This window comes from Prionailurus viverrinus, chromosome B4, assembly GCF_022837055.1.
Source record: "Prionailurus viverrinus isolate Anna chromosome B4, UM_Priviv_1.0, whole genome shotgun sequence".
Taxonomy (NCBI): domain Eukaryota; kingdom Metazoa; phylum Chordata; class Mammalia; order Carnivora; family Felidae; genus Prionailurus; species Prionailurus viverrinus.
In genome coordinates this window covers 51,442,468-51,986,824 of record NC_062567.1, presented here as the reverse complement: position 1 = coordinate 51,986,824, position 544,357 = coordinate 51,442,468, and the positions used below count along the sequence as shown (strand labels likewise).

At 43.2% G+C, this 544,357-nt stretch overlaps 11 protein-coding genes and 1 long non-coding RNA gene across 18 annotated transcripts; all 12 read left to right on the top strand.

Annotated features, from left to right (window-relative positions):
* Positions 1-34,920: 34,920 nt before the first annotated feature.
* On the top strand, positions 34,921-37,986 carry LOC125169835 (cationic amino acid transporter 3-like). Its single transcript, XM_047865614.1, is given in 1 exon segment — positions 34,921-37,986. A coding segment is annotated over 1 exon segment (1,776 nt). The 5' UTR covers positions 34,921-35,926; the 3' UTR covers positions 37,703-37,986.
* A 36,892-nt stretch (positions 37,987-74,878) lies between these two features.
* On the top strand, positions 74,879-100,864 carry LOC125169844 (cationic amino acid transporter 3-like). Its single transcript, XM_047865634.1, has 2 exons — positions 74,879-74,967; positions 98,289-100,864. The coding sequence occupies exon 2, from the start codon at positions 98,472-98,474 to the stop codon at positions 100,227-100,229; it is 1,758 nt and encodes a 585-aa protein (XP_047721590.1). The 5' UTR covers positions 74,879-74,967; positions 98,289-98,471; the 3' UTR covers positions 100,230-100,864.
* A 5,334-nt stretch (positions 100,865-106,198) lies between these two features.
* LOC125169845 (cationic amino acid transporter 3-like) lies at positions 106,199-140,064 on the top strand. The gene is made up of 3 exons (XM_047865635.1): positions 106,199-108,902; positions 120,210-120,290; positions 137,900-140,064. Exon 3 carries the CDS (start codon positions 138,085-138,087, stop codon positions 139,834-139,836), a length of 1,752 nt encoding a protein of 583 aa, XP_047721591.1. The 5' UTR covers positions 106,199-108,902; positions 120,210-120,290; positions 137,900-138,084; the 3' UTR covers positions 139,837-140,064.
* A 26,021-nt stretch (positions 140,065-166,085) lies between these two features.
* LOC125169830 (cationic amino acid transporter 3-like) lies at positions 166,086-539,607 on the top strand. 2 transcript variants are annotated; one of them, XM_047865606.1, is made up of 4 exons: positions 166,086-166,112; positions 180,420-180,520; positions 379,334-379,399; positions 537,417-539,607. In XM_047865606.1, the coding sequence occupies exons 1-4, from the start codon at positions 166,109-166,111 to the stop codon at positions 539,364-539,366; spliced, it is 2,121 nt and encodes a 706-aa protein (XP_047721562.1). In that variant the 5' UTR covers positions 166,086-166,108; the 3' UTR covers positions 539,367-539,607. The 2 variants fall into 2 exon arrangements, 1 of the variants encoding a protein (XP_047721562.1); XR_007153808.1 differs by lacking the exons at positions 166,086-166,112; positions 180,420-180,520; positions 537,417-539,607 and adding exons at positions 352,222-352,307; positions 379,888-379,926.
* LOC125169831 (cationic amino acid transporter 3-like) lies at positions 226,717-228,598 on the top strand. Its single transcript, XM_047865607.1, is given in 1 exon segment — positions 226,717-228,598. A coding segment is annotated over 1 exon segment (1,866 nt). The 3' UTR covers positions 228,583-228,598.
* LOC125169836 (cationic amino acid transporter 3-like) lies at positions 250,771-272,927 on the top strand. Its single transcript, XM_047865615.1, is given in 4 exon segments — positions 250,771-250,842; positions 270,632-271,229; positions 271,232-272,620; positions 272,623-272,927. Coding segments are annotated over 3 exon segments (1,767 nt in total). The 5' UTR covers positions 250,771-250,842; positions 270,632-270,895; the 3' UTR covers positions 272,667-272,927.
* LOC125169841 (cationic amino acid transporter 3-like) lies at positions 302,527-457,843 on the top strand. Of its 6 annotated transcripts, none has more exons than XM_047865631.1 (2): positions 302,527-302,586; positions 455,204-457,843. In XM_047865631.1, the coding sequence occupies exon 2, from the start codon at positions 455,387-455,389 to the stop codon at positions 457,148-457,150; it is 1,764 nt and encodes a 587-aa protein (XP_047721587.1). In that variant the 5' UTR covers positions 302,527-302,586; positions 455,204-455,386; the 3' UTR covers positions 457,151-457,843. The 6 variants fall into 6 exon arrangements, with proteins under 6 accessions (XP_047721587.1, XP_047721586.1, XP_047721585.1 ...); XM_047865630.1 differs by lacking the exon at positions 302,527-302,586 and adding an exon at positions 346,133-346,188; XM_047865629.1 differs by lacking the exon at positions 302,527-302,586 and adding an exon at positions 352,229-352,307.
* On the top strand, positions 308,077-309,839 carry LOC125169843 (cationic amino acid transporter 3-like). The gene is given in 2 exon segments (XM_047865633.1): positions 308,077-308,662; positions 308,665-309,839. Coding segments are annotated over 2 exon segments (1,761 nt in total).
* Positions 379,978-382,395, top strand: LOC125169837 (cationic amino acid transporter 3-like). The gene has a single exon (XM_047865616.1). The coding sequence runs from the start codon at positions 380,147-380,149 to the stop codon at positions 381,917-381,919; it is 1,773 nt and encodes a 590-aa protein (XP_047721572.1). The 5' UTR covers positions 379,978-380,146; the 3' UTR covers positions 381,920-382,395.
* On the top strand, positions 399,155-423,966 carry LOC125169834 (cationic amino acid transporter 3-like). The gene is given in 3 exon segments (XM_047865613.1): positions 399,155-399,267; positions 421,580-421,866; positions 421,868-423,966. Coding segments are annotated over 2 exon segments (1,773 nt in total). The 5' UTR covers positions 399,155-399,267; positions 421,580-421,741; the 3' UTR covers positions 423,516-423,966.
* On the top strand, positions 413,337-413,654 carry LOC125169849 (cytochrome c-like). The gene has a single exon (XM_047865641.1). The coding sequence runs from the start codon at positions 413,337-413,339 to the stop codon at positions 413,652-413,654; it is 318 nt and encodes a 105-aa protein (XP_047721597.1).
* On the top strand, positions 503,698-514,322 carry LOC125169852 (uncharacterized). Its single transcript, XR_007153811.1, has 3 exons — positions 503,698-503,708; positions 511,460-511,466; positions 514,131-514,322. It is a non-coding gene; the product is annotated as an uncharacterized LOC125169852 (long non-coding RNA).
* Positions 539,608-544,357: the final 4,750 nt, after the last annotated feature.

The following is a 544,357-nucleotide window of genomic DNA, read 5'->3' as shown; positions in this document are numbered from 1 at the left end:
ATATGCAGTAGCAGAATTACTGGATTACTTAGTAGGTCTATTTTTAATTTTGTGAGGAACCTCCATACTGCTTTCCATAGTGGCTGCCCAATTTACGTTCCTACCAATAGTGCATGAGGGTTCCTTTTTCCCTTTATCTGGCCAACATTTGTTTTTCTTGTCTTTTTTATTTTATCCATTCTGTCAGGTATAAAGTGATATCTTACTGTAGTGTTAATATACATTTTCCTGATGACTAGTGAGGGGGAGTATCTTTCCCTGTATCTATTGGCTATCTGTATATCCCTTTATGAAAATGTATATTAAGGTCATCTGACCATATTTTTAATTGGATTATTTGTTTTTCTGGTGTTGAGTTGTATCAGTTCTTCATGTGTTTTGAGTATTAACCCCTTATTTGATCTATCATTTACAAATATCTCCCATTCAGTAGGTAGCATTTTTGTTTTATTGATGGTTTCCTTTTCAGTGCCAAAACATTTTAGGTACATGAATTCAAAAGGAGAGGTGCCTGGGTGGCTCAGTTGGTTAGGCGACCGACTTCGGCTCAGGTCATGATCTTGCAGTTTGTGAGTTCGAGCCCTGCGTTGGGCTCTGTGCTGACAGCTCAGAGCCTAGAGCCTGCTTCAGATTCTGTGTCTCCCCCTCTCTCTGTCCCTCCCCTGCTCACGCTCTGTGTCTTTCTGTCTCTCAAAAATAAATAAATGTTAAAAAAAATTTAAAAAACAAAAGGATAGATGCACCCCTATGTTTATTGCAGCATTATTTATAAAACCCAGAATGTGTGCAAGAAACATGAAATATGGCCCCTGCCCTTATTGAGCATGTCTTCTAATCCAAGGGGTAAAGCATAGCTGTAACACAAAGTAGAAACTGTTTCATAAGTAATATACAAATAAAATGTCTTGGGAAATCGAGTGCAGGATTATCATTTGTGGCTGGCACAGTGATTTCTCTGAAATCAGAGAAGACTTTGTAGAGGAATGGCATTTGAGCTGGCTCTCTCCAAGGACAGATTAGGTTTTTCCCACACGTGGGCAGCAGAGAGAGATTATAGGCAGAGAGAACAACACTTGGAAAAGCACAGGAAAATGAAGCCATGTTCAGAGCACACTGAGCATACAGTGTAGCCTGAGCCTTGGCTGTGAGGGGCGGGGGGGGGGGGCAATAGGACATGCACAGGTGGATTGGAGCCAGAGCTTTCCTCTGAGTGCAAAGCACTTTGGCTTTGAACCCACTACCCATGCTGAATATCCCTGAAATTGGTTCTTCTACCAGGAGCTATCTGCATTCTTGAACTTTAAATTTCTGTACTGTTGTCTGCTTTGGTCCACCTGCTCTGAAAGTGCACAGCTGAGACCCAGGTATCCTGGGTTCTGGTGGTGTTTCCACCAAGAACTAGCAATGTGACCTTGAGCAAGCCGCTCAGTTCCTTTATTGCTCTGTTTAATTATCTGTAACATGCAAGGTCAGGACTGGTAATTTCTAAAGTTTCATTTACTTAAAAATTCTAGGACTTCTTCTGATTCTTCTGCCCTTTATTCTTTTCACTAGGTCTCTCTACTGTGTGGGGTCTGAACGCACAGCCCACCCACTTTTCACTACAGCCCATTGTAGGTGCTGTAGGGGGTCCAATAAATAATACCCCATTTTCCCCTCCTCTATTTAGAACCTGGTGATAATCAAGACACAGAGACAAATGATTACTCAGCTACAGCCCGATTGGTTTCCTAAGCTCACATTTTTAGACCGACTTCCTCCTCATCAGAGGTAGTGCTGAGCACACCCTGCCTTCCGCCACAAGAGAGAGTCTGCTTTTATTAGATTTTCTCTTGTATGAGCAAGTTGGAATGCAAGTGTCCTGTGGACAAGTTGGTTCTGGATAAATAAAGAAAACCAACACAAAACTGGAAGGGGCTGAGCTGGGCATCCTCACTGCTGTCTCTTCAACTCGCTAATTAAATTCTCAGTGAGAGAGGGTGTGGAGAGAGGCCAGGAATAGTACTGTGCTCAGTGATGGCTCAAACTTCAGCTCCTGCCACCTCACTTGGAGGGTTTGTGAAACCTGCTCCCAGTATTTGGAATTCAGTAGGCTTGGGTGGGGCTCAGAACTTGTACTTCTAACAGTTCCCAGGTGATGCTGATGCTGCTGGTCCAGGGACCACACTTTGAAAACCAAAGCTCCAGCTGAGGCACCTCCACATGTAAAGATGTAGCGAAGGAAACAAAGTGCTCTTTTAACACTTACCTGCATGTTTGAACCATTTAGATTAAAATATCACCATTAATCCTTTCACAGTGGGGAAATCATAGTGAATGATTTCACAGTGGATATGTATATCACATCACCACAATGTACACTTTAAACATCTTACAGTTTTATGTGTCAATTATACTTCAATTAAGCTGAAATTAAAAAAAATAATATACCAGTTATCTGTGTGTCTTTATTTATTTTGTTCCCTGATTACAGATCATAGGTTATGAGTGTACCTTGTTCACTCCTCCTGAGCATCCAGTTGGGACAAGGAACATAATGAATACATAATAAATTCATGTTAAATTGAATGTAGTCTTACACATTTCTTTGGTACCGAAAATTCTCCTTCCTTTCAGGCTACCACTGTGCTACTCCTTTAATACTATCTTTTGGGAGACTTCCTTGACAAACAACATTTTTTTTCCATCCAGAACTAGATCTAGAACTCTATGTGGAGCTATATACCCAGAATCTAGAACTGTATGCAGGCACTTCTAGTTTTGCCTTTGTGTGGCTCTGCCTGAGTTCTGGTGACTGTCTTGTCTGTTCCATCAGAGTAGAGTCTTGTTTAGGGCAAGGAGTAGGCTCTCTCCTTCCTCTAGACCCAACAGTAAGAACAGTTGTTCCTTCAAAGAGCAACAGGGAAGATACAGCCCTGGGCAGGAGAATGCCTGACATGACCTCTTCTGGTCCTTCTCCATCTATTTCCATGGGATGTGGGGAGGGGCCAGAAATAGTGAAATTGACAGAAGACACAACCTGCTCTACCTGACTTCAGGGAATCACTGAAGAGGACATTGGATTCATGGTGGGCACAGCAGGCACATTTCTTGAACAGTCAGTTTTATGGTTGGCCTAGAAGGGCCAGTGGTTTTCAACTGTACTTATGGGGCCAGCTCTGGGAGGGAGAGATGGGAATCTACTTTCTTACTTGTGGAATTTCTCATCTTCCCAACAGGGAGTAGGTGCCTCCAGGGAAGCCTGTTAGAGGCAGGATTACCCATATACTTACCAACTCCTTTAGATGCTTTTTTGGGAGTCTGGTGCAATAATTTTGTAAAATCATCTAAGATTCTTTGGGGAGAGAGAAGTTTCCCCCCAAATGGGGAGAAACACAGACTGAAATATGAGGAATTGGGAACTAGATGGGGATGAAGGCATCATTACTTTGGAAGGGAAGGTATGAGTAGAAACTGAGAAAGACGTACTGGTCAAGAGACACTTCCTGGAGGTGGGTGCTTGTGGAGAAGTTTGGGCAATAGAAGATGGATAAGTGAAAAGTTGGAAAAGAAATGGGACAGCATTTCTAGGCTACATGGACCTTTAAGAGTCATGAAAGAATCAGACTTTTGTGAGGGATGTGTTGTTTCACATTTGAAGGGAAATGATGGAATAGGTTTGTACTGTGTATTGTGCTCTGGAGTGAGATTCATGAATTGGGAAGGGATGAAATATGATTCTCATTGTCATCTGGAGGATAGACAGAAAGAAGTATTTGGACAGACAGTCTCTTCATGGGACACAGTCGTGTCAACTGCTACAGTCATCTAGATCCTTGCTCTTTGAAGTGTGGTCCCTGGGCCAGCAGTGTGGATGTCACCTGGGAGCTTATTAGAAATGCAGACTCTCAGGCCCCACCCAGACCTACTGAATCAGAATCTATATGCTCTTTCCAGTTTGAGAAGTACTGGCCTTAGATGATGGATGATAGGTGTCTGGAGTCAGATGAGCACTATGGAAGGTCTGAAAACTTTGGAATTGGGAACACAAGAGGAGGGGCCTAGGCTTGGAAATTGAATTTTGGGAAGAGAGAGAAGTGTGGGCACTGGTTGCCCTCCTGTCCCCAGGCTTCCAAAACCAGTCACTGTGCTAGAATTTGTCACTCTGCCCACTTTGGGAAAATGTCTGCTGTGCCCCACGCTAGAATCTGCCTGGTCTTCAGGGGCTTCCCTGGGGTAAGCCTTGCATGTGTCAGGGGTGCTGCCAATTCTGTTTCCTCGACTTCGTATGATGGCCTGAAAGGGACTGGGGAGGTCATATTAGTCGTGGTGAGCCTCAGGGTTGTACTTTCTCTTAATCAAATGAGTGATAACTTGAAGATACTAATTGAGGAGGTTATGGAGGTTGGGGGTATTGAAATTGGAGTTCTTAACTTTCTGTCCTGGAAATTAGGATATTTTCATCCTTCAAAAACTTTCAAAAACTTGGAGAGACCAGATGACTGCACAAGATGACTAAATCAATTCTTTTCAAGGAAACTTTGAAGTTTTTAAATGGTTAATAACAAAATCTCTGAGACCTATAATTACAGAGACCTGGGCTGATTGGCAATGCATCAGTGTTACCAGGTGGGCATTTGAGAATTTTCTTCAGCCTTTGAGGGTTTGTATACCTCATCCCCAATCAGAATGAGTGTAAAAAGATGCCAGTATGGAAGGAAAACAGATTAAGATAGAATACAAAGAAGAATTTCTGAGATTAGACAGTGACCAGAGGAGATGGGAGGAGGAAGGCTCTCTGGCCATGCGCATGGCTGTCTCACTTGGGTTTGGAATGCCTTGGATGGGCCCCTGTCCAGAAACAGGGCAATGTACAAAATGAACTCACAATATTTTTCTTCCCAAGATTTCTCCAGTCACCACCTGAAATTAAAGGCTGGGGTGGACGTTTAGTGTATATAAGGTGGTGAAGCATGGGGATGATGAATGGCAGAAGAAAAAAACAATTTTAGAGCATTGAAATCTGCTGCAAATTTTAAAATAGGGCTTGGATTTAGGAGAATGAGTTGCATGTTAGGGTTCAAATAAGGGTTTTAGGTTTCCATGTCCTTTTTCCATTTATGTATTTATCTTGTCTCACTAACGAGATTTAAAAACCTCCTAAGGGAAAAGAACATCTCTTTTTTTTCTTTCTTTTTTTTTTCTTTCTTTTTTTTTTTTAAATTTTTTTTTCAACGTTTTTTATTTATTTTTGGGACAGAGAGAGACAGAGAATGAACGGGGGAGGGGCAGAGAGAGAGGGAGACACAGAATCGGAAACAGGCTCCAGGCTCTGAGCCATCAGCCCAGAGCCTGACGCGGGGCTCGAACTCCCGGACCGCGAGATCGTGACCTGGCTGAAGTCGGACGCTTAACCGACTGCGCCACCCAGGCGCCCCAAGAACATCTCTTTTATGTATGACTTGTTTATATCTGCAATGCCCCCAAAATGATGACAAAAGCAATAGCTACCACTGGCTGAGTGGTATGCCCTGTACTTTGACCCAAATATTTTACATAATCACCTCTTTCATACAAGAATTGTATGAAGTGAGTATTGCTACGTTCATTTTACAAAAGTTAAAACTAATGCTCAGAGAGGTTAAATAATTTGTGCAAAGTGAGTCCTGAAGTTAGGATTTGTGCTGAGTTTGAGCAGTGCTCATGCAGCTAAGCCCTGACCTATACTCTCAGTGAAGTAGTGGCTCAACAAGCCATAGATGATCACTGAAGCTTGATGATAATTCAAGGGCAGTGGATAATTCCAAATAGTGAGTCATAAGAAAACAGTTTCTCTTTGTTTTGTGGAGTGTAGTTGGAGAAACACTTAGTGACACATGCAAACTTCTACTCAGACATTCTCTCATTCACCTTCATTGTGCCACACCCTGCAGTCAGGAGCTTGGAAAGGGGGTGAGGCTGTGTACATATATTCATAAAGCACCTCATTGAAAGTCATGTATGTGCCTAGTATATGGACCTATGTCTTTAAATTTGAGTGGATATATGCAGCAATTATTGGGGTACTCTTTTCTAGGTAGGTTTACAAATAAGCATATTTGTTTGACTTTCTGATTATGGTGTGTGTGTGTGTGTTTTGTTCATGTACACAAATCCTGAAGGAGTTCAGCCAGTTATGAGGAATTAGCTGCCCTTCATTCCCAGCCATGGTTGTTGTGTTTGTATCAAAACCTGATATTTATTTTTCATCACCTCACAAGGGAAACTTAATGAGTTTTCTTTCTGGGAAGATTATGGCTAAGATGCTGGGCTGCTTGAAGCCCCTAGAAATCTGCTACAATCAGAAGAGTTTTGCAGAGACAGAGAAAAAGCAGCTACAATGCAACCCCCTCCTGTCTTTACTTTCTAGCCTAATACACAGCTGCCCTTGTATGCACGCCACTCATGTAACCACCTCCCTGTTCCTAGAACCCGTTATGGAAGGTACTAAGAGAAGACATTTTATTTACTTCTTTGCTTCCAAGTAGGACTCTCTATTTGAGCCATCCCAGAGAGAGGAGAATTGAAAATTATACCAATGAAGGAATTTAGAGTTGAGATTGTGAGAATCAGGTCATTTGTGAAACTAACTTCATAGAAAGCAATGGGCATTGATGGAAGCAAGGATAGTGAGAGGAGTTGACTGTCTCTCTTTACTTCTTTAGAAAACCTGAAACAAAGTTCCTGGAAGCAGGCGGTGGTATGACCAGCTAGTGGTTTGAAGGTAAACAAGCACAGGAACCCCCTCCCCCACCTTCCAATGCCAGTACTTGGGAGACTTTTATGAGGGATTTTATGACAAACTTTACTTCACATCTGACATTTCACAACATCTCCAGAGAAGAAGGAAATGTAGATAATTATTGACATATAGTATCAGAATATGAAGGAAAATGGACTCTGGAGATGGAAGAGGAGATTTTCTCCCTTTCCCCAAGAATGCAAATTACCTAACTTATTTGTGCAGTGTCTGCTTTTCTGTGCTCTGTGCTCTTCTCAGTAATGAGAGTAAGAAATCCTTTCATTGTTTATAAAGAACCCAGTGGGGGGAGACAGGAGATAAGAGACATATAGATGGAAGCATAATGGTTACATATGTTTACCATACATTCTTTACATCTATGGTGAAAATGTCCCATATGAACCGTATACCTCTTCAATAAGATCAGGTGTAGGAGAAGTGGGGATAAAAAAGCTAAGCTGGGACCCAGGACCTGGCTCTGGTTTTTTGTATTTAAGGCTTCCAATTTCTGCAATTTTGCCTGGAATTTCACTGGTCCTTTCAGTTCACTCTCCAGTGATGAAGAGAAGTTCAATATCAATTGATGCCCAAAGTCAAGAAATCCTTGCCAGTAGCTGTGTCTTTTCCTTGGAATGCCACCTCTCAGTCTCTGACTACTGAAGTCCTACACAATCATCATGGTCCAATTTAAATGTTACCTACTGTCACTGCCTTTCTGGATAATCCACCTCAGAAGTAATTTATTTCCTCTGACCCTATCATTTGTGTCAGTGTTACCAGAGCTGTCTTTTTTTTCTTTCCTTTTTTTTTTTTTTAGTTTACAAGAGTCAATTTATTAAAAGAGTAAAGTCATTATTTAAGATAAAAATCAAAATATTACATAAACATGCCATATTACTAAGATTAACAGTGTATTTCTTTAAAGAGAACATTTAATAACCAACATTTACTTTATTGTAACAAATCTTTTAATAACTTCAAGTTTAGTCACCTGTTATTTCTAACATTCGTCTTTCCTGTGACAACAATATATCACTATTTTTTGGTTAAAAACTAGATGTTCAGTTTTAGGTGAATGCAAGTGCTACACTTTGTCACTTTACAGTACTCAAATGCAACCTGTAAGTTAGGAATACACTTTCAATTCATAACACATGAACAGTGATCAAAATCTGAGAAATCCTCCAAACTCTGATATTATCATTAACATTTGTTGCCCTGACATCTTAGTGAATTCTTTAAAGGTTGCAAACGTTGTCATTAGGCAATTATAGGGTAAGGGTGGGACAAGTTTGTCCCAGACAAGGGCACTGCGGACAGGAGATCACGGGTTACAGAAATGGAAAAGCTTCTGAGGCCTAGAAGGTGCTAAATTGGTGGAATCCACATCTCTTATGAAATGTCTCCACTCCAGCAGAGTGATGGGGCAGGGATCTACAGGGACAAAGAAAACAGAACTTAGAAGAAACAGGCGAAGAGGAAAACAGCACTTGGGCTGTCCCTTTTGGGGTCTAGGCATTAGATCAGAAGCCGCTGGCCTGGGGGTTGGAGGTTGGCGGGGTGATGAGCTCGTGGGGCCAGGTGGGACCCCGAGAAGTGCGGGGCCACCACGTCCGCTCACCTAGCCAGGTCCAGCACGTACCCAGCGACAGCGGCTCAAGGGGTCTGGGTCAGCTCAAGGGCCACCCTCCACCGCCCTGGTCCGCCTGTGTCTTAAGGGGCCCTGCGCCACTTCTCCTCCTACCCACGGACCCCCTTGGGTCCCAACTTCTTCTGCTCTTCACCTCAGAGGGAGATGTCTAGAGTCCTGGGAGGAAGATAACCCCAGGTGGTTTCTTAGCTGAGGAAATCAGCAGTGGGCGTCCCCTGGAGCACTCGGCCCCCAGAGTCTCCTCTGCTGCCAACTCCCATGGCTGACTCTCCACAAACTGTCTTCAGTGTGCTTCCCCTGTGACTTCTCTTCCTCCCTCACTAGCCTGTGGGCTTCTGGAGGGCAGAGACTGTGCCTGAACATACTCACATTCTCTCCACAGTGCTTAACACAGAGCTAAAGACTTGTTCAACAACTCTCACGTGTGGATACAGTTGTAGGACAGAGGCCAGGGGTAGAGAGGTAGAGGTAGGGGCATTATGAATATTGATTGAGGTTATTGTTAATAGAGACCTACACCATACTTTCAGGTAAAGATCATATTAGCAGGAATATTTTATCCCATGAGTAGATTTATTCCCATATAATATGTTTACTCATCATTCATTCTTTCTCTGGTTCATATATAGAGATTTTCCTAGTGGGAAAGCAAATGTTCACATAGTTACAGAGGGTGATAAACATCCCAAGGATATGAACAAGAACTTGGGATAAAGAATAATAGAATTTTCTTTAGATAGGGAGGTTAGGAAAGGCGTTTATGGTTACTGTCATATATTTATCCCACTATAATTATGAGTTAACTCAATTTCTAATCTGAAGAGCAAGAAAGATAAAATCATTAACAGTATGAGAATAACAGCCTTTCCACCAGGGGGCGTGTTAGCCAATCCAACCTTAGGAATGGCTCTTTCTCTGGTGGAACTTCCCAACCTCCCCCCTTGCTTTGACAAGAGGAAAGTCAGGGCCCTCCCCTTGCCTCAGGATGGACCCTGCCCCCTCTTCTCTAGCCTAGGAGTTGGGGGGAAAAAAACAGGTGTTAAGAGTTTTGAGCTTGCTAGAGACTTGGAGGCAGATCAGTGTAGTGGCCTGTGAATAATGCCCTAGGAGGTGAGAAGCTGAGGCAGAGATGGAGACAAAAGTACTCAGAGAGAGAGGGAAACTGCTGTCACAGAGATTCCCCTTTCACCTCCCACCTCAGTCTCAGTGGGTTCTGGGCTCTGTACACTTGGGGAGCTGGTCAGGGCTTTTAGGCTTTAGGGGAGGGGGTAGATATCCCATGAGGGACTTTAGAGACCATTATCCCAGCAGCCTCAGCTAGCTCTTTCATTACCAGGTTCTTTGACTACTTTCCTGCTGCCCACACACCAGCACAAGTTGGTATCATTAGTTTTGGTCTCTTGCAGGGCAGGGGCATATTAGGAAAGGCTTGGGAGTGGGTAAGAAGAATCTGAGACTGGTTCCCTGGAGCTTTTATACCCATTAACCCTTTCTTGTCCCTGCTTCCTGTTGGGATAACACGTTTTGGTTGCTACATCAAGAGGAATGGTTCCAGTTCACACGAACAGCCTGACCTCCTTGGTCCTGCTGAGGAACACCACAGGCTGTTAAGAAGTTCTTACTGAGGTTACCTTAAGTTCCTCAAATTCAAGTTGTTGCCTTAACCTCTCTTCAGCCTTCCCCCACCGATTGGGACCAGCTTCTCTGCCAGTTGTATCTTGCACAAGAGTAAAGGCTGTACTTCTTTAAAAAAAATTTAATATTTATTTATTTTTGAGAGACAGAGCATGAGTAGGGGAGGAGCAGAGAGAGAGGGAGACACAAAATCTGAAGCAGGCTCCAGGCTCTGAGCTGTCAGCACAGAGCGCCATGCAGGGCTTTAACTCATGGACTGTGAGATCATGATCTGAGCTGAAGTTGGACACTTAACCAACTGAGCCACCCAGGAGTCCCAAGGCTGTACTTCTTCAAGAGGAACCTACCTCTCTGCTCTATAGTGCCTAGAGGACTTACATTGCTTTGTTTTAAAGAGATGCCTGTTCAGAGAGGAATAACTATACTTCCTTCTAGCTGCTCAGGGCACACACAAGACACACTCCTGATCCTCAGAAAGGACAGGCAATTTGGAGTAGTGGTACCTACAGAGTGCTTGAAGTCAAACAATCAAGTTCTCGTCCAAGCAGGTCCACTTGCTGTGCCTGAAGCAGGACCTATATCTTCTAACATCTGCACTAAGGCCGGCACCTGAGATGAGGTGAAGTGGTTTTAGATCTGGCAAGAGACTTCAAACTATGGGTACAGGGAAGTGAGGTAGAAAGAATGAACACTGCTTGGAGAAGGAAAAGGAAGAGTGGGGCCAGAACACACATGGAGGCAGGGGAATGAGACAGTTGACTCCTGAACCCAGGGAACTCAGATTTGTTTCCAGGGCAGAGTTCATAATCTGTACACTGTACTCATGCTCTAGTTCCAAGCTGAAGGTCCTTTCTGGAGTCTCTCCCTCAATGGCAGCAGCCTTACTATCTCCCTTCTGTGGGAGACAGGATAGGGCATTAGGCTCAGGATAGGTCAGAGCAGATTCTGGTGGGAGAGCTGACATTAACGTGGGTGAATATAGACAGATTTTCCCAAGAGCTTTGTTCAAAAGTAGGAGGATTAGGGGATGGAAGACAGAGGAAGGAAGAAGGTCCAAGTATCTTCTCCGTGTTCACTGGATTAGGGGATGAGAGAGAAGGGGAGGCTTCAGTCAGATTCATGTCTCCATTAACTGTTTTGGTTTCCTACTTTATCCCTTTCAACCACAATCTAAGTGACTGAAAATAGAGGGTATATTGCTAATCACTTCCCTGGTCCTCCATTCCACATCATGTAAGTTTATCCTGTCATGTGTCCCTGGAGCAGATACTCCTGTGACCCATCTCCTTCAGGGGAAGGCCTTTCAGTCCCAAGTCCCTCCCAGAACAGGCTCTACAACAGCAAAGCAGAATGTGTACTGAGGATTTCTCCTCACGCCTTAACTCATGTTGTTTTTCTACAGCAAAGTTGTCTGCCTACCTCCCCATTCCTCTCCTTTCTTCCTCTTTTCCCTCTTCACCACTCCTGTTTCTTTCTATAACCACTTGCTGGGGTTGGGGATTATGTTCTCTACATTTCACTCCCTCTACTCTTGCTTCTTCTGTCTTTTGATTCTCCTCTTAAAACCTCCCCCGGTCCCCCATCCTTGTCACTCCTCTCCTCTCCCTGCCTGGTCAGTTCTTCCTGCCTTCTTCTGGGCCATTTCACTTCTCTTTTTCCTCTCAACCTTCTTTATCTATGACTCCAACTTTGAAGAGATGGGGAGATGAGTTTTATGGACAGCATCTGCGAGGGAGTGGGCTTTGGACACAGCAAGAGGCATGGTGGTCACACATCCAGAGGAACCTGATAGGCACTGACAATGTGGCCTAAATGTCTTCTAACCCATCCTGTCTCTTAGATGGGACTGAGGTGCAAGTGACAGAGACTAAAATAAAACTGGTTAGATTATGTGGTCAATAAGTCCTCTTTGCCTAAAGTCTAGGCTTAACAATATCCAAATATAAGGGGCGCCTGGGTGGTTCAATCACTTAAACATCTGACTTCAGCTAAGGTCATGATCTCACAGTTTGTGAGTTTGAGCCCTACATTGGGTTCTGTGCTGACAGCTCAGAGACTGGAGCCTGCTTCAAATTTTGTGTCTCCTTCTCTCTCTGCTCTTCCCCTGCTCATGCTATGTCTCTCTCTGTCTCTCAAAAACAAACAAATGTCAAAAAAAAAACAACTTAAAAAAACCCAAAAATAAATTTGAGGAGTCACTGGCAAGTGCAAGTGGGGATATGGGCATCCCCAGGTGCATACTGTCTCTAGTCATAAGGAAAGTGGGGCCACCCACTACTTCCTCAAGTTCACAGGTAACCCCATGAAATGGGGTAAGTTCCTGCTTTTAAGGCTCAAATTTGTATCCCAGCCACATAGAACTGGTCAAGGTGATAGCTGAATCACACAATTGTCAGGGAGTGCATGCTATTGTTCAATTGTTCAAGTAATCGTATGCCCATGGGGTCCTGTTATTATCTCCACAGAGTAATAAGCATGAAGTTGGCTATAGATGAGACAAATTATATACTGTGATGAATTCCCTGACATTTACAAGTTGCCTTGCTTAGACAAACAACAAATATTCAAAGACTAATCAGAACTAGAATTCAACATTTATAAAGGTGTGTTACTAAAACATAAATTTTCTCTCTAAAATCACCCTCATTTCCAAAGAGAGTCAAATAGGGACTAAATCCTTGGAAAAGGAAGTCCAATTTTAACAAAGGTGACCTAATTATTTACATAAGCTCAGCAAGAATAGTGATTGATCTTATAGATTCTTTTAAACTTGCTTTGCTGGAACTTTTCATAAGGACTCTCTTGATGGCACTTTCAATAGTCTCTCGAGGCCAGAGGCCAAGCCGAATAAATACCTGCCATCAATTTTGCCAGTGATACTTGTAGATTTGGGTGAATTTCTCTTCTGAAAATCCTCCAAATTTATCCTGAGGTATACTGCACCTGCCAGGAAGTGATATTGTTTAATCACCTGGTAAGGCTACTGGGAACTCTGTAAGCAGGTTATCAGGCCAACATTTCCAAGAGGCTTTATTGGCTCCATAAAGTCAACCTTAGTTCCTTAAAGCTGTCTGGTCATATGTGAGTCGATGCATGACTGTCTTAAACATGACATTCTAGTCAAAGTCTTGGTAGAGTAACCAATGTTTTCACTGGTGTCCTGTTATAAGGAGAATACCTCATTGAACTTGTGCAAAAAATGCACTTGCCTTGAAACAAAGAATACTCACAAAGAGTCTCAGTAACCAATGCTGTAGTGTTCTATCTTATTTGGAAAAGACTTAGATATCCAGTGAAATCCACCCAAGTTTTTATATAACTTAGCACAACTTTGGAAACTTCAAATTACTAAAGATTTTGAAAGCTATACACCTTTTCATTTATTCACCCAACTTACTCTTAACAATTACTCATGAAAACTTTATGAGTTTAATTAATCATCATTTAATTCACTTTTTGCTAACAAATGGCAATGGAGAGAACATGAGCTCCTTTGACCTCTACTAAAACTTGGTAGAATAAAAGTTTTATATATAATGCTGATATCTCTAAAAATCTTTCTTAAACTTTAATGAAACCAATGAATTTGAATTTACATTGGGGTGCTTCTTGCTCCATGATAGTGAGGGGATGGGGAGCAGGAGCCTTTGGCACCCCTGGCAGGGAGGATGGCATAGGAGCCCATTATGTAAGTCCTGCCAATGCAGGAGCAGAAACAGGAGTTTTCAGAAAGGCCAGAGGCAGATCTAAAGTTTGGACTAACATTCCTTTCTTCTTTTGGTCTTCTGTCTCCCTCCTAAAATAAAAACAAGAAAGTCCCTCTGCACCATTTATTCAAAATATTTCCTGATAGACGGATGAACTACTTTCTTTGGGAACAGGAGTATTCCTGTTTTCTTCCTGGGCAAAAGTTGAGAAGCAACACAGAAACAAAACTATCACTCTATGAATCCCAGAGTACCTCTGATGGCATTATTTTCCCCCCAAAGGTGGTGCATCATGGACTGAACCAAATGGCTTCCTAGTTTCTGGTTCCTCCCCCAAAGTCAGAGTTCCACTGACTGAACAAAAGGTCTCCCTAGACAAACTTAAAGCCACACCTAAACTCCTTATTTGGAGACAACTCAATGGGAGGAGGAGAATCAAGAGACCCATTTCATGGCGATCTTTCCTCTGAAACTAACATACATGACCAGGTGGTATCACAATAAAAATTATTTCTTTCTTCCTGCCTACATTCCTTCCACATATTCCAATTTTGGTCCAGCAGGCTAACTGCTTGGATAGAGATGGAACTTCCCATTCTACATAAATTTAACCCCCGCCCCCCACACACACCAAAACAGATCTGTCCCAACTTCCAAATAAATTGAACATTAGTCATGTCCCTTTTAGTTTCTCAGGAAATCTGAGGCTTTCTAATGGGAAGAGCATGGACTGGAAAACAACAACACACAGCGCTTCACAATTGAGAAACTTGTGTAGGTGTAGAGTCTGAGAGACTTGCCTGGTCCTGCATCTCTTCAGCTTCCCCAAATGCTCCTTTACTTCCAATCCAACCAACAAGCAAAATTGGAAGTCAGCTTCAGTGAGGAATCAGCAGGGAGTTTCTCCTAGACAAAAAGAGTCTGGGAGGCTAGATGGACAGATGCCTCAGATTCCTCCCCTAAGAGCAACTAGCCTGGAGCAGCTAACCTCCTACTGTAGCCCAAGTTACTAGCCCAGGAGACAAGGGAGGAATCCTTGGCCTGGTATAGATCAACTGCTCCAACTTTGGAGTCTAGGAGAACTGAATGGATGCCACAGGGACGTTGGTTCCTGGCTGACTCGCCAACATTTGTTACCTTATCCCAAGTGCAGCTGCCCACCACTGCAAATGCTAATACTCAAGAGTTTTGATTGAAAAGGATTATGAGCTTTATTCAGGAGGCTGGCCCATGGGGAGAAGCTGACTCTTGTCCAAATGACAGATCTGAGGTGTTCACATGGCCCAGGAGTTTTAAAGGTGCTTAGGGCAATTCATTAGTTAAGAGAGGACATTTCTGGAGCATGCAGATTCAATGGTATCAGCTATAAATGTTATCTCAGTGTAAGTGGGTGTGGTTGCTTGATGAGGGGTAAAGTGTTGTGCAAGGTCTCTGGTTTCTGTTTCATGATGTGCAGAAGGGCTCTATTCTTTTCTAGGATAGAAGGCATGGTCTATTATAGGAATACAGAAAAGGTTAATCATTCATGTAGGCTAAAGGTGTTGATAAATGCATCAGGAATACTAGGTTTACTGGAGGGGCCCAGGTGCTTCAAGGTGTGATCTAAGATTCTGCCAGTATGGGGGCATTCACACCAGTGTCTTAGGTGAAGGCTCAGAGGTCTGGGTGCGCTGGCTGAAGAGAGGGTTTGTGGCTGGTGGGGTGGGGGTACCGTGGCCTGAGCTCTTGGGTTAAGCGTCCTGGTGTCCTGAGCTGGGCTGGGTGGAGGTGGTAGGAGGAGAGGACAACCCCCTGTGCTTAGGTAAGACTCAAGTCTCAGGTCCTGTCTTATCGCATATTTTCTCCAGGTGGCCCAGAGGGGAAGGGAAGAGAATGGGGCACAAGACACTTCAGACCAGCCCACCCTCATTCCTACCCCTCTACCCTCCCTCACCTCACTAAGCCCGGCTTCTCAATGGGTCATGTCACACTTATTACACATGTGCTGTGTGCACAGAGCCCCAAAGTGATCTTTGGCCATTCTCACCCCAGGAACCCCTGCCTTCCCCCTTCAGTCCACACAGATCCTCAGCCCCCTCAGCCCCTGGGTTGATCTCAGAGCCCTGAAGCCTCTTCAGAAGCTTCGGATCTGGAACCTAGATAGTTGGGACATACCATGGAGACCGTGAAGAAGTGGAGAAAGGGAAGGTTGGGAGATAGCCCCACAATTTCCTGGGGACAGGATGATGATTTATATTAGCAAGAAAGATTCAAGTGAGAGGAGAGGAAGAACTTCGCAGGAGCACACATCAGTGGCTGGTTTTCTGAAGCAGAAATCCTGGGCCTGATCCAGGGAGGGAGCAAGAAGAAAAGGAACCCATAGACGGGGCTCCTCTCCCCATGAATGTTGGGGTTTAGCAATGTGTGGTGGGGAATAGGAAGACCACATGGAGCAAACAGGCAGGTAACAAGGGAGACTCTGGGGGAATCTCTGGCTTCCATGTGGAAGCGCGAGGCCTGTCCCACGTACACACTGTAAATGCCAAATTACGAGGAATCGGCTGGGCTCTCATACATCACTGATCTGGGAGGAGAAAAGATGCAGAGGCGGTGCAGGTTACTTTCTCTCCTGCAAACCCGCTCTAGCAGCTGAGGGTGAGTCTCCCTCCAGCGTGAGTGGAGGCGCAGGTGGTGGGACGACCTGATAGGAACAGTCACCATTTCCTCTGTCCTCTCCAGAGACAAAGTGGCTTTGTGGGTAATGAGGCTATCACTGAGTTCCCACTAGGCAAAGGGTCCTGGGGCAGGGCCAGGCTGTGGGCTGGCCCCGCCCCACGAAGACAATGAGAAGGGGGCAGGGTTTGTGATGGGCGGGGCTTCCTCCAGTTGGGACGGAATTACCTAGGAGGTTTTCCTTGGTCACCACCATATTCCTCTGAGCATCCAGCCCAGCACCTGGCTGGTGAGATGTCTTTTCAGCTCTCCTTAACACACCCGACCAGGTCTGTTCCCAGGAAGAGCCGGGGGGGGGGGGGGGGGGGCCAGGAGGAGAGATAAGGGAGCAAATGTCCATCCTTTCACTGGGCTCTGAGCCCTGATCGACTCCCTAGATTCTGAAGGGTGGGAAAGATACAAAGACAGGTGTAGAAATGACTTGAAATGGGGCAGAAAGGTAGGATGCAGCAGTGTGGAGAGATGGAGGTAATGGGAGAGTGGAGCCCACTGGGAGGTGGGGTTGTCTGGGGAGGTGAGCCAGGAGGGGGGAGGGAGGCAGTCTGGGTGGGGTGGAAGGTGGTCAATGTGGGAGGGAACAGAGTGAGAGATGGGCAGTGCAGGGGCTCAGAGGGATGGGGGTGGGCAGGTGGAGGAACCAGTATGGAGCAATGCCCGATGGAAAGTTAGACATGGTCAGGGTGGTGGGTTATCTGGAAGGAGGGCTGGAGGAGATTCCCACTGGGACAGCAGTTAAGAAGCAGTCAGAACCTGGGAGGAATGTAGGGAGTACAGGCTGTGGCAGGGAAAGCAAGGGTGTTTGTGGGTCACTGGAGGGTCCCAGGAAGGTGAGGGTAAGACCTCCAGAGCCACTTCCCACTCAAGCTGAGGCCTGATCTGGAGGGGACCTGATGAGGCCACCTGAACACCATGGGTAGCAGTGCAGTACCTGCTCCCCTTAGACCCAGGCACCTGCAGGGTGTGCCCATCAGGGTGGGTACAGACTGGGCTGCTTCTCAGCTCTGAGGGCAGAATCTAATGGGGTTTCTTGGAACATTTTTTTAGTATTCATGTAGCGACGCAATCTCACCCACATCTGCTTATCACCCCAAGTCCTGTCACATAACTGTCTCCTGCTCTGTGTATAAAGAATGTTTCAGAATAGCAGTAATTCAGGGAAGTTAAGGACAACTGGAAGACTCCCCTGGGAATGATTCACCCTTCATGTCCATCTGTTGTGTGGGCTCAGTGCTCCATTGAGAACTATAGGACAGTGGTTAGTCCCATGAAAGATTTTAGGGAAAAAGGAACCTATAAAGGGGCAAGAGGCATGATGGACCAGGAGGGGCAGGGGCAGATATAGGGGTGAGGGTGTGGGATGGAGCCTGCCAAGTCTGAGATCAAGTTTCCCCAGGTGTGGACACCTGGTGGTCTGAGCCTGAAGCAGACTGATTTCTGTTTCAGGGACACATGACTGGAGTGGTGTTGGGGAGATGCTCAGCACAGGGGCTGGGGAATGGAATGGTGTGGCTTTCCATGGGTCGACACGTGGCCGATGGAAGCTCTGCCTGTTTTAATCTTCACACAATTATTAGGTAAATTTTATTAATCCCAACCCATATGTGATGAAACTGAGGCTCAGAGAGGCTATGGCAAGGACCCAAGATAACACAGCTTATTGATAGACAAAGCAGGATTTGAACTCAAGTCCTTGGCTCCTGTGCTCTTGCTCTTTCCAGCACACCTCTGGGCAGAAGGTGTTATTCTGTGATGTGTCTGCCTCATTTCAGGCCTGGGGGTGGGAGGTGAGGGACTGGGATGGCTGATTGAGGCTCAAAAGTGTTTGTTGTATGAAAGAATGCGGATATACTGTCCTGCTTTGGTGGTTGGGCCTGAGTCCTAGAGACTCTGTGGTAGGAAGGGGAATATAGCAAAGGGGTTCCAATGTGGGCCAGGAAACTGGAAATAGGTTTCCTGTGGGTTTCCATGCTTTTCCTGGACATTCTAGGTCTCTAGATTCTAGAGGTCTGGGCACTGGATCTTTAGAAGAAGGAATGAAGTGGTGTGTCTGTGAGCAAGGCGTGTTTAACGAGTGCACGAGTATGTAAGTTTGGGTGTGCATGCCTGTCTGTAAATACGTGAGTTCGTGAGTAGGTGTCTTTGTGTTGCACACATGTGAGAATGTTTGTGATGTGTGGGTGTATATATGTGTGTATTTTGAGAGTATGTGTGTAGGTATGGGTGTGAGAATCTGAGTGTGTATCTGCATGGGTGAATGTGTGTTGCAGACTAGGAGTCTGGAGTTCCCTCTTGTCCAGCAAGAGAGAGGCTAATGTCTGGGAGGAGACAAGAGCCCCAAACAGGGTTTTCCTCTCTGTATTTTTTAAATTTTTAAATTGTTTTTTAATTTATTATTGAGAGACAGAGAGAGGCAGAGCATGAGCAGGGGAGGGGCAGAGAGAGGTGGAGACACAGAATCCGAAGTAGGCTCCAGGCTCTGAGCTGTAAGCACAGAGCCCGACATGAGGCTTGAACTCACAAACTGTGAGATCATGACCTGGGCCGAAGTCCATCGCCCATCTGACTAAGCCACCCAGGCGCTCCTCATCTCTGTATTTATTGAGCTCTCAAGATCTTATGCATATGCTGAATGTGAAGAAAACAATCCAAAAGTAATCATTAACTTGTGTGAGCAAGAAGCAAAGGGTCTGAGGGGCAATTGGAATTTGTGATCAAAGTACATTAGTATATTGGAGTCAAGTGGAAAGTAATTCACTGCAGGTGATAAGACAAGTTACTTGTGATCCCATTACAGTATCTCACTGGCTAACCTTGGGTACTTTTGCCATGTGGTGGCAGCCTTAAGCTTTTTCTAACCCATTTGTGTAAGTAGAACATATTTCCCTACAACTCCCCCTTTTTTTGTTTTTGTCTTCTTCAGTTTACATGCGAGGACTGTCATGATGAGCTCCTAGTCTGTCTTTTGCTGTCAGGTGATATGGAGGGTGATTCTGCAAGAGCACAAAAACGACATAGTAAAAGTATTCCACTCCCAGAGTTATAATGGAGGGTTAGTGCCTTTTGTCTTTTTCATATAAATTCAATGGCAGCCTCAAGGCTTGAAGGCATGCCAATATTTGTCTATAGAAGTTTGGCTTATTAGCTCTTTGGTATTGTTTACCATAACTTGGTTAAGTACATATGCAGTTTGGTAGTGTGCTGAAGGCTAATTCCAGCAATGGTAGCAGAGGCTATAATGCTTACTGTGGCTAGGATCCCCATGATTAAGAGGCTTATGAATCACCTTTGTCTGTTTAATGAATACCAGTGATGGAGATCATGGCCATCAGATGCAAATCAGGGATATATAGGCAATACCATTGTGCTCTAAGAGGATGCAGGCCTGGTTAGACAGGTGTTTAAGGCTTCCCATGTTCTATCAGGGGCAAGGACTTAGGTTTGTAGAGTGGTTTCAGGATGAGGAGTCAATAAAGAGGCTTCTTCCATCTTGAAAGAGGGGGACAGTGTGCACTCATTCATATTCTGGGGGGTCTCCACTCCATAGAGGCCTGGAATCTGAAAGAACACAAGCATATCCTCTCCCCAGGTGGATTTTGTATAGCACCATAGGATAGGAGGGTTTATCTAATTTAGAAGAATGTTGCTCAACTGCATTAGTCTTTGAGGGTCCAGATTTACAAAGTTAAGAGTGATATTAGCGCAATCAAGGAGAAGTTGAGGTTGTAATATAGACAACCATGGGTAATTCTCCCTTTGTTTTTTTTTTTTTTTTAAAGCATTTTTAAGTTTATTATGTGCTCGTTCTACAATTGCTTAGCTTTGTGGATTATTAGGAAATTTCATTTTGTCTGCCATTTCCTTCTGCCTTTCCACCCCCCCCCCCCTTCATTCCCCCCTGAACTATTTTACCCTTAAAATCTTTAAGGTTGCTGAGGGAAGTTCTGCAACTTCTTCTTGCTGAATAGGGGCATAGAGATGCCCCTACCAATGGGTCAACATTGCTCAGTTGGGGTAGGTATAGGGGAGTTATGAAAGCAAAAGATAGAGTTCAGGGGAACCAGAGCCTTCTTGAGCGGGAAGGACTGTCTGTGTACTGGAAGTTACAACAGTGAAGAGGTCTTCCAACAACAGTCACAAAACTACGAAAAAGAAGACTCAAAATGGACATGATTAAAAGATGTAATACAAGTGACAAGGACATTCAGTTATTTCTGTGGCACATAACACTTCAATAATTAGAATATCAAGTGATGACCTTATACCAAAGAAATATTAAAACTAGGAATTGCATATAATCTCTAGAATAGTTATAGAATTTACTCAAATGTAACCTAAGGCTTATTATGTGTTTGACTGTGCTTCCAGAGTAACTTAGCATACCAAAGAAACCTAATTGGTCAAAAAGACTTCATTTACAATTTAAATCTTGGGAAATTTGTTAAACAAAACCTCAGAAAGTTATAAAGCACAAAGCATGTTTACCATCAAACCCAAATATCCCTAGTTTCTCTGCAGTAAGAAGCTAAATGCAGATAAGCCTTGTTTGGTAATCAATGCTTTAGCATCCTATCCTATTTAGAAAAGTCCTAGGGGTGCCTGGGTGGCTCAGTCAGTTAAACATCTGACTTCAGCTTGGGTCATATGAGTTTGAGTCCAGCATTAGGCTCAGTGCTGACCGCTCAGAACCTGGAGCTGCCTCAGATTATGTGTCTCCCTCTTTCTCTCTGCCCCACCATAGCTTGCACTCTCTCTCTCTCTCTCTCTCTCAAAAGTAAATAAACATTAAAAAAATTTTAAAAAGTCCTAGATTCAATCCCAATTTCTCATGCAAGCAAAACTTTTTAGGTTCAAAAGCTTTTGAAAGCTATCTTAACAATTACCATGAAAACTAGGAGGCAGGAAAAATTAACCATTACTTTAAGTTCTAACATGAGCTTACTTGACCTTTGATAAACAGGTCTATTCCAAACCAACAAGCTTACATTTAGGTCCACCTAAGACAATTTGTTCCCCATGGTTAAGTTTTACCTGGAACACTGGTGGGGAAATCTGAAATGGGTGGTCTTTGCTCCTTGACATCTCAGAGACATTGTTTAAGGGTTGGGAAAAGGTTTTGATATGCCCCGATTCGAGAGACCCCTCGAAAACAAACCACCAGAGTCCAGAGTCAAAGCCAAGCGACAAGGGTCGTTTATTGCAGGTTCGAACCCGGTCCTCCGCGCACTCCTTTGCCGGTGACACTAAGAGGCCCCGAGCAAGGATCTTACAGCTTCTTTTATAGACAGGCACAAACAAGTTAGGGATTTTTTTGAGGTTACAGAGCTGTTATTGATTGACATTTAAATTTGAACGTTCAGCAGAACTTGTTTGGTTCCGCCTTTATTTCAAACCACTCAGCAGAACTTGATTGGTTCCCGCCTTTAGGTCAGACTACAACCTGGTGTGCCCTGGCTGGTTTCAGGAAGGGCGGGGAGAGGGGAAAGATCTTTTCTTTGCAGTTGTGAGTACACCTGGTAATTTTTCTCTTAGCCTCTCGGTTTCTATAGCTAATAATATGGTTCACAGTTCTAAATGTTAGGTAGATCTCGGTGCAATGTATATTATATGTTTCCGTTTTTTTCCAGTTTTCCAAAGTCAAGTAGTCTTGTGAGTTTTCCCAGAGGCATCTGTAAACACCATAAGGTCATTCTTAATAGGTTGTAGCATCGTGGTAAAGATGTCAGAGGGAATGTTTTGTTCCTTTAAAAGAACAGATTTTTTTTTTTCCAATGACAGAGCGGGGAGTTGACATTCTCTGGACATAGGGGTGCCAAAGGGGCTGGCTGACAATAAGGAGATCTAGATTCCTTAGAAAAATTTGTATTTACTTTGGGTGGGTCTATATCTTCATAAACATCATCCGCACTCAGGGGCAGAAGGGCTGTAGTGACAATAGACCATGTAAGAATGACCTCAGGTGGAACATTGGCGCCTTAGGTATGGTGTTCCTTTAGTGTTTTACCTATTTGTTCTCCTGTCTAGGTCAAAGTTTCCTTGTTCAGGAAGCCAAGGTCAGTGTTGCTGGATAATCATTAATAATTTAAGGACTGCTATACGAATGTATTGTTTCTATTCTGGGGATAGGGAGTCTCCCATAATAATTCTCTCAAAAGTTCCACGGCAGCAGATCCTAATATAGTTTCACTTTTCTCTTACCTCATCAGGAGAGATTAAAGTCCCATGCATTTTTTTCTTTTAGAGCTCTAGTCAATCCATGGCATTCTGTAGTCTTTGAGTATACATTGCTTTCTAGCCACATTGACCTCTAGTCACATAGGCTTTTCTTCTCATCATGTCGGGGATCACCATTTGTCGCAGATGATGAGTCTAGAGTTCTCTCTTGACCAGCAAGAGAGGGGACACAGAATTGAATATGAGAGTGGCTAATGTCCAGGAGGAGACAAGAGCCCCAAACAGGGGTTTCATCTCTGTATTTATTGAGCTCTCAAGATCTTACACATGAGGTGAATGTGAAGAAAACAATCAGATAGTGATCATTAACTTGGTTTTTGCAAGAAGCAAAGGGCCTGGGGGGCAAGTGGAGTTTGTGATAAAAGTACATTAGTATATTGGCATCATATGGAATGTAATTTCCTGCAGGTGATATAACAAGTAACTCATAATTCCTCTACACTATCTCACTAGCTAACCTTTGTTGCTTTTGCCCTAGGTGACAGTTTTCCACCCTAAGCTTTTTTCTAACCCATTTATGTAAGTAGAACCTATTTCCCCACATTGTGTATATGTGTGTGCTGTCCCAGAAGATCCTGATGACTCATAGCTGAAGATGTCTTTGATTTGTGCACCTTTGTAGCAGGATTCAGGCTGTTTTGTGGGAATGGGAGGCCAGAAGAGAAAGGCTGTCTGTGTTTGGGGTGTGGGGGATTGCATAGCCTGAGCATGGGGAGTCTCTGCCCTGCCAGGCACAAGGGGATGGCATCAGGGTCCCAGGATCTGAGACTGGGTGGGGCCTGAACTGAGGCCTTCACACAGGACTTGCATTGGAAGAGCTCAGATGTCCTCCTCTGACCAGAGGGCCAGACTATGGAGGGTTCAGGCATACTGTCTCCCCCAAATCCCCCGAACCCATCAGGATTTTGGAATAATGTAACCAGGCTGCACTTCCTAACTCTAGGCTCCACCCATTCTGTCTGAGAGCCATAGAGTTCCCAAAAGTCTCTGTGTGCCACCTCCTGAGGCTGGGATGACCACGATCACAGTGAAAACTTCTGACTCTGTCAGTACTAGCCAGACAGGCCCAAACCATGTCCTTGTCTCTTGGAGGCCCTCTGGTAAGGCCATTCCTACATTCCTAGTGAATTTCACACAAGCCGAGGTTTTTCAGACCCCTTGTGCTGGGAAGTTCTACTGAGTCTAACTTAAATCCTCTTGTTGTACTTTGTGCCTGTAAGACCAGGTTGAGTTTGTGAAATGGAGCCCAGCACCCTGCCCTCAAATTATGGAAGTGGTCTCTTTGTAAGGGACATGGATCCAGAATGTAGGGACACTGAGAGGATGTGGGGATAAGTCTGGCAGTTCATGGATGGGTCAGACGTTTCCTGGGCAGGAGGGCCGTGATCAACAGGGCAGATTCAGATAAGGGCGTTCAGAAACCCCCGGTTTCCCCTCTGTTTCCACTGTTACTCCAAGCTTTGCTGTGTCAAACAGGGACAAAATTAGAATTTTAGAATTGGAAAGTGCTTCCCTGTCTGCAGCTTTGAGGAGCCTCTGGGAAAACAGGACAAAGAGCAAATGATGAATGAAGAGACATTGCTCTTCCAGCTCAGGAAGTAGGGGGAGAGGGGCAGGGGCTGTTGGACCCTGAAGGGCAGAGGGGTGTAAGTGCTGAGGGTGACGGTGTGCAGTGCATGGTGTTTGTGGTGTACATGTCTGTGCTCCGTGGTTAACAGTCCTGTGTGCACCGTCATGTATGTGAACATGTATCACATGGGGAAGGGTGCAACTTTGACGGGTTTTTTAAACCATGGTTTGTAAGCAGGCTTCCCACTGGGGTCTATGAAGTATGCTTTTCTGTTAGAAGAAGCAGTCAAAACAGATGAGAAGACCCCTGGATTGGGAAGCAAGAAAATGTGCTTCCATTTCTGGCTCTAGGTATCAGCTGGGACCCTGTGAAGTGTCACCTCCATGCTGGGATGTCCCCTGCTATATGAAAAACCACACAGCTCTTGTGGGCCAACAGAAAAGGGAAGGGGCCTGCAGTGGGTGATGACATTTCAGGCATCAAAGAAAATAAGGGGTGCCATGGGAAAGGGCTGCACAGGGGTTCCAGAATTGGGAAATTCATGGTTTCCTGCTGGAGCCAAAGACTCTCAGCCTGGGCAGCCCAGCCCTATGTCAGCACCCTGGGCCCAGGGCCGGCTCTGCAAAGAGAGCTATTCTCTGCTGCCCTCTTGTGACCTCTGAGCCCTTTGCAGGTCGCTGCTGAGAATGTTCCCCTCAAGTTCCCAGGGGCAGTACAGCACCCCCTACCCTCTGGTGGAAATTGCCTACAAGAGGAGAAGAGATGTTTGGCAGGCTAACTACATCTTTTCCCCATCTCCCCTGGTTTCTGGAGGCACCCACAATCTCCTTAAGGCTGGAAAAGTCTTCCTGAGATCTATCTCTTTTTGCCATTGTCTGAGGTTTTAAGTTCTGCTTTTGGGGATGTGCTATGGAGACAAGGGACTGAGATCAAGATATTGAGCAGTGAGAGCAACTTCTGTCCTCCTTAGGATCCACCTAAAACCTCAGCTTCTCAGGGTCTTTGGGAGTTTTCAAGGAATGATGGCAGAGGTAGTGACATTCCTGGAGAAAATGGGTCTGGAGCAGACCAGAGATTATGTGTGTAGGTTTCCATGAATGTGCACCTGAACTCACTCCATCAGACTCAGCAGGGAGATGGGTTGGCAGGAGCCAGGAGGCAAGAGACAGGGATGCTGGAGGGAGATGGCACATTTGACAGATGCTGACGAGACTCCTTATCTGCTAGCTCTGGAATCCCCTCCCACCCACCAGGCTGCCCTTGACCCTCCCCTTCTAGTGCTCAGTGCTCATTAGTGACTGCCTCTCTTGGGGGAGACATCCAGGGGGCCAAGTTGCATTGGATGGGTAAGGGGGAGAGGTGGAGGGAGGGACACCAGGTAAGTGATGGAGGAGGAGGTGTTGGAATGACTGGAATTTGAGCTGAGGACCCATGATCACTGGGGTGCATGGAAGGCTTGGCAGGGGAAACTGTCCTGGGGGTTGATAGTGAGTTGCTGGGGGTGAGTGAGTAGGGGTGGGTATGGGATAGATTATTGAAAGAGATTGATATCCATTGATTTTGGCACTTATTTTTCGGTACCTGTTGAAAGATGAGCAAATATTTACTGAGAACTTCCTATTTACAAGAAGAGTTACAGGTGCCATGAAGTGATAAACGTCAGATACCCATATTTTCTGTTCCCCTTCCCATATTTGAAGACCTGCCACATGTCTTCCCTTGACTGGTGGAACCAAGGTGACCTCTCTGAGGGGTTCAAAGAGTCTCTGTGCAGTTCTCACCCAGGATGCAGAAGCAAAGCTCTCAGTCTTTCTGTTCTGCACGCCCTGCAAAGACCTTCTATGAGCCTCCTGCCTCTCCTCCCTCCTCTTCTCACAGAATTCTCCAGACTCATAGATACCTGGAAGAAGGGGACCTTGAGTGCCCTTCCAGAATTTCCAGTGATCCCACTTGATAAAGTTGGGAGGGGCAGGGCAGCCTCAATCCCTCACTGGGACCTGGAATCCAATAAGCAGACAACTGCTCCTTTCACCTTATAAGAGAGAGAGAGAGAGAGAGAGAGAGACAGAGAGCGCCACCTCCTTCACTCTTTCCCAAATCCCACCTCACCCCGCTTCTCTGTACTCTTTGAGGCTGACTCCTGCTCCCCCTCTCTGAGCACTGCCTCTATCCATGGGTTCCTTGATTTGCCTCAGTTCCACATTCCCTCTGCAGGTTCCCTCCCTTGCTCAGACTTTTCATACTTCCTCCTGGACTGAATCTTTCTGAGCCCAGGCCATCACTACCTCTCACTCCCAGGTGTCCTAGACTCTGTAACCTGGTTCCTTCCTCTGTGTCACCATCTTCTGCTCTGTCTACACCTTGCTTGGCCTCTCCTTGTAGGTCCTCCTTCCCCGCTCTCAGGTGCTGCCTGAAGCTGTAGTCACCTCCCAGTGTGAATCCTGGTCCTCAGTGTACTTCTGCTGGGGTGCTGTCTCCCACTGACCCTTCTCCTGCTGGATTTCAGGTTTGGTTCCTGGGCTTTGCCCCTGCCGCTTCCATGGGGGCTCTTCTGCCCACTCCAGAGTTCCAGTTTGGCCTGTGTCCTCCTCCCCCTTCCTTTTGTGTAGCTGCAGGCATTGCCTTCTGGCTCCCAGTCTCTGCCAGGACTCCCCTGGTTGGGGATAGGGGGTGGGGTGGTGGTGGTGGGGCTGCAGTGAAGCAGGAGGTCTTGGGCTGAGCTGGAATTCCAGCCCTGTTCCTCCCCATGTAGCCTCTTCATGTGGACTCACTCACCTGTGAAAGGTGGGAAATAATTGCAGGGGCTGCAGGAAATAATTCCTGGGACTGTAGTGAGAATTAGTGCTGTGGTGAGGACGCAACACTCTCAGCATGTAGTATGTGCTCAGTAAATATTAGCTCTTATTATTTGTCCTTCCTCAGTCTGTTCTGCTTATCCTGGAGTCCAAAAATGTTTAGAAGAGGGAAGAACTAAAGTAATAGACTAAAGAAGCCAAAACCAAGTGACCATCAAGAATTTCATACAGTTCAACCTAACAAGTACTCTAAGCTCTGAACACAGGAAACACCTATAAGTGTGGACAAGAAGGGAGGATGGGGACTGGACTGAACCATAAAACACAGAAAACCATGTGAATTGTGCACTGAATGGGACAAATTCCAACCCAGGGAGGATGGAGGCAGCCCAAAGTGTAGCCTCCATTCATCCTGTGGTGGCTGTGTTGGCCCCCCTCTGTCCCTGTAGTCATGGGCCTGTGTCTGCTGGGGTTGCAGAGGGTCTGGGAGTCCAGCTCCCAGAACACTCTCACCTCCAGACAGGACTTGGACTCCTGGAGCCTCATATGCACATCTTCCTCTCCCCTCCATTTGTGTTGTTAGGTGTGTGTGCGTAAACTCACACACACACATACACACATGCACACCCACCCACATGCACACACAGGTGCCCTATGATCTCTAAAGAAAGCATTGCCCCAGTAGAGATGGATTCCCTCCAGCTTCCTGCTTCCCTGACACTAAACCTCACAGAGCAGTGTAGGCTCAGATGTCCCTGCTTGGGTTTCTTTCTCAGTTCCCTCCTTTCTCCAAGGGAGCAGAATCAGTGAATCATACACTCTACCCTCTATGTGTGCTGGTCAGTGAGGGGAGACCTAGAGGGAGGAGCAGGGCCCTGTCCTGTGGGAGTTCCTGGCAGCTGGTGAGATGAGGCTGAGAGCCAAGACAGAGAGACACAGTACTCTAGGAACTCCCCCAGCAAATGTTTGTGACCTGAGTTGGTCAAAGGCAACTGGACCAGGCCTTGTGACTCGGACAATGGGAGACAGACAAACACCAAAGGTGGGAAGATGGAGGAGACACAGAACTCTAGAAGGTGTCCTAGGAGACAAGAAGAATAATACTCATTTATTTAGCAAGGAACAGGAGAACAGAGAGGAGAAGATCAGATAAGCTAGAGCTCTCAGTAAGTACATGACATTGAGGGAGATAATATGAACTTTATAGGCAGATGAGGCAGAAATATGTAGGTGTGTGGGGGGGGGGTTAGAAAAAGTATGTTAGGGAGGCAGAGGGATGGAGGAGGCAGGGTCTCCAGGAGAGACAGAGAGCTTGGAGAACCCACCCTCAAGGGATAGCATATGACAGGGTGTTACAGGTGGTAGAGATGTGGGGCAGCAATGTAAAATGTGCCATGGTTGTAGCTCCACAGTGACCCTGGGCTGGGTGGGCAAGATGCTGGGAAGCTAGGCTGACGTCCCTGGCTGTGATGTCCTCATAGGTTTAAGGATGAATGAGCCTCAACTGCATAGGCTAGTGAGCCATGGCTTGGGGGAGACAGCTGCCTATGCCTAGACAGGTGGGGAAGAGACCCCTGGGGGTCAGGAGACAGGAAGAGGGAGAGGGAGACAGGGATAGGGTGAGGAGAGGTAATGGGAAGACTAAGGCTTTGAGCCCTTATCCTGGCTATCCCCTCATCCACCCCTTCCATAGATTGAATTTTGTGTTTTAAAGCTCAAATATCTTTAGTAAATGATCTGCTTTAGCCTTTCATATTCAGAGAGTAAGGTATGACATGTCCACTTCCCAGATGAGGCCTCCACTTGGCCAAGTTCTCCTGGGCAGAACATGCTGAGAAGGGCTGCAGGTCTTTTGCCCTCTGGGGGTCACTTCTCCCTCACACAAGTAGGCACCAGGTATGGCTGCTTCCCAGAGCCTAATTTACAGAAGGGGGCACCTCAGTGCAGTCATTTGAATCTTTGCTCTGTCCCTTACCAGCTCTGTGGCTTGAGGCAAGTTACTCAACCTCTCTGTGCCTTAGTTTCATTATCTGTAAAATAGCAGCACTAATACCTGCTTCTGTAGTCTGTTACTGAGCATCAAATGAAATATATGCAAAAGAAATATGTAGAGTTGAAAAGATTTATAAAACTAAATGTACTAGGCATTTTCATGTGTCTGTTGTCCATCTGTTTTTTTGCTTTGGAAAAGTGTCTATTCATATCTTCTGCCCATTTCTCCACTGGCTTATTTTTTTTTGGGCGGGTGTGAGTTTGATGAACTCTTTATAGATTGATTCCATATGTCATTTGCAAATATCTTCTCGTTGGTTGCCTTTTAGTTTTGTTGATTGTTTCTTTTGTTCGGTAGAAGCCTTTTATCTTGATGAGGTCTCAATAGTTCATTTTTGCTTTTATTTTCCCTGCCTCTGGAGACATGTCTACTAGGAAGTTACTGCGGCCAAGGTCAAAGCGGTTGCTGCCTGTTTTCTCCTGTAGGATTTTGACAATTTTCTGCCTCCCATTTAGGTCTTTCATTCATTTTGAATTTATTGTTGTGTAGAAAGTGGTCCCGTTTCATTGTTCTGCATGTTGCCGTCCAGTTCTCTCAGTGCCATTTGCCGAAAAGACTGTCTTTTTTCCATTGGCTACTCCTTCCTGCTTTGTTGAAGATTAATTGGCCATATATTTGTGGGCCCATTTCTGAGTTTTCTGTTCTATTCCATTGATCTATGTGTCTGGTTTTTGTGCCAATACCATGCTCTCTTGATGATTACAGCTTTGTCATTCAGCTTAAAGTACCAATGTGATGCCTCCACGCTTTTGTTTTCTTTCTCAACATTACTTTGGCTAATTGGGTTCCATAAAAATTTTAGGATTGTTTGTTCTAGTTATGTAAAGAATCCTGGTGTTATTTTGATACATGAAAAGATGGTGAACCTCATTCATCATCAGGGAAATACAAATCAAAACCGCAATGAGACACCACATCTCACCTGTCTGAATGGCTAAACTGAATACCTCAGGAAACAACAGATGCTGGTGAGGATGTGGAGAAAGGGGAACTCTTTTGCACTGCTGATGGGAATGCAAACTGATGCAGCCACTCTGGAAAACAGTATGGAGATTCCTCAAAAAATTAAAAATAGAACTACCCTATGACCCAGCAATTGCACTAGTAGGTATTTATCTGAAGGATACAAAAATGCTGATTCGGGGGCACATGCACCCCAATGTTTTTTGCAGCGCTATCAACAATAGCCAAATTATGGTAACATCCATAATGTCCATCAACTGATGATAAGGAAGATGTGGTGTGTGTATGTATATGTATATATGTATGTGTGTATGTGTATATGTATATGTATACACACACACACACACACATACATATATACATATACATACACATGGTGATGTCTCAAAAACTACATATCCAATTACCATAGGATCCAGGAATCCCACTTCTGTTTGTTGTCCCACAGAATTCAAGGGAAGGACTCAAGAAGATATTTCTATTCACATATTCATAACAAACAGCTAAAAGGTGAATCCGCCAGTGGATGGAATGTGAACAAGATGTGGGAGATAGACAATGGAGTATTATTCATCCATAAAGAGGAAGGACATTCTGACATATATTCCAGTCTGGATGAACCTTGAAGGCATATGCTAAGTGAAATAAGTTGGTCACAAAAGGAGAATATTGTGTGATTCCACTTATATCTAGGTACTTACAGTAGTCAAATTCAGAGAGTGAAAGTAGAATGGTGGTGCCAGGGACTGAGGGGAGGGAAGAATGGGGAGTTAGTGTTTATGGGTACGGAGTTTCAGCTGAGGAAGATGAACAAATTCTGTGCAACAAGTTGCACAACAGTGTGAAGGTGAGGCTCTCTTGGATCACCCGTTTTATAATCCCAATACCCACTCTGAGCACATCCTAACCTTTTCTTGCTTCCCTCTTCTCTGTCTCACTGATTGCAAATCCAACACAATATATATCCATATTACTTATTTGTTTATTGTTTGCTTTCAACTACAGGATGTAACCAACTTGTGTGGAGAGATTTCTGTGCTTTTTCTGCTTTATCTACAGTGCTGAATAAATGAGAATCAGTATATTAGTTGAACAGATAAAGGAAAGACCATGATTGGACACAGACTTGAAGAGAAGGCCAAACAGAAGGAGAAATTGGGAAGATTCCATTTTTCATTTGATTTTGGAAACCAATTTCTTTTATCCTTGGGTATGAGACTCAGCCCCAGTGTTCATGGTGGCTTTTGTTCTGTTTGCCTTTCCATATGCCTGTGAACTGTGTCACTCTTGGACATGTTGCTGTACATGTACACGACATTTACCTTTACTTAAAACTCTTGCTCTGAACTCAAAGCTTCTACTCCTGTATTCATGACTGCTGCTACCTCAGTTGCAGGGCCGCTTGAGTTAGGACTTGAGAAACTCTGGGGTAGCCCAGCTTTCTAAAAACCTTTATAGTTGAATGTTTGGGAGTCATTAGTTGGATTGGCTCCAGAGTCTTCATTGTCTAGAAATTTTAGGAGGAAGAAATTTTTATATACTTTAGGTTAGAAAGGATTTATGTTTGGATACAGAGGATTGATATGATCTCTGCAGATGTTGTATTTAAATCCACTTCTCTGGAACTTTGGGAAGTAAAATAATTATTTAACAGCCTCATTAGCCTTCCTCTCAAGTCCTCATCAAATTTCTAGCAAAACAACTGGTATCCAAACTCTCTTTGAGGCTATTCAGGAGGAAACACTAGGCCAACTCCTGATAGGCGAGAGTGTTAACACCCAGCCAGAGGAGCCAGTAGAACTTACTGTCTTGGAAAATGTTTTGAAAAGGAAATGTCCAGATGAGCTGTACCCTTGTCAGAGACAGAGCAGAGAACACAATGACCTCCAGGATAAAGGGCAGTGGTTGGGGCTGGCTGGGAGGGGAAGATAGCCTGCAATTTAATGGGTGGATTGTTGGACTTGACAGGAGTTGTTGTGGGAGACTTTGTGATGGAACTTTGTTTTTGGAGTTTGGAAGGAGTTCAGAGACTGAGAGAAATACATGGAGGAGAGGGAGGGAAGGGGGAGTTGGGGGCATTGTGGAATTCATACAAGCTGACTTCATGTTCCCTGGCCTCTCTCTGGATTTCTTTCAGCACCTCATATGCACCAAGCACCTCCTTTGGAGAGACTGTTTCCTAGTTAAAATGAGATTCACAGACCCTGGGCCCTCATTAGGGAAATATCCTGGAAATGTGCTTGAAATAGATGATGGTGTTTGTTCTACTCTCCTGTTTACACCTCTGTTTGGCCTTTTCTCTCTTTCAAAAATGAAAACAAACACAAAACCCAAACAAATAAACAGAAAACAAAACAAGCAAAACAAATTTCCTCTAGGAATCTCAAGATACAGTATTCGATCAATATATATATAAATTTATTTTCTCTATCCTAAATGCCTCTTATGGTTGCTTCATATGATTATGAGCAGATTCTTGTCCTGGGTAGTGAGGTTGGAGGTGGGAGTGTGGAATCCAGAAGAAGGAGGTAGATTGACCCTGGCCCTGCCCCCTGGAAGCTTTTTAGATTATAAAGGAATTTAAGTGACACATGCAGGACACCAGCACACAGAAAGGGAAAATTTAGCTGAGCATCAGGATGGACCTTAAGTGCAGATGGGAATTGGAGGGAGGTTGGAGATGGGACCAGTCAGGATGCCTTAGGAAATGCTTCCCTTACACAAGGGAAAACATTGTAGAATAGGACTGAGAAGACCTAGAACATGACAACAGGATAAAAAGGAGTGAGGAGGGCATTGCTGGCAGGACAGGCAATTACTCAGGCCAAAGGCTCATCCCAGGAAGGGTAAGTCAAGATGTGAGGAGCTGAGCTAGGAGGGAGGTGATGGGCCTGAGGGTAGAGGAAGATTTAGGGCAGGGTTCTGAGAGGTGGGTCAGAGAGTCTGGACTGAATATAAACTATTGGGATAATTGTAGGTTACTGCACAGAGAAAGGGCCTTTCTGAAAATAGCATTTGAGGATGATGTTTTTGTGTACTGTTATAAACTGGATTTGTGGTAGGATCTCTCAGGATTCCCAGTCATGGCTTTCCTTTGTCTTCTCTAAGCTTGCTTGTTCATTTTTCTTCTGCCTGCTTGTGTTGGAGTAATGAAATGTGATTAATTTAATTCCCAGATGTTTTGTTCTTTGGGTTGTTTCTCTGGTATCTTCATACTTTGTCTGCAGCCCACTGTCCCTCATTTTCAGTAAATGTGGGAAGAGCACAAGGACCACCCTGCACAACACAGTTGAGGGAAACAGAAATGATCAAAAGCCTTACCCATCTCTGACCCTGCCATTCAGATGGTCCTCCTCTGGGATTCCTTCTCAGCATCTATGAATGGACTTCAGAAGACTGTAGGACATTTTTTTGAGGTGACTAACCTCAGAGGAGTCTATGACTCAGCAAATGACAAGAACCACTGTTGTATCTTTGTTGGGAGGTTGGTGGCTGGAGATGGTTCCCCAGAGAGAGAAACATGGTACAAGCATCCTTAGTGCCCAGTAAGGAAACTCCAGAGACAGTTGAAGGAGCTGAAGGAGAAAGAGGAATTGAGAAAAGGGAAATGGGTTCAGAGGGAACTGGTAGGAGAGGTGCTCCATCTTCCCTTGTTCTCCACCTTCTTTCTAGCAGATTTTCCTTCTCTGTGTTCTCCATGTCCTGACAATTACAGGGTACAGTTACCCTTCAACTTAACTACCACAACTTAACTCCCTCAGGAGAGGCTTCCTGGGAAAGCAACTTCTGAGCTGGGAACTAAAAAGAAGTGGGGTTAGCTATGCAAACTGGACAAGAGGACATTGGAGGCAAGGGAACAGGTTGAGTGTTGATTCTTGCAGCTGCAGCAGGAAGTGGACAGGGGATGAGGCTGGAAGAATCAGCACAGATCAGATGATAAAGGAAGGAAGAAAGGAAGGAAAGAAGGAGGGAGGGAGGGAGGGAGGAAGGAAGAAAGGAAGGAAGGAAGGAAGGAAGGAAGGAAGGAAGGAAGGACGGACTATGAAGGAAGGGCAGTGGGGAACCACTGAAGGATTTGAAGCCTGGGGGTGGGTGGGCAACATGTCAATGCTATTCATAGTGTAGCAAGATTCCATGAGTGAAGTATTGACTCTATCTATGTCATGTGCTTGTTAGTAAATCATAACCTTGGAACTGGTGGGTGGCAAATAAGGAGTCTAGATGGATTTGTACACAGAAGCTTTGACCCATAACATTAGGATTCCTTTTGATAATCTGTAGAGAAGACAGTTCAATTTTGACTTGGTCTTTCTGCCTTTAAAACCATTTGACATATTTTCCTAAAATTCTCTCAAAACCAAACCCCAAGTAGTGAGGAGAATGAGGGCTGCATGACTTTGTTTTCTCTGTTTTTCTCTACTCATTTCTGAGACATTGCTGTGAATTGTTCACCAAAGTCTTGCTCCATTTGATGGAGGGGGCCATTTGAATAGCAGCAGTGGAGGAAGGGGAAGGAGGAACCACATGTAGGGCTCCTTGATTAACAAAACGTATTTGGCATATTGAGACCATTGTTTTAGTGAGTGAAAAATAACTATGGTAGAAAATTAAGAGGGAGTTACAAGTTTGTGTTTTAATATAAGTTCACAGAGCAGGGCAGGGTCTCCAGATGGCTGGCCACTGACATCACAGATGGCCCAGGGTGTTTATAGAGCAGGGTGTGGCCAGTGAGAAGACTCTCTCTAGAAGTGAGCTCACCTTCTCTCCTGGAACCCAGAGAGGGAGGAGACAGAATGAATTGTTTTGGCTGTGAGCAACTGAGCTAGGTGACCTACTGCTTTCCTTCCTACCCATCACACTCTCATAAATGTGGACATATAAACTGTAGTAAGTTTTGCCTTGTTGCTTTGTGTGAGGTTTACTGAATGTCAGAATTCACAAAATGCCCTTTCTGGCTCTTCTTCCTTAGTAACGGACACTTGGTTGGTGTATGCACCTATTTCTCCTGTGTTTCCTCATGAGAGAGTCCTCTAGTTCTTTCTGGGAATTATGAAGGCCTTGCTTCTTTCTCCCTCGTCCTCTCTTCTCACAGTGCTCCCTGTTGGCCTAGATGGGTAAAGGGAAGGGTTGGACTGTACTTTCCTTGCCATCAGTACAGCTAAATGGATGATGCAGGATGAGGAGAAAGGGGGCCATCTGATCTTGGGTACTGATTTGGGGGTAAAGAGTTTTAAGACAGTGGGACAAATATTTGTATTTTAAACTCAGATGATATTTGAGAACTGGTTCTGTAGCTACAACAAGGTCCTCTAGTCCATGAATTAATGTGTCATAACTTATGCTGAAGCACCACACAAACATCTCATGTGTAAATTGTTGCACAATAGCTTCATACCTTTGTGTCCTACAGCTTAATTAGCCCACGAGGCTACATGAGTTAGATGAAACCAAATGGGATTTTGTCATGTGGTGTGTAAAAAGGAGAATATTGATAGATATTTGGCACTTTTCTGTGGGGAAAATGGCATTAATTTTTTATGATCTTTTGTTTCAGTTTCTGTGATACTCAGGCTGCAACAGGTGACATGGGACTTCTGAGCTGTGGTTGTGAACTTTCGTAAGTTGGTTGTATACCATTGTTCAGTAAATATTTATTGTTTATTTAGGGTTTAGGAAGGGCTATTACATACCAGGTGAAATACAAAGGAGCAGCTTTGAAGCCTGAGTAACAAGCCTCATCAACCCCAACTCAACTTGGCTAAATTCAGCCTCACCAAACCTGATCCCAGACTCTGCTCTCTGGACTTGTGCAGTTCTCTGATCCTGGAATCCTCTTCAGTTCCAGCTAGATGCTGTGTCAGGCACTTCGTAGATTTGGTCAAAAACTGGTACGCGGACCTAAGCTGAAGGAACCGGTGGCTGAGAATGACCCACGGAGAATATTGAGCACTCTGGATTTAGTGACCCAGGGTGTGGGCCACACAGTGGGTATAGGTGTATATGTCCTGGCTGGTGAGGTGGTCAGCAATCAAGCAGGACCATCTTTTGTGATCTGCGTTTTGGTGGCTGGCCTATCTTCTCTGTTGGCTGGGCTGTGCTATGCAGAGATTAGTACCCGCATTCCCCATTCTGGCTCTGCATATCTCTACAGCTTTGTCACTATAGGTGAACTCTGGGCCTTCATCACTGGCTGGAACCTCATCCTCGCCCTTGGTGCTCAGAAAGCCATTGTGTTCATCACATGGATGTTAACTTTCGACAACCTGCGTGGGAACCGGCTGTCTCAGACTGTGCAAGAGAGCATCTCGGCACATGTTCCCCCTGTCCTTGCAGATTATCTAGAATTCTCTGCTCTGGGTTTTGTGTTGTTGTTCATGGAATTCAGGAGTCTTTGGTATTCCACATCATTATTGAGTTCCACAGTTACCAAACTGGTCACATTGGTGAAACTTTTGGCTCTCAGCTTTGTCATAACCTCTGGCTTCATTAAGGGGGACCTGCACAACTGGAAGCTCACAGAAGAGGACTATGTAAAGGCTGGACTCAATGACACCTCTGACTTGGGACCTCTGGGCTCTGGAGGATTTGTGCCTTTTGGCTTCGAGGGGATTCTCCGTGGATCAGCTACCTGTTTCTATGCGTTTCTTGGTTTTGACAGTATTGTTACCAGAGTTGAAAAAGCCCAGAATCCCCAGCATTCCATCCCCATGGGCATTGTGATTTCACTGTTCATCTGCTTTTTGGTGTATTTTGGTGTTTCTTCAGCATTCACACTTATGGTGTCTTACTACCAGCTCCAACCTGGGAGCACCTTGCCTGAGGTATTTCTCCATATTGGCTGGGTCCCTGCCTACTACGTGGTAGCTTTTGCATTGCTGTGCATTCTTTCCGCCAGCCTTTGGGGCTTTGTGTGGCCAATGCGTCAGGTGCTATACATGATGGCAAAGGATGGCCTCCTTTTCCCTTTCCTTACCCGTATCTCTTTCTTCCAATACTCTCTTATCATGATCATTGTGTTTGTTGGAACTATTCCAGTCATTGTATTCTTCTTTGGAGTCACTGATCTCTTGGATCTAAGGTCAGTTGTGTCCCTGATTTCTCATTCCCTGGTTGCAATTTGTGTTCTTATCCTCAGGTATTAGCCTGAGGTGCAGAATGAGGAAAATGAAGCAGAGGTGCAGGAGGAGAATGGACCTGCAGCAGAGAGGTTGACTCTACAGGGACTACTTTTTCCAGCCAGCCCCACCCCCACTTCACTCTCTGGCCAGGTTGTCCGTGTTTCTTCCTCACTGCTTGTTCTGTTGCTCATTCTTCTTTGCCTGGTGCTGACCCAGGGGCCAGTTCTGCTTTCTGGAGACCCAGTATGGATTTCAGTGGTTGTGCTTCTGGTGCTCATCACTGGGCTCACTGGGGTCATCTGGAGACAGCCGCAGAGCTCCAGTCCCCTTTACTTTAAGGTCCCTGCTCTGCCTCTCCTCCCACTACTGAGCGTCTTTGTGAATGTTTACCTTATGATGCAGATGACAGTTGGCACCTGGATAGTATTTGGTGTCTGGATGCTAATTGGGTTTGTTATCTACTTCGCCTATGGGATCCAGCACAGCTGGGTCGCTATCCTCACTTAAGCTAGGGCAAAAAGTGTAGACCTTGAACTCAGCTGTGTCAGTACATATGCAGTTTGACATCATCAACCCAGTCGGGTCCCCCTGCATAATAATGGAGTACTCTTGATCACAGGGAAAGGTGGGCCTCCCATGGGATGTTGGTGGGTGAACACCAATAGAGCTCTGTGTATATTGTGGAGTGATGGGTGCATCTTTGTTAATTTTCCTTTTTTTTTTTTTTTTTCACTTGTCTACTTGAATTGTATCTGTAGTTGCTTACTGGCTTTAAAATGTTATTATTATAAGAAACTAGAAAAAACATTTTTTATTTCCTTGCTCAAATATCCAGTACCTGTGGGGTGCCTGGCTGGCTCAATCACTAGGGCATGCATTTCTTTCTCTCAGGGTGGTAACTTTGAGCCCCATGTTGTGTGTAGAGATTATTTAAAAAAATAACCAGCAGCAGTATTACTGGATCATAGGTACTTTTATTTTTAATTTTTTGAGGAACCTGCATACTGCTTTCCATAGTGGCTGTACCAACTGACATTCCCAACAAGAGTACCTGAGGGTTCCTTTTTCTCCACAATACTTGCTTATCTTTGTCTTTTCGATTTTAGCCATCCTGACAGGTTTCAAGTGATATCCAATTGTAGTGTTAATTTACATTTCCCTGTGATTAGTGATGGTGAACACCTTTCCAAGTGTCTGTTGGCCATCTGTATATCATCTTTGGAAAAATGTCTATTTAGTTCCTCTGCCCATTTTTTAAGTGGATTGAGTTGTATAAGTTGTTTATGTATTTTGTGTATTAACCCCTTATTGGATATATCATTTACAAATATCTTCCCTTATTCAGTGGGTTGCCTTTCTCTCTTGATGCTGATTTCCTTTTCAGAGCAAAAACATTTTAGTTACATGATTTCAAAAAGATATATGCACCCCTATGTTTACTGTGGCATAGTTTACAATATCCAGGACATGGAAGCAACCCAAATGTCCCTTGATAGGTGAATAGATAAAGAAGATGTAATATCTATCAAATTATCTATTTGTCTATCTATCTATCTATCTGTCATGGAATATTACTCAGCTATAAAAAAGAATGGAATCTTGGCATTTGTAATAACATGGATGGACCTAGAGGAAATAATATGATGTGAAATAAGTCTGTTCAGAGTAAGACAAACACCAAATGGTTCCACTCTTATACCAATTTAAGAAATAAAACAATAACATTAAAAAAGGAAAAAGTGAGACAAACAGTAAAAACAACCCCATACACTCAAATATAGGGAAAAAACTGTTGGTTGTCACAGTGAAGTGGGTACAGGGATGGGTCAAATAGATCAAGGGAATTAAGAGTATACTTATCTGGATGAGCACTGAGAAATGTGTGGAATCAATAAATCATTATGTAGTACACCTAGAATAATATAATGACACTGTATGCTAATTATACTTCAACAAAAACAACAAAAAAAGAAACTAGAATCAAACCAAAAAAAAAAAAAACAAAAGATTAAATATGGCCCCTGCCCTTAAGGGGCTTATATTCTAATACAAGGGATAAAGCATAGCTGTAACACAAAGTAGAAAGTGTTGTCATAATAAGTAATATACAAATAAAGTGTCCTGGGAATTCAGAGTGCTGGAGGATCACATGGGGTTGGCACAGTGGTGAGGGTTGATTGGTGAAATCAGAGAAGACTTTGTAGAGGAATGGCATTTGAGTTGGCTCTCTCCAAGATAGATTAGGATTTTCCCACATGTGGGCAGCAGTGAGAGACTGTAGGCTGAGAGAACAACACTTGGAGAAGCACAGGAAAATGAGGCAGTGTTCAGAACACAATGAACACACTGTAGTGTGTGTAGCCTGAGCCTTGGCTGTGAGAGGGGCCAACAGAACATGCACAGGTGGATTGGAGCCAGAGCTCTCCTCTGAGCACAAAACACTTGGATTTGAACCCACTACCCATAATGAAATCCCTAGGGTTGGTTCTTCTACTTGGCAATATCTGCATTCTTGGACTTGAAAGTTTCTCTACTCTTGTCTGCTTTGGTCCACCTGCTCAGAAAGTGCACAGCTGGGAGCCAAGTATCCTGGATTCTGCTCTTGTTCCCACAATTAACTAGCAATGTGACCTTGAGCAAGCCTTTTGGTTCCTCAATGTTTTGCTTATTTATTTTTATTTTTTTTGTAACACGAGACGTCAGAACTGATTATTTCTAAAGTTAGGTTCACTTACAGAATTCTAGGATTTCCTCTGGTTCTTGTGTCTTGTTATTCTCTCAGTTAGGTCTCTCTACTGCAGGCAACCTGAACCTGCATCCTACCCACTTTTCACTACAACCCATGTTGGAGTTATAAGGATGCGATAAATAACACCCCATTTCTCACTCCTATGTTTGGAACCAACTGATAAGCAAGACATAGAGACAGTTGATTAAACACTTAGCTTTTGATCTGTAGCTCAATTGGCTTGCTAAGCCTGCATCACTAAATTAAACAGACTTATTCCTCATCAGAAGTAATGCGAAGCAATCTCCACAAGACGCCACAGGCAAGATTCTGCTTTAATTAGATTTTTTATGTATGAGCAGGTTGTAATGCATGTGTTTCGGTCAGTTTGGCACTGGATAAAAAAGGAAAGCCAATAAAAAAATGGAAGGGGCTGAGCTGGGCATGATTAGTGCTGTTGCTTTAACTCACTAATCAAAGTGACAGTGAGGAGGGCAGTACTATTCCTGAGTTGGGGGGGGTCAGGAAGAGTACTCTGTCAGTGGTTCTCAATCTTCAGCAGGTGTCACCATACCCTGAGGACTTGTGACAAAACAGATTGCTGGTCCCTGGCCCCAGCATTTAGAAATCAGTAGGTCTGGGTAGAGCCCACAACATGTACTTCTAACAAGATCCCAGTTGATGCTGATATGTGGTCCTGGGACCACATATAGAAAACCAAGTCTCCACATGGAAAGATGGAAGTGAAGGACACAATTTGCCTTTTGAACACTTACCTTCATTTCATGAAACATTTAGATTAAAATACAATTGTTAATCCTATCACCTTGGGGAAATCATTGTGAATCATTTCACAAAGTATATGTAAGCCAGATCACCACAATGTATACTTTAAATACTTAAATTTTATGTCAATTGTACATAAACAAAGCTGAAATAAAAATGAAATACCACAGTTATCTGAGTGCCTTTATTTTTGTATATTGTTCCTGATTGTAGAATAGGTAAGAACTATATCTTGTTTGCTCCCCCAGAGCATTCTCCTGTACCCAGACACACAATGAGCATTTAATAATTCATGGTAAATTGAATAGAGCTTTACACATTTCTTTGGTACAGAAATTCTCCTTCCTTTTAGGCTAGCACTGTGTTTCTCCTTTAAAACTATCTTCCTGGAGCCTTGCTTGACAAACAGCATTTGTCTCCACCCAGAACTACATCTAGAAGTGTATCTAGATCTGTACCCAACATCTAGAACTGTACCCCAGCACTTGTAGTTTTGTGACCTGCATACACTGAACCCTGGTCCCATGCTGGCAGCTGCTTATTAATTGCGGCAGGACTGACTCTGAGCCAATGCGGCAGACCTCTCCTCCAGACCAGCACAGCCAGCACCTCTCATGCACCAAGTGCACTGAAAATGAAGTGCTTCAAAATGACACCTGCAGTCCTTTTTTTTTTCTTTTTTCCTTCTTCTTCTTCTTTTCTTTGGAGTCAGTCTCATAGTGTCTTGTTGGTTTTATTCAGTTGCTTTTCTTTTTCCCGATTTTTTTGTGTAACAGGCTTCTCCCTCATCCCTTTTATCCAGGGTTACTTCAACAAACAAACCAAAGCACACCTGGTTAGGTCCAAACACTCTACCACTGCAAGCAAGGAGGAACTCTGCAGAGGACTGACCAGTGGGAAAGAGCAGCAAAATGCAACAGCAGAGTGCACACCAAAAATACTTACTGGAGTGCCAGGCTCTGGGCAGTGTATGGCCCCGTTTTAATATAGTAGTAACTCTCAGTTGTAGGAACCACAACAAGCTTTTAAATCACATAAAAGACAGAAACTTAGCCAAATAACTAGACAGAGGAATTCTCTCCAAAAGAAAGGTTAAGAAGAAATCTCAGCCAGGTACTTGATCAAACAGATAGAAGGAATATATCTGAATAAGAATTTAGACAACAGTCATAAGACTACTAGCTGGGCTTGAAAAAAAAAGCATAGCAGACACAAGAGAAACCCCTGATGCAGAGATCAAATACCTAAGAACTAGTCAGGATGAAATAAAAATTGTTATACCTAGGAGGGGCTGGGTGGATAGTTGGTTAAGTGTCTGACTCTTCATTTTGGCTCAGGCCAAGATCTCCTGATAGTAATTCGAACCACACGTCAGGATCCCCACTGACAGTGTGGAACCTGCTTGGGATTCTCTCTCTCTCTCTCTCTCTCTCTCTCTCTCTCTCTCTCTCACACACACACACACACACACACACACACACACACACACACACAATGAAACAACTATGTAAACTTTTTTAAAATTGCTGTAACTGAGATGCAAAACAAACTGGATACAGTGACAACGAGAATTGAAGAAGCAGAGGAGAGAATAGGTGATATAGAAGATAAAATTATGAAAAATAATGAAGCTGGAAAAAAAGAGGGAAAGGAAATTATTAGATCACAAGCAAGACTTAGAGAACTGATTCTTTGAAATGAAAAAATATTCATATTATGGGAACCCAGAAGAAGAGAAAGCAAAAGGGGTAGAATATTTATTTAAACAAATTATACCTGAGAACTTCCCTAATCTGGGGAAAGAAACAGGCTTTCAAATCCAAGAGGCACAGAGAACTCCCCTCAAATGAACAAAAACAAGGCAACACCACAACATAGCATAGTGAAACTTGCAAAAATACAAATATAAAGAGAATTCTGAAAGCAGCTAGGGATAAAATGTCCTTAACCTACAGGGGTAGACTTTTAAAGTTAGTAGTAGACCTGCACGTGGAAACTTGGGAGGCTAGAAGGGAGTGGCAAGAAATATTCAATGTGATGAATGGGAAAAATGTGCAGTCAAGAATCCTTTATCTAATAAGGCTGTCATTCAGAATAAAAGGAGAAAAAAAGACCTTCCCAGACAAACAAAAAGTAAGGAGTTTGTGACCACTTAACCAGCCTTGCAGGAAATTTTAAAGAGGACTCTGAGTGGAGGGGAAGAAAAAAGATCAAAGCAACAAGACTACAAACTACCAGAGAACGTCACCAGTAATAGCAACTCTATAGGTAACACAATGGCACTAAGTTCATATCTTTCAATAATCACTCTTAATGTAAATGGACTAAATGGTCCAGCAACAGACATAGGGTATCAGAATGGATAAACAAATCAAGATCCATCCATACATTGCCTACAAGAGACTCATTTTAGACCTAAAGGCACCTGCAGATTGAGAGTGAGGGGATGGAGAACCATCTGTCATGCTAATGGAGGTCAAAAGAAAGCTAGATTAGCCATACTTATATCAGACAGAGTAGATTTTAAACCAAAGACTGTAACAAGAGATGAGGAAAGGCATTATATCATAATTAAGGAGTCTATGCATCAGGAAGATCTAACAATTGTAAATATTTTTTTTCCCAACTTGGAGCACCCAAATATAGAACTTAATAACAAACATGAAGAAAATCATTGATAATAATACAATAGTAGTCGGGGACCTTAATACCCCAATTACAACAATAGGCAGATCACTAAAACAGAAAAGCAACAAGAAAACAATGGCTTTGAAAGACACTGGACCAGATGGACTTAACAGATACATTCAGAACATTTCACACTAACGTTCTTCTCAAGGGCACACGGAACATTCTCCACAATAGATACCATACTGGGTCACAAATCAGCCCTCAACAGGTAAAGAAAGATTGAGATCATACCATGGAGTTTTTCAGAGCATAACACTATGAAATTTGAAATCAACCATCAGAAAAAATTTGGAAGGCCCTCAAATATATGGAAAGTTAAAAGAAAATCTTACTAAAGAATGACTGGGTTAACCAGGAAATTAAAGAAGCAATAAAAAAAATTACATGGAAGCCAATGAAAATGAAAACAGGACAGTCAAAACCCTTTGGGATGCAGTAAAGGCAGTCCTAACAGGAAAATACATTGCAATCCATTCTTATTTCAAGAAGCAAGAAAATCATAAATACACAAGCTAAGCTTACACCTAAAGGAGGTAGAAAAAGACCAGGAAATGAAGCCTAACGCTAGCAGAAGGAGGGAAATAATAAAGATTAGAGCAATAATAAAGGATTTGGAAACAAGCAAAAAACCCCCAAAAACCCAGTAGAACAGATGAATAAATCTAAGTGCTGGTTCTTTAAAGAAGAAAGAAAATTGATAAACTCATAACCAGACTTACCATAACGAAAAGAAAGAGGACCCAAATAGATAAAATCACAAATGATAGAGGAGAGATCACAGCCAACACCACAGAAATACCAACGTTATAAGAAAATACTATGAAAAATTAAATGCCAACAACCTGGGCAGCAAATGGACAATCTCCTAGAAACTCACAAACTACCAAAATTGAAATAGGAAGAAATAGAAAATTTGAACAGCAAGGTATCTATTATCAGAAATTCCAACAAATGAGTCCTGGGCCAGATGGCTTCCCAGGGGAATTCTACAAGATACTTAAAGAAGGGTTAATACCTATTCTTCTCCATCTGTTCAAAAAATAGAAATGGAGGGAAAGTTTCCAAGCTCATTCTATAAAGCCAGCATTACCTTGATTCACAAACCAAAGACCTGACTAAAAAGGATAATTACAGGCCAATATCCCTGATGAAACTGGATGCAAAAATTCTCAACAAGATACTAGCAAATTGAATTAAATAGTATGCTAAAAGAATTATTCAACGTGATCAAGTGGGAGTTATTCCTGGGCTGCAGGGATGGTTCAATACCCACAAATTAATCAACATTATATATCACATTAATAAAAGAAAGGATAATTACCACATGATCCTCTCAATAGATGCAGAAAAAGCATTTGAAAAAAACACAGCATTCTTTCCTTGTAAAATAAATAAATAAACAAACAAATAAATAAATAAATAAATACCTTAAGAAAGTGGGGATAGAAAGAACATACCTCGAGATTATATAGGCCATATATGAAAGACCCACAGCTAATATCCTCAATGGGGAAAAAAAACCTGAGAGTTTTCCTAAGGTCAGGAACATGACTGGGATGTCCACTCTCATGAATGTTGTTCAATGTAGTGTTGGAAGTCCAAGCCTGAGCAATCAGATGACACAAAGAAATAAAAGGCATTCAAATTGGCAAGGAAGAAGTCAAACTTTCACTCTTTGCGGACATGATACTGTACATGGAAAACCTGAAAGACTCCACGAAAAAAATTCTAGAACTGAAACATGAAGTCAGCCAAGTCATAGGATACAAAACCAATGTACAAAAATCTGTGGCATTTCTATACACCAATAATGAAGCAACAGAAAGAGAAATCAAGGAATTGATCCCATTTACAACGGACCAAAACCCATAAAATACCTAGGAATAAACTTAACCAAAGCGGTAAAAGATTTATACACTGAGAACTGTACTCCCAAAGCCAAGACTACACTGTATACACTGTTGAATAAAAGTGTTCTGTTTGTCTGGTTTCTGTTTCATTATGTGCAAAAAGGCTCTGTTATCTTCCAGGAAAGAATGCACAATATATAGGTATACAAGGAAACATTAATCAATCATATGGGCTAAGGGTCCTGGCTAAAGCTTCAAGAATACTAACTTGATTCCAGTGGCCCAGGCAACTCAAAGAGGTCACCTAAGATTCTGCCAGAATGAGGGCATTCACCCTGGTGTCCTAGGTGAAGAAGGCTCAGAAATCTGGGAGCCCTGGCTGAACAGAGGGTGTATGTTGCTGATGGGGTGGGAGTACAGTGGCCTGAGCTCTTGGAGATGTGTGTCCTGGTGTCCTGAGCTGGGCTGGGTGGAGGTGGTTGGAGGGGAGGACAACCCCATCAGCTTAGGGAGGACTCCAGGCTCAGGGTCTGTCTTAGAGGATATTCTCTCCAGGAGGCCCAGAGGGGAAGAGAAGAGAAAGGGAAACAGACATTTCAGACCCGTCCAGCCTCATTCCTTCCCCCCTACCCTCCCTCACCTAACTAAGTCCAGCTTCTCAATGGGCCATTTCTCACTTATTACACACCCACTGTGTGCAACAAGCTCCAAAGTATGCTTGGCCCAATCTCACCCCAGGAACCACTGCCTTCCCCTTGCAACCACATAGATCCTCAGTCTCCTCAGTCCCTAACTTGATCTCAGATCCCAGAAGCCTCTTTGGAAGCCTGGGATGTGGAACCTAGATATTTGGGACATACCATGGAGACCCTGAAGAAGTGGGGAAGGGAAGGTTGGGAGACAGCTCCATGATTTCCTGGGGACAGGATAATGGCTTACATTAGCAAGAAAGATTCAAGTGAGAGGAGATGAAGAACTTCTCTTGAGCAGACAGCACTACTTGTTTCCTGAAGCTAAAATCCTGATACAGGGATTGAGTAAGATGAATAGGGGCCCATAAAGAGAGATCCTCTCCCCAGGAGTGTTTGGGTTCAGCAAGGTGTGGTGGGGGAAGAGGATACCACCTGGAACAAACAGGCAGGAAACAAGGTGAGACCCTGGAGGAATCTGTGGTTTCCATGTGGAGGCCCAAGTCCTGTCCTTCACACACCCTGTAATTGTGAAATTATGCAGAGTTCTCTGGACTCTCAAGACATCAGTGATCTGGGAGGAGAAAAGATGCAGAGGCTGAGCAGATTCCTTTCTCTCCTGCAAACCTGTGCTAGGAGCTGAGGGTGAGTCTCCCTCCAGCTGGGGTGGAGGCACAGGTGGTAGGACAACCTGAGGCAACAATCACCATTTGCCTCTGTCCTCTCCTGAGATGAAGTGGCTTTGGGATGACCAGGTAATCAGGCCTTCCCTGAGGTCCCAAGGGTCCCTTTTAACCTGGGGCAGCACTGAGCTATGGGCTCTCCCCTCCACTCAATGCCTGTCAGGAAGGGACAGGGTCACCATGAAGGACCGAGTTCCCCAGGTGGGGCTGAATTACCTAGGAGGTTTTCCTTGGTCACCCTATCCCACTCACCAATTTCCTGATGGAGAGAGGTCTCTTCAGCTCTCCTAAACAGGGTTTAGGAGACAGGGTTTGCCTAGAGGAAGAGAGAAGAGACAGTAGGCATATGGCAGGAAGAGAGATAAGGGGGGAAATGTCCTTTCTGTCATTGGGCTCTGAGCCCTGTTCTACTCCCTAGATTCTGAAGAGTGTGAAAGGTGCAAAGGAAGGTGTAGAAATGACTTGAAATGGGGCAGATTGGTAGAATGCAGGTGGAGACATGGAGGTAATGGGAGAGTGGAGCCCACTGGGAGTTGGGGTTGTCTGGGGAGGTAAGCCAGGAGGGGGACAGGAGGCAAGCTGGGTGGGGTGGAAGGTGGTGAAGGTGGGAGGGAACAGAGTGGGAGGTGGGCAGTGCAGGGGGTCAGAGGGATGGGAGTGAGCAGGGGAGGGAAGTGGAGGAACCAGGATGGGGCAATACCTGATGGAAACTCAGAGATGGTCAGGGTGGTGGGTTGTCTGGAAGGACTGGAGCAGGATCCCACTGGGAGGAGCCCAGAACGCCCTCCCCCAAGCATGGAAGTAGTTTCTTTTGGATAGGGAAGTGGGTTCAGGGTGTAGGGACGCTGAGAGGATAGGGAGTGAAGCTGGTGAATCACAGATGGGTCAGACATTTCCTGGGCAGGAGGGCCTTGATCAACAGGGCAGATTCAGTGAAGGGAGTTCAGAGATCACTGCTTGCAACACTCACACTTTACAGACAGGAGCCAGAGACCCTGCAGGAGGGAACACTCTGTGTCCCCTGCTACATGATGGCTGCCTCTGGAAAACCTGCCCCTGACTCCTAGTCCAGGAGTCCTTCTTGTTCCCCATTTGGAGGGCCCTGGACTCTGTTCCCATTCTCTTGGCTTTATGGGATGGGAAGAGGAGGAGAAGGACTTCAGCTAGACTGGGGTGATATTCCCCTTCCTCCTCCTCTAGTGACTCCTTTCCAGCCTTCCAGCTAGACTTCTAGGCCTCCCATCCACTGACACCCATTCCTTCTCCTTCCCGCCCTCCCTCCACACTCTCCCAGGATCTGGTCTCTTAGCTCCATCTGGGCAGCCATTGCAGTGTTTAGTCCTCCCTACCCTGCTCTGGCCTCATAGTCTGACTCCAGTCTGAACCACCCCCTCTCCTCCTCTTCCTGCAGATTAGCCTCCTAGTCCTTTGCAAAATCACTGCTTACTCTCCTCTGGGATGTCTTCTGTCATTAACTCTCCTGGTTCTGGATCCCACACTGTTTCTTTCTAAACCACAGGAAATGTACCTGCAGGCCTTTCCTTGTTCTGGTCTCTTCTGTTTCCTGACTGGCTTTCCTGGTTTTCTCCTTTGTCTTCGGACTCCATGTATGCACCAGGAGGGCCAGAACTGCCCTGCAGAATTGCCTGAGCCCCTCCCTGTTTTCTGTGTTCTGGGAATGGCAGAGATAATGATGTCCAACTGGGTCTCACCCCAAGGATGGAGGTGGCAGTGCAGACCCTTCCCTGTCTGTATCTTAGTGTTTTATTGGGGTGTAGACTTCACCTCCACGTTGCATCCTCCTCTTGTTCCTGGTTGCCCTTGACCCAGTTAACAGGCTTCTTGAGGCTGCTGCCCTGTAGCTCCTGGGATGCTGGGACAGGTGTGTGTTGCAGGGAGTATGGCCGGAGTCGCAAAAGATGAGTCCATAAACAAAATGCAGTTAAGTGAAGGTCCTCATACTCATGTTGGAATGAGGCTCTGACTCCAGAAGGAAGCTTCTTTTTATTAGGATACTTGCTAAAGACTATGTGCATAAAGTCAGCTAAGCATGTATATTAATCAATTTACCGGTTTAGCTTTTCAAGGTTGAATTTCGAGTTAATTGGTTTCTATAACACTAGGAAGGGTCAGGTGGGAAGAAGGATCCAGCCCTGGACAATGTTAATGGCTCTAGGCGTTCCTTGTTCTTTAGGGAGCTGCAGCTTGCTTTCAGCTGTATAAATGCGTCCTAAGGCCTTGCACCTTCTCCAGGCTTTCCCTTTTGAAGTCTCTTCTTTTGATGCTTCTCTCCTGCATCTCCCACAGGTGTGGGGAGTGGCAGGCAGTCCAACTATGATTTCTCAACTTGGGCTTCACACTGCACCTGACCACTTGCTTCCTGGTTGGGTCTCTGCAGATCCGTTTTCCCTCTCAGGCTTGTCTTCCACCCTCACTTTCCTTCCTCCACTCCCTCCTCACACAGCCCATCTATCTCCAAAGCCTGAGTTCTCTCTGCAAGCTCTCTCTTTCCTGAGAACCTTGGGGTTGGCCTCCTGCCTGGCAAGGAGGATGTGTGGATGGAGATCTGGGTGGAGGAGATCTGGGTCCTGGCTGTGGTGAGGCACCAGGCCTAGCTCTGGGCCCATCTGTGCATTAGTTGCCACCTTATGGCCATTCTGAGAACTGCAGGACGGGCGGTCCTTGCTGAGAAAGGAAAGGGGGAGGGCCTGGTTGACTTTTAGAGGGAAGCAGGCCTCAGAATTGCTAACTGACATTGGAGGTTTTCTCAGGGAGCCTTTGGATTCCTACCTGGCCTGGGAGTGGAAGCCAGGGAGGAAAGTCAAGTAGCAGGGATACACCTAGATGGAAAGAGATAATTGAAACTCTGTCCTCAAGTCTCAAACCTACAATTCAAATTCTTCTTCCCCAAAAGTGTCCTAAAAGGGAAACAATCTGAAACTAAAGCAGGAGGAAGTGATATCAGACCTGAGAAGAACTTCCCAATAAATCCTAAAGTGTATTTGGATACCACTGCTTCTGACATTTGCCCAACTTTACAATGCCTCTCATCCCAGTGAACTGCCCCTCCCTTCCCCAGGCTCCCTGATCTCATCATGCTCAGCTCATTGTGCCTATTCAGAAAAGCCCAGTTTCCTCAGCCTTCCCTACTCCAGTCTGAGTGTGGCTATGGGCAAGATGCTAATCTGGTAAGTCCCTTCTGTGGTCTAACTGCAGTCGTGCCTGGCGCACTGGAAGTGGAGAGAACCTCCATATGCCCAGAAGAACTGCAGATGGGAAGGAGACCAGAGAAAGGACCCTGTGAGGAAGGTTCTGAGGGAGGGCAGTTCTACCTCAGGTTCTCCTCCATCCTCCTCTCTCCTGCCCTGCTGGGTCTGTGGAGATGAAGACCATGGGACAGAGTGGTTCACACCCTGGAGAACTCTCTTTGCTTGGGCTTCAGGATTCACAGGTGCTGGGGGGAGAGGAAGCTGAGTTCCATCATGGCCCTTGTTATTGTCTTCTGTAGAGTGGGTATATTGGGGAGGGAAGAGGGGAGGCAGTGTTTGTCTCAATCAGCCTGAGTCCTTCTGGTCTCACCCAGAGTCCCTTTGAAGCCGTTTTCTCTCCAGGCACCCAAATCCCAGTCTCTCATAAGCCCCATGATGATACCTCCTCCTCCATCCTGACCACCCAACCCAGCACCCATTTTTGGGGGCTCAGAATCATTGATCCTCCTGACCATCACCCCTCTGTTTCCCGTCACTGCTTGGACATCTTGGCCAGGAGCTTTGGCTATGTGGTTGCAGGGTGGGAGCTGTGTCCAGGCACCCTCCCTCTGCGGTACCATTTCTCCCTTGCCTCTTTTGCTGCCGCCCACCTTACTGTGTTAAATTAAACCTTAATGCTGTGTGTGGCTCCAGCCCCATGGGGCTTGGCTCTGGAAAATGGAGACAATTCCTGTCTCTGTCATCTGGTTGCCTTATAAGTTTTTCCCCTGCTACCTGGTATGTTCATTTCTGTATTTGATAACATCAGAATGGTTTTGACGTCAAGAATTTATAACAGAATGGGCACCATGAGAGCCCCTAAAGGTGATTGGCATTTGTCTCAATCCTAGGCAAGGAGGAGGCTCTGTCTGCTGCCTCTTCCATTTTGGGGAAGTTGTGTGGGGGCTGCACCCAGAAGGTCTAGGAGAAAATGCAAACACTAGAGTGGACAAGGAGGCACATGGGGAGAGGGAAAGAAAAGGAGAGAGTTTTGTCTTTTCAGGTTTCCCCCATGAGAGGAAAGTTGGAATAAGGTGTCAGAAAGCTTGGCATATTTTTCTTGTCTGTTTTTATAAGGAAGGAGTCCTGGATTGGGGAATGGCAGGGAGTTCATGTGTGTGTGTATGTGGGGGGGGGGGCTACGTAGAAGCAGTGGTGTGTGGCATGCCTGCATGCACACATTCACCCTTCAGTTCACAAGTTTGCACATGTACCCCCCCCCCCCAACTTTCCCCATTCCACGGAGTCAATGCATTCAATCTAGTTACTATCACTGCCTCAGCTTAGCTCCCAGGAGAGGTGAGGAAGTAAGGCTAGTCAGAACACTGGGTCATACTCAAGCCAGAAGTTCCCAGCTGAGGGTAAAGGGAACAGGACAGAGCCTTCCCTTGGTCTGCAGTTAGGTTTTCTTCCCTGTCCCTCCTATTCTTCCTTCTCTCTCCTTTCAGTGCTCACCTCCCTAGTAGACCCATCTTTTGAGGTTAAAAGAGGGTCAGTGGCAGCAAGAAGGATCTGGAGGAGGAGTCAGTAGGTCAGAAGAGCGATGGGAGGGGCAAGGAGCATTGAAGGGCCTGAGAGAGAGGATCCCTGGGAAGAGAGACAGGAAGACCCTGGATGGCCCCTCCTCTCCATGTGTACAGGGCTGTGGTGGGAAGGAACAAGATTGGAACAGGAAAAGTGCCTTTCTGTCTATAACTCTGAAGAGCCTCTGGAAACACAGGACAAAGAGAAAATAATGAATGAAGAGAAGTTTCTCTTGCAGCTCAGGAAGTAGGAAGAGAGTGGCAGGGGCCGTGGGACTCTGAGGGGCAGAGGTGTGTGTGTGCTGAGGGTGAGGGTGTGCACAGCACGGTGTTTGTGGTGTATGTGTCTGTGTTCTGTGGTTAACAGTCCTGTGTGCACCAGTAATGTATGTAAACATGTGTCACATGGGAAAGGGTGCAGTTTTGGTGGGTTTCTTAATCCAAGGTTGTGAGCAGCCTTCCCACTGGGGCCTATGAAGTGTGCTTTTCTGTTAGGAGCAGCAGTCAGAACAGATGGGAAGACCCCTGGATTGGGAATCAAGAAAACATGGATCCAGTTCTGGCTCTAGCCATCAGGTGGGACCCTGTGAAGCCTCACCTCTGTGAGCTGGGATGTCACCTGATGAACAACCATAAAGTAAAAGCCATGTGGCCCTTCTGTGCCAGCAGCCCAAGTCAGGGGGACCAGAAAAGGGAAGGGGACTGGATGGGTGATGGCATTTCAGGGGCCAAAGGGAATAAGTGATTTGAGTGGAAAGGCTGTAAGAGGAGTTTCCTGAATTTTGAAATTCATGGGTTCATGCTTTAGCCAAGGACTCCTCCAGGCTGGGCAGCCCAGCCTTATCCCTGGGCCCAGACCCAGGGCCCAGGACTGGCTCTGCAGGGAGAGCTGTTCTCTGCCGCCCTCTTGTGGTCACCAAGCCCATCGCAGGTCTTTCCTGAGAAGTTTCTGCTCAAGTCCTCCTTCCAAGTCCCTTATCCAATGGTGGAAATTGTCTATATTAGGAAAAGGGACTTTGGGTTCTCTAACCTCATCTTTACCACCATCTCCTGCGGTTTCTGGAGACACTCACAATCTCCTTAAGGCTGGTATAGTCATCCTGAGATTTCATCCTCTTTGCCATTGCCTGAAGATTTAAGCTCTACTATTGGGTTTATGCGGTGGAGACCAGGGGTTGAGATCAAGATATTGAGCAAAGAGAGAAATTGATCTTCCTCCTTGGGTTCCATCTACAACTTCAGCTTCCCAGAATTTTGGAGTTTTCAAAGAAAGACTGAAGGGAATAGTTACAGTCCTGGAGAACATAAGTCTGGAGCAGACCAGGCATTATATGTCTAGGCTTCTGCAAATTTGGTCCTGAACTCACTCCATCAGCCTCAGCAGGGAGGTGGATTAGCAGGAGCCAGGAGACAAGAGACAGGAATGTTGGAGGGAGATGGCATATTTGACAGATGCTGACAGGACTCCTTATCTGCTAGCTCTGGAATCCCCTCCCACCCACCAGGCTGCCCTTGACCCTCCCCTTCCAGTGTTCATTGCTCATTAGTGACTGTCTGTCTTTGGGCAGACACCCTGGGGGCCAAGTTGCATTGAGTGGCAAGCAGGAAGAGGAGGAGGTAAGGTCACCAGGTAAATGACTGAGGAGGAGGGGTTGGAATGACTGGGATTTGAGCTGGGGTCCAATGCTTACTGGGTTGTCTGGAAGTCTTGTCAAGGCAAACTGTCCTGGGGGCAGATATTGACTTGTTGGAGGTCAGTGAGAGGGGGTGGAGTGGGAAGGATTATTTAAAGGGCTTGATTTCCACTATTTAAGGCACTGTTTTGGTTGTGAAATATGAGCCAATGACTTTATTGAGAGCTTCCTGTGTCCAAGAAGGGTTACATGTGCCATGAAGAGATAAAAGAGGGACACACATATTTTCTCTTCCCTTCCCATATTTGAAGCCCAGCCCCATCTCCTCTCTCAACTGATTGACCCATGTGGGCCTGTCTGAGGGGTGCACGGAACCACTGGGCCATTCTTGTCCAGGATGCAGAGGCAAAACTCTCAGACTTTCTGTTCTGCACATCTCCCACCCTTTTGACAAATAACCTGCACAGGGTCTCCTGCCCCTCCTAACTCCTTTTCTAGCAGAATAATCCATTCATGTAGATCCCTGGACAAGGGAACTTGGAGTCCCCTTCCAGAATTTCCAGTGGCTCCCAGTGGAAGGATTTGGGAGGGGAAGGCCCAGACTCAAGGCCTGTCAGGCCAGCATAGCAGGAGGGAAGTGACCTGTATCTGGAGTCCTTGGGAACGTTCTGTGAGAATCAGAGTGCTGCAGTCAGGGCTGGAAGTGCATCCTAACCTGGCACAGACCACCTTCCACACAAAGGGCTGCCCTCATCTCTGTGCCCTCTGAGCCAGCCCACCTCTGGAATTCCAGGGCAACAGGGGGAGGGTGCACAAAAGGGGAGAGATGGACACAGGGATGGGGACAGTAGGGCTCAGTAAATTCAAGCCAAGTCCAACAGTTGGGACTAGTAAGGCAGATCCAGTTCTAGCACCTTGAGTGTCCAAGAGACCAAGACACAGAGTTAACAGAGACAGTGGTCAGTGGAACAGAGAGACAGGCAGTCAGACTCAGAGACAGAAGAGAGGGAAGAGAGCATCAAGAGAGCAGAGAGAAATTTCCAAGACACACACAGAGAGACTCTGAGAGGCCAGAGAGAGTAGAGAGACACAGGTATTCAGAGACAGGAGTTGGACTCAGGTTCAAGGGGCCCATCAGCCATTGACCAAAAGCAAGACAGATCCATGCACCCAGGTCCAGGACTGAGGAGGCAGCCAGGGAAGTGAACACAGAGAGGGAGGGAGAGGGAGACAGAGAAGGGAAAAGAGGAGGTGGAGACCAGAGGGGGAGGCAGTGAGAAGGGGCAGGTAGAGGTTGCAGAGGTGGGATGCAGACTCTGAGTCAAGGGCTCTGCTGCTGCTGCTGCTGCTGTTGTGTGTGTGTGTGTGTGCGTGTGTGTGTGTGTGTGTGTGTGTAACACAACAATTCATAGCTCCATACAAAATGGCAGAGTCCTCTGGTGCTGAAGGAGACCCCACACCCTCCCTCTGCAAGAGTGCTCTTAGCAGTGGAGGTGGAGGGAGAAGAACAGAAACAAGATGTGAGTTAGAGGAAGACTGAGATGGAGAAGAAATGACAGAGCCCTGACTGACATCAGAGGGAGGGAAAGTGAGAGTGGAGCATGAAGAAGAGAGATGGACAGAAAACAGAAGGAGACAGAGGAGGAGAAAGAATATGTTGGAGGTGGGTGTGCAGAGGACAGGAAGAGGGAGGGCACCTCTCACTGCAGGAGGGACAGAGGTGCAGAGAGAGAGAGAGAGACAGGCTGTTGAGAAGCAGATGAGGGGAAAGGGGGGACAAAGCATGGCACCTGTCTCCTCAGAGACGCTGGACTGGAATGAACCAACCCTGTGGGGAGGTGGGGAGGAGGTCAGTGAGTGCTTTTTAGGGTGACCATGTGTCTCTCTTGTTTTAAGTACAATGAACCTATTCCATGCAACCATCTTCACAGGAGTGCTTACAACTGCTGCTGCAGGTGCCTGGTCACCTGGCATCCCCTGTGGGAATCGCCTTCACAGCCTGCAGCACAGCTCTGAGCATCCTCACCAGAGGCACATGCTTGTCCTTGGGGTGGATATGATTTTTAAAAACTGCCAAGTTTTTTTTTTTCTGAGGCTTGAGAATAAGGTGAGGACCCAGCTGGGAAGCAGTATTTCTGGTTAAATACAAGGTGAATATGGGAAGACGCAGTGGAGGGTGTGCCCTCCTCCAAAATGGCTCTGAAAGGTCATTGTGAAGGAGACGTTTGCAGCAGGTGACAGATGAGACATTCCTTATGGCTGCTGGAGCCCAGATTAATGTTCCTCTCTGTGAAATCAGGTAGTAGTGCTTCCAGGAACATTCCCAGCCTAGTACTGGAGGGGGAGAACTGCATTTGCCTGAGATACTGGGACCAGTCCTGTCCTTGGGAAGCTTACAGTCTCTCCCTGCTAACTGATATGCAAACTAGCTGATTACACTCACCCAGCACAGACCAACAAGTGCCAAAGACAAGGGCAAATTCAGAATCAGGGCCAGTTAGTTTATCAGGAAAGGCTACCTGGGGGAGGGGACTCATGAGTGGGGTGTAGAGGAAGAAATCCAACAAGGCATGGGATGGAGGAGGAAAATAAGAAGAGAAATTCCTTCTGTTGCTTCTGAAGCAGGATGAGCAAACCATAAGGCAGGCAGGAGACAGCTTTGCTGGCCTGGAATAAACAGCTGGATTGGGAACCAGCATGAAGGAGAGTGGAGAGGAGCAGATCTTATGGCCAGGGTGGGTGTTCTGAATTTGCTGGGAGATGTGTTGGGGCCCACTGGAGGGTGCCCTGAGATGTTTGGTCAGTGATGTGTATGCACCCAATTGTCTGGAGAAGTGTATACCCCAGTTTTCATGCCTTCTGTGTGTGTGTTTATTAAGGGGGAGAAGCTGTACATCCAGTTTGCTTTGTGTCAAGGGGCTTTGTAACCCCAGCTCTTGGCTTTCCATCTATGTAGACTATTGGCACAGTGGTATGTTTGAGTGATTTTGTTCAGTTGTGAGTCTCCTTGTGGTCACGTGTGACTGGTGTCTCAGTTTTGTGTGTGTATGTGTGTGTATGTGTGTGTGTGTGTATATATATATTTTTTTTGTCTGCTATAGGTGCAGGGAAGTGTGAGTGCAAGGTTGTTTATTGTGTTTGTTATGTGTGTGAGTGTGCATGCACGTGTCTGCAGGAAGACTGGGGTTTTCAGTGAGCCCTGACTACCCAGCATCACTGTCTGTCTCTCTCCCTCCACTGGCTCCATCTGCCCTCGCTGAGGTCCTGACAAGGAGGCAGTGGTAAATTGGCAAAGAGCTATGCCCAGAGAGCCCAGAACTATTGTAAACCATGCAGTGATTGCACTTATGGGAGAAACCCTCATGAAGAACCAGAGGGCCAACAGACACAGAGTCCGGCAGGCACACAGTGCTCCTGGAGCAGACGCACTCACATGCCCATATTCACAGACACCCACAGGCCTGCCACATAAGAAGGACACACACACACTGCCTCATGATCTCCCTCTCTCCTCCCCTCCTCTGAGTCCTGAGGCCCTTTATCTCATCAGCTCCAAATACCCACCAGGTTTTGGTTTGCTGGGGCTGGGGCACTCCCTTGGTCTTCAGAGACAATGACCATACAATTGCTCCCTTTCCTTGGAGGCTGTGTGTGTGTGTGTGTGTGTGTGTGTGTGTGTGTGTGTGCATGCACTCGTGCATGAGTCCCTTCCTTCATTCCTTCTCCAGGCCCACCCCGTCCCCCATCTTCTTTCCCTTCTCCAGGCTGACCCTGGATCCCCCCTCTCCACAAGCTGCCTCCACCCTGGGTTTCTGTATTTGCCTCATTCCCACATCCCTTCCAGAGTCTCTCCCTGCCTCCTGCTTTCCACACTTTCGCCTGGACTTTATCTTTTCTCCCCCATACCTCTGCTATTGCTCCCTCCTGCTGTCCTGGACTCTGTAGCCTGGTTCCTCCAAGTCACCTCCATTTTGGCCTCCCCCTGCAGGTCCTCCTTCCTCTGTCTTGTGCTCTTCCCCTGGCTTCCTCCAACTCCCATTCCCATCTCTGCCCTAGGTGTATTTCTGCCCTGGCTTTTACTTGGACTGGCCTTTCTCCTATCGGGTTTCAGGAGTGGTCCTTGGCCTTTCTCCCAGCCCTTCCATGGGGGTTCTTCTGGCCCTTCCAGAGTTTCAGTTTGACCTGTTTTCTCCTCCCCCTTCCTGTTGTGAAGCTGCAGGCATTGCCTTCTGACTCCCAGTCTCTTCCAGGACTTCCCTGGTTGGGTGGCGGGACAGTAGTGAAGCAGGAGGTCTTGGGCCGAGCTGGAATCCAAGCCCTGTTCCTCTTCATGCAGCCTCTTCACCTGGACTCACTCACCTGTAAAAGGTGGGAAATAATTGCAGGGGTTGAAGGAAATAATTCCTGGGACTGTAGTGAGAATTAGCACTGTGGTAAGGATACAACATACTCAGCACATAGTAAGCATGCAATAAATATTAGCTCTTACTATTTGCCTTTCCTCAGTCTGCTCCCCTGTCTCCTTAGCCTGAAGTAAAAAATATGTTTGGAAGAGGGAAGAACTAAAGTAATAGACTGTAGAAGACAAAACTAAGTGTCAGAAATTTCATATGGTGGAACCTAACAAGTGCTCTAAGCTCTGAACACGGGAAATGCCCGTGAGTGTGGACAAGAAGGGAGGGTGGCACCTGGACTGAACCACAGAACATAGGAAATCATGTGAATTGTGCACTGGACAGAGGAAATTCCAACCCAGGGAGGATGGAGGATGCCCAAATTCCAGCCTGCATTCACCTTTGGTGGTAGCGCTGACCACCCTCTGCCTGCAGTCATGAGACTGTGTCTGCTGGGGCTGCAGATGGTCTCGGAGTCCAACTTCTGAAACACCCGGACTCCTGGAGCCTCAGACCCACTTCTTCCTCTCCCCTCCATGCGTGTTGTTAAGTGTGTGTGCAGAAACACACACACACACACACACACACACACACACACACACACACACATACACACACTGGCACCCTGGGACTTCTAAAGGAAAGGAATGGCCCATTAGAGATGGATTCCCTCTAGCTGCCTCTTTCGCTGACACTAAACCTCACAGGCTAGTGTAGTGTCAGATGATGTCCCTCTTCAGGTTTCTTTCTCAGTTTTCTCCTTTCTCCAAGGGAGCAGAATCAGTGAGTCACACACTCTACTCTCTCTGTGCTGGGCACCCAGGGGAGACCCAGAGGGAGGAGCAGGGGCCCTGTCCTGCAAAAGCTCCTTGCAGTTGGTGAGATGAGGCTGAGACCTAACACAGGGAGGCACAGCACTGTGGGCGCTCTCTTGCAAATGTTTGTGAGATGAGTTGGTAAAGGGCACCTGGACCCGGGCCCATGATTCAGATGATAGGAGGCTGGCAATGACCAAACGAATATGGGGAAAGACATAGAAGTCTAGTAGGTGTCCTAGGAGACAAGGAGAATGATACTCATTTATTTAGGAAAGATCAGGAAAATGGAGAGGAGAGGATCAGATAAGTCAGAACTCTCAGGAAGGGCATGATCTTTTTTTTTTTTTTCTATCTCTCTCTTTTTAAATTTAATTATTTTTTTAGGGGCGCCTTGGTGGCGCAGTCGGTTAGGCGTCCGACTTCAGCCAGGTCACGATCTCGCGGTCCGTGAGTTCGAGCCCCGCGTCGGGCTCTGGGCTGATGACTCAGAGCCTGGAGCCTGTTTCCGATTCTGTGTCTCCCTCTCTCTCTGCCCCTCCCCCGTTCATGCTCTGTCTCTCTCTGTCCCAAAATAAAATAAAACGTTGAAAAAAAAATAAATTTAATTATTTTTTTAAAAAATCTACATCCAAGTTAGTTAGCATATAGTGCAACAATGATTTCAGGAGTAGATCCCTTAATGCCCCTTACCCATTTAGCCCACCCACTTCCTGCAATCCCTCCAGTAACCCTCTGTTTGTTCTCCATATTTATGAGTTTCTTAGGTTTCGTCCCCCTTCATGTTTTTATACTATTTTTTATTCCCTTCCCTTATGTTCATCTGTTTTGTATCTTAAAGTCTTCATATGAGTGAAGTCATGATATTTGTCATTTTCTGACTGACTAATTTCGCTTAGCATAATATCCTCTAGCTCCATCTATCTAGTTGCAAATGGCAAGATTTCATTCTTTTTTTTATTGCTGAGTAATACTCCATTGTGTGTGTGTGTATGTGTGTGTGTGTGTGTGTGTGTGTGTGTGTGTGTGTGTGTGTATCACATCTTCTTTATCCATTCATTCATCAATGGACATTTGGGCTCTTTCCATACTTTGGCTTTTTCAATAGTGCTGATATAAACATTGGGGTGTATGTGTCCCTTCGAAACAGCATACCTAGATCCCTTGGATAAATACCTAGTAGTGCAATTGCTAGGTTGTATGGTAGTACTATTTTTAATTTTTTGAGGAACGTCCATACTGTTTTCCAGAGTGGCTGCATCAGTTTGCAATCCTACCAGCAGTGCAAAAGAGATCCTCTTTCTCTGCATCCTCACCAACACCTGTTGTTGCCTGAGTTGTTCATGTTAGCCATTCTGACAGGTGTCAGGTGGTATCTCATTGTGGTTTTGATTTGTATTTTCCTGATGATGAGTGATGTTGAGCAATTTTTCATGTGTAGGCTGCCATCAGGATGTCTTCTTTGGAGAAGTGTCTATTCATGCATTTTGCCCATTTCTGGATTATTTGTTTTTTGGGTGTTGAGTTGGGTAAGTTCTTTATAGATTTTGGATACTAATCCTTTATCTGATATGTCATTTGCAAATATCTTCTCCCATTCCATCAGTTGCCTTTCAGTTTGGCTGATTGTTTCCTTCGCATTACAGCAGATTTTTATTTTGATGAGGTCCCAATAGTTTATTTTTGCTTTTGTTTTCCTTGTCTCTGTAGATGTGTTGAGTAAAAAGTTGCTGCGGCTGAGGTCAAAGAGGTTTTTGTCTGCTTTCTCCTCAAAGATTTTGATGGCTTCCTGTCTTACATTGAGGTCTCTCATCCATTTTGAGTTTATTTTTGTATATGGTGTAAGAAAGTGGTCCAGGTCCATTCTTCTGCATGTCGCTATCCAATTTTCCCACTACTACTTGATGAAGAGCCTGTCTTTATTACACTGGATATTTTTTCCTGCTTTGTCAAAGATTAGTTGGCCATACGTTTGTTGGTCCATTTCTGGGTTCTCTATTCTGTTCCATTGACCCGAGTGTCTGGTTTTTTTTGCCAGTACCATACTGTCTTAATGATTACAGCTTTGTAATACAGCTTGAAGTCTGGGATTGAGATGCCTCCTGCTTTGGTTTTCCTTTTCAAGATTGCTTTGGCTATTAGGGATCTTTTCTGGTTCCACACAAGTTTTAGGATTATTTGTTCTAGCTCTGTTAAGAATGCTGGTGTTACTTTGATGGGGATTGCATTGAATATGTAGGTTGCTTTGGGTAGTATTGACATTTTAACCATATTTGTTCTTCCTATCCAGGAACATGGAATATTTTTCCATTTTTTTGTCTTCTTCAGTTTGTTTCATAAAGCTTTATAGTTTTCATTGTGTAGATTATTCGCTTCTTTGGTTAGGTTTATTCCTACGTATTTTATAGTTTTTGGTGCAGTTGTAAATGGGATTGATTCCTTGATTTCTCTTTCTGTTGCTTCATTGTTGGTGTATAGGAATGCAACTTATTTCTGTGCATTGATTTTATATACTGCAATATTGTGGAATTCATGGATCTGTTTTAGAAGTTTTCTGGTGGCATCTTTTGGGTTTTCCACATAGCATATCATGTCATCTGTGAAGAGTGAATGTTTGACCTCCTCCTGGCCGATATGGATGACTTTTATTTCTTTGTGTTGTCTGATGACTGAGCCTAAGACTTCCAATATTGTTTTGGATAATAGTGGACATCCCTGTCTTGTCCCTGACCTTAGGGGAAAAGCTCTCAGTTTTTCCCCATTGAGGTTGATATTAGCATTGGGTCTTTCATATATGGCTTTTATGATCTTGAGGTATGATCCTTCTGTCCCTACTTTCTTGAGGGTTTTTACCAAGAAAGGATGCGGTATTTTGTCAAATGATTTCTCTGCATCTATTGAGAGGATCATGTCTTGCTTGTCCTTTATTTTATTGATGTGATGAATCACAGTGATTGTTTTGCAGATATTGAATCAGGCCTGAATCCCAGGTATAAATCCCCCTTAGTCGTGGTGAAAAATTTTTTAATGTAGTGTTGAATGCAGTTGGCTAGTATCTTGTTGAGGATGTTTGCGTTCATGTTCTTCAGGGAAATTTGTCTGTAGTTCTCCTTTTCAGTAGGGTCTTTTTTCTGGTTTTGGATTCAAGGTAATGCTGGCTTCATAGAAAGAGTTTGGAAGTTTTCCTTCCATTTCTATTTTTTGAAACAGCTTCAAGAGAATAGGTGTTAACTCTTCCTTAAATGTTTGGTAGAATTCCCCTGGAAAGCTATCTGGCCCTGGACTCTTGATTTTCGGGAGATTTTTGATTAATTCTGTTTCCTTACTGGATATGGGTCTGTTCAAATTTTCTGTTTCTTCCTGTTTCAGTTTTGGTAGTGTACATGTTTCTAGGAATTTGTCCATTTCTTCCATATTGCCCATTTTATTGGCATATAATTGCTCATAATATTCTTTTTTTTTATATATGAAATTTATTGTCAAATTGGTTTCCATACAACACCCAGTGCTCATCCCAAAAGGTGCCCTCCTCAATACCCATCACCCACCCTCTCCTCCCTCCCACCCCCCATCAACCCTCAGTTTGTTCTCAGTTTTTGAGTCTCTTATGTTTTGGCTGTCTCCCACTCTAACCTCTTTTTTTTTTTTTCCTTCCCCTCCCCCATGGGTTCCTGTTAAGTTTCTCAGGATCCACATAAGAGTGAAACCATATGGTATCTGTCTTTCTCTATATGGCTTATTTCACTTAGCATCACACTCTCCAGTTCCATCCACGTTGCTACAAAAGGCCATATTTCATTCTTTATCGTTGCCACGTAGTACTCCATTGTGTATATAAACCACAATTTCTTTATCCATTCATCAGTTGATGGACATTTAGACTCTTTCCATAATTTGGCTATTGTTGAGAGTGCTGCTATGAACATTGGGGTACAAGTGGCCCTATGCATCAGTACTCCTGTATCCCTTGGATAAATTCCTAGCAGTGCTATTGCTGGGTCATAGGGTAGGTCTATTTTTAATTTTCTGAGGAACCTCCACACTGCTTTCCAGAGCGGCTGCACCAATTTGCATTCCCACCAACAGTGCAAGAGGGTTCCCGTTTCTCCACATCCTCTCCAGCATCTATAGTCTCCTGATTTGTTCATTTTGGCCACTCTGACTGGCGTGAGGTGATACCTGAGTGTGGTTTTGATTTGTATTTCCCTGATAAGGAGCGATGCTGAACATCTTTTCATGTGCCTGTTGGCCATCTGGATGTCTTCTTTAGAGAAGTGTCTATCATGTTTTCTGCCCATTTCTTCACTGGGTTATTTGTTTTTCGGGTGTGGAGTTTGGTGAGCTCTTTATACATTTTGGATACTATCCCTTTGTCCGATATGTCATTTGCAAATATCTTTTCCCATTCCGTTGGTTGCCTTTTAGTTTTGTTGGTTGTTTCCTTTGCTGTGCAGAAGCTTTTTATCTTCATAAGGTCCCAGTAATTCACTTTTGCTTTTAATTCCCTTGCCTTTGGGGATGTGTCGAGTAAGAGATTGCTACGGCTGAGGTCAGAGAGGTCTTTTCCTGCTTTCTCCTCTAAGGTTTTGATGGTTTCCTGTCTCACATTTAGGTCCTTTGTCCATTTTGAGTTTATTTTTGTGAATGGTGTGAGAAAGTGGTCTAGTTTCAACCTTCTGCATGTTGCTGTCCAGTTCTCCCAGCACCATTTGTTAAAGAGACTGTCTTTTTTCCATTGGATGTTCTTTCCTGCTTTGTCAAAGATGAGTTGGCCATACGTTTGTGGGTCTAGTTCTGGGGTTTCTATTCTATTCCATTGGTCTATGTGTCTGTTTTTGTGCCAATACCATGCTGTCTTGATGATGACAGCTTTGTAGTAGAGGCTAAAGTCTGGGATTGTGATGCCTCCTGCTTTGGTCTTCTTCTTCAAAATTCCTTTGGCTATTCGGGGCCTTTTGTGGTTCCATATGAATTTTAGGATTGCTTGTTCTAGTTTCGAGAAGAATGCTGGTGCAATTTTGATTGGGATTGCATTGAATGTGTAGATAGCTTTGGGTAGTATTGACATTTTGACAATATTTATTCTTCCAATCCATGAGCAGGGAATGTCTTTCCATTTCTTTAAATCTTCTTCAATTACCTTCATAAGCTTTCTATAGTTTTCAGCATACAGATCCTTTACATCTTTGGTTAGATTTATTCCTAGGTATTTTATGCTTCTTGGTGCCATTGTGAATGGGATCAGTTTCTTTATTTGTCTTTCTGTTGCTTCATTCTTAGTGTATAAGAATGCAACTGATTTCTGTACATTGATTTTGTATCCTGCAACTTTGCTGAATTCCTGTATCAGTTCTAGCAGACTTTTGGTGGAGTCTATCGGATTTTCCATGTATAATATCATGTCATCTGCAAAAGCGAAAGCTTGACTTCATCTTTGCCAATTTTGATGCCTTTGATTTCCGTTTGTTGCCTGATTGCTGATGCTAGAACTTCCAGCACTATGTTAAACAACAGCGGTGAGAGTGGGCATCCCTGTCGTGTTCCTGATCTCAGGGAAGAAGCTCTCAGTTTTTCCCCATTGAGGATGATGTTAGCTGTGGGCTTTTCATAAATGGCTTTTATGATCTTTAAGTATGTTCCTTCTATTCCGACTTTCTCAGGGGTTTTTATTAAGAAAGGGTGCTGGATTTTGTCAAAGGCCTTTTCTGCATCGATTGACAGGATCATATGGTTCTTCTCTTTTTTTTTTTTTTTTTGTTAATGTGATGTATCACGTTGATTGTTTTGTGAATGTTGAACCAGCCCTGCATCCCAGGAATGAATCCCACTTGATCATGGTGAATAATTCTTTTTATATGCCATTGAATTCGATTTGCTAGTATCTTATTGAGAATTTTTGCATCCATATTCATCAGGGATATTGGCCTGTAGTTCTCTTTTTTTACTGGGTCTCTGTCTGGTTTAGGAATCAAAGTAATACTGGCTTCATAGAATGAGTCTGGAAGTTTTCCTTCCCTTTCTATTTCTTGGAATAGCTTGAGAAGGATAGGTATTATCTCTGCTTTAAACGTCTGGTAGAACTCCCCTGGGAAGCCATCTGGTCCTGGACTCTTATTTTTTGGGAGATTTTTGATAACCGATTCAATTTCTTCACTGGTTATGGGTCTGTTCAAGCTTTCTATTTCCTCCTGATTGAGTTTTGGAAGTGTGTGGGTGTTCAGGAATTTGTCCATTTCTTCCAGGTTGTCCATTTTGTTGGCATATAATTTTTCATAGTATTCCCTGATAATTGTTTGTATCTCTGAGGGATTGGTTGTAATAATTCCATTTTCATTCATGATTTTATCTATTTGGGTCATCTCCCTTTTCTTTTTGAGAAGCCTGGCTAGAGGTTTGTCAATTTTGTTTGTTTTTTTCAAAAAACCAACTCTTGGTTTCGTTGATCTGCTCTACAGTTTTTTTAGATTCTATATTGTTTATTTCTGTTCTGATCTTTATTATTTCTCTTCTTCTGCTGGGTTTAGGCTGCCTTTGCTGTTCTGCTTCTATTTCCTTTAGGTGTGATGTTAGATTTTGTATTTGAGATTTTTCTTGTTTCTTGAGATATGCCTGGATTGCAATGTATTTTCCTCTCAGGACTGCCTTCGCTGTGTCCCAAAGCGTTTGGATTGTTGTATTTTCATTTTCGTTTGTTTCCATATATTTTTTAATTTCTTCTCTAATTGCCTGGTTGACCCACTCATTCGTTAATAGGGTGTTCTTTAACCTCCATGCTTTTGGAGGTTTTCCAGACTTTTTCCTGTGGTTGATTTCAAGCTTCATAGCATTGTGGTCTGAAAGTATGCATGGTATAATTTCAATTCTTGTAAACTTATGAAGGGCTGTTTTGTGACCCAGTATATGATCTATCTTGGAGAATGTTCCATGTGCACTCGAGAAGAAAGTATATTCTGTTGCTTTGGGATGCAGAGTTCTAAGTATATCTGTCAAGTCCATCTGATCCAACGTCTCATTCAGGGCCCTTGTTTCTTTATTGACCATGTGTCTAGATGATCTATCCATTTCTGTAAGTGGGGTGTTAAAGTCCCCTGCAATTACCACATTCTTATCAATAAGGTTGCTTATGTTTATGAGTAATTGTTTTATATATTTGGGGGCTCCTGTATTCGGCGCATAGACATTTATAATTGTTAGCTCTTCCTGATGGATAGACCCTGTAACTATTATATAATGTCCTTCTTCATCTCTTGTTACAGCCTTTAATTTAAAGTCTAGTTTGTCTGTTATAAGTATGGCTACTCCAGCTTTCTTTTGGCTTCCACTAGCATGATAAATAGTTCTCCATCCCCTCACTCTCAATCTAAAGGTATCCTCAGGTCTAAAATGAGTCTCTTGTAGACAGCAAATAGATGGGTTTTGTTTTTTTATCCATTCTGATACCCTATGTCTTTTGGTTGGCGCATTTAATCCATTAACATTCAGTGTTATTATAGAAAGATATGGGTTTAGAGTCATTGTGATGTCTGTATGTTTTATGCTTGTAGTGATGTCTCTGGTACTTTGTTTCACAGGGTCCCCCTTAGGATCTCTTGTAGGGCTGGTTTAGTGGTGACAAATTCCTTCAGTTTTTGTTTGTTTGGGAAGACCTTTATCTCTCCTTCTATTCTAAATGACAGACTTGCTGGATAAAGGATTCTCGGCTGCATATTTTTTCTGTCTAGCACCCTGAAAATCTCGTGCCAATTCTTTCTGGCCTGCCAAGTTTCAAAAGAGAGATCAGTCACGAGCCTTATAGGTCTCCCTTTATATGTGAGGGCACGTTTACCCCTTGCTGCTTTCAGAATTTTCTCTTTATCCTTGTATTTTGCCAGTTTCACTATGATATGTCGTGCAGAAGATCGATTCAAGTTATGTCTGAAGGGAGTTCTCTGTGCCTCTTGGATTTCAATGCCTTTTTTCTTCCCCAGTTCAGGGAAGTTCTCAGCTATGATTTCTTCAAGTACCCCTTCAGCACCTTTCCCTCTCTCTTCCTCCTCTGGGATACCAATTATGCGTATATCATTTCTTTTTAGTGTATCACTTAGTTCTCTAATTTTCCCCTCATACTCCTGGATTTTTTTATCTCTCTTTTTCTCAGCTTCCTCTTTTTCCATAACTTTATCTTCTAGTTCACCTATTCTCTCCTCTGCCTCTTCAATCCGAGCCGTGGTGGTTTCCATTTTGTTTTGCATTTCGTTTAAAGCGTTTTTCAGCTCCTCGTGACTGTTTCTTAGTCCCTTGATCTCTGTAGCAAGAGATTCTCTGCTGTCCTGTATACTGTTTTCAAGCCCAGCGATTAATTTTATGACTATTATTCTAAATTCACTTTCTGTTATATTATTTAAATCCTTTTTGATCAGGTCATTAGCTGTTGTTATTTCCTGGAGATTCTTCTGAGGGGAATTCTTCCGCTTGGTCATTTTGGATAGTCCCTGGTGTGGTGAGGACCTGCAGGGCACTTCCCCTGTGCTGTGGTGTATAACTGGAGTTGGTGGGCGGAGCCGCAGTCAGACCTGATGTCTGCCCCCAGCCCACCGCTGGGGCCACAGTCAGACTGGTGTGTGCCTTCTCTTCCCCTCTCCTAGGGGTGGGATTCGCTGTGGGGTGGCTTGGCCCGTCTGGGCTACTTGCACACTGCCAGGCTTGTGATGCTGGGGATCTGGCGTATTAGCTGGGGTGGGTAGGCAAGGTGCACAGGGGCAGGAGGGGCAGTCTTAGCTCTCTTCTGCTTAGGTGATCCACTTCAGGAGGGGCCCTGTGGCAGCGGGAGGGAGTCAGATCCGCTGCCGGAGGTTTGGCTCCGCAGAAGCACAGAGTTGGGTGTTTGCGTGGAGGGATCAAGTCCCTGGGAGGAACTGGTTCTCTTTGGGATTTTGGCTGGGGGATGGGCGGGGGAGATGGCGCTGGCCAGCGCCTTTGTTCCCCACCAAAATGAGCTCTGTAGTCCGGGGGCTCAGCAGCTCTCCCTCCCTTTGTCTTCCAGCCTTCCCGCTTTCCGAGCAGAGCTGTTAACTTATGACCTCCCAGACGCTAAGTCGCGCTTGCTGTCGGAACACAGTCCTTCAGGCCCCTCTGCTTTTGCAAGCCAGACTCGGGGGCTCTGCTTGGCCGGCGAGCCGCCCCTCCGCCCCGGCTCCTTCCCGCCAGTCCGTGGAGCGTGCACCGCCTCGCCGCCCTTCCTACCCTCTTCCGTGGGCCTCTCGTCTGCGCCTGGCTCCGGCGACTCCGTTCTGCTAATCCTCTGGCGGTTTTCTGGGTTATTTAGGCAGGTGTAGGTGGAATCTAAGTGATCAGCAGGACGCACGGTGAGACCAGCGTCCTCCTACGCCGCCATCTTCCCTCCGATCTTTCCATAATATTCTTTTATTATTGTTTTTATTTCAGCTGTGTTGGTCGTGATCTCTCCTCTTTCATTCTTGATTTTATTTATTTGGGTCCTTTCCTTTTTATTTTTGATCAAACTGGCTAGTGGTTTATCAATTTGCTAATTCTTTCAAAGAAACAGCTTTTGGTTTCATTGATCTGTTCTCCTGGTTTTTTTTTTATAGCATTAATTTCTGCTCTAATATTTATTATTTCCTGTCTTTTGCTGGTTTTGGGTTTTATTTGCTGTTGTTTTTCCAGGTCTTTAAGGTTAGGTTAGCTTGTGTATCTGATACCTTTTTTCCTTCTTTAGGAAGTCCTGGATTGCTATGTACTTTCCTCTTATGACTTCCTTTGCTGTGTCCCAGAGATCTGGGGCTGTGGTATTATCGTTTTCATTGGCTTCTGTGTACTTTATTATTTCCTCTTTAACTTCTTGGCTAGCCCATTCATTCTTTAGTAAGATGTTACTTAGTCTCCAAGTATTTGTTACCTTTCCAAATTTTTTCTTGTGGTTGGTTTTGAGTTTCATAGCATTGTGGTCTAAAAATGTGTACGGTATGATCTTGATCTTTTTGTACTTGTTGAGGGCTGATTTGTGTCCCAGTATGTGGTCAGTTCTGGAGAACGTTCCATGTGTAATGGAGAAGAATGTATATTCTGCTGCTTTAGGATGAAATGTTCTGAATATATCTGTTACGTCCATCTGGTCCAGTGTGTCATTCAAAACTATTGTTTCCTTATTGAATTTCTGATTAGATGATCTGTCCATTGTTGTAAGTAGGATGTTGAAGCCCCCTACTATTATGGTATTATTATCAATGAGTTTTTGTGTGTGTTTGATTAACTGATTTATATATTTAGGTCCTTACACATTTGGTGCATAAATGTTTATAATTGTTAGGTCTTCTTGGTGGAGAGACCCCTTAATTATGATATAATTCCCTCCCTTATCTCTTGTTACAGTCTTTATTTTAAAGTCTAGATTGTCTGATTAAGTATGGCTATTCTGGCTTTCTTTTGCTGACCATTGGCATGATAGATGGTTCTCCATCCCCTTACTTTCAATCTGAAGGTGTTGTTAGGTCTAAAGTGGGTCTCTTGTAAACGGCATATGGATGGATCTTGTTTTCCTATCCATTCTTTCACCCTATGTTTTTGATTGGAACATTTAAACCATTTATGTTTAGAGTGAGTACTGAAAGGTATGAATTTATTGCCATTATGTTGCTTGTAGAGTTTGAGTGTCTGGTGGCGTTCTCTGGTCCTTTCTAGTCTTTGTTGGTTTTGGTATGTATGTATGTATGTATGTATGTATGTATGTATGTATGTATATATGTATGTATTTTTCTTTTCTCCCCTCAGAAAGTCTCTGTTAAAATTACTTGCATAGCTGGTTTAGTGGTCACAAGCTCCTTTAATTTTTGTTTGTCCAGGAATCTTTTAATCTCTCCTTCTATTTTGAATGGCAGCCTTGCTTGATAAAGAATTCTTGGCTGAATATTTTTCTGATTCAGCACATTGAATATATCCTTCCACTCCTTTCTGGCCTGCCAAGTTTCTGTGGATAGGTCTGCTGCAAACCTGATCTGTCTTCCCTTGTAGGTTAAGGACTTTTTTTCCCTTGCTGCTTTCATGATTCTCTCCTTGCCTGAGAGAATCCTTGTATTTTGTGAATTTCACTATGATATGCCTTGTTGATGGTGGGTTTCTGTTGAATCTGATGGGAGTCCTCTGTGCTTCCTGGATTTTGATGTCTGTGTCTTTCCCCAGGCTAGGAATATTTTTCACTATGATTTGCTCACATAACCCTCTACCCCTTTTTCTCTCTCTTCTTCTTGGACCCCTATGATTCTGATGGTGTTCCTTTTTCATGAGTCAGTGATTTCTCTAATCCTTAAATCATACCCTTTTGCCTTAGTCTCCACCTTTTTTTCTGTTTAATTATTCTCCATAAGTTTGTCCTCTGTATCACTGTTTTTCTGCTCTGCCTCATCCATCCTTGCTGCCATGGCATCCATTCAAGAATGAAGCTTATTTACAACATTTTTTATTTCATCTTGACCAGGTTTTACTTCTTTTATCTCCGCAGAGAGGGATTCTAATCTATTTTTGACTCCAGCTAGTATTCTTATTATCATGATTCTAAATTCTGGTTCAGACATCTTGCTTGTACATGTGTTGGTTAAGTCCCTGGCTGTCGTTTCTTCCTGCTCTTTCTTTTTGGGTATATTTCTTTGTTTCATCATTTTGAAGGAAGAAAAGAATTAATGAGGTAAAAAATTAAAATTAAAAAATTAAAATAAAAAAGTTAAAATTAAAAATTAAAACGCACACACACGCACACAGACACACACACAAATCAAATAAATGACACTAAATCCTAGGTGTGTTTTTGCCTGGGTATTGAGGGGCTCGATAGATTAGAGAGAAAAGAGAAAAAAAAGAGGAAATTGTTTGAAAATTAAAAAAAATGAATACACTGAAATAGAATAAAATGAAATGATGTAAGTAAATAGAATTTTAATAATTTACAAAAAAAGTAAAAAAATATAGTTAAAAAAATTTTTAAAAATATTTTCAATAAAAATTGAAAATAAAAATAGAGATTTTCTCTTTCTGTATTCAAGAAAAAGGAAATACTCGAAAAAGAGAGAGGTAAAAAAGAAAATTAAATAGATGGATGAGTGAACAGACTGAAATATGATTGAAATTACTTTGTTTTCCACTAGAAGTTAAACTATGCAGCAATTTATATTCAGTACACTAAGCAGGCAGAGAGATTTGTGTTCCTGAAGAGCGAGTTTGGCCCATTTGTGCAGGGCTTAGTGTAATGGCTCCGATCTCCACTAGATGGCTCTATTTATCTTACTATGATGGATTGTTGTGGCGCTTGTGGGTGTGTATGCACATGCACAGGAGTGGTGAAAATGGCATCACCCATCTACGCAGTCTCTAGTAATGGAACTCTGTCATCCCAGTTCAGCAATTGCACACCTGACCTTTGTCTCTGGCTTCAGTCCACTCCCTACTTTTACACCGTTTGTGACCAAGCCCCAGGCAGCACATCCATCCTGAGTTTTGTCTCAGATGCGGCTGTTTTTCCCATCCTCAAACTTCTGAGGGACTGTGGCTTTGCCCTGTTCTGCCTCTCTCCAGGAGAGTCTCACTGAGCAATGGCCGGGTGCTGGCTGCACCTAGGAACGTTCACAGGACTGTGCTACTGCCGATGCCCAGAGACTGTGGCTGGTGCTAGCCCTCCCCAGAAAAAGTTCATGTGATCATGTAGCAGCAGCATTTCAGGGATTATGGCAAGTCACAACACACATCTGGTACCAGACTTCACCCCAGCAACCTTGTTCCAGCACCAGCTAATGTGGTTGTTCTCCCGGGTCCACTGGGGCCTTGCCTGTGGGAGACCACCCAGCCTCTACCAGATGTCCTTCCAGCAGGGGAACTGCCTCTCCCACGTGGCCCAAAGACCCCAGACTTCACTCGGCTTCTGGGGATTCACCCATCTCATCAGAGCACCACCAGGTATCGAGCTATGGAGTTTCAGACTCTGCACTCCCCCTGTTTATAGAGTCTTAATGGAATTTAAACCCTCTCCTTTCTCCTTTCTCCCTTTTTTTGTTCAGTCCTGCAGCTGTTTCCACCTTTCTACTTTTTCTCCAGCTGCCTTTGGGAGAGTATTTTTCCTGTATTATCCCCCCACCCCCATCTCCATCTTCTCTCCACAGCTCCCTGCCCTTTGCTGCTTCTTTACCAGTTCACCTCTTGGTGCTGTGTACTTGCTGAGTTTTGTGATTCAGGTTGTACAGATTGTTGTGTTAACCCTCAAATCAGTTTTCTAGGTGTGCAGGGTGGTTTAGTGTTGATCTGGCTGTATTTCATGGACGCAAGAAATACTTCCATGCTGTTCTGCCATCTTTGCTCCTCCACCCCACATGGGTCGCATTTGAAGGGCCATTTGTGGATCACATGACTACTGAGGTGATTCTGAGGGAGAAGTTCTCCCACAGTGGGAACAGTTGCAGGGCTCATGCACTGTGTGATCCTGTCCTATATGCACACGTGGTAGCTCCCTGGGTCCCTGCACTTGCAGTGATGCAGGCACATTGGTCATGGATAAGTCTCCTCTTTGAAGCCACAGATTGTTGGCTCAGGTGAGAGACATCGTGGAGGCCTTGCCACACAAGTCACAGGTATGCTTCTCCTGGATGTGCTTTCTAGAGTGGGTCCTGGCCACCCTCCACCTGCTGCCCAGGGCCCCTGCAGCACCTGTGACTGCCCAACCTCTTAATCCACCTTCTTCCCCTCCCCCACCAGCTCGCTCAGTTGGGGATGCTCAGGGAGCTCAGGGGCATCACTGTGGGCATCTCCATAGCACCTGAGGTGTGCCGGCTGCAGGTCTTGACTCCTGTGTGGATGGCCTGATACATTGGGATGTTGTAGTCATCTGGAATTCCATGGCACAAGTGCACATATGTAGGCCCCATGGTCTTTGTCTTCTCCCAGGTAGGTGCAGCCTGGGTCACAGAAACCACTGAGATTGGGGCTATCATGGCAGTGGCATGGCTGTGGCACTGGTGGCCGCAGAGAAAAAAGTGTGGCCTGGGCATGTGGCATGGACACTGGTGGGGACAGGGGTGGAGACTTCAGAGTGGCTGTGTCTATTGTGAAGTGAGAGGCTGGGCCAGGGGCACAGTAGCAAGGGCAGCAGTGGTGCGGCAGACTCCTGGGTGACAGGGAGAACCCAGAGCAGGTCCACCTGGAGGAGCTGGGCTTTGGGGACTGGGGCCTGGCTGGTAGCATTGGCACAGACTGGAATAGAATCCACTGGGATATAAAAAAAGGGGAACTGGAGCTCAGTCCTGACCTGAAAAGGGTTCTGGGTATGACTCTGTGGTGGGTGGAAGGCATTCTTGAGGCTGCCTACCCCAGGGAAGTCCAAGCCTTGCTGGGGGAAGGCCATGGCAACAGTGTGCTAAGGAATATAGGGAATATGGCCTTGGACACTGATGGGCCCCAAGGGGTTCAGTTGGAGCCAGGGGCACAAGCCCCAAAGGGCCCAACACTGGCCTCCCATACTGGGTAAAGCTTAAAGAATGGCCTTAGGGCCCTCAGACTGCCTGAGTACCTCTGCTGGACTATGGGAGGTAGGGAAGGAGGGATCCTGGGACAGTTTTTTCACTATCTGGTAATTGTCTGGGGGCCCTATTATTTCCCCAACCACCCACCTCTACCCAAGACAGTGAATAGCACAGGGAGAAAAAGGTAAAGATTGCTTTTGTGACCTGATACAAGCATACACAGACCCTCCCCCTGCACTTCCCCTGAAGTAGATGCATATTTGGGAAAAATCCCAGCCTGAGGCAGAGGAAGATAGCCTAGGAATATTGCAACAGACACAAATGAAACCCCCAGGTCTCCCTTCCCCAGTGTTCTGTCCTGACAGCGATCCTTCCAATTCCTGCCTGTCTCCTTTGCCTATACGAATTTTGGCTCTGTAGTCCTGACTGGGCCACTCATCCACTACCAAGCATAGCACCTGGAACAAAGGAGGTGCTTAATTAGTGCCTTTGGTCCATGCCTACTGGAGATATGTTAGGGCAGAGTCAATGTGATTTGTAGGCTTTCCTCAGTTGGAGGTTCTTCATGACATCTGTAGAAGTTCTTTCTGTTCAAATTTCAACGTTCTGTCTTAGTATAGTTAGTATATACTCTGTCCCTGTAGGGTCCTGCTGCTACTCTTCTCTCCCTTCCCTCCACCTCCACCCCAGTGTTTTTTTTTTTAATATAGGTTATCATCAAATTGGTTTCCATACAACACCCAGTGCTCATCCCAACAAGTTCCCTCCTCAATGCCCATCACCCACTTTACCCTCTCCTACACCCCCATCAACCTTCAGCTTGTTTTCAGTATCCAAGGGTTTCTAATCGTTTGCCTCCCTCTCTGTAACGTTTTTTCCCCTCCCCCTCCCCCATGGTCTTCTATTGTCTCATGATCCACATATGAGTGAAAACATATGGTATCTGTCTTTCTCTGCCTGATTTATTTCACTTAGCATAATACTCTCCGGTTCTATCCACATCGCTGCAAATGGCCAGGTTTCATTCTTTCTCATTGCCAAGTAGTATTCCATTGTATATATAAAGCACATCTTCTTTATCCATTTGTAAGTTGATGGACATTTAAGTTCTTTCTGTAATTTGGCTATTGTCGACAGTGCTGCTATAAACATTGGGGTACACGTGCTGTATAGCTTGGGTAAATTCCTAGCATCCACCCGACTGTTTAAGGAACCTAATTTAGGGTTTAGGAAAATCTCAGCACTATCAAGAGAAGACAGTGGTGCCCCCTTTCCATGAGACCAATGGCTTCTTAGGCCCATCATTTCTTCATTCACCCCTTGGTCTTTAAGTAGGCCCCACTTTCTCCATCTCTGAGAAGTCTTGGCTTTTGTTTGATGATTAACGTTCTTGGAAATGTCCTTTGGTCATTGTTTCAGGGTCTTGGAAGCCCTACGTTTTGAATGTCTAGACCAGGAAGCTCTCTAGGTAGGAACTATATCTTTTTCTTTACTTCCTCCAACAAAATTCTCAATGCATGTTAAGTTAGAATATGCTATGAATGCTGGGTGACTGTGTCAGGAAATCCCTTGAGGTGAAGCTTAAGCAAATTCCCTTTTAGTTTTAATCCTGGAGTGAAGTGAATGCTGAAGGAGGGAGTGGGGATGTGTGATGCTGATAGAGGAAACTAGCAGGAGATTCTGAGAGGTGCCTGTGGTAGTGCTTCTATCCTTGTTTACAAGACTTCTTAGTGGCTCCTTAGCTGCATCTAGGACTGGCCTCCAAATCACCACAGGCTGGTATCACGTGGCTCCCCACACTGTCTTTCTGCCAACCAGGACCTCCCCCATACCTTGAAAAACTTGTTTACTTGTACATGCAGATCTTGGGCCAACAAAGTTTCCAACAAGTCCCTTTTAATCCCTCAGTCCACCTCCTTACCCATGCAGGGTCCCACTTGTCATCCTTTGCCCATTTCTAGCTTTCCTCCAGGATTCTGCCTAATCCACCTCCTTCACAGTTCCCCACCCTTCTCATGAGCCCTCCTCCCAGGCACACCAGCCCTCTGATGGCCCCGCCTCCTGATAGCTCTGCTCTCCTGAGGGCCTAGCCTCCCCACTGCCCTACCTCCCTGAGGGCCACCTCTAAAATCCACCTCAAGTCCTGACTTTGCTAGGCCAAGATCCTTTCCTTTCCCTTGGTTTGTCTTGCACTGTCTCTCAGGTCTTTCTCCTCTGATACAGAAACAGCACATGGGTAAGTAATTTCTCATGTTTATAGAGTTGACATGAAAACTGAGACAGAGGCAGAGAGGAAGAAGGCTTGGCATGAAGTGCAGCTGGGTGTGAAAGCCCTGTGGGGTTTGAGAAGAGGGTATTTTATGGCACCAGAGCTAGACAGTAGATTGGGAGATGGGGGTGCAGACCAGAGGCCTTGTGAGTTTGGGAAGGGCATGTGAGTTTCCTGGGGTCAGAGTGATTTGGCTGCCTATACTCTATTCTCTTCCAGACCAGAAAGGTTCTCAGCTCTGCTGAGGAAACTATGAAGTAGGGGAGGTGTATCCTGGGTGCTTCTCCAGAGTTCTTCTCAACTCTTTGCCCTGCCCTTCTTCCTGGCCTTTCCTTTCTGACCTGGCACACAGCTTGCTTTATTCATCTTTGTCTTCCCCACAGGGCCCAGCACATAGTATACTTAAACATGTTCCTTGAATGAATGAAGATTCTTCTTCCTGGATCTGGTGTTTCCTTCATGTTTTGCCACATTTTCTCACTGGATATTCTGAGAATATCTGTGTCCTATCTCCTTAGGGAGGACATTGTTGTGGACCTTGCAGAATAGCAGGTCTAGTATGATAAGGTGGTCCACCATCACCAGAGGGGATATGACTGTTTGCTTCCTAGATGTTCAAGGAGCTAGATATCTATTTTTACTGCTGAAGGTACCTCCATGACTTTATTATCTAATTGAAAAAAGTTGCCTGGTGGGGATTGATTATAGGCCAGGTCAGGCTGTAGGAGGCAAGATTACCAAGTTCCCCTGGGGTGTGGCTGCTTAGTGGTCTTTCAGTCACTTTAAGAAGGCTTCTCTGTGGTCCCACACATGTTATAAATGACTGCTAAATAACCTTGACATTTAATGGCTCTGTTATTTCTCTTGGATTCTATCAATTTCATGTACATGATAGGCATATTTCATTGATTGATAAAGAATTGGAGGAGAAGCCTGAAATAGGTCTGTCTTCCCGGGTTTCCAAGAGGAAAAAGAGAGTTTGCTGTTATCTCAGAACATATTTGCAACTCTTTAACTTTAAAGGCCTTGGGAGTCTTAAACTATTCTCCACCCTCCACCCTCCCCAGTGCCATGTACACTGTGGGCTGTACCCAGCACCAGAAGCCCAGATAATAGTATCCATGCATAAAACCTGTTTTATTGATTATATGTGGCAAATGTCGATTTCTAGGTTGTCTTTCTTGTCCCTCTAGCAGTTAGTTCTTGGGCAACTTCTCTCCATTATCAATTGATAGGTGTTATGTTCTTCTTGAAGCGGATTCATTTTAACATTAATTTAAGCAAAAGCATGTGGAAAGGCCAATTCCTTCACATGTATGCACTAAATTGACAAATATGATTTTTAGGATATATTTTCATTTTATCCTCCTCCTTGTTTTCTTGTATTATCCCAGAAATCACAAAGCAGAGTGGGGAATAGAAAGACCTGAGGAAGAGGGATAAAGAGTGTCCCTTAAATAGTGGTGTAGATTTGTTGCCTGAGCTGGGGTAAGGAGGATGAGTTTTGAGGGAGAAGTCATATGAATCTATATTTGAACAGGAACTCAGGACTTTGATGCAGGATACAAATTTCATATGACTCAGATGATCTAGTGTTTTTCCTACAACAAAAGAAAGCAAAACAAATTAACTTTTCAAGGCAGATGGTGACAGCGTGGAGCAGCTACCTAGGGCTATGAGAGGAAACAAGCACAGTATGTTGAGAGAGGACAGAGAGAAAGAGACAGCTGAGTGCTTACATGGAGGACACAAGGACACATTTGAAGATATGAAGTAAGGTGACCGGAGAGAGTCAGCCTTTCCTAAGCCACCTTGTATGCAGTGTATTACTGAGGGTATATATTGGGAGGAAGTACATGGAAGAAGGAGCCATAACCTCTGACCACTCACAACTGCTAGTACGAAAGTGGAGATAGGATGTAGTGTTGCATGGGATCACTGGATGGATATTCAAGATCAGATCCTTACAAGGAAAGGAAAGATCTCAGGGGAAAAAAAACAAAACTTCTTAACATGACTTCTTAGAAAAAATTATTGTGGATCAGTGCTCATAATAGACAAAGGTCATCCTGTGTTGCAGGGTTTTATTTTGTTGTTTTGTTTTTGTTTTGTTTTGTTTTTAGAAAATAAGGTGGACAAGCAGATGGATTTCCTTCTACTGATTTCTCCTGAGAACTTTTTATTAGGTATTTCATGTTGACAGGATTCAGAGTTGGGAAGAAAGAGTGGTCAATTGTAAGGGAAGCAGAGAAGAAATTGATTTTAATCATTGACATTCATGTACCACATCACTTTCCAATCACTTAATTGTACACCCTTCCTCGATTTTCCAGATATCTTTGATTCCTGTTTGGAAAATCTAATTTTGATTCTTTCTGGTAGCCCATATGGTTTTGGAAGACCTCTAGAAGCAGAAGTTCTGGCCTTTCTGATTTTCTCAGCCCAAGCTGAATATGTATCTTGAACTAATGTTTTCCTGGAAAACAGTTATACATAATGCCAAGTGGGGTAATTCTTCCCTCTTCTATGTGGTGTCCCAGGCTGACACATGATACACAGAAGATACTCACTAGTCTCATCCACAATGGAAAATGAGGTCCTTAATACTTTTACTCTGAAGCCATCTGGGATCTTGACATGCCATTGTCTTGAGTATTTATTTCTGATTTAGGAATACACTTCCTCATTTATACTTTATGTATCTTTTAGTTCTTTTGGCAGGTGGGGAAGTGTTCATGAAATGTAATCTACAATTTCCAGAGAGGGGAATTCTGTATTTGCCACCATTGTCTTGCACTGTGTGTAACTGAGTGCATGATAATTTGTGAGTAATGGTTGTGGTGATGATAATTAAGGGAAAGAAAAATGTTTCTTTTGCTTGAGGTTTTTTTTCCCACAAAGTATCACTGTGGTGCCTGAATTTGCAAATTTGGAATTGTCTTTGTATTCATTTACGTTTAATTGAAATCTCATCTTTAAATTTTTTTTAAATGTTTATTTATTTTTGAGACAGAGCATGAACAGGGGAGGGGAAGAGAGAGGGGGAGACACAGAATCTGAAACAGGCTCCAGGCTCTGAGCTGTCAGCACAGAACCCGACGCGGGGCTCGAACTCACGGACCATGAGATCATGACCTGAGCAGAAGTCGGCCGCTTAACCGACCAAGCCACCCAGGCGCCCCTGAAATCTCATCTTTAATAGGTTGAATCCAGTCTTTCTCACTTGGGATTTTTGTGGTTTTGATTTGAGGGACCACCTGAATTCTCACTTTAGATCCAACCCTAAGTACACAGAATCCATCTGTGTAGTATGTATACATAGTACAAGAAAAATGGAAGCAAATACAGAAAATTATTTTCTGGGAGTTCACAATATAAGAGCATTTTATGGATACTTCCCTATCCACCTGAAACCAGTGAAATCCTATTCTACACCCCATTCCATCAATTGACTATGGTCCCACTCCTCCATTCTGTAGGCCAGCCTTAAATGTAGTGATTGCAGTTTGAGTATTGTGTCATGTTGTCTAATGCCAAACAATTAGAGGGTGTATTATACAAATAAAGTAAAGCAGTGGAAGTAGTAAAACTCTGTGTTGTCTGTCTGTTCCATTGTCACACATTACAAGGATGACACTGATGTAAATCATGAATGTCACTGATGATGTACATTCTCTTGGCTGACTTAGGTTACTTCCTTTGTACTTTGACTTTGTTGTGGTGAAAGAGACTTGGACCTTAGTTCTTGTGTTAGATCTCTGACATCACCAAATTGGGCTGTATATCCTGAGGTACTTCTTGGCTATCACCAGTTAACTCTTTGCACCTCAGGCTTCAGCTGGAAAGGAAAAGAAAGCTAAAAACTTCATTAGACAAAAGCTCTTCTCCTGGGCTCCACCTCAGCGCTTACTCCTTCTACCCTCTTTCCTAACTGGGTTTTCTTCCAATGCAAAGTTCTAGGCCAGTGAGTTATGCCACTGGACATTAGCGAGGAAAGAGAAAGGGGCAAGGAAACCATACTGGAGAGATCAGATACCTATCTGTAGCTGTGACCAGAGAAGTTTCCAGAAGGAGGGTCATAATGAACAGGGTTGGTAAAGAGCATATTCTAGGCAGAGAAGGACAGTTTGGGTGAGATCTGATGTTAACGCCAGCAAGATGTACATGTGTGGGGAAAGATTTGTGCCAGTAGGAGCCACATAAAAGGTTAATAGTATGTGTAAGTGGTAGAACATCAGTGAAAAGAAATCCTTGGAAATATAATCTTAGAAGTTTGGATTTAATAGAGAGCAGGAAACTGCAGGTTGGTTGGGTGTGTGTGTGTGTGTGTGTGTGTGTGTGTGTGTGTGTGTGTGTGCATTTTTAAGACTTGAAGAAAGTGTCATTTCCAGAAGGAGCACTCACACTTCAATTCTTCTGCATGTAGTGATCAGGAAGAATGTGGTTTAGGGCTTTATCCTGCTTCAAGGGCAACACTCTCTCGTGACTGCTGAGTGAATCTGAGTGAGAGTCTAGAGGATCTCTGTTTAGAGTTACCAACTTTATGGACCAGGAGGGTGGACTAGGGAGTATGGCAGGTGGCTGGCCCTGTATATGCAGTATTTGCAAACCATACAAATCTACTAGATAGAGGACTAATGTGGACAAGATGCTAAGTGTCAAATGACTTCATGTCTGCTGACTTGAATTGAGGGGTAGGCTAGTGATTTCCAAATACCTGGAACCAGTGAGGTTCAGGTAGAATTCCTTGCATTTATTCCAAGTTTTTATGCAATTTCCCTGGATAAGATCAGGATCCTAAAAGGCTGCTTTGCCAACCCCCTTGTTTCTTAACAAAATTTGGATTTTCTTCCTTTGGAAATTAAAACAGAAAGGCAATCCTTTATCTTCTCTGTTGATCTCCATATACAAATAGCATGTTCAGAACACCCATTATTCCTTCTCTCTTGTTCATATTCCTTCATAACTTTAAAAAAATAGCAAGGAGTCCAAAAGTAGCCATAGAGGTCTATATTCATGCCTTATGTTCATTGGTCTTTTCTCTTATTTCCATGGATAATTAATAAATACTAACGATGCTCAGAGTTGGTCACAGGTATGAGTCACCATGGGGGATACAAATGCCCATTTTATATATTCTAGTTGGTCAGATGTCTTGTTGTCAACAATAGCCAAGCCAGAATGATCAATCTGACATAGCTGAAATCTTTTTTCCAGCATCCCCCTGATGTTTTACTTCTGAAATGGGTTTAATAATATTTTGAGTGACTGTTGAACTGATATTCTTCTGGTACTGGATCTTCTGGGTTAAGGATAAGAAATAGCAAGGAGTCCAAAAGTAGCCATAGAGGTCTACATTTTATATATTCTAGTTGGTCAGATGTCTTGTTGTCAACAATAGCCAAGCCAGAATGATCAATCTGACATAGCTGAAATCTTTTTTCCAGCATCCCCCTGATGTTTTACTTCTGAAATGGGTTTAATAATATTTTGAGTGACTGTTGAACTGATATTCTTCTGGTACTGGATCTTCTGGGTTAAGGATAAAAAAATAGCAAGGAGTCCAAAAGTAGCCATAGAGGTCTATATTCATGCCTTATGTTCATTGGTCTTTTCTCTTATTTCCATGGATAATTAATAAATACTAACGATGCTCAGAGTTGGTCACAGGTATGAGTCACCATGGGGGATACAAATGCCCATTTTATATATTCTAGTTGGTCAGATGTCTTGTTGTCAACAATAGCCAAGCCAGAATGATCAATCTGACATAGCTGAAATCTTTTTTCCAGCATCCCTCTGATGTTTTACTTCTGAAATGGGTTTAATAATATTTTGAGTGACTGTTGAACTGATATTCTTCTGGTACTGGATCTTCTGGGTTAAGGATAAGAAGAGATTGCCATTCTCTGGCAAACATTCCCAGTCTGCTCCTCATTGGCAGCCCAACCTGGAGAGCAAATGGCCAAGTGAGATAAGAAGCTTAAAAAGAGGTTTTTGTTAGGTGCACCTGGGTGGCTCGGTTGGTTAAGTGCTAGAATTGGCTGGGATCATGATCTCAAGCCCCATGGGTTTGAGCCCCGCATCAGGCTCTGTGCTGACAGCTCAGAGCCTGGAGCCTGCTTCAGATTCTGCGTCTTCTCCCTCTCTCTGCCCCTCCCCTATTCATGCTCTGCCTCTCTCCATCTCTGAAAAATGAATAAATATTAAAACAAATTTAAAAGAAAAAAAGAAAAGTAAAAAAAAAAAGATGTTCCATTAAACCACTCTCATTAAACTGGAGCAATCTACCCTCCTGCCCTTCTCTGTCCCAGTTGGGGCTGTCCTTTGTGACAGAAGTTTCCTAATGGTGTGTGCTGGCTGCATCTTGAAGCCATGAGTGATGGCTGAGGTTTGGGAAGCTCAAACCTGAAAGGAATTAGGTTGTCAGGGAAATTGCAACCATCTTCTTGCCATTGGGCTCCCATTTTAGAAAATGTCTGCTCCCCTGTCTGCCTATATTTCTTTACACAATGAAAATCAAGGTTTAATTTTCTTCTCTAGAATTCCCTAAGCTGCCCTGAAGATGGTTCTTTTTCTTCTTAAGAAGGAGGCAGTGACCAGAAAAGATTTGGAATAGAGTGGGGAAAGAATTGGATGATGAAAGAAGTCTCAAGAGTGTGACTTATATTTGGCATCTAGAGATCTATTATACTGTATTTTCATTAAAAGCCAAGCAAAAAGAGATAGGCTAATGTTGTGGGCAGGATTTTACAAAAGTTGTAGAATCTTATCTGGGAACTATTGGAATGGTTATGGGATGCTTTGGAATCTTTCTCGGCATCTAAAATGCCCTCAATTAGGTTTAGATTTTAGCAGGACATGATTTAGATGGAGCATTCAGATTTAGTGGTCCCGGCACTTTTTTTTTTAAAGTTCATTTATTCACTTTGAGAAAGAAAGAGGCAGCATGAGTTGTGGAGGGGCAGAGATAGAGGCAGAAAGAGAGAATCCCAAGCAGGCTTCTGATTTGGGGCTTGAACTCATGAAGCTGTGAGGTCATTAGCTGGGCCAAAACCAAGAGTTGGATGCTTAACCGACATAGCCACCCAGGCATCTCCCCCTCACCTACTTTTCTTTCTTTCTTTCTTTCTTTCTTTCTTTCTTTCTTTCTTTCTTTCTTTCTTGTTTTCTTGCTTTCTTGCTTTCTTGCTTTCTTGCTTTCTTGCTTTCTTTCTCCCTGCACTTCTAAGTGGCTCATCAGTATCTATTTGGGAGAGAGGGAAGACATCAGCAGAGTGTGACCTGTGCACAAAGGCAAGAAGTGGCTCAAATACTCCTTTATTTTATTTATTTATTTATTTATTTATTTATTTATTTATTTATTTTTAATTTTTTTTCAACATTTATTTATTTTTGGGACAGAGAGAGACAGAGCATGAACCGGGGAGGGGCAGAGAGAGAGGGAGACACAGAATCAGAAACAGGCTCCAGGCTCCGAGCCATCAGCCCAGAGACTGACGCGGGGCTCGAACTCACGTACCGCGAGATCGTGACCTGGCTGAAGTCGGATGCTCAACTGACTGCGCCACCCAGGCGCCCCTCAAATACTCCTTTAATAGCCATGCCTTCGAATTGTGTTTCTTTGTGGAGGTATGGTACTGGAGGAGAAAAAAATGGTCTTTGAAGTAACAACGAACCAAGTTCAAATTCCAGCTCTTCTTTGTACTGGCTAAATGGTAGTTGCCTAATATCTCAGTCAGTAAGTGGAATGATAATACTTATGTTATTGTGTTGTTATGGGGGTTAAATGAAATAACATCTGTGCATTACTTGCAGCTCAACAAATCTGGTTCTCTTTCACCACTCTCTCCATGTATCCCTAATTCTTGCACATATACCTGGTAACCTTATTTGCCAGATACCATTTTTCTCTGTCTTCAGCCTCTGCATATGTTCCCCCAATGCCTCTAGAGTTCAAGTCTAGCCCTGGTTTATTAGTGTGTATCAGTCCCACAAAATGTCAGAGTACGAAGTTTATATAACTGTACTTACATGAGGCAGGGTTGTGGTGTCTTTCCAGTCATTTTTGCTTGCTGACAATTTTGGTTGTAAATCAAAGACAAAAGAGTTTCATCTTCCCACCCAATCCTCTGATCTAAAGTTACTGATTTGAGGCTAAATCATTCTGGGTGGGATTTGGTTCTAACCAAAAATCATGTCAAATTTGTTTATAAAGGGCATTCAGGGAAGGGGAATCCATAACCTTTACTATTGGGACATTCTTTTTTTTCTTCCTACATTTTTAGTTTGCAAAATATCAATCCTACAGAAAGTTTCAAGAATACTATAGTAAATAAGCATTTATTTTTTCACTAGGATTTACCAATTGTTAATATTTTGCCACATTTCTTACTCTGTCCAATGTGTGTGTGTGTGTGTGTGTGTGTGTGTGTGTGTGTGTATGAAATATGGTCCATAATCTAAGTTTACTAATTGCCCATTTTTTTTACTAGAGTAGTTCATGATTCAAGCACATTCCAGGGTTATGCATTGCATTTTGTTGTTATGTCTTTTTATTTTTATTTAGTCTGCAACAGTTTCTCAGCCTGTCATTCCTGACATTGACAGTTTTGAAAAGCAAAGCTCACTTGTTTTATAGAAAGTCAACTTTCTGTACAAAGTTGTTTTGTAGACTGATTGCTTTTATCATCAGATTTAGATTACACATTTTGGACAGGAATATTATAGAAGAACATGTTAAACACAATGAGTGCCATGTATGCATGGGCATGCCTTTTTCTCCTAGTTGTGTTTGTAACATCAAGCGCTAGGAGTGGCATTAGAAGGTGTTTAATGTTTATTGAATGAATGAATAAATGAATGAAATAAGATCTTCCCTGCTACTTAGGCCTATTATTTTTCTACTTGAGGAAAGGAGGGGGAGCAGTTTTCTCCTATATCTGACTCCCTTTTTTATTACACGTGTTTGAAGTCTTAAAAATAACCCAGGACCTCTGTAATGAGCCCACAGAGAAGGTAAATGAGATCAGGACTATGGCATGAGACAAGCTGTAAAGTCTCTTCACCCAGGGGGTGGGTGGTGATCACAGAGTGTTGAGAGTAGACGGTGAGTTAAGTGGTTGTCAGCTGGAGTGAGAAACAGCACACAGAAGCTAGGAGTACATGGCCTGTTTTCTTACTGAGAGAAATTAGTTATCCAGGTTTCCATATTTTACTATACTTCCATCCCCTAACCCCCAATTGAATCCAAAAATGTCATAGTTAAAATTGATTTCTATCTCTCTTCCTTTCCCAGCAGGAACAACCCCATTATTCTCTCCTTCTCTATCCTCTCCCTCCCCCCGCCCCCAACTCACACACATAAATGGGTATTTCTAACATTTATGAATGGTGGTTGAACAGCCATTCTCTCCAGATTATTAGTTGTTGAGAAAGTATATAACTCCTTGGAATTCTCATTTATGTAGACCTTTCATCCCTGTAACTTGGGGGAAGTGAGGTTATGACAGGTATTCTTTGCTCCTCAGAAATGCGTGGTCAGTCTTCCCTATTGGCTGGCTCATTTCTTTTTCCAGCTCTGAGCATCTCAGACATTTCTGACAGTCCTTCCTGAGGCATCTGGGGCTTGGGACTGGACTCATGTATTTCTGTGCTTTTTCTGCTTTATCTGTAGTGCTGAATAAATGAGAATAAGTATATTTATTGAATGGATAAATGGAAGACTATGATTGGACATAGACTTGAAGAGAAGGCCAAACAGACAGAGAAATTGAGAATATTCCATTTTTTATTTGTTTTTTAAACTAATCTCTTCTACCCTGGGTATGAGACTCAGTCGCAGTGTTCATGGTGGATTTTGTTCTGCTTACTTGTTTATATGCATTGTGAACTACTTCACCTTTGGACATGTTGGTGTACACGTACACAGCACTTACTATTACTTAAAACTCTTGCCCTGAACTCAAAACCTCCACTCCTTTATTCAGGACTGCCCCCGACCTCAGTTGCAGGGCTGCTTAGTTAGGACTTGAGAAACTCTGGGGAAGTTCACCTTTCTAAAAAGCTTTATACCTGATTGTTTGGAAACCACTGGTTTGACTGGTGTATTCATATACCTTGAGATGAGAAAGGAGCTGTGCTTAGATACAGAGGATTTATATAATCTCTGGAGATATTACATTTAAGGTCCACTTCTCTGAAACTTTGAGAAGTGAAATAATTATTTAACAGCCTAATTAGCCTTCCTCTCAAGTCTTTATCAAACTTCTAGCAAAGCAGCTGGTATCCAAACTATCTTTGAGGCTTTTCAGGAGGAGGCACAGGGCCAAATTCATGATTCACAGGAATGTTAGCAACCAACCATGGTAACCAGTGGGACTTATTTCCTTGGAAAAAAGTTTTAAAAATGAAAGGTCCAAAGTAAATTGGGTAGCTCAGTTTGTTAAGCGTCTGACTTCAGCTCAGGTCATGATCTCATGGCTTGTGGTTCAAGCCCCACATCAGGCTCTGTGCTGACAGCTCTGAGCCTGAAGCCTGCTTCAGATTCTGTGTCTCCCTGCCTCTCTGCCACTCACCCACTTGTTTTTTTCTCTCACTCTCTATCTCAAAACTAAAAATAAACACTAAGAATTTTTAAATAAATAAGTAAAAGGAAAGGCCCAGAGTGAGGGGAGTACCCTTCTAGACACAGAAGAATAAACACAATGACCTCCAGGACAAAGGGGAGTGGTTGGGCTGGTTGTGAAAGGAAACAGCCTGCAATTTTGTGTGTAGATTGTTAGATTTAACAGATCTTCTTGAAGACTTGGAATGGAACTTTGGTTTTGGAGTTAGAAAGGAGTTCAGAGACTGAAATACACTGAGGATGAGGGATGGAAGAGGGGAGATGAGGGTATTATGGAATTCATGCAAGCTGGCTTCTCATTCCCTGGCACCTTTTTGCCTTTCCTTCAGCACTTCCTTTGCACCAAGGACCTCCTTTGGGAGAGACTGTTTCTTAATTAAACTGAGAATCACAGACCCAGGGTTCTCATTAGGAAATGACCTCAGGAAAGGTGTTTGAAATATGTAATGGATGCATGTTCTAGTCTTCTGTTTATACCTGTGTTTGGCCCTTTCTCTCTTTCCAAACAAAAAAAACAAACAACCCAAAACAACAAAACTTTCCTCTGGAAATCTCAAGATATATTAGTCAATAAATACATGTATGTATTCATTTCTCCATCTTACATGCCTCTTATGGTTGCTTGGTACAATTATGAGCAGATTCTTGTCATGGATAGTGAGGTTTGGAGGTGGAAGTGTGGGATTCAGAAAAAGGAGTTTTATGGATCCTGGCCTTACCCTCCAGAATTTAAATGAATTTAAGTGACACACACAGGACACCAGCAGACAGAATGGGAAAATTAGTTTCAGCTGAGCATCAGAATGGGCTGTAAGTGCTGGCAGGAAGGGGAAGAACTTTGGAGATGGGGACCAGTCAGGATGGCTTAGGAAAGGCTTCTGAGATGTTGGTGGAAGGTTGTAGATTAGGGTTGAGAAGACCTAGCATTAAAGCTGGACAGAAGCATTAAGAGTGGACAGAATGGAGTGAGGAGGGCATCCCTGGCAGGACAGGTACTTGCTCAGGCCAAAGGCTCATCCCTAGATGGGTAATTCAGAGTATGTGAGGAGCTGAGTTAGTAAGGAGATGATGGGCCTGAGGGTGGGGGAGAATTAGTGCAGGGCTCTGACAGCTGGGTCAAAGAGTCTAGACTGAATATAAAGTATTGGAATAATTGTAGATTCCTGAACAGAGAAAGGGCATTTCTGAAAATAACGTTTGAGGATGATATTTTTGTGTATTGGTTATAAACTGGATTTGTTGTAAGCTCTCTCAGGATACCCAATATTTGGTTTGCTTTCTTTTTCTATAAGCTTGCCTGTTTATTTTTCTTCTGCCTGCTTATGTTGGAGTAATGAAATGTGATTAATTTAATTCCCAGATGTTTTGTTCTTTGGTTTGCTTCTCTGGTATCTTCATAATTTGTCTGTAGCCCACTGTCCCTTGTCTTTAGTAAACGTGGGAAGAGCACAAGGACCACCCTGCACAACACAGTTGAGGGAAATAGAAATGATCAAAAGCCTTACCCATCTCCGACCCTGCCTTTCAGATGGTCCTCCTCTGGGATTCCTGCTCAGCGTCTATGAATGGACTTCAGAAGAGTGTAGGACATTTTTTTGAGGTGACTAACCTCAGAGGGGTCTGTAATTCAGCAAATGACAAGAACCACTGTTGTATCTTTGTTGGGAGGTTGGTGGCTGCAGATGGTTCCCCAGAGAGAGAAGCATGGTTCAAGTGTCCTTAGTGCCCAGTAAGGAAACTCCAGAGACAGTTGAAGGAGCTGAAGGAGAAAGAGGAATTGAGAAAAGGGAAATGGGTTCAGAGGGAACTGGTAGGAGGGGTGCCCCATCTTCCCTTGTTCTCCACCCTCTTCTCTGTGTTTCCCATGTCCTGACAATTACAAGGTACAGTTACCCTTCAACTTAACTCCCACATTATCTCATGCAATTCCTTGTTGAATCTGAAATGCACAGAGTGGAATCAACCCTTCCCTCAGTCATGGACTGAGCATGATTGCTTCCTGTCAGGCCCCTTGGCAATGCATTTTATTTACCCTTTCATCCTGATCTCTATTCTTATTCCTCCTCCTCACTGGAGGCACTTTCTTTAGTGTATTTAACAGATGCTCTTCCACTACATGCTCTATATCTGTATTTAGATCCATCTATTCACTCTACAAATACACAGTTGTAGTGTGGGGAATACAGCCAATAGCCAAACAATAAAAATGTCTTGCTTTCATGGAACTTATACCTTTAGGTGTGAAGAAATAATAAACAGTTAAGTACAACATATATTACCTTGAATAGTGACAAGAGCTATGAAGACAATGAGTGCATGGGGATAAGGGATGGCATGGGTGGTTAGGAGCAGGTTGTAGTTTTATATATGGCGATTAAGGAAATCTGTGCTATACATGTTCTTTTACCAAATGTAGTGAAGTGAGCAACAATGGGGCTATCTGGGCTAGAAGTGGTATGGTCATAGGGACAGCAAGTAAAAAGGCCCTGAGGTAGGGTCTTGCCTGGTATGTTAGGAGGTCAGAATGGTTAGGGGGCTAGAGAAATATGAGTGGGGGGGGAAGAGAGAAACAGAGGCTGAGTAGCAGGTGGGTCAGTGACACAAACTGTAGGTCTTTGTAGGTCATTGTAAATGCAGACTTTGGCTTCTACTCTGAATAAAAAGTGAGAGGTTTTAGCAGAGAATGATGTGACATTTTTAACAAGTATGTATATATCCATGACAAACACAGAGCACTTTTTGGCTGTTATATAAATGTGTATAAATGTAATTGTACTGTGTACTTCATCCTGCTTATAGTTTTGTTACTTAACGTTGCTTCTGAAATCTACTCATGTTGTTATCTTTAATCTACTTTTTTATCTCTGACTGCTGTGTAATATTTCATTGTGTACATATGGCACATTTTACCGTTACATTCCTCTAGTAACAGAGGCTGGCATAGCTACAAATTCAGAAACAGTTCTGTGATAAACTCGCTCATATGAGCCTCCTTATAGACTCAGGAGACAGTTTCCCTGAGGTGTATATCTCAGAAAGCATTGCCAGGTGGGAGGGTGTGAATTCTTAATTCCACGAATATTGTGCTTCAGGATGGTGACACCAGTTAGACTCCCACCAGCAGTGGGTAGTATTTTGTATCTTCTCATCAAATTCTTATGTTCATCCTGTAAGGGAAGTGAAATAAGGTTCCTTGTGGTTGGGGAAACCTGAGGCTTAGAGAGATCAAGCAAATTACCCTGGTTTATACAGTGAAGTGGAAGAGCCAAGGCTCAACTCGAAAATTTCTGACATAATGTTCATTGCTTTTAGCACTATACTACCCAGCACTACCCCTTCTAGGAATAAGATGGATATCCATAGGGAAGAATATTGATGATGATGATGATGTTGATGATGATTATGATGATGATGATGATGTTGTCTGAGGCTTGCATTTATTTATTTATTTATTTTTCAATATGTGAAGTTAATTGTCAAATTGGTTTCCATACAACACCCAGTGCTCATCCCAAAAGGTGCCCTCCTTAATACCCATCACCCACCCTCCCCTCCCTCCCACCCCGCATCAACCCTCAGCTTGTTCTCAGTTTTTAAGAGTCTCTTATGCTTTGGCTCTCTCCCACTCTAACCTCCTTTTTTTTTTCCCCTTCCCCTCGCCCATGGGTTTATGTTAAATTTCTCAGGATCCACAAAAGAGTGAAAACATATGGTATCTGTCTTTCTCTATATGGCTTATTTCACTTAGCCATAACACTCTCCAGTTCCATCCACGTTGCTACAAAAGGCCATATTTCATTCTTTTCATTGCCATGTAGTACTCCATGGTGTATATAAACCACAATTTCTTTATCCATTCATCAGTTGATGGACATTTAGGCTCTTTCCATAATTTGGCTATTGTTGAGGGTGCTGCTATAAACATTGGGGTACAAGTACCCCTATGCATCAGCACTCCTGTATCCCTTGGATAATTCCTAGCAGTGCTACTGCTGGGTCATTGGGTAGGCCTATTTTTAATATTTTGAGGAACCTCCACACGGTTTTCCAGAGTGACTGCACCAATTTGCATTCCCACCAACAGTGCAAGAGGGTTCCCGTTTCTCCACATCCTCTCCAGCATCTATAGTCTCCTTATTTGTTCATTTTGGCCACTCTGACTGGCGTGAGGTGATATCTGAGTGTGGTTTTGATTTGTATTTCCCTGATGAGGAGTGACGTTGAGCATCTTTTCATGTGCCTGTTGGCCATCCAGATGTCTTCTTTAGAGAAGTGTCTATTCATGTTTTCTGCCCATTTCTTCACTGGGTTATTTGTTTTTCGGGTGTGGAGTTTGGTGAGCTCTTTATAGAGTTTGGATACTATCCCTTTGTCCGATATGTCATTTGCAAATATCTTTTCCCATTCTGTTGGTTGCCTTTTAGTTTTGTTGGTTGTTTCCTTTGCTGTGCAGAAGCTTTTTATCTTCATAGGGTCCCAGTAATTCACTTTTGCTTTTAATTCCCTTGCCTTTGGGGATGTGTCAGGTAAGAAATTGCTACGGCTGAGGTCAGAGAGGTCTTTTCCTGCTTTCTCCTCTAAGGTTTTGATGGTTTCCTGTCTCACATTCAGGTCGTTTATCCATTCTGAGTTTGTTTTTGTGAATGGTGTAATAAAGTGGTCTAGTTTCAACCTTCTGCATGTTGCTGTCCAGTTCTCCCAGCACCATTTGTTAAAGAGACTGTCTTTTTTCCATGGATATTCTTTCCTGCTTTGTCAAAGATGAGTTGGACATTCTTTTGTGGGTCCAAATCTGGAGTCTCTTCTCTATTGCATTGGTCTATGTGTCTGTTTTTGTGCCAATACCATGCTGTCTTGATGATGACAGCTTTGTAGTAGAGGCTAAAGTCTGGGATTGTGATGCCTCCTGCTTTGGTCTTCTTCTTCAAAATTCCTTTGGCTATTCGGGGCCTTTTGTGGTTCCATATGAATTTTAGGATTGCTTGTTCTAGTTTCGAGAAGAATGCTGGTGCAATTTTGATTGGGATTGCATTGCATGTATAGATAGCTTTGGGTAGTATTGACATATTAACAATATTTATTCTTCCAATCCATGAGCACAGAATGTTTTTCCATTTCTTTATATCTTCTTCAATTTCCTTCATATGCTTTCTATAGTTTTCAGCATACAGATCTTTTGCATCTTTGGTTAGATTGGTATTTTATGCTTCTTGGTGCCATTGTGAATGGGATCAGTTTCTTTATTTGTCTTTCTGTTGCTTCATTATTAGTGTATAAGAATGCAACTGATTTCCGTACATTGATTTTGTATCCTGAAACTTTGCTAAATTCATGTATCAGATCTAGCAGACTTCTGGTGGAGTCTATCGGATTTTCCATGTATAATATCATGTCATCTGCAAAAAGTGAAAGCTTAACTTCATCTTTGCCAATTTTGATGCCTTTGATTTCCTTTTGTTGTCTTATTGCTGATGCTAGCACTTCCAACAGTATGTTAAACAACAGCGGTGAGAGTGGGCATCCCTGTCGTGTTCCTGATCTCAGGGAAGAAGTTCTGTTTTTCCCCATTGAGGATGATGTTAGCTGTGGGCTTTTCATAAATGGCTTTTATGATGTTTAAGTATGTTCCTTCTATCCTGACTTTCTCGAGGGGTTTTATTAAGAAAGGTTGCTGAATTTTTTCAAAGGCCTTTTCTGCATCGATTGACGGGATCATATGGTTCTTATCTTTTCTTTTATTAATGTGATGTATCATGTTGATTGATTTGAGAATGTTGAACCAGCCCTGCATCCCAGGAATGAATCCCACTTGATCATGGTGAATAATTCTTTTTATATGCTGTTGAATTCAATTTGCTAGTATCTTATTGAGAATTTTTGCATCCATATTCATCAGGGGTATTGGCCTGTAGTTCTCTTTTTTTACTGGGTCTCTGTCTGGTTTAGGAATCAAAGTAATACTGGCTTCATAGAATGAGTATGGAAGTTTTCCTTCCCTTTCTATTTTTTGGAACAGCTTGAGGAGGATAGGTATTATCTCTGCTTTAAACATCTGGTAGAACTCCCCTGGGAAGCCATCTGGTCCTGGACTCTTATTTGTTGGGAGATTTTTGATAACTGATTAAATTTCTTTGCTGGTTATGTATCTGTTCAAGCTTTCTATTTCCTCCTGATTGAGTTTTGGAAGTGTGTGGTTGTTTAGGAATTTGTCCATTTTTTCCAGGTTGTCCAGTTTGTTAGCATATAATTTTTCATAGTATTCCCTGATAATTGTTTGTATCTCTGAGGGATTGGTTGTAATAATTCCACTTTCATTCATGATTTTATCTATTTAGGTCATCTCCATTTTCTTTTTGAGAAGCCTGGTTGGAGGTTTATCAATTTTGTTTATTTTTTCAAAAAACCAACTCTTGGTTCGTTGATCTGCTCTACAGTTTTTTTAGATTCTATATTGTTTATTTCTGTTCTGATCTTTATTATTTCTCTTCTTCTGCTGGGTTTGGGCTGCCTTTGCTGTTCTGCTTCTATTCCCTTTAGGTGTGCTGTTAGATTTTGTATTTGGGATTTTTCTTGTTTCTTGAGATAGGCCTGGATTGCAATGTATTTTCCTCTCAGGACTGCCTTCGCTGCATCCCAAAGCATCTGGATTGTTGTATTTTCATTTTCGTTTGTTTCCATATGTTTTTTAATTTCTTCTCTAATTTCCTGGTTGACCCATTCATTCTTTAGTAGGGTGTTCTTTAGCCTCCACGTTTTTGGAGGTTTTCCAGACTTTTTCCTGTGGTTGATTTCAAGCTTCATAGCATTGTGGTCTGAAAGTATGCATGGTATGATTTCAATTCTTGTATACTTATGAAGGACTGTTTTGTGACACAGTATATGATCTATCTTGGAGAATGTTCCATGTGCTCTCGAGAAGAAAGTATATTCTGTTGCTTTGGGATTCAGAGTTCTAAATATATCTGTCAAGTCCATCTGATCCAATGTCTCCTTCAGGGCCCTTGTTTCTTTATTGACAGTGTGTCTAGATGATCTATCCATTTCTGTAAGTGGAATATTAAAGTCCCCTTCAATTACCACATTCTTGTCAATAAGGTTGCTTATGTTTGTGAGTAATTGTTTTTTAATTTTAGGGGCTCCTGTATTCGGCGCATAGACATTTATAATTGTTAGCTCTTCCTGTTGGATAGACCCTGTGATTATTATATAATGCCCTTCTTCATCTCTTGTTATAAACTTTAATTTAAAGTCTAGTTTGTCTGATATAAGTATGGCTACTCCAGCTTTCTTTTGACTTCCAGTAGCATGGTAAATAGTTCTCCATCCCCTCAGTCTCAATCTGAAGGTGTCCTCAGGTCTAAAATGAGTCTCTTGTAGACAGCAAATAGATGGGTCTTGTTTTTTTTTATCCATTCTGATACCCTATGTCTTTTGGTTGGTGCATTTAATCCATTTACATTCAGTGTTATCATAGAAAGATATGGGTTTAGAGTCATTGTGATGTCCGTAGGTTTCATGCTTGCAAGGATGTCTCTGGTACTTTGTCTCACAGGATCCCCCTTAGGATTTCTTGTATGGCTGGTTTAGTGGTGACAAATTCCTTCAGTTTTTGTTTGTTTGGGAAGACCTTTATCTCTCCTTCTATTCTAAATGACAGACTTGCTGGATAAAGGATACTCGGCTGCATATTTTTCTGTTCATCACATTGAGGATCTCCTACCATTCCTTTCTGGCCTGCCAAGTTTCAGTAGAGAGATCGGTCACGAGTCTTATAGGTCTCCCTTTATATGTTAGAGCATGTTTATCTCTAGCTGCTTTCAGAATTTTTTCTTTATCCTTGTATTTTGCCAGTTTCACTATGATATGTCATGCAGAAGATCGATTCAAGTTATGTCGGAAGGGAGTTCTCTGTGTCTCTTGGATTTAAATGCCTTTTTCCTTCCTCAGATCAGGGAAGTTCTCAGCTATGATTTCTTCAAGTACACCTTCAGCACCTTTCCCTCTCTCTTCCTCCTCTGGAATACCAATTATGCATAGATTATTTCTCTTCAGTGCATCACTTAGTTCTCTAATTTTCCCCTCATACTCCTGGATTTTTTAATTTCTCTCTTTCTCAGCTTCTTTTTCCATAATGTTATCTTCTAGTTCACCTATTCTCTCCTCTGCCTCTTCAATCCGAGCTGTGGTTGTCTCCAATTTATTTTGCAGCTCATTGATAGCATTTTTTAGCTCCTCCTGGCTGTTCCTTAGTCCCTTGATCTCTGTAGCAATAGATTCTCTGCTGTCCTTTATACTGTTTTCAAGCCCAGCGATAAATTTTATGACTATTATTCTAAATTCACTTCCTGTTATATTGTTTGAATCGTTTTTGATCAGTTCGTTAGCTGTTGTTATTTCCTGTACATTTTTTTGAGGGGAATTCTTCCGTTTCGTCATTTTGGATAGTCTCTGGAGTGGTGCGGAACTGCGGGCACCTTCTCCTGTCTGTCTTGAATAACTTGTGTTGGTGGGCAGGGTCGCAGTCAGACCTGATGTCTGCCTCCAGCCCACCGCTGGGGCCACAGTCAGACTGGGTGTGCCTTCTCTTCCCCTCTCCTAGGGGAGGGATTCACTGTGGGGTGGCGTGGCCAATCTGGGCTACTTGCACACTGCCAGACTTGTGGTGCTGCGGATCTGGCATATTAGCTCGGGTGGATTGCCAAGGTGCACAGGAGTGGGAGGGGCAGGCTCAGCTCATTTTGCCTCTTGGTCCGCTTCAGGGGGGCGCCCTGTTGCACCGGGAGGGAGTCAGATCCGCTGGAGGGATGGATCCACAGAAGCACAGCCTTGAGTGTTTGTGAGGTACAAGCAAGTTCCCTGGCAGGAACTGGTTCCCTTTAGGATTTTGGCTGGGGGATGGGCAAGGGAGATGGCACTGACGAGTGCCTTTGTTCCCCGCCAAGCTGAGCTCTGTTGTCCGGGGCTCAACATCTTTCCCTCCCGTTGTCCTCCAGCCCTCCCGTTCTCCGAGCAGAGCTGTTAGGTTATAACCTTCCAGATGTCAAGTCCCGCTTGCTGTCAGAACACACTCCATCCGGCTCCTTCACTTTTGCAAGCCAGACTCGGGGGCTCTTATTGGCCGGCGGGCCGCCCCTCCGACCCGGCTCCCTCCTGCCAGTCCGTGTAGTGCGCACCGCCTCTCCGCCCTTCCTACCCTCTTCTGTGGGTCTCTCATCTGCGTTTGGCTCTGGAGACTCTGTTCTGCTAGTCTTCTGGTGGTTTTCTGGGTTATTTAGGCAGGTGTAGGTGGAATCTAAATGATGAACAGGACGCGGTGAGCCCAGCATTCTCCTATGCTGCCATCTTCCCAGGATCCCTCCAGGGTTGCATTTTCTTGATGCCTGGACTAACCCAGTAAGCCTAGGAACTCCACGTGTTTAACACCTAATTAGACCGGGAGCTGTCTAATTAGGGTACTTAGCATTTCAAGACAAAACATATGGAATAAAGCTGTTTTCATTGTCTCATGAGCATGAGCTAATAGGTTCAAATTTTAGTGTATGATTTTGGGGCTAGACATTTTATAAAGATGAATTGATTTTTAAAGTTTGGGAATTTGGGTCAGATTTTAATATTAAACATTAGGTAGATCATATTAATTACAAATTTTTGGGTAGGCACAGAGCTAAGTACTTTATAGACATCATTTCTCTTATGTCTCACAATTACCCTATGAGGTACTTTTACCCTCATTTGACTGTTACTGAAGCTAAAGCACCAAGAGGGTAACTAATTTGTGTGGAGTACCTAGTATAAGGTTGAATTCCATATTGAACATGAACCATGTATCAGCAAAGCCTTACTCCTATCTGCTAAACTGTGCTGCATTCCCATAAAGGAAGCTTTTATAATCTCTTCTCTTTGAAATTGAGGACAATTACTTGTCATTTGAGTGGTTTAGAGCAGCCATGGGAAGGAAAGAGCTAGTGGACAAGAATATCCAGAGGGACAAGATATGAAGTATGAAAGTGTTCCCCAGTGTCTTCATTATCCCTCCTTCTGTCCCCTGAAGTGAGAACCTCTGCCTTAGGAAATCCCACCTAGATTACAGGGCCTGAGCATGATGCCTTCAAAAAATTTGACAATTCTTTGTCACCCTGTGTGGCTTATACCTGCCATGCATGACGCGAGGTAAAGGGTTCATCAGTTTGTTTTTCCTTCACACTTTTCATTTTGCTTGTCTTCTACCAGGAAGGTATTACAATTTATATCTTTACCTAAATCCGTATTATAAGCATCGTTTGGCTACAAAGTATGCATCTTCAAGTCACTTAAATAGGAATTCTGGATTATGTTCTCATTTCAGTTTCTATTCTCAGTTTGTATATTTGTTCAAGTATTTATTGAGCATGTAACTAACACTTTGATTAGGACACAGACAGCTGAGCTGTAATTCTGATACACTAGGATAAATGGCACATGGGGAAGCCCAGGTGCTATGAGAGCACACAGGAATGTCAGCATAAAGGTCAGGGGAGGCTTTTGGGGGAAGCAACTTCTGAGCTGGGAACTGAAAGAAAAGTGGGGGTTAGCTAAGTGAAGGGACAAGAAAGCATTAGAGACAGGTAACAGGATGAGTGTGGAATTTCATAGCTGGAGCAGGAACTGGATAGGGTATGAGGCTGGAGGAATCAACACAGGCCAGATGATGAAGGAAGGAAAGAAGGAAGGAAAGAAGGAAGGAAGGAAGGAAGGAAGGAAGGAAGGAAGGAAGGATGGACTATGAAGGAAGAACTATGAAGGAAGTGCAGTGGGAACCACTGATGGGTTTGAAGCCTGGGGGTGGTTGGGGGACATGTCAATGACCTTTATAGTGTAGCAAGATTTCATGAGTTAAGTATTGACTCTGTCTATGTTGTGTGCTTGTTAGTAAATCATAACCTTGGAACTGGTGGGTGGCAAATAAGGAGTCTAGATGGATTTGTACACAGAAGCTTTGACCCATAACATTAGGATTCCTTTTGCTAATCTGTAGAGAAGACTGATCAATTTTTATTTGGTATTTCTGCCTTTAAAAACCTCTGATAACATTTCCTAAAATTCTCTCAAAACCAAAGCCTGAATAGTAGGAGAGTGGGGGCTGCCTGACTTTGTTTTCTCTTTTCTCCACTACTCATTTCTGGGGCATTGCTGTGAATTGTTAACCACAGTCTTGCTCTGTTTGATGGAGGGGGCCATTTGAATAGCAGCAGTGGAAGAAGAGCAAGGAGGAACCACATGTATGTAGGGCTCCTTGATTAAAAAAAATGTATTTGGCCTATAAAGACCATGGTTTGAGCAAGTGAAAAATAACTATAGTGGAAAATTAATAGGGAGTTACAAGTTAGTGTTTTAATATAAGCTCACAGAGCAGGGCAGGGTCTTCAGGTGGCTGGCCCTTGACATCACAGATGGCCCAGGGTGTTTATAGAGCACAGTGTGGCCAGTGAGGAGACTGTCTGCAGAAGTGAGCTCACCTTCTTTCCCTGGAACCCAGAGAGCAAGGAGACAGAAGGAATTGTTTTGGTTGTGATCTACTGAGCTAGGTGACTTACTTCTTTCCTTCCTACCTATCATACTCTCATAACTGTGGACATTAGAAACTGTAGTAAATTTTGCCTGATCGCTTTGGGTGAGGTTTACTGAATGTCAGAATTCACAAAATGGCCTTTCTGGCTCTTCTCCATTAGTAATGGACACTTCTCCATTAGTAATGGACACTATTTCTCCAGTGTTTCCTCACCGGACAGCCTGGTTTCTCTAGTTCTTGCAGGTAGTTATGAAAGCCCTGCCTCTTTTTTTTTTTAATTTTTTTTCAACGTTTATTTATTTTTGGGACAGAGAGAGACAGAGCCTGAACGGGGGAGGGGCAGAGAGAGAGGGAGACACAGAATTGGAAACAGGCTCCAGGCTCTGAGCCATCAGCCCAGAGCCTGATGCGGGGCTCGAACTCACCGACGGCGAGATCGTGACCTGGCTGAAGTCGGACGCTTAACCGACTGCGCCACCCAGGCGCCCCATGAAAGCCCTGCCTCTTTCTCCCTCTTCCTCTCTTCTCACATTGCCCCTTGTGGGCCTAGATGGGTAAAGCGAAGGGTTGGACCTTCTTTGCCTTTAGTACAGCTAAATGGATGATGCAGAATGGGGAGAAAGGCAGCCACCTGACCTTGGGAACTGATTTTGGGGCAAAGAATTTTAAGACAGTGGGACCAATATTTGTATTTTAAACTCAGATGATATTTAAGAAATGGTTCTGTAACTGCAACAAGGTCCTCTAGTTCATGAATTAATGTATCATAACTTACGCTCAAGCAACACACAAACATCCCATGTGTGAATTATTGCACAAGAAAGTCATGCCCTATTGTGCCCTGCAGCTCAATTAGTACATGAAGCTACATGAGTTAAATGAACCCAAAGAGAATTTTATAAGGTGGTGTGTAAAAGGAGAATGTTGGGAGACATTTGACACTTTTCTGAAGGGACAGGAGAGAACAGGGTTTATTTTTTATGATCTTATGTTTCTGTTTCTGTGATACTTGTGCTACAACAGGTGACATGGGACTTCTGAGGTTTGGTTATGAACTTTCATTATTTGGTTGATTGAACACCATTGTTCAGTAAATATTTATTGTTTATTTAGGATTTATGAAGGGCTATCACATACCAGATGAAATACAAAGCAGGAGCTTTGAAGCCTGAGTAATGGACCTTGGCAGCCCCAACTCAACTTGGCTTAATTCAGCCTTACCGAACCAGATCCCACTCTGCTCCCTGGACTTGCTGTAGCTCTCTGATCCTGGAATCCTCTTCAGTTCCAGCTAGAATGCTGCATCAGACACTTCGTAGATTTGGTCAAAAACTGGTATGCAAACTGAGGCTGAAGGAACCAGTGGCTGAGGATGACCCACAGAGAACACTGAACACTCTGGATTTAGTGGCCCTGGGTGTGGGCAGCACAGTGGGTGTAGGTGTATATGTCCTGGTTGGTGAGGTGGTCAGCAATCAAGCAGGACCATCTTTTGTGATATGCATTTTGGTGGCTGGCCTATCTTCTGTGTTGACTGGGCTGTGCTATGCAGAGATTAGTGCCCGTATTTCCCAATCTGGCTCTGCATATCTCTACAGCTTTGTCACTATAGGTGAAATCTGCGCCTTCATCAGTGGCTGGAACCTCATCCTCTCCTTTGTTGCTGAGAGAGCCATTGTGTTCAGCACATGGATCTTAACTTTTGAGAACCTGCGTGGGAACCGCCTCTCTGAGACTGTGCAAGAGAGCATCTCAGCACACGTTCCCCCTGTCCTTACAGAATATCTAGAATTCTCTGCCCTGGGTTTTGTGTTGTTGTTCATGGAATTCAGGAATATTTGGTATTTCAGGTCATTTTCGACTTCCACACCTGCCAAAGTGGTCATATTGGTGAAACTTTTGGCTCTCAGCTTTGTCATAACCTCTGGCTTCATTAAGGGGGACCTGAACAACTGGAAGCTCACAGAAGCGGACTATGTAAAGGCTGGACTCAATGACACCTCTACACTGGGCCCTCTGGGCGATGGAGGATTTGTGCCTTTTGGCTTCAAGGGGATTCTCCGTGGAGCAGCTACCTGTTACTATGCATTTATAGGTTTTGACTATATTGTTACCAAAGTTGAAAACGCCCAGAATCCCCAGCGTTCCATCCCCATGGGCATTATGGTTTCACTGTTCATCTGCTTTTTCTTGTATTTTGGTGTCTCTTCAGCACTTACGCTTATGGTACCTTACTACCAGCTCCAACCTGGGAGCACCTTGCCTGAGGTATTTCTCCATATTGGCTGGGTCCCTGCCTACTACGTGGTAGCTTTTGCATTCCTGTGCATTCTTTCTGCCAGTCTTTCACGCTTTGTGAGGCCAATACATCGGGTATTATACATGATGGCAAAGGATGGCCTCCTGTTCTGTTTCCTTATCCATATCTCTTACTTCCAATATGCTGTTATCATGAACATTGTGATTGTTGGACCTATTGCAGCCATTATATTCTTCTTTGGAGTCACTGATCTCTTGGACCTAAGTGCAGTTGGGTCACTGATTTCTCGCTCCCTCGTTGCTCTTTGTGTTCTCATCCTCAGGTACCAGCCTGAGGAAAATGAAGCAGAGGTGCAAGAGGAGGATGTATCTGCAGCAGAGATGCTGACTCTACAACGACTACTTTTTCCAGGCAGTCCCACCCCCACTCCACTCTCTGGCTGGGTTGTCCGTGTTTGCTCCTCACTGCTTGTTCTGCTGCTCACTCTTCTTTGCCTGGTGCTGACTCAGGGGCCAGTTCTGCTTTCTGGAGACCCAGTGTGGATTTCAGTGGTTGTAGTGCTCCTGGTGCTCATCACTGGGCTCACTGGGGTCATCTGGAGACAGCCTCAGATCTCCAGTTCCCTTCACTTTAAGGTCCCTGCTCTGCCTCTCCTCCCACTACTGAGCTTCTTTGTGAATGTTTGCCTTATGATGCAGATGACAGCTGCCACCTGGGTGTCATTTGGTGTCTGGATGCTGATTGGGTTTGCTCTCTACTTCAGCTATGGGATCCAGTGCAGCTTGGTCGCTTAACTTCACTTAAGTTAGGGCCAAAACTGTAGACCTTGAACTCAGCAGTATGTGTACACATTTGGCTTGACATCATCACACCTGAATGCAGTCTGGTCCCCCTGAACAACAATGGAGAGTACTCTTGAATACATGGAAACCTAGGCCTCCCATGGCATATTTGTGGGGGAAAGTTAATAGAGTTCTGTATTTATTGTGGAGTAAAGAATGCACTCTGCTCATACTTCTTTTTCTTTTTCTTTTCCTTTTTCTCTTTCTCTTTCTTTTTCTTTTTCTTTTTCTTTTCCTTTCCTTTTCCTTTTGACTTGTCTACTTGAATTGTGTCTGTAGTTGCTTACTGTATTTAAAATAGTATTATAAAAAGAAACTAGAAAAAAAATTTATTTCCTTGTTTAAATATCTACTAGCTGTGGGGTACTTGTCTGGCTCAATAAGTACAGCATGCAATTCTTCCTCTCAGGGTGGTAACTTTGAGACCCACGTGTGTGTAGAGATTATTTTAAAAATAACCAGTAGCAGAATTACTAGATCATAGTTACTTTTATTTTTAATTGTTAGAGAAACCTCTATACTATTTACTGTGTTGGCTCTACCAACTGACATTCCCACCAACAGTATGTGAGGGTTCCTTTTCTTCCATATCTTGGACAATACTTGCTTTTATTTTATTTTATTTTATTTTATTTTATTTTTTAATTTAATTTTTTACTTTTTAAAATTTAGATCCAAATTAGCATATAGTGCAACAATAATTTCAGGAGTAGATTCTTTCGTGCCACTTACCCATTTAGCTCATCACCCCTCCCACAACACCTCCAGTAACCCTCAGTTTGTTCTTCATATTTATGAGTCTCTTCTGTTTTGCCCCCTCCCTGTTTTTATATTATTTTGTTTCCCTTCCCTTATGTTCATCTGTTTTGTCTCTTAAAGTCCTCATATGAGTGAAGTCATATGATATCTCTCTTTCTCTGACTGACAAATTTCACTTAGCATAATACCCTCCATTTCCATCCATGTAGTTGCAAATGGCAAGATTTCATTCTTTTTGATTGCCAAGTAATACTCCAGTGTGTGTGTGTGTGTGTGTGTGTGTGTGTGTGTGTGTGTGTGTGTATACATATATATACACATATATCTCACATCTTCTTTATCCATTCATCCATCCATGGGCATTTGGGCTCTTTTCATACTTTAGCTATTGTCCATAGTGCTGTTATAAACGTGGGGGTGCCTGTGTCCCTTCTAAACAGCACACCTGTATCCCATGGATAAATGTCTAGTAGTGTAATTTCTGGGTCATAGGGAAGTTCTATGTTTAGTTTTTTGAGGAACCTCCATACTGTTTTCCAGAGTGACTGCACCAGCTTGCATTCCCAACAACAATGCAAAAGAGATCCTCTTTCTCCACATCCTCACCAACATCTGTTGTTGCCTGAGTGGTTAATGTTAGCCATTCTGACAGGTGTGAGGTGGTATCTCATTGTGGTTTTGATTTGTATTTCCCTGATGATGAGTGATGTTGAGCATTTTTTCATGGGTCGGTTGGCCATCTGGATGTCTTCTTTGGAGAAGTGTCTATTCATGTCTTTTCCCCATGTCTTCACTGGATTATTTGTTTTGTGGGTGGTAAGTTTGATAAGTTCTTTATAGATTTTGGATACTAACCCTTATCTGATATGTCATTTGCAAATATCTTCTCCCATTCTGTCAGTTGCCTTTTAGTTTTGCTGATTGTTTCCTTCGCTGGGCAGAAGCTTTTTATTTTGATGAAGTCCCAATAATTCATTTTTGCTTTTGTTTCCCTGGCCTCTGGAGACCTGTTGAGTAAGAAGTTGCTGCAGCCAAGGTCAAAGAGTTTTTTGCCTGCTTTCTCCTCGAGGATTTTGATGGCTTCATGTCTTACATTGAAGTCTTTCACACATTTTGAGTTTATCTTTGTGTACGGTATAAGAAAGTGGTCCAAGTTCATTCTTCTGCGTGTCACTGTCCAGATTTCCCAGAACCACTTGCTGAAGAAACTGTCTTTATTCCATTGGATATTCTTTCCTGCTTTGTCAAAGATTGGTTGGCCATACATTTGTGGGCCCATTTCTGGGTTCTCTATTCTGTTCCATTGATCTAAGTGCCTGTTCTTGTGCCAGTACGATACTGTCTTGATGATTACAGCTTTGTAGTGTAGCTTGAAGTCTGGGATTGTGATGCCTCCTGCTTTGGTTTTCTTTTTCAAGATCGCTTTGGTTATTTGGGATCTTTTCTGGTTCCATACAAATTTTAGAATTATTTGTTCTAGCTCTGTGAAGAATGCTGGTGTTACTTTGATAGGGATTGAATATGAAGATTGCTTTGGGAAAAATTGACATTTTAACAATATTTGTTCTTCCTATCCAGGAGCATGGAGTCTTTTTCCTGTGTGTGTGTGTGTGTGTGTGTGTGTCTTCTTCAATTTCTTTCATAAGCTTTCTATAGTTTTCAGTGTATAGATTTTTCACCTCTTTGCTTAGACTTATTCCTAGGTATTTTATGTTTTTTTTTTGTGCAACTATAAATGGGATCGATTCCTTGATTTCTTTTTCTGTTGCTTCATTGTTGGTGTATAGGAATGCAACCGATTTCTGTGCGTTGATTTTATATCCTGCAACTTTTGCTGAATTCATGAATCAGTTCTAGCAGATTTTTGGTGGCATCTTTTGGGTTTTCCATATAGAGTGTCATGTCATCTGTGAAAAGTGAAAGTTTGACCTCCTCCTGGACAATTTGTATGCCTTTTATTTATTAGTGTTGTCTGATCACAGAGGCTAAAACTTCCAATACTATGTTGAATAACAGTGGTGAAAGTGGACATCCCTGTCTTGTCCCTAATCTTAGCATTTCACCATTGAGGATGATATTAGCGTTGGGTCTTTCAGATATTACTGTTATGATCTTGAGGTATGATACTTCTATACTTGCTTTCTTGAGTTTTTTTAAATCAATAAATGATGTTGTATTTTGTCTAATGCTTTCTCTACATCAATTTAGAGGATCATGTGGCCTTGTCTTTTCTTTTATTGATGTGATGTATCACATTGATTGTTTTGTGGATATTAAACCAGGCTTTCATCTCAGGTATAAATCCCACTTGGTCGTGGTGAATAATTTGTTTAATGTATTGTTGGATCCAGTTGGCTAATATCTTGTTGAGGGTTTTTATGTCAATGGTCATCAGGAAATTGGTCTATAGTTCTCTTTTTCAGTGGGGTCTTTGTCTGGTTTTGGAATCAAGGTAATGCTGGCTTCATAGAAAGAGTTTGGACGTTTTCCTTCCATTTCTATTTTTTGGAACAGCTTCAAGAGAAGAGGTGTTAACTCTTCCTTAAATCTTTGGTAGAATTCCCCTAGAAAGCCATCTGGCCCTGGACTAGTGATTTTTGGGAGATTTTTGAGTACTAATTCGATTTCTTTACTGGATATGTGTCTCTTCAAATTTTATGTTTCTTTCTGTTTCAGTTGTGGTAGTGTATATGTTTCTAGGAACTTGTCCATTTCTTCCAGATTGCCCATTTTATTGGCCTATAATTACTCATAATATTCTCTTATTATTGTTTTTATTTCTGCTGTGTTGGTTGTGATCTCTCCTCTTTCATTCTTTATTTTATTTATTTGGGTCCTTTCCTTTTTCTTTTTGATCATTCTGGCTAGTGGTTTACCAATTTTGTTAACTCTTTCAAAGAACCAGTTTCTGGTTTCATTGATCTGTTCTACTTTTTTTTTTTTTTTTGATAGAATTGATTTCTGCTCTAATCTTTGTTATTTCCTCTCTTCTGCTGGTTTGGGGTTTTATTTGCTCTTCTTTTTCCAGCTCCTTAAGGTGTAAGGTTGGGTTATGTATCTGACCTTTCTTCCTTCTTTAGAAAGGCCTGGATTGCTGTATACTTCCCTCTTATGACTGCCTTTGGTGCATCCCAGAGGTTTTGGGCTGTGGTGTTTTATCATTTTCATTGGCTTCCATGTACTTTTTCATTCCCTCTTTGACTTCTTGGTTAGCCCGTTCATTCTTTAGTAGGATGTTCTTTAGTCTCCAAGTATTTGTTACCTTTCCAATTTTTTCTTGTGGTTGATTTCCAGTTTCATAGCATTGTGGTCTGAAAATAAACATGGTATTTTTTTCCTGCTCTTTCTTTTGGGGTGCATTCCTTTGTTTCATCATTTTGAAGGAAGAAAATAATAAGGTAAAAAATAAAATTATAAAATTAAAACCAGCACAAAAAAACGAATCAAATAAATGATGCTAGATACTAGGTGTGTTTTGATCTGGTTGTTAAAAGGAGCTTGATAGATTAGAGAGAAAAAGGGGGGGGGGAGAAAAAAATAAAAAGTTTGAAAATTTGAAAAAATGACTACAATGAAATAGAATAAAATGAAATGATGGAAGTAAAATAGAATTTGAAAAATTTACCAAAAAGTAAAAAATATAGTAGAAGAAATTAAAGAGAAATATTTTCAATAAAAATTCAAAATAAAAATAAAGTTTTTCTTTCTGTATTCAAGAAAAAGAAAAGAAACGAAAAAGAAAAAAAAAAGAAAACTGAATAGATGGACCAGAGAACAAACTGAAATAAAATGGAAATTACGTCTTTTTCTCCGAGAAGTCAAACTATGAAGTACCTTATCGTCCATAAACTAAGCAGGAGAGACTTGTGGTGTTCCTGAAGAGGGACGGTGGCCCAATTGGGTGGGACTCTGTTCCCTATTAGATGGCACTGCTTAGCTTACTGCAGTGGATTGTTGTGGTCCTTTTAGGTGTGTATGTGCATGCGTGGAGGCAGTGAAGATGGCATCACCCACCTACCTAGTCTCTAGTAAAGAAGCTCTGTTCTCCCTGATCAGCAATTGCACACCTGTCCTTTGTCTCCAGCTTCCTTCCACTCCCCGTTTTTACACTGTCCATGACCAAGCCCCAGGCAACACCACTCTCCCGAGTTTTATCTCAGATGCGGCTGTTTTTCCTCACTCCTCTCTTCTGAAGGACTGCGGCTTTGACCCACTCAGACCTTCTGGGGGAGTGACTCAGTGAGCAATGGCTGGGTGCTAGCCACATCCAGGAATGTTCACGGGACTGTCCTGCTGCTGATGGCCAGAGACTGTGGCTGGGTGCCAGCCCTTCCCAGAAAAAGTTCATAGGATCATGTAGCAGCAGCATTTCAGGGATTATGGAAAATCACAACACACATCTGACACCAGGCTTCATCCTTAATGAACTTGTTCCAGCAACAGTGAATGTGATTGTTCTCCTAGGTCCACTGGGGACCTTTGCCTGGGGGGAAGCCACACAACTTCTATTAGACATCCTCCCAGCAGGGGAACCACCTCTCCCTGTGTGGTCTGAAGACCCCTGGACTTCACTCTGCTCCTGGGGATTCACCCTTCTCACCAGAGCACAACCAGGTATCTAGCTGTGGAGTTTCAGACTCTGCACTCCCTCTGTTTATAGAGTATCTATAGAGAGGGAATTAAAACCCTCTCCTTTGTCCCTTTTTAGTTCAGTCCCTGTGGCTATTTCCACTTTTCCACTGTCTCTCCAGCTGCTTTTGGGGGAGGGATTCCCATATTTTCCACCCGCCCATCTCTATCCTCTCTCCACAAGCAAAACAGCTCCCTGTTCTTCTTGGCCTCTCTCTCCACCAGTTCACCTCTCAGTGCTGTGTACCTGCTGAGTTCTGTGGTTCAGGTTGTGCAGAATTTTGTGCTAATCCTCAAGTCAGTTTTCTAGGTGTGCAGGTTGGCTTAGTGTTGATCTGGCTGTATTTCATGGATGCAAGAAATACTTCCTTGCTGTTCTGCCATCTTGGCTCCGACTCCCCACATGGGAAACATTTCAAGGGCCATGTGTGGATCACATGACTGCTGAGGTGATCCTGAGGGAGAAGCTCTTCCACAGTGGGAGAAGTTACAGGGCTCATACACTGCGCGATCTTGTCCTGATGCACACGTGGTAGCTCCCTGGGTCCATGCACTTACAGTGCTGCAGGCACGTTGTATATGGGTAGGTCTCCTCTTCTGAAGCTACAGCTTGTCTTGGCTCAGGTTGGAGACGTCATGGAGGCCTTGCCACGCATGTCACAGGTGTGCTTCTCCTGGATGTGCTTTCTACAGTATGTCCAGGTTACCCTCTACCCGACGACCAGGGTCTTTCCCTCCCCCGCCAGCTCACTCAACTGGAGACACTCAGGGGATGCAGGGGCACCACCGTGGGCATCTCCATAGCACCTGAGGAGTGCTGGCTACAGACCTTGGCTCGTGTGTAGATGGCCTGATGCCTCAGGATATAGTAGCCATCTGGAACTCCTTGGCACAAGGGCACATGTTTAGGACCCCTTGCTCTTTGTCCTCTCCCAGGCAGGTGTGACCCAGGCCACAGAGACCATTGAGATTGGGGCTAACATGGCAGTAGCATGGCTGTGGTGATTGTGTCCACAGAGACAAAGGTGTGGCCTAGGCATGTGGCACCAACACTGGTGGGGGCAGGGGTGGGGACTTCAGTGTGGCTGTGTCCATTGTCAAGCGGGAAGCCTGGACAGGGACACAACAGCAAGGGCAGCAGTGGTGGGGCAGACTCCTGGGTGGCAGTGAGAACCCAGAGCATGTGCACCTGGAGGAGCCCGGCCGCAGGGACTGGTGCCTGGCTGGTGGTGCTGGCACGGCCTGGAGTGGAATCCCCTGGGAGATAAAAAGGGGAACTGGAGCTCAGTCCTGACCTGAAAGGGGTTCTGGGTGTGATTAGGTAGTGGGTGGAGGGGTTCATGAGGCCACCTACCCCAGGGAAGTCCAGGCCCTGCTGGGGAAAAAGGGTGGCAACAGCGTGCTAGGGAGCACAGGAAACATGGCCTTGGCCACTGACGGGCCCCAAGGGGCTCAGTTGGAGCCAGGAGCACAAGCCCCAGAGGGCCCAACCCTGGTCTGACAGACTGGGTCAAGCTTAAAATGTGGCCTTAGGGCCCCCAGGCTGCCTGAGCACCTCTGCTGGACTATGGGAGGTAAGGAAGGAAGGATCCTGGGCCAGTGTTTTCACTACCTGGTGATTGTCTGGGGACCCTGGTATTTCCCCAGCCACCCTACCTCTACCCAAGGCAGTGAATAACACAGGGAGAAAGGGGAAAAGATTGCCCTTGGGACCCGATACAAGGATACACAGACCCTCCTCCTGCTTTTTCCCTTATTTCTCTGAAGCAGATTCACATTTGGGAAAAATCCCAGCTTGAGGCAGAGGAAGATAGCCTAGGAATATTGCACCAGATACCAATGAAACCCCCAGGTCTCCCTCCCCTAGTGTTCTGTCCTGACAGCGATCCTTCCAATTCCTTCCTGTCTCCTTTGCCTCCAGGAATTTTGGCTCTGTAGTCCTGGCTGGGCCACTCATCCACAACCAAGCATAGCATCTGGAACAAAGGAGGTGCTTAATTAGTGCGTTTGGTCCATGCCTATGGGAGATGTGTTAGGGCAGAGTCAATGTGATTTGTAGGCTTTCCTCAGGTGGAGATTCTTCCTGACATCTGTAGCAGTTCTTTCTGTTCAAATTTTAATGTTCTGTCTTAGTATAGTTAGTATAGACTCTGTCCCTTTAGGGTCCTGCTGCTACTCTTCTCTCCCTTCCGTCCATCTCCACTGCAGTGTTTAAGGAACCTAATTTAGGGTTTAGGGAAATCTCAGCACTATCAAGAGAAGGCAGTGGTGCCTCTTTTCCATGAGACTGATGGCTTCTTGGACCCATCACTTCTTCATTCAGCCCTCGGTCTTTAAGTAGGCCTCACTTTCTCCATCTCTGAGAAGTCTTGGCTTCTGTTTGATGATTAACATTCTCAGAAATGTCCTTTGGTCACTGTTTCAGGGTCTTGGAAGCCCTATGTTTTGAATGTCTAGAGCAGGAAGCTCTCTAGGTAGGAACTATATCTTTTTCTTTACTTCCTCCAACAAAATGTCCAATGCATGTTCAGTTAGAATATGCTATGAATGCTGAGTGTGTCAGGAAATCCCTTGAGGTGAATCTTAAGCACATTACCTTTTAGTTTTAATCCTGGCATGAAGTGAATGCTGAATGAGGGAGTGGGGATATGTGGTGTGGATAGAGGAACCTAGTAGGAGATTGTGAAAGGTGTCTTTGGTGGTGCATCTATCCTTGTTACAGGACTGCTGAGTGGGCTCCTTAGCTGCATCTAGGACTGGCCTCCAAATCACCACAGGCTGGTTCCACATGGCTCCCCAGACTCTCTTCCTGGCAACTGGGACATCCTCCATACACTGAAAACTTGTTTACTTCTACAAGCAGATCTTGGTCAACGAAGTTTCCAAAAGTTCCATTTAAGCTCTCTGTCCACCTCCTCACCCATGCAGGGTCCCACTAGTTTTCCCACTTCCAGCTTTCCTCCAGGATTCTGCCTAATCTACCTCCTTCACAGTTCCCCACCCTTCTCATGAGCCCTCCTCCCAGGCACACCAGCACTCTGATGGCCCTGCCTCCTGATGGCTCTGCTTTCCTGAGGGCCTGGCCTTCCCAGTGCCCCAACTCCCTGAGGGCCCCGTCTAAGCTCCACCCCAAGTCCTGACTCTGCTTGTCAAGCTCCTTACCTCCTTCCCTCTCTCTTGGTTTGACTTGCACTTTCTTCTCAGGCCTTTCTCCTCTGATACAGAAACATCACACGGGTAAGTGATTTCTCGTGTTTATAGATTTGACATGAAAACTGAGACAGAGTCAGAGAGGAAGAAGGGTGGGCATGAAGTACAACTGCCTGTGAAAGCCCTGTGGGGTTTAAGCAGAGGATATTTTATGGCACCAGAGTTAGACAGTGGATTGGGAGAGGGGGCTGCAGACAGGCCTTGTGAATTTGGGAAGGGCAGGTGGGTTTGCTGGGCTCAGAGTGATTTGGAGGCCTACACTGTGTTCTCTTCCAGACCAGAAAGGTTCTCAGCAATCCTGAGGAAAATATGAGTTAGGGGAAGTCATTCTTTGGCAGTTCTCCTCCCGAGTCCTTCCCACCTCTTTTTACTGCCCTTCTTCCTGGTCTTTCCTTTCTGACCTGGTACAGAGCTTGCTTTATTCATCTTTGTCTTCCCCACAGGGCCCAGCACAGAGTATGCTTAGACATGTTCCTTGAATGAATGAAGATTCTTCCTCCTGGCTCTGGTGTCTCTTTCATGTTTTGCCACGTTTTCTCACTGGAGATTCTAAGAGGCTCTGTGTCCTATCTTCTTAGGGAGGACATTTCTGTGGAGCTTGCAGAGTAGCAGGTCTAGTTTGATAAGGTGGTCCACCATCACCAGAGGGGATGTGACTGTTTTCTTCCCAGATATTCAAGGAGCTACATATCTATTTTTATTGCTGAAGGTACCTCCCTGCCTTTCTTATCTAATTAAAAAAAAATTGCCTGGTGGGGATTGATTATAGGCCAGGTCAGGCTGTAGGAGGCAAGATTACCAAGTTCCCCTGGGGTGTGGCTGCTTAGTGGTCTTTCAGTCACTTTAAGAAGGCTTCTCTGTGGTCCCACACATGTTATAAATGACTGCTAAATAACCTTGAAACTTAATGGCTCTGTTATTTCTCTTGGATTCTATCAATTTCATGTACATGATAGGCATATTTCATTGATTGATAAAGAATTGGAGGAGAAGCCTGAAATAGGTCTGTCTTCCTGGGTTTCCAAGAGGAAAAAGAGAGTTTGCTGTTATCTCAGAATATATTTGCAACTCTTTAACTTTAAAGGCCTTGGGAGTCTTAAACTATTCTCCACCCTCCACCCTCCCCAGTGCCATGTACACTGTGGGCTGTACCCAGCACCAGAAACCCAGATAACAGTTATCCATGCACAAAACCCGTTTTATTAATTATATGTGGCAAATGTCAATTTCTAGGTTGTCTTTCTTGTTCCCTCTAGCAGTTAGTTCTTGGGCAACTTCTCTCCATTATCAATGGATAGGTGTTATGTTCTTCTTGAAGCAGATTCATTTTAACATTAATTTAAGCAAAAGCATGTGGAAAGGCCAATTTCCTTCACATGTATGCACTAAATTGACAAATGTGATTTTTAGAATATATTTTCATTTTATCCTCCTCCTTTTTTTTTCTTGTATTATTCCAGAAATCACAAAGCAGAGTGGGGAATAGAAATACCTGGGGAGGAGGGATAAAGAGTGTCCTTTAAATAGTGGTGTAGATTTGTTGCCTGAGCTGGGGTAAGGAGGATGAGTCTTGAGGGAGAAGTCATATGAATCTATATTTGAACAGGAACTCAGGACTTTGATGCAGGATACAAGTTTCATATGACTCGGATGATCTAGTGTCTTTCCTACAACAAAAGAAAGCAAAACAAATTAACTGTCCAAGGGAGATGATGGCGGTGGGGAGCAGCTACCTAGGGCTATGAGAAGAACCAAGCACAGTGTTTTGAGAGAGAACAGAGAGAAAGAGACAGCCGAGTACTTACACGGAGGACAGGAGTACACATTTGAAGATATGAAGTAAGGTGACCAGAGAGAGTCAGCCTTTCCTAAGCCACCTTGTATGCAGTGAATTACTGAGGATATATATTGGGAGGAAGTACATGGAAGAAGGAGCCATAACCTCTGACCACTCACAACTACTAGTCTGAAAGTAGAGACAGGATGTAATGTTGGGTGGGACCACTGGATGGATAGATTCTTAGATATATAGATCAGGGTCAGATCCTTACAAGGAAAGGAAGGATCTGAGGGGGAAAAACAAAGCTGCTTAGGATGACTTCTTAGAAAAAATGATTGTGGATCAATGCTCATTATAGACAAAGACCATCCCACTTTGCAGGGTTTTTGTTTGTTTGTTTTCATTTTTGGAAAATTAGGTGGACAAGAAGTTGGATTTCCTTCTACTCCTCTCTCCTGAGAACTTTTATTAGGTGTTCTGTGTTGACAGGATTTGGAGTTGGGAAGAAAGAGTAGTCAATTGTAAGGGAATCAGAGAAGAAACTGATTTTCATCATTGACATTCATGTATCACATCACTTTCCAGTCCCTTAATTGCACACCCTTCCTGGATTATCCCAGATCTCTTTTTGATTCCTGTTTGGAAAATCTAATTCTGATTCTTCCTGGTTGCCCATGTAATTTCTGAATACCTCTAGAAGCAGAAGTTCAGGCTTTCCTGATTTGTCAGGTTGATCATCTTGTTTGGTGTAATAGAAACGTTAAGAACTTCCAAAACTAGATTCTGACTCAAACGAAACCTGTAAATGTGTCAAATCATGAATGAGGAGTGTCACACTTAACTCTATCTTCTCTGTAATTATTCCAGAAGGACTAAAGAAGGGTGCCTTGTTCACAACCATCCCAGAATATTACTAGATTATATGGAGTCCATATAGCCTCTAGAGAAGCCCTGGCTCTCTGATTGTTTACCCAAATAATGGTGCAATGATACTAGTGTGATGTCTGCATGTGGCAGGGACCCCATAGATGTTGTGAGAAAGAAGCAAAAATGTTTTGTTCTATATTTACATAGATTTTGACCTATAATTGAGTGGATGGATTTGGTTTACCTACAGTTGGTCTGGGGTGTGTTAATTTGCATCAGGATGGGTTTTCACTGAATTGCAATTCAGCCTCTGCCAGACTGGGATGGGATTTGAGAGGTGTAGTGCTTTGTTAGTAGGGCAGGTGGGTGAGTTGGAGGAGGTGGCTGTGTTTCCTCTTGGTCTAATGAGTGGACAGTTTGGGGTATGCTATGCCTTCAAGTTAAAGTCTTGGTTGCACCTAGTAATATATCCTTGCAGAATTAGCTTCATTGAAAGAACATGAAGCAGTTTATATCCTATGGAGTTTTAATTTTAGAAAGCTTCTTCCCAGTAACATGCAAACAGAATACAGTAGCAAGTAAGATCCTTGTTGGAAGGATGCCTTTTAAGTGATTCATTTGGTGGGGTTATTCTCAGAAGACTCCTGGGAGATAAGTTTGGATATGAATTTTCTTTAGTATAAGCTGAATTTGTTTACTTCATATTTCTTTCCAACCTTTGAGGGAAGCTATCTGACCTTTCTTCTCTTTACCCAGGGGAGAAGTTAAACCTTTATTACTACTGCAATAGTTTCACTTTCTTTTCCTTTTCAGCAGAGACCAAGACTGAGAGTTGTTGTTGTTGTTGTTGTTGTTGTTGTTGTTATTATTATTATTATCATCATCATTATTACATCTTCCTATCTAGTTCCATATTAATATCTAGTTCCAAGATTCAGCGTTAGTGTTGTTATTATTACATCTTCCTATCTGTTTCCATATTAATATCTGTAGCAAATATTTGAAAGGATCTATCTAGTTGGGCAAATTGGATTTACTAGTTCCAGGTGTGGTGGAGTTCGTTTGTACTTTTTGGTGGGGGACATGGAAGGAGGGTCTAAAAGAGGCTCTATTTATTGGATCGTGGCCCAAGCTGAGTATGTAGCTTGAAATATTGTTTTTTTGGGAAACCGTTATAAACAATCCCAAGATGGGGTAATTCTTCCCTCTTCCATGCAGTCTTCTCAGGCTGACACACGGTACACAGAAGATACTGACTAGTCTTTTTCACAATGGAAAATGAGGTCCTTAAATACTTTTACTTCCATCAACTATGAAGCCATCTGGGATTTTCACATGCTATTGTCTTGAGTATTCATTTCTGACTTAGGAACACACTTCCTCATTTATACTTTATGTATCTTTTACTTCTTTTGCCAGATGGGGAGGTATTCATGAAATGTCCTTAACTGAAAATTCGCAGATAGCGGAATTCTGTATTTGCCACCATTGTCTTGCACTGTGTGTAACTCAGTGCATGTTGATTTCTGAATAATGGTGGTGGTGTTGATAATTTAGGGGAAAAAATGTTGCTTTTTCTTGAGTTTTTTTTCCCCACAAAGTATCACTGTGGTGCCTGAATTTTATAATTTGGAATTGTCTTTGTATTCATTTACATTTAATTGAAAAATTATTTTTAATAGGTTGAATCCAGTGTTTCTCACGTGGACTTTTTGTGGTATCGGCTTGAGGGACCATCCAAAGTCTCACTTTAGACCCAACCCCAAGTACACAGAGCCCATCTGTGTAGTTATTTATAGATAGTATAAGAAAAATGGTAGCAAATACAGAAAATTATTTTTCTGGGAGCTTACAATATAAGGGCATTTGATGGATACCTCCCTATCCAACAGAAACAAGTGAAATCCTATTCTACACCCCATTAAACCAATTGACTATTGTCCCACTCCTCTCTTCTACAGGCCAGCCTTAAATGTAGTTATTGCAGTTTGAGTATCGTGTCATGTTTTCTAATGCCAAAACATTAGAATACTTATTTTACAAATAAAGTAAAGCAGTGAAAGTAGTAAAACTCTGTGTTGTCTGTCTGTTCCATTGTCACACATTACAAGGATGACACTGATGTAAATCATGAATGTCTCTGATGATGTACATTCTCTTGGCTGACTTAAGTTACTTCCTTTGTACTTTGACTTTGTTGTGGTGAAAGAGACTTGGAATTCAGTTCTTGTGTCAGGTCTCTGACATCACCAAATTGGGGTATAGATCCTGGGGTACTTCTTGGCTGTCACCAGTTAACTCTTTGCACCTCAGGCTTCAGCTGGGGATAAAAGGCAAGCTAAAAGCATCATCAGGCAGAAGCTGTGCTCCTGGGCTCCACCTCAGCACTTACTGTTTCTACCTTCTTAGAAGTATGGGGATTCCTTAAAAAATGAAAAAATAGAACTACCCTATGACCCAGCAATTGCACTAGTAGGTATTTATCCAAAGGATACAAAAATGTTTATTCAGGGGGCACATGCACCCCACTGTTAATTGCAGCGCTATCAACAATAGCCAAATTATGGTAACATCCGTAATGTCCATCAACTGATGAATGGATAAGGAAGATGTGGTGTGTGTGTGTGCGCGTGTGTGTGTATACATATATATGTATATATATATATATATATATATATACATATATATGTATATATATATGTGTGTGTGTGTATGTATGTGTATATATACACATACATACATACATACATACATACATACATACTGGAATGCCACTCGGTGATGAAAGAATGAAATCTTGCCATTTGCAACTCTATCCATGGAACTACATGGAAGGTATTATGCTAAATGTAATAAGTCAGTCAGAGAAAGACAGCATATGATTTCACTAGTGTGGAATTTGAGACACATAACAGATAAACATAGGGGAAGGGAAGGAAAAAATAAGATACAAACAGAGAGGGAAGCAAACTAGAAGAGACTTTTAAATACAGAAAACAAACTGGGGGGGGTGATGTGGTAGGGTGATGAGCATTAAGGGGGGCACTTTTGGGGATGACACTGAGTGTCATATGTCAGTGATGAATCGCTGATGAATCCTTTATCCTGAGGCCAAGACTACACTGTACATTAATTAACCTGAATTTAAACAACGACAAAAAATAAAAGTACTAGGCATTTTCAACTTTCCTCCTCCTCATCTTTGTCATCTTCTCAGCTGATGCTCTCTATACCTGCTGCACACATCAGTCTTTTGTCTCCCAAGCACATTGCAGCCCCAGATTCTAAACCTGGCATTTCCTTCCTTTTGATTTTGCTTGGTATTCTCAATCTCTGTTTGCATTCTCCTTCCATAGGTCCTTAGGCACTGGGAGGTTCTGGATACACTCTATTAGACTATGTGCTTCCCCCCACCCCTCAGGTTTCTAGTCTTATGTGTCTCTCTTCTCACATCCCAGATAAGGGCCCAGTCTTCTCCTCCCTTGGGATGCTTTTCATCCCTGTGGGCTGGATTCACAGAGTGAGTCCAGAGAATGGACACTGAGAGGTGCAGAGAGGTTGAAATCCAAGAGCAGAGGGAGGTCTTGGGGGATAGGACAGCAAACTAGGCTTCAGCATTTGGGGCTCTCATATAGGCTGTGTAATTCTTAAGAATGTTTGTGTTTACTGGAGGAGGGAAGCAATCATCTCCCTCCTGGAGCTTAAGCTTAGAGGAGAATTAATATCCTAAAGTTCAGAGAGACTGTGTTTTGTTGCCTGATGTAGGACACATTATGTGGAGGCCAATCCCACGGGGAAAGAAATAGCAGTCAAGAGAGAGCTTTCTTTTTTTTTTTTTTAATTTTTAACAATTATTTATTTTTGAGAGGCAGAGCATGGCCAGGAGAGGGGCAGAGAGAGAGGGAGGGAGACACAGAATCGAAAGCAGGCTCCAGGCTCTGAACCATCAGCACAGAGCCCGACATGGGGCTCGAACTCACGAACCGCAAGATCATGACCTGACCAAAGTCAGCCGCCCAACCAACTGAGACACCCAGGAGCCCCAACAGAGAGATTTTTTTAAATCCTGTTTGGTGTGTGTGTGTGTGTGTGTGTGTGTGTGTGTGTGTGTGTATTTCTCTGGTTGTAGCACTCACCAACTCTGCTCTATGGAAATCCTTTCAAAGTGCATTCTAACTTTCTTTTGCTAAAATTAACCCCATCTCTAGCAGAGGCAGTTTCTGAAGTACAGGATTTGGTCCTGTGTGCTTCATAAACGATGTGTGTCCATGGGTGGGGGAGAATAAAGGGTAGAACTTGGAGAATAAATGTAATTACCCAGTTCCTGGCTTTAATTACATGGAAGCCCTGGACATCTTGAACTTTATTAAACTTTTAAATGTCCATAGGGGTGGGATGGACCTGGTGGGTTTTGCTTCCTAGATTTCTCTGAGGACTTTTCTGGAAGGTTCCCTCTCCACTCTCCCTCCTACTGCTAAAGAGACTCTTTCACCTCTGGCTATTACCAGACATCTGGCCTCTGGGACCTTCAAATGTGGCAGGCAGAGATGAGGGTGGGAAGAATAATTTCCCTTTAGATTGCTTGAGTTAATGTTCTTAGGGTCTCCACTGGCCCTGGGAGGAGCTGGGGGAGCTAGTCTTTGCACAGCCCCAGGAAAGCCTGGGGAAAAAGACAGGGACCAGTGTTAGGTCTTTATACTTTTGCGTAGTTGCTTCTTCACTGGTCCCTTGAAACCCAGATTCAAGCATGTACACAGGTCTGAAAGTTTCTGTTCTTTGCCTCAGTTTCTCCTTTTGTAGGTTGCATATATAGATTTGTGGGGTCTTTTAGTTTAGAGCTGCTTGAAGGCATTGATGGAGACTGCTCAGAAGGTGTCTACATTGTTGACCCCGCATGAATGGACAGTCCCTAATATCTTATTTTGCTTATATTTTGCATGGTGCTTATTTAGCTCTCAATGCAGACATAGTCCTGGTCCTTACCCTCTTCTCCCTCTTCCCCACATGATCGCTAATCAGTCTGTCCCCAGCACTTTCTCCAGAGCCTGTCAGCCTCCCTTGCCTGCCTGCCTTTGTTTCTCTTCTCCTTGGCCCCCACTCTCCCTTGCACTGGTTGTGATGGGCTGCATTAACTGTGAAAGATTTAGCACTGGGCTCAGGGGTCTTTTGTTTGTAGCATTTGGGGGGCAAGGGTAGGGGAGGCAGTTTTCATATCCATGTAGGGGTTTCTGGGATCCTCAGGTTGGCAGTGGGAGAGAGCCTGAGGCAGCAATGGCAGCAGCTTCACCCTGTCAACTTTCTGGGCACATCCTCTACCCAGCAGCACCTGAGAGGGGACCAGCTCAGCAGGGAGCAGATGAGATGGAAGAGGGTCATAGAGCAAATATACGTACCCCTCCCTGGCCTGGCTCCCTCCTTCTGCTCCACACTTACCTGCTTCTCTCTCTTTGTCCTCCTCTCTCCCCACTCCTCACCACAGCCCTGTCTTCTTCCTTCCTACTTTGCCTCCTTTACCTTCATCTCTGTGAGTCAGATCTGTTTGTCTGTGGGCCTGTCTCTCTGACTGCCAATACTTTTTTGTCTCTGATTTTCCAGGACTGAGTCTGCCCTCAGCTCTTCCTTCTGGCTGTCTCCCTCCCTGCTTCCCTCCCTCAGTCTCTGAGGGTGTCTCTTCCCATCACATCTTTGTGAGTTTCATCCTGCGTGCCTTTTAGTTTCTCTTACAAATCTCCTCCCATCTGTCTCCTTTTTCTGCCTCTCCATCCCTGTTCCTTCTCTTGCCCTCCCTTCCATCTCTCTTCCTTGCTTCTTTTATCTGTGTCTTCCAGCCTCTTCCCCTTTCTCTGACTCACCACCTGCCTCCTCACCTCTTCCCTCCTCCCACCCCTCAAGGTTCAGACACTTCATGTGGAATCACCTGCATGGACTCCACTTTCCAGGTCCCCACATTGTGTCCCCTCCTCCAGGAGAGACTTATGGCCCCAGCTCTGTATCCTCTGATTTCTCCCCACCCCCCCAGTGTTGGTCACTTCTTTTCCTTTCTTATTTTTTTTAACATAATATATTGTAATGGGGTCCACACAAAAGGAGGGAGTGAAGGGTGAGGAACATGCAGTGGACACAGAACACAATGACATGGCAGGGCCACAGTTTCTGTCCTGTGGGAGGGGCATGGGAAGAAAAGGCCAGGGCTGGAGCTAGGGGTCAAGTGAGATGGAGACACTGTGACTGTATCTCTCTACTTACAGGAAGCACCTATCATCCCTAGATAACCCATTTACCCTGTACCCTACAATCTATCTCTTGTCCTGCCTCTGGCCCTAGTGGCTCCTTGTTTTGCTCCTCTTGATGTGTTTTGCCCTGATAGTTATTCTAGTAGAATGATATTTAGGTCCTGACCCCAAACAACCCACCTTATGAACTGACTACAGTTGCCTTTCCTGCTTCTGCCCCTTCTCCAGTCTCACATTTTGTAGTCTCTGGGACAGAATCTTTCATTTCCCTATTTCTCCTCCTCCCTCCCACTTAAAACAATAAAAGCACAAACTCCTCAGGGAGAGGCAGTAGACAGTAGTGGCAGTGGAAGGGGGAGACGAAGGACCATCAAGGAGAGGTTCACTAATCCCTGGAAAGGCAGGCCAGGCAGAAGGTACAGGGAGGAGTGGGGGTGAGGGCAGTGGCTGCTCCTGTCCTCTGTCACCCCTGCCCACTGTCCAGGGGCTTTACCACAACCGAGGGGACAGGTTTTTGTGGGGTCACATCCGATAGGGAGGAAAGAAGAGCAGGATAAGCAATTTGTAAAAACCTAGCAAGTTCCCCTAAGAAAGATTTCTTCCTCCTTTCCTTCTGGAAGCTCCTTGTTTGGGGGAGGGGGCAGGAAGAGAGTGGAGGTGGTGGGAAGAGAGAGGGGAAGAGGAGAGGTTTCCAAGAGACTTTCCTTCGCTTTCTACTCTCTCTTTCCCTCAAAGGGTAGCTCAGCAGGGCTGGGATGGGACAGAAGTGGCTGAGAGTCAAGGGCACCCCCTTGGGCTGAGAGGGAGCCCACAGCTGGGGATGTGTGTGCCACTGCAGCTGCTGCCCTAGGACAGATTTTGCTTGTACCTTAGTTGTAGAGCTCATAGACATGGTGAGGGTCCTGACAGTGCCCCTTCCTATGGTCCGAAATATAAGCCAACCTGGGCATCTTGCCACATATATGACATGGCACTTTCTCCTCATGTCGTACAGTGTGGGGCCTCAGTGGGTCCTTCTTGGAAAAAGCTGCCTCACATGGGTCACATTTGAAGAACCATCTAGAAAGGGCACTTGTAAGACATGACTGTTCAGATGATTCTGAGGGAGAAGCTTTCCCACAGTGGGAGCAGTTTCAGGGCTCGTGCACTGCACCATCCTGTCCTGTAGCATGCATGCATGTGGTAGCTCGCCCGGTCATTGCACTTTCAGGGCTTTAGGATTGTTGGCATGGGTAGTGCTCTTCCTCCAAAGCCACAGCTTGTCTTGGCTGGGGTGGGAGACGTCACGGAGACCTTGTCAAGCATGCCATATGCATGCTTCTCTTAGATGCTCTTACCAAAGTGGGTCCGGGTCATCCTTCTCCCACCACCACAGTGGCCCCTGTGGCCCCTCTGACTACTCAACTGCCATGACTCTCATCTTTCATTCCCCTGCCATACTTCTCAGCTCACCCAGGTATGCTCAGGAGACTTAGGGGACCATGCTGGGCATCTCCATAGTACTGGAGGGGACCCGGCTGGCCGTGGCTCTCATATGGAGGGCCTGATGCCTTCAGAGGTTGTAAGCATCTGGAAGCCTTGGCGTAAGGGTGCATGTGTAGGGCCCTTTGCTTTTTGTCATCTTCTCCCAGTCAACTGCGACCAGGGCCACAGCCACCATCCAGGTTAGGGCTATGACAGTGGTATCATGGCTGCAGTGTTGATGGCCACAGAAACAGGGGCCTGTTCTGGGATACTGGCATGGACACTGGTGGGGGTATGTTGGGGCTTCAGAGCCACGGTGTCCACTGTGAAGGGAGTGGCGGGGCCAGGGGCCCAGGAGGAAGGCCAACAGTGGTTGGGGAAGACACCTGAATGGCATTCGGAAGCCAGAGCCAGTCCACCTGGATAACCCTGCAGTTTGGGGGGCTTTGGCTTGGATGGGGCAATGGGCAGCTTGGAATAAACTTGGCCAAGTCTTGCATGGCAAAGAAGAGGGACTGGAGCTCAGTCCTGACATGCAGGGGGTTCTATGGGAGACCCTGTAGTGGGTGTAAACTCATGAGGTCAACCACCAGGAGTGTTGAAGGTCCTGCTGAGGAAGGGGGAACAGCAACATGCTAGGATATGGGGGAATGTGGCCTAGGCCACTGAGGGGCCTCACAAGGCTCAGTGGGACCAGGGATATAAGCCCTGCAGGGTCCAGGCTCTGGGTCAAGTCTAAAGCATGGCCCTAGGGTCTCCAGGCTGCCTGATCACTACTGCTGGCTTAAGGCAGATAGGTAAGTAGGACACCTAGGCAAGTTCTTCTCATTACCTGCTGATTATCTGGGGTCCCTGGTATTTCCCCATCCCCTACCTTCTACCCAGAAGGTAGTGAATAGCATAGGGAGAAAGGGGAAAGATTGCTCTTGGGACCTGATACAAGAACAGACTGAATCTCTCCCTGAACCCACTCTTCTTTCCCTCAAGCAGATGCACATCTGGGAAAATCCCACCTTGAAGCAGGGGAAGACAGCCTAGGACTCTTGGAACAGACACAACTGAAACCTCCAGGTGCTCCTTCCCTACTGTTCTATCCTGACAACCATCCTTCCAAGCAAAGCTTATCTCCTTTGGTTCTAGGAATTTTGGCTCTGTAATCCTGGCCGGGGCCCTCATCCACCACCCAGCATAGCACCTGGAACATAAGAGGTGCTCAATAGTGCCTTTGGTCCATGACTCCTGGAGATGTGTTAGGGCATGGTCAATGTGACTTTTTGGATTTCTTCAGTTGGAGGTTCTTTCTGACATCTGGAACAATTCTTTATGCTCCATTTTCAATGCTCTGGCTTAGTATACTCAGTATAGACTCTGTCCCTTTAGGGACATCCCATTACCCTTCTCTCCCCTCCCTCCACCTCCCCCTCAGTTTTTAAGGACCCTAATTTAGGGTTTAGAGGCATTTCAACACTATTAAGAGAAGGCAGTCATGCCCTTTTTCCTGGAGACCCGTGCCTTCTTGGGTCTATGACATGTGCATTCAGCTCTCGGTCTGTAAGTAGGTCCTACCTTTTCCATCTCTGAGAAGTCTTCCCTCCTCTGGAAGACTAATGTTCTGGGAAATGTTCTTTGGTCACTGTTTCAGGGTCTTGGAAGCCCTGTTTTAAATGTATAGAGAAGGAAGCTCTCTAGATAGGGACTATATATTTTCCCTTACTTCTTTTAGCCCAGTGCTCATTGCATATTCAGTTAGAATATGCTATTAACTCTGAATGACTGTTTCAGGAAATCCCTTGTGGTGAAGCTTAAGCCAGTTCCCTTTTAGCTTCACTCCTGGATTGATGGGAATTATGGGTGATGCGTTGGGAGTGGATGGAGGTGGTAGAGAAACCTAGTAGGAGATTCTGAGAGAGGTGGCTGCTGGGGAGGGTACTTCTACCCTTATTTAAAGGACTGCTGAGTGAATGCTTTAGCTGGATCTGGGACTGGCCTTCAATCACCATAGGTTGGCTTCACTGGCTTTCTACCTTCTCCTCCTGAAAACCAGGATCTCCTCCATACCTAGAGCTCTGGGAAGTTTGTTTGCTTCTAAGTTTACATCTCAACATCTTCTTTAGGAACTCAGTCCATTTTCTTACCCACGGAGGGCCCCTCTATTCTTCCATTGCCCACCTCCAACTGTAGGATTCTGCCTAATGTACCTCCTTTAGAGTTTCCCACCCTTCCCCTTTGCCATACTGCCTGACACCCCAGGCTCATAATAGTCCTGTCTCCTGATGGCCCTGCCTCCCTGAAGGCCCAGCCACTTTAGGGCCCCCTCTAACCTCCACTCCAACTCTTTACTGTGTTTAGCCAACCTCTCTCCCTGTTCATGAGTTTTCCTTGAATATTCTGCTCAGGTCTTTCTCTTCTGAAGCTGAAACAGTCCACAGGTAAACAATTTCTTCTGTTTATAGATTTGGCAAAAAAAAAAAAAAAAAAAAAAAAGTGAGACAGAGCCAAAGAGTTCTAAGTTCACATCTTGAAAGAGTCTTATTTAAGAATTCAGTCCATGGGGAGCCTGGGTGGCTCAGCTGGTTGAGCGTCTGACTTCAGCTCAGGTCATGATCTCATGGTTCATGAGTTCGAGCCCCATGCCAGGTTCTGTGCTGAAAGCTAATAGCCTGGAGCCTGTTTCAGATTCTGTGTCTCTCTTTCTGTCCCTCCCTCGCTCACACTCTGTCTTTCTCAAGAATAAATATTAAACACTAAAAAGAATTTTAGAGAAAAAAAAATAATTCAGTCCACTTCCTTATACATGCAGGACCCCAAAATTCTATCATTTCCCACCTCCAAATTTAGCATTCTGTCTAATCCACCTCTTTCACACTTTACCACCCTTCACATGTGCCCTACTGCCAGGTACCCCTTGCCTCCTGATAGTGCTGCCTCCCTACAGACCCAGCCCCCTTGAGTGTCCCCTCTAAGGTCCACTCCAAGCCTTGACTCTTCTTGGCTAACTTCCTTCCCTGTCCATGGGTATGGATTGAATCTTCTTCTCAGGTCTTTCTCCTCTGAGGCTGAAATAGCCCATGGTTAAATGATTTCTTCTGTTTATAGAGGTGGCAAACAAACAAACAAAAACTGAGCCAGAGCCAGAGAGGAAGAACAGGGCTGGCTTGGAGTGCAGTTGGCTGTCCAACCCCTGTGTGGTTTGAGCAGAGGGTCTTTCATGACTCCGGAGCTAGATTTTGGTTTGGGGGTATGTGTGTGCAGCCAGAAGCCTGGTGAGTTTAGGAAAAGCAGGTGTATTTGCTGGGGTTGGAGTGATTGGGAGGCCTACACTCTCTTCTCTTCCAAACCAGAAAGGCTCTTAGCTCTGCTGAAGAAAATATGAGTTAGGGAAGGTTATTCTTTGGTGCTTCATCTGGAGAGTGCTTCCCACCTCTTTGCCCTGTCCTCCTTCCTGGCCTCTCCTTTCTGACCTGGTGCAGAGCTTACTTTATTCATCTTTGTCTTTCCCACAGGATCCAGCACATAATATGTATAGACATGTTCCTTGAATGAAGATTCTTCCACCTGGCTCTTCTACCTCTTTCATGTTTTGCCACACTTTCCACTGAAGATTCTGAGTCTCTGTGTCCTGTATTCTTAGGGGGGACTTTGGCATTGAGTTGGCAGATTAGCACGTCCAGTTTGATGAGGTGCTCTCCTGTCACCAGAGAAGAATTGAGGTTCTTCTTCCTCTGGGCTCTAGGAGTTAAATATCTATTTTTACAGCTGCTGAAGTTACCTCCCTGCCTTTCTTATCTAATTTAAAAAGTGTGGAGTTGACTGATTACAGGCCAGGTCAGGCTATAGGAGGATAGATTACCAAGTGCCCCTGGGGAGTGTCTGCCTAGTGGTTTTTAAAACACTTTAAGGGGTACTTTCTGAGGTCCCAAGTATATTACAAATGAGTGAGTGCTAAATAACCTTGAAACTTGATGGGTCTGTTATTTCTCTTGGAATCTATAAACTTTATGCACATGATAGGCATATTTTATTGATTGATAAATGTTCAGAGGAGAAGGCTGAAATATGTTGGGATTCCTGGGTCTCCAAGAGGCAGTTTGCTGTTATCTCTGAACACATTTGCAACTCTTTAATGTCAAAGGACCTTGCAGTCTTAAACTGTTCTCCCCTCTCTCCCCTCCCCACCACCGTGTACACTGTGGGCTGTACCCCAACACCAGAAACACAGGCAACACTTATCCATGCATGACACTTTATTTTATTTTTTAAATGTTTTATTTATTTTTGAGACCAAGAGAGAGCACGAGTGGGGGAGGGGCAGAGAGAGAGGGAGACACAGAATCTGAAACAGGCTCCAGGCTCTGAGCAGTCAGCACAGAGCCCGATGTGGGGCTTGAACTCATAGATCGCAAGATCATGACCTGAGCCGAAGTTGGATGCTTAACCAACTGAGCTATCCAGGTGCCCCGACACCTGCTTTATTGACTATAGGTGGCAAATGTTTCTTTCTAGGTTGTCCTTCTCTTGCCCTGTAGCAGTTCTTATGCAACTTCTTTCTATTATCATTTGATAATTGTTATATGCTTCCCAAAGGCAGATTCATTTTAACATCAATTTAAGCAAAATCATATGGAAGGGCCAGTTTCATTCACAAGTCTATTTCAAGTATAACTCATAAATATGATTTTTGGAATATATTTTATTTTATCCTAGTCCTTGTTCTTGGATTATCCCAGAAATCATGAAACAGAGTGGAGATTACAAAGAACTGAGGAAAAAGGATAAAGAGTGTCCTGTGAAAGTGGTGGTACATGCTCTTTGTTATAGATCATGTTTCTTGAGCTGGGGTGAGGCAGATGGGTCTTGGTGGAGAAGGCATATGGTTCTATATTTGGATAAGAAGTCAGGACTTTGAGGCATGATACAACTTTCATATGATTCAGATGATCTGGTGTCTTTCCTACAACAAAGCAAAGCAAAACAAATTAACTTTCCAAGGGAGATGGTGACAGTGTGGAGCAGCCACCTAGGGTTGTGAGATGAACCAAGCACAGTGTGTTGAGAGAGGACAGAGAGACAGAGACAGCTAAGTACTTACATGGAGGAGTGAAGGGCACATTTAAAGATATGAAGAAGATGACCAGAGAGATAGTCGGCCTTCCCTAATCCACCTGGTGTGCGGTGTATTACTGAGGGCGTATATTGGGAGGAAGTACATGGAAGAAGGAGCCATGGACTCTGATCCCTCACAACTGCAAGACTAAAAGTGGAGACAGGACATAGTGTTGAGTAGGATAACTGGATGGATATCCCGAAACAGCTTACAAGGAAAGAAAGGATTTGAGGGAAAAAAAACAAAGTTGTTTAACATTACTTCTTCAAAAAAATTTTTGCGGATCAGTGCTCATCGGAGACAAAGGTCATCCTGTATTACAGTTGTAGTTTGGAAAATAAGGTAGACAGGTAGATGGATTTCATTCTGCTTTCTACTGAGGACTTTATTCAGTGTCCTGTGTTGACAGGATTGAGTGATTTAAAAAGTTAGTGGAGAATCATATAGGAAATAGAGAAGAAATTGATTTTCACTGTTGACATCAGTGTATCATATCACTCTCTAATCCATAATTGCATACCCTTCCTGGCTTTTCACATCTGTCTTTCTGATTCCTGTTTGGAAAATCTAATTATGGTTCTTCCTGGTAGCCCATTCAAGTTTCTGAAGAACTCTAAGAGCAGAAGCTCAGGCTTTTCTGATTTGTCAGGTTGAACATCTTGTTTTGGTGTGATAGAAATGTTGAGAATTTTCAAAACTAGATTCTCACTGAAACTAAAGTTGTAAATGTTTCAAATCATGAATGATAAACATTGTATTTACCTCTGTCCTCTCTGCAGTTATCCCAGAATAACTAAGAAAAAGTGCCTTATTGACAAACATCTCAGAATGATAGTAGATTATATGGAGTCTATACAGCCTCTAGAGAAGCTCTGGCTATCTGCTTGTTTACCCAAATAATGGTGCATTGATACTTGTGTGGTGTCTGTAGATAGCAGGGATTCCATGTGTATTGTGGGAAAAAAGCAAAAACATGTTGGTCTACATCTACATATATTTTGGTCTATATTAGAGTGGATGGATTTGATCTACATACAGTTGGTCTGGAGCGTGTTAGGTTGCATCCAGATGGGTTTTCACTGACTTGGAAGTCAGCCTTTGCCAGTCTTGGATGGGATTTGAGAGGTTAGGGCTGGTGGTGGTAGGGTAGGTAGATGAGCTGGAAGGCATGGCTGTGTTTCTTCTTGGTCTAATGAGCATACAGTTTGGAGCCTGCCATGCTTTCAAGTTCTAGTATTGGTTGCACCTATTAGTATTTACCTGCAGAATTAGGGTTCCTAGCCTCATTGAGAGACCATGAGGAGTTTTTATTTTATAAAGAGAGACAAAGGCTTCTTCCAGTAACATACAAACAGAATATAGTACAAAGTGAGATCATACGTGGGAAGATGTCTGGTAAGTAATCCGTTTGCGAGGTTGTTCTCAGAAGAGTTGTGGGAGATAATGTTGGATATTTTTTTTTATCATAAACTGAAATTATTTACTTCAGTTTTCTTTCCAACCTTTGAGAGAAGTTATCTGACCTTTCTTCTCTTTCCCCTGGGGAGAAGTTACACTTTTTAAAATTTTCTAATTAAAAAAAATATTTATTTTTAAATTTACAATCAAGTTAGTTAGCGTATAGTGCAACAATGATTTCAGGAGTAGATTCCTTAATGCCCCTTACCCACTTAGCCCATCCCCCCTTCCACAACCATCTAGCAACCGTCTGCTTGTTCTCTATATTTAAAAGTCATTTATGTTTTGTCCCCCCCATTTTTATATTATTTTTGCAAGAAGTTACACTTTTATTACTACTGCAATAGATTCTCTTTCTTTTCCTTATAAGCTGAGACCAAGATGGAGAGTTGTTGTTGTTTTTATATCTTAGTATCTAGATCCATATAAATATCTGTAGCAAATATTTAACTAGAACTTTCTAGCTAGTCAAACTGGACTTACTCTTTCGAGATGTGGTGAATTATGTTTTGTCTTTTTTGGTGGGGGACATGGAAGGAAGGCCTAAAAGAGGTTCTATTTATTAGATCATGTGCAAGCTGAATAGATACTTTAACCGATGTCTTACTGCAAAACAGTTATACATAATGCCAAGATGGGGCAATTCTCTGCTCTTGCATGCAGCCTAGTCAGGTTGACTAACAGTGCACAGAAGACACTCACTGGTCTTGCTACCACAGAACATGAGGTCCTCACTACTCTTACCTTCCATCAACTAGGAAGCTATCTGGGTCTTAAAATGCCTTAGCCTTGACTCTTCATTTCTGATTGAAGAATACCTGTTCTGGTTCATAGTTGATGTATATTTAATTATTTTGGCATTTGGGGAGGTATTCATGAAATGGCCTGACTTGTAAGTTCCCAGAGAGGGGAATTCTGTATTTGCCACTACTGTCTTGCACTATGTGTAACTGAGTGATGATGATTTGGGGGTAATGTGGTGGTTGTGATGATTCAGTGTAAGAAAAACGTTGCTTTTGCTTGAGTTCTTTTGCACAAAGAATCAGTGCGGTGCCTGAATTTCTAATTTGGAATTTGCCTTTGTATTCATTTAAGCTTAGTTGAAATCTGATCTTTAATAGATTGAATGCAGTCTTTCTCACTTTCATACTTAGAAATTTTTGTGGTTTTGACTTGAGGAACAATCCAATTTCTCAAGGTAGATGCAATCCAAAGTATACAGAACCTATCTGTATATTCAGAAATGATACAGGAATAATGGTAGTAAATACAGAAAATTATCTCTGGGAGCTTGTAGTAATTTTTTTAATGTTTATTTATTTTTCAGAGAGAGAAAGACAGAGTGTGATTGGGGAGGGTCAGAGAGAGAGGGAGACACAGAATCTGAAGCAGGCTCCAGGCCCTGAGCTGTCAGCAAAGATCCTGATGCCTGGATTGAATTATGAACCATGATATCATGACATGAGCCAAAATCAGACACCTAACTGATTGAGCCACCCAACCACCCCTGGGAGCTTGCAATATAAGGGCATTTCATGGAGACTTCCCCATCTTCTTGAAACAAGTGAAATCCTGTTGTACACACCATTCAATGAATTGACTATGTTACCACTCCTCCCTTCTGGATGCTGGCCTTAAATGTTGCAGTTTGAGTCTTGTGTTATGATGCCTAATGTCAAAGCATTACATGGCTTATTTTCCAAATAAAGAAATGAAAGTAGTAAAATTATGTGTTGTCTATATGTTCAGTTGTTACACATCAAAGTGATGATACTGGTGTGAATAATGACCCTCACATATAATGTATAGTCTCTAGGCTGATGTGGGTTACTTCCTCTGTACTTTCACGTTGTTGTGGTAGAAGATACTTGGGCCTCAGTTGTGTCAGATCTCTGACGTCACCAAACCGGGCTGTACATCCTGAGTTACTTCCTTGGTTGTGGCCAATTAACTCTTTCTACCTCAGACTTCCGCTGCGGAAGGAAAGGCAAGCTGAGAGCGTCATCAGGCAGAAGCTCCACTCCTTAGCAACACCTCCCCACCTACTACTCCTACCCTCTTCCTTAAATGTATTTTCCTAGTGAAAAGTTCTAAGTCAGTGAGTTATGCCACTTGATATTAATGAGGGGAGAGAAGAGGGCAAGGTGAACATACTGGAGAGATCAGGTATCTATCTTCAGGTATGCCCAGAGAAGCTTGCAAAAGGAGGATCTGTGGAACAGGGTTTGGAAAGAGCATGTTCTAGGCAGAGAGGAACAGTCTGCATGAAGGTGATGTTATTGGCAGCAAGATGTACATGTATGGGGAAATATTTGTCCTGTTCAAGCAAAAGCCACATAAAAGTTAACAGTAGGAGTAAGTGGTAGAAGAACAGTGCAAAGAAAGACCAGGAAATACAATCTTAGTAGTTTAGACTTAATAGAGAATAGGAAACTTCAGGTCTGGTTGGAAGTGTGTGTTTTTGTGTGTATGTGTGTGTGTGATTATGCACATGCCTTTTTAAGACGTGAGGAAATTATTATTGTCCTGAAGGAGGATGAATAGAGACTGTTCAGAATGTGGTTATCTGGTGTTATGTAGGGAGCAGGAAGAATGTGATTTAGGCCTTTATCTTGCTTCAAGAAATTCACTCTCTAATGGCTGCTGAGGGATTCTGGGGGAGACTGAGCGGATCCCATTGTTTAGATTTATCAGTTTTATGGATGAAGAGGGTGGACCCAGGAGTATTGCAGGAGTCCCTGGATATGCAGTATTTGCAAACCCTAGGAATCTACTAGATACCTGTCTAGTGTGGAAAATGTGCTAAGTGTCTAAATAACTTCATGTCAGCTGAATTGAATTGGGGACCAGGTTGGTGATCCCCAAATATCTGAAACCAGGGATTTCAGTTGGAATTTCTTAGATTTGTTCCAAATTTTTATGCAGCTTCACTGATTAAAATCAGGATCCTTAGAGGCTGCTTTGTCAGTCCCTTGTTTCTGGATATATTTGGAGTTTTATTCCTTTTAAACTAAAAAAGAAAGGCAATCCTTTGCTTCTCTGTTGATCTTCCTATACTGATAGCATGTTCAGAATACCCATTATTCCTTAACTCAAGTCCATATTCCTTCATAACTTTTTTTAAAAAGTGAGGATTTCCAAAAACAAAGAGGTCTGTATTCATGCCTGATGTTCATTGATCTTTGTGTTTGTTTTCATGGATGTTTAATAAATACTAACAATGCTCCAGATGCTGTGAGCTCAGAGCTGGCCACAGTAATGGGTCACAATGGGGAACACTAATGCCCATTTTTATATTCTACTATATTCTCTGGTTGTCAATAACAACCACACCAGAATGATCACTCTGACATAGCTGAAGTCCTTTTACCAGCATCATCCTGACATTTTAGTTCTGGAAAGTGGTTAATTGCAGTTTGGAGTGACTGGTGAGCTGATGTTTTTATGGTGCTGTTTATTCTACATTAAGGATAAGGAAGAGATTGCCATTCTCTGGCAACCATTCCAAGTCTGCATCTGATTTGCAGCCAAATCTGGGGAGCAAATGTCCAGGTGAAATAGGGAGATTAAAAAGATGTTTTGTAAAACCATTCTCATTAAACTGACACCATCTACCCATCTCCCTCCTTTGTTCTAGCTGGTGCTCTCCTTTTTGACTGAGTTTTCCTAACAGTGTGTGTCTGCACCATCTGGAAGCCATGGATGATGGCTGTGGGTTGGGAAGGCCAAACCTGAAAGTAATAGGTTGTCAGGGAGATTTTAAGCATCTTCCTGCCATTGGGCTCCCATTTTAGAAAATGTCTGCACCTCCTTTTGCCTGTCTTCCTTTACACAATGAAAATCAAGGTTTCACTTTCTTCTCTAGCATTCCCTAAACTGCCCTAAGGTGGTTCTTTTTATTCTTAAGAATGAGGCAGTGACTAGAAAAGATTTGTAATAGATTGGTGAAGGAATTGGATGATGAAAGCAGTCTCAAAGAGGTTACTTATATTTGGCATCTGGAAATCTATTGTCCTATATTTCCACTAAAAGCCAAGTAAAAGGAGATAGGCTAAAGTCATGGGCAGGAATTACAATTAGCTGTAAAATCATATCTGGGAACTATTGGAATAGCTAAGGGATGCTTTGGAATCTTTCTTGGCATCTAAAAGGATAATCTGGAGATTTTTTGACCCTAGATTAGGTTTGATTTTAATCAGGCATGGTTTAGAGCTTTTATTTTTAATGGTTCTAGAACTCTAACTCCTGCCCATCAGTATGTATTTAGGAGAAAAGGAAAGAGATTGGCAAGGGTTTCCTGGGCACAAAGATAGGAACTGGCTCAAATACTCTTTTAACAGCCATGCCCCAAGTCTTCACTCTTTGTGGATGTAGAATTCCTTGGGAGAAAGAACATAGTCTTTGAAATAACAAAGAACCAAATTCAAATTCCAGCCCCTCTTGGTACTGGGTTATGGGCTTGGGACAGTTGTCTCACTACCCAGTCTGTAAAGTGGAATAATAATACTTATTTCATTGGGTTGTTATGAGGATTAAATGAAATAACATCTCTGTGTTGCTTGCAGCTCAACAAATTCTGGCTCACTTTCACCACTCTCTCCATGTATCCCTAAATCTTGCACATATACTTGGTACCTCTATTTGCTAGATACTATTTTTCTCTGCCTTCAGGCTCTACGTATGTTCCCCCAATGCCTCTAAGAGTTTAAGTCTAGGGCCCTGTTTTATTAGTGTGTGCTAGTCCCACAAAATGACAGCAAGAGTATGGAGTTTTTATAAGTGTACTTACATGAGCCAGGGTTGTGGTGTCTTTCCAGTCATTTTTGCTTGGTGACAATTTTCGTTGTAAATCAAAGACAAAGGAGTTCTATCTTCCCACCACTCCTCTGATCTAAAGTTCCCGATTTGAGGCTAGATCATTCTGGGTGGGGTTTGGTTCCAACTAAAAGTGATGACAAGCTTGTTGATAAAGGGCATTCAGGGAAGGAGAATCCATAACATTTACTATTGGGACATTCTTTTTTTCTTCCTATGTTTTTAGTTTGAAAAATATCAATCCTGCAGAAAGTTGTGGGAACAGTATAGTAAACACCCATTTATTTATTTTTCACTAGGATTGACTAGATATTAATATTTTGCCACATTTGCTTGCTCCATCCAATGTATGTGTGTATGAACATGGGTGCATGTATGTATGAAATATGGTCTGTAGTCTAGGTTAACTAATTACCTATCTTTTTATACTGAAGTGTTTTGCCATGACCCAGGTACAATCCAGGGTCATTCATTGTATTTTGTTGTTATGTCTTTTTATTCTCATTTAATGTGCAACAGTCCCTTAGCCTGTCATTCCCATCATTGACAGTTTTGAACAGCACATGCCAATTGTTTTATAGAAATTCCACCTTCTATACAAAGTTGTTTTGTAGATTGATCATTTTTATCACAATATTTAGGTTACACATTTTGGACAGGAATAGTATATAAGAATATGTTGAAGACAATGAGTGCCTTGTATGCAGGGAACATGTCTTTTTCCTCTCTGTTGTGTTTGTAGCATCAAACACCAGGACTGACATTTAGAAGGTGCTGAATGTTTATCGAATGAACAAATGAATGAATGAATGAAATAAGACTTTCACTGCCACTCTAGTCTATTATTTTTCTACTCAAGGAAGGGAGAGAAGCAGCCTTCTCTTATATCTTAGTCCCCTTCTTATGATAAATGTGTGAGAGCTTAAGGATAACCCAGGACATCTGTAAAGACCCACAGAGAAGGAAATGAAATGGGCAGTATGTGGTGAGGCAACTGTGGAGTCTCTTTACGCTGGGGGTCGGTGGTGATCATACTGTGTTGTGAGTGGTCAGTGAATTAATGGTTGTCATGGATTTCTCTGGAAAGAGAATGAGCACACAGAGCCTATGGTAACATGGCCTGTTACCTTGAAAGAAAAATTAGTTATTTACTAACTTAGTGAAAATATTTTCTGTTTATCTCCTCCTTTTCCAGCAGGAACAACCCCATTATTATCTCCTTCTCTACCCTCCACATTGCCCCCCTATTCACATACATAAGTGTATTTCTAACATTTTTGAATGGTAGTTGATTAGCCATTCTATCCAGATTATTAGCTGTTGAGAAAATCTATATGCCTTGGACTTTTCCTCTAGATGTAGAAGCTTTCATTGTTGTTTCCCAGGGGGAAGTGAGATTATGAGAAATATTCTTTGACTCTCAGAAATGTATTTTCAGACTTCCCTCTGGGGCCCTTTTTCTCTCTAGCCCTGAGCTACTCAGATGCTTCTGACAGTCCTTCCTGAGGCATCTGGAGTTTTGGAAGGGCTTAACCTATGTAATTTTGCAACGCTTGCAAGTGCCTGATGCACATGTTTACTCTCCCATTTCTGAGGGTCTCCCTGCCCCTGTCTTTGCAGTCCTTAATTTCATAAGGTTCTGGAAAACCCACCCTTTATGTCCATGTCAGCTCTTCATTACTCACAATAATGGTGGAAATAATCTAAAAGAATAATTGTAGATTACTGCACAGAAAAAGGGCATTTCTGAAAATAGTGCTTGAGGATGCTATTTTTGTGTATTGTTATAAGCTGGATCTGTGGTAGGCTCTCTCAGGATTCCTAATCATGGCTTTGCTTTCTCTGCTATAAGCTTGCTTGTTCATTTTTCTTCTGCCTGCTTATGTTGGAGTAACAAAATATGACTTTTTAATTCCCAGATGTTTTATTCTTTGATATGCTTCTCTGGGATCTTCATACTTGGTCTGTAGCCCACTGTTGATCTTCAATAAAACTGGGAAGAGCACAAGGACCACTCTGCACAACACAGTTGAAGTAAACAGAAATGATCAAACCATTACCCATCTCCGACCCTGCCATTCACATGGTCCTCCTCTGGGATTCCTGCTCAGGGTCCATGAATGGACTTCAGGAGAGTGTAGGGAATTTTTTGAGACGACCAAACTCAGAGGGCTCTGTGACTCAACAACTGTTAAGAACAACTCTTGTGTCTGTTGGGAGGGAGGTGGCTGAGGACTGTTCTGCAGAGGGAGAAATGTGGTACAAGCATCCTTAGTGCCCAGTAAGGAGTCTCCAGAGACAGTTGAAGGAGTGAAGGAGAAAGAGGAATTGGGAAAAGGGAAATGGTTTCAGAAGGAACTGGTAGGAGGAGTGCCCCATCTTCCCTTGTTCTCCACCCTCTTTCTAGCAGGTGTTCCTTCTCTGTGTTCTCCATGTCCTGACAATTACAGGATCCAGTTACCCTTCAAGTTAACTCCCACAACATTATCTCATGCAATTCCTTGTCGAATCTGAAGTGCGCAGAGTGGAGTCAACCCCTCCCTCAGCCATGGACTGTTAGCATCATTGCTTCCTGTCAGACCCCTTTGCATGCAATGCATTTTAATTTACCCTTTCATCCTGATCTCTATTCTCATTTCCCCTCCTCACTGGAGGCACCTGCTTTAGTGTATTTAACAAATGGTCTTCCAATCCATGCTCTATATATTTGGATACATTCATTAATTCTATAAATACACAGTTATAGTGTGGGGAATATAGCCAAGAGCCAAACAGTAAAAATGCCCTGCTTCCATGGAAATTACATCTTTTAGTGTGAGGCAAATAATAGACAATTAAGTACAACATATAGTACCTTGAATAGTGACAAGTGCTATGAGGAAAATGAGGGCAGGGGCATAAGGTATGGCTGGGTGGTTAGGAGCAGATGGTAGTTTTATATGTGGTGCTTAAGGAAGGCTGTGCTACACATGTGCTATTTTACCAAATTTAGTGAAGTGAACAACCATGGGGCTAACTGGGTTCAAAGTGGTATGGTCATAGGGACAGCAAGTACAAAGGCCCTGAGGTCGGGTCTTGCCTGGTATGTTAAGAGGCCAGAATGGTTAGGAGGCTAGAGAAAAATAAGTGGGAAGAGGGAGAAACCGAGGCTGAGTAGTAGGTGGGTCACTGACAAATACTGTAGGGCTTTGTAGGCCATTGTAAATCCAGACTTTGGCTTCTCCTCTGAATGAAAAGAGAAACCAGTGGAAGATTTTATCAGAGGAGTGGCATGACATTTTTAACAGGTATGTGTGTATCCTTGACAAATACACAGCACTTTGTGGCTGTTTTATAAATGTATGTAAATGTGATTGTGTTGTATACCTCATCCTGCTTCTACTTTGCTACTTAACATTGTTTCTGAAATCTATCCATGTTGTTATCTTTAATCGACTTTGTTTCTGACTGCTATGTAATATTTCATTGTGTACATATGGCACATTTTACCTGTACATTCGTCTAGTAACAGAGGCTGGCATAGCTCCAAATTCAGAAATAGTCCTGTGATGAACTCGCTCATATAAGCCTCCTTACGGACTCAGAGAGAGTTTCCTTGTGGTGCATATCTCAGGGAGAGATGGTAGGGTGGGAGGGTGTGTGCGTTCTTAATTCCACTGATTGTGCTTCAGGATGGTGATCCCAGTTACACTCCCACCATTGTTGGGTGATATTTTGTATCTTCTCATCAAATTCTTATGTGGATCCTCTAAGGGAAATGAAGTGAGGTTCCTGTGGTGGAGGAAACCTGAGGCTTAGAGAGATCAAGCAAATAACCCTGGTTTATATAGTGAAGTGGAAGGACCAAGGCTCAAATCCAAAATTTCTGACATAATGTCCATTGCTGTTAGCACTACAGTACCCAGCACTGCCCCTTCTAGGAATAAGATGAGACATCCATAGGGAAAAATATTGATGATGATGCTGATGGGGGTGATGTTTGAGGCTTGCATTGTTTTTTTTTTGTTTTGTTTTGTTTTGTTTTTTATGCCTGGACTAACCTAGTAAGGCTAGGACCTCCAAGTGTTTATCACCATGTATGAGGGTGTTTAATTAGGGTACTTAGCTTTCAAGGCAAAATATATGGAATAAAGCTGTTTTCATTGTCTCACGAGGGCGAGCTAACAAGTTTGAATTTTAGTGGATGATTTTGGGGCTGGACATTTATAAAGACTAACTGATTTTCAAAGTTTGGCAGTTTGGATCAGGTTTCAATAATAAACGTTAGGTCGGTCATATTAATTATATATTGTTTGCTAGGCACTGTGCTGATTACTCTATAGGTATCATTTCAATTATGCCTCATAATTACCCTTGAGGAACTTTTACCCTCATTTGACTGCTATTGAAACCAAAGAAGCAAGAGGGTAACTAATTTGTCCGGAGTAGCTGGTATAAGGTTGAGTTTTGATTGAACCTGAACCATGTATCAGCAGAGCCTTACTCCTATCTGCTAAACTGTGGTGCTTTCCTGTGAGGAAGCTTTTATAATCTCTTCTCTTTGATATTGAGGACAATTTCTTGCCATTTGAGGTGGTTTTGAGCAGCCATGGGAAGTATAGGGGTAGTGTATAAGAATCTCCAGAACGACTGGATATGAAGTATGAAAATATTCCCCAGTATTTTCATCATCCCTCTCTCTGTCCCCCAAAGTGAGAACCTCTGCCTTAGGATATCCCACCTAGGTTACAGGGCCTGAGCATGATGCCTTCAAAAAAAAATTGACAATTCTTTGTCACCCTGTGTGGCTTGATGTGCCACACATCAGCCATGAATGATGTGTAGGCAAGATTCATCAGTTTCCTTTTCCTTCACACTTTCATTTTCCTTGCCTTCTACAAGGAAGGTAATACCATTTATATTTTTACCTAAATCAGGATTATAAATATTGTTTGGCTACAAAGCATGTATCTCAAAGTCCATTAGCTAGGAATTCTGGATTATGTTCTCTCTCAGGATTCTATTGTCCGTTTGTGTATTTGTTCAACACGTATTTATTGAGCATCTAACTAACACTTTGATAGAAGACGCAGACAGATTAGCTGGAATTCTGATACATTAGGATAAATGGCACATGGGGAAGCTTGGGTGCTATGAGAACACACAGGAAGAGCAGCATAAGGGTCAGGGGAGGCTTCCTGAGGCAGCAACTTCTGAGCTGGGAACTGAAAGAGAAGTGGGGGTTAGCTAAATGCAGGGGACAAGAGAACATTAGAGACAGGTAAAGGGTAAGTGTAGAATTATGCAGCTGGAGCAGGGAGTGGGCAGGGGATGAGCCTGGAGGAATTAGCACAGGCCAGATGCTGAAGGATGAACTTAGCGGGGGGAGGGGGGGGCAGTGGAAACACTGAAGGGTTTGAAGCCTGGGTTGGGGAGGGCACATCAATGACATTCACAGTGTAGAAAGATTCCATGAGTTAAGTATTGACTCTATGTTGTGTGCTTCTTAGTAAATCATAACCTTGGAACTGGTTGCCACTGGTGGGTGGTTAATAAGGAGTCTAGATGGATTTGTACACAGAAGCTTTGACCCACAACATTAGGATTTCTTTTGATAATCTGTACAGAAGACTGTTCAATTCTGACATGATCTTTCTGTCTTCAGAACCCTCTGACAACATTTACTAAAATTCTCTCAAAACCAAAGCTTGAGAAGTGAGGAGAGTGGGGGCTGTATGACTTTGTTTTCTCTGTTCTCCACTACTCATTTCTGGGGAGTTGCTGTGAATTGTTCACCAAAGTCTTGTTCCAACTCAGGAGGTAGGCATTTGAATAGCAGCAGTGGAGGAGGGGGAAGGAGGAACCACATGCAGGGTTCCTTCATTAAGAAAATATCTTTGGTGACAGATACCATATGTTTTCACTCTTAAGTGGGTCCTGAGAAACTTAACAGAAACCCATGGGGGAGGGGAAGGAAAAAATAAAAGAGGTTAGAGTGGGAGAGAGCCAAAGCATAAGAGACTCTTAAAAACTGAGAACAAACTGAGGGTTGATGGGGGGTGGGAGGGAGGGGAGGGTGAGTGATGGGTATTGAGGAGGGCACCTTTTGGGATGAGCACTGGGTGTTGTATGGAAACCAATTTGACAATAAATTTCATATATTGAAAAAAACAATAAAACATTGATCTTAAAAAAAAAAGAAAGAAAGTATCTTTGGCATATTGAGACCATGGTTTGAGCGAGTGGAAAATAACTATAGTGGAAAATTAATAGGAAGTTTCAAGTTAGTGTTTTAATATAAGCTCACAGAGCAGGCCAGGGTCTCAAGGTGCCTAGCAGCTGACATCACAGATGGCTCAGGGTGTTATAGAGCATAGTGTGACCAGTGAGCAGAGTTCCTGCAGAAGTGAGGTCATCTTCTTTACTGGAACCCAGAGAAGGAGGAGACAGAAGGAATTGTTTTGGTTGTGAGCAACTGAGTTAGGTGACTTACTTTTTTCCTTCCTACCCATCACACTCTCATAATTGTGGATTACAGTAAGTTTTGCCTGGTTGCTTTGGGTGAGGTTTACTGAATGTCAGAATTCACAAAATGGCCTTTCTGGCTCTTCTCCGTTAGTAACGGACACTTGGTTGGTGTATGCACCTATTTCTCCAGTGTTTCCTCACCAGACAGCCTGGTTTCTCTAGTTCTTGCAGGTAGTTATGAAAGCCCTGCCTCTTTCTCCCTCTTCCTCTCTTCTCACATTGCCCCTTGTGGGCCTAGATGGGTAAAGGGAAGGGTTGGACTGCACATTCTTTGCCATCAGTACAGCTAAAAGGATGATGCAGAATGAGGAGAAAGGTGGCCATCTGACCTTGGGAACTGATTTCGGGTCAAAGAGTTTCAAGACACTGGGACCAATATTTGTATTTTAAACTCAGATGATACTTAAGAAATGGTTCTGTAACTGCAACAAGGTCCTCTAGTCCATGAATTAATGTGTCATAACTTATGCTCAAGCACCATAGAAACATCCCATGTGTAAATTTTGCACAAGAATTTCGTGCCCTTTTGTGTCCTATAGCTTCATTAGTACATGAAGCTACATGAATCAGATGAACCCAAAGGGGATTTTGTCATGTAGTGTGTAAAAAGGAGAATTTTGGGAGATATGTGATGCTTTTCTGGGGGGAAAGCAGTGTTGATTTTTTAAAATGATTTTCTTTGATTTCAGTTTCTGTGATGCTCGGGCTGCAACAGGTGACTTCTGAGCTGTGGTTGTGAGCTTTTTTAGTTTGTTGAACACCAACTCAGTTTGGTAAATATTTATTGTTTCTTTAGGCATTATGAAGGGCTATCAAATACCAGATGAAATACAAAGCAGCAGCTTTGAAGCCTGAGGAACGGACCTCGGCAGCCCCAACTCAACTTGGCTAAACTTAGCCTCACTGAACGAGATCCCAGAGTCTGCACCCTGGACTTGCTACAGCTCTCTGATCCTGGAATAGTCTTCAATTCCAGCTAGAATGCTGCGTCAGACATTTCGTAGAGTTGGTCAAAAACTGGTACGCAGACGTAAGCTGAAGGCACAGGTGGCTGAGAGTGACCCACGGAGAAGATTGAGCACTCTGGATTTAGTGACCCTGGGTGTGGGCCGCACACTGGGTGTAGGTGTGTATGTCCTGGCTTGTGAGGTGGTCAGAAATCAAGCAGGACCATCCTTTGTGATTTGTGTTTTGATTGCTGGCCTATCTTCAATGTTGGCTGCGCTGTGCTATGCAGAGATTACTGCCCGGGTTCCCCATTCTGGCTCTGCATATCTCTACAGCCATGTCACTATAGGTGAGCTTTGGGCTTTCATCACTGGCTGGAACCGCATCCTCTCCCTTGTTGCTAATGCAGTCATTTATTTCCAGGTATTGTTCTTAATTTTTGAGTCACTGCGTGTGACACTGCAAGAATTTATCTTAACGCATGTTTCCCACTACCTTAGAGAAGACCATATAAGCTTCATTTTTATGTTCGCTCTGTGGTTTTTCATGGATTTCGAGTATGGTTCAACTTCCTCACTTGCCAAAGTGGTCATGTTGGTGAAAATTTTGGTTCTCAGTTTTGTCATCATCGCTGGCTTCGTTAAGGGGGACCTGCACAACTGGAAGCTCACAGAAGAGGACTACGTAAAGGCTGGACTCAATGACACCTCAAGCTTGGGCCCTCTGGGTTCTGGAGGATTTGTGCCTTTTGGCTTCGAGGGGATTCTCCGTGGAGCAGCTACCTGTTTCTATGCATTTATAGGTTTTGAGGAAATTGTTACCAGAGTTGAGGAAGCCCAGAAGCCCCAACGTTCCATCCCCAGGACCATTGTTATTTCACTGTTCATCCTCTTCATGCTGTATTTTGGTGTCTCTTTAGCACTTACACTTATGGTGCCTTACTACCAGCTTCAACCTGGGAGCACCTTGCCCGAGGCATTTCTCTTTATTGGCTGGGCTCCTGCCTACTATATTCTAGTGTTTGGATTTTTCTGTAGTTTTTTGGGAAGTATCTTTAGACTTATTTCCCCCATAAACCAGCTGTTACGCAAGATGGTAGAGGATGGCCTCCTGTTCCCTGTCATTGCCTGGATCCTTACCAGGAACATCATCACCAGAATGTTTTTTTTAATCTTTATGATCATTGCAGCAATCATGACCTTCTTCTTTGGAATCACTGATGTTGTGGACCTCATGTTTATTGGGTCCATGATATCTCGCTCCATGGTTGCTATTTGTGTTCTCATCATCAGGTATCAGCCTGAGATGCAGAATGATGAAAATGAAACAGAGGTGCAGGATGAGAATGGACCTGCAGCAGGGAGGCTGACTCTACAGGGACTACTTTTTCCAGGCAGCCCCACCCCCACTCCACTCTCTGGCCGAGTTATCTATGTTTGCTCCTTACTGCTTGTTATGCTGCTCATTCTTCTGTGCCTGGTGCTGGCCCAGTGGCCAGTCCTGCTTTCTGGAGGCCCAGTGTGGATTTCAGTGGTTGTGCTGCTCCTGGTGCTCATCACTGGGGTCACTGGGGTCATCTGGAGACAGCCTCAGAGCTCCAGTTCCCTTCACTCTAAGGTCTCTGCTCTGCCTCTCCTCCCAGTACTGAGCATCTTCATGAATGTTTACCTTATGATGCAGGTGTCAGCTGCCACCTGGGTGGTATTTGGTGTCTGGATGCTGATTGGGTTTGCTATCTACTTCAGCTATGGGTTCCGGTATAGCCTGGTCTCTAACCGCACTTAAGCTAGGGCCAAAGCTGTAAACTTGGAACTCAGTAGTTCTAGTACCTATTATTACTTTTATTTTTTACTTATCTACTTTTGAATTGTGCCTGTAGCAGCACACTGGCTTTTAAAAATATTAAAAATGGGGTGCCTTGATGGCTTAGTTGGTTAAGCATCCGACTTCAGCTCAGTTCACAATCTCATGGTTTGTGAGTTTGAGCTAACAGCTCACAGCTTGGAACCTGCTCTGATTCTATGTCTCCCTCTCTCTCTGCCCCTCCCCACTCACACTCTGTCTCTCTCTCAAAAATAAACATTAAAAAATTATAAAAATATTATTAAAAAACTAGAGAAAATGTTTTTGTTTTCTTTGACAAAATATCCAGTGGCAGTGGGATGCCTGCCTGGCTCAGTCAGTAGAGCATGTGACTCTTGAGCTAAGGGTGGTGAGTTAGAGCCGCACTTTGGGTGCAGAGATTACTTAAAAAATATGCAGTAGCAGAATTACTGGATTACTTAGTAGGTCTATTTTTAATTTTGTGAGGAACCTCCATACTGCTTTCCATAGTGGCTGCCCAATTTACGTTCCTACCAATAGTGCATGAGGGTTCCTTTTTCCCATTATCTGGCCAACATTTGTTTTTCTTGTCTTTTTTATTTTATCCATTCTGTCAGGTATAAAGTGATATCTTACCATAGTGTTAATATACATTTTCCTGATGATTAGTGAGGGGGAGTATCTTTCCCTGTGTCTATTGGCTATCTGTATATCCCTTTATGAAAATATATATTAACGTCATCTGACCATATTTTTAATTGGATTATTTGTTTTTCTAGTGTTGAGTTGTATCAGTTCTTCATGTGTTTTGAGTATTAACCCCTTATTTGATCTATCATTTACAAATATCTTCTCCCATTCAGTAGGTAGCATTTTTATTTTATTGATGGTTTCCTTTTCAGTGCCAAAACATTTTAGGTACATGAATTCAAAAGGAGAGGTGCCTGGGTGGCTCAGTTGGTTGGGCGACCGACTTCGGCTCAGGTCATGATCTTGCAGTTTGTGAGTTCGAGCCCCGCGTTGGGCTCTGTGCTGACAGCTCAGAGCCTAGAGCCTGCTTCAGATTCTGTGTCTCCCCCTCTCTCTGTCCCTCCCCTGCTCACGCTCTGTGTCTTTCTGTCTCTCAAAAATAAATAAATGTTAAAAAAATTTTTAAAAAACAAAAGGATAGATGCACCCCTATGTTTATTGCAGCATTATTTATAAAACCCAGAATGTGTGCAAGAAATATGAAATATGGCCCCTGCCCTTATTGAGCATGTCTTCTAATCCAAGGGGTAAAACATAACTGTAACACAAAGTAGAAACTGTTTCATAAGTAATATACAAATAAAATGTCTTGGGAAATCGAGTGCAGGATTATCATTTGTGGCTGGCACAATGATTTCTCTGAAATCAGAGAAGACTTTGTAGAGGAATGGCATTTGAGCTGGCTCTCTCCAAGGACAGATTAGGTTTTTCCCACACGTGGGCAGCAGAGAGAGATTATAGGCAGAGAGAACAACACTTGGAAAAGCACAGGAAAATGAAGCCATGTTCAGAGCACACTGAGCATACAGTGTAGCCTGAGCCTTGGCTGTGAGGGGCGGAGGGGGGGGGGGGCAATAGGACATGCACAGGTGGATTGGAGCCAGAGCTTTCCTCTGAGTGCAAAGCACTTTGGCTTTGAACCCACTACCCATGCTGAATATCCCTGAAATTGGTTCTTCTACCAGGAGCTATCTGCATTCTTGAACTTTAAATTTCTGTACTGTTGTCTGCTTTGGTCCACCTGCTCTGAAAGTGCACAGCTGAGACCCAGGTATCCTGGATTCTGGTGGTGTTTCCACCAAGAACTAGCAATGTGACCTTGAGCAAGCCGCTCAGTTCCTTTATTGCTCTGCTTAATTATCTGTAACATGAAAGGTCAGGACTGATAATTTCTAAAGTTTCATTTACTTAAAAATTCTAGGACTTCTTCTGATTCTTCTGCCCTTTATTCTTTTCACTAGGTCTCTCTACTGTGTGGGGTCTGAACGCACAGCCCACCCACTTTTCACTACAGCCCATTGTAGGTGCTGTAGGGGGTCCAATAAATAATACCCCATTTTCCCCTCCTCTATTTAGAACCTGGTGATAATCAAGACATAGAGACAAATGATTACTCAGCTACAGCCCGATTGGTTTCCTAAGCTCACATTTTTAGACCGACTTACTCCTCATCAGAGGTAGTGCTGAGCACACCCTGCCTTCTGCCACAAGAGAGAGTCTGCTTTTATTAGATTTTCTCTTGTATGAGCAAGTTGGAATGCAAGTGTCCTGTGGACAAGTTGGTTCTGGATAAATAAAGAAAACCAACACAAAACTGGAAGGGGCTGAGCTGGGCATCCTCACTGCTGTCTCTTCAACTCGCTAATTAAATTCTCAGTGAGAGAGGGTGTGGAGAGAGGCCAGCAATAGTACTGTGCTCAGTGATGGCTCAAACTTCAGCTCCTGCCACCTCACTTGGAGGGTTTGTGAAACCTGCTCCCAGTATTTGGAATTCAGTAGGCTTGGGTGGGACTCAGAACTTGTACTTCTAACAGTTCCCAGGTGATGCTGATGCTGCTGGTCCAGGGACCACACTTTGAAAACCAAAGCTCCAGCTGAGGCACCTCCACATGTAAAGATGTAGCTAAGGAAACAATGTGCTCTTTTAACACTTACCTGCATGTTTGAACCATTTAGATTAAAATATCACCATTAATCCTTTCACAGTGGGGAAATCATAGTGAATGATTTCACAGTGGATATGTATATCACATCACCACAATGTACACTTTAAACATCTTACAGTTTTACGTGTCAATTATACTTCAATTAAGCTGAAATTAAAAAAAAATAATATACCAGTTATCTGTGTGTCTTTATTTATTTTGTTCCCTGATTACAGATCATAGGTTATGAGTGTACCTTGTTCACTCCTCCTGAGCATCCAGTTGGGACAAGGAACATAATGAATACATAATAAATTCATGTTAAATTGAATGTAGTCTTACACATTTCTTTGGTACCGAAAATTCTCCTTCCTTTCAGGCTACCACTGTGCTACTCCTTTAATACTATCTTTTGGGAGACTTCCTTGACAAACAACATTTTTTTCCATCCAGAACTAGATCTAGAACTCTATGTGGAGCTATATACCCAGCATCTAGAACTGTATGCAGGCACTTCTAGTTTTGCCTTTGTGTGGCTCTGCCTGAGTTCTGGTGACTGTCTTGTCTGTTCCATCAGAGTGGAGTCTTGTTTAGGGCAAAGAGTAGGTTCTCTCCTTCCTCTAGACCCAACAGTAAGAACAGTTGTTCCTTCAAAGAGCAACAGGGAAGATACAGCCCTGGGCAGGAGAATGCCTGACATGACCTCTTCTGGTCCTTCTCCATCTATTTCCATGGGATGTGGGGAGGGGCCAGAAATAGTGAAATTGACAGAAGACACAACCTGCTCTACCTGACTTCAGGGAATCACTGAAGAGGACATTGGATTCATGGTGGGCACAGCAGGCACGTTTCTTGAACAGTCAGTTTTATGGTTGGCCTAGAAGGGCCAGTGGTTTTTAACTGTACTTATGGGGCCAGCTCTGGGAGGGAGAGATGGGAATCTACTTTCTTACTTGTGGAATTTCTCATCTTCCCAACAGGGAGTAGGTGCCTCCAGGGAAGCCTGTTAGAGGCAGGATTACCCATATACTTACCAACTCCTTTAGATGCTTTTTTGAGAGTCTGGTGCAATAATTTTGTAAAATCATCTAAGATTCTTTGGGGAGAGAGAAGTTTCCCCCCAAATGGGGAGAAACACAGACTGAAATATGAGGAATTGGGAACTAGATGGGGATGAAGGCATCATTACTTTGGAAGGGAAGGTATGAGTAGAAACTGAGAAAGACGTACTGGTCAAGAGACACTTCCTGGAGGTGGGTGCTTGTGGAGAAGTTTGGGCAATAGAAGATGGATAAGTGAAAAGATGGAAAAGAAATGGGACAGCATTTCTAGGCTACATGGACCTTTAAGAGTCATGAAAGAATCAGACTTTTGTGAGGGATGTGTTGTTTCACATTTGAAGGGAAATGATGGAATAGGTTTGTACTGTGTATTGTGCTCTGGAGTGAGATTCATGAATTGGGAAGGGATGAAATATGATTCTCATTGTCATCTGGAGGATAGACAGAAAGAAGTATTTGGACAGACAGTCTCTTCATGGGACACAGTTGTGTCAACTGCTACAGTCATCTAGATCCTTGCTCTTTGAAGTGTGGTCCCTGGGCCAGCAGTGTGGATGTCACCTGGGAGCTTGTTAGAAATGCAGACTCTCAGGCCCCACCCAGACCTACTGAATCAGAATCTGTATGCTCTTTCCAGTTTGAGAAGTACTGGCCTTAGATGATGGATGATAGGTGTCTGGAGTCAGATGAGCACTATGGAAGGTCTGAAAACTTTGGAATTGGGAACACAAGAGGAGGGGCCTAGGCTTGGAAATTGAATTTTGGGAAGAGAGAGAAGTGTGGGCACTGGTTGCCCTCCTGTCCCCAGGCTTCCAAAACCAGTCACTGTGCTAGAATTTGTCACTCTGCCCACTTTGGGAAAATGTCTGCTGTGCCCACGCTAGAATCTGCCTGGTCTTCAGGGGCTTCCCTGGGGCAAGCCTTGCATGTGTCAGGGGTGCTGCCAGTTCTATTTCCTCAACTTCGTATGATGGCCTGAAAGGGACTGGGGAGGTCATATTAGTCGTGGTGAGCCTCAGGGTTGTACTTTCTCTTAATCAAATGAGTGATAACTTGAAGATACTAATTGAGGAGGTTATGGAGGTTGGGGGTATTGAAATTGGAGTTCTTAACTTTCTGTCCTGGAAATTAGGATATTTTCATCCTTCAAAAACTTTAAAAAATTGGAGAGATCAGATGACTGCACAAGATGACTAAATCAATGCTTTTTAAGGAAACTTTGAAGTTTTTAAATGGTTAATAACAAAATCTCTGAGACCTATAATTACAGAGACCTGGGCTGATTGGCAATGCATCAGTGTTACCAGGTGGGCATTTGAGAATTTTCTTCAGCCTTTGAGGGTTTGTGTACCTCATCCCCAATCAGAATGAGTGTAAAAAGATGCCAGTATGGAAGGAAAACAGATTAAGATAGAATACAAAGAAGAATTTTGGAGATTAGACAGTGACCAGAGGAGATGGGAGGAGGAAGGCTCTCTGGCCATGCGCATGGCTGTCTCACTTGGGTTTGGAATGCCTTGGATGGGCCCCTGTCCAGAAACAGGGCAATGTACAAAATGAGCTCTCACAATATTTTTCTTCCCAAGATTTCTCCAGTCAACTTCTGAAATTAAAGGCTGGGGTGGACGTTTGGTGTATATAAGGTGGTGAAGCATGGGGATGATGAATGGCAGAAGAAAAAAACAATTTTAGAGCATTGAAATCTGCTGCAAATTTTAAAATAGGGCTTGGATTTAGGAGAATGAGTTGCATGTTAGGGTTCAAATAAGGGTTTTAGGTTTCCATGTCCTTTTTCCATTTATGTATTTATCTTGTCTCACTAACGAGATTTAAAAACCTCCTAAGGGAAAAGAACATCTCTTTTATGTATGACTTGTTTATATCTGCAATGCCCCTAAAATGATGACAGAAGTAATAACTACCACTGGCTGAGTGGTATGCCCTGTACTTTGACCCAAATATTTTACATAATCACCTCTTTCATACAAGAATTGTATGAAGTGAGTATTGCTATGTTCATTTTACAAAAGTTAAAACTAATGCTCAGAGAGGTTAAATAATTTGTGCAAAGTGAGTCCTGAAGTTAGGATTTGTGCTGAGTTTGAGCAGTGCTCATGCAGCTAAGCCCTGACCTATACTCTCAGTGAAGTAGTGGCTCAACAAGCCATAGATGATCACTGAAGCTTGATGATAATTCAAGGGCAGTGGATAATTCCAAATAGTGAGTCATAAGAAAACAGTTTCTCTTTGTTTTGTGGAGTGTAGTTGGAGAAACAGTGACACATGCAAACTTCTACTCAGACATTCTCTCATTCACCTTCATTGTGCCATACCCTGCAGTCAGGAGCTTGGAAAGGGGGTGAGGCTGTGTACATATATTCATAAAGCACCTCATTGAAAGTCATGTATGTGCCTAGTATATGGACCTATGTCTTTAAATTTGAGTGGAAATATGCAGCAATTATTGGGGTACTCTTTTCTAGGTAGGTTTACAAATAAGCATATTTGTTTGACTTTCTGGTTATGGTGTGTGTGTGTGTGTTTTGTTCATGTACACAAATCCTGAAGGAGTTCAGCCAGTTATGAGGAATTAGCTGCCCTTCATTCCCAGCCATGGTTGTTGTGTTTGTATCAAAACCTGATATTTATTTTTCACCACCTCACAAGGGAAACTTAATGAGTTTTCTTTCTGGGAAGATTATGGCTAAGATGCTGGGCTGCTTGAAGCCCCTAGAAATCTGCTACAATCAGAAGAGTTTTGCAGAGACAGAGAAAAAGCAGCTACAATGCAACCCCCTCCTGTCTTTACTTTCTAGCCTAATACACAGCTGCCCTTGTATGCACGCCACTCATGTAACCACCTCCCTGTTCCTAGAACCCGTTATGGAAGGTACTAAGAGAAGACATTTTATTTACTTCTTTGCTTCCAAGTAGGACTCTCTATTTGAGCCATCCCAGAGAGAGGAGAATTGAAAATTATACCAATGAAGGAATTTAGAGTTGAGATTGTGAGAATCAGGTCATTTGTGAAACTAACTTCATAGAAAGCAATGGGCATTGATGGAAGCAAGGATAGTGAGAGGAGTTGACTGTCTCTCTTTACTTCTTTAGAAAACCTGAAACAAAGTTCCTGGAAGCAGGCGGTGGTATGACCAGCTAGTGGTTTGAAGGTAAACAAGCACAGGAACCCCCTCCCCCACCTTCCAATGCCAGTACTTGGGAGACTTTTATGAGGGATTTTATGACAAACTTTACTTCACATCTGACATTTCACAACATCTCCAGAGAAGAGGGAAATGTAGATAATTATTGACATATAGTATCAGAATATGAAGGAAAATGGACTCTGGAGATGGAAGAGGAGATTTTCTCCCTTTCCCCAGGAATGCAAATTACCTAACTTATTTGTGCAGTGTCTGCTTTTCTGTGCTCTGTGCTCTTCTCAGTAATGAGAGTAAGAAATCCTTTCATTGTTTATAAAGAACCCAGTGGGGGGAGACAGGAGATAAGAGACATATAGATGGAAGCATAATGGTTACATATGTGTACCATATATTCTTTATATCTATGGTGAAAATGTCCCATTTGAATCGTATACCTCTTCAATAAGATCAGGTGTAGGAGAAGTGGGGATAAAAAAGCTAAGCTGGGACCCAGGACCTGGCTCTGGTTTTTTGTATTTAAGGCTTCCAATTTCTGCAATTTTGCCTGGAATTTCACTGGTCCTTTCAGTTAACTCTCCAGTGATGAAGAGAAGTTCAATATCAATTGATGCCCAAAGTCAAGAAATCCTTGCCAGTAGCTGTGTCTTTTCCTTGGAATGCCACCTCTCAGTCTCTGACTACTGAAGTCCTACATAGTCATCATGGTCCAATTTAAATGTTACCTACTGTCACTGCCTTTCTGGATAATCCACCTCAGAAGTAATTTATTTCCTCTGACCCTATCATTTGTGTCAGTGTTACCATAGCTGTCTTTTTTTTCTTTCCTTTTTTTTTTAGTTTACAAGAGTCAATTTATTAAAAGAGTAAAGTCATTATTTAAGATAAAAATCAAAATATTACATAAACATGCCATATTACTAAGATTAACAGTGTATTTCTTTAAAGAGAACATTTAATAACCAACATTTACTTTATTGTAACAAATCTTTTAATAACTTCAAGTTTAGTCACCTGTAAGATATAATTCAAAATTTACTAGTATCTAAAATGATATAAAACTCATATAGAATAAACGACATCTAGGATCCCTACTAGAATTCTATTGCTCTTGAAGATGAATAACTATCTTTTACGTATTTAAAAATTGGTAAAAAGTGGAGGGACATTCTAATTCAAAATGTCAGTCTTGTTATTAACATGAAATAATTTATTCCTAAGGAAAATGATTGGGGAAAATAAAGACACTAAGTTTTTTATGGTTATTTCTAACATTCGTCTTTCCCGTGACAACAATATATCACTATTGGTTAAAAACTAGATGTTCAGTTTTAGGTGAACGCAAGTGCTACACTTTGTCACTTTACAGTCTCAAATGCAACCTGTAAGTTAGGAATACACTTTCAATTCATAACGCATCAACAGCGATCAAAATCCGAGAAATCCTCCAAACTGATATTATCATTAACGTTTGTTGCCCTGACATCTTAGTGAGTTCTTTAAAGGTTGCAAATGTCATTAGGCATTTATAGGGTGAGGGTGGGACAAATTTGTCCCAGACAAGAGCACTGCAGACAGGAGATCGTGGGTTACAGAAATGGAAAAGCTTCTGACCTAGTAGGGGCTAAATAAAGTTTGGCGGAATCCGCATCTCTTAAGAAATGTTTCCATTCCAGCAGAGTGATGGAGCAGGATTCTACAGGGACAAAGAAAAAAGGACTTAGAAGAAACAGGCGAAGAGGAAAACAGCACTTGGGCTGTCCCTTTTGGGGTCCAGGCATTAGATCAGAAGCCTCTGGGCTGGGGGTTGGAGGCTGACGGGGTGTCAAGCTTGTGGGGCCAGGCGGGCCCCGAGAAATGCGGGGCCACAGCGTCCGCTCACCTAGGCAGGTCCAGCACGTCCCCAGCGACAGCAGCTCAAAGGCTCTGGGTCAGCTCAAGGGCCACCCTCCACCACCCTGGTCCGCCTGGCTCTCACAGGTCCCTGCTCCACTTCCCCTCCTACCCAGGGACTCCCTTGGGTCCCAACTTATTCTGCTCTTCACCTCAGAGGAGGTGTCTAGAGTCCTGGGAGGAAGATAACCCCAGGTGGTTTCTTAGCTGAGGAAATCAGCAGTGGGCGTCCCCTGGAGCACTCCGCCCCCAGAGTCTCCTCTGCTGCCAACTCCCATGGCTGACTCTCTACAAACTGTCTTCAGTGGTGCTTCCCCTGTGACTTCTCTTCCTCCCTCACTAGCCTGTGGGTTTCTGGAGGGCAGAGACTGTGCCTGAACATACTGATATTCTCTCCACAGTGCTTAACACAGAGCTAAAGACTTGTTCAACAACTCTCACGTGTGGATACAGTTGTAGGACAGAGGCCAGGGGTAGAGAGGTAGAGTAGGGGCATTATGAATATTGATTGAGGTTATTGTTAATAGAGACCTACACCATACTTTCAGGTAAAGATCATATTAGCAGGAATATTTTATCCCACGAGTAGATTTATTCCCATATGTTTACTCATCATTCATTCTTTCTCTCATTCATATATAGAGATTTTCCTAGTGGGAAAGCAAATGTTCACATAGTTACAGAGGGTGATAAACATCCCAAGGATATGAACAAGAACTTGGGATAAAGAATAACAGAATTTTCTTTAGATAGGGAGGTTAGGAAAGGCGTTTATGCTTACTGTCATATATTTATCCCACTATAATTATGAGTTAACTCAATTTCTAATCTGAAGAGCAAGAAAGATAAAATCATTAACAGTATGAGAATAACAGCCTTTCCACCAGGGGGCGTGTTAGCCAATCCAACCTTAGGAATGGCTCTTTCTCTGGTGGAACTTCCCAACCTCCCCCCTTGCTTTGACAAGAGGAAAGTCAGGGCCCTCCCCTTGTCTCAGGATGGACCCTGCCCCCTCTTCTCTAGCCTAGGAGTTGGGGGGAAAAAACAGGTGTTAAGAGTTTTGAGCTTGCTAGAGACTTGGAGGCAGATCAGTGTAGTGGCCTGTGAATAATGCCCTAGGAGGTGAGAAGCTGAGGCAGAGATGGAGACAAAAGTACTCAGAGAGAGAGGGAAACTGCTGTCACAGAGATTCCCCTTTCACCTCCCACCTCAGTCTCAGTGGGTTCTGGGCTCTGTATACTTGGGGAGCTGGTCAGGGCTTTTAGGCTTTAGGGGAGGGGGTAGATATCCCATGAGGGACTTTAGAGACCATTATCCCAGCAGCCTCAGCTAGCTCTTTCATTACCAGGTTCTTTGACTACTTTCCTGCTGCCCACACACCAGCACAAGTTGGTATCATTAGTTTTGGTCTCTTGCAGGGCAGGGGCATATTAGGAAAGGCTTGGGAGTGGGTAAGAAGAATCTGAGACTGGTTCCCTGGAGCTTTTATACCCATTAACCCTTTCTTGTCCCTGCTTCCTGTTGGGATAACACGTTTTGGTTGCTACATCAAGAGGAATGGTTCCAGTTCACACGAACAGCCTGACCTCCTTGGTCCTGCTGAGGAACACCACAGGCTGTTAAGAAGTTCTTACTGAGGTTACCTTAAGTTCCTCAAATTCAAGTTGTTGCCTTAACCTCTCTTCAGCCTTCCCCCACCGATTGGGACCAGCTTCTCTGCCAGTTGTATCTTGCACAAGAGTAAAGGCTGTACTTCTTTAAAAAAAAATTTAATATTTATTTATTTTTGAGAGACAGAGCATGAGTAGGGGAGGAGCAGAGAGAGAGGGAGACACAAAATCTGAAGCAGGCTCCAGGCTCTGAGCTGTCAGCACAGAGCGCCATGCAGGGCTTTAACTCATGGACTGTGAGATCATGATCTGAGCTGAAGTTGGACACTTAACCAACTGAGCCACCCAGGAGTCCCAAGGCTGTACTTCTTCAAGAGGAACCTACCTCTCTGCTCTATAGTGCCTAGAGGACTTACATTGCTTTGTTTTAAAGAGATGCCTGTTCAGAGAGGAATAACTATACTTCCTTCTAGCTGCTCAGGGCACACACAAGACACACTCCTGATCCTCAGAAAGGACAGGCAATTTGGAGTAGTGGTACCTACTCCAGTACCTACAGAGTGCTTGAAGTCAAACAATCAAGTTCTCGTCCAAGCAGGTCCACTTGCTGTGCCTGAAGCAGGACTTATATCTTCTAACATCTGCACTAAGGCCGGCACCTGAGATGAGATGAAGTGGTTTTAGATCTGGCAAGGGACTTCAAACTATGGGTACAGGGAAGTGAGGTGGAAAGAATGAACACTGCTTGGAGAAGGAAAAGGAAGAGTGGGGCCAGAACACACATGGAGGCAGGGGAATGAGACAGTTGACTCCTGAACCCAGGGAACTCAGATTTGTATCCAGGGCAGAGTTCATAATCTGTACACTGTACTCATGCTCTAGTTCCAAGCTGAAGGTCCTTTCTGGAGTCTCTCCCTCAATGGCAGCAGCCTTACTATCTCCCTTCTGTGGGAGACAGGATAGGGCATTAGGCTCAGGATAGGTCAGAGCAGATTCTGGTGGGAGAGCTGACATTAACGTGGGTGAATATAGACAGATTTTCCCAAGAGCTTTGTTCAAAAGTAGGAGGATTAGGGGATGGAAGACAGAGGAAGGAAGAAGGTCCAAGTATCTTCTCCATGTTCACTGGATTAGGGGATGAGAGAGAAGGGGAGGCTTCAGTCAGATTCATGTCTCCATTAACTGTTTTGGTTTCCTACTTTATCCCTTTCAACCACAATCTAAGTGACTGAAAATAGAGGGTATATTGCTAATCACTTCCCTGGTCCTCCATTCCACATCATGTAAGTTTATCCTGTCATGTGTCCCTGGAGCAGATACTCCTGTGACCCATCTCCTTCAGGGGAAGGCCTTTCAGTCCCAAGTCCCTCCCAGAACAGGCTCTACAACAGCAAAGCAGAATGTGTACTGGGGATTTCTCCTCACGCCTTAACTCATGTTGTTTTTCTACAGCAAAGCTGTCTGCCTACCTCCCCATTCCTCTCCTTTCTTCCTCTTTTCCCTCTTCACCACTCCTGTTTCTTTCTATAACCACCTGCTGGGGTTGGGGATTATGTTCTCTACATTTCACTCCCTCTACTCTTGCTTCTTCTGTCTTTTGATTCTCCTCTTAAAACCTCCCCCGGTCCCCCATCCTTGTCACTCCTCTCCTCTCCCTGCCTGGTCAGTTCTTCCTGCCTTCTTCTGGGCCATTTCACTTCTCTTTTTCCTCTCAACCTTCTTTATCTATGACTCCAACTTTGAAGAGATGGGGAGATGAGTTTTATGGACAGCATCTGCGAGGGAGTGGGCTTTGGACACAGCAAGAGGCATGGTGGTCACACATCCAGAGGAACCTGATAGGCACTGACAATGTGGCCTAAATGTCTTCTAACCCATCTGTCTCTTAGATGGGACTGAGGTGCAAGTGACAGAGACTAAAATAAAACTGGTTAGATTATGTGGTCACTAAGTTCTCTTTGCCTAAAGTCTAGGCTTAACAATATCCAAATATAAGGGGCGCCTGGGTGGTTCAATCACTTAAACATTTGACTTCAGCTAAGGTCATGATCTCACAGTTTGTGAGTTTGAGCCCTACATTGGGTTCTGTGCTGACAGCTCAGAGACTGGAGCCTGCTTCAGATTTTGTGTCTCCTTCTCTCTCTGCTCTTCCCCTACTCATGCTATGTCTCTCTCTGTCTCTCAAAAACAAACAAATGTCAAAAAAAAAAACTTAAAAAAACCCAAAAATAAATTTGAGGAGTCACTGGCAAGTGCAAGTGGGGATATGGGCATCCCCAGGTGCATACTGTCTCTAGTCATAAGGAAAGTGGGGCCACCCACTACTTCCTCAAGTTCACAGGTAACCCCATGAAATGGGGTAAGTTCCTGCTTTTAAGGCTCAATTTTGTATCCCAGCCACAGAGAACTGGTCAAGGTGATAGCTGAATCACACAATTGTCAGGGAGTGCATGCTATTGTTCAATTGTTCAAGTAATCGTATGCCCACGGGGTCCTGTTATTATCCCCACAGAGTAATAAGCATGAAGTTGGCTATAGATGAGACAAATTATATACTGTGATGAATTCCCTGACATTTACAAGTTGCCTTGCTTAGACAAACAACAAATACTCAAAGACTAATCAGAACTAGAATTCAACATTTATAAAGGTGTGTTACTGAAACATAAATTTTCTCTCTAAAATCACCCTCATTTCCAAAGAGAGTCAAATAGGGACTAAATCCTTGGAAAAGGAAGTCCAATTTTAACAAAGGTGACCTAATTATTTACATAAGCTCAGCAAGAATAGTGATTGATCTTATAGATTCTTTTAAACTTGCTTTGCTGGAACTTTTCATAAGGACTCTCTTGATGGCACTTTCAATAGTCTCTCGAGGCCAGAGGCCAAGCCGAATAAATACCTGCCATCAATTTTGCCAGTGATACTTGTAGATTTGGGTGAATTTCTCTTCTGAAAATCCTCCAAATTTATCCTGAGGTATACTGCACCTGCCAGGAAGTGATATTGTTTAATCACCTGGTAAGGCTACTGGGAACTCTGTAAGCAGGTTATCAGGCCAACATTTCCAAGAGGCTTTATTGGCTCCATAAAGTCAACCTTAGTTCCTTAAAGCTGTCTGGTCATATGTGAGTCGATGCATGACTGTCTTAAACATGACATTCTAGTCAAAGTCTTGGTAGAGTAACCAATGTTTTCACTGGTGTCCTGTTATAAGGAGAATACCTCATTGAACTTGTGCAAAAAATGCACTTGCCTTGAAACAAAGAATACTCACAAAGAGTCTCAGTAACCAATGCTTTAGTGTTCTATCTTATTTGGAAAAGACTTAGATATCCAGTGAAATCCACCCAAGTTTTTATATAACTTAGCACAACTTTGGAAATTTCAAATTACTAAAGATTTTGAAAGCTATACACCTTTTCATTTATTCACCCAACTTACTCTTAACAATTACTCATGAAAACTTTATGAGTTTAATTAATCATCATTTAATTCACTTTTTGCTGACAAATGGCAACGGAGAGAACATGAGCTCCTTTGACCTCTACTAAAACTTGGTAGAATAAAAGTTTTATATATAATGCTGATATCTCTAAAAATCTTTCTTAAACTTTAATGAAACCAATGAATTTGAATTTACATTGGGGTGCTTCTTGCTCCATGATAGTGAGGGGATGGGGAGCAGGAGCCTTTGGCACCCCTGGCAGGGAGGATGGCATAGGAGCCCATTATGTAAGTCCTGCCAATGCAGGAGCAGAAACAGGAGTTTTCAGAAAGGCCAGAGGCAGATCTAAAGTTTGGACTAACATTCCTTTCTTCTTTTGGTCTTCTGTCTCCCTCCTAAAATAAAAACAAGAAAGTCCCTCTGCACCATTTATTCAAAATATTTCCTGATAGACGGATGAACTACTTTCTTTGGGAACAGGAGTATTCCTGTTTTCTTCCTGGGCAAAAGTTGAGAAGCAACACAGAAACAAAACTATCACTCTATGAATCCCAGAGTACCTCTGATGGCATTATTTTCCCCCCAAAGGTGGTGCATCATGGACTGAACCAAATGGCTTCCTAGTTTCTGGTTCCTCCCCCAAAGTCAGAGTTCCACTGACTGAACAAAAGGTCTCCCTAGACAAACTTAAAGCCACACCTAAACTCCTTATTTGGAGACAACTCAATGGGAGGAGGAGAATCAAGAGACCCATTTCATGGCGATCTTTCCTCTGAAACTAACATACATGACCAGGTGGTATCACAATAAAAATTATTTCTTTCTTCCTGCCTACATTCCTTCCACATATTCCAATTTTGGTCCAGCAGGCTAACTGCTTGGATAGAGATGGAACTTCCCATTCTACATAAATTTAACCCCCCCCCCCCCACACACACCAAAACAGATCTGTCCCAACTTCCAAATAAATTGAACATTAGTCATGTCCCTTTTAGTTTCTCAGGAAATCTGAGGCTTTCTAATGGGAAGAGCATGGACTGGAAAACAACAACACACAGCGCTTCACAATTGAGAAACTTGTGTAGGTGTAGAGTCTGAGAGACTTGCCTGGTCCTGCATCTCTTCAGCTTCCCCAAATGCTCCTTTACTTCCAATCCAACCAACAAGCAAAATTGGAAGTCAGCTTCAGTGAGGAATCAGCAGGGAGTTTCTCCTAGACAAAAAGAGTCTGGGAGGCTAGATGGACAGATGCCTCAGATTCCTCCCCTAAGAGCAACTAGCCTGGAGCAGCTAACCTCCTACTGTAGCCCAAGTTACTAGCCCAGGAGACAAGGGAGGAATCCTTGGCCTGGTATAGATCAACTGCTCCAACTTTGGAGTCTAGGAGAACTGAATGGATGCCACAGGGACGTTGGTTCCTGGCTGACTCGCCAACATTTGTTACCTTATCCCAAGTGCAGCTGCCCACCACTGCAAATGCTAATACTCAAGAGTTTTGATTGAAAAGGATTATGAGCTTTATTCAGGAGGCTGGCCCATGGGGAGAAGCTGACTCTTGTCCAAATGACAGATCTGAGGTGTTCACATGGCCCAGGAGTTTTAAAGGTGCTTAGGGCAATTCATTAGTTAAGAGAGGACATTTCTGGAGCATGCAGATTCAATGGTATCAGCTATAAATGTTATCTCAGTGTAAGTGGGTGTGGTTGCTTGATGAGGGGTAAAGTGTTGTGCAAGGTCTCTGGTTTCTGTTTCATGATGTGCAGAAGGGCTCTATTCTTTTCTAGGATAGAAGGCATGGTCTATTATAGGAATACAGAAAAGGTTAATCATTCATGTAGGCTAAAGGTGTTGATAAATGCATCAGGAATACTAGGTTTACTGGAGGGGCCCAGGTGCTTCAAGGTGTGATCTAAGATTCTGCCAGTATGGGGGCATTCACACCAGTGTCTTAGGTGAAGGCTCAGAGGTCTGGGTGCGCTGGCTGAAGAGAGGGTTTGTGGCTGGTGGGGTGGGGGTACCGTGGCCTGAGCTCTTGGGTTAAGCGTCCTGGTGTCCTGAGCTGGGCTGGGTGGAGGTGGTAGGAGGAGAGGACAACCCCCTGTGCTTAGGTAAGACTCAAGTCTCAGGTCCTGTCTTATCGCATATTTTCTCCAGGTGGCCCAGAGGGGAAGGGAAGAGAATGGGGCACAAGACACTTCAGACCAGCCCACCCTCATTCCTACCCCTCTACCCTCCCTCACCTCACTAAGCCCAGCTTCTCAATGGGTCATGTCACACTTATTACACATGTGCTGTGTGCACAGAGCCCCAAAGTGATCTTTGGCCATTCTCACCCCAGGAACCCCTGCCTTCCCCCTTCAGTCCACACAGATCCTCAGCCCCCTCAGCCCCTGGGTTGATCTCAGAGCCCTGAAGCCTCTTCAGAAGCTTCGGATCTGGAACCTAGATAGTTGGGACATACCATGGAGACCGTGAAGAAGTGGAGAAAGGGAAGGTTGGGAGATAGCCCCACAATTTCCTGGGGACAGGATGATGATTTATATTAGCAAGAAAGATTCAAGTGAGAGGAGAGGAAGAACTTCGCAGGAGCACACATCAGTGGCTGGTTTTCTGAAGCAGAAATCCTGGGCCTGATCCAGGGAGGGAGCAAGAAGAAAAGGAACCCATAGACGGGGCTCCTCTCCCCATGAATGTTGGGGTTTAGCAATGTGTGGTGGGGAATAGGAAGACCACATGGAGCAAACAGGCAGGTAACAAGGGAGACTCTGGGGGAATCTCTGGCTTCCATGTGGAAGCGCGAGGCCTGTCCCACGTACACACTGTAAATGCCAAATTACGAGGAATCGGCTGGGCTCTCATACATCACTGATCTGGGAGGAGAAAAGATGCAGAGGCGGTGCAGGTTACTTTCTCTCCTGCAAACCCGCTCTAGCAGCTGAGGGTGAGTCTCCCTCCAGCGTGAGTGGAGGCGCAGGTGGTGGGACGACCTGATGGGAACAGTCACCATTTCCTCTGTCCTCTCCAGAGACAAAGTGGCTTTGTGGGTAATGAGGCTATCACTGAGTTCCCACTAGGCAAAGGGTCCTGGGGCAGGGCCAGGCTGTGGGCTGGCCCCACCCCACGAAGACAATGAGAAGGGGGCAGGGTTTGTGATGGGCGGGGCTTCCTCCAGTTGGGACGGAATTACCTAGGAGGTTTTCCTTGGTCACCACCATATTCCTCTGAGCATCCAGCCCAGCACCTGGCTGGTGAGATGTCTTTTCAGCTCTCCTTAACACACCCGACCAGGTCTGTTCCCAGGAAGAGCCGGGGGGGGGGGGGGGCAGGAGGAGAGATAAGGGAGCAAATGTCCATCCTTTCACTGGACTCTGAGCCCTGATTGACTCCCTAGATTCTGAAGGGTGGGAAAGGTACAAAGACAGGTGTAGAAATGACTTGAAATAGGGCAGAAAGGTAGGATGCAGCAGTGTGGAGAGATGGAGGTAATGGGAGAGTGGAGCCCACTGGGAGGTGGGGTTGTCTGGGGAGGTGAGCCAGGAGGGGGGAGGGAGGCAGTCTGGGTGGGGTGGGGGGTGGTCAATGTGGGAGGGAACAGAGTGAGAGATGGGCAGTGCAGGGGCTCAGAGGGATGGGGGTGGGCAGGTGGAGGAACCAGTATGGAGCAATGCCCGATGGAAAGTTAGACATGGTCAGGGTGGTGGGTTATCTGGAAGGAGGGCTGGAGGAGGATCCCACTGGGACAGCAGTTAAGAAGCAGTCAGAACCTGGGAGGAATATAGGGAGTACAGGCTGTGGCAGGGAAAGCAAGGGTGTTTGTGGGTCACTGGAGGGTCCCAGGAAGGTGAGGGTAAGACCTCCAGAGCCACTTCCCACTCAAGCTGAGGCCTGATCTGGAGGGGACCTGATGAGGCCACCTGAACACCATGGGTAGCAGTGCAGTACCTGCTCCCCTTAGACCCAGGCACCTGCAGGGTGTGCCCATCAGGATGGGTACAGACTGGGCTGCTTCTCAGCTCTGAGGGCAGAATCTAATGGGGTTTCTATGGAGGAATTTTTTAATATTCATGTAGCGACACAATCTCACCCACATCTGCTTATCACCCCAAGTCCTGTCACATAACTGTCTCCTGCTCTGTGTATAAAGAATGTTTCAGAATAGCAGTAATTCAGGGAAGTTAAGGACAACTGGAAGACTCCCCTGGGAATGATTCACCCTTCGTGTCCATCTGTTGTGTGGGCTCAGTGCTCCATTGCGAACTATAGGACAGTGGTTAGTCCCACGAAAGATTTTAGGGAAAAAGCAACCTATAAAGGGGCAAGAGGCATGATGGACCAGGAGGGGCAGGGGCAGATATAGGGGTGAGGGTGTGGGATGGAGCCTGCCAAGTCTGAGATCAAGTTTCCCCAGGTGTGGACACCTGGTGGTCTGAGCCTGAAGCAGACTGATTTCTGTTTCAGGGACACAGGACTGGAGTGGTGTTGGGGAGATGCTCAGCACAGGGGCTGGGGAATGGAATGGTGTGGCTTTCCATGGGTCGACACGTGGCCGATGGAAGCTCTGCCTGTTTTAATCTTCACACAATTATTAGGTAAATTTTATTAATCCCAACCTATATGTGATGAAACTGAGGCTCAGAGAGGCTATGGCAAGGACCCAAGATAACACAGCTTATTGATAGACAAAGCAGGATTTGAACTCAAGTCCTTGGCTCCTGTGCTCTTGCTCTTTCCAGCACACCTCTGGGCAGAAGGTGTTATTCTGTGATGTGTCTGCCTCATTTCAGGCCTGGGGCTGGGATGGCAGATTGAGGCTCAAAAGTGTTTGTTGTATGAAAGAATGCGGATATAATGTCCTGCTTTGGTGGTTGGGCCTGAGTCCTAGAGACTCTGTGGTAGGAAGGGGAATATAGCAAAGGGGTTCCAATGTGGGCCAGGAAACTGGAAATAGGTTTCCTGTGGGTTTCCATGCTTTTCCTGGACATTCTAGGTCTCTAGATTCTAGAGGTCTGGGCACCGGATCTTTAGAAGAAGGAATGAAGTGGTGTGTCTGTGAGCAAGGCGTGTTTAATGAGTGCACGAGTATGTAAGTTTGGGTGTGCATGCCTGTCTGTAAATACGTGAGTTCGTGAGTAGGTGTCTTTGTGTTGCACACATGTGAGAATGTTTGTGATGTGTGGGTGTATATATGTGTGTATTTTGAGAGTATGTGTGTAGGTATGGGTGTGAGAATCTGAGTGTGTATCTGCATGGGTGAATGTGTGTTGCAGACTAGGAGTCTGGAGTTCTCTCGTCCAGCAAGAGAGAGGCTAATGTCTGGGAAGAGACAAGGGCCCCAAACAGGGCTTTCCTCTCTGTATTTTTTTTTTAATTTTTTTTTCAACGTTTATTTATTTTTGGGACAGACAGAGACAGAGCATGAACGGGGGAGGGGCAGAGAGAGAGGGAGACACAGAATCAGAAACAGGCTCCAGGCTCTGAGCCATCAGCCCAGAGCCTGACGCGGGGCTCGAACTCACGGACCGCGAGATCGTGACCTGGCTGAAGTCGGACGCTTAACCGACTGTGCCACCCAGGCGCCCCTCTGTATTTTTTAAAATTTTTTAAATGTTTTTTAATTTATTATTGAGAGACAGAGAGAGGCAGAGCATGAGCAGGGGAGGGGCAGAGAGAGGTGGAGACACAGAATCCGAAGTAGGCTCCAGGCTCTGAGCTGTAAGCACAGAGCCCGACATGAGGCTTGAACTCACAAACTGTGAGATCATGACCTGGGCCGAAGTCCATCGCCCATCTGACTAAGCCACCCAGGTGCCCCTCATCTCTGTATTTATTGAGCTCTCAAGATCTTATGCATATGCTGAATGTGAAGAAAACAATCCAAAAGTAATCATTAACTTGTGTGAGCAAGAAGCAAAGGGTCTGAGGGGCAAATGGAGTTTGTGATCAAAGTACATTAGGATATTGACGTCAAGTGGAAAGTAATTCAGTGCAGGTGATAAGACAAGTTACTTGTGATCCCATTACAGTATCTTGCTGGCTAACCTTGGGTACTTTTGCCATGTGGTGGCAGCCTTAAGCTTTTTCTAACCCATTTGTGTAAGTAGAACATATTTCCCTACAACTCCCCCTTTTTTTGTTTTTGTCTTCTTCAGTTTACATGTGAGGACTGTCATGATGAGCTCCTAATTTGTCTTTTGCTGTCAGGTGATATGGAGGGTGATTCTGCAAGAGCACAAAAACGACATAGTAAAAGTATTCCACTCCCAGAGTTATAATGGAGGGTTAGTGCCTTTTGTCTTTTTCATATAAATTCAATGGAAGCCTCAAGGCTTGAAGGCATGCCAATATTTGTCTATAGAAGTTTGGCTTATTAGCTCTTTGGTATTGTTTACCATAACTTGGTTAAGTACATATGCAGTTTGGTAGTGTGGTGAAGGCTACTTCCAGCAATGGTTGCAGAGGCTATAATGCTTACTGTGGCTAGGATCCCCATGATTAAGAGGCTTATGAATCACCTTTGTCTGTTTAATGAATACCAGTCATGGAGATCATGGCCATCAGATGCAAATCAGGGATATATAGGCAATACCATTGTGCTCTAAGAGGATGCAGGCCTGGTTAGACAGGCGTTTAAGGCTTCCCATGTTCTATCAGGGGCAAGGACTTAGGTTTGTAGAGTGGCTTCAGGATGAGGAGTCAATAAAGAGGCTTTTTCCATCTTGAAAGAGGGGGACAGTGTGCACTCATTCATATTCTGGGGGGTCTCCACTCCATAGAGGCCTGGAATCTGAAAGAACACAAGCATATCCTCTACCCCAGGTGGATTTTGTATAGCACCATAGGATAGGAGGGTTTATCTAATTTAGAAGATGTTGCTCAACTGCATTAGTCTTTGAGGGTCCAGATTTACAAAGTTAAGAGTGATAATAGCGCAATCAAGGAGAAGTTGAGGTTGTAATATAGACAACCATGGGTAATTCTCCCTTTGTTTTTTTTTTTTTTTAAAGCATTTTTAAGTTTATTATGTGCTCGTTCTACAATTGCTTAGCTTTGTGGATTATTAGGAAATTTCATTTTGTGTGCCATTTTCTTCTGCCTTTCCACACCCCCCCCCCCCCACTTCATTCCCCCCTGAACTATTTTACCCTTAAAATCTTTAAGGTTGCTGAGGGAAGTTCTGCAACTTCTTCTTGCTGAATAGGGGCATAGAGATGCCCCTACCAATGGGTCAACATTGCTCAGTTGGGGTAGGTATAGGGGAGTTATGAAAGCAAAAGATAGAGTTCAGGGGAACCAGAGCCTTCTTGAGCGGGAAGGACTGTCTGTGTACTGGAAGTTACAACAGTGAAGAGGTCTTCCAACAACAGTCACAAAACTACGAAAAAGAAGACTCAAAATGGACATGATTAAAAGATGTAATACAAGTGACAAGGACATTCAGTTATTTCTGTGGCACATAACACTTCAATAATTAGAATATCAAGTGATGACCTTATACCAAAGAAATATTAAAACTAGGAATTGCATATAATCTCTAGAATAGTTATAGAATTTACTCAAATGTAACCTAAGGCTTATTATGTGTTTGACTGTGCTTCCAGAGTAACTTAGCATACCAAAGAAACCTAATTGGTCAAAAAGACTTCATTTACAATTTAAATCTTGGGAAATTTGTTAAACAAAACCTCAGAAAGTTATAAAGCACAAAGCATGTTTACCATCAAACCCAAATATCCCTAGTTTCTCTGCAGTAAGAAGCTAAATGCAGATAAGCCTTGTTTGGTAATCAATGCTTTAGCATCCTATCCTATTTAGAAAAGTCCTAGGGGTGCCTGGGTGGCTCAGTCAGTTAAACATCTGACTTCAGCTTGGGTCATATGAGTTTGAGTCCAGCATTGGTCTCAGTGCTGACTGCTCAGAACCTGGATCTGCCTCAGATTATGTCTCCCTCTTTCTCTCTGCCCCACCATAGCTTGCACTCTCTCTCTCTCTCTCTCTCTCTCTCTCTCAAAAGTCAATAAACATTAAAAAAATTTAAAAAAGTCCTAGATTCAATCCCAATTTCTCATGCAAGCAAAACTTTTTAGGTTCAAAAGCTTTTGAAAGCTATCTTAACAATTACCATGAAAACTAGGAGGCAGGAAAAATTAACCATTACTTTAAGTTCTAACATGAGCTTACTTGACCTTTGATAAACAGGTCTATTCCAAACCAACAAGCTTACATTTAGGTCCACCTAAGACAATTTGTTCCCCATGGTTAAGTTTTACCTGGAACACTGGTGGGGAAATCTGAAATGGGTGGTCTTTGCTCCTTGACATCTCAGAGACATTGTTTAAGGGTTGGGAAAAGGTTTTGATATGCCCCGATTCGAGAGACCCCCCGAAAACAAACCACCAGAGTCCAGAGTCAAAGCCAAGCGACAAGGGTCGTTTATTGCAGGTTCGAACCTGGTCCTCCGCGCACTCGTTTGCCGGTGACACTAAGAGGCCCCGAGCAAGGATCTTACAGCTTCTTTTATAGACAGGCACAAACAAGTTAGGGATTTTTTGAGGTTACAGAGCTGTTATTGGTTGACATTTAAATTTGAACGCTCAGCAGAACTTGTTTGGTTCCCGCCTTTATTTCAAACCACTCAGCAGAACTTGATTGGTTCCCGCCTTTAGGTCAGACTACAACCTGGTGTGCCCTGGCTGGTTTCGGGAAGGGCGGGTAGAGGGGAAAGATCTTTTCTTTGCAGTTGTGAGTACACCTGGTAATTTTTCTCTTAGCCTCTCGGTTTCTATAGCTAATAATATGGTTCACAGTTCTAAATGTTAGGTAGATCTCGGTGCAATGTATATTATATGTTTCCGTTTTTTTCCAGTTTTCCAAAGTCAAGTAGTCTTGTGAGTTTTCCCCGAGGCATCTGTAAACACCATAAGGTCATCCTTAATAGGTTGTAGCATCGTGGTAAAGATGTCAGAGGGAATGTTTTGTTCCTTTAAAAGAACAGATTTTTTTTTTCCAATGACAAAGCGGGGAGTTGACATTCTCTGTACATAGGGGTGTGAAAGGGGCTGGCTGACAATAAGGAGGTCTAGGTTCCTTGGAAAAATTTGTATTTACTTTGGGTGGGTCTATATCTTCATAACATTATCCGCACTCAGGGGCAGAAGGGCTGTAGTGACAATAGACCATGTAAGAATGACCTCAGGTGGAACACTGGCACCTTATGTATGGCGTTCCTTTAGTGTTTTAACTATTTGTTCCCATGTCTAGGTCAAATGTTCCTTGTTCAGGACACCAAGGTCAGTGTTGCTGGATAATCATTAATAATTTAAAGAGTGCTATATGAATGTATTGTTTCTGTTCTCGGGATAGGGAGTCTCCCATAATAATTCTCTCAAAAGTTCCACGGCAGCAGATCCTAATATAGTTTCACTTTTCTCTTACCTCATCAGGAGAGATTAAAGTCTCATGCATTTTTTTCTTTTAAAGCTCTAGTCAATCCATGGCATTCTGTAGTCTTTGAGTACACACTGCTTTCTAGCCACATTGACCTCTAGTCACATAGGCTTTTCTTCTCATCACGTCGGGGTCACCATCTGTCGCAGATGATGAGTCTAGAGTTCTCTCTTGACCAGCAAGAGAGGGGATACAGAATTGAATATGACAGTGGCTAATGTCCAGGAGGAGACAAGAGCCCCAACAGGGGTTTCATCTCTGTATTTATTGAGCTCTCAAGATCTTACACATGAGGTGAATGTGAAGAAAACAATCATAGTAATCATTAACTTGCTTTGTACAAGAAGCAAAGGGCCTGGGGGGCAAGTGGAGTTTGTGATCAAAGTACATTAGTATATTGACATCATATGGAAAGTAATTTCCTGCAGGTGATATAACAAGTAACTCATAATTCCTCTACACTATCGCACTAGCCAAGCTTCGGTGCTTTTGCCCTGTGGTGGCAGTTTTCCACCCTAAGCTTTTTTCTAACCCATTTATGTAAGTAGAACCTATTTCCCCACACATATGTATATGTGTGTGCTGTCCCAGAAGATCCTGACGACTCATAGCTGAAGATGTCTTTGGTTTGTGCACATTTGTAGCAGGATTCAGGCTGTTTTGTGGGGTGAGTGGGAGGCCAGAAGAGAAAGGCTGTCTGTGTTTGGGGTGTGGGGGATTGCATAGCCTGAGCATGGGGAGTCTCTGCCCTGCCAGGCACAAGGGGATGGCATCAGGGTCCCAGGACCTGAGACTGGGTGGGGCCTGAACTGAAGCCTTCACAAAGGGCTTGCATTGGAAGAGCTCAGATGTCCTGCTCTGACCAGAGGGCCAGACTACAGAGGTTTCAGGCATACTGTCTCCCCCAAATCCCCCGAATCTCATCAGGATTTTCGAATAATGTAACCAGACTGCACTTCCTAACCCTAGGCTCCACCCATTCTGTCTGAGAGCCATAGAGTTCCCAAAAGTCTCTGTGTGCCACCTCCTGAGGCTGGAATGACCACAATCACAGTGAAAACTTCTGACTCTGTCAGTACTAGCCAGACAGGCCCAAACCATGTCTTTGTCTCTTGGAGGCCTCTGGTAAGGCCATTCCTACATTCCTAGTGAATTTCACACCAGCCGAGGTTTTTCAGACCCCTTGTGCTGGGAAGTTCTACTGAGTCTAACTTAAATCCTCTTGTTGCACTTTGTGCCTGTAAGACCAGGTTGGTTTGTGAAATGGAGCTTAGCACCCTGCCCCCAAATTATGGAAGTGGTTTCTTTGTAAGAGACATGGATCCAGAGTGTAGGGATGCTGAGAGGATGTGGGGATAAGTCTAGTGGTTCGTGGATGGGTCAGACGTTTCCTGGGCAGGAAGGCCATGATCAACAGGGCAGATTGAGATAATGGAGTTCAGAAACCACTGGTTTCCCCTCTGTTTCCCTTCTGTTTCCCCTGTTACTCCAAACTGTGCTGTGTCAAACAGGGACAAAATTAGAATTTTAGAATTGGAAAGTGCTTCCCTGTCTGCAGCTTTGAGGAGCCTCTGGAAAAACAGGACAAAGAGCAAATGATGAATGAAGAGACGTTGCTCTTCCAGCTCAGGAAGTAGGGGGAGAGGGGCAGGGGCTGTGGGACTCTGAGGGGCAGAGGGGTGTGTGTGCTGAGGGTGATGGTGTGCAATGCATGGTATTTTTGGTGTACATGTCTGTGCTCTGTGGTTAACAGTCCTGTGTGCACTGTCATGTATGTGAACATGTATCACATGGGGAAGGGTGCAGCTTTGATGGGTTTTTTAAACCACGGTTTTTGAGCAGGCTTCCCACTGGGGCCTATGAAGTGTGCTTTTCTTTAGGTGCAACAGTCAGAACAGATGGGAAGACCCCTGGAATGGGAAGCAAGAAAATGTGGTTCCATTTCTGGCTCTAGGTATCAGCTGGGACTCTGTGAAGTGTCACCTCCATGCTGGGATGTCCCCTGCTGTATGAAAAACCACACAGCCCTTGTGGGCCAACAGAAAAGGGAAGGGGCCTGCAGTCGGTGATGGCGTTTCAGGCATCAAAGAAAATAAGGGGTGCCATGGGAAAGGGCTGCACAGGGGTTCCAGAATTGGGAAATTCATGGGTTCCTGCTGGAGCCAAAGACTCTTTCAGCTTGGGCAGCCCAACCCTATGTCAGCACCCTGGGCCCAGGGCTGGCTCTGCAAAGAGAGCTATTCTTTGTTGCCCTCTTGTGGCCTCTGAGCCCTTTGCAGGTCGCTGCTGAGAATGTTCCCTCAAGTTCCCAGGGGCAGTACAGCACCCCCTACCCTCTGGTGGAAATTGCCTACAAGAGGAGAAGAGTTGTTGGGCAGGCTAACTACATCTTTTCCCCATCTCCCCTGGTTTCTGGAGGCACTCATGACCTCCTTAAGGCTGGAAAAGTCTTCCTGAGATCTCTTTTTGCCATTGTATGAGGTTTAAGTTCTGCTTTTGGGGATGTGCTATGGAGACAAGGGACTGAGATCAAGATATTGAGCAGTGAGAGCAACTTCTGTCCTCCTTAGGATCCATCTAAAACTTTGGCTTCTCAGGGTATTTGGGAGTTTTCAAGGAAAGATGGCAGGGGTAGTGACATTCCTGGAGAAAATGGGTCTGGAGCAGACCAGAGATTATGTGTGTAGGTTTCCATGAATTTGCACCTGACTCTGTCCCTCAGCCTCAGCAGGGAGATGGGTTGGCAGGAGCCAGGAGGCAAGAGACAGGGATGCTGGAGGGAGATGACACATTTGACAGATGCTGAAGAGACTCTTTATCTGCTAGCTCTGGAATCTCCTCCCACCCACTACACTGCCCTTAACCCTCCCCTTCTAGTGCTCAGTGCTCATTAGTGACTGCCTGTCTTGAAGGAGACATCCAGGGGGCCAAGTTGCATTGGATGGGTAAGGGGGAGAGGTGGAGGGAGGGACACCAGGTACGTGATGAAGGAGGAGGTGTTGGAATGACTGGGATTTGAGCTCAGGTCTCATTATCACTGGGGTGCTTGGAAGGCTTGGCAGGGGAAACTGTCCTGGGGGTAGATACTGAGTTTCTGGGGGTGAGTGAGTGAGGGTGGGTGCGGGATTGATTATTGAAAGAGATTTATATCCATTGATTTCGGCACTTATTTTTGGGTACCTGTTGAAAGATGAGTAAATAACTTTATTGAAAACTTCCTATGTACAAGAAGAGTTACAGGTGCCATGAAGTGATAAAAGACAGATACACATTTTTTTATCTTCCCCTTCCCATATTTGAAGACCTGCCACATGTCTTCCCTTGATTGGTTGAACCAAGGGGACCTCTCTGAGGGGTTCAAAGAGCCACTGTGCAGTTCTCACCCAGGATGCAGAGGCAAAGCTCTGTCTTTCTGTTCTGCACGCCCTGCAAAGACCCTCTGTGAGCCTCCTGCCTCTCCTCCCTCCTCTTCTCACAGAATTCTCCAGACTCATAGATACCTGGCAGAGGTGGACCTTGAGTGCCCTTCCAGAATGTCCAGTGCTCCCACTTGATAAAGTGGGGAGGGGTAGGGTAGACTCAATCCCTCACTGGGACCTGGACGCCAATATGCAGACAACTGCTCCTTTCACCTTGTAAGAGTGTGTGTGTGTGTGTGTGTGTGTGTGCCACCTCCTTCAATCCTTCCCAATTCTACCTCACCCCCCTTCTCTGTACTCTTTGAGGCTGACTCCTGCTCCCCCTCTCTGAGCACTGCCTCTATCCGTGGGTTCCTCAATTTGCCTCAGTTCCATATTCCCTCTGCAGGTTCTCTCCCTGGCTCAGACTATTCATACTTCCTCCTGGACTGAATCTTTCTGAGTCCAGGCCATCACTACCTCTCACTCCCTGGTGTTCTAGACTCTGTAACCTGGTTCCTCTGTGTCACCATCTTCTGCTCTGTCTACACCTTGCTTGGCCTCTCCTTGTAGGTCCTCCTTCCCTGCTCTCAGGTGCTGCCTGAAGCTGTAGTCACCTCCCAGTGTGAGTCCTGGCCCTCAGTGTGCTTCTCCTGGGGTGCTCTCTCCCACTGACCCTTCTCCTGCTGGATATCAGGTGTGGTTCCTGGGCTTTGTCCCTGCCGCTTCCAAGGGGGCTCTTTTGCCCACTCCAGAGTTCCAGTTTGGCCTGTGTCCTCCTCCCCCTTCCTTTTGTGTAGCTGCAGGCATTGCCTTCTGGCTCCCAGTCTCTGCCAGGACTCCCCTGGTTGGGGACACTGGGTGGGGTGGTGGTGGGGGGGCTGTGGTGAAGCAGGAGGTCTTGGGCTGATCTGGAATCCCAGCCCTGTTCCTCCCCATGTAGCCTCTTCACGTGGACTCACTCACCTGTGAAAGGTGGGAAGTAATTGCAGGGGCTGCAGGAAATAATTCCTGGGACTGTAGTGAGAATTAGTGCTGTGGTCAGGATGCAACACTCTCAGCATGTAGTATGTGCTCAGTAAATATTAGCTCTTATTATTTGTCCTTCCTCAGTCTGTTCTGCTTATCCTGGAGTCCAAAAATGTTTAGAAGAGGGAAGAACTAAAGTAATAGACTAAAGAAGCCAAAACCAAGTGACCATCAAGAATTTCATACAGTTCAACCTAACAAGTACTCTAAGCTCGAAACACAGGAAACGCCCATAAGTGTGGACAAGAAGGGAGGATGGGGACTGGACTGAACCACAGAACACAGAAAACCATGTGAATTGTGCACTGAATGGAACAAATTCCAGCCTAGGGAGGATGGAGGCTGCCCAAAGTCTAGCCTCCATTCATCCTGTGGTGGCTGTGCTGGCCCCCCTCTGTCCCTTCAGTCATGGGCCTGTGTCTGCTGGGGCTGCAGAGGGTCTGGGAGTCCAGCTCCCAGAACACTCTCACCTCCAGACAGGACTTGGACTCCTGGAGCCTCATATGCACATCTTCCTCTCCCCTCCATTTGTATTGTTAGGTGTGTGTGTGTAAACTCACACACACACATACACACATGCACACCCACCCACATGCACACACAGGTGCCCTATGATCTCTAAAGAAAGAATTGCCCCACTAGAGATGGATTCCCTCCAGCTTCCTGCTTCCCTGACACTAAACCTCACAGGGCAGTGTAGGCTCAGATGTCCCTGCTTGGGTTTCTTTCTCAGTTCCCTCCTTTCTCCAAGGGAGCAGAATCAGTGAATCACACACTCTACCCTCTATGTGTGCTGGTCAGTGAGGGGAGACCTAAAGGGGGGAGCAGGGCCCTGTCCTGTTGGAGCTCCTGGCAGCTGGTGAGATGAGGCTGAGAGCCAAGACAGAGAGACACAGTACTCTAGGAACTCCCCCAGCAAATGTTTGTGACCTGAGTTGGTCAAAGGCAACTGGACCAGGCCTTGTGACTCGGACAATGGGAGACAAACACCAAAGGTGGGAAGATGGAGGAGACACAGAACTCTAGAAGGTGTCCTAGGAGACAAGAATAATAATACTCATTTATTTAGCAAGGAACAGGAAAACAGAGAGGAGAGGATCAGATAAGCTAGAGCTCTCAGTAAGTACATGACATTGAGGGAGATAATATGAACTTTATAGGCAGATGAGGCAGAAATGTGTAGGTGTGTGTGAGGTGGGGGTTAGAAAAAGTATGTTAGGGAGGCAGAGGGATGGAGGAGGCAGGGTCTGCAGGAGAGACAGAGAGCTTGGAGAACCCACCCTCAAGGGATAGCATATGACAGGGTGTTACAGGTGGTAGAGATGTGGAGCAGCAATGTAAAATGTGCCATGGGTGTAGCTCCACAGTGACCCTGGGCTGGGTGGGCAAGATGCTGGGAAGCTAGGCTGACGTCCCTGGCTGTGATGTGTCCTCATAGGCTTAAGGATGAATGAGCCTCAACTGCATAGGCTAGTGAGCCATGGCTTGGGGGAGACAGCTGCCTATGCCTAGACAGGTGGGGAAGAGACCCCTGGGGGTCAGGAGACAGAAAGAGGGAGAGGGAGACAGGGATAGGGTGAGGAGAGGTAATGGGAAGACTGAGGCTTTGAGCCCTTATCCTGGCTATCCCCTCATCCACCCCTTCCATAGATTGAATTTTGTGTTTTAAAGCTCAAATATCTTTAGTAAATGATCTGCTTTAGCCTTTCATATTCAGAGGGTAAGGTATGACATCCCCACTTCCCAGATGAGGCCTCCACTTGGCCAAGCTCTCCTGGGTAGAACATGTTGAGAAGGGCTGCAGGTCTTTTGCCTTCTGGGGGTCACTTCTCCCTTACACAAGTAGGCACCAGGTATGGCTGCTTCCCAGAGCCTAATTTACAGAAGGGGGCACCACAGTGCAGTCATTTGAATCTTTGCTCTGTCCCTTACCAGCTCTGTGGCTTGAGGCAAGTTACTTAACCTCTCTGTGCCTTAGTTTCATTATCTGTAGAATAGCAGCACTAATACCTGCTTCTGTAGTCTGTTACTGAGCATCAAATGAAATATATGCAAAAGAAATGTGTAGAGTTGAAAAGATTTATAAAACTAAATGTACTAGGCATTTTCATGTGTCTGTATCCATCTGGTTGTTTGCTTTGGAAAAGTGTCTATTCATATCTTCTGCTCATTTCTCCACTGGCTTTTTTTTTTTTTTTTTTTTTTTGAGTGTGAGTTTGATGAACTCTTTATAGATTTTGGATCCTAACCATTGATTCCATATGTCATTTGCAAATATCTTCTCGTTGGTTGCCTTTTAGTTTTGTTGATTGTTTCTTTTGTTCTGTAGAAGCCTTTTATCTTGATGAGGTCTCAATAGTTCATTTTTGCTTTTATTTTCCCTGCCTCTGGAGACATGTCTACTAGGAAGTTACTGCGGCCAAGGTCAAAGCGGTTGCTGCCTGTTTTATCCTGTAGGATTTTGACAATTTTCTGCCTCCCATTTAGGTCTTTCATTCATTTTGAATTTATTGTTGTGTAGAAAGTGGTCCGGTTTCATTGATCTGCATGTTGCCATCCAGTTCTCTCAGCGCCATTTGCCGAAAAGACTGTCTTTTTTCCATTGGCTACTCCTTCCTGCTTTGTTGAAGATTAATTGGCCATATATTTGTGGGCCCATTTCTGAGTTTTCTGTTCTATTCCATTGATCTATGTGTCTGGTTTTTGTGCCAATACCATGCTCTCTTGATGATTACAGCTTTGTCATTCAGCTCAAAGTACGGATGTGATGCCTCCACGCTTTTGTTTTCTTTCTCAACATTACTTTGGCTAATTGGGTTCCATAAAAATTTTAGGATTGTTTGTTCTAGCTCTGTAAAGAATCCTGGTGTTATTTTGATACATGAAAAGATGGTGAACTTCATTCATCATCAGGGAAATACAAATCAAAACCGCAATAAGACACCACATCTCACCTGTCTGAATGGCTAAACTGAATACCTCAGGAAACAACAGATGATGGTGAGGATGTGGAGAAAGGGGAACTCTTTTGCACTGCTGATGGGAATGCAAACTGATGCAGCCACTCTGGAAAACAGTATGGAGATTCCTCAAAAAATTAAAAATAGAACTACCCTATGACCCAGCAATTGCACTAGTAGGTATTTATCTGAAGGATACAAAAATGCTGATTCGGGGGCACATGCACCCCAGTGTTTATTGCAGCGCTATCAACAATAGCCAAATTATGGTAACATCCATAATGTCCATCAACTGATGATAAGGAAGATGTGGCATGTGTATGTATATGTATATATGTATGTGTGTATGTGTATATGTATATGTATATGTATACACACACACACACACATACATATATACATATACATACACATGGTGATGTCTCAAAAACTACATATCCAATTACCATAGGATCCAGGAATCCCACTTCTGTTTGTTGTCCCACAGAATTCAAGGGAAGGACTCAAGAAGATATTTCTATTCACATATTCATAACAAACAGCTAAAAGGTGAATCCGCCAGTGGATGGAATGTGAACAAGGTGTGGGAGATAGACAATGGAGTATTATTCATCCATAAAGAGGAAGGACATTCTGACATATATTCCAGTCTGGATGAACCTTGAAGGCATATGCTAAGTGAAATAAGTTGGTCACAAAAGGAGAATATTGTGTGATTCCACTTATATCTAGGTACTTACAGTAGTCAAATTCAGAGAGTGAAAGTAGAATGGTGGTGCCAGAGACTGAGGGGAGGGAAGAATGGGGAGTTAGTGTTTATGGGTACGGAGTTTCAGCTGAGGAAGATGAACAAATTCTGTGCAACAAGTTGCACAACAGTGTGAAGGTGAGGCTCTCTTGGATCACCCATTTTATAATCACAACACCCACTCTGAGCACATCCTAACCTTTTCTTGCTTCCTTCTTCTCTGTCTCACTGATTGCAATTCCAACACAATATATATCCATATTACTTATTTGTTTATTGTTTGCTTTCAACTACAGGATGTAACCAACTTGTGTGGAGAGATTTCTGTGCTTTTTCTGCTTTATCTACAGTGCTGAATAAATGAGAATCAGTATATTAGTTGAACAGATAAAGGAAAGACCATGATTGGACACAGACTTGAAGAGAAGGCCAAACAGAAGGAGAAATTGGGAAGATTCCATTTTTCATTTGATTTTGGAAACCAATTTCTTCTACCCTTGGGTATGAGACTCAGCCCCAGTGTTCATGGTGGCTTTTGTTCTGTTTGCCTTTCCATATGCCTGTGAACTGTTTCACTCTTGGACATGTTGCTGTACATGTACACGACATTTACCTTTACTTAAAACTCTTGCCCTGAACTCAAAGCTTCTACTCCTGTATTCATGACTGCTGCTACCTCAGATGCAGGGCTGCTTGAGTTAGGACTTGAGAAACTCTGGGGTAGCTCAGCTTTCTAAAAACCTTTATAGTTGAATGTTTGGGAGTCACTAGTTGGATTGGCTCCAGAGTCTTCATTGTCTAGAAATTTTAGTAGGAAGAAATTTTTATATACTTTAGGTTAGAAAGGATTTATGTTTGGATAGAGAGGATTGATATGATCTCTGCAGATGTTGTATTTAAATCCACTTCTCTGGAACTTTGGGAAGTAAAATAATTATTTAACAGCCTCATTAGCCTTCCTCTCAAGTCCCCATCAAATTTCTAGCAAAACAACTGGTATCCAAACTCTCTTTGAGGCTATTCAGGAGGAAACACTAGGCCAACTCCTGATAGGCGAGAGTGTTAACACCCAGCCAGAGGAGCCAGTAGAACTTACTGTCTTGGAAAATGTTTTGAAAAGGAAATGTCCAGATGAGCTGTACCCTTGTCAGAGACAGAGCAGAGAACACAATGACCTCCAGGATAAAGGGCAGTGGTTGGGGCTGGCTGGGAGGGGAAGATAGCCTGCAATTTAATGGGTGGATTGTTGGACTTGACAGGAGTTGTTGTGGGAGACTTTGGGATGGAACTTTGTTTTTGGAGTTTGGAAGGAGTTCAGAGACTGAGAGAAATACATGGAGGAGAGGGAGGGAAGGGGGAGTTGGGGGATTGTGGAATTCATACAAGCTGACTTCATGTTCCCTGGCCTCTCTCTGGATTTCTTTCAGCACCTCATACGCACCAAGCACCTCCTTTGGAGAGACTGTTTCCTAGTTAAAATGAGATTCACAGACCCAGGGCCCTCATTAGGGAAATATCCTGGAAATGTGCTTGAAATAGATGATGGTGCTTGTTCTACTCTCCTGTTTACACCTCTGTTTGGCCTTTTCTCTCTTTCAAAAATGAAAACAAACACAAAACCCAAACAAATAAACAGAAAACAAAACAAGCAAAACAAATTTCCTCTAGGAATCTCAAGATATAGTAGTCGATCAATATATATATAAATTCATTTTCTCTATCCTAAATGCCTCTTATGGTTGCTTCGTATGATTTTGAGCAGATTCTTGTCCAGGGTAGTGAGGTTGGAGGTGGGAGTGTGGAATCCAGAAGAAGGAGGTAGATAGATCTTGGCCCTGCCCCCTGGAATCTTTTTAGATTATAAAGGAATTTAAGTGACACATGCAGGACACCAGCACACAGAAAGGGAAAATTAGTTATAGCTGAGCATCAGGATGGACCTTAAGTGCAGATGGGAATTGGAGGGAGGTTGGAGATGGGACCAGTCAGGATGCCTTAGGAAATGCTTCCCTTACACAAGGGGAAACATTGTAGAATAAGACTGAGAAGACCTAGAACATGACAACAGGATAAAAAGGAGTGAGGAGGGCATCCCTGGCAGGACAGGCACTTACTCAGGCCAAAGGCTTATCCCAGGAAGGGTAAGTCAGGATGTGAGGAGCTGAGCTAGGAGGGAGGTGATGGGCCTGAGGGTAGAGGAAGATTTAGGGCAGGGTTCTGAGAGGTGGGTCAGAGAGTCTGGACTGAATATAAACTATTGGGATAATTGTAGGTTACTGCACAGAGAAAGGGCCTTTCTGAAAATAGCATTTGAGGATGATGTTTTTGTGTACTGTTATAAACTGGATTTGTGGTAGGATCTCTCAGGATTCCCAGTCATGGCTTTCCTTTGTCTTCTATAAGCTTGCTTGTTCATTTTTCTTCTGCCTGCTTGTGTTGGAGTAATGAAATGTGATTAATTTAATTCCCAGATGTTTTGTTCTTTGGTTTGCTTCTCTGGTATCTTCATACTTTGTCTGCAGCCCACTGTCCCTCATTTTCAGTAAATGTGGGAAGAGCACAAGGACCACCCTGCACAACACAGTTGAGGGAAACAGAAATGATCCAAAGCCTTACCCATCTCTGACCCTGCCATTCAGATGGTCCTCCTCTGGGATTCCTGCTCAGCATCTATGAATGGACTTCAGAAGACTGTAGGACATTTTTTTGAGGTGACTAACCTCAGAGGGGTCTGTGACTCAGCAAATGACCAGAACCACTGTTGTGTTGTATCTTTGTTGGGAGGTTGGTGGCTGGAGATGGTTCCCCAGAGAGAGAAACATGGTACAAGTGTCCTTAGTGCCCAGTAAGGAAACTCCAGAGACAGTTGAAGGAGCTGAAGGAGAAAGAGGAATTGGGAAAAGGGAAATGGGTTCAGAGGGAACTGGTAGGAGAGGTGCTCCATCTTCCCTTGTTCTCCACCTTCTTTCTAGCAGATTTTCCTTCTCTGTGTTCTCCATGTCCTGACAATTACAGGGTACAGTTACCCTTCAACTTAACTCCCACAACATTATCTCATGCAATTCCTTGTGGAACCTGACGTGCACAGAGTGGAGTCAACCCCTCCCTCAGTCATGGACTGAGCATCATTGCTTCCTATCAGGCCCCTTTTCAATGCATTTTATTTTACCCCTTTCATCTTGATTTCTATTATTTCCCCTCCTCACTGGAGGCACTTCCTTCAGTGTATATAACAAATGTTCTCCCAATCCCTGCTCTATATGTGTATTTAGATACATTCCTTTACTCTACAAATACACAGTTGTAGTGTGGGGACTAGGCAAAGAAAAAAAAAAACAATAAAAAATGCCTTGCTTTCATGGAACTTACATCTTTTGGTGTGAGGAAATAATAAACAATTAAGTAAAACATATAGTACCTTGAATAGTGAAAAGTGGTATGAGGAAAATGAGGGCATGGGGATAAGGGATGGCATGGATGGTTAGGAGCAGATTGTAGTTTTATATATGGTGATTAAGGAAGGCTATGCTATACATGGTCTTTTACCAAATGCATTGAAGTGAGCAACCATGGGGCTATCTGGGCTAGAAGTGGTATGGTCATAGGGACAGCAAGTACAAAGGCCCTGAGGTAGGGTCTTGCCTGGTATGTTAGGAGGTCAGAATGGTTAGGGGGCTAGAGAAATATGAGTGAGGGAGAGAGAAAAACAGAGGCTGAGTAGCAGGTGGGTCAGTGACAAATACTGTAGGACTTTGTAGGTCATTGTAAATGCAAACATTGGCTTCTACTCTGCATAAAAGGAGAAACCAGTAGAAGGTTTTATCAGAGAATGACATGAAAATTTTAACAGGTATGTGCGTATCCTTGACAAATAGGCAACGCTCTTTGGCTGTTTTGTAAATATATATAAATGTAACTGCTGTATACTTCATCCTGCTTCTACTTCCGTTACTTAACATGGTTTCTGAAATGTACCCATGTTGTTATCTTTAATCTACTTTTTAAAATTTCTGACTGCTGTGTAATATTTCATTGTGTATATATGGCACTTTTTACTTACATATTCGTCTAGTAACAGAGACTGGCATAGCTCCAAATTCAGAAACTGACCTGTGATGAACTCGCTCATATGAGCCTCTTTATAAACTCAGGACAGAGTTTCCCTGGGGTGTATATCTCAGAGAGGGATTTTGGGGTGGGAGGGTGTATGCATTCTTAATTCCACTGATTGTGCTTCAGGATGGTGACCCCGGCTATACTCCCACCAGCAGTGCGTGATGTTTTATATCTTCTCATCAAATTTTTATGTGGATCCTGTAATGGAAGTGAAGTAAGGTTCCTTGTGGGTGAGGAAACCCGAGGCTTAGAGAGATCAAGCAAATAACCCTGGTTTATATAGTGAAGTGGAAGAGGCAAGGCCCAAATCCAAAATTTCTGACATAATGCTCATTGCTCTTAGCACTATAGTACCCAGAACTGTCCCTTCTCGGAATAAGATGAGGCATCCATAGGCAAAAATATTGATGATGATGATGATGATGTTTAAGGCTTTCATTTTCTTGATGCCTGAACTAACCCAGTTAGCTTAGAACCTCCAGGTGTTTAGCACCATGCAGGCGGGTGTCTAATTGTGGTACTTAGCATTTCAAGGCAAAATATATGGAATAAAGCTGTTTTCATTGTTTCATGAGGGCAAGCTAACAGGCTCGAATTTTAGTGGATGATTTGGTGCTAGAAATTTATAAAGACTAATTGATTTTCAAATTTAGGAATTTGGATCAGATTTCAATATTAAACATTAGGCAGATTATTTAATTACATATTGTTTGCTAGGCACTGAGCTAACTACTTTATAGACATCATTTCTCTTATGCCTCACAATTACCCTATGAGGTACTTTTACTTTCATTTGACTGTTATTGAAACTAAAGCACCGAGAGGTTAACTAATTTGTCCAGAGTACCCAGTATAAGGTTAAGTTGTGATTTGACCCTGAATCATGTACCTGCAGAGCCTTTACTCCTAAATGCTAAACTGTGCTGCTTTCCCATGAAGGAAACTTTTGTAATCTCTTCCCTTTGAAATTGAGGACAATTTCTTGTCATTTGGGGTGGTTTACAGTAGCAATGGGAAGCACAGGGCTAGTGGACAAGAATCTCCAGAGGGACAGGATATGAAGTTTGAAAGTGTTCCCCAGTGTCTTCATTATGCCTCCCTCTGTCCCCCAAAGTAAGAACCTCTGCTGTAGGACATCCCACCGACGTTATAGGGCCTGATATCTTCAAAACATTTGACAATTGTTTGTCACCATGTGTGGCTTATACCTGCCATGAAAGATGTACAGTCAAGGTTTCATCAGTTTGTCTTCCCTTCACACGTTTCATTTTGCTTGCCTTCTACAAGGATTCATATGATTTATATCTTTACCTAAATCAGGATTACAAATATTTTTTGGCTACAAAGTATGTATCTCACAAAGGCAATTAGGTGGCAATTCTGGATTATGTTCTCTTTCAGATTTGCATTCTCAGTTTATTTGTTGAATAAGTATCTCTTGAGCATCTAACTCACACTTTGATAGAAGACACAGGCAGCTGAGCAGAAATTCTGGTACATTAGGATAAATGGCACATGGTGTAAGGTGCTATAAGAACACACAGGAAGGGCAGCATACACACAGGAATGGCAGCATAAGATCAGGGGAGGCTTCCTGGGAAAGCAACTTCTGAGCTGGGAACTAAAGAGAAGTGGGGTTAGCTACACAAACTGGACAAGAGGACATTGAAGGCAAGGGAACAGGTTGAGTGTTGATTCTTGCAGCTGCAGCAGGAAGTGGACAGGGGATGAGGCTGGAAGAATCAACACAGATCAGATGATGAAGGAAGGAAGAAAGGAAAGAAAGAAGGAGGGAGGGAGGGAGCAAGGAAGGAAGGAAGGAAGGAAGGGAAGAAGTGGAAGGAAGGAAGGGAAGAAGGAAGGAAAGAAGGAGGGAGGGAGGAAGGAAGGAAGGAAGGACGGACTATGAAGGAAGGGCAGTGGGGAACCACTGAAGGATTTGAAGCCTGGGGGTGGGTGGGCAACATGTCAATGCTATTCATAGTGTAGCAAGATTCCATGAGTGAAGTATTGACTCTATCTATGTCGTGTGCTTGTTGGTAAATTATAACCTTGGAACTGGTGGGTGGCAAATAAGGAGTCTAGATGGATTTGTACACAGAAGCTTTGACCCATAACATTAGGATTCCTTTTGATAATCTGTAGAGAAGACAGTTCAATTTTGACTTGGTCTTTCTGCCTTTAAAACCCTTTGACATATTTTCCTAAAATTCTCTCAAAACCAAACCCCAAGTAGTGAGGAGAATGAGGGCTGCATGACTTTGTTTTCTCTGTTTTTCTCTACTCATTTCTGAGACATTGCTGTGAATTGTTCACCAAAGTCTTGCTCCATTTGATGGAGGGGGCCATTTGAATAGCAGCAGTGGAGGAAGGGGAAGGAGGAACCACATGTAGGGCTCCTTGATTAACAAAACGTATTTGGCATATTGAGACCATTGTTTGAGCAAGTGAAAAATAACTATGGTAGAAAATTAAGAGGGAGTTACAAGTTTGTGTTTTGATATAAGCTCGGAGAGCAGGGCAGGGTCTCCAGATGGCTGGCCACTGACATCACAGATGGCCCAGGGTGTTTATAGAGCAGGGTGTGGCCAGTGAGAAGACTCTCTCCAGAAGTGAGCTCACCTTCTCTCCTGGAACCCAGAGAGGGAGGAGACAGAATGAATTGTTTTGGCTGTGAGCAACTGAGCTAGGTGACCTACTGCTTTCCTTCCTACCCATCACACTCTCATAAATGTGGACATATAAACTGTAGTAAGTTTTGCCTTGTTGCTTTGGGTGAGGTTTACTGAATGTCAGAATTCACAAAATGTCCTTTCTGGCTCTTCTTCCTGAGTAATGGACACTTGGTTGGCATATGCACCTATTTCTCCTGTGTTTCCTCATGAGAGAGTCCTCTAGTTCTTTCAGGGAGTTATGAAGGCCTTGCTTCTTTCTCCCTCTTCCTCTCTTCTCACAGTGCCCCCTGTGGCCTAGATGGGTAAAGAGAAGGGTTGGACTGTACTTTCCTTGCCATCAGTACAGCTAAATGGATGATGCAGGATGAGGAGAAAGGGGGCCATCTGATCTTGGGTACTGATTTGGGCATAAAGAGCTTAAAGACAGTGGGACCAATATTTGTATTTTAAACTCAGATGATATTTGAGAAATGGTTCTGTAACTACAACAAGGTCCTCAAGTCCATGAATTAATGTGTCATAACTTATGCTGAAGCACCACACAAACATCTCATGTGTAAATTGTTGCACCATAGTTTCATCCCCTTTGTGTCCTACAACTTAATTAGCCCATGAGGCTACAAGAGTTAGATGAAACCAAATGGGATTTTTTTCATGTGGTGTATAAAAAGGTGAATATTGGTAGATATTTGGCACTTTTCTGGGGGGTAAATGGCATTAATTTTTTATGATCTTTTGTTTCAGTTTCTGTGATACTCGGGCTGCAACAGGTGACATGGGTACTTCTGAGCTGTGGTTGTGAACTTTTGTAAGTTGGTTGTACGCCATTGTTCAGTAAATATTTATTGTTTATTTAGGGTTTAGGAAGGGCTATTACATACCAGGTGAAATACAAAGGAGCAGCTTTGAAGCCTGAGTAACAAACCTTGTCAGCCCCAACTCAACTTGGCTAAATTCAGCCTCACCGATTCTGATCCCAGACTCTGCTCCCTGGACTTGCTGCAGCTCTCTGATCCTGGAATCCTCTTCAGTTCCAGCGAGATGCTGAGTCAGGCACTTTGTAGATTTGGTCAAAAACTGGTACGTGGACCTACGCTGAAGGAACCGGTGGCTGAGAATGAGCCACAGAGAAGTTTGAGCCTCTGGATTTAGTGACCCAGGGTGTGGGCCACACAGTGGGTATAGGTGTGTATGTCCTGGCTGGTGAGGTGGTCAGAAATCAAGCAGGACCATCTTTTGTGATCTGCGTTTTGGTGGCTGGCCTATCTTCTCTGTTGGCTGGGCTGTGCTATGCAGAGATTAGTACCCGCATTCCCCATTCTGGCTCTGCATATCTCTACAGCTTTGTCACTATAGGTGAACTCTGGGCCTTCATCACTGGCTGGAACCTCATCCTCGCCCTTGGTGCTGAGAAAGCCATTGTGTTCATCACATGGATGTTAACTTTCAACAACCTGCGTGGGAACTGGCTGTCTCAGACTGTGCAAGAGAGCATCTTGGCACATGTTCCCCCTGTCCTTACAGAATATCTAGAATTCTCTGCTCTGGGTTTTGTGTTGTTGTTCATGGAATTCAGGAGTCTTTGGTATTCCACATCATTATTGAGTTCCACAGGAGCCAAACTGGTCACATTGGTGAAACTTTTGGCTCTCAGCTTTGTCATAACCTCTGGCTTCATTAAGGGGGACCTGCACAACTGGAAGCTCACAGAAGAGGACTACGTAAAGGCTGGACTCAATGACACCTCGAGCTTGGGCCTTCTGGGCTCTGGAGGATTTGGGCCTTTTGGCCTCAAGGGGATTCTTGGTGGATCAGCTACCTGTTTCTATGCATTTCTTGGTTTCAACCATATTGTTACCAGAGTTGAAAAAGCCCAGAATCCCCAGCGTTCCATCCCCATTGGCATTGTGATTTCACTGTTCATCTGCTTTTTGGTGTATTTTGGTGTCTCTTCAGCATTCACGCTTATGGTGCCTTACTACCAGCTCCAACCTGGGAGCACCTTGCCTGAGGTATTTCTCCATATTGGCTGGGTCCCTGTCTACTATGTGGTAGCTATTGCATTGCTGTGCATTCTTTCCGCCAGCCTTTGGAGCTTTGTGTGGCCAATGCGTCAGGTGCTATACATGATGGCAAAGGATGGCCTCCTGTTCCCTGTCCTTACCCGTATCTCTTTCTTCCAATACTCTCTTATCATGATCATTGTGTTTGTTGGAACTATTCCAGTCATTGTATTCTTCTTTGGAGTCACTGATCTCTTGGACCTAAGGTCAGTTGTGTCCCTGATTTCTCATTCCCTGGTTGCAATTTGTGTTCTCATCCTCAGGTATCAGCCTGAGATGCAGAATGAGGAAAATGAAGCAGAGGTGCAGGAGGAGAATGGACCTTCAGCAGAGAGGCTGCCTCTACAGCGACTACTTTTTCCAGGTAGTTCCACCCCCACTCCACTCTCTGGCTGGGTTGTCCATGTTTGTTCCTCACTGCTTGTCTGTTGCTCATTCTTCTTTGCCTGGTGCTGACCCAGGGGCCAGTTCTGCTTTCTGGAGACCCAGTGTCGATTTTGGTGGTTGTGCTGCTCCTGGTGCTCATCACTGGGCTCACTGGGGTCATCTGGAGATAGCCTCAGAGCTCCAGTCCCCTTTACTTTAAGGTCCCTGATCTGCCTCTCCTCCCACTACTAAGCATCTTTGGGAATGTTTACCTTATGATGCAGATGACAGCTGGCACCTGGATAGTATTTGGTGTCTGGATGCTAATTAGGTTTGTTATCTACTTCACCTATGGGATCCAGCACAGCTGGGTCGCTATCCCCACTGAAGTTAGTTCAAAAAGTGTAGACCTTGAACTCAGCTGTGTCAGTACATATGCAGTTTGACATCATCGACCCAGTGGGGTCCCCCTGCATAATAATGGAGTACTCTTGATCACAGGGAAAGGTGGGCCTCCCATGGGATGTTGGTGGGTGAACACCAATAGAGCTCTGTGTATATTGTGGAGTGATGGGTGCATCTTTGTTAATTTTCCCTTTTTTTTTTTTTTTTTTTTTTTTTTTTTTTACTTGTCTGCTTGAATTGTATCTGTAGTTGCTTACTGGCTTTAAAATGTTATTATTATAAGAAACTAGAAAAAACATTTTTTATTTCCTTGCTCAAATATCCAGTACCCATGGGGTGCCTGGCTGGCTCAATCACTAGGGCATGCATTTCTTTCTCTCAGGGTGGTAACTTTGAGCCCCATGTTGTGTGTAGAGATTATTTAAAAAAATAACCAGTAGCAGTATTACTGGATCATAGGTACTTTTATTTTTAATTTTTTGAGGAACCTGCATACTGCTTTCCATAGTGGCTGCACCAACTGACATTCCCAACAAGAGTACCTGAGGGTTCCTTTTTCTCCACAATACTTGCTTATCTTTGTCTTTTCGATTTTAGCCATCCTGACAGGTTTCAAGTGATATCCAATTGTAGTGTTAATTTACATTTCCCTGTGATTAGTGATGGTGAACACCTTTCCAAGTGTCTGTTGGCCATCTGTATATCATCTTTGGAAAAATGTCTATTTAGTTCCTCTGCCCATTTTTTAAGTGGATTGAGTTGTATAAGTTGTTTATGTATTTTGTGTATTAACCCCTTATTGGATATATCATTTACAAATATCTTCCCTTATTCAGTGGGTTGCCTTTCTCTCTTGATGCTGATTTCCTTTTCAGAGCAAAAGCATTTTAGTTACACGATTTCAAAAAGATATATGCACCCCTATGTTTACTGTGGCATAGTTTACAGTAGCCAGGACATGGAAGCAACCCAAATGTCCCTTGATAGGTGAATAGATAAAGAAGATGTAATATCTATCAAATTATCTATTTGTCTATCTATCTGTCATAGAATATTACTCAGCTATAAAAAAGAATGGAATCTTGGCATTTGTAACAACATGGATGGACCTAGAGGAAATAATATTATGTGAAATAATCTGTTCAGAGTAAGACAAACACCAGATGGTTCCACTCTTATACCAATTTAAGAAATAAAACAACAACAACAGAAGAGGAAAAAGTGAGACAAACAATAAAAACAACCTCATACACTCAAATATAGGGCAAAAACTGTTGGTTCTCAAAGTGAAGTGGGTACAGGGATGGATGAAATAAAGGGAATTAAGAGTATACTTATCTGGATGAGCACTGAGAAATATGTGGAATCGTTGAATCATTATGTAGTACACTTAGAATAATATAATGACACTGTACGCTAATTATACTTCAACAAAAACAACAAAAACAGAAAACTAGAATCAACCCCCCCCCAAAAAAAAACATGAAATATGGCCCCTGCCCTTAAGGGGCTTATATTCTAATACAAGGGGTAAAGCATAGCTGTAACACAAAGTAGAAAGTGTTGTCATAATAAGTAATATACAAATTAAGTGTCCTGGGAATTCAGAGTGTTGGAGGATCACATGGGGTTAGCACAGTGGTGAGGGTTGATTGGTGAAATCAGAGAAGACTTTGTAGAGGAATGGCATTTGAGTTGGCTCTCTCCAAGACAGGTTAGGATTTTCCCACATGTGGGCAGCAGTGAGAGACTGTAGGCTGAGAGAACAACACTTGGAAGCACAGGAAAATGAAGCAGTGTTCAGAACACACTGAACACACTGTAGTGTGTGTAGACTGAGCCTTGGCTGTGAGAGGGGCCAACAGAACACGCACAGGTGGATTGGAGCCAGAGCTCTCCTCTGAGCACAAAACACTTGGATTTGAACCCACTACCCATAATGAAAATCCATAGGGTTGGTTCTTCTACTTGGCAATATCTGCATTCTTGGACTTGAAAGTTTCTCTACTCTTGTCTGCTTTGGTCCACCTGCTCAGAAAGTGCACAGCTGGGAGCCAAGTATCCTGGATTCTGCTCTTGTTCCCACCATTAACTAGCAATGTGACCTTGAGCAAGCCTTTTGGTTCCTTCAATGTTTTGCTTATTTATTTTTATTTTTTTGTAACACGAGACGTCAGAACTGATTATTTCTAAAGTTAGGTTCACTTACAGAATTCTAGGATTTCCTCTGGTTCTTGTGTCTTGTTATTCTCTCAGTTAGGTCTCTCTACTGCAGGCAACCTGAACCTGCATCCTGCCCACTTTTCACTACAACCCATGTTGGAGTTATAAGGATGCGATAAATAACACCCCATTTCTCACTCCTATGTTTGGAACCAACTGATAATCAAGACATAGAAACAGTTGATTAAACAGTTAGCTTTTGATCTGTAGCCCAATTGGCTTGCTAAGCCTGCATCACTAAATTAAACAGACTTATTCCTCATCAGAAGTAATGCGAAGCAATCTCCACAAGACACCACAGGCAAGATTCTGCTTTAATTAGATTTTTTATGTATGAGCAGGTTGTAATGCATGTGTTTCGGTCAGTTTGGCACTGGATAAAAAAGGAAAACCAATAAAAAAATGGAAGGGGCTGAGCTGGGCATGATTAGTGCTGTTGCTTTAACTCACTAATCAAAGTGACAGTGAGGGGGGCAGTTCTATTCCTGGAGTGGGGCCAGGAATAGTACTCTGTCAGTGGTTCTCAGTCTTCAGCAGGTGTCACCATACCTTGAGGACTTGTGACAAAACAGATTGCTGGTCCCTGGCCCCAGCATTTAGAATTCAGTATGTCTGGGTGGAGCCTACAACATGTACTTCTAACAAGATCCCAGTTGATTCTGATATGTGGTCCTGGGACCACATATAGAAAACCAAGTCTCCACATGGAAAGATGGAAGTGAAGGACACAATTTGCCTTTTGAACACTTACCTTCATTTCATGAAACATTTAGATTAAAATACAATTGTTAATCCTATCACCTTGGGGAAATCATTGTGAATCATTTCACAAAGTATATGTAAGCCAGATCACCACAATGTATACTTTAAATACTTACATTTTATGTCAATTGTACATAAACAAAGCTGAAATAAAAATGAAATACCACAGTTATCTGAGTGCCTTTATTTTTGTATATTGTTCCTGATTGTAGATCATAGATAAGAAGTGTATCTTGTTCGCTCCCCCAGAGCATCCTCCTGTATCCAGACACACAATGAGCATTTAATAATTCATGGTGAATTGAATAGAGCTTTACACAGTTCTTTGGTACAGAAATTATCCTTCCTTTTAGGCTAGCACTGTGTTTCTCCTTTAAAACTATCTTCCTGGAGCCTTGCTTGACAAACAGCATTTGTCTCCACCCAGAACTACATCTAGAAGTGTATCTAGATCTGTACCCAACATCTAGAACTGTACCCCAGCACTTGTAGTTTTGCCTTTGTGTGGCTCTGCCTGGAGTTCTAGTGACTGTCCTGTCTGTTCCATCAGAGTGGAGTCTTGCTCAGGACAAGGAGCAGATTCTCTCCTCCCTCTAGAGGAGGGTAAGAACAATGGTAAGAACAATGTTCACTCAAAGAGCAACAGCCCTGGGGCAGCTGATTGCCTGACAGGACCTCTCCTGGTCTTGCTCCATCCATATTCATGGGACGTGGAGAGGGGCCAAGGTACCAAAATTAAGAGAAGTCTACCTGACTCCAGGGAATCCCTGAAGATGAGACTGGCTCCAGCTTGGACACAACAGGCATCTTTCTTGAAGAGTCAGAGTTTTATGGTTGGCATATGGGAGCCAGTGTTTTCCTATTGTATTTATGTATGAGGCCTTACTAGAAAAGAAGGATGGGAAGCTACTTTCTTACTTGTGGAATTTGTCACCTTTCCAACAAAGAGTAGGTGCTTCCAGGGAAGCCTGCTAGTGGCAGGATTACCCATATACTTATCCCTTCCTTTAGATGCTTTCTTGAGAGACTGGTGCAAAAATCTTGTTGAAGCATCTTCAATTCTTTTGGGTAAAGAGAATTTACACCCCAAATGGGAAGAAAAATGAACTGAAATAGGAGGAATTACTAACTGGACAGGGATTGAGACATCATTACTTTGGAAGGGAAGGTATGAGTAGAAACTGAGAAAGAGGTGTTGGTCAAGGGTCACTTCCTGGAGAGGGTGCCTATGGAGCAATTTGGGAAGTAGAAGAAGGACAGATGAACTGGAAAAGAAATGGGACAATATTCTAGGCTACATGGTCCTCTAGGAGGCATGAAATATTGAGACTTTTGTGAGGGATGTGTGTTGACATTTGAAGGCAATTTATGAGCCACGTTTGTATTGTGTATTGTGCATCGTGTCATGGAGTAAGATTTCTGAATCAGGAAGGAATGAGAGGAGGAGTTAAGATGGCAGAGATGTAGCTGGAACCTGGGTTTTCCTCATCCCTCAAACACAGCTGTCAGATCACTTGGAAAACCAGGAAACCTATCTGCAGAGTGGCAGAAGGATTTCCACAGTTAGAAGGAGAAATCTTGGCAGGTGTGAGGTATGCGAAAGTGAATTGGGAGAAAGATGGCAGGCTGTAGAGGAGAGGGAACGCTTTCCATGGAGAGACAAAAGAGAGAAAAAGAGACCCCGTTTGAGAAAGTGCTGCATCAAGTTCACACAAGGGAAAAACCTCTGTGGACCATGGGCTGGGGAGTGAGAAGTACTGAGTGTCCCAGTTATTTTTTTGCTTGCATTTTGGGCTCAAAGTCTGAAATTTTGGAATTGCACAACTTTCTAGAGTTGAACTGTAGAGCTGTTTCCTGTGCTCATGGTGAGGTGGGAGCTGTCCCCACAGTGCTAGCTTGGTGTAGGGATCTCTGGGATGCACTGTGACAGAAACAGTCCCCTTCCTGGAGTACTTTTGGAAGAGGATATATTGCCTCCCCAAGGACAAAATACTCTGCAGGTGCCAGCAAAAGGCCTTTCATTAGTGGGGGACAGAGACACACTCAGATGGAATATAACCTTTGCGGTTTTTAGCAGTGCTACTCCATAGATTCCTAACACTGCTCAAGTGTGGGACAGTTTTTCAGGGACAGAGAAATTCCAACATGGAGAGGCTCTACTCTGGGGGAGGGGAGTGGATCTGCACAGTGCCAGTCTCACACTGGGGTGCGAGAGTCCCAGACCTGGATGAGAGACTGGGGTAGTGCCATTTTCACCCTAACACCAACATGGTGGGACTTCAGAGATCAGACAGTGGCGCTCAGTAGAGTTGGGACCTGCATACACTGAACCCTGGTCCCGTGCTGGCAGCTGCTTATTAATTGCGGCAAGACTGACTCTGAGCCAATGCAGCAGACCTCTCCTCCAGACCAGCACAGCCAGCACCTCTCATGCACCAAGTGCACTGAAAATGAAGCGCTTCAAAATGACACCTGCAGTCCTTTTTTCTTTTTTCCTTCTTTTTCTTTTCTTTGGAGTCAGGCTTATAGTGTCTTGTTGGTTTTATTCAGTTGCCTTTCTTTTTCCCGATTTTTTTGGGTAATAGGCTTTTCCCTCATCCCTTTTATCCAGGGTTACTTCAACAAAGAACCCAAAGCACACCTAGTTAAAGGTCCAACACTCCTACAATGAGTACAAGGAGGAACTCTGCAGAGGACTGACCAGTGGGAAAGAGCAGCCAAAATGCAACAGCAGAATGCACACCAAAAATACTGGAGTGCCAGGCTCTGGGCAGTGTATGGCCCCATTTTAATATAGTAGTAACTCTCAGTGGTAGGAAACACAACAAGATTTTATTTTTGTATTACTTATTTATATAATTTTTAAATTTTATTTATTTATTTATTACTTTTAATATGAAATTTATTGTCAAATTGGTTCCATACAACACCCAGTGCTCATCCCACAAGGTGCCCTCCTCAATACCCATCACCCACCCTCCCCTCCCTTCCACCCCCCATCAACCCTCAGTTTGTTCTCAGTTTTTAAGAGTCTCTTGCGCTTTGGCTCTCTCCCTCTCTAACTTCTTTTTTATTTTTCTTCCCCTCTCCCATGGACTTCTGTTAAGTTTCTCAGGATCCACATAAGAGTGAAACCATATGGTATCTGTCTTTCTCTGTATGGCTTATTTCACTTAGCATCACACTCTCCAGTGCCATCCACATTGCTACAAAAGGCCATATTTCATTCTTTCTCATTGCCACATAGTATTCCATGGTGTATATAAACCACAACTTCTTTATCCATTCATCAGTTGATGGACATTAAGGCTCTTTCCATCATTTGGCTATTGTTGAAAGTGCTGCCTTACACATTAGGGTACAAGTGCCCTTATGCATCAGTACTCCTGTATCCCTTGGGTAAATTTACCCTTGGGTAAATTCCTAGCAGTATTATTGCTGGGTCATAGGGTAGATCTATTTTTAATTTTTTGAGGAACCTCCACACTGTTTTCCAGAGTGGCTGCACCAGTTTGTATTCCCACCAACAGTGCAAGAGGGTTCCTGTTTCTCCACATCCTCTCCATCATCTATAGTCTCCTGATTAGTTCATTTTGGCCACTCTGACTGGTGTGAAGTGATATCTGTGTGTGGTTTTGATTTGTACTTCCCTGATGAGGAGCGACGTTGAGCATCTTTTCATGTGTCTGTTGGCCATCTGGATGTCTTCTTTAGAGAAGTGTCTATTCATGTTTTCTGCCCATTTCCTCCCTGGATTATTTGTTTTTTTGGGTGTGGAGTTTGGTGAGCTCTTTATAGATTTTGGATACTAGCCTTTTGTCTGATATGTCATTTGCGAATATCTTTTCCCATTCCGTTGGTTGCCTTTTAGTTTTGTTGATTGTTTCCTTGCTGTGCAGAAGCGTTTTATCTTCATGAGGTCCCAATAGTTTGTTTTTGCTTTTAATTCCTTTGCCTTTGGGGATGTGTCAAGTAAGAAATTGCTGTGGCTGAGGTCAGAGAGGTTTTTTTCCTGCTTTCTCCTGTAGTGTTTTGATGGTTTCCTGTCTCACATTCAGGTCCTTTATCCATTTTGAGTTTATTTTTGTGAATGGTGTGAGAAAGTGGTCTAGTTTCATCCTTCTGCATGTTGCTGTCCAGTTCTCCCAGCACCATTTGTTAAAGAGACTGTCTTTTTTTCCATTGGATGTTCTTTCCGGCTTTGTCAAAGATCAGTTGGCTATACGTTTGTGGGTCTAGTTCTGGGATTTCTATTCTATTTCATTGGTCTATGTGTCTGTTTTTGTGCCAATACCATACTGTCTTGATGATTACAGCTTTGTAGTAGAGGCTAAAGTCTGGGACTGTGATGCCTCCTGCTTTGGTCTTCTTCAAAATTACTTTGGCTATTAGGGGCCTTTTGTGGTTCCATATGAATTTTAGGATTGCTTGTTCTAGCTCAGAGAAGAATGCTGGTACAATTTTGATTGGCATTGCATTGAATGTGTAGATAGCTTTGGGTAGTATTGACATTTTAACAATATTTATTCTTCCAATCTATGAGCATGGAATGTTTTCCCATTTCTTTAAATCTTCTTCAATTTCCTTCATAAGCTTTGTATAGTTTTCAGCATACAGATCTTTTACATCTTGGTTAGGTTTATTCCTAGGTATTTTATGCTTCTTGGTGCAATTGCGAATGGGATCAGTTTCTTGATTTGTCTTTCTGTTGCTTCATTATTAGTGTATAAGAATGCAACTGATTTCTGTACATTGATATTGTATCCTGTGACTTTGCTGAATTTATGTATCAGTTCTAGCAGACCTTTGGTGGAGTCTATAGGATTTTCCATGTATAATATCATGTCATCTGCAAAAAATGAAAGCTTAACTTCATCGTTGCCAATTTTGATGCCTTTGATTTCCTTTTGTTGTCTGATTGCTGATGCTAGCACTTCCAACACTATGTTAAACAACAGCAGTGAGAGTCGACATCCCTGTCATGTTCCTGACTCAGGGGGGAAAGAGCTCAGTTTTTCCCCATTGAGGATGATATTAGCTATAGGCTTTTCATAAATGGCTTTTATGATGTTAAGTATGTTCCTTCTATCCCGACTTTCTTGAGGGTTTTTATTAAGAAAGGATTCTGAATTTTGTCAAATACTTTTTCTGCATCGATTGACAGGATCCTATGGTTTTTATCTTTTCTTTTATTAATGTGATGTATCACATTGATTGATTTGTGAATATTGAACCAGCCCTGCATCCCAGGAATGAATCCCACTTGATCATGGTGAATAATTCTTTTTATATGTTGTTGAATTCGATTTTCTAGTATCTTGTTGAGAATTTTTGCATCCATATTCATCAGGGATATTGGCCTGTAGTTCTCTTTTTTTTTTGCTGGGTCTCTGCTTTAGGAATCAAAGTAATGCTGGCTTCATAGAATGAGTCTGGAAGTTTTCCTTCCCTTTCTATTTCTTGGAATAGCTTGAGAAAGATAGGTATTATCTTTGCTTTAAATGTCTGGGAGAATTCCCCTGGGAAGCCATCTGGTCCTGGACTCTTATTTGTTGGGAGATTTTGATAACTGATTCAATTTCCTCACTGGTTATGGGTCTGTTCAAGCTTTCTATGTCTTCCTGTTTGAGTTTTGGAAGTGTGTGGGTGTTTAGGAATTTGTCCATTTCTTCCAGGCTGTCCAGTTTGTTGGCATATAATTTTTCATAGTATTCCCTGATAATTGCTTATATTTCTGAGGGATTGGTTGTAGTAATCCCATTTTCATTCATGATTTTATCTATTTGGGTCATCTCCCTTTTCTTTTTCAGAAGTCTGGCTAGAGGTTTGTCAATTTTGTTTATTTTTCCAAAAAAAGCAACTCTTGGTTTCATTGATCTTCTCTACAATTATTTTAGATTCTATATTGTTTATGTGTGCTCTGATCATTATTATTTCTCTTCTTCTTCTGGGTTTAGGATGCCTTTGCTGTTCTGCTTCTATTTCCTTTAGGTGTGCTGTTAGATTTTGTATTTGGGATATTTCTTATTTCTTGATATAGGCCTGGATTGCAATGTATTTTCCTCTCAGGACTGCCTTCGCTGCATCCCAAAGCGTTTGGATTGTTGTATTTTCATTTTCATTTGTTTCCATATGTTTTTTAATTTCTTCTCTAATTGCCAGGTTGACCCATTCATTCTTTAGTAGGGTGTTCTTTAACCTCCATGCTTTTGGAGGTTTTCCAGACTTTTTCCTGTGGTTGATTTCAAGCTTCATAGCATTGCGGTCTGAAAGTATGCATGGTCTGATCTCAATTCTTGTATACTTATGAAGGCTCTTGTGTGACCCATTATGTGATCTATCTTGGAGAATGTTCCATGTGCACTCGAGAAGAAAGTATATTCTGTTGCTTTGGGATGCAGAGTTATAAATATATCTGTCAAGTCCATCTGATCCAATGTATCATTAAGGGCCCTTGTTTCTTTACTGATCCTGTGTCTAGACGATCTATCCATTGTTGTAAGTGGAGTATTAAAGTCCTCTGCAATTACCACATTCTTATCAATAAGGTTGCTTATGTTTGTGGTTAATTGTTTTATATACTTGGGGGCTCCTGTATTCGGCTCATAGACATTTATAATTGTTAGCTCTTCCTGATGGATAGACCCTGTAATTATTATATAATACCCTTCTCCATCTCTTGTTACAGCCTTTAATTTAAAGTCTAGTTTGTCTGATATAAGTGTGGCTACTCCAGTTTTCTTTTGACTTCTAGTAACATGATAGATATTTCTCCATCCCCTCACTTTCAATCTGAAGGTGTCCTCAGGTCTAAAATGAGTCTCTTGTAGACAGCAAATAGATGGGTCTTTTTTTTTAATCCATCCTGATACCCTATGTCTTGGTTGGCACATTTAGTTCATTTACATTCAGTGTTATCATAGAAAGATATGGGTTTAGAGTCATTATGATGTCTGTAGGTCATGCTTGCAGTGATGTCTCTGGTACTTTGTGGTCCTTGCAACATTTCACTCACAGAATCTCCCTTAGGATCTCTTGTAGGGCTGGTTTAGTGGTGATGAATTCCTTCAGTTTTTGTTTGTTTGGGAAGACCTTTATCTCTCCTTCTATTCTAAATGACAGACTTGCTGTATAAAGGATTCTTGGCTGCATATTTTTTTCTGTTCATCACGTTGAAGATTCCCTGCCATTCCTTTCTGGCCTGCCAAGTTTCAGGAAGTAGATCTGTCACTAGTCTTATCAGTATCCCTTTATATGTTAGAGCGTGTTTATCCCTAGCTGCTTTCAGAATTTTCTCTTTATCCTTGTATTTTGCCAGTTTCACTATGATATGTCATGCAGAAGATCGATTCAAGTTACGTCTGAAGGGAGTTCTCTGTGCCTCTTGGATTTCAATGTCTTTTTCCTTCCCCAGATCAGGGAAGTTCTTAGCTATGATTTGTTCAAGTACACCTTCAGACCATTTCTCTGTCTCTTCCTCCTCTGGAATCCCTATTATACGGATACTGTTCCATTTGATTGCATCACTTAGTTCTCTAATTCTCCCCTCATACTCCTGGATTTTTTTATCTCTCTTTTTCTCAGCTCCCTCTTTTTCCATAGTTGTATCTTCTAATTCACCTATTCTCTCCTCTGCCTCTTCAATCTGAGCTGTGGTCGCCTCTATTTTATTTTACACCTCATTTATAGCATTTTTTAGCTCCTCCTGACTGTTTCTTAGTCCCTTGATCTCTGAAGCAATAGATTCTCTGCTGTCCTGTATACTTTTTTCAAACCCAGCGATTAATTTTATGACTATTATTTTAAATTCATGTTTTGTTATATTGCTTAGTTTTTGATCAATTCGTTAGCTGTCGCTAACGTTAGCTGTATCTATTGAGGAGAATTCTTCCGTTTTTTCATTTTGGATAGTCCCTGGAGTGGCAGGAAACTGCAGGGCACTTCCCCTGTGCTTTCTGGAGTAACTTGTGTTGTTGGGCAGGGCCGAAGTCAGACCTGATGTCTGTCCCCAGCCCACTCCTGGGGCCACAGTCAGACTGGTGTGTACCTTATCTTCCCCTCTCCCAGGGGCAGGACTCACGGTGGAGTGGTGTGGGCCCTGTCTGGGCTTCTTGCACACTGCCAGGCTTGTGGTGCTGCTTCTATGGGTTCTGGTGTATTAGCTGTGGTGGAGCCGCAAGGTTGACAGGGGCAGGAGGGGTAGGCTTAGCTTGCTTTGCCATTGGTGGTCCCCTGCCAGAGAGGCCCTGCATAACTGGGAAGGAGGCAGGCAGACCCATTGGAGGGACGGATCCACAGAGGCACAGTGTTGGGTGTTTGCATGGTGCAAGCAAGTTCAGTGACAGAAACTGGTTTCTTTGTGGTTTCGGCTGGGGGATGGGCAAGGGAGATGGCGCTGGCCAGTGCCTTTGTTCACTGCGGAGCTGAGCTCTGTCCTCCAGGGCTCAACAACTCTCCCTCCTGTTGTACTCTAGCCCTCCAGCTCTCCGAGCAGAGCTGTTGACTTATAACATTCCATATATTAAGTCCTGCTGGCTGTCAGAACTCATGGATTCTGGCCCTTCTGCTTTTGCAAGTCAGACTTGGGGGCTCTGCCTTGCCGGAAGGGCTGCCCCTCCACCGCCCCAGCTCCCTCCCGCCAATCTGTGTAGTGCGCACCGCCTCTCTGCCTTCCTGCCTCTTCTGTGGGCCTCTTGTCTATGCTTGGCTCCAGAGAGGCCATTCTGCTAGTCTTCTGGTGGTTTTCTGGGTTTTTTAGGCAGATGTGGGTGTAATCTCAGCGATCAGTAGGACGCAGTGAGCCCAGCGTCCTCCTATGCCACCATCTTGTCCTTGCTCTAAATTTTTATTTATTTTTGACAGAGAGAAATACAGAGCATGAGCAGGGGAGGGGCAGAGAGAGAGGGAGACAGAATCTGAAGCAGGCTCCAGGCTCTGTGCTGTCAGCACAGAGCCTGATGCGGGGCTCCCACAACAAGCTTTTATATCACATAAAAGACAGAAACTTAGCCAAAATGACAAGACAGAGGAATTCTCCCCAAAAGAAAGGTTAAGAAGAAATCTCAGCCAGGGACTTGATCAAACAGATAGAAGCAATATATCTGAACAAGAATTTAGAACAACAGTCATAAGACTACTAGCTGGGCTTGAAAAAAAAAGCATAGAAGACACCAGAGAAACCCCTGATGCAGAGATCAAATACCTAAGAACTAGTCAGGATGAAATAAAAATTGTTATACCTAGGGGGGCTGGGTGGATAGTTGTTTAAGTGTCTGACTCTTCATTTTGGCTCAGGTCAAGATCTCCTGATTGTAATTCGAACCACACGTCACGATCCCCACTGACAGTGTGGAACCTGCTTGGGATTCTCTCTCTCTCTCTCTCTCTCTCTCTCTCTCTCTCTCCCTCTCTCTCTCTCTCTCTCTCTCTCTCTCTCTCACACACACACACACACACACACACACACACACAATGAAACAACTATGTAAACTTTTTTAAAATTGCTGTAACTGAGATGCAAAACAAACTGGATACAGTGACAACGAGAAATGAAGAAGCAGAGGAGAGAATAGGTAATATAGAAGATAAAATTATGAAAAATAATGAAGCTGGAAAAAAGAGGGAAAGGAAGTTATCAGATCACAAGCAAGACTTCGAGAACTGATTCCTTGAAATGAAAAAATATTCATATTATGGGAACCCAGAAGAAAGAGAAAGCAAAAGGGGTAGAATATTTATTTAAACAAATTATACCTGAGAACTTCCCTAATCTGGGGAAAGAAACAGGCTTTCAAATCCAAAAGGGACAGAGAACTCCCCTCAAATGAACAAAAACTAGGCAACACCACAACATAGCATAGTGAAACTTGCAAAAATACAAATATAAAGAGAATTCTGAAAGCAGCTAGGGATAAAATGTCCTTAACCTACAGGGGTAGACTTTTAAAGTTAGTAGTAGACCTGCATGTGGAAACTTGGGAGGCTAGAAGGGAGTGGCAAGAAATATTCAATGTGATGAATGGGAAAAATGTGCAGTCAAGAATCCTTTATCTAACAAGGCTGTCATTCAGAATAGAAGGAGAAAAAAACACCTTCCCAGACAAACAAAAAATAAGGAGTTTGTGACCACTTAACCAGCCTTGCAGGAAATTTTAAAGAGGACTCTGAGTGGAGGGGAAGAAAAAAGATCAAAGCAACAAGACTATGAACTACCAGAGAACGTCACCAGTAATAGCAACTCTATAGGTAACACAATGGCACTAAATTCATATCTTTCAATAATCACTCCTAATGTAAATGGACTAAATGGTCCAGCAACAGACATAGGGTATCAGAATGGATAAACAAATCAAGATCCATCCATACATTGCCTACAAGAGACTCATTTTAGACCTAAAGGCACCTGCAGATTGAGAGTGAGGGGATGGAGAACCATCTGTCATGCTAATGGAGGTCAAAAGAAAGCTAGATTAGCCATAGTTATATCAGACAGAGTAGATTTTAAACCAAAGACTGTAACAAGAGATGAGGAAAGGCATTATCTCATAATTAAGGAGTCTATGCATCAGGAAGATCTAACAATTGTAAATATTTTTGTCCCAACTTGGAGCACCCAAATATAGAACTTAATAACAAACATGAAGAAAATCATTGATAATAATACAATAGTAGTCGGGGACCTTAATACCCCAATTACAACAATGGGCAGATCATTTAAGCAGAAAATCAACAAGAAAACAATGGCTTTGAAAGACACTGGACCAGATGGACTTAACAGATACATTCAGAACATTTCACACTAACGTTCTTCTCAAGGGCACACGGAACATTCTCCACAATGGATACCATACTGGGTCACAAATCAGCCCTCAACAGGTAAAGAAAGATTGAGATCATACCATGGAGTTTTTCAGAGCATAACACTACGAAATTTGAAATCAACCATCAGAAAAAATTTGGAAGGCCCTCAAATATATGGAAAGTTAAAGAAAATCTTACTAAAGAATGACTGGGTTAACCAGTAAATTAAAGAAGCAATAAAAAAATTACATGGAAGCCAATGAACATGAAAACAGGACAGTCCAAACCCTTTGGGATGCAGTAAAGGCATTCCTAACAGGAAAATACATTTCAATCCATTCTTATTTCAAGAAGCAAGAAAAGTCATAAATACACAAGCTAAGCTTACACCTAAAGGAGGTAGAAAAGGATCAGAAAATGAAGCCTAACGCTAGCAGAGGAGGGAAATAATAAAGATTAGAGCAATAATAAAGGATTTGGAAACAAACAAACAAAAAAACCCCAAAACCCGGTAGAACAGATCAATAAATCTAAGTGCTGTTTCTTTGAAAGAAGAAAGAAAATTGATAAATTTATAACCAGACTTACCATAACGAAAGAGGACCCAAATAGATAAAATCACAAATGATAGAGGAGAGATCACAGCCAACACCACAGAAATACCAACGTTATAAGAAAATACTATGAAAAATTAAATGCCAACAACCTGGGCAGCAAATGGACAATCTCCTAGAAACTCACAAACTACCAAAATTGAATAGGAAGAAATAGAAAATTTGAACAGCAAGGTATCTATTATCAGAAATTCCAACAAATGAGTCCTGGGCCAGATGGCTTTCCAGGGGAATTCTACAAGATATTTAAAGAACGGTTAACACCTATTCTTCTCCAACTGTTCCAAAACATAGAAATGGAAGGAAAGCTTCCAAACTCATTCTATAAAGCCAGCATTACCTTGATTCACAAACCAAAGACCTGACTAAAAAGGGGAATTACAGGCCAATATCCCTGATGAAACTGGATGCAAAAATTCTCAACAAGATACTAGCAAATTGAATTCAATAGTACACTAAAAGAATTATTCAACGTGATCAAGTGGGAGTTATTCCTGGGCTGCAGGGATGGTTCAATACCCACAAATTAATCAACATTATATATCACATTAATAAAAGAAAGTATAAGAACCACACGATCCTCTCAATAGATGCAGAAAAAGCACATTACAAAACACAGCTTTCTTTCTTTGTAAAAAACAAAAGCAAAAACAAAATCTTTATAAAGTGGGTATAGAAAGAACATACCTCGAGATCATATAGGCCATATGTGAAATACCCACAGCTAATATCATCCTCAATGGGGAAAAAAACTGAGAGTTTTCCTAAGGTCAGGAACGTGACAGGGATGTCCACTCTCATGAATGTTGTTCATGGAGTGTTGGAAGTCCAAGCCTGAGCAATCAGATGACACAAAGAAATAAAAGGCATTCAAATTGGCACGGAAGAAGTCAAACTTTCGCTCTATGCTGACGACATGATACTCTACATGGAAACCTGAAAGACTCCATGAAAAAAATGCTAGAACTGACACATGAAATCAGCCAAGTCATAGGATAAAAAAAAATGTACAAAAATCTGTGGCATTTCTATACACCAATAATGAAACAGCAGAAAGAGAAATCAAGGAATTGATCCCATTTGCAATGGACCAAAACCCATAAAATACCTAGCAATAAACTTAACTAAAATGGTAAAAGAGTTATACACTGAAAACTGTACTCCCAAAGCCAAGACTACACTGTATACACTGTTGAATAGAGGTGTCTGGTTTGTCTGGGTTCTGTTTCATTGTGTGCAGAAGGGCTCTGTTGTTTTCCAGGAAAGAATGAACAATATATAGGTATATAAGGAAACATTATTCAATCATGTGGGCTAAGGGTCCTGGCTAAAGCTTCAAGACTACTAACTTGATTGCAGTGGCCCAGGCAACTCAAAGAGGTCACCTAAGATTCTGCCAGAATGAGGGCATTCACCCTGGTGTCCTAGGTGAAGGCTCAAAGATCTGGGAGCCCTGGCTGAAGAGAGGGTGTATGTGGCTGGTGGGGTGGGAGTACAGTGGCCTGAGCTCTTGGAGATGTGTGTCCTGGTGTCCTGAGCTGGGCTGGGTGGAGGTGGTTGGAGAGGAGGAGAACCCTATCAGCTTAGGGAGGACTCCAGGCTCAGGGTCTGTCTTAGAGCATATTCTCTCCAGGAGACCCAGAGGGGAAGAGAAGAGAAAGGGAAACAGACATTTCAGACCCGTCCAGCCTCATTCCTTCCTCTCTACCCTTCCTCACCTAGCTTAGTCCAGTGTCTCATTCGGCCATTTCACACATATTACACACCAACTGTGTGCAACAAGCTCCAAAGTGTGCTTGGCCCATTCTCACCCCAGGAACCACTGCCTTCCCCTTGCAACCACACAGATCCTCAGTCTTCTCAGTCCCTAGCTTGATCTCAGAGCCCAGAAGCCTCTTTGAAAGCCTGGGATGTGGAACCTAGATATTTGGAATATACTATGTAGACCCTGAAGAAGTGGGGGAAGGGAAGGTTGGGAGAGAGCCCCATGATTTCCTGAGGACAGGATGATGGCTTAAATTAGCAAGAAAGATTCGAGTGAGAGTAGATGAAGAACTTCTCTTGAGCAGACAGCACTACTTGTTTCTGAAGCTAAAATCCTGATACAGGGATGGAGTAAGATGAATAGGGGCTGACAGAGAGAGATCCTCTCCCCAGGAGTGTTTGGGCTAAGCAAGGTGTGGTGGGGGAAGGGGAGACCACCTGGAACAAACAGTTGGTAAACAAGGTGAGACTCTGGGGTAATCTGTGGTTTCCATGTGGAGGCCCGAGTCCTGTCCTGCACATACCCTGTAATTGTGAAATTATGCAGAGTCCTCTGGACTCTCAAGACATCAGTGATGTCTTGGGTGTAGGGATGCTGAGAGGATAGGGGGTAAAGCTGGTGAATCACAGATGGGTCAGACATATCCTGGGCAGGAGGGCCATGATCAACAGGGCAGATTCAGAGAAGGGAGTTCAGAGATCACTGCTTACAACACTCACACTTTACAGACAGGAGGCAGAGGCCCTGCAGGAGGGAACATCCCCTGTCCCCTGCTACGTGATGGCTGCCTCTGGAAAACCTGCCCCTGACTCCTAGTCTAGAAGTCCTTCTTGTTCCCCATTTGGAGGGCACTGGACTCTATTCCCATTCTCTTGGCTTTATGGGATGGGAAGAGGTGAAGAAGGACTTCAGCTAGACTGGGGTGATATTCCCCTTCCTCCTCCTCTAGTGACTCCTTCCCAGCCTTCCAGCTAGACTTCTAGGCCTCCCATCCACTGACACCCATTCCTTCTCCTTCCTGCCCTCCCTCCACACTCTCCCAGGATCTGGTCTCTTAGCTCTGTCCGGGCAGCCATTGCAGTGTTTAGTCCTCCCTGCCCTGCTCTGGTCTCATAGTCTGACTCCAGTCTGAACCACCCCCTCTCCTCCTCTTCCTGCAGATTAGCCTCCCAGTCCTTTGCAAAATCACTGCTTACTCTCCTCCTCTGGGATGTCTTCCGTGATTAATTCTCCTGGTTCTGGATTCCACACTGTTTCTTTCTAAACCACAGGAAATGTACCTGCAGGCCTTTCCTTGTTCTGGTCTCTTCTGTTTCCTGACTGGTTTTCCTGGTTTTCTCCTTTCTCTCAGGACTCCATCTATGCACCAGAGGGGCCAGGACTGCCCTGGAGAATTGCCTGAGCCCCTCCCTGTTTTCTGTGTTCTGGGAATGGCAGAGATAATGATGTCCAACTGGGTCTCACCCCAAGGATGGAGGTGGCAGTACAGACCCTTCCCTGTCTGTATCTTAGTGTTTTATTGGGGTGTAGACTTCACCTCCACGTTGCATCCTCCTCCTGTTCCTGGTTGCCCTTGACCCAGTTAACAGGCTTCTTAAGGCTGTTTCCCTGGAGTTCCTGGGATGCTGGGACAGGCGTGTGTTGCAGGGAGTATGGCCGGAGTTGCAAAAGATGAGTCCATAAACAAAATGCAGTTAAGTGAAGGTCCTCATACTCATGTTGGAATGAGGCTCCGACTCCAGAAGGAAGCTTCTTTTTATTAGGATACTTGCTAAAGACTATGTGCATAAAGTCAGCGAAGCATGTGTATTAATCAATTTACCGGTTTAGCTTTTCAAGGTTGAATTTCGAGTTAATTGGTTTCTATAACACTAGGAAGGGTCAGGTGGGAAGAAGGATCTGGCCCTGGACAATGTTAATGGCTCTAGGCGTTCCTTGTTCCTTAGGGAGCTGCAGCTTGCTTTCAGCTGCATAAATGCGTCCTAAGCCCTTGCACCTTCTCCAGGCTTTCCCTTTTGAAGTCTCTTGTTTTGATGCTTCTCTCCTGCATCTCCCACAGGTGTGGGGAGTGGAAAGCAGTCCAACTATGATTTCTCAACTTGGGCTTCACACTGCACCTGACCACTTGCTTCCTGGTTGGGTCTCTGCAGATCCGTTTTCCCTCTCAGGCTTGTCTTCCACCCTCACTTTCCTTCCTCCACTCCCTCCTCACACAGCCCATCTATCTCCAAAGCCTGAGTTCTCTCTGCAAGCTCTCTCTTTCCTGAGAACCTTGGGGTTGGCCTCCTGCCTGGCAAGGAGGATGTGTGGATGGAGATCTGGGTGGAGGAGATCTGGGTCCTGGCTCTGGTAAGGCACCAGGCCTAGCTCTGGGCCCATCTGTGCATTAGTTGCCACCTTATGGCCATTCTGAGAACTGCAGGACTGGGGGGTCCTTGCTGAGAAAGGAAAGGGGGAGGGCCTGGTTGGCTTTTAGAGGGAAGCAGGTCTCAGAATTGCTAACTGACATTGGAGGTTTTCTCAGGGAGCCTTTGGATTCCTACCTGGCCTGGGAGTGGAAGCCAGGGAGGAAAGTCAAGTAGCAGGGATACACCTAGATGGAGAGAGATAATTGAAACTCTGTCCTCAAGTCTCAAACCTACAATTCAAATTCTCCTTCCCCAAAAGTGTCCTAAAAGGGAAACAATCTGAAACTAAAGCAGGAGGAAGTGATATCAGACCTGAGAAGAACTTCCCAATAAATCCTAAAGTGTATTTGGATACCACTGCTTCTGACAGTTGCCCAAATTTACAATGCCTCTCATCCCAGTGAGCTGCCCCTCCCTTCCCCCGGCTCCCTGATCTCATCATGCTCATCTCATTGTGCCTATTCAGAAAAGCCCAGTTTCCTCAGCCCTCCCTACTCCAGTCTGAGTGTGGCTATGGGCAAGATGTTAATCTGCTCCTGCCTGGAGCACTGGAAGTGGAGAGAACCACCATATGCCCATAAGAACTGCAGATGGGAAGGAGGCCAGAGGAAGGACCCTGCGAGGAAGGTTCTGAGGGAGGGCAGTTCTACCTCAGGTTCTCCTCCATCCTCCTCTCTCCTGCCCTGCTGGGTCTGTGGAGATGAAGACCATGGGACAGAGTGGTTCACACCCTGGAGAACTCTCTCTGCTTGGGCTTCAGGATTCACAGGTGCTGGGGGGAGGGGAAGCTGAGTTCCATCATGGCCCTTGTTATTGTCTTCTGTAGAGTGGGTATATTGGGGAGGGAAGAGGGCAGGCAGTGTTTGTCTCAATCAGCCTGAGTCCTTCTGGTCTCACCCAGAGTCCCTTTGAAGCCGTTTTCTCTCCAGGCACCAAAATCCAGTCCCTCATAAGCTCCCATGATGATACGTCCTCCTCTACTCCTCCCGCCCCCACCAAGTACAGCACCCTTTATTGGGGGCTGAGAATCACCAAATTCTCCTGACTCCCCCCCCCCCATTTCTGCTGTCACTGCCTGGACATCTTGGCCAGGAGTCCTGGCTCTATGCACGCAAGGTGGGGACTGTGTCCAGGCGCCCTCCCTCTGAGGTACCATTTTTCCCTTGCCTCATTTGCCGCCACCCACCTTACTGAGTTAAATTAAACAGTAATACTCTGTATGGCTCCAGCCCCATGGAGTTGGACTCTGAGAAGATGAAAACAATTCCTGGTCCTTCTCATCTGGCTGCCTTATAGTTTTTTTCCCCTGCTACCTGGTATACTCATTTATGTATGTGATAATATCAGAATAGTTTTGACCTTGGGAATTTATAGTAGAATGGGCACCTTGAGAGCCCCTAAAGGTGATTGGCATTTGTCTCAGTCCTTAGCAAGGAGGAGGCTCTGTCTGCTGCCTCTTCCATTCTGGGGAAGGTGTTTGGGAGCTGCACCCAGAGGGGAAAATGCAAACATCAGAGTATATTAGGAGGCACATGGTGAGAGGGAAAGAAAGGGGGAGGGTTTTATCTTTTCAGGTTTCCCGCATGAGTGGAAAGTTGGAATAAGGTGTTTGAAATCCTAGCATGTTTTTCTCTTCTTGTTTTCTAAGGAAGGAGTCCTGGATTGGGGAATGACATGGAGTTCTTGTGTGTGATGGACTATGCAGAAGGGGTTGTGTGTGGCATGCCTGCATGCACATATTCACCCATCAGTTCACAAGTGTGCACATGTGCCCCTCTCCCCCAAACTGGCCCCATTCCACGGAGTCAATGCATTCAATCTAGTTACTATTACTGCCTCAGCTTAGCTCCCAGGAGAGGGGAGGAAGTAAGGCTAGTCAGAACACTGCGTCATACTCAAGCCAGAAGTTCCCAGCTGCGGGTAAAGAGAACAGGACAGAGCCTTCCCTTGGTCTGCAGTTAGGTTTTCTTCCCTGTCCCTCCTATCCTTCCTTCTCGGTCCTTTCAGTGCTCACCTCCCTCCCTAGGAGACCCAGCTTTTGAGGTTAAAGAGGGTCAGTAGCAGCAAGCAGGATTTGGAGGAGGAGTCAGTAGGTGAGAAGAGGGATGGGAGGAGCAAGGAGCATTTAAGGGCCTATAGAGAGGATCCCTGGGAAGAGAGAGTTGAGGACCCTGAATGGCCCCTCCTCTCCATGTGTACAGGGCTGTGGTGGGAGGGGACAAGGTTAGAACAGGAAAAGCACATTTCTGTCTATAACTCTGAAGAGCCTCTGCAAACACGGGACAAAGAGAAAATAATGAATGAAGAGAAGTTTCTCTTGCAACTCAGGATGTAGGAAGAGAGGAGCAGGGGCCGTGGGACTCTGAGGGGCAGAGGGGTGTGTGTGCTGAGGGTGAGGGTGTGCACTGCATGGTGTTTGTGGTGTACGTGTCTGTGCTCCATGGTTAACAGTCTTGTGTGCATTCTCATGTGTGTAAACATATCACGTGGGGAAGGGTAACAGCTTTGACATGCTCACAACAAGTGAGGTGAGCAGTCTTCCCACTGGGGCCTATGAAGTATGCTTCTCTGTTAGGATCAGCAGTCAGCACAAAATAGGAAGACCCTTGGATTGAGATTCAAGAAAATGCGGGTTCAAGTTGTGACTCTAGCTGTCAGGTGGGACCCTGTGAAGCATCACCTGTGTGAGCTGGGATGTCACCTGCTGAACAACCATAAAGGAAAAGCCATGTGGCCCTTCTGTGTCAGCAGCCCAAGTCAGGGGGGCCAGAAAAGGCAAGGGGACTGGATGGGTGATGGCATTTCAGGGGCCAAAGACAATATGGGATAATAGTGGGAAGACTGTAAGAGGAGTTTCCTGAATTCAGAAATTCACAGGTTCTTGCTGCAGCCAAGGACTCCAGCCTGCAGCCCAGCCCTATCTCAGTACCCAGGGCTCAGGGCTGGCTCCGCAGGGAGAGAGACCTTCTCTGCCGCCCTCTTGTGGCCACCAAGCCTATCGCAGGTCTCTACTGAGAAGGTTCTGCTCAAGTTGTTCTAGCCAAGTCCCTTGTCCCCTGGTGGAAATTGTCTATATCAGGAGAAGGGACCTTTGCTCCTCTAACCTCATCTTTCCCCCATCTCCCCTGGTTTCTGGAAACATTCACGTCTCTTTAAGGCTGGGATAGTCTTCCTGAGATTTCACCCTCTTTACCATTGCCTGAAGATTTAAGCTCTACTTTTGGGGGTGTGTGGTGGAGACAAGGGGCTGAGATCAAGATATTGAGCAGAGTTCCTCCTTGGGTTCCATCTACATCCTCAGCTTCCCAGAGTTTTGGAGTTTCCAGGTAAAAACTTCAGGAGTAGTGACATTCTTGGGGGAAATTGGTGTGGAGCAGACCAGGCATTATGTGTCTAGGCTTCTGTGAATTTGCACCTGAGCTCAGTCCCTCAGCCTCAGCAGGGAGGTGGATTGGCAGGAGCCAGGATCAAGAGACAGGGATGCTGGAGGGAGATGATGTATTTGACAGATGCTGATGGGACTCCTTATCTGCTAGCTCTGGGCAACCCACCAGGCTGCCCTTGACCTGCTCCTTCTAGGGCTCAGTGCTCATTAGTGACTGCCTGTCTTTTGGGGGAGACATCCAGGGAGCCAAGTGCCATTGGTTGGGGAAGAGGGAGGTGAGGAGGAAGGAGGAACATGAGGTAAGTGATGGAGGAGGAGGGGTAGGAATGGCTGGGATTCAAACTGGGGTCCAATGATCACTGGGGTGCTTGGAAGTCTTGGTAGCGCAAACTGTCCTGGGTGAGTGAATGTGGGGGTGGGAAGGATTATTTATAAGGGTTGCATTCCACTGATTATGGCACTGTTTTGGTTGTGAAATATGAGCCAAGGACTTTATTGAGAGCTTCTTATGTACAAGAAGGGTTACAGGTGCCATGAGGGAATAAAAGAAGGAAGGACACACATATTTTTTGTTCCCCATTCCCATATTTGAAGCCCAGCCCCATCTCCTCTCTGGATTGATTCACCCATGTGGGCCTGTCTGAGTGTTGCAAAGAGTCACTAAGCAGTTCTGGTCCAGGATGCAGGAGCAAGGGTCTCAGACTTTCTGTTCTGGATATCCTGTCCCCCTCTGGCAAAACATCTGCAGTGGGTCTCCTGTCTCTCCTCACTCTTCTTCTCACAGAATACTCCAGTCATGTAGATACCTGGCCAAAGGGAACCTGGAGTACCCTTCCAGAATTTCCAGTGGCTTCCAGTGGAAGGATTAGGGAGGGGAAGGGCCCAGTCTCAAGGTCTGTCGGGCCAGCATAGCAGGAAGGGAAGTGACCTGTATCTGGATCCTGGGGAATGTTCTGTGAGAAGCAGAGTGCTGCAGTCAGAGCTGGAAGTGCATCCTAACCTGGCACAGACCACCTTCCACACAAAGGGCTGCCCTCATCTCTGTGCCCTCTGAGCCAGCCCACCTCTGGAATTCCAGGGCAACAGGGGGAGGGTGCACAAATGGGAGAGATGGACACAGGGACAGGGACAGAAAGGCTCAGTAAATTCAAGCCAAGTCCAACAGTTGGGACTTGTAAGGCAGATCAGGTTCTAGCACCCTTAGTGTCCAAGAGACCAAGACACAGAGTCAACAGAGACAGTGAGCAGTGAAACAGAGACAGGCAGTCAGACCCAGAGACAGGAGAGAGGAAAGAGGAACATCCAGAGAACAGAAAGAAAGATCCAAAATAGACACCCAGACACACCTAGAGGCCAGAGATAGTAGGGTCATACAGGGACTCAGAGACAGGAGCTGGACTCAGGCTCAAGGGGTAGCCATAGACCCAAAGCCAAAGACCGATCCATGGACATGGGGCCAGAGCTGAGGAGGTAGCCAGAGAAGTGCAAGTAGAGATGGAGGGAGAGGGAGACAGAGAAGGAAAGGAGGGGGTGGAGGGCAGAGAAAGAGGCAGTGAGAGGTTGCCGAAAGTGGGATGCGGACTCTGAGTCAAAGACTCTGCTGCTGCTGCTGCTGCTGCTGCTGCTTCTGCGTGTGTGTGTGTGTGTGTGTGGCAGGAACACAACAATTCAGAGCTCCATACAAAATGGCAGAGTCCTCCAGTGCTGAAGGAGACCCCACACCCCACCTGAAGGACTGCTCTGAGCAGTGGAGGTGGAGGGGGGAGAACAGGAACAAGATGTGAGTTACAGAAAGACTGAGATGGACAAGAAATGGCAGAGACTGAGATCAGAGGTAGAAAAGGTGATAGTGGAGAAGAGAGTAGAGAAATGGACAGAAGACAGAGGGAGACAGGAGGAGAAGTAATATGATGGAGGAGGGTGTGCAGAGAGACAGCGAGAGGGAGGGTGCCTTTCACTGCAGGAGGGAGAGAGGGGCAGGGAGAGAGACAGGCTGTGGAGAATCAGATGAGGGGAAAGGGGGAAAGCAAGGAGGGCACCTGTCTCCTCAGAGGGGCTGGGCTGGGATGAAACAGCCCTGTGGGGAGGTGGGGAGGTGGTCAGTGAGGGCTTTTTAGGGTTACCTTGTCTCTCTCTTGTTTTAAGTACAATGAACCTATTCCACACAACCATCTTCTTCACTGGAGCACTTACAACTGCTGCTGCAGGTGCCTGGTTACTTGGCATCCTCTGTGGGGATCGTCTTCACAGCCTGTAGCACAGCTCTGAGCATCCTCACCAGAGGCACATGTTTGTCCTTTAGGGTGGATCTAATTATTGATAATTGTCAAGTTTTCTCCGAGGCTGGAGAAAAAGTGGAGGACCCAGCTGGGAATCCATATTTCCAGTTAAATACAAGGTGAATGTGGGAGGACACAGTGAAGGATGTGCCCTCCTCCAAAATGGCTCTGAAAGATCATTTTGAAGGAGATGCTTGCAGCATGTGACAGAGGGAGACATTCGTGGTGGCTGCTGGGGCCCGGCATAACTTTTCTCTCTGTGAAACCAGGTAATAATACTCCCAGGAACATTCTAAGCCTGGTACTGGACCACTGAGACCAGCATTTGCCTGAAATAGTTGGTCAAGTGGTCCTGCCTTTGGGGAGCTTACAGTTCCCTCCCTGTCAACTAATATGCAAAGTAACCTGGTGACACTGACCCAGTACAGACCAACAAGTGCAAAGGACAATGGCAAATTCAGAATCAGAGTCAGTTAGTTCATCAGGAAAGGCTGCCTGGAAGAGGGGATTCATGAGTGGGGTGTAGAAGAAGAAAGCCAAGAGGGCATGGGATGGAGGAGGAAAAGAGGAGTAGAATCTCTCTTTTGCTTCTGAAGTAGGGTAAGCAAACCATAAGGCAGGCAGGAGACAGCTTTACTGGCCTGTACTAAATACTTGGATTGGGAACCAGCATGAAAGGTAGTGAAGAGTGGCAGATATTGACAGCCATGCTGGGTGTTTTCAATTTGCTAGCAGAGATATTGGAGCCCACTGCAGGGTGCCCTGAGATGTGTTAGGCAGTGATGTGGATGTGCACAATTGTCTGGAGAAGTGTATACCCAGGTTTGCATGTCTTCTGTGTGCATATGTGTTGCGGGGCAAGATATACATCCAGGTGATGTTGCATCAAGTGGCTTTGTGCCCCAGGCTCTTATCTCTCCGTGTGTGGGTGATTGTCATGTTCATATGTCTGAGTACCTTTGTTCATTTGTGTGTCTTCTGGTCCTGTGTGATTGGTGTATCATTTTTTGTGTGTGTATTTTCTTTGGCTGCATGCTGTGGTGGGTAGCTGTGTGCAAAGGTGTATGCTGTGTATGTGTCTGTGTTTATGTGTGTGTGTGTGAGTGTGGGGGCTCCTGTCTGCAGTAGGAGTGGGGGAAGTACTAACTGCCCAAGCATCACCTTCTCTCTCCCTCCCTGGCTCCATCTGTCCCTGCTGTTGTGATTATGGTAAACCACAACACACATCTGGTGCCAGGCCTTCACTTCCTTTTAAAGTCCTTTTTCCAACACCAAACGTGGCTACTCTCCAGGATTCACAGGGATCTTTGCCTATGGAGAGGCTGCACAGGCCTTTCTTGCCCTCCCTTCCATCTCTCTTTCTTGCTTCTCTTATCTCTGTCTCTTCCTGCCTCTTCCCCTGTCTCTGGTTCACATCCCTGCCTCCTTACTTCTTCCCTCACCCCTCAATTTTCAGATACTTCATGTGAAATCACATGCATGGGCTCCACCTTCCATGTCACCACATTGTGTCCACTCCTCCAAGGCAGAATTATGACCCCAACTCTTTATCATCTGATTCCCCCCACCCTGCCAGTCTTGGTCACTTCTTTTCATTTCTACTTTTTTTGAATTAAAATATTGTAATGGGGCCCACAAAAAAGGAGGGAGTGAGGGTGGGGAACATGCAGGGGACAGAGGAACACAATGACATGGCAAGGCCACAGCTTCTGTCCTATGGGAGGGGGATGAGAAAAAAAGGACAGAGCTGGAGCTGGAGGGGAAGAGGAATGGAGACACTGTGGCTTCATCCCCCTACTTCTGGTAAGCATCTATAGTCCCTAGATTCTCCCCCACCCCAGTTTACCCTGAACATCAAAATTCAATCTCTTGTCCTACCTCTGGCCCTAGTGGCTCTTTCTTTTGCTCCCTTGACTTGTCTTACTCTGATAGTTATACTAGTAAAATGATGTTTAGGGCCTGGCCCCAAACAACCCCAACTTATGAACTTATTACAGTTGCCTTCCCTGCTTCTGCCCCTACTCCAAGTCTCACATTTTTTTGGTCTGTGTAACAGAATCTTTGAGTCCCTCCCTTCTTCCCCCCCTTAAAGAAAGAAAAGCACCAATTCCCCATGGAGAGGCAGCAGAGAGTAGTGGGGATGGAAGAGGAAGAGGAAGGACCATCAAGGAGGGGCTCACACATCCCTGGAAGGGCAGGGCAGGGGGAGGGTGGAGGGAGGAGAATGGTGAGGACACTAGCGACTCCTGTGCTCTTCCAGTCCTGCCCACTACCCGGGACTTTAACACAACTGAGGGGACAGGTGTGTGTGGGTTCAGGGAGGAGAGAGATGCAGGAGAACCAAATCCTTAAAACCTAGTGAATTCCCCTAAGAAAGATGTCTTTCTCCTTTCCTTCTGGAGGCTATATGGTTGATGGAGAAAGTAGAGAGGAGGTGTTGGGAAGAGAGAGGGGAAGAGGAGAGGACTCCAAGGGACGTTCCTACACTTTCCACTCTCCCTGTCTCCAAAGGATAGTTCACCAGGGCTGGGAGGGAAGTGGCTGAGAGGCTGCCCCTTGGGCTTAGAGGGAGCCCACAGCTGGGGGAAGAGGGTGCCACTGCCACTGCAGCTGCTGCTCTAAGACAGACCTCACCGGTACCTTGGTTGCAAAACTCACAGACATGATGAGGGTCCTGGCAGTGCACCTTCCTGTGGTTCAAAATATAAGCCGAGATCGCATCTTGCCTCACACATGACATGGCACCTTCTCCTTGAAGGTGGGTCTCCTTGAAGTACGCCCACAGTGGGTCCTTCTTGGCAAAAGCTGCCTCACATGGGTCACATTTGAAGGGCTGTCTGTGGAGGGCACTTGTGGGACATGGGTGTTGAGATGATCTTGAGGGAGATGGTCTCCCACAGTGGGAGTAGTTGCAGGGCTTGTGCACTGTGCCATCCTGTCCTGTAGCATGGGAACATGTAGTAGCCCCCACCGTCATTGCACTTGCATCACTGTAGGAACATTGGTCATGTGTATAACTCCTCATCTGAAGCCATAGCTTGTCTAGGCTTGGGTGGGAGATGTCACCAAGGCCTTGCCAAGCATGTCACAGGCGTGCTTCTCTGGATGTGTTTTCCAGGGTGGGTCCGGGTCACACTCCACCCAACACCATGGCCTCTGTGGCCCCTGTGACTACTCAACTACTTGCACTCTCATCTTTGCCTCCCCCACTGGTCCACTCAGCTCAGCTAGGGATGCTCAGGAGACTTAGGGGGACCATGGTGGGCATCTCCATAGTACTGGAAGGGACCTGGCCAGCCTTGGCGCCTGTGTGGATGGCCTGATGCCTCAGGAGATTGCAGCCGTCTGGAACTCCTTGACGCAAGGGCGCACGTGTAGGGCCCTTTGCTCTTTGTCTTCTTCTCCCAGTCAGGTGCCACCCAGGCCACAGTGGCAATCCAGATTGGGGCTATGATGGTGATGTCATAACTGCAGCGTTGGTGACCACAGAGACAGGAACGTGGTCTGGGCTACTGGCGTGGACACTGGTGGGGGGGCAACGGGGACTTCAGAGCCACTGTGTCCACTGTGAAAAGGGTGGAAAGGCCAAGGGTGCAGCAGCAAGGGCAACAGTGGTGGGGGTAGACTCCTGGGTGGCATCGTGACCTGTAGCACATCCACGTGGAGAAACCTGCAGTGATAGTGGGAGGGGCTGTGGCCTGAATGGGGGCACCGGGGAGGGCTGGAGTGGACTTGGGTGAGCCCTTGGAAGTAAAGAAGATGGTTGGAGTAGAGCTCAGTCCCAACTTGCAGGGGATTCTGGGCGAGACACTAAAGTGGGTAGAAGAAGTTCATGAGGTGCCCATCAGGGAGGTTGAAGCCCTGCGAGGAAAAGGGAGCAGCAACATGCTAGGGAATATGGGGAACATTGCCTCCACCACTGAGGGGTCCCACGAGGCATAAGCCCTGCAGGGCCCAGGCTCTGGGTCAAGCCTAAAGCATGGCCTAGTGCCTCCAGGCTGCTCAAGCACCCCTGCTGCCCAAAGGCAGGTAGGGAAGGAGGGCACCTGGACAGGTTCTTTCATTACCTGCTGATTGTCTGGGGTCTATGGTATTTCTGTAGCCCCCACCCTCTACCCAGCAGGTAGTGAATAGCATAGGGATAAAGGGAAGGATTGCTCTTGGGATGGCATACAAGGATAGACAGATTTTCCTCCTGCACCTGCCCTTCTTTCCTTTAGCAGAAGCACATCTGAGGAAGTCTCAGCTTGAGGCAAGGGAATAAAGCCTAACACTGTTGGAAGAGACACAAATGAAACCCAGGTGCCCCTTACCTACTGTTCTGTCCTGACAGCCATCCTTCCAATTCCTGCCTGTCTCCTTTGCCTCTAGGATTGGCTCTGTAGTCCTTGTTGGGCCTCTCATCCACCACCCAGAATAACACCTGGAACAAAGAGGGGCTCAATTAGTGCCCTTGGTCCATGACTACTGGATATGTGGTAGGGCAGAGTCAATGTGAATTTTAGGTTTTCTTCAGTTGGAGGTTCTTTCTGACATCTGGAGCAATTCTTTGCTCAATGTTCTCTGTCTTAGTATACTTAGTATAGACTCTGTCCCTTTAGGAAATTCCCACTACCCTTCTCTTACCCCCTTCACATCTACCCCAGTGTTTAAGGAACCTAATTTAGGGTTTAGAGGCATCACAGCACTATTAAGAGAAGGCAGTGGTGCTCCTTTTCCTGGACCTATGCCTTCTTAGGCCATCACTAGTGCATTCAGTCTTTGGTCTTTAAGTAGGTCCCACCTCCTCCATCTCTGAGAAGTCTTGCCTCTGTTGGATGATTAATGTTCTGGGAAATATTCTTTGGTCACTGTTTCAGAGTTTTAGAAACTATGTTTGGCATGTCTAGGGCAGGAAGGTCTCTAGGTAGGGGCTATATATTTTCCCTTACTTCCTTTAGCCCAATGCTCAGTGCATATTCAGTTAGAATATGTGAATAACTGTCTCAGGAAATCCCTTGTGGTGAAGCTTAAACCAGAAACCTTTTGGTTTAATCCTGTAGCGATGGGAAACATGGGTGATAGGTTGGGAATGGGTGGTGCTGGTAGGGGAACCTAGTAGGAGATTCTGAGAGAGGAGGCTCATGGAGAGGTTGCTTCTACCCTTAATTAAAGGACTGGTGAGTGGACACTTTGGCTGGATCTTGGACTTGCCTTCATATCACCACATGTTGGCTCCACCTGGCTCCCCACACTCTACTTCTGAAAATCAGGACCTCCTCCATGACCAGCACCCTGAGAAGCTTACTTCTAAGTTCACATCTTGAAAAAGTCTTCTTTAAAACTCAGTCCACTTCCTTTCCCATGCATGGCCCCACTATTCTTCCATTGTCCACCTCCAACTTTCCTCCAGGATTCTGCCTAATCCTTCTACTTCACAGTTTCCCACCCCTCCCTTGTGCCCTGCTTCAGGCTTCCCTGACTCCTGATGGCCCTGCCTCCTGATGGCCCTGCCTCCCTGTGGGCCCTGCCACCTTGAGTTCACCCTCTAAGCTCCACTCCATGTCTTGACGCTGCTTGGCCAAGCTCCTTCCCTGTCCCTGGGTTTCACTTAAACATTCTTTTCAGATCCTTCTCCTCTGAGGCTGAAACAGCCCATGGGTAAGTGATTTCTTCTATTTATAGTGTGGGCAAGAAAACTGAGACGGAGCCAGAGAGGAAGAAGGCTGGCTTGGACTGCAGTTAGATGCCCAAACCCTGTGGGGTTTGAGCAGAGGTTATTTCATGGTTCCAGAGATAGACTTTGGATTGGGAGTGTGTGCAGACCAGAATCCTTGTGAGTTTGGGCAAGACAGGTAGATTTTCTGGGGCCAGAGTGATTTGGAAGCCTATACTGTGTTCTCCTCCAGACCAGAAAGGTTCTCAGCTCTGCTGAAGAAAATATGAGTTAGGGAAGGTTGTTCCTTGGCGCTTCTCCTCCAGCTTCCAACCCACCTCTTTGCTTTGCCTTCCTTTCTGGGCTTTCCTCTCAGACCTGGTGCAGAATTTGCTTTATTTAGCTTTGTCTTTCACTCTGGGCCCAACACATAATATGCATAGACATTTTCCTTGAATGAAGATTCTTCCACCTGTCTCTGGTGTCTCCTTCATGTTTTGCCACACTTTCTCACTGGAGATTTTGAGAGTCTCTGTGTCATCTATTCTTAGGGAGGACATTGTCATTGACTTGGCAGCATAGCATGTCCAGTTTAATAAGGTGGTTCCCTGTCACCAGAGAGGAATTGAGGTCTTCTTCCTCTAGGCCTTAGGAGTTAGATATCTATTTTTTACAGCTGCTGAAGGTACCTCCCTGTCTTTCTTATCTAATTTTAAAAAGTTTGGGGTAACTGGTTACAGGCCAGGTCAGGCTATAGGAGGAAAGATTACCAGTTCCCCGGGGATGTGTCTGCCTAGTGGTTTTTAAAACACTTTAGGAAGGCCTCTCTGAGGTCCCAAGTATATTATAAATGAGTGAGTGCTAAATAACCTTGAAACTTGATGGCTCTGTTATTTCTTTTGGAGTCTATCAACTTTATGTACACGATAGGCTTTTTATTGATTGATAAAGGCTTGGTGGAGAAGCTTGACATAGGTCTGGCTTCCTGGGTCTCCAAGAGGCAGTTTGCTGTTATCTCCGAACATATTTGCAACTCTTTAATGTCAAAGGCCGTTCAATGAACATAATGTCAAAGAATATAAACTGTTCTCTCCCCTCTCTCCCCTCCCTACCATCATGTATACTGTGAGCACTACCCCAACACCAGAAACACAGACAACACTTATCCATGAATGACACCTGTTTTATTGATTATAGATGGCACATGTTTCTTTCTAGATTGTCCCTCTCTTGCCCTCTAGCAGTTCTTGTGCGATGTCTATTATCATTTGATAACTGTTATAGGCTTCTCAAAGGCAGATTCATTTTAACCTTAGTTTAAGCAAAATCATGTGGAAGGGACAATTTCCCTTACAAGTATATTTCAAATGGGTAAATATGATTTTATGGAATATATTCTTTTATTTAATCTTAGTCCTTGTTTCTTGTTTTATCCCAGAAATCACAAAGCAGTGTGGAGATTAGAAAGAACTAAGGAAGAGGGATAAAGAATGTCCTGTAAAAAGTGGTGGTTGATGCTCTTTGTTGCAGATTATGTTGCCCAAGCTCGGATTAGGCAGATGGGTCTTGAGGGTGAAGTCATATGGCTCTGTATTTGGATAGGAACGCAGGAGTTTGAGGCATGATACAACTTTCATATGACTCAGATTATCTGGTGTCTTGCCTACAGCAAAACAAAGGAAAACAAATTAACTTTTCAAGGTAGATGGTGACAGTGTGGAGCAGCCACCTAGGGCTGTGAGATGAACCACGCAGGGTGTGGTGAGAGAGGACAGAAAGAGAGAGCTGAGTACTTACAAGGAGGAGTGAAGGGAACATTTAAAGAACTAATATTACCAGAGCGATAGTTAGCCTTTTCTAATCCACCTTGTGTGGACCACTCACAACTGCAAGTCTAAAAGTGGAATAGGATATAGTGTTAAGTGGGATCACTGGATGGATGTCCAGAATCAGCTTACAAGTTGAAGAAATATTTGAGGGGAAAAACAAAGTTGTTGAGCTTTACTTGTTAGAAAAAATGATTGCGGATCAGTGCTCATTGGAGACAAAGGTCATCCTGTCTACAGTTGTAGTTTGGAAAATAAGGTGGATAGGCAGATGTATTTCATTGTTCTGCTTTCTTCCTATGACTTTATTAAGTGTCCTGTGTTGACAGAATTCAGTGGTTGTTAAAAATGAGTAGAGAATCATATAGGAAATAGAGAAGAAATTGATTTTCACTGTTGACATCATTGTGTCACATCACTCTCTAATCATTATTGCCTACCCTTCCTGGCTTTTCCTAGCTGTCTTTCTGATTCCTGTTTGGAAAATCAAATTCTGGTTCTTCCTGGTTGCCCATTCAAGTCTCTGAAGGCCTCTAAGTGCAGAAGCTCAGTCCTTTCTGATTTATCAGGTTGAACATCTTGTTTTGGTGTGATAGAAATGTTAAGAATTTCAAAAAGTAGATTCTCAATGAAGCTAAACTTGTAAATGTCAAATAATGGATGGGGAACATTGTGTCTACCTCTGTCTTCTCTGTAGTTATTCCGGAAGGACTAAGACAAGGTGCCTTGTTGACAACCATCCCAGAATGGTAGTAGATTATATGGAGTCTATACAGTTTCTAGAAAAGCTATGGCTCTCCGCTTGTTTACCCAAACAATGGTGCAATGATACTTGTCTGGTGTCTGCATATAGGAGGGACTCCATATGTATTGTGGGGAAAAAAGCAAAAGCAGGTTGGTCTACATCTATGTAGATTTTGGTCTACATTAGAGTGGATGGATTTGGTCTGCATACAGTTGGTCTGAAGAGTGTTATGTTGCATCAGGATGGATTTTCACCAACTTGGAATTCAGCCTTTGCCAGACTGGGGTGGGATTGTGAGGTGTAGGGCTGAGGGTGGTAGGGTAGATAGATGAGATGGAAGAGGTGGCTGTGTTTCCTCTTCGTCTAATGAGTACACAGTTTGGGGGCTGCCATGCTTTCAAGTTCTAGTCTTTGTTGTGCCTATTAGTATTTACCTGCAGAATTAGGGTTCCTAGTCTCATTGAGACCAGCAAGCAGGTTCTATCCTGAGGAGTTTTATTTTAGAAAGAGAGACAAAGGCTTTTTCCTAGTAACATGCAAACAGAATATAGTACAAAGTGGGAACATATGTAGGAGGATGCCTGGTAAATAATCCGTTTGTGAGGTTGTTCCCAGAAGACTCCTGAGATAATGTTGGATATTAATTTTCTTTGTTATGCCCTGAACTTGTTTACTTCAGTATTTTTCCAACCTTTGAGGGAAGTTATCTGACCTTTCTTCTCTTTCCCCTGGGGAGAAGTTACACTTTTAATACTAGTGCAATAGTTTCTCTTTCTTTTCCTTATCAGCCGACCAAGATGAGAGCTGTTGTTGTTGTTGTATCTTAGTATGTAGATCCATATAAATATTGGTAGCAAATATTTAACTAGATCTTGTTTAGTCGGTCAAACTGGACTTACTGTTTTGAGATGTGGTGGATTATTTTTTGTATTTTGGTGAGGGACATGGAAGGAAGGCCTAAAAGCAGTTCTATTTATTAGATCATGTCCAAGCTGAAGAGATACTTAAACTGAGGTCTTACTGCAAAACAGTTATACATAATGCCAAGATGGGGCAATTCTCTGCACTTCCATCCAGCTTAGTCAGGTTGACTAACAGTGCACAGAAGATACTCACTACTCTTGCCAACACAGAACATGAGGTCCTTACTACTATTACCTTCCATAAACTAAGAAGCTATCTGAGATCTTAATATGCCTTAGCCTTGACTGTTCATTTCTGATTGAGGAGTACCTGTTCTGGTTAAAACCTCATGTATCTTTTATTTACTTAGGAATTTGGGAATGTATTCTTGAAATGGCCTTACTTGTAAGTTCCCAAAGAGGGGAATTCTGTATTTTCCACTACTGTCTTGCACTATGTGTAACTGAGAGATGCTGATTTGGGGGTAATGGTGGTGGTGGTGATGATTTAGGGGAAAAAAATTGTTGCTTTTGCTTGACTTCTTTTGCACAAAGAATCAGTGTGGTGCCTGAATTTCTAATTTGGAATTTGCCTTTGTATTCATGTACAATTAGTTGAAATCTGATCTTTAATAGATTAAATAAAGTCTTTCTCACTTAAAAAACTTATTATAGTTTTGACTTGAAGGACAATCTAACTTCTCATTTTAGTCTATATTAAAAGTATACATTAAAAGTATACAGAACCTATCTGTGTAGTTATTTACAGAAAGTACAGGAAAAATGGTGGTAAATAGAGAAAATTATTATCTATTGGAGCTTTCAATAATTTGTTTAATGTTTCTCTATTTTTGAGAGAGAGAGAAAGAGTCTGAGCAGGGAGGGGCAGAGAGAGAGGGAGGCACAGAATCTGAAGCAGGCTCCAGGCTCTGAGCTGTTAGCACAGAGCCCGACACTTGGGTCGAACTCAGGAACCATGAGATCATGACTGGAGCCAAAGTCAGATGCTTAACCAACTGAGCCACCCAGGCACCCCTGGGAGCTTGCAATATAAGGGCAAGGCAAGGCAATATAAGGTACCATTCAATTAATTGACTATGGTACTACTTCTCCCTTCTGCATGTCAGTCTTAAATGTTTCAATCTGAGTCTTGTGTTATGATGCCTAATGCCAAAGCATTACCTGACCTATTTTCCAAATAAAGAAATGAAAGTAGTATAATTCTCTGTTGTCTATATGTTCAGTTGCCACACATTAAGGTGATGACACTGATGTAATTAATGACTCTCTCAGATAATGTATATTCTCTAGGCTTTTGGGTTACTTCCTCTATACCTTCACTTTGTTGTGGTAAAGGAGACTTGGACCTCAGTTGTGTCAGATCTCTGACATCGCCAAATTGGGCTGTACATCCTGGGTTACTTCCTTGGCTGTGGCACATTAACTCTTTGTACCTCAGGCTTCATCTGGGGAAGGAAAGGCAAGTGGAGAGCATCATCATGCAGAAGCTCTGTTCCTCAGCCAACATCTCACCACCTATTTCTCCTATCATCTTCCTTAACTGTGTTCTCCCAAGGAGAAATTCTAAGTCAGTGAGTTGTGCCACTGGGTATAAATGAGGGGAGAGAAGAGGACAAGGAGAACATTCTGGAGAGATCAGATATCTATCTTCAGGTATGCCCAGAGAAACTTCCAGAAGGGGGATCATGTTGAACAAGGTTTGGAAAGAGTGTTCTAGGCAGAGAGGAAAAGTCTGTGTGACAGTGATGTTAATAGCAGCAAGTTGTGCATGTGTGGGGAAAGATTTTCCTGTTCAAGCAGGAGCCACAGAAAAGGTTAATAGTAGGAGTAAGTGGTAGAAGAACAGGGAAAAGAAAGGTTTGTAAATACAACATTAGAAGTTTGTATTTAATAGAGAATAGGAAATTGCAGGTCTGGTTGAGAGTGTGTGTGTGTGTGCACGTGCGCGCTCATTTGTGTGTGTGTGTGGACACATGTGACTTAAGACTTGAGGAAAGTGTTATTTTTCAGAAGGAGAACAACCATAGCTTATTATTCTTTTTTTCTTCCTACATTTTTAGTTTGCAAAATATCAATTCTACAGAAAGTGGCAAGAATAGTATAGTAAACACCCATTTATTTTTCATTAGGATTGAACAGTTGTTAATATTTTGCCACATTTGCTTACTCTGTCCAATGTATTGTGTAAGTGTGTGGGTGCATGTATTTATGAAATATGGTCTACAGTTTAGGTTTACTAAATTCCTATTTTTTTATACTAAAGTGTTTCTCCATGATCCAGATGCAATCCAGGGTTATGCATTGCATTTCGTTGTTATTATGCCTCTTTATTCTCATTTAATCTGTAGTAGTTCCTGAGCCTGTCATTCCTGACATTGATAGTTTTGAACAGCACATGTCAGTTGTTTTATAGAAAGTCCACTTTATTTACAAAGTTGTTTTGTAGACTGATAATTTTTATCACCAGGTTTAGGTTACACATTTTGGACAGGGCTATTATATAAGAACATGTTAAAGACAATGAGTGCCATGTATGCATGAACATTCCTTCTTTCCTCCCAGTTGTGTTTGTCGCATCAAACAGTAGAACTGACATTTAGAAGGTGTTGAATGTTTATTGAATGAAAAAATAAATGAATGAAATAAAACTTCACTGTCATTTAGGTCTCTTATTTTTCTACTTGAGGAAAGGAGGAGGAGCAGCCTTCTCTTATATCTTAGACCCCTTTTTATGCTAAATGTGTGGAAGCTTAGGGATAACCCAGGACATCTGTAAAGACCCATAGAGGAGAGAAATGAGATTGACACTATGTTGTGAGACACCTGTGGAGTCTCTTCACCCTGGGGGTGGGTGGTGATCATACTCTGTTGTGGGTGGTTGATGAATTAGATGGTTGTCAGCTGGAAAGAGAACCAGCACACAGAACCTATGAGAACATGACCTATTTCTTTGAAAGAGAAATTAATTAGTTAAGTTTCCAGATTTTCCTATAATTAACTCCACTAACAGCCATTTGAATCCTAAGAATGCCATAGTGAAAATTCATTTCTGTCTTTCCTCCTTTTCCAGCAGGAACAACCCCATTATTATCTCCTTCTCTCCCCTCCATGTCTCCCCGCTCCCAATCACACACATAAGTGTGTATTTCTAACATTTTTGAATGGTAGTTGATTAGCCATTCTATCCAGATTATTAGCTGTTGAGAAAATCTATAACTCCTTGGACTTTTCATCTAAATGTAGAAGCTTTCATTGCTGTTTCCTTGGGGGAAGTGGGGTTATGACACGTATTCCTTGCCTCTCAGAAATGTATGTTCAGACTTCCCTCTGGGGCACTTTCTCTTTCCAGTCGTGAGCTACTCAGATGCTTCTGACAGTCCTTCCTGAGGCATCTTGGGTTTTGGAGGGGCTTAACCTAGTTAATTTTGCAAGGCTTGCAAGTGCCTGATGCACATGGTTACTGTCCCATTTCTGGGGGTCTCCCTGCCCCTGTCTTTCCAGTCCTTAATTTCAAAAGGTTCTGGAAAATGTGCCCTTTATCTCCATGTCAGCTCTTCATTATTCATAATAATGGTGGGAATAACCTAAAATAGTGAATGATACTAAAATGACTTTCGTTTGATATTTAAGTGTTTGAGTCCTGCTTAGAGATAATCCAGGGAGTGAATAGTTCCAGGAAAAGCAATCCATCATGTTACTCTCCCATGGGTAGCTGCATGGAATCTCTGCATTGGCATGTAGAGAGGGAGGCCGAGGCAAGAACACAGCTTGTCCAACCATCATCGTGTTTTCAGATGCATCAGACATCTATTGAGAACTCTGTAAAACTTGTCTCCACACCTTGTCTTCAAATTCTGGAGAAGACCTTTCCTTAGTTTAAGAACCCAATACTTAATTCACAGAACATGAAAATCAGTAGGCAACCTGTCAAACTATCACTTTCTTAAAGGCTTCCATCTCGCCCAGAATCATACAGCCGAAGTCCTCACAGTGACTCTCAGACCCTACATGAGCGATCTGTCTTCCTGCTTTTTCTCTGACCTCATGTCATACTGGTTACCCCTCACTCACTCTGTCCTGGCCCCACAGGCCTCAACAGTTGATAAGTACCACTTCACACCTGTTAAGATGGCTAGTATTAAAGAACAAAACAAAACAAAACAAAACAAAACAAAACAGAAGATAAAAAGTATTGGGGAGGATGTGGAGAAATTGGGACACTTGTGCATTGCTGGTCAGAATGTAAAATTGTGCCTCCATGGGGTACACACTATGGTGATTTCTCAAAAAAACTACATAACCAATTACCATACGATCCAGGAATCCCACTTCTGGGTATATATGCCACAGAATTGAAGGGAGGGACTAAAAAAGACATTTGTATACATGTATTCATAACAGCATTATTCATAACAGCTAAAAGGTGAAACAACCCACATGCCCATTAGTGGATGGATGGATAAACAAGATGTGGGATATACACAAATTCAGCCTTAATGAGGAAGGACGTTCAGACATACGCTCTGACATGCATGAATCTTGAAGACTTTATGCTAAGTGAAATAAGCTGGTCACAAAAGGACAATATTGTGTGATTCCACTTATATGAGGTACCCACAGTAGTCAAATTAAGACAGAGAATGAACAATCATGGTTGCCAGGGGCTGCAGGGAGGGAAGAATGGGGAGTTACTATTTAATGGATACAGAGTTTCAGCCGAGGAAGATGAACAAGTTCTGGAGATGACGGTGGTGATGCTTGCACAACAGTGTGAAGGGAGGCTGTGTTAGATCAACCATCTTACAATCAAAACACCCACTCTGAGCATATCCTTACCTTTTCTTGCTTTCTTTTCTCTGCATCACTGATTGAAAATCCAACACAGTAAATATTCATATTACTTATTTGTTTATTGTTTGCTTTCAACTTAAGGATGTAACCAATTTGTGTGGAGGGATTTCTGTGTTTTTTCTGCTTAATCTGCAGTGCTGAATAAATGAGAATTAGTGTATTTGTTGAATGGATAAATGAAAGACCATGAGTGGACACAGACTTGAAGAGAAGGCCAAAACAGAAAGAGAAATCCAAAGATTCCATTTTTCATTTGATTTTGTAAACTAATTTCTTCTACCCTTGGGTATGAGACTCAGCCCCAGTGTTCATGGTGGCTTTTGTTCTGTTTGCCTTTTCATATGCCTTGTGGACTTTTTCACTCTTGGACATGTTCTGTACATGTACACAACATTTACCTTTACTTAAAACTCTTGCCCTGAACTCAAAGCTTCTACTCCTGTATTCATGACCGCCCCCTACCTCATTTGCAGGGCTGCTTGAGTTAGGACTTGAGAAACTCTGGGGAAGTTAAGTTTCTAAGGAGCTTTATACTTGAGTGTTTGGGGGTGCTAGTTGCATTGGCTCCAGAATCTTCATTGCCTGGAAGTTTTAAAGAGGAAGAGAGTTTTCATATACTTTGAGGTTAGAAAGGATCTATGCTTGGATACAGAGGATTGATATGATCTCTGTAGATGTTGTATTTAAATCCACTTCTCTGAAACTTTGAGAAGTAAAATAATTATTTAACAGCCTCATATGCCTTCCTCTCAAGTCTTTATCAAACTTCTAGCCAAGCAACTGCTACCCAAACTCTCTTTGAGGCTATTCAGGAGGAAACACTAGGCCAACTTCCTGATTGGCAAGAGGGTTAACACCCAACCAGGGGAGCCAGTAGAACTTACTGTATCAGAAAATGCTTTGAAAAAGAAATGTCCAGAGTGAGGGCAGTGCCCTTCTCAGAGACAGAGCGGTGAGCACAATGACCTCCAGGACAAAGGGGAGTGGTTGGGGCTGGTTGGGACAGGAAGATAGTCTGCAATTTAATGGGTGGATTGTTGAACCTGACAGGAGTTGTTCTAGGAGACTTGGGATGGCACTTTGATTTTGGAATTTGGAAGGAGTTCAGAGACTGAGAGAAATTCACGGAGGAGAGGGAGGGAAGGGGGAGTTGAAGGCATTATTGAATTCTTACAAGCTGGCTTCATGTTCTCTGGCCTCTATCCACATTTCTTTCAGCACCTCGCATGCACCAAGTACCTCCTTTGGGAGAGTGTTTCATAATTAAACTGAGATTCACAAACCCAGGGCCCTCGTTTGGAAATACCTTAGAAATGTGCTTGAAATAGATGATTATGCATGTTCTAGCTCCTGTTTACACCTCTGTTTGGCCCTTTATCTCCTTCAAAAAAAAATCCAAACAAACAAATAAACAACAACACAAAACAAATTCCCTCTAGGAATCTCAAGATATAGTAGTTGATCGATACATCTGTATATTCATTTTCTATGTCCTAAATGGCTGTTATGGTTTCTTAGCACATTTATGAGCAGATGCTTGTCCTGGGTAGTGAGGTTGGAGGTGGGAGTGTGGAATCTAGAAGAAGGAGGTATATAGATCCTGGCCCTGACCTCTAGAAGCTTTTATATTATAAAGGAATTTAAGTGACACACACAGGACACCAGCAGACAGAAAGGGAAAATTAGTTTTAGCTGAGCATCAGGATGGACTGTAAGTGCTGATGGGAATTGGATGGAGGTTGGAGATGCGGACCGGTCAGGATGGATTAGGAAAGGCTGACTAATCACCAGGGAAAACATTGTAGAATAGGACTGAGAAGGCCTAGAGCACCAAGACTGGACAGAAAGGAGTGAGGAGGGCATCCCTGGCAGGGCAGGGTAAAGGCTTATCCGAGGAAGGGTGAGTCAGGATGTAAGGAGCTGAATTAGGAAGGAGGGGTTGGGCCTGAGAGTAGAGGGAGAATTAGGGCAGGATTCTGAGAGCTGGGCCAGAGAGTCGGCACTGAATGTAAACTATTGGAATAATTGTAGATTACTGCACGGAGAAAGGGCATTTCTGAAAATAGTGTTTGAGGATGATGTTTTTGTGTACTGTTATAAACTGGATTTGTGGTAGGCTCTCTCAGGATTCCCAATCATGGCTTTGCTTTGTCTTCTGTAAGCTTGCTTGCTCATTTTTCTTCTTCCTGCTTGTGTTGCAGTAATGAAATGTGATTATTTAATTCCCAGATGTTTGTTCTTTGTGTTGCTTCTCTGGTATCGTCATACTTTGTCTGTAACCCACTCTCCCTCATCTTCAGTAAAAGTGTGAAGAGCAAAAGGACCGACCACCCTGTAAAACACAATTGAGAGAAACAGAAATTATCTAAGCATTACCCACCTCTGACCCTGAGATTCAGATGATCTTCCTCTGGGATTCCTGCTCTGGGTACATAGATGGACTTCAAGAGAATGTAGGACATTTTTTTGAGGTGACCAAACTCAGAGGGCTCTGTGATTCAACAAATGTTAAGAACCACTGTTGTGTCTGTTGGTAGGGAGGTGGCTGGGGATGGTTCCCCAGAGGGAAAAATGTGGTACAAGCATCCTTAGTGCCCAGTAAGGAGCCTCCAGAGACAGTTGAAGGAGGTGGAGGAGAAAGACGAATTGGAGAAAAGGAAATGGGTTCAGAGGGAACTGTTAGGAGGGGTGTCCCATCTTCCCTTGTTCTCCGCCCTCTTTCTAGTAGGCTTTGCTTCTTTGTGTTCTCCATGTTCTGACAATTACAGGATCCAGTTACCCTTCAATTTAACTCACAACATTATGTCATGAAATTCCTTGTTGAAACTGAAGTGCACAGAGTGGAGTCAACCCCTCTCTCCGCCATGGGCTGTTAGCATCTTTGCTTCCTGTCAGGCCCCTTTATAATGCATTTTATTTTCCCCTTTCATCATGATCTCTATTCTCATTTCCCATCCTCACTGGAGGCACTTGCGTTAGTGTATTTAACAAATGCTCTTACAGTCCATGCTCTATATGTGTATTTAGATACATTCATTCACTTTACAAATAAACAGTTGTAGTGTGGGGAGTATAGCCAAGAGAAAAACAATAAAAATGCCCTGCTTTCATGGATCTTACATCTCTTGGTGTGAGGAAATAATAAACAATTAAATACAACATATAGTACCTTGAATAGTGACAAGTGCTATGAGAAAAATGAGGGCATGTGTTGTAGGTGGTTAGGAGCAGATTGTAGTTTTATATGTGGTGATTAAGGAAGGCTGTGCTACACATGTGCTTTACCAAATGCAGTGAAGTGAGCAACCATGGGTCTATCTGGGTTAGAAGTGGTATGGTTATAAGGAGAGCAAGTACAAAGGCCCTGAGGTAGGGTCTTGCCTGGTATGTTAAGAGACCAGAATGGTTAGAAGGCTAGAGAAATAAGAGTGGGGGAGAGAGAGAAACAGAGGCTGAGTAGCAGGTGGGTCAGTGACAAATACTGTAGGACTTTGTAGGTCATTGTAAATGCAAACATTGGCTTCTACTCTGCATAAAAGGAGAAACCAGTAGAAGGTTTTATCAGAGAATGACATGAAAATTTTAACAGGTATGTGCGTATCCTTGACAAATAGGCAACGCTCTTTGGCTGTTTTATAAATGTATATAAATGTAACTGTGCTGTATACCTCATCTTCTACTTTTGCTACTTGTTTCTGAAATCTACCCATGTTGTTATATTTAATCTACTTTTTAATTCTGACTGCTGTGTAATATTTCATTGTGTACATGTGGCACATTTTACCTGTACATTTCTCTAGTAACAGAGGTTGGCATAGCTCCAAACTCAGAAACAGTCCTGTGATGAACTCTCTCAGCTGAGCCTCCTTATAGACTCAGGAGAGAGTTTCTCTGGGGTGTTTACCTCAGTGAGGGATTGCAAGGTGGGAGGGAGTATGCATTATTAATTCCACTAAGATTTTGCTTCAGGATCATGACCCCAGTTACAGTTTCACCAGCAGTGAGTGATATATTTTGTATCTTCTCATCAAATTCTTATGTTTATCCTATAAGGCAAGTGAAGTAGGTAAGTTTCCTTGTGGGTGAGAAAACCTTAGAGACATCAAGCAAATAACCCTGGTTTATATAGTGAGGTGGAAGATCCAAGACTCAAATCCAAAATTTCAGACATAATGGTTGTTGCTCTTAGCACAGTACCCAACACTGCCCCTTCTATGAATGAGACATCCATAGTCAAAAATATTGATGATGATGATGATGATGTTTGAGGTTTGAATTAACACATTTTTTTAATGTTTATTTGTTTTTGAGAGAGACAGAAACAGTATAAGCAGGGAGGGGCAGAGAGAGAGGGAGACACAGAATACGAAGCAGGCTCCGGGCTCTGAGCTGTCAGCACAGAGCCCAACATGGGGCTTGAACCCACGAAGTGTGAGATTGTGACCTGAGTCACGCACTCAGCCACCTGAGCCTTCCATGTAGGAAAGTGTCTAATTAGGGTACTTAGCATTTCAATACAAAATATATGGAATAAACTGTTTCATTATCTCATGAGGGTGAGCTAACAGGTTCAAATTTTTGTGGATGATTTTGGGGCTAGAAATTTATAAAGACTAATTGATTTTCAAAGTTTGGGGATTTGTATCAGATATCAATATTAAACATTAGGTAGATTATATTAATTACATATTGTTTGGTAGGCACTGAGCTAACTACTTTATAGGCATCATTTATTTTAAACCTCACAATTACCCTATGAGTACTTTTACTCTCATTTGACTGTTATTGAAGCTAAAGCACCAAGAAGTTGACTATTTGTCCAGAGTACCTAGTCTAAGGTTGATTTGTATTTGAACCTGAACTGTGTACCTGCATAGCCTCCTTACTCCTAACTACTAAACTGTGCTGCTTTCCTGTGAAAGAAACTTTTATAATCTCTTCTTTTTGAAATTGAGGACAATTTCTTGTCATTTGGGGTGATTTAGAGTAGCCATGGGAAGGACAGAGCTAATGGATAAGAATCTCCAGAAGGTCAGGGTATGAAGTATGAAAATGTTTCTGAGTGTCTTCATTATCCCTCTCTCTGTTCCCTGAAGTGGGAACCTCTGACTTAGGACATACCACCTATATTATAGGGCCTGAGCATGATGCCTTCAAAAAATTTGACAATTCTTTGCCACCCTGTGTGGCTTATACCTGCCATGAATGACGTGAGGTCAAGGGTTCATCAGTTTGTTTTTCCTTCACACTTTCATCCTGCTTGTCTTCTACAAGGAAGGCAATACCATTTATATCTTTACCTAGATCCGTATTATAAATATTGTTTGGCTAAAAAGCATGTATCTCAAAGTCAATTGTATAGAAATTCTGGATTATGTTCTCTTTCAGCTTTCTGTTGTCAGTGTGTGTATTTGTTAAATAAGTTTTTGTTGAGCATTAATTGAGCATCTAACTCACACTTTGATTAGGACACAGGCAGCTGAGCAGGAATTGTGACACATTATGATAAATGGCACATGGGGTAAGCTGGGTGGTATGAGAGCACATAGGAAGGGCAGCATGAGGGTCAGGGGAGGCTCCTGAAAAGCAACTTTTGAGCTGGGAACTGAAAGAGAAGTAGGGGGTAGCTAAGTGAAGGGACAAGAGAGCATTAGAGACAGGTAACAGGGTGAACATGGAATTTCTCAGCTGGAGCAGCAGCTGGACAGGGTGTGAGGCTGGAGGAACCAGCACAGGTCAGATGATGAAGGAAGGAAGGACTAGGAAGGAAGGGCAGTGGGAAGCACTGAAGGGTTTGAAGCCTGGGGGTCGGTGTGGGACATATCAGTGACATTTACAGTGTAGCAAGATTCCATGAGTTAAGTATTGACTCTGTCTATGTTATGCGCTTATTAGTAAATCATAACCTTGAAACTGGTTGCCACTGGTGGGTGGTAAATAAGGAGTCTAGATGGATTTGTACACAGAAGCTTTGACCCATAGCATTAGGATTCCTTTTGATAATCTGTAGAGAAGATTTTTCAATTTTGACTTGACCTTACTGTCTTTAAAAACCACTGATGACATTTCCTAAAATTCTCTCAAAATCAAAGCCTGAATAGTGGGAGAGTGAAGGCTGTTCAACTTTGTTTTCTCTGTTCTTCACTACTCATTTCTGGGGCATTGATGTGAATTGTTCACCAAAGCCTTGTTCCACTCGAGGAGGGGTCCATTTGAATTGCAGCAGCAGAGGAGGAGGAAGGAGGAACCATGTAGGGTAGTGTTTCTTCATTAAGAAAATATCTTTGGCATATTGAGACCATGATTTGAGTGAGTGGAAAATAACTACCATGGAAAGTTAATAGGGAATTACAAGTTTGTGTTTTAATATAAGCTCACAGAGTAGGGCATGGTCTCCATATGGCTGGCAGTTGACATCACAGATGATGCAGGGTGTTTATAGAGCACAGTGTGGCCAGTGAGGAGACTGTCTGCAGAAGTGAGTTCTCCTTGTGTCCTGGAACCCAGACAGGGAGGATACAGAAGGAATTGTTTTGGTTGTAAGCTACTGAGCTAGGTGGCCTACTTCTTTCCTTCCTCCCTATCACACTCTCACAATTGTGGATGCAAAAATTGTATTAAGTTTTGCCTAGTTACTTTGGGTGAGGTTAACTGAATGCTCAGAATTCACAAAATGGCCTTTCTGGCTCCTCTCCCTTAGTAATGGACACTTGGTTGGCTTATGCACCTATTTCTCCAGTATTTCCTCACCAGGCAGCCTGGTTTCTCTAGTTCTTACAGGTAGTTATGAAGGCCCTGCCTCTTTCTCTACCTCTCTTCTCACAGCGCCCCCTGTGGGCCTATATGGGTAAAAGAAAAGGTTGGACTGTACATTCTTTGCCACCAGTACAGCTAAATGGATGATGTCGGATGAGGAGAAAGGGGGGCATCTGACCATGGGAGCTGATTTGGAGCTAAAGAATTTTAAGACTCTGGGACCAATATTTGTATTTTAAACTCAGAATATATGTACGAAATGGTTCTGTAACTGCAACAAGGTCCTCTAGTTCATGAATTAACGTGTCATAACTTATGCTCAAGCACCACACAAACATCCCATGTGTGAATTATTGCATAATAAATTCATGCCCTATTGTGTCCCACAGCTTAATTAGTACATGAAGCTACATGAGTTAGATGAACCCACATGAGATTTTGTCATGTAATGTGTAAAAAGGAGAATGTTGGGTGATATTTGACACTTTTCTCAGGGGAAAGCAGGGTTGAGTTTTTTTAGTAATCTTTTGGTTTCAGTCTCTGATACTCGAGCTGCAACAGGTGACATGGGACTTCTGGGCTTTGGTTAGTTGGTTGAAGACTGTTGTTCAGTAAATATTTATTGTTTATTTAGGCATTGTGAAGAGCTATCACATACCAGAAAATACAAAGCAGCAGCTTTGAAGCCTGAGTAACGGACCTCAGCAGCCCCAAATCAACTTGGCTTAACTCAGACTCACCAAACCTGATCCCAGACTCTGCTCCCTGGGCTTGCTACAGCTCTCTGATCCTGGAATCCTCTTCAGTTACAGCTAGGATGCTATGTCAGGCACTCCATAGATTTGGTCAAAAACTGGTACGCGGACCTACGCTGAAGGAACCGGTGGCTGAGAATGACCCATGGAGAAGCCTGAACACTCTGGATTTAGTGGCCCTGGGTGTGGGCCACACACTGGGTGTAGGTGTGTTTGTCCTGGCTTGTGAGGTGGTCAGAAATCAAGCAGGGCCATCTTTTGTGATTTGTGTTTTGGTGGCCGGCCTATTTTCTATGTTGATTGGGCTGTACTATGCAGAGATTAGTGCCCGGGTTCCCCATTCTGGCTTGGCATATATCTACAGCCATGTCATTATAGGTGAGCTCTGGGCTTTCATCACTGGCTGGAACCTCCTCCTCTCCATTGGTGCTAATGCAGTCATTTTTTTCCACATATTCTTCTTAGCTTTTGAGCACCTGCATGTGACCCTGCATGAAATTATCTTACCACATGTTTCCCACCTTCTAGAAGACAATCTAGACTTCATTGTTATGTTTCTTCTGTGGTATCTCACAGAGTTGTGGTATATTTGCATTTCCTCAGTTACCAAAATGTTCACATTGGTGAAAATTTTGGTTCTAAGCTTTGTCATCATCTCTGGCTTCATTAAAGGGCACCTGTACAACTGGAAGCTCACAGAAGAGGACTATGCAATGGCTGGACTCAATGACACCTCCAGCTTGGGCCCTCTGGGCTCTGGAGGGTTTGTGTCTTTTGCCTTTGAGGGGATTCTCCATGGAGCAGCTATGTGTTTCTATGTATTTATAGGTTTTGAGGAAATTGTTACTAGAGTTGGAGAAGCCTAGAACCCCCAACGTTCCATCCCCAGGGGCATTGTGATTTCACTGTTCATCTGCTTTGTGCTGTATTTTGGTGTCTCTTTAGCACTTACACTTATGGTGCCTTACTACAAGCTTAAACCTGGGAGCATCTTCCCTGAGGCATTTCTCCTTATAGGCTGGGCCCCTGCCTACTATGTGGTAGTGTTTGTATTTTTTTTTTTTTTTTTTTTTAGAAATAGGGTTGACCTTATTTTATTCACATATCAACTGTTACACAATATGGCAGTAGATGGCCTCCTGTTCCCTGTCTGTACCAGGATCCTTACCTGGAGTATCCCCCAGCATGGGATTATTGTATTTTTTTACATTATTGCAATAATCATGATCTTCTTCTTTGGACTCACTGATCTTGTGGACCTCATGCTTATTGGGTCCCTGATATCTTACTCCATGGTTGCTATTTGTGTTCTCATCATCAGGTATCAGCCTGAGAGGAGGAATGGGGGAAATGAATCAGAGGTGCAGGAGGAGAATGGACATACAGTAGAGAGGCTGACTCTACAGGGACTACTTTTTCCAGGCAGCCCCACCCCCACTCCACTCTCTGGCTGGGTTGTCTATGTTTGTTCCCCACTGCTTGCTCTGCTGCTAATTCTCCTTTGCCTGGTGCTGGCCCAGTGGCCAGTTCTGCTTTCTGGAGACCCAGTGTGGATTTCAGTGGCTGTGCTGCTCCTGGTTCTCATCATTGGGATCACTGGGGTCATCTGGAGACAGCCACAGAGCTCTAGTCCCCTTCACTTTAAGGTCCCTGCTCTGCCTTTCCTCCCACTACTGAGCATCTTTGTGAATGTTTGCCTTATGATGCAGATGTCAGCTGCCACCTGGGCCCGATTTGGTGTCTGGATGCTTATTGGGTTTGCTATCTACTTCAGCTATGGGATCCAGTACAGCCTGGTCTCTAACTGAACTTAAACTAGGTCCAAAACTGTAGACCTTGAACTCAGTAGTTCCAGTATCTATTATATTATTATTATTTTTTACTTATCTAATTTTCCATTGTGCCTGCAGCTGCTCACTGGCTTTTAAAAATATATTATTAAAAATGGGGCACCGGGGTGGCTCAGTCAGTTAAACATTTGACTTCAAAGCTCAGGTCATGATCTCATGGTTTGTGACTTCGAGCCCCATGTTGGGCTCTATGCTAACAGCTCAGAGCCTGGAGCCTGTTCTGATTTTGTGTCTCCCTCTCTCTCTCCCCCTCCCCACTCACACTGTCTCTCTCTCGGTCTCTCAAAAATAAACATTAAAAATATAAAAATATTATTTAAAAAACTATAAAAAATGTTTTTCTTTTCTTTGATAAAATATCTAGTAGTGGTGGGGTGCCTGGCTGGCTCAGTCAGTAAAGCATGTGACTCTTGAACTAAGGGGTGATGAGTTAGAGCCCCGCATTGGGTGTAGAGTTTACTTAAAAAATATGCAGTAGCAGAATTACTGGATTACAGAGTATTTCTATTTTTAATTTTTTGAGGAACCTGCATACTGCTTTCCATAGTGGCTGAACCAATTTACATTCCTACCAATAGTACATGAGGATTCCTTTCTCTCCTGATCCTGGCCAACATTTGTTTTTCTTGTCTTTTTGATTGTAGTCATTCTGACAGGTACGAAGTGATATCTTATTGTAGTATTAATATACATTTTCCTGATGATTACTAGGAGTAAATATCTTTCCCTGTGTCTATTGACCATCTATATGTCTCTTTGGAAAAATGTATATTTAGATAGTCTGACCATATTTTTAATTGGATTACTTGGTTTTCTGGTGTTGACTTGTATAAGTTATTTATGTGTTTTGGATATTAACCCCTTATTTGATGTATCATTTAAAAATATCTTCTCCTGTTCAGTAGGTAGCATTTTGTTTTGTTGGTGGTGTCCTTTTCAGGGCAAAAAAATTTAGTTACATGAATTAAAAAAGATAGATGCATCCCTATGTTTATTGGAGCATTATTTATAAAATCCAAGATATGTGGGGGGAAAAAGATGAAATATGGCCCAAGCCATTATGGAGCATATCTTCTAATCCAAGGGGTAAAGTATAGCTGTAACACAAAGTAGAAAGTGTTGTCATAAGGGAAATGCAAATAATGTGTCTTGGGCACTCAGAGTGCAGGATGATCATTTGTGGCTGGCACAGTGACTAGTAAAATGAAAGAAGACTTTGTAGAGGAATGGCCTTTGAGTGGGCTCTCTACAAGGATGGATAGGATTTTGTCACATGTGGGCAAGAGGGAGGAACTTAGGCACAGAGAACAACAGGAAAAGCACAAGAAATGAAGCAGTGTCAGAGCACACTGAGCATGCAGTGTAGCCTGAGCCTTGGCTGTGAGAGGGGACAACAGAATGTGCACAGGTGGATTGGAGCCAGAGCTTTCCTCTGAGCACAAAGCACTTTGGCTTTGAACCCACTACCCATGCTGAATATTCCTGGAGTTGGTTCTTCTACTTGGAAATATCTCCATTCTTGGACTTTAAATTTCGGTACTGTTGTCTGCTTTATTCCACCTGCTCTGAAAGTGCACAGCTGAGACCCAAGTGTCTTGGGTTCTGGTGTTGTTCCACCATGAACTATCAATGTGACCTTGAACAAACCGCTCAGTTCCATCAATGCTCTGCTTATTTATCTGTAACATGAAAGGTCAGGACTTATCATTTCTAAAGTTTCATTTACTTAAAAATTCTAGTACTTCTGATTCTTCTTTCCTTTACTTTCTCCACTAGATCTCTCTACTGTGTGGGGTCTGAATGTGAATCCCACCCACTTTTCATTACAGCCCATTGTTGGTGCTGTAGAGCTCCAATAAATAATACCCTATTTTACCCTCCTCTGTTTAGAACCAAGTGATAATCAAGATATAGAGACATATGATTAAATAATCAGCCACAAGCTAATTGGTTTGCCAAGCCCACCTCATTAAATTAGACAGACTTACTCCTCATCACAAGAAGTGCTGGGCACACCCTGCCTCCACCACAAGAGACAGTCCGCTTTTATTAGATTTTCTGTTGTATGAGCAAGTTGGCATCCAAGTGTCCTGTGGACAAGTTGGTTCTGGATTAATAAAGAAAATCAACACAAGAATGGAAGGGGATGAGCTGGGCATACTCACAGTTGTGTCTTCAAGTCACTAATCAAATTCTCAGTGAAAGAGGGTGTGGAGAGAGGCCAGGAATAGTAATCTGCTCAGTGATGGCTCAAACTTCAGCTCCTGCAGCTCACTTGGAGGGCTTGTGAAAACCTGCTCCCAGTGTTTGGAATTCAGTACATCTGGGGCGGGGGGGCAGAACTTGTACTTCTAACAGTTTCCAGGTGATACTGATGCTGCTGGTCCAGGGACCACACTTTGAAAACCAAGGCTCCAGCTGAAGTCCCTCCACATGTAAAAACGAAGGGAAGCAAACAAAGTGCCCTTTTAACATCTACCTTCATTTTTGAAACATTTAGATTAAAATACCATCATTAATCTTTTCACAGTGGGGAAATCATAGTGAATGATTTCACAGTGCATATGTAGATCAAATCACCACAATGTACACTTTAAATATCTTACAGTTTTATATGTCAGTTATACCTCATTATGGCTGAAAGTAAATATATATATACCACATGTCTCTGTGTGTCTTTATTTATTTTATTCCCTGATTGAAGATCATAGGTTATGAGTGTATCTTGTTCACTCCTCCTGAGCATCCAGCTGGGGCCAGGAGCATAATGAGTATATAATAAATTCATGTTGAATTGAATTGAGCCTTACTCATTTCTTTGGTACTGAAAATTCTCTTCCCTTTCAGTCTACCACTGTGCTACTCTTTTAATACTATCTTTTGGGGACTTCCTTGACAAATAGCTTTTCTTTCTGTCCAGAACTATATCTAGAACTCTATGTGGAGCTATACCCAGCATCTAGAACTGTACCCAGGCACTTCTAGTTTTTCCTTTGTGTGGCTATGCCTGAGTTATGGTGACTGTCCTGTCTGTTCCATCATATTGGAGTCTTGTTCAGGGCAAGGAGTAAGTTCTCCCTTTCCTCTAGACCCAAGAGTAAAAACAGTGTTGTTCCTTCAAAGAGAAACAGGGAAAATACAGCCCTGGACAGGAGAATGCCTGACATGACCTCTCCTGGTCCTGCTCCATCTGTTTCTGTGGCATGTGTGGAGGGGCTGGAAATAGTGAAATTGATAGAAGACCCAATTGCTCTACCTGACTTCAGGGAATCACTGAAGAGGACACTGGATACCAGCTCCTTTAGATGCTTTGTTGAGAGACTGGTATATAATTTTGTGAGATAATCTAAGATTCTTTGGGGAGAGAGAAGTTTTCCCCCAAGTGGGGAGAAGCACAGACTGAAATAAGAGGAATTGGGAACTGGATAGGTATGAAGGCATCATTACTTTGTAAGGGAAGGTGTGAGTAGAAACTGAGAAAGATGTATTGATCAAGAGACACTGGAGGTGGACACCTGTGGAGAAATTTGGGAAATATAAGATGGATAAAAGAATTGGAAAAGAAATGGGGCAGCAATTCCAGGCTACGTGGACCTTTAAGAGTCATGAAAGAATGGGACTTTTGTGAGGGATGTGTTGCTTCACATTTTAAGGGAAATTATGGAACAGGTTTGTACTGTGTATTGTGCCCTGGAGCGAGATTCCTGAATCAGGAAAGGGTGAGATATGGGTTCTCATTGTCATCTGGAAGATAGAAGGATGTGGGCACATAGACTCTTCATGGGAGAGAGTTGTGTCAACTGGTATCGTCATCTAGGCCCTTGCTCTTTGACATGTGCTCCATGGACTAGAAGCATGGCTGTCACGTGGGAACATGGTAGAAATGCAGAATCTGAGGCCCCACCCAGACCTACTGAATCAGAATCTACATTTTTAACAGACTTCCAAGTGATCTCTATGCTCCTTCCAGTTTGAGAGGCACTAGCCTTACATGATGGATGATAGGTGTCTGGCCTCAGATGAGCCTATGGAAGATTTGAAAACTTTGGAACTGGGAACACAAGAGGAGGGGCCTAGGCTTGGAAATTGAATTTCGACTAGAGAGAGAAGGGTGGGGGCCCTGACTGCCCTCCTGTCCCCAGGCCTCTCACACCAGTCACTGTGTTAGGATTTGTCACTATGCCCACTTTAGGAAAATGTCTGCTCTGCCCACGCTGGAGTCTGCCTGGTCCTCAGGGGCTCTCCTGGGGCAAGCATCTCATGGGTCAGGACTGATGCCAGTTCTGTTTCCTCTACTTCATATGATGGCCTGAAAGGGATTGTAGAGGCCATATTATTCATGACGAGGCTCAGGGTTGTACTCTCCTAATCAAATGAGTGATAACTTGATGATACTAATTGAGAAGGTTATAGAGGTTGGGGGAATTGAAGTTGGAGTTCTTAATTTTCTGTCCTGGAAATTAGGATATTTTCATCCTTCAAAAACTTTCAAAAACTTTAAGGAGAGACCAGATGACTGAACAAGATGACTAAATCAATTATTTTTAAGGAAACTTTTGAAGTTTTTAAATGGTTAATAACAAAATATATGAGACCTATAATTACAGGGACCTGGGATGATTGGCAATGCATCAGTGTTACCAGGTGGGCATTTGAGAATTTTCTTCAGTCTTTGAGGGTTTGTGTACCTCAGCCCAATCAGAGTGAGTATTAAGAGGGACCAGTATGGAAGGAAAACATATTGAGATAGAAGATGAAGAAGAATTTCTGAGATTAGACAGTGACCAGGGGATTTGGGAAGGAGCAGGCTCTCTGGCCATGCACATGGCTGTCTCACTTGGGTTTGGAATGACTCAGATGGGCTCCTGTCCAGAAACAGGTTAATGTACAAAATGAGCTCTCAAAATCTTTTTCATCTCAAGAATTCTCCAGGGAACTCCTGAAATAAGAGGCTGGGATGGATATTTGGTGTATATCAGGTGGCGAGGCATGGGAATGATGAATGGCAGAAGAAAAAAACAATTTATTAGATCATTGAAATCTGAAAATTTTAAAACACGGATTGGATGTAGGAGAATAAATTGCATGTTACAGTTCAAATAAGAGTTTTAGGTTTCCATGTTATTCCTTTCTCTATGTATTTATCTTGTCTCATTGGTGAGATTTAAAAACCTCCTAAGGGAAAAGAACATCTCTTTTATATATGGTTTGTTTATATCTGCAATGCCCCTAAAACGGTGACAAAAATAATAACTACCTTTGGCTGAGTAGTATGCTATTTTGCTCGATTATTTTACATAATCACCTATTTCATACAAGAATTGTATGAGGTGAGAATTATTATGCTCATCTTACCATAGTTGAAACTAATGCTCAGAGAGGTTAAATAATTGCTGCAGATGAGTCGTGAAGCTAGGATTTGTGCTGAGTTTGAGCAAAACATATGCAACTAAGCCCTGAGCTACACTCTCTGTGGGGTAGTGGCTCAAAAGGGGTAGAAGATCACTGAAACTTGATGGCATAGAGGTAATTGAAGGGCAGTGGATAATTCCAAATAGTGAGTCATGAGAAAATAATTTCTTTTTGTTTTGTAGAGTGTAGTTGGAGTAACACTTAGTGACACATGCAAGCTTCTACTCAGACATTTTCTCATTCCCCATCACTGTCCCCAGCCCTGCAGTCAGGAGCTTGGACTCCTCACCGAGGAATGAGGCTGGGCACATACGTTCATAAAGTGGGCACATAACCTCATTAAAGTTATGTATGTGCTTAGTATATGGACATGTTTTTTTTATTTTATTTTTAAAATTTACGTCCAAATTAGTTAACATATAGTGCAACAATGATTTCCAGAGTAGATTCCTTAATGACCCTTACCCATTTAGTCCATCCCCCGTCCCAGAACCTCTCCAGTAACCCTCTGTTTGTTCTCCATTTTTAAGAGTCTCTTCTCTTTTGTCCCCCTCCCTGTTTTTATATTATTTTTGCATCCCTTCCCTTATGTTCATCTGTTCTGTGTCTTAAAGTCCTCATATGAGTGAAGTCATGTTTTTGACTGACTAATTTCACTTAACATAATACCCTCCAGTTCCATCCACGTAGTTGCAAATGGCAAGATTTCATTCTTTTTGATTGCTGAGTAATACTCCATTGTATATATATACCACATCTTCTTTATCCATTCATCCATCGATGGACATTTTGGCTCTTTCCATACTTTGGCTATTGTTGATAGTGCTGCTATAAACATTGGGGTGCATGTGTCGTTTCAAAACAGCATACCTGGATCCCTTGGATAAATACCTAGTAGTGCAATTGCTGGGTCATAGGGTAGTACTATTTTTTTTTCAATATATGAAATTTATTGTCAAATTGGTTTCCATACAACACCCAGTGCTCATCCCAAAAGGTGCCCTCCTCAATACCCATCACCCACCCTCCCCTCCCTTCCACCCCCCATCAACCCTCAGTTTGTTCTCAGTTTTTAACAGTCTCCTATGCTTTGGCTCTCTCCCACTCTAACCTCTTTTTTTTTTCCTTCCCCTCCCCCATGGGTTTCTGTTAAGTTTCTCAGGATCCACATAAGAGTGAAACCATATGGTATCTGTCTTTCTCTGTATGGCTTATTTCACTTAGCATCACACTCTCCAGTTCCATCCACGTTGCTACAAAAGGCCATATTTCATTCTTTCTCATTGCCACGTAGTACTCCATTGTGTATATAAACCACAATTTCTTTATCCATTCATCAGTTGATGGGCATTTAGGCTCTTTCCATAATTTGGCTATTGTTGAGAGTGCTGCTATAAACATTGGGGTACAAGTGCCCCTATGCATCAGTACTCCTGTATCCCTTGGGTAAATTCCTAGCAGTGCTATTGCTGGGTCATAGGGTAGGTCTATTTCTTTTTTTTTTTTTTAAGAAATTTATTGACAAATTGGTTTCCATACAACACCCAGTGCTCATCCCAAAAGGTGCCCTCCTCAATACCCCTCACCCACCCTCTCCTCCCTCCCACCCCCCATCAACCCTCAGTTTGTTCTCAGTTTTTAACAGTGTCTTATGCTTGGCTCTCTCCCACTCTAACCTGTTTTTTTTTTTCCTTCCCCTCCCCCATGGGTTCCTGTTAAGCTTCTCAGGGTCCACATAAGAGTGAAAACATATGGTATCTGTCTTTCTCTGTATGGCTTATTTCACTTAGCATCACACTCTCCAGTTCCATCCACGTTGCTACAAAAGGCCATATTTCATTTTTTCTCATTGCCACGTAATATTCCATTGTGTATATAAACCACAATTTCTTTATCCATTCATCAGTTGATGGACATTTAGGCTCTTTCCATAATTTGGCTATTGTTGAGAGTGCTGCTATAAACATTGGGGTACAAGTGGCCCTATGCATCAGTACTCCTGTATCCCTTGGGTAAATTCCTAGCAGTGCTATTGCTGGGTCATAGGGTAGGTCTATTTTTAATTTTCTGAGGAACCTCCACACTGCTTTCCAGAGCGGCTGCACCAATTTGCATTCCCACCAACAGTGCAAGAGGGTTCCTGTTTCTCCACATCCTCTCCAGCATCTATAGTCTCCTGATTTGTTCATTTTGGCCACTCTGACTGGCGTGAGGTGATATCTGAGTGTGGTTTTGATTTGTATTTCCCTGATAAGGAGCGACGTTGAACATCTTTTCATGTGCCTGTTGGCCATCCGGATGTCTTCTTTAGAGAAGTATCTATTCATGTTTTCTGCCCATTTCTTCACTGGGTTATTTGTTTTTCGGGTGTGGAGTTTGGTGAGCTCTTTATAGAGTTTGGATACTATCCCTTTGTCCGATATGTCATTTGCAAATATCTTTTCCCATTCTGTTGTTTGCCTTTTAGTTTTGTTGGTTGTTTCCTTTGCTGTGCAGAAGCTTTTTATCTTCATAAGGTCCCAGTAATTCACTTTTGCGTTTAATTCCCTTGCCTTTGGGGATGTGTCGAGTAAGATATTACTATGGCTGAGGTCAGAGAGGTCTTTTCCTGCTTTCTCCTCTAGGGTTTTGATGGTTTCCTGTCTCACATTTAGGTCCTTTATCCATTTTGAGTTTATTTTTGTGAATGGTGTGAGAAAGTGGTCTAGTTTCAACCTTCTGCATGTTGCTGTCCAGTTCTCCCAGCACCATTTGTTAAAGAGGCTGTCTTTTTTCCATTGGATGTTCTTTCCTGCTTTGTCAAAGATGAGTTGGCCATACGTTTGTGGGTCTAGTTCTGGGGTTTCTATTCTATTCCATTGGTCTATGTGTCTGTTTTTGTGCCAATACCATGCTGTCTTGATGATGACAGCTTTGTAGTAGAGGCTAAAGTCTGGGATTGTGATGCCTCCTGCTTTGGTCTTCTTCTTCAAAATTACTTTGGTTATTCGGGGCCTTTTGTGGTTCCACATGAATTTTAGGATGGCTTGTTCTAGCTCAGAGAAGAATGCTCGTGAAATTTTGATTGGGATTGCATTGAATGTGTAGATAGCTTTGGGTAGTATTGACATTTTGACAATATTTATTCTTCCAATCCATGAGAAGGGAATGTCTTTCCATTTCTTTATACCTTCTTCAATTACCGTCATAAACTTTCTATAGTTTTCAGCGTACAGATATTTTGCATCTTTGGTTAGGTTTATTCCTAGGTATTTTATGCTTCTTGGTGCCATTGTGAATGGGATCAGTTTCTTTATTTGTCTTTCTGTTGCTTCATTGTTAGTGTATAAGAATGCAACTGATTTCTGTACATTGATTTTGTATCCTGCAACTTTGCTGAATTTATGTATCAGTTCTAGCAGACCTTTGGTAGAGTCTATCAGATTTTCCATGTATAATATCATGTCATCTGCAAAAAGCGAAAGCTTGAATTCATCTTTGCCAATTTTGATGCCTTTGATTTCCTTTTGTTGTCTGATTGCTGATGCTAGAACTTCCAACACTATATTAAACAACAGCGGTGAGAGTGGGCATCCCTGTCGTGTTCCTGATCTCAGGCAGAAAGCTCTGTTTTTCTCCATTGAGGATGATGTTAGCTGTGGGCTTTTCATAAATGGCTTTTATGATGTGTAAGTATGTTCCTTCTATCCCGACTTTCTCAAGGGTTTTTATTAAGAAAGGGTGCTGGATTTTGTCAAAGGCCTTTTCTGCATCGATTGACAGGATCATATCGTTCTTGTCTTTTTTTTTTTTTAATTAATGTGATGTATCACGTTGATTGATTTGCGAATGTTGAACCAGCCCTGCATCCCAGGAATGAATCCCACTTGATCATGGTGAATAATTCTTTTTATATGCTGTTGAATTCGATTTGATAGTATCTTATTGAGAATTTTTGCATCCATATTCATCAGGGATATTGGCCTGTAATTCTCTTTTTTTCCTGGGTCTGTGTCTGGTTTAGGAATCAAAGTAATACTGGCTTCATAGAATGAGTCTGGAAGTTTTCCTTCCCTTTCTATTTCTTGGAATAGCTTGAGAAGGATAGGTATTATCTCTGCTTTAAACGTCTGGTAGAACTCCCCTGGGAAGCCATCTGGTCTTGGACTCTTACTTGTTAGGAGATTTTTGATAACCAATTCAGTTTCTTCGCTGGTTATGGGTCTGTTCAAGCTTTCTATTACCTCCTGGTTGAGTTTTGGAAGAGTGTGGGTGTTTAGGAATTTGTCCATTTCTTCCAGGTTGTCCAATTTGTTGGCATATAATTTTTCATAGTATTCCCTGATAATTGTTTGTATCTCTGAGGGATTGGTTGTAATAATTCCATTTTCATTCATGATTTTATCTATTTGGGTCATCTCCCTTTTCTTTTTGAGAAGCCTGGCTAGAGGTTTGTCAATTTTGTTTATTTTTTCAAAAAACCAACTCTTGGTTTCGTTGATCTGCTCTACAGTTTTTTTAGATTCTATATTGTTTATTTCTACTCTGATCTTTATTATTTCTCTTCTTCTGCTGGGTTTAGGCTGCCTTTGCTGTTCTGCTTCTATTCCCTTTAGGTGTGCTGTTAGATTTTGTATTTGGGATTTTTCTTGTTTCTTTTTTTTTTTTTAATTTTTTTTCAACGTTTATTTATTTTTGGGACAGAGAGAGACAGAGCATGAACGGGGGAGGGGCAGAGAGAGAGGGAGACACAGAATCGGAAACAGGCTCCAGGCTCTGAGCCATCAGGCCAGAGCCCGACACGGGGCTCGAACTAACGGACCGTGAGATCGTGACCTGGCTGAAGTCAGATGCTTAACCGACTGTGCCACCCAGGCGCCCCTCTTGTTTCTTGAGATAGGCCTGGATTGCGATGTATTTTCCTCTCAGAACTGCCTTCGCTGCGTCCCAAAGCATTTGTATTGTTGTATTTTCATTTTCGTTTGTTTCCATATATTTTTAAATTTCTTCTCTAATTGCCTGGTTGACCCACTCATTCTTTAGTAAGGTGTTCTTTAACCTCCATGCTTTTGGAAGTTTTCCAGACTTTTTTCTGTGGTTGATTTCAAGCTTCATAGCATTGTGGTCTGAAAGTATGCATGGTATAATTTCAATTATTGTAAACTTATGAAGGGCTGTTTTGTGACCCAGTATATGATCTATCTTGGAGAATGTTCCATGTGCACTCGAGAAGAAAGTATATTCTGTTGTTTCGGGATGCAGAGTTTTAAATATATCTGTCAAGTCCATCTGATCCAATGTCTCATTCAGGGCCCTTGTTTCTTTATTGACCGTGTGTCTAGATGATCTATCCATTTCTGTAAGTGGAGTGTTAAAGTTCCCTGCAATTACCACATTCTTATCAATAAGGTTGCTTATGTTTGTAATTGGTTTATATATTTGGGGGCTCCGGTATTCGGTGCATAGACATTTATAATTGTTAGATCTTCCTGATGGATAGACCCTGTAATTATTATATAATGCCCTTCTTCATCTCTTGTTACAGCCTTTAATTTAAAGTCTAGTTTGTCTGATGTAAGTATGGCTACTCCAGCTTTCTTTTGGCTTCCAGTAGCATGATAAATAGTTCTCCATCCCCTCACTCTCAATCTAAAGGTGTCCTCAGGTCTAAAATGAGTCTCTTGTAGACAGCAAATAGATGGGTCTTGTTTTTTTTTTATCCATTCTGATACCCTATGTCTTTTGGTTGGCGCATTTAATCCATTTACATTCAGTGTTATTATAGAAAGATACGGGTTTAGAGTCATTGTGATGTCTGTATGTTTTATGCTTGTAGTGATGTCTCTGGTACTTTGTCTCATAGGATCCCCGTTAGGATCTCTTGTAGGGCTGGTTTAGTGGTGACAAATTCCTTCAGTTTTTGTTTGTTTGGGAAGACCTTTATCTCTCCTTCTATTCTAAATGACAGACTTGCTGGATAAAGGATTCTCGGCTGCATATTTTTTCTGTTTAGCACACTGAAGATCTCGTGCCAATCCTTTCTGGCCTGCCAAGTCTCAAAAGAGAGATCAGTCACGAGTCTTATAGGTCTCCCTTTATATGTGAGGGCACGTTTACCCCTTGCTGCTTTCAGAATTTTCTCTTTATCCTTGTATTTTGCCAGTTTCACTATGATATGTCGTGCAGAAGATCGATTCAAGTTCCGTCTGAAGGGAGTTCTCTGTGCCTCTTGGATTTCAATGCCTTTTTCCTTCCCCAGTTCAGGGAAGTTCTCAGCTATGATTTCTTCAAGTACCCCTTCAGCACGTTTCCCTCTCTCTTCCTCCTCTGGGATACCAATTATGCGTATATTATTTCTTTTTAGTGTATCACTTAGTTCTCTAATTTTCCCCTCATACTCCTGGATTTTTTATCTCTCTTTCTCTCAGCTTCCTCTTTTTCCATAACTTTATCTTCTAGTTCACCTATTCTCTCCTCTGCCTCTTCAATCCGAGCCGTCGTGGTTTCCATTTTGTTTTGCATTTCATTTAAAGCATTTTTCAGCTCCTTGTGACTGTTCCTTAGTCCCTTGATCTCTGTAGCAAGAGATTCTCTGCTGTCCTGTATACTGTTTTCAAGCCCAGCGATTAATTTTATGACTATTATTCTAAATTCACTTTCTGTTATATTATTTAAATCCTTTTTGATCGGTTCATTGGCTCTTGTTATTTCCTGGAGATTCTTTTGAGGGGAATTCTTCTGTTTCATCATTTTGGATAGTCCCTGGAGTGATGAGGACCTGCAGGGCACTTCCCCTGTGCTGTGGTGTATAACTGGAGTTGGTGGGCGGGGCCGCAGTCAGACCTGATGTCTGCCTCCAGCCCACTGCTGGGGCCACAGTCAGACTGGTGTGTGCCTTCTCTTCCCCTCTCCTAGGGGCGGGATTCACTGTGGGGTGGTGTGGCCATCTGGGCTACTTGCACACTGCCAGGCTTGTGGTGCTGGGGATCTGGCGTATTAGCTGGGGTGGGTAGGCAAGGTGCACAGGGGCAGGAGGGGCAGGCTTAGCTCACTTCTCCTTAGGTGATCCACTTCAGGAGGGGCCCTGTGGCAGCGGGAGGGAGTCAGATCCCTGCTGGAGGTTTGGCTCCGCAGAAGCACAGAGTTGGGTGTTTGGGCGGAGCGAGCAAGTTCCCTGGCAGGAATTGGTTCCCTTTGGGATTTTGGCTGGGGGATGGGCGAGGGAGATGGCGCTGGTGAGCGCCTTTGTTCCCTGCCAAGCTGAGCTCTGTCGTCTGGGGGCTCAGAAGCTCTCCCTCCCTTTGTCCTCCAGCCTTCCCGCTTCCCGAGCAGAGCTGTTAACTTATGACCTCCCAGACGCTAAGTCGCGCTTGCTGTCGGAACACACTCCGTCCAGCCCCTCCGCTTTTGCCAGCCAGACTCAGGGGCTCTGCTTGGCTGGCAGGCTGCCCCTCCGCCCCGGCTCCCTCCCGCCAGTCCGTGGAGTGTGCACCGCCTCGCCGCCCTTCCTACCCTCTTCCGTGGGCCTCTCATCTGGCTTGACTCTGGAGACTCTGTTCTGCTAATCCTCTGGCGGTTTTCTGGGTTATTTAGGCAGGTGTAGGTGGAATCTAAGTGATCAGCAGGACGCATGGTGAGCCCAGCGTCCTCCTACGCTGCCATCTTCCCAGCATTCAGGGTAGTACTATTTTTAATTTTTTGAGGAAACTCCACACTGTTTTCCAGAGTGCTGCATCAGCTTGCATTCCCACCAGCAGTGTAAAAGAGTTCCTCTTTCTCTGCATCCTTTCTCATTGCTCATTTTATTGGCATTTTATTTGTTGTTGCCTGAGTTGTTAATGTTAGCCATTCTGACAGGTGTAAGGTGGTATCTCATTGTGGTTATGATTTGTATTTCCCTGATGATGAGTGATGTTGAGTATTTTTTTTTCATGTGTCAGTTGGTCATCTGGATGTCTTCTTTGGAGAAGTGTCCATTCATGCCTTTTTCCAATTTCTTTACTGGTTTGTTTTTGGGTGCTGAGTTTGATAAATTTTTACAGATTTTGGATACTAACCCTTTATCTGATATGTCGTTTGGAAATATCTTCTCCCATTCTATTGGTTAACATTTAGTTTTGCTGATTGTTTCCTTCACTGTGCAGAAGATTTTTATTTTGAAGAGATCCCAGTAGTTCATTTTTCCTTTTGTTTCCCTTGCCTCTGGAGACATGTTGAGTAAGAACTTGCTGTGGTCAAGATCAAAGTGGTTTTTGCCTGTTTTCTCCTGAGGATTTTGATGGCTTCCTGTCTTACATTTAGGTTTTTAATCTATTTTGAATTTGTTTTTGTGTATAGTGTAAGAAAGTGGTCAAGGATCATTCTTCTGCATGTCGCTGTCCAGTTTTCCCAGGGCCACTTTCTGAAGAGAATGTCTTTATTCCAATGGATATTCTTTCCTGCTTTGTCAAAGATTAGCTGACCGTATGTTTGTGGGTCCATTTCTGGGTTCTCTTTTATGTTCCATTGATCTGAGTGTTTGTTTTTGTGCCAGTAACATACTGTCTTCATGATTATAGCTTTGTAGTATAGCTTGATGTTTGGGATTGTGATGCATCCTGCTTTGCTTTTCTTTTTCAAGATTGCTTTGGCTATTTGGTGTCTTTTCTGGTTCCATACAAATTTTAGGATTGTTTTCTATAGCTCTGTGAAGAATGCTGGTATTATTTTGATAGGGATTCTTATTGAATATGTAGATTGCTTTGGGTAGTATTGACATTTTAACAATATTTGTTCTTCCTATCCATGAGCATGGAACCTTTTTCCATTTTTTTTGTGTCTTCTTCAATTTGTTTCATAAGGTTATAGAATTCAGTGTATAGATTTTTCACCTCTTTGGTTAGCTTTATTCCCAGCTATTTTATGATTTTTGGTTCAATTATAAGTGGGATCGATTCCTTGATTTCTCTTTCTGTTGCTTCATTGTTGGTGTATAGGAATGCAACCGATTTCTGTGCATTGATTTTATATCCTGTAACTTTGCTGAATTCATACATCAGTTATAGCAGTTTTTTGGTGGCATATTTTGGGTTTTCCATATAGGGTATCATGTCATCTGTGAAGAGTGAAAGTTTTACCTCCTCCTGGCTGATTTGGATGCCATTTATTTCTTTGGGTTGTCTGATTGCAGAAACGAAGACTTCCAATACTATGTTGAATAACAGTGGTGAGAGTGGACATCCCTATCTTATTCCTGACCTTAGGGGTAAAGTTCTCAGTTTTTCCCCAATGAGGATGATATTAGCATTGGGTCTTTCATATATGGCTTTTATGATCTCGAGGTATGCTCCTTCTATCCCTACTTTCTTGAGGGTTTTTATCAAGAAAGGATGCTGTATTTTATCAAATCCTTTCTCTGCATCTATTGAGAGGATCATATGGTTCTTGTCCTTTCTTTTATTGATGTGATGAATCATGGTAATTGTTTTGCGGATATTGAACCAGCCCTGCATCGCAGGTATAAATCCCACTTTGTCATGGTGAATTCTTTTAATGTATTCTTGTATCCGATTGGCTAATGTCTTGTTGAGGATTTTTGCATCCATGTTGATCAGGGAAATTGGTCTATAGTTCTCCTTTTTTAGTGAGGTCTCTGCTTTTGGAATCAAGGTTATCCTGGCTTCATAGAAAGTTTGGAAGTTTTCCTTCCATTTCTATTTTTTTGGAACAGCTTCAAGAGAATAGGTGTTAACACTTCCTTAAGTGTTTGGTAGAATTCCCCTGGAAAGCCATCTGGCCCTGGACTCTTGTTTTTTTGGGAGATTTTTGATTACTAATTCAATTTCTTTACTGGTTATCGGTCTGTTCAAATGTTCAATTTCTTCCTGTTTCAGTTTTGGTAGTGTATATATTTCTAAGAATTTGTCCATTTATTCCAGATTACCCATTTTATTGGTGTGTAATTGCTCATAATATTCTCTTATTATTTGTATTTCTTCTCTGTTGGTTGTGATCTCTCCTCTTTCATTCTTGATTTTATTTATGGATCCTTTCCTTTTTCTTTTGACCAAAATGGCTAGTGGTTTATAAATTTTGTTAATTCTTTCAAAAGAAACATCTTCTGCTTTCACTGATCTGTTCTACTGGGTTTTTGTTGTTGTTGTTGTTGTTAGTTTGTTTGTTTTGATAGAATTAATTTCTGCTCTAATTTTTATTATTCCTGTCTTCTGGTTTTGGTTTTATTTTCTGTTCTTTTTCCAGCTCTTTAAGGTGTAAGTTTGGGTTGTATATCTGAGACCTTTCTTCCTTCTTTAGAAAGGCCTGGATTGCTATATAATTCCCTCTTATGACTGCCTTTGCTGTCGCCCAGAGGTTTTGGGCTGTGGTGTTTTTTCATTTTCATTGGCTTCCATGTACTTTTTAATTTTGTCTTTAACCTCTTCGTTAACCCATTCATTCTTTAGTAGGATGTTCTTTAGTCTCCAATATTTGTTACATTTCCAAATTTTTTCTTGTGGTTGATTTCGAGTTTCATAGCATTGTTGTCTGAAAATATGCACGGTATGATTTCAATCTTTTTGTAGTTGCTGAGGGCTGATTTGTATCCCAGTATGTGATCTATTCTGGAGAACATTCCATGTACACTGGAGAAGAATGTATATTCTGCTGCTTTAGGATGGAATGTTCTGAGTATATCTGTTAAGTTCATCTGGTCCAGTGTATCATTCAAAGCCATTGTTTCCTTGTTGATTTTCTGATTAGATGATCTGTCCATTGCTGTGAGTGGGGTGTTGAAGTGCCCTACTATTATGGTATTATTATCAATGAGTTTCTTTATGTGTGTGAATAATTGATTTATATATTTTTGTGCCCTCACATTTGGGTGTAAATGTTTACAGCTATTAGGTCCTCTGATGGATAGAGTCCTTAATTATGATATACTTCCCTTCTTCGTGCCTTGTTACAGTCTTTATTTTAAGGTCTAGATTGTCTGATGTAAGTATGGCTACTCCAGCTTTCTTTTGTTGACAATTAGCATGGTATATGCTTCTCCATCCCCTACTTTCAATCTGAAGATGTCTTTAGGTCTAAAGTCAGCCTCTTTTAAACAGTATGTAGATAGATACTGTTTTCTTATCCATTCTTTTACCCTATGTCTTTTGATTGGAGCATCTAGTCCATTGACGTTTAGAGTGAGTACTGAAAGATATGAATTTATTGCCATTATGTTGTTTGTAGAGCTGGAGTTTCTGGTGGTGTTCTCTGGTCCTTTCTAGTATTTGTTGCTTTTGGTCTTTTTTTTTTCCATCTTTTCTCCCCTCAGAGAGTCCTCTTTAATATTTCTTGCAGTGTTGGTTTAGTGGTCATGAATTCCTTTAAATTTTTTTGTCTGGGAAACTTTTAATCTCTCCTTTTATTTTCAAAGACAGCCTTGCTGGATAAAGAATCCTTGGCTGCATATTTTTTTATGATTCAGCACATTAAATGTATCCTGCCACTCTTTTGTGGCCTGCCATATTTCCGTGGATAGGTCTGCTGCAAACCTGATTTGTCTTCCCTTGTAGGTAAAGGACTTTTTATCCTTGCTGCCTTCATGATTCTTTCCTTGCCTGAGCATTTTGTGAATTTGACCATGATATGCCTTGTTCATAGTTGGTATTTGTTGAATCTAATTGGAGTCCTCTGTGCTTCCTGGATTTTGATGTCTGTTACTTTCCCCAGGTTAGGACAATTTTCTGCTATGATTTGCTCACAAAACACTTCTACCCCTTTTTCTCTCTATTCATCTTCTGGGTCCCCTAAGATTCTGATGTTGTTTGTTTTTAATGAGTCACTGATTTCTCTAATTTTTAAATCATGCTCTTTTGCCTTAGTCCCTCTCCTTTTTTCTGCTTCATTATTCTCCATAAGTTTGTCTTCTATATCACTAATTTGCTCCTCTGCCTCACCATCCTTGCTGCCGTGGCATCCACTCAAGATTGAAGCTCAGTTATAGAATTTTTTATTTCATCCTGACTAGCTTTTACTTCTTTTATCTCCACAGAGAGGGATTCTAATCTATTTTTGACTCCAGCTAGTATTATTATCATGATTCTAAATTCTGATTCATACATCTTGCTTGTATCTGTGTTGGTGAAGTCCCTGGCTGTTGTTTATTCCTGCTCTTTCTTTTATGGCAAATTCCTTTATTTCCTCATTTTGATGGGAGAAAAGGAAATAATGAGGGTAAAAAAATTAAAATTAAAACATTAAAAACAACACACACAAATACACACACAAAATCAAATAAATGGTGCTAGAACCTAGGTGTGTTTTGGCCCGGGTTTTGAAAAGGGCTTAATAGATTAGAGAGAAAAGGGGGGGGGGGAAGGAAATCATCTCAAAATTTGACAAAATGAATACACTGAAATAGAATAAAATGAAATGATGTAATAAAACAGAATTTGAAAATTTACAAAAAAGTAAAAAATATATAGTTAAAAAATTTAAAAAATATATTTTTAATAAACCTAGAAAATAAAAATAGATTTTTTTCACATTCTGTATTGAAGAAAAAGAAAAGATACAAAAAAGAGATAGGAAAAAAGAAAATTGAATAGGTGGACCAGTGAACAGACTAAAATATGATTGAGATTACTGTATTTTCCCGTAGAAGTTCAACTATGGATCAGTTTATAGTTGTAAACTAAGTAGGCGAAGAGATTTATGTTCCTGAAGACCGAGGTTGGTCCAGTATATGGGACTTAGTGTAATGGCTCTGTTCTCCACTAGATGGCACTGCTTAGCTTACTGGGGTGGATTTTTGTGGCAGGTGTATGTGTGTATGCGCAAGCACGGGAGAGGTGAAAATGGCGTCACCCAACTATCCAGTCTCTGGTAATGGAGCTCTGCTCTCCCTGATTAGCAATCACACACCTGTCTTTTGTCTTCAGCTTCTGTACATTCCCCACTTTTACACTGTCACCAAGCCCCAGGCAACACCTCCCTCCTGAGTTTTATCTCAGATGCAGCTGTGTTTCCCGACCCCTTACTTATGAGGGACTGTGGCTGTAACTTGCTCAGACATTCTGTGGAAGGGTCTCACAGAGCAATGGCTGGGTGCTGGCTGCACCCAGGAACATTTGTAGGACCATGTTGTTGTCAATGCCCAGAGACTGTGGCTGGACATCAGCTCACCTGAAAAACTGTTCTCCTGATTCTGTAGCAGCAGTGTTTCAGGGATTATGGAAAATCACAACACATCTGGCACTAGGCTTCATCCTTAATGACTTTGTTATAGCACCAGAGAATTTGGTTGTTCTCCTGGGTCCACTGAGGCCTTTGCATGTAGGGGGTGTTACAAAGCCTCTAGCATATGTCCTCCCAGCAGGAGAACCGCCTCTCCCCATGTGGCCTGAAGACCCCTAGACTTCACTCTGCTCCTGGGGATTTGCCCTTCTCATCAGAGCACTGCCAGGTATCAAGCTGGGGAGTTTCAGATTCTGTGCTCCCCCTCTTTATAGACTCTTAATGGAATTTAAACCCTCTCCTTTCTCCCTTTTTAGTTCAGTCCCTGTGGCTGTTTCCACTTTTCTACTTTCTCTCCAGCTGCTTTTGGGGGACTGCTTTTCCTGTATTCTCCCCCACACACATACACACACCATCTCCATCCTCTCTTCACAGGCAAAAACAGCTCCCTACCCTCTGTAGCTTCTCTCTCCCCCAGTTCACCTCTCTGTGCTGTGTACCTGCTGAGTTCCATGGTTCAGATTGTGCAGATTGTTGTGTTAATCCTCAAATCAGTTTTCTAGGTGTGCAGGATGGTTTAGTGTTGGCCTGGTTATATTTCATGGACACAAGAAAAACTTCCATGCTGTTCTGCCATCTTGGCTCCTCCTCCCTTCATGGGTCACATATGAAGGGCCATCTTTGGATCACATGACTGCTGAGCTGCTTCTGAGGGATAAGCTCTCCCATAGTGGGAGCCATTGCAGGGCTCATGCACTGTGCGATTCTGTTCTGTATGCACATGTGGTATCTCCCTGGGTTCCTGCACTTGCAGTTCTGCAGGCACATTGGATATGGGTAGGTCTCCTCTTCTGAAGCCACAGCTTGTCTAGTCTTGGTGGGAGATGCTGTGGAGTCCTTGCCATGCATGTCACAGGTGTGCTTCTCCTGGATGTGCTTTCTAGAGTGGGTTCTGGTCACCCTTCACCTGCTTCCCAGAGCCCCTGCGGCCCCTGTGACTGCCCAACCTCTTGTACCACTGTCTTCCCCTCCCCCACCAGCTCACACAGCTAAAGATGCTCCGGAGACTCAGGGGCACCACTGCGGGCATCTCCATAGCACCCAAGGAGTGCTGGCTGCAGGCCTTGGCTCATCTGTGGATGGCCTGATGACTTAGGATGTTGTAACCATCTGGAACTCCTTGGTGCAAGGGCACAAGTGTAGGGCCCCTTTCTCTTTGTCTTCTCCCAGGCAGTTGCTACCTAGGTCACAGTGACCATTGAGATTGGGGCTACCATGGTAGTGGCATGGCTGCAGAGATGGTGAACGCAGATAAAAAGGTGCGGCCTGGGCATGTTGTGGGGACACTGGTGGGAGCAAGGGTGGAGACTTCAGATTGGCTGTGTCCATTGTGAAGTGGGAGGCTGGGCCAGGGGCACAGAAACAAGGGCAGCAGCAGTGCGGCAGACTCCTGGGTGTCAGTGAGAACCCAGAGCAGGTCTACCTGGAGAAGCCCCGCCATGGGGACTGGGGCCTGGCTGGTGGGGCTGGCACGGCTTGGAATGGAATCCCCTGGGAGGCAAAAAGGGAACTGGAGCTCAGTCCTGACCTGAAAGGGGTTCTGGGTGTGACTCTGGTAGGTGGAAGGTATTCATGAGGCCGCCCACTCCAGGGAAGTCCAGGCCCTGCGAGGGAAGAGGGTTGCAGCAGTGTGCTAGGGAATACATGGAACATGGCTTTGGCTACTGACGAGCCCGAAGGGGCTCAGGTGGAGCCAGGGGCACAAGCCCTGAAGGGCCCAACCCTGGCCTGCCTGACTGGGTCAAGCTTAAAGCGTGGCCCGAGGGCCCTCCAGGCTGCCTGAGCACCTCTGCTGGACTATGGGATGTAGGGAAGGATCCTGGGCCAGTTTTTTCATTACCTGGTGATTGTCTGGGGCCCTATTATTTCCCCAGCCACTCACCTCTACCCAAGACAGTGAATAGCACAGGGAGAAAGGGGTAAAGATTATTTTGGGGACCTGATACAAGAATACACAGACCCTCCCCTGCACTTCCCCTGAAGTAGATGCATACTTGGGAAAACTCCCAGCCTGAGGCAGAGGAAGATAGCCTAGGAATATTGCAACAGACACAAATTAAACCCCCAGGTTTCGGGGCGCCTGGGTGGCGCAGTCGGTTAAGCGTCCGACTTCAGCCAGGTCACGATCTCGCGGTCCGTGAGTTCGAGCCCCGCGTCGGGCTCTGGGCTGATGCCTCAGAGCCTGGAGCCTGTTTCCGATTCTGTGTCTCCCTCTCTCTCTGCCCCTCCCCCGTTCATGCTCTGTCTCTCTCTGTCCCAAAAATAAATAAACATTGAAAAAAAAAAACCCAGGTTTCCCTTCCCCAGTGTTCTGTCCTGAGAGCCATCCTTCCAATTCCTGTCTCCTTTGCCTCTAGGAATTTTGGCTCTGTAGTCCTGGCTGGGCCACTCATCCACAACCAAGCATAGAACCTGGAACAAAAGAGGTGCCCAATTAGTGCCTTTGGTCCATGACTACTGGAGATGTGTTAGGGCAGAGTCAATGTGATTTGTAGGCTTTCCTCAGTTGGAGGTTCTTCATGACATCTGTAGCAGTTCTTTCTGTTCAGATTTCAATGTTCTGTCTTAGTATAGTTAGTATAGATTCTGTCCCTTTAGGGTCCTGCTGCTACTCTTTTCTCCCTTTCCTCCATCTCCACTGCAGTGTTTAAGGAACCTAATTTAGAGTTTAGGGAAATCTAAGCACTATCAAGAGAAGGCAGTGGTGCCTCTTTTCCATGAGACTGATGGCTTCTTGGACCCATCTCATCTGCATTTAGCCCTTGGTCTTTAAGTAGGCCTTATGTTCTCCATCTATGAAAAGTCTTGGCTTCTGTTTGATGATTAACATTCTCAGAAATGTCCTTTGGTCACTGTTTCAGAGTCTTGGAAGCACCACGTTTTGAATGTCTAGAGCAGGAAGCTCTCTAGGTAGAAACTATATCTTTTTCTTTACTCCCTCCAACAAAATGCCCAATGCATGTTCAGTTAGAATATACTATGAATGCTGAGGTGACTGTGTCAGGAAATCCCTTGAGGTGAAGCTTAAGCAAATTCCCTTTTAGTTTTAATCCTGGAGTGAAGTGAATGATGAATGAGGGAGTGGGGATGTGTGGTGCTGATAGAGGAACCTAGTAGGAGATTGTGAGAGGTGTCTTTGGTGGTGCGTCTATCCTTGTTTACAGGACTGCTGAGTGGGCTCCTTAGCCGCATCTAGGACTGGCCTCCAAATCACCACAGGCTGGTTCCACATGGCTCCCCACACTGTCTTTCTGCCAACCAGGACCTCCTCCATACACTGAAAAGCTTGTTTACTTCTAAAAGCAGATACTGGGTCAACAAAGTCTCCAACAAATCCCATTTAAGTCCTCAGTCCACTTCATCACCAATGCAGGGTCTCACTTGTCTTCCTTTGCCCATTTCCAGCTTTCCTCCAGGATTCTGCCTAATCCACCTCCTTCACAGTTCCCTACCCTTCTCATGAGCCCTCCTCCCAGGCACACCAGCCCTCTGATGGCCCCACCTCCTGATGGCTCTGCTTTCCTGAGGGCCTGGCCTCCCCAGTGCCCCAACTCCCTGAGGGCTCCCTCTAAGCTCCACCCCAAGTCCTGACTCTGCTAGGCCAAGCTCCTTCCCTCTCCCTTGGCTTGACTTGCACTTCTTTCTCAGGTCTTTCTCCTCTAATAAAGAAACAGCCCACGGGTAAGTGATTTCTCATGTTTATGGAGCTGACATGAAAACTGAGACAGAGCCAGAGAGGAAGAAGTCTGGGCACAAAGTGCAGCTGCTGTGAAAGCCCTGTGGGGTTTAAGCAGAGGATATTATATGGCATCAGAGCTAGACAGTGGATTGGGAGGGGGGGCTGCAGAGAGGCCTTGTGAGTTTGGTAAGGGCAGGTGGGTTTGCTGGGGTCAGAGAGATTTGGAGGCCTACATTCTGTTCTCCTCCATGCCAGAAAGGTTCTCAGCTCTGCTGAGGAAAATATGAAGTAGGGGAAATTATTCCTGGAGGATATTATTCTCCTCCAGAGTCCTTCCCACCTCTTTGTCCTTACCTGTCCTTCCTGGCCTTTCCTTTCTGACCTGGTGCACAGCTTGCTTTATTCATCTTTGTCTTTCCCACAGGGCCCAGAACAGAGTATGCTTAGACATGTTCCTTGAATTAATGAAGATTCTTCTTCCTGTCTCTGATGTCTCTTTCGTATTTTGCAACACTTTCTCACGGGAGATTCTGAGAGTCTCTGAGTCCTATCTTCTTAAGGAGGACATTGCTGTGGACCTTGCAGAATAGCAGGTCTAGTTTGATAAGGTGGTCCACCATCACCAGAGGGGATGTGAGGGGTTTATTCCTAGTTATTCAAGGATCTAGATATCTATTTTTACTGCTGAAGGGATCTCTCTGCCTTTCTTATCTAATTATAAAAAGTTGCATGGTGTGTAAGCCATACAGAGAAAGACAGATACCATATGTTTTCACTCTTATGTGGAGCCCGAGAAACTTAACAGAAACCCATGGGGGAGGGGAAGAAAAAAAAAGAGGTTAGAGTGTGAGAGAGCCAAAGCATAAGAGACTCTTAAAAACTGAGAACAAACTGAGGGTTGATGGGGGGTGGGAGGGAGGGGAGGGTGGGTGATGGGTATTGAGGAGAGCACCTTTTGGGATGAGCACTGGGTGTTGTATGGAAACCAATTTCACAATAAATTTCATATGTTGAAAAAAAAAGTTGCATGGTGGGGATTGATTATAGGCCAGGTCAGGCTGTAGGAGGCAAGATTACCAAGTTCTCCTGGGTGTGGCCACTTAGTGGTCTTTCAAACACTTTAAGAAGGCTTCTCTGTGGTCCCAAACATATTATAAATGAGTGAGTGCTAAATAACCTTGAAACTTGGTGGCTTTGTTCTTTCTCTTGGATTCTATCAATTTCATGTACATGATAGGCATATTTCATTGATTGATAAAGTCTTGGAGGAGAAGCCTGATATAGGTCTGTCTTCCTGGGTTTCCAAGAGAAGTTTGATGTTATCTCAGAACATATTTGAAACTCTTTAACTTTAAAGGCCTTGGGAGTCTTAAACTATTCTCCATCCTCCACCCTCCCCACTGCCATGTACACTATGGGCTGTACCCAACACCAGAAGCCCAGATAACACTTACCCATGCACAAAACCTGTATTATTGATTATATGGCAGATGTCAAATCCTAAGTTGCCTCTCTCATTTCCTCTAGCAGTTAGTTATTGGGCAACTTCTCTCCATTACCAATTGATAGTGTTATGTTCTTCTAGAAGCAGATTCATTTTAACCTTAGTTTAAGCAAAATCATGTGGAAAGGCCAATTTCCTTCACATGTATCCACTAAATTGACAAATATATTTTTAGAATATATTTTTGTTTTATCATCAACATTTTTTTCTTGTATATCCAAGAAATGACAGAGTTGGGATTAGAAAGAACTGGGGAAGAGGGATAAAGAGTGTCCCTTAAAAAGTAGTGTAGATTATGTTGCCTGAGCTGGGGTAAGGAGGATGAGTCTTGAGGGAGAAGTCATATGGATCTATAGTTGAACAGGAACTCAGGACTGTGCGGCATGATACATGTTTCATATGACTCAGATGATCTAGTGTCTTTCCTACAACAAAACAAAGCAAAACAAATTAACTTTTCAAGGCAGATGGTGACAGTGTGGAGCAGCTACCTGGGGCTATGAGAGGAACCAAGCCCTGTGTGTTGAGAGAGGACAGAGAGAAAGAGACAGCTGAGTATTTATATGGAGGACAGGAGGACACATTTGAAGATATGAAGTAAGGTGACCAGAGAGAGTCAGTCTTTCCTAAGGCACCTTGTATGCAGTGTATTACTGAAAGTATATATTGGGAGGAAGTATATGGAAGAAGGAGCCATAACCTCTGGCCACTCACAACTGCTATTCTGAAAGTGGAGACAGGATGTAGTGTTGTGTGGGACCACTGGATGGTTATTCAGGATAAGATTCTTACAAGGAAAGGAAGGATCTAGGAGAAAATATCAAAGCTGCTTAACAAGACTTTTTAGAAAAAAATGATTGTGGCTCAGTGCTCATTGTGGCTCATTGCTTTGTGGCTCAGCACAAAGGTGCTCCTATGTTGTTCGTTTTTTGTTTTTTTTGTTTTTTTTTTTTTTTTTTGAAAATAAGGTGGAAAAGCAGATGGATTTCCTTCTACTGCTTTCTCCTGAGAACTTTTATTAGGTGTTCTGTGTTGACAGGATTTGGAGTTGAGAAGAAACAGTAGTCAGTTGTAGGGGAAACAGAGAAGAAATAGATTTTCACCATTGACATTGATGTGTCACATCACTTTCCAATCCCTTAATTGCACATCCTTCATGGATTTTCCCAGATCTCTTTTTGATTCTTGCTTGGAAAGTATAATTATGATTCCTCCTGGTAGCCCATCTAGTTTCTGAAGACCTCTAGAAGCAGTTCAGGCTTTTCTGATTTGCAAGGTTGATCATCTTGTTTGGTGTAATTGGAATGTTAAGAATTTCCAAAACTAGATTCTGACTGAAACTAATCTAAATGTGTCATATCATGAATGAGGAGTGTGGCACTTTATCTTGTCAGCAGTTATCCCAGAAGGACTAAGAAAGGGCGCCTTATTCACAACCATTCCAGAATATTACTAGATTTTATGGAGTCTATACAGCCTCTAGAGAAGCCCTGGCTCCCTGATTGTTTACCCAAATAACGGTGCAATGATACTAGTGTGGTGTCTGCATGTAGCAGTGACTCCATAGATGTTGTGAGAAGGAAGCAAAAACGTTTTGTCCTATATTTACATAGATTTTGGCCTATAATTGAGTGGATGGACTTGGTGCACATACAGTTGGTCTGGAGTGTGTTAATTTGCATCTGGATGGGTTTTAACTGACTTGGAATTCAGCTTCTGCCAGACTGGGATGGATTTGAGAGGTGTAGTACTTAGGTAGTAGGACAGGTGAGTGAGTTGGTGGAAGTGGCTGTGTTTCCTCTTGATCTAGTGAGCAGACAGCTTGGGGGCTGCCATGCCTTCCAGTTCAAGTCTTGGTTACACCTAGTAATGTATCCTTGCAGAATTAGCCTCATTAAAGAACAAGAAGCAGTTTCTGTCCTACAGAATTTTTTATTTTAGAAAGCTTCTTCCCAGTAACATGCAAACAGAATACAGCACCAAGTAAGATCCTAGTTGGGAGGATGCCTTTTAAGTAATCCATTTGGTGAGGTTGTTCTCAGAAGACTCCTGGGAGATAAGATAGTTTCTCTCTCTTTTCCTTTTCAGCAGAGACCAAGACTGAGAGTTGTTATTATTATTATTATTATTATTATTATTTATTATAGTTATTATTATTACTACATCTTACTGTCTAGTTCCATGTTAATATCTAGTTCCAAAACTGAGAGTTATTGTTATTGTTATTATTATTATTATTATTACATCTTACTATCTAGTTCTATATTAATATCTGTAGCAAATATTTAAATGGATTTATCTAGTCGGGAAAACTGGATTTACTGGTTCCAGGTGTAGTGGAGTTTGTTTTGTATTTTTGATGGGGGGCATGGAAGGAGAGTCTAAAAGAGGCTCTATTTATTGGATCATGGCCCAACCTGAGTATGTAGCTTGAACTAATGTTTTCCTGAGAAACAGTTATGCACGATGCCAAGATGGGGTAATTCTTCCCTCTTCCATGCAGTCTTCTCAGGCTGACACACAGTACACAGAAGATACTCACTAGTCTTATCAACAGTGGAAAATGAGGTCCTTACTACTTTTACTTTCCATCAACTATGAAGCCATCTGGGATTTTCACATGCTATTGTCTTGAGTATTCATTTCTGAGTTAGGAATATATATCCTCATTTATACTTTATGTATCTTTTACTTCTTTTGGCAGGTGAGGAGGTGTTCATGAAACACCCATAATTGAAAAATCCCAGAGAGGGGAATTCTGTATTTGCCCCCATTGTCTTTCACTGTGTGTAACTGAGTGTGTGATTATTTGTGGGTAATGGTGGTGGTGTTGATAATTTAGGAAAAGAAAAATGTTGCTTTTGCTTGAGTTTTTTTTTTTCACAAAGAATCACTGTGGTGCCTGAATTTTCTAATTTGGAATTGTCTTTATATTTATTTATATTTAATTGAAATCTGATCTTTAATAGGTAGAATCCAATATTTATCACTTGGACTTTTTGTGGTTTTGACTTGAGGAGCCATCCAAACTCTCACTTTAGACCCAGAACCAAGTACACAGAACTATCAGTGTAGTTATTTATAGATAGTACAAGAAAAATGGTAGCAAATACAGAAAATTATTTTTCTGGGAGCTTATAATATAAGGGCATTTGATGGATACTTCCTTACCCACCTGAAACAAGTGAAATACTATTCTACAGCCCATTCAATTAATTGACTGTGGTCCCACTCCTCCTTCTTCAGGCCAGCCTTAAATGTAGTTATTGCAGTTTGAGTATCGTGTCATGTTTTCTAATACCAAAACGTTAGAGGACTTATTTTACAAATAAGGTAAGCAGTGAAAGTAGTAAAACTCTGTGTTGTCTGTCTGTTCCATTGTCACACATTAAAAGGATGACACTGGAATAAATCATGGATGTTGCTGATGTACATTCTCTCAGCTGACTTAGGTTACTTCCTTTGTACTTTGACTTTGTTGTGGTTAAAGAGACTTGGACCTCAGTTCTTGTGTCAGGTCTCTGACATCACCAAACTGGGCTGTATATCCTGGGGTACTTCTTGGCTGTCACCAGTTAACTCTTTGCACCTCAGGCTTCAGCTGGGGAAGGAAAGGCAGCTAAAAGCATCATCAGGCAGAAGCTGTGCTCCTTGGTTTCACCTCAGCACTTACTGCTTCTACCCTCTTCCTTAACTGGGTTTTTCCCCAATGCATAGTTCTAGGCCAGTGACTTATGCCACTGAACATTAATGAGGAAAGAGAAAGGGACAAGGAGATCATACTGCAGAGAGCAGATACCTATCTGTAGCTGTGACCAGAGAAATTTCCAGAAGGAAGGTCATACTGAACAGAGTTGGGAAAGAACATATTCTAGGCAGAGAAGGACAGTCTGTGTGATAGTTGATGTTAATGCCAGCAAGACGTGCATGTGTGGGGAAAGATTTGTGCCAGTAGGAGCCACATAAAAGTTTAATAGTATGAGTAAGTGGGAGAACAACGGTGAAAAGGAAGCCTTTGAAATACAATCTTAGAAGTTTTGACTTAATAAGGAGCTGGAAACTGCAGGTTGGTTGGGAGTGTTTGTGTGTGTGTGTGTGTGTGTGTGTGTGTGTGAGTGTGTGTATGTGTGTGTACTAGTGTCTTTACAGACTTGAGGAAAGTGTCATTTCCAGAAGGAGCACTCACACTTCAGTTATCTTCTGCATATAGTAATCAGGAAGAATGTGATTTAGGGCTTTATCCTGCTTCAAGGACAGCACTCTCAGAACTGACATTCTACTGGTACTGGCTTTTCTGGCAAAGGATAAGAGGACATTGCCATTCTCTGGCAAACATTCCCAGTCTGCTCCTTATTAGCAGCCCAGTCAGGGAGCAAATGGCCAAGTGAGATAAGAATCTTAAAAAAATGTTTCGTTAGGTGCACCTGGGTGGCTCAGTTGTTCAAGCGTTGTAATCAGCTCGGGTCATGATCTCATGGCCCATGGGTTCAAGCCCTGCATCAGGCTCTGTGCTGACAGCTCAGAGCCTGGAGCCTGCTTCGGATTCTGTGCCTCCCTCTCTCTGCCCCTCCACCATTCATGATCTGTCTCTCTCCATCTCTGAAAAATGAATAAACGTTAAAAAAGTTCAAAAGAAAAATTAAAAAAAAAAAGACGTTCCATTAAACCACTCTCATTAAACAGGAGCAATCTACCTCCTGCCCTTCTTTGTTCCAGTTGGGGCTGTCCTTTGTGACAGAAGTTTCCTAATGGTGTGTGCTGGCTGCATCTTGAAGCCATGAGTGATGGCTGAGGTTTGGGAAGCTCAAACCTGAAAGGAATTAGGTTGTCAGGGAAATTTCAACCATTTTCTTGCCATCAGGCTCCCGTTTTAGAAAACGTCTGCTCCCCGTATGACTGTATTTCTTTACACAATGAAAATCAAGGTTTCATTTTCTTCTCCAGAATTCCCTAAGCTACACTCAACATGTAGCTTAAGAATGAGGCAGGGGGGCGCCTGGGTGGCGCAGTCGGTTAAGCGTCCGACTTCAGCCAGGTCACGATCTCGCGGTCCGTGAGTTCAAGCCCCGCGTCAGGCTCTGGGCTGATGGCTCAGAGCCTGGAGCCTGTTTCCGATTCTGTGTCTCCCTCTCTCTCTGCCCCTCCCCCGTTCATGCTCTGTCTCTCTCTGTCCCAAAAATAAATAAACGTTGAAAAAAAAATTAAAAAAAAAAAGAATGAGGCAGTGACTAGAAAAGATTTGGAATAGAGTGGTGAAAGAAGTCTCAGGAGGTTTGTCATCTGGAGATCTATTATCCTGTATTTTCCCTAAAGGCTAAGTAAAAACAGATGGGCTAATGTTGTGGGCAGGATTTTACAATAGTTGTAGAATCATATCTGGGAACTATTAGAATGGATATGGGACGTTTTGGAATCTTTCTTGGCATGTAAAAGGGCCTAGATTAGGCTTAGATTTTTGCAGGACATGGTTTAGATGGACCATTCAGATTTAATGGTCCCAGAACTTTTTTTTAAGTTTGTTTATTCATTTTGAGAGAGAAAGGGACAGCATGAATTTGAAAGAGGGAGAAATAAGGGGGGAGAGACAGAGAATCCCAATCATTCTCCATGCTGACAGATCAGACCTGATGTGGGGATTGAACTCATGAAGCCATGAGATCATGACCTGGGCAAAAACCAAGAGTTGGATGCTTAACTGACATAGCCACCCACGCATCTCCCCCTCACCCATCTTTCTTCTTTTCTTTCTTTCTTTCTTTCTTTCTTTCTTTCTTTCTTTCTTTCTCTTTCTTCTTTCAAGTTTGGTTCCCGTGCTTCTACCTGGCTCATCAGTGTGTATTTGGGAGGAGAGGGAAGATATCAGCAGAAGATGACCTGTGCACAAAGGTGAGAAGTGGCTCAAATACTCCTTTAATAGTCGTGCCCTCAAATTGTGTTTCTTTGTGGATGTAGGGTGCTGGAGGAGAAAGAACATGGTATTTGAAGTGACAAAGAACCAAGTTCAAATTCCTGCTCTTCTTTGTACTGCTAAATGCTAGTTGCCTAATGTTTCATCAGTAAGTAGAGTAATAGTACTTATTTTATTGGGTTGTTATGGGGGTTAAATGAGGTAACATATGTGCATTACTTGCAGCTCAACAAATCTGTTTCTCTATCATGGCTCTCTCCATGCATTCCTAATTCTTGCACATATACCTGGTAACCTTATTTGCCAGATACCATTTTTCTCTATCTTCAGCCTCTGCATATGTTCCCCAATGCTTCTAGAGTTCAAGTCTAGCGTCCGGGCTTATTAGTGTGTGTTAGTCCCACAAAATATCAATGAGAGTATGAGGTTTTTATAACCGTACTTACCTAAGGCAAAGTTGTGGTGTCTTTCCAGTCATTTTTGCTTGCTGACAATTTTGGTTGTAAATGAAAGACAAAGGAGTTCTATCTTCCCACCCGATCCTCTGATATAAAGTTACTGATTCTTCCCACCCGATCCTCTGATATAAAGTTACTGATTTGAGGCTAAATCATTCTGGGTGGGATTTAGTTCTAACCAAAAATCATGTCAAACTTGTTTATAAAAGGCACTCAGGGAAGGAGAATCCATAAACTTTACTACTGGGACTTTCTTTTTTTCTTTCTACATTTTTAGTTTGCAAAATATCAATCCTATGGATAGTTGCAAGAATATTATAGTAAATACCCATTTATTTTTCTCTAGAATTGACCAATTGTTAATATTTTGCCACATTTTATTGCTCTGTCCAATGTGTGTGTGTGTGTGTGTATGTGTGTGAAATATGGTCTATAGTCTAAGTTTACTAATTGTCCATTTTTTTTACTAGAGTATCTCTCCGTGGTCCAGGTACATTCCAGGGTTATGCATTGCATTTTGTTGTTATGTCTCTTTATTTTCACATAATCTGCAACAGTTCCTCAGCCTGTCATTCCTGACATTGACGGTTTTGAAAAGCAAAGTTCACTTGTTTTATAGAAAGTCAACTTACTGTACAAAGTTGTTTTGTAGACTGATTGCTTTTATCAACAGATTTAGGTTACACATTTTAGACAGGAATATTATATAAGAACATGTTAAAGACATGGGCATGCCTTTTTTTCTCCCAGTTGTGTGTAACGTCAAGTGCTAGGTAGGAGTGGAATTTAGAAGGTGTTTAATATTTATTGAATGAATGAATAAATGAATGAAATAAGACCTTCATTGCTACTTAGCTCTATTATTTTTCTACTTGAGGAAAGGAGGAGGAGCAGTTTTCTCCTATATCCTAGTCCCTTTTTTATTATACATATTTGAAGGCTTAAAAATAACCTAGGACCTCTGTAATGAACCCACAGAAAAGGAAAGTGAGGTCAGGACTATGGCATGAGGCAAGCTGTAAAGTCTCTTTACCCAGGGGGTGGGTGGTGATCACAGAGTGTTGAGAGTGGACGATGAGTTAAGTGGTTGTCAGCGGGAGTGAGAAATAGCACACAGAAGTTAGGAGTACATGGCCTGTTTTCTTGCTGAGAGAAATTAGTTATCCAGGTTTACATACTTTACTATACTTCTCTCCCCTAACCCCCAATTGAATCCAAGAATGTCATAGTTAAAATTGATTTCTGTCTCTCTTCCTTTCTCAGCAAGAACAACCCCATTATTCTCTCCTTCTCTATCCTCTACCCCCACCCCCAACTCATACACATAAATGTGTATTTCTAACATTTATGAATGATGGTTGAGCAGCCATTATATGGATTATCTCCAATAATCTGGAGAACCAGGTTATTAGTTGTTGAGAAAGTAGATAACTCCTTGGAATTCTCATTTATGTAGAGTTCTCATCCCTGTAACTTGGGGGAAGTGAGATTATGACAGGTATTCTTTGCTTCTCAGAAATGTGTAGTCAGTCTTCCCTATTGGCTCCTTTATCTCTCCAGCTCTGAGCATCTCAGACATTTCTGACAGTCCTTCCTGAGGCATCTGGGATTCGGGCCTGGACTCATGTATTTAATTCTGTAAGGCTTGTGAGTGCCTGATGCACATGGTTCCTGCTCCCTTTCTGAGAGTCTCTCTACTCCTACCTTTGCAGTCCTTAATTTTACCAGGTTCTGGAAAAAGTGCCCTTTATCTCCATGTCAGCTCTTGATTATCCACAATAATGGCGGTTATAACCTAAAATAGTGCATGAAACTAAAATGATTTTGTTTGGTATGTAAGTGTGGGAGTCCTGCCTAGAGCCTGCCTAGAGATAATCCATAAGTGAACAGCTTCATGAAAGCATCTGTCATGTTACTCTGCCATGGGTGGCTGTATAGCATCTCTGCTTTGGCATCTAAGAGGGAGGCAGATGCAAGAATGTGGCTTGTTCAGCCCTCATTGTGTTGTTAGAAGAACCAGACATCTAATGTTAGTTCTGCAAAATTTGTCTCCATGCCTTGTTTTCAAACTCTGGAAGAGGCCTTTCCTGGAAGAGGCCAAACTCCTTGGTTTGAGAACCTAATACTCAATTCACAGAACATGAAAATTTGTAAGCAACCTGTGAAATTATCACTTTTTCAGTGGTTTCCTTCACACCCATAATAAGAGCCAAAGTCCACACAGTGACTTTCAGACCCTACGTGAAGGATCTGGCTACTTGCTTTCTCTCTGACCTCATCCCCTACTGCTTTCTCCTCACTCATTCTGTCCTGGCCCCACAGCCCATCTTGTTATTTCTTAAAAATAACCAGGTACCACTTCACAACTGTTAGGATGACTGCTATTAAAGAAAAAAAAAAAACAGAAGATAACAAGTGTTGGCAAGGATGTGGAAAAATTGGGACACTTGGGTATTGCTGGTGGTAATGTAAAATGGTGCAGACACCACAGAAAACAGTATGGAAATTTCTCAAAATATTACATGTACAATTACCATAAGATCCATCAATCTCACTTCTAGGTGTATATCCCAGATAATTGAAAGGAGGGACTCAAAAAGACATTTTTACACTCACATTAATGATAGCATTATTCACAACAGCTAAAAGGTGAAACAACCCATACACCCATCAGTGGATACACAAGATATGGGACATACACACAATGGAATATCATTCAGCCTTTGAGAGGAAGGACATTCTAACATATACTCCAACATGGATGAACCTTGAAGACATTATGCTAAGTGAAAAAGGAGGTCACAAGAGGACAATATTGTGTGATTCCACTTATATGAGTACCTACAGTGGTCAAATTCAGAGAGATAAAGTAGAATGGTGGCGCCAGCGGCTGTGGGGAGGGAAGGTGGAGTTACTGTTTAATAAGTACAGAGTTTCAGGTGAGGAAGTTGAACAAGTCTAGAGATGGATGGTGGTAACAGTTGCACAACAGTGTGAAGGTGAGGCTGTCTTGGATCACACATTTTTAAAATCATAATACCCACTAGAGCACATCCTAACATTTTCTTGCTTTCCTTTTCTCTGCAACACTGATTGCAATGCCAATGCAACATATATTTTTATTACTAATGTGTTTATTGTTTGGTTCCTACTGCAGGAGTATAGCAATGTGGGCGGAGAGACTTTGTGATTTTTCTCCTTTATCTGCAGTACTGAATACATGAAGACATGTATATTTGTTGAATGATAAGTGAAGGACTGATTAGACACAGACTTCTAGAGAAGGCACAAACAGAAAGAGAAAATGGGAAGATTCCAGTTTTCATGTGATTTTGTTCACTAATTTCTTCTACCCTTGAGTATGAGACTCAGCCCCACTATTCATGGTGGCTTTTGTTCTGCTTACCTGTTCACATGCATTGTGAACTATTTCACCTTTGGACATGTTGATGTGCATGTACACAACACTTACTATTATTTAAAACTCTTTCCCTGAACTCAAAGCCTCCACTCCTGTACTCGTGACTGTCCCCACCTCAGTTGCAGGGCTGCTTGAATTAGGACTTGAGAAACTCTGGGGAAGCTCAGCTTTCTAAAAAGTTTTATACCTGATTGTTTGGGAGTCACTGGCTTGATTGGCTACAGAGTCTTCATTGTCTGGAACTTTAAGGAGGAAGAGAGTATTCATATACCTTGAGATGAGAAAGGAGCTGTGTTTGGATACAGAGGGTTGATATAATCTCTGGAGATGTTACATTTAAGGTTCACTGCTCTAAAACTTTGAGAAATAAAATAATTATTTAACAGCCTTATTAGCCTTCCTCTCAAGTCTTTATCAAAATTCTAGCAAAGCAACTGGTATCCAAACTATCTTTGAAGCTTTTGAGGAGGAGACACAGGGCCAACTTCCTGATTCACAGGAATGTTAGCACCCAACCATGGGAACCAGTGGGACTTATTGCCTTGGAAAAATGTTTTAAAAAGGAAAAGTCCAGAGGAAACTAGGTGGCTCAGTTGGTTAAGCATATGACTTCAGCTCAGATCATGATCTCATAGTTTGTGGTTCATGAGATCATGAACCACATGAACCACATGAACTACCTGTGGTAAGCTGTGCTGACGGCTCAGAGTCTGGAGCCTGCTTCAGATTCTGTGTCTCTCTGCTTCTCTGCCCCTCACCTGCTCATTTTATCTCTCTCTCTCTCTCTCTCTCAAAAATAAAAGTTAACATTAAAAAATTTAAATAAATAAAATATAAAAGAAAAGGTCCATAGTTAGGGCAGAACCCTTCTAGACGTGGAAGAATAAACACAATGACCTCCAGGACAAAGGGGAGTTGTTGGGGCTGGCTGGGAAAGGAAGACAGCCTGCAATTCTGTGGGTGGATTGTTGGATTTGACAGGAGTTCTTCTTGAGTACTTGGAATGGAACTTTGGTTTTGGAGTTTGAAAGGAGCTCAGAGACTGAAATACATGGAAGATGAGGGATGGAAGGGGAGAGACGAGGGTATTATGGAATTCATGCAAACTGGCTTCTCACTCCCTGGCAACTCTGCCTTTTCTTCAGCACTTCATTTGCACCAAGGACCTCCTTTGGGAGAGACTGTTTCTTAATTAAACTGAGATTCACAGACCCAGGGCCCTCATTAGGAAATGACCTCAGGAAAGTGCTTGAAATAGATGATGGTGCATGTTCTAGTCTCCTGTTTAGACCTGTGTTTGTCCCTTTCTCTCTTTCCAAATAAACAAACAAACAAAAAACCCAAAACGACAAACCTTTCCTTTAGAAAGCTCAAGATATATTAGTCAATAAATACATGTATATATTCATTTTCTCCATCCTATATGCCTCTTATGGTTGCTCAGTACAATTATGAGTGGATTCTTGTTCTGGGTAGTGAGGTTTGGAGGTGGGAGAGTGGGATTCAGAAAAAGGAGGTATATTGATCCTGGCCCTGCCCTCAGAAGTTTAAAGGAATTTAAGTGACATACCCAGGACACCAACAGACTGAAAGGGAAAATTAGTTTCAGCTGAGCATCAGAATGGTCTGTAAGTGCTGGCAGGAAGGGGAGGAACTTTGGAGATGGGGACCAGTCAGGATGGCTTAGGAAAGGCTTCTGAGATGTGGGTGGAAAAGTTGTAGATTAGGGTTGAGAAGACCTAGTATTAAGACTGGACAGAAGCATTAAGACTGGACAGAAAGGAGTGAGGAGGGCATCCCTGGCAGGGCAGGATTTACTCAGGCCAAAGACTCATCCCAGGAAGGGTAAGTGAAGATGTGAGGAGCTGAGTTAAGAAAAAGGTGATGGTCCTGAGGGTAGGGGGAGAATTAGGGTAGGTGCTCTGACAGCTGGGTCAGAGAGTCTGAACTGAATATAAGCTATTCGAATAATCATAGATTATTGCACAGAATGAGGGCATTTCTGAACATGGTGACATGGTGTTTGAGGACAATGTTTCTCTGTGTTGTTATAAGCTGGATTTGTGATAAGCTCTCTCAGGATTCCCAATCATGAGTTTGCTTTTCTCTTCTATAAGTTTGGTTGTTCATTTTTGTTTTGCCTCCTTCTGTTGGAGTCATAAAATGTGATTATTTATTTCCAGATATTTTATTCTTGGGTTGCTTCTATGGTATCTTCATACTTCATCTGTATCCTACTGTCTCTCATCTTCAGTAAAAGGGAAACAGAAATTATCAAAAGCATTACCCATTTCCGATCATGCCATTCAGATGGTCCTCCTCTGGGATTCCTGCTCAGGGTCCATGGATGGACTTCAGAAGAATGTATGATATATATATATTTTTTTATTGAAGTGACCAACCTCACAAGGGTGTGTGATTCAGCAAATGTTAGGAACCACTGTTGTGTCTTTGTTGGGAGGAGATGGCTTCCCAGGAGAAATGTGGGACAAGCATCCTTAGTGCCCAGTAAGGAGCCTCCAGAGACAGTTGAAGGAGCTGAAGGAGAAACAGGACTTGGGAAAAGGGAAATGGGTTCAGAGGGAACTGGTGGGAGGGATGCCCCTCTTCCCTTGTTCTCCACCCTCTTTCTAGCAAGTATCCCTTCTCTGTATTCTCCATGTCCTGATGACTACAGGATTCTGGTTCCCCTTCGATTTAAATCTGTTAGGTGCCCACTATTTATCAGGCTCCGAACCAGGTCCTCTCACAACATCACCTCAGGCAATTCCTTTGTTGAACCTGAAGTACACAGAGTGGAGTCAACCCCTCCCTCAGTCATGGACTGTTAGCACCATCGCTTCCTGTCAGGCCCCTTTTCAATGCATTTTATTTTCACCTTTCATCATGATCTCTATTCTTATTGCCCCTCCTTACTGGAGGCATTTGCTTTAGGGTATCTAACAAATTCTCCTCCAATCCATGCTCTGTACATTTATTTAGATACATTCATCCACTCAACAAATTCACAGTTGTAGGTGTGGGGAATACAGCCAGGAGCAAAACAATAAAAAAGTCCTGCTTTCATGGAACTTACATCTTTTGGTGTGAAACAAATCATAAACAAGTAAAACATATAGTACCTTAAAAAGTGATAAGTGCTATGAAAAAAAAGGGCAAGGAGACCAGGTATGTTGTGGATATTTAGGAGTAGATTTCAGTTCCATGTGGAGAGAATAAGGGAGTCCTTGCTACAAATGTGCTATTTCACCAACTGTAGTAAAGGGAGAAACCATGTGGATATGTGGGATAGAAGTGGTGCAGTTATAGAGGACAACAAGTACAAAGGCCCTGAGGTAGGGTCTTGCCTGGTATGTTAGGAGGCCAGAATGGGTGGGAAGCCAATGGCTAGAGAAAAATGAGTGGGCAGAGAGAGAAACAGAAGGCTGAGAGGTATCTGGGTCAGAGACAAGTACTGTAAGACTTTGTAGGCCTTTGGAAATGTAGACTTTGGCTTCTTCTCTGTATAAAAAGGGAAACCAGTGGAAGGTTTTGAGTACAGGAATGATGTGACATTTTTAATACATATGTGTATATTAGCTATTTTTGGCTGTTTATAAATGTATATAAATGGAATTGTGTTGTACATCCTGCTTCTACTTTTGCTTCCTAACATTATTTCTGAGATCTACACATGTTGTTATTTGTAAATCTACTGTATTTGTGACTGTTGTGTATATTTCATTGTACACATATGGCACATTTTACTTCTATATTCCTCTAGTGACACATGCTGACATAGCTTCTAACTACCTGCTACCACTGTCCTGTGATGAACATACTATGGGCCTCCTTATGGACTCAGGAGAGAGTTTCTTTGGGGTGTTTTCCATTGTGGGCTAAGAGGGTGTGTGCAATCTTTTTTTTTTTAATTTTTTAATGTTTATTTGTTTTTGAAGGAGAGAGAGAGACAGAGTGTGAGTGGGGAAGGGGCAGACAGAGAGGGAGACACAGAATCCAAAGCAGGCTCCAGGCTCGGAGCTGTCAGCACAAAGTCCGACACGGGTATGGAACCCACAAATTTAGAGATCATGACCTAAGCCAAAGTTGGAGGCTTAACCAACTGAGCCACCTAGGACCCCCAGTCTCTTTAATTTTTCATTAACATTTTATAAGGAGTCTTTTTGTTTTTAATTTTTTTTAATGTTTACCTATTTTTGACAGAGAGAGAGAGAGAGACAGAGCATGAGCGAGGGAGGGGCAGAGAGAGAGGGAGACACAGAATCCAAAACAGGCTCCAGGCTCTAAGCTATCAGCACAGAGCCCAACACAGGGGTTGAACTCACGAACTGTGAGATCATGACCTGAGCTAAAGTCGGACTCTTAACCAACTAAGCCACCCAGGCATCCCAGGTGTGTGCATTCTTAATTCCACTAAGACTGTGCTTCAGGATGGTGGCCGCAGTTACACTACCACCAGCAGTGCATGGTGGTTTGTATCTTCTTTTGTTGTTGTTGCTTATTTTTTATTTTTTAAAATTTACATCCAAATTAGTTAGCATATAGTGAAGCAATGATTTCAGGAGTAGATTCCTTAATGCCCCTTACCCATTTAGCCCATCCCCCCCTCCCACAACCTCTCCAGCAACCCTCAGTTTGTTCTCCATATTTATGAGTCTCTTCTGTTTTGTCCCCCTCCTGTTTTTATATTATTTTTGTTTCCCTTCCCTTATGTGAATCTGTTTTGCCTCTTAAAGTCCTCATATGAGTGAAGTCATATGATTTTTGTCTTTCTCTTACTGACTAATTTCACTTAGCATAATACCCTCCGGTTCCATCCATATAGTTGCAAATGGCAAGATTTCATTCTTTTTGATTTGCGAGTAATACTACATTGTATATATATATATACCACATCTTCTTTATCCATTAATCCATTGATGGACATTTGGGCTCTTTCCATACTTTGTCTATTGTTGATGGTGCTGCTATAAACGTGGGGGTGCATGTGTCCCTTTGAAACAGCACACCTGTATCCCTGGGATAAATGCCTAGTAGTGTAATTGCTGAGTCATAGGGTAGTTCTATTTTTCGTTTTTTAAGGAACCTCCAGACTGTTTTCCAGAGTGGCTCCACCAGCTTGCATTCCCAGGTTTGTATCTTCTCATGGAATTTCATGTTGATCTAGTAAGGAAGTCAGGTAAGGTTCCTTGTGGATAAGGAAACTGGGGCTTAGAGAGATTAAGCAAATTACCCCAGTTTATACAGTGAGGCAGAAGAGCCAGGGCTCATATCCAACATTTCTGACATAATGTTCATTGCTCTTACCTCTATAGTACTCAGCAATGCTTCTTCTAGGAATAAGATGAGGCATCCATAGGCAATATATATATATATATATATATATATATATATATATATATATATAATAATTATTATTTGTTATTATATTTGAGGCTTGCATTTTTTGATGCCTGGTCTAAGTCAGTAAGCCTAGGACTCCCAAGTGTTTAGCATCAAGTACAAGGGGGTCTGTCTAGAGTACTTACTGTTTCAAAGCAAAATGTGTGGAATAAAACTATTTTCATTGTCTCATGAGGACTAGTTAATAGGCTCAAGTTGTAGCGGATGATTTTGAGGCTAGACATTTATAAAAACTAATCGTTTTTCCAAGTTTGGGGATTTGAATCATATTTCAATATTAAATTTTAGGTGGATTATATTAAGTGCATATTGTTTGCTAGGTACTGAACTAACTACTTTATAGGCATCATTTAACTTACTGCTCACAACAACTCTATGAGGTATTTACTTTTACTCTCATTTGACTGTTGTAGAAACTAAAGCCCTAACAGGTGAACTAATTTGTCCAGAGTCATCCGGTATGAGATTGAGTTGTGATTTGAACATGAACCATCTAGCTGCAGAGCTTTACTCCTAACTACTAAATTGTGCTGCCTTCCTGTAAAGGAAGCTTTTAGAATCTCTTGTCTTTGAAATTGAAGACAACTTCTCATTTGGGGTGGATTAGATCAGTCACAGGAAGTACAGGGCTATTGAATAAGAATCTCAAGAAGGAGAGGATCTGAAGTTTGAAAATTTCCCCAGGTGTCTTTACTATCTCTCTCTCTGTCCCAAAGTGAGAACCTTTGCCTTAGGACATGCTACCTAGATTATAGGGCCTGGGCATGATGCCTTCAAAAAGTTAGAGCTTCTTTAGCTGGGTGTGGGTGTTTGGTTGCCTGTAACCCAAATCAGCCTGATATTTAAAACAAGTGTCCTCAAATGCAAACATTCTTTAAAAAAATTAAGTTATTTATTGAGAGAGAGAGAGAGAGAGAGAAAGAGAGAGAGAGAGAGAGAGAGAGAGAGCAAACAAATGAGCAGAGAAGGGGCAGAGAGAGAGGGAGAGAGAAAATCCCAAGCAGGCTTCATGTGATTAGTGTGCAGCCTGATGTGGGGCTTGAACTTCAGAACCATGAGATTATGACCGGAGTCAAAATCAAGAGTCACACGCTTAACAGACTGAGCCATTCAGGTGCCCCACAAACAATTCTTTATCACCCTGTGTTGCTCATACTTGCCATGAATGATGTGCAGTTAAGGTTTCATCAGTTGGTTTTCCCTTCACACTTTTCATTTTGCTTGCCTTCTACAAGGAAGGTAATTCCATTTATATCCTTACTTGAGCCAGGATTATAAAGACTGCTTGGTTACAAAGTATGTATCTCAAAGTCAATTCTGGATTAAATTCTGGATTATGTGCTCTTTTAGGTTTCTCTTCTCAGTTTGTTCATTTGTTCAATAAATATTTATTGAGCACCTAACTCACAGTCTCATAGAGGACATACACAGGCAGCTGACCTTGAATTTTGCTACATTAGGGTAAATAGCACATGGGGGAAGCCTGGGTGTTATGACAGCACATAGGAAGGGCAGCATACGGGTCAGGATAGGCTTCCTGGGGAAGAAACTTCTGAGCTGGAAACTAGAAGAGAAGTGGAGCTTACCTAAGTGAAGGGACAAAAAAGCATTAGAGGCACAGGGAAGAGTTTGGATGTTATATTTTGCAGCTGGAGCAGGAACTGGGCATGGGATGAGGCTGGGGGAATCAGCACAGGTTAGATGATGAAGAAAGGAAGTATTATGAAGGAAGAGCAGTGGGGAACCACTGAAGGGTTTCAAGCCTCAGGGTGGGTGGGGACTCGTCAATCATATTCATAATTTAGAAGGTTCCATGAGTTAAGTATTCACTCTCCTTATCTATGTTGTGTGCTTGTTGGTAAATCATAACATTGGAACTGGTGGGTGGCAAATAAGGAGTGTAGATGGATTTGTACACAGAAGGTCTGACCCATTTCCCAAGGGTTCATTTTGATTATATACAGAGAAGACTTTTCAATTTTGACTTAATCTTTCTATTAAAACCTCTGACAACATTTCCTAAAATTCTCTCAAAATAGGAGCCTGAGTATGGGGGAGAGTGGGGGCTGCATGACTTTGTTTTCTCTGTTCTCCACTTCTCATTTCTGGGGCATTGCTGTGAATTGTTCATCCAAAGCCTTATTCCCCTTGAGAAGAGGCCCATTTGAATAGCTGCAGTGGAGGAGATCACAGACAGTGTAAGGTGTTTATAGAACACAACGTGGCCAGGGAGGAGACTGTCCGTAGAAGCGAGGTCTCCTTCTCTCCTGGAACCCAAAGAGGGAGGAGACAGAAGGAATTGTTTTGGTTTTGAACTACTGAGCTAGGTGACATACTTCTTTTCTCCCTGCCCATCATTACTGTGGACATAAAAGTTATAGTAAATTTTGTCTGGTTGCTTTGGGTGAGGTTTATTGAATGTCAGAATTCATCAAGTGACATTTCTGGTTCTTCTCCCTTCTTACTAATGGATGCTTGATTGACTGCTACACCCATTTCTCCAGTGTTTCTTCACAAGACAGCCTGTTACTCCCAGTGTTTCTTCACAAGACAGCCTGTTCCTCTCATTATTGGAGGTAGTTATGAAGGCACTGCCCCCTTTGCCCTCTTCTCCTATTTTCACAGCACCCCTGTTGGTATAGTTAGGTAAAGGGAAGAGTAGGACTGTACACACTTTACCATCACTACAGCTAAGTGGATGACACAGAATGGGGAAAAGGGGGACCAAAGTGACATCTGACTTTGGGTACTGATTTGGAGGCAAAGAGTTTTAAGACAGAGGAACCAATATTTGTATTTCAAATTCAAATGTAATTTAAAAAATGGTTCTGTAATTGCAATGACACATGAATTAATGTGTCATATCTCATGCCCAAGCACCACGTAATCATCCTGTGTGTGAATTATTGCACAATACATTCATTCCCTGTTGTGACGTACAGCTTAATTAGTACATGAAGCTACATGAGTTAGACGAATGTAAAGGGATTATGTCCCATGGTGTGCAATAAAGGAGAATGTTGGGAGGTATTTGGCACTGTTTCTGAGGGGAAATCAGGGTTGATTTTTCTATGATGTCTTTTGGTTTCAATTTCAGTGATACTTGGGCCGCAACAGGTGACATGGGATTTCTGAGCTACAGTTGGTTGGTTGAACACCACCATTCAGTAAATATTTCTTGTTTAGGCACTATTAAGGGTCAAATGAAATACAAAGCAGCAACTTTGAAGCATGAGTAATGGACCTTGGCAGCCCCAAGTCTACTTGGCTTCACTGAGTCTCACTGAACCTGATCCAAGATTCTCCTCCCTGGGCTTGCTGCAGCTCTCTGATCCTGGAATCCTCTTCAGTTCCAGCTAGGATGCTGCATCAGGCACTTCGTAGATTTGGTCAAAAACTGGTACGAAGACCTACACTGAAGGAACCGGTGGCTACGGATGACCCACGGAGAAGCCTGAACACTCTGGATTTAGTGGCTCGGGTTGTGGGCCGCACAGTGGGTATAGGTGTGTATATCCTGGCTGGTGAGGTGGCCAGAAATCAAGCAGGACCATCCATTGTGATCTGCTTTTTGGTGGCTGGCCTGTCTTCTGTGTTGGCTGGGCTGTGCTATGCAGAGGTTAGCGCCCGAGTTCCCCATTCTGACTCTACATATCTCTACAGCTTTGTCACTATAGGTGAACTCTGGGCTTTCATCACGGCTGGACCCTCATACTCTCCCATGTTGGTGATAAAGCCATTGTGGCCCGTGCATGTATCTTAGCTTTTGACAACCTGCGTGGGAACAAGATCTCTCAGACCCTGCGTGAGAGCATCTCACCACATGTTCCTCGTGTCCTTACAGAATATGTAGATATCTTTGTTGTGGGTCTTGTGTTTTTGCTCATAGAATTCCGGAATCTGAGGTATGTTTGGTCTTTCCCAGTTACCAAAATGGCCACATTGGTGAAACTTTTGGTTCTCAATTTTGTCATCATCTCTGGCTTCATTAAGGGGGACCTGCACAACTGGAAACTCACAGAAGAGGACTATGCAATGGCTGGACTCAATGACACCTCGAGCTTGGGCCCTCTGGGCTCTGGAGGATTTGTGCCTTTTGGCTTTGAGAGGATTCTCCGTGGAACAGCTACCTGTTTCTATGCATTTATAGGTTTTAGCAGCATTTTTGAAAAAGTTGAAGAAGCCCGGAATCCCCAGCATTCCATCCCCATGGGCATTGTGATTTCACTGTTCATCTGCTTTTTGGTGTATTTTGGTGTCTCTGCAGCACTTACACTTATGGTGCCTTACTACAAGCTTCGACTTGGGAGCACCTTGCCTCAGGCATTACTCCATATTGGCTGGGCCCCTGCCTACTATTTTCTAGCTTTTGCATTTCTGTGTATTGTTTCTGCCAGGCTCTTGGGCTTTATGTTTCCCATACGTCGAGTATTACACAGGATGGGACAGGATGGTCTCCTGTTCCCTGTCCTTGAAAGAATCCGTTCCCACCCATTCATCCTTATCATGACCACTGTGATCTTGAGCATTATTACAGCAATCATGGCAGTCTTCTTTGGGCTCACTGATCTCCTGGACCTTAGGTCAGTTGGATCCCTGATACCTCACTCCCTGGTTGCTACTTCCATTCTCATCCTCAGGTATCAGCCTGAGGCAAAGGCAGGGGAAAATGAATCAGAGGTGCTGGAGGAGAATGGTCATACAGTAGAGAGGCTGACTCTACAGGGACTACTTTTTCCAGGCAGCCCCACCCCCACTCCACTCTCTGGCCGGGTTGTCCGTGTTTGCTCCGCACTGCTTGCTCTGCTGCTAATTCTTCTTTGCCTGGTGCTGGCCCAGTGGCCAGTTCTGCTTTCTGGAGACCCAGTGTGGATTTCAGTGGTTGTGGTGCTCCTGGTGCTCATCACTGGGCTCACTGGGGTCATCTGGAGACAGCCTCAGAGCTCTAGTCCCCTTTACTTTAAGGTCCCTGCTCTGCCTCTGCTCCCACTACTGAGCATCTTCATGAATGTTTGCCTTATGGTGCAGATGACAGCTGCCACCTGGGCCCTATTTGCTTTCTGGATGTTGATTGGGTTTGCTATCTACTTGCCTATGGGATCCAGTACAGTCTGGTCTCTAACTCCGCTTAAGTTAGGGCCAAAAGTGTAGACCTTGAACTAAGCAGTACCAGTACATATTTGGTTTGACATCATCACACCTGAATGCAGTCTTGTCTCTCTGCACAATATTGGAGAGTCTCTTGACTGCATGGAAAGCTAGGCCTCCAAAGGGATGTTGGTGGGTGAACACTAATAGAGCTCAGTGTGTATTGTGAAGGATGTGTCTTTGCTCTTTCTCCTTTTTTTTTTCTTTTAACCTGTCTACTTTTGAATTGTGTCTGTAGCTGCTTACTGGCTTTCAAATATTATTAAAAGAAATTACAAAAAGTGTTTTTGTTTTCCTTGGTTGAATATCCAGTAGGGTGCCTGACTGGCTCGGTCAGTACAACATGCAACTTTTTATCTCAGGGTGGTGAGTTTGAGCTCCACATTGTGTATAGATGTTATTTAAAAAAAACACACAGGAGAATTACTGGATCAATAGGTGGTTTTATTTTTAATTTTTTGAGGACCTGCATACTGTTTTCCACAGTGGCTGCACCAATTGACATTCCCACCAACAATACATGAGGGTTTCTTTTTCTCCATATCCTAGACAATACTTGCCTATCTTATCTTTCTTTTTTTTAATTTTTTAATGTTTATTTATTTTTGATAGAGAGAGAGACAGAGCATGAGTAGGGGAGGGGCAGAGAGAGAGGCAGACACAGAATCTGAAGCAGGCTCTAGGCTCTGAGCTGTAGGCACAGAGCCCAACGCAGGACTCGAACTCACAGACCACGAGATCATGACCTGAGCTAAAGGTGGACGCTCAACCAACTGAGCCACCCAGGCACCCCTATCTTATCTTTCTGATTTTAGCCATTCTGATAGGTTTAAAGTGATATCTCATTTTAGTGTTAATTTATATTTCCCTGATGGTTAGTGCTGGTGAACATCTTTTCCAAGTGTTTATTGACCATCTGTATATGAAAATAGTATGGAGGCTCCTCAAAAAATTAAAAATAAAAATTACCCTATAACCCAGCAATTGCACTACTAGGTATTTATACAAAGGATACAAAAATTGCTGATACCAAGGGGCACATGCACCCAATGTTTACAGCAGCACTATTGACAATAGCCAAAATATGGAAAGAGCCTGAATGTCCATAGACTTATGAATGGATAAAGATGATGTGGTTTATATATACAATAGAATAATACTCTGCAATAAAAATGAATGGATTCTTGCCATTTGCAACAATGTGGATGGAACTAGAGTGTATTATACTAAGTGAAATAAGTCAGTCAGAGAAAGATAAATATCATATGATTTCATTCAGATGTAGAATTTAAGAAACACAGCAGATGAACATAGGGGAAGGGAAGGAAAAATAAGATAAAACTATAGAGGTAACCAAACCACAAAAGACTATTAAATAGTGAGAACAGACTGAGGGTTGCTGAGGGGAGGTTGGTGGGGGAACACACATGCAACTTGTACTCAGACATTCTCTCATTTACCTTCATTGTGCCCCAACCTATAGTCAGGAGCTTGGAAAAGGGGTAAGGTTGGGTAAATATATTCATAAAGCACCACATTCAAAGTCGTGTGTGTGTGTGTGTGTGTGTGTGTGTGTGCATGCATATTATATGGACATACCTGTTTGAATTTGAGAAGGAATAGGCACCAAGGTGTGGGCTATGTTTATCTTGGTAGATCTATAAACATGAGCATATTATTTAGATTTTTAGGGTATGGTGTGTGTGTGTGTGTGTGTGTGTACACAAATCTTGAAGGAGTTTAACCATCTATAAGAAATTGGCTACCTTCCTTCCCTGACAATAGTTGGTGTGTTTGTACCAAACCCTGATATTTATTTTCATCACACCTCAAGGGAACCTCAGTGAGTTTTCTTTCTGAGAAGTCTATGGCTAAGATGATGAGTTGCTTGGAGTCCCTATGAATCTGCTACAATCAGAAGAGTTTTGCAGAGAAAGAGAAACAGAAACCCCAAGGAAACACCCTGCTGTTGTTTACTTTCTAGCCTAATACACAGCCTCCCTTGTATGCACACCACTCATGTAACCACCTCCCCTCTCCTAGAACCCCTCATGGAAGGTACTAAGACATTTTATTTATTTCTTTGCTTGCAAGTAGGACTCTCTATCTGAGCCATCCCAGAAAGAGGAGAATTGAAAATTATACCAGTGAAGGAATCTAGAGTTGAGATTGTGAGATCAGGCCCTTTGTGAAACTAACTTCATAGAAAGCAATGGAGTTTGATAGAAGCAAGGATGGTGAGAAGAGTTGGTTGTCTCTGTCTACTTCTTTAGAAAACCTGAAACAAAGCTCCTAGAAGCAGGAGGCAGGACGGCCTGCATGTGATTTGGAGGTAAACACAGTACAGGAACCTTCTCCCCCACTTTCCAATGCCAGTACTTGGAAGACTATTGTATGAGGATTTTATGACAAACATTACTTTACATTTGACATTTCACAGCATCTCTTCTCCAGAGAAGGAGGAAATATAGATATTGACAATTTGCATCAGTAGATTGAGGAAACCCAGGTATGCAAATTATCTGACTTAATTTGTGTAGTTTATGCTTTTCTGTGCTTTGTGTTCTTCTCAGTAATGAGAGGAAGAAATTCTTTCATTGTTAACAAAGAACATAGTGGAGGGGAGAGAGGATATGAGAGATATATAGATGGAAGTATTATGGGTATCCTGTCCCATATGAACCCTACACCCCTTCCATAAAATCAGGTGGAGAAGAAGTGGGGATAAATGGAACCTGAGCTAGAACCCATGTCCTGGCTCCTGTCTTCTGTATTAAAGACCTCCAGCTTCTTGAATTTCACTGGTCCTTGTATTTCACTTTCTCATTATGAACAGTAGTTCAATATCAAGTGATGCCCAAAGTCAAGAAATCCTTCCTAGTAGCTATGTCTTTTCTTTGTATATCCATCCTCCCTATCTCTGACTACTGAAATGATACACAATCATCATCGTCCAGTTTAAATGTTACCTCCTGCCCAAGCCTTCCTAGATAATCCTAATCAGAAGCAATTCATTTCCTTTAACCTCCTCTACTCCTTTGTGTTAGTCTTACCATAGCTGTGTTTTTGTACACTGTCTTCATTTGTGGTTACCCTGTGTCCTTCCTTTATCCCTCACTCAACTGTATGCTTCTAGAGTGAAACTGTTTGTATTCTCTCCACAGTGTTTAACACAGAGCTAAAGAATGGTTAAATAACTGTTGTGTATGGTTCACACTTATGGGAAAGAGGCCATGGGTAGAGATGTAGAATAAAGGCTTTATGAATGTTGATTAAATATATTGTTAATAGAGATATGGACATCATGCTTTCAGGTAGAGATCATATTAGTAGGAAATGTTTATCCTACAAATAGATTTATTCTCATAATATACATTTATTCATTATTAATTTTTTCCTCTTATTCAAATATAGGGGTTTTTTTTCCTCCTGGGAAATGGGCAATAAACAAGAAAACAAACGTTAAAATAATTCTGAACTGTGATGAACACCTGAAGGAAATAAACAGGGTCTTATGATAAAGAATCAGAGGGAGTTTTCTTTTTTTTTTTTTAATTTTTTTTCAACGTTTATTTATTTTTGGGACAGAGAGAGACAGAGCATGAACGGGGGAGGGGCAGAGAGAGAGGGAGACACAGAATCGGAAACAGGCTCCAGGCTCTGAGCCATCAGCCCAGAGCCCGACGCGGGGCTCGAACTCACGGACCGCGAGATCGTGACCTGGCTGAAGTCGGACGCTTAACCGACTGCGCCACCCAGGCGCCCCAGAGGGAGTTTTCTTTAGATAGGAAGGTTAGGAAAGGCCTTTATGGTCACTGTTATATATTTACCTCACTATGATTATGGCTTAATTCAATATCTAACCTGAGGAGCAGTAACAAAAAAAAAAAAATCAATAACAGAATGAGAATAACAGCCTTACCACCAGGAGGCATATTTGTGAACCCAAACTTAGAATTGGTTCTTTCTTTGATCCAACTTCCAACCTCCCCCCTGCCTTGGGAAGAGGGCAAGTCAGGCTCTCCCCTTGCCTCAGGATATACCCTGGTACCTCTTCTCCTGCCAAGGAGTTGGCAAGCAAAACAGGTGTTGAGAGCTTTGATCTTGCTAGACACTTGGAGACAAATCAAGGTAGAAGCCTCGGAAATAATGCTTCAGGATGTGAGAAGCTGGGGAAGAGATGGAGACAGAAGTATGCAAAAGGAGAAGCTAATTGCTGTCACAGAGAGTCCCTTTTACCTTGGTCTCAGTGGATTTTGGGCTCTGTACTTCTTGGGGGAATTGGTCACGGCTCTCAGACATTTGGGAAAGGGGAAGATATCCCCTAGTGACTTTAGAGACAACATCCACCCTTAGTCATTCCTGGATCCCTGCTCCAAGGCTGCAGACAACCACAGCTTTGAGGAGCAAGCCTTCTGCCAGTATCCCAGAAGGCCCAGGACGTTCTTTCATTGCCGGGGTCTTCCTTTGTCTACTTCCCTGCTCCCCTTCTCCTGGCACAAGTTGGTAGCATTAGTCTCTGTCTCTTGCAGAACAGTGGTGACATTAGGAATGGCTTGGGAGTAAGAAGAATCCTGGAGTTTTACACCCACTAACCCTTTCTTGACTATGCTTCCTGTTGGGATAACATGTTTTGGTTGCTAGCTCAAGAGCAATAGCTCCCTCTCTCACAAAGGCCTTAACCTCCTTGGTCATACTGAGGGATACCTCAGACTGTTGAGAAGGTGTTATAGAAATTACCATAAGTTCCTCTAATTGAAGTTGTAGTCCTCACTTCTCTTCAGCCTTCCCCCACCCCACTGGGACCAGCTTCTCTACAAGTGGTATCCTACACACTATAAAGGCTGTACTTCTTCAAGAGGAACCCTATCTCTCTGCTCCATAGTGCCCAAACAACTCACATTGCTTTGTTTTGAGAGATACTTATTGGAGGAGGAAAAGCTATACTCCTTTTAGCTGCTTAGGGTGCACACAAGTCACATTTCTAATCTTCAGACATGGACAGGCAGTTTGGAGTAGTGGTACCTAGAGACCTTGAATTCAAGCAAGCAAGTTCTTGTCCAAGTGGGTCCACTTGCTGTACCTGACAAGGGATGTCATGCTATGTGTGCAGGGAAGTGAAGTGGCAAAGAATGAACACTGCTTGGAGGAGGAAAAGGAAGAGTGAGGCCAGAACACATATGGAGGCAGTGGAATGGGGAAACTGACTCTTGAACCCAGGTCCTTTCTGGAGTCTCGCTCTCAGGGGCAGCAGCATTACTGGCTCCCTTCTGAGGCAGACAGGATAGGGTATGTGACTCAAGGCAAGCCAGGGAAGATTCTGGTGGGAGAGCTGACATTAATGCAGGTGAATATGGACAGATTTTCCCAGGAGCTTTGTTTTAAAGATAGAGAGGAGAGGATGGGAGACAGAGGAAGGAAGAGGGTCCAGGTATCATCTCTGGGTTCACTGGATTAGGAGATGAGAGAGAAGGGAAGACTTTAGTCAGAATCATGTCTCCATTAACTGCTTTGCTTTCCTACTTGATCCCTTTTCTTTTAAAAAATTTTTTATAATGTTTTATTTATTTTTGAGACAGGGAGAGACAGAGCATGAATGGGGAGGGTCAGAGAGAGGGAGACACAGAATCTGAAACAGGCTCCAGGCTCTGAGCTGTCAGCACAGAGCCCGACACAGGGCTCAAACTCACAGACCGGGAGATCATGACCTGAGCCGAAGTCGGCCACTTAACCGACTGAGCCACCCAGGCGCCCCTACTTGATCCCTTTTCAACCACAACTTAAGTGATTGAAAATAGGGAGGATATCGTTAATAACTTCCCTGATCTTCCATTCCACATCATGTGAGTTTATCCTGTCATGACTTATGAAGCAGATACTCCTGTGGCCCATCTCTTTCAGGGGAATGCCTTAAGTCCCAAGTTCCTTTCAGAAAATGTTCTGCAACAGCAAAGCAGCATGTGTATTGGGTATTTCTCCCTCACACCTGAATCTATGTTGTTTTTCTACAGAAATGCTGTCTGCCTCCCTCCCCGTCCCTCTTCCTTCTCCTCTTTTCTCCCCTCACCCAGCCTGTTTCTTTCTATATGCACCTGCTGGAGTTGGGGATAATGTTCTAAATATTTCACTTCCTCTACTCTTGCCTCTTCAGTCTTTTTATTCTTCCCCTCCAATCTCTCTCACACTCCTCCTCCTGCCTGGTCAGTTCTTACCTGCCTTCTTTGTGGGTCATTTCACTTCTTTGTTTCCTCTGTTTCCTTCTTCATCTATGATTACAACTTTGAAGAGATGGGAAGATGAGTTTTAAGAGCACCATCTGTGAGGGAGTTGGCTTTGGACACAGCAAGAGGCATGGTGGTCAGACATCAGGAAGAACCTGATATGTACTGACAGTGTGGCCTAACTTCCTCCTGACCCATATTTCTTAATAGATGGGGCTGATGTGCACGTGACAGAGACTTATATAAAATTGTTAAATTAAGGATCAAGAAGCCCCCTTTGCCTGATATTTAGCCATATCTTAGTTATAAGTAATCACAGGAAATGGAAGAAGACATGTTTGGGGATATGGATGTCCCCAAGGCACCCTCTTTCCTGCCATAAGGAAGGTGGGGCCATCCACTACTTCCACAGTTCACAGTTAACACCATGGGTTGGAGGGAACTCTGACAATGAGTATCGCACCCACACAGACCTTCTTTCAGACCTGTTCAGTGTTCAAGTAATCATATGTTCCTGCGGTTCTGTTATTATCCCCACAGAATAACAATCATGAAGGTGTCTATACATGAGCTATGTGGCAAATTCTCTGAAGTTCATCTCAAGTTATCTAGATTAGGCAAACAACAAACATTCAAAGACAGCTAATCAGAACTAGAATTTAAAATCCACAAAAGTGACTTGTTGAAACATAATTTTTCTCTCTAAAATCACCCTCATTTCCAAAGAGAGACAAATAGAGATTATTTCAGTTGAAAAAAAAATCCAGTTTTAACAAAGTTGGCCTAATTATTTACATAAACTCAGAAAGAGTAGTGATTAACCTGATAGATTCTTTCAAACTTGCTTTACTGGAACTTTCATAAGGAATCTCTAAGATTGAACTTTTCATAGCCTCTTAAAGCCAGAAGCCAAGCCAAATATCTGCCATCAGATCTTCCTATGGTACCTGTAGATTTGGGTGCATTCTTCTTCTCGAGGTCCCTTAAATATCCTGAGGTTTCTTGAACCTGCCAAGAAGTGACATTCTTTACTCACCTGGTAAGGCTCCTGGGAACTCTGTAAGCAAGGGATCTGGCCAACATTTCCAAAGGGCTTTATTGGCTCCATAAAGTCAACCTTAGTTCTTTAAAGCTGTCTGGTCATATCTGAGTCTATTCATGTCTCTCAAATATGATATCCCAGTCAGAGCCTTGGCAAGGTAACCAAAATTTCCAATGGAGTCCTGTTACAAGGAGAACAGATTCTCACTGAATTTATGCAAACAACTGCAATTCCCATGAAAGAAGAATACTTACCAAGAGTTTCTGAACTCTGGAACATTTCAGGTAGAGGAAAATGTTAAATTTTCCAATTTGCACACAAAGGAATATTTTATCATGTTTCTGTAAGTCGCAAATGTCCTAAAAGAAAGTTTTCTTAAATATGGAGAAGCTAATATTAGAGAGCCTGCCATGTTAAACAAGAGTCCTGAAAATTATACTCATCTTCCTCCATTCATTCAGTTCTATGTTACTAATTCTTGTTCTGTTTGATTGCAGTTTTTCCATTTGTTCCAGAAATTCTCATCCAGTTTAGCTTTATGATTTTAAAGATATCAAAACCTGTATTTGTCAAAAGTCAATTCCATGAATCTCCTTGAAGAGGAAACACATTTTTCAAGAGCATCAGAAAATAACTATAAATGACAAAAGACTCAAAAGTTAACATGATTCAAGATCTATAATTGCAGTTGACAAGGAAATCTAATTACTTCCAGGACACACAACATTCCAACAATAGAATGTCAAGTGATGACCCTATGTGAGGATATATTAAAACATCAGGAATTCCATGTTTGTTAGAACAGTTACAGCATACGCCATACAATACAACCCAAGAAGGTTCAGCACCTTCTTTTTTTATATATAACACTTCCCATGTATTTTAACATAACAAATAAACAAGCCTAATTAGTCAAAAAGATTTTACTTAGAATTTGAAACTTGGGAAGTTTGTAAAAAAAAAACTTAGAAAGTTCTAAAGCACACACATGAATAGGATTACAGATCATCACAAAACTTAATTAATTATTCATTTAACCAAGCTTGCAATAAGAAATTCTACAGAAAGTTATACAGTTGTTAGCAAAACTTAGCTCCTTTAATATTAAGGAGTTGTATATCTGTTAAGTAATCAAAGACCTGATGAGACAAATCATAAAACTTTGGTTTTCTGGGCAGATAGAGAAAAGAAGAAAAACAAAACAAAACAACTTTTATTTATAATTTCTTATCAAGAGCAGACCAACAACCCAAGAAAACTTAATCTTTTAACAGAGAGAAAAGTAGAATTTCGATCTTATACCAGTGTCCTTTCAAAATCCATTCCTTTCAATATGAGTTAGTCCTAACCATACATAAAATTATTTTCCAAAGCTTTCCCTTCACAAGCCTACTTTCTTTTTCATTCGGATTTTGTCCAAAAGCTTTATCTAAATAACCAGTCTCATTTTAGGACAAAATTACTTTTTTCACATTAACAAAAAATGTATTCTCATTTCTTCTTTTTAAGTTTATTTTTATTTATTTTGAGAGACAGAGAGGCAGAGACAGAGAGAACAGGGGAAGGGCAGAGAGAGAGAGAGGGAGCAAGAGAACCCCAAGCAGGCCTTTTGCTGTTAGTGCAAAGCCCGACTTGGGGCTCAATTCCACAAACTGTGAGAGCATAACCTGAGCCAAAATCAAAATCAGACACTTGACCTCTGTTCAGTAACCAATGTTTTAGTGCCTGTTTTATTTAGAGAATACTTAGCCAGTGAACTCAATTTTTCATTTACCTTAGCAAAAATTTAAAATTTCAGATTACCAATATTTTGAAAGCCATAAACTTTTTTATTTATTCAACCTACTTCTTCTTCACAATTATGAAAAAACTTTATGAAACTTTATGACACAGACACAAGTAACCATTATTTTAAGCCACTTTTTGCTGACAGAAATAACAGGAGCTCCTTTGACTTTTACTAAAACTTGATAGAATAAACGTTTTACATTTAATGTTGAGAATGCTAATGACATGCTTATTAGCTTTAATAATGGAATATTTTGCACCTGTGTACATGAAAAGTTAATCAATTTGTTTCCTACTGGCAATTTTTACCTGGGGAAACTATGGGTAATCTGAAGTGTGCAGTTTAAGTCCAAGGTAGCCCAGGGGCCCCTTCATGTTGATTTGGGAGGGACTTAGCTTGAATCTTGTAAGGAGGGGGTCCAACAGATTGGGGTGCTTTGCTCCTTGATAGGGAGGTAGGAGGAGAGGGAATCCATGCTGCCCTAGGCACTGAGGATGGCAGAGGAGCTTTGTAAGTAAGCTGCACACATGCTAGTACAGAAACAGGAGGAAAAGGATGAGGTAGAGGTGAAAGGTGCCTCTAGAAAGGCCAGAGGCAAATGCAAAGTTTGGACTAACATTCCTTTTTTTCTTTTGGTCTCCTGTCTATCCCTCCTGCACAACAGGGTTTTTCTCTGATTGCTTTTCAGTCCTCTACACCATATATTTTAAATATGTCCTAATGAAATTTCTTTGGGAATAGAAGGAGTATCCCATCTTACTGGGGAAAAGTTCAGAAACAACACAGTGGAAACAATGATGCCTTGAGTACTTCTGTTGGCCCAAAAGTAGGGCTCTTGACCTACTAAACCAATGTTTCTCTAGTTTCTTTTCCCTCCCACAAAGTCAGAGTTCTGCTGATTTAAACAAACTAAACCCTCTACTTGGAGGCAACCCAATGTAAAAGAGAGATCCAAGAGAGTCATTTAATGGCCATTTTACCTCTGAGCTTAACATACATGACAAGGTGGTATTAGAATAAAGCTTATCTCTTTCTTAGTTACAGGTTCTTGTCTATATTCCTTCCACTTATTCAAAATTCAGTCTAGTGGGTTAATTGGTGGGGTAGAGATGGAAATTCCCAGTATACACACATTTAACACAACACAACAACCCCCCCGCAAGCACATCAAAACAGATTTTTTCCAAATTCCAACTAAATTGACCATTATTCAAGTCTCTTTTAGTTTCTCCTGAAAGCCATGCCCTTCTAATGGGAAAGACATGGACAGCAAAACAAAAGCACACAGTGCTTCATGAATGAGAAACTTGTATCAGTGTGCACTCTGAGGGACTTACCTGGTCTTGAATTTCCTCAGCTTCCCCAAATGCTCCTTCCTTTGCACTCCAACCAAAATGCAACATTGACAGCTAGCATGGTCTGGAATTAGCAGACAATTTCCCCTGAGACAAAAAGTACTCTGGGCAGCTACACAGACAGATCCCTCAGATTCCCTCCTGGAGAGCAACTAGCTTGGAACAGCTAATATCCTTCAGTCCTCCAAGTTAATAGCCCAGGAGACAAAGGAGGAAGCCCTGGCCTGGTGCAGGCCAAATGCTCCAATAAAAAAAAAAGATTTAATTTTTACTTATTTTTGAGAGAGAGACAGCGTGTGAGCAGGGGGGGAGCAGAGAGAGAGGGAGACACAGAATCTGAAGCGGGCTCCAGGCTCTGAGCCATCAGCCCAGAGCCCGAAGCAGGGCTTGAACTCACGGACTGCAAGATCATGACCTGAGCCGAAGTCAGACACTCAACCGACTGAGCCACCCAGGCACCCCCCCAACTGCTCCAATTTAGATTTCCAGGGAATTTGACACCTTAGGGGCAGTGGCTCCAGGCTGACTCCTGAAAATTTGTTAACTATATGTACATTCAGCTGTGCATCACTGCAAAAGTCAATACTCAAGAAGCTTTTGGTTTTTTTAATGTTTATTTATTTTTGAGAGGAGGGAGGGGCAGAGAGAGGGGAACAGAGGATCTGAAGCAGGTTCTACACTGACTGCAGAGAGCCCAACGGGGGGCTTGAACCCACGAACCCTGAGATCATGACCTGAGGTGAAGTGTGACACTCAACCGACTGAGCCACCCAGGTGCCCAAGACAAGAGTTTTGATTGGAAAGAATATGAGCTTTATTCAGGAGCCAGCCACCTGGGGAGAAGGCAGACTCTTGTCCAAAGAATCTCTGAGTTTTCTGCCTGGCCTAAGGGTATTTAAAGGAGCTTAGGGTAGTGAATCAGTTAAAGGAGGATAGTGGTCCCTAACATTTCTTGATTACATGCAGACTCCATGGTACCAGCTACCGATGTTGTCTCATTACTCTGAGGTTGTGTAAGGGGATCTGGTTCCTTAGTGAGGGGTGGGTGGGGGGTTGAACAAAAGTGTCTGGTTTGTCTGGTTACTTTTTCATTATGTGCAGAAGGTGTTTGTTGTTTTCCAGGAAAGAATGCACGATCCATAGTTATACAAGGAAATGTTAATCAATCATGTGGGCTAAGGGTCCTGGCTAAAGCTTAAAGACTAGTAAGTTGATTGCACAGACCCAGACAACTCAAAGAAGTCACCTAAGATTCTGCTGGAATAGGGGCATTCAGGCTGGTGTGTAAGGTGAGGGGTCAGAGATTTGGGAGCCCTGGCTGAAGAGAGAATATGTGGTTAGTGGGGTGGCAGTACAGGGTACAATGGTTGGGCTCTTGGGGATTGGTGTCCTGGTGTCACGAGCTGGGCTGGGTGGAGGTGGATGGAGGGGAAGACATCCCTTACAGCTAAGGGAGGACTCTAGGCTCAAGGACTGCCTTTTAGCACATTCTTTCCAGGAGGCCCAAAGGAGAAAGGAAGAGAATGGGGAACAGAAACTTCAGACAATTCCAGCCTCATTCATTCTCCCTTACCCTCCCTCACCTTGCTAAGCCCAGCTTCTCAATGGGCCATTTCACACTTATTACACGCCTGCTGTGTGCACAGGGCTCCAACGTGGTTTTTTTTGTGTGTGTCATTCTTTCTCTTGCAGTCCACTCAGATCTTCACAATCCTCAGCCCCTGGGTTGATCTCAGGGGCCAGAAGCCTCTTCTGAAGGCTGGGATCTGGAACCTAGATATTTGGGACATGCCATAGGGACCCTGAAGAAGTGGGGGAAGGGGAGGTTGGGAGAGAGTCCCACAACTTCCTGGGGATAGGATGATGATTTATATTAACAAGAAAGATTAAAGTGAGAGGAGAGGAAGGATCTCCCAAGAACAGACAGTGTGACTGGTTTTCTAGTCAGGCCAGGCAGAAATCCTAGGCCTGACATAGGGAGGAAGCAGGATGAATAAGGGCCCGTAGAGAAAGATCCTCTCCCCAGGAGTGTTGGGGTTCAGCATAGTGTGGTGGGGAAAGGGGAGACCACGTGGAACAAACAGGCAGGAAAAAAGGTGACCTCTGGGGGAATCTTTGGTATATATGTGGAGGCATCAGTCCTGTCCTGCACACACACTGTAATTGAGAAATTACACAGAGTCTGCTAGGCTCTCAGACATCAGTAATCCCAGAGGAGAAAAGATGCAAAGGCTGTACACATTGCTTTCTATGACTCAAACCTGTGCTAGGAGCTGAGAGGGAGTTTCCCTCCAGCCTGAGTAGAGGTGCGAGTGGTGGGAGGACCTGATGGGAACAATCACCATTTGTCTCTGTCCTCTCCTGAGCTGGAGTGGCTTTGGGGTGACTAGGTAATCAGGCTCTCGCGTGGTACTGGGGCTGCTAAGAGTCCTTTCCAACCTGGGGTGGGGCTCAGCTATGGACTGAGGGCAGGGGTTCCCCCAGGTGGGACAGAACTGCCTGGGAGGTTTTCCTTGGACATCCTATACCTCTAAGCATCCCCACCCATCACTTTGCTGATGGAGACAGGTCTCTTCAGCTCTCCTTCAAACTGACTGGATTTGCCCAGAGGAAGAGAGAAGAGACAGTAGGAAGAGGATAGGAGGACACAGAAGGGGGCAAATTTCCATCCTTTAATTGGGTTCTAAGCCCTGTTCTACTCCCTAGATTTGGAACGGTGTGAATCATGCAAAGGCAGGTGTAGAAATGACTTGAAATGGGGCAAAATGGTAGGATGCAGCAGGGTGGAGAGATGGAGGTAATAGGAAGGTGGAGCCCCCTGGGAGGTGGGGTTGTCTTGGGAGGTGAGCCAGGAGGGGAGGCAAGCTGGGTGGAGTGGAAGGTGGTGAAGGTGGGAGGGGACAGAGTGGGAGGGGGGCAGTGTAGGGGGTCAGAGGGATGGGGGTGGGCAGGGCAGGGAGGTGGAGGAACCAGGATGGGGCAATGCCTGATGGAAACTCAGAGATGGTCAGGGTGGTGGGTTGTCTGGAAGGACTGGAGCAGGATCCCACTTGGAGGAGCCCAGAACCCCCTCCCCCAAGCATGGGAGTAGTTTCTTCTGGATAGGGAAGTGGGTTCAGGGTGTAGGGACAGAGAGGATGGTTGGGTAAAGCTGGTGGATCACAGATGGGTCAGACCTTCCCTGGACAGGAAGGCCATGATCACCAGGGCAAATTCAGAGAAGGAAGTTCAGAGGCCACCAGGTGCAACACTGTCACTTTACAGACAGGAGCCAGAGGCCCCGCAGGAGGGAACACTCAGTGTCCCCTGCTACGTGATGGCTGCCTCTGGAAAACCTGCCCCTGACTCCTGGTCTAGGAGTCCTTCTTGCTCCCCTTTGGAAGACCGTGGACTCTGTTCCCATTCTCTTGGCTTTATAAGATGGAAAGAAGGGGAGAAAGACTTTAGCTAGACTGGGGTGATATCCTCCTTCCTCCTCCTCTAGTGACTCCTTTCCAGCCTTCCAGCTGGGCTTCTAAGCCTCCCATCTACTGAAACCTATTCCTTCTCCTTCCTTGTCTCCCTCCACAGGCTCCCAGCATCTAATGTCTTAGCTCCTGCTGGGCATCCGTAGCAGTGTTCAGTCCTCCCCACACTGCTCTAGGCTCATGGTCTGACCTCAGTCTGAACCATCCCCTCTCCTCCTCTTCCTGCAGATTAGCCTCCCAGTCCTTTGCAAAATTGTCCTATAATCTCCTCCTCTGGGAAGTCTTCCGTGATTAACTCTCCTGGTTCTGGATCCCACAGTTTCTTTCTAAACCACTGGAAAGGGTACCTGCAGGCCTTTCCTTGTTCTGGTCTCTTCCTCTTTCCTGGCTGTGAGCTTTGTCCCTGTTCCTCCCTCTAACCTCCACCCCCAACATGGACCTTTGCCTCCCCTCAGGCAGGGCTGTTTTTCTCCTTCCTCCCAGGATCCGCTCCATGCACCAGGAGGGCCAGGACTGCACTAGAGAATTGACTGAATCCCTCCCTGTTCTCTGTTTTCTGGGAATAGCAGAGATAATGATGTCCAATTGGGTTTCACCCCAAGTAGGGAGGTGGCAGTGCAGATTCTTCCCTGTCTGTATTCTAGTGTTTAATTGGGGTTTAGGCCTCACCCCCAGGTCTGCATCCTCCTTTTTCCTTGTTGCCTCTGACCCAGTTAACAGACCTCTGGAGCTGCTGCCCTGGAGCCCCTGGGATGCTGGGTCATGTGTAGGGAGCGGCAGGCAGTCCAACTATGATTTCTCAACTTGGGCTTCACACTGCACCTGATTACCTGCTTCCTGGTTGGGTCTCTGCAGACCTGTTTTCCACTCAGGCTTCTCTTACACCTTCCCTTTCCATCTTCCACTCCCTCCTCACACAGCCCACCTATCCCCAAAGCCTGAGTTCTCTCAGCAAGCTCTCTTTCCTAACCCTTGGGGTTGGCCTTCTGCCTGGAGAGGAGGATAGGTGGATGAAGATCTGGGTGGAGGAGAGGGTCCTGGCTCTGGTGAGGCACCAGGCCTAGCTCTGGGCTCATCTGTGCATTTGTTGCCACCTTGTGGCCATACTGAGAGCTGCAGGGCTGGGGTCCTTGCTGAGAAGGGAAAGGGGGCTGACCTGGTTGGCATTTAGAGGGAAGCAGGACTTGGGGCGCCTGGGTGGCTCAGTCGGTTAAGCGTCCGACTTCAGCTCAGGTCATGATCTCGCGGTCCGTGAGTTCAAGCCCCGCGTCGGGCTCTGTGCTGACAGCTCAGAGCCTGGAGCCTGTTTCGGATTCTGTGTCTCCCTCTCTCTCTGACCCTTCCCCGTTCACGCTCTGTCTCTCTCTGTCTCAAAAGTAAATAAATGTTAAAAAAAAAAATAGAGGGAAGCAAGACTCAAAATTGCTAATTGACTTTGGAGGTTTCCTCAGGGAGCCTTTGAATTCCTACCTGACCTGGGAGTGGAAGCCAGGGAGGAAAGTCAAGTAGCAAGGACACATCTAGATGGAGAGAGATCATTAAAACTCTATCATCAGGTCTCAAGCCTATCATTCAAATTACCCCTCCCCAAAAATACCCTAAAAAATATCCTAAAAGGGAAAACAATCTGAAACTAAAGCAGGAGGAGGTGATATCTGACCTGAGAACTTCCCAATAAATTCCAAAGTGTATTGGGATGCCACTACTTGTGACAGTTGCCCAATTTTACAATGCCTCGGGTCCCAGTGAGTGGCTCCTCCCCCTTCCCTAGGCTCCCTGATGTCATCATGCTCAGCTCATTGTGCCTATTCAGAAAAGCCCAGTTTCCTCAGCCTTCCCTACTCCAGTCTGAGTGTGGCTATGGGCAAGATGCTAATCTGGTAAGTCTCCACTGGAAGTGGAGAGAACCACCATATACCCAGAAGAACTGCAGATGGGAAGGAGGCCAGAGGAAGGACCCTGTGAGGAAGGTTCTGAGGGAGGGCAGTTCTACCTCAGGTTCTCCTCCATTCTCCTCTCTCCTGCCCCGCTGGGTCTGTGGAGATGAAGACCATGGGACAGAGTGGTCCACACCCTGGAGAACTCTCTTTGCTTGGGCTTCAGGATTCACAGGTGCTGGGGGGAGGGGAAGCTGAGTTCCATCATGGCCCTTGTTATTGTCTTCTGTAGAGTGGGTATATTGGGGAGGGAAGAGGGCAGGCAGTGTTTGTCTCAATCAGCCTGAGTCCTTCTGGTCTCACCCAGAGTCCCTTTGAAGCCGTTTTCTCTCCAGGCACCAAAATCCCAGTTTCTCATAAGTCCCATGATGATACCTCCTCCTCCATCCCGACCACCCAACCCAGCACCCTTTATTGGGGGCTGAGAATCACCGAATCCTCCTGACCATCACCCCTCCGTTTTCCCTGTCACTGCTTGGACATCTTGGCCAGGAGTCCTGGCTCTGTGGGTGCAGGATAGGAGCTGTGTCCAGGCACCATCTCTCTGAGGTACCATTTCTCCCTTGCCTCTTTTGCTGCCACCACCTTACTGTGTTAAAACGCAATGCTGTGTGTGGCTCCAGCCCCATGGACTTGGCTCTGGAAAATGAAGACAATTCCTGTCTCTGTCATCTGGTTGCCTTATAAGTTGTTCCCCTGCTACCTGGCATGCTCATTTATGTATGTGATAATATCAGAATGGTTTTGACCTCAGGAATTTATAGTAGAATGGGCACCTTGAGAGCCCCTAAAGGTGATTGGCATTTGTCTCAGTCCTTAGCAAGGAGGAGGCTCTGTCTGCTGCCTCTTCCATTCTGGCGAAGGTGTATGGGAGCTGCACCCAGAGGACCCAAAGGGAAAATGCAAACATCAGAGTGGATTAGGAGGCACATGGCGAGAGGGAAAGAAAGGGGGAGGATTTTATCTTTTCAGGTTTCCCCCATGAGTGGAAAGTTGGAATAAGGTGTTTGAAATCCTGGCATGTTTTTCTCTTCTTGTTTTCTAAGGAAGGAGTCCTGGATTGGGGAATGGCATGGAGTTCTTGTGTGTGATGACTATGCAGAAGGGGTTGTGTGTGGCATGACTGCATGCACATATAAACCCATCAGTTCACAAGTGTGCACATGTGCCCCCCTCCCCCAAACTGGCCCCATTCCACGGAGTCAATGCATTCAATCTAGTTACTATCACTTCCTCACCTTAGCTCCTAGGAGAGGGGAGGAAGTAAGGCTAGTCAGAACACTGGGTCATACTCAAGCCAGAAGTTCCCAGCTGAGGGTAAAGGGAACAGGAAAGAGCCTTACCTTGGTCTGCAGTTAGGTTTTCTTCCCTGTCCTCCTATTCTCCCTTCTCTCTCCTTTCAGTGTCACCTCCCTAGTAGACCCATCTTTTGAGGTTAAAAGAAGATCAGTGGCAGCAAGAAAGATCTGGAGGAGGAGTCAGTAGGTGAGAAGAGGGATGGGAGGAGCAAGGAGCAATCAAGGGCCTGATAGAGAGGATCCCTGGGAAGAGAGAGTTGAGGACCCTGAATGGCCCCTCCTCTCCATGTGTACAGGGCTGTGGTGGGAGGGAACAAGATTAGAACAGGAAAAGCACATTTCTGTCTATAACTCTGAAGAGCCTCTGCAAACACAGGACAAAGAGAAAATAATGAATGAAGAGAAGTTTCTCTTGCAACCCAGGAAGTAGGAAGATAGGGGCAGGGGCTGTGGGACTCTGAGGGGCAGAGGGGTGTGTGTGCTGAGGGTAAGCGTGTGCAGTGCATGGTGTTTGTGGTGTATGTGTCTGTGCTCTGTGGTTAACAGTCCTGTGTACATAAGTCATATATGTAAACATGTATCACATGAGGAAGGATGTAGCTTTGACGGGTTATTTAATCCAAGGTTGTGAGCAGGCTTCCCACTGGGGCCTATGAAGTGTGCTTTTCTTTTAGAAGCAGCAGTCAGCACAGATGGGAAGACACCTGGATTGGGAATCAAGAAAACATGGATCCAGTTCTGGCTCTAGCCATCAGGTGGGACCCTGTGAAGCATCACCTTTGTGAGCTGGGATGTCACCTGCTGGATAACCATAAAGGAAAAGCCATGTTGCCCTTCTGTGCCTGCAGCCCAACTGGGATGGGGGGACCAGAAAAGGGAAGGGGACAGGATGAGTGATGGCATTTCAGGAACCAAAGACAATATGGGATGCTAGTGGGAAGGCTGTAAGAGGAATTTCCTGAATTCAGAAATTCATGGGTTCATGCTGGAGCCAAGGACTCTTCCAGCCTGCAGCCCAGCCCTATCTCAGCACCCAGGGCTCAGGGCTGGCTCTGCAGGGAGAGAGCCCTTCTCTGCTGCCCTCTTGTGGCCACCAAGTCTATCGCAGGTCTCTAATGAGAAAGTTCTGCTCAAGTCCTCCTGGTCAAGTCCCTTGCCTCATGGTGGAAATTGTCTATATCAGAAGAAGGGACCTTTGATCCTCTAACCTCATCTTTCCCCCTCATTTCTCCTGGTTTCTGGAGACACTCATGATCTCCTTAAGGCTGGGATAGTCTTCCTAAGATTCCACCCTCTTTACCATTGCCTGAAGATTTAACCTCTACTTTTGGGGATGTGTGGTGGAGACAAGGGGATGAGATCAACATATTGAGCAGAGAGTGCAATTTCTCTTCCTCCTTGGGTTCCATCTGCAACCTCAGCTTCCCAGAATTTTGGATTTTTCATGGAAAATCTGCAGGAGTAGTGACATTCCTGGAGAAAATGGGTCTGAAGCAGACCAAGGATTATGTGGGTAGGTTTCCATGATTTTTCACCTAAGCTCCGTCCACAGCCCCAGCAGGGAGATGGATTAGCAGGAGCCAGGAGGCAAGAGACAGGGATGCTGGAGAGAGATGGCATATTTGACGGATGCTGATGGGACTCCTTATCTGCTAGCGCTGGAATCCCCTCCCACCCACCAGGCTGCCCTTGACCCTCCCCTTCTAGTGCTCAGTGCTCATTAGTGCCTGCCTGTCTTTGGGGAGAGGGCCAAGAGGGGCCAAGCTGCTTTGGGTACATAAGGGAGTGAGAAGGAGGGAGGGACACAAGGTACGTGATGGAGGAAGAGGGGTTGGAATGACTGGGACTCGAGCTGGGGCCCCATGGTCACTGGTTCGCTTAAAAGGCTTGGCAGGGGAAACTATCCTGGGGGCAGATACTGAATTGCTGGAGGTGAGTGAGTAGGGGTAGGGTGGGAAGCAATATTGAAAGGAATTGTGTTCCACTGGTTAAGGCACTTTCTTGTGAGACCTGATGAAATATGAGTCAATGACTTTATTGAGAGCTTCCTATGTCCAAGAAGGGTTACAGGTGTGATGATGGGATAAAAGAGGGACACACATATTTTCTGTCCCCCTTACAATATTTGAATCCCAGCCCTATCTCCTCTCTGATTGATTGACCCATGTGGGCCTGTCTGAGGGGTGCAAGGAACCACTGGGCTCTTCTGGTCCAGGATGCAGAGCAAAATTCTCAGACTTTCTGTTCTGCATATTTCCCACCCCTTTGACAAAGAACCTGCACTGGATCTCCTGCCCCTCCTCATTCCTCTTCTAGCAGGATACTCCAGTCATGTAGATCCCTGGTCAAAGGGACCCTGGAGTGCCCTTCTGGATTTTCCAGTGGCTCCCAATGGAAGGGTTAGGGAGGGGAAAGCCCAGCATCAAGGCCTGTCAGGTCAGCATAGCAGGAAGGGAAGTGACCTATATCTGGAGTCCTGGGGTATGTTCTGTGAGAATCAGAGTGCTGCAGTCAGGGCTGGAAGTGCATCCTAACCTGGCACAGACCACCTTCCACACAAAGGGGTGCCCTCCTCCTCTCTCTGCCCTCTGAGCCAGCCCAATCCTGGAATTCTGGAGCAACAGGGGGAGGGTGCACAAAAGGGGAGAGATGGACACAGGGATGGGGACAAAAGGTCCCAGTAAATTCAAGCCAAGTCCAACAGTTGGGACTAGTAAGGCTGAGCTGGTTCTAGTACCCTGGAGTGTCCAAGAGACCAAGATACAGAATCAACAGAGACAGCAGGCAGTGGAACAGAGAGACAGTCAGTCAGACTCAGAGACAGAAGAGAGGAAAGAGAGCATCAAGAGAGCAGAGAGAAATTTCCAAGACAGACACAGAGAGACACTGAGAGGCCAGAGATAATAGAGACACACAGGGACTCACAGATAGGAGTTAGACTCAGGCTCAAGGGGTCCGACAGCCCAAAGCCAAAGACAGATCCATGGACATGGGGCCAGGACTGAGGAGGTAGCCAGGGAAGTGCACACAGAGAGTGGGAGGGAGAGGGAGACAGAGAAGGGAAAAGAGGAAGTGGAGACCAGAGGGGGAGGCAGTGAGAAGGGTCAAGTAAAGGGTGCAGTGGGATACATACTCTGAGTCAAGGGCTCTGTTGGTGTGTGTGTGTGTGTGTGTGTGTGTGTGTGTCAGGAACACAACAATTCAGAGCTCCATACAAAATGGCAGAATACTCTGTGCTGAAGGAGATGCCACAACCCTGCTGAAGGACTGCTCTGAACAGTGGAGGTGGAGGGGAGAAACAAGATGTGACTTAGAGAAAGACTGAGATGGACAAGAAATGGCAGATCCCTGACTGAGATCAAAGGGAGAGAAACTGAGAGTGGAGCAGGGAGTAGAGACAGAAGACAGAAGACAGAAGACAGAAGACAGAGGGAGACAGAGCAGGAGAAGGAATATGATGGAGGCAGGTGTGCTGAGAGACAGGGAGAGGGAGGGCTCCTGTCACTGGAGGAGGGAGAGAGGATCAGGGAGAGAGACAGTCTGTTGAGAAGCAGATGAGGGGAGGGGGAAAGCAAGCAGGGCACTTGTCTTCCCAGAGAGGCTGGACTGGGATGAAACAGCCCTTTGGGAATGTGGGGAGGTGGTCAGTGAGTGCTTTTTAGGGTGATCTTCTCTCTCTCATGTTTTAAGTACAATGAACCTATTCCACACAACCATCTTCACAGGAGCACTTACAACTGCTGCTGCAGGTGCCTGGTCACCTGGCATCCTCTGTGGGGATTGCCTTCACAGCCTGCAGCACAGCTCTGAGCATCCTCACCAGAGGCACATGCTTGTCCTTGCAGTGGATCTGATTTTTTAAATCTGCCAAGTTTTTTTTTCTGAGGCTGGAGAATAAGGTGAGGACCCAGCTTGAGAGACATATTTCCAGGTAAAAACCAGGTTAATGTGGGAAGACACAGTGGATAATGTGCCTTCCTCCAAAATGACTCTGAAAGGTCATTGTGAAGGAGATGCTTGCAGCATGTGACAGAGTGAGACATTCCTAGTGGCTACTGGAGCCCAGATTAATTTTCCTGTTTGTTTGTGAAATCAGTTGTACTAGTGCTCCCAGGAGAATTCTCAGCCTGGTACTGGAGGGTGAGGGCTGCATTTGCCTGAAATACTTTGTCAAGTGGTCGTGTCCTTTGGGTCTCCTCCCTGCCAACTGATATGCAAAGTAACCTGGTGACAATCCCCCAGAATAGACCAACAAGTGCAAAGGACAAGGGCAATTCGGAATCAGGGCCAGTTAGTTGTTCAGGGAAAGCTGCCTGGAGGAGGGGACTCATGGGTGGGTGTAGAAGGAGAAACCCAACAGAACATGGGGTGGAAGAGGAAGAGAACCTCTCTCTGTTGCTTCTGAAGCAGGATGAGCAAACCATAAGGCAGGCAGGAGACAGCTTTGTTGGCCTGGAATAAATAGCTGGATTTGGGGAACTAGCATTAAGGTATATGGGAAAAGATCTTATGGCAAGGCTGGGTGTTCTGAATTTGCTAGGATAAGTATTGCAGCCCACTGAAGGGCACCTGAGATGTGTTAGGCAGTGATGTGTATGTGTACAATTGTCTGGAGAAGTGTATACCCAAGTTGTGATGTCTTCTGTGTGTGTGTGTGTGTGTGTGTGTGTGTGTGTGTGTGGCAGAAGTTTAGATGTACATCCGGGTGACTTTGTGCCCCAGGCCTCTTGTCTGTTACATCTGTGTGGGTGATTGGCATGTTGGTATGACTGAGCATCTTTGTTCATTTGTGTATCTCTGTGTGGTCATGAGTGAATGGTATCTTGGTTGCATGTTGTGTACCTTATTTGACTGTATGCTATGGAGGGCAGTGTGTGCAAGGGTGTGTTGTGTATGTGTGTGTATGTGAGTGTGCATGCATGTGTCTGCACGGGGAGTGGGGCCCACAGGAAGTCCTGGCTGCCCAAGCATCACCTTCTGTCTCTCTCTCTTCCCTGGCTCCATCTGCCCTCCCTGAGGTCTTGACAACGAGGCAAACAGCAAAAGGGCAAAGAGCTATGCCAGAATGACCAGAACCTTTGTAAACCACATGCAGACTCCTCCGAGGGGAAGAAACTGACTTGAAGAGCCAGAGGCCAGCAGACAGACACAGAGTCCTGCAGGCACAGGCTGCTACTTGGAGTAGGTGACTCACATGCACACACACTCTCAGGTGCCCACAGGCCTGCGAGGCACAGAAGGACACACACCAGCTCAAGACTTCCCTCTCTCCTCCCGTCCCCTGAGCCCTAAGGCCCTCTGTTCCATTCCCTCCAAACACTTGCCAGGGTTTGAAGTAATAAGGCCAAGGGTGTTGCCTCTGATCTTGAAGCCAATGACCAGACAATTGCCCTGGCGTGTGTGTGTGTGTGTGTGCGCGCACGCGCGCGTGCACATGCTCTCAATCATCCCTTCCTTCCCTCCTTCAATCTCCCTCTGACATTTTTCCCTCCTCACTGCTGACTCTGGCTCCTCTTCTGCACAAGCTGCCTCTAACCCCAGGTTCCTCTACTTGCCTCAGTCCCACATCTCTCCCACAGAGTCTCTCCCTCACTCACGCTTTTCATACTTTGGCCTGAACTTTATCTTTCGTCCCCCATGCCACTGCTATCACTCCCTCCTTGCTGTCCTTGACTCTTGTAGCCTAGTTCCTCCAAGTCACCTCCCTTCTGCTCTATCTACACCCGCCGTGGCCTCCCCCTGCAGGTCCTCCTTCCTCTGTCTTGTGCTCTGCCCATGGCTTCCTCCAACTCCCATTCCCATCTCTGCCATAATGGTGTTTCTGCCCTGGCTTTTACTCAAACTTTCCCTTCTCCCCCTGAGTTGCAGGTGTGGTCACTGGTCTTTGCCCCTACCCTTACATGGGGGCTCTTTTGGTCCCTCCAGAGTTCCATTTTGGCCTGTTTCCTCGTCCCCCTTCCTATTGTGAAGCTGCTGACATTGCCTTCTGGAGCCCAGTCTCTGCCAGGACTTCCAGTGGTGAAGCAGGAAGCCCAGCCCTGTTCCTCCCCATTAGCCTCTTCACCTGGACTCACTCACCTGTAAAAGGTAGGAAATAATTGCAGGGGCTGTAGGAAATAATCCCTGGGACTGTAGTGAGAATTAGCACTGTGGTAAGGATGCAAAATACTCAGCACATAGTAAGCACTCAATAAATATTAACTCTTGTTATTTGTCCTTCCTCAGTCTGCTCCCCTGTCTCCTTAGCCTGAAGTAAAAAAATATGTTTGGAAGAGGGAAGAGTGAAAGTAATAGACTGTAGAAGCCAAAAGCAAGTGTCAGGAATTTCACATGGATCAGCCTAACAAATGCTCTAAGCTCTGAACACAGGAAATGCCCATGAGTGTGGACAAGAAGGGAGGATGGGGACTGGATGAACCACAGAACACAGGAAACCATGTGAATTGTGCACTGGACAGAGAAAATCCCAACCCAGGGAGGATGGAGGCTGCCCAAAGTCCAGCCTGCATTCATCCTGCAGTGGTAGCACTGGCTGCCCTCTGTCCCTGCAGTCATGGGCCTGTGTCTGCTGGGGCTGCAGAGGGTCTGGAGTCTAGCTTCTGAAATACTCTCACCTCCAGACAGAACCTGGACTCCGGGAGCCTCAGACCTGAATCCTTCTCTCCTCCCCCCCCCACCCCATGCATGTCAGGTGCACACACACACACACACACACACACACACACACATGCACTCATGTGCCCTGGGATCTCTAAAGGAAAGCACTGCCCCACTAGAGATGGATTCCCTCCAGTTGTCTGCTTCCCTGACACTAAAACTTACAGGCCAGTGTAGGCTCAGATGATGTCCCTGCTTGGGTTTCTTTCTCAGTTCCCTCCTTTCTCCAAGGGAGCAGAATCAGGGAGTCACACACTCTACCCTCTATATGTGTGCTGGGCAGTGAGGGGAGACCCAGAGGGAGGAGCAGGGCCCTGTCCTGTGGGAGCTCCTGGGCAGATGGTGAGATATGGCTGAGAGCCAAGACAGAGAGGCCCAGTGCTCTGGGTGCTCCCTTAGCAAATATTTGTGAGGTGAGTTGGTCAAGGACAACTGAACCAGGCCCCTTGACTTGGATGATGGGAGACTGGCAGTGACCAAAGAAGGGAAGATGGAGGAAGACACAGAGCTCCAGAAGGTTCCCTAGGAGACAAAGAAAATTATATTCATTTATTTAGCAGGAAGCAGGAGAATGGAGAGGAGAAGATAAGATAAGTTAGAGCTCTCAGTAAGTCCATGATCTTGGGGTAGAGAGTATGAAACTTAGAGACAGGTGAGGAGGGAAAATGTAGGGGTGTGTGTGTGTGTGTGTGTGTTGGTAAACATGTCAGGGAGGCAGAGGGATAGAGGAGGCAGGGTCTGCTGACATGGGGCAGCAGTGTAAAATGTGCATCGGTTGTAGCTCCACGGAGATCCTCGGCTGGGTGGGCACGATACTGAGAAGCTAGGTTGACTCCACAGCCTTGGTGTGTCCTCATAGGCTGTGAGGCTGACTGAACATGGACAGCATAGGCTAGTGAGCCATGGCTGGGGGGAGACAGCTTCCAGGGCCTAGACAGGTGGGGAAGAGGCCCCTGGGGTCAGCAGACAGAAAGAAGGAGAGGGAGACAGGACTGGGGGTGGGAAGGGATGATGGGAAGATTGGGATTTTGAGAACTTTATCCTGGTGATCCCCTCACTCACCCCTTCCATGGACTGAATTCTGTGTTTTAAAGCTCAAAGACCTGCACAGTGCTCTGGGTTAGTTTTTCATCTTCAGAGGGTAAGGTATGACTTCCCCACTTCCCAGATGAGGCCTAAACTTGACAATGCTCTCCTGGGCAGAACATGCTGAGAAGGGCCCCAGGAGACAGGTCTTTTGCCCTCTGGGGGTAACTTCTCCCTCACACAACAGGCCTCAAGCCTGGCTGCTTCCCAGGGCAGAACCTACAGGAGGAGGCACCACAGTGCAGTTATTTGATTCTTTGCTCCTCCCTTACCAGCCCTGTGACTTGAGGCAAGTCACTTAGCCTCTCTGTGTCTTAGTTCCATTATCTGTAAAATAGCAGCACTAATACCTACTTCTGTAGCTTGTTACACAGGATGAAATAAAATTTATACAAAATAACTGTGTGCAGGCATAGAGGTGTATAAATCTAAATGCTTAGCCATTTTAAACCATAGTTGTCCTAATCCTTGATATCTTCTTAGCTTATTCTCTCCAAACCTGCTATGTACATCAGCCTGTCTCCCAAGCCCTTTGGATCCCCAGCCTCTAAGTCTGCCATTTCCTTCCTCCTGATCTTACTTTTTATTCTCCATCTCTGTTTCCATCCTCCTTTCCATAGATACCTCAGCACTCCAAGTTTCTGGATACACTCTATTAACTTCTATACAATATAACCTATATTAACTTTTTCTTTTCTTTCTCTCTCCCTTTCTCTCTCTTTCCCTTTCCTTCTTTCTCTCTTCCTCCATCCCTTTCTTCCTTCTTTTTCCTTCCTTTCTTCCCTCCTCTTTCTTTCTTTTCTTTCTTTCTTTCTTTCTTTTTTCTTTCTTCCTCCTTCTCTTTCTTTTTCTTTCTCTTTCTTTCTTTCTTTCTTTCTTTCCCTTCTCTTTCTCTTTCTCTTTCTCTTTCTCCCTCTTCCTTCTTTCCTCCCTCTCTCTTTCTCCCTTTCTCTTTTCTTTTCTTTTCTTTTCTTTTCTTTTTTCTTTTCCTGTGTATCTCTCTTCTCACATCCCAGAGAACAGGGCCCTGTCTTCTCCCTTGGGAGGCTTTCCTCCTCCCTTCCCCCTGGGCTGGGTTCGCAGGGTGAGTCCAAGAATGGACATGGAGAGGTTCAGAGAGTTTGAAATCCAACAGTAGAGGGAGGCCTTGTGGAATCAGAGAGCAAACTAGGCTTCTGCATATGGGGTACTTACTTACAAGGTTTGGGATATTTCTTCCGAATGTTTGTCATGACTGGGGGAGGGAAGCAGTTATCTCCCTCTTAGAGCTAAGGGTTAGAGAGACTACATTTTGTTCCCTGATGTGCAACACATCATCGGCAGGTCAATCCCACAGGAAAAGAAATAGCAGTCAAGAGAAGGCTTTCCTTTTCCTGTTTGGGTTCTGTGTGTGTGTGTGTGTGCGCATGTATGTGCACGCACATATGTGTGTGTGTGTGTCTCTGCATCTAGAATTTGCCAACCCTAGCTATAATGAAATACTTTCTAGAATATTCTAAATTTATTTTGCATAAATTAAGTCCATCTCTTCAGAGGATGCAGTTTCTAAAGTCCAGATTCTGGTTCAGTGTGTTTCATAAAAGATGTATGTACAGGGTGGAGAGGGATGGTAAAGGGTAGTTTGGAGAAGAAAAGAACTTGGCAAAGAAAACCTAGCTCCTTGGTTTAATTACATGCAAGCTCTGGACATTCTGAACTTTATTAAACTTCTAAGTGTCCATAGGGGTGGGATGGATCTGGAGGATTTTGCTCCCTGATCTTCTCTGCAGGACCTCTCTAGCAAGTTCCCTCTCCACCCTCCCCACCCTCTTGCTGCAAAGGAGACTCCTAGGGCTCTGGCCTCCAGGACCTTCAAATGTGGCTGGCAGGAATGGGAGCCAGGAGAACCATTCCACTCTAGATTGCTTGAGTTAGTGTTCTTAGGGTGTCCCCTGGCTCTGAGAGGAGCTGGGGATCTAGTCTTTGCAGAGACCCAAGAAATCCTGGGGGAAAAGGTAGGGTCCAGCCTGTCATGTTAAGTCTTAGGTCTTCACACATTTGTCTGGTTGCTTCACTGCTGGTCCCTTAAACCTAGATTCAAGGATGTACACTGGCCTCAAGATCTCTATTCTCTGCCCCAGTTTCTCTTTTGTGGGTTGCATGTATATTTCTGTGGGCCCTTTAATGGAGAGCTGTTTGAAGGCATTAATGGTGATGCTCAGAAGGTATCTATGTTGTTGACCCCAAATTAATGGACAGTCACTAGTATCTTATTTTTTTATACTTTGCATGGTGCTTATTTAGCTCTCAATGCAGACATAGTTCCAGTCCTTACCCTCTCCTCCCTCTACTCCATGAGATCCTTAACCAGTCTGTCCCCAGCACTTTCTCTAGAGCTTGTCAGGCTCCCTTGTCCACATGTCTCTGTTTCTCTTTCTTCTTGGCCCCCACTCTCCCTCGCATTGGTTGTGTCAGGCTGCATTAACTCTGAGAAACTTAGGACTGAGCTTCAGGAGTCTTTTGATTGCAGCATTTGTAGGGAGATGGTATGCGAGGCAGTTTTCATATCCATGTAGGGGCCTCTGGGATCCCCAGGTGAGCATTGGGAGGGAGACTAGGACAGCAATGGCAGTAGCTTCACCATGTCAGCTTTCTGGGCACATCCACCACCCAGCAGCACCTGAGACAGAACCGCCCTCAGAAGGGGGCCAGGTAAGATGGAAGAAGATCATAAAGCGAAGATATGTCCCTTCCCTGGCCTGGCTCCCTCCTCCTGCTCTACACTTGCCTCCTCTCTTTGTCTTGCTCCCTCTGCTCCTCCCTGAAGCCCTGTCTACTTCCTTCTAACTTTTCCTCCTTCACCTTCATCTCTGTCAGGCAGATCTGTCTGTCTGTCTCTCCAAGTCCAAATATTTTGTGGTCTGAGATTTTCCAGGACGAGTCTGCCACCAGCTCTTTGTTCTGGTTGTCTCTCTCCCTGCTTCCCTCCCTCAGTCTCTGAGGGTCTCTCTTCCTATCACATCTTTGTGAGTTTCACCCTGTGTGCCTTTTAGTTTCTCCTCACACATCTACTCCCATATGTCTCATTTTGCATCCCCCCTTTCCCTGTTCCCTCTCTTGCCCTCCCTTCCATTTCATTCCCTGCTTCACTCTCTTTTTAAAAATTTATCTTGAGAGAGGGATGTGTTGGGGGCAGGGAGAGAGGGAGACAATATCAAGCAGGCCCTGTGCTATCAGTGCAAAGCCCATTGGGGTCTCAAACCAGGAACCCTGTGATCATGACTGTGAGCTAAAGACTGGGCCACCAGGCACTCCTCCCTGCTTCTCTTATCTCTGTGTCTTTTAGTCCCCTCCCTGTCTCTGGCTCAAATCCCTGCTTCCTTTCCTATTCTCTCCTCCCACCCCTCAAGGTTGAGGTACTTTATGTAAAATCATTTGGATGGGCTCTGACTGCCAGGTCCTTCATTCTGTACCTTGTCCTCCAGGATAGACTTATGACCCCAATTCTGTATCTTCTGCATCCCCCCATCCCTGAGCCAGTTCTTTTTCTTGCCTGGTGATTGTCTGGGGACCCTGATATTTCACCTGCCCCCCACCTTCTACCTAGCAGGTAGTGACTAGTGCAGTGAGAAGGGAAAAATTGCTCTTGGGACCAGATGCTCTTGAGACCCTTCCCCCACACTTGCCCTTTTCTTCCTTAAGCAGATGAACATCTGGGAAAATCCCAGATTGAGGCAGGGGAAGACAGCCTGGGACTATTGGAACAGGCACAAATCAAACATCCAGATGCCTCTCCCCTACTGTTCTATCATTACAGCCATTCTTCTAATTCCTGCCTGTCTCCTTTGCCTCTAGGAATTTTGGCTCTGTAGACTTGGTTGAGCCAATAATCCACTACCTGTAACATAGAACATAGAACCTGTATCAAAAGAGGTGCTGAATTAGTGTCCTTGGCCCATGACTACTGGAGATGTGTTAGGGAAGGGCCAATGTGATTTTTAGGTTTTCCTCCTTTAGAGGTTCTTCCTGAGATCTGGAGAAGTGGTGCCTCTTTTCTTTGAGATCCATAGCTTCTTGGGCCCATCACTCCTACATTCAGCTCTAGGTCTCTAAGTAGGCTCCACCTGCTCCATCTCTGAGAAGTCTTGCCTTTGTGTGAAGATTAACTTTCTGGGAAGGAAGAGGACCCATCCTTTGGTCACTAGTTCAGGGTCTTGGAAGCCCTATGTTTTGAATATCTAGAGCTGGAAGCTCTCTAGTAAGGAACTGTCTTTTACTTTACTTACTCCAGCACAATGGTTAATGCATATTCAGTTAGAATATGTTATGGATGCTGAATGACCATCTCAGGAAATCCCTTGTGGTGAAGCTTAAGCCAGTTCCCTTTAGTTTTATTCCTGGAGTGATGGGAAATGTAGGTAATGGGTTGAGAATGGGTGGTGCTGGTAGAGGAAGCTGGTAGGAGATTCCGGGAGAGGCGGCTGGGGGTGGGGGGTGCTTCTATCCTTGTTTACAGGACTCCTATGTCTGTTATCTTTAGCTGGATCTAGGACTGGTTTCCAAGTCTCTCTACAGGCTGGTCTCCACCTAGGTCCCCACACTCCTTACATCTAGGACCTCCTCCATATCCAGGACCCTGAAAAGCTTATTTACTTCTGAATTCAGATCTTGCTGCCAAAAATGTTTCCAGCAAAGTCCCATTTAAGCCCTCAGTCCACCTCCTCACTCAGACAGGATCCCACTAGTCTTCCATTGCCCACCTCCAGCTTTCCTCCAGGATTCCAGCTAAGCCACTTCCTTCACCCTTTCCCACCCTTTGGATGCCCCTGTCTCCCTATGGCCCCAATTCCCTGAGGCCCAGCCTTGCTAACTCTCAGCCTCCCAAGGGCCCCTCCTCCCAAGGGCCCCGCCTCCTAGAAGGCCCTGCCTCCCTAGTGCCTCAATTCCCTGAGGGCACCGTTTAAACTCCACTCCAATTCTTAACTCTGCTGGGCCAAGCTCCTTACCTGTGTCTGGGTTTGACTTGCATTTTCTTCTCAGGTGTCTCTCCTTTGAGGGAGAAAAAGGACATGGGTAAGTGATTTCTCCTGTTTGTAGAGTTGACATGAAAACTGAGCTAGAACCAGAGAGCAGGAAGGCTGGGCTTGGATCATAGCTGGCTGTGGAAGCCCTGTGACATGTGAATAGAGGGAATTTCATGGCACTAAAGCTGGACTTTGAATTGGGGTGGGGGATGTAAAGCAAAGGCTTTGTGAGTTTGGGAAGGACAGGTAAGTGTGAGGGGTCAGAGTGATTTTGAGGCCTATATTCTGTTCTCCTCTAGACCAGAAATTTTCTCAGCTCTGCTGAGGAAAATATGAGTTAGGGGAAGTTATTCCTGGCATCTCTCTTCCAGCATCCTTCCTACCTCTTTGCTCTGCTTCCTTGCTTTTCCTTCCTGACCTGGTGCAGGGCTTGCTTTACTCATCTTTGACTTTGCCACAGGGCCCAGCACAGAGTATGCTTAGACATGTTCTTTGAATGAAGATTCTTCCATCTGGCTCTGATGTTTCCTTAATGTTTTGCCACACTTTATCACTGGAGATTCTGAGAGTCTCTGAGTCATATCTTCTTAGGGAGGACATTGGTGTGGACTTGGCAGAATGGCAGGTTTGATAAGGTGGTTCCCCATCACCAGAGAGGAGCTAGATATCTATTTTTACAGCTGTTGGAGTTATCTCCCTGCCTTTCTTATCTAATTTTAAGAAGTTGTGGTGGGAATTGATTCATATGCCAGCTCGAGCTGCAGGAGGCAAGATTACCAAGTTTCCCTGGGGTGTAGCTGCCTAGTGGTCTTTAACACACTGGGTTTCCAAGAGGCAGTTTGTTGTTATCACAAAACATATTTACAACTCTAAAGGCCCCTGGAGTCTTAAACTGTTCTCCACCCTTCGACCCTCCCAACCACTTTGTACACTGTGGGCTGTACCCCAAAACTAGAAGTTCAGACAACACTTATCCATAATTGACATCTATTTTATTGACTATGTGTGGCAAATATTTATTTCTAGGTTGTCTTTTTCTTGGCCTCTTTCCCTCTAGCAGTTCTTGGGCAACTTTTCTCCATTATTAAATGATATGTGTTATGTGCTTCCAGAAGACAGATTCATTTTAACCTTAGTTTAAGCAAAATCATGCAGAAAGGTCAATTTCCTTCACCAAGTGTATTCCAAACTGATAAATGTGGTTTCTGGATTGTATTCTTTGGGGTTATCCTCGTCTCTACCCCTTCTTTTTGTGTTATTGCAGAAGTCTCAAAGTAGAAAAGGGATTCAAAAGAATTAGGAAAGAGGGATAAAGAGTATCCCTTAAAAAGTGGTGTCAGTGGATACTTGTATATTCTGCTGCCTGAGCTGGGGTGAAGCAGATGGGTCTTGGTGGAGAAGTCATATGGATCTATATTTGGATAAGAACCCAGGACTTTGAGGTATGATACAACTTTCATATGACTCAGATGATCTGGTATCTTTCCTACAACAAAACAAAGCAACACAAATTTACTTTCCAAAGGAGCAGGTGGTGGTGTGGAGCAGCTCCCTGAAGCTGTGAGAGGAACCAAGCACAGTGTGTTGAGGGAGGACAGAGAGAAAAAGACAGCTGAGTACTTACAAAGAAGGATAGAAGGACACATTTAAAGATATGAAGTAAGATGATCAGACAGAGACTTGGCCTTCCCTAACACACCTTATATGCAGTGTATTACCGAGGGTTGTATTAGGAGGAGGTACATGGAAGAAGGAGCCATGGGCTCTGACCACTCACAAGTGCTAGTAAAAGTGGAGAAAGAGTCTAGTGAGAGATTGGACACTGGATGGATCTAGATTCTGTGCTTACAAGGAAAATAAGGATTTGGGGGAAAAACAAAGCTGGTTTCTTAGCAAGGTTTCTTGGGAAAAAATGAGTGTGGATCAGTCCTTAATGTAGACAAAATCTATGCTACATTACAGCTGTAATTTGGAAAATAATGTGGATAGACAGGTGGATTTCTTCTAATGCTTTCTCCTGAGGATTAAATTTTTTGTTTTAATTTTAGAGAGAAAGAGAGAGAGAGAGTGGGAGGTGAGGGGCAGAGAAAATATTTTTTTAAGTTTATTTATTTTGAGAGAGAGAGATAGCATGAGAAGGGAAGGGGAAGAAGGAGGGGGGAGACAGAACCCCAAGTAGGTCAGCACAGAGCCCCACAGGACACTCAGTCTCATGAAGCGTTATGACCTGAACTGACCATGAGCTGAAATCAAGTGTCAAATGCACACTTAAGCAACTGAGCCACCCAGGCACCCCCAGAGAGAGAGAATCTTAAGCAGGCTCCCTGATCTGTATGGAGCCAACTCTGGACTCTATCTCAGGACCCTGGGCTCATGAGAAATCAAGAGTTGGGAGCTTAACTGATGGAGCCACCCAGAAGCCCCTCTTCTGAGGACTTTTATTAGGTGTTCTGTGTTGACATGATTCGGGGTTGAGAAAAGGGAATAGAATATTGTAGGGGGAAGTAGAGAAGAAATTGATTTTCACTGTTGACATCAATGTATCACACCACTTTCTAATCCTTTAATTGCACACCCTTCCTGGCTTTTCTAAGATTTGTTTCTGATTACTATTTGGGAAATCTAACTTTATTTCTTCTTGGTAGCCCACCTAGTTTCTGAAGACCTCTAGAAGCAGAATCTCAGGCTTTTCTGAGTTGTCAAGTTGATCGTCTTGTTTTGGTGTGATAGAAATGTGAAGAACTTCCAAAACTGGATTCTGACTGAATATAACCTGAAAATTTATCAAATGATGAAAAATATTGCACTAAACTCTGTCTTTCCTGCAGTTATCCCAGAGGGACTAAGAAAATCCACCTTGTTCACAAACATCCCAGAATGATACTAGATTATATGGAGTCTATACAGCCTCTAGAGAATCAGGCATCTGCTTGTTTACCCAAATAATGGTGCAACAATACTAGTGTGCTGTGTGCATGTGACAGGGATTCCATAGGTATTGTGGGAAGGAAGCAAACATGTTTTGGTCTATATCTACAGAGATTTTGGTCTACATTTGTGTAGATGAATTTGGTCTACATAGATTTGGCCTGGATCATGTTAGGTTGTATCAGGATGGGTTTTCACTGATTTGGAATTCAGCCTCTGCCAGACTGCTTCATGAGAAGCAACATCTGAACTGGGAATGGAAAGAGGGTTAGCTACGTGAAGGGGCCAAGAGGGCATGAGAGGAAAGAAACAAGGTGAGTGTATAATTTCTCAGCTTGAACAGGAACTGGGCAGGGGATGAGGCTGGAGGAATTAGCACAGGTAAGATGATGAAGGAAGGAAGGACTGTGCAGGAAGTACAGTGGGAACCATTGAAGGGATGAACACATCAGTCACATTCATAGTGTAGAAAGTTCCATGAGTTAAGAACTGACCCTCCTAATCTATCTTGTCAGCTGGTTGGTAAATCATAACATTGGAACTGGTGGGTGGCAAATAAACAGTCTGGATGGATTTGTACACAGAAGGTCTGACCCATTTCCCAAGGGTTTGTTTTGACCATCTATTAGAGAAGACTTTTTAATTTTGACTTCCTCTTTCTGTCTTTAAAAATCTCTGGCAACATTTCCTAAAATTCTCTCAAAACCAGAGTCTGAATAGGGAGGGAAGTGGGGGCTGCATGATTTTGTTTTCTCTGTTCTCTACTACTCATTTCTGGGGCATGGCTGTGAATTGTTCACCCAGAGTTTTCTCTCCTTGAGGAGGGGCCATTTGAATAGCAGCAGGGAGGAGGGTGAAGGAGGAGCCACATGCAGTTTCATTCATTAAGAAAATGTATTTTGTAGGGGTGCCTGGGTGGTTCAGTAGGCTAACTGCTGGAGTTTGGCTCAGGTCATGACCTCAGAGCTCATGAGTTGTAGCCCCACATCAGGCTCTTTGCTGTCAGCACGGAGCCTGCTTGGGTTCCTCTGTTTCCCTCTCTCTCTGCCCCTCCCTTGCTTGCACTCTCTCTGTCTCAAAAATAAATTAAAAAAAAACATTAAAGAAAAGAAAATGTATTTTGCATATTCAGACTTTTGTTTGAGAGTCAAAAATAACTCCTTGTGAAAAATTGTTACTTATAAGTGAGTTTTTTTTAATGTTTATTTATTTTTGAGACAGAGAGAGACAGAGCATGAACAGGGGAGGGTCAGAGAGAGGGAGACACAGAATCTGAAACAGGCTCCAGGCTCTGAGCGGTCAGCACAGAGCCCGACGCAGGGCTCGAACTCACAGACTGTGAGATCATGACCTGAGCCGAAGTCGGACGCTTAACCGACCAAGCCACCCAGGCGCCCCTAAGTGAGTGTTTTAATACAAGCTCACAGAACAGGGAAGATTCTCCAGGCTACAGTAGCTGACATCACACAGATGGTGCAAGGTGTTTTTAGAGGACAGTGTGGCCAGGGAGGAGAGTATCTGCAGAAGTGAGCTCACCTTCTCTCCTGGAACGCAGAGAGGGAAGAGACAGAAGGAATTGTTTGCTTGTGAGTTACTGAGCTAGGTGACTTATTTTTTTTTTTTCTCCCTGCTCATTACACTCCCATGACTGTGGATGTAAAAATTGTAATGACTTTTGCCTTGTAGCTTTGGGTGAGGTTTATTAATGTCAGCATTCATAAAACCACCTTTCTGGGTCTTCTCCCTACTTAGTAATGGTTCCTTGTTAACTCTGCATTCATTTTTTAGTGTTTTCTTATCAGATAGCTTTGTCCTCTAGTTCTTACAGGTAGTTATGAGGACCCTGACTCTCTCTCTCTCTCTTTCTCTCTTCTCACAGTGCTCCCTGTGGCCCTAAGTGGGTAAAGGGAAGGATTAGACTGCACATTCTTTGCCATCAGTCCAGCTAAGTGGATGACACAGAATGAAGAGAAAGGGGGCCAAAGTGACATCTGACCTAAGCTAAAGGTTTTATGACCAAGAGACCAATATTTGTATTTTAAACTCAGATGATATTTAAACATTATTCTGTAATTGGAACACGGCCCTCTAGTCCATGAATTAATGTAACATAACTCAGGCATAAGCATGGCACAAACATACTGCGTGTGAAATATTACACAATAAATTCATGTCCTGGGTGTCTTCATTAGTACATGACATTACATGACTTTGGTGAACCCAAATGAGATTGTGTCATGTGGTGTGTAAAAAGCAAAATGTTGGAATGTATTTGGCACTTTTTCTGAGGGGAAATCAGGGTTGGTTTTTCTATGACATGTTTTATATCAACTTCTGTGATATTTGTGCTGCAATAGGTGACATGGGACTTGGCTTTGGTTGGTTGGTTGAACACCACTGTTCAGTAAATATTTATTGTTTATTTAGGAATTATGGAGCGATAGCACATACCAGATGAAATATGAAGTAGCAGCTTTCAAGCCTGAGCATGGAAACATGCAGGCCCAACACAACTTGGCTTAACTCAGACTCACCAAACCTGATCCCAGACTCTGCTCCCTGAGCTTGCTACAGCTCTCTGATCCTGGAATCTTCTTCAATTCCAGCCAGCATGCTGCGCCAGGCACTTCGTAGATTCGGTCAAAAACTGGTACAAAGACCTATGCTGAAGGAACCGGTGGCTGAGAATGACCCACGTAGAAGCCTGAGCACTCTGAATTTAGTGGCCCTGGGTGTGGGCAGCACAGTGGGTGTAGGTGTGTATGTCCTGGTTGGCGAGGTGGTTGCCAGTCAGGCAGGACCATCCATTGTGATCTGTTTTTTGGCAGCTGGACTATCTTCAATGTTGGCTGCGCTGTGCTATGCAGAGATTACTGCCCGGGTTCCCCATTCTGGCTCTGCATATCTCTACAGCCATGTCACTATAGGTGAACTCTGGGCTTTCATCACTGGCTGGAACTTTATTCTCTCCTATGTTGCTGGTACAGCCATTGTGATCCAGGCTGGGACCTTAGCTTTTGACATTCTACTTGGGAACCAGAACTCTCACACCCTCCATGAGAGCATCACACAGCAAGTTCCCCGTGTTCTTGTAGAACATCCAAACTTCTTTGTTGTGAGCCTTGTATACTTCCTCATAGAATTGCAGACTCTGAGATTTAGTCAGTCTTTCATGGTTACAAAAGTGATCACATTGGTGAAATTTTGGTTCTTGGTTTTGTCATCATCTCTGGGTTCATTAAGGGGGACCTGCACAACTGGAAGCTCACAGAAAAGGACTTCTTAAAGGCTGGACTCAATGATACCTCCACCTTGGGCCATATGGGCTCGGGAGGATTTGCGCCTTTTGGCTTCCAGGGTATTCTCCGTGGAGCAGCTGCCTGTTTCTATGCATTTATTGGTTTTGACAATATTGTTACTAGAGTTGAAGAAGCCCGGAATCCCCAGTGTTCCATCCCCATGAGCATTGTGATTTCACTGTTCATATGCTTTTTCTTGTATTTTGGTGTCTCTGTGGCACTTACACTTATGGTGCCTTACTATCAGTTTCAACGTGGAAGCACATTGCCTGAGGCATTTCTCCATATTGGCTGGGCCCCTGCCTACTATGTTGTAGCTTTTGGATTCCTCTGTAGTCTTTTGGCCAATGTCTCGGGCTTCATGGTCCCCATACGTCAGGTGATATACAGGATGGCACAGGATGACTTCTTATTCCCGGCGCTTGCCAGGGTCCAAACTGGTACATGCACCCCTCTCATGGCAAATGTGATCTTTGGCATTATTGCACCAATCATGGCCTTCTTCTTTGGACTCACTGATCTTTTGGACCTCAGTTCAATTGGGATCCTGCTTACTCATAGCCTGGTGGCTATTTGTGTTCTCATCTGCCGATACCAGCCTGAGAGGAGGAATTGGGGAAATGAAGCAGAGATGCAGGAGGAGAATGGACCTGCAGCAGAGAGGCTGACTCTACAGGGACTACTTTTTCCATGCAGCCCCAACCCCACTCCACTTTCTGGCTGGGTTGTCCGTGTTTGCTCCTTACTGCTCGCTCTGCTGCTCACTCTTCTTTGCCTGGTGCTGGCCCAGTGGCCAGTTCTGCTTTCTGGAGACCCAGTGTGAATTTCAGTGGTTGTGGTGCTCCTGGTGCTCATCATTGGGATCACTGTGATCATCTGGAGACAGCCACAGAGCTCCAGTCCCCTTCCCTGTAAGGTCCCTGCTCTGCCTCTCCTCCCACTACTGAGCATCTTTGTGAATGTTTACCTTACGATGCAGATGGCAGGTGGCACCTGGGCCCAATTTAGTGTCTGGATGTTGATTGGGTTTGCTGTCTACCTCGCCTATGGGATCCAGTACAGCCTGTTCACTTAACCCCAACTAAGTTAGAGCCAAAACTATAGGACTTGAACTCAACAGTGCCAGTACATTCATGCCAGTACATGCTTTGGCTTTGAACATTACACCTGAATGCAGTCAGGTCTCCTGCATAATAATGGAGGGTACTCTTGATCACATGAAAAGCTAGGCCTCCTGTGGATTGTTTGTGGGGGAACACTAATAGAGCTCTGTATTTATTACAAAAGAATGGATGTGTCTTTGCTCTTTCTCCTTTTTTTTTTTTAATTATTCTACTTGCATTTGTGTTTGTAACTGCTAACAGGGTCAAAACATTATTAAAAGAAACTAGAAAAAGTGCTTCATTTCTTTAGTTAAATATTTAGTACTGAGAGAACATGGGTGGTTATGTTCCTGGCTGACTCAGTTGGTAGAGCATGTGACACTTGATCTCAGGGTGGTGTGTTTGAGCCCCTGTTGGGTGTTGGCTGTAATTATTTAAAATAATATCGACTGGCAGAATTACTGGTTCATATGGTAGTTCTATATTTAATTTTTTGAGGAACTTCCATCGTGTTTTCCATAGCAGCTACGTCAATTGACATTACCAACAATAGTGCATGAGGGTTACTTTCCCCCCATATCCTCACCAACACTTGTTTTTCTTGTCTTTTTTAGCCATTCCTACAGGCATAAAATGATATCTCATCGTTCTGTTAATTTATGTTTCCCTGATGATTAGTAATGTTGGATATCTTTTCATGTGTCTGCTGCCCATCTCTATGTCTTCTTTGAAAAAATGTGTATTCATATCCTGTGTCCATTTTTTAATTGGATTATTTGTTTTTTTGGTGTTGAGTTCTTTAGTTTTAAGTGTTTTTTTTTCTGCATTTGGGGCATTAACCCCTTATTGGATATGTCATTTGCAAGTATTTTCTCCCAGTTAGTAGGTTGCCCTTTTGTTTTGTTGATGGTCTCCTTTTACATCCTTTTACAAGAAGCAAAAGCTTCTTGGTTAAATAAATTTGAAAAGATATACGCACCCCTATGTTTACTTTATTTTTAACTTTATTTATTTTGAGAGAGAGAGTAAGCATGAGCAGGAGAGGGCAGATGAAGAGGGAGAGAGAGAGGATGCCAAGCAGGCTCCACACTGTCAGCATGCAGCCTGATGTAGGGCTTGATCACATGAACCATGAGATCATTACCTGAGCTGAAATCAAGAGTGAGATGCTTATTCTATGGAACAACCAAGGCATCCCTATTGCACATTATTTACAATAGCCAACAACAACAACAACAACAACAACAACAAATAGCCCAATGTTCTTAAATATAGGGAATAAACTGGTAATTGTCAATGGGGGAGTGGGTAGAGGGATGGGTGAAATTGGTAAAGGGAATAGAGAATATACTTATCTTAATGAACATTTGAAAAAGTGTGGAAGTGTTGAATCATTATATTCTACACCTGAGAATGGTATAATGACATTTATGCTAATTATACATCAGTAAAAAATAAATAAAAAACCATAAAAGACAAAAAAAACCCCAAAACACATAAAATATGGCCCCTCTCCTTTCAGAGCTTATATTCTAATACAAGGAGTAAAGCATAGCTGTAATACAAAGTATAAAGTATTGTCATAAGTAATATACAAATAAAGTGTCTTGGGAATTCAGAGTGGAGGAAGATAATTTGTGGTTGGCACAGTAGAGAGATTTGATTGGTGAAATCAGAGAAGAATTTGTAGAGGAATGGCATTTGAGTTGACTCTCTCAGGGACAGATAGGATTTTGCCACACATGGGCAGGAGGGAAGGATAGGCAGTGAGAGCACCATGAGGAAAAGCACAGGAAAATGAAGCAGTGTTCAGAGCACACTGAAAAATCTGTGTAGCTTGAGCCTTGGCTCTGTGTGTGTGGGGGGGGGGTGGGGAGAGGGGAAATAACATGAGCAGGTGGATTTGAGCTGGAGCTTTCCTCTGAGCACAAAATGCTTTGGCTTTGAACATACCACCCATGCTGAAAATCCCTGTGGTTTGTCCTCCTACTTGGAAATATCTGAATTCTTGGACTTCAAATTCCTGTATGGTTGTTTGCTTTTGGTGCACAGAAGGTGAACAACTGAGAGCTAAGTTGTGATCTTGCTTCCACCACCAACTAGCAATGTGATCTTTTTTTTTTTTTGGTATGCATTTTTTATATTGTGTGTATTTTAGGAAGAATATGCATACTTCTTTTCCTAAAAAAAAAATATTGTTCCTTTTACTCATGTAGATTATTTAAAATTTGCATTTTAAATTTCTTTTTTTTAAATATGAAATTTATTGTCAAGTTGGTTTCCATACAACACCCAATGCTCATCCCAACAGGTGCCCTCCTCAATACCCATCACCCACCATCCCCTCCCTCCCACCCCCCATCAACCCTCAATTTGTTCTCAGTTTTTAAGAGTCTCTTCTGTTTTGTCCCCTCCCTGTTTTTATATTATTTTTGTTTCCCTTTCTTTATGTTCACTTGTTTTGTCTCTTAAAGTCCTCATATGAGTGAAGTCATATGATTTTTGTCCCTCTCTGACTAACTTCACTTAGCATAATACCCTCCAGTTCCATCCACGTAGTTGCAAATTGCAAGATTTCATTCTTTTTGATTGCTGAGTAATACTCCACTGTATATATATACCACATCTGTATCCATTCATCCATAAATGGACATTTGGGCTTTTTCCATACTTTGGCTATTGTTGATAGTGCTGCTATAAACATGGGGGTGCATGTGTCCCTTTGAAAGAGCATACCTGTATCCTGTGGATAAATGTCTAGTAGTGCAATTGCTGGGTCGTAGGGTAGTTCTATTTTTAGCATGGAATCTTTTCCTTTGTGTGTGTGTGTGTGTGTGTGTGTGTGTCTTTAATTTCTTTCATAAGCTTTCTATAGTTTTTAGTGTATAGATTTTTCACCTCTTTGGTTAGATTTATTCCTAGATATTTTATGGGTTTTGGTGAAACTGTAAATGGGATCGATTCCTTGATTTCTCTTTCTGTCACTTCATTGTTGGTGTATAGGAATGCAACAGATTTCTGTGCATTGATTTTATATCCTGCAACTTTGCTGAATTCGTGAATCAATTCTAGCAGTTTTCTGGTGGCATCTTTTGGCTTTCCCATATAGATTATCATGTCATCTGTGAAGAGTAAAAGTTTGACCTCCTCCTGGCTGATTTGGGTGCCTTTTACTTCTTTGTGTTGTCTGATTGCAGAGGCTAAGACTTCCAATACTATGTTGAATAACAGTGGTGAGAGTAGACATCCCTGTCTTGTTCCAGACCTTAGGGGGAAAGCTCTCATTTTTTCCCCATTGAGGATGATATTAGCGTTGAGTCATTCACATATGGCTTTTATGAACTCGAGGTATGCCCCTTCTACCCCTACTTTCTTGAGGGTTTTTATTGAGAAAGGATGCTGTATTTTGTCAAATGCTTTCTCTACATCTATTGAGAGGATCATGTGGTTCTTGTCCTTTCTTTTTTTTTTAATTTTTTTTAACGTTTATTTATTTTTGAGACAGAGAGAGACAGAGCATGAACAGGGGATGGTTAGAGAGAGAGGGAGACACAGAATCTGAAACAGGCTCCAGGCTCTGAGCCATCAGCCCAGAGCCTGACGCGGGGCTCGAACTCACGGAGTGTGAGACCGTGACCTGAGCCGAAGTCGGCCGCCCAACCGACTGAGCCACCCAGGCGCCCCTCTTGTCCTTTCTTTTATTGATGTGATGAATCATGTTAATTGTTTTGCTGATATTCAACCAACCCTGCATCCCAGGTATAAATCCCACTTGGTCGTGGTGAATATCTTTTTAATGTATTGTTGGATCCAGTTGGCTAATATCTTGTTGAGGATTTTTGCATCCATGTTAATCAGGGAAATTGGTCTGTAGTTCTCCTTTTTATTGGGGCTCAGTCTGCTTTTGGAATCAAGGTCATGCTGGCTTCATAGAATGAGTTTGGAAGTTTTCCTTCCATTTGTAATTTTTGGAACAGCTTCAAGAGAATAGGTGTTAACTCTTCCTTAAATGTTTGGTAGAATTCCCCTGGAAAGCCATCTGGCCCTGGACTCTTGTTTTTTGGCATATTTTTGATTGCCAATTCGATTTCCTTACTGATTATGGGTCTGTTCAAATTTTCAATTTATTCCTGTTTCAGTTTTGGTAGTGTATATGTTTCTAAGAATTTGTCTATTTTTCCCAGATTGCATATTTATATGCCTATAATTACTCATAATATTCTCTTATTGTTGTTTGTATTTCTGCTGTGTTGGTTGTGATCCCTCCTGTTTCATTCTTGATTTTATTTTCATCCTTTCCTTTTTCTCTTTGGTCAAACTGGCTAGTGATTTTTTTCAACTTTGTTAATTCTTTCAAAGAACCAGATTCTTTTTTCATTGATATGTTCTACTGTTTCGTTTTGTTTTGTTTTTCGGTTTCAATAGCATTGGTTTCTTCTCTAGTCTTTATGATTTCCTGTCTTCTGCTGGTTTGGATATTATTTGCTGTTATTTTTCCAGATCTTTAAGGCATAAGGTTAGTTTGTGTATCTGAGGCCTTTCTTCCTTCTTTAGGGAGGCCTGGATTGCTATAACTTTCCTCTTATGACTGCCTTTGCTGTGTCTTAGAGGTTTTGGGTTGTGGTGTTATTTTCATTGACTTCCATATACTTTTTAATTTCCTTTTTAATTCTTGGTTAGCCCATTCATTTTTAGTAGGATGTTCTTCAGTCTCCAAGTATTTGTTACCTTTCTAAATTTTTTCTTGTGGTTGATTTCAAATTTCATAGCATTGTGGTCTGAAAACATGCATGGTATGATATTGATCTTGTACAATTGGTATTGTACTTATAGGGCTGATTTGTGTCCCAGTATATGATCTATTCTGGAGAACATTCCATGTGCCCTGGAGAAGAATGTATATCCTGCTGCTTTAGGATGAAATGTTCTGAATATATCTGTTAAATCCATCTGGTCCAGTGTGTCATTCAAAGCCATTGTTTCCTTGTTGACTTTTTAATTAGATGATCTGTCCATTGCTGTGAGTGGGGTGTTGAAGTCTCCTACTATTATGGTATTACTGTCATTGAGTTTCTTTATGTTTGTGATTAATTGATTTACATATTTGGGTGTTACCACGTTTGACACATAAATGTTTACAATTGTTAGGTCTTCTTGGTGGATCGACTCCTTGATTATGATATAATGCCCTTCTTCATCTCTTGATACAGTCTTTATTTTAAAGTCTAGATTGTCTGATATAAGTATGGCTACTCAGGCTTTCTTTTGTTGACCATTAGCATGATAGATGGTTCTCCATCCCCTTATTTTCAATCTGAAGGTGTCTTTAGGTCTAAAGTGGGTCTCTTGTAAACACCATATATATGGATCTTGTTTTCTTATCCATTCTGTTACCCCACGTCTTTTTATTGCAGCATTGAGTCCATTGATGTTTAGAGTGAGTACTGAAAGATATGAATTTATTGCCATTATGATGCTTGTAGAGTTGAAGTTTCTGGTGGTGGTCTCTGGTCGTTTCTAATTTTTGATGCTTTTGGTATTTATTTATTTATTTATTTATTCATCTTTTCTCCCCTCAGAGAGTCCCCCTTAAAATTTTTTGAAGGGCTGGTTTAGTGGTTACAAACTCCTTTAGTTTTTGTTTGTCTGGGAAACTTTTTATCTTTCTTCTATTTGGATTGACAGCCTTGCTGGATAAAGAATTCTTGGCTGCATACCTTTCTGATTCATCACATTAAATATATCCTGCCACTCCTTTCTGGCCTGCCACGTTTCTGTGGATAGGTCTGCTGCAAACCTGATCTGTCTTCCCTTGTAGGTTAGGGACATTTTTCCCTTGCTGCTTTCATGATTCCCTCCTTGCCTGAATATTTTGTGAATTTGACTATGGTATGTCTTGCTGATGGTCAGTTTTTGTTGAGTCTAATGGGGGTCCTCTGTGCTTCCTGGATTTTGATGTCTGTGTCTTTCCCCAGGTTAGGAAAGGTTTCCACTATGATTGGCTCACATAACCCTTCTGCCCCTATTTCTGTCTCTTCCTCTTCTGGGACCCCTATGATTCTGATGTTGTTCCTTTTTAATGAGTCACTGATTTCTCTAATTCTTAAATGATGCTTTTTTGCCTTAATCTCCCTATTTTTTTCTGCTTCATTATTCTCTGTAAGTTTGTCCTCTATATCACGGATTCTCTGTTCTGCCTTATCCATCCTTGCCACTGTGGCATCAATCTGTGATTGCAGCTCAGTTATAGCATTTTTATTTCATTATGACTAGTTTTTACTTCTTTTATCTCTGCAGAAAGGGATTCTAATCTGTTTTGGGGTCCAGTTAATATTCTTATTATCATGATTCTAAATTCTGGTTCAGACATCTTGTTTGTATCTCTGTTGGTTAAATCCCTGGCCGTCATTTCTTTATGTTCTTTCTTTTGGGGTCAATTCCTTATTTTTGTGATTTTGAAGGGAGAAAAGGAATTAATGAGGTAGAAAAATTAAAAATAAAAAAATAAAAAAATAAAAAAAAAATTAAAGTTAAAATTAAAACCTTAAACACAAACACACACACAAATTGAATAAATGATGCTACATTCTTGGAGTCAAAGGCTCTTCCTCTAGGTGTTGGAAGTGGTTTGACAGGTTAGAGGGAAAAAAAGGGGAAAAGAATGAAATCATTTGAGAATTTGAAAAAATGAATATACTGAAGTAGACTAAAATGAGATGATGGGAGTAAAGTAGAATTTGAAAAAAATTACACAAAAGTAAATAAAGTAGTAGAAAAAATAAATAAAAATATTTTTAATAAAAATTAAAAATAAAAATGATTTTTTTCTCTTTCTGCACTCAAGAAAAAGAAAAGAAACAAAAGAGATAAAAAAGGAAAAAAAAGGAAATTGTTTGAAAATTTGAAAAATTGAATACACTTGAAGTAGACTAAAATAAAATGATGGAAATAAAATAGAATTTGAAAAAAATTACAGAAAAGTAAAAATATAGTGAAAAATTGAAAGAAAAATATTTTTAATAAAAATTGAAAATAAAAATGAATTTTTTCTTTCTGTATTCAAGAGAAAGAAAAGTGAAAAGGAGAAAAAAAAAGAAAGAAAATGGAATAGATGGACCTGCTACCAGATTGAAATAGGACTGAAATTACTTCCTTTTACCATAGAAGTCAGACTATGAAGCACTTTATAGTTCATAAACTAAGCAGGCGGTGAGACTTGTGTTCTTGAAGAGGGAGGTTGGCCCAGTTGGGCGGGGCTCAGTGTAAAGGCTGTGTTCTCCACAAGATGGCGCTTCTAGACTAGTGGGGTGGAGTGTTCTCGTGCAAGTAAGTGCCTATGTGCATGTGCGGGAGTGGTGAAAATGTCATCAGCCAGCTACCCAGTCTCTAGTATCAGAACTCTGTTCTCCCCAACCAACAATTGAGCACCCATCCTCTGTCTTCAGCTTTCGTCCACTTCCCGCTTTTTTACTGTCTGTGACCAAGCTTCAGGCAGTACCTGTCTTCTGAGTTTTGTCTCAGAGGTGGCTGTTTTCCTTGACCCCTTACTTCTTTTTTTTTTTTTAATTTTTTTTTCAACGTTTTTATTTTTTGGGGACAGAGAGAGACAGAGCATGAACAGGGGAGGGGCAGAGAGAGAGGGAGACACAGAATCGGAAACAGGCTCCAGGCTCTGAGCCATCAGCCCAGAGCCTGACGCGGGGCTCGAACTCCCAGACCGAGAGATCGTGACCTGGCTGAAGTCGGACGCTTAACCGACTGCGCCACCCAGGCGCCCCATTGACCCCTTACTTCTGAAGGACTGTGGCTTTGACCCGTTTTGCCCCTCTGCAGGAGGGTGTCACTGAGCAATGGCTGAATTTTTGCCGCACCCAGGAACACTTGCTGGGCCCTGCTTTTGCCGGTGCCCTGAGACTGTGGCCAGGTGCCAGCCCACCCAGAAAAAGTTTGTGAGATAGTGTAGAAGCAGCGTTTCAGGGATTATGGGAAATCACAACACACATCTGGCACCAGGCTTCACCCTGAATGACCTTGTTTCAACACCAGCGAATGTGGCCATTCTCTGGGGTCTGATGGGACCAAGTGGTTTCAACAGTCTCTACCAAATGTCCTTCCAGCAGTGGAACCACTTTCCCTGTGTGGCCCGAGGACCTCCCGGACCCCATTCTGTTCCTGGGGATTTGCCCTTCCCACCAGAGCACTGCCAGGTATCGAGCTGTGGAGTTGCAGACTTTGCATTCCCCTTGTTTACAGTCTTAATGCAATTTAAACCCTCTCCTTTCTCCTTTCTTCTTTCTCCCTTTTTAATTTAGCCCCTGTGGCTGTTTCCAATTTTCTACTTTCCCTCCAGCTGCTTTTGGGGAGGGGTGCTTATCCCGCATTCTCCCCCCACCATCTTTCCTCTGCCCGCAAAAGCCTGTGGCTTCTCGCTCCCCAAGTTCACCTCTCCATGTACCTGTTGAATTCTGTGGTTCAGGTTGTGCAGATTGTTGTGTTAATCCTCCAATCAGTTTTCTAGGTGTGTAGGATGGTTTAGTGTTGGTCTGGCTGTATTTCATGGATGCAAGACACGCACACACAAAAACTTCCATGCTGTTCTGCCATCTTTGCTCCTCTAGAAGTGTCATTCTTAGTCTTAGGACATAGGCCTGGCCTTCTAAGTCAGTCCCCATCCTGTCTCACACTGTACCCTCTCAAAGTCATGAGCTCTTCCTAAAGCTAAGTTCTCTCTTATTTCTACTCCCTTTTTACAGTCCCATTGACTAAGTCTCAATATCCCAGTGTCTGCCCCCTCAGTCCCACCTTTACTACCTCCTAACATCCTTAAGCATTCCAAATTCTTCAGCCTCCAGCCTCCCATCCTATCCCCCACATGTTTTGGTTCTTGAATTAAAAATCCTACTGAAGGGTGGGACCTGCTCATTCTGAACAAGTCTTCTTGTGCACTCCACCTGTATCCAGGAATGACTTAAAGCACCTGAAAATAGCAACTAATCTCTGAAAGTAATGACTGAGTCTTCAGAGCTGGAAAGTGACTGGGGGAACCAAAAGCCCTATCCTCAGGCCCTGCAGGTCTCAGTTCTTTCCCATCTCTGAATTGTCTATCTCATGAATTAAAACAAAAACAAAACATAAAGCACCTCTCATTCAAGAGACAAAGGGAAAAGGAAGATATAGGGACAGACAGGTTCTGTCTCTCAGCTTTGTTACTCCAGGATGTCAAGAATCCTGGAGGATGCTTCAAGAGTGGAGTGAAACATTCATCAGGACATGGTGGTGTGGGGAGATGGAATTTGGGAACTTGGAGCTGAGAAAGTCCCACACCTTGGTAGGGGATAGACTGGAAGGTGGGAAGTAAGGGGTCCTGAGAAGGGAAATTGCATATAGGATATCAAGAGAAGGGAGAGAGTTCAAAAAGAACCTAACATTCTTTTCTTCAGGTATTGCCAAGAGTAGGACTAGAAACCTGCTGGTGTGACTATATGTGAACCCAGCTCTAGTATTTCTCTCCCCATTTTCTCTCTGCCCCATTTAGCCTCAATTTTAAGTGCCTGGATGGGTAATTGGAGGCATACTATAAGATGGGATTGAGAGAAAGAGGTGTTCCAAGTTTTGTGGGGAGAGTTAATTAAGAAATATGGGGTTGGGTGAGGAAGAACAACAATCAGAACTCCTCAGTCCAGGGTTGTGACATGGCCTGTGTCATCCCTCATCTCCAGCCCACTAGTCTTCATCCTCTGTCAACCACAGTGGACAGCGTCCAATCAGCCATAGCCCCTGGTCATTTGCACACCCCCAAACATCACAACCGCATGCCAGGCTGAAGTCAAGGGGTTGGGTAGGAACTTTAAAAAATAACAGAAACTCAGTAGAGAAGGAAAGGTGGACCACCTTTACATTTAAAAGAAGCAACTTTTTCCTCCAAAATAAGGATTAGATTGAGAACAAAGTTTCTTTGGGATTTCATCTCTGAAAAACCCCTAGTTAAAATTTGTCCATGTTTTCTCCAAATACAAATCTTTTGGCTTTCTAAGTCAGGATGAATTGTTCCTAAATATTTAAGCCTAGGGAAGCTCAAATACTTCCCACAAATAAAATTCATAACAGTTGTGAACATTCATCAGACATGAAACAATGGTCTTGGTCGGGGGGGGGGGGAGTTAGGGTACTAATGCCTTCTGCATAATGCCTTAAAAGGGGCAGGATGTGTTTGTGGTGCACTCTCCTGTTTGCTTTACACAACAGGCTGTGGGATAGGTGGTATTGCTGCCCACACTTTGCAGATGAAAAAACTAAAGCCCAGAATGGTTATGGAACTGGTCTAAAGTATCAAAGGTATGAGATGGTAGAGCTCCATCAGGGCTGCCTGCTCCATCATGGCTACCTACTATTTAGGGGATGGGGAAGTACTAGCTGTGGTAACAGTTTTTTCTTTGCTTCAATATCAGGGGCAGTCCCTGTAAAACCGTGTGTTGTACACCGCTATATATATTTATATATTATAATATATTATGATATTTATGTATGTATGTATGTATGCCAACTTGGTAGCTGTGTCAGGGGCCCACCACTACTCACGCAGTTGGAGGGGGCTTCCCTAGACTGGCCTCTAGGTCTAGTAGGGGAAAGATTGCCTGAGGTAGTGGTGGTGATGGGGAGGTAAACAAAGAATAAAGCTGAAAAGAGAGCCTGTAATAATTCAGGACCAGTCACAACTCACAAACAAGCCACTTGGAGGAGCTGGTTTGCCCAAGCCTTTGAACTGGCTTAAATGAATTAGGGTAACATCACATGTACCTCCTCCTGTCTTTGTTTAGGAGAGGTGAAGTTAAATTAAAGACTTGGACATCCTTCTCCCCACCTACTCCAAGCCCCCTTCCTAGATCCTCCAGTTAGTCTGAGGCATTTAAAATGATCTCTCTTCCTATCTCTGTATTAAAGGATTAGAGTGGAAGGATTGATTTGCTCTTCCTGGATGCCTGCTTTAATTCTCTGTTGCACTAAGTTATGCATCTGCCTCTTCCAATTTGTTTGGTAGTATTTTCCTTTCATGACTAAATAGAGTGTCTGGTGCCTGCCCTTGGGTGCCTGTCATCTGAAGATCTCCAAGCATTTAACAAAAAGTCACCGGGCTCCACAAACATTAAGGTGACATGTCTATGCCATTAGTCAGGATTTATGAGTTAGGGAACAAGCTGTTGGATAAGGATCCTGCTCAAGGTCCTGGGGTGGGTTAAGAGTGAGGCCTGTTCAGGGACCCAAGTCTCAAGTGTTCTTGGTTTTGTCTTACACTCAGAATAAAGCCCTGGAAGAAAAGTTGATCTCAGTTGGAGTTAAAAATTTCCATGTATTAGGTGCTTATGATGTGATTATACTAAGAATTTTTCCATTTAATACAATAGGCTTATATAGTAGGCCCTATTATTATCTTCATTTTACATATGATACTAACTCCCATTGTTCCAAGGAACAGGACTATTAATCAAGGGACAAATGTTCACTGAGCATTTGTGTCTAAGGCATTGGTGATGTGAAACTGACTCATTCAACCAATATGTTTGTGAGGTATTGTGCTAGATACTCAATACATTTTGTTGAAAGAATGAACATAAAATACAGATGTTTGAAGGATGGATTGGATTTGGATGATTTGGCAAGACAAAGTGTAGGAAGGCTAAAGCTTATTCCAGGCTGAAGTAAAGATTCAGAGATGGGAATTTATGATATTTACAGAAACCTAGGAGGTCACATAATAACAGCATATCGATTTCAGCTTTTTGTTTCAAACATAGAGTATTGGCAGTGACTGTCTGAAGTGTCTTAAGGATTCTGAGGACAGAGTTCTGGGATTAATTAGCAATGTCCATAACTGTCAGAGGCATATACATAGGTCAGAAATGAACCTTTGTTGCTGTAAGCCATTGAGATTTTGTGGTTAGTTGTTGATGCAGCAAAGCTGACCGATAGGCATACCTGCATAATGGTATCAATATTGAAAAGTTATTGGTATCACGTTTGGAAGGTCAAATTTAAAAGGTAAGTTTAAGCCAGAGTGTGGAGAATCTTGAATGCCAGGTGAGGCAGAGCTTGCTATGTATTTATCAGAATCTCTTCCTTTCTTGTTCTTGGACACACAACTGGACCACACTTTCCAGTTTCCCTGTAAGTAACCTGTTCCACTTCCAGGCTTGGCCCATGAAGTCTCCCAAGGGAGATCCCTCATGTTCTTTCCTTTTTGGTCTGATGCATATGTCCTCAAGCACACTGATCTTGAAGTCCAAATGTTAAAGATGGCAGGGTCACAGGTTGGAAGGATCCTAGTTCCCTGAATTGCCACCTGACAGAGAACAGCTTGCTAACCACGAACATGCGTTTTGGACTTCACTTGACCCATACATCATCCACTTCTGTTTGTTACCACTCTAAAATTTTGGGCTCTATGTCTTACAGTAATTAGTGTTTTCCTAACCAATATGTCAGGTTATCCATCTTTTTCAGACTTCCCACCCCCTCACCACCCAACATTTGTCCAGGGGATACACATATTTGAACATACAATTCACATGCAAAAGTAAGGGATGACTGGCACCCCCCAAGGACATACCACTCATCAAGACCACCCTCACTGCCCATACACAGATGCAGTCTACACCAGGACCAGGCCAATGCTCTCAGGAAGGAAGGCACATGTCTTCCACAGCTGGGGTCCATGTATGTAGTACTTGTGTGTCCCATACAATAGACACAGCATGTCTCTACCATGGGACTAAAGGTTCCATGCAGCAGCAATTCTTGTGCTCCTCCTGTGCCCTGAATATGACAGCCATCACCCCCCCACAAGACAGATTCAGATGTCCTGACCTACAGTATTCTCTCCGAGTTCACCTGGGGACTGCCTGGGCATAGCTAAAGGCCTCTCCTTATCCCTGCCCACACTCTCACCTGGGGAAACAGCCACAGTAGGAAACATACACAAGTCTACAGGCTTTGCACATACATGGAGGGAGAGGAAAAAACATCCCTTGGGATCTGGTAGGGAGTCTTCCTTCACACCACAGCAACCACTGCTGCTTCCTCCCAATACTGTGGGGCCCAAGTGCACACTGAGGTGCTCCTCCTCCATGGACTACAGCCTCATGCCCCAGCAGTCCTCCTCAAGGCACGGACAGCCCCCTCCACAATCAAAGGGTTATGTTGGCATTGGTTTCCAACCCAGAGTGGCTCTTTACACATGACTCTCCACCACTTTAGCCTTGGGAACAGAACTGGGGGAGGGAGGGACCTAGTAAAAGTTCCTTTTAATACCTGTGCCAGTGTGGCAGCTGACGCTATACTAGATGGCCAAGAGGCCAGGCTGATGGCCATTACCATGAGGCTTGTGCCCATGGCCACATTGGGGTGGGAATTAGTGGGCTAGATGCCCAGACACTCCATCCTCCAAAATGCAACACAGTCTGTGAATGGAACGAGATAGAAAGAGGGACCCAGATTGATGAAAACAAGAACATCTCCTGAGACCAGACTAAGACAATCCCCATCCCCATCCTGGGGGAACCAGGAACCAGGATGGGGCAATGCCAGATGGAAACTCAGAGCTGGTCAGGGTGGTGGGTTGCTGGAAGAAGGGCTGGTGGAGGATCCCACTGGGAGGAGGGGAAGACAGACAGCACTTCAGAAGCAGTCAGAGCCTGAAAAGAATGTAGGGAGTACAGGCTGTGACAGGGAAAGCAAGGGTGTTTGTGGGTCCTTGGAGGGTCCCAGGAAGGTGAGGGTAAGACCTCCAGAGCCCCTTCCCACTCAGGCTGAGGCCTGACTCTGGATGGAGCTGAGGAGGCCACCTGAGAAGCAGTGGAAGGGGTGCAATTCCTGCTCCCTTTAGCCCAAGGCACCTGCAGTGTGTGCCCATTAGGGTGGGGTGGGCTGGTGAGCTGCTTCTCAGCTCTGAGCACAGAATATAGTGGGGTTTCTTTGGAGCAATCTTTTAGTATTTGTTTTTTTTTTTTTCAACGTTTATTCATTTTTTTTGGGACTGAGACAGAGCATGAATGGGGGAGGGGCAGAGAGAGGGAGACACAGAATGGGAAACAGGCTGCAGGCTCTGAGCCATCAGCCCAGAGCCTGACGCGGGGCTCGAACTCACGGACCGCGAGATCGTGACCTGGCTGAAGTCGGACGCTTAACCGACTGCGCCACCCAGGCGCCCCAATCTTTTAGTATTTGTATGGCGACACAATCTCACCCACATCTGTTTATCACAGCAAGTCCTTTCCTATAACTGTCTCCTGTTCTTTCTGTCCATAAAGAATGTTTTGGAGTAGGAGTAATTCAGAGAAGTTAAGGACTTTCTGCTGGGAGGACTCCCTTGGGGATGATTAACCTTTCATGTTCATCTGATGGGCAAGCCCAGTGCTGCATTGAGAACATTGGGGCATGGGTCATCTGCATAAGAGGTTTTAGGGAAAATGCAACCTGTAAAGGGGCAAGAGGCATGATGCCCCAGGAGGGGATGGGGTAAGGGCAAGGGGGAGGGATGGAACCTGCCAAATCTGAGATCAAATTTCCTCAGGTGTGGGCACCTGGTCATCTGACCCTGAAGGAGATGGGGTTTCTGTTTCAGAGAGAGCAGGACTGTAAGGGTTTTGGGGAGATGCTTACCACAGGGGCTGGGAATAGAATGGCATGGCTTTCCACAGGTGGACACATGGCAGATGGAAGCTTTACCTGTCTTTATCTTCACACAATTATTAGGCAAATTTTATTAATCCCACTTTATAGGTTATGAAATTGAGGCTCAGAGAGACTGTGTCAAGGGCCAAGATAACAGTTTATTAATAGGAAATTCAGGATTTGAACTCAGGTCCTTGACTCCTGTGCTCTCGCTCTTTCCACCGCACCAATGGGCAGAAGGTCTTACCCAGTTATGTGACCGCTTTGGCTTAGGTGGGAGGTGAGGTGGGTGTTTGAAGACAGGTTTTTGTTGCATGAACAGATGAATTATCTGTGCAGGTTCCCATTTCATGGTTGGGCCTGAGTCCTAGAGACTCTAGAGGCAGGAAGGGAATATAGAAGAGTTCCAGTGTGGGCCATGAACTGGAAATTGATTTCCTATGGGATTCTATGCTTTGTCTGGACACTTTAGGTCTCTAGAATCTAGAGAACTAGGCACTGGATCCTTAGAAGAAGGAATAGAGTGGGATGTATGTGTGCACAGTGCGTTTGATGAGTATATGAGAGTATGTAAGTTTGCATGTGTTTAGCTGTAAATGTATGAGCTTGTGAGTATGTGTCTTTGTGTTGCATACATGTGAGAATGTTTGTGACGTATGGGTGTGTATACATGTGTATTCTGAAGGTATGTATCTGTGTATATGTATAATGTGTGAGCATATGTGTGTCTATCTGCATGTGTGCAGGTGTGCATGAGTGTGAGTGTCTGTGTGTGTGTATGCATGTATGTGTGTGTGCTGTCCCAGGGGATCTTGAAGATTCATAGCTGAAGATGTCTTTGATGTGGTTTGTGCAAGTTTCCAGCAGGTTTCAGGCTGTGGTATGGGGTTAAGGAGGTGGGAAGCCTGAAGAGAAAGGCTGGCTGTGCTTGGAGTGTGAGAGGTTGGGTAGCCTGAGCAGTCGGTGCCTCTGTCCTGGAAGGCACAGGGGGATGGCATCAGGGTCCCAGGTCTGAGGCTGGGTAGAGACCGTGTCCTGAAGCCTTCACACAGGGCTTGCATTGGAAGTGCTCAGAGGCCCTGCTCTGACCAGGGGGGGCCTTAAAGAGGTGGGGCCAGGATGTGAGGTTGGCCAGACTGTGGAGGGTTCAGGCCTACTGTCTTCATACCCCCACCCTCAGGATTTGGGAATGATGTAACCAGGCTGCTATTCCTAACTCTAGGCTCCACCCGTTCTGCCTGAGGGGCTTCGAGTCCACAGAAGTCTCTGTGTGCCACCTCCTGAGGCTGGGATGACCAGAATCACAGTGAAGACTTCTGTCTCTGTCAATACTACCCAGACAGGTCCAAACCATGTCCTTGTATCTTAGAGGCCTTTGATAAAACCATATATGTATTCTTACTGAATTTCACACAAACTGAGGCTTTCATACCCCTTATGATGGGAAGTTCTTACTGAGTCTAACTCAAATCCTCTTGTTGTACTTCATGCCCTATAAGCCCAGACTGAGTTTGCTAAAATGGATCCCAGTGCCCCTCCCCCAAGCATGGAAGTAGTCATTCTGGATAGACAGACAAGTGGGTCAAAGTGTAGGGATATTGAGAAGATGTGGGGTGAAACTGGTGGCCTTCCTGGGAAGGAGGGCCATGATCAATAGGGCAGATTCAGAGAAGGGAATTTAGAGACCACCACTTTTCCCTGTTTCCCCTGTCACCCCATATAGTACCAGGGGAAACTGGAAACAGGCTGTGGTAGGAGGGACCAAGATTAAAATGGGAAAAGTGCTGGAGGACCTGCGTGGCTCAGTTGGTTAAGCACCCGACTCTTGGTTTCGGCTCAGCTGTTGATCTCATGGCTCATGGGTTTGAGCCCCACATTGGTCTCTGTGCTGTCAGTTTGGAGTCTGATTGGATTCTTTCTCTCTCTCCCTCTCTGTCTGGCCCTCCCCTAATTGTACTCCCCCTCTCAAAATAAATAAGTAAACTTAAAAAAAATGGGAAAAGTACTTCCTTGTTCGCAGCTTTGAGGAGCCTCTGGAAACACAGGACAAAGATCAAATGATGGATGAAGAGAAGTTCCTCTTACAGCTCAGGAAGTAGAAGGAGAGGGGCAGGGACAGTGGGACTCTGAGGGGCAGAGGAGTATATGTGCTGATGGTGAGGGTGTGCACAACATGGTGTTTGTGGTATACATGTCTGTGCTCCATGGTTAACAGTCCTGTGTGCACCAGCCATGTAGGTAAACATATCACATGAGGAAGGGTGCAGCTTTGACCTAGGTTTTTTATTTTATTTTATTTTTGTTTGTTTGTTTGTTTGTTTATTTTGAGAGAGACAGAGAGACAGAGAGAGAGAGAGAGAATGAGAGAGTCCACAAACAGCGGAGGAGCAGAGAGAGACGGAGAGAGAGAGGATCCCAAGCAGGCTCCATGCTGTCAGCAGAGCCCCATGTGAGGCTCGAACCCATGAACCACAACATCACAAACCGCTATATCATGACCTGAGCCGAAATCAAGAGTCAGACACCTAACCGACTGAGCCACCCAGGTGCCCCTTGATGTGAGGGTTTTCTTGTTGTTGTTGTATTTTTTTAATTTTATTTTTTATTTTTTAAAATTTACATCCAAATTAGTTAGCATATAGTGCAACAATGATTTCAGGAGTAGAATCCTTAGTGCCCCTTACTCATTTAGCCCATCCCTCCTGCCACAACCCCTCCAGTAACCCTGTTTGTTCTCCATATTTGTGAGTCTCTTCTGTTTTGTCCCCCTTCTTGTTTTTATATTATTGTTTCCCTCTCTTTATATTCATTTGTTTTGTCTCTTAAAGTCCTCATATGAGTGAAGGCATATGATTTTTGTCTTCCTCTGACTAAGTTCACTTATCATAATACCCTCCAGTTCCACCCACGTAGTTGCAAATGGCAAGATTTCATTCTTTTTGATTGCTGAGTAATACTCCATTGTATACAAATACCACCTATTCTTTATCCATTCATCCATCGATGGACATTTGGGTTCTTTCCATACTTTGGCTATTGTTGATGGTGCTGCTATAAACATGGGAGTGCATGTGTCCCTTCGAAACAGCACACCTGTATCCCGTGGATAAATGCCTAGTATTGCAATTGCTGGGTAGTAGTTCTATTTTTCCTTTTTTAAGGAAACTCCATACTGTTTTCCAGAGTGGCTGCAGCAGCTTGCATTCCCACCAACAATGCAAAAGAGATCCTCTTTCTCCACATCCTTGCCAACATCTGTTGTTGCCTGAGTGGTTAATATTAGCCATTCTGACAGGTGTCAGGTGGTATCTCATTGTGGTTTTGATTTGTATTTCCCTGATGATGAGTGATGTTGAGCATTTTCTCATGTGTTGGTTGGCCATCTGGATGTCTTCCTTGGAGACGGGTCTATTCATATCTTTGCCCATTTCTTCACTGGATTATTTGTTTTTTGGGTGTTGGGTTTGATAAGTTCTTTATAGACTTTGGATACTAACCCTTTATCTGATATGCCATTTGCAAATACCTTCTCCCATTCTGTCGGTTGCCTTTTTGTTTTGCCAATTGTTTCCTTCGCTATGCAGAAGCTTTTTATTTTGATGAGGTCCCAGTAGGTTTTTGCTTTTGTATACCTTTCCTCTGGAGACGTGTTGAGTAAAAAGTTGCTGTGGCCAAGGTCAAAGAGGTTTTTGTCTTCTTTCTCCTCAAGGATTTTGATGGCTTCCTGTCTTACATTGAGGTCTCTCATCCATTTTGAGTTTATTTTTGTGTGTATGGCGTAAGAAAGTGGTCCAAGTTCATTCTTCTGCATGTCGCTGTCCAGTTTTCCCAGCACCACTTGCTGAAGAGACTGTCTTTATTCCATTGGATATTCTTTCCTGCTTTGTCAAAGATTAGTTGGCCATGCTTTTGTAAGTCTGTTTCTGGGTTCTCTATTCTGTTCCCTTGATCTGAGTGTCTGTTCTTGTGCCAGTACCATACTGTCTTGATGATTACTGCTTTGTAGAATAGCTTGAAGTCTGGGATTGTGATGTCTCCTGCTTTGCTTTTCTTTTTCAAGATCGCTTTGGCTACTTCGGGTCTTTTCTGGTTCCATACAAATTTTAGGATTATTTGTTCTAGCTCTGTGAAGAATGCTGGTGTTACTTTGATAGGGATTACATTGAATATGTAGATTGCTTTGGGTAGTATTGACATTTTAACAATATTTGTTCTTCCTATCCAGGAGCATGGAATCTTTTTCCATTTATTTTGTATCTTCTTCCATTTCTTTCATAAGCTTTCTATAGTTTTCAGTGTATAGATTTTTCACCTCTTTGGTTAGATTGATTTCTAGATATTTTATGGGTTTTGGTGAAACTGTAAATGGGATCGATTCCTTGATTTCTCTTTCTGTCACTTCATTGTTGGTGTATAGGAATGCAACAGATTTCTGTGCATTGATTTTATATCCTGCAACTTTGCTGAATTCATGAATCAATTCTAGCAGTTTTCTGGTGGCACCTTTTGGCTTTCCCATATAGATTATCATGTCATCTGTGAAGAGTAAAAGTTTGACCTCCTCCTGGGTGATTTGGATGCCTTTTACTTCTTTGTGTTGTCTGATTGCAGAGGCTAAGACTTCCAATACTATGTTGAATAACAGTGGTGAGAGTAGACATCCCTGTCTTGTTCCAGAACTTAGGGGGAAAGCTCTCAGTTTTTCCCCTTTGAGCATGATATTAGCGTTGGGTTGTTCACATATGGCTTTTATGAACTCAAGGTATGCTCCTTCTATCCCTACTTTCTTGAGGGTTTTTATCAAGAAAGGATGCTGTATTTTGTCAAATGCTTTCTCTGCATTTTTTGAGAGGATCATATGGTTCTTGTCCTTTCTTTTATTGATGTGATGAATCATGTTAATTGTTTTGCGGATATTGAACCAACCCTGCATCCCAGGTATATATCCCACTTGGTCATGGTGAATAATTTTTTTAATGTATTGTTGGATCCGGTTGGCTAATATCTTGTTGAGGATTTTTGCATCCATGTTCATCAGGGAAATTGGTCTGTAGTTCTCCTTTTTAGTGTGGTCTCTGTGTGGTTTTGGAATCAAGGTCATGCTGGCTTCATAGAATGAGTTTGGAAGTTTTCCTTCTATTTCTAATTTTTGGAACCATTTTAAGATTATAGGTGTTAACTCTTCCTTAAATGTTTGGTAGAATTGCCCTGGAAAGCCATCTGGCCCTGAACTCTAGATTTTTTGGGAGATTTTTGATTACTAATCCAATTTCTTTACTGGTTATGGGTCTCTTCAAATTTTCGATTTATTTCTGTTTCAGTTTTGGTAGTGTATATGTTTCTAGGAATTTGTCCATTTATTCCAGATTACCCGTTTTACTGGCATATAATTGCTCATAATACTCTCTTATTATTACTTTTATTTCTGCTGTGTTGGTTGTTATCTCTCTTCTTTCATTCTTGATTTTAATTATTTGAGTCCTTTCCTTTCCCCTTTTGATCAAACTGGCCTAGTTGTTTTTCAATTTTGTTAATTCTCTCAAAGAACCAGCTTCTGGTTTCATTGATCTGTTCTACTGTTTTTTTGGTTTCTATAGCATTGATTTCTGCTCTATTCTTTATTATTTCCTGTCTTCTGCTGGTTTTGGGTATTTTTTGCTGTTCTCTGTCCAGCTCTTTAACATGTAAGGTAGTTTGTGTATCTGATATCTTTCTTCCTTCTTTAGGAAGGCCTGGATTGCTATATAATTTCCTCTTATGACCACCTTTGCTGTGTCCCAGAGGTTTTGGGTTGTGGTGTTATCATTTTCATCGAATTTCATATACTTTTTAATTTCCTCTTTAACTGCTTGTTTAGCCCATTCATTCTTTAGTAAGATGTTCTTAGTCTCCAAGTATTTGTTACCTTTCCAAATTTTTTCTTGTGGTTGGTTTCAAGTTTCATAGTATTATGGTCTGAAAATATGCATGGTATGATATTGATCTTTTTGTACTTACTTAGGGCTGATTTGTGTCCCAGTATATGGTCTATCCTGGAGAACGTTCCATGTGCACTGGAGAAGATTGTATATCCTGCTGCTTTAGGATGAAATGTTCTGAAGATATCTGGTCCAGTGTGTCATTTAAAGATATTGTTTCCTTGTTGATTTTTTTTTAATATGAAATTTATTGTCACATTGGTTTCCATACAACACCCAGTGTTCATCCCAACAGGTGCCCTCCTCAATACCCACCCCCCACCCCCCATCAACCCCCAGTTTGTTCTGTTTTTAAGAGTCTCTCCTTGTTGAGTTTCTGATTAGATGGTCTGTCTATTGCTGTGAGTGGGGTGTTGAAGTCTCCTATTATTATGGTATTACTATCAATGAGTTTCTTTATGTTTGTGATTAATTGATTTACATATTTTGGTGTTACCACATTTGGTGCATAAATGTTTACAATTATTATGTCTTCTTGGTGGATCGACCCCTTGATTATAATATAATGCCCTTCTGCATCTCTTGATACAGTCTTTATTTTAAAGTCTAGATTGTCTGATATAAGTATGGCTACTCCGGCTTTCTTTTGTTGGCCATTAGCGTGATAGATGGTTCTCCATCCCCTTATTTTCAATCTGAAGGTGTCTTTAGGCCTAAAATGGGTCTCTTGTAAACTGCATATAGATGGATCTTGCTTTCTTAGCCATTCTGTTACCCTATGTGTTTTGATTGAAGCATTGAATCCATTGAAATTTAGATTGAGTACTGAAAGATATGAATTTATTGCCATAATGATGCTTGTAGCGTTGGAGTATCTGGTGGTGTTCTCTGGTCCTCTGGTCCTTTCTAATCTTTGTTAGAAAGATACACATATATACATACATATATATACATATATATATATACACACACACACACACACACACATATATACATATATACATACACACATGTATATGTATATACATGTATGTATGTATGTGCTTATATATGTGTGTATATATGTATATGTGTGTATATACATGTATATATGTGTGTATATATATATGTGTATATATGTATATACGTTACATGTGTACACACACACACACACACACACACACATATATGTCTTTCAACTTTTCTCCCCTCAGAGAGTCCCTCTTAAAATTTCCTGCGGAGGCTGGTTTAGTGGTCACAAACTCCTTTAATTTATGTTTGTGTGGGAAACTTTTTATCTCTCCTTCTATTTTGAATGACAGCCTTGCTGGCTAAGCAATTCTTGGCTGCATATTTTTCTTATTCAGCACACTAAATATATCCTGCCACTCCTTTCTGGCCTGCCAAGTTTCTATGGATAGGTCTGCTGCAAACCTGATCTGTCTTCCCCTGTATTTTTGGGACTTTTTGTCTCTTGCTGCTTTCCTGATTCTCTCCTTGCCTGAGTATTTTTTGAATTTGACTATGATAGGTCTTGTTGATGGTCGGGTTTCTTGAGTCTAATGGGGGTCCTCTGTGTTTCCTGGATTTCGATGTCTGTGTCTTTCCCCAGGTTAGGAAAGTTTTCTGCTATGATTTGCTCACATAACCCTTCTACCCCTATTTCTCTCTCTTCCTCTTCTGGGACCCCTATGATTCTGATGTTCCCTTTTAGTGAGTCACAGATTTCTCTCATTCTTAAATTGTGCTCTTTTGCCTTAATTTTCCTCTTTTTTTCTGCTTCATTATTCTCTATATATTTGTCCTCTATATCGCTGATTCTCTCTTCTGACTCATCCATCCTTGCCGCCGCTGCATCCATCCGTGATTGCAGCTCAGTTAGAGCATTTTTAATTTCATTCTGACTATTTTTTACTTCTTTTATCTCTGCAGAAAGGGATTGTAATCTACTTCCAACTCCAGCTAGTATTCTTATCGTGATTCTAAATTCTGGTTCTGACATCTTACTTGTGTCTGTGTTGGTTAAATCCCTGACTGTCATTTCTTCATTTTCTTTCTTTTGGGGTGAATTCCGTCATTTTGTCATTTTGAGGGGAGAAAAGGAATTAATGTAGAACAATTTATATTAAAAATTAAAATTAATAAAAATATTAAAATTAAAAATTAAAATCTCACACACACAGAAAATCGAATAGATGATGTTAGATCCTAGGTGTGTTATGGTTTGTGTATTGAAAGTGGTTTGACAGATTAGAGGGAAAAGAAAGGGGGGGGGCAGAAAAAAAAGGAAATCATTTGAAAATTTGAAAAAATGAATAAACTGAAGTAGACTAAAATGAGATGATGGGGGTAAAGTAGAATTTGAAAAAAATATACACAAAATTAAAGAATATTGTAGAAAAATATTAAAGAATAATATTTTTAATAAAAATTAAAAATAAATATGAATTTTTGTTTTTCTGTATTTAAGAAAAAAGAAATGAAAAAGAGAAAAATATATAAAAAAAAGAAAAAAGAAAAACGAGAAAATCATTTGAAAATTTGAAAAAGTGAATACACTGTAGTAGACTAAAATAGAATGATGGAAGTAAAATAGAATTTGAAAAAATTTACATAAATGCAAAAAATATAGTAAAAAATTAAGTAAAATATTTTAATATAAATTGAAAGTAAAAATGAAGTTTTTCTCATTCTGCATTCAAGAAAAAGAGAAAAAAAAGAAAAAATAAAAAAGGAAATTGAAAAGTTGAAAAGGTGATACATTGAAGGAGAATAAAATAAAATGATGCAAGTAAAATAGAATTTGAAAAAAATTGCACAAAAGTAAAAAAATATAGCAATAAAAATTAAAGAAAAATGTTTTTATTAAAAATAGAAAATAAATATGAATTTTTTCTCTTTCTGTATTCAAGAAAAAGTGTGAAAGAGGAAAAGAAGAAAGAATGAAAGAAAACTGAATAGATGAACCTGCTAACAGATTGAAGTAGGATTGAAATTTCATTTCCCCTAGAAGTCAGTCTATGTAGTGCTTTATAATCCATAAGCTAAGCTGGCAGTGAGACTTGCGTTCTTTAACAGCAAAGTTGGCCCAGCTGGGCGTGGCTCAGTGTAACAGCTCTGCTCTCCACTAGATGGTGCTGCTAGCCTACCGGGGTGGATTGTTGCAGTGCTTGTAGGTGCGTGTGCGCATGCGTGGGAGTGGGGGGTGGGGAATGGTGCCACCCAGCTTTCCAGTCTGTTCTCCTAGATCAGCAATCATGCATCCGTTCTGTCTTCAGCTTTCATCCACTCCCCACTTTTTCACTCTCCGTGACCAGGGCCCAGGCAGTACCTCTCTCCCCAGTTTTGTCTCAGATGAGGCTGTATTCCCCCCTGGCCCCTTACTTCTGAAGTACTGTGGCTTTGACTCGTTCCGCCCCTCTGTGGGAGGGTCTCACCAAGCAATGGCCCAATGAGCAATGGCCGAATGTCGGCTGCACCCAGAAACGCTTGCTGGACTCTGCTGCTGCTGCTGCTGGTGCCCCGAGACTGTGGCCAGGTGCCAGCCCACTCAAGAAAAGTTTGCGAGATAGTGTAGCAGCAGCATTTCAGGGATTATGGGAAATCACAACACACGTCTGGCACCAGGTTTCACCCTTAAGACCTTGTTCCAGCACCAGCGAATGTGGCTGCCTTCTGGGGTCTGCTGGGACCAGGTGGCTTCAACAGTCTCTACCAAACGTCCTTCCAACAGTGGAACCGCTTTTCCCCATGTGGCCCGAGAACCTCCCGGACTCCACTCTATTCCTGGGGATTCGCCTTTCCCACCAGAGCACCACCAGGTATCGAGCTGTGGAGTTGCAGACTTTGCACTCCCCTTGTTTACAGTCTTAATGGAATTTAAACCCTCTCCTTTCTCCCTTTTTAGTTTAGTCCCTGTGTCTGTTTCCAATTTTCCACTTTCTCTCCAGCTGCTTTTGGGGAGGGGTGCTTTTCCCGTATTCTCCCCCCACCCAGTCTCCATCCTCTCTCCGCCTGCAAAAGCCATTACCTACCGTCAGTGGCTTCTTGCTCCCCAAATTCACCTCTCTGCGCCACGTACCTGCTGAATTCTGTGGTTCAGATTGTGCAGATTGTTGTGTTAATCCTCCACTCAGTTTTCTAGGTGTGTAGGATGGTTTAGTGTTGGTCTGGCTGTATTTCATGGACACGAGACACACAGAAAATTTCCATGCTGTTCTGCCATCTTGGGTCCTCCCTTGATGTGAGTTTTTTAAACCAAGTGCTGTGAGCTGGCTTCCCCCTGGTGTCTATGAAGTGTGCTTTTTTTAGGAGTAGCAGCACCAATTGGAAGACCCCTGGACTAGGAATCAAGAAAATGTAGTTCCAATTCTGGCTCTAGTTATCAGCTGGGACCTTGTGAAGCAACACTTGTGTGAGCTGGGATGTCACCTGCTGTACAACCATAAAGGGAAAGCCATTCTGTTTGCCATCAGCCCAAATACTGGGGACCAGTAAAATGAAGGGGACTGGAGTGGGTGATGGCGTTTTAGGAGCCAAAGGTAATAAAGCATGCCAGTGGTAAGTGCTGCAGGACGGTTTTCTGAATTAGAAAATCATGTGAATTTGCTGGTACCAAGGATTACCCAGCTTGGGCAGCCCTGCCCTATCTCAGGCCCCAGGCCCCAGGGCTGGCTCTGCTTGGAGAGCTATCCTATGCTGCCCTCTTGTGGCCATCAAGCCCTTCGCAGGTCCTGCTGAGAAGGTTCCCCTCAAGTGCTCAAGGCCCTGTTCCTTGCCACCTGATGGAAATTACATATGAATCAGGAGAAGTGATCTATAGTCCTCCAAGAGTGCCTTTCCCCCTCATGTTCCCTGGTTTCTGGAGGCATTCACAACCTCTTAAAGGCTGGGGAAGTCTTCCTGAGATTTCACCCTCCTTACTATTGCCTGATTTTTAACTTTGGCTTTTGGGGATATGTGGTAGAGACAAGGAGCTGAGATCAACATATTGAGGAGAGAGCAATTTCTCTTCCTCCCTGGGTTCCATCTATAACCTTAGCTACCCAGGGTCATTGGGAGTTTTCAAAGAAAGACAACATGGTCTAGTGACATTTCTGGAGAAAATGGGTCTGGAGCAGACCAGGAATTATGTGTCTAGGCCTCTGAGAATTTGCACCTGAGCCCAGTCCCTCAGTCTCAGCAGGGAGATGGATTGGCAGGAGCCAGGAGACAAGAGACAGGGATGCTGGAGGGAGATGACGTATTTGACAGATGCTGACGTGACTCCTTATCTGCTAGCTCTGGAGTCCCCTCCCACAAACCACGCTGCCCTTGACCCTCCCCTTCTAGTGCTTAGTGCTCATTAGTGACTGCCTGTCTTTGGGGAGACATCCAGGGAGCAAAGTTGCATTGGGTGGGTAAGGGGGTGAGGAGGAGGGAGGGACATAAGGTAAGTGATGGAGAAAGAGGGGTTGGAATGACTGGTATTGTCGCTGGGATCCCATGATCACTGGGGTGCTTGGAAGGCTTGGCAGGGGAAACTGTCCTGGGGACAGATACTGACTTGCTGGGGGTGAGTGAGTGGGGGTGGGGGTGGGAAGGAATACTGAAAGGGATTGAGTTCCATTGACTTAGGCACTTATTTTGGGAAATCTGGTAAAATATGATCCAAGGACTTTATTGAGTATTCTTACGTACAAGGAAGAGTTACAGGTGTCATAGGGGATTTTAGAGGGACAAACATTTTCTTTTCCTCTTCCCTTATTTGAAGACCATCCACATCTCCTTCCTGGACTCGTTGCCCCACATGTGCCTGTCTGAGGGGTGCAAGGAGCAGCTGGGCAGTTCTCACCTGGGATGCAGAGGCAAAGCTCTCAGTCTTTCTGTTCTACACACACCCTCCCCCCCTGGGCAAAGCATCTGCAATGGGCCTCCTGCCTCTCCTCATTCCTCCTCTCACAGAATGTTCCAGACTCATAGATACCTGACCTACGGGGGCCTTAAGTGCCCTCCCAGAATTTTCAGTGGCTTATAGTGGATAAACTGGGGAGGGTGAAGGCCAACTGGCAGGGAGGTGAGGCGAATCTCAAGTCCTGGAGAATATTTGATGAGGAGCAGAGGTCTGTAGTCAGAGCCTGTGCTGCATCCTAATTTTCCAGCCTTTCATCTTTCACATGAAGGGCTGCATGCACAGTCCCCTCTGCTCCCTCTGAATAGCTCACCCTAGGAGCTTCAGGGCAGCACTGGGAGGCAGAGAAGAGGGCAGACAGACACAGGGACAGGGAGAGGGACAGCAAGGCCCAATAAATTCAAAGCAGGACTGAAAGAGTGGGACCAAGAAGGCAGAGACAGTCTGGGCACCCTGGAAAGTCCAAGAGACCAAGACACAGAGTCAAGAGAGGTAGACAGTCCAAAGTGGAATAGAGAGATAGGGAGATAAACTCAGAGACAGGAGAGAGGGAAGAGAGGAACATCCAGGGAGAAGATTGAAAGATCCAAGACAGACACAGAGAGACACCCAGAGGCCAGAGATAGTGGAAATACACATGGTCACAGATACATGAGTAGGCCCAGGCTCAGGAGGTGGGAAAGCCATGAACCCAGATCCAAAGACAGATCCATGGACATGGGGCCAGGGCTGACGCGATAGAGAAGTGCACAGAGAGGGAGGGAGAGGGAGACAGAGAAGGGAAAGGAGGTGGGGGCCAGAGGGGGAGGCAGTGAGAAAGGGAAGGTAGAGGTTGAAGAGAGTGAGATACAGACTCTGAGTCAAGGTCTCTGCTGCTGCTGGTGTGTGTGTGTGTGTGTGTGTGTGTGTGTGTGTGTGTGTGTGTGACAGGAACACAACAATTTAGAGATCCATACAATATGACCTAGTCCTGTGGTGCTGAAGGAGACCCCACACACTCCCTCTGCAAGATTGCTCTGAGCAGTGGAGGTGGAGGGGGGAGAACAGAAACAAGATGTGAGTTAGAGAAAGACTGAGATGGAGAAGAATTGGCAGAGCCCTGACTGAGATCAGAGGCAGAGAAACTGAGAGTGGAACAGGGAGTAGAGAAGTGGGCAGAAGACAGAGGGAGACAGATCAGGCGAAGGAATGTGATGGAGGCTGGTGTATAGAGACACCAGAAAGGGAGGGAGCCTCTCACTGCATGAGGGAGAGAGGGGGAGGGAGAGAGAGGCTGTTGAGAAGCAGATGAGGGGAAAGGGGGAGAAAGCAGGGCGTCTGTCTTCCCAGAGAGGCTGGGTTTGGATGAAACAACCCTGTGGGAGGTGGGGAGGTGGGCAGTGAGTGCTTTTTAGGGTGACCTTCTCTCTCTCATGTTTTAAGTACAGTGAACCTATTACACACAAGCATCTTCTTCATGGGAGCACTTACAACTACTGCTGCAGGTGCCTGGTCACCAGGTATCCCCTGCGGCGACTGGCTTCACAGCCTGCAGCACAGCCCTGAGCATCCTCACCAGAGACACATGTTTGTCCTTGGGATGGATGTGATTTTTCAGAATTGCCAAGTTTTCTCCGAGGCTGGAGAATAAGGTGAGGACCCAGCTGGGAAGCCATATTTCTAGTTAAAAACCAGGTGAATGTAGGAAGACAGAGTGGAGGATATGCCCTCCCCCAAAATGGCTCTGAAAGGTCATTGTGAAGGAGACGCTTGCAGCATGTGACAGAGGGAGACATTCCTGGTGGCTGCTGGAGCCCAGATTAATGTTCCTGTCCATTTGTGAAATGCTTCCGGGAACATTCCCAGCCTGGTACTGGAGGGTGAGAACTGCATTTGCCTGAAATACTGCGTCTAGTGGTCCTGCCCTTTAGGAGCTTACAGGTCCCTCCCTGCCAACTGATATGCAAAGTTACCTAATGACAGTCAGCACAGACCAACAAATGCAAAGGACAAAGATAAATTCAGAATCAAGGCCAGTTAGTTCATCAGGGAAGGCTGCCTGGAGGAGGGGACTCTAGAGTGGGGTATAGAAAGAGAAACCTAACAGGACATTGGACAGAGGGGGAAAAGAGGAAGAGAACTTCTCTTTGTTGATTCTGAAGCAGGATGAGCAAACCATAAAGCAAGTAGAAGATTGTATTGGTGGTCTGGAATAAATTGGATTGGGAACCAGCATGAAAGGGAGTGGAGAGACGCAGATCTTATGGCTAGGCTAGAGGTTCTGAATTTGCTGGGAGAAGTGTTGGGGCGCTCTGGAGGGTGCCCTAAGATGTGTATTGGCACAATGGCATGGAGGAGTACCCAAGTTTGTATGTCTTCTGTGTGTGTGTGTGTGTATGTATGTGTGTGTGTGTGTGTGTGTGTGTGTGTTGGGGATGGGGGCAAGATATATATCAGGTCACTTTCTGCCAAGTGGCTTTGTGTCCCAGGTGCCTGTCTTTCCATCTGTGTGGGTGTTTGGTATGTCAGTATGTCTGAGCGCCTTTGTTCATTTGTGTGTCTCCTTACGGTAACACGTGAATGGTATGTCAGGTGCATCTTGTGTATTTTATTTGGCTGCACGCAGTGGAGGGAAGCATGTGTGCATGGGGGTATGTTGTGTATGTGTTTGTGTGTGTGCATGTGTCTGCAGGAGATGGGGGAGACCTGGCTGCCCAAGCATCACCTTCTGTCTCTTTCCTTCCACTGGCTCCATCCATCCCTGCTGAGGTCCTGACAAGGCAAACAACAAAATGGGAAACAGCTATGTCCAGAGAGGCCAGAAAATTGTACACCAGGTACAGAGTCCCCCTGGGGGGAGAGGGGGCTCAAGAAGACCCAGGTGGCCAACAGTCAGACAAAGAGTCCTGCAGGCACAGGCTGCTCCTTGGAGCAGGTGCACTCACATGCACACACACTCTCAGGTACCCACAAGCCTGCCAGGCACAAAAGGACATACACACACATTCATGATGTCCCTCTCCGCACCCTCCACCAAGCACTGTGGCTCTGCCTTTCATCACCTCCAAAAGCCTCCCAGGGTTTGGGGATATGGGGCTGGGGATGCTCACTGGGATTTAGGAGCCAATTGCTCCTTTCTTGGAAGGGTGTGTGTGTGTGTGTGTGTGTGTGTGTGTGTGTGTGTGTACGCACACCCACCCTCACCTTCAAGCCTTCCCACATCCTCACCTTCCCCAGTGCTCTTTGAGGCTGACTCCTGCTCCCCCTCTCTGAGCACTGTCTCTAACCCTGTGTCTCAGTCCCACATCCATCCCACAGGGTCTCTGCTCCCCGCTCTTGCTTTTCATCCTTTTGCGTGGGCTTTATCTTTGTCACCCATGCCTCTACTGTAACTCTCTACCTGGTGCCCTAGACTCTATAGCAGAGTTCCTTCTGTGACCACCCTTCTGCTCTGTCTACACCTGCCCTGGCCTCCCCCCACAGGTCCTCTGTCCACACTACTGCATTCTGCCCATGGTTGCCACTACCTACAATTCTGGTCAGAGGCTTGGGTGTGTCTCTGCCCAGGTTCTTCTTTAGATTGCCCTTTTTCATGTTGGTTTCAGGTGTGATCTCTGGGCTTTGCCCCACTCCTTCCATGGGGGCTCTTCTGCCCCCTCCAGAGTTCCATTTTGGTCTGTTTCCTCCTCCCCCTTCCTGTTGTGCAGCTGCCTGCATTGCCTTCTGACTCCCAGTCTCTGCCAGGACTCCCCTGGTTGGTGGGGGGCTGTGGTAAAGCAGGAGGTCCTGGGCTGAGCTGGAATCCCAGCCCTGTTCCTCCCATGGAGCCTCTTCACCTGGACTCACTCACCTGTAAAAGGTGGGAAGTAATTGCAGGGGCAACAGGAAATAATTCCTGGGACTGTAGGGGGAATTAGCGCTGTGGTCAGGATGCAACATACTTGGCACATAGTAGGCACTCAATAAACATTAGCTTTTGTTATTTGTCCTTCCTCAGTCTGCTCCCCTGTCACCTTAGCCTGGAGTCAAAAAGATATTAAGAAGAGAGAAAAGAAAAATTAATAGACAGTATACACCAAATCCAACTAAATATCAGGAATTTCGTATGGTTCAGCCTAACAAGTGTTCTAAGTTCTGAACACAGGAAATGTCCATGAGTGTGGACAAGAAGGGAGGGTGGGTACTGGACTGAACCCAGAACACAGGAAGCCATGTGAATTGTGGACTGGACCAAGCAAAGTCAATCCCAGGGAGGATGGAGGCTGCCCAAAGTCCAGCCTGCATTTACCTGTGTTGGTAGTGCTGGCCACCCTCTGTCCCTGCAGTCATGTGCTTTGTCTGCTGGGGCTGCAGGGGATCTGGGAGTACATCTCCCCCAATAGTCTTACCTCCAGACAGAACCTGGACTTCTGAAGCCTCAGACTCACATCTTCCTCTCCACTCCCTCATATCAGGTACACACACACACACACACACACACACACAGGGCCCCTGGTATTTCTTTTTTTTTTTTTTAATGAATTCTTTAAAGCCTATATTTATTTATTTTTTAACTTATTATTTTTTTTTAATTTACATCCCATTTAGTTAGCATATAGTGCAACAATGATTTCAGGAGTGGATGCCTTAATGCTCCTTAACCATTTAGCCCATCCCCCCTTCCACAACCTCTCCAGTAGCCCTCTGTTTATTCTCCATATCTAAGAGTCTCTTATGTTTTGTCCCCCTCCCTGTTTTTATATTCTTTTTGCTACCCTTCCCTTATGTTCATCTGTTCTGTGTCTTAAAGTCCTCACATGAGTGAAGTCATATGATATTTGTCTTTCTCTGACTAATTCTGCTTAGCATAATAACTTCAAGTTCTATCCACGTAGTTGCAAATGGCAATATTTCATTCTTTTTGATTGCTAAGTAATACTCCATTATATATATATATATATATATATACACACACACACACACACACACACACACACACACACACACACCACATATTCTTTAGCCATTTATCCATTGATGGACATTTGGGCTCTTTCCATACTTTGGCTATTGTCGATAGTGCTGCCATAAACATTGGGGTGCATGTGCCCCTTCAAAACAGCATACCTGGATCCCTTGGTAAATACCTAGTTATGAAATTGCTGGGTCATAAGGTAGTTCTATTTTTATTTTTTTTGAGGAACCTCCATACTGTTTTCCAGAGTGGCTGCACCAGCTTGCATTCCCACCAACAATGAAAAAGAGATCCTCTTTCTCTGTATCCTCGCCAACATCTGTTGTTGCCTGAGTTGTTAACATTAGCCATTCTGACAGGTGTGAGGTGGTATCTCATTGTGGTTTTGATTTGTCTTTCCCATTCATCTTCGATGATGAGTGATGTTGAGCATTTTTTTCATGTGTCGGCTGGCCATCTGGATGCCTTCTTTGAAGAAGTGTCTACTCATATCTTTTGCCCATTTCTTCACTGGATTATTTGTTTTTTGGGTGTTAAGTTTGGTAAGTTCTGTATAGATTTTGGATATTAACCCTTTATCTGATATGTCATTTGAAAATATCTTCTCCTATTCCATCAGTTGCCTTTTAGTTTTGCTGATTGTTTCCTTTGCTGTGCAGAAGCTTTTGATTTTTTTTTCAACGTTTATTTATTTTTGGGACAGAGAGAGACAGAGCATGAATGGGGGAGGGGCAGAGAGAGAGGGAGACACAGAATCGGAAACAGGCTCCAGGCTCTGAGCCATCAGCCCAGAGCCCGACGCGGGGCTCGAACTCACGGACCACGAGGTCGTGACCTGGCTGAAGTCGGACGCTTAACCGACTGCGCCACCCAGGCGCTCCAGAAGCTTTTGATTTTGATGAGGTCCCAATAGTTACTTTTTGCTTTTGTTTCTCCAGAGACATGTTGAGTAAGAAGTTTCTGTGGCCAAGGTCAAAGAAGTTTTTGCCTGCTTTCTCCTCGAGGGTTTGATGGCTTTCTGTCTTACGTTTAGGTCTTTCATCAATTTTGAGTTTATTTTTGTGTATGGTGTAAGAAAGTGGTCCAGGTCTATAGTTCTCCTTTTTAGTGGAGTCTTTGTATGGTTTTGGAATCAAGGTAATGCTGACTTCATAGAAAGAGTTTGGAAGTTTTTCTTCCATTTCTATTTTTTGGAACAGCTTCAGGAGAATAGGTATTAACTCTTCCTTAAATGTTTGGTAGAATTCCCCTGGAAAGCCATCTGTCCCTGGACTCTTGTTTTTTGGCAGGTTTTTGATTACTAATCGATTTCTTTACTGGTTATGGGTCTGCTCAAATTTTCTTTCTTCCTGTTTCAGTTTTGGTAGTGTATATGTTTCTAGGAAGTTGTCCATTTCTTCCAGATTCCCCATTTTACTGGCATATAATTGCTCATAATATTCTCTTATTATTGTTTGTATTTCTGCTGTGTTGGTAGTGAACTCTCCTCTTTCATTCTTGATTTTACTCATTTGTGTCCTTTCCTTTTACTTTTTGATCAAACTGGCTAGAGGTTTATCAATTTTGTTAACTCTTTCACAGAACCAGGTTCTGGTTTCATTGATCTGTTCTATTTGTTGTTGTTGTTGTTGTTGTTGTTGTTTATTTGTTTTGATAGCATTGATTTCTGCTCTACTCTTTATTATTTCCTGTCTTCTGCTGGTTTGGGGTATTATTTGCTGTTCTTTTTCCAGCTCCTTAACGTGTAAGGTTAGGTTGTGTATCTGAGACCTTTCTTCCTTGTTTTAGAAGGTCTGGATTGCTATATACTTCCCTCTTATGACCGCCCTTGCTGTGTCCCAGAGGTTTTGGAATGTGGTATTATCATTTTCATTGGATTCCATGTCCTTTTTCATTTCCTCTTTAACTTCTCGGTTAGCCCATTCATTCTTTAGTAGGATGTTTTTTAGTCTCCAAGTATTTTTTATCTTTTCAAATTTTTTCTTGTAGTTGATTTTGAGTTTCATAGCATTGTGGTCTGAAAATACACAGGGTATTATCTTGACTTTTTGTACTTTCTGAGGGCTGATTTATTTCCCAGTATGTGATCTATTCTGGAGAACATTCCATGTGCACTGGAGAAGAATATGTATTCCCCTGCTTTTGGATGAAATGTTCTGAATATTTCTGTTAAGTCCATTTGGTCCAGTGTGTCATTAAAAGCCACTGTTTCCTTGTTGATTTTCTGTTTAGCTGATCTGTCCATTGTTGTAATTGAGGTGTTGAAGTCCTCTACTTTTATAATATTACTGTCGGTAAGTTTCTTTATGTGTGTGATTAATTGATTTATATGTTTGGGTGCCATCACATTTGGAGCATAAATATTTACAATTGTTAGGTCTTCTTGGTGGATAGACCCTTTAATTATGATATAATGCCCTTCAACATCTCTTGATACAGTCTTTATTTTAAAGTCTGGATTGTCTGATATATGTATGGCCACTCCAGCTTTCTTTTGTTGACTATTAAGCATGATAGATGGTTCTCCATCCCCTTACTTTCAATCTGAAGGTGTCTTTAGGTCTGAAGTGGATCTCTTGTAAACAGCATATAGATGGATCTTATTTTCTTACCATTCTGTTTCCCTATGTCTTTTGATTGGAGCATTTAGTCCATTGACATTTACAGTGAGTACTGAAAAATATGAATTTATTGCCATTATGTTGCTTGTTGAGTTGGAATGTCTGGTTGTGTTCTCTGTTTTTTTTCTAGTCTTTGTTGCTTTTGGTATGTGTGTATGTATGTATGTATGTATTTTCATCTTTTCTCCCTCAGAGAGTCCCCCTTAAATTTTTTTGAAGGGATGGTTTAGTGGTCGCAAACTCCTTTAATTTTTGTTTGTGTGGGAAATTTTTATCTCTCCTTCTGTTTTTAATGACAGCCTTGCTGGATAAAGAATTCTTGGCTGCATATTTTTCTGATTCAGCACATTGAATATATCCTGCTACTCATTTCTGGCCTGCCATGTTTCTGTGGCTAGGTCTGTTGCAAATCTCATCTGTCTTCCTTTGTAGTTTAAAGATTTTTTTTCCCTTGCTGCTCTCATGATTCTTTCCTTGCCTGAGTATTTTGTGAATTTGACTATGATGTGCCTTGTTGATGGTTGGGTTTTGTTGGTCTAATTGGGGTCCTCTTTGCTTCCTGGATTTCAATATCTGTGTCTTTCCCCGGGTTATGAAAGTTTTCCATTATGATTTGCTCACATAACCCTTCTACCCCTATTTCTCTCTCTTCCTCTTCTGGGACCCCTATGATTCTGATGTTGTTCCTTTCTAATGAGTCACTGATTTCTCTAATTCTTAAATAATTCTCTTTTGCCTTAATCTCCCTATTTTCTCTGCTTCATTATTCTCCATAAATTTGTCCTGTATATTGCTGATTTGCTGCAGTGGCTCTTCCATCTTTGCCGCCATGACATCCATTCGAGATTGTAGCTCAGTTATAGCATTTTTTATTTCATCATGAATAGATTTACTTTTTTTTAATCTACACAAAAGGGGATTCTAATCTAGTTTTTACCTCAGCTAGTATTCTTATTATCACGATTCTAAATTCTGGTTCAGACATCTTGCTTGCATCTGTGTTGGTTAAGTCCTTGGCTGTTGTTTCTTCCTGCTCTTTCTTTTGGGGTAAATTCCTTTGTTTCATCATTTTGAAGGGAGAAAAGGAATCAATGAGGTAAAACCAATTAAAATTAAAAACTTAAAAACAACACACACACACACACACACACACACACACAAATCAAATAAATGATGGTAGATCCTAGATGTGTTTTGGTCTGGGCGTTGAAAGGAGCTTGATAGATTAGAGAAGAAAAGGGGGAAAAAAGGAAAATGAAAATTTGAAAAATAAATGAATACATTGAAGTAGAATAATATGGAATAATGGAAGTAAAATAGAATTTGAAAAATTGACAAAAACAGTAAAAATTAAGAAATATTTTTAATAAAAACTGAAAATAAAAATATTTTTTCTATTTCTGTATTCAAGAAAAAGAAAAGAAAAAAAAATGAAGAGAGGGACCACTGAACAGACTGAAATACGATTGTATTGCATCGTTTTCCCCTAGACGTCAAACTATGAAGCACTTTATAGTCCATAAATGAAGCAGATGGAGAGACTTATGGTGTTCCTGAAGTGTGAGGTTGACCCCATTGTGCAGGTCTTAGTGTAATTGGCTCCATTCTCCAAGAGATGGTGCTGCTTAGCTTATTGGGGTGGATTGTTGTGGTGCTTGTAGGTGAGCATGGCATGCACGAGAGGGGTGAAAATGGAGTCACCCAGCTACCCATTCTCTAGTATCAGAACTCTGTTCTCCCAATCAGCAATCGGACACCCATCTTTTGTCTCTGGCTTTTGTCCACTCCCCACTTTTACACTGTCCATGACCAAGCAGTCAGGCTCCCAGGCAGCATCTTCCTCCTGAGTTTTTTTTTCAGAAGCAGCTGTTTTTCCCGCCCCCTTACTTCTGAGGGACTGTGGCTTTGACCCGTCTGCCCCTCTGTAGGAGTGTCTCACAGAGCAATGGCCAAGTGCTGGCTGCACCTAGGAAATTTCACAAGCCCATGCTGCTGCCAATCCTGAGACTGTGGCTGGTGCCAGCCACTCCAGAAAAAGTTTACATGATCGTGTAACAGCAACATTTCAGGGATTATGGAAAATCACAAGACACATCTGTCACCAGGCTTCCCCCTTAATGTCCTTGTTCCAGCACCAGCTGATGTGGTTGTTCTCTGGGGTTTGCTGTCACCTTTGCCTGTGGGGTAGCTACCCAGCCTCTACCAAATGTCCTCCCAGCAGAGGAGCCACCACCTCTCCCTGTGTGACCCAAGGACCCCTCGGACCTCACTTTCTGCTCCTGGGGATACACCCTTCCTTCCAGAGCATACCAGGTAATGAGATGTGGTGTTTCAGACTCTGTGCTCCCCTGTTTATAGAGTCTTAATGGAATTTAAACCTCCTCTCTCCATTTTTAGTTCAATCCCTGCAGCTATTTCCACTTTTCCACTTTCTCTCCAGCTGCTTTGGGGGGGGTGCTTTTCCCATACTCTCCCCCATCTCCATCCTCTCTCCACAAAAAACAGCACTCTGCCCTCTGTGTTTTCTCTCTCCCCCAGTTCACCTCTCTGTATCACATACCTGCTGAGTTCTGTGGTTCAGGTTGTGCAGATTGTTGAGTTTATCATCAAATCAGTTTTCCAGATGTGCAGGATGGTTTATTATTGATCTGGCTGTGTTTCATGGGTGTGAGACACACACAAAAAACTTCCATGCAGTTGTGCCATCTTGGCTCCTTCAGGGGCCCTGGGATCTCTAAAGGAAAGCACTGCCCCACTAAAGATGGATTCCCTCCAGCTGCCTGCTTTCCTGACACTAAACCTCACAGTACAGTTTAGGTTCAAATGATGTCCCTTGGGTTTCTTTCTTAGTTCCCCACAGTCCCCACAGGGGCTGTGGACCACCCTGGAGGCTGTGAAGTGGGTAGAGGGCTGGGCTCCTCCCCACCCCTCTGGCCCTCTCTGGTCTGACAGCTTCATCCTCTTCTATGTGGCCTTCATTCTGTTGCTCTATGCCCTGTCCTCTACACTTGGCTCTTGGGTTCCTAGGGCCTGAAGTCACCCTTTCCTCCATCTTCTTGACCTATTTCTAAGTCTCTTATGCAACCCCCATCCCTACCAGTGGTGTCTTTAGCCCCCACACTAATGAACCCTCTCCCCTCACACACACTGATCTCAGAGGCTCCCTAACTGTCTTCTCCCTGTTATGGGGAGATAAATTGCCTATATTTTGTAGATATACCTATATTTTTAGGGGATGCAGGGTCCCAGGCTTGGTCCCTGTCTTGTGCATAAATTGTACAGATCATGAAAAAAAATACAGTGAGTCACACACTCTACCCTTTATGTGTGCTGCACACTGAGTTGAAACCCAGATGGAGGAGCAGGGCCCTGTCCTGTGGGAGGCCCTGGGCAGCTAGTAAGATGAGGCTGAGAGCCAAGACAGAGAGGCCCAGTGCTCTGGGCTGGGAAGCTAGGCTGATGTCTCTGACCTCTTAGACTGTGAGGATGGCTGAGTCTGGACTGCATGGGCTAGTGAGCCATGGTAGGGAGAGACAGTTGCCAGGGCCTAGACAGTGGGGACAGAGGCTCCTGGGGGTCAGGAGACAGAAAGAGGGAGAGGGAGACAGGACTGGGGATGGGGAGGGGTAATGGGAATACTGAAGTCTTTGAGACCTTTATCCTGGCTATCCCCTTACCCACCCCTTCCATGGACTGAATTCTGTGTTTTAAAGCTTAAAAGTCTTCAATAAATGACCTGGTTTAGTCTTTCATCTTCAGAGGGTAAAGCATGACTTCTCCATTTCCAAGATGAGGCCTCAACTTGGCCAAGCTCTCCTGGGCAGAACATGTTGAGAAGGGCCCCAGGAGGCAGGTCTTTTGCCCTCTGGGGAGTAACTTCTCCCTCACACAACAGGTCCCAATCCTGGGTGCTTCCCAGTGCAGAGCCTGCAGGAGAGGGTACCACAGTACAGTTATTTGATTCTTTGATCCTCCCTTACAAGTTCTGTGACTTGAGGCAAGTTATTTAACCTCTCTGTGCCTTAGTTTCCATATCTGTAAAATAGCAGCTCTGATACCTGCTTCTGTAGCCTGTTATTGAGGATAAAAATAAATTTATGCCAAAGACCTGTGTACATTTATATTTATAAATCTGAATTCATTAGGCATTTTAAACCATCATCATCTTCATCTTTGATGTCTTCTCAGTGTATTCTCTCCACACCTGCTGAACACAGCAGCCTCTTGTCTGCCTAGTATTTTGCACGCCCCCATCCTCAAAATCTGGCATTTCCTTTCCTCTGATTTTGCTTTGTGTTCTCAATCTCTATTTCTATCCTCCTTTCCATAGGTACCTCAGTACTGGTATAATATGACATTATCAATCCATATGCATTTTTCTCTGCCAGGATTTCTTGTCTTGTGAGCCTTTCTTCTCACATCCCAGAATAAAGGGTCTTGTGTTCTCTTTCCTTGGGATGCTTTGCTTCCCTCTGTGCTGAGTCACAGTGTGAGTCCAAAGAATAGACACTACAGGGAGCAGAAAGATTGTGATAAAACAGGAGAGGGAGGCCTTGGGGGTATATAACAGCAATCTAGGCTGCATGTGTGGTTCCTACCTATAGGCTGTGTGATCCTTCTTCAGAGTGTTTTCCATGACTGGGGGAGGGAAACAATCATCTCCCTCCAGGAACTAAGGGTTAGAAGGGAATTAATTTCCTAATGTTTAGGGAGACTATATTTTGTTCCCTGATTGGGATACATCATCTTGAGGTAAATACCACAGAAAAAGGAATACCAGTCAAGAGACGGTTTCCCTTATACTGGATACTGTGTGTGTGTGTGTGTGTGTGTGTGTGTGTGTGCACATGTGTTTCTCTGGTTCTAGTATTTTCCAACCCTAGGTCTAAGGAAATACTTTCCAAATTGTCTTGTAAATTTCTTTGCTGAAATTAAGACCATCTCTCTAGTGGAGGAAGTTTTTAAAGTCCAGTTTCTGGTTCAATGTGTTCTATAGAAGATGTGTGTCCATGGGTGAGGTGGGAGGTAAAGGGTAGAACTTGGAGAAGAAATATAGTTACCCAGTTCCGGGCTTTAATTAAATGGAAACCCTGGGTAATTTGAACTTTATTAAACTTATAAGTGTCCATGTGGTGGAATGGACCTGGTAGATTTTGCTCCCTGGTCTTTTCTCTGCAGGATTCTCCAGAAGTTTCCCTCTCAACCCTCCCTCCTGCTGCTAAAAAGCCTTCTTGGACTCTAGTTATAATCAGATATCTGGTACCTGGGACCTTCAAATATGGCTGTCAGGGATGGTGACTGGGAGAACAACTCCCCTTTAGATTGCTTGAGTTACTGTTGTTAGGGTCTCCCCTGGCCCTGAGAGGAGATGGAGGAGCCAGTCTTTGCAGAGCCCCAAGAAAGCCTTGGGAAAAAGGCAGAGTCCAGCCTGCCATGCTAAGTCTTGCATCTTCACACAGTTGGATGGTTGTTCATCACTTGTCTCTTATAACCTAGATTCAGTATGTACATTGGCCTCAAAGTCTCTATTATCTGCCTGAGTTTCTTCTTTTGTGGATTTCATGTGTATGTTTGTGGGAGCCCTTTAGTTCAGAGCTGCTTGAAGACATTGATCATGACTGCTCAGAAGTGTCTACATTGTTGACTCCACATTAATGGACGGTCTCGAATATCTTATTTTGCTTATACTGTGCATGGTGCTTATTTAGTTCTCAATACAGACATTGTCCCAGTCCTTAACCTCTCCTCACTTTTCTCCATGGGATCCATGACTAGTCTGTCCCCAACACTTACTCCAGAGCTTGTCAGCATGACTTGCATGCCTGCCTCTGTTTCTCCTTCTCATTGGCTCAAACTCCCCATTTCTACGGTTGTGCCAGGCTGCACTTATTCTGAGAAATTTAGGGCTGAGCTTCAGGCCTCTTTTGATTGCAATATATATATATATATATATATATATATATATATATATATATATATATATATATATATAGTGGAGAGGGTAAGGGAGGCAGTTTTCACATCCATGTAGGGGCCTCTGGGATCCCCAGGTTGGCATTGGGAGGGAACATGGGGCAGTGATGGCAGCGGCTTCACCCTCTCAGCTTCTTTCTGGGCACACCCACCACCCAGCAGCACCTGAGAGGGGACTGGGCTCAGCAGGGATCAGGTGCAGTGGAAGAGGATCATAAAGCAAATATACATCCCTTCCCTGGCCTGGCTCCCTCCTCCTGCTCCATACTTGCCTCCTTCTCTCCCTTTGTCATTTTCCTTCCTCCCTCCTTCTTGCAGCCCTGTCTTCTTCCTTCCTACTTTGCCTCCTTTACCTTCACCTCTGTCAGGCAAATCTGTCTGTCTGTGGGCCTTTCTCTTTGACTCCATATAGTTTGTGCTGAGATTTTCCAAGACTGAGTCTGCCCTTAGCTTTCCTTCTGGCTGTTTCCCTCCCTGCTTCCCTCTATCAGTCTCTGAAGGTGTCTCTTCCATCACATCTTTGTGAGTTTCACCCTGTGTGCCTTTTAGTTTCTCCACCCACATCTCCTCCTATCTGTCTCCTTTTGCTGTCTCTCCATCCATGTTTTCTCTCTTGCCCTCTAATCCATCTCTCTTCCTTGCTTCTCTTATCTCTGTGTCTTTCATCCTCTTCCCCTGTCTCTGACTCACACCCCTGTCTCTTCTCCTCTTCCCTCCTCTAACCCCTCAGAGTTCAGACACTTCATGTGAAATCACCTGGATGGGCTCTAACTTCCAGGTTCCCCATTCTGTCCCCCCTCCTCCCCAGCAGGAGACACTTATGGCACCAACTCTGCATCCTCTGCATTCCCTCAGCCCTGGACAAGTTGTCTTACTTCTCTGGTGATTGTCTAGGGCCCTGGTATTTCCCCTAGCCTCTACTGAGGAGGCAGTGTGTAGCATAGGGAGAAAGTTGAAAGGATTGTGTTTGTGACCAGATGCAAGGACAAAGAGACCCTCTTCTTATACCCTTCTTTCCCTCAAAGCAGATGCACATCTGGGAAAAATCCCAGTTTGGGGCAGGGTAAGACAGCCTAATATTGTAACAGACACAAATCAAATACCCGGGTGCCCCTCCCCTACTGTTCTGTCATAACAGCCATCCTTCCAAATCCTGCCTGTCTCCTTTGCCTCTAGGAATCTTGGCTCTGTAGTCTGGCTGGGCCACTCATCCACCACATAGTATAGCACCTGGAACAAAGCAGATGCTCAATTAGCACCCTTGGGCTTGCCTACTGGAGATGTGTTAGGGCAGGGCCAATGTGATTTGTAGTTTTTTTCTCAGTTGGAGACTCATAATGAGATCTGGAACAATTTTTTCTGATTCAGTTTTAATGATCTGTCTTAGTATATTTAATGTAGACTTTAGGGACCTGAAGTTACTCTTTTTGCCCCTCCTTCCACTTCCACCCAATTCTTTAAGGAACCTAATTTAGGGTTTAAAGACATCTCAACACTGTCAAGTAGAAGAATCATTGCCCCTTTTCCTTGACATCCATGCCTTCTTGGTACCATCACTTTTGCATTCATCCTTTGTTTTCTAAGTAGGCCCCATCTTCTCCATCTCTGACAAACATGCCTCTATTTGAAGGTTACCATCCTGGAAAGGAGGTGGCACCTTTCTTCGGTCACTGTTTCAGGGTTTTGGAAGCACTATGTTATGATTGTCTAGAGCAAGAAGCTCTGTAGCCTGGAACTGTATATTTTTCTTTACTTTCTCCAGCACAATACTCAATGTATATTCAGTTAAAATGTGCTATGAATGACGAATGAGTGACTCAGGAAGTCCTTCATGATGAAGCATAATCCAAGTCCTTTTAGTTTTATTCTTGGAGTTTTGAGACATGTGGGTGAGGGTGCTGGGATGGATGGTGCTGGTAGAGGAACATAGTGAGAGATTGTTGGAGAGGTGGCTGGGGAATGTGCCTCTATCATTGTTTATAGGGGTGCTCTTTAGCTGCTCCTGGAACTGGCCTCCAAATCCCACAGGCTGGGCTCCACTTGGCTCCTCACACTCTTCTCCTGCCAATTAGGACCTTCTCTATACCTAGAACCCTGGGAAAATTATTTACTTCTAAATTCACATCTTGCTGCAAATAAAGTCTCCAGCAAAGTCCAATTTGAGCCCTCAGTCCACCTCCTCACCCAGACAGAGTCCCACTAGTCTTCCATTGCCCAGCTCCAGCTTTCCTCCAGGATTCCATCTAAGGTACCTCCTTCACCCTTTCCCACCCTTCCAGGCTGTGGCCTCCCCCATGGCCCTGTCTCCTGATGGCCCCGCCTCCCCATAGGCCCCACCTTCTTGAGGGCACCCTCCAAGTTCCACTCTTCGTTCTGACTCTCCTTGGCCAAGCTCCTTCCCTGTCTCTGGATTTGACTTTCTTTTTCTTCTCCTGTCTTATCCTCCAAAAAGCCTATAGGTAAGTAATTTCTCCTATTTGTAGAGTTGGCAGGAAAGCTGAGACAGAGCCAGAGAGGAAGAAGGATGAGCTTGGAGTGCTGCTGGGTGTCCAAGTGCTCTGGGGTTTGAGCAGAGGTTATTTCATGGCTAGATTGTGAATTGGGGGTGCACATTATAGGCCTTGTGAGTTTGGAAAGAGCAGGCAGGTTTGCTGGGGTCAGAGTGATTTGGAGGCCTACACTCTCTTCTCTTCCAGACCAAAAATGTCTCAGCTCTGCTGAGTAAGATATGAGTTAAGGGAGGTTATTTCTTGGTGCTTTTCCTCCAGGGTCCTTCTCACCTCTTTGCCCTGCCCTTCTTCTTGGCTTTCTTTTCTGACCTGGTTCAGAGCTTGCTTTATTCATCTTAGTCTTCCCCACAGGGCCTAGCACATAATATGCTAGACATGTTCTTTGAATGAAGATTCTTCCACCTGGCTCTGCTACATCCTTCATGTTTTCCCACACTGTCCCACTTGAAGTTCTGAAAATGTCTGTGTCATATCTTTTTAGGGAAGATATTGATGTGGACTTTGTAGAATGGCAGGTCCAGTATGATAAGGTGCTCCCCCTGACCATAATGATTTGAGGTACTTCCTCCATGCTCAAAGAAACATATCTATTTTTACAGCTGCAGAAGGTATCTCTCTCCCTTTATCATTTAATTTTTAAATAGGGTGTGTTGGGGATTGCTTGTAGGGTAGATCAGGCTGTAAAAGCAATAATTACCACGTTTCCCTAGGGTTTGTCTTCCCAATGGTCTTTAAAACACTTTATGAAGGATTCTCTGAGGTCCCAAATGTATTGTAAAGGAGCCAGTGTTAAGTTAGCCAAGAAACTTGAGATTCTTTCTCTTAGAATCTATCAAATTTATGCTCATGATAGGCATATTTATTGATTGATAAAGCCTTGAAGGATAAGCCTAAAATAGGTATGGCTCTCTGGGTCTCCAAAAGGTAATTTGGTATTATTGAAAAACGTATTTGCAACTCTTTAATTTTAAAGGCCCTTGGAATATTAAACTGTTGGTCATTCTCCCTGCCACCGCACTGCCATGTACACCATACCCCAACACCAGAAGTCCAGACAGCACTCATCCATGTGTGACACCTATTTTATTGATTATAGGTGGCAAATGTTTATTTCTGGGTTGTCTTTCTCTGCCCTCTAGCATTTCCTGGGCAAATTTTCTCCATTGTCAATTGATATGTGGAAGTGCCTCTAGAAGATAGATTCATTTTTTTCTTTACCAAACACATCCAAATTGATAAATATAATTTTTGGATTATATTCTTTTGGTTCGTCCTTGTCCCTTGTTTTTTTATTATCACAGAAATCATAAAGCCAATTGTAAACTAGAAAGAACTACGGAAGAGGGATATACAGTATCCCTTAAACAGTGGTGGTAGAGGCTCTTTGTTATAATTTGTGTTGCTTGAGCTGAGTTGAGGCAGATGATCTTTGTGGAAAAGCCATATTGATCTATATTTAGCTAAGAACTCAGGAGTTAGAAACATAATACAACTTTCGTATGAACAGATTATCTGCTGTCTTTACTAAAACAAAACAAAACAAAACAAAACAAAACAAAACAAAACAAAGCAAAACAAAGCAATGAACTTGATAACGGAGATGGTGAAGGTGTGGAACAATTACCTAGGGCTATGAGAGGAACCAAGCAAAATCTGGTGAAAGAAGACAGAGAGGAGAAGACATGTAAGTCCTTACATGGAGGACAGGACACATTTAAGACATGAAGGAAGATAACCAGGGAGATAGTCTTTCCTAAGCCACCTTGTGTGCCCTGTATTATTGAGGATGTATATTGGGAGGAGGTACATGGAAAAAGGAGCCATGGGCTCTGACCACTCACAAATGCTTTTCTAAATGTGGATATAGAGTATAGTGATAAATGGGACACTAGATGGCTTTCTGGATTCTGTGCATAAAAGGAAGAAAGGATTTGAGGGGGAGGGGGGAAGCTGTTTAACAAGGCTTTTTTGGAAAAAAAATGAGTGTGGATCGCTCCTTATTGTAGGTAAATGTCATCCTACATTATACTTGTAGTTTGGAAAATAAAATGGACAGGAAGATGGGTTTCCTTCTACTGCTTTCTCCTGAGGACTTCTTAGGTATTCTGTGTTGACAGGATTGAGGGTTGAGAAAAAAAGGATATAGAATTGTAGAGATAAATGGAGAAGAAATGGATTTTTACTTTTGACATCAACGTATCACTTTGCTTTCTAATCCCTTAATTTTACTCCCTCCCTGGATTTTCCCAGCTCTCTTTATTTTTTTTTTATTTTTTTTATTTTTATTTTTATTTTATTTTATTTTATTTTATTTTATTTTATTTTATTTTATTTTATTTTATATATGAAACTTATTGTCAAATTGATTTCCATACAACACCCAGTGCTCATCTCAAAAGGTGCCCTCTTCAATACCCATCACCCACCCTCTCCTCCCTCCCACCCCCCATCAACCCTCAGTTTGTTCTGTTTTTAACAATCTCTTATGCTTTGGCTCTCTCCCACTCTAACCTCTTTTTTTTTTCCTTCCCCTCCCCCATGGGTTCCTGTTAAGTTTCTCAGGATCCACATAAGAGAGAAACCATATGGTATCTGTCTTTCTCTGTATGGCTTATTTCACTTAGCATCACACTCTCCAGTTCCATCCACGTTGCTACAAAAAGCCATATTTCATTTTTTCTCATTGCCACGTAGTATTCCGTTGTGTATATAAACCACAATTTCTTTATTCATTCATCAGTTGATGGACATTTAGGCTCTTTCCATAATTTGGCTATTGTTGAGAGTGCTGCTATGAACATTGGGGTACAAGTGCCCCTATGCATCAGTACTCCTGTATCCCTTGGGTAAATTCCTAGCAGTGCTATTGCTGGGTCATAGGGTAGGTCTATTTTTAATTTTCTGAGGAACCTCCACACTGCTTTCCAGATCTCTTTAATGATTCCTGTTTGGAAATTGTAATTCTGATTCTTCCTTGTATCTGATAAAGTTTCTGAAGATCTCTGGAACAAGAAGCTCAGGTTTTTTCTGATTTACCAGGTTGATCATCTTGTTTTGGTGTGATAGAACTGTTAAGAATTTCCAAAACTGGATTCTGACTAAAATTTAAGATTTGGAGCAATTATCACTGCTCTAATTTTAATGTCCTTAGTGTAGTTATTATAGACTTTGTCACTTTAGAGACATGCCACTACCCTTGAATCCTTCCCTCCACCTCTACTCCAGTCTTTAAGGAACCTAATTTAGGGTTTAGAGGCATTTCAGCACTACTAAGAGAAGGCAGTAGTTCCCCTTTTCCTTGAGACCCATTCCTTCTTGGGCCATCACTTGTGCATTCAGCCCTCAGTCTCTAAGTAGGCCCATCTTCTCCATCTCTGAGAAGTCTTGCCTCTGTTTGAAGATTATCATTCTGGTAAAGAGGTGGTACCTTCCTTTGGTCATGTTTCAGGGTCTTGGAAGCCCTACATTTTGAATGTCTAGAGCAGCAAGCTCTCTAGGCAGAGAGTACATCTTTTTCTTTACTTTCTCCAGCAGAATTTCAATGCATATTCAGTTAGAATTTTCTATGAATGCTGAATGCCTGTTTTAATAAATCCCTTGTGGTAAAGTTTAAGCCAAATCCCCTTTAGTTTTACTTCTGGAGTTATGGGAAACATGGGTGAGGGAGCTGGAATGAATAGTGGTGGTAGAGGAACCCAGTAGGAGTTTCTGGGAGAGGCAGGTGAGTGGTGGTGCTTCTATGCTTGTTTAAAGAGCTCTTCAGTGGGCTTTTTAACTGGATCTGTAACTGGCCTCCAAATCACCACAGGCTGGGCTCCACCTGGCTCCCCATACTCCCTTTGTGCCAACCAGGATCAGGGGAAGATTGTTGACTTCTAAATGAACAACATCTTGCTGCCCACAAAGTCTCCAACAAAGTCTCATTTAGGTCCTCAGCCCACTTGCTCACCCATGCAAGGACACACTGGTCTTCCATTGCCCACTTCTAGTTTTCTTCCTGGTTTCCCTCTAATCCACCTCCCTCCCCTTTCCCACCATTCCCATGCCCTGCATCCTTGAAGGCTCCAACTCCTAGAAGGCCTGCTTCTCCCAAGGGCCCGTATCGCTGAGGGTCACCTGCTAACCTCCACTCTAAGCCCTGGCTCTAGTTGGCTAAGCCTTTTCCTCTCACTGGGTTTTGATTGCACTTTCTTCTCATTTTTCTCTCTTCATTGGCAGAAATAGCCCATGGGCAAGTGGTTTCTCTTGTTTATAGAGTTGGCAAGAGAACTGAGACAGAACCAGAGAGGAAGAAGGCTGTGATGGAGTGCTGCTGGCTGTCTAACTTTATGGTGTTTGAGCAGAGGGTATTTAATGGCACTGGAGGTAGACTTTGGATTGGGGAGTGCAGATTAGAGGCTTTGTGAGTTTGGGAAGGGCAGGCAAGTTTTCTGGGGTCAGAGGAATTTGAGTCCTGCACTCTGTTCTCCTCCAGACCAGAAAGGTTCTCAGCTCTGCTGAGGAAAATATGAACTAGGGGAGGTTTTTCCTTGGTGCTTCTCCTCCAGAGTCCTTCCCGCATCTTTGTCCTGCTGTCCTTCCTGGTCTTTTCTTTCTGACCTGGTGCAGAGCTTGCCTTACTCATCTTTGTCTTTCCCACAGGGTCCAGCACATAGTATGCTTAGACACATTGTTTGAATGAATGAAAATTCTTCCACCTGGCTCTACTGCTTCCATGTTTTGCCACACTTTCTCACTGGAGATTCTGAAACTCTCTGTGTCCTATCTTCTTAGGGAGGACACTGATGTGGACTTCAGGACAGCAGGTCAAGTTTGATAAGGTGGTCCCCTGTCACCATGATGATTTGAGGGGCTTCTTCCTCCATGCTCAAAGAGACATATATCTATTTTTACAGATGCTGAATGTATCTCCCTACGTGTACTATCTAACTTACAAAGTTGTGGTGGGTATTGATTATAGGTCAGGACAGGCTGTAAGAGAAAAGATTACCAAAATCCCCTGGGGTGTGGCTGCCTAGAAGTCTTTAAAACATTTTATGAAGGCTTCTCTGAGGTCCTAAGTATTTTATAAATGAGTCAGTTCTTTCAAGGTTTGAATAAACCTTGAAACCTGATGGCTCTGTTCTTAATCTATAAATTTTATGTTCATGATAGATGTTTATGTTTATTTATCAATAAAGGTTTAGAGGAGAAGCCTGGAATGGGTGTGCCTTCCTGGATCTCTAAGAGGCAATTTGCTTTTATCACAAAACATATTTCCAACTTTTTAATTTAAAGGCTGTTAGAGTCTTAAATGGTTGTCTGCTCAACACTCCCTACCCCCAACAGGCATGTACGCTGTGGGCAGTAGCCCAACACTAGAAGCCCAGACTACTCTATACATACACAACACCTGTTTAATTGATTATATGTAGCAAATGTTTATGTCTAGGTTGTCTTTCTCTTGCCCTCCAGCAGTTCTTGGGCAACATCTGTCCATTATCAATTGACATGTGTTATTACCTCCCAAAGGCAGATTAATTTTAACCTTAGTTTAAGCAAAATCATGTGAAAAAGCAAATTTCCTTTACCAGTATATTACACATTGATAAAATATGAGTTTTGCATTATATTCTTTTGGTTTATCTTTGTCCTTTTTTCTTTTGTTATTACAGAAATCACAAAGCATCCTGGGGATTAGAAAGAACAAGGGGATAGGGATAAAGGGTGTCCCTTAAAAAAAGTGGTGGCAGAGGCTTTTTGTTATACACTATGATGCATGAGCTGGGGTGAGGTGGAGGGGTTTTGGTGGAGAAGTGATATGGATTTATATTTGGATAAGAACACAGGACTTTGAGGCATGATGCAACTTTCATATGATCTGATTTCTTTCCTACAAACAAACAAACAAACAAACAAAAAAACCCAATTAATTTTCCTAAGGAGCAAGAAGCAAAATGGAGCAGCTCCCTGGTGAATGAGAGGAAGCAAGCATGGGGTATTGTAAGAAGACAGAGAGAAGGAGTTAGCTGAGTACATCCATGGGAAGGATAGAAGGACACAGTTAACGATATGAAGGAAGGTAGCTGAGAGATAGTTGTCCTTTCCTAAGCCACTTTGTATGCCGTGTATTACTGAGGGTGTACATTGGGAGGAGGTACATGGAAGAAGGAGCAATGGACTCCCACCACTAACAACTGCTGGTCTAAAAGAGGACACGGGGTTTGGTGATAATGGGGCCACTGAATGGATTTCTGGATTCTGATGAGAAGGAAAGAAAGGATTTGGGTGTAAATACAGATGTTAAGCAAGGCTTCTTGGGAAAAAAAAAGTTTGGATCGGTTCTCATTGTAGACAAAGACCGTCCTACATTACAGTTGTAATTTGGAAAATAGAGTGGACAGCCAGTTGGATTTCCTTCTACTGCTCTCTCCTGAGGACTTTATTAGGTGTTTTGTGTTGACTGGATTCAGGGTTGAGAAAAGGAGTAGGGAATCATAGGGGGAAGTAGAGAAGAAATAGATTTTTACCATTAAAATCAATATACCACATAACTTTCTAATCTCTTAATTGTACACCCTTCCTGGGTTTTCCCAGCTCTCTTTCTGATTCTGTTTTTGGAAATTCTATTTATGATTGTTCCTGCAGCCCATCTAATTTCTGAAGACCTCTAGAAGTAGAAACTAAGCCTTTTCTGATTTCTCAAGTTGATCATCTATGTTGTTTTGGTGTGATGGAAATATTAAGAAACTCCAAAACTGGATTGTAACTGAAATTAAACCTGTAACTGTGTCAAATCATGAATGAGAAACATTGTATTTAACTCTGTCTTCTCTGAAGTTACCCAGAGAGACTCAGAAAAGTCTCTTTGTTCACAACCATCGCAGAATGGTAGTAGATGATATGGAGTCTATACAGCCTCTGGAGAAGCTCTGGTTATCTGCTTTTTACTCAAATAATGGTTCAAGTTACTAGTGTGGTGTGTGCATGAAGCAGTGACTTCATACATATTGTGGGAAGGAAGCAAAAATGCTTTGTTTTCCATCTACATAGATTTTTTTCTATATCTACATAGATTTTGGTCTATATTTGGATGGATGGATTTGGTCTACATACAGTTGGTATGGAGTGTGTTAGTTTGCAGCAGGATGGGTTTTCAGTGACTTGGAATTCATGGTCTGCCAGACTGGAATGAATTTCAGGCGTGGATCTGGGGGTGGTAGGGTAGGTGGGTGAGTTGGACGAGATGGATGTGTTTCTGCTTGGTCTAAAGAGCATACAATTTGGAGGTTGCCATCCCTTCAAGTTTAAGTCTGGATTGCACCTTGTATGATTGGCTTGCAGAATTCGGGTTTCTAGCTGTATTCAGAGACCATGAAAGAGGTTCTACCCTATGGAACTTTTATCCTACAAACTTAGAGAATGGTTTCTTCCAAGTAACATGCAAACAGAATATAGTGCAAAGTAAGATTATAGGTGGGAGGATGCCTGGCAGGTGATCCATTTGGTGAGGTTGTTCTCAGGAGATTCTTGAGAGATAAGTTTGGATATTTATTTTTTTAGCATGAGTTGAGTTTGGTTACTTCAGCTTTCTTTCCAACATTTCAGGGAAGCTATCCGAGCTGTACTTCTCTTTCCCCAGGGAATAACTTACACATTTCTGGTTTTTCTCTCTTTTCCTTTTCAGCACAGAAAAAAAAACCCTGATAATTATTATATTATTATTATTATTAGTAGTAGTAGTAGTAGTAGTAGTAGCAGTGGTAGTATTACTATTATTATATCTCAGTATCTATATCTATATTAATATCTGTAGCAATTATTTAACTGGATCTGTTAAATCCAGTTAAAACTGGGCAAACTGGATTTACTGGCTCAGGGTGTGGTGGAGTTTGTTTTATATTTTTTCATAGGGGTCATGGAAAGAAGACCTCAAAGAGGCTGTATTTATTGGATCATGGTTAAAGCAAAACATGTAGCTTGAAATGATAGTTTCCCAGTGAACAGTTATGCATAATGCCAAGATGGACTAATTCCCACCTCTTTCATGAGGCCTCTCAGGCTGACTCACAGTGCACACAAGATACTCACTTTCTTGCCAACACTGGAAAATGAGGTCCTTACTATTCTTACCTTCTATTGACTAGGAAGCCATCTAGGATCTTGACATGCCCTTGCCTCAACTGTTCGTTATGATTTAGGAATACACTTCCTGGTTCATAGTTTATGTATCTTTTACATATTTTAGAAAGTTGGAGTTGTTTATGAAAAGCTCTTAATTATTCATTCCCAGAGAGGAGAACTCTCTATTCGCCACCCCTGTCTTTCACTTTGTGTACCTAATTGCATGATCATTTGGGGATAATAATGTTGGTATGATAGTTTAGGGGGAAGAAAAATGTTGCTTTTGCTTGAGTTCTTTTGAAGAAAGAATTACTGTGGTGCCTGAATTATCTAATTTGGAAATTACCTTTGTAGTGATTTATGCTTAATTGAAATCTGATCTTTAATAGATTGAATTCAGTCTTTCTCACTTAGAAAACTTGTGATTTCTATTTTATTTTATTTTATTTTATTTTATTATTTTATTTTATTAAGTTTATTTATTTTGAAGGAGAAAGAGAGAGCACAAGCAGAGGAGGAAAAGAGACATAGAGGGAAAGAGAGAGAATCTCAAGCAGGCTCCACACTGTTAGTGCAGAGCCTGAAGCTGAACTCAAACTTATGAACCATGAGATTATGACCTGACCTGAAATCAAGAGTTGGAGGCTTAACCAACTGAGCCACACAGGCACCCCCCTTTCTCATTTTAGGCATAATCCAAACTAACCAGAAGCCATCTCTGTAGCCATTTACAGAGAGTACACCAACAATGGTAGCAAAGAGAGAAAATTATTTTATGTGGGAGCTTACAACATAAAGGCATTTGATGGATACTTCCCCATCCTCCTGAAAATAGTGAAATCCTATTCTCCATACCTCTCAATCTACTGGCTTTTGCCCCACTTCTCCCTTCTGGAGGCCAGCCGTAAATATAGTTGTGCAGTTTGAGTATTGTGTCATATTGCCTAATGCCAAAGCATTAGGTGACCTATTTTCCAAACAAATTAAATCAATGAAAGTAATAAAACTGTGTGTTTTCTGTCTTGTTCAGTTGTCACACATCAAGGGGATGACACTGGAGCAAATCATAAATGTCATAGGTACAGTGCTTTGTCTGAGCTGACTTGGGTTACTTCCTTTGTACTTTCGCTTTGTTGTGGCGAAATGGACTTGGGCTTCAGTTCTTGTGTCAGATCTCTGACATCACCAACTGATATGTAGAGCCTGGGGTACTTCCTTGGCTGTGGCCAGTTAATCTTCTCAGTTTCAGCTGGGGAAGGAAAGGCAATCTGGAAGTATCATCAGGCAGAAGCTTTGCTCCTTGGCTCCACCTCATCACCTACTACTCCTACCCTCTTCCCTAACTGGGTGCCCTCCCAGTAGAGAATTCTAGTTCAGAGAGTTATGCCACTGGATATTAATGAGGGGAGAGAAGGGCAAGGAGAGCACAATGGAGAGATCAGATTTCTTTTTTTTTATATGAAATTTATTGACAAATTGGTTTCCATACAACACCCAGTGCTCATCCCAAAAGGTACCCTCCTCAATACCCATCACCCACCCTCTCCTCCCTCCCACCCCCCATCAACCCTCAGTTTGTTCTCAGTTTTTAACAGTCTCTTATGCTTTGGCTCTCTCCCACTCTAACCTGTTTTTTTTTTTCTTCCCCTCCCCCATGGATTCCTGTTAAGTTTCTCAGGACCAACATAAGAGTGAAACCATATGGTATCTGTCTTTCTCTGTATGGCTTATTTCACTTAGCATCACACTCTCCAGTTCCATCCACGTTGCTACAAAAGGCCATATTTCATTTTTTCTCATTGCCACGTAATATTCCATTGTGTATATAAACCACAATTTCTTTATCCATTCATCAGTTGATGGACATTTAGGCTCTTTCCATAATTTGGCTATTGTTGAGAGTGCTGCTATGAACATTGGGGTACAAGTGCCCCTATGCATCAGTACTCCTGTATCCCTTGGATAAATTCCTAGCAGTGCTATTGCTGGGTCATAGGGTAGGTCTATTTTTAATTTTCTGAGGAACCTCCACACTGCTTTCCAGAGAGGCTGCACCAATTCGCATTCCCACCAACAGTGCAAGAGGGTTCCCGTTTCTCCACATCCTCTCCAGCATCTATAGTCTCCTGATTTGTTCATTTTGGCCACTCTGACTGGCGTGAGGTGATACCTGAGTGTGGTTTTGATTTGTATTTCCCTGATAAGGAGCGACGTTGAACATCTTTTCATGTGCCTGTTGGCCATCCGGATGTCTTCTTTAGAGAAGTGTCTATTCATGTTTTCTGCCCATTTCTTCACTGGGTTATTTGTTTTTCGGGTGTGGAGTTTGGTGAGCTCTTTATACATTTTGGATACTAGCCCTTTGTCCGATATGTCATTTGTGAATATCTTTTCCCATTCCGTTGGTTGCCTTTTAGTTTTGTTGGTTGTTTCCTTTGCTGTGCAGAAGCTTTTTATCTTCATAAGGTCCCAGTAATTCACTTTTGCTTTTAATTCCCTTGCCTTTGGGGATGTGTCGAGTAAGAGATTGCTACGGCTGAGGTCAGAGAGATCTTTTCCTGCTTTCTCCTCTAAGGTTTTGATGGTTTCCTGTCTCACATTTAGGTCCTTTATCCATTTTGAGTTTATTTTTGTGAATGGTGTGAGAAAGTGGTCTAGTTTCAACCTTCTGCATGTTGCTGTCCAGTTCTCCCAGCACCATTTGTTAAAGAGGCTGTCTTTTTTCCATTGGATGTTCTTTCCTGCTTTGTCAAAGATGAGTTGGCCATACGTTTGTGGGTCTAGTTCTGGGGTTTCTATTCTATTCCATTGGTCTATGTGTCTGTTTTTGTGCCAATACCATGCTGTCTTGATGATGACAGCTTTGTAGTAGAAGCTAAAGTCTGGGATTGTGATGCCTCCTGCTTTGGTCTTCTTCTTCAAAATTCCTTTGGCTATTCGGGGCCTTTTGTGGTTCCATATGAATTTTAGGATTGCTTGTTCTAGTTTCGAGAAGAATGCTGGTGCAATTTTGATTGGGATTGCATTGAATGTGTAGATAGCTTTGGGTAGTATTGACATTTTGACAATATTTATTTTTCCAATCCATGAGCAGGGAATGTCTTTCCATTTCTTTAAATCTTCTTCAATGTCCTTCATAAGCTTTCTATAGTTTTCAGCATACATATCATTTACATCTTTGGTTAGATTTATTCCTAGGTATTTTATGCTTCTTGGTGCAATTGTGAATGGGATCAGTTTCTTTATTTGTCTTTCTGTTGCTTCATTGTTAGTGTATAAGAATGCAACTGATTTCTGTACATTGATTTTGTATCCTGCAACTTTGCTGAATTCCTGTATCAGTTCTAGCAGACTTTTGGTGGAGTCTATCGGATTTTCCATGTATAATATCATGTCATCTGCAAAAAGCGAAAGCTTGACTTCATCTTTGCCAATTTTGATGCCTTTGATTTCCTTTTGTTGTCTGATTGCTGATGCTAGAACTTCCAGCACTATGTTAAACAGCAGCGGTGAGAGTGGGCATCCTTGTCGTGTTCCTGATCTCAGGGAAAAAGCTCTCAGTTTTTCCCCGTTGAGGATGATGTTAGCTGTGGGCTTTTCATAAATGGCTTTTATGATCTTTAAGTATGTTCCTTCTATCCCGACTTTCTCAAGGGTTTTTATTAAGAAAGGGTGCTGGATTTTGTCAAAGGCCTTTTCTGCATCGATTGACAGGATCATATGGTTCTTCTCTTTTTTTTTTTTTGTTAATATGATGTATCACATTGATTGATTTGCGAATGTTGAACCAGCCCTGCATCCCAGGAATGAATCCCACTTGATCATGGTGAATAATTCTTTTTATATGCCATTGAATTCGATTTGCTAGTATCTTATTGAGAATTTTTGCATCCATATTCATCAGGGATATTGGCCTGTAGTTCTCTTTTTTTACTGGGTCTCTGTCTGGTTTAGGAATCAAAGTAATACTGGCTTCATAGAATGAGTCTGGAAGTTTTCCTTCCCTTTCTATTTCTTGGAATAGCTTGAGAAGGATAGGAATTATCTCTGCTTTAAACGTCTGGTAGAACTCCCCTGGGAAGCCATCTGGTCCTGGACTCTTATTTGTTGGGAGATTTTTGATAACCGATTCAATTTCTTCGCTGGTTATGGGTCTGTTCAAGCTTTCTATTTCCTCCTGATTGAGTTTTGGAAGAGTGTGGGTGTTCAGGAATTTGTCCATTTCTTCCAGGTTGTCCAATTTGTTGGCATATAATTTTTCATAGTATTCCCTGATAATTGTTTGTATCTCTGAGGGATTGGTTGTAATAATTCCATTTTCATTCATGATTTTATCTATTTGGGTCCTATCCCTTTTCTTTTTTGAGAAGGCTGGCTAGAGGTTTGTCAATTTTGTTTATTTTTTCAAAAAACCAACTCTTGGCTTCGTTGATCTGCTCTACAGTTTTTTTAGATTCTATATTGTTTATTTCTGCTCTGATCTTTATTATTTCTCTTCTTCTGCTGGGTTTAGGCTGCCTTTGCTGTTCTGCTTCTAGTTCCTTTAGGTGTGCTGTTAGATTTTGTATTTGGGATTTTTCTTGTTTCTTGAGATAGGCCTGGATTGCAATGTATTTTCCTCTCAGGACTGCCTTCGCTGCATCCCAAAGCGTTTGGATTGTTGTATTTTCATTTTTGTTTGTTTCCATATATTTTTTAATTTCTTCTCTAATTGCCTGGTTGACCCACTCATTCGTTAGTAGGGTGTTCTTTAACCTCCATGCCTTTGGAGGTTTTCCAGACTTTTTTCTGTGGTTGATTTCAAGCTTCATCGCATTGAAATGTATCTGAAAGTATGCATGGTATAATTTCAATTATTGTAAACTTATGAAGGGCTGTTTTGTGACCCAGTATATGATCTATCGAGGAGAATGTTCCATGTGCACTTGAGAAGAAAGTATATTCTGTTGCTTTGGGATGCAGAGTTCTAAATATATCTGTCAAGTCCATCTGATCCAATGTCTCATTCAGGGCCCTTGTTTCTTTATTGACCGTGTGTCTAGATGATCTGTCCATTTCTGAAAGTGGGGTGTTAAAGTCCCCTGCAATTACCACATTCTTATCAATAAGGTTGCTTATGTTTATGAGTAATTGTTTTATATATTTGGGGGCTCCGGTATTCGGCGCATAGACATTTATAATTGTTAGCTCTTCCTGGTGGATAGACCCTGTAACTATTATATAATGTCCTTCTTCATCTCTTGTTACAGCCTTTAATTTAAAGTCTAGTTTGTCTGATATAAGTATGGCTACTCCAGCTTTCTTTTGGCTTCCAGTCGCATGATAAATAGTTCTCCATCCCCTCACTCTCAATCTAAAGGTGTCCTCAGGTCTAAAATGAGTCTCTTGTAGACAGCAAATAGATGGGTCTTGTTTTTTTTATCCATTCTGATACCCTATGTCTTTTGGTTGGCGCATTTAATCCATTTACTTTCAGTGTTATTATAGAAAGATATGGGGTTAGAGTCATTGTGATGTCTGTATGTTTTATGCTTGTAGTGATGTCTCTGGGACTTTGTCTCACAGGGTCCCCCTTAGGATCTCTTGTAGGGCTGGTTTAGTGGTGACAAATTCCTTCAGTTTTTGTTTGTTTGGGAAGACCTTTATCTCTCCTTCTATTCTAAATGACAGACTTGCTGGATAAAGGATTCTCGGCTGCATATTTTTTCTGTCTAGCACCCTGAAAATCTCGTGCCAATTCTTTCTGGCCTGCCAAGTTTCAAAAGAGAGATCAGTCATGAGTCTTATAGGTCTCCCTTTATATGTGAGGGCACGTTTACCCCTTGCTGCTTTCAGAATTTTCTCTTTATCCTTGTATTTTGCCAGTTTCACTATGATATGTCGTGCAGAAGATCGATTCAAGTTACGTCTGAAGGGAGTTTTTGTGCCTCTTGGATTTCAATGCCTTTTTCCTTCCCCAGTTCAGGGAAGTTCTCAGCTATGATTTCTTCAAGTACCCCTTCAGCACCTTTCCCTCTCTCTTCCTCCTCTGGGATACCAAATATGCGTATATTATTTCTTTTTAGTGTATCACTTAGTTCTCTAATTTTCCCCTCATACTCCTGGATTTTTTTATCTCTCTTTTTCTCAGCTTCCTCTTTTTCCATAACTTTATCTTCTAGTTCACCTATTCTCTCCTCTGCCTCTTCAAGCCGAGCTGTGGTGGTTTCCATTTTGTTATGCATTTCGTTTAAAGCATTTTTCAGCTCCTCGTGACTGTTCCTTAGTCCCTTGATCTCTGTAGCAAGAGATTCTCTGCTGTCCTGTATACTGTTTTCCAACCCAGCGATTAATTTTATGACTATTATTCTAAATTCACTTTCTGTTATATTATTTAAATCCTTTTTGATCAGCTCATTAGCTGTTGTTATTTCCTGGAGATTCTTCTGAGGGGAATTCTTCCGCTTGGTCATTTTGGGTAGTCCCTGGCATGGTGAGGACCTGCAGGGCACTTCCCCTGTGCTGTGGTGTATAACTGGAGTTGGTGGGCGGGGCCGCAGTCCGACCTGATGTCTGCCCCCAGCCCACCGCTGGGGCCACAGTCAGACTGGTGTGTGCCTTCTCTTCCCCTCTCCTAGGGGTGGGATTTATTGTGGGGTGGTGTGGCCCGTCTGGGCTACTTGTACACTGCCAGGCTTGTGATGCTGGGGATCTGGCGTATTAGCTGGGGTGGGTAGGCAAGGTGCACAGGGGCAGGAGGGGCAGGCTTAGATCGCTTCTCCTTAGGTGATCCTCTTCAGGAGGGGCCCTGTGGCAGTGGGAGGGAGTCAGATCCACTGCCGGAGGTTTGGCTCCGCAGAAGCACAGAGTTGGGTGTTTGTGAGGAGCGAGCAAGTTCCCTGGCAGGAACTGGTTCTCTTTGGGATTTTGGCTGGGGGATGGGCGGGGGAGATGGCGCTGGCGAGCGCCTTTGTTCCCCACCAAACTGAGCTCTGTTGTCAGGGGGCTCAGCAGCTCTCCCTCCCTTTGTCCTCCAGCCTTCCCGCTTTCCGAGCAGAGCTGTTAACTTATGACCTCCCAGACGCTAAGTCGCGCTTGTTGTGGGAACACAGTCCGTCAGGCCCCTCTGCTTTTGCAAGCCAGACTCAGGGGCTCTGCTTGGCCGGCGAGCCGCCCCTCCGCCCTGGCTCCCTCCCGCCAGTCCGTGGAGCGCGCACCGCCTCGCCGCCCTTCCTACCCTCTTCCGTGGGCCTCTCGTCTGCGTTTGGCTCCGGCGACTCCGTTCTGCTAATCCTCTGGCGGTTTTCTGGGTTATTTAGGCAGGTGTAGGTGGAATCTAAGTGATCAGCAGGACGAGCGGTGAGCCCAGCGTCCTCCTAAGCCGCCATCTTGCCCAAGGCCGAGAGGTCAGATTTCTATCTGTAGGTGTGACCAAAGAAGCTTCCAGGAGGAAGGTCATGTTGAACACGGTTTGGAAACAGTGTGTTCTAGGCAAAGGGATGGTCTGTGTGAGGGCTGATGTTAATGCCAGTAAGATGTGCATGTGTGAGGAAAGGCTTGTCCTGTTCAAGCAGAAGCCACAGAAAAGGTTAATATAGTAGTAAGTGGTAGAAAAACAGTGAAAAGTAAGCCATATATATATATATATAATCTTAGAAGATTGGACTCGATAGAGAGCAGGAAACTGTGGGTCTGGTTGGAAGTGTGTGTGTGTGTGTGTGTGTGTGTGTGTGTGTGTCTTTTTAAGACTTAAAGAAAGTGTCCTTTTCCAGAAGGAGGTTATAGAACATTCACACTTCAGTTATCTGATGCATTGTAGTGATCAGGTAGAATGTTGATTTAGGGCTTTATCCTGCTTCAAGTGCAGTACTCTCTGAAGGCTTCTGGGTGAATCTGAGTTAGACCCGAGAGTTAGACCTAATCTTATTGTTTAGAGTTACCAATTTTAAGGACCAGCAGTGTGGTCCAGTAAGTATGGCAGGAGGCTGGCTCTGGATATGCTATATTTGTAAAGTATAGGAACCTACTAGGTATAGGTCTAGCATGGACAAGGTGCTAAATGTCTAAGTGACTTCATGTCAGCTGAATTGAATTGAGGGCTAGGTTGCTGATCCCCAAATATCTGAAACCAATGAGTTCATTTGGAATTAGATTTATTCCAGATTTTTATGCAGTTTCCATGAATAAAGTCAGGATCCTTAGAGACTACTTTGTGAATTCCTTTGTTTCTGGATGTATTTGTGGTTTTCTTCCTTTTGAATATAAAATGGAAAGGCAATCCTTTCTCTTTTCTGTTGGTCTTCTGTTGACTAATAGCATGTTCAGAATACCCATTATTTCTTAGCTCACATCCATATTCATTGATAACTTTAAAAAATAATGAGCTTCAAAAATAGACAAAGAGGTCTGAACTGATGCCTGAAGCCCATTGGTCTTTATTTCCATGGATGATTAATAAATACTAACAATGCTCTAGGTGCTGTGAACTCAGTGCTGGTCACAGATATGGCTCACGATAGAGAATGCTAATGCCCATTTTATATATTCTACTAGGTCAGATGTCTGGTTGTCAACAAGAACCAAGCAAGAATGATCAATCTAACATAGGTGATGTCCATTTTCCCAGCATCACCCTGACATTTTAGCTCTGAGATGGGGTTAGTCATATTTTGGAGTGACTGGCAAGCTGACATTTTTCTGGCACTGGTTCTTTGGATTAAGGATGAAAAGGATATTTTCATTCCATGGCAAACATTCACAGTCTGCTCCCAATTGGCAGCCCAGTCTGGGGAGCAAATAGCCATATGAATTAGGAAGCTTAAAAAGATGTTTTGTTAAACCATCCTTGTTAAACTGGTGCCATCTGCCTTCCTACCTGCCTTTGTAGCATTTGGGGCAGTCTTTTGTGACAGGTGTTTCCTAAATGTTTGTGCAGGCAGCATCTGGAAGCCCTGTATGATGACTGAGGTTTGGGAAGTCCAATCCTGGAAGTATTTAGGTTGTTAGGGAAATTGCAGCCATCTTCCTGCCACTGGGCTCCCATTTTAGATAATGTCTGCTACCCACCCCCATCTTCCTTTACACATGAAGCATGCCTGACAGAGCAGGTGATTTACCCAGGCCCAAGGCTCATTCCAGGAAAGGCAAGTCAGGATGTGTGGAACTCAGGAAGAAGGTGATGGGCCTGAGAGTAGAGGGAGAATTAGGGTGGGGGTGTGACAGCTGGGTCAGAGAGTCTGGACTGAATATAAACTATTGGAAAAATCACAGATTATTGCATTGACAAAGGGCATTTCTGAATATGGTGTATAAGGGCGATGTTTCTGCACTGTTATCAGCTGGATTTGTGGTAGATTCTCTCAGAATTCCCAATCATGGGTTTACTTTCTCTTCTGTATGTTTATTTGTTCATTTGTTTGTTCGTACTGCTTCTGTTTGAGTACAAACTATAATTATTTAGTCCCCAGGTGTTTTGTTCTTTGAGTTTCTTCTCTGGTATCTTCATACTTTGTAGCCCACTTTCTCTCATCTTCAGTAAAAATGGGAAGAGCGCAAGGACCACCCTGCACAACACAGTTGAGGGAAGCAGGAGTTGTCAAAAGCATTACCCCTTCCCACCCTGCCATTCAGATGGTCTTCTTCTGCGATTCCTACTTAGGGTCCATGGATGGAATTCAGTAGAGTGGAGGACATTTCTTTGAGGTGATCAGTGTCAGCGAGGTCTGTGATTCAACAAATGTGAGGAACTACAGTTGTGCCTTTGTTAAGAGGTAGGTGGCTGGAGACGGTTCCCCAGAGAGAGAAAAGTGGTACAAGCATTCTTAGTGTCCATTAAGGAGCCTTCAGAGACAGTTAAAGGACTAAAGGAGAAAGAGGAATTAGGAAAAGGGAGATGAGTTCAGAGTAACTGGTAGGAGGTATGCCTGATCTTCAGTTGTTCTCCACCCTCCTCTAGCACCCTCCTTCCTTGTATTCTCCATGTCCTGGAGATTATAGGATTCCAGTTTCCTTCCGTTTAAATCTGTTTAGTGCCTGACATTTCTCAGGCTCTGAACCTCATCCTCTCACATCATCATCTCATGAAATTCCTTTATTGAACCTGAAATGCACAGAGTGTAGTCAACCTTGCCTTAATCATGGATTATTAGCACCATCGCTTCCTGTCAGGCCTTGTATCAATGGATTTTATTTCTCCCTTTCATTATGATATATTCTCGTATCCCCTCCTCAAGGGGGGGGGACAATTTCTTGAGCGTATGTATAAATGCTCTTCCAATCTATCATCTATATGTGTATTTAGATACATTCATCCACTCAAACAAATTCACAGTGTTGACTCTGTGTCAGGCACAATTGTAGATGCAGGGAATACAGTCAGGAGCAAAACAATAAAAAAATCCTGTTTTCATGGAGCTTGCATTATTTTTGAATGAGAAAAATCATGAACAAATATATAACATGTAGTACCTTAAGTAGTGATAAGTACCATGGGGAAAAAAAGGGGCGGGGTGATAAGGTACCTTGTGGGTGGTTAGTGGGAGACTGTATTTTTTTATGGGTTGCTTAAGGAAGGATGTGCTACAAATGTGCTATTTCACCAAATGCAGTTAATGAATCAACCATGTGGATATGTGAGCTAGAAGTGGTGCAGTTATAGAGACAGCAAGTACAAAGGTTTTTATCTGGTATGTTAGGAGGCCAGAATGTTTAGGAGACCAGTGGCTAGAGAACAATGAGTGGGAGCAGAGAGAAACAGAAGGCTGAAAGGTGGCTGGGTCAGTTACAAATACTGTCGGATTTTGGGGCCATTGTAAGTGCAGACTTTGGCTTATACTATGAATAAAAAGGGAAAGTAGTGGAAGGTTTTAAGCAGAACAACGATGTGATGTTTTTAACAGATACATGTGTATTCTTGAAAAATGTACAGAATTTTTTTGCTTGTTTTTAAATGTACATAAATAACATTGTGCTATACACCTCATCGTGCTTTTACTGTTGCTACCTAACATTGTTTCTGAAATCTACCCAAGTAACGCTCTATAAATGTATACAGTATTATTCCTGACTGCTGTGTAGTATTTCATTATGCATATACAGCACATATTACTTATACATTCCTCTAGTAACAGATGCTGGCAAAGCTTCCAACATTTTGCTTCCACACAGTCTTGTAATGAACTCACTCATATAAGTCTCCTTATGGACTCAGGAGAGACCTTCCTTGGGGTGTTTACCTGGGAGAAGTAGGAGGGTGTGTGCATTTATAATTCCACTAAGACTGTGCTTCAGGATGGTGGCACTCCCACCAGCAGTGTCAGATAGTTTATATCTTCTTACAGAATTTTCATGTGGATCCAATAAGGGAAGTCAGGTAAGCTTCCTTGTGGATAAGGAAACTGACACTTAGAGAGATTAAAAAATCACCCTAGTTTATGTTATCAAACAGAAGAGCCATGTCTGGAATCCAAAATTTCTGACATAATGTTCATTTCTCTTACCTCTAATGTCCCCACCACTGCCCCTGAAATAAGATGAGGCATCTGTAGGCAAAGTTGTTGTTGTTACTGTATTTGAGCCTTGAATTTTTCAATCATGGTTTAACTCAGCCAGTCTAGGACCAAGTGTTTAGCACCAGCATGTATAAAGGTATCTAATTAGAGCCCTTAGAGTTTCAAGGAGAAATATATGGAATAAAACTCTTTCATTTTCTCATGAGGGCTAGATGACAGGGTTGAGTTTTAGTGGGTGATTTTGATACTAGACATTTATAAAGACCAATTAATTATCAGATTTTTGGTACTTTGGATTAGATTTCAATATTAAACATTAGGTGGATTATATTAAGTACATATTGTATGTTAGGCACAGAACTAAGTACTTTACAGGCATCATTTCACTTACTCCACACATAAACCTTATGAAATATTTACTTTTACTCTCTTTTGACTGAGGCTTTTGATTAAGTTGTGGAAACTTAATCCCTGAGAGGTGAACTAATTTGTCCAGAGTCACCCAGTGTGAGGTTGACGTGCGATTTGAATCTGAACACTCTACTTGCAGAGCCTTTGCTCCTAACTCCTAAACTGCGTTGCCTTCCTGTGATCAAAGAATTCAGAGTCTCTTTCTTCCCTTTAATGTACTGTTGAACTCGATTTGCTAGTGTCTTGATGACAATTTCTGCATCCAGTTTCATCAGAAATATTGGCTTGTAATTCTCCTCTTTAGTGGGGTCTTTGGTTTTGAAGTCAAGGTAATGCTGGCTTCAGAGAATGAGTCCAGAAGTTTTCCTACCATTTCTATTTTTTGGAAGAGTTTGAGAAGAATAGTTATTAATTCTGCTTTAAATGTCTAATAGAATTGCCCTGAGAAGCCATCTGGCCCAGGACTCTTACTTTTTGGGAGAGTTTTGATAATGAGTTCAATTTCTTTGCTGGATATGGGCCTATTCAAATTTTCTATGTTTCCCCGTTTGAATTTTGGTAGTGTGTGAGTGTCTAGAAATTTGTCCATTTCTTCCAGGTTATTCAGCTTGTTGGCATATAATTTTTTATAGTATTCTCTTATAATTGTGTTTCTGTGGTGTGTTTGTGGTCTTTCCTCCTTTGTCATGATTTTATCTATTTGGGTCCTCTCTTCTTTTTGAGAAGTCTAGTTAGGGGGTTATCTATTTTGTTTATTCTTTCAAAACACCAGCTCTTAGTTTCATTGATCAGTTCTCTTTTTTGTTTGTTTCTTTTTGTTTGATTCTATATCATTTATTTCTGCTCTAATCTTTATTATTTACCTTCTTCTGCTGGCTTTGGGATTTATTTCCTGTCCCTTTTCTAGTTCCTTTAGGTATAAAGTTAGATATATTTTAGGTATTAAGTTAGGTATAAAGTTACGTATATTTGGGAACTTTCTTCCTTCTTGAGATAGGCCTGAATTTCAATGTATTTTCTCTTATGACTACTTTTTATAAATCCCAAAGGGTTTGTATTGTCATGTTTTCATTTTCATTTGCTTCCATGTACAGTATTTTTAAATTTATTCTTTAATATCCTGGTTAACCCATTCATTCTTTAGTGGGATGTTTTTTAACCTCCTAAGTATTTGAGGTCTTTCCAAATTTTTTCTTGTGGTTGATTTCAAGTTTCATAGCATTGTGATCTGAAAATATGCACTGTATGATCTTGATCTTTTTGTATTTGTTGAGGGCAGTTTTGTGACCCAATATGTGATCTATTTTGGAGAATGTTCTATGCGCACTCGAGAAGAATGCATATTCTGCTGCTTTATGGTGAAATATTCTGATATATCTGTTATGTCCATCTGTCCAAAGTGTCATTCAGAGCTGTTTCCTTATTGATTTTCTGCTTAGATGATCTGTCCATTGATGTAAGTGGAGTATTAAGATATCCCACAACTATGGTATAATTATCAATAATTTTGCTTATGTTTGTGATTAATTGATTTATATATTTGGGTGTGCTTAAGTTAGGAGCATAAATTTTTACAATTTTTATTTACCATGATCATGTAGGATTCATTCTGGGCTGTAGGGCTGGTTTAGTACTCACAAATCAATCAGTATGATACACCACATTAATAAAAGAAAGGATAAGAACCATATGATCATTACTATGGATGCAAAAAAAAGTATTTGAGAAAACACAGCATCCTTTCTTGATAAAAACCCTGGAGAAAATAGGGATAAAAGGAATATGCCATAGCATCATAAAAGTCATATATGAAAGGCCCACAGCTAATATCATCCTCATTGGGGGAAACTGAGAGCTTTCCCCCTAAGATCAGGAACATGACAAGGATGTCTGCTCTCACCACTGTTATTCAACATAGTATTGGAAGTCCTAGCCTCAGCAATAAGACAACAAAAAAAGATAAAAGTCATCTGAATTAGAAAGGCAGAAATCAAACTTTCACTCCTCACAGATGACATGATGCCCTACATAGAAACCCTAAAGGCTACACAAAAAAAAACAAAAAAACAAAACAAAACAACCCACTAGAGCTGATACATGAATTCAGCAAAGTTTCAGGATATAAAAACAATGTATAGAAATTGGACACATTTCTATATACCAATGATGAAGCAACAGAAAGAGATATGAAGGAATCAATCCCTTTTGCAATTGCACCAAAAATTATGAAATACCTAGGAATAAACCTAACTAAACAGGAAATAGATCTATATGCTGAAAACTATAGAAAGATTATGAAAGAAATTGAAGAAGACACAAAGAAATGAAAAATTATTCCACGCTCATGGATTGGAAAAAAATATCGGTAAAATGTCTATACTACCCAAAGCAATCTACATATTCATTGGAATTCCTATCAAACTAACACCAGTACTCTTCACAGAGCTAGAACAAACAATCCTAAAATTGGTATGGAACCAGAAAAGACCCCAAACAGCCAAAGTAATGCTGAAAAAGAAAGCCAAAGTTGGAGGTATCACAATTCTGGACATAAAGCTGTATTACAAAGCTGTAATAATTAAGACAGTATGGCATTGGCACAAAAGCAGATACATAGATCAACGGAATAGAATAGAGAACCCAGAAATGTACCCACAGATATATGGCCAACAAATCTTCAAAAAAAGCAGGAAAAGAGTATCCAGTGGAAAAAAGACAGTCTTTTCAGCAAATGGTACTGAGAGAACTGGACAGTGAAATGCAGAAGAATGAAACTAGACACTTTCTTATGCCATACACAAAACTATATTCAGAACAAATGAAAGACCTATATATAAGATGAAAAACCATCATAATCCTATGGAAAAAAAAACTGGCAACAACCTCATTGACCTAGGCAGCAGCAACTTCTTACTTGACATGTCTCCAAAGGCAAGGCAAATAAAAGCAAAAATAAACTATTGGGACCTCATCAAAATAAAAATCTTCTGCATATGAAAGGAAACAATCAACAAAACTAAAAGGCAGCCAACAGAATCGAGAGGAGATATTTACAAATGACATATTGTATAAAGGGTTACTATCCAAAATCTATAAAGAACTTACCAAATTCAACACCAAAAAACAAATAATCCAGTGAAGAAATGGGAGGAAGATATGAATAGACACTTTTTCAAAGGAGACATCCAGATGGCTAATAGACACATGAAAAGATGCTCAACATCACTCATCATCAGGGAAATACAAATCAAAACCACAATGAGATATCACCTCACACCTGTCAGAATGGCTAAAATTAACAACTCAAGAAATGAGGATGTGCAGAAAGGGGAACACTTTTGCACTGCTGTTGGGAATGAAAACTGGTGCAGCCACTCTGGAAAACAGTATGGAGTTTTCTCAAAAAATTAAAAATAGAACTACCCTACAACTCATCAATTGCACTACTATGAATATATTGAAAGGATACAAAAATGCTCATTTTATGGGGCATATGCACCTCAATGTTTACAGCAGCACTATCGGCAATAGCCCAAGTATGGAAAGAGCCCTAATGTTCATTGGCTGATGAATGGATAAAGACAATGTGATACACACACACACACACACACACACACACACACACACACACACACGGGAATACTACTCAGTGATGAAAAAGAATGAAATCTTGTCACTTGCAACAATATGGATGGAACTAGAGGGAATTATAGTGAGCAAAATAAGTTAGAGAAAGATATTATATGGTTTCACTCATATATGGAATCTGAGAAAGTCTACATATGAACATAAGGGAAGGAAAAATTAAAAAGAAAAAACAGAAAGGGAGGCAAATCATAAGAGATTCTTAAATACTGAGAATAAACTGAAGGTTGCTGGAAGAGTAGTGGGTGTGGGATGGGGTAAATGGATGATGAACATTAAGGAGGGCACTTTTATGGATGAACACCTGGTGTTATGTGTAAGAAATGAATCACTAGGTTATACTCCTGAAGACAAGACTACACTTTATGCTAACTGACTTGAATTAAGTAAGAGAGAGAGAGGGGCGCCTGGGTGGCGCAGTCGGTTAAGCGTCTGACTTCAGCCAGGTCACAATCTCGCGGTCCGTGAGTTCGAGCCCCGCGTCAGGCTCTGGGCTGATGGCTCGGAGCCTGGAGCCTGTTTCCAATTCTGTGTCTCCCTCTCTCTCTGCCCCTCCCCCGTTCATGCTCTGTCTCTCTCTGTCCCAAAAATAAATAAACGTTGAAAAAAAAATTAAAAAAAAAAAGAAAGAGAGAGAGAGAAAGAGAGAGAAAGAAAGAAAGAAAGATTTTACTCTGACCTGCATGGCAAGCATGACAAACTCAGTCGTCATGACTCAGCAGGAAGTTTTGGGCTTCTTTTCTTAACTGCCTTTCAAAATGTCAATTATTAATACAAAAGTAAATTTATTATTGTGTGATAAATGTATCATGCTATATCTTGCTATGCCAGAATGAACAGATCACTTGTAAATAACATTTTATGTTAAATAAATTAGATATCTTTGTCATTAAATTTTTTTTATGTTTATTTATTTTTGAGAGAGAGAGAGAGAGAACTCACAAGCAGTGAGATCATGACCTGAGCCAAAGTCAGACGCTCAACCAACTGAGCCACCCAGGAGCCCCAAGAAATCTTTGTCATTAAACAACAACAACAACAACAACAACAACAACAAAACTTCAATCCTTTCCTATCACCAGATATCCCAGTGTGTGGCATACCTCTTTAGAGACCATTTGCCCATGCTTTTGAATATACATCTATAACTATATACTTATAGAGATAGATTTCATGGAAATTATGTAATATTACATAGAGTTGTACTGTACATATAATTTTGCAACTTCTTTTTTTCTCTCAATAATGTATATTGAATACATATTAATATTACTTTACATAGATTTAACACGTACCTTTTAGTATTAACATAAAAAAAATCTCTTCCCTTTAAAATTGAGGACCATTTCTTGTCAGTTGGGTGGTTTAGAGCAATCATGGGAACTACTGGACAAGAATCTTCAGAGGGAGAGGATATAAAGTTTGAAAATGTCTTTAGGTGTCTCCATTATGCCTCCCTCTGTCCCCTGAAGTGAGAACCTCTGCCTTAGGACATCTCTCCTAGATTTAGGTCCTGAAAATGATGCCTTCAAAAAAATAGGAATTTTATAACAGGGTGTGGGTGTTGGCTGCCTATAACCCAAGGCAGCCTGGTATTTTTAAAACAAGTCTTCTGGCAAATAATGGTTATCACCTATGTGTGGCTTATACCTTCCATGAATGATGTGTGGTGAAGGTTATATCAAAGTTGGTTTTCACATTATATTTCATTTTGCTTTCCTTCTACAAGTAAGATAATACCATTTATATCTTTATCTGAGCCATTTTATAAAGGCTGCTTGGCTACAAAGTAGTTATCTCAAAGTCAAGAGATAGGAATTTTTGATTTTGTGTTCTTTCAGGTTTCTTTTCTCAGTTTACACATTTGTTCAACAGATATTTATTGAGCACCTGACTCACAGTCTAATGGAAGAGGCAGGCAGCTGACTTGGAATTTGGATACATTAGGATAAATGGCACAGAGGAAAATTCAGATTCTATGAGAGGTCACAGGAATGGAAGCATAAGGATCAGGGGAGGCTTCCTGGGGAAGCAACTTCTGAGCTGGGAACTGAAAGAGAAGTGGGGATTAGCTAAGTGAAGGGACAAGAGGATATTACAGACAGGTAATAGGGTGAGTGTGGAATTTCTCAGCTGGAGCAGGAACTAGGCAGGGGGTGAAGCTGGAGGAACCAGCACAGGTCAGATGATGAAGGAAGGAAGGACCATGAAGGAAGGACAGCAGGAACCACTGAAGGGTGTGAAGCCTGGGGATGGGTGGGAGACACGTCAATCACATTCATAGTGTAGTGTCCATGAGTTAAGAATTGATACTCCTTATTTTTCTCCCATGCTGAGAGTAAATCATAAAATGGAATTGGTGAGGGGCACTTGGGTGCTTCAGTCAGTGAAGACTCTGACTCTTAATTTTGGCTCAGTTCATAGTCTCCTGGTTTGTGGGATGGAGCCCTGCATTGGACTCTGAGCTGACAGCATAGGGCCTGGTTGAGATTCCCTCCCTCTCCCTCTCTGTCCCTCCCCTGCTCTCCTTCTCTCTCTCAAAAATATTAAAAATAAATGAACTTAAAAAAAATTGAATTGACCTTTCATTCTTTTGAAAGCTTTACGAACATTTCCTAAAATTCTCTTAAATTCAAAGCTTGAGTAGGAAGGAGAGAGGGGAGTTAATGGCTTTGTTTTCTTTGTTCTCCCTTACTCATTTCTGGGGAATTTCTGTGAATTAATTGTTCATCTAAAGTTTTGCTCCTCTTGAGGTAGAGACCATTTGAATAGGAGCAGGGATGTAGGGGTAAAAAGGAACCACATCCAGGTTTCTTCATTGGGAAAATATATTTGGCCTCTTCAGACCACTGTTTGATCCAGTTAAAAATAACTCCTTTTGAAACATTAGTAGGCAGTTACAAGTAAGTGTTTCAACAAAAGCTCACAGAGCAGGGCAAATTCTCCAGGCTCCTGGCAGCTGACATCACAGATGGCCCAGGGTGTTTACAGAGCACAGTGTGGTCAGCAAGGAGACTGTCAGCATAAGTGAACTCACCTTCTCTCCAGGATCCAGATAGGGAGGAGACAGAAGAAATTATTTTGGCTGGGAGCTACTGTGATGTAGGTGACCTAACTTTTTTCTCCCTATCCAGCACACTTTCATAACTGTAGACATAAATATTGCAGCAAATTTTGTCTGATTGTTTGGGTGAGGTTTATTCAATGTCAGAATTCCTAAAATGACCTTTCAAACTCTTCAACTTTCTTAGTAATGGACCTTTGAATGACTGCTGCACCTGTTTCTTCAGTGTTTCCTTACACAGCCTGTCACTCTCCTTTTTGCAGGTAGTTATGAAGGCCCTGCCGCTTTCTCCCTCTTTCTCTCTTCTCACAGTGACCCTGTGGGCCAAGGTAGGTAAAGCAAAGGGTTGGACTGTATATTCTTTGCCATCAGTACAGCTAAATGGATGATGCAGAATGTGGAGAAAGGGGGGCAAAGTAACATTTGTCCTTGGATAATTGATTTTGGGGATAAATGTTTTAAGGCCAGGGACCAATATTTGTGTTTTAAACTCAGATGATATTTTTTAAAAATGGTTCTGCAATTGCAACGAGGCTGTCTAGTCAATGAATTAATGTGTCATAGCTCATGCTCATCATACACACCACAGAAACAACCCACATGTGAATTATTGCACAATAAATTCATGCTCTCTTGTGTATTGCAGCTTAATTAGTCAGCTACATGAGTTAGATGAACCTAAATGGGATAATGTCATGTGATGTATAAAACAGGACAATACTGTGAGGTATTTGACACATTTTCTGCAGGGAAAGCAGGGTTGATTTGTCTATGATGTCTTTTGATATCTGTTTCTGTGATATTTGTTTTGTAACAGGTGACATGAGATATCTGAGCTGCATTGGTTGGTTGAGCATCATTGTTCAAGAAGTATTTATTGTTTATTTAGATATTATGAAGGGATAGGATATACCAGATGAAAGATGATGCAGCAGATTTGAAGCCTGAGACTTGGAACTTGGCAGCCCCAAATCAACTTGGGTTAATTCAGTTCTCCAAACCCCATCTGAACACTCTCAGTTCCCTGGCCTTGTTGCAGCTCTCTGACCCTGGAATCCTCTTCAGTTGCAGCTAAAATGCTGCATCAAGCACTTCGCAGATTTGGTCAAAAGCTGGTATGCAGACGTAAGCTGGAACAACCGGTGGCTGAGGATGACCCATCCAGAAGCCTGAGCACTCTGGATTTAGTGGCCCTGGGTGTGGGCCGCACAGTAGGTGTAGGTGTGTATGTCTTAGCTGGTGAGGTGATCAGCAATCAAGCAGGACCATCCATTGTGATCTGCTTCTTGGTGGCTGGCCTATCTACTGTGTTGGCTGGGCTGTGCTATGCAGAAATTAGTGCCCGTATTCCCCATTCTGGCTCTGCATATCTCTACACCTATGTCACTATAGGTGAATTCTGGGCCTTCGTCACTGGCTGGAACCTCATCCTTTCCTGTGTTGGTGGTATAGCCAGTGTGGTCCGAGCCTGGATCTTAGCTTTTGCTAGCCTGATTGGGATCCAGATCTTTCAGAAACTGCATGAGAGCATTGCACCATATGTTCCCCAGGTCTTTTCAGAATACCTAGACTTCTTTGTTGTGGGCTTTGTGTTGTTGCTCATTGGATTGCTGACTCTGTGGGTGGATGAGATTTTCCTGGTTAACAAAGTGCTCACATTGGTGAGCCTTTTGGTTCTTACTTTTGTCATCATCGCTGGCTTCATTAAGGGGGACCTGCACAACTGGAAGCTCACAGAAGAGGACTACGTAAAGGCTGGACTCAATGACACCTCAAGCTTGGGCCCTCTGGGCTCTGGAGGATTTGTGCCTTTCGGCTTTGAGGGGATTCTCCGTGGAGCAGCTACCTGTTTCTATGCATTTATAGGTTTCAGCAGTATTGTTACCAGGGTTGACAAAGCCAAGAATCCCTGGAGTTCCATACCCACGGGCATTATGATTTCACTGTTCATCTGCTTTTTGATGTATTTTGGTGTTTCTGCAGCACTTACACTCATGGTGCCTTACTACAAGCTTCAACGTGGCAGCACCTTGCCTGAGGCCTTTCTTAATATTGGATGGGCCCCTGCCTGCTATGTTGTAGCTTTTGGATTTATCTGTGGTTTTCCTGTCAGTATCTTAGGCTTTATGGTCCCCATACGTCAGGTGATATACAGGATGTCAGAGGATCACCTCCTGTTCCCTGTCCTTGCCAGGATCCAAACAGGCAAATACACCCCCATCATGGCCACTGTGATCTTGAGCATTATTGCACCAATCATGGCCTTCTTCTTTAGACTCACTGATCTTGTGGACCTCTGGTCACTTACTTTCCTGATAGCTTACTCCCTGGTGGCTCTTTGTGTTCTCATCATCAGTTATCAGCCTGAGAGGAGGAATGGGGGAAATGAAGCAGAGATGCAGGAGGAGAATGGGCCTGCAGCAGACAGGCTGACTCTACAAGGACTACTTTTTCCAGGCAGCTACTCCCCAACTCCATTCTCTGGCCGGATTGTCCGTGTTTGCTCCTCACTGCTTGCTCTGCTGCTCACTCTTCTTTGCCTGGTGCTGGCCCAGTGGCCAGTTCTGCTTTCTGGAGACCCAGTGTGGATTTCAGTGGTTGTGCTGCTCCTGGTGCTCATCACTGGGATCACTGGGGTCATCTGGAGACAGCCACAGAGCCCCAGTCCTCTTCCCTTTAAGGTCCCTGCTCTGCCTCTCCTCCCACTACTGAGCATCTTCATGAATGTTTTCCTTATGATGCAGGTGACAGCTGACGCCTGGATCTTATTTGGTATCTGGATGTTGATTGGTTTTGCCATCTACTTTGGCTATGGGCTCCAGGGCAGCCTGGTCGCTAACCCCACTTAAGTTAGTTCCAAAACTATAAACCTTGAACTCAACAGTTCCAGTACATATTTGATTTAACGTCATCACACTGAAATGCAGTCTTGTCCCCTGCACAGTTATGTAGGGTACTCTTAGCACATGGAAATCTAGGTTTGCCATGGGATGTTGATGTGGGGGAACACTAATAGAGCTTGTAGTTATCGTGAAGTGAAGGGTGTGTCTTTGCTCTTTCTCCTTTTTTTTTAATTGTGTACTTTTTATTTGTCTCTGTAGCTCTATACTGGATTTAAAAAAACGATTATTAAAATAAACTAAAAATTATTTTGCTTTCTTTGTGGTAATATCCAGTGGAGGAAATACTGGATCATTTGGCAGTTCCATTTTCTAATTTTTGAGGAACTCCCATACTGTTTTCCATAGTGGCTGCACCAATTTACATTCCCAACAAGAGTGCATGACAGTTCCTTTTTTTCTACATCTTCACCAATACTTGTTATTTTGTCTTTTCAATTTTAGCCATGGGGCAGGTGTAATGTGATATCTCATTGTAGTTCTAATTTACATTTCCCTGATGATGAGTGATGCTGAGCATGTTTTCATGTGTGCTTTGACTTCTGTTTTTAATTTTTAATGTTTATTTTTTTTGAAAGAGAGAGAGTGAGCGAGCGAGCAGGGGAGGTGCAGAAATAGAGGGAGACACAGAATCTGAAGAAAGTTCCAGGCTCCAAGCTGTCAGCACAGAGCCCGACATGGGGCTCAAACTCGCAAACTATGAGATCATGACCTAAGCCAAAGTCAGAAGGTTAAACGACTGAGCCACCCAGGCACCCCTCTTGACCTCCATTTTTAAAATGGATTATTTGTGTTTTGGTGTAGAGTTGTGTAAGTTCGTTATGTATTTAATATATTAACCCCTTATTACCTATATCATTTGGAAATATCTTCTGTCATTTTGTAGGTTGTCTTTTCATTTTTTGATGGTTTCCTTTGTTTTGCAAAAGCTTTTTAGTTACATGAATTTGAAAACATATGTACACCTATGTTTATTGCAGTGTTACTTGACAATAGCCAGGATATGGAAACAACACAATGTCCATCAATTGATGAATAGATAAAAAAGATGTGATGCACACACACACACACACACACACACACACACACACACACAAATGGAATATTATTCAGCCATAAAAATGAAATCTTGTCATTTGTAACAACATGGATGGACCTATAGGGTATTATGCTAAGTGAAATAAGTCAGCCTGATAAAGACAAATACCATATGATTTCATTCATATGTTGAACTTATGTCTTAAAACATAAAACAAATGAACAAACAAACAAAAAGAGACAAAAAAGCAACCTCCCCCAGACTCTTAAATACAAGGAACAGACTAGTGGTTGACAGAGGGGAGGTGGGTGGGAGGATGGGTGAAATAAATAAAGGAACTAAGAGCACACTCATCTTCATGTGCAGAGAAATGTGTAGAATCATAGAAATATTATATAGTACACCCTAGAATAATAGAATGACACTGCATGTTAGTTAATACTTCAAAAAATAATAAAGGGGAGACAAGAGGCCAGAAAGAGATGAAATACGGACCCTGCCCTTAAGGAGCTTAAATTCTAATACAAAGGGTAAAGCCTAACTGTAGCATAAGGTAGAAAGTGTTGTCCTAAGTAATATGCAAATAAAATGTCCTGGGAATTCAGAGTGGAGGATGATCACTCGTGGATGACACAGTAGTGAGGATTGATCCGTGAAATCAGAGTAGACTTTGTAGAGGAATGGCATTTGAATTGGCTCTCCCCAGGGACACATAGGATTTATGCCACACATGGGAAGCAGGGAGAGATTGTAGGAAGAGAGAACAACTCTAGGAAAAGCATGGGAAAAGGAAGCAGTGTTCAGAGCACACTGAGCATGTAGTGTAGCCTGAGCCTTGGCTGTAAGAGGGGGGCAATAGAACATGCACAGGTGGATTGGAGCCAGGGCTTTCCTCTGACCAGAAAGCACTTTGGCTTTAAACCTACTACCCATACTGAAAATCCCTGGGGCTGGTTCTTCTACTTGGCGATATCTGCATTCTTGGACTTGAAAGTTTCTCTACAATTGTCAGCTTTTGTCCACCTGCTCAGAAACACAGAGCTGAGAACCAAGTGTCCTGGGTTCTGGTCTTATTTCCACCACTAAGTAGCCATGTGACCTTGAGCAAGCCTCCCAGTTCCCTCAACACTCTGCTTATTTATCTGTAACATGAGAGATCAGAACTGATCATTTCTAAAGTTTCATTTACTTAAATAATTCTAAGATTTCCTCTGGTTCTTGTGTCCTCTCATTCTCTGAACTAAGTCTCTACTGCATGTGATTTGAACCAACATTCTGCCCACTTTTCACTACAACCCATTCTTAGAGCTGTAGAGGTCTAATAAAGCATACCCCATCTCTCCCTCTTATGTTTGGAACCTATTGATAGAGACAGATAATTAAACCTTCAGCTTTAGATCTGCAGCCTAATTGGTTTGCTAATACTGCATCCCTAAATAAGCTAGACTTACTCCTCATCACAAATAGTGCTGAGCACCCCCACCCTACACCATAGGAGAGAGCCTGCATTTATTAGATTTTCTCATGTATGAACAGCTTGGAATGAAAGTGTCCTGTGGGCATGTTGTTTCTGGATAAAACACACACACACACCACCACCACCACCACCACCATCACCACCACCACCAACAACAACACAGACTGGATCATGTTATGGTCTAAGCTGGTTATTCTCAGTTGCTGTCTTTTCAACCCACTAAACAAAGTCGAAGTGTGGGCGAGGGGAGGGGAGAGAAGCCAGGAATAGTACTCTGTTCAGGGGTGCTCAAACTTCAGCAGGTGTCACCTCACCTGGAGGGCTTGTGAAAACAGACATTGCTGGCCCTCACTCCTAGGGTTTACAATTCAGTAGATCCAGTGGGGCTTAGAACTTTTACTTCTAACAATTTCCCAAGTGATGCTGATGCTTCTAATATAGGGACCACACACTGAAAAACAAAGCTCCAGCTGAAGCCCCTCACATGTATGATGAAGTGTTGGAAATAAAGTCGCCCTTTGGACATTTACCTTTATTTAATCAAGATGTAGGTTAGTATTTCATCCTTAATACCTTCATAGTGGAGAAATCATGGTGAATCATTTCAAAATGTATATGTTTATCAAATCACCGCAATGTATACTTAGATATCTTATAATTTTATATGTCAATTATACCTCAATAAAGCTGAAATAAAAGAAATACCACAGTTATCTGGGTGTCTTTATTTTCTTCATTTTGTTGGTGATTTATGTCTTAGGTAAGGAGTGTTATCTTGTTCATTCCCTCAGAACATCCAACTGGGGTCCAGGCATATAAACAGCTTTTAATAAATTCATGTTCAATTGACTTGATCCTTACACTGTTCTTTGATACAGAAAATGCTCCTTCCTTTCAGGCTAGCACTGTGCTAACCCTTTGAAACTATCTTCAGTTTTAGAAGACTTCCTTAATAATCATCATTTCTCTCCATTCAGAACTATCTCTATCTCTATCTCTATCTCTATCTCTATCTCTGTCTCTATCTCTATCATCTCTATCTCTATCTCTGTCTCTATCATCTCTTCATCTCTATATCTATCATCTAGAACTGTGCCCAGGCACTTTTGGTTTTGCCTTTTTGTGACTATGCTTGAGTTCTGCTGACTGTCCTGTCTGTTCCATCACAGTGGAATCTTACTCAGGGAAGGAGGCTATTCTTCCCTTCTCCCAGGCCCAACAGTAAGAACAGTGCTGCTCATTCAAAGAAAAACTATTCCCATGGGATTGGGGAAGGGTCCTGAAGTAGTAAAACTGATAGAAGGCCCACCTGCTTTAACCTGACTCAAGGGAGTCCCTGCAGATGAACTGGCTCAATAATTTCCCAAAGTCATCTTTCTTTCTTTTAAAAAAAATTAATGTTTTTTAATTTATTTTATAATTTTTTTTTACTTTTCTTTTTTAAGAATTTTTTTTTAATTTTTTATTTTTTTAAAGTTTACATCCAAATTAGTTAGCATATAGTGAAACAATGATTTCAGGAGTAGATTCCTTAATGCCCCTTACCCATTCAGCCCATCCCCCCTCCAACAACCCTCAGTTTGTTCTCCATATTTATGAGTCTCTTCTGTTTTGTCTCCCTCCTTGTTTTTTATATTATTTTTACTGCCCTTCCCTTATGTTCATCTGTTTTTATCTCTTAAAGTCCTCATATGAGTGAAGTCGCATGATTTTTGTATTTCTCTGACTAATTTCACTTACCATAATACCTTTCACTTCCATCCACGTAGATACAAATAGCAAGATTTCATTCTTTTTGATTGCCGAGCAATACTCCATTATATATATATATATATATATATATATATATATATATATATACATATATATATATATATATATATATATATATATATCACAACTGCTTTTCTTTTTTAATTTTTGTAACGTTTATTTATTTTTGACAGAGAGAGATTGAGCATGAGTGGGGGAGAGGCAGAGAGAGAGGGAGACACAAAATCCCAAGCAGGCTCCAGGCTCTGAGCTGTCAGCACAGAGCCCAATGCGGGGCTCGAACTCAGACTACGAGATCATGATCTGAGCCGAAGTCAGATACTCAACCGACTGAGCCACCCAGGCACCCCTATACCACAAATTCTTTATCCATTCATCCATCGATGGACATTTGGGCTCCTTCCATGCTTTGGCTATTGTTGATAGTGTTGCTATAAACATGGGAGTGCATGTGTCCCTTCGAAACAGCACACCTGTATCCCGTGGATAAATGCCTAGTAGTGCAATTGCTAGGTCATAGAGTAGTTCTATTTTTCATTTTTTGAGGAACCTCCATACTGTTTTCCAGAGTGGCTGCACCAGCTTGCATTCCCAAAACAATGCAAAAGAGATCCTCTTTCTCTGCATCCTCACCAACACCTGTTGTTGCCTGAGTGGTTAATGTTAGCCATTCTGACAGGTGTCAGGTGGTATCTCATTGTGGTTTTGATTTGTATTTCCCTGATGATTAGTGATGTTGAGCATTTTTTCATGTGTCAGTTGGCCATCTGGATGTCTTCCTTGAAGAAGTGTCTATTCATGTCTTCGCCCATTTCTTCACTGGATTATTTGTTTTATGGGTGTTGAGTTTGATAAGTTCTTTATAGACTTTGGATACTAACCCTTTATCTGATATGTCGTTTGCAAATATCTTCTCCCATTCTGTCGGTTGCCTTTTAATTTTGCTGATTGTTTCCTTCGCTGTGCTGAGGATTTTTATTTTTATGAGGTCCCAGTAGTTCATTTTTGCTTTTATTTACCTTGCTTCTGGAGACGTGTTGAGTAAAAAGTTGCTGCAGGCAAGATCAAAGAGGTTTTTGCCTGCTTTATTCTCGAGGATTTTGATGGTTTCCTGTCTTACATTGAGGTCTTTCATCCATTTTGAGTTTATTTTTGTGTATGGTGTAAGAAAGTGGTCCAGGTTCATTCTTCTGCATGTCGCTGTTCAGTTTTCCCAGCACCACTTGCTGAAGAGACTGTCTTTATTCCATTGGATATTCTTTCCTGCTTTGTCAAAGATTAGTTGGGCATAGCTTTGTGCGTCCATTTCTGGGTTCTCTATTCTGTTCCCTTGATCTGAGTGTCTGTTCTTGTGCCAGTACCATACTGCCTTGATGATTACAACTTTGTAGTATAGCTTGAAGTCTGGGATTGTGATGCCTCCTGCTTTGGTTTTCTTTATAAGATTGCTTTGGCTATTCGAGGTCTTGTTCCATACAAATTTTAGGATTATTTGTTCTAGATCTGTGAAGAATGCTGGTGTTATTTTGATAGGGATTGCACTGAATATGTAAATTGCTTTGGGTAGTATCGGCATTTTAACAGTTTTTTTCTTTCTATCCAGGAACATGGAATCTTTTTCCACGTAGTTGTGTCTTCTTCCATTTCTTTCATAAGCTTTCTATAGTTTTCAGTGTATAGATTTTTCACCTCTTTGGTTAGATTTATTCCTAGGTATTTTATGGTTTTTTGGTGCAACTGTAAATGGGATCGATTCCTTGATTTCTCTTTCTGTCACTTCATTGTTAGTGTATAGGAATGCCACCGATTTCTATGCGTTGATTTTATATCCTGCAACTTTGCTGAATTTATGAATCAATTTTAGCAATTTTTTGGTGGAATGTTTTGTGTTTTCCACATAGAGTATCATGTCATCTGCAAAGTGAAAGTTTGACCTCCTCCTGGCCGATATGGATGCCTTTTGTTTCTTTGTGTTGTCTAATGGCTGAGGCTAAGGCTTCTAATGCTATGTTGAATAACAGTGGTGAGAGTGGACATCCCTGTCTTGTTGCTGACCTTAGGGGGAAAACTCTCAGTTTTTCCCCATTGAGGATGATATTAACATTGGGTCTTTCATATATGACTTTTATGATCTTGAGGAATGATCCTTGTATCCCTACTTTCTTGAGGGTTTTATAAAGAAAGTATGCTGTATTTTGTCAAATGATTTCTCTGCATCTATTGACAGGATCATGTGGTACTTGTCCTTTCTTTTATTGATGTGATGTATCACATTGATTGTTTTGGGGATATTGAACCAGTCCTGGATCCCAGGTATAAATTCACTTGGCCATGTTGAATAATTTTTTTTTAATTTATTGTTGGATCCAGTTGGCTAATATCTTGTTGAGGATTTTTGCATCCATGTTCATCAGGGAAATTTGTCTATAGTTCTCCTTTTAGTGGGGTCTTTGTCTGGTTTTGAAATCAAGGTAATGCTGGCTTCATAGCAAGTATTTGGAAGGTTTCCTTCCATTTCTATTTTTTGAAAAAAAAGCTGTTTTTCGCATAGTCTTCCCCCCCCCCCCCCGCCATTTCCATCCTCTCTCCACAAGCAAAAATAGCTCCCTGCCCCCGGCGGCTTCTCTCCCCCAGTTCACTTCTCCACGCCATGTACTTGCTGAGTGCTGTGGTTCAAGTTGTGAAGATTGTTGTGTTAATCATCAAATCAGTTTGTTACGTGTGCAGCCTGGTTTAGTGTTGACCTGGCTGTATTTCATTGATGTGAGACACAAAAAAACTTCCATGCAGTTCCACCATCTTGGCTTCTCCAAAATCTCAGAAAGTTCTAAAGCAAACACCTAAATATAACTACAGACCTTTGCAAAAACTTAATATGTAATTATTTACTTAAGCTAACAATAAGATTCTACAGAAGGTCGTAGTTGTTAGAAAAACTTAGTTCCTTTAACATTGAGAAGTTTTAGTTCTCTTAAGTAACCAAAGACCTGATAAAGATAAAACACGGAAACTGGTTTTCTGGGCAAGGAAAAGAAGAAAAAAAAAACCCTTACTTTATAATTTCTTATACAGAGGAGACCAAAAATCCAAATAAACTTTGTCCTCTAATGGAGGGAAGAGCAGAATTTCCATTTTATACAAGTGTGGGGCTAGTTGTGGTGGGCAGGGCATCCCCCAGGTAGGACTGAAGTGCCTGCCAGGTTTTCTCCTGGTCACCCTGTTCCTCTGTGAGCCTCCGCCCATCACTTTGCTGATGGAGAGATATTTCTTCAGCTCTCCTTTACACCTGACAGGGTCTGCCTACAGGAAGATGGGGGGGGGGGCATCAGGCAGAGGGCAGGAGAGAGAAGGGGCAATGTCCTTCCTTTCATTGGGCTCTGAGCCCTGCTCTTCTCCCTAGATTCTGAAGGGTGGGAGAGGTGTGAAAGCAGATGTAGAAATGACTTGAAATGGGGCAAAATTGTTGGATGCAGTGGGTTGGAGAGATGGAGGTAATTGGAAAGTGGAGCTCACTTAGGAGTTGGGGTTTTCTGGGGGAGGTGAGCAAGGAGGGGAGGGAGGCAGCCTGGGTCAGGTGGAAGGTTGTAAAGGTGGGAGGGATATAGAAAGAGGTGGGCAGTGCAGAGGGTCAGAGGGATGGGAGGTGGGTAGGGCAGGGAGGTGGAGGAACCAGGATGGGACAATGCCAGATGGAAACTCAGAGATGGTCAGGGTGGCAGGTTGCTGGAAGGACTGGAGGAGGATCCCACTGGGAGGAGGAGAAGGCAGACAGCAGTACAGAAACAGTCAGAGCCTGGGAGGATTGTAGAGAGTAAGCCTGTGTCATGGAAACAAGGATGTTTGTGGGTCCTTGGAGGATCCCAAGAAGGCGAGGGAAAGACCTCCAGAGACACTTCCCACTCAGACTGAGGCCTGACTCTGAATGGACTTGAGGAAACCACCTGAACAGCAGGGGAAGGGGTGCAATTCCTGCTCCCTTTACCCCAAGAAACCTGCAGGTATTGCCCATCAGGGTGGGGGTGGGCTTGGCTGCTTCTCAGCTCTGAGCTCAGAATCCAGTGGGGTTTCTTTGGAGCAACTGTTTAGTATTCATGAGTTTAAGAAATCTCTCCCACATCCGCTTGTCACAGCTAGTCTTGTCATATAACTGTCCATAGTACTGTCCATGAAGAATGTTTCAGAATTGGAGTAATCAGAGAAGGTAATGATGACTTTCTACAGGAGGGCTCCATGCGGGATGAGTAGCCCTTCATGTCCATCTCATGCATTGACCCAGCACTCCATTTGGAACATTTGAGCTTTTGTCAGTCGCTTTAAAGGTTATTATGGAATGGGATCAGAAGTTTGAAACTCAAGAGGTCTCACTCAGTTCTAGTACTGAATGTCCACCCTGCTATGGCTTGTGAAATGATGTTTTTACTCTTTAGAGAATTATAGAGATATTTAATTTTTATAATAAAAGATTTACTAATGTCTAATAACTGCCAACATGTACAGATACACAACAATGCTGTATGCTGATTACAGAAACAATATGCAATCAGTTTCAGTTGGATCCATAATGCTATAGTATCTAAAATATAGATCTGATAGCATGTTCATATTTTCAACTTTTAGGTGTATGGGTGTTACATTATTCTTTTCTCTTTTTTAAATTTACATAAAGAATCAATAAATCATTATGATGTTAAAAAATAAAATAAAGACGGGGTGCCTGGGTGGTTCAGTCAGTTGGCCGTCTGACTTCGGCTCAGGTCATAATCTCGCAGCTCATGGGTTCAAGCCCCACATAAGGCTCTGTGCTGACAGCTCAGCTGTGCTAACAGCTCAGAGCCTGGAGTCTGCTTTGCATTCTGTGTCTCCCTCTCTCTCTGCACCCCCACCCCCTTCTCACGCTCTCTCTCTCTCCCTCTCTCAAAAATAAACATTAAGAAATAAATAAATAAAATAAAATAAAGTTTATTATGGAAAACCCAATCTGCAAATGAGCAAGAGACTGATGGAACAAGAGGAGTGGGGGCTGGTGTGGGGAAAGGGGAATGGGATAGAACCTGCCAAGTTGAGATCAAGTTTCCCCAGGTGTGAGGACTTGGTGGTCTGACCCTGAAGGAGACTGGGTTTCTGTTTCATGGACACAAGACTGGAAGGGTGTTGGGGTGATGCTCACCACAGATGCTTGGGGATTGAAATGGGGTGGCTTTCACAGGTAGACATAGTCCTGATGGACTGTCTTAATCTTCACACAATTATTAGGTATATTTTATTAATCCAACTTTACAGGTGATGAAATTGAGTCTCAGAGAGGCTATGTCAATGACTCAAGATAACATAGCTTAGTAAGAGGCAAATCTGGATTTGAACTCAGGTCTTTGACTCCTGAGCTCTTGCTCCCTCCATAACACCACTGGGTAGAAAGTCTTACTCTGTTATGTGTCTGCCTCAGCTTCAGGCCTGGGGATGGAGAGCAAGGTGGGTTGTGGCTGATAAGTGCTCAAAAGTGTTTGTTGTATGAAGGAATGAATTACTTGTGCAGATTCACCTTCCATTGTGTGGGCCTAAGTTCTAGAGACTCTGTCAGGAAGGAGAATATAGCAAAGGAGTTCCAGTGTGGGCCAGGAAACTGGAAATGTGTTTCCTGTGGGTTTCCATCCTTTTCCTGGGCATTTCTAGATCTCTAGAATCTAGAGGACTGGGCACTGGCTCCTTACAAGAAAAGAATAGAGTGGAGTGTATGTGTGCACAGTATATTTGATAAGAGTATGACAGTGTGTAAGTTTGGGTGTGCATGCCTGTCTGTAAAGGTAGGAGTTTGTGAGTACGTGTCTTTGTGTTGGAAACATGTGGGAATGTTTGTGATAAATGGGTGTGTATATGTGTGTATTTGAGGGTATATGTCTGTGTGTATGTATGAGTGTGAACATCTGGGTGTGTGTATCTGCATGTGTGCAGGTGCAAGTGTGCATATGTGTATGTGTGCAAGCTGTCGCAGGGGAGCTGAAGACTCATAGTTGAAGATGTCTTTGATGTGATTTGTGCAATCTTCTTGCAAGATTCAGGCTGTGGTATGGAATGGGGTGAGTTGGGAGGGCAGAAGAGGAAGGCTGTCTGTGCTTGGGGTGTGAGGGGATTGGGTAATCTGAGCAATGGGTGCCTCTGCCCTGGCAGGTACAGAGGGATGGCATCAGGATTCCAGGTCTGAGGCTGGGTGGAGACTGGGTCCTGAGGCCTTCACTCAGGATTTGCACTGGAAGAACTCAGACACCCTATTCTGACCAGGGAGGGCCATAAAGAGGTGGGGTCAGGATGGGAGTGTGGCCAGACAGTGGAGGGTTCAGGCCTACTCTCTCCCCCATCCACACCCCCAGGATTTGGGAATGACGTAACCAGGCTGCTATTCCTACCTCTAGGCCCCACCCATTCTTCCCAAGGGCCTTAGAGTTTCCAGAACTCTTTGTGTGCCACCTTCTGAGGCTGGGATGACCAAAATCACAGTGAAGACTTGTCTCTAGTAAGTACTACCCAGACAGGTCCAAAACAAGTCCTTGTCTCTTGGAGGCACCTGGTAAGCCAAATATGCATTATTACTGAATTTCATACAAGCTAAGGCTTCAGACCACTTGTGCTGGGAAGTTCTTGCAGAGTTTAAACTCAAATTTCTGGCTGTACTTTGTGCCCCAAAATCCCAGGCTAAGTTGGTTAAGTTGGAGCCAATCACCTTCAGCCAAAAGTATAGAAGAAGTTTCTTCTGGATAGGGAAGTGGGTCAGAGTATATGGACACTAAGAGGATGTGGGGCTAAAGCTGGTGGATCACAGAACTCTCCTGGGCAGAATGGCCATGATCAACAGGGCAGATTCAGAGACGGGAGCTTAGAGATCAACAGTTTTTCCTGTTTCCCATGTTATTCCAAGCTGTGCCAGGGGAAGCAGCAGAAACCGAGGCTACGGTAGGAGGGACCAGATTAGAAAGGGAATGTGTTTCCCTGACTACAGCTTTGAGAAGCCTGTGGAAACACAGGATAAACAGCAAATTATGAAAGCAGAAATGTTCCTCTTGCAGCTCAGGAAGTAGGAAGAGAGGTGCCAGGGCTGTGGGACTCTGAGGGGCAGAGGGGTGTGTGTGCTGAGGGTGAGGGTGTGAACAGCACAGTGTTTGTGGTGTACATGTCTGTGCGCTGTGGTTAACAGTCCCATGTGCACCAGTCATGTACGTAAACATGAATCACATGGGGAAGGGCGCAGCTTTGACATGTTTTTTTTAAACCAAGAATTGTGATCTGGCTTCTCACTGGGGCCTGCAAAGTAAGCTTTTCTATTAGGAGCAGCAGTCAGCACCAATGGGAAGACCCCTGGAGTGAGAATCAAGAAAATGTGGGTTCCAGTTCTGGCCCTAGTTATCAGCTGGGACCCTATGACATGTCACTTCTCTGAGATGGGATGTCATTTGCTGTCCAAAAATAAAGGAAAAGCCACAAATTCCTTCTGTGCCAGCAGCCTCAGTGCTGGGGACCAGAAAAGGGAAGGGGACTGGAGTGGGTGATGGCATTTCAGGGGCCAAAAGGAATAAGGGATGCCAGTGAAAAAGGCTGCATGAGGGGTTTCCTGAATTCAGAAATTCATGGGTTCTTGCTGGAGCTACTGATTTCCCCAATCTGGGCAACCCAGCCCTATTTCAGCACCCAGCATGGAGGAATGGCTCTTCAGCCAGAGACGTTCTCTGCCGTCCTCTTGTGGCTGCTGAGTACTATGTAGGTCTGAGAAGGTTTTGCTCTAGCCCACAGGGCATCTTCCCTTGCTCCCTGGTGGAAATTGCCTATTATCAGGAAAAGGGACCTTTCTTTGCTCCTCTAACCTCATCTTTCCCCCCAACTCCCCTGGTTCCTGGAGGCACTCACAACCTCCTTAAGATTTAAGTCTGTCTGAGATTTATCTCTCTTTTCCATTTCCTGAGGTTTTAAGTTCTGCTTTCGGGGATGTGCAGTGGAGACAAGGGGTTGAAATTAAGATACTGAGCCAAGAGAGCAACTTCTCTTCTCTGGGTTCCATCTATAACCTCATCTATAACCTTAGCTTCCCAGGTAGTAGGAATTTTTGAAAACATTTAGGGGCTAATGATATTCCTGGAGAAAATGGGTTTGGAGCAGACCAGAGTTATGCATCTAGGCTTCTGTGAAATTGTACCCAAGTTAGCAGGGAGGTGGATTGCCAGAAGCCATGAGGCAAGAGACAGGGATGCTGGAGGGAGATGGTGTATTTGACAGATACTGACAGGACTCCTTATCTGCTAGCTCTGGAGTCCCCTCCTACCCACCAGGCTGCCCTTGACTTCCCTTCTAGTATTCACTGCTCATTAGTGACTGTCTTTGGGGACACATCCAATGGGCCACATTGCATTGGATGGACAAGAAGGGTGAGTAGGGAAAAGGGGACACCAGGTAAGTGATGGAAGAGGAGGGGTTGAAATAACTGAAATTTGAGCTGATATCTGAGGATCACTCAGGAGCTTGGAAGACGTGGCAGGGGAATCTTTCCTGGGGGCAGATGCTGAGTTGCTGAGGAGGAGTAACTGGGGTGAGGGTGGAGGTGTGAAGAAATACTGAAAGATATTGAGTTCCACTTATTTTGGGAGACCTGATAAAAATTAGCCATGATTTTATTGAGAGCTTCCTATGTACAAGGAAGGGTTATAGCTGCCATGAGAAGATAAAAGAGGGACACACATTTTCTATTCTCCTTTGAGTATTGAAGACCTGCCTATCTCCTCCATGGACTGGTTGTCCCATGTTTGCCTATCTGAGAGGTGCAAGGAGCACTTGGGGGATTTCACCCGAGATGCAGAGGGAAAACTCCCAGGTTTTCTGTCCTGCACTCCCACCCCTTTCTGGCAAAGCACCTCCAGTGGGCCTTCTGCCTCTCCTCACTCCTCTTCTCACAGAATTCTCCAGACTTATAGATACCTGGATGAGGGGGGACATTGACTGCCCTTCCAGAATTTCCAGTGACTCCTGGTTGACAAACTAGGGAGGGGATAGGGTCAAGCCTCAGTGCCTGAGTAGCCAGTATAACAGACAGGGAGGCAACTCGCATCTGGAGTTGTGGAGAATGTTAGGGGTGAAACAGAATGTTCCAGTGGAAACCTGAGTTTCATCCTAATCTGCCAGCCATATATCTTCCTCATAAAAGGCTGCCTGCTGCATCCCCTTTATGTCCTCTGTGCCAGCCCACCCCATGAACCACAGGACAGCATGTGGGAGGCAGAAGGGGGGAGATGGACACAGGGACGGGGACAGAAAGGCCCAATAAATTCAAGCCAAGACTAACAGGAGACAAACAGTCCACAGTGGAATGGAGAGACAAGGAGACAGACCCAGAGATGGTAGGGAGGGAAGAGGGGATCATCTAGAGAGCAGAGAGAAAGGTCCAAGACAGACACAGAGAGACACCCAGAGGTCAGAGATAGTAGAGATAAACATGGATGCAGAGAAATGAGTTGGAAACAGGCTCAGAGGGTTTGAAAGCCATGGATCCAGAGCCAAACAGATACATGGGCATAGGGCCAGGGCAGAGCAGATAGCCTAAAGAAGTGCACACAGAGAGGGAGGAGAGGGAGACAGAGAAGGGAAAGGAGGAGGTGGGGGCCAGAGAGGAAGGCAGTGAGAAGGGGCAGGTAGAGGTTGCAGAGGTTGGGATGCAGACTCTGCTACAAGGGTTCTACTGCTCTCTCAGGATCTGGGAGTCCAGTGCGATGAGAGCCGTGTGTGTGTGTGTGTGTGTGTGTGTGTGTGTGTGTGCACACACACACACACACACACACACCCTCTCTCTGTCTTCACTCCTTCCCAAATCCTATGCCTCTCCCCTGTGCTCTTTGAGGCTTATTCCTGCTTCCCCCTCTCTGAGCACTGCCTCTCACCCTGGGTTCCTCTACCTGCCTCAGTCCCACATCACTTCCACATAGTCTCTCCTTCACTCAGGCTTTTCATACTTTTGCCTGGACTTTATATTTCTCCCCCATTCTGCTGCTATCACTCCCTCCCTGGCACCCTAGACTCTGTAGGCTGGTTCCTCCAAGTCACCTCTGCCTTGGTCTCCTCCTGCAGGTCCTCCTTCCACCCTTCTGCACTCTGCCTGAGGCTGATGTTGCCTCCCAGTCTCAGTCCCAGTCCTAGCTGTGTTTCTGCCCTGATTCTTTTTTTTTTTAATTAAATTTATTGACAAATTGGTTTCCATACAACACCCAGTGCTCATCCCAAAAGGTGCCCTCCTCAATACCCATCACCCACCCTCTCCTCCCTCCCACCCCCCATCAACCCTCAGTTTGTTCTCAGTTTTTAACAGTCTCTTATGCTTTGGCTCTCTCCCATTCTAACCTCTTTTTTTTTTTTCCTTCCCCTCCCCTATGGGTTCCTGTTAAGTTTCTCAGGATCCACATAAGAGTGAAACCATATGGTATCTGTCTTTCTCTGTATGGCTTATTTCACTTAGCATCACACTCTCCAGTTCCATCCACGTTGCTACAAAAGGCCATATTTCATTTTTTCTCATTGCCACGTAATATTCCATTGTGTATATAAACCACAATTTCTTTATCCATTCATCAGTTGATGGACATTTAGGCTCTTTCCATAATTTGGCTATTGTTGAGAGTGCTGCTATGAACATTGGGGTACAAGTGGCCCTGTGCATCAGTACTCCTGTATCCCTTGGATAAATTCCTAGCAGTGCTATTGCTGGGTCATAGGGTAGGTCTATTTTTAATTTTCTGAGGAACCTCCACACTGCTTTCCAGAGTGGCTGCACCAATATGCATTCCCACCAACAGTCTGCCCTGATTCTTTATCAGATTCTCTTTTCTTGCTCAGTTTCAGGTGTGGTTGCTGGCCTTTGCCCCCACCCTCTTCCTTAGGGTCTCTTCTGGACATGCCAGAGCTCCAATTCGACCTATTTCCTCCTCTCCTTCCTATTGTGAAGGTTCAGGTGTTGCCTTCTGGCTCCCAGTCTCTGCCAGGACCTCCCTGGTTGTGAAGCAAGAGGTCTTGGGCTGAGTTGGAATACCAGCCATGTTCTTCCCCATGTAGCCTCTTCACCTGGACTTACTCACCTGTAAAATGTGGGAAATAATATAGGAGCTTCAGGATATAACGCATGGTAATGCAGTGAGAATTAGCGCTGTGGTAAGGAATACAACAAACTCAGAGACTAAAGAGATGGTGACCTGAGCCAAAATCAAGTCAGATGCTTAACTGACTGAGCCACCCAGGTGCCCCTCAAACCATTATAAACACCTAGGAAATTGACCTGAGAATTCATGCAAAATCTGCATAATTTGAGCCAGAGAACATGACAGCTTTGTGGTGTGGAGAGGTGAATTGGGGGAGAGAAAAGCCACAGAGCTGCCACGTGTAGGAAGCCATTTTCACAGAGGACAGAGAGAGAATGAGAAGAGGGGAAAGTGAGGCACATTGGGATCATGCAAGTAAAGCACTATCCCTGAAAGAGGCTAGACAGAAAGATTGAAAACACTTGCAGGGAACTGGAAGTTCCCCAGACCATTGTTCCCCAAAACCATTGCTAGAGAGAATGGAAAGGGTTTCGTTACTGCCAGCATTCTATAAACAGTGGAGCACAGAGTCTGAAGTTTCAGAGCTCAGTGTCTGGCTATGCTCTGGTGAGGAAGGAAAGCGAATCCTCAGGAGCAGGCAGCTTGGTATGAGTGGTCTGTGTGCCACATGGGGAGAAGTGGTTCCCCTGCTTGGACTGCATTTGGTAGAGGCCATACAGCTTTCCTGTGGACGAAAGTCACAGAAGACCCCAGAGAGCTGCCACGTTTACTGCTATAGTGAAAAGATACCAGCTGAGTGCAGCAAAGCCTGGCACCAGGTGTGTGTTGTGATTTACCATAAACTCTGAGCCTTTGCCACTGCAAAATTGGGTGAATGTTTTCTGGGACAAGCTGGTACCAGGACATTGCTCAGCAAGATACACAATGGAATATTACTCAGCGATCAAAAACAATGAAATCTTGCCTTTTGCAACAACGTGTATGGAAGTAGAATGTATTATGCTAAGGGAAATAAGTCAGGCAGAGAAAGACAAATAAGGGGAATGAGATGGCACCTTCTTTTGGTCACCATTCAGGGTCTTGGCAGCCTAGTTTTGATTACTTAGAGCAGGAAGCTCTCTAGACAGAGAATATACATATATATATATATATATATATATATATATATATATATATTTCTCCAGCACAATGCTCAATGTATATTCAGTTAAAATATGCTACAAACTATGAATGAATATCTCAGAAAGTCCTTTATGGTGAAGCCTAAGCCAGATCTCTTTTAATTTTATTCCTGGAGTGATGGGAAACATGGGTGAGAGGGCGGGGATGGATGGTGATGATAGAGGAACCTAGTAGGAGATTCTGGAACAGGCAGCTTTAGGGGGTGCTTCCATCCTTTTTAAAGAGCTGCTTAGAGGACTCTTTAGCTGGATCTGGGAGTGGCCTCCAAATGACATAGGCTGGACTCCACATGGCTTCCCTCACTCTCCTCCTGCCAACCAGGACCTCCTCAAAACCCAGGACCCTGGGAAGCTTGTTTCCTTTTAAATTCCATCTTGCCTCCAAAAAGTCTCCAACAAAGTCCCACTTAAGCTCTTAGTCCACCAAGTCACTCATGTAGGGTCCCACTAGTCTTCCATCACCCTCCTCCAGCTTTCCTCTAGATTTTGCCTAATCTACTTCCTTCACTCTTTACCATTCCCTTGTGACGCCCTCCTGAGGGCCCTCCTCCTGAGGACCCCACCTCTCGAGGGCCCTGCCTCTCTAAGGCCCTGCCTCTCATGGGCTCCACCTCCAGAAGGCCCTGCCTTGGGATGGCCCCAACTCCCTGTGGGCCCAGCTAAGCTCCACTCCTGGTCCTGACTCTGCTTGGGTAAACTTCCCTCTCCCTGGGTTTTACTTACCCTTTCTTTCAGGTCTTCCTCTTCTGGGGTAGGAAAAGCACCTGGTAAGTGATTTCTCCTATTTACAGAGTTTGGCAAGAAAATGCAGACAGAGCCAGAGAGCAAGAAGGCTGGCCTGGAGTTCCACCGACTGTGGACTCGGGCTTTAGAGCAGAGGGTATTTCATAGCGCCAGAACCAGACTCTGGATGGGGGGAGGGCAGTGCAGATCAGAGACCTTGAGAGTTTGGGAATGGCAAGTAGGTTTGCTGGGGTCAGAGTGGTTTAGAGGCCTGCACTCTCTTCTCCTCTAGACCAGAAACCTTCTCAGCTCTGCTGAGGAAAATATTAATTAGGGGAGGTTATTCCTTTGACCTTCTCTGGCATCCTTCCTACTTCTTTGCCCTGTCCTCCTCCCTTGCCTTTCCTTTCTGACCTGGTGCCAAGCTTGTTTTATCCATCTTTGTCTTTCCCACAGCACCCAGCACATTGTATGCTTAGACCTGTTCTTTGAATTAATGAATATTCTTCCACCTGGCTTTGCTGCTTCCTTCGTGTTTTGCCATGTTTTCTCACTGGAAATTTTAAGTCTCTGTATCATATCCTCTTAGGGTGGACATTGTTGTGGACTTTGCAGAGTAGTAGGTCAGCTGTATAAAGTGTTCCACCACCATGACAGAGGATTTGAGGGACTTCTTCCTCCATGCTCAAAGTGCTAGATATCTATTTTTACAACTGCTGAATGTCTCTCCCTGACTTTCTTATCTAATTTTCAAAAGTTGTGGTGGGGATTGATTATAGGCAAGCTCAGGGTATAGCAGGCAATTTTACCAAATTCCCCTGGGGTTTGGCTCCCTATTGGTCTTAAAACACTGGGTCTCCTAAAGGCAGTTTGCCGTTATCCCAAAATATATTTGCAACTGTTTAATTTTAAAGGCGATGGGAATATTAAATTGTTCTCCACCCTCCTCCTAACTTCCATGTACATGTGGACAGAACCCAAACACCAGAAGCCTAGATAACACTTATCCAAGCACAGCACCTGTTTTATTGATTATATGTGGCAAATGTTTATTTCTAGGTTGTATTTCTCTTACCCTCTGGCAATTCTTGGGCAACTTCTGTCCATTATCAACTGAGACATATTATGTGCTTCCAGAAGGCGGATTCATTTTTAACCTTAGTTTAGCAAAATCATGTAGAAAGTCCATTTTTCTTCAACAAGTATATTCCAAATTAATCAAAATAGTTTTTCAATTATATTCTTTTGGTTTATTCTCATCCCTTTTTTCTTTTATTACTGCAGAAATCACAAAGCAGAGTGGGGATTAGAAAGAACAAGGAAAAATAGATAGAGTGTCCCTTGAAAAGTGGTGCCAGAAGTTATTTGTTGTAGATTATAATGCCTGAGCTGGGGTGAGACAGATGGGTCTTGATGGAGAAATCATATTGACCATTATTTGGATAAGAACACAGTACTTTGAGTCATGATACAACTTTCATATGACTCAGATAATCTGGTGACATTCCTAAAACAAAACAAAGCCAAACAAATTAATATTACAAAGGAGATATTGAAGATGTACAGCAGGGCTATGAGGGGAAACAAGCACAGTCTTGTGAGAGAGGATAGAGAGAAAGAGACAGTTGAGTCCTTACATGGGAGGTCAGAAGGACACATTTAAAGATATGAAAGAAGATAACCAGAGAGATAGTTGGCTTTCCAAAGCCACCTTGTGTGCAGTATATTAGTGAGAGTGTATATTGGGAAGAGGGACACAGAAGAAAGAACCAGTGGTTCTGACCACTCAAAATGACTAGTCTAAAAGTGGAGACAAGAGTATTGTGATAGATGGGATTATTAGATGGATTTCTAGAATCTGTGCCTTCAAGGAAAGGAAGGGCTTGGGGGAAAAAACAAAGTATTCAACAAAGCTTCTTGGAAAAAGTGGTTTTTGATCAGTGCTCACTGTAGATAAAGGCCATCCTACATTAAGTTGTTTGGAAAATAAGGTAGACAGCCAGATGGATTTCCTTCTACTGGTTTCTCCTGAGAACTTTTATTAGGTGTTCTGTGTTGACAGGATTTGGGGCTGAGAAAAGGGCATGGAGAAGCATAGGGGGAAGAAGAGAAGAAGTTGATTTTCACTGCTGACATCAATGTATCACATCCCTCTCTAATCCCTTAACTGCATGTGCAGACTGGCATTCCCCAGATCTCTTTCTTATTCTTGTATGGAAATTATAATTCTGATTCTTCCTGGTAGTGCATCTAATTTCTGAAGACCTTTAGAAGCAGAAGCTCAAGGTTTCTGATTTGTCAAGTTGATTATCTTCTTTTGGTGTGATTGAAATATTAAGAATTTCAAAACATGGATTATGATTGAAATTAAACCTGTAAATGTGTCAAATCATGAATGCGGAATGTTGCTTTTAACTTTGTCTTCTCTGCAGTTATCCCAAAATGACTATGAAAAGGTGCCTTTTCACAACCATCCTAGAATGATACTAGAAAATATGGAGACTACACAACCTCTAGAAAAGTTATGGCTCTCTGATTGTATACCCAAATAATGGTTAAATGATACTAATGTGGTGTGTGCATGTACCAGGGACTCCATTGTCATTGAGGGAAGGAAGCAGACATGTTTTGTTCTACATCTACATAGATTTGGGTCTATATTTGGCTGGATGTGTTTGATCTGCATAGAGTTTGTTTGGATCATGTTAGTTTGCATCAGGATGGGTTTTCACTGACTCAGAATTCAGCTTCTGCCAGACTGGAATGGTATTTGAGAGGTGTAGGCCTGGGGGTGCTAGGGTAGGTAGATGAGTAGGTGGAGGTGGATGTGTTTCTTCCTGGTCTAATGAGTTTGGGGGTTGCCATGCCTTCAAGCTGAAGTCTTGGTTGCACCTGGTAATATTTACTTGCATAATAAGGGTTTCAAGCCTTATGAGAAAAAAAATGAAGCAGATTCTACCCTAAGGAATTTTTATTTTAGAAAGGGAGACAAAGGCTGCTTTCTTTTTTTTTTTTTTTTTTTTTTTTTTTTTTTTAATGAAATTTATTGACAAATTGGTTTCCATACAACACCCAGTGCTCATCCCAAAAGGTGCCCTCCTCAATACCCATCACCCACCCTCTCCTCCCTCCCACCCCCCATCAACCCTCAGTTTGTTCTCAGTTTTTAACAGTCTCTTATGCTTTGGCTCTCTCCCATTCTAACCTCTTTTTTTTTTTTTTCCTTCCCCTCCCCCATGGGTTCCTGTGAAGTTTCTCAGGATCCACATAAGAGTGAAACCATATGGTATCTGTCTTTCTCTGTATGGCTTATTTCACTTAGCATCACACTCTCCAGTTCCATCCACGTTGCTACGAAAGGCCATATTTCATTTTTTCTCATTGCCACGTAATATTCCATTGTGTATATAAACCACAATTTCTTTATCCATTCATCAGTTGATGGACATTTAGGCTCTTTCCATAATTTGGCTATTGTTGAGAGTGCTGCTATGAACATTGGGGTACAAGTGCCCCTATGCATCAGTGCTCCTGTATCCCTTGGATAAATTCCTAGCAGTGCTATTGCTGGGTCATAGGGTAGGTCTATTTTTAATTTTCTGAGGAACCTCCACACTGCTTTCCAGAGCGGCTGCACCAATTTGCATTCCCACCAACAGTGCAAGAGGGTTCCCGTTTCTCCACATCCTCTCCAGCATCTATAGTCTCCTGATTTGCTCATTTTGGCCACTCTGACTGGCGTGAGGTGATACCTGAGTGTGGTTTTGATTTGTATTTCCCTGATAAGGAGCGACGCTGAACATCTTTTCATGTGCCTGTTGGCCATCTGGATGTCTTCTTTAGAGAAGTGTCTATTCATGTTTTCTGCCCATTTCTTCACTGGGTTATTTGTTTTTCGGGTGTGGAGTTTGGTGAGCTCTTTATAGATTTTGGATACTAGCCCTTTGTCCGATATGTCATTTGCGAATATCTTTTCCCATTCCGTTGGTTGCCTTTTAGTTTTGTTGGTTGTTTCCTTGGCTGTGCAGAAGCTTTTTATCTTCATAAGGTCCCAGTAATTCACTTTTGCTTTTAATTCCCTTGCCTTTGGGGATGTGTCCAGTAAGAGATTGCTACGGCTGAGGTCAGAGAGGTCTTTTCCTGCTTTCTCCTCTAAGGTTTTGATGGTTTCCTGTCTCACATTTAGGTCCTTTATCCATTTTGAGTTTATTTTTGTGAATGGTGTGAGAAAGTGGTCTAGTTTCAACCTTCTGCATGTTGCTGTCCAGTTCTCCCAGCACCATTTGTTAAAGAGGCTGTCTTTTTTCCATTGGATGTTCTTTCCTGCTTTGTCAAAGATGAGTTGGCCATACGTTTGTGGGTCTAGTTCTGGGGTTTCTATTCTATTCCATTGGTCTATGTGTCTGTTTTGGTGCCAATACCATGCTGTCTTGATGATGACAGCTTTGTAGTAGAGGCTAAAGTCTGGGATTGTGATGCCTCCTGCTTTGGTCTTCTTCTTCAAAATTCCTTTGGCTATTCGGGGCCTTTTGTGGTTCCATATGAATTTTAGGATTGCTTGTTCTAGTTTTGAGAAGAATGCTGGTGCAATTTTGATTGGGATTGCATTGAATGTGTAGATAGCTTTGGGTAGTATTGACATTTTGACAATATTTATTTTTCCAATCCATGAGCAGGGAATGTCTTTCCATTTCTTTAAATCTTCTTCAATTTCCTTCATAAGCTTTCTATAATTTTCAGCATACAGATCCTTTACATCTTTGGTTAGATTTATTCCTAGGTATTTTATGCTTCTTGGTGCAATTGTGAATGGGATCAGTTTCTTTATTTGTCTTTCTGTTGCTTCATTGTTAGTGTATAAGAATGCAACTGATTTCTGTACATTGATTTTGTATCCTGCAACTTTGCTGAATTCCTGTATCAGTTCTAGCAGACTTTTGGTGGAGTCTATCGGATTTTCCATGTATAATATCATGTCATCTGCAAAAAGCGAAAGCTTGACTTCATCTTTGCCAATTTTGATGCCTTTGATTTCCTTTTGTTGTCTGATTGCTGATGCTAGAACTTCCAGCACTATGTTAAACAGCAGCGGTGAGAGTGGGCATCCTTGTCGTGTTCCTGATCTCAGGGAAAAAGCTCTCAGTTTTTCCCCGTTGAGGATGATGTTAGCTGTGGGCTTTTCATAAATGGCTTTTATGATCTTTAAGTATGTTCCTTCTATCCCGACTTTCTCAAGGGTTTTTATTAAGAAAGGGTGCTGGATTTTGTCGAAGGCCTTTTCTGCATCGATTGACAGGATCATATGGTTCTTCTCTTTTTTTTTGTTAATGTGATGTATCACGTTGATTGATTTGCGAATGTTGAACCAGCCCTGCATCCCAGGAATGAATCCCACTTGATCATGGTGAATAATTCTTTTTATATGCCGTTGAATTCGATTTGCTAGTACCTTATTAAGGCTGCTTTCAAGTAACATGCAAAGTATACCACAAAGTGAGATTACAGTTGGGAGGATGTCTGGTAAGTGATCCATTTGGTGAGGTTGTTCTCAGAAGACTCCTGGGAGATTAGTTCGGATATTTATTTTCCTTAGTAAGAGCTGAATTTGGTTACTTCAGCTTTCTTTCCAACTTTTCAGGGAAGCTACCTGAACTTTACTTCTCTATCCCCAGAGGAGAAGAAACACACTTATTACTATTGCATTGGGTTCTCCTTTCCTTTTCTGCACAGACCAAGAATGAGAATATTTTTATATTATTCTTATATTTTAGTATCTAGATCTTTACTAATATCTGTAGCAAATATTTATCTGGATCTGTTTAGTTAGGCAAAATGGATTTACCATTTCAAGATGTTATGAAGTTTGTTTTGTGTTTTTGTTGGGGGGGGGGTCTATTTATTAGAGTAAGTCCAAGGCTGACAATGTAGCTTGAACTGATGTTTTCCTGGGAAAGAGATATACACAAGGCCAAGATGGGGGTAATTCCCCTCTCTTCCATGCAGCATTCTCAGGTTGACTCATGGTGCACAGAACATACTCAGTAGTCTTGCCAACACTGGAAAATGAGGTCCTTACTACTCTTACCTTCCATCAACTAGGAATCCATCTGGGATCTTGACATACTCTTGCTGTGACTGAGGAATACCCTTCCTGGTTCACAGTTTATGTATCTTTCACTTATTTTGGCAGGATGGAGGTCTTCACGAAATGCCCTTGGTTGTAAGTTCCCAGACAGGGGTATTCTGTATTGGCCACCATTGTTCTTGCACTGTGTGTAACTGAATGCATTATGATTTTGGCATAATAGTGGTGGTGTTGATAATTTAAGGGGAAGAAAAATGTTGATTTTTCTAGAGTTCTTTTGCACAAAGAATCAGTGTGGTGCCTAAATTTTCTAACTTGGAATTTTCCCTTGTATTCATTTATGCTCAGTTGAAATCTTATCTTTAAAAGATTGAATCCAGTCCTTCTCACTTAGAAATTTTATGTGGCTTCTACTTGAGGAATGATCAAATTTCTCACTCAGACCCAGCTCAAAGTACATTGAATCCATTTGTGTAGTTATTTATAGACAGTACAGGAAAAATGGTAGCAAATAGAGAAAATTCTTTTCTCCAGGAACTTAGAATCTAAAGGAATTTCAGAGATACATTCCTAAAATCCTGAAACAGGTGAAATCATGTTCTACACACTATTCAATCATTTGAGCATTGTACATTCCTCCTTTCTTCAGGCTAGCCTTAAATGCAATTATGCAGCTTCAGTCTTATGTCACGTAGCCTAAGGCCAAAGCATTAGTTGGCTTATTTTCCAAATAAAGTAAAGCAGTGGAAGTAATAAAACTCTGTGTTGTCTATCTGTTCAATTGTCAAACATCAAAGAGATGACACTGGAGAAAATCATAAAGGTCACAGATAATACACTTTGTTTCAACTGACTTGGGTTACTTCCTTTGTACTTTCACTTTGTTGTGGTGAAAGCGACTTGGGCCTCAGTTGTTGTGTTGGATCTCTGACATAACCAAACTGGGATGTAAATCTTGGGACTTCCTTGGATGTGACTGTTTAATTCTCTGTACCTTAGGCTTCAGCTGGGGAAGGAAAGGCAAGCAGAAGCACCATCAGGCAGAAGCTCTGCTCCCAGTACCACCTCACCACCCACTATTCCTACCCTCTTCCTTAACTTGGTGTCTACTTAGGGCAAAGTTCTCGGCTAGTGGACATTAATGAGGGGAGATCATGGGGCAAGGAGAGCATACTGGAGAATACTGGAGAGATCAGGTATCTCTGTAGGTGTGCCTAGAGAAACTTGGGGATGGAGGGTCATGTTGAGTAAATTTGGAAAAAGCTTGTTCTAGGCAGAGAAAGGCAGTCTCTGTGATGGCTGATAATAATGATAGCAAGATGTGCATGTGTGGGAAAAGATTTCTCCTGTCCAAGCAGGAGCCACAAAAGTTAACAGTAGGAGTAAGTGGTAGAAGAACAGTGAAAAGAGAACGTTGGCAATACAATCTTAGAAGTTTGGACTTAATAGAGAGGAGGAAACTGCAGGTTGGTTGGGAGTGTGTGTGTGTGTGTGTGTGTGTGTCTTTTTAAGACTTGAGGAAAGTGTCATTTTCCAGAAGGAGGGTAGAGAGAACTTACACTTCAGTTATCGGCTGCATGTAGCAATCAGGAAGAATGTACTTCAGGGCTTTATCCGCCTTCAAGGGCAGCAGGGTGAATCTTAGTGAGAGCTGAGGGCATCTCATTGTTCAGAGTTACCAATTTTATGGAGCAGGAGGGTGAACCAGAGAGTATGGCAGGAAGCTGGCCTTAGACATGCAGTATTCACAAACCATAGGAAGTTACTAGATACAGGTCTACTGTGGACAAGGTTCTAAATGTCTAAGTGATTTCATGTCATCTGAATTGAACTGAGGTCTAGGTTGGTGATCCCCAAATATCTGAAACCAATGAGTTCAGATGGAATTCCTTAGATTTGTTCCAAATTTTTATGCACTTTCCCCAAATAAGGTCAGGATCCTTAGAGGCTGCTTTGTCAATCCCCTTGTTTCTGGATATATTTGAAGTTTTCTTCCTTTTGAAACCAAAATAGAAAGGAAACCCTTTATCTTTTCTGTTGATCTTCCTGTACCAATATCATGTTCATAATGCCCATTATTCCTTATCTCAAGTTCATATCCCTTAATAACTTAAAAAAACACTGAAGAGATCCAAAAACAGACAAAGAGGTCTTACTGGTGCCTGATGTCCATGGGTGATTAATAAATACTAACTTTGCTTTAGGTGCTGTGAGCTCAGAGCTGGTCACAGACATGGGTCACAATGGGGAATCCTAATGCCCATTTTATATTTTCTACCAGATCAGGTCTCCTGTTTTCAACAACAACCAAGTCAGAATGATCACTCTGAAATAGCTGAAGTCCTATTGCAGCAACACTCTGCCATTTTAGCTCTGAAAGTGGTTAATCAAATTTTGGAATGATCGGCGAGCTGACATTTTTCTGGTACTGGTTCTTCTGGGTTAAGGATAAGAGGACATTTCAGTTTCTGGCACACATTCCTATTCTGCCTGATTGGCAGCCACATCTGGGGAGCAAATAGCCAGGTGAATTAGGAAGCTTAAAAAAATGTTTTGTTAAACTATAGTCATTAAACTCTCACCATCTGCATTCTAACCTCCTATGTTCCAGTTGGGGCTGTCCTTTGTAACAGATTATTCCTAACACTATGTGCCAACAGACTGTTGTCTGGAAGACTTGAGTGATGGCTGAGGTTTGGGATCCCAAACTAGAGATATTTAGGTTGTCTGAGAAATTGTAACCGTCTTCCTGCCATTGGGCTCTCATTTTAGAAAATGTCTGTTCTCCATCTTCCTTTACACAATGAGAGTCAAGGTTTCATTTTCTTCTCCAGCGCTCCTTAACTGCATGAATGTGGGTTTATTTCATTTTAATAATGAGGTAATAACTAGAAAAAATTGGATAAAAGAATAGGATGATGAAAGAAGTCGTGGGAGGACAATTTATATTTGGCATCTAGAGATCTATTACCCTGTATTTCCACAAAAAGCCAAGTGAAAGGAGATGGGCTGAAGTTGTGGGTAGGAATTATAATTATCTGTAACATCATATCCCAGAACTATTGGAATAGCTACATGGATGCTTTGGAATCTTATTTGGCGTCTAAAAGCATAGTCTAGAGATCATTTGACCCTAGGTTAGGTTTGGAGTTTAGCAAGATAAGATTTAATTGTAGTTCTCAGATTTGATGGTCCCAGTACTTGCAGCTCTGGCTGATCAGTATCTACTTGTGAGGAAAGGGAAGATATTAGCAGAAGGTAACGCTGGCACAGATAAAATAACTGGCTCAGATACTCCTTTAATAGTTATCCCCTGAAGTCTTGACTCTTTGTGGAGGTAGCATGCTGCATGCAGTAGAAAGATTATCATCTTTGAAATAATAAAGAACAAAATTCAAATTCCAGCTCTTCTTTGTACTGGCTATATGAGCCTGGGACTGCTGTCTAACCTCTCAGTCTGTAAAATGAAATAATAATACTTATTTAATTGGGATGTTATAGGGGTTAAATGAAATAGCATGTGTACATTACTTGCAGCTCAACAAATGTTGGTTCTCTTTGTCCCCCCTCAATGTATCCCTAAATTTTGCACATATACCTGGTACCCCTATTTGCCAGATCCCATTTTTCTCTGCCTCATGCCCATTCACGTGTTTCCCAATGCCTCTAGAGTTGAAGTCTAGGGCCCTGGCTTATTAGTCTGTGTTCGTCCTACAAAATGACAGTAAGGATATGGAATTTTAAAAACCGTGCTAACATGAGCCATGGTTGTGGTTTTGTTCCAGTAATTTTTGCTGTTGAGTTTTGGTTGTAAATCAAAGCCAAGAGAGTTCTATCTTCCCACCCACTCCTCTCATCTAAAGTTCCTCATTTGGGGCTAGATCATTCAGGGTGGGACTCGATTCCAAACAATTATAATGGCAAGGTTGTTTTTAAAGGGCATTCAGGGAAAAAGAATCCATAACGTTTACTATGGGGACATTCTTGTTTTTCTTCTACCCTTTTAGTTTGAAAAATATCCAACTTACAGAATGTTGCAGGAATAGTATAATTAACACCCATTTATATTTTACCAAGGTTGAGCAATTATTAATATTTTGCCACATTTGTTTGCTATCTCCAGTGTGTGTGTGTGTGTGTGTGTGTGTGTGTGTGTGTGAATAAAATATGACCCATATTCAAAGTTTACTAAATGTCCAGTTTTTCTATAGCAGAATGTTTCTGCCTAATCCCTGTGCAGTCCAGCATTCTGCATTGCATTTGATTGTCATGTCTTTTTATTCTCCTTTAATCTGCAACAGTTCCTCAGCCTGTCATTCCTGCCATGGACAGTTTTGAACAGTACAGGTCAGTTTTATAACAAATCAATATTCTTTGGAAGGTTGCTTTGTACACTGATCATTTTTTATCATTAGATTCAGGTTACACAATTTATATAAGAACATTGTTGACAACAATGAGTGCCATGTCGGCAGAGGGCACATCTTTTTCTTCCCCATTGTGTTTGTAGCATCATGCACTAGGACTGGCGTTTATAAGGTGCTTAATGTTTATTAAATGAATGAATGACCTAAGATACTCACTGCCACCTAGGTCTATTATTTTGCTACTTGAGGGCTACTCCCATTTTAATTATACATGTTTGAAGTCTTAAAGATAACACAGGACCTCTGTAATGATCCCAGAGAGAAGGGAAATGAGATTGGGACTATGATGTGAGGCAATCTGTGGAGTCTCTTTACCCTAGAACTGGGTGGTGATCATAGTGTGCTGAGAGTGGAGGATGAGTAGATGGTCCTTAGCTGGGAAAACACAGCACACAGAAACTAGGAGTACATGGCATGTTTCCTTGCCAAGAGAAATTAGTTATTTACATTTCCAGATTTTACTATATTTCCCTCCCCTCACCCCCATTAGAATCCTAAGAATGCCATAGTGAAAACGGACTTCTGTCTCTCCTACTTTCCCAGCTGGGACAACCCCATAATTCTCTCCTTCTCTACACTTCATGTCTCCCCCACCCACACACAAGTGTGTATTTTTTTTAACATTTATAAATGGTGGTTGGGTGGCCATTCTTTCTTGATTTGTGTTAAGAAAATATATAACTTTTTGGATTTACCATTTGGATATAGAAGCTTTCATCCCTGTTTCCTGGGGGGAAATGAGGCTATGACAGTTACTCTTTACTTTTCAGAAATGTGTATTCAGACCTCCATTTGGGGTCCTTTCTCTCTCCAGCTCTGAGCATCTCAGACATTTCTGACAGTTCTACCTGAGGCATCTGGGGCTTGGGACTGGATTCATGAATGTAATTCTTCAAGGCTTGCAGTGCCTGGTTCACATGATTCCTACCCTCTTTCTGAGAGTCTACCTACCTTTATCTTGGCAGTCCTTATTTTCACCAGGTTACAGAAAGACATCTTTTTATCTTCATGTCAGCTCCTGATTATCCACAATAATGCTAGAGAATAACATTAAATAGTGAGTGATGCTAAAATGACATTTGTTTGATTTATAAGTGATGGAGTCCTGTCTAGAGATAATCCAGAAAGTGAACAGCTTCAGTCAAGTCAATTCATCATGTTATTCTCCCATGCTGGTGAATGGAATCTCTTCTTTGGCATCTAGTCAGGGAGGCGGATGCAAGAACACAGCATGTTCAACCCTCATTTTGTTTCAGACCCACAAGTTATCTATTGAGAGCTCTGCAAAACTTATTTTCATGCCTTGTTTAAAACTGAGAACCCAATACTTAGCTCACAAAACCTTTTTAAAACTGAGAACCCAATACTTAGCTCACCAAGCATTAAAATCAGTAGGCAACATGTAAAACTATCAGCTTTTCTAGGGTTTCCATCACACCCAAAGTGACAGCCAAAGTCTTCACGGTGACTCTCAGACCCTATGTGAAGGATCAGGCTTCCTGCTTTTCTCTTTGATCATCCTCTCCTGCTTCCTCCTTACTCATTCTGTCCTGGCCCCACATGCCTCTTTGTTATTTCTCAAAAATAGGTGGTTTTCATGATAGAGATGTTGATATGACAGAGTAGTATAGGGACCCTGAGATTGTCTCATCCCTGAAACACTGCTATATCAGCATTAAACCATTTTGAACACCTAAGAAATTGATCTGAGGATTCACAGAACAATTAATTCTGCATAATTGGAGCCAGAGAACTTGCCAGGTATGTGGTATGGAGAAGTGATTTGGTAGAGAGAAAAGCTGCAGAGCCTTGGAGTGTAGGGAGCCATTTTCATGGAGAGAAGACAGAGAGAAAGGGGGAGAGTGAAGCACATCGGGATTGCATAAGTAAAGCACTCTCCCTGGAAGTAGCTGGAGAGAAAAAGTGAAAACACTCGCAAGGGACTGAACAAAAAAATCTGTTCCCAGAAACCATTGACAGGGAAAAAGGAGAGGATTTCATTGCTGCCAGGATTCTATAAACAGTGGAGTGCAGAGTGTGAAGTTTCAGAGCTCAGTGCCTGGCAGTGCTGTGGTGAGGAAGTAGGATGAATTCCTTGGAGCAGGCAATGTGTTCTGAGGGGTGCCACATGAGAAGAAGTACTTCCCCTGATTAGAGTGTATTTGATAGAGGTTATATGGCCTCCCCACTAGCAAAACTCCAGGCTGACCCCCAGAGAGCAGCCATGTTTGCTGTGGTATTGGAACAAAGATGCCAAAGGACAGCAAAACTGCCCTCTGTGTGTTGCACAGGCTGTGTGTTGTGATGTGTCATAATCTCTGAACCTCTGCCACAGTGTAATTGCATTAATATTTTCTGGGACAAGCTGGCACCTGGACATTGCTGGGCAAGACCAATCTCCCAGAGAGTTGACATGGGTCCAAGTGGAGTGGTCTCTGAAGTGTGGGGTTTTTGAAACACAGTTCCATCTCAGATAAAACTTTGGAGGAAGGTGCCACCTGGAAGACAGACAGTTTGGACACTGACAGGGAAGAGGTGGGGAGCAGATGAAAACCTGAGACAAAGGAGGGAGTTTGCAGGTCAGTGAGGGCAAGGGGTTCCTGTGCCAGAGACTAGGGAGCTGGGTGAAGCCATTTTCACATCTAGCATGTGCATGTGCATGTGTGCACACACACAGATGACCCTAGTAAGCTAAGTAGTGCCACCAAGTGAAGAAGGAGCCCTCACACAAAGCCCCATCCACCTGTGCCCTCCAGGCACAGCCCCAGAAGACCAGCGCAAACCCCTTCCACAGGCTTATTAGTCTGCAGACTATAGTGTGCTGCAAAGTTTCAGTTATAGAAGAAACTGGATGTAACTTCATTTAGGTTTCATTCTGTGTGCTGGATCCTTTGTTTATTTGTTCATTTTCTTTACTTCCATTTTTGGTTAGGTTGTTCTCCTTTTTCTTTCTTTCTTTTCTTTTTCTTTCTTGTATAAAGAAAGAGAAAATTCTTTTTATTGTTTTGTTGTTTTAACTTTTTAATTTTTATTCTATTTCATTTTCTTTATTTTATTCTACTTTATGGTTGAAAACTTTTTTATTTTTTTAACATTTTCCCTTTCTCTTTTTTCTCTATTCTATCAAGCTTTTCTCAATAAGCAGACCAAAACACACCTAAAATCTAGCTTCCTTTATTTGACTTTTTTGTTTTCAGTTTTTAATTTTTATTAATCTTTTTCTTCCTCCACAATGAGAAGATGGAGGAATTCATGCCAAAACAAAGAATAGGAAGAAATGATGGCCAGGATTTAATCAACAGATATAAGTAAGATGTCTGAACTAGAATTTAAAATCACACTTACTGGAGAGAATTGGACCTCTGGCTTGTGAGCAGGCACCTTCACTTTGCACACAACCAAAGAGCAGTGAGCGCAAAGCCGTGAAGGGAGGCTGAAGCAGGGGCAGGGGAGGCTCAGCCATAGGGGCACACAATTGCTTTGGTGGGTATATGGGTGGGGCCGAAGTTAGTGACCAGGTGCTGCAAGTGGGGCCCACGCGGGTACAGCATGCCTGGAAGTGAAGACCCCGGACTTCGGCCAGCCAGAACCTGATTTAAAAATGGGTGATATTGAGAAGGGCAAGAAGATTTTTGTTCAGAAGTGTGCCCAGTGCCATACTGTGGAAACGGAAGGCAAGCACAACACTGGGCCAAATCTCCATGGTTTATTTGGGCGAAAGACAAGTCAAGCCCCTGGATTTTCTTACATGGATGCCAACAAGAACAAAGGCATCACCTGGGGAGAAGAGACACTGATGGAGTATTTGGAAAATCCCAAGAAGTACATCCCTGGAACAAAAATGATCTTCACTGGCATTAAGAAGTCAGGGGAAAGAGCAGACTTGATAGCTTATCTCAAAAAAGCTACTAAGGAGTAATAGTTGGCCACTGCCTTATTTATTACAAAACAAAAAATGTCTCATGACTTTTTTTTTGTCTTTATCAAACTTCTAGTGAAGCAGCTGGTATCCAAACTCTCTTTAAAGCTATTCAGAAGCCACAAGGCCAACTCCCTGGTTGGCAGGAGTGTTAACATCCAACCACGGGAACCAGTGGAACTTACTGTTTTGGAAAAATGTTTTGAAAGGGAAAGGTCCAGAGTGAGGGCAGTGCCCTTCTTAGAGGAGTGTACACTTGACCTCCAGGACAAAGAAGAATGGGTAGGGTTGGCTGGGAAAGCAAGAAGGCCTTAATTTAGTGGGTGGATATTGGATTTGACAGTGGTTCTTCTTGGGGACATGGGATTGAACTTTTGTTTTGGAGTTTGGAAGTTGCTTAGATACTGAGAGAAACCCAGGGAGGAGAGGGAGGAAAGGGGAAGCCTGGGGTATTATTTCATACAACCTGGCTTCATGTCCTCTGGTCCCTCTCTGCAATTCTTTAAGCACCCCCCCCCCCTAAGGAAGCACCACCTTTGGGAGAGACAGTTTCCTAATTAAACTGAGATTCACAGGGACGCCTGGGTGGCTCAGTCGGTTAAGTGTCCGACTTCAGCTCAGGTCACGAACTCGCGGTCCGTGAGTTGGAGCCCCGCGTCAGGCTCTGGGCTGATGGCTCAGAGCCTGGAGCCTGCTTCCAATTCTGTGTCTCCCTCTCTCTCTGCCCCTCCCCCATTCATGCTCTGTCTCTCTCTGTCCCCAAAATAAATAAACATTTAAAAAAAATTAAAAAAAAAATAAACTGAGATTCACAGACCCAGGGCCCTCATTAGGAATTGCTCTTGAAATAAATTATGGTGCATATTCTTTTTAAACAATTTTTTAATGTTTATTTATTTTTGAGAGAGAGAGAGAATGCAAGCAGAGGAGGGGCAGAGAGAGAAGGAGACACAGATTCTGAAGCAGGCTTCAGGCTCTGAGCTGTGAGCACAGAGCCCAATGTGAGACTCAAAACGAACAAACTGTAAGACCATGACCTGAGTTGAAGTCAGACGTTTAACGGACTGAGGCATCCAGGTGCTCCTTTTAAAAATTTTTTAATGTTTATGATAATGCATATTATAATCTCCTGTTTCCACTTGGGTTTGCCCTTTTCAATCTCTCTCTTTCTCTCAAAAAAAAAATCCTACTTATAGGAATCTCAAGATATGCTAGTCAATGAATACATCTATATACTCATTTTTTTCTGTCCTAAGTGCCTTGTATGGTTGTTTCCTAAAATTATGAGCAAATCCTAGTCCTGTGTAGTGAATATTGGGGCTGGAAGTGTGGAATTCAGAAGAGGAGGTATATGGATCCTGGTCCTGCCCGCTGAAAACTTTTAGGCAATAAAGGAATTTAAACAACACACCCAGGACACTAACATGCAGAAAGGGAAAGTTAGTTTCAACTGAGCATCAGCTTGGGCTGTAAGTGCTGGCAGGAAGGGGAGGATAGTTCAAGACAGGAATCAGTTTAGGAAAGTCTTTTTAGACATGGAATGGGGGAAATGTAAGATGAGGTTGAGAAGGGATAGTCCTGTCATAACTAGACAGGACTGAGGAGGGCATCCCTGGAGGCGCAGGGGAGGGCAGGGCAGGTAACTTACCTAGGCCAAAGGCTCATTACAGGAACAGTAAACAAGGATGTGAGGAGCTGAGTTAGGAAGGAGGTGATGGACCTGAAAGTAGGAGGAGAATTAATGTGGGGCTCTGACAGCTGGGTCAGAGAGTCTTGACTGAATATAAGCTATTGGAATAATCACAGGTTATTGCACGGAGAAAGAGCATTTCTGATCATGGTATTTGAGGCTGATGTTTCTCTGTTGTTATAAACTGGATTTGTGGTAGGCTTTCTCAGGATTCCCAGTCATGGATTTGCTTTCCCTTCTATAAGTTTGCTTGTTCATCTCTTGTTCTGTCTGCTTCCATTGGAATCATAAAATATTATTATTTAGTTCCCAGATGTTTTGTTCTTTGGGATGCTTCTCCGGTATTTACATACTTTATTGTAGCCCTCTTTCCCTCATCTTCAGTAAAAGTGGGAAGAGCACAAAGACCACCCTACACAACACAGTTGAGGGAAACAAATGATCAAAAGCCTTACCCCTCTCTCACCCTGCCATTCAGATGGTCCTCCTCTGGGATTCTGGCTCATGGTCCATGGATAGACCTCTGGAGAGTGTAGAACATTTTTTTGAGGTGGTCAACCTCAGAATGGTGTGTGATTTAACAAATGTTAAGAATCACTGTTGTGTCTTTGTTGGGAGGTAGGTGGCTGGAGACAGCTCCCCAGACAGAGAAATGTGGTACAAGCATCCAGAAACAATTAAAGGAGCTGGAGGAGAAAGAGGAATTGGGGAAAAGGAAATGGGTTCAGAGGGAACTGGTAGGAAGGGTGTCCCATCGTTCCTTGTTCTCCACCCTTTCTAGCAGGTATTTCTTCTCTGTATTCTCCAAGTCCTGGCAATTACATGATTCCAGTTCCTTCCATTTAAATCTACTGAGTTCCTGCCATTTATTAGGCAATGAACTGGGTCCTCTCACAACATCACCTCATGCAATTCCTTTGTTGAACCTGAAGTACAGAGTGGAGTCCACCCTCCCTCAGTCGTGGACTGTTAGCACCATCACTTCCTGTTAGGCCCTATATAAATGCACTTTTTCCCCTTTCATTCTTATCTCTATTCTTATTTCTCCTCCTCACTGGAGGCACTTGCTTTAGTGTATTTAGCAAATACTCTTTCAATCCATGGTCTATATGTGTATTTAGATGCATTCATCCACTCAACAACTACACAGTGCCAACTATATGTCAGACACAGCTGTAGGTACAGGGAATACAGCCAGGAGAAAAGAAAAAGTCCTGCTTTAATAGAACTTACTTTCTTTTGGAGTGAAACAAATCATGAACAAATGAATAAGTAAAACATATAGTACCTTAAATATTAAGTGCTATGGAAAAAAAGGGTGGTGAATAAGGTATGTTGTGGGTGGCTAGGAGTGGAGTGACTAATGAAGGTTGTGCTACAAATGTACTTTTTCACAAAATGCAGTTAAGGGAGCAACTATCCAAATATCTAGGTTAGAAGTGGTACAGTTATAGGGGACATCAAGTACCAAGTGTCTGAGTTAGGGCCTGCCTGGTATATTAGGAGGCTAGTGGCTAGAGAAAAAATGAGTGGGAGAAGAAAGAAACAGAATACTGAGAGGTAGCTGGGTCAGTGACAAATACTGGAGGATTTTGTAGGCCATTGTAAATGCAGATATTGGCTTCTACTCTGAATATAAAGGGAAACAGTGGAAGGTTTTGAGCACAAGAATTATGTGACATTTTTAACAGATATATGTGTATCCTTGACCAACATACAATATTTTGGGGGCTGTTTTTGTTTGTTTGTTTTGTTTTATTTTAAAGTTTATTTATTTTTGAGATAGATACAGAGCAAGTGCAAGAGGGGCAGAGAGAGAGAGGGAAATAGAGAATCCCAAGCAGGCTCCACGTTGTCAGTGCGGAGCCTGACTTGGGGTTCAAACCCAAGAATCGTGAGATCATGACTGGAACCAAAATCAGGAGTCATATACTTAACCTACTGAGACACCCAGGAAACCCATGGCTGTTTTTTTTTTAATGTACATAAATGGCATTGTGCCTTACACCTCATCCCCCTTTTACTTTTCCTACCTAACATTGTTTCTGAGATCTACCCAAGTTGCTGTCTGTAAATTTACTTATTTCTCTGACTTGCTATATAATATTTTATTATGCATATAGGACACATTTTACTTACATATTCCTCTAGTAACAGACTCTTGCATAGCTTCCAACTTCCAGCTACCACAAATAGTCCTGTGATGAATGTGCTCATGTGGGTCTCCTTATGAACTTGGGAGTTTCCTTTAAGTGCTACCTCAGAGAGGGATTGTGGGGTGGGAGGATGTGTGCATTTTTAATTCCAAGGTTGTACTTCAGGTTGTACTTCAGGATGGTGGGCCCAGTTACACTCCCACCAACAGTGAATGATAGTTTATATTTTCTCATCAGATTCCCATGTTGATCCAGTAAGGGAGGTCAAGTAAGGTTCCTGGAACTGAAGCTTAAAGAGATTAGATAAATCACCCTGGTTTATATAGACAAGCAGAAGAGCCAGGGCTGAAATCCAAAATTTCTGACATAATGTTCCTTGTTCTTGCCACTATAGAACCCAGCACTGCCTCTTCCAGAAATAATATGAAGCATCTGTAGACAAAGATATTGTTATATATTAATTATAATAATTATATTATATAAATATATTATAATTATCATAATATATGTTATAATATTCTATATCACAATTATTACAATTATGTAATAATACTTACTATTATCATTCTATTTGAACTTTGCATCTTTTGATTAGATCTTTTTGATCTAATTCAGTAAGCCTACGACCCCCATGTGTTTAGCACTAACATCTATGCCAGTGTCTAATTAAGTTTCAAGGAAAGTATATGGAATAAAACTGTTTTCATTGTCTCAGGACGACCAGCTAACAGACTTGAGTTTTAGTGGATGATTTCAAGGTTAGACATTTATAAAGACTAATTGATTTTAAAGTTTTGGCACTTGGGTCATATTTTAATATTAAACAGGTAGAGTATATTAAGTATATATTGTTTGTTAGAAACTGAGCTAAGTACTACTTTACAGGTATTGTTTCACTTCACACAACAACCCTATGAAGTATTACTTTTGTTCCCTTTTGACTCATGGAAACTAAAGTTCTGAGGGCTGAACAAATTTGTCCAGAGTCACCCAGTATGTGGTAAAGTTGTGATTTGAACCTGAACCATCTACCTGCAGAGCCTTTACTCCTAACTACCAAAATGTGCTTGCTTATTGTGAAAAAGAAAGCTCTTAGAATCTCTTCCCTTTGAAATTGAGGACAATTTCTTATCAGTTGGGTAGTTTAGAGCAGTCATGGGAAGTATGGGGCTAGTTGGACAAGAATCTCCAGAGGGAGAGGATGTTTGAAAATGTGCGCAGGTATCTTCATTATGCCTCCCTCTGTTCCCTGAAGTGAGAACCTCTGCCTTAGGATATCCCACCTAGATTATAGGGCCTGGGTGTGATGCCTTCCAAAAAGTAAGAATTCTCTAATTGAGTGTTGGTGGTTGGCTGTGTAGAACTCAAGGCAACCTGATCTTTTTTAAACAAGTGTCCTCAAAGGCAAATGATTCTTTATCATCCCATGTGCCTTATACCTGCCATGAATGATGTACAGTCAAGGTTTTATCACAGTTGGTTTTCCTTTCATACTTTTCATTTTGCTTGCATTCTACAAGGAAAGTAATACCATTTATATTTTTACCTGAACCAGGTTTATAAATGTTGCTTGGCTACAAAGTATGTGTCTCAAAGTCAAGTAGATAGGAATTCTGGATTATGTGCTCTTTCAGGTTTCTTTTCTCAGTTTGTGTATTTGTTCAACAAATATTTATTGAGCACCCAATTCACAGCCTAATTGAGGAGACAGGAAGCTGACCTGGAATTTTGATTCATTAGGATCAGTGGCACATGGGGGAAGCCTGGGTGCTATGAGAGCACATATGGAGGGTAGCATAAGAGTTAGGGGAGGCTTCCTGGGGAAATAACTTCTGAGCTGGGAGCTGAAAAAGAAGCTGAGGTTAGTATGTGAAGGGGCCAAGAGGGCATTAGAGACAAGGGAACATGGTGAGTGTAGAAATCACCACTAGAGCAGGAACTGGGCGGGGGATGAAGTTGAAGGAATAATCACAGGTCAGATGATGAAGGAAGGAGGACTAGGAAGGAAGATCAGTGGGAATCACTGAAGGATTTGAAGCCTGGGGGTGGGTGGGGGCATGTCAATCACATTCACAGTGTAGAAAAGTTCCATGAATTAAGAAGTGACCACCCCCTTTATCTATCTCATGTACTTGTTAGTAAATCATAAAATTGGAACTGGTGGTGGCAAATAAGGAGTGTAGATGGATTTGTACACAGAAGGTCTGATCCATAACCCAAGAGTTCCTTTTGATAATCTGTAGAGAAGACTTTTCAATTTTGACTTGATTTTTCTATCTTTAGAAACCTCTGACAACATTTCCTAAAATTCTCCCAAACCAAGTCTGAGTAGGGAGGAGAGTGGGGGCTGCATGACTTTGCTTTCTCTGTTCTCCACCATTCATTTCCAGGGTTTTGCTATGAATTTTTCATTCAAAGTCTTGCTTCCCATTGGGGAGGGGCCCATTTGAATAGCAGCAGGGGAGGAGAGGGAACCTCATGCAAATTCCTTCATTAAGAAAACATATTTGGCATATTGAAAGCCTGGTTGAATGAGTTAAAAATAACTACTTATGAAAAACTAATAGGAGTTACAAGTGAGTGATTTAATATAAGCTCACAGAGCAGGGTAGATTCCCCAGGCTGCTGGCAGCTGACATCACAGATGGTGCAGGATGTTTATAGAGCATAGTGTGACCAGTGGGCAGAGTTCCTGCAGAAATGAGCTCATCTTCTTTACTGGAATCCAAAGAGGGAAGAGACAGAAGAAATTGTTTAGGTTGTGAGCTTCTGAGCTAAGTGACTTACTTCTTTCCTTCCTACCCATCATACTCTCATAACTATGGATGTAAAAATTGTAGTACATTTTGCCTGGTTGCTTCATAAAAGCACCTTTATATCTCTTCTCCCTTCTTAGAAATGGATTGTTGGTTGGCTACTGCACCTATCTCTCCAATGTTTCCTTACTAAACAGCCTGTTCCTCTCCTTTTTGGAAGTAGTTATAAAGGTCTTGCCCCTTTCTCCCTCTTCCTCTCTTCTCACAACACCCTGTGGGCCTAGGTGGGTAAAGGGAAGGGTTTGGACTATACATCCTTTGTCATCACTGCAGTTAAATGGAAGATGCAGAGTGGGGAGGAAGGGGGACAAAGTGACATCTGACTTTGGCTAGCTGATTTTGGGGCTAAAGATTTTAAGACTGGGAGACCAGTGGGGCATCTGGATGGCTCAGTAGGCTAAGCGTCAGACTTCAGCTCAGGTTATAATCTCATGGCTTGTGAGTTCAAGCCCCACATCAGGCTCTCTGCTGTCAGCCCAGAGCCTACTAAGTTCCTGTCTCCCTCTCTCTCTGCACCTTTGCATTTGGTGCTTTTTTTTTGTCTCAAAAATAAAACCATCAAAAAAAAATACTGGGGGGCCAATATTTGTAATTTAAACTCAGGTGATATTTGAAAATATAGTTCTGTAATTGCAATCAGGCCCTCTAGTCAATGAATTAATGTGCCATAATTCATGCTCAAGCATGGCCCAAACATCCCACATGTGAATTGTTGCACAATAAATTCATGCCATCTTGTGTCTTATAGCTTAATTAGTACGTGAAGCTACATGAGATGTACCCAAATTTATTTATTTATTTATTTATTTATTTATTTATTTATTTATTTATTTATTTTTAATTTTTTTTTTCAACGTTTATTTATTTTTGGGACAGAGAGAGACAGAGCATGAACGGGGGAGGGGCAGAGAGAGAGGGAGACACAGAATCGGAAGCAGGCTCCAGGCTCTGAGCCATCAGCCCAGAGCCCGACACGAGGCTCGAACTCCCGGACCACAAGATCGTGACCTGGCTGAAGTCGGACGCTTAACCGACTGTGCCACCCAGGCGCCCCGAGATGTACCCAAATTTACATATGTCATGTAGTTCATTAAAAGCAGAATGTTGGGAAGTACTTGGCACTTTTCTGGGGGAAAGCAAGGTTGGTTTTTCTGTGATGTCCTTTAGTGTCAGTTTCTGTGATATTGAGCTACAACAGGTAACCTGAGATTTCTAAGCGTTGGTTGAACACCATTGTTCAGTAAATACTTATTGTTTACTTAGGCATTATGGAAGAATAGCACATATAAGATGAAATATGAAGCATCAGCTTTCAAGCCTGAGCAATAGAACTCAGCAGTGACAACCCAACTTGGCTTAACTGAGACTCAGTGAACCCAGGCTCTCCACACTTCTCTGATCCTAGAATCTTCAACTCCAGCTACAATGCTGGGTCAGGCACTTTTCAGATTTGGTCAAAGGCTGCTACGCAGACGTCAGCTGGAACATTTGGTGACTGAGGATGTCCCATGCAGAAGACTGAACACTTTGGATTTAGTGGCCCTGAGTGTGTGCAGTGGGTGCAGTTATATATGTCATAGCTGGTGAAGTGGCTAGAGATAAAGCCAGACCATCCATTGTGATCTGCTTTTTGGTGGCCGGCCTAACTTCTGTGCTGACGGGGCTGTGCTATGCAGAGTTTGGTGCCCGTGTTCCCCATTCTGGCTCTGCATATCTCTACAGCTATGTCACTATAGGTGAACTCTGGGCTTTCATCATTGGCTGGAACCTCATCTTTTCCTATGTTGCTGGTACAGCCATTGTGGTCTTTGCCTGGAGCTTAGCTTTTGACAACCTGTTTGGGAACCAGATCTCTCAGACCCTGCATGAAAACATCTTACTGCATGTTCCCCAGGTCCTTGCAGAAATTCTAGGCTTCTGTGTTGTGGCCCTTGTGTTGTTGCTCATCGGATTGCTGACTCTGAGGGCAAGAGAGTCAGGACTGTTTACCAAAGTAGTCACATTGGTGAGCCTTTTAGTTCTCAGTTTTGTCATCATCTCTGGTTTCATTAAGGGGGACCTGCACAACTGGAAGCTCACAGACAAGGACTACGTAAAGGCTGGACTCAATGACACCTCAAGCTTGGGGCCTCTGGGCACTGGAGGATTTGTGCCTTTTGGCCTCAATGGGATTCTCCATGGAGCAGCTACCTGTCTGTATGCATTTATAGGTTTTGACAACATTGTTACCAAAGTTGAAGAAGCCCAGAACCCCCAGCATTCCATCCCTATGGACATTGTGATTTCACTGTTCATCAGCACTTTGATGTATTTTGGTGTCTCTTCAGCACTTACACTTATGGTTCCTTACTACCAGCTTCAACCTGGGACCCCCTTGCCTGAGGTATTTCACCATATTGGCTGGGCCCCTGCCTACTATGTTGTAGCTTTTGGATTTTTCTGTAGTCTTTCTGCCAGCCTCTTGGGCTATATGTTCCCCATACGTCAGCTGATATACATGATGGCAAAGGATGGCCTCCTGTTCTCTGTCCTTGCCAGGATCCAAATTGGCACATACATCCCCATAATGGCCACTGTGATCTTTGGCATTATCACAGCAATCATGGCATTCTTCTTTGGACTCACTGATCTTCTGGACTTCATGTCAATTGGGACACGGCTAGCTTACTCCCTGGTGGCTTTTTGTGTTCTCATCCTCAGGTATCAGCCTGAGGTGAAGAAAGGGGGAAATGAAGCAGACATGCAGGATGAGAGTGGACCTGCAGAAGAGAAGCTGACTCTACAGGGACTACTTTTTCCAGGCAGTTCCACCCCCACTCCACTTTCTGGCCGGATTGTCTATGTTTGCTCCTCACTGCTTGCTCTGCTGCTTACTCTTCTTTGCCTGGTGCTGGCCCAGTGGCCAGTTCTGCATTCTGGAACTGCAGTGTGGATTTCATTGGTTGTGCTGCTCCTGGTGCTCATCACTGGGATCACTGGGGTCATCTGAAGACAGCTGCAGAGCTCCAGTCCCCTTCCCTTTAAGGTCCCTGCTCTGCCTCTCCTCCCACTACTGAGTGTCTTTGTGAATGTTTACCTTATGATGTGGATGACAGCTGGCACCTGGGCCCCAATTGGTTTCTGGATGCTGATTGGGTTTGCTATCTACTTTAGCTATGGGATCCAATACAGCCTGGTTGCTGAATCCCACTTAAGTTAGCGCTAAACTGTAGAACTTGTACTCAGGAATGCAGTACATATTTGTTTTGACATCATCACACCTGAATGCAGTCCGGTCCCCTGCACAATAATGGTGAATACTTTTGGGCACATGGAAAGCTAGGCCTCCCATGGCATATTGTTTGGGGGAACATGAATAGAGTCATGTATTTATTGTGGAGCAAAGAATATGTCTTTACATTTCCTTCCTTTTTTTTTTTTTTACTTGTTTCATTATCAGTTGCATCCATAATTGCTTACCGGCTTTAGAAAATATTATTAAAATAAACTAGAAAAGGTGTTTTTGTTTTCCTTGGATAAATATTCAGTTGTTGAAATAGTGTATTTATGGTAGTTCTATTTTACTTTTTTGAGGAACTTCAATACTCTTTTCCACAGTGGCTGCACCAATTTACGTTCCCAATAACAGTGTACAAGTGTTCCTTTTTCTCCACTTCCTCTCCAACACTTTTTATTTGTGTTTTGATTTTAGCCATTCTGACAGGTATAAAGTGATATTTCATTGTAGTTTTAATTTACATTTCCCTGATGATTAGTGATGCTGAGCATATTTTCGTATGTCTGTTGGCCATCTGTTTGTCTTCTTTCCAAAAATTTCTATTTAATTCTTCTGCCCGGTTTAAAATTGGCTTGTGTGTGTGTGTGTGTGTGTGTGTGTGTGTGTGTGTCTCTGTGTGTGTGTGCATGTATGTATATGTACAAATACAAACAACGGGATACTACTTAGCCATAAAAAAACATGAAATCTTGCCATTTGTAACAACACGAATGTACATACAGTATACAACTATAAGTGAAATGTTAGTCTGAGAAAGACAAATGCTATATGATTTAACTTTTATATGGAATTTAAGATATAAAACAAACAAACAGACAAAAAAGAGAGACAAGCAAATAAAAAAAATTCAAGACTCTTAAACACAATGAACAAACTGGTGGTTGCCAAAGTGGAGGTGGGTAGGAAAATGGGTGAAATATATAAAGGGAATTAAGAGTGCACTTATCTTGATGCTCCTGAGAAATGTGTGGAAGTGTTGGATCATTATATAGTACACCTAGAGTAATATAATGACACCATATCTTAACTATTCTTCAATAAGAAAGAGAAAAAGATGAAATAAAAAGATGAAATATGAACTGTGCCCTTAAGGAGCTTATATTCTAGTACAGGAGGGAAAGCATAGCTGTAACACAAAAGAGTGTGGTATCATAAGTAATATACAAATAAAGTGCCTTGGGAATTCAGAGTGGAGGTTGATCTTTTGTGGCTGGCACAGTGGTGAGGTTTGATTGGTGAAATCAGAAGACTTTGTAGAGGAATGGCATTTAAATTGGCTCTCTCCAAGAAAAGATAGGATTTTGCTACATGTGGGCAGCAGGGAGAGATTGTAGACACAGAGAACAACACTAGGAAAAGCCCAGAAAAATGAAGCAGTATTCAGAACTTACTGAACAGGCTGTTAGCTTGAGCCTTGCTGTGAAGGGGGGGTGAGCAACAGAACGCACACAGGTGGATTGGAGCCAGAGCTTTCCTCTGAGAAGAAAGGATTTTGGCTGTGAACCCACTACATATGCTGAAAATCCATGGTGTTGGTTCATCTACTTGGCAATATCTGTATTCTTGGACTTTAAATTTCTGTACTATTGTCTGCTTTGGTCCACCTGCTCAGAAAGTGCAGAGCTAAGACCCAAGTATCCTGGGTTCTGGTCTTGTTTCTACCACTAGCCTAGCATGTGACCTTGAGCAAGCTGCTTAGTGCCTTCAATACTCTGCTTATTTATCTGTAATATGAGAGGTCAATTTTTTTTACCTAAAAAAGTCTAGGATTTCCTCTGGTTATTCTGTCCTGTTATTCTCTCAGCCAGGTCTCTCTACTGAATGCAATCTGAACCTACATCCTGCCCACTTTTCACTACAGCCCATTGTTGATTCTACAAATGTCCAATAAATAACACCCCATTTCCCTCTCCTATGTTTGGAACCAATTGATAATCAAGACAGAGACAGATGATCAAACCATCAGCTTTAGATCTGCAGCCTAATTGGCTTGCCAATCGCACATCACTAAATTAGATAGACTTATTCCTCATCACAAGTTGTGCTGAGCACCCCCCTGCCTCCCATCACAGGAGAGAGCCTGATTTTTCTTAAATTTTCTCCTGTATGAGCAAGTTGGAATACATGTGTCCTGTGAGCAGATTGGTTCTGTATAAAAAAAGGAGTCCTCCAAAAACGCGGAAGCCCTTGAAGCGAGCATGTCTCTTTGACTCACTAATTAAAGTCACAGTAAAGAGTGGGTGTAGGAAGGACTGGATTAGTACTGGATTAGTACTCTGCTCAGTGGTGCTCAAACTTTATTGGGTGCCACCTCCCTTGGAGGACTTGTGGAAACACAGATTGCTGAACCCTGCCCCCATCATTTGGAATTCAGTAACTCTGGGTGGGGTCCAGGGCTTGTCCTTCAATCAAGTTCCCAGGTAAAGGCTGAGGCTGCTGGTCCAGGGACCCCACTTTGAAAGCCAAAGCTCCAGTTGAAGGCCCTCCACAGGTAAAAATTAAAGGAGGGAAATGAAAGGGCCCTTGTAACACTTGCCTTCTTTCTTTCTTTCTTTCTTTCTTTCTTTCTTTCTTCTTTCTTTCTTTCTTTCTTTCTTTCTTTCTTTCTTTCTTTCTTTCTTTCTTTCTTTCTAGTGTTTATTTTTGAGAGAGAGAAAGACACAGAGCATGAGCAGGGAAAGGGGCAGAGAGACAGGGAGACAAAGAATCCAAAGCAGGCTCCAGGCTCTGTGCCCAACTTGGGGCTTGAACTCACAAACCACAAGATTATGACCTGAGTCAAATTTCGGGTGCTTAACCAATTGAACCACCCAGGCACCCTATCACTTGCCTTCTTTAAATGAAAGATTTAGATTAAAATATCATGGTTAATCCTTTCACAGTGGGGAAATCAGTGAATCATTTAACAATATATATGTATATCAAATCACCACAATGTATACTTTAAATATCTTTCAATTTTATATGGCAAGTGTACCTCAATAAAGCTGAAATTAAAAAAAATACTACAGTTATTTGTATATTTTTTCATTTTGTTTCCTGATTATAGACTATATGTAAGGGGTATATCTTGTTCATTCCCCCAGAGCATCTACATGGGGACCAGGCACATAATGAGCATTTAATAAATTCATGTTAAATTGAATTGAGCCTTACACATTTTGTTTTTTTCGCACAGAAAATTCTCCTTCCTTTCAGGCTAGCACTGTGCTACTTACTTTTTTAAAATTATCTTCTGGGAGGGGCGCCTGAGTGGCTCAGTCGGTTAAGCTTCTGACTTCAGCTCAGGTCCTGATCTCAGGGTTTGTTCCAGCCCCATGTCAAGCTCTGTGCCAACAGCTCAGAGCCTGGAGCCTCCTTTGGTTTCTGTGTCTCCATCTCTCTCTACCCTCCCCTGCTCATGCTCTGTCTCTCTCTCTCTAAACATTTTAAGTAAATAAATAAATAAAATTATCTTCTGGGAGACTTCCTTGACAAACAGCATTTCTCTCCATCTGAAACTATATCTAGAAATGTATCCAGATCTGCACCCAGCATCTAGACCTGTTCCCAGGCACTTGTAGTTTTACCTTTGGGGCTATTTCTGAGTTTGGTGATTATACTGTCTCTTCTGTCACAGTGGAATCTTGCACAGGGCAAGGAATATTTTCTCCCCTTTCTCTAGATCCAACAGTAAGAACAGTGTTGTCCATTCAAAGAGCAATAAGGAAAGTACAGCTCTGGGGCAGGAGAATGCCTGAAATGCGCTCCCCTGGTCCCAGTCCATCTATTCCCAAGGGATCTGGGGTGGGGCCAGAAGTAGTGAAATTGGCAGGAGGCCCAACTAGCTCTAGCTGCCTCCAGGGGATCCCTGAAGATGAGACTGGGTCCAGTGTGGGCATAACAGGCTTTCTTGAAGGAGAGATTTATGGTTGGCATAGGAAGGCCAGTTTTTATCTATTGTATTTATGTATGGGGCCTGCCCTGGGAGTGAGGAATAAGAAACTAATTTCTTACTTTAGAATTTCTCATTTTCTCAACCGAGTAGGTGATTCCAGGGAAGCCAGCTAGAGGCAGGATTACCATATACTTACCAACTCCTTTACATGCTTTTTTGTTTGTTTGTCTGTTAATTTTCTGGGTTTTTTAATTTACTTTTTAATTTTTTTAAATTTACATGCTTTTTTGAGACTGGTGCAAAAATCTTGCGAGAGAATCTAAGATTATTTAGGAAGAGAGAATTTATACCCCAAATGGGGAGAAAAACAGATGAAAATAGAAGGAGTTAGAAACTGGACAGGGATGGAGACATCATTACTTTGGAAGGGAAGGTAGGAGTAGAAACTGAGAAAGAGGTATCGATCAAGAGACACTTTCTGTTGGAGGATGCCTATGGAGAAAATTGGCAAATAAAAGAGGATCAGGTGAATTGGAAAATAAAAGGGACAGTAATTCTATGCTACAGGCACCTTTAAGAGTCATGAAAGAATAAGAATATTGTGTGGGATGTGTGTTTTCACACATGAAGGGTGTTTATGAGTTAGGTTTGTATTGTGTATTGTGCCATGGAGCAAGATTCCTAAATCAGGAAGGGCTAAGATATGATTATCATGCCATCTGGAGGACAGACAGACAGAAGGGTGTGAACAGACAGACTCTTTTGGGGAGACAGTTGTAGCACCTTCTACAGTCATCTAGATCTTTCTCTTCAAAGAATGGTCCATGGACCAGCAACGTGGGTGTCACCTGGGAGCTTCATAGAAATGCAGAATCTCAGACCTCAACCCAGAGCGACTAAGTCAGAATGTGTGCTTTTAACAGGCTCCCAAGTGATTTGTATGCTCTTTGGGGTGTGAGAATCACAGGCCTTAGATAATCAATGATAGGTGTGTGGCCTCAGAGGAGCACTCAGGAAGGTTTGAAAACTTTGGAATTGGGAGCACAAGAGGAGACACCTAGGTCAGGGAAATTTAATTTGGGAAAGAGGGAGAAATGTGGGCCCTGGCTGCCCTCCTGTCTCCTGGCCTCCCACAACAGTCACTGTGCCAGGGTTTGGCACTATGCCCACTTTGGGAAAATCTCTGCTGTACCCATGCTGGAGCGTGACTGGACCTCAGGGGCTACCCAGGGGCAAGCATTGCATGGGTCCACTGCTGCCAATTCTGTTACACCACTACTTCATGTGATGGCCTGAAAGGGTCTGTGGAGGTCGTATCAGTCATGCCCAACCTCAGCTTGTACTGTCCCTTAATGAAATGAGTGATAAGGCGATGATACTGATTGAAGAGACTATGGAGGTTGGGGGGATTGAAATAGGAGTTCTTAACTTACTGTCATAGAAATTAGGATCCTTTCATCTTTCAAAAGTTTAAGGAGAGACCAGATGATTGTGTTAGTGGCATACCCTGTAACAACCAAATTAATGCTTTTTAAGGGATCTTTTGATGATTTTTAATGAGTTAATAACAAAATATATGAGAACATAATTCCAGACCCCTGGACTGATAAGCAATGTAATAATGTTACCAGGGGTCATTTTCAGCCTTTGAGGGTCTGTGTACCTCATTCACAATCAGAATAAGTGATAGAGAGACCAATATTGAAGGAAAATAGATTGAGATTGAACATAAGGAAGAATTTTCTGAGATTAGAGGGTAATGGGGGGAGATGAGAGGGTGCAGTATCTTTGACCGAGGACATGGCTGTCTCACTTGGCTTTGGAATACTAAGATGGGCTCCTACCTAGAAACAGGGAAGTCTAAAAAATGAACTATTGAATTTTTTTTATCCCAAGAAATCTTCAGTCAACTCTCAAAATAAAAGGCTGAGGTGGATATGTGGTGTATGTAAGGTGGTGAGGTATGGAGATGATGAGTGGCAGAAGGAAAAAAAAATCTTTTTAGAGCATTGAAATCTGCTAACAATTTTATTTTAAAATTTTTTAACGTTTTATTTATTTTTGAGACAGGGAGAGACAGAGCATGAATGGGGGAGGGTCAGAGAGAGAGGGAGACACAGAATCTGAAACAGGCTCCAGGTTCTGAGCAGTCAGCACAGAGCCCGACGTGGGGCTCGAACTCACGGACAGTGAGATCGTGACTTGAGCCGAAGCTGGACGCTTAACCGATTGATCCACCCAGGTGCCCTTGAAATCTGCTAACAATTTTAAAATAGGGCTTGGACTTAGGGGAATAAATTGTATGTTAGGATTGAAATAAGAGCTTTAGGTTTCCAGGTGCTTCTCTCTCCATGTATTTATCTTGTCTCATTGATGAGGTTTAAAAACCTCTTAAGGGAAAAGAAAAACTTTTTTATGTATTACTTCTTTATATCTCCAATGCCCCCAAAATGGTGATGATAGTAATAGTTACCATTTGTTCAGTACTATGCCCTATACTTTTCTCCAAATACTGTACATAATCACCTATTAAATACAGAATTTCTATGAGTGAATATTGTTATGCTCACTTTACTAAAGTTGAAAATAAGGCTCAGAGAGGTTAAGTAATTTGTGCCAGGTGGGTAGTGAAGCTAGGATTTGTATCAACTTTGAGCAAAGTCTCCTGTTGCCAATCCCTGAGCTATACATAGTCTGCATAGAGTAACAGATCAGTAAGGATAGATGATCATTGAAACTTGATGGCATAGAGATAATTTAAAGGCAGTGGATAATTACAAATAGTGAATAATTAGAAAACAATTTCTATTTCTTTTGTGGCATGTAGTCAGACACACACTCAATGAGACATGTAAGATTATATTCAAACATTCTCTTATTCACCTTCACTGTGCACTACCCTGCAGTCAAGAGCTTGGAAAGAGTGCAACTGGGTAAATATATTCATAAAGTACCACAGCCAAAGTCATGTGTGTGTGCCTACTATATGGACATATGTGTTTTAATCTGAATGGAATGTGCACCAAGTAGTGGGTATGTTTTTCTCGGTAGGTCTATACACATGAGGATGTTTGTTAGACTTTTTGGGTATGGTATGTACATATGTGTGTGTGTGTGTGTGTGTGTGTGTGTGTGTGTGTGTACAAATCCTGAAGGAGTTCAATGGTGTATAAAGAACTAGCTGCCTTCCACTCTTGGCCATGGTTGGTCTTTTTATACCAAACCCTGATATTCACTTTTCATTACTTCTCTAGGAAACATCAATGAGTTTTCTTTCTTGGAAGATTATGGCTAAGATTCTGGGTTACTTGGAGCCCCTATAAATATGCTACAATCAAAAGAGGTTTGCAGAGAAAGAGAAACAGCAGCCTCAAGGCAATCATCTCTTGTCTTTTACTTTCTAGCCTAATTCACAGCTGCCCTTGCATGCACACCACTCATGTAACCACCTCCTCTCTCCTAGAACCCCTCATGGAAGGTACTAAGAGAAGACATTTTATTTACTTCTTTGCTTTCAAGTGGGACTCTATTTGAGCCATCTCAGAAAGAGGAGAATTAAATATTATACTAATTTAGGAATCTAGAGTTGAGATTGTGAAAAACTGGTCATTTGTGGAACTAATTTCATAAAAAAAAAAACAATGAACTTTGACAGAAGCTGGGATGGTAAGAGGAGCTGAGTGTCTCTGTTTACATCTTTAGAAAATCTTCAGCAAAAGTCCTGGAAGTAGGAGACAGGATGATCTGCACTTGGTTTAAAAGCAGACAGAACACAGGAACCCCCTCCCCTACCTTCCAATGCCAGTACCTGGGAGACTTTTTTATGAGGGATTTTTATGACAAACTTTACTTCACATCTGATATTTCACAACATCTCTTTTCCAGAGAAGGAGGAAATACAGATATTTATTGACATACAGCATCAGAAGATGAGGAACATTTGCTATAGTGATGGACATAAAAAGGGTTTCTCCCTTTCCCTGGGTATGCAAATTTCCTGACTTAATTTGTGTACTTAATGCTTGTCTGTATTTTGCTCTCTCCTCATTAATGAGATTAAGAAATCATTTCATTAAGAAAGGACTTAGTAGATGGGAGACAGGAGAGGAGAGACATATAGATGGAGGCATAATGGGTACCCTGTACCATTTGAACCCCATACCCCTTCAAGAAGACCAGGTACAAGAGAAGTGGGGATAAATGGAACCTGATATGGGACACAGGTCCTGGCTCCTGTCTTCTGTATTCATAACCTCCAGCTTCTGCAGTTTTACTTTGAATTTCACTGGTCTTTGCTTTTCAGTCTGTCATGTTGAACAGAAATTCAGTATCAAATGATGCCCAAAGTCAAGAAATCCTTCCTAGTAACTGTGTTTTTCCCTTGGAAAAACATGCTTTCAGTCTCTGAGTACTGATATTCTACACAGTCATCACAGTCCAGTTTAAATGTTACCTCTGTTCACACCTTCCTGGGTAATCTGTATCAGAAGCAATTTATTTCCTTTGATATCCTCTAATCCTTTGTTTCAGTCTTAACCATAGCTGTCTTTTCCCACACTGTCTTCAGTTGTGGTTACCCTATGTCTTCCCTCTCTCCCTCACTCAACTGTAAGCTTCTGGGGTGGGAAGACTGTGCCCTGTATATTTTTATATTCTCTCCACAGGGCTTAACACAGAGCTAGAGAACTGTTAAATAACTTTCATTCATGGTATACAGTTGTAGAGAAAGAGGCCATGGGTAGACATGTAGAAGTAGGAGCATTATGAATATTAATTAAAGATATATTGTTAACATAGGTCTCCACATGATACTTTCAGGTATAGATCATGTTATTAGGAAATCTTTGTCCCACCAGTAAATTTATTCCTATATAATGTATTTATTTACCATTAATTCTTTTCCTCAAATATAGAGTTTTTCTTAGTGAAAAATAGATAAAAAAGAAGATGACAAGTGTTGAAAAAGTACAGAGTGTGATAAACGACTGAAAAAAAAAACAAGGTCTTATGAAAAGGAATAACAGGGATTTTTCCTTATTTTATTTTTATTTTTTTAAGTTTATTTATTTTGAAAGAGAGAGAGTGAATGGGAAAGGGGCAGAGAGAGAGAGAGAGAGAGAAAGAGAAAGCAGGAGAGAAAAAGAGAGAGAGAGAGATAAAATCCCAAGCAGACTCTGCACTGTCAGTGCGTGGAGCCCAATGTGGGGCTTGAACTCATGAACAGTGAGATCATGACCTGAGCTGAAACCAAGAGTCAGATGCTTAACCAACTGAGCTACCCAGATGCCCAGGAAATTTTTCTTAGAGGTTAGGAAAGGCATTTATGGTCTCTGTCATATATTTATCTGTCTGTTTATAACTGACTAATCAGCCCTTAGTACAGTCTGGATCACAGGTGTTTGCTTAGTGCAAAAATGGAAAATACACACCTAAGGATTACAAGTTTGAAAACAACTCTCGCACTTCTTGCACTATTTCTGTGACTTCAGTGATCACTTATGTTTACTTTATATCAACAGAATAGTCCTTTTTGGAATGTATATATGTATATATTTTGTCTGATTATTCACTATAATCAGAAAAGCATTCCCCAACTGCATTTAATCTATCTATGTCTCTTACTAGACATAGGAAACAACATAAGGTCTTATCAATTATTTAAAATGAACTAAGGACCTAGCATCTATCTGGAAGCTGAATTCAAGAAAGGAGGGTGAATTTTCTGACAAATTATCACTAGTTTTAAGTCCTCTTGTCTGCTCTGCCATAACTAGGACCAGAGTTTGGTTCAGGCAGTTTTGGGGTTCCTCCTAACAACTTGTTCTCCCCTCCTCCTCCCTATGCCTAAGGCGAAACTTGTGAGGTACTAAGAACTTGGTCCAAGGGGCACCACACAGTCTCTAATATCTGAAAGCAAGAAAAGTATGGGGGCACCTAGAACAAACAATCCTAAAATTTGTATGGAACACAAAAGACCCCAAATAGCTAAAGCAATCCTGAAAAAAAAAATGGAAGCATCATATTCTGGATTTCAAGTTATTTTACAAAGCTATAATCATCAAGACAGCATGATACTAGCAGAAAAACAGACAGATAGATCAATGGCACAGAATAGAAAACACAGAAGTGGGCCCACAACCATATGGGAAATTCATCTTCAACAAAGCAGGAAAGAATATCTAGTGGGAAAAGATAGTATCTTCAACAAATAGTGTTAGAAAAACTGGACAGCAACATGCAGAAGAATGGAACTACCACTTTCTTACACCATACACAAAAATAAATTCAAAATGGAGGAAAGAACTAAACATAAGATAGGAAACCATCAAAATCCCAGAATATATAGGCAGTAACCTCTTTGATCTTGGCCACAGCTTCTTACTAGAAATGTTTCCAAAGGCAAGGGAAACAAAGGCAAACATGAACTATTGGAACTTCATCAAGATAAAAAGCTTCTGCACAGAAAAAGAAACAATCAACTGGGGTGCCTGGGTGGCTCAGTCGGTTAAGCATCCAACTTTGACTCAGGTCATGATCTCACGGTTCGAGAGTTAGGGCCCCACATCAGGCTCTATGCTGACAGCTCAGAGCCTGCTTTGAATTCTGTGTCTCCCTCTCTCTCTGTTTCTCTCTCTCTCTCTCTCTCTCTCTCTCTCTCTCTCTCAAAAGTAAATAAAGGTTAAAAAAAAAGAACAATCAACAAACTGAAAGGCAGTCTATGGAATGAGAGAAATATGCAAATGACATATCTGATAAAGAGTTAGTATCCAAAATCTATAAACAACTTATCAAACTCAATACCCAAAAAACAAGCAACCCAGTTAAGAAATGGACAGAAGACATGAATAGATACTTTTCCAAAGAAGACACCCAGATGGATAACAGACACAAAAAGATGCTCAACATCACTCATTATCAGGGAAATGCAGATCAAAAGAACCATGAGATACCACCTCACACATGTCAGAATGGCTAAAAGAAACAGTAAGTGTTAGCAAGGAGTGGAGAAAGGGGAACATTCTTGCACTGCTGGTGGGAATGCAAACTGGTGCAGCCACTCTGGAGAACAGTATAGAGGTTCCTCAAAAAACTGAAAGTAGAACTACCCTATCCTTAAGCAATTGCACTATTAGTTATTTACCCAAAGGATACAAAAATATAGATTCAAAGGCCTACATGCACCCTGATGTTTATAGCAGCATCATCAACAATGGCCAAACTATGGACAGAGTCCAAATGTTCATCAACTGATGAATGGATAAAGAGATGTGGTATGCATATATATATATATATATATATATATATACACATACATATATACATATATATACATACACACATATATACATATACACATATATACACATACACACATATATACATATACACATATATGCACATATATATACACACACACACATATATACATATCAAATGGAATATAACTCAGCCATCAAAAAGAATAAAATCTTGTCATTTGGAATGATATGGATGGAGCTAGAATGCATTATGCTAAGTGAAATATGTCAATCAGAGAGAGAAAAATACCACATTATTTCACTCATATATGGAACTTAAGAAACAAAACAGATGAACATATGGGAAGGGGGTGGTGGGAAAGAAGAGAGGTAAACCAACCACAAGATACTCTTAATGATAGAGAACAAACTGTAAGTTGATGGAAGGAGATATTTAGTAGATGGGTGATGGTATTAAGGAGGGCATTTGTTGGGGTGAGCACTGAGTGTTGTATGTAAGTGATAAATCACTAAATTCTACCCCTGAAACCCATATTGCACTGTATATTAACTAAAATTTAAATTAAAAAAAAAGTACGTGGGGGTGAGGGGCGGTTAGTAAGAGCTAAAGATGGATCTGGAAGAAGGACATGGAGAGAGGTGACAGGGTACCTACAGAGCCACTGTCTTTGGGGTTGGGAAAGAGGTGGAACTCTGTGCTCCAGCCTATTTGCTCAGCACAGGTAATACCCACGAAGCCACCCCCAACACCACAAACTTCCCACTGTGAAAGGAATTTGCACTACCTCCATGCTCTCACTCTCCTAGTGGTTTACTGACTAGGGGTGGCCCAGCTGGGAGAGTTTGTACTCTGCCAGCAGAAGTCAAGCCGAGAGACTGCGTCCTGAGCCTGTGCCTGATCCTGAGAATGTGAACTACAGGTGCCCAGCAGCTTACACTTAGTGTCCTTGCATACTGGTTTGGGCTGTGATTCAGAAGCATAAACATGTCTCTGATTCCAAGGTTTTATTTTACTGTCACTACACCTGAATGTAGTTTTTCCATGTAGATTTGATAAAGAGAAGACAAGAAAGAAAGAAAGAAAGAAAGAAAGAAAGAAAGAAAGAAAGAAAAAGAAATCAAAACAAAGTAAAGGAGATGGATTACCAAGAGAAGCTTGGCAAATTGTCTAAACACAGACCAGAGTTCTCACAGGACAGAGCAGTCTCAGAATAAATGAACTGCCTCAAAGTTTTCACTATTCATTCCTGAGAGAAATTTGGCATAGGGACAGTTTTTAAACTCTTATGCTTTAGGCAATATTATCTTTCCCCACCTTTTGCTTAGCAATCCAAGATTGTATATTTTGGAAGCACATTATTCATGACATATTAAAGCAAAGCAATACTGGGGCGCCTGGGTGGCGCAGTCGGTTAAGCGTCCGACTTCAGCCAGGTCACGATCTCGCGGTCTGTGAGTTCGAGCCCCGCGTCAGGCTCTGGGTTGATGGCTCAGAGCCTGGAGCCTGTTTCCGATTCTGTGTCTCCCTCTCTCTCTGCCCCTCCCCCGTTCATGCTCTGTCTCTCTCTGTCCCAAAAATAAATAAACGTTGAAAAAAAAATTAAAAAAAAAGCAAAGCAATACTAGTGAATTATTCACTGAAAAGTTATTTCCATTTACAATTTTGACCTCAGCTAAAATTCCCAGTATTATAGCAAGTTGCTTGCCATTTTGTCAAAATAAATGAACATTCGTCCCAAGTTTCCAGTAAATAGCATGTGTGAATGCTGAATTAAATATTCCCAATCTTAATTTAACTGCTAATACCATTTTGTAATATTCATTTGTTTTAAGAAATGGCTAATTTTTTAAGAAATGTTTTTTAGTATATTCTCATTCACTATTTTTCATTATTTTGCTATTTACTATTGCATTTACTGTCTCAAATGATATTTTCCCTTGGGGTTGTATTATAATATTAAGAAGGTACAATTTCTCTAAATGGCTCACTCTAAAACTGGTAATTACAACCCCCCTTTAATTCTTTAAATTCTGAAAATAGCCATTTTATATAAATGGGAAAACCTACCATGTAATTATTGATATTTACTGATACCCTAATAATTATTGTGCTTTGAAAATAGTAGGCAATTTTGCCTAAATCGTAGGCAATTCAATAGTGATTCTAATTCCCATTTCTAGCTTAGACAACCAAACAAAACATTTCTGGGAGGAGGAACTAGTGCTTTCAGCCCATTGTTTATTTCTGTAGCTTCTTATTTTCACATGATCTCACTCACACTGTGCTCTAACTACATTGAACTACACTGGCAGACCCCAGGATATGGTATGTTCTTTCTTAACATTTGCACATAACTTTTTCTGTGAGGCTTTTCCTCCAACTAATTTCCCCTAGCTAAATCCTCACAGACCTTTGGTTTCAACAAGCCATCACCTCCCCTAAGAATCTTTATTGAATGTCCTTAAGACTGACCTATGTGTCCTTTCTATATGTTCCATTAACACCTTGTCATTCCCTGGATTTAGACTTATATCAACCTGTCCCCCACCTCCAACCCATAAACTCCTTAATCTCAAGGATTATTACTAGCTTCCCTTTGTATCCCCAGTCTCCAGTTAGTAATGAGTGCTTAATGTAAATGTCCTGAATGAATTAGCAACTAGGTGGATCATGAGACTACCTGGAAGTCCCCTAAAGACCTTTCATTCATTTTCCAGGGTCAAGATCTTCCTGTATATTATGAAAGTTAGTTTCCCTTTAGGGAAGGCAAAGTGAAGAACAGACTGGAACTCAAGCTCCCAGAGGAAATGGGGAAAGGTCATTAATTGAATTATTGTTTAATTATCTTGATGTTTAACTAATTTCCATTTTAGTTTAGCAACATTTTAACATCAGTTATAGTGAAGATAAGAAAAATTCAGATTGTTTTCTGATAAATAAATAAAATATTTCTCACAGCTAGTTATTATACTAAGGGAAAAGAAAGGAACAACAGTTTGTATTTATACTTTTTGTTTATTAAAATTTCTTGTAGTTCCCATAAAATGAAGGTATAAAAAATAAAGCACATTTTCTTGCAAAAGAAAAGGAAGACTAAATTATGGTATCAAACAGATGTGGATAATTTATTTTAGTTGTTATAAAATACTGACATTCGAAATAGGTTGTATCAAAGAATTTTATCTGCTTTAAAAAGAAAAAAAAATATTTTGTTTCAAAAAATACTGCAAATACTGCATCATCTTACCCATTATTTTTTTTAAGTTCACATTAACCTGAGATAGATTTATATGAAAATTTTAGAAAATTTCTCCTTTTTAATGTTGAAAATATTTTCAGGTTTACTTTAGAATTCCAGCTGTCAAAATGATCTTCAATTAAATCATCTTTGGTAGCAACAATGATTGACATTGAACATGTCAACTCAAACACATCAAGCTAAAAGTGAGAGCAAATTTGCATCTTGTCCTTAGACTTGGAAGACATAAATTCCACCAATTTGTAGTCTGGTTCAGGTGAGGTCATTTATTGTATGGGTCACATTTTTAAGAAGAGCTATTTAAAAAACATTTTGTATAACACCAAAAAGCCACACGACCCTTCTATGCCAGCACCTCCAGTGTTGGGGACTAGGAAAGGGAAGGGGGCTGGAGTGGGTGATGGCATTTCAGGAGCCAAAGGGAATAAGGGATGCCAGTGGAAAGAACTCTAAGAGGAGTTTCCTGAATTCAGAAATTCATGGGTTCTTGCTGGAGCCAAAGACTCCCCCAGCCTGGGCAGCCCCAGGACCCAGGGCCAGCTCTGCAGGGAGAGCCATTGTCTGCCAGCTTCTTGTAGATGCAGAGCTCTTCCCACATCACTGCTGACAAGGTTCTGCTCAAGCCCATAGCATAGTGGTCCTTCCCCACTGGTGGAAATTGCACATTTCAGGAGAAATGATGTTTATTTCTTCTACCTCATCTTCTCGCCATCTCACCTGGTTTCTGGAGCCACTCGTGACCTCCTAAGGCTGGGAGTCTTCTTGAGATTTCACCCTCTTTTTCATTACCTGACATTTTAAGTTCTGCTTTGGGGGATATGCAGTGGAGACAAGGGCTGAGATCAAGATATTGACCCAAAAGAGCAATTTCTCTTTTTCCTTGGGTTCCATCTACAGCCTTAGATGCCCTTTGAAAACTACCTGGGAGTTTTCAAACACAGACAGCAGGGGCTAATGGCATTCCTGGAGAAAATAGATCTGGAGTAGAACAGGCATTATTCATCTAGGCTTCTGCAAATTTGCAGATAAACTCAGTCCATCAGCCTCAGCAGTGAGATGGATTAGCATGAGCTAGGAGGTTAGAGACAGGGATGATGGAGGGAAAAGGCATATTTGAAAAATGCTGACAGGACTTCTTATCTAGTAGTTCTGGAATCCCTCCCACCCACCAGGCTGCCCTTGGCCCTCCCCTTCTACTACTCAATGCTCATTAGTGACTTCCTGACTTTGGGGAGATACCCATGGGGTCAAGTTGCATTGAGTGGGCAAGAGGAGGGGAGGTGGAGGGTGGGCACCAAGTAAAGGAGGCAAGAGGAGGGGGTTGACTGGGATTTTAGCTGGAGACCCATGGTCACTGGGGTGCTTGAAAGTTTGGCAGGGGAAACTGTCCTGGCAGCAGATACTAATTGCTGGGGGAGTGAGCAAGTGTGGGGAGGGGAGGGAATATTGAAAGAGACTGGGTTCCACTGCTTTAGTTTTGAGAGACCTGGTGAAATAAAATCCAATGACTTTGAGAGCTTCCTATGTATAAGAAGGGTTATAGGTGCTGAGAGGAAATAAAAGAGGGACACACATAATTTCTGGTCCCTTTCCTATCTCTTCCCTAGACTGGTTGCCCATGTGTTCCTATCTGAGGGGTGCAAGGAGCCCATGGGCAATTGTCCAGGGTGCAGAGGCAAAGATTACAGGCTTTCTGTATTCACACCCCACTCCCCTCCAGCAAAGCACCTCCAGTGGGCCTCCTGCCTCTCCTCACTTCTCTTCTTACAGAATGCTCCAGACACATTGATACTAAGTAAAAGGGGACCTATAGTGCCCTTCCAGAATTTCCAGTGGCTCCCAATTGATGGGCTGGGGGAGGGGGGAGGACAAAACCTCAAGAAATGACCAGCCATCATGGCAGGAAGGGAGGCAACCCACATCTGGAGTCCTAGAGAATGTGCTGTGAGGAGAGTGCTTTAGTCAGAGCCTAAGCTACAGGCTAACCTGCCAACCAGCCATCTTCCACTCAAAGTGCTGCCGGCAAAGTCCCCTTCCCATCCTCCATGCCAGCCTACACTTGTAACCACAGGATGGCAGGGGGAGGCAGAAGAAGGAAGAATGGATACAGGGACAGAAATGTCCAGTAAATTCAAGCCAAGACTGACAGATGGGATCAATAAGGCGAGCCAGTCTTAGCACCCTATAGAGTCCAATAGATCAAGACACAGAGTCAACAGAGACAGTGGGCAGTGGAACAGACAGGGAGACATACCCAGAGACAAAAGAGAGGAAAAAGAGGAATATCCAGAGAGCAGAGTGAAAGATCAAAGACAGATACAAAGTGACACCCAGAGGCCAGAGATATTAGAGACAGACACTGTCTCAGAGACAAGAGTTAGACCCAGGCTCAGGGGGTCTGAAAGCCATACACCCAGAGCCAAAGGCAGATCCATCAACATGAGGCCAGGGCTGAGGAAATAGCCAGGGAAGTGCACACAGAGAGGGAGGGAAAGGCAGACAGAGAAGGAAAAGGAGGTGGTGGGGACCACAGGGGGAGGCAGTGAGAAGGGACAGATAGAGGCTGCAAAAGGTGGGATGCAGAATCCGCAGAGTCAAGGATTCTGCTGACCTCTCAGAGATAATTTAGGGTATAGGGGACCTATCTGGGATGTAATTTCAGGTATGGGGGGGATTTCAACACTGTCAAGTAGAGGCAGTAGTGCCCCTTCTTCCTGAGACTAATGGCTTCTTGGGTCCATCATTTGTGTATTCAGTCCAGACTCTAAGTAGGCTCCATCTTCTCCATCTCTGATAAGTCTTGCTTCCGTTTGAAGATTAATGTTATGGGAAGGAGGAGGTACCTTCCTTTGGTCACTATTCCAGGGTCTTGGAAGCTCTATGTTTTGAATGCCTAGATCAGGAAGCTCTCTAGGCAAGGACTGTATCTTTTTCTTTATTCCTCCAGCACCATGCTCAATGCATATTCAGTTAGAATGTGCTATGAATACTGAGAGATTGTCTCAGGAAATACCTCCTAGTGAATCTTAAGCCAATTCTCTTTTAGTTTTATTCATACAGTGATGGGAAACATGGGTGAAGCAGTAGGATAAATGGTGTTGGTAGAGGAACCTAGTAGGAGATTTTGGAAGAGATGGCTGGGGAGGGTGCTTCTATCCTTGTTTAAAGGACTCCTGAGTGTTCTCTTTAGCTGGACATAGAACTGGCCTCCAAATTACCACAGGCTGACTCCGAGTAGCTCTCTACACTCTCGTCCTGCCAACCAGGACCTCCTCCATACCCCGGACCCCAGGAAGCTTTCTTACTTCTAAATTCACATCTTGCTGTCACAAAGTCCTGAACAAAGTCCCATTTAAGTCCTCACTCCACCCACTTACCCAGACAGTATCCCATTAGTCTTCCATTGCCCACCTCCAGCTTTCCTCCAGGATTCCAGCTAAGCCACCTCCATCATCTCCCATCCTTTCCTTGCCCTGGCCTTAACAAGATAGGAACCCCAGAAGCCACACCTCCCTAGGGTCCTGCCTCCCCAGGGGCCCACCTCCTGAGGGCCCCAACTGTCTGACACTCTCTAAGCTCCACTCCAACTCCTGACTCTGCTTGGCCAACCTCCTTACCTGTCCCTCGGTTTGACTTGCACTTTCTACTCAGGTCTCTCTCCTCTGAGGTAGGAAAAGACCATGGGTAAGTGATTTCTCCTTTTTGAGGTTGGAAATAAAACTGGGACAGAACCAGAGAGGAAGAAGGCTGGGCACAAAGTGCACCTGGATGTCCAAGCCCTGTAGGATTTGAACAGGAGGTATTTCATTGGCACCATAAATAGACTGTGGATTGGGGTTGCAGACCAGAGGCCCTGCAAGTTGGGAAGGGCAGGTAGGTTTGCAGGGGTCACAGTAATTTGGTTCTCCACACCAGAGAAATTATCAGCTCTGTTGAGGAAAATATGAAGCAGGGGAGGTTATTCCTTGGCACTTCTCCAGAATCCTTCCCACCTCTTTTCCCTGCCCTCCTTCCTGGCCTTTCCTTATTGGCTCAATACAGAATTTGCTTTATTCATCTTTGTCTTTCCCACAGGGCTCAGCACATAGTGTGCTTAGACATGTTCTTTGAATTAATGAAGATTCTTCCACCTGGCTTTTCTTTCCTCTTTCATGTTTTGCCACACTTTCTCACTGGAGATTCTGAAAGTGTGTCACATCTTCTTAGGGAGGACATTGGTGTGGAATCTGCAGAATAGCAGGTCCAGTTTGATACAGTGGCACCCCCACCATCAGAAAGAATTTGAGGGTCTTCTTTCTCCATGCTCAAGGAGCTAGATATCTATTTTTACAGCTGCTGAAGGTATCTCCTTGCTTTTCTTATCAAATTTTAAAAAGTTGTGGTGGGGATTGATTAGAGTCTAGTTCAAGCTGTAGAAAAAGATTACCAAATTCCTCAGAGTGTGGCTGCCTAGTGGTCTTTAGAAACACTGGGTCTGCAAGAGGCAGTTTGCTGTTATCACAAAATATATTTGTAACTCTTTAAATTTAAAGGTCCTTGGAGTATTAAACTGTTCTCAACCCTCTTCCCTTCCCCACCGCCATGTATACTGTGGGCTGTACCCCAATACTAGAAGCCCAGACAACACTTATCCATGCATGACACCTGTTTTATTGATTATATATGGCAAATGTTTATTCCTAAATTGTCTTTATCTTGCCCTCTAGCAGTTCTTGGGTAACTTCTCTACATTTTCAATTGACAAATGTTACATGCTTCCGGAAGATAGATTCATTGTAACCTTAATTTAAGCAAAATTATGTGGAAAGGACAATTTCTTTCACTAAGTATATCCTGAATTCATAAATATGAGCTGCGATTGTATTCTTTTGATTTATCGGCATCCCTTTTTTCTTTCAGTATCATAGAAATTGCAAAGCAGAGTAGGGATTAGAAATAATGAGGGAAGAAGGATAATGATTGTCCCTTAAAAAGTGGTGGTTGAAGCTCTTTGTGGTAGATTATGTTGCCATCTGAGTGGGGCAGATGGGTCTTGGTGGAGAAGTCATATGGATCTATATTTGGATAAGAAATCAGGACTTTGAAGCATGATACAGCTTTCAAATGACTTAGATGATCTGGTGTCTTTCCTGCAACAAAACAAAATGAAACAGTTAACTTTCAAAGGGAACGGGTGGTAGTGTAGAGCATCTACCTAGAGTCTACAGAGGAAAAAGAGCACAGTCTGGTGAGAATGAACAGAGAAAAATACAGCCTGGTACTTACACAGGAAACAGAAGGACACATTTAAAGATATGAAAGATGATAACCAGCGACATAGTTGACCTTTCCTAAGCTATCTTGTGTGCAGTGTAGTACTCTGCGTGTGTGTTGGGAGAAGGTCCATGGAAGATGGAGCCGTAGGCTCTGACCTCGCACAACTGCTAGACTAAAAGTGGAGACAGGGTATTGGTGATACATGGGACTAATGGATGGACTTCTAGATTCTCTTTTTACAAGGAAAGGAAGGATTTTGGGGGGAAAGAAGCATAGCTCTTTATCAAAACTTCTTGGAAAAAAATATGAGAAAATCAGTGTTTACTGTAGACAAAAACTATACAATGTTACAGTTGTAGTTTGGAAAATAATGTAGTGAGACACTTGGACTTCCTTCTAGTGCTTTGTCCTGAGGACTTTTATTAGGTATTCTGTTTGACAGGATTCAGGGTTGAGAAAAGGCAGTAGAGAATCATAGGGGAATATAGAGAAGTAATTGATTTTCACTGTTGACATCGATGTATCATATCACTTTCTAATCCTTTAATGGCACACATTTCCTGACTTTCTGTTTATCATTTGAAAAATCTAATTCTGATTCTTCCTGGTAGCCCATCTAGTTTCTGAATAACTCTAGAAGCAGAAGTTCAGATTTTTCTGATTTGTCAAGTTGATCATCTTGTTTTAGTGTGATTGAAATATTAGGAATTTCCAAAACTGGATTATGACTGAAACTAAACCTGTCAATGTGTCAAATCGTGAATGAGGAATGTTGCATTTAACTGTGTCTTCTCCAGAGTTATCCAAAAGGGACTAAAAAAAGTACTTTGTTCACAACCATCCCAGAATGATACTACATAATATGGAGTCTATACAGCCTCTAGAGAAGCTCTGGCTATCTGCTTGTTTACCTAAATAATGGTGCAATGATACTAGTAAAGCATGTGTATGTAACAGGGACTTCTTGGTATTGTAAGAAGGAAGCAAACATGTTTTGGTCTACATCTACATAAATTTTGGTCTATATTTGGCTGGATGGATATGGTTTACATACAACTGGTGTGAAGCATGTTAGTTTGCATCAGGATGGGTTTTCAGTGACTTGGAATTCAGCCTCTGCCAGACTGGAATGGGATTTGAGAGGTGCAAGCTGGGGTTGTAGAGTAAGTAAGTAGGTAGGTGAGTTGGAGGAGGTGGATGTGTTTCCTCTTGGTGTAATGAGCAGAATGTTTGGAGGCTGCCATGCTTTCAAGTTTAAGACTTGTTTGCACCTAGTAATATTTACTTGAAGAATTAGGGTTTCCAGCCTCACTGAGAAAAGATGAAGCCAATTCTAACCTAAGTAGTTTTTATTTTAGAAAGGGAGACAAAGGCTTCTTCCCAGTAACTTGAAAACAGAATATAGTACAAAGTAAGATCACAGGTGGGAGGATGCCTGGTAAGTGATCCATTTGGTGAGGTTGTTCTCAGAAGACTCCTGGGAATAAGTTTGGATATTTATCTTCTTTAGTATGAGCTGAATTTGGTTACATCAGCTTTCTTTTCAACATTTCAAGGAAGCTATCTGTCATATACTTCTCTTTTCCTAGGCGAGAAGATACAATTTTATTACTACTGCAATGGTTTCTCTCTCTTTTCCTTTTCTGCACAAAGACTGGGAATTATTATCATTCATATTATCATCATTATTATCACATCCCAGTATCTAGATCTGTATTAATATCTTTTTCAATTATTTAACTGGATCTGTCTAGTTGGGCAAACTGGATTTACTTGTTCATATAGTCATGGGGTTTATTTTTTGTCTTTGGTGGGAGGCATGAAAGGATGGCCTAAAAGAGACTCTATTTATTGGATTATGGCCCAAGCATAAGATGTAGCTTGAAATGATGTTTTCCTAGGAAACAGTTATACATAATGCCAAGATGGGGTAATTCCCCCCCTGTTCCATGTGGCCTTCCCAGGCTGACCCAGAGTGTACAGAAGATACTCACTAGTTTTGCCAACACCAGAAAATGAGGTTATTACTATTGTTATCTTCATCAACTACAAAGCTATCTGGAATCTTGACATGCTTTTGCTGTGACTCCTCATTTCTGAGTAGGAATACCCTTCCTGGTTAATAATTTATGTATCTTTTACTTATCTTGGCAAGTGGAGAAGTGTTTATGAAATTATCTTAACTGTAAATTCCCAGAGAGGAGAATTCTCTATTTGCTACCATTGTCTTACAGTGTGTGTAACTGAGTGTGTGATGATTTGGGGATAATGGTGGTACTGTTGATAATTTAGGAGAAGAAAAATGTTGCTTTTTCTTGAGTTATTTTGCACAAAGAATCAGTGTGGTGCCTGAAGTTTCTAATTTGGAATTTTCCTTTGTTAACATTTATATTTAGTTGAATCTGATGTTGAATAGATTCAATCCAGTCTTTCTCACTTAGAAACTTTTTGTGGTTTCTACTTGAGGGACAATCCAATTTCTCACTTTAGATCCAACCTGAAGTTGATACCAATCTGGGTAGTTATTTATAGAGAGTACAGAAAAAATGGTAGCCAATGCAGATTTTTTTTTCCTGGGAGATTACAAGGACATTTTATGGATACTTCCCTATCCTTCTGAAACAAGTGCAATCTTATTCTACACACCATTCAATCATTTGACTATTGTCCCACTCCTCCCTTCTGAAGGCCAACCTTAGTTTTTACAGTTTGAGTATCGTGTCATGTTGCCTAATGACAAAGCATTGGGGGAATTATTTTCTAAATAATGTAAAGCAGTGAAAATAATAAAAATCTGTGTTGTCTGTTCAGTTGTCACACATCAAGATGATAACAGTGGAGTAAATCATAAATTCTGACAGACATTGTACTTTATCTCAGCTGACTTAGGTTACTGCCTTTGTACTTTCACTGTGTTGTGGTGAAAGACTTGGACCTTAGTTCTTGTGTCAGATCTCTGACATCACCAAACTGGGCTGTAGATCCTGGGGTACTTCTTGACTATCACCCATTAACTCCTTGCACCTCAGACTTCAGTTGGGGTAGGAAAGGGAAGCTTCAAGCATCATCAGGCAGAAGCTCTGCTCATGGGAACGACCTCAACACCACCCTGACTGTATATTCTTGTGCAAAGTTCTAGGTCAGTGAGTTATACCACTGGGCATTAATGAGGGGGTGAAGGGGTGAGGGGAGAGCAGAGGGCAGGGAGAGCATACTGGTGAGATTAGATATCTTTCTGTAGGTGTGCCCAGTGAAGCTCAGGGAAGGAGGGTCATGTTGAAAAAAATTTGGAAAGAATGTGTTCTAAGTAAGGAGGGAAAGTCTATGTGAGGGCTATGTTAATGCCAGCAAAATGTGCATTTGTAGGGAATTATTTGTCCTGTTCAAGCTGGAGACACAGAAAAAGTTATTAGTAGGAGTAAATTGTAAAACAACAGTGAAAAAGATTTAGAAATACAATCTTATAATATTATAAGTTTGGATTTAGTAGAGAGCAGAAAAATGCAAGTTTGGTTGGAAGTGTGTGTGTGTGTGTGTGTGTGTGTGTGTGTGTGTGTGTGTGTTTAAGACTTGAGAAAAATGTCTTTTTCCAGAAGGAGGGTAGAGAGAACTCACACTTCAGTTATCTGGTGCATATAGTGATCAGGAAGAATGTGATTTAGGGTTTTGTTCTACTTTAAGGACAGCACTCTGATGGCTACTGGGTGAATCTGAGTGAGAGCTGAGAGGATCTCATTGTTTAGAGTTACTAATTTTATGGACCAGGAGGGTGGACAAGGGAATATGGCAGGAGGCTGGCCCTGGATATGCAGTATTTGTAAACCGTAAGAATCTACTAGGTAGGGATCTAGTGTAGACCAAGTGCCAAGTGTCTAACTGATTTCCTGTCAGCTTAATTGAATTGAGGGCTAGGTTAGTGATCCCCAAATATATGAAACCAATGATTTCAGTTAAAAATCTTACATTCGTTATTAATTTTTATTCAATATCCATGATTAAACCTAGGATCCTTGGAAGCTGCTCTGTCATTCCCCTGTTTCTGGACATATTTGGATTTTCCTCCTTCTGAAACTAAAATAGAAAGACAAACCTTTATCTTCTTTGTTGATCTTCCTATGCTAATACCATGTACATAATACCCATTATTCCTTATCTCATGCCCATAATAACTTTAAAAAATAGTGAGGAGATCCAAAAATATACAAAGAGTCTGTACCAATGCCTGATGCCTTTGTGCTCATGTTCGACATTGCTCTAGGTGCTGTGAGCTCAGAGCTGGTCACAGACATGGGTTACATTAGGGAACACTAATGCCCATTTTTATATTATACTAGGTCAGGTCTCTGGTTGTCAACAATAACCAAGACATAATAATCAATCTGATATCGCTGAAGTCATTTTTTTCCAGCACCACCCTGACGTTTCAGGTCTAGAATTGAGTTAATCACATTTTAGAGTTACTGGCAAACTGGTATTTTTCTAGTATTGGTTCTTCTGGTTTAAGGATGAAGAGGAGATTGCCATTATCTGACAAATATTTACATTTTGCTCCCCTTTGGCAGCCAAATCGTGGAGCAAATGGCCAAATGAATTAGAATAAAAAGATGTTTTGTTAAACCATCTCCTTTAAACTGGAACCATCTGTCTTCCTACCCTCCTTTATCCCATTTGGGACAGTCCTGTTTTACAGATGTTTCCCAATGGTGTATGCTGGTGTATGCTGGCCATCAATGATAGCTGAGGTTTGGGAAGGCCAAGACTGGTGGTGTTAGGTTGTCAGGGAAATTGCAACCATCTTTCTGCCATTGGGCTCCCATTTTAGAAAATGTCCACTCGCCACCCCCATCTTCCTTTGCACAATGAGAACCAAGGTTTCATTTTCTTCTCTAGCACTCCCTAAGTGCACTGAAGGTGGTTTATTTCTTATTAAGAATGAGGCTGTAACTAGAAAATATTTGGAATAGAATGATCAAAGAATAGGATGATTGAAGAAATCTCAGGAGAGTGACTTATATTTGGCCTCTAGAGATATATTACCTATATTTCCTCTAAAAGCCAACCAAAAGGGAATGGGCTAATGTTGTGGGCAGGAATTACAACTAGCTGTAAAATCATCTCTAGGAAACTATTGAATTAGGTATAGGGATGCTTCAGAATCTTTCTTGGCATCTACAAGGATGGCCTGAAGACATTTTTACCCTAGATTAGGTTTGATTTTAGCAGGACATGGTTTAGATGGAGCTTTCAGGTTTAATGATCCCAGTGCTTCTAACTCTGGCCCATCAGTATCTACTTGGGAAGAAAGTGGATACATCAGCATAGGGTGACCTGGGCACAAAGATAAGAACTGGCTCAAATACTCCTTTACTAACCATGTCAGTCTTGACTCTTTATGGAGGTAGGGTGCTGCAAGAGAAAAATTATGGTCTTTGAAGTAACAAAGAACCAAATTCAAATTCAAGCTTTTCTACATACTGGCTATATGAGCCTGGGACTGTTGTCCAACCTCTCAGTCTGTAAGGTGGAATAATAATTATTATTTCATTGGGTTGTTATGAGGATTAAATAAAATAGCATATGTGCATTACTTGCAGCTCAACAAAAACTGGGTCTCTTTGGTCCCCCTCAATGTTTCCCTAAATCTTGCACATATACCTGGTACTCCTATTTTCCAGATACCGTTTTTCTCTGCTTTCTGAATCTGTACGTGTTTCCCAATGACTCTAGATTTGAAGTCTAGGGCCCTGGTTTATTAGTTTGTTTTCATCCCACAAAATGGCAGTAAGGATATGGAATTTTTAAAACTGTGGTAACATGAGCCATTTTTGGTGCTCCAGGCATTTTTACTGCTGACAATTTTGGTTATAAATCAAAACCAAGAGAGTTCTATCTTCCCACCCACTCCTCTGATCTAAAGTTTCTGATTTGGGGCTGGATCATTCAGGGTGGGATTCAGCTCCAATCAAGTGTAATGTCAAGCTTCTTTATAAAGGGCATTCAGGGAAAAATAATGAGGATATCTTTTCTCTTTCCAAAAAAAAAAAATCCTACTTCTTGGAGTCTTAAGATGTAATAGTCAATCAACATAACTATATATTCATTTTCTACGTCTTAAATGTCTCTTTTGGTTGCTTGGTACAAATATGAGCAAATCCTTGTCTGAGTAGTGAGAATTGGAGGTGGGAGTGTGGAATTCAGAAGGAGGAAATGTATGGATCCTGTCCCTTCTGGAAGCTTTTAGACATTAAAGGAATTTAAATGACAAACCCAGGATACCAGCTAACAGAAAGGGAAAATTAGTTTCAGCTAAGTGTCAGGATGGGCACTAAGTTATGGCAGGCAGATAGGAAGGGTTTGGAGATGGGGACCAGTCAGGATGGCTTAGGAAAGGCGTCTCAACTGTGGGTGGAAAGGTTGTAAAATAGAGTTGGGAAGAGCCAGAAGGTCAAGACTGGACAGAAAGGAGTGAGGAGGGTATCCTTGGCAGGGCAGGTACTTACTCAGGCCAGAAGCTCATCCCAGGAAGGGTAAGTCAGGATGCGAGAAGCTGAGTTAGGAAAGGGGTCTGAAGGAAGGGGGAGAATTTAGGGTGGGGCTCTAACAGCTGGGTCAGAGGGTCTGGACTGAATATAAACTATTGGAATAATTGCAGATTATTTCACAGAGAAAGGGCATTTTTGGACATGGCATTTGAGGATGATGTTTCTCTGTGTTGTTATAAACTCGATTTGTGGTAGGCTCTTTCAGGATTCCCAGTCATGGATTTGCCTTCTCTTCTGTAAGTTTGCTTGTTCATCTGTTTGTTCTGCCTGTTTCTGTTGGAGTCATAAAATATGATTATTTAATTCCCAGATGTTTTGTTCTTTGGGTTGATTCTCTGGTATCTTCATATTTTGTCTGTAGCCCACTGTCCCTCATCTTCAGTAAAAGTGAAAAAGCACAAGGACTACCCTGCACAACAAAGTTGAGGGGAACAGAAATTATCAAAAGCCTTACCCCTCTCCCACCCTACCATTCAGGTGGTCCTCCTCTGGGATTCTGGCTCATGGTCCACTGATGGACTTCAGGAGAGTGTAGGACATTATTTCAAGGTGACCAACATCAGAGGGCTCTGTGATTCAACAAATGTTAAGAACCACTGTTGTGTCTTTCTTGGGAGGTAGGTGACTGTGGATGGTTCCCCAGTGAGACAAACGTGGTACAAACATCCTTAGTGCTCAGTAATGAGCCTCCAGAGACAGAGGAAGGAGATGAAGGAGAAAGAGGATTTGGGAAAAGGGAAATGGGTTCAGAGGGAACTGGTGGGAGGGGTGCCCCATCTTCCCTTGTTTTCCAGCCTCTTTCTAGCAGGCATTCCTTCTCTGTATTCTCTATACCTGATAATTACAGATTTTGATCCTCCTTCAGTGTAAATCTGTTGAGTGCCTGCCATTTATCAGGTTCTGAACCAGTTCCTCTCACAACATCACCTCATGCAATTCCTTTGTTGAACCTGAAGTGCACAGAGTGGAGTCCACCCTTCCTCAGTCATGGCTGTTTGCACCATTGCTTTCTGTAAGGCCCTGTATCAATGCATGATATCTCCCCTTTCATCTGGATCTCTATTATCATTTCCCACCTTTAGTGGATGTACTTGCTTTAGTGTATTTAACAAATACTGTTCTGGTCCATGCTCTATATATGCATTTAGATACATTCATCCACTCAACAAATACACAATATTGACTATGTGTCAGGTACAGTTGTAGATGCATGGAATATAGCCAGAAGCAAAAAAAAATGTGTTTCATGGGGCTTATATTCTTTTAGAGTGAAACATCATGGCCAAATAACTAAAACATATACTACCTTAAATGGTGATAAGTGCTGCGGGGGGGGGGGGGAGGACAGAGGAATAAGATATGTTGTGGGTAGTTGGGGGGATTGAATTTTTTATGGAGTAATTGATGAAAGCTGAGCTATACGTATGCTATGTCATCAAATGCAGTAAGGAAGCATCCATATGGATATCTGGGTCCCAAGTGGTACAGTTATAGGGGACAGCCAATACTAAAGCCCTGATGTAAGGTCTTACCTGGTATGTTAGGAGGCCAGAATGGTTAGAGGCCAGAGGTTAGAAAAAAATAACTGAAAAGAGAGAGAAACAGAGGCTGAGAGTTACCAACATCAGTGACAAATACTCTTGGACTTTGTAGTCCATTGTAAATGAAGACTTTGGCTTCTAATCTGAATGGAAATGGAAACCTGTGGGAGACTGTGATTAGAGGAATGTTGTAACATTTTTAACAGATATCCTTGACAAATATATGGCATTTTTTGCCTGTTTTTAAATGTAGATAAATGACATTGTGCTATACACCTCATATGCTTCAATTACATTACCTAACATTGTTTCTGAGATTTACCCATGTTGTTGCTTGTAAATCTACTTTATTATTCCTGACTGTTGTGTAGTATTTCATTGTGTGCATATGGCACATTTTATTTATATATTCCACTAGTAACAGATACTGGCATAGCTCCAACTTCTTGCTACCACCGTAGTACTGTGATGAACAGGCTCGTATGGGCCTCCTTATGGATTCAGGAGAGTTTCCTTGGAGTGTTTACCTCGGAGAAGGATTGTGGGGTAGGAGGGTGTGTGCATCTTAATTCCACCAAGGCTATGCTTCAGGATAGTGGCCCCAGTTACACTGCCCTAAGGAGTGCATCATGATTTATATTTTCTCATCCAATTTTCATGTTGATCCAGCAAAGGAAGTGAAGTTAATTTTTCTTGTGGATGAGGAAACTGAAGCTTAAGCAAATTATGCTAGTTTGTATAGTGAAGTAGAAGAGCCAGCACTCAAATCCAAAATTTCTGACATAATATTCATTGTTCTTACCAATACAGTGCTGACCACTGCCTCTTCTGGAAATAAGATGAGGCAACCACAGGGAAAGATTTTATTATTACTATTATTATTATTATTACTATTATTATTATATTTGAGCCTCACATATTTTTATATCTGGTCTAACTTAGTAAGCCTAGGACACCATACAGTTTAGCACCAGCATGTATGAGAGTGTCTAATTAGAGTCCTTAGCATTTCAAGGAAAATTAAATGGAAAAAAAAAGTTTTCCTTGGCTCATGATGGCGATCAAACAGGCTTGAGTTTCAATGGATGATGTTGATGCCAGTTATTTAGAAAGGCTAATTGTTTTTCAATGTTTGGGGACTTTAGATAAGAATCCAACATTAAATATTGGATAGATTATATTATATTATATTATATTATATTATATTATATTATATTATGTACATATTGTATGCTAGGCACTGAACTAAGTACTTTATAGGCATCATTTCTCTTACTCCTCACAAGTACCCTATGAAGTAGTTACTTTTACTCCCATTTGACTGTTGTAGAAACTAAGTCCCTGATAGGTGAACTAATTTGTCCAGAGTTATCAGGTGTGAGGTTGAGTTGCAAGTTGAACCTGAGCAGAGCTTTACTCCTGCAGAGCTTTACCCCGAACTACTAAACTGTGCCACCTTCTTGTGAAGAAAGCTTTTAAAATCTCTTGTTGAAATTTAGGACAATGTCTTGTCAGCTGGGGTGGTTTAGACCAGTCATGGGAAGTACAGTATTAGTTGGGCAAGAGTGTCTAGAGAGGATCTGAAGTTTGAAAATGTCCCCGGGTGTCTTCATTATGCCTCCCTGTGTCCCCCAAACTGAGAACCTCTGTGTTAGGACATCCCATCTATATTATAAGGCCTGAGTGTGATGCCTTCAAAAAAGTAGGTAATCTCTAACTGGGCGTGGGTGGTTGGTTGCCTGTAACCCCCAGCTGCCTTTTATTTTTAAAAGTGTCCTCAAAGCCAAGCATTCATTATCACTAATGTGTGGCTCATCACCGGTGGTTTTCTCTCCACACCTTTTATTTTGATTGTCATCTGCAAGGAATAAAGTACCATTTATATGTTTACCTGAGCCAGGTTTATAAAGGTTGCTTGACTACAAAGTATGTATTTCAAAGTCAAGTAGACAGGAATTCTGCATTATGTGCTCTTTTGGGTTTCTCTTCTCTGTTTGTACATTTGTTCAACAAATACTTATTAAGCACCTAAGTCACAGTCTGATGGAGGAGGAAGGCAGTTGACTGGAATTTTGCTACATTAAGATAAATGGCACTTGGGATAATCCCGGTGCTATGAGAGCACATAAAAAGGGCGGCATAAGTGTCAAGGGAGGCTTTCTGAGACAGCAACTTTTGAGCCAAGAACTGAAAGAAAAGTGGGGGGTAGCTATGTGAAGGGGCCTAGAAACCATTAGAGGCAGGGGGGTAGGGTGAGTAAAGAATTTCACAGCTGGAGCAGGAACTGGGCAGGGGATGGGGCTGGAAGAATCAGCACAGATCAGACGATGAAAGAAGGATTATGAAGGAAGGACAGTGGGAACCACTGAAGGGTTTAAATCCTGGGGGTGGGTGGGGGACACACCAGTCACATTTATAGTGTAGAAAAGTTCCATGAGTGAAGAATTTACTCCTTATCTATCTTATCTATCTCATATGCTTGTTGGTAAATCACAACATTGGAACTGGTGGGTGGAAAATAAAGAGTCTAGATGGATTTGTAGACAGAAGGTCTGATTCATAACCCAAGGTTCCTTTTAAGCATCTAAAAGGAACACTTTTCAAATATGACTTGTTCCTTCCTTCTTTAAAAACATCTGTCAACCTTTTCTAAAATTCTCTCAAAACCAAAGCCTGAGTTGAGAGGAGAGTGGAGCTGCAAACTTTGTTTTCTATGTTCTCCACTACACACTTCTGGGGTATTGCTGTGAATTGTTCACCCAAAACCTTGCTCCCCTTGAAGAGGGGCCTATTTGAAAAGCGGCCAGGGAGGAGGAGGAAGGAGGAACCACATGCAGGGCTTGTTGACATATTCAGAAAATAGTTTGAGCCAGTTAAAAATAACTCCTGTAGGGGCACCTGGGTGGCTCAGTTGGTTGAGAGTCTGTCTATTAATCTTGGTTCAGATCTTAATCTCAACACTTTGCAAGCCCCATGTTGGGCCCCACACAGACACTGGACATGGAGACAACTTGAAAAACAAAAACAAACAAGCAAACAAAAATTCCTTGTGCAAAATTAATAGGGATTTACAAGTGAGTGTTTTAATACAAGCTCACAGAGCAGGGCAGGGTCTCCCAGCAGCTGGCAGCTGACATCACAGATGGCTGGTGCAGGGTGTTTACATAGCACAAGGTGAGCAGAAGTGAGCTCACCTTCTCTCCTGGAATCCAGAGAGGGAGAAGACAGAAGGAATTGTGTTGGTTGAGCTACTGAGCTAGGAGACTTATTTCTTTTCTCGCTGCCCACTGCACTCTCATAACTGTGGGCATGAAAGTTGTAGTTAATTTTTGTCTGGTTGCTTTGGGTGAGGTTTATTGAATGTCAGGATTCATAAAATGGTTTTTCTAGTTTTGCAGGGCCTGATCTCACAACCATGAGATCATGACCTGAGAGAAATTCAAGAGTCAGACACTTAACTGACTGAGCCATCCAGGCCACCCAATAAATAAACATTTTAAAAAATGATTCTGTAATTGTAACAAAGCCCTCTAGTCTGTGAATTAATGTGTCTTAACTCATGCTTAAGCACTACACCAATGTCTCATGTGTAAATTATTGCACAACAAATTCATACCTTGCTTTGTGTCTTACAGCTTAATTAGTACATGGAACTACATGCTAGTGGAAACCAATTGGATATCATGTAGTTCATTAAAAAAAGCATGTTGGGAGATATTTTGCACTTTTTGGGGGGGAAAGCAAAGTTGATTTTTCTATGATGTCCTTTGCTATCAGTTTCTGTGACATTTGGGCTGCAAAAAGTGAAATGAAACTTCTGAACTTTGGTTTATTGTTTGAGCATTATTGTTCATTAAATACTTATTGTTTACTAGGCATTATGGAGGGATAACACATACCTAATGAAGTATGAAGCAGCAGATTTGAAGCCTGAGCAACAGAAGTCAGCATCCCAACCCAACTAGGCTTAACTAGCCTCACGGAATCTAATCTGAGACTCTTGGATTTCTGGGCTTGCTACAGTGCTGACCCTAGAATCCTCTTCAACTCCAGCCACAATGCTATGTCAGGCATTTCACAGATTTTGTCAAAAGCTGATACGCAGACGTATCCTGCAGCAAGACATGGCTGAAGCTGCCCCTACCAGAAGCCTGAGCACTCTGGATTTAGTGGCCCTGGGTTTGGGTCACACAGTGGGTGTAGGTGTGTATGTCCTGGCTTGTGAGGTGGCCAGCAATCAAGCAGGACCATCCACTATGATCTGCTTTTTGATGGCCGGTCTATCTTCTGTGTTGGCCGGGCTGTGTTTTGCAGAGTTTGGTGCCCGGGTTCCCTATTCTGGCTCTGCATATCTCTACAGTTATGTCACTGTAGGTGAACTCTGGGCTTTCATCACTGGCTGGAACCTCATTCTGTTTTTTGTTGCTGGTATAGCCATCGTGTCCTGTGCCTGGACCTTAGTTTTTGACAACCTCCCTGGGAATGAGATCTCTCAGACCCTGCGTGAGAGCATCTCACCCCATGTCCCCCATGTTTTTGTAGAATATCTTGACTTTTTTGTTGTGGGCCTTGTGTTATTATTCATTGGATTGCTGACTTTGAGGAATAGTGAGATTTTCCTTGTTACCAAAGTGTTCACACTGCTGAAAATTTTGGTTCTTGTTTTTTTCATCACCTCTGGCTTCATTAAGGGGGACCTGCACAACTGGAAGCTCACAGAAGCAGACTATGTAAAGGCTGGATTCAATGACACCTCAAGCTTGGGGACTCTGGGGTCTGGAAGATTTGTGCCTTTCGGCTTTGAGGGGATTCTCCGTGGAGCAGCTACCTGTTTCTATGCATTTATTGGTTTTGACAATATTGTTACCAGAGTTAAAGAAGTCCAGAATCACCAGCGTTCCATTCCCATGGGGATTGTGATTTCACTATTCATCAGCTCTTTGATGTATTTTGGAGTCTCTGCGGCACTTACGCTTATGGTGCCTTACTACAAGATTCAACCTGGGAGCACCTTGCCTGAGGCATTTCTTCTTATTGGCTGGGCCCCTGCCTACTATGTTATAGCTTTTGGATTCCTCTGTAGTCTTTCTGCCAGCCTCTTGGGCTTTATGTTCCCCATACGTCAGGTAATACATGTGATGGTGAAGGATGGCCTCCTGTTCCCTGTCCTTGCCAGGATCCATACTGGCACATACACCCGCATTGTGGCCACTGTGATCTTTGGCATTATTGCAGCAATCATGACATTCTTTTTTGGACTCACTGATCTTGTGGACCTCAGGTCAATTGTGACCCTGCTGACTTACTCCCTGGTGGCAGTTAGTGTTCTCATCCTCCGATATCAGCCTGAGATGCAGAATGAGGGAAATAAAACAGAGGTGCAGGAGGACAATAGACCTTCAGCAGAGCAGCTGACTCTACAGGGACTATTTTTTCCATGCAGCTCCACACCTACTCCACTCTCTGGCCGGATTGTCCGTGTTTACTCCTCACTGCTTGCTCTGCTGCTCACCCTTCTTTGCCTGGTGCTGGCCCGGTGGCCAGTTCTGCTTTCTGGAGACCCACTGTGGATTTCAGTGGTTGTGGTGCTCCTGGTGCTCATCACTGGGCTCACTGGGGTCATCTGGAGACAGCCTCAGAGCTCCAGTCCCCTTTACTTTAAGGTCCCTGCTCTGCCTCTCCTCCCACTACTGAGCATCTTCATGAATATTTACCTTATGATGCAGATGACAGCTGCCACCTGGGCCCGATTTGCTGTCTGGATGCTGATTGGGTTTGCTATCTACTTCAGCTATGGAATCCAACACAGCCGGGTCGCTTAACTTTACTTAAGTTAGGGCCAAAACTGTAGACCTTGAACTCAGCAGTGTGTGTACACAGTTGGCTTGACATCATCACACCTGAATGCAGTCTGGTCCCCCTTTACAACAATGGAGAGTAGTCTTGAATACATGGAAAGCTAGGCCTCCCATAGCATATTGGTGGGGGAAAGTTAATAGAGCTTTGCATTTGTTGTGGAGTGAAGGATTTTGTTTTTGTTTTTGTTTTTTTGCTTTTTTAACTTGTCTACTTTTTAAATCTATTTTTCAGTTGTGTGTATAGCTTCTTGCTGCACTTAAAACAATTTTAATTGGGACCCTTGGGTGGCTCAGTCAGTTCAGCTTCTGACTTTTGATTTTGGCTCAGATCATGATCTCACAATTTGTGGGATTGAGCCCTATGTCAGTCTCTGTGATGACAGTGAGGGGCCTGCTTAGAATTCTCTATCTCCCCCTCTCTTTGCTCCTCACTCCCTTCTCTCTGGAAATTAAACACACATTAAAAAGCAATTATTACTAAAAGAAACTAGAGAAAGTGTTTTTGTTATCTTAAGGTAAATATGTAGCAAGGAAACACTGCATCATATGGCAGTTCTATTTTGAATTAGTTGCGGAACAAGCATACTGTTTTCCACAGTGGCTACACCTATTTACATTCCACCAACAGTATATGAAGTTTCCTTTTTCTCCACATCCTTGCCAACACTTGTTATTTCTTATCTTTTTGATTTTGCCTATTCTTACAGGTATAAAGTGATATCTCATTATGGTTTTAACATCCATTTTCCTGATGTTTAGCAATGGTGAGCATCTTTTCATGTGTCTACTGACCATCTGTATGTCTACCAATAGACGTTGGGAAAATATGTATTTAGGTCCTCTGCCCATTTTTAAATTGGATTATTTGTTTTCCTTGTGCACAGTTGTGTAAGTTCGTTATGTATTTTAGATATTAATCCCTTTTGAGGTATATTTTTGTAAATATTTTCTATCATTCATTAGGTTGCTGTTTTGTTTTGATGATGGTTTCCTTTGCTGTGCAAAAGCTTTAGTTACATGAATTTGAAAAGATATTTGTACATTTATGTTTATTGTAGTACAATTACAATAGGATAGGGTAGCAACCCAAGTATCCATTGATAGACTAATGGATAAAGAAAATGTCACACACACACACACACACACACACACACAGAGGAATATTACTAAGTAACAAAAAAAATAATGAAAATATCCCATTTGTAGCAAAAAGAATAGACATAGAAGGTATAATGCTAAGTAAAATAAGTTAGTCCCAGAAAGACAAATACCATATGTTTTTAACATATGTGGGATTTAAGAAATAAAACAATCAAACAAAGCAAAAAAAAAAAAAAAAAGGCAAACACCACACCCAAACTCTTAAATACAAATAACAAACACCAGAGCAGAGGTGGGTGGCATGGGTGAAATAGATAAAAGGAATTAAGTGTGTCCTTATCTTGATGCAAACTGAGAAAGGTATAGAATTTTTGAATCATTATATTCTACACCTGAGAGTTCTATAACAACACTATATGTTAATTAATATTTCAAATAAAAAATAAAAGAAACTGGAAAAAGACAAAAGAAAAGAGTGTGACCCCTGCCCTTAAGCTGCTTATATTATAATATGAGAGGCACAGCGTAGCTGTAACACAAAACAGAGTATGGTATCATAAGTAATATAAAAATAAACTGTCCTGGGAATTAAGAGGGGAGGGTGATCACATGGGGTTGGCACAGGGGTAAGAGTTGATTGGTGAAATCAGAGAAGAATTGGTAGAGGAATGGCATTTGAGTTGGCTCTCTCCAAGAACAGATAGGATTTTGCACATATGGGTAGAAGGGAGAGATTGTAGGCAGAGAGATGGACACAAGGAAAAGCACAAGAAAAGAAAACAGTGTTCAGAGCAAACTGAGCAGGCTGTGTAGCTTGACCCTTTGCTGTTAGAGGGGCAACAGAACATGCATAAGTGGATTGGAGCCAGAGCATTCCTCTGAGCAGAAAGGACTTTGGATTTGAACTCACCACCCTGCTGAAAATCCCTGGGGTTTGTTCTTCTACTTAGTGATAGCTGAATTATTGGACTTGAAAATTTATCTACTGTTGTCTTCTTGGGTCCACCTGCTCAGAAAGTGCATGGCTGAGAGCCAAGTGTCCTTGGTCTTGTTTCTACCACTAACTAGTAATGTGACCTTGATCAAACTTCTCAGTTCCCTCAGTGCTCTGCTTATTTATCTGAACATGAGAGTCAGAACTGATCATTTCTAAAGTTCCACTCATTTAAAAAATTCTAGGATTTCCTCTGGGGCTGTGTCCTGTTGTTCTCCCAAATAGGTCTCTATTGCATGCACTCTGAACCTTCACTTTGGCCACTTTTAAGTACAGCTCATTGTTGGAGCTGTAGAGGTCCAATAAATAATATCCCCTTTCCTATTCCTATGTTTGGAACTAATGGATTATCAAGACATAGAGACAGGTAATTAAACCATCAGCTTTAGATCTTAGCCTAATTGGCTTACAAATCCTGAATCACTAGACAGACTTACTCCTCATCATGAGTAGTGTTGAACACTGCCTCCCTCCCATCACAGGAGGGATTTTATTAGATTTTCTAATCTGATTTTATTAGATTTTCTCATGTATGAGCAGGTTGGAATGCACGTGTCCTTTAGACAGGTTGGGGCTGAATAAAAAGGAAAACCAACAAAAGGTTGGAAACGGCTGAGATGGGCATGTTCACTGCTGTCTCTTCAACTCACCAAAGTCATAGTGAGAGAAGGGGGTTGGAGAAAGACCAGGAATACTTAGTGGTGTTCAAATTTCAGCAGGTGCCACCTCACCTGGAGGGCTTGTGACAAGAGATTGCTGGGCTCTGCCCCTGGTGTTTGTATTTCAACAGGTCTGGGTGGGGCCCAGAACTTGTACTTCTAACAAGTTTCCAGGTGATGCTGATACTGCTGGTCCAAAGACATCACTTTGAAAACCAAAGTTCCAGCTGAAGCATCTTCACATGTAAAGTTGAAACAAGGGAAACAGAGGTGCACTTTGAAACCTTACCTTTATTTAATGAAACATTTACATTAAAATATCATTGTTAATCTTTTCATAGTGGGGGAATCTTGGTAAATCATTTCACAGTGTATATGTATATCAAATCATCACAATTTACACTTTAAATATCTTATAATTTTATATGTCAATTATACCTTAATAAAGTGGAAATAAAAAATACAATACCACAGAAAAAATACCCCTGTATCTTAATTTTCTTTATTTTATTCCCCTATCATAGATTATACATTAGGAGTATATTTTGTTCATTCCCCCAGAGAATCCAGCTGGGCACCAAGTATATAATGAGGATTTAATAAATTCATGTTAAATTGAATTGAGCCTTACACATTTCCATGGTATAGAAATTTCTTCTTCCTTTCAGGCTAGCAATGTGCTACTACTCCTTTAAAACTATCTTCTGGGAGACTTCTTTGAGAAACAGCTTTTCTCTCCATCCAGAACTATATCTAGAAATGTATCTGGATCAGTACTTAACATCTAGACCTGTGCTCAGGCACTTCTAGTTTTGCCTGTATGTGGCTCTCCCTGAGTTCTGGTGACTTTTCTGTCTGTTCCATCAGAGTAGAGTCTTGTTCAGGACAAAGAGTAGGTTCTCTCCTTCCTGTTGACCCAAAAGTAAGTGCAGTGTTATTCATTCAAAGAGCAACAGGGTAAAGACAGCCCTGGGGTAGGAGAATGCCTAAAATGTCCTCCCCTAGTCCTGCTCCATCTATTCCCATGGGATTTGGTGGGGAAACCTAGATACTGAAATTGATAGAAGGCCCAACCTAAGCTACCTGTCTCCAAGCAATACCTGAAGATGTGCAGTGTGCACAAAACAAGCATCTTTTTTGAAACAGAGTTTTTGCTTGGCATACAAAGGCCCCTGGTTTTCTGCCATATTTACCTATATTGCCTGCCTTAGGAGGGAGGTATAGAAAGCTAATTTCTTACTCATGGAATTTATCATCTTCCCAAAAGGGAGTAATTCAGTCCAGGGAAGCCTGCTAGAGGCAGGATTACCCATATACCTACCAACTCCTTTGGATGCTCTTTGAGGGACTGATGAAAAAAACCTTGTGAGAGAATCTAAGATTCATTGGAGAGAGAGAATTTATAGCCCAAATGGTGAGAAAACTGCACTGAAATTGGAGGAATTAGTAACTGAAAAGTGATTGAAGCATCATTACTTTGGAAGGGAAGGTATGAGTAAAAACTGAGAATGAGGTATTGGTCAAGAGAGACTTCCTGGAGGAGGATTTCTGTGAAGCAATTTGGGAAATAAAAGAGGGACAGGTGAGTTGGAACAGAAATTGGACAATAATTCTAGGCTAAATGGACCTTTAAGAGTCAGGAAAGATTAAGACTCTTGTGGCAGATGTGTGTTATCACATTTGAAGGGAATTTATGAGTCCCTTCATCTGGAGGGACTCCTCATCTGGAGGAGAGACAGACAGAAGGAGATGGACAGATAGACTCCTCCTGGGAGACATTTGTAGTAACTGCTACAGTCATCTAGATCCTTCTCTTCAAAGAATGGCCCATGGACCAGCAGCATGTGTATCACCTACGAGTTTGTTAGAAATGCAGAATCTGAGGCCCAACCCAGACCTACTGAATCAGAAATTGTGTTTTTAACAGGCTCCCAAGTGATCTGTATGCTCTTTCAGTTTGAGAATCACTGGCCTCAGATGATCTATGATAGGTGTGTGGCCTCAGATGAGCACTAAGGAGGTCTGAAAATTTTGGAATTGGGAACACAAGAGAAGGGATCTAAGCTGGGAAAATTGAATTTGGAGAAGAGGAAGAAGTATGGGCCCTGGCTGCCCTCCTGTCCCCAGGCCTCCCACAATAGTCACTGTGCCAGGGTTTGGCGTTCTGTCTACTTTGTGAAAATGCCTGCCATGGCCACACTAGAGTCAGCCTGGTCCTCAGGAGCTCCCCTGGGGCAAGCATTGTGGGAGCCGGGACTGCTCCCAATTCTGCTACCTCTACTTCATATGATGGCCTGAAAGGGACTGGGGAGGTCATATTAGGTCATGCCCTGCCTCAGGGTTATACTGTCTCTTAATCAAATGAGTGATAACTTGATGATACTAATTGAGGAGACTATGGAGGTTGGGGTAATTGAAATAGGAGTTCCTAACTATCTGTCCTGAAAATTAGGATATTTTCATTTTTTAAAGCTTTAAGGAGAGACAAGATGACTGCATAATAGAGTATAACCTGGTAGAGACCCAAAAAATACTTTTTAAAAATTAATTTATCTTTAAAAATTTACATCCAAGTTAGTTAGCATACAGTGCAATAATGATTTCAGGAGTAGAATCCAATGATTCATCCCCTACATATAACACCCAGTGCTCATCCCAACAAGTGTTTTCCCTCATGCCTCTTGTCCATTTAGCCCATCCCACACACACTACCCCTCCAGCAACCCTCAGTTTGGTTTCTGTGTTTAAGTGTCTCTTATGTTGTCCCCCTCCCTGTTTTTATATTATTTTTGCTTCCCTTCCCTTATGATTATGTTTTATATCTTAAGTTACACAAATGAGTGAAATCATATGATATTTGTCTTTCTCTGACTAATTTCACTTAGCATAATACACTCTAGTTCCAACCATGTTGTTGCAAATGGCAAGATTTCATTCTTTTTGATTACTGAGTAATACTTCATTTTATATATATATATATATATATATATATATATATATATATATACTACATCTTCTTTATCCATCTGTTGTTGGACATTTGGGCTCTTTCCATACTTTGGCTATTGTTAATAGTGCTTCTATAAACATTGGGGTGCATGTGCCCCTTCAAAACAGCACACCTGTATCCTTTGGATAAATACCTAGTAGTGCAATTGCTGGGTTATAGGGTAGTTTTTATTTTTAATTTTTTAGGAGTCTCCATACTATTTTCCAGAGTGGCTGCACCAATTTCCATTCCCACAAGCAGTGCAAAAGTGTTCCTCTTTCTCTGCATCCTTGCCAACATCTGTCATCCCCTGAATTGTTAATTTTAGCCATTCTGACTGGTGTAAATTGGTGTCTCATTGTGATTTTGATTTGTATTTCCTTGGTGATGAGTGATGTTGAGCCCAAATAATGCTTTTTAAGGGATCTTTTGATGATTCATAATGGATCAATAACAAAGTATATGAGACCTATAATGCCAGAGACCTGAACTGGTAGACAATGGTATAATGTTACCAGATGGGAATTTGAGAATTTTCTTAAGGTTTTGAGGATTAATGTATCTCATCTCTAATCAGAATGAGTGATAAACACAGGCCAAATTAAAGGAAAACAGATTGAGAGTGAATAGAAGGAAGATTTTTCTGAAATTAGAGCGTGACCTAGGAAGATGGTAGGGTGCAGGCTGTCTTGCAGTGTGCATGGCTGTCTCACTTGGGTATGGAATGCCTAAGATAGGCTCCTGCCCAGAAATAGAAAATGTTCACAATTAACTCTCAAAATCTTTTTTATCCCAAGGGTTCTCCAGTCGACTTGTTAAGTGAAAGGTTGGTATGGACGTATGGTGTATGCAAGTGGTAACACATAGGAGTGATGAATGACAGAATAAAAACAATCTTCTTAGAAGATTGAAATCTGCTAAAAATCGTAAACGGAGCTTGGATATAGGAGAAAAAAGTTGCATTTTAGGCCTTAAATAAGAGCTATAGGCTTCCATGGTCTTCCTCTCTCCATGTATTTATCTTGTGTCATTGATGAGATTTAAAAACCTCTTAAGGAAAAAGAATGTCACTTTTATGTTTTACTTCTTTATATTTCTAAAGCACACAAATGATAATGAACATAAGAGCTGCCACCGCTGAGTACTATGCTGTATACTTTCTTCCAACTCTTTACATAAATACCTATTTAATAGAAAAATTGTGTGAGGTGAGTATTGTGCTCATTTTACAAAAGTTGAAACAAAGGCTCAAAGAGGTTAAGCCATTTGTGCAAAATTAAAAGTGAAGCTAGATTTGTACCAAGTTTGAGCAAAGTCCCTGCTGCTAACCCCTGAGCTATAGTCTGCATGGAGCAACTGCTCAGTAAGGGACAGATGATCATTGTAACTTGATGACATAGAGGTAATTAAAAGGCAATGGATAATTTGAAACAGTAAATAATTAAAATACTATTTCTATTTGTTTTGTAGAATGTACTCAGACACAATGACACATGGAAGCTCATACATTCTCTCATTTACCATCACTGTGTCCCACCCTGCAGTCAGGAACTTAGAGAGGCAAAAGGCTAAATAACTATATTCATAAAGCATCTTATTGAGAGTTATGTGTGTGTGCTTACTATATTAAGTTTGAGTGGAAATATGCCCCAAAGATTGGGGTACATTTATCTCGGTAGGTCTATAAAGATGAGCATATTTAGTTGACTTTTTGGTTATGGTGTGTGTGTGCATGTGCGTGTGCGTGTGCGTGTGTGTGTGTGTGTGTGTGTGTGTCTATGCATGTGTGTGTGTGTTCACAAATTCTGAAAGAGTTCAACAAGATATAAGTAACTAGCTGCCTTCCACCCTTTGCCCTACTTGGTGTGTTTGTACCAAACCCTGATACTTATTTTCATTACTTCGCAAGGGGTCCTAATTGAGTTTTCTTTCCGGAATATCATGCCTAACACGCTGGGATACTTGAAGCCTCTATAAATCTGCTACAATCAGAAGAGGTTTGCAGAGAAAGAAAAACAGCAGCCGTAAGGCAATCATCTCTTGTCTTTTACTTTCTAGCCTAATACACAGCCACCCTTGTATGCACACCACTCATGTAATCACCTTCTCTCCTAGAACCCGTCATGGAAGGTACTAAGAGAAGACATCATTATTTACTTCTTTGCTTCCAAGTGTAACTCTATATTTGAACCATCCTGGAAGAAGAAGAATTGAAAATTATACCAGTGAAGGAGTCTCGAGTTGAGATTTAAAAACAATGGTTATTTGTGAAACCAACTTAATAGAAAGCAATGAGCTTTGACAGAAGCAAGGATGGTAAGAAGACTTAAATGTCTTTGTTTACATCCTTAGAAAACCAGAAGCAAAGCTCCTGGAAGCAGGAAGCTCCTGGAAGCAGGAGGCAGGCCAACCTGGATGTGGTTTGAAGACAGACACAGCACAGGAAACTCCTTCTCCACCTTCCAATGCCAGTAACCTCTTCTAGAAAAAAATACATGATCTGTAGATATACAAAGAAAGTTAGTTAATCAATCATGTGGCTAAGGATGCTGACTAATGCTTAAAGACTAGTAGCCTGACTGGAGGGACCCAAGTAGCTTAAAGAGGTCACCTGAGATTCTCTCAGAATGGGGGTATTCAGCCTGATGTGCAAGGTGAGGGGTCAGAGATCTAGGAGCCCTGGCTGAAGAGAGGATGTGTGTGGCTGGTGGGGTTGGAGTGCAGAGGCTGGGCTCTTGAGGATGGGTGTCCTGGTGTCCTGAGCTGGGCTGGATGGAGGTGGGTAGAGGGGAGGACACATCTCCCCCCTCAGCTAAGGTAGGACTCCAGGCTCAGGGCCTGTCTTAGAGCATATTCTCTCCAGGTGACCCAGAGGGGAAGGGAAGAGAATGGGGAGCAGACACTTCAGACCAGTCCAGCTTCATTCCTTCCCCTCTACCCTCCCTCACCTCCCTAAGCCCAGCCTATCGATGGGCCATGTCACACTTATTACACACCTGCTGTGTGCACCAAGCTCCAAAGGGTTCTTGGGCTATTCTCACCCCATGAACCACTGCCTTCTCCTTGCAGCCCAGGCAGTTCATCACACTCTTCAGCCCCTGGGTTGATCTCAGAGCCCAGAAGCCTGTTCTGAAGGCTGAGATATAGAACCTAGGTTTTGGGACATACCATTAAGACCCTGAAGAAGTGGGGGGAAGGGGAAGGTGGGGAGATATATCCACAATTTCTTGGGGCAGTATGATTACTTACAGCGGCAAGAAAGATTCAAGTGAGAGGAGAGGAAGAACTTCCCAGGAGCAGACAAAGCTGCTTGTTTTCTGAATCAGAAATCCTGGGCCTGATACAGCGAGGGAGCAGGATGAAAAGGGACACATAGAGGGTGATCCTCTCCCCAGGAGTGTTGGGGTTCACCAAGGTGTGGCTGGGGAAAGGGAGATGATGTGGAGCAAACAGGCAGGAAACAAGGTGAGGCTCTGGTGGAATCTTTGGCTTCCATGTGGAGGTGGGAGTCCCGTCCCCACACAAACTGAGTAATTATGCAGCATCTTTGTGGCTATCACACATCAGTGATCTGGGAGAAGAAAAGCCCCAGAGGCTGTGCAAGTTCCTCTTTCTCCTCAAGCCAGGCTAGTAGCAGAGGAGGGTCTCTCTCCAGCAGGAGTGGAGATGAAGGTGGTGGGGCAATGTTATGGGGAATAGTTCCCATTTGCCTCTGTCCTCTCCTGAGATGGAGTGGTTTTGGGGTGACCAGGTAAACAGGCCTTCCTGAAGTCCCAGGGCTGCCAAGGGTCCCTTCAGACCTGGGTCATGATGGAGCCAAGAGCTGGCCTGCCCACTCCCCTAGGCTACTCAGGAAGAGGCGGGGCTCGCCCCGGTGGGAGGGGCTTCCCCCAGGTGGGACTGAATTGCCGGGCAGGTTTCCCTTGGTCACCCTCTTCCTCTGTGCACTCCTGCCCATCACTTTCCTGATGGAAAGACAGGTCTGCCCACAGGAAGAGAGGGAGGAGAGCAGGTGGAGGGTATGAAGAGAGAGAAGGGGCAAACATGCTTCCTTTCATTGGGCTCTGAGCCCTGCTCTACTTCCTAGATTCTGAAGGGTGTGAAAGGTGCAAAGGCAGGTGTAGAAATGACTTGAAATGGGGCAAAATGGTAGGATGAAGCAAGGTGGAGAGATGGAGGTAATGGGAGAGTGGAGCCCATGGGAGGTGGGGTTGTCTGGGGAGTGGAGCCAGGAGGGGAGGGAGGCAAGCTGGGTGGGGTGGAAGGTAGTGAAGGTGGGAGGGGACAGAGTGGGAGGTGGGCAGTGCAGGGGGTCAGAGGGATAGGGGTGGGCAGGGCAGGGAAGTGGAGGAATCAGGATGGGGCAATGCCTGATGGAAACTCAGAGATGGTCAGGGTTCTGGGTTATCAGGAAGGAGACCTAGAGGAGCGTCCCACTGGGAGAAGGGGAAGACAGACAGCAGTTCAGAAGCATTCCTGGGAGGAATGTAGGGAGTACAGGCTGTGGCAGGGAAAGCAAGGGTGTTTGTGGGTCCTTGGAAGGTCCCAGGAAGGTGAGGGTAAGACCTCCAGAGCCACTTCCCACTCATGCTGAGGCCTGACTCTGGATGGGAGCTGAGGAGGCCACTTAAGCAGCAGGGGGAGGGGTGTGATCCCTGCTTCTCCTTCCACCCCTTCAGTCCCCTCTACCCTATGTGACTGGCCCATGCTTTCTCCCAGACATTCTACATATCTGGAATCTAGAAGAATGGGCTCTGGACCCTTCGAAGAAAGGAATCGAGTGGTGTATATGTGTGCACAAGTGTGTTTGATGAGTGTATGAGAGTGTAAGTTTGTGTGTGCATGCCTATCTGTAAGTGTATGAGTTTGTGAGTATGTGTCTTTGTATTGCCTGCATATGAGAATGTTTGTGATATATTGGTATGTATATGTGTGTATTTTGAGGGTATGTGTCTGTGTGTATGTATGAGTGTGAGTATATGTGTGCGTATCTGCATGTGTGCAGGTGTATGTGTGCATGCGTATATGTTTGGGTGCTGTCCCAAGGGAGCCTGAAGCTCACAGCTGAAGATGTCTTGATGTGATTTGTGCAAATTTCAAGCAGGTTTCAGACTGTGGTATGGGATGGGTTGGGTGGGAGGCCAGAAGAGAAAGGCTGTCTGTGCTTGGGGTATGGGGAGTTGGGTAGCCTGAGCAGTGGATGTCTCTGTCCTGCCAGCCACAGGGGGATGGCATCAGGGCCCTGGGTCTGAGCCTGGGTGGAGACTGGGTCCTGAGGCCTTCACTCAGGGCTTGGAAGAGCTCAGAGGCCCTGCTCTGACCAGGGAGGGCCAGAAACATATGGAGTCAGGGTGGAAGGTTGGCCAGACAGTGGAGGGTTCAGGCCTACTCTCTCCCCCACCTCCACCCCCAGGATTTGGGAATGATGTAAGCAGGCTGCAGTTCCTAACTCTAGGCTCCACCCTTTCTGCCTGAGGCCATAAAGTCCCCAGAAGTCTTTGTGTGTCACCTTCTGAGGATAGGATGATCAGATTCACACTGAAAACTTCCCTCTCTTGTCAGTACTACCTGGACAGGTACAAAACAAGTCCTTGTCTCTTGGAGGCCTCTGGAAAGGCCATATTCATCCTTACTGAATTTCATACAAGCTGAGCCTTTCAGACCCCTTGTGCTGGGAAGTTCTTACTGAGTCTAACTCAAATCCCCCTGTTGCACTTTGTGCTGGACAAGCCCAGGCCAAGTTTGTGAAATTGGAACCTAGCACCCTCACCTGCAACCGTGGAAGTAGTTTCCTCTGGATAAGGAAGTAGGTCTAGAATGTAGGCACACTGAGAGGATGGGGGGTAAAGCTGGTGCATCATAAATGGGTCAGACCTTCCCTGGGCAGGAGGGCCATGATCAGGGCAGATTCAAAGAAGGAAGTTCAAAGATCACTGCTTGTAACACTCTCACTTTACAGACAGGAGCCAGAAGGCCTGCAGGAGGGAACACTCAGTGTCCCTTGCTACATGATGGCTGCCTCTGGAAACCTGCCCCTGACTCCTGATCTAGGAGTCCTGCTTGTGTCCCATTTAGAGGACCCTGGAATCTGTTCCCATTCTCTTGGCTTTATGGGATGGGAAGAGGGGGAGAAGGACTTCAGCTAGACTGGGATGCTGTCCCCCTTCCTCCTCCTCTAGTGACTCTGTTCCAGCCTTCCAGCTGGGCTTCTAGGCCTCCCATGCACTGACACCTACTTCTTCTCCTTCCTGCCTTCCCCCCAGACTCCCAGGATCTGGTCTTTTAGCTCCATCTGGGCAGCCATTGCAGTGTTTAGTCCTCCCTGCCCTGCTCTAGCCTCATAGCCTGTCCCCAGTTCGGACCTTCTTCTCTCTTCCTCTTCCTGCAGATTAGCCTCTCAGTCCTTTACAAAATTGCCCCATAATTTCCTCCTGTGGGAAGTCTTCCATGATTAATTCTCGTGGTTCTGGATCCCACCTTTTTCCTTTCTAAGCCACTACTAGGTACTCACAGGCTTTCTCTTGTTCTTCTGTCTTCTCTTTCCTGAGCCTTGTCCCTGCTCCTCCCTCTGATTTCCTCTCCTGGCATGGACTTGTGCCTCCCCACAGGCAGGGCTGGTTTTATCTTCCACCCACGTCCCCCTCCATTTACCAGGAGGGCCAGGACTGCACAGGAGAATTGCCGGAGCTCCTCCCTGTTCTCTGTGTTCTGGGAATGGCAGAGATAATGGTGTTCAACTGGGTCTCATCCCAAGGAGGAGGGTGGCAGTGCAGACCCTTCCCTGTGTGTATCCTAGTATTTTATTGGGGTTTAGGCCTCACCCTCAGGTCTAAATCCTCCTTTTTCCTTGTTGCCTCTGACCCAGTTAACAGACCTCCAGAGCTGCTGCCCTGGAGCCCCTGAGATGCTGGGTCAGGTGTGGGGAGCAGCAGGCAGTCCAACTATGATTTCTCAACTTGGGCTTCACACTGCACCTGACTACCTGCTTCCTGGTTGGGTCTCTGCAGACCTGTTTTCTCTCTCAGGCTTTTCTTCCACCCTCCCTTTCCTTCCTCCATTCCCTCCTCACACAACCACCTGTCCCCAAAGCCTGAGTTCTTTCAGCAAGCTCTTTCTTTCCTGAGAACCTTGGGGTTGGCATTCTGCCTGGTGAGGAGGATGGGTGGGGGAGATCTGGGGGGAGGATGGTCCTGTCTCTGCTGAGGCACAGGGCCTAGCTCTGGATCCATCTGTGCACTGATTTCCACCTTGTGGCTATGATGAGAACTGCAGGTAGGGATCCTCAAGTGGAGAGGGGAAAGGGGGAGGGGGATGCCCACCTGGGCATGCCTTAGGAAGAGAGCAGGTCTCAGAATTGCTAATTGATATAGGAAGTTTCCTCAGGGAGCCTTTGAATTCCTAACTAACCTGGGAGTGGAAACCTGGGTGCAAAGCCAAGTAGCAAGACCCATCTAGATGGAGAGAGATAATTGAAACTGTCCTCAAGTCTCAAACCTTCTATTCAAATTCTCCTTCCCCAAAAGAATCCTAAAAGAGAAACAATCTGAAACTAAGGCAGGCAGAGTTGACATCTGACCTGGGAAGAACTTCCTAATAAATCCCAAAGTGTATTTGGATGCCACTGCTTCTGAGAGTTGCCCAACTTTTTCAAGGCCCCCTCCAGTGAGCTGCTCCCCACCTTCACCAGTCCTCCTGATCTTGTTAGGGAACCAGGCTGGAATGCTGGCAGAATAACCAAGTGGCACTCAGAGATCTTGGTGGATTGGAGATTTATTTAACACCGGTGTTTCTCCAGAAGGGGCCATTTCTCCAAAAATCTGAGTGCCAAATGCAAACGGGGAGGGTAATTTATAGTCGTCAGCTTCCATATCTGTGGGGGTTTTCGCACCCGCAGCAAACAAAGGAAGAAGAACCCAGAGGAGGGGTCTCTAAGCTAGAGACCAAAGTTTGTTTTAGCCCCATTGGCCATCTTTGGCATACTTTATTCACTTCTCCAACATCCCCCCCACCCCACCTTTGATGCCTTTCAAAAAAACTTTAGTAGGCATCACCTTTCAGTTTTACAGGTTGGTATTCTTGGAAGGCTAAGATATGTGCTGTAGTTTGGTAAGCAACAGTATTTCCAATAAAACATACCATGGCATTCAGTATACAGGGGACGATGGATACAAGTAAAATTATGGAGAGGAGGGGCCCCGCCAGGCAGGAAGCCAGGACTCCCAATCTGTGAGATCCCATCCTTTCCATTGATTAATACTTTCCTGTTGTCTACCTTGAATTCTTTCCTTGAGTTCTTAACCTTAGTTGTAAGTATTCCTGACTGGTTTACAAAATAGCAACATTCCTCCCCCAGATATGCAAGTCCCTCCTTTTTCTGAAGTGAGGAGGTAGAGGGATCACCTATTTTGGAGGGTCACTGCCGCCAGAGAGTTTATTTGGCTTTGTAAGCTTACCAGAGAATCTGCCACCCGTTCCATGTCTTCATTTAGCTCTTGAGATAGTCTATGGTATAGTCCTACAGATGAACCTATGCCCCCTATTCTGGCTCCTATTCCTGTCTCAATTCCTGCTCCTATCAGAATGGGTAGCAGTACTGCCCATTTAGCCCAGAACTTGGGTCTAAAGGCTGTTAGAAGCTGGTCTTCAGTGTATACAGATATCTCTGGGGTTAGGAGGATGGAATAACATATCTGAGTCCAGTTGGTCTCTAAGCATCCATAGGCTGAATTAGAACACAGATAGAAAACCCTAGGGGCTGAACACAGTGTTGCATTCCTCTTTAAAGTCATATTTCTTCTGCATAGAGAGGTACCATTCATACCTTCAGGGACTGTACAGATTAGATTGTTGGCATTTGTGAGACAGATCCCAGTGGCCAGGGGTCCAATTAAGACAGAGGTGTTGGATTTGAGATTTTCAGGAGCTTCCCAGGTCAAAGGCATAGGAGTGGCTAAATAAGCCCTCTGGCTGAGGGGCAAGCGCATCCAGCAGGTTTGGGTGTGATTATCTATTTTATGGAGGACTTGTAGAGTAGTGTTGGCCCAATGCTGGAGTGGGGAATTGGTAGGTATCTGATTGAGGGTTGAAAAGTTCAAACCCTGGTAGGCTGCCAGGGTAGTGGTCACCTTTATGGCTTGTATTACCCTGTCCTGGGTATTCTTTATAACTTTTTTAAGGGCCCTGTCTTGCACCCCTCCCCCATCTGAGATCCCCTTTGAGGAAGGTAAGTGTAGCAAGCTCGCTTCCCTATCTGGAGGCCCTTGTTGTGACATGGGTTCCTGACATTTTGTGTTATCTCCACAGCCCAATACTTAGTTCTTGGGACACTGGGTGACTGACAGAGAGGGGTGTTTTTCCCTTGTAGCAATCTTTGTGGAGGGAGGTGAAGGCGCTGAACGTCCTTGACCCCCTTATTGCCATATAACAATCCTGGGGACAAAGTGGGTAAGCAGCAGTTGTGAGGGCGAGAGAGGTTATCATAATATACAGGCAATACTTAACAATCCTCCCACCCAGAGGAGGTATGTGAGACTTGGCATGCATCTTTTGTCCCATGTCCAGCTTGTTGGTGCAGTCTCTATCAGCCCAACAGTAAGAAGTAAGATAAGGGCTATGACACCAGTAAGGGGCAAGGGCTGGCAGAGTTACATCCAAACCCCTGGGCTAGGTTCATGTGTTGATTCCTCAAGCTTCTGCCATGCGCAGGCCAGCCAGCTTCTGGGGTGTAGCTGGAGCAGGGCTGGAGTTCTCAGGGGTCAGTTTCCCTTTTGAGGGTCAGTTTAAGCGGGTTGACTGGATCTGGATCACTTTGCCAGGTTGTGGGTTCTTCTGAGTTGGCCTTCTTAACTCTGTAGTGATGGACCCATGGGGTGATACCTGAAACTTTAAGGGCTGTAGGAGTTGTTAGAATAACAGTATGAGGCCCAGGCCACCATAGTTTAAGAGGTTCCTTCTTCCAGTCTTTGACCCACAGAGAGTCTCCTGGCTGAAAGAGGTTAAAGAGGGTCCCTAAGGAAATTGGGACCCTCTCTATGATGTATCTCTGTAACTTGTTTAGGACTGCCCCCAATGTCTGGAGCTGTTCCCTTATTCCCTTGTCTCCAATCTGGTGTAGGTTTACTGTGAGTTTTCCTAAACATGGGGGAGGGTGCCCATATAATAACACAAAAGGGGAGAATCCTAGTGTCCCAGACATGCATCGGGGATGCATGAGGACCAGTGGTAGTAAATCTGGCCATGGGAAATTAGTCTGTTGGTGGAACTTAGCCAGGGTTTCCTTGAGGGTGTGATTCATCCGCTCTACTTTCCCTGAGCTCTGGGGTCAGTAAACAGTGTGCAGTTTCCAGGTAATGTTGAGGGACTTTGTCAGGGTTTCTATAATGTCTGCCACAAATGCAGGTCCATTATCACTGTGTATGGTTTAAGGGTAGACCAAACCAAGGCACAATCTCCCATAGAAGAGCTTTGGCCACCTTGCGACTTCATTCCATTCTGGTCAGGAATGCTTTGACCCATCCCGAATATGTGTAGATTATTACAAGAAGGTACCTTAACCCTTTATTTGGTTGTATGTTGGTAAAGTCCACCTCTAAGTCTTCTAAAGGGGTGGCCCCCATCCTTTGTGTGCCAGGCGGGGGCTGTGGGACAGACCAAGCATTGTTTTTGGCACATGTTACACATTGTTCACTGACAGCTCGGCATAATGCCAGCAGCTGGATAATATAGTAGTTCTTTTTGAGGAAGGCCTCTAGGGAAGTTTTTCCTAGGTGTGTGAGTTGTTGATATTCATTCACTAGGTGTTTTCCCATAGACGATGGGACAAAGATATGTCCATTTGGCATGACCCATCATCCCTCTTTACTTAGTGTGCCCCCTTCTTTTGAGGCCCAACTTCTTTCCTCATTTGTGTACAGGGGCGGGGAGGCTTCCCTCTGGGAGGCAAGAGTCATAGTGTAGGTAGGAGCTTTGCCTGGGTCACCACAGGCGGCAGCTCTGTGATTTCCTTGAGTTATGGGGTCATTTCCTTTCTGATGTCCTTTACAGTGTAGGATAGCTACCTTGTCTGTCAGCCATATGGCCTCAAGAAGCTTTAGTATTTCTTACTTGTTTTTGATAGTTTTCCCTGCAGCAGTAAGGAGGCCTCTTTCTTTATAGATGGCCCCGTGTACATGCACAGTAGTGAAGGCATACCAGGAATCATTGTAGGTGTTAACTCATTTACCTTTGCTAAGGATGAGGGCTCAGGTTAAGGCGTACAGTTCAGCTCATTGTGCTGACCATCCTTCCGGCAAGGCCTTGGCTTCCAGAACTTCAGTGGTTGTGGTTGCCGCATATCTTGCTCTTTAGCTGCCCTCTTGTAAATAGCTGCTCCCATCTCTGAAAAGGGTGATCTCCAGGCTTGGTCAGAGAGGTCTTATAGCCTGGTCTTGGAGTTCTGGGCAGCTGGTATAGACTTCATCCACTACTTCAGAACAGTCATGGTCAGGTTCTCCCTCCTCCATGGGAAGTAAGGTGACTGGGTTTAGTGTTCTTACTGTTTTGAGAGTGACACTTGGGTTTTCATAGAGAAGGCCTTTGTATTGTGTCAGCCGAGAATTGGAGAGGCAACAATATCCTTGGGTGCTCATGAGGGACATGACTGTGTGTGGGACCTTAACATTAAGTGTTTGTCCCAGTGTGAATTTGTCTGCCTCCTTGATGAGCAAGACTGTGGCTGCCAGTGCTCTGAGGCACGGTAGTCATCCTGCAGTCAAAGGTTCAAGTTTTTTTTTTTGACAGGTAGGCTACTGGCCATTGCCAAGGCCCCATGCTCTAAGTAAGCACTCCAAGGTCTATTTTGTCCTTTTCATGTATGAAGAGGTTAAAGGGCCTTTGTATGTCAGGCAAACCCAGGGTTGGGGCTCGTCCCAGAGCAAATTTTATTTCTGTGAAAGTGGCCCTTGCCTCCTCAGTCCATGCGAGGGGCTCCCGGTCTGGCCCTCCCAACTGGTCATAGAGGGGCCTTGCTATGGCTGAGAATCTGGGAATCCAAATGTGACAGAATCCTGTGGACCCTAAAAATTCATGCAAGCCTCATTTTGTTTGGGGCTGTGGCAGTGTGGTGATAACTTTCTTCCTTTCTGGTCCTAGTTCTCTTGTTCCTTATGTGAGGAGCAAGTCTAAGTATCGGACCTGGTGCTGACAAATCTGTGCCTTTTTCCAAGAGGCCTGGCACCCCAAAAAGGACAGGAGCTGTGGAGGGCCTTGGTACCTTTTATACAATCTTCTTGGGTGTTGCTGGCAAGGAGGCAGGCATCTACGTATTGGAGGAGGACACACCCTGTGGTTTCCCTCAGAAAGTCAGTGAGGTCTGCAGCTAGTGCTTCCCAAAAAAGAGTGGGAGAGTTCTTGAAACCTTGGGGAGGTTGTGTCCAGGTCAGCTGCATCTGGCACTCTTTAACGGGCTCAGTCCATTCAAAGGCACACAATGGTTGACTTTGTGGAGCCATGTGGAGGCAGAAGAAAGCATCCTTTAGGTCAAGGCATGTAAACCATCTGGCTGACCCAGGAATTTGGCTGAGGAGATTATACAGGTTCAGAACCACTGGGTGTAAGGAAACAGTCACTTTGTTAACAGCCCCTCAAATCCTGTACTGTCAGTATCCTCCTCCTGGCTTCTTGACTGGAAAGAGAGGGGTATTCCAAGCCGATTGGCACTCAATTAGAATACCTGCTTCTCTGAGCTTGGTCAGGTGCTCTTGTATACTCATTCTAGCCTTGAGTGGAAGGGGGTACTGCCTTTGTCTCTGAGATTGGGCTCCAGGGATCAGGTCAACGATGATGGGGGCCTAACTCTGAGCTAGTCCAGGTGGGTTATCATCAGCCCATACAGAGGGGAATGTAAGCCTAAATTCTCAGGGGCTACAGGGTAAGGCCCTGGCACAGATTTGTCTCCATTCTTCTTCCCTTGGCAGGGTAATCGCCAAGACCAGGGTTTCCTTCTGTCTTGGGTTTAATTGGAGGCTAGTGTGTCCAGTGGGTTCAAAAGTTATCTGGGCTCCAAGTTTGGAGAGCAGATCCTTGTCCAGGAGAGGAATTGGGCAGTCAGGTAAGTAGAGAAACTCATGCTGGACCTTGTGACCCCCAAGTTCACATTGTCAAGCTTGACAGAAGGGCTGTTGTATCGCCCGTGTCCCGGTAGCCCCTTTTGGTTGCCGTCTTTTGGCTTAAGGCCGCCACTGGGGAAGTAACAATGGACCATTCAGCTCCTGTGTCAACCATGAAAGTTATTGTCTGTCTCCCTATCTTCATTTCGACCGTGGGCTCATGGGGGCCAAGAGAGAAAGAGTCCAGTTCCCCTCAGTCTGATTCTATCCCAGAAAGACCAATGAGGTTCTCGCCTCAAGGTTCCTCCCAATATCGGCTGTGTTTTGAGGGCCCCTTCTGATTCCAACATTCATTCTTCCAGTGTCCCTTCTCTTTTCAGTATGCACATTGGTCCTTTGCTAAGGGAGCTCTGGGCTTCCCCCCTTTTGGTGGTTTGGGTCTTCCCATCTTTGCAGCATCTGTTTCTTTTAGTGCTGCTGTGAGAAGGGTGGCCTTCTTTTTTAGTCTTCTCTCTGCTTCTCTTTTGGCTGCGACTTCTCTGTTAATGAAAACTTTCCTGGCGACCTCTTTGCTGAGTGATATTCATCCTGGCAAAGCCTGCCAACTTCTGGAGTTTTCTTCTGATATCTGGGGCATCTGTGCCACAAAAGAGGTATTTACCATTTGTTGACTTTCTGGTGCCTTGGGCTCAAATGGGGTGTGTACATGGTATGCTTCACATAATCTTTCATAGTAGTCTCCAGGAGACTCTCCAGGGCACTGTGTGACTGACGATATTTTAGTCATGTTCATGGGCTTTTTGGCTCTAGCTCGGATTCCCCAAAGAAGGGCTTCCTGGTATCATCGGATGTGGGCTTGTCCTTCTTCTGTAGTGAATTCCTATGTTAGGTGTTCTTCAGCTGTGGCAGCTTGAGCCCAGACAGCAGAGTCATTAATCCCTGGAGGTGCATGACTTTTTAGGTATTGTTGTGTTTCTCTCATTCTTCTTCTTCTTTTTTCTGTATTAAACAGAGTACGGAGTAACTGTTGACAACCTTTCCAAGTTGGTTGGTGGGTCTGGAAGAGGGACTCCATCAAGTCGACCATTGCTTTGGCTTTTCAGAGTATGGTGGAGTGTTGTGTTTCCAACTGAGGAGGTTGGTTGTAGAGAAAGGTTGATAACACATCATGGAACGTCTGGGCTGAACTATTCCATCCTCATTCTGTCTTTCAGGCTCTCTCGTCTCCCTTGCAGGAATTTGGAGAATGTTAGGTCTGGGTCTGGGGCACGGTCTGGCTGCTGACCCCTGTGGGGGAGTGTTCTCCAGGTCCAAGAGGGGCAGGGAGATGGGTAGCAGTGACTGCAGCAGCAGCAGCAGTGGTAGTGGCCGTGGTGGTGGTGGTGGTGAGACAGATGGGGGAGGACTTTCAAGCTCAGGGAGAGGGGGAGGGAGGGAGCTTGATGAGTCATAAGGAGGCAGAAAGACTATCTTTTTCCACATCTCCTTTAAATATTAGAGAAAGAGTGGGTCACTTCTTTGGCTCCCTGGGTGAGCCTCCGGATAAAGTGGCTAAAACCTTTGTCTGGCTGTTTGCTAATGATGGATCGCACCCCGGGAGGGGGAGTTTGGGCAATTTCAAGCCAGGAGTCAATGTATGGAAACTGATCAGGGTGGCCTGGGTTCCCACTGACTATTAGCCAAACCTGCTGCACTATTTAAGCATCTAAAGTCCCTTCTGGGGGCCATCCTACATTGAATATGGGCCATTCTAGTTCACAAAAAGTCCTTTAACTTCATGGGTGTCATTTTCACCCCGTAACTGCCTGAAAATCCCTTTTTAAAATTTTTGAGCATGACCTCTAAAATCGTAGGCTTACTCTGTTTTGATCCCATTATTAATTTCTTTCTCCTGTTTGGTGTCACAAAGACAGACAAAAGGAGGGTATCCCCTCAGATGAGAGGACCAATCAGATACTCCTCTGGTTGCGTTCCTGAGGGAAACTTTAGGTGAGGTTTGGCCATAGCCGACTCAGCTTTGTGACTTGCCATCGGAATCTGATCTGATACCACCCTAGGCCTTATACACTCACCATGACACAGTATAGCCCATTCAGACTCCATAGACTTTCGGGTACCTTAAGGGTGCCCATCCATGGAGCCACAAACTCAAACTTGACTGGCAAGCCTGGCCGAGCTGCATATTCACACACACACACACACACACACACACACACACCCCAGAGTCTATTACATTCCCTCCCATAAAATTTTCTACCTGTGAGACCATTAAGGCTTCCGGGGATTGATTATGTCCCCCTTCCACCCTTTTGGGTGGGCCTTCTTTGGGGCCTCAGCCTTACCAGTTCCAACGTCGGGTCCAGGTCCTCACCTACCAGGTCTCTTTGAGTCCGGCGGGAACAATGGAGCGGGGCGGGCCCAAGATGACCGAGTAGGAGACTGCTGAAATTCAGGCAGAGTGCGCCTTCTCCCCTGCGATCACTTGCTCTGTCACTGCCTCACCGTTTTTCCAAACCGGTGGCAACAATGGGCCAGTTTTATTGGGTTTCCTGGTCAGGGAACCAAATATGTTATGGAACAAGTCTGGAATGCTGGCAGAAAAACCAAGCAGCACTCAGAGATCTTGGTGGATAGGAGATTTATTTAACACCAGCAAGCTCAGAGGAGACCATTTCTCCAAAGATCTGAGTGCCAAATGCAAGTGGGGAGGGTAATTTATAGTCATCAGCTTCCATATCTGTGGGGGTTTTCGCGTGCACAGCAAGGGAAAAAGAACCTGGAAGAGAGGTCTCCAAGCTAGAGACCAGAGTCTGTTTTAGCCCCATCGGCAATCTTTGGCATACTTTATTCACTTCTCCAACAATCTCATCATGCTCAGCTCTTTGGGCCTATTCAGAAAAACCCAGGTTCCTTAGCCTTCCCTACTCCAGCCTGTGTGTGGCTATGGTTAAGATATTAATCTTAACCATAGACCTGGGAAGTCACTTCTCTGGTCTAACTGAAGTCCTGCCTGGAGCACTGGAAGTGGAGAGAACCACCATATACCCAGAAGAACTGCATATGGGAAGGAGGCCAGAGGAAGGACCCTGTGAGGAAGGTTCTGAGGGAGGGCAGTTCTACCTCAGGTTCTCCTCCATCCTCCTCTCTCCTGCCCCACTGGGTCTGTGGAGATGAAGACCATGGGACAGAGTGGTCCACACCCTGGAGAACTCTCTTTGCTTGGGCTTCAGGATTCACAGGTGCTGGGGGGAGGGGAAGCTGAGTTCCATCATGGCCCTTGTTATTGTCTTCTGTAGAGTGGGTATATTGGGGAGGGAAGAGGGGAGGCAGTGTTTGTCTCAGTCAGCCTGAGTCCTTCTGGTCTCACCCAGAGTCTCTTTGAAGCCTTTTTCTCTCCAGGCACCAAAATCCAGTCCCTCATAAGCTCCCATGATGATACATCCTCCTCTACTCCCCCCGCCCCCACCAAGTACAGCACCCTTTACTGGGGGCTGAGAATCACCAAATTCTCCTGACTACCCCCCTCTGTTTCTGCTGCCACTGCTTAGACATCTTGGCCAGGAGCCCTGGCTCTATGGACTCAAGGCGGGGGGCTGTGTCCAGGCACCCTCCCTCTGAGGTACCATTTCTCCCTTGCCTCATTTGCTGCCACCCACCTTACTGATTAAGTTAAGAGGTATGCTCTGTACAGGACTCCAGCCTAGTGGAACTTGACTCTGGGAGCACAAGGACAAGGACTGGCTCCTCCTGCTCCCTCCCAATTGGCTGTCTTACAGTTTTTTCCCCTGCTGCCTAGCATCCATTTGAAAACATCAGATGGTTTTGACTTGAGAATTCATAGCATAATGGGTACCTTGAGAGGCCCCTAACATGACCGGCATTTGTTTCAGTCCTTTGCAGGAGGAGGCTATATCTGGTGCCTCTTCCATTCTGGGGAAAGTGTGTGGGGGCTGCAGCCAGAGGGTCTAGTGGGAAACTGCACAGTGAACAAGGAGGCACATGGGGTGAGGAAAAAAAAAAGGAGATTTCTGTCTTTTCAGGTTTCCCCTATGGGATGAAAGTTGGAATGAGGTTTTTGGAAGGTTGGCATATTTTTCTCATCTTGTTATATAAGGAAGGAGTCCTGGATTGGGGAATGGCAGGGAATTCATGTGTGTGGGGGCTACATGGAAGGGGGTAGGTAGGGGGGTGGCATGCCTTTTTGCATGCATTTATCCCATCAGTTCACAAGTTTGCACATTTGCTCCCCTCCCCCAAACTATCTCTATTCCAATTAATCAATGCATTCAATCCAGTTACTATCCTATTTTATAGCTCTTTAGCTACCAGGAGAGGGGAGGAAGTAAGGCTAGTCAGAACACTGGGGTCATCATACTGAAACCAGAAGTTCCCAGCTGAAGGTAAAGGCAACAGAACGGAGCCCTCTCCTGGTCTGAAGTTAGGTTTTTCCTTGTCCCTTCTATCCTTACTTCTCTCTCCTTTCAGTGCTCACCTCCCTAGGAGACCCAGCTTTTGAGGTTAAAAAAGGGCCAGTGGCAGCAAGAAGGATCTGGAGGAGGAATCAATAGGTCAGAAGAGGGATGAAAGGGGCAAGGAGCAGTGAAGGGCCTGAGAGAGAGGATCCCTGGGAAGAGAGAGGTGTGGACTCTGGATGGCCCTTCCTCTCCATGTGTACAGGGCTATGGTGGGAGGGACTAAGATTCAATATGGGAAAGTGCTTCGCTGTCAGGCAGTTTTGAGGAAGCTTTGTTAACACAGGAAAGAGCAAATTATGATGAGAAGTTCCTCTTGCAGCTCATGAAATAGGAAGAGACAGGCAGGGGCCGTGGGACTCTGAGGGGCAGAGGGGTGTGTGTGCTGAAGGTGAGGGTGTGAAAAGCACAGTGTTTGTGGTGTACGTGTCTGTGCTCCGTGGTTAACAGTCCTGTGTGCATTGTCATGTGTGTAAACATATCACATGAGGAAGGGTACAGCTTTGACATGCTCACAAATGAGGTGAGCAGGTTTCCTACTGGGGCCTATAAAGTATGCTTCTCTGTTAGGAGCAGCAGTCAGCACAAAATGGGAAGACCTCTGTATTGGCAAGCAAGAAAACGTGGGTTCCAGTTCTGGCTTTAGTTATCAGTTGGGATCCTGTGAAGCATCACCTCGGTAAGCTGGGATGTCACCTGCTGTACAATCTTAAAGGAAAACCCATGTGTCTCTACTGTGCCCCCAGAAAATGGAAGGGGGATGGATGGGTGATGGAATTCCAGGGGCCAAAGTGAATAACGAATGCCAGTGGAAAGGGCGGCAGGAAGGGTTTCCTAAGTTTGGAAATTCATGGGTTATTGCTGGAGCCAAAGTCTCCTCCAGCCTGGGCAGTCCAGCCCTATCTCAGCACCCAGGGCTGACTCTGCAAGGAGAGCTGTTCTCTGCTGCCCTCTTGTGGCTGCCACGCTCTTCGCAGGTCGAAGCTGGGAAAGTTCCGTCAAGTTCACAGAGCTATCTCCCTAGACCCCCAGATGGAAATTGCTTGTATCAGGATGCACAACACTGCATCCCAATAAGGTCATCCAACCTCATATTTCCCTCCATATCCCCTGGGTTCTGGAGCACTCACGATCTCTTTAGGGCTTGGAAAGTCTTCCTGAGATTTAACCCTCTTTGCCATTGCCTGAGGTTTTAAGTTATGCTTTTGGTAATGTGTGGTGGAGACAAGCAGCTGAGATCAAGATATTGAGCAGAGGGAGCAATTTCTCTTTCTCCTTGAGTTCCATCTACAACCTCAGCTTCCCGGAATTTTCAAACCCTGTCTGGCACGGGTAGTGAGATTGCTGGAGAAAATGGGTCTGGAGCTGAGCATGCTTTGTGCATCTAGGCTTTTGTGAGTTTGTGGCTAAACTTAGTCCCTCAGCCTCAGTAGGGAGATGGATTGGCAGGGAGGGATATGGCATATTTGACAGATGCTGACAGGATTCCTTATCTGCTTGCTCTGGAATCCCCTCCCACCCACCACACTGCCTTTGACCCTCGCCTTCCAGTGCTCATTAGTGACTGCCTGTCTTTGGGTAGACACCCCGAGGCCCAAGTGCCATTGGGTGGACAGGAGGGAGAGGTGGAGGAAGGGGCACCAGGTAAATGACTGAGGAAGAGGTGCTGGAATGACTGGGATTTGAGTTGGGGTCCCATGATCACTGGGATGATCAAGGAGGGTTACAGGTGCCATGAGGAGATAGAAGAGAGACACACATATTTTTGGTTCCCCATCCTGTATTTGAAGACCTGCTGCATCTCCTCCCTGAGCTGGTTGCCCATGCGGGCCTGTCTGAGGGGTACAAGGAGCCCCTGGGCAGTCTAGCCCAGGATGCAGAGGCAAAGCTCCCAGGCTTTCTGTTCTGCACACTCATGTGCCCCTCCAGCAAAGCACCTCTAGTGGGTCCTCTCACATCTCCTGAAACCTCTTTTGACAGAATGTTCCAGACAAGTAGATACCTGACCAAGGGGGACCTCAAGTGACTTCCCAGAATTTCCAGCAACTCCTAATGGACAGACTGGGGATGGAGAGGGCCAAGCCTCAGGGTCTGACAGGTGAGTATAGCAGGCAAGGAGGCCACCAGAATCTGGAGTCCTGGAGAATCTTCTGTGAGGAGCAAGGGATGCATTTGGAGCCGGCACTATATTGTAGTGGGCCAGCTGTCCATCTTCCACACGAAGTGCTGCCTGCCATGTCCCCTCTGTGCCCCTAGCGCCACCCCACCCCAGGAATGATAGGGCAGAACTTGGAGGCAGAAATGGGGTTTGGGAGCACCAATACATTGATAGGGACAGAAAGGCCCAGTAAATTCAAGCAAAGACCAGCAGAGTGGGAACAAGAAGACAGAGCCTGTATGAGCACTGTGCAGTCCAAGAGATGCAGATAGAGTCAATAGAGACAGTCCATAGTAGAAGAGAGAGTGGAAGACAGACTGAGAGACAAGAGAGAGGAAAGAGAGGAGCATCCAGAGAATAGAGTGATAGATCCATGACAGAGATACCCAGAGGTCAGAGATAGTAGAGACAGATACCTGAGACACATGAGTTCAACTCAGGCTTAGGGGGTCCAAAAGCCATGGACCCAGATCCAAAGACAGATCCATGCACCCAGGTCCAGAACTGAGGAGGCAGCCAGGGAAGTGCGCACAGAAAGGGAGGGAGAGGCAGAGAAGGGAAAAGAGGAGGTGGAGACCAGAGGGGGAGGCAGTGAGAAGGGGCAGGTAGAGGTTGCAAAGGATAAGGGCTCAGCTGGTGTGTGTGTCTGTGTGTGTGTGTGTGTGTGTGTGTGTGTGTGGCAGGAACACAACAATTCAGAGCTCCATACAAAATGACCTAGTCCTCTGGTGCTGAAGGAGACCCCACTCCCCTCCCTCTGCAGGACTGCTCTGGGCAGTAGAGGGGAAGGGGAGAGAACAGAAACAAGCTGTGAGTTAGAGAAAGACTAAGATGGAGAAGAAATGACAGAGCCATGACTGAGATCAGAGGGAGAGAAACTGAGAGTGGAACAGGGAGTAGAGAAATGGACAGAAGACAGAGGGAGACAGAGCAAGAGAAGGAATATGAAGGAAGCAGGTGTGCAGAGACACAGGGAGAAGGAGGGAGCCTCTCACTGCAGGAGGGAGAGAGGGGCAGGGAGAGAGACAGTCTGTTGAGAAGCAGATGAGGGGAAAGTGGGGAGCAAGTGGGGTGCTTGTCTCCCCAGAGAGGCTGGGCTGGGATGGAACAACCCTTTGGGGAGGTGGGGAGGTGGCCAGTGAGTGCTTTTTAGGGTGACTTTCTCTCTCTCATGTTTTAAGTACAAGGAACCTGTTCCACACAACCGTCTTCTTCACGAGAGCACTTACAACTGCTGCTGCAGGTGCCTGGTCACCTGGCATCCTCTGTGGGGATCGCCTTCACAGCCTGCAGCACAGCTCTGACCATCCTCACCAGAGGCACATGCTTGTCCTTCAGGGTGGATCTGACTTTTAAAAACAGCCAAGTTTTCTCTGAGGCTGGAGAATAAGTTGAGGACCTAGCCGGGAAGCAGTATTTCCAGTTAAATACAAGGTGAATGTGGGCAGACATGGTGGAGGATGTGCCCTCCTCCAAAATGGTTCTGAAAGGTCATTGTGAAGGAGATACTTTTGCAGCATGTGACAGAAGGAGACATTTCTGGTGGCCACTAGAGCCCAGATTACTGTTCCTGTCCATTTGTGAAAAACAGGTATTTGTACTCGTGGGAGTTTTCCCAGCCTGGAAACCTGCATTTGCCTGAAATACTGGGACAAGTGGTCTTGCCCTTGGGGAGCTTACAGTCTCCTCCCTGCCAACTAATATGCAAAGTTACCCAATGATATTCACTCAACACAGATCAAGTGCAAAGGACAAGGGGAAATTCAGAATCAAGTCAAGTTAGTTCATCAGGGAAGGCTGCCTGGAGGAAAGGAGTTATGAGTGGGCTGTAGGACAAACCCAACAGGACATGGGGTGGAGGAGGAAAAGAAGAGAACTTCTCTCTTGATTCTGAAACAGGATGAGCAAACGATAAGGCAGGTAGGAGACAGCTTTGTTGGCCTGGAATAAATACTTGGATTGGAAATCAGCATGATGTATCCTCAGAGGCTGTGAGGATGACTGAGCCTGGACTGCACAGGTTAGTGAGCCATGGCTGGAGGTACTGCCAGGGCCAAGACAAGTGGGGAAGAGACCCCTGGGGATCAGGAGATAGAGAGGGACACAGGATTGTGTGGAGGGGTATTGGGAAGACTGAGGGCTTTCAGACCTTCATCCTGACTATCCTCTCATCCACCCCTTCCATGGACTGAATTCTGTATTTTAAAGCTAAAGGAACTTCAGTAAATGATCTGGTTTAGCCTTTCATATTCAGACGGTAAGGTATGACTTCCCCACTTCCCAGATGAGGCCTCAACTTGGCCAAGCCCTCCTGGGCAGAACAGGCTGAGAAGGGCCCCAGGAGGCAGGTCTTTTGCCCTCTGGGGGTCACTTCTCCCTCACACAACAGGCCCCAAGCCTGGGTGCTTCCCAGGGCAGAACCTGCAGGAGGGGACACCACAGTGCAGTCCTTTGATTCTTTGCTCCTCCCCTTACCAGCTCTGTGACTTGAAGCAAGTTACTTAACCTCTCTGTGCCATGGTTTTATTATCTGTAAAAGAGACCTACTCTGTGTCCTATTATTGAGAATAAAATGAAATTTATACCACAGAACTCTGTACAGTTGTAAAGATGTATATATCTAAATGCATTAGGCGTTTTATTTTATTTTTTATCTTTTTAAAGTTTTATTTTGAGAGAGAGAGCGTAAGCAGGGGGCAGAGAGAGAGAGAAAGAGAGAGAGAGGGAGAGAGAAAGAATCTTTCTTTAGCAGCTCCGAAGCATCAACGCAGAGCCCAATGTGGGGCTCAAACCCATGAACTGTGAGATCATGACCTGAGCCGAAACCAAGAACTGACTGAGCCACCCAGGCGCCCCACGTTAGGCATTTTAAACCACCCTCATGCTCATCTTTGATATCTTCTCAGCTTATTGTCTCCATATCTGCTGAGCACAACAGCCTCCTGGCTCCCAAGCCCTCAGCACTCCCAGCCTTTAAATCTGGTATTTCTTTCCCTCTGATCTTGCTTTGTATTCTCAATCTCTGTTTCCATCTTCTTTCCCTCAGCCCTGGAAGGATATGGCTATACTCTATTAGTTTATATATTTTTTTCTCTGCCAGGTTTCTTGTCTTGTGTGTCTGTCTTCTCACATCTTAGAGTAAACGGCCCTGCTAATCCTCCCTTGGAATGCTTTCTTTCCCCCTGGGCTGGGTTTACAGGGGGAGTCCAAAGAATGTTCATTGACAGGTGCAGATTGGTGGAGATCCGAAGTTGAGGGAGGCCTTGGGGGATAGAACAGCAAAGTAGGCTTCTGCATACTGAGCTCTTACCTAGAGACTCTGTCACCTTTCTTCAGAATGTTTGTCATGACTGGGGGAGGGAAACAACCATCTCCCTCCTGGATCTAAGGGTTAGAAGGGAATTGATTTCCTAACGTTTAGAGAGACTATATTTTCTTCCCTAATGTGGGACAGATCATGAGGAGGTGAAACCCACAGGCAAAAAAAAATAGTCATGAGAGGGCTTTCCTTTTCCTATGTGGTGTGTGTGTGTGTGTGTGTGTGTGTCTGGTTCTAGCATTTACCTACCTGAGGTCTAAGGAAATCCTTTCATAATGTATTCTAAATTTCTTTGCTGAAATTAAGGCCATCTCTCTAGTGGAGGCAGTTTTTAAAGTTTCTGACTCAATGTGTTTCATAAAAGATGTGTGTCCATGGGGGAGGAGGGAGGTCAAGGGTAGAGCTTAGAGAAGAAATGTAATTACCCAGATCCTGGCTTTAATTACCTAGTAGCCCTGGACATTCTAAACTTTATTAAGCTTCTATGTGTCCATGGGAGTGGGATGGAACTGGTGGGTTTTGCTGTCTTGTCTTCTCCAAAGGATTCTGTGGAAATTTCCCTCTCCACCCTCCCTCCTGCTGCTAAAGAGAATCCTTGGGCTCTAGTTATAACCAGACTTCTGGCCTCTGGGACCTGCAAATGTGACTGTCAGGGAAGTGGGCCAGAGAGAACAACTCCCCTTTAAATTGCTTGAGTTAATGTTCTTAGGGTCTCCCCTGCCTCTGAGAAGATCTGGGGAGGGTAGTCTTTGCAGAGACCCAATAAAGCCTGGGGAAAACGGCAGGGTCCAACTTGCCATGCTAAGTCTTGGGTCTTCACAAATGTGTCTGGTTGCTTCATCACTGGCCCTTTGAAGCCTAGATTCAAGCATGTACACTGGCCTCAAGGTCTCTGTTCTTTGCCTCAGTTTTCCCTTTTTCATGTTTCATATGTGTATTTGTGGGGGCCCTTTAGTGGAGAGCTGCTTGAAGTCATTGATGATGACTGCTCAGAAGGTGTCTACATTGTTGCCCCAAATTAATGGACAGTCACTAGTAGGTTATTTTGCTTATACCTTGCATCGTGCTTATTTAGCTCTCAATGCAGACGCAGGCCCAGTCCTTACCCTCTCCTCCCTATTCTCCATATGATCCCTAACCAGTCTGTCCCCAGCACTTTCTCCAGAGCTTGTCAGCCTGACTTCCTGCCTGGCTCTGTTTCTCTTTCTCCTTGACCCCCAATCCCCCTTGCACTGGTTCTGCCAGGCTTCCTTAACTGCAAAATTTAGGGCTGAGATTCAGGGGTCTTTTGATTGCAGCATTTTGGGGGAGACGGAAGGGGAGGCATATACATGTCAGAGTCTCTCGTATCCCCAGGTTGGCACTGGGAGGGAGCCTGGGTAGTGATGGCAGCAGCTTCATCCTGTCAGCTTTCTGGGCACATCCACCCCCAGCAGCACCTGAGAGGGGACCAGACTCAGCAGGGACCAGGTGAGATGGAAGAGGGTCATAAAGCAAACATATGTCCCCCTTCCTGGTCTGGTTCCCTCCTCCTGCTCCACACCTGCCTCCTTCTTTCTCTTTGTCTTACTCCCTCTCCCATCTTCAATGCAGCCCTGTCTTCTTCCTTCCTACTTTGCCTCCTTCACCTTCATCTCTGTCAAGCAGATCTGTCTGTCTATCTCTCTGTATTTCTGACTCCAAATATTTTTTTTTTGTCTGAGATTTTTCTGGGACTGAGTCTGCCTTCAGCTCTTCCTTCTGGCTCTCTCCCTTCCTTCTTCCATCCCTCAGTCTCTGAGGGTCTCTCTTCCCGTCATATCTTTGTGAGTTTTACCCTGTGTGCCTTTCAGTTTCTTCACCCACATCTCCTCCTATCTGTCTTCTTTTGCAGTTTCCCCATCCCTGTCCCCTCTCTTGCCCTCCCTTCCATCTTCCTTGCCTCTCTCATGTCTGTCTTTTAGTCCCTTATCCTGTCTCTGGCTCATACCCCTCACTCCTCTCCCTTCTCTCCTCCCACCTCTCATGGTTCTGATATTTCATGTGAAATCACTTGGATGGGCTCCAACTGCCAGGCCCCTCATTCTGTACCCCTCCTTCAGGAGAGACCTAGGGCCCCAATTCTGCATCCTCTGCATTCCCTGCAAACCTGAGATAGTTCTTATACTTACTTGTTGATTATCTGGAGGCCCAGGTATTTCGCCAGCCTCCCACTCTCTACACATGAGGCAGTGAATAGCACAGCAAAAAAGGAAAGGAATTGAATCTTGGGACAAGATGCAAGCCCTTCTTGCCCTCAAGGAGATACAGCTTTAGGAAAATCCCAGCTTGAGGCAGGGGAAGACAGTCTAGAATTGTTGGAACAGACACCAACCAAACACACAGATGCTTATCCCCAGGAATTCTTCCAATTCCTGCCTGCCTCCTTTGCCTCTAGGAGTTTTGGCTCCTTAGTATTGGCTGGCCTCTCACCCACTACCCAGCATAGCACCATCTACAAAAGAAGTACTGAATTAGTTCCCTTGGTTCATGCCTACTAGAGATGTGTTAGTGCAGGGTCAATGTGATTTGTAGGTTTTCTTCAGTTGGAGGTTCTTCCCGAAATCTGGAGAAATTCTTTCTGCTCCAGTTTCAATTATCTGCTTTAGTATAGTTAGTATAGACTCTGTCCCTAGAGAATCCTGCCACTACCCTTTTCTCCCCTCCTTCTATCTCCATCACAGTCATTATGGCAACTAATTTAGAGTTTAGAGGAATCTCAGTATTATTAAGTAGAGGCAGGGGTGCCCTTTTTCCTTTAGATCAAATGCTTCTTGATAATCCTCCATTCAGTTCTGGGTCTCTAAGTAGGCCCCATGTTCTCTATCTCTGAAAAGTCTTGCCTCTGTTTGAAGATTAATGTTCTGGGAAGGAAGAGGCACCTTCCTTTTGTCACTGTTTCAGGATCTTGGAACACCTACTATTTGAATGATTAGAGCAGGAAGCTGTTTAGGCAGGGAGTCTGTGGCTTTATTTACTCCAGCACAATGCTCAATACATATTCAGTTACAATGCACTATGAACTCTGAATGACTGTCTCAGAAAATTCCTTGTGGTGAAGCTTAAGCCAGTTCCCTTGTAGTTTTAGTTCCAGAGTGATGGGAAACATAGGTGAGGAGATGGGGATGGATGGTGGTAGAGGAATCCAGTAGGAGATTCTGAGACACGGAGTTGCTGGGGTGGGGGATGTTTCTATCTTTGTTTAAAGGACTGCTGAGTGGGCTCTTTAGCTGGATCTGGGACTTGCCCCAAAGCACCACAGGTGGGGCTCCATCTGGCTCCCCACACTCTCCTCCTGCCAAGCAGAACTTCCTCCATACCCAGGACCCTGGAAAGCTTACTCTAATTTCACAACTTTCTGGCAACAAAGAGTCAAATAACGTCCCATTTAAGTCCTCAGTCCACCTCCTCACCCATGCAGGGCCTCCAGGATTCCAACTAATCCACATCCTTTACCCTGTTCCACCATTCCTCTCACCTACCTTTGGAGGGCCCCGCCCCCCTGAGGGCCCGCCTCCCCGAGGGCCCCCTGAGCTCCCACTCCAAGTCCTGACTCTGCTTGGCCAAGCTCCTTTTCTTTCCCTGGTTTTGCTTAAGCTTTCTTCTCAGGTGTTATCCTCTGAGGAAGAAAAAGGCCATGGGTAAGTGATTTCTTGTGTTTATAGAATTGGCAAGAAAACTGAGACAGAACCAGAGTGGAAGAAACTGGGCTTGGAGTGCCGCTAGCTGTCAAAGCTCTGGGCAGTTTGAGCAGAGGGTATTTCATGGCTCCAGAGCTAGACTTTGGACTGGCGGGTGCAGGCCAAAGGCCTTGCAATTTTGGGAAGAGCAGGTAGGATTTCTGGGTTATTCCCTGGCCCTCCTCCTCCTTAGTCCTTCCCACCTCTTTCTTTGCTTTGCCCTCCTCCCTGGCCTTTCCTTTCTGACCTCCTGCAGAGCTTGCTTTATTCATCTTTGTCTTTCTCGCAGGGCCCAGCACATAGTGTGCTTAGACATGTTTTTTGAATGAATGAAGATTCTTCCACCTGGCTCAGCTGCCTCCTTCATGTTTTGCCACACCTTCTCACTGGAGAGTCTGAAAGTGTCTGTGTCATATCTTCTTAGGGAGGAAATTGCTGTGAACTCTGCCAAATAGCAGGGCCAGTTTCATAAGGTGGTCTATCCACCATCAGAGAGAATTTGAGCATCTTCTTTCTCCTTGCTTAAGGAATTAGATATCTATTTTTTACAGCTGCTGAAGGTATCGCCCTGCCTCTCTTATCTAATTTACAACAGTTGTGGTGGAGGATTGATTATAGGTCAGGTCAGGCTATAGGAGGAAGAGATTACCAAGTTCCCCTGGGGTGTGGCTGCCTAGTGGTCTTTAAGACACTGGGTCTCCAAAAAAAAAAAAAAAAAAAAATACACTGGGTCTCCTAGAGGCAGTTTGTTGTTATCTCAAGCATATTTGAAACTCTTTAATTTTAAAGGCCTCTGCAGTCTTAAAATGTTCTCCACCCTTCTCCCCTCCCAACTACCATGTACACTGTGGGATGTACCCCAACACCAGAAGCCCAGACAGCACTTATCCATGCATGACATCTGTTTTATTGATTATATGTGGCAAATGTTTATTTCTAGTTGTCTTTCTCTTGCCTTCCAGCAGTTCTTTTGCAATGTCTCTCGGTCATAATTTGATACATGTTATGTGCTTCCAGAAGGCAGTTACATTTTAACCTTAAAGAAAAATCATCTGGAAAAACCAGTTTCCTTCACAAAGTATATTCCAAATTGATAAAAGTGATTTTTATGGTACATTCTTTTGCTTTATGCTTGTCCTTTTTTTTTTCTTGTATTATAAAAACCACAAGGCCAACTGGAGACCAGAAAGAACTAGGGAAGAGGGATAAAGAGTTTCCCTTAATAAGTGGTTATAGAGGCTAGTTGTTGTAGATTATGTTGCCAGAGCTGGGGTGAGGTAGACGGATATTTGTTCAGAAGTCGTATTGATCTATATTTGGATAAAAACTCAGGACTTTGAGGCATTATACATCTTTCATATGACTCAGATGGTCTGGTGTCTTTCCTACAACAAAACAAAACAAAACAAAACAAAACAAAACAAAACAAAACAAAATTGACTTTCCAAGGGAAATGGTGAGTATGTGAGCAGCTACCTAGGGCAATGACAGGAACCAAGCCAAGTCTGGTGAGAGAATACAGACAGAGACATCCAAGTACTTACATGGAAGGACAGAAGGTTGCATTTAAAGATATGAATAAAGATAACCAGAGAGATAGCTGGCCTTTCTAAACCCCCTTGTGTGTAGCATATTACTTAGTGTGTACATGGTAGAATAAACCATGGGCTCTGACCACACAAAACTGCTAATCTAAAAGTGGATACAGAGTAGAGTGATATATAGGACCACTGGATGGTTTTTTAGATTCTGTGCTTTGAAAGGAAGGATTTGGTTGAAAAAAAAAAAAAGCTGTTTATAAGACTTCTTGGAAAAAAATGAGTGTAGATTAGTGCTCATTGTAAACAAAGACAAAGTGTTCATTGTAAGTACATTACAGCTTTAGTTTGGAGCATAAGGTGGATAGGCAGATGTGTTTCCTTCTACTGTTTATTCCTCAGGATTTTTTGTATTATTTTTATATTCAAATAATCTTATTTAGTTAACATACAGTACAATATTGGTTTCAGGAGTAGAATTCAGTGATTTTTCCCTTACATATAACACCCAGTGCTCATCACAGCAAGTGCCCTCCTTAATACCCATCACCCATCTAGCCCATCTCCCAACTACCTCCCTCCATCAACCCTCAGTTTGTTCTCTATCATTAAGAGTCTCTTGTGATGTTTTCCTCTCTCCTCTTCCACCCCATATGTTCATCTGTTTTTTCTTATATTCCACATATGAGTGAAATAATATGGTATTTGTCTTTCTCTGACTGACTTATTTCACTTAGCATAATACATTCTAGCTCCATCCACTTCATTGCAAATAGCAAGATGTCATTCTTTTTGATGGCTGAGTAATATTCCATCACACACACACACACACACACACACACACACACACACAACATCTTCATTACTCATTCAACAGTCAGTGGACATTTGGGTTCTCTCCATAGATAAGCTATTGTTGATAATGCTGCTATATACATAGGGAGACATGTACCCCTTTGAATCTGTATTTTCATATCCTTTGGGTTAATACCTAATAGTGAAACTTCTAGATCATAGGGCACTTCTTTTTTCAGTTTTCTGAGGAACCTCCATAGTGTTCTCCAAAGTGGCTGCACCAGTTAGCATTCCCACCAATAGTGCAAGAGGGCAAGAGGGTTCCCTTTTCTCTGCAGTCTTGCCAACACATACTGTTTCTTGTGTGGTTAATTGTAGCCATCCTGACAGGATGAGGTGGTGTAAGGTGCTCAACATCACTCATCATCAGGGAAATAAAAATCAAAACCACAGTGAGATTCCTGAAGACTTTTATTAGGTGTTCTGTGTTTATAGGATTCAGGGTTGAGAAAATGGAGTAGATAATCATAAAAGTAAGTAGAGAACACATTTATTTTCACTGTTGACATCAGTGTATCACATCATTTTCTCACTTTTCCCAGCTCTCTTTCTGATTTCTGTTTGGGAAATCTCACTTTGATTCTCCCTGGTAGCCTATCTAGTTTTTGAAGACCTCTAGAAGCAGAAGCTCAGGCTTTCCTGATTTGTCAAGTTCTTCATATGTTTTAGAGTGATAGAAATGTTAAGAATTTCCAAAACTGGATTATGACTGAAAGTACATCTGTAAATGTGTCAAAATCATGAATGAGAAACATTTCATTTCACTCTGTCTTCTCTACAGTTATCCCAGAGGGACTAAGAAAAGCTGCTTTGTTCACAACCATACAAGAATGATACTAGAAAATATGGAGTCTATACAGCCTCTAGAGAAGCTCTGGATATCTGATTATTTATATAAATAATGGTGCAATGATACTAGTATGATGTCTGCATGTGTCAGAAAATCCATAGGTATTATGGGAAGGAAGCAAAATGTTTTGTTCTATGACTATATAGATTTGGTCTACATCTGGCTGGTTGGATTTTGTCTACATACAGTTGGCCTGGAGCATGTTATTTTTCATCATGATGGGTTTTCACTGAGTTGGAATTCTGCCTCTGCTAGACTGGGAGGGGGTTTGAGAGGGGTAGTGCTAGCGGTAGTAATGTAGGTAGGTGTGTTGGAGAGGTGGCTGTGTTTCTTCTTGGTCTAATGAGCAGACAGTTTGGAGACTGCCATGCTTTCTAGTTCAAATTTTGGTTGCACATAGTAATGTTTACTTGCAGAATTAGGGTTTGCAGCATTATTGAGCGATAATGAAGTAGGTTCTACCTTAAGGATTTTTTATTTTAGAAAGGAATACAAAATCTTCTTCCAGGTAACATGCAAAATGAATACAGAGCAAAGTAATGTTATAGATGGAGGATGCCTGGTAAGTGATCTGTTTGGTGAAGCTTTTCTTTGAAGACTCTTGGGAGATAAGATTGATACTTATTTTCTTTATTATGAACTGAATTTGGTTACTTCAGATTTCTTGCCAACCTTTCAGGAAAGCTATGTTTCTCCAGGGAAAAATTTACACATTTATTACTACTGAAATGGTTTCTCTCTCTTTTCCTCTTCGGCACAGACCAAGACTGAGAATTATTATTATTGTTGTTGTTATTGTTATTACATTTACGTCTAGATCTGTATTAATATCTGTAACAAATATTTACCTGGATCTCTTTAGTTTGGCAAGCTGAATTTACTGGTTTAAGGTGTTTTGGAATTTGTTTTGTGTTTTTGGTGGGGGACCATGGAAGGAAAGCCTGAAAGAGGCTCTAAGCTTTGGATCCTGGCCACAGTGAAGATGTAGCTTGAACTGATATTTTCCTGGGAAACAGTTACACATATTGCCAGTGTGGGGTAATTTCCACTTCTTCCATGAGGCTTCTCAGGCTCACCCATGGTGCACAAAATATACTCACTTTTTTAAAATTTAAATTCAAGTTAGTTGACATACAGTGTAGTCTTGGTTTCAGAAGTAAAACGCAGTGATTCAACTCTTACATATGACACCCAGTGCTCACTGCAAAAAGTTTCCTCATTAATGCCCATTACCCATCTAACCTTCCCCCACCCACCTTCCCTCCAGCAACCCTCAGTTTGTTCTCTGTATTTAAGATTCTCTTATGGTTTGCCTCCCTGTTTTTATCTTAATTTTTCTTCCCTTCTCCTATGTTTATCTGTTGTGTTTCTCAAATTCCACATGAGTTAGATCTTATGATATCTGTCTTTCTCTGACTGACTTATTTTGCTTATTACACTCTGGTTTCATCCACATTGTTGCAAATGACAAGATTTCATTTGTTTTCATCGCCAAGTAGTATTCTATTGTGTGTGCATGTGTGTGTGTGTGCGTGTGTGTGTATATATATACATGTATATGTACATATATATGTGTATATGTATACATATGTATGTGTATACATATGTATACATATACACAAATACATATACATACACACACACACATCTTTATCCATTCATCAGTCAGTGGACATTTAGAGCTACAAGAAACAATCCTAAATTTTTTATGGAACCTCAAAAGACCCCAAATAGCTAAAGTAATATTGAAAAAGAAAACCAAAGCTGGAGGCACCACAATTTCAGACTTTAAGCTGTATTACAAAGCTGTAATCATGAAAGCAGTGTAGTATTGGCACAAAAACAGACACGTAGATCTATAGACTAGAATATAGAACCCAGAAATGTGTGTGTGTGTGTGTGTGTGTGTGTGTGTGTGTGTATGTATGTAAAACCAACTATCTTCAACAAAGCAGAAAAGAGTATTCAATGTAAAAAAAATAGTCTCTTTAGCAAATGGTGCTGGGACAACTGGATAGCAGCATGCAGAAAAATGAAACTGGACCACTTTCTAACACCATAAACAACAATAAATTCAAAATGGATCAAAGACCTAAATGTGAAATAAGAAACCATCAAAACCATAGATGAGAAAACAAGCAGCAACCTCTTTGACCTCGGCTGCAGCAACTTCTTACTTGACCTGTCTACAGAGGCAAGGGAAATAAAAAGAAAAATAAACTATCCGGACCTCATCAAGTTACTCACTTTCTTGCCGCCAGTGGAAAATGTGGTCCTTCCTACTCTTACCTTCCATCAAGTAGGAAGCCCTCTGTGATCTTGACATGCCCTTGTGTTGACTGTTGCTTTTTGCTTTAAATACCCTTCCTAGTTCAGTTTATGTATCTTTTACGTATTTTGGAAAGTTATGAGTTGTTCACAAAAAGCCTCTATTGTACATTCCCAGAGAGTGAATTCTCTTTTTTCCATCATTATCTTGCACTGTGTGTAACTGAGTGCATGGTGATTTGGGGGTAATGTTGATTGTGTTGATAATTATGGGGGGAATGTTGCATTTCCTTGAGTTCTTTTGCACAAAGAACCAGTGTGGTGCATGGATTTTCTAATTTGGAATTTGTGTATTTATTTATTCTTAGTTGAAATCTGATCTTTAATAAATTGAACCCCGACTTTCTCACTTAGAAACATTTTGTGGTTTCAGCTTGGGAAACCATCCAATTTCTCACTTTAGGCCCTACCCAAGTACATAGAACCCAACTGTGTAATTATTTATAGACAGTGAAAGAAAAATGGTAACAAATACAGGACATTTTTTTTCTCTGGGAGCTTACACTATAAGGGCATTTCATGGATACTTCCCTATCCTCCTGAATGAAGTGAAGTCCTATTCTACACACCAGTCAATGATTTGACTATATTCCTACTCCTCTCTTAAGCAGGTTAGCCTTAAATGTAGTTATTGCAGTTTGCGTATTGTGTCATTTTGCCTAATGTCAAAGCACCAGGTGACTTGTTTTCCAAATAAATTAAAATGGTGGAAGTAATAAGATTCTGTGTTGTCTGTCTGTTCAGTTGTCTCACCTCAGGGGATGACACTGGTGCAAATCATGATCAGTTGACTTTGGTTACTTTCTTTGTGCTTTAACTTTGTTGTGGTGAAGGAAACTTGGGCCTTAGTTTTTGTGTCAGATCTCTGACGCCACTAAACTGGGCTGTAGATCCTGAGGTACTTCCTTGGCTGTGGCCAGTTAAGTCTTTGTACCTCAGGATTCAGCTGGGGAGGGAAAGGCAAGCTGAGGGCATCATCAGGCAGAAACTCTGCTCCTCAGCTCCACCTCGCCACCTACTACTTATACTAACTGGGTTTTCTTCCAATGCAAAAATTCTAGGCCAGTGAGTTTACCACTGGAGATTAGTGAGGGGAGAACAGGGGTCAAAGAGAGCACACTGGAGAGATCATATATCTATTTATAGGTGTGGACAAAGAAGCTTCCAGAAGGAGGGTCATATTGAACAGGGTTTGGAAACAGTGTGTTCTAGGAAAAGAAGGACAATCTATGAGGGCTGCTGCCAATGCCAACAAGATGTGCATGTGTGGGGAAAGATTTGACCCGTTCAAGCAGGAGCCACAGAAAAGTTTAGTAGTAGGAGTAAGTGCTATAAGAACAGTGAAAATAAAACCCTGGAAATACAATCTTAGAAGTTTGGGTTTGATAGAGAGCAGGAAACTCAGGTGTTTGTGTGTGTGTGTGTGTGTGTGTGTGTGTTTAAAACTTAAATAAAGTGTTATTTTTTCCAGGAGGGTAGAGAATAGTCACACTTAAGTTACCTTCTGGATGGAGTGATCAGGAAGAATGTGAATTAGGGCTTTATCCTGCTTCAAAGACAGCACTCTCTGATGGCTGCTGGGTGAATCTGAATGACAGCTGTGAGGATCTCATTGTTCAGAGTTACCAAATTTATGGACTGAGAGGGGGTATCAGGGAGTATGGCATGATGCTGGCCCTAGATATGCAGTATTTGAAAACCATAGAAACCTACTAGGTAGTGTCTAGTGTGGACAGGTGCTAAATGTCTAAGTGACTTCATGTCAGCTGAATTGAATTTAGGGTAAGGTTGGTGATCCCCAAATATATGAAACTAATGAGCTCACTTGGAATTTCTTAGATTTATTACAAATTTTTATGCAATTTCCCTGAATAAAGTCAGGATTCTTAGAGGCTAGTTTGTTAATTCCTTTATTTCTGGACATATTTGGGGTTTTCTTCCTATTGAAATTAACATATAGAGGCAATCCTTTATCTTTTATGTTGATCTTCCTATACTTACAGCATGTTCAGAATACTGATTATTCCTTACCTTAAGTTATTCATTAATAATTTAAAAAAATAATGAGGATATCAAAAAATAGACAAGGAGGTCTTACCGATACCTGATGTCCATTGGTCTTTGTGATTCTTTCCATTGGTGACTAATAAATACTAACATACTCTGTGCTGGGAGCTCAGAGTTGGTCACAAATAAGGGGCAAAATGGGTAATATATATTATACTATGTCAGGTCTCTGGTTGTCAACAACCAAGCCAGAATAATCAATCTGACATAACTAAAATCCTTTTCACTAGAATCACCCTGCTATTTTAGCTCTGGAATTGGGTTAATCATATTTTGGAGTGACTGGGCTAGCTGTAATTTTTCTGGTACTTGTTCTTCTGGATTAAGGATAAACAGAAGATTGCCATTCTCTGGAAACCATTCCCAGTCTATTTTTGATTGGAAGCCAAGACTGGAGAACAAATGGCCAGGTGAATTAGGAAGCTTAAAAAAATGTTTTGTTAAACTATCCTCATTAAACTGACACCTGATTCCTACCCTCCTTTGTCCCAGTTGGGGCTGTTCTTTACGACATATTTTTTCCTAATGGTGGAAGCTGGTAGCATCTGGAAGCCACAGATGTTGGCTGAGGTTTGGGAAGGCCAAACTTATAGTTATTTAGGTTATCAGGAAAATTGTAACCATCTTTCTGCCATTGGGATCCCATTTTAGAAATTGTCTGCTCCCCACCCCATCTTCCTTTACATAATGAGAATCAAGGTTTCATTATTTTCTCTAACACTCTCTAACTGCACTACTAATAGATCTTTTTGTTCTTAAGTATGAGGCAGTGACCAGAAAATATTTGGAATAGAATGATAAAGAAATAGGATTATGAAAGAAGTCTCAGGAGGGGGACTTATATTTGCCATTTAGGGATCTATTATCCTCTATTTCCACTAAACCCTAAACAAATGGGCATGGGCTGAAGTTTCAGGCAGGAATTACAATTAGCTGTAAAATCATATCTGGGAACTATTGGAGTAGGCTAAGGGATGCTTTGGCATCTCTCTTGGCATCTAAAAGAATAGTCTGGAGACATTTTGGCCCTAGATTAGGTTTGGATTTCAGCAAGACATGGTTTAGATGTAGCTTTCAGATTTAATGGTCCCGGTAATTCTAACTCTGTCCCATAAGTATGTATTTGAGAGGAGAAGGAAGACATTGGCATAGGGTAACCTGGGCACAAAAATAAGAACTGGGTCAAATATTCCCTTAATATCCATGCCCTAGAGTCTTGATTCTTTGTGGAGGTAGGGTACTGCCTTTGAAGTAACAAAGAGCCAAGTTCAAATTCCAAGTTCAAATACTGGCTATATGAGCTGGGTACAGTTCTCTCAGTCTCTCAGTCTTTAAAGTAGAATAATAACACCTATGCCATTGGGCTGTTATTGGGATAAATGTGTACATTACTCACAGCTCAACAAATCTGGTTCTTTTCTTACCCTCTCTCCATATATCTCTAAACCTTGCACATATACATCATAACCCTATTTGCCAGATACCATTTTTCTCTGCCTTCAGCCTCTGCACATGTTTCCCAATGCCTCCAGAGTTCAAGTCTAGGGCTTTGGTTTATTAGTTTGTGTTAATTCCACGAAATGACAATAAGATTATGGAATTTTTACAACCATACTAACATGAGCCAAGATTGTGATTTCTTTCCAGGCATTTTTCTTTCTGACAATTTTGGTTGTAAATCAAAGACAAGGGAGTTCTATATTACCCACTATTCTGATATAAAGGTCCTGATTTGTGGCTAGAACATTCTGGGTAGGAATTGGCTCCAACCAAAGGTGATGACAAGCTTGTTTGTAAAGGACATTCAGAGAAGGAGAATCCATAACACTTACTGCTCAGACATTCTTTTATTCCTCCTACCTTTTTAGATTGAAAATATCAAACCTACAGAATGTTGCAAGAATAGTATAATTAACACCCATTTATCTTTTACCAAGATTGAGCAACTGTTAACACTTTGACATATTTGTTTGCCTACTCTAATGGTGTGTGTGTGTGTGTGTGTGTGTAAAATATTATCCTTATTCAGTTTACTAACTGTGCATTTTTAGGTAGAATGTTTCTCCCTGATTCAGGTTCAATCCAGGGTTTTGCATTGCATTTCATTGTCACGTCTCTTTATTTTCCTTTAATCTGCAACAGTCCCTCAGCTTGTATTCCTTATATGGACAGTTTTCAACAGCACAGGTGAGTTCTTTTATAGAAAGTGAACTTTCTGTAGAAAGTTGTAGACTGATCATTTTTATCATCAGATTCAGGTTACACATTCAGGGCATGAATATTACATAAGAACATGTTAAAGACAATGAGTGCCATATAGGAAGGGAACATGTATTTTTCCTCCACATTGTGCTTGTAATATCAAACACTAGTATGGGCAATTGGAAGGTGCCTAATATTTTTGAATGAATGAATGAACGAATGAATGACCCAAGACTTTCACTGCCATGTAGGTCTATTATTTTTTATACTTGAGGAAAGAAGGAAGAGCAGACTTCTCCTATATCCTAGTCCTGTTTTATCATAAGTTTGAAGAGTTTAAGGTAACCTGGGACCTCTGTAATGATCTCACAGAAAGAGGAAATGAGATGAGACTATGATGTAAGGCAAGCTGTGGAGTCTCTACCCTGGGGGTGGGTGGTGATGATACTATGTTGAGAGTGGAAGATGAATAAGGTGATCCTCAGCTGGAGAGTAACACAGCACACAAAATCTAGGAGTGCATGGCCTGTTTCCTTGCTGAGAAAAATTAGTTATTTAGGTTTCCATATTTTACTATACTTCCCTTTACTAACCCCCATTTGAATCCTAAGACTGTCATAGTGAATATTGGTTTCTGCCCTTCCTCCTTTCCCATCAGGGATAACCTATAATTCTCTCCTTCTCTACCCTACATCTCCCCCGCTTCCCACACATGCAAGGTGTATTTTCTAACATTTATAAACAGTGGTTTTTGGCCATTCTCTCCAGCCTATTTGTTATTGAGGATGTGTATAACTCCTCGGACTTCTCATTTTGATGTAGAGCTTTCATTCCTGTCCTGAGGGGAAGTGAAATTATGACGGGTACTCTATGCCTCTCAGAAATGTGGTTTCAGGCTTTCTTTGTGGGCCATCTCTCTTCAGCTATGAGCATCTCAGACATTTCTGACTGTCCTTCCTGAGGCATCTGGGGTTTGGGACTAGATTCCTCTATTTAATTCTGCAAGGCTTTGTGAGTGCCTGATGCACATGGTTCCTGTCCCCTTTCTGAGAGTCCACCTACCCCTGTCTTTGCAGTCCTTAATTTCACCTGGATCTAGAAAACAAACTCCCTTTATGTGCATGTCAGCTCTTGATTATCTACAGTACGGTGGGAAAAAAAAAAAAAACTAAAAGAGTGAATGACACTAAAATGACTTTTGTTTGATATTTAAGTGATGGACTCCTGCCTAGAGATACTCTAGAAAGTGAACAGCTTCAGTGAAAACAGTCTGTCATATTACTCTTCCATAGGTAGCTATATGGTATCTCTGATTTGGCATGTAGAGAGAGGCAGAGGCAAGAACACAGCTTATTCAGCCCTCATGGTGTTGTCAGAAGCCCAAGACATCTATTAAGAACTCTGCAAAACTTGTCTCCACACCTTGTTTTCAAACTCTGGAGGAGGCCTTTCCTTAGTCTGAGAACACAGTACTTAGTTCACAGAACAAGAAAATCAGTGGGCATCCTATGAATCTATCACTTTTTCTAGGGTTTCCATCTCACCCAGAGTCAAACGGCCAAAGTCCTCACAGTAACTCTCAGACCCTACCTGAAGGATCAGGCTTCCTGCTTTCTCTATGGCCTCATCCCCTACTGCTACCCCCTCACTCACTCTGTCCTGGCCCACAGGCCTCCTTTTTATTCTTCAAAATAACCTCTTAGTATCACTTCACACCCGTTAAGGTGACCGCTATTTAAAAAAAGTCAGAGGATAACAAGTGTTGGCGAGGAAGTAGAGAAAGTGGGACACTTTTGCACTGCTGGCAGTATGATGATTTCTCAAAAAATTACCTACACAATTACCATATGATCCAGCAATCCCACTTCTAGGTATACAGCCCAAAGAATTGAAGGCAGGGACTCAAAAAGATATTTTCAAACCCATGTTAATAATAGCATTACCCAAAACTGCCAAAAGGTGAAATAACCCACATGCCTATCAGTGGATGGATGCATAACCAAGGTGTGGGATATATACACAATGGAATATTATTCAGCCTTACAGAGGAAGGACATTATGACACATATTACAATTAATGAACCTTCAATATATTATGCTAAGTGAAATAAGCTGGCCACAAAAGGAAAATATTTCATGAATCCACTTATGTGAAGGAAGCCCATTTCAACACCCAGACCAAAACACACCTAGCATCTATCATCATTTATTTGATTTGTGTGTGTGTTTTGTTTTTAATATTATAATCATATTTTTTAAATTTAAATTTGGTGAGCTCTTTATAGATTTTGGATACTACCCCTTTGTCCGATATGTCATTTGCAAATATCTTTTCCCATTCCGTTGGTTGTCTTTTAGTTTTGTTGATTGTTTCCTTTGCTGTGCAGAAGCTTTTTATCTTCATGAGGTCCCAATAGTTCATTTTTGCTTTTAATTCCCTCACCTTTGGGGATGTATCAAGTAAGAAATTGCTGCAGCTGAGGTCAGAGAGGTCTTTTCCTGCTTTCTCTTCTAGGGTTTTGATGGTTTCCTGTCTCACATTCAGGTCCTTTATCCATTTTGAGTTTATTTTTGTGAATGATGTAAGAAAGTGGTCTAGTTTCATTCTTCTGCATGTTGCTGTCCAGTTCTCCCAGCACCATTTGTTAAAGAGACTGTCTTTTTTCCATTGGATGTTCTTTCCTGCTTTGTCAAAGATTCGTTGGCCATACTTTGTGGGTCTAGTTCTGGGGTTTCTATTCTATTCCATTGGTCTATGTGTCTGTTTTTGTGCCAATACCATTCTGTCTTGATGTAAATCATCCTCATTTTGAAAGATAGCCAAATAAAGACTAATTCTCTTGAAAAACAACCCAATTTTAACAAAATTGGCCTAATAAGTTACATAAGCTCAGCAAGAATAGTGATTGACCTTATAGATTCTTTCAAACGTGCTTTGCTTGAACTTTTCATAAGGGATCTCTAGATTGAACTTTCAATAGCCTCTCAAGGACAGAAGCCAAGACACATACCTACCATCGGACTTGCCTACAATACCTGTAGTTTTGGATGAATTCCTCTTCTTGAGGTCCCTCAAATATACAGAAGTTTCCTGCATCTTCCAGGAAGTGACATTCTTTCCTCACCTGGTAAGGCTGCCTGGAGCTCCATAAGCAAGGTATCTAGCCAACATTTCCAAGGGGCTTTATTGGCTCCATAAAGTCAACCTTAGTTCCTTTAAGCTGTCTGGTCATATCTGAGTCTGTGCATGTCTCTCTCAAACATGACATTCTAATCAAAGCCTTGGTAAAGTAACCAATTTTTCCAGTGGTGTCTTGTTACAAGGAGAGTACACTCTTATTAAAGTTATGTAAACAACTGCAATTGCCATGAAAGAAAGACTACTCACAGTTTCTGAACTCTGGAGGGTTCAGTTAGAGAGAAATTTAAACGTTTCAATTTGTTCACAAGAATATTTTGTCATGTTTCTGTAAGTCATAGATACCTTAAGAGAAAGTTTCCTTAAATCTGGAAAAGCCAACATTAGAGAATCAGCAATGTTTCAAAGGAGAGTCCTAAAAATTATAACCATATTCCTCATTTCATTCAATCCCACATTACTAATACTTGTTCTGTTTGAATGCAGCTTTTCCATTAGTACCAGAAAGTATTAACCACTTTAGTTTCATGATTTTAAAGATATCAAAATCTTGTATTTGTCAAAAGTTCTTTTCAATAATCTCATTGACAGTGAAACACATTTTTCAAGAGCTCAAAACAATAAGTGACAAGATTCAAAAATAGACATGATTCAAGATCTGCTGAAAATTCACTAACAATACAGTTGACAAGAAAATCTTGTCATTTCTGTGACATACAACATTTTAATTACTTGAATGTCAAGTGATGACTCTATACCAGGTCATATTATAACTTCAGAAATTCGATATATTTTCTAGAGCAGTTCTAGCATATGCCCATAGGGTACAACCTAAGAAGGTTTATCATCATTTTGTTGTATGATGCTTCCCATATAATTTAACATAAAAAATGAACAAGCCTAATTAGTGGAAAAGGTTTCATTTAGAATGCAAATCTTGGGAAGTTTGTTCAAAACCTCAGAAAGTTCAAAGCACATATCTAAATAGGATTACAAATCATTACAAAACTTAGTATTTAATTATGTATTTAACCAAACTGGCAGTAAGAGAGTCTACAGATGTCTATAGTTGTTAGCAAATCTTAGCTCCTTTAGTACTGAAAAGACTTAGATCTCTTAAGTAATAAAAGATCCAATAAAACAAAACATAGAAAGCTTGGTTTCTGAGAAAACAAAGAAAAGAAAAAACAACAACTTTGTTTACAATTCTTTTTTTTTTCTTTTTAAAAATTTACATCCAAATTAGTTAGCATATAGTGCAATAATGATTTCAGGAGTAGATTTCTTAGTGCCCCTTACCCATTTAGCCTATCCTGTCTCTTACAACACCTCCAGTAACCCTCAGTTTGTTCTCCATATTTATGAGTCTCTTCTGGTTTGCCCCCTGCCTATTTTTATATTATTTTTGTTTCCCTTCCCTTATGTTCATCTGTTTTGTCTCTTAAAGTCCTCATATGAGTGAAGTCATATGATTTTTGTCTTTCTCTGACTGACTAATTTCACTTAGCATAAAAAGCTTCTGCACAGTGAAGGAAACAATCAGCAAAACTAAAAGACAACCGACAGAATGGGGGAAGATATTTGCAAATGACATATCAGATAAAGGTTTAGTATCCAAAATCTATAAAGAACTTATCAAACTCAACACCCAAAAAACAAATAATCCAGTGAAGAAATAGGCAAAATACATGAATAGACACTTCTCCAGAGAAGACCTCCAGATGGCCAACCAACACATGAAAAAAATGTTTACAATTCTTTAGCAAAAGCAGACCAACAATCCAAGAAAACTTTGTCTTTTATTTATTTATTTATTTATTTATTTATTTATAAAAATTTACATCCAAATTAGCATATAGTGCAACAATAATTTCAGGAGTAGACAGGGAGGGTGACAAAACAGAAGAGACTCATAAATATGGAGAACAAACTGAAAACTTTATCTTTTAACAGAGTAAAGCAGATTTCAATTTTATACCAGTGTAATTTCAAAATACATTTCACTCCCTCTCTGTAACTTTTTTTTCTTCCAGTCTGAGTCAGTCCTGACCACACATAAAATTCTTTTCCAAAGCCTTTCCTTCACAAACCTTCTAAAATTTTTTTTCTCATTCAGATTTTGCCCTAAGCTTTTTGTTTCTACATAACAGTCTCATTTTAAGACAAGATTACTTTGTTTTACCTCAACAAACATGTATTCTCATTTCTTATACTTTCCTTACACGTCAAATTTCCTACATACTGAACTGATTTCCTTATCATTTATATCAGTCTTGATGACATTTAGCAGAATTTTAACACTTAGAAACCTTAATCTCCAGAGAATATTAAGCAGTAGCCAATTGTGAACTGTCTGTTTCACAAGAATTCTTTAGGCTGGAAATTTATGAACACATTTCATAATTTCTAGAAACATGTGCTTCTCCATAGTATAATCTTTTAGTAAAGCACAAAGCACGTTTACCAACAGACCCAAGTAGCTTCAGTTTCTCCGCAATAAGAAGCCAAAGCAGGCAAACCATGTTCAGTAACCAATCTTGTAGTGTTCTATCCTTTCTGGAAAAGACTTAAATGTCCAATGGATTCAACCCAATTTATCATTTAATTTAGCACAACTATAAAGTTTCAGTTTACCAAAGATTTTGAAAACTATAAGCCCTTTTTTAAAGTTTCTTTGTTTGCTCATTTGTTTATTGAGAAAGAGAGGGAGAGAGAGAAAACGCACGAGCAGGGGAGGGGAAAAGAGTGAAGGAGAGAGAGAATCCCAAGTAGGCTCCGCATTATCAGTGCAGAGCCAGATGCAGGACTGGATCGCACAAACTGTAGGATCATGACCTGAGCCAAAATCAGGAATCAGATGCTTAACTGACTGAGCCACGTAGGCGCCCCAAGCTATAAACCTTTTTATTTAATCAGCCTAGTTCTTCTTACCAATTACCCATGAAAACTATGAGACAGACACAATTAACCATCATTTTAAGTCACCTTTCAGCTGGCAAAGTGCAACAGAAATAACAGGAGCTCATTTGGCCTTTATTAAACCTCAGTAGAATAAAAGTTTTATATTTAATGCTGATAACTCTAAAGATGTGTCTATTTTAATTAATCCAATAAACTTAAATCAGCTTTAATACAGAATGTGTTGCACGTGTCGCCACCGAAAGTCAATTAATTTGTTCCCCATTGTCAATTTTTACCTGGGGGTACCTATGGGGAAATCTGGATTGGTGGTTTAAGTCCAGGAGATTCTGTAGACTTCTTTATGTTGATTTGGGAGGGAATTAGTTTAAGTCTTATAAGGAAGGGGCTCAACATGTTGGGGTGCTTTTTTCTCTGTGATAGTGAAGATAGGAAGAACGCTATTGGATCCCAGGCAGCTAGGATGGAGTCATTTATGTACAACAGGCCAACGGTGGTGCCAAAATAGGAGGAGGAAGAGGAGGAGGAGGGGGAGAAGGAAGGGGAGGAAGGGGGGAATGAGGAAGCAGAGGACCAAGGATGCATCCTGAAAGGCCAGAGGGAGATGCAAATCTAAAATTCCTTTATTCTTTTGGTCTCCTGTCTCTCCCTCCTGCAAAACAAGGTTTTTGTCTGAGTGCTTTTAACTCCAAAGCACTATTTTTTCAAAATGTTTACCTGTTTATTTTGAGAGGCAGGGGGAGGAGCAGAAAGAGAGGGAGAGAGAATCTCAAGCAGGATCCACACTCAGTGCAGAGGTGATGTGGGGATCAATCTCATGACCATGAGATCATGACCTGAGGCAAATTCAAGAGCTGGAGGCTTGACTGACTGAGCCACCCAGGTGCCCCAAGTCCTCTACACTATTTATTCAAAATATGTCCTAATTTGTGAATAAAAGGAGTATTCTCATCTTCCTGGACAAAAGTTCAAAAAGAACACAGAAGAAACAAAACGATGACTACATGAAGTGCAGAATGCCTCTGTTGGCATTCCTTTTCCCCAAAAGTTGGGACTTGACTGAATGAATGAAATGGCTTCCTAGTTTCTGGCTTTTGCCCCAAAGGCAGAATTCCACTGACTGAACCACAGGGCTCCTTAGACAAGCTGAGGGAGCCAAATCAAAACCCCCTATGGGTGGCCACCCAATGGAAGGAAGAGATCCAAGAGAGCTATTTCATGGCCATCTTTCATTTGAGCTTAACATACATGGCAAGGTGGTGTCACAATGGAAATCATCTTTTTCTTAGTCATAGGTTACTGGCAATATTCCTTCCACTTATTCCAATTTTGGCCCAGTTGTCTACATGTTGGGATAGAGATGGAACTTCCCCTTATACACAAATTTAACACAACACAACCTCTCCGCACACACCAAAACGGAGTTGCTCCAAATTCCAAGTAAATTGACGCTTATGCAATTCCCTATCAATTTCTCCCCAAATTGGGCCTTTCTAGTGGGAAACACATGGATAAGAAAACGAGAAGACACAGTGCTTCATGAATGAAAACCTTGCATTAGTGTGCACTGTTGAGACATATCTGGTCCAGAACTGCTCATCTTCCCCAAATGCTCCTTTCCTTTCTACTCCAAACAAAAATAATAATTGGCAGCTAGCATAGGTCTGGAATCAGCAGAAAGTTTCTCCAAGACAAAAAATAGTCTGGGAAGCTGCAGGGACAGATCCCTTAGATTCCCTCCCAGACACCAACTAGCCCAGAGCACCTAAACTCATGTGGTCTTCCAAAATATTAGCCCAATATACTAAAGATGAGGCCCTGGCTTGGAAGAAGCCAACAACTCCACCTTGGGGTTCCCGGAAAACTGAACACCACAGGGGCATTTGTTCCTGGTTGGCTCACCAAAATTTGTTACTGAAACCCAAGTTCAGTTGCCTGTTGCTCTAAAAACCCATACTTAAGAGAGACTTTTTTTTCCTAATGTTTATATATTTATTTTGAGAGAGAGGGAGAAAGAGTATGCAAGTGGAGGAGGACAGAGAGAGAGAGAGGGAGATAAAGAATCCTAAGCAGGTTCTGCACTGTCAGCCCACAGACCTACTCAGGGCTCAATATCACAAACCATGAGATAATGACCTGAGCTGAAATCAAGAGTCAGATGCTTAAATAACTGAGCCACCCAGGTTCCCCACAAGTGAGTAGTTTTAATTGGAAAGGAATACGTGCTTTATTCAGGAGTGCATCCACCTGGGCAGAAGGTAGACAACTCTGAGATTTCTGCCTGGCCTGAAGATTTTTTAAGGAGCGTATGTCCTTTAATCAGTAAAGGGAGTACAGTGGTCCCTAATATTTCTTGATTATGTGCAGACTCGATGGTACCAGCTATAGGTGTTATCTTGGTGCGTTGAGGTTGCCCACAGGGGTCTGGCTCCTTTGTGCATGGGTGCTGTGCATCATTTCTGTTTCATGATGTGCAGAAGGGCTCTGTTCTTTTCTAGGAAAGGATGCATATAGTTATACAAGGATGCATATAGTTATACAAGGAAAGGTTAATCGATCATGTAGGCTAAGGGTGGCTGCTGCCTAAAGCTTAAAGACTAGTAGATTGACTGGAGGGGCCCAGGCTGCTTCATGAGGTCACCTAAGATTCTGCCAGAAGGGAGGCAGTCAGCCTTGCATGCAAGGTGAGGGGTCAGAGATTTGGGACCCCTGGCTGAAGACAGGATATGTGTGGCTGGTGGGGTAGAGGTACAGTGGCTGGGCTCTTTGGGTGGGTGTTTCGGTGTCCTGAGCAGGGCTCAGTGGAGGTGGATGGAGGGGAGGACACCCCCTTCAGACTGGGGAGGACTCCAGGCTCAGGGCCTGTCTTAGAGCATATTCTCTCCATGTGACCCAGAGGGGAAGGGAAAAGAATGGGGAGCAGACACTTCAGATAAGTCCAGCCTCATTCCTTCCCCTCTACCCTCCCTCACCTCGCTAAGCCCAGCTTCTCAGTGGGCCATTTCACACTTATTATACACCTGCTGTGTGTATTGAGCTCCAATGTGTTCTTTGCCTATTCTCATCACAGGAACCACTGCCTTCCCCTTGAAGTCCATGCAGATCCTCACACTCTGCAGCCCTTGGGTTGATCTCAGACTCTAGAAGCCTCTTCAGAATCCTGGAATCTGGAAACTAGATATTTGGGACATACCATGGAGACCCTGAAGAAGTGGAGGAAGGGAAGGTTAGGAGAGAGCCCCACAGTTTCCTGGGGATAGGATGATGACTTACATTAGCAAGAAAGATTCAAGTGAAAGGAGAGGAAGAACTTCACTGGAGTAGACAGTGCTGCTTGTTTTCTGAAGCAGATTCTCAGCCTGATACAGCGAGGGAGCAGGATGAAAATGGACACATAGAGAGAGATCCTCTCTAGGACTGAGCACTGGATCCTTAGAAGACAGGAATAGTGTAGAGTGTATATTTGCACAAGTATGTTTGATGAGTGCATAGGAGTGTGTAAGTTTGGGTGTGTATGCCTGTGTGTAAATATATGAGTTAGTATGTGTCTTTGTGTTGCATACATGTGAGAATATTTGTGACATATGTGTGTATTTTAAGCATGTGTCTGTGTGTATGAGTGTGAGCATCTGTGTGTGTGTATCTGCATGTGTGAAGGTGCATGTGTGCATGTGTATGTGTGTGTGCTTTTCCAGGGCAGCCTGAAGACTTCACCTAAAGGTGAAGATGTCTCTGATTTGATTTGTGTAAATTTGCATCAAGTTTCAGGCTGTGGTATGGGGTTGCGGCGGGGAGGCCAGAAGAGGAAGGGGTGTTTGTGCTTGGCATGTGGGGGCTGGGTAGCCTGAGCAGTGGGTGTTTCTGCCCTGCCACACAGGGGGATGGCATCAGGGTCCTGGGTCTGAGGCTGGGTAGAGACTGGGTTCTCAGGCCTTCACTCAGGGTTTGAACTGGAAGAGCCCAGAGACCCTACTCTGACCAGGGAGGGCCATAGAGAGGTGGAGCAAGGGTGGGAGGGTGCCCCTAGGGTGGAGGGTTCAGGCTTACTCTCTCCACACACCTACGAGTATTTAGAAATTATGTAACCAGGCTGTAGTTCCTAACTCTGGGCTCCACCAATTCTGCCTTAGAGCTTTAGAAGTCTTTATGTGCTACCTTCTGAGGCTGGGGTGGCCAGAATCACACTATAAACTTCTCTCTAGTCAGTACTACCCAGACATGTCCAAAACAAGTCCTTGTCTCTTGAAGGCCTCTGGGAAGGCCATGTATGCATTCTTACCAAATTTCACACAAGCTGAGGCTTCAGATCCCTTGTGCTGGGAAATTGTTACTGAGTCTGACCCAAATCCCCTTGTTGCACTTTGTGCCCCATAAGCCAAGGCTGTGTTTGTGAAACTGAACTCGAACCCCCATCCCCAAGCATGGAAGTAGTTTCTTCTGGATAGGGAAATGGGTCCAGAGTATAGGGACACTGAGAGGATGTGGGCTAAATCTGGTGGATGACAGATGGGACAGGCCTTTCCTGGGCAGGAGGGCCATGATCAACAGGGAAGATTCAGAGAAGCGAGTTCAGAAACCCTGATTTTCCCTCTGTTTCCCCTGTGACTCCAAGCTCTGCCATGCCAAACAGGGATGAGATTAGAACTGGAAAGTGTTTCCATGCTGCAGCTTTGAGAAGCTCTGGAAATACAGGACAAAGAGCAAATGATGAATGAAGAGAAGTTCCTCTTACAGCAAAGAGAGGGGCCGGGGCTGTGGGACTCTGAGGGGCAGAGGGGTGTGTGTGCTGAGGGTGAGGGCATGCACAACACGGTGTTTGTGGTGTACATGTCTGTGCTCTGTGGTTAACAGTCCTGTGTGCACCAGTCATGTATGTAAACATATATCACATGGGGAAAGATGTAGTTCTGACATAATTTCTTTTAAAGTTCATTTATTTATTTTTGAAAGTGAGTGAGAGAGAGAGAGAGAGAGAGAGAGAGACAGAGACAGAGAGAGAGAGGAAAGGACAGAGAGGGAGGGAGAGAGAACTCCAAGCAGGCTCTGCTCTGTCAATGCAAAGCCCAGCTCTGGGCTTGATCTCACAAACCTTGAGATCATGACTGGAATGATGAGCTGAAATCAAGAGTTGGATCCTTAACTGACTGAGGCACTTTATGCATTTTTTAAACCAAGTGCTGTGAACTGGCTTCCCCCTGGGGCCTATGAAGTATGCTTTTCTGTCAGGAGCTGCAGTCAGCACCAATGGGAAGACCCCTAGACTGGGAATCAAGAAAATGTGGGCTCCACATTTCCACATCCAGCTCTAGATATCAGCTGAAACCCTGTGAAGCATCACCTCTGTGAGCTGGGATAGCACCTGCTGTACAACCTTAAAGGAAAAGCCATAAGGCCTTCTGTTCCAACAGCCCCAGTACTGGCGACCAGAAAAGAGAAGGGGGCTGGAGTGTTTGATGGTATTTCAGGGGCTAAAGGGAATAAGGGATGGCAGTGAAAAGGGCTGCAGGATGGGTTTCCTGAATTTGGAAACTCATGGGTTCTTGCTGGAGTCAAAGATTCCCCCAGCCTGGACAGCCCAGCCCTATCTCACTCAGCACCCAGGACCCTGGGCTGGCTCTGCAGGGAAAGCCGTTCTCTGCCGCCCTCTTGTGGCCACAGTATGCTTCTCAGGTCGCTGCTAGAAGCTTCTGCATGCCCCCTGGTGGAAATTGCACACATCACAAAGAGGAATCATTGGTTGTTCAAGAGCAGCTTTCCCCCATCTGCTCTGGAGGCACTCAGGATCTCTTTAAGGCTGGGAAAGTCTTCCTGAGATTTCACACTCTTTGCCATTGCCTGAAGTTTTAACTATAGTTTGTTGAAGTGTAGTAAATACATGTGCTGAGATCAAGATATTGAAGAGAGAGAGTGAAATTCCTTGAGGAAATAGGTCCGGAGAAGACAAGGCATTATGAGCCTAGGCTTCTGCCAATTTGCACCTGTGCTTGGTCCCTCAGCCTCAGCAGGTAGATGGACTGGCAGGAACCAGGAGGCAAGCCACAGGGATGATGGAGAGAGATGGTATAATTGACAGATGCTGACAGGACTCCTTATATGCTAGTTTTGGAGTCCCCTCCCACCCACCAGGCTGCCCTTGGTCCTTCCCTTCCAGTGCTCAGTGCTCATTAGTGACTGCCTGTTTTGGGGGAGACACTTAGGGGGGCAAGTTGCTTTGGGTCGGCAAGAGGGGAGAGAAGGATACAGGGATACCAGGTAAGTGATGGAGAAAGAGGGGTTGGAATGACTTGGATTTGAGCTGGGATCTAATGATCACTGGGATGCTTGGAAGGCTTGGCAGGGAAAATTGTCCTAGGGACAGATACTGAGGTTCTGGGGGTGAGAGAGCGGGGGGTTGGTGAGAAATAATGTTGAAAGGGATTGAGTTTCACTGATTTATGTGTTTACTTTGGGAGACTTCGATAATAAGAGCCAATGACTTTATTGAGAGCTTCCTATGTACAAGATGGTCACAGGTTAATGAGAGGATAAAAGAGTGACACATATGTTTTCTGTTCCTCTTCCTGTGTTTAAAGACCTACCTCATCCCATCTCTGGACTGGTTGTCCCACATTTGCATGTCTGAGGTTTGAAGGATCCACTGTACAGTTCTGGCCAGGATGCAGAGGCAAAGTTCCAAGGCTTTCTCTTCTGCACACCCTGTGCTCTTATGCAAAGAACTTCCATTAGGTCAGCTACCTCTCCTGTCTCTGTCTTTTATTTAAGTACAATGAATTTAATCTACCCCATGACATCTTCTTCACAGTAGGGCTTACAACTGCTGCTGCAGGTGCCTGGGGGATTTTTGGCATTCCTCTTTGGGGGTCACCTGTACAACCTGCAGTACATCTATGAGCATTTGCACCACATTTTTGTCCTTTAGGGTGGATCTGAATTTTTAAAACCGCCTAGGTTTCTCTGAGGCTGGAGAATAAGGCAAGGACCTAGCTATAACGTTGTATTTCCAGTTAAAATCAAGGTGAATGTGGGAAGACATAGTGGAAGATGTGTCATCCTCCAAAATGGCTGTGACATCTCATTGTGAAGGAGATGCTTAGAGCATATGACAGAAGGAGACATTCCTTGTGGCTGCTGGAGCACAGGTTTAATTTTTCTGTCTGTTAAAACCATGTACTAATGGTTCCAGGAGTACTGACAGCCAGTACTGAATTTTATTAAACTTCTAAGTGTCCATGGGATGAGATGGACTTGGTGGTTTTTGCTCCCTGGTCTTCTCTACAGGACTTTTCTTGAAGGCTCCCTCTCCACCCTCCTTCCTGCTGCTAAGAAGACGCTTAGGGCTCTGGCTATAACCAGACATCTGGCCTCTGGAACCTTCAAATGTGGCTGGAAAGGAAGCAGGGGAGAGAGTAATTCCCCATTAGATTGCTTGAGTTAATGTTCTTAGGGTCTTCCCTGGCCCTGAGAGGAGGTGGGGAGCTAGTCTTTGCAGAGCCCCAGGAAAGACTGGGGGAAAAGGCAGAGTCCAGCTTTCCAGGCTGTCTTGGGTCTTCACACACTTGGCTCGTTGCTTCATTTCTTGTTGCTTAAAGCCTAGATTCAAGCATGTACACTGGCCTCAAGGTCTGTATTCTCTGCCTCAGTTTCTCCTTTTGTGGGTTGCATATGCATATTTGTGGGGGCTCTTTAGTGAAGAGCTGCTTGAACGCATTGATCATGACTGCTCAGATGGTGTCTACATTGTTGACCCCAAATTAATGGGCAATCAGTAGTATGTTATTTTGCTTATACAGTAAAACCTAGGTTTGTGAGCATAATTCATTCTGGAAGCATGCTTGTAATACAAAGCACTTGTATATGAAAGTGAATTTTCTCACTAGAAATAATGGAAACTTAGATTATTTGTTGCACAACCCAAAAATATTCATATAAAATGATTACAATACTGTAATATAATACAAAATGATAAAGAAAACACAAAATATAAAGAAAAATAAATTAACCTGCACTAATCTTTGAAAACCTTCATGGCTGGTATGAGGGAGACAGGAGAGAGGAGGTTTATTGTGTAGGACAACTTTCACTATCACTAACAGAATCACTGCTATTGATTTGCTCAATGGAATCTTTTTCTTTTTGTATAACTTTAACAAGGAACCTATCCAATTATCTAGAATGAAGCAAAGCATTCTGAACCTTACTCTTGTATGGAAAAGCAAAAGACTGTCCATAGGTGCTTTGAAGTGACAAAAAAAAATACACTACTGCCAGTTGTGGGCACTTTCAAAGTTCTGAAAAATCACTCATTTCTGCCAAACACTTGATACTGAGCATCTGAGCATGGGAGATATCACCCACAATCCCACAGTGAGAAAGAGAGAGAGAGAGAGAGAGAGAGAGAGAGAGAGAGAGAGAGAGAGAGAGAGAGGAGAACCTTGGCTCAGTTGTGATCATGTGACATTTGGTGTCACATAATACTCATTGCAAGACAGTGCTCTTTTATCAGTTAAAATTTATTAGAAATGTTTGCTCCTCTTGCAGAACACTCTCAGAATAAATTACTCACAATCCAAGGTTTTACTGAATTTGCATGGTGATTATTTAGCTCTCAATGCAGACATAGTCCTCGTTCTTACCCTCTCGTCGCTCTTCTCCATGTGATCCCTAACCAGTCTGTCCCCAACACTTTCTCCAGAACTTGTCAGCCTTGCTTGCCTTCTGCCTCTGTTTCTTTCTCCTGGGCCCCCACTGTCCCTTGCACTGGTTGTGACAGGCTGCATTAACCCTGAAAGTGGTCTGAGCTTTAGGAGCCTTTTGATGAAAGCATTTTGGGGGAGAAGATAGAGGAAAGCAGTTTTCATATCCATGTAGGGCTCTCTGGGATCCCCAGGTGGTGGATCACAGAGTGTGGGACATCCACCACCAGCAGCACTTGAGAGGGAACTGGGCTCAGGAGGGATCAGGTGAGATGGAAGAGGATCATAAAGTAAATATGTGTCCCCTCCCTGCCTGGCTCCCTCCTCCTGCTCCACACCTGCCTCTTTTTCTTTGTCTTGCTCCCTCCCTCATCCTCCTTGCCACCCTGTCTTCTTCCTACTTTGCCTCCTTCACCTTCATTTTTTTTCAGTCAGATCTGTCTATCTGTCGTCTCTCTGACTCCAAATATTTTTGGTCTGAGATACTCCAGGACTGAATCTGCCATCAGCTTTTACTTCTTACTGTCTACATCCTGGCTTTCCTCCCTCAGACTCCCATCCCTGTTCCTTCTCTTGCCTTCCATTTCATCTTTCTTCCTTGCTTCTCTTATCTCTGTCTCTCCCAGCCTCTTCCCCTGTCTCTGGCTCACACCCCTGCCTCCTCACCTCTTCCCTCCTCCCACCCCACCCCTCAAGGTTCAGATACTTCATGTGAAATCAGCTGGGTGGGCTCTACCTTCCAGGTCCTCAGATTGTGTCCCCTCTTCCAGGAGAGACTTATGGCCCCAACTCTGCATCCTCTACAGTCCTCCCCCAGCACTGGGCCAATTCTTTGCATTTCCTTTTTTTTTTTTTAATTTTAAATTTATTGTAATGTGTCTGCACAAAAGGAGGGAGAGATGGGTGGGGAACATACAGTGGACACAGGAACACAATGACATGGCACAGCCACAGCTTCTGTCCTAGGGGAGGCAGATGAGAGAAAAGGCCAGGGCTGGAGCTGGGGTGGAAAAGGGATGGGGACATGGTGGCTGCTTCCCCCCACTTCCAGGAAGCACCTGTAGTCCCTGGGTCCTTTCGTTTACCCTGCACCCTGAAATTCCATCTCTTGTCTTGTCTCTTACCCTAGTGGCTCCATCTTGTGCTCCCCTTGGCTTGTGACAGATTTTAAGTGAAGGAGGTTTAGGGCCGACTCCAAACAACCCACCTTATGAACTTACTACAGTTGCCTTTCCTGCTTCGGCCCCTTCTCCAGTCTCATGTTTTCTGGTCTCTGGGACAGAATCTTTCCTCCTCCTCCTCCTCCTCCTCCTCCCCCTCCCCCCTCCTCCCTCCCCCTGAAAAAAGAAAGCATCAACTCCGTAGGGAGAGGCAGCAGATAGTATTGGGGACAGAAGGGGGAAAGGAAGGACCATCAAGGAGAAATTCACCCATCCCTGAAGGGCAGGGCAGGGGGAGGGTACAGGGGAGAGAGGGGGTGAGGTCAATGGCCATCCCTGCCCACTGTCCTGGGGACTTCAAAACAACCAGGGCAACAGGTGTGTGTAGGGTCAGGCCTGATAGGGAGGAGAGAAGAGCAGGAGAAACAAATTGTGAAAATCTAGCAAATTACCCTAAGGAAGATCTCTTCCTCCTTTCTGGAGGCTCCTTGGTTGGTGGGGGAAGAGAGAGGAAGTGGTGGGAAGAGAGAGGGGAGGAGGAAAGGTTACTGAGAGAGCTTCCTCCACTTTCCACTCTCCCTGCCATCAAGGTGGAGCTCATAGGGCTGGGAGAGAAGTGGCTGAGAGTTCATGGGCACTCTGTAGGCCAGAGGGGGTGCCCACAGCTGGGGCATGGAGTTGGGGGGAGGGCAGTTTTGCCACTGCCAAGTCCGCTGTAACTGCCTCTGGTGCCTAGACCTCACAGGTACCTCTGTACAGGGTTCACAGACATGGTGAGGGTCCTAGCAATGCCCCTTTCTGTGGTCTGAAATATAAACCTCACTCAGCACCTTGCCAGACACATAAATGGCACAGTCTCCTCATGTTGCACTGTGTGCATCTGCAGTGGATCCCTCAGATCAAAAGCTACCTCACATGGGTCACATTTGAAGGGCCGTCTGTGGAGGGAACTTGTGTGACATGACTGTTGAGGTGATCCTAAGGGAGACGCTCTCCCACAGTGGGAGCAGTTGCCGGGCTTGTGCACTGCGCTGTCCTGTCCATGTGCACACATGGTAACTCCCGCGGTCCATGCACTCGCAGTGCTGCTGTCACACTGGGTGCAGGTGAGGTTCTTATTCTGAGTCCCACAGTTTGTCTAGACTCCCGCTCCAGTGGGAGACACCTCTGAAGCCTTGCCACACACATCACAGGGGTCCTTCTCCCAGATGTGCTTTCCTGAAGTGTTCGTTATCACCTGCCACCCTACAAATATGTATGGTGTCTCTGCTGCCCTCACCTGAGTCTCCCACTCCCCACTGGCTCTGCTTAGCTGGAGACACTCGCTTGGCTCGGGGGCACCACAGTGGGCATCTCCATAGCAGCTGAGGGGACCCCGCCAGCCTTGGCTTCCACTGTGGATGGCCTCCTGCCTCTGGAGGTTGTAGCTATCTGGAATTCCTTTGCAGGCAGGGCACACATGAAGGGCCCCTTTCTCTTTGTCTTCTTCTCCCAGATAGATGCGACCCAGGACGTGGTGACCATCAAGGTCAGGGCTACAAGGCCAAGGCTGCAGGGATGATGGCAGCAGAAACAAGGGTGCAGCCTGGGCCATGAGTTCAGAGCCATTGTGTCCCCTGTGTAGGTCTGGCCTGGGCACTGCAGGAGAGGCACCAGTGGAGGTGGCAGAATCTTGGGCAGCAGTGATAAATGGCAGCAAGTTCTCCTAGAGGGGCTTGGGCATCGGAGCTGGTGCATGGGTACAGACCCAGGCTGAGCACCCCTGCTGGCCTGTGGGAGGGAGGGAAGGAGGGCTCCTGGGATATTTATTTCATTAACCGCTGATGGTCTGGAGGCCCTGACATTTCTCCCAGCCTCCCACTCAGCAGGTAGTGAATAGCACAGGTAGAAGTGAAAAGATTGCTCTTGGGACTAGGAAAGTGAGACCCTCCCCCTGAACCTTCCCTTTTCTCATTGAGCAGACGTACATCTCGGTAAATCCCAGCTTAAGACAAAAAGATACCCTACGATTGTTGGAGCAGACACAAATCAAATATCCAAATGCCCCTCCCCTACTGTTCTATCATTACAACAATCCTTCCAACTCCTGCCTGCCTCCTTTGCCTCTAGGAATTTTTGCCCTGTAGTCCTGGCTGGGCCACTCATCTACTACCCAGCATGGCACCTGGAACAAAGGAGGTGCTCAATTAGTGCCCTTGGTCCATGCCTACTGGCGATGTGTTAGGGAAGGGTCAAGGTGGTTTTTAGATTTTCTTCACTTGGGGGTTTTCCCTGACATCTGAAGCAATTCTTTCTGTTTCAATTTCAATGTACTGTCTTAGTATAGCTAGTAAAACTCTATCCCTTTAAGGGCCTGCCACTGCCCTTCTCTCCCCTCCCTGATCTTCCACCCCAGTCATTAAGAACCCTAATTTAAGGTTTAGAGGATCTCAGCACAATCAACTACAGGCAGTGGTGCCCCTTTTCCCTGAGGCACAAGACCTCTTGGGTCCATCACTTGTGCATTTAGCTCTTGGTCTCTAAGTAGTCTCACCTTCTCCATCTCTGAGAAGTCTTGCCTATATTTAAAGATTAATGTTCTGGGAAGGAGGAGTCACCTTTCTCTGGTGACTGTTTTCAGGGTCTTGGAAGCCTATCTTATGAACTGTCTAGAGCAGAAAGCTCTGTAGGCAGGGACTATATCTTTTTCCTTACTTTCTCCAGAACAATGCCCAATGTGTATTCAGTTAAAATGTGCTATGAACTCTGAATGACTGTATTGGGAAATCCCTTGTGGTGAAGCTGAAGCCAGTTCCCTTTTAATTTTATTTCTTGAATGATGGGAAACCAGGATAAGTGGAGTGTATGCATGGGGTGGTAGAGGAACCTAGTAGGAAATTCTGGGAAAGGCAGCTGGGGGTGGTGGTGCTTCTATCCTTGTTTACAGAACTTCTGAGTGAGCTCTTTAGCTGGATCTGGGACTGCCCTACAAATATCAACATGCTGGGCTCCACCTGGCTCCTCACATCCTCCTCCTGCCAAATAGGACCTCCTCCATATCCAGGACCCTGGGAAGCTTGTTTACTTTAAAATTCACATCTTTCTGCTACAAATCTCTAACAAGGTTAAGCCCTCAGCCCACCTCCTCACCTATGCAGGTCCTCACTAGTCTTCTATTTCCCACCTCCATCCTTCTTCCAGGATTCCAAATAAGGCACCTCCTTCACCCAGGGAAACCTCCCTTTCCCTCCCCCACCTCCCCAGGGCCCCGCCTCCTTAGAGCACCAACACCCTATGGGCCCAGCTGAGCTCCACTCTGAGTCCTGACTCTACTTAGCAAGCCCTTCCCTGAATTTGCTTACAGTTTCCTCTCTGAAGGATTAAAAGCCCATGGGTAAGTAATCTCTCAAGTTTATAGAGTTGGTAGAAAACTGAAAAAGAGCCAGAGAGAAAGAAGGCTGGGCTTGGAGTGTCACTGGCTGTCCAAGCCCTGTGGGTTTGAGCAGAGGGTATTTCATGGCTAGACTGTGGATTAAGGGATGTTGACCAGGGGTCTTGTGAGTTTGGGAAGGGCAGACAGGTTTTCTGGGGTCAGAGTGGTTTGGAGGCCTACATTCTCTTCCCCTCTAGACCAGAAAGTTTCTCAGCTCTGCTGAGGAAAATATGAGTTAGGGGAGTTTATTCCTTGTCCTTTCGCCTCCAGTGTCCTTCCCACCTCTAAACCCTGCCCTGCTTCCTGGCCTTTCCTTTCTGACCTGGTGCAGAGCCTGTTTTCTTCATCTTTATCTTTCCCACGGGGTCCAGCACATAGTATGCTTAGACATGTTCCTTGAATGAAGATTCTTCCACCTGGCTCTGCTGCCTCCTTCATGTTTTGCCACCTTTTCTCACTGGAGATTCTGAATGTCTCTCTGTCATATTTTCTGTGGACTTTGCAGAATAGCAGGTACAGTTTGATAAGGTGGTCCACCATCAAGAGGGAGTATTTAAGGGTATTCTTCTTCAATGTTTAAGGAGCTAAATATCTATTTTTTTAGTTGTTGAAGGTATCCCTTTGCCTCTCTTGTCTAATTGAAAAAAGTTGTGGTGGGGATTGATTATAAACCAGGTCAGGCTGTGGGAGGCTAGATTACCAAGTTCCCCTGGGTGTAGCAGCCTAGTGAACTTCAAAATTCTGTATAAAGGCTTTTCTGAGTTCCCAAGTATATTGTAAATGAGCCAGGGCTAAATAAACCTTAAAAATTGAAGTCTCTCTTCTTTCTCTTGGAATCTATCAGTTTTATGTCCATGATAGGCATAGTTATTGATTAAGGATTGGAGAAGTCTGAAATAGGTCTGGCTTACTGTGTCTCCAAGAGGCAGTTTGTTCTAATCACAAAACGTATTTGCAACTCTTCAATTTAAGGCCCTTGGAGTCTGAAATTATTCTTCACCCTCCCCACCTCCCCACCACCATGTACACTGTGAAAAACAGAGACCCGTACAATGCTTATCCATGCATGGCACCTGTTTTATTGATTATATGTGGCAAATATTTCTACATTGTCTTTCTCTTACCCTCTATCATTTTTATTTTATTTTTATTTTAGAGAGAGCAAGAGTGGGGGAGAGGGACAAAGGTGGGTAGAGAGAAAGAAACTCAGGCAGGCTCCATGCTTAGAGCCCAATGTGAAGCTCAAAAACAGGACCCTAGGACTGTGAATTGAGCCTAAATCAAGAGTCAGATGCTTACCCGACTGAGCCACCCAGGCACCCCTACCCTCTAGCATTTCTTGGGTAACTTCTCTCCATTATCAATTGATACGTGGTAAGTGCTTCCAAAAGGTGGATTCATTTTAACCTCAGTTTAAGCAAAATCATATGGAAAGGCCAATATTCCTCACCAAATATATTCCAAATTGATAAATATGAATTTTGGATTATAGCTTTTAGTTTATCCTTGTCCTTTTTTTTCTTTCATCACACATAAATCACAAAGCAGACTAGAGATTAGAAGGAACTATGGAACAGGGATTAAGATTATCCCTTAAAAACTGGTGGCTGATGCTCTTTGTTGTAGATTATGTTGCCTGAGCTGAGGTGATGCTGATGGGTCTTGGTGGAAAAGTCATATTGGATATGAATTCAGTACTTTGAGTCATGATACAACTTTCATATGACTCAGATGACCTGGTGTCTTCCCTACAATAGAACAAAACAAAACAATTAAGTTTCCCAAAAGAGATGGTGGCAGTGTGGAGTGGCACTATGAAGGAAACCAAGCACAGTGTGGTGAGAGGACAGAGAGAAAGAGACAGCTGAGTCCTTCCATGGGAGGACAGAAGGACATATTTAAAGATCTTAAGGAAGATAAACAGAGAGATAGCCTTTCCTAAGCCACCTTCTGTGCAGTATATTCCTGAGGGTATATATAGGGAGGAAGTACATAGAAAAAGGACCCATGGGCTCTGACCAGTCCTAAATGCTAGACTAAAAGTAGAGACAGGGGCACTTGGATGGCTCAGTCAGGTAAGCATCAGACTTCAGCTCATGTCATGATCCCACAGTTCATGAGTTTGAGCCCCGCATTGGGCTCTGTGCTGACAGCTCAGCCTGCTTTGGATTCTGTGTCTCCCTCTCTCTCTGCTCCTCCCTCATAATGCTCTGTCTCTCAAAAATAAATAAATGTTAAAAAATAATTAAAATAATAAAAAATAAAAGTAAAGACAGAGCATAGTGACAGATGGGACACTGGATGGTTTCTAGATTCTCTTATTTCAAAGAAAGCAAGGGATTGGAGGCAAAATATATCTGTTTAGCAAAGCTTCTTCATAAAAATGAGTGTAGATCAGTGCTCACTGTAGACAAAGGCCATTCTATGTTACAGTTGTAGTTTGGAAGGTAAGGTGGGCAGGAATATGGATTTCCTTCTAACACTTTCTCCTGAAGACTTTATTAGGTGTTCTGCTTTGACAGGATTCAGGGTTGAGAAAAGAAGAGTAGAGAGTCATACAGTGAATTATAGAGGAAATTGAGATTCACTGTTGACATCAATGTATTGCATCATATTCTAATCCCTTACTTGCACACCCTTCCTGATGTCCCCGCCCCCTCTCGTTCTGAGTCTTATTTGGAAAATTTCATTCTGATTCTTCCTGTGGCTCATCTAGTTTCTGAAGACCTCTAGAAACACAGGCTCAGGATTTTCTGATTTGTCAAGCTTATCATAATGTTTTGGTATGATAAAAATGTTAAGAATTTTCCAGTGTACAAGTAGCCCAGACAGGGGCCACACCACTCCACAGTGATTCTTGCCCCTGGGAGAGGGGACGATAAGGTACACACCAGTCTGACTGTGGCCCCAGAGGGGGGCTGGGGGGAGACATCAGGTCTGACTGCGGCCCCACTCACCAACACAAGTAAATCCAGACAGCAGAGGTGAAGTGCCCTGCAGTTTGGAGCTACCACAGGGACTACCCAAAATGACAAAATGGAAGAATTCTCCCCAAAAGAAACTCCAGGAAGTAGTGACAGCTAACAAATTGATAAAAAACTATTTAACCAATATAACAGAACAAGAATTTAGAATAATACTCATAAAATTAATCGCTAGGCTTGAAAAAAGCATAGAGGACAGCAGAGAATCTATTTATACAGAGATTAAGGGACTAAGAAATAGTCATGAGGAGCTAAAAATGCTATAAATAAGGTGCAAAATAAAATGGAGGTGGCCATAGCATGGATTGGAGAGGAAGAGGAGAGAATAGGTGAATTAGAAGATAAAATTATGGAAAAAGAGGAAGCTGAGAAAAAGAGAAATAAAAAAATCCAGGAGTATGAGGGGAGAAATAGAGAACTAAGTGATGCAATCAAACGGAACAATAACCATATCATAGGAATTCCAGAAGAGGAAGAGAGAGAGAAAGGGGCTGAAGGTGTACTTGAACAAATCATAGCTGAGAGCTACCCTGATTTTGGAAAGGAAAAAAGTATTGAAATCCAAGAGGCACAGAGAACCCCCTTCAGACATAACTTGAATCGATCTGCACAACATATCATAGTGAAACTGGAAAAATACGAGGATAAAGAGAAAATTCTGAAAGCAGCTAGGAATAAGCAGACTCTAATTTACAAAGGTAGACACATAAGAATAGTAGCAGACCTATCCACTGAAATTTGGCAGGCCAGAAAGGAATGGCAGGAAATCTTCAATGTGATGAAAAGAAAAATATGCAGCTAAGAATCCTTTATCCAGCAAATCTGACATTCAGAATAGAATGAGAGATAAAGGTTTTCCCAAACAAACAAAAACTGAAGAAATTCATCACCACTAAACCAGCCCTACAAGAGATCCTAAGGGGAATTCTGTGAGTGAAATGTTGCAAGGACCTCAAAGTAGCAGAGACATCACTACAAGCATGAAACCTACAGACATCCCAATAACTCTAAACCCATATCTTTCTATAATATGGCTTAATATAAATGGACTAAATGCTCCAAACAAAAGACATTGATATCAGAATGGATTAAAAAAAAAAAACAGGACCCATCTATTTGCTGTCTACAAGAGACTCATTTTAGACCTGAGGACACCTTCATTGAAAGTGAGGGGATGGAGAAATATCTATCATGCTACTGGAAGTCAAAAGAAAGCTGGAGTAGCCATACTTATATCAGACAAACTAGACTTTAAACTAAAGGCTGTAACAAGAGATGAAGAAGGGCATTTTATAATATCACAGGGTCTATCCATCAGGAAGAGCTAACAATTATAAATGTCTATGCACCAAATATGGGAGCCCCCAAATATATAACATAATTAATCACAACCATAAGTAACCTTATTGATAAGAATGTGGTAATTGCAGGGGACTTTAACAATCCACTTACAACAATAGATCAACTAGACACAGGATCAATAAAGAAACAATGGTCCTTAATGATACATTGGATCAGATGGACTTCACAGATATATTTAGAACTCTGCATCCCAAAGCAATAGAATATACTTTCTTCTCAAGTGCACATGGAACATTCTCCAAGATAGATCACATGCTGGGTCACAAAACAGCCCTTCATAAGTATACAAGAATTGAAATCATACCATGCATACTTTCAGACCACAATGCGATGAAGCTTGAAATCAACCACAAGAAAAAGTCTGGAAAACCTCCAAAAGCATGGAGGTTAAATTATACCCTACTAAAGAATGAATGAGTCAACCAGGCAATTAGAGAAGAAACTGAAAAATATATAGAAACAAATGAAAATGAAAATACAACGATCCAAACACTGGGATGCAGTGAAGGCAGTCCTGAGAAGAAAATACATTGCAATCCAGGCCTATCTCAAGAAACAAGAAAAATATAAACATTGGGGTACAAGTGCCCCTATGCATCAGTACTCCTGTATCCCTTGGGTAAATTCCTAGCAGTGCTATTGCTGCATCATAGGGTAGGTCTATTTTTAATTTTTTGAGGAACCTCCACACTGTTTTCCAGAGTGACTGCCCCAGTTTGCATTCACACCAACAGTGCAAGAGGGTTCCTGTTTCTCCACATCCTCGCCAGCATCTATAGTCTCCTGATTTGTTCATTTTGGCCACTCTGACTGGCGTGAGGAGATATCTGAGTGTGGTTTTGATTTGTATTTCCCTGATGAGGAGCGACGTTGAGCATCTTTTCATGTGCCTGTTGGCCATCTGGATGTCTTCTTTAGAGAAGCATCTATTCATTTTTTCTGCCCATTCCTTCACTGGGTTGTTTTTTGGGTGTGGAGTTTGGTGAGCTCTTTACAGATTTTGAATATTAGCCCTTTGTCCAATATGTCATTTGCAAATATCTTTTCCCATTCCATTGGTTGCCTTTTAGTTTTGTTGGTTGTTTCCTTTGCTGTGCAGAAGCTTTTTATCTTCATAACGTCCTAGTAATTCATTTTTGCTTTTAATTCCCTTGCCTTTGGGGATGTGTCAAGTAAGAGATTGCTATAGCTGAGGTCAGAGAGGTCTTTTCCTTCTTTCTCCTCTAAGGTTTTGATGGTTTCCTGTCTCACATTCAGGTCCTTTATCCATTTTGAGTTTATTTTTGTGAACGGTGTGAGAAAGTGGTCTAGTTTCAACCTTCTGCATGTTGCTGTCCTGTTCTCCCAGCACCATTTGTTAAGGAGACTGTCTTTTTTCCATTGGATGTTCTTTCCTGCTTTGTCAAAGATTAGTTGGCCATACTTTGTGGGTCTAGTTCTGGGGTTTCTATTCTATTCCATTGGTCTATGTGTCTGTTTTTGTGCCAATACCATGCTGTCTTTATGATGACAGCTTTGTAGCAGAGGCTAAAGTCTAGGATTGTGATGCCTCCTGCTTTGGTCTTCTTCTTCAAAATTACTTTGGCTATTCGGGGCCTTTTGTGGTTCCATATGAATTTTAGGATTGCTTGTTCTAGTTTCGAGAAGAATGCTCGTGAAATTTTGATTGGGATTGCATTGAAGGTGTAGATAGCTTTGGGTAGTATTGACATTTTGACAATATTTATTCTTCCAATCCATCAGCATGGAACGTTTTTCCATTTTTTTATGTCTTCTTCAATTTCCTTCATAAGCTTTCTATAGTTTTCAGCATACAGATCTTGTACATCTTTGGTTAGATTTATTCCTAGATATTTTATGCTTCTTGGTGCAATTGTGAATGGGATCAGTTTCTTTATTTGTCTTTCTGTTGCTTCATTGTTAGTGTATAAGAATGCAACTGATTTTTGTACATTGATTTTGTATCCTGAAACTTTGCTAAATTCATGTATCAGTTCTAGCAGACTTCTGGTGGAGTCTATTGGATTTTCCATGTATAATATCATGTCATCTGCAAAAAGTGAAAGCTTGACTTCATCGTTGCCAGTTTTGATGCCTTTGATTTCCTTTTGTTGCCTGATTGCTGATGCTAGAACTTCCAACACTATGTTAAACAACAGCGGTGAGAGTGCACATCCCTGTCGTGTTCCTGATCTCAGGGAAGAAGCTCTCAGTTTTTCCCCATTGAGGATGATGTTAGCTGTGGGCTTTTCATAAATGGCCTTTATGATGTGTAAGTATGTTCCTTCAATCCCGACTTTCTCGAGGGTTTTTATTAAGAAAGGGTGCTGAATTTTGTCAAAGGCCTTTTCTGCATCGATTGACAGGATCATATGGTTCTTTTCTTTTATTAATGTGATGTATCACACTGATTGATTTGCGAATTTTGAACCAGCCCTGCATCCCAGGAATGAATCCCACTTGATCATGGTGAAAAATTCTTTTTATATGCTGTTGAATTCGATTTGCTAGTATCTTATTGAGAATTTTTGCATCCATATTCATCAGGGATATTGGCCTGTAGTTCTCTTTTTTTCCTGGGTCTCTGTCTGGTTTAGGAATCAAAGCTATACTGGCTTCATAGAATGAGTCTGGAAGTTTTCCTTCCCTTTCTATTTTTTGGAACAGCTTGAGAAGGATAGGTATTATCTCTTCTTTAAACGTCTGGTAGAACTCCCCTGGGAAGCCATCTGGTCCTGGACTCTTATTTGTTGGGAGATTTTTGATAACTGATTCAATTTCTTCGCTGGTTATGGGTCTGTTCAAGCTTTCTATTTCCTTCTGATTGAGTTTTGGAAGCGTGTGCATGTTTAGGAATTTGTCCATTTCTTCCAGGTTGTCCAGTTTGTTGGCATATAATTTTTCATAGTATTCCCTGATAATTGCTTGTATCTCTGAGGGATTGGTTGTAATAATCCCATTTTCATTCATGATTTTATCTATTTGGGTCATCTCCCTTTTCTTTTTGAGAAGCCTGGCTAGAGGTTTGTCAATTTTGTTTATTTTTTCAAAAAACCAACTCTTGGTTTCGTTGATCTGCTCTACAGTTTTTTTAGATTCTATATTGTTTATTTCTGCTCTGATCTTTATTATTTCTCTTCTTCTGCTGGGTTTAGGCTGTCTTTGCTGTTCTGCTTCTATTTCCTTTAGGTGTCCTGTTAGATTTTGTATTTGGGATTTTTCTTGTTTCTTGAGATAGGCCTGGATTGCAATGTATTTTCCTCTCAGGACTGCCTTCGCTGCATCCCAAAGCGTTTGGATTATTGTATTTTCATTTTCATTTGTTTCCATATATTTTTGAATTTCTTCTCTAATTGCCTGGTTGACCCTTTCATTCTTTAGTAGGGTATTCTTTAACCTCCATGCTTTTGGAGGTTTTCCAGACTTTTTCTTGTGGTCGATTTCAAGCTTCATCGCATTGTGGTCTGTAAGTATGCATGGTATGATTTCAATTCTTGTATACTTATGAAGGGCTGTTTTGTGACCCAGCATGTGATCTATCTGGAGAATGTTCCACGTGCACTTGAGAAGAAAGTATATTCTATTGCTTTGGGATGCCGAGTTCTAAATAAATCTGTCAAGTCCATCTGATCCAGCGTATCATTCAGGGCGCTTATTTCTTTATTGACCGTGTGTCTAGATGATCTATCCATTGTTGTAAGTGGATTGTTAAAGTCCCCTGCAATTACCACATTCTTATCAATAAGGTTGATTCCGTTTGTGAGTAATTGTTTTATATATTTGGGGGCTCTCGTATTCGGTGCATAGACATTTATAATTGTTAGCTCTTCCTGATGGATAGACCCTGTGATTATTATATAATGCCCTTCTTCATCTCTTGTTATAGCCTTTAATTTAAAGTCTAGTTTGTCTGATATAAGTATGGCTACTCCAGCTTTCTTTTGACTTCCAGTGGCATGATAAATAGTTCTCCATCCCCTCACTCTCAATCTGAAGGTGTCCTCAGGTCTAAAATGAGTCTCTTGTAGACAGCAAATAGATGGGTCTTGTTTTTTTTTTTTTTTATCAATTCTGATACCCTATGTCTTTTGGTTGGCACATTTAGTCCATTTACATTCAGTGTTATTATAGAAAGATATGCGTTTAGAGTCATTGTGATGTCCGTAGGTTTCATGCTTGTAGCGATATCTCTGGTACTTTGTCTCACAGAATTCCCCTTAGGATCTCTTGTAGGGCTGGTTTAGTGGTGACAAATTCCTTCAGTTTTTGTTTGTTTGTGAAGACCTTTATCTCTCCTTCTTTTCTAAATGACAGACTTGTTGTATAAAGATTCTCGGCTGCATATTTTTTCTGTGCATCACATGGAAGATCTCCTGCCATTCTTTTCTGGCCTGCCAAGTTTCAGTAGAGAGATCAGTCACGAGTCTTCTAGGTCTCCTTTTATATGTTATAGCACATTTATCTCTAGCTGCTTTCAGAATTTTCTCTTTATCCTTGTATTTTGCCAGTTTCACTATGATATCTCGTGCAGAAGATCGATTCAAGTTCCGTCTGAAGGGAGTTCTCTGTGCCTCTTGGATTTCAATGCCTTTTTCCTTCCCTAGATCTGGGAAGTTCTCAGCTATTATTTCTTCAAGTACACCTTCAGCACCTTTCCCTCTCTCTTCCTCCTCTGGAATACCAATTATGCGTATATTATTTCTCTTTAGTGTATCACTTAGTTCTCTAATTTTCCCCTCATACTCCTGGATTTTTTATCTCTCTTTTTCTCAGCTTCTTCTTTTTCCATAATTTTATCTTCTAGTTCACCTATTCTCTCCTCTGCCTCTTCAATCTGAGCCGTAGTTGTCTCCATTTTATTTTGCAGTTCATTGATCGCATTTTTTAGCTCCTCCTGGCTGTTCCTTAGTCCCTTGATCTCTGTAGCAAGAGATTCTCTGCTGTCTTTTATACTGTTTTCAAGCCCAGCAATTAATTTTATGACTATTATTCTAAATTCACTTTCTGTTATATTGTTCAAATCACTTTTGGTCAGTTTGTTAGCTGTTGTTATTTCCTGGACATTTTTCTGAGGGGAATTCTTCCGTTTCATCATTTTGGATAGTCCCTGGAGTGGTGCGCGACTGCAGGGCACTTCCTCTGTGCTGTCTGGAATAACTTGTGTTGGTGGGTGGGGCCGCAATCTGACCTGATGTCTGCCCCCAGCCCACCGCTGGGGCCACAGTCAGACTGGTGTGTGCCTTCTCTTCCCCTCTCCTAGGGGCGGGATTCACTGTGGGGTGGCGTGACCCGTCTGGGCTACTTGCACACTGCCAGGCTTGTGGTGTTGGGGATCTGGCATATTAGCTGGGGCAGATCAGCAAGGTGCACAGGGGCAGGCTCAGCTCGCATTTCCTTCTGAGATCCGCTTTGGGAGTGACCCTGCAGCACCGGGCGGGAGTCAGACCCACTGGAGGAATGGATCCACAACACAGCCTTGGGTGTTTGCATGGTGCAAGCAAGTTCCCTGGAAGGAACTGGTTCCCTTTGGGATTTTGGCTGGGGGATGGGCGAGGGACATGGCGCTGGCGAGTGCCTTTGTTCCCCGCCAAGCTGTGCTCTGTCCTCTGGGGCTCAACAACTCTCCCTCCCGTTGTCCTCCAGCCCTCCCATTCTCTGAGCAGAGCTGTTAGCTTATAACCTTCCAGATGTCAAGTCTCACCTGCTGTCAGAACACACTCTGTCCGGCCCCTCTGCTTTTGCAAGCCAGACTCGGTGGCTCTGCTTGGTCGGTTGGCCGCCCCTCCGCCCCGGCTCCCTCCCGCCAGTCCGTGGAGCGTTCACCGCCTCTCTGCCCCTCCTACCTGCTTCCGTGGGCCTCTCGTCTGCGCTTGGCTCCTGAGACTCTGTTCTTCTTGTCTTCTGGCGGTTTTCTGGGTTATTTAGGCAGGTGTAGGTGGAATCTAAGTGATCAGCAGGACACGTGGTGAGCCCAGCATCCTCCTACGCCACCATCTTCCTCCCCTCTAGTCTTTATGAAACTTCTAGAAAAGCATTTGTTATCCAAACTATCCTTGAGGCTATTCAGGAGGAGCCACGAGGCTTATTGGCAGGAGTATTAACACCCAACCACATAAACCAGGGGAACTTAATGCCTTGGAAAAATGTTTTGAAAATGAAAGGTCCATCAGGAGGGCAGTACCCTTCTTAGAGACAGAGGAGTGAACACAATGACCTCCAGGAAAAAGGTGAGTGGATAGTGCTTGATGGGAAAGCCAGACAGGCTAAAATTTTCTGGGTGAAATGTTGGATTTGACTGGAGTTCTTCTTGTGGACGTGGGATGAAACTTTTGTTTTAGAGTTTGGAAGGAGCTCAGAGGCTGACAGAAACGTAGTGAGGAGGAGGGCAGGAAGGCAGAGCCAGCATTATTATGGAATTCATACAAACTGGCTTAATGTTCCCTGGCCCCTCTCTGTTTTTCCTTAAGCACATTCCCTGAGCATGCACTTCCTTTGGAAGACATTATTTCCTAATAAAAGTGAGATTCATAGGCCCAAGATCCTTATTAGGAAATGACTTCAGGAAATGCATTTGAAATAGATGATGGTACCTGTTCTAGTCTCATGTTTACACTTCTGTTTGCCCCTTTGTAACTTTCAATCAATCAATAAGCAAACAAATAAATATTCTAGGAATCTGAAGGTATAGAGGTCAAATGCATCTACGTATTCACTTTTTCTGTCCTAAATGCCTTCTTGGTTGTTTCCTACAGTTATTAGGAGATCTTAATCCTGGGTAGTGGGAGTTTAAGATGGGAATGTGGAATTCAGAAGGCATATGGATGTTAGCCCTGCCTTCTGGAAAGTGAGACTCTAAAGAAATTTAAGTGACATACCCAGGACATCAGCAGACAGGGAGAATGTTTCAAATGAGCATAAGGATATTCTGTTAAGTTCTAGAGATGTGGATCAGTCAAGATGGCTTAGGAAAGCCTTCCTAGACATGGGAGGAAACTTTGTAGGATAGGGTTGAAAAGAGGTAGAGGGTCAAGACTGGGAAAAAAGGAGTGAGGAGGGCATCTATGGCAGGGTAACTTACCCAGGCCAAAGACTCATCCTAGGAAAGGTAAGTCAGGATGTGAGGAGCTGAGCTAGGAAGGAGGCGATGGGCCAGAGGGTAGGGGGGATTAGGGTGGATTCTGACAGCTGAGTCAGAGGGCCTGGAGTGAATATAAACTATTGGATTGATCACAGATTATTACAGGGAGAAAGGGTATTTCTGAACATGGCCTTAGAGAATGATGTTTCTCTGTGTTTTTATAAGCTGGATTTGTGATAGTCTCTCTCAGAATTCCTAATCATGGGTTTTATTTCCCTTCTATAAGTTTGGTTGTTCATTTGTTTGTTCTTCCTACTTATGTTGGTGTCATAAAATGTGATTATTTAATTCCTAGAGGTTTTGTTCTTTGGGTTGCTTCTCTGATATCTTCATACTTTGTAGCCACTTTCACTCATCTTCAGTACAAGTGTGAAGAACACAAGGATCACCCAGAACAACTCTGTTGAGGGAAACAGAAATTATCAAAATCATTACCCATTTCAGATGGCCGTCCTCTGGGATTCCTGCTCAGGGTCCATGGATGGACTTCAGAAGAAAGTGGGACATTTTTTTTAAATGTTTATTTATTTATTTTTGAGAGAGAAAGACAGACAGAGAGAGAACAGGGAAGGGACAGAGAGAGAGAGAGGGAGGGGACAGAGAGAGAGGGGGAGGAGACAGAGAATCGAAGCAGGCTCCAGGCTCTGAGATGTCAGCACAGAGTCTGACGTGGGGCTCAAACTCACAAACCATGAGATCATGACCTGAGCCAAAGTTGGACACTTAACCAACTGAGCCACCCAGGCAGCCCTAGGACTTTTTTTTTGAGGTGACTAACCTCAGAGGGGTCTGTGACTCAACAAATGTGAGGCATAACTGTTGTGTTTTTGTTGGGAGGTAGGTGGCTGGAGATGGTTCCTCAGAGGGAACGTGGTACAAGCATCCTTAGTGCCCAGTAAGGAGCCTCCAGAGACAGTTGAAGGAGCTGAAGGAGAAAGAGGAGTTGGTAAAAGGGAAATGGGTTCAGAGGGAACTGGTGAGAGGGGCTTCCCATCTTCCCTTGTTCTCCACCCTCTTTCTAGTGGGTATTCCTTTTCTGTGTTTTCCATGTCCTGATGATTACAGATTCCAGTTCTCCTTCAATTTAAATTTATTGATTGCCTGTTGTTTATCAGTCCCTGAACCAGGTCCTCTCATAACATCATCTCATGAAATTCCTTTGTTGAATCTGAAGTGCACAGAGTGGAGTCAATCCCTTCCCTAGTGATGGACTATTAACACCATAGCTTCATGTCAGGCCCCTTTACAATGCATTTTACTTTCCCCATTCATCCTGATCTCTATTCTCATTTCTCCTCCTTATGGAAAGGGGGACTTTCTTTAGTGTATTTAATAAATACTCTTCCAATCCATGATTTATACATTTAGTTAGATACATTCATCCAGTCAACAACTACACAGTGCTATGTGTCAGGCACAGCTATACGTACAGAGAATACAGCCAAGAGAAAAAAATTCTCCTTTCATGCAGCTTACAAATCATGAACAAATAAGTAAATTAAAAATATATTACCTTAAATAGTGATAAGTACTAGGGGAATAAAGGGGCAGGGGATAGGGGCGCCTGGATGGCTCAGTGGGTTAAGCGTCCAATTTCAGCTCCAGCTCAGGTCATGATCTCACAGTTCGTGAGTTCAAGCCATACATTGGGCTCTGTGCTGACAGCTCAGAGCCTGAAGCCTGCTTCAAATTCTGTGTCTCCCTCTCTCTCTACCCCTCCCTTTGCCCCCCTCTCAAAAATAAATAAATAATTTACATTTTATTTTTATTTTTTTAATTTTATTATTTTTTTAAATTAGAATATAGTGCAACAATGATTTCAGGAGTAGATTCCTTAGTGCCCCTTACCCACTTAGCCCATCCCCCCTCCCAAACCCCTCCAGTAACCCCCAGTTTGTTCTCCATATTTATGAGTCTCTTCTGTTTTGTCCCCCTCCCTGTTTTTATATTATTTTTATTTCCCTTCCCTTATGTTCATCTGTTTTGTCTCTTAAAGTCCTCATATGAGTGAAGTCATATGATTTTTGTCTTTCTCTGACTGACTAATATCACTTGGCATATACCCTCCAGTTCCATCCATGTAGTTGCAAAGGGCAAGATTTCATTCTTTTTGATTACTGAGTAATACTCCACTGTATATATATGTACCACATCTTCTTTATCCATTCATCCATTGATGGACATTTGGGCTCTTTCCATACTTTGGCTATTGTTGATAGTGCTGTTATAAACATGGGGGTGCATGTGTCCCTTCCAAATAGCACACCTGTATCCCATGGATAAATGCCTAGTAGTGCAATTGCTGGGTCATAGGGTAGTTCTATTTTTAGTTTTTCTGAGGAACCTCCATACTGTTTTCCAGAGTGGATGCACCAGCTTGCATTGCCACCAACAATGCAAAAGAGATCCTCTTTCTCCACATCTTCGCCAACATCTGTTGTTGCCTGAGTTGTTCATGTTAGCCATTCTGACAGGTGTGAGGTGGTATCTCATTGTGGTTTTTATTTGTATTTCCCTGATGATGAGTGATGTTGAGCATTTTTTCATGTGTCGGTTGGTCATCTGGATGTCTTCTTTGGAGAAGTGTCTATTCATGTATTTTGCCCATTTCTTTACTGGGTTATTTGTTTTTGGATGTTGAGTTTGGTCAGTTCTTTATAGATTTGGGATACTAACCCTTTATCTGATATGTCATTTGCAAATATCTTCTTCCATTCTGTCCATTGCTTTTTAGCTTTGCTGATTGTTTCCTTTGCTGTGCAGAAGCTTTTTATTTTGATGAGGTCCCAGTAGTTCATTTTTGTTTTTGTTTCCCTTGCTTCTGGAGACATGCTTTAAAAAAGGCAGGGGGAGAGGTCTGTTTTGTATGGTTAGAAGCAGATTATAGTTTTATATGGGGTGATTAGCAAGATGTGTTACACATGTGTTATTTCACCAAATGCAGTGAAGGGAGCAACCATGTAGATATCTGCGCTACAAGTAGTATGGCTATAGGGAACAGAAAGTATAAAGGCCCTGAGATAGGATCTTGCCTGGTATGTTAGGAGGCCAGAATGGTTAGGAAGCTAGTGGCTAGAGACCAATGAGTGGGAAGAGAGAGAAACAGAAGGACTTTGTAGTACATTGGAAATGCAGACTTTGGCTGCTACTCTGAATTGAAATGGAAACTGGTGGAAGAGTGTGAGAAGAGGAATGTCATGACATTTTAAACAGATATATGTGTATCCTTGACAAATATAGTGTTTTTTGGCTGTTTTTTAAATGTACATAAATGACATTGTGCTATACAACTCTTCCCGCTTATATTTTCCTACTTAATGTTTCTAGGATCTACCCAAGTTGGTATCTATAAATCTACTTTGTTATTTGTGACTGCTGTGTAGTATTTCATTGTGCACATACACACATTTTATGTGTATATCCCTCTAGTAACAGACACTGGCATAGCTTCCAGTTGCCTGCTATCACAAACATTCCTGTGATAAACATGCTCATAGGGCCTCTTTATGGACTCAGGAGAGAGTCCTTGGGGTGTTTACCTCAGGGATTGTGGGGTGGGAGTGTGTGCATTCTTAACCCCACTAAGACTGTGCTTCAGGATGGTGACCCCAGTTACCTACTTCTACTAGCATTGCATGATAGTTTGTATCTTCTCATGAAATTATGTTGATCCAGTAAGGGAAGTGAAGTAAGGTTCCTTATGGATGAGGAAACTGAGGCTTAGAGAGATTCAGCCAATTACCCTAGTTTTTGTAACCAAGTGGAAGAGCCAGGGCTCAAAGCCAAAGTTTTTGATACAATTTCCAGATATAAGATGAGTCATCCATAGGCAAAGATTATTATTATTATTATTATTATTATTATTATTATTATATTTAAGCCTTGTATTTTTCAATGCCTGGTCTAACTCAGTAAGCTTAGGAGTCCCAAGTAATTAGCACCAACATGTATGAGGGTGTTTAATTAGACTCTTTAGAGTTTCAAGGTAAAATATATGGAACAAAACTGATTTCATTTTCTCATGCAGACTATCTAACAGGCTCAAGTTTTAGTGGATGATTTTGAGGCTACAAAATTGTAAGGAGTAATTGATTTGCAAAGTTTGGGAACGTTGGGTCAGATTTCAATACTAAGTATTAGATAGATTACATTAACTACATATTGTTTACTAGGAACTGAGCTAAGTACTTTACATGCATCATTTCACTTACTTCTTACAACAACCCTATAAAGTATTTTCTTTTACTCCCATTCGACTGTAGTGGAAACTAAATTTTGAGACATGAACTAATTTGTCCAGAGTTACCAGGTATGAAGCTGAGTTGCAATTTGAACCTGAAGAGTCTACCTGGAGAGCCTTACTCCTAACTAAACTGTGCCGCCTTCCTGTTAAGGAAGCTTTTACAATGTCTTTACATTGAAATTGTAGATAATTTCTTGTCCGTTCAGGTGGCTTAGAGCAGTCATGGGAAGTACAGGGCTAGTTGGACAAGAATCTCCAGAGGGAGTAGATATGAAGTCTGAAAATGTCCCCAGGTCTCTTCATTATGTCTCCCTCTGTCCCCTAAGTAAGATCCTCTGCCTTAGGACATCCCACCTAGATTATAGGGCCTGAGAATGACGCCTTTACAAATGTAAGGATTATCTAATTGGCATGGGTGGTTGGTTGCCTATAATTCTAATAGTGTTAAAACAAGAATCCTTATAGTGTTAAAACATGTGTCCTCAAAGGCAAACAATTCTTTATCACCTTGTGTGGCTTATACCTGTCATGAATGATGTGTGGTCAAAGTGTTATCATAGCTGGCTTTCCCCCCACACTTTTCATTTTGCTTGCCTTCCACAAAGAAAGTAATTCCATTTGTATCTTTACCTGAACCAGGTTTATAAAGGTTGCTTGGCTACAAAGCATGTATCTCAAGTCAATATATAGGAATTCTGGCTAATGTTTCTGATTTCTCTTATCATTTTGTGCACTTGTTCAACAAATACTTATTGAACAGTCTCATGGAGGACACAGGCAGTTGATGGAATTCTGATACATTAGGATAAATGGCACATGGGGTAATCTGGGTGCTATGAGAGCACACAGGAAGGGCAGCATAAGGGTCAGGGGAAGTTCCTGGTGAAGTCCCCTCTCCCTCTGAGCTAGGGACTGAAAAACACGTGGGGGGGGTAGCTAAGTGATGGGACAAGAGGGCATTAGAGGCAAGGGAGCAGAGTGAGTATAGAATTTCACAGCTGGAGCAGGAACTGGGCAGGGGGTAAAGCTGGAGGAATCAGCACAGGTCAGATGATGAAAGAAGGAAGGACTAGGAAGGAAGAGCAGTGGGAATCACTGAAGGGTTTGAAGCCTGGGTGTGGGTGGAGAGACATGTCAGTCATATTCATAATGTAGAAAGACTCAAATTCTTAACCCTCCTTATCTACTGACCCTCCTTATCTATTTCACATGCTTGTTAGTGGAACTGGTGAGTGGCAAATAAGGAGTCTAGATGGATTTGTAGACAGAAGGTCTGACTCATAACCCAACCTATAGAGTAACCTATAGAGAATATTTTTGGTAACATATAGAGAAGACTTTTCAATTTTGACTTGATCTTTCTGTCTTTACAAACCTCTCATAACATTACAAAATTCTCTCAAAACCAGAGCCTGAGTTGGAGGAGAGTGGGGGCTTTATGGCTTTGTTTTCTCTGTTCTCCACTACTCATTTCTGGGGAATTTCTGTGAATTGTTCATCCAAAATCTTTCTCCCCTTAAGGGGGGGGGGACCGTTTGAATAGCAGCAGGGAGTAGAGGAAAAGAAGAAGCACTTGCAGGGTTTATTCATATATATATATATATATATATATATATATATATATATACACATATACATATATATACATGTGTGTGTATATATATATACACACATGTATATATGTATATATGTATATATATATACACGTATATATGTATATATGTGTATATATATATATATATATATATATATATAGGCATATTCAGAGAGTGGTTTGGGTGAGTTAAAAATAACTCCTTGTGAAAAATTAATAGGGAGTTACAAGTGAGTGTTTTAATAAAGCTCACAGAGCAGAACAGATTCTCCAAGCCATTGGGAGCTGACATCAGAGATGGCTCAGGGTGTTTACAGAGCATCTTGGGGCCAGAGAGGAGACTGTCTGCATAAGTCAGCTCTCCTTCTCTCCTGGAACCTAGGGAGGGAGGAGACAGAAGTAATTGTTTTCATTGTGAGCTACTGAGCGAGGTGACTTAATTTTGTTTCTCCCTACCCATCATACTCTCTTGACTGTAGATATAACTGTAGTTAATTTTTGTCTCATTGTTTTGGGTTAGGATTATTGAATATCACAATTCACAAAACAGCTTTTCTGGCTCTGCTCCCTTCTTAGAAATGGACCCTCAGTTGGCTGCTGTATCCGTTTCTCCACTGTCTCTTCACCAGACAACCTGTTCATCTGGTTCTTGCAGGGAGTTATGAAGCCCCACCCTTTTCTTCTTCTTCTCCTTCCTCTTTTCAAAGTGCCTCTGTGAGCCTATATGGCTAATGTGAAGGGTTGAACTGTACATTCTTTGCCATTAGTGCAGCTTAATGGATGATGCCGAATGATGAGAAAGAGGACCAAAGTGACACCTAAACCTGGCTAGCTGATTTGGGGGTTAAGAGTTTTAAGAGTGGAGGACCAACATTAGTATTTTAAACTCAGATTATTATTTTAAAAATGGTTCTGTAATACAATGAGGCCCTTATTCTGTGAATTAATGTGCATAACTCATGCCCAAGCACCGTGCAAACATCTGGTGCATGAATTATTGCATAATACATTCATGCTCTGCTGCATTTTACAGCTTGATTAGTACATGAAGCTACATGACTTAGATGAACCCAAATGGGAATATATCATCCAGTGTGTAAAAAAGGAGAATGTTGGAGATATTTGTTACTTTTTGTGGGGGGAAAGTAGGGTTTTTTTTTTATGATGTCTTTTGGTGTCAGTTTCTGGGCTGCAACAGATGACATGGGACTTCTGAATTTGGGTTGGTTGGTAGAACACCATTGTCTAGTAAATATTTATTGTTTACTTAGGCTTTATGGAGGGACAGCATAAAGCAGATGAAATACAAAGCAGCAGATTTGAAATCTGAGCAACAGAACTCAGAAGCCCCAACCCAGCTCAACTTAACTCAGCTTCATCAAACTGAATCCCAGACTCCAGGCTTCCTGTGCTTGCTACAGCTCTCTGCTCCTAGAACCCTCTTCAATTCCACTACAATGCTGTGTCAGGCATTTCACAGATTTGGTCAAAAACTGGTTCACAGACTTCCTAAGGAGCAACAGAGACCTGAGACCGACACTGCCATAAGCCTGAGCACTCTGGATTTAGTGGTACTGAGTGTAGACCACATATTGGGCGCAGGTATGTATGTCCTGGCTGGTGAGGTGGCCAGCAATCAAGCAGGACCATCTTTTGTGATCTGCATTTTGGTGGCCGGCCTATCTTCTGTATTGGCTGGGCTGTGCTATGCAGAGATTAGTTCTCAGGTTCCCCATTCTGGCTCTGCATATCTTTACAGTTTTATCACTATAGGTGAAATCTGGGCTTTCATCACTGCCTGGAACCTCATCTTCTCCTATGTTGCTGATACAGCCATGGTGGCCCTGACATGGAACTTAGCTTTTGATTACCTGCGTGAGAACAGGATCTCTCAGACCCTGCATGAGAACATTGCACCACACGTTTCCCGTGTCCTTACAGAATATCTAGATTTCTTTGTTGTGGGCCTTGTGTTGTTCCTCATGGAATTGCCGACTCTGAGGATTAATCACTTTCTCCTGGTTAGCAGAGCAGTCACAATGTTGAAACTTTTGATTCTTAGCTTTATCATCATCACTGGCTTCATTAAAGGGGACCTGCACAACTGGAGGCTCACAGAAGAGGACTACATAAAGGCTGGACTCAATGACACCTCAAGCTTGGGCCCCCTGGGCTATGGAGGATTTGTGCCTTTTGGGTTCGAAGGGATTCTCCGTGGAGCAGCTACCTGTTTCTATGCATTTATTGGTTTTGACAATATTGTTACCAGAGCTGAGGAAGCCCAGAATCCCCAGCGTTCCATCCCCATGAGCATTGTGGTTTCACTGCTCATCTGCTTTTTCGTGTACTTTAGTGTCTCTGCAGCACTTACACTTATGTTGCCTTACTACAAACTTCAACCTGGGAACACCTTGCCTGAAGCATTTCTCCATATTGGCTGGGCCCCTGGCTACTACGTTGTTACCTTTGGATTTTTCTGTAGTCTTTCTGCACGCATCTTGGGCTTTATATTACCCATTAAGCAGTTGATATACAAGATGGCAACAGATGGTCTCCTGTTCCCTGTCCTTGCCTGGATCCATGCTGGCACATACACCCCCATCATGGCCACTGTGATCTTTGGAATTATTGCAGCCATCATGATATTCTTCTTTAAACTCACAGATCTCTTGGACCTCAGGTCAATTGGGTCCCTGATATCTCATTCTCTGGTTGCTCTTTGTGTTCTCATCCTCAGGTATCAACCTGAGGTGAAGAATGGGGCAAATGAAGCAGAGATGCAGGAGGAGAATGGACCTTCACTAGAGAGGCTGACTCTACAGCGACTACTTTTTCCAGGCAGTTCCACCCCCACTCCACTCTCTGGCTGGGTTGTCCGTGTTTGTTCATTACTGCTTGTTCTGCCGCTCACTCTTCTTTGCCTGGTGCTGGCCCAGTGGCCAGTTCTACTTTCTGGAAACCCAGTGTGGATTTCACTGCTTGTGGTGCTCCTGGTGTTCATCACTGGGCTCACTGGGGTCATCTGGAGACAGCCACAGAGCTCCAGTCGCCTTCACTTTAAGGTCCCTGCTGTGCCTTTCCTCCCGCTACTGAGCATCTTTGCGAATGTTTGCCTTATGATGCAGCTGACAGCTGACACCTGGGCCCCTGTTGGTATCTGGATGCTGATTGGGTTTGCTGTCTACTTTGCTTATGGGATCCAGCACAGCCTAGTTGCTTAATTCCACTTAAATTTGGGCCATGATTTTATATACTGCAATTTTGCTGAATTCACGTATCAGTTCTAACAGGGTTTTTTTTTTTTTTTGGTGGAGTCTTTTGGATTTTCCATGTAGAGTATCATGTCATCTGCAATGAGTAAGTGTTTGACTACTTTGCCAGTTCATATGCCTTTTATTTCTTCTTGTTATCTGATTGCTGAGGCTAGGACTTCCAGTACTATGTTTAACAACAGTAGTGAGAGTGGACCTCCCTGTCATGTTCCTGACTCTAGGGGGAAAGCTCTCAGTTTTTCCCTACTGAGGATATTAGCTGTGGGTCTGTCATATATGTCCTTTATGATGTTGAGGCATGTTCCTTCTACTCCTACTTTCTTGAGGGTTTTTATCAAGAAAAGATTCTGTATTTTGCCAAATGCTTTTTCTGCATCTGTTGAGAGAATCATATGGTTCTTATCTTTTCTTTATTAACGTGGTGTATCCATTGATTGATTTGCAGATATTGAACTATCCCTGCAGCTCAGGAATAAATCCCACTTGATGGTGGTGAATAATGCTTTTAATGAATTATTGGAATTGATTTACTAATATCTTGTTAAGAATTTTTGCATCCATATTAATCAGGGAAATTGGTCTGTAATTCACCTTTTGGCGGGGTCTTTGTCTGGTTTTGGAATCAACATAGTGCTGGCCTCATAGAATGGGATTAGAAATTTTTTTCCCATTTTTTGAAACAGCATCAAAAGCATAGGTGTTAACTCTTCTTTAAATATTTGATAGAATTCCCCTGGAAAGCCATTTGGTCTTGGACTCTTGTTTCTTGGAAGATTTTTTGATTACTGATCCAATTTCTTTACTGGTTACATGTCTGTTCAAATTTTCTATTTCTTCCTATTTCAGTTTTGGTAGTTTATATTCCTAGGTATTTATCCATTTCTCTCAGATTGCTCAATTTGTTGGCATATTATTGCTCATAATTTTCTCTCAGTATTGTTTGTATATCTGCATTATTGGTTGTGATCTTTCCTCTTTCATTTGTGATTTTATTTATTTGGGTCCTTTCCTTTTTCTTTTTGATAAATATGGCTAGGGGATATCAATTTTGTTAATTCTTTCAAAGAACCAGGTCTTAACAACTGATCATTCCTAAAGTTATCTTTACCTAAAAAATTCTAGGATGTCCTCTGGTTCTTCTGTCCTGTGATTCTCCCAGTCAGATCTCTCTTCGCATTAACTGTGAATATGAAGCACGCCCACTTTCACTATAACTAAGTGTTGGAACTGTAGAGGTACAACAAATAACACTCCATTTCTTCCTCCCATCTTCAGAAGCAATTGATAATCAAGACCTAGAGACAGATGATTAAGCCATCAGCTTTAGATCTGAAACTTGATTGTCTTGCTAATCCTGCCTCACTAAATTAGACAGACTTACTCCTCATCTCAAGTAATGATGAGCACCCCCCAATTCCCACCACAGGAGAGAGTTTTCTCTTATTAGATTCACTTGTGTTTCAGGTTGGACTGCAAGTGTTCTTTGGGCAGGTTGGCCCTGGATAAGAAAAGAAAATCAACTAAAACTGGAAGGGGCTGAGCTAGGTATGCTCAGTGCTGTCTCTTCTACTCACTAATCAAATTCACAATAAAAGAAGTCAGGAATATTACTCTTCTCAGTGGTGCTCACTTCAGGAAATGCCACCTTACCTGTAACGTTTGTGAAAACACAGATTGATGGGCCATGTGCCCAGCATTTGGAATTCAGAGGGCCTGGGTGAGGCCCAGAACTTGTACTGCTAACAAATTCCCAGGTGTTGTTGACACTGCTGTTCCAGGGACCACACACGGAAAACCAAAGCTCCAGCTGAAGCTCTTCCACGTGTAAAGACGAAGTGGTGACAACAAAGATGCAGTTTGAACACTTATCTTCATTTAATGAAACAATCAGATTAAAATGCCATCATTAATCCTCTCACAGTGGGGAACTCATAGTGAATCATTTCACAATGTATATGTCTATCAAATCACCACAATGTACACTTTAAATATCTTACAACTTTATGTGTCAATTTTACTTCAATAAAACTGAAATTAAAAAATATGTATATGTATATATATATACATATTTACATATATACATATACAGTTATCTGTGTGTCTTTATTTTCTTTATTTTATTCCCTGATTGCAGATCATAAGTTATGAGTATATGTTGTTCACCCCAGGGCACTCAGTTGCCTGCCAGGCACATAATGAATACATAATAAATTTATGTTAAATATAATTGAGCCTTACACATTTCTTTGGTTCAGTAAATTTCCCTTCCTTTCAGGCTAGCAGTGTGCTACTCCTTTAAAACTTTCCTCTGGGAGACTTCCTTTCTCTCCATCCAGTACTATATTTAGAACTGTTTCTAGGTCTGTACCCAGCATCTAGAACTGTACCCAGGCACTTTTAGTTTTGCCTTTGTGTGGCTCTGCCTGAGTTCTGGTGACTGTCCTGTCTTTTCTATCAGAGTAGAATGCTGCTCAGGGCAAAAGTACATTCTGCTCTTCCTGTAGACCCAACAGTAAGAACAGTGTTGTTTACTGAAAGAGCAAAAGGGAAAATACAGCCTCACAGAACCACCCCTGGTCCCACACCAGCTATTTCTATGGTATGTGGGGAGGGGGCCAAAGTACCAAAATTGATAGAAGGCCTAACCTGCTCTATCTGACTCAAGGGAATTCTTGAAGAGGAGACTGGCTCCAGCAGGGGTACAACAGGTACTTTCTTAAATCACTTAAAGTTTGAGGGAGGAGTTAAGATGGCAGAGAAATAGGGAAACCCTAGGCTTTCCTCATCTCTCAAACACAGCTATATTGAGGTCAGATCACTTTGAACACCTAGGAAATTGATCTGTAGACTGAAGAAGGATTTCCAAAGTTGGTGGGAAAGTGTGGCTTGTACAAGGTGCATAGAAGTGAATTGGGGGAGAGAAAAATGGTGGTGTCTTGGTGTAGAGATCTCTGGGGATCACTGGGAGAGAACAGTCCCCTTTCTGGAGTACTTGGGACAAAAGACCCCTTAGGCATCAGCAAAAGGCCTTTCACCCAGAGGGCTTGCCAAGAGTGCATATAACCTTGTTGCTGCTTTTTTAGATATGCTACACCATAGATTCCACGCACTAAGCAGGCAGGGGGCTATTTTTCTGGGAAAAGGACAACAAACACAGCGTGGAGAGGCTCTAATCTAAGGGATTGGGGGTAGGGGGGTGGATATGCGTGGTGCCAGATCCTTTAAGACTTTGAATTTTGAATCCCAGGCACTTGCCAAAGAAAAACGCTGGATAGTTGTGTCACAGAGCATGCTGATTGCCCTAGCTATTCTATAAGGGCTGCCTGAACAAGGGAATGGGGTGGCTCCACTTTCCCACCAACACCAACGTGGTGGGACCCTAGAGAGCAGCGCAGAGACCCCCAGTGGAGGCAGGGGGAGGCAGACCCCCTTATGCCAAACTCCACCCCTCTGTACCTGGCAACTGCTCATTACTGGGCAGGACTGACTCTGAGCCAACTCAGCAGCCTCTCCTCCAGACCAGCACAGCCAGCACTCTCGATGCACCTAGTGTACTGAAAGTCAAGTGCTTCCAAATGACACCTGCAGTTCTGGTTAAAATAGTCTAAGTTTTATGGTTGGCATAGAAAAGCCAGTGTTTTTCTATTGTATTTATGTTTGAGTCCTGCTTGGCAAGCGAGGGATAGTAAGCTACTTTCTTGTGAAATTTCTCATATTCCCAACAAGGAATTGGTGATTCCAAGGAAGCCTCCTATGGGCAGGATTACCCGTACAGGTACCAACTCCTTTAGATGTTTTTTGTTTGTTTCTTTGTTTTGTTTTCAAAGACTGGTTCATATAAACCACATCTTTTTCATCCACTCATCAACTGAGGAATAATACTTGACAATGAGAAAGAATGAAATCTGGCCATTTGCAGCAATGCGGATGGAACTGGAGGGTATTATGCTAAGTGAAATAAGTCAAAGAAAGACAGATATCATATGTTTTCACTCACATGTGGATCTTGAGAAAGTTAACAGAAGAACATGGGGGAGGGGAAGGGGGAAAAAGTTACAGAGAAGGAAGGAGGCAAACCATAAGAGGCTCTTAAATACTGAGAACAAACTAAAGGTTAATGGGGGTTGGGGGAGAGAGCAGAACAAGCAATGATGGGCATTGAGGAGGGCACTTGCTGGGATGAGCACTGGGTGATGTATGGAAACCAATTTGACAATTATATTTATTTTTTTAATATGAAATTTAGGGGCGCCTGGGTGGCTCAGTCAGTTGAGTGTCTGGCTTTGGCTCAGGTCATGATCTCACGGTTTGTGAGTTCGAGCCCCACATTGCACTCTGTGCTGACAGCTCAGAGCCTGGAAACTGTTTCGGATTCTGTGTCTCCCTCTGTCTCTGCTCCTCCCCTGCTCATGCTCTGTCTCTCTCTCTCTCAAAAATAAATAAACATTAGAAAATTAAAAAAATATATGAAATTTATTGTCAAATTGGTTTGCATACAACACCCAGTGCTCATCCCAACAGGTGCCCTCCTCAATGCCCATCACCCACTTTCCCCTCCCTCCCACCTCCCATCAACCCTCAGTTTATTCTCAGTTTTTAAGAGTCTCTTACCTCTAGCCAGGCTTCTCAAAAAGAAAAGGGAAATGACCCTAATGGATAAAATCATGAATGAAAATGGAATTATTACAACCAATCCTTCAGAAATACAAGCAATTATCAGGGGATACTATGAAAAATTATATGCCAACAAACTGGGCAACCTGGAAAAAATGGACAAATTCCTAAACACGCACACACTTCCAAAACTCAAACAGGAAGAAATAGAAAACTTGAACAGACCCATAATCAGTGAAGAAATTGAATCAGTTATTAAAAACATCCCAACAGGGGCGCCTGGGTGGCGCAGTCGGTTAAGCGGCCGACTTCAGCCAGGTCACGAT

Coding starts and splice junctions, on each gene's coding strand:
- LOC125169844 (XM_047865634.1), top strand. CDS start 98,472: ATGCTGCATCAGACACTTCGTAGATTTGGTCAAAAACTGGTATGCAAA.
- LOC125169849 (XM_047865641.1), top strand. CDS start 413,337: ATGGGTGATATTGAGAAGGGCAAGAAGATTTTTGTTCAGAAGTGTGCC.
- LOC125169830 (XM_047865606.1), top strand. Junction 180,521..379,333: donor ACAGCGACTACTTTTTCCAG/GTAGTTCCACCC, acceptor TCCTTTTTGCAG/GTAGTTATGAAGGCCCTGCC. Junction 379,400..537,416: donor CAGTGACCCTGTGGGCCAAG/GTAGGTAAAGCA, acceptor TTGTTTACTTAG/GCTTTATGGAGGGACAGCAT.
- LOC125169837 (XM_047865616.1), top strand. CDS start 380,147: ATGCTGCATCAAGCACTTCGCAGATTTGGTCAAAAGCTGGTATGCAGA.
- LOC125169845 (XM_047865635.1), top strand. CDS start 138,085: ATGCTGCGTCAGACATTTCGTAGAGTTGGTCAAAAACTGGTACGCAGA.
- LOC125169841 (XM_047865631.1), top strand. CDS start 455,387: ATGCTATGTCAGGCATTTCACAGATTTTGTCAAAAGCTGATACGCAGA.